Source organism: Acromyrmex echinatior, chromosome 5 (assembly GCF_024713525.1).
Source record: "Acromyrmex echinatior isolate Ae372 chromosome 5, ASM2471352v2, whole genome shotgun sequence".
Taxonomy (NCBI): Eukaryota; Metazoa; Arthropoda; class Insecta; order Hymenoptera; family Formicidae; genus Acromyrmex; species Acromyrmex echinatior.
In genome coordinates, this window is record NC_141856.1 from 12,440,954 (window position 1) to 12,895,054 (window position 454,101).

The 454,101-nt window shown below is 34.2% G+C and overlaps 8 protein-coding genes and 2 long non-coding RNA genes across 36 annotated transcripts; 5 read left to right on the forward strand and 5 right to left on the reverse strand.

Annotated features, from left to right (window-relative positions):
• Positions 1-2,203: 2,203 nt before the first annotated feature.
• Positions 2,204-20,057, forward strand: NKCC (sodium potassium chloride cotransporter). Of its 3 annotated transcripts, none has more exons than XM_011068602.2 (20): positions 2,205-2,509; positions 7,472-7,612; positions 8,155-8,215; positions 11,071-11,335; positions 11,942-12,195; positions 12,338-12,452; positions 12,839-13,164; positions 13,613-13,844; positions 13,937-14,058; positions 14,444-14,643; positions 15,049-15,196; positions 15,286-15,527; positions 15,636-15,853; positions 16,250-16,361; positions 16,726-16,832; positions 16,967-17,081; positions 17,210-17,361; positions 17,445-17,556; positions 18,431-18,594; positions 18,817-20,057. In XM_011068602.2, exons 2-19 carry the CDS (start codon positions 7,482-7,484, stop codon positions 18,564-18,566), a joined length of 3,048 nt encoding a protein of 1,015 aa, XP_011066904.2. In that variant the 5' UTR covers positions 2,205-2,509; positions 7,472-7,481; the 3' UTR covers positions 18,567-18,594; positions 18,817-20,057. The 3 variants fall into 3 exon arrangements, with proteins under 3 accessions (XP_087262560.1, XP_011066904.2, XP_087262559.1); XM_087406433.1 differs by lacking the exon at positions 2,205-2,509 and adding an exon at positions 3,226-3,362; XM_087406434.1 differs by lacking the exons at positions 17,210-17,361; positions 17,445-17,556; positions 18,431-18,594; positions 18,817-20,057 and having other exon boundaries at positions 2,204-2,509; positions 16,950-17,079.
• Positions 20,058-42,306: 22,249 nt separating this feature from the next.
• LOC105151274 (COMM domain-containing protein 7) lies at positions 42,307-43,085 on the forward strand. Its single transcript, XM_011064889.2, has 2 exons — positions 42,307-42,482; positions 42,887-43,085. The coding sequence occupies exons 1-2, from the start codon at positions 42,434-42,436 to the stop codon at positions 43,057-43,059; spliced, it is 222 nt and encodes a 73-aa protein (XP_011063191.1). The 5' UTR covers positions 42,307-42,433; the 3' UTR covers positions 43,060-43,085.
• Positions 43,086-44,228: 1,143 nt separating this feature from the next.
• Positions 44,229-51,223, reverse strand: Ripk5 (receptor interacting protein kinase 5). 6 transcript variants are annotated; one of them, XM_011064895.2, is made up of 5 exons: positions 49,079-49,581; positions 48,484-48,657; positions 45,898-48,333; positions 45,473-45,616; positions 44,229-44,464 (listed from the first exon to the last, which is right to left on the reverse strand). In XM_011064895.2, exons 2-5 carry the CDS (start codon positions 48,605-48,607, stop codon positions 44,433-44,435), a joined length of 2,736 nt encoding a protein of 911 aa, XP_011063197.1. In that variant the 5' UTR covers positions 48,608-48,657; positions 49,079-49,581; the 3' UTR covers positions 44,229-44,432. The 6 variants fall into 6 exon arrangements, with proteins under 6 accessions (XP_011063197.1, XP_011063194.1, XP_087262522.1 ...); XM_011064892.2 differs by lacking the exons at positions 44,229-44,464; positions 49,079-49,581 and adding an exon at positions 50,877-51,223 and having other exon boundaries at positions 44,619-45,616; XM_087406396.1 differs by lacking the exon at positions 44,229-44,464 and having other exon boundaries at positions 44,619-45,616; positions 49,193-49,601.
• A 1,171-nt stretch (positions 51,224-52,394) lies between these two features.
• Bin1 (histone deacetylase complex subunit SAP18) lies at positions 52,395-53,646 on the forward strand. Its single transcript, XM_011064897.2, has 4 exons — positions 52,395-52,624; positions 52,732-52,838; positions 53,199-53,393; positions 53,479-53,646. The coding sequence occupies exons 1-4, from the start codon at positions 52,553-52,555 to the stop codon at positions 53,570-53,572; spliced, it is 468 nt and encodes a 155-aa protein (XP_011063199.1). The 5' UTR covers positions 52,395-52,552; the 3' UTR covers positions 53,573-53,646.
• A 58,058-nt stretch (positions 53,647-111,704) lies between these two features.
• On the forward strand, positions 111,705-419,921 carry FoxP (forkhead box transcription factor P). 19 transcript variants are annotated; one of them, XM_087406508.1, is made up of 19 exons: positions 111,705-112,646; positions 215,541-215,594; positions 267,761-267,868; positions 309,908-310,042; positions 389,683-390,270; positions 390,497-390,559; positions 393,234-393,483; positions 395,190-395,297; positions 395,420-395,594; positions 397,025-397,211; positions 399,042-399,339; positions 400,121-400,189; positions 400,916-400,960; positions 402,320-402,396; positions 402,900-403,001; positions 408,699-408,874; positions 412,578-412,653; positions 413,034-413,140; positions 413,688-419,921. In XM_087406508.1, the coding sequence occupies exons 4-19, from the start codon at positions 309,920-309,922 to the stop codon at positions 413,935-413,937; spliced, it is 2,694 nt and encodes an 897-aa protein (XP_087262634.1). In that variant the 5' UTR covers positions 111,705-112,646; positions 215,541-215,594; positions 267,761-267,868; positions 309,908-309,919; the 3' UTR covers positions 413,938-419,921. The 19 variants fall into 19 exon arrangements, with proteins under 19 accessions (XP_087262634.1, XP_087262621.1, XP_087262623.1 ...); XM_087406493.1 differs by lacking the exons at positions 111,705-112,646; positions 215,541-215,594 and adding exons at positions 149,598-153,354; positions 153,486-158,677; XM_087406507.1 differs by lacking the exon at positions 111,705-112,646 and adding an exon at positions 149,604-158,677.
• Positions 201,240-208,972, reverse strand: LOC147909811 (uncharacterized). The gene is made up of 2 exons (XR_015545124.1): positions 201,924-208,972; positions 201,240-201,814 (listed from the first exon to the last, which is right to left on the reverse strand). It is a non-coding gene; the product is annotated as an uncharacterized LOC147909811 (long non-coding RNA).
• On the reverse strand, positions 219,123-236,514 carry LOC147909812 (uncharacterized). Its single transcript, XR_015545186.1, has 2 exons — positions 234,857-236,514; positions 219,123-219,626 (listed from the first exon to the last, which is right to left on the reverse strand). It is a non-coding gene; the product is annotated as an uncharacterized LOC147909812 (long non-coding RNA).
• Positions 419,922-422,373: 2,452 nt separating the features above from the next.
• Positions 422,374-435,880, reverse strand: LOC105151278 (uncharacterized). Of its 2 annotated transcripts, none has more exons than XM_011064900.2 (10): positions 435,790-435,880; positions 431,331-431,549; positions 430,397-430,593; positions 429,605-429,727; positions 426,022-426,311; positions 425,311-425,515; positions 424,862-424,984; positions 424,525-424,745; positions 423,494-423,827; positions 422,374-423,061 (listed from the first exon to the last, which is right to left on the reverse strand). In XM_011064900.2, exons 2-10 carry the CDS (start codon positions 431,546-431,548, stop codon positions 422,880-422,882), a joined length of 1,893 nt encoding a protein of 630 aa, XP_011063202.1. In that variant the 5' UTR covers position 431,549; positions 435,790-435,880; the 3' UTR covers positions 422,374-422,879. The 2 variants fall into 2 exon arrangements, with proteins under 2 accessions (XP_011063202.1, XP_011063201.1); XM_011064899.2 differs by lacking the exon at positions 435,790-435,880 and adding an exon at positions 431,891-432,102.
• Positions 435,881-435,959: 79 nt separating this feature from the next.
• Positions 435,960-439,110, forward strand: Scamp (secretory carrier membrane protein). Its single transcript, XM_087406378.1, has 8 exons — positions 435,960-436,101; positions 436,723-436,983; positions 437,203-437,266; positions 437,374-437,502; positions 437,668-437,824; positions 437,903-438,004; positions 438,082-438,208; positions 438,289-439,110. The coding sequence occupies exons 1-8, from the start codon at positions 436,045-436,047 to the stop codon at positions 438,448-438,450; spliced, it is 1,059 nt and encodes a 352-aa protein (XP_087262504.1). The 5' UTR covers positions 435,960-436,044; the 3' UTR covers positions 438,451-439,110.
• Positions 438,897-442,735, reverse strand: LOC105151279 (DNA helicase MCM9). Its single transcript, XM_011064901.2, has 11 exons — positions 442,466-442,735; positions 442,197-442,344; positions 441,902-442,063; positions 441,667-441,792; positions 441,490-441,596; positions 441,134-441,350; positions 440,790-441,023; positions 440,299-440,669; positions 440,020-440,229; positions 439,741-439,895; positions 438,897-439,653 (listed from the first exon to the last, which is right to left on the reverse strand). Exons 1-11 carry the CDS (start codon positions 442,558-442,560, stop codon positions 439,601-439,603), a joined length of 1,878 nt encoding a protein of 625 aa, XP_011063203.1. The 5' UTR covers positions 442,561-442,735; the 3' UTR covers positions 438,897-439,600.
• Between the last annotated feature and the right edge of the window lie 11,366 nt (positions 442,736-454,101).

Here is a 454,101-nt window from a genome sequence, read left to right on the forward strand (position 1 = left end):
TTATTTGTTAAAAGCTGGTGGCTTGTTAAATTAACAAAATCTTTTCTTTCAGTGCACAAATACGACAAAAGACAATGTAATAAAAGACAATACATAAAAGGCAAATTAGATAATAATTAAAATTAATTATTTTCAAATAATGTATAGTTTTAGATCTCATAAATAATTTCATTATTAATAATTTTATAGGTAAAAAATATAAAAGCTTCTTTAATTGTGTAAATTGCTTTTTTATGATGTTAAAGTTATCGAACAATAACGCGCGGTTTACGTAAAAACTCATATCGACATGTTGGCCAGTTTGTCTTTTGTGTCGTATCGCCTCTTAAGAAAATCAGCACATTCATAGCAACTCGTTAAAAAGATGTTAAAAAAAAAACGCATCTACCGCTTATATCATTTCAACGTTGCGCAGCAGTGAATTTAATAATTAGTACACACCTAGTAGTAAACTATCGTTAGTGTAATACAATGCCACTAATAATAATAATACGACTTTTGTAATCTTAAGTACTTTATATTTTAAAGTCATTGCTATAGAAACACATGGCACATAATGAATATATTTACTTGTAAAAACGTCTTCAATATTTTGAGTCTACGTAATTGCGCATATTACTATTGAAATTAAGCATCTGCTAAATTAAAAAACAAAGATTTTTACTAAGAATGTAAAATGTTTTGTATAGGGCAAAGTACAAATTTTTTTAAATAGTTTGATAGAAATAGTTTGATGTTTAACTGAAATTTTGTATCTACTTACTATTTAATAAGAATAGAAACTTGTTAACTTTCGATTTATTTCAAATAACAATAGAATTGACACATATCCGGCGTATTCAATCTGTTTTTTTTTATTTTTTAACTATACGTTTTCATATTTTTTGTTTTTAAAATAAATACACTTGCACTTTAGAAAAGGAAAGGCGATAAATATACTAGAGTTCAGAAAAACAAGCAATCTATTGTCCGGCATTCGATATGGTATATTTTGTTCAATGTACATGCAAATTCATAAGACATTGCTTCCTTGATGATAGATTTAGTAGACGAAGCGGAAAACCGCGCTGTAACAAAGTGTTTGCGATATCATCTGCGAACAAAAAGATAATTATTGATTTAACTACTTATCAATAATTATTTATTGATTAACTACTTGTAGAACAGAAAAATTAATATTAATCATAGATAAAAAAATATCGACGTGATATTTGTAATAAATTCCATTTTTTATTAAACGATATAGCACGTTATTACAATATTTGCAATTCAAAAGCAATACGACTGCTTTTAAAATTTTTATGTGAAGAAAATTTAAAGAAGTCTTTTTCCAAATTCAAACAAATATATATTAAAAACATAAATTTAAATATTAAAAAACTTATATGTATTATATATGTATTGCAATTCAAATGTACACACGTCATATATAATATTACAATATATATATATATATATATTGTATATATATATTTTATAAAATATAATTTTAATCAAAATTAAATCTAATAATAATATAGTATTGTACATTGAATTTTTATCTTCATATTTTTTATTAACTTAATAATAATCAGATTATATTTCACACATTCTGTACTATAATATCTATTATTAAAACTGTATTTATTATTAAAAAAATTTTAGATAGAAAAGAGTTACAGCATATATTGAAAATACGAGCAAAGATAAATATTTATGTTGCCGTTAGAAATAATAAGAATAACATGAATAATAAATGTTATCTCAATAAGAAATATTATTATTACAATGCTTGAATTGAAGTTGTCTTTTTGAAACATTATATTATAGATATTTTTTACTTCTGCTTATATATTTCATTTTCAGAAATTTGAAAACGTGATTTAGTGATTTGGTTCATGCTTCAGCAGTAATAAAACATGACAGTAAAATGTGACTGTAAAATGCATTTCAAAGACCGCGTAAAGGATTTCAATGCGGAAAGACCAGCATTGCATCACCTGCCAGCACTGCTTATTAGTAACAATAGCAAACAATAACTCGGGAGAAGAGCAGATAATCTATTCGCTGATCAGTACTTCCTTTTAGTAATATATAATATATAAGTTTTGGAGTAACAGATGTATCAATAATGTATCTTCAACAGTGCCAGTATAGACATATATCTTAACCCGTCAACGTAAATATTAAGTCAACATCATCGGCCGCATTGACAGTTCCTCGCCGTCTATATAAATGTCGGAACCACTGAAAAAGATAGTAGTCGCTTGCGGAATTCGATCGCACGGCCATCCTTCGGCGATTCGCGCGATAGTAATGAGAACTAAACTGTCTCGTTGCAATTTCTCGTTCCGTGAACAATATTTTTGTAAAGTAAAAATTTGTCACTTACATACGTTTCACGAATGTAGACAAAGGTCAACGTATTTCTGAAGTGGGAATTTGGCTAATTGCAGCACTGTTATCACCGAAGCTTTTTTTTAGAGTGACTGTCAAATAATTTTTAAATATAGTGGAAAAAAATAGTAAGGTGAGCTGGATCACTTTTTAACATACAGTTATACATTATTTTTGTGAATGGCTTTTTTTATTACGCGTATTACTTTCTTTTCGAGACCCGTTTTATAACACAATTTCTTTCTAAATCTCATTGTTCGTAACATAAATTTACTCCATATACTTTTCACACATACACACGCGCACAAAGCTTGTTTCTTTTCGCGCCACTGCTGCATTAAGAGGCGTCAAAGGATTTCGAAATGCGAGTGAACCATCACGGCGACCTTCACGCCTTCTCATCTCACGTCGTGGACGCTCTGCATTTCTTGCCCGTGGCATTTCTACGAAGCGCGATGAAAATTCGCGCTCGTTTCTCTTGAAAACGCATTTCTTTTGTCCTCTTTTCTTTCTCCTCTCTTTTCCCTCGTTTCCTACGCAAGCACGTCGAGGTTTACGAAACGCGCACGCATTCGCCCACGCAAACTCAAAAAATCGATGCGCGCATGTTCTCGCGTGCCTCGCGGGACACGCATGCCGGCACCATAGCTCTGTTAAATCCTTCCTTCGGAGGAATCTTCGCGTTAATTGGAACAATTTTAGACGGCCGTCCGTATATTGGCAATTTGTTTAAAATGTTACGCCGCGCGTAGCCTTGCATTCGGAACTGCGCGTGTGTATTACGCGTAAGCGGCCGTGGAAAGGGAAGTTTCGACGCATGCCTCTTTCCCTAATGTTACTCCAGGGGATTTTGATCCACGAGGGGTTCAAGTTTTCTCGACGCTCAGTACCTCGTGTCAGTTTCTCGCGGATCGTTTCAGCAATACTGTGAATTGCAAGTCGTGGGTGATTGTTAAGTTTTCATCCTTTCACTCGGATCTCGCGTCGTGAGTATCGGAAATTTTATTCTGTGATTAGAAACAATTTTAGTCGACTTTTATCTTATCTCACAGTCAGATATCTATAATTATTTTATAATTACTCGATTGTAAAATGTAATAACCAACGAGTAGATTAAATTTAGATATTGTACCGCTCGCTAAAATATATTTTTTTTTTATATTTGTGTCAATTTTAATTTCTTCTCTCATAACTGATACAGCGTTATTAATTGAAATATTGTTTGAATAGTGTAAAATGTAAATTATACTTGTTAAATACATTTTGTAGTTATAAAAGGAACATTGGATTAGATATATTATATCTATTATTTTTTTAATTTTATAAAATTTTATATAATAATTAGTTACAACGTTTTTTAAGATTAAATCTTTTCTTGTTTGATAGTAAATAAATCTTTTATTGTAATTTACATTATTATTTTGGTGTGAATATATAATTATTATTACTTTTTAAAATTAAAATATGTTTCGGACTTAATTGCTTCAGATCTTACCTTTTATTTGATACAAAATGTAAATTGAAATGTTCTTAATTAAGTCATTTTATAATTTCTTCAGCTAATTAGATTTTATTTATATCTATGTTTTACTATGTTTTATAAAATATATAAATGGAGCTGAAAATATAATTAACATAAATGATTAACAGAATATCCGATTTCCTTATTATATAAAGAAATTGAATGATTTTTGACGCATTTGAATTTATAACGCATAATATAATACAATTATACGACCTAAATTTGCAGATACAAATTGGAGCCAACAATTTTAATTTAATATAAATATAATCTTTTTTTACGTATATTTTAATCTGCACTATTCTTTATTGTGATATTAAATATTATTTTATTAATTTTCGAACTAGGTAATTAATTTGATTTTAATAAGAAAAGAGTAAATAAAAGATAATTTTTGAAATGAATAAAAGAAATTTGTTCAAGAAAGGAAGTATAAATTTCTTGCATTTTAAAAACAATTATATTGGAAAATATTTATTAATAATAAGTATGTCACAAATGACATGCGTCATAAACAACTCGTTGTTGAAAACGTGTCGTTAGAAAGCTATTATCTTTTAAATAGATTGATTTAATTATCGACAGAAAGAATTCAAAATACATATTGACGTATTATTTTGATCGATTATCTGTTTGCGATTTACCTGTCGCAAGCGTGATAAATTGAAGTCTCTAAGTCAAGTTGATAAGGGGAGCGACCGTCAATGAGAGGCACGTTCAAGGATATCATGAATATCTCATCATTGTCAAAACAGATCGCGAACGAAAGCCGCGTATATGAGAAAGTAAAACCGTTGTGTAGATTTATTTGTTTTGACATCATGGGGTGCATTTGCATGAGGAAAGTGATGCTAAATCCACGCAAATGAATTATGCCGCGCCGCAGGCGCTTGTCATCGATTTCGAGTTACTGACTGTGCTTTCCATTTCGTTGACCTGTAATTATACACCGGTGTATCGAATTATAAGAAGAGTTCGCACAAGATAAAAATTATACGAGATCTTTATTAGAAAAGTTACATTTTTTTTTATGCTGTTATAAATTCCTGTTTGTCTGCTCTAATAATTTTTCTATGGATTTTTAATTATAATTTTCTTTTGATTTTAACAAGACATAGTTTGTCAAATAATGTGCAAAATTATAAATCAAAGATTTTTTTTCTTCGAATGTTACAAATTTAAATAAAAGTGAAATGTCAAAACATTTATAATTATGATTAAGAATAAAAGTTAGAGTTATATATAATTTTAAATACAAAAAAATAAGAAAAAATTTAGCTTTTTTAATCCTGAAATAGTTATTTGAGATGTTTTTATGAAAAAATTTAAATTGTCAAATATAGCTTCATAAGGATATTATTTAACATTTTTCCTTTAATTTTTAATAATTATTCTGTACAAATTTATAAATATGTAATTCCATTAAAAACTTGCAATAAAAAAACATTATATTAATTAAATTTTTTTATTTTTTAAATTACTGTCATAATAAGTTATTTAACGTACTTAATATTTTTTTTGTTTCTACTTTTTTTCAGAAAATTGTGATCAAATTTATATCTATAATATTCTATAATAAAATATTAATAAATTGGTAAAACAATTAATATACAATATGTTGTTAATAATAATAATTTTAATTGGGATATAAAAATACTCTAGATAATAGTTTAAGTAAAAGAAGAACAGATGATTATGTCTAATTTAAATTGAATTAAATTAAATTTAATATTAGACAAAGAAATTTAACTTTTTATTTAATTATTTAAATATTTAATGTTGAAATTTATAGAACATTATTATAAAAAGCTGTCTTTGTTATTATAACATTGATTTCAATTTTATCAAAATTAGTGAAAGAATAATTGGTTTTATGAAATAATATATAAAATTATTATATCTATTGAAAAAAATTGTCAAAACTATTAAATTTATCAATTCGAATTTTGTGATATCGATTTTCGACAAACTCAAATATGGAGAATTCTATTTCAAATTATGAACCAAAATTACAAAATTAGATTAAATATTCTGAAACAATCTTATAGTGAACTTAAACATTTCTTAAAATATTTCTTTTTCTGAATGAGCAATTTTCTTTATATTATTCTTTTATATTATTTCACATTATCACATAGGGACGTTCGAGACGTGTGTCTCTGACATCAGCAAACATACAATACGTCTTCGATAGATTTTCTCTCCACTTATTAAATTACTCGGTCCTTGGACCTTATAAAGAATATCGATCAAGTTGCATCAAGAACCTGCCAAAGGCGTAATTCATTTTCGTATTTCATAATTATTGTAAAAAACTTTATATTGAAATTAAATGATAGCGCAAAAAGTTCGCTCTTTATAAAAAGCGAGAACTTCTAAAAAGATAGAGACAGAAAGAAAATAAAGATAAAAATACTTTTTTCGAGAACGCATCACTTACATAATCGCGTTATTTTTTCGTTTTCATATTTCGAACAGATAAACTTATTTGTGAAAATTACTTCCTGTTCCAATTTAAGTGATACAAAAATTGGCATTTTGCAACAACTTATTATACATCGTTATTACTTTCTTAGATAATTACCACGAAAGAAACATTGCTTATAAATTTCTTAACTGCCTCGCTAATAAATCTTCAAATTTGCAAGACATTGAACCGCACGATTGAATTTTGGGAATGTGGCCAAATAATTACTCGAAAATTTGCATACCGCGAAACGCAGTCATATTACTATTTATAAATCTGTAGGGAGAAGAGAGTGAATGAAGAGTAAGACTGATAATATTCTTTGCACATTTGATGTATACACATACTCGTTCACAAACGTGATACTATTTTTAAACATAGATTTGTCCGACAGTATTTTATCTTATTTCTGAGGTTATCGGATAGTTCTGACATGGAAGATAAATGATTTGAGGATGATCGGTCCCTAGTATAGTATCATTAATTAAAGAGTATAAAAGCCCTACATACATAAGACATTTAATCCACCTTTGACTCATTGCTTACAAATGTAGTATTTTCTGTGAAGTACTCCTCTGCGTAGCCTTAATTGCTCTTAGTTCTCGTTATCACTCTATGAGACTTTCTAATCAATACTGAATCATATACATATGTTACTTTCCAAAAATTGTAACGTACGCAATATTAAAGAAAATGTATTGCTACGTGTTATGTTAAATTTATGTAATTACGCTGAAAAAGAAATTTATTAAATTTTAATAAATATTTGTTTAAACAGTATTAACATTTACTAATAGTAAATAAACATTTTCAATAAAAAAATAATACTTAAATTAATTAATGGTTCTTGTACCAAATAAATACATGTTTACACTCAGTGAATTAGTAAATATTTTTTAATATATACAATATACACAGAAGGTACACGTGTATACATTAGGAAATACATGTTATTTTATATTAATTGTTGTTTTTCTTTTACAACTATTATCGTTTTAGTCATTTAATCACTTTATTACTTAACTATTCATGCGAAAGAATAATGATCTCCGTAATATAAAAGAACAGCAGGAAAATGAAAAAACGTTGCTTGCAAAATTTTTCAGATTAGACAAGATGGAGAATCGTTTTCAGAGCAAAACACAAGAAGATGATGTAATTGGACAATTACCGAATAATAAGAGGCCCTCTATGTCTTTAAGTATGGGCGGACTATGGGACGTAGTTCCACGACTGGATCATTACAGGTATATTTTTATAAGTTAATTGATTAAGTATCTCGACTTCAAAGGTTAATTAAAGTATATCATACACATATTAAATGAATTTTATATATATATACACATATAATTCATTTATATATATATATATATGTATATACGTACACACAACACACACACACACACACACGCACGCACACTGTTTTTAATCGTGTTGTAAAATTAATTTTATACAATGAAACATATATTATATAACATATAATATACGTTACGTTGTATAAAATTAAAAAAAAAATCTCTTAGAGTTGTTTTAAAATTTATTATAAAACTTATCCTATTTCGATCTATCTTTCCTTTCAATACGTTAACTTAACGACTTCTTTATGTTTCGTTAGGCAATATTGGAAAATCATTAATCTTTTTTCGCATACACGTCCTTGACATAAAAAAATGATAATGTTTTTCGTACATTTTTTTAATCCGGAAAGAATTTATTTAATTTGACGAATCCGGCCGACCGGAAAAATAATAGTTTTGTAGTTACAATATCATCAGTTTCTTTTCTATAGATTAAGCCGTCGCGCGAAAAGACCATCTCTGAGCACTCTACATGAAGGAAATCTCATAAAGGTAAGGAAACTTATATATATTTATACTTTGTCGCAGAGATATATGAAGTTTGATACGATAAAAAAACTTCAGATATTAATTCAAACTTTAGATATTAATTAAAAATCCGAGAAGATATTAATAAAATATAACATATTCGAATACAAAATATAGATAGAGTTAATTAGACATTACATGAAATTGAAACTGAATAATAGAAAGTAAAATTAGAAAACTTTTTAATATGCCTGTATATTATCTGTTGTTCAATTAATTTAAAATCGACTTTAATTTTATGAAAAATTTAATTTAATTTTTTATCCATACATACATACGTGCATATGTAAACAGATATTTAGTGATTGTAAATTATATGTAAAAATATATAAAGATTATCTAAAATGCTTATCACATTTGATATGTTTTTTATAAACTCTGATATATAAACTGTTAGGAATCTATTTTTCTCATATATCCTGTTTGATATAGTTACTATTATTTTATATTGAATTCTTATCGATAATATTGAATTTCTGTGATATGTGTGTCAATGTCCTATTACGCTGTATCTATTCTATTACGTGTCTCTCATTTTTTGCAATATTTATTTGAAATGTTATATCTATATCTATAATGCAAAATATATATTTTTTATATAAATAATAATGTTTTTGATTCAGTAAGTATAATTAATTATTAAAAATATGTTAATTTTGATAATAAAATGTGTACGTGTGTTTGTGTGTAATATATTTAAATCTTTGACAATAAACTATATTAGATTTTTTCGGCGATAAAATTGCTACTGCAAAGCAGTAGCAACTGACACAAAGCAAAGTTATTAGATAAATCTAGTTATGACTAGATACATATCGATATACATATCGATAAATACTCGAAGACTTCATAAATTGTTATCATGGCAATGTTTATTAAAGAACGTAGGTATCTCAACTTTTATAAACTTATTATTGCTCAGTTAAATATAATTTATCAGTCGAAGGAACTTAAATAATTATTGATTTTTTTTTATTTAAAGAACGTGTTCAGAATTTTACAACACTTTTAAAACATCCGTTTTTAATAATTATTAAATAAGCATTATACATATAAATAATATGTATTGTCTTTTAAAAAATACATAAAATTTATTTTACTCAGTTATCTATACTATACAATCAGATTATTTAACAAAATCATATAAATGTTTCAATAATTAATAATTACTTCAAATTTTTATTCGAAATAATACAAAGTATTAAAATACAATGTTTTAGTCAACATTAAATAAGATTATTTATAAAATGATGATTTCTAAAAAAATATATATTACGTAAAAAAATATCTATACTAGAATATACCGCAAATATTTGATATTTTCGTGACTGACAAAAGTATCGCCTCACATTGTGATTCCTCTTCCCTATTTCAAAGACGATTGAAGTCGTGAAGGTAACAAAACTAGGCAAGGGGAAACTAGTTTATTAAGTTTACACAGCAGTAAAACATCCGTTCATCAAGATTGGAAGAAGTACTATGTGGCTGTAGAATTCTTATACGTATTCAAGAATTTGATTGCAGTACAATACGTAATAATTATTCAATGAATTAAGATGGTTTACTAGAAAAAGAATATATTGCATATATTTTATAATTTATTATTATTATTTATATTTTATAATTACTTCATATATATAATGTTTGATATATATATATATATACATACATATATACATAAAGATATATAATACCTAAACAATAATACAATAACACAACAATAAATTAATTATTATTTATTTATAAATTTCTTTGTATTATTATTTATAAATTGATGTTAATAGATTTATTAATTAAACGAAAATATAATTGCTTTATCCTGTTACGAGATTACAAATTGTAGCATTTATGTTTTTAAACATGAAAAAGATAAAAAAATGTATAGATAAAATTTAAATTCGACAATGTAATTATCGCATATAAATAAAAAGCAGCGATTAAATAAATAATTTTATTTAAAATGTGAAATAAAATAAAATATGAAACTAATATAAGAGGATTTAAATTAAAAAATATTTATGAATTTATGTAATATATAGTTAATATATATATATATATATATATATATATATATATATATATATTGAAATTAAACGAAATATATTAACTTTTAACATGTTGGCATTGCGCATTGACACTCGGTATATAGCCAATTGTAGCGTTATCTAAAGAACAAATGAGTTAGTGAAAATTTGCAATGGTCGGTTTTTATCATTTTTCAGTTATCGCTCAATACGTCCTTGTACATTCTTGAATATATTATAGCGTAAATATTAATGAGAAAGTTTTTACATTGTTTTCAGACATACATCCACATTCACTCAGTTTAATAATTATCAAAATATATTACTTTTATTTACTTAAATGTTATGGATAAACATACCTTAAGCTTAATCAATTTATTTAGAATTTGACATTGATTCTTTTAAAAATAAGATAAAAAATTTAAACTTTGCATTTGTTGATAACGCATAATTATACTATCAATAATATTTTATTCAGTTCACTCAGTTTTATCGCAAGCATCGTTAAAAGTGAACAATGTAGCACGTGTCGTATTTCTAAAAGTTAAGTAATCTTCAAAATGTTTAAATATTTTGCAATCAGTGGAGTTTCTGGAGCTTTTAATTATCAAATATTTTGTAGACTAAAAATACTAAATAAACTTAATGAAATACTATAATTTATGTAACGTGATTTAGTATGAGAATTAACTATTGGAATAACGTAATTATGTAATTTGTGATAATGCATGGTATCGCAATCAAAATGTAATATAGGCAGTATGGAATTGAATCTTTAAATAAACTCTGTTTTAGGACGCCAATTCCGTCGAGACCGGGCAAGTTGGAAACGTTATCGGTCAGCAGGGTCATGTCGGAATAAAATTAGGATGGATCCAAGGCGTTCTTATACCATGCCTGCTGAACATATGGGGCGTCATGCTGTTTCTGCGACTTTCGTGGATAGTCGCGCAGGCTGGCATTCTGCAGACCATCGTCATTATCGGAATATCGGCAGTCGTCTGCGTCATTACGACGCTTAGCCTCAGCGCAATTAGCACTAATGGGGAAGTAAAGGGAGGTGTGTTACGGTAACGCATTCTGTAATTCTTTTTTTCCGAAGGAGTGGCGTCGTGCACACCATCGCACTCTATATACGATTGTGTCGTTAGACGCTCGGGGTTTTTCCCTGAGCTAGAAGATTCTCATCAGAATTATTTATCCAATTTAGCCGGGGCAATTTGTCTTGATACAAGAAAACATGATTATTATTCTTCTAAATTTTACCGTATTTCTTGTCTATTAAAGGGATTACGATTCATATGACAGAATAATAATGAATATGTCAGAGATGAAATTATTAATTTAAAAATAAAGATTACTTCAAAGTCATTAAAAAAATTGGATGTAAAGACATGGAAAGCTTAATCTCTTTCATCATTATATAAATTGAATAGATTTAATAAATTATCTTTTAGTGTAAATGTGCTGGAAAATCCTGTTTTTAACTAATTTTAAATTTAAATTTAGAGTCTGCTTTATTCAAAGCTTGACAATATTCTGACAAATTTTTGATATCACAAAATCAATTTCAAATAATTTAAACAATTATCAAACATTCTATATTCTTTATTTATTAAGAATATTATTGATAATTAGAGATAGAATAAAATGAATTGATCTACAGGTGGGATATATTTCATCATATCTCGTTCTCTTGGACCCGAGTTTGGCGCATCAGTTGGCATTGTATTTGCATTTGCAAACGCTGTAGCAGCTTCTATGAATACTATCGGTTTCTGTGATTCCCTTAACGACTTGTTAAAGACGAACAATTTGAAGATCATAGATAATAGCGTAAATGATGTTAGAATCGTTGGTATAATAGCGCTCATCGTTATGATTCTTATCTGTGCAATCGGCATGGAATGGGAATCAAAGGTATTGGATCTGCTAAAATTATTTTATTTATATACATACCGAATTTTTTTAAATTTGTTATAAAAATGATAAATTGTCACAAAAATGACAATTTGATATTTATTTTGATTTGTTATTAATATCCTTTGCGCTCTTTCATTAGGCACAAAATTTCCTTATAGCCATCATCGTGAGTGCGATCTTTGATTTTTTAATTGGTACTATCATGGGACCACAAAATGAGGAACAGAAAGCGAAAGGTTTTATAGGATTTTCCGGTTAGTATAAAACTATTAAATAGAATTTTGTTTATCTATGTTGTGTTTATACAAGTTTATGGTTAGTTTCAAATATACGAACTCATAGCTGATCTTTTATGGTCCGAACTACAACGCTGTAGTTCGGATAACAGAAGCTGAACGTGCTCGACTTCAGTTTTCTGAATGTTAGTTCCCATTATCGTGACTAATAAGGACTGGCAGAGTTAGTGAACTTCTATTATCTGAATTCTGTTATTGGAACTGTCTTGTGCCCCAATATCTTTAGATAAACGAAGTTCTACTATATATTATATAATGAAACAATAATAGCAATATGATGTCAAATCAAATGAAATGAATTTATCGAAAAGATTGTTTTAATAAAAATATATAATTATTTCTAGCGGAAGTATTTATGGCTAATCTCGAATCAAATTATCGATACTCTGAGAAAAACAATCAAACTTTCTTCTCGGTGTTTTCTATCTTTTTCCCATCTGTCACCGGGATTCAAGCGGGCGCTAACATATCTGGTGATTTGAAGGATGCAGCAAGCAGTATACCTATCGGAACTCTTCTCGCTCTGTTAATATCCATGTTTAGTTATGCAACTTTTGTCTTTTTTGCCGGCGCCGCGGCTGCTAGAGATGCTGGTGGTTTTGTAAACAGTACTGTTGTGGATTGTATTCCTGAGTTTAACTGCACGTACGGATTACACAACAGTTATTCAGTATGTTAATATTTAAAATATTATAATGCAGCAAAATTATCACATTTTTATTATTTAATTTTAAACAATAGTCTTAGAGCTGAAATGCATTATTTTTTGCAGTGAAAGTATTAAATTAAGAATTGATCTAAATTTATTTGCAAATTAATTTCAAAGACCATAAATAAATAATAAAATTTACAAAATGTTGAATTCTTCAACTAATATACTTTACAAAAATATGCAATATAAGATAAAACTATTAAAGAAACTATCTCATTTTGTAAATAAGATAGATTTAATATTTATATATTTAATAGTAATTATAAATTGTTTACTTAAAAGAAATTACTTTCAAGTTTGAAAAAAATTGTAAAAAAGTAGCAATTGTTAAATATTTTTATTTAATAAGTCAAATTATTAATTAAAATATTAACTATACAATTTAAAAAAAATTTATTTTTCTCAGGTCATGCAGTTAATGTCATTATGGGGTCCTCTAATTTATGCAGGCTGCTTCGCAGCTACTTTGTCAACAGCGTTGACCAATTTATTATCAGTGCCAAGACTCATTCAGGCTCTGGGTCAAGATCGAATTTACCCCGGGTTGATTTACTTCAGCAAGAGCTATGGAAAGTCTGGGGAACCCTATAGAGGATATGTTCTTACGTTTGTTGTTGCGGCACTCTTTCTCTTAATCGGTAAAGTATTTGTTACGAATTCATTGACAGATATCGAATTTCTATTATCGTTAATTTTCTTTCCTAGAAACTCTTAATCGTTTCCCTTTCAGCTGATCTCAACGCAGTCGCACCGCTCATCTCGAACTTCTATTTAGCGTCGTATGCTTTAATCAACTTCTGCACTTTTCACGCAGCGTTAATTCGACCTCTCGGATGGCGGCCTAGTTTTAAAGTAAATTAGAAATTTATTTAATTAAATAATACAAAAATTATAAGAAAACGATGCTTTCTAAAGAAACTTAATCTTCAATACTATTTAATATTTTTGAATCTCTTCGCGTGTATACATTACATGTTTGAAAAAAAATTATTATAATTAAAAAAGGGGAATGAAAGATTTGTAATTATATTACTTTTTATTTGTTTTACCACATACTTCATTCCTTATATTTTAAAATTATATAATTACTCTTCATTTATTTAAAAAAACTGATGGCGTATATATGTACATACCTATTAAAAATTAAAGAATTTCAAAAAGAAAAGATTAGGTCTTTTAAGCATCTTTTCAATGGAGTTAAAAAAATATGCACGCAATTCATTTCTTCTTTTTATAGTACTACAATACTTGGCTGTCTTTGATGGGTTTTATTCTTTGCGTGTCAATTATGTTCCTTATCGATTGGGTGACTTCACTCGTTACTTTCGTCATTATCTTCGCGCTATATCTAATAGTAGTTTACCGTAAACCAGACGTTAATTGGGGCAGTAGTACGCAGGCGCAAACTTTTAAGACTGCAATTTCCATCGTCTACAGGTATTATTTAAAAATATAATTTCTTCTGTGTGTGTGTGTGTGTTTACATTTCTGGTTATATTCCTATTAGGACGACTACAGACGACATGGTCAACTTTACGCACAATCGTTAAATACTGACCTACATTCATATAGATAATTCATCATGTATGTGTAATATTTGCTATTATTGGAGTACATTGACCATTTCTGTCTGGAGTAGACTTAATTGGATTTCATGCTTAGGATTACAGAAATGCCTAAATTAATATCTGTCTTTGTATCGTAATCTAATATAAATAAAATGCCTACTTGGCATTTTTATCTAATTTTTATTCTTGAAAGCACTAATGTTATTTTATTTATTTCAATTTATACTTTAATTCAAAGTGAAGCTTTCAATCTAAAATTTATGAAAACTTCTAGGTTAAACTCCACTGACGAACACGTGAAGAATTACGCTCCCAAAATTTTAGCACTTACTGGCCCGCCTGCTGCAAGACCAGCATTAATACACTTAGCCAATCTCATCACAAAGAATAATTCGTTGCTAATTGCCGGCGAAGTTTTTCCAGTATTATATCAATTTAGCAATATAACTTTACGTTTATTTATAATAGTTTACATTATAAAATTGTGACGTTAAATTTTCAATAATTTCAGACACGACTATCGTATCGACTACGCTCCGTACGCCTAAATAATGGTTCCTTCTGGCTGCAACAACAACGTATAAAATCATTTTACCACTTAGTGGATGACTTAAGTCTGGAACGAGGTGCTGCTGCATTGATGCAGGCTACCGGAATCGGTAAATTGGCGCCCAATGTAGTCCTCATGGGTTATAAAACCCACTGGTCGATGTGCAATCATAAAGATTTGCAAGAATATTTCAATATTCTTCAGTAAGTTAATTAATTACTTGTTTCAGAATTACTTCAAAATGGAAAATTAATGATGAGATAAATATTGAAATACACATTTCAAGAATTTAACATTCGTTTTCTTTTTAGCAATGCTTTCGATAATAAGTTGGCTGTAGCAATTTTGAGGATTGCCGAAGGTTTGGATTGCTCCGGCATTATAAATGGAGAAGACACAAACGGAGAGGATGATCACGGAGGTCTCGTACAGAGTAGTTATAATTTAGCGGGTAATACTCTGATGCACGCTGACAGCAATCTCTCCATGAGTACGCAGATTCCCAGAGTACAAAGCGTGCCAACAATAGGTAAAAATCGATATCATATTAAAATAGAAAAAGATTTCAAACAAACACAAAGTGACATATAACGTGCCTATTAGTCATAATTTCTCACTCAACAATATAAAACTGTTACATATAACTTCTGTTTGCTGGGTTATATATCATTCCAATATTTATATTGGATTCATGAGTAATATTTACGATTGATCATTATTTATGCAAAAAAATTGTATTCAAGCGAATTATATTAAAATGAATAGTTATTTCATTCCATTGAATATCTATAAACAAAAAGAATATATCATATAAATGGAAATTAGTTCTATCATAAATAAATTATAGAAATGTAATTTAAAAAATGCAATCAATTTTTCAGTATACTTGTTTCTTGCATTTCAATCATTTAATATCATTTTATAGGTACTTCATTTGTTACACCTGACACGACACCTGTGATTGGATATTCAACGATAAATTGGAAAGCTCACGATAATATGAAACAAAAGAGAAAACATGCTGTTGATAAATTGTTGTAAGTAAAACAAAATAGTTCTAATAATATCGAATATTTTCTTCATTAAATTTAGAATTAATCTTGTTTTACAAAAATTTAATCACACATTTTTTTAATTGCTTGTTTCCAATTTAATATTACATATTTTATTAACTAAAGCTTAAATAAAGTTTTTGTTAAAGTGACTTAAGATTAACTAAGAAATTTAAAAAATTATGCTATCTGATTTATTTATATTGTTTGATTTATGCTATTAAATCTTATGTTCACCAACAAAAGATTTATTTTACAATTTTATAAAATAAAGTTTTTTTCTAATAAAATTAAAAAATTCAGCAAAATTATGTTTCGTTTATTATTAATAATTGATATTCAATTTTAGCGAAAGACGAAACGGTGGAATGGCTTCTATACCCGAAAATGTAACAATTTTCCAACAGAAGTACAAGAAAGGAACGATTGATGTATGGTGGCTATATGATGATGGAGGTAACTTACAAAAATAAGCGGATGATTGGGGTATGTCGATTGATTTGATATAGACATACCTCAATCATCCGTATAAATTAAATTTTCTGGAATTTCCGGCTCATTTGTAAGTGGCAGAAGTTATTATTTGACAGGTTTGACGGTTCTCCTACCGTATATAATCAGCACGCGCTCAAATTGGAAGCATTGCAAAATGAGAATATTTGCTCTGACTAACCATAAGCACGATATTAGCGCACAAGAAAAAGAGTAAGTAAATAATAAAAATATTAAGTGCTTCGAACAATTTATCAATAAAATTATATGAGCAAATCATTTTATTAAAATGTAAATTAAGTATTTTGATATAAGATATTATATCATTAATTATCTTACAGAATGATTGAGATAATGAATAAAGCACGAATTAACTATAGCAGCTTGAAGATAGTAGATGACATTGGCGTCGAATTAAAAGAAGAGACACGGATTTTCTTTGACAAATTAATATCCGATTTTCGAATAAACGATTCTTCTTCCGTAAATGGTGGTAAGTTATTGCCATAATTTTCGTTTTAGCGACATCATCAAATGTACATTTAAATATTCAACATAAATAATTATTATTTTTAGAATGCTATATTACTGAGAACGAGCTTCAGACTCTACGAGAGAAAACTCATCGCCAATTGCGATTGCGAGAATTATTGTTGGAAAATTCGAGTAAATCTACTTTAGTAGTTATGTATGTATAATAGTTTATATTAAGTAATTTTAGTAATCCTTATTACAGAGCATAAATATATATTGATGTATGTGTCTATTTATAATAATTCTTTATTTTTAATTACATTTTTTTAATATAAAAAAAATAGTATTTAATATTAGGTGTTGGAATTAATTCGTAGCGTTTTTTAATGAAAGAATGTTATTTATTTCACATGAGCATTAAAAAATACATTAATGAAAGTACTTCCCATCACTTGTAAAACGCTACGAATTAATTCCAACACCTAATACATAACTGAAAAAATATCTATATATATATATATATATTTAAATATTTTTGAAGATGTCTATAAAAACATATTTTTATAATATTCAAACAGATTTGTACATATACATTAGTATCATATATATCATTCATAAATTCAGGAACGCTTGCGATTTTTTTGGGTTTTTTATCAAAACTTAAATGTTTTTTTTTTCGATAAAAAAAAGTTTTAGAGAAGTTTTTGAAAATGCAATTTGAAGAGGAAAAATGAAGTTTTTTTTTTAAACACTGACATTTAAATTTTGTCTCTACAATATTTTGTATCTAAATTATATAAAAATATTGTAAGAATAATAATCAAACGCCAATATAAATCTATTGTTCTTTTTTAAAATGCGTTTTCCAAAATTTCTATACAATTTTTTTCACCGAAATACTTAAGTTTTATAAATTGCGAAAAAATCGCAAGTGTTCCCAAATTTATTATACGGTATTGTATATCAATTATTTATATGAATACGTTACTCATATATTTTTCACGTTACTTCCTTCATTACAATTTACAAATTTCATCCTTGCTACACTATCATTAATAATTTCTTAAGCATATTTTTTAAATTTAAAGGTCTTTACCAATGCCAAGAAAGGGTGCAGTATCGGCACCATTATATATGGCCTGGTTGGAGACGCTTACGAAGGATATGCCACCCACGATTTTAGTCCGCGGAAATCATACATCTGTATTAACATTCTATTCGTAGTCCACCGAGCATGGTCTAATTATATATGGTACGTCTCAATAATAATAATAAAGTAAGTTTTAATTCAAAAATTCCTTATTTTTATTTTTTAATATTGATATTTCTTAATATTATTCAAATTGCATCTTTTTGATAGAGATATAAAGATAATTGTAAAACTTTTGCAAATAGTCTTTCTTCGAAATGATTAAGATCTCCTCAGCAATAAATGTGTCATATGTTATATTAAAACGCTTTGTACTCGTTTTAGATATTTGTTGCCTGTTCCCACCAGGAAAGGGGACTTGCATCGTCCATGCCGAAATGAAGAAATGGATGAAACAGCTTCTATCAGCTGAGAGATAAAATTGTTGTACTCGAAGATTGTAATGATAAGCACAATGAAGGATGAAGAACTTTACTGGAGTTCGAGTAGTATGACGTTCTTTTAGTATGACACAACAAGATTCTCGTGTGGAAATTGAATGACGAATATGACTTGAATGTCGTATATAGAGAGTATGCTAAAGATTATTAGCAATGAGAAGTTATGTCACAGAAGAGTCTCTTAGTAGAATGAGCGAATATTTTATCTTTACGTCGAATGATGAATAGAATCGAAGACATTTTCCAACCTAAAAAAGTCTCAGTTTGTTAAAGAAGTAGGTAGTGTAAAAGATGCCATCAAACGAATTTTGGCAGAAAAATTAAAATAATAAAAGTAGAAGCGATGAGAAAGACATAATAGTGAAATAGTGAATATTAGAAAATGGGAAGAAGAATAAATGGGATGAAGAAATCAGAAATAATATTTTATGGAAAGGTTCTATTGTATTCGAAAGAACTTGGATTAGAAATATGTAGATATATGTATTATTGTAAATAACTTGTCTATTTTTTATTAAGTTTAAAAATGTAATAAAGTTTCTCTAAAACAATGTACAACGTAACTATTTAAAATTTTAGACATTATTAAAATCATTTGAAAAAAATTCTTGTAAGTTCTTGACTTAGTGTAAAGACACGTGGTATGATTTCCTAGCTGAAAGAAATATCTTTCATATTTTAGATTTTATAAAAATTTCGATATTAATCAATATTAAATCTTAAAACTTTAAAATTTAATAAAAACTTGAGAATTTATTATAAAAATTTGCAATTTTTTTATGATATAATCAATACTCAATCATAAAACTCTAAGCTAGTCTCTATAGCTATATAATAGTCTCAGTGCCAGGCTAGCACAACACAATCTTCAAAGGTCTCGGCATAACGATATTAAAAGCACTTTACTTCTGAGCGCGATCCTTTGCGCTCGACTTTTCTGTGTTAAAATAATTAATCGGATTTGTGGTGCTTCAATGCGAATAATACTTATATCTGAGTTATGCTAAGCTAGCATAACATAATACAACTCGTAGAATTCGATTATATATCTGTCGATGTTTGCTTACACGAGTTTGGAATTGTTTCTTTTTATCTAACTTTATAAATTTTTTTATCGAAATGGAATGAGATATTGGAATTTTTTCGACCACACAACACGACACAAATGTAACACAATACCATCACAATTTCGAAAATTACAAAATTTGAAAGTGCGGAATCAGCAAAAATTTGATTTTCTAAATTTTCTTCAAGAACTTTTCATAACTTTTAATAGCTGCGACCTTTAATAGTTTGCAACACAATTAAAAAAAATACAAAATTCCAAAAGTACGGGGCAAACTTTATACATGTCAGATAGCTATGATTTTGTAATCAAAATCTTATTAAATTTGCTGCCAATTTGCTAGCATTTTATTTAGAATGTACAAACTCGATAATTATATATACAAATATCAAAGAAATTTAAAAAAGCATATGAAAATTAATCATAAAAAAAAGAACAAAGATTAATATGTTGCAAATGTTTTGCGACTTATGGAAGATCTGATTCAATGAATAAATACTTAAGAAAAGACTTGCAAACATAGTGATAAGAGAGAGAGAGAGAGAGAGAGAGAGAGAGAGAGAAGGGAAAAATAAAAAAACAAAAGATATTAAAAATAAAAGAAATAAAATAAAGTAAAATTATTTTCTTAAATAACAGCCGCGTTTAGCAGAAAAAGTAGCTTTGCAACTATTATAAAATTCTTTCATATGAATAGTTTATACATTTAGATCCAATAAGGACAAAATCACTAAGGGCAAGACCAATCATATTAAAAAACTTTACAATAGAAGTTACTTTTTCTCTGAACGCAGCCGATGGACATGTTCAAGCCATAAAAAGCTGCTAACCTGCTCGTCAATTGATGAATGTGATTGGGATCTATAAGTATAATAATTGATCATATCCATTTGCTCGGCGACACTGGGTGAGCAGGCTAACTGCTAATCGCTTTGTCGAATATGAACGCGTTCATTATCTCGTCAGTATACCCAGCAAACGAGAATGAATTAAATTGGATTGAAATTTTTTTCTATCGAATGCGTATTTCAAAAAGCGAATACTTTTTTGGATTTAAATGGATTCAATTGGATTCAATTAGATCCAATTGGATGCAACTGGATGCAATTAGATTAAAAAACTGCATTTCCTATTTAAAATTTTGAATTGAACAGTATTCACAATATGAGTGTTGTGCACAGAAAAAGCTAATATGATTTTTAGATTGAAAGGCATAGATGTATGCTCCATGCAATTCCTATAAATAAATAAAACTGCATTCAGGATTGAAAAGTATTCATATTAACATTCGTGAATCAATATTTCTGAAAATCTGAATCCATTTCAATTAATTTCAATCCAGTCTTGTTTGTTGGGTAACAAGCATATTACCAGAGACAGTTTCTCTCTAATATTATCCATTGAAAATATTCGTAAAAATGGCTATACAGTTCAAGATACATTTATGTACATAGAGGCGCCATTGGACGGATTCCTTTAAAGTTACTAGATTTATGAAATACTGTAACCGTCCACCATGTTAAGTTCAATATAGCGGCAATTTCAAACTGATGTATTGGGATGAGTTTATGTAAATGACAGAAGATATTGAAGTATTAATCAATTGTATTTATAAGCAATGTTTATTGTTATAAATAAATACAACTGATTAACACTTCAATGTCTTCTGCCATTCACACAATAAATTTATCCCAATACATCAGTTTGAAATTGCCGCTATAATGAACTCAGCAGATGGTTGACTCTGATTGTAGTCTCTCTACCTCAACCGTGACACTATATGAGTATCACTTGTGATTGGTCCGTCATGTTTTAGCCATTCCCTCCAGTTTTTTAAACGTATTATTTTTTAAATTTTGAATTCAAAAATTGTGACAAATTAAAAAATGATAATAAATAAATATTATATATAAAATAATAAAACTTTTACATATATTATTTATTATAAAATTTCATTTATTTTGTACTATTGCAATATTGTATATTTTATAATATTGCAATTACTTTATACAAAACATTGTTTATTGCACATTATTTGCGCGATTAAATGCGCTAGTTTATTATTCATTCTCTGTTCCTACATTTTAGGAGCAAAATGCATCTATAATAATGTAAAAGAAATCAAAAATTCAGAAAAATATTATATATGTATATATCATTTCATAAAATATTATATATTAAATATCGTAATTATCATATTATTTGATTTAGACTCACAATGCAATGATATATAATTGAAAAGATTACGACAAAAAGAGAAAGAATTAAATTCGTAACCAATGTGATGACTATACATATACTTAGTGCCAAGACACTATCGTGTCTTCAGATATTATAATTAATCTGTGTATATTTTATATAACATTATTATTTTAATATTTTAAATACATTATTTATAAAGAATAAATTACTTTACCTCACATACAGATGAATTTTTTGACGGTCATCAATTTTTATATTTGCCATTTATACTCTTTAACCAATTTATTCGGCGTTCTGTGTCTTTCGGAATTATTTTCATAACATATCCTTTTTTTAATGAATTGTTACAAAACGGTATTGTATCCAACCATATTTCTAAAATAATTTTATTTTTATCAATGTACCTTTATGTATCTACGTCGTTCAATGCTGTAGCACCTAACTCTAAAACTGTCAGTCTGTTGGGTAGAGACTTATATGTCTTTCTCTCTCGCAGGATTTCGCTAAAATATGATATCATCTCTCGTATGGCGTCACTCTGATTAATAGGCTCTCTAATATATATATATATTAGGTGTTGGAATTAATTCGTAGCGTTTTACAAGTGATGGGAAGTACTTTCATTAATGTATTTTTTAATGCTCATGTGAAATAAATAACATTCTTTCATTAAAAACGCTACGAATTAATTCCAACACCTAATATATATATATACATATATATATATATATATATATGTATGTGTGTGTGTGTTACGTGAATATAATACGTTAATGGCTATGTTCAGCAGAGAAAGCAGCTTTGCAAATATTGTACAATTCTTCAACACGATTGGTTCTCGCTTTAGGTTTTTTATGAATTTTAATGAACTAATGATATTAAATCAAATTTTACAATAATTACAAAACTGCTTTCTTTGCTGAATGCAACAGCTAATGCCTAACCATGTCCTATCGTGTACTGATAAATTCAGAGAGATTACCTAATTGCGATCGAATTATTAAATAAATGAGCAATAAATGATAATAATTAAAATAGACTTTTAATTTTTAAAATATAAAAAATTAATAAATAACAAAGCTAATGAGAGCCATTGCGGATAATGAAGTGCAACTAGAATTTGTAGATTAAAAAACCTACAAAACTTGCGCTTCATTATCTGCACTAGCTCTCATTAGCCCTGTTATTTATTAGTTATTGTATTTTAAATCAACAATATAAGAACTCGCAATTTGCGAGTAAGTTGCCCTCCCGAATATTCAGAATTTATCTTTATATATATCTTCCAAAAAATTAGATTGGTGTTACACACCAACACCCACTTCATTCAGATCCTCGTCTTTTTTCTGGCCAATATTCTGGCTTAATATGCCAGAGATCAGAGACAGCAAGGAGAAATATTCCTTTTTGCTGCCGACTAAAAGCGTAAAATTTTACGCCTTTGTATGATGCGCGAAACACGAACGCGTCGCGAAGGGGCCACCATATTAATCAAATTGATTAAATATTAATTATCAATAATAATAATTTTATTAATACATATGTGTGTGAATAAATTTATTCTTTATTCGTGTCTATTCGAAACTAAAAATATAAGTATTTGACTAAAAATAAATCTAAATTTAAAAAAATCTCTATGAGGGATATTTTCAATTTTGAGTGATTGATGAGGGATATTTTTGATTTTATAAATCTCAAATATTGTGAAATTAGATCAAATTTCTTAATATAAATTTTACACAATATAAACAACAAAACTTCAAATTAAATATAAACCGGAAATTACTAAATCAATTACTATCCCATAAAATTTAAGGCTCATGTATGTATTCTTAACGATTCGAACGATTCGTTGCTGAATCTCATCTCAAAACATGCAGAGAGATAAGAAATTCAGATAAATGATGTAAGATCCAAAAGGGAGATAATTTTCCCTTACATTAATAAATATCGTATATCGTTTATGTTTTAAATTATTACAATCATTTTCTATATAATTTATTATTTCAAAATTAAGTATTTTAAAAGATGCAAAATTCTGAACGCGATTTTTTAAAATAATTCAAGATAAAATTCTTTTATTTCTTGACACAATAAACCTATATTGGATCTTGTTGTCATCGTCCACATCATGTTGTCATACTATTTTGACTGGTATAAAATCCAATTACTACATATGGATAAGTTATAAAAGTTTAGGCTAAAGTAGGTGCATTTAGTGCAATTTAGGGAAATTATAGTAACAATTAATAATCATAAAATATTTTTTATAAAAAAGCGAGATTAATAAATTATACGACAAATGCGCTACATTAAAATATCTGTTATTCCATTAGTAACAAATAATGTACAATATATACAAATAATAAGTGTGAAGCAATACAAAGAATATCTTTGAAAAGTATGCACTATATATACATATATGTGTATGTATATCGATTTTCTCTGCACCAACTTAAATAAAATTTAATCCTGAATGAATATTTGAAAATAGGTAGAAAAAATAATAAAACAATACTTATTGTACTGTAACAAACACTGTTCTATATTGTAATATCTATAGACAAAAAAACAATTTCATTTCATTCCAATTACATTTTATATATATATGTTCTTTATATTTTTTACTGTATTTTATTTATTTAAAAAATACGAATACTTTATTATTAGGTGTTGGAATTAATTCGTAGCGTTTTACAAGTGATGGGAAGTACTTTCATTAATGTATTTTTTAATGCTCATGTGAAATAAATAACATTCTTTCATTAAAAAACGCTACGAATTAATTCCAACACCTAATAATTCTTGTTTTTACTTCCAAGTGCGTTAAGACGTACTATACATACAAGGTGTTTGATAATTCTGTTGACGCTCGTAGGTACAGCGGACTAAATTGAGTCGAAAAGTCTTGTATCATTTTGCAATTTTTGCAATAATTAACAAAATATTAATAATCGTTCAATATTGGTTTTCAATAAATTTTTACTCAAATACCATTAACTTTACAGAAAAACAACAAGAAACAAAAATTGTTAATTTTCTCCTTATAAAGTTCTAAAATTTTTTTCAGAATTTTTTAATATCGTATTTTCTCACATGTTGGTAAAAATACTTGCCAATGAAAAAATGCAATATTAAAAAGTTGATAAAGAATTCTGAAAAAAATCTTAGAGCTCTATGAGAAGAAAACAAACAATTTTTGCTGTTTTTCTTTGTAAAATCGATAGTACGATCAATAGATCATCGCAATAGTAATAAGATATTAATTATTAAATATAGTGCCGAAATTGAAAATCAATATTCGCCATATTTAAATCTAAGATTTTTTTAAGAATTTTTTATCAACTTTTTAGTATTGCATTTTTTCATTGGCAAGTATTTTTACCAACATGTGAGGAAATACGATATTGAAAAATTCTGAAAAAAATTTTAGAACTTTATAAGGAAAAAATTAACAATTTTTGCCGAAATTGAATATTAATATTCGCCACTATTTAATAATTAATATCTTGTTACTATTGCGAAAATTGCAAAATGGTAGAGGACTTTTCGACTCAGTTTAGTCCGTTCTACTTACCCACGAGCGTTATCAGTACAATTATCAAACATCCTGTATATATTTTAATGTAAAACATATTTAAAAAACCAATTAAATAAAATCAACATATTTATTAGATTTTTAAAATTGAATTATTTAGTATCAATCAAATTGAATTACATACAACTGAGATTAAATTACTTAATATATATATATGTATATTTTTGTGTGTGTGTGTGTGTGTGTGTGTATACATAAAAAATATATAAAATATATTCGTGTTAACATATGAATTTAGAAACATTTGAGCCTTTAACATTGTAGTTTTCTTGAATGAAATAGTTCTACTTTATTGTTTGTCAGTTGAATTAATGAGAGATTGGATAAGAGCAATGGCGACTTTTACGAAAGATTAAAAATAACTTGAACTAAATGTTGATATGATATTATAAATTTTACAATGCATGTACAATAAAATAAGAAGAAGCATCTAGGATTAAATTTATCCTAATCTGTTCTAACTTATCCACTTTAAAATAATGGATGCATCGAATGCTACATATACATTTATGAAAAAAATATACAGGTATATTTTTATTAAATTGATGCATATATGCATCTGTAGATATATTAATAAAATCACTACGCATCCGTTACCTCAACAAAAACATCAATTCATCACTCACCAATTTGATGCGCAACAGCGGAGTTTCATCTGCATCGTCGCTACGATGATTCTGTAACAAAAGGAATATAAAATCTAAATTAAAACAAAGCAAAAAAATCAATTAATATTTAAAAAAATATTTAATAAACGTAATTCTCTTGAAAATAATCACATAATTTTCAAAATATTTTTACAAACATCGAATTTTTTAATTTACCATTCACTTACATATTTATAAAAATAATTATATACTCGAAAAAATGTTATATAATGGACATTACATATATAATTATATATAAACATTTTTTATATATAAAACATTTTTTCCCGGGTATTATCTAAAAAAAATCTAAAAAATACATAGATATTTAGAAAATTTCAAAATAATTTTAAGATAATTCTTTTTTTTCTAATTATTACTTTTAAATCATTGTAAAATAAAGCGAATAAATAGAAAAAAGATATTGATTTTACAATAGCAAAAAAGATATTTACCGCAAGGTTGCTCCGCCGGTGCCCGATGCCTCTCCCAGACCTCCTCTTCCTCTCAGAGTTGGGGTTGACATCCTCTCGCACTGGACACTCGTGAAAAACACTCGCGAATAATGGATTATAATCGCGCGCGGACTATAACTTGTCCGATACTTGAACGGCACTCCCGAACAAACGCGCGACGCGACGAACCGGCTGCGGTTCGTTCATTTTCAAATAAATCGGCGACGAGGGTACGTTAGCTTCCCCGTTGGATTTTTACACGAAGAGAATGATTTTCCTCAATATCTAAAAATTTATCTAGATATATCATTCAGATCCGAAAGTTTTTAGATTTTGATGATTGAGAAAAATCGTTCTTTTCGTATAAATATTCTCTGGGTACTGAGCCCTCCCATCACGTCAAGGTGTACCCGTGAGAGAGAAGATAATCTGAAAAATGTAATAGCTATTATCTATATTACTATGCAATCGATTAACTTTTACAAACGAATATCATACACACGTTTGCAATTCGTTATCATTGCGAAATAAATTTAGAGCAGCTAAAAGGATTGAATCTTTTATTTATAGATGATGTCTATAAGATATGATTAAAGTCAATGAAATGGGCTATTTAATAAAAAAGAGAAATGTTTCTTTTATTATATCGATAATAATAGTTTCAAAGAATTACATTTAATTTTTAAACGGATCGTATAACGGAAGGTGCACAAAAACAAAAAAATAATGAAATTATTAAACTATATTAATTCTGAAAGCAGGAATTGCATTATTTGCATGAGAGTATTATTCATATTAACGTTTTATGATTCGTATGATACCGTTCGTACAGACAAATGCGACCGTGTCGCTCTTCTTCACATTTCTTTTTGAATATAATAATCGCAAAAAATGCTAGATGTATAATAAGAAATATTTTATAAATATTCACATAATTCGATTACTAGAATGATTAATTATTCATAAAGTACAACGTTTCGTATTATATTTAGCATTCTTCGCGATAAGATTTTAAAAAGTAATGTAAAAGAACCGCAACACGCGACACGACTACCTATTTCTAAGAATCTGAGGGACCGCGCAGTAACTACGCGTAAACGTAAACATGACGCGCCGCTCCGTGCCACCCCGTACCATCCTCAACACAAGGTCGCGCCGACCATCTAACTGCCGAAATAAAACGAATATTACGAATATTACGAATAAGTAAAATAATATATTCTTCCCATTTTTAATGATTTTCGATTAATAAAACGATTATTTCTAATTTTAACGGCGCGAGTCGTTTAATGCGATATCGTAATTATATTGCGATATACCGACGAACATATTTGACGTTTATTTTATAATTTTAAGTATCAATTTTTCGAATCAATTACAATGTAATGCTGACAAAAGGCAAGAAGTAAAAAGAGATTCTTATTAGCGTGGTCTTCCTTACATAATTGCTCACGTGAAATAATTTTAACATCCCAATATTATATCTCAATTTTAGAATAATAGCATGCATCTAACAATAAGAATCTCATTTTTATTGTTAGTATCGTACATCCGCGAACGCACGAAATATTTAAAATATTCATGAACTGCGTATGTGAGTAATAAATTTTAGAAATAAAGGGAAAAAGTGCATACAACCTATATTTCCTTTTCAATCCTTAATATACTCCTTAGGCAACCTTATGTAATTCGCGTTCGTAGATATCTAATTGCTATTAATGCGACACGCGGAGCGACTTGAAAACACGTACGTCTCCCACCGAGATCGCCTAGCGAATGCCAAAGTGACGATCGACCACCGCACCGCGCCCCCCTACGCCTTCGCCTCGCGACCCACCGCTTTTCGTCGCGCGCGACCCTTCCCCCGCCCACCCGCTTTCGCTCGCGACCAACCGCTTTTCGTCGCGCGCGACCCCCTTCCCCCCGAGTTTTTCGCCAGATGTTTTTAGATTTCATCCAACTATCGCGTATGAAAAATATTCAACGATTTATTCAATTATATTTTTCATATTTTACATGATTTTGACAAACGGATATCGCCGTACATTTCGCGTTTTGCTTTGTGGCATCTCGGGCACAATCCTACATTATCTGCATGGTTCTTTTAAACGTAATTAGTTTATTATTCGCGTGAGGGTATTCCAACATTATGTCTGAATTTTCATTGTTCTTTTTAATAATTCATTCTTAAATAAAAATTGATAATCTATTCTATATACACATGTTCTTTATATATAAAGATAAACGCAAAAAATCTTAATAGCGTGAAACAATTTGTGCTAAATACAATTTGGTTAAAAGTACTAAATATCTTGTTAATCGTTATTTAATTTTTCAGTTAATAAATTAATTTAAGACACTACTTTTACTGCAAATTATTCTGTGTTTCAGAAATTCTTTAAACGTGCGTATAATAAAATATAAAATAGGTTCCGGAAACTTATTTAAAATATTAAATAAAAAATAAGTCAGAAATGTAGTTATTTAAAATAATAAATACTAAATTTCTCTTTTAAGTTTTTAATTTAAAATATATACTTTAATTTTCATCGCTTTTACAAGTATGTAAAAATTATTAAACGATTTTTACATACGATATTTTGGCAACTTTAAAAAGAATTTGTAAAGTTATATGTATTTACAACAAATACTTTTACATTGTTCTAACTAAATGTAGTTAACAAAATGAGAAAAATGTACTTTTTCAAAAATGTATAACTCTGAAACATAAATATTTAAACGAAAAATTTAAACGTTAATGCATTTAAAATTATCTAAATTAAAAGTTATTAACTTTTTAACTTTCTTTTAACTTTTAACGTTTTAACTAATTACTACCTGACAATCCTGAACATATTTTTCGTTTAAATATTAATTTGATTAATTTTAAATGCATTAATTTTTAACTTCATTTAAGTTACTTTTAAACTTTAATTTATTAACTTTTTTTAAATTAAAAATTTATAAGTCATTGACTCTAACTTAATTTAGTTTAAAAAAAACATTAACGTTTAAATTTTTCGTTTAAATATTTATGTTTCAGAGTTATACATTTTTGAAAAAGTACATTTTTCTCATTTTGTTAACTACATTTAGTTAGAACAATGTAAAAGTATTTGTTGTAAATACATATAACTTTACAAATTCTTTTTAAAGTTGCCAAAATATCGTATGTAAAAATCGTTTAATAATTTTTACATACTTGTAAAAGCGATGAAAATTAAAGTATATATTTTAAATTAAAAACTTAAAAGAGAAATTTAGTATTTATTATTTTAAATAACTACATTTCTGACTTATTTTTTATTTAATATTTTAAATAAGTTTCCGGAACCTATTTTATATTTTATTATACGCACGTTTAAAGAATTTCTGAAACACAGAATAATTTGCAGTAAAAGTAGTGTCTTAAATTAATTTATTAACTGAAAAATTAAATAACGATTAACAAGATATTTAGTACTTTTAACCAAATTGTATTTAGCACAAATTGTTTCACGCTATTAAGATTTTTTGCGTTTATCTTTATATATAAAGAACATGTGTATATAGAATAGATTATCAATTTTTATTTAAGAATGAATTATTAAAAAGAACAATGAAAATTCAGACATAATGTTGGAATACCCTCACGCGAATAATAAACTAATTACGTTTAAAAGAACCATGCAGATAATGTAGGATTGTGCCCGAGATGCCACAAAGCAAAACGCGAAATGTACGGCGATATCCGTTTGTCAAAATCATGTAAAATATGAAAAATATAATTGAATAAATCGTTGAATATTTTTCATACGCGATAGTTGGATGAAATCTAAAAACATCTGGCGAAAAACTCGGGGGGAAGGGGGTCGCGCGCGACGAAAAGCGGTTGGTCGCGAGCGAAAGCGGGTGGGCGGGGGAAGGGTCGCGCGCGACGAAAAGCGGTGGGTCGCGAGGCGAAGGCGTAGGGGGGCGCGGTGCGGTGGTCGATCGTCACTTTGGCATTCGCTAGGCGATCTCGGTGGGAGACGTACGTGTTTTCAAGTCGCTCCGCGTGTCGCATTAATAGCAATTAGATATCTACGAACGCGAATTACATAAGGTTGCCTAAGGAGTATATTAAGGATTGAAAAGGAAATATAGGTTGTATGCACTTTTTCCCTTTATTTCTAAAATTTATTACTCACATACGCAGTTCATGAATATTTTAAATATTTCGTGCGTTCGCGGATGTACGATACTAACAATAAAAATGAGATTCTTATTGTTAGATGCATGCTATTATTCTAAAATTGAGATATAATATTGGGATGTTAAAATTATTTCACGTGAGCAATTATGTAAGGAAGACCACGCTAATAAGAATCTCTTTTTACTTCTTGCCTTTTGTCAGCATTACATTGTAATTGATTCGAAAAATTGATACTTAAAATTATAAAATAAACGTCAAATATGTTCGTCGGTATATCGCAATATAATTACGATATCGCATTAAACGACTCGCGCCGTTAAAATTAGAAATAATCGTTTTATTAATCGAAAATCATTAAAAATGGGAAGAATATATTATTTTACTTATTCGTAATATTCGTAATATTCGTTTTATTTCGGCAGTTAGATGGTCGGCGCGACCTTGTGTTGAGGATGGTACGGGGTGGCACGGAGCGGCGCGTCATGTTTACGTTTACGCGTAGTTACTGCGCGGTCCCTCAGATTCTTAGAAATAGGTAGTCGTGTCGCGTGTTGCGGTTCTTTTACATTACTTTTTAAAATCTTATCGCGAAGAATGCTAAATATAATACGAAACGTTGTACTTTATGAATAATTAATCATTCTAGTAATCGAATTATGTGAATATTTATAAAATATTTCTTATTATACATCTAGCATTTTTTGCGATTATTATATTCAAAAAGAAATGTGAAGAAGAGCGACACGGTCGCATTTGTCTGTACGAACGGTATCATACGAATCATAAAACGTTAATATGAATAATACTCTCATGCAAATAATGCAATTCCTGCTTTCAGAATTAATATAGTTTAATAATTTCATTATTTTTTTGTTTTTGTGCACCTTCCGTTATACGATCCGTTTAAAAATTAAATGTAATTCTTTGAAACTATTATTATCGATATAATAAAAGAAACATTTCTCTTTTTTATTAAATAGCCCATTTCATTGACTTTAATCATATCTTATAGACATCATCTATAAATAAAAGATTCAATCCTTTTAGCTGCTCTAAATTTATTTCGCAATGATAACGAATTGCAAACGTGTGTATGATATTCGTTTGTAAAAGTTAATCGATTGCATAGTAATATAGATAATAGCTATTACATTTTTCAGATTATCTTCTCTCTCACGGGTACACCTTGACGTGATGGGAGGGCTCAGTACCCAGAGAATATTTATACGAAAAGAACGATTTTTCTCAATCATCAAAATCTAAAAACTTTCGGATCTGAATGATATATCTAGATAAATTTTTAGATATTGAGGAAAATCATTCTCTTCGTGTAAAAATCCAACGGGGAAGCTAACGTACCCTCGTCGCCGATTTATTTGAAAATGAACGAACCGCAGCCGGTTCGTCGCGTCGAGCGTTTGTTCGGGAGTGCCGTTCAAGTAATCGGACAAGTTATAGTCCGCGCGCGATTATAGTCCATTATTCGCGAGTGTTTTTCGCGAGTGTCCAGTGCGAGAGGATGTCAACCCCAACTCTGAGAGGAAGAGAAGGTCTGGGAGAGGCATCGGGCACCGGCGGAGCAACCTTGCGGTAAATATCTTTTTTGCTATTGTAAAATCAATATCTTTTTTCTATTTATTCGCTTTATTTTACAATGATTTAAAAGTAATAATTAGAAAAAAAAGAATTATCTTAAAATTATTTTGAAATTTTATAAATATCTATGTATTTTTTTTAGATTTTTTTTAGATAATACCCGGGAAAAAATGTTTTATATATAAAAAATGTTTATATATAATTATATATGTAATGTCCATTATATAACATTTTTTCGAGTATATAATTATTTTTATAAATATGTAAGTGAATGGTAAATTAAAAAATTCGATGTTTGTAAAAATATTTTGAAAATTATGTGATTATTTTCAAGAGAATTACGTTTATTAAATATTTTTTTAAATATTAATTGATTTTTTTGCTTTGTTTTAATTTAGATTTTATATTCCTTTTGTTACAGAATCATCGTAGCGACGATGCAGATGAAACTCCGCTGTTGCGCATCAAATTGGTGAGTGATGAATTGATGTTTTTGTTGAGGTAACGGATGCGTAGTGATTTTATTAATATATCTACAGATGCATATATGCATCAATTTAATAAAAATATACCTGTATATTTTTTTCATAAATGTATATGTAGTGTATGAATATGTATTCGATGCATCCATTATCTTAAAGTGGATAAGTTAGAACAGATTAGGATAAATTTAATCCTAGATGCTTCTTCTTATTTTATTGTACATGCACTGTAAAATTTATAATATCATATTAACATTTAGTTCAAGTTATTTTTAATCTTTCGTAAAAGTCGCCATTGCTCTTATCCAATCTCTCATTAATTCAACTGAAACAATAAAGTAGAACTATTTCATTCAAGAAAACTACAATGTTAAAGGCTCAAATGTTGTTTCTAAATTCATATGTTAACACGAATATATTTTATATATTTTTTATGTGTACACACACACACACACACACACACAAAAATATACATATATATATATTAAGTAATTTGTATGTAATTCAATTTGATTGATACCAAATAATTCAATTTTAAAAATCTAATAAATATGTTGATTCTATGTAATTGGTTTTTTAAATATGTTTTACATTAAAATATATACAGGATGTTTGATAATTGTACTGATAACGCTCGTGGGTAAGTAGAACGGACTAAACTGAGTCGAAAAGTCCTCTACCATTTTGCAATTTTCGCAATAGTAACAAGATATTAATTATTAAATAGTGGCGAATATTAATATTCAATTTCGGCAAAAATTGTTAATTTTTTCCTTATAAAGTTCTAAAATTTTTTTCAGAATTTTTCAATATCGTATTTCCTCACATGTTGGTAAAAATACTTGCCAATGAAAAAATGCAATACTAAAAAGTTGATAAAAAATTCTTAAAAAAATCTTAGATTTAAATATGGCGAATATTGATTTTCAATTTCGGCACTATTTAATAATTAATATCTTGTTACTATTGCGATGATCTATTGATCGTACTATCGATTTTACAAAGAAAAACAGCAAAAATTGTTTGTTTTCTTCTCATAGAGCTCTAAGATTTTTTTCAGAATTCTTTATCAACTTTTTAATATTGCATTTTTTCATTGGCAAGTATTTTTACCAACATGTGAGAAAATACGATATTAAAAAATTCTGAAAAAAATTTTAGAACTTTATAAGGAGAAAATTAACAATTTTTGTTTCTTGTTGTTTTTCTGTAAAGTTAATGGTATTTGAGTAAAAATTTATTGAAAATCAATATTGAACGATTATTAATATCTTGTTAATTATTGCAAAAATTGCAAAATGATACAAGACTTTTCGACTCAGTTTAGTCCGCTGTACCTACGAGCGTCAACAGAATTATCAAACACCTTGTACGTTACGTCTTAACGCACTTGGAAGTAAAAACAAGAATTATTAGGTGTTGGAATTAATTCGTAGCGTTTTTTAATGAAAGAATGTTATTTATTTCACATGAGCATTAAAAAATACATTAATGAAAGTACTTCCCATCACTTGTAAAACGCTACGAATTAATTCCAACACCTAATAATAAAGTATTCGTATTTTTTAAATAAATAAAATACAGTAAATTAAAAAATATAAAGAACATATATATATATAAAATGTAATTGGAATGAAATGAAATTGTTTTTTTGTCTATAGATATTATAATATAGAACAGTGTTTGTTACAGTACAATAAGTATTATTTTATTATTTTTTCTACCTATTTTCAAATATTCATTCAGGATTAAATTTTATTTAAGTTGGTGCAGAGAAAATCGATATACATACACATATATGTATATATAGTGCATACTTTTCAAAGATATTCTTTGTATTGCTTCACACTTATTATTTGTATATATTGTACATTATTTGTTACTAATGGAATAACAGATATTTTAATGTAGCGCATTTGTCGTATAATTTATTAATCTCGCTTTTTTATAAAAAATATTTTATGATTATTAATTGTTACTATAATTTCCCTAAATTGCACTAAACGCACCTACTTTAGCCTAAACTTTTATAACTTATCCATATGTAGTAATTGGATTTTATACCAGTCAAAATAGTGTGACAACATGATGTAAGATCCAATATAGGTTTATTGTGTCAAGAAATAAAAGAATTTTATCTTGAATTATTTTAAAAAATCGCGTTCAGAATTTTGCATCTTTTAAAATACTTAATTTTGAAATAATAAATTATACAGAAAATGATTGTAATAATTTAAAACATAAACGATATACGATATTTATTAATGTAAGGGAAAATTATCTCCCTTTTGGATCTTACATCATTTATCTGAATTTCTTATCTCTCTGCATGTTTTGAGATGAGATTCAGCAACGAATCGTTCGAATCGTTAAGAATACATACATGGGCCTTAAATTTTATGGGATAGTAATCGATTTAGTAATTTCTGGTTTATATTTAATTTGAAGTTTTGTTGTTTATATTGAGTAAAATTTATATTAAGAAATTTGATCTAATTTCACAATATTTGAGATTTATAAAATCAAAAATATCCCTCATCAATCACTCAAAATTGAAAATATCCCTCATAGAGATTTTTTTAAATTTAGATTTATTTTTAGTCAAATACTTATATTTTTAGTTTCGAATAGACACGAATAAAGAATAAATTTATTCACACACATATGTATTAATAAAATTATTATTATTGATAATTAATATTTAATCAATTTGATTAATATGGTGGCCCCTTCGCGACGCGTTCGTGTTTCGCGCATCATACAAAGGCGTAAAATTTTACGCTTTTAGTCGGCAGCAAAAAGGAATATTTCTCCTTGCTGTCTCTGATCTCTGGCATATTAAGCCAGAATATTGGCCAGAAAAAAGACGAGGATCTGAATGAAGTGGGTGTTGGTGTGTAACACCAATCTAATTTTTTGGAAGATATATATAAAGATAAATTCTGAATATTCGGGAGGGCAACTTACTCGCAAATTGCGAGTTCTTATATTGTTGATTTAAAATACAATAACTAATAAATAACAGGGCTAATGAGAGCTAGTGCAGATAATGAAGCGCAAGTTTTGTAGGTTTTTTAATCTACAAATTCTAGTTGCACTTCATTATCCGCAATGGCTCTCATTAGCTTTGTTATTTATTAATTTTTTATATTTTAAAAATTAAAAGTCTATTTTAATTATTATCATTTATTGCTCATTTATTTAATAATTCGATCGCAATTAGGTAATCTCTCTGAATTTATCAGTACACGATAGGACATGGTTAGGCATTAGCTGTTGCATTCAGCAAAGAAAGCAGTTTTGTAATTATTGTAAAATTTGATTTAATATCATTAGTTCATTAAAATTCATAAAAAACCTAAAGCGAGAACCAATCGTGTTGAAGAATTGTACAATATTTGCAAAGCTGCTTTCTCTGCTGAACATAGCCATTAACGTATTATATTCACGTAACACACACACACATACATATATATATATATATATATATATGTATATATATATTAGGTGTTGGAATTAATTCGTAGCGTTTTTAATGAAAGAATGTTATTTATTTCACATGAGCATTAAAAAATACATTAATGAAAGTACTTCCCATCACTTGTAAAACGCTACGAATTAATTCCAACACCTAATATATATATATATATTAGAGAGCCTATTAATCAGAGTGACGCCATACGAGAGATGATATCATATTTTAGCGAAATCCTGCGAGAGAGAAAGACATATAAGTCTCTACCCAACAGACTGACAGTTTTAGAGTTAGGTGCTACAGCATTGAACGACGTAGATACATAAAGGTACATTGATAAAAATAAAATTATTTTAGAAATATGGTTGGATACAATACCGTTTTGTAACAATTCATTAAAAAAAGGATATGTTATGAAAATAATTCCGAAAGACACAGAACGCCGAATAAATTGGTTAAAGAGTATAAATGGCAAATATAAAAATTGATGACCGTCAAAAAATTCATCTGTATGTGAGGTAAAGTAATTTATTCTTTATAAATAATGTATTTAAAATATTAAAATAATAATGTTATATAAAATATACACAGATTAATTATAATATCTGAAGACACGATAGTGTCTTGGCACTAAGTATATGTATAGTCATCACATTGGTTACGAATTTAATTCTTTCTCTTTTTGTCGTAATCTTTTCAATTATATATCATTGCATTGTGAGTCTAAATCAAATAATATGATAATTACGATATTTAATATATAATATTTTATGAAATGATATATACATATATAATATTTTTCTGAATTTTTGATTTCTTTTACATTATTATAGATGCATTTTGCTCCTAAAATGTAGGAACAGAGAATGAATAATAAACTAGCGCATTTAATCGCGCAAATAATGTGCAATAAACAATGTTTTGTATAAAGTAATTGCAATATTATAAAATATACAATATTGCAATAGTACAAAATAAATGAAATTTTATAATAAATAATATATGTAAAAGTTTTATTATTTTATATATAATATTTATTTATTATCATTTTTTAATTTGTCACAATTTTTGAATTCAAAATTTAAAAAATAATACGTTTAAAAAACTGGAGGGAATGGCTAAAACATGACGGACCAATCACAAGTGATACTCATATAGTGTCACGGTTGAGGTAGAGAGACTACAATCAGAGTCAACCATCTGCTGAGTTCATTATAGCGGCAATTTCAAACTGATGTATTGGGATAAATTTATTGTGTGAATGGCAGAAGACATTGAAGTGTTAATCAAAATTAAATTCTTATAAATAAAATGACACTTAAATAGATTTCGCGATCGGGTAATTAAATTTTGTTTTAAAAAATAAATATAATTATACTAAAAAAATATTATAAATCTAACTAATAAATTATATAATATGTAGATAAGGATACATAGACATCATGTGTACGTATTTAATAATTGCAAAGAAAAGATTAAAAATTAAATAAAATTTTTAATTAATCTTAAATTTTATTTAATTGTCAACAACCCTATTGTCAAATATGATTATATATTATATATAATTTTAAATGTCATTGAATTTTCAGCTCCCCTAAAATTAAACTTAATATCTTATAAAATTCTATACTTATACAAAGTATGTATACGCATTAATATTGTAATTAATTTTATCATTATATTGTAAATATAAATAAATGTATATATAATAATATTACATACGTAATATAAAATTTATGTGAACTATGTCCAGGTAAATGTTTATTTTTGTAATTTCCGCAATAATTACTAATTTAAATTATACATTTATTGGAATGTTTATATATTCATTTAAATATATCTATTTCATTCAGATAGCATTTATCTTGTCGTAGTAAATCAAATTTATTGTTGCTTTATTGTAAATTACACGAACCATATGATAACAAAAATTGTTTATTAATTTAACGAATTTGATAGATGTTTAATTAAAATAATTTTTTTTAATTTGGATTTTATTGTAAATATAAAAAATTCATTAATAATTTTAAGTGCCTTTTAATTAAAATTTTGATTTAAAATAATCGTCAATTTTTCGTCTATTTATTAAATAAGTCAGTAAAGATTCGAGCTTTGACTGAGGTAATATAGGTTAAATATTAACTTCTTGTTTGTTTTTTACATTTATATTTTTAACATTAAAAAATTACAAATATTAATGATTAATTTATTATGTACGAAAGCCTCATCGCTGTCCCTCGCGTCAAGTGGGTGCTATGCTGATGCAGTGAATGCAGTGATTTGTACCGATAGAAAATCGAAATTATTTTTACAATATCATATGAAGACTTATTCCTCGTCGCTTTCTGTAAAGTCCATTCGCAAAGTCTAGTTTGGTATCTTGTTAGAAATTCTTGTACAGGATCGGAATTAATCTCGAGTTTTCTCGTGTTGCACTGAAAGTAATAATTTTGTCAATAAGTCAGACAATTATATGCTATATATTTTAAAATCAAGTTACGAAATTAATTTAGTAGTATACTTTAACATACAATTTTCGTCGCTTTTTTTGTTTTATTAAATGTTCTCCCACTAGTAATAATAATGTTAATAATAGTACTATATCTTAATAACAATACGAATTTAATATTATATAATTAATGTATGGATATACATATAATGATTATTTTTTTAAATCCAAATTGTTAAGTAAATAAATTTAAGCTTTATGCAAATAATTTGTTTATTTTTCGATGATTGCTCTAACAAAAAAATATGATTACGAATGTATATATTTAATTTTTTAACTGTTATTTTAAAATCATTTTTAGGTATTGGAGACATCCCGCCATTCCAGAATATTGTTAATTATTAATTTATATGTATATTATATACTTTTCTATGATAAAATACATGCAGATATATTACGAGATTATATTTAACAAATTTTGATTTTTGTCGATTTAGATAATTTTTTTATCAAAATACCTTATGTTCTTTTATCAATGATATCGTGATTACATGAATTTAATTAAAAATGTGTGGATACAAAAAATTCGAGATAAATCGAATGGATACCTTTATATTAGCGAGGTATTAATAATTAAAATTTTGGGAAAATGTAGAAAAAAAAGATTAAAGATTGTTAAATTCTATATATAATAACAAATTTTTCAGAAAGCATACTTAGTTCTTTAAAATCTCGTTATTATCAAGTTCGATTTATCTCGAACAGTTGGTACCCGAGATATTTTTGTATTCATACATATAAAAAATTACAATAATGCATGTATTTTATTACTATTAAATATATTCCTTCGTAATCACCATTCCATAAGGAAATCATTTTATCTTTTTATTTTTAATAAGAGATGATTTGTAGTAATGTGTGGCAGAACATATAATTTCCTCGCAAATTTTGATATTATATTAAAAATGCAATCAAAATGTAATTAAGATGCTACCAAGATTATTTCTATCATAAGTGGTCTGAAAGATTTGGAATTCACATCCTTCTGTAATAAGACCGCTGGTGTTTGACGGATTGCTTAACTTTTTTTTGCGAATGGATCTTATGAATTTGACGTGGAATCAGAATACATTAAGTTCGCTTTTCTATGAAGATTTTTTTTCTTCTTTGTATCGGATACTAACCTTATCACAACGAGGGACCTTGATCAAATTATCGGGATAATTATCTTAAATCTTATGCGATGAGTCTTGTCGTAAATGTATTAATGACTTTTTGTCACGATATTAATAAGTTTTATAATATAATCGCAAGTTAATAATTAATAGTAAGTATGACCTAATTGTTCTTAGTATTTTCATTCCACATTTATCAATATTTCATTAAACATTGGTTTAGAAAATTTGTGTTATCATGTGTATTTTCGAATAATACATTTTCGTATAATATCTCATTATTAAATTTTGTTAATTGTGCTCCTATAATATAAATATATTCTTATTATATATATTTCGAACATTTTTTATTATACATTGTATTGTAAATAATTATTGTATTATTAAAGGATTACAATAAAAGATAATATTAAAAAGCTATGCAATGTAATTGTTAATTATTTTATTGTATTTCGCTAATCATAATGCAATATGATTTTAGCGAAATATAATAAAATAATTAAAGAAAAAAAGAGAAATATAAAATTAAAAAATAAATTTAAAACATACTTACCTGCAAAAACCGACTAAATTTATTAGTAACTCGTTTTTTTACGGGGGAATATACTTACAAAGAAAAGAGGATCGCTATTAAAAATTGGTGGGAGTAGTGGAAGGCTCCAAGATTGATTCATTTTTATTCATATAAATTTTCTTCACAATTTTAAAATAAATGTAGTTTGCTTATATAATTAGAAGAATTCTAACTTTATTCAAATTGCAAATTGTAAATATAATTATAAGAATAAGAATGGAGTAGAGAGCCTACAATCAGAGTGACGCCATACGGGTATCACTTGTGATTGGTTTGCCATGTTTTAGCCATTCCTTCTAGTTTTTTAAACGCATTAGTTTCTAAATTTTGAATTCATGCTAAAAAATGCTCAAAAATTGTGACAAATTAAAAAATGATAATAAATAAATATTGTATATAAAATAATAAAACTTTTACATATATTATTTATTATAAAATTTCATTTATTTTGTACTATTGTAATATTGTACATTTTGTAATATTGCACATTACTTTATACAAAACGTTATTTATTGCACTATTATTTGCGCTATTAAATGCGCTAATTTATTATCCATTCTCTGTTCCTACATTTTAGGAGCAAAATGCATCTGTAATAATATAAAAGAAATCAAAAATTCAGAAAAATATTATATATGCCATTTCATAAAATATTATATTGGGTCATCTAAAAAGTATCCGCGGTTTTTGTCACTAGATGGTGTTGATGGTCAACCCATCTAGTGACAAAAAATCGCGGATACTTTTTAGATGACCCAATATATTAAATATCGTAATTATTCATATTATTTGATTTAGACTCACAATGCAATGATATATAATTGAAAAGATTATGACAAAAAGAGAAAGAATTAAATTCGTAACCAATGTGATGACTATACATATACTTAGTGCCAAGACACTACCGTGTCTTCAGATTATCCATGTATTATAATTAATCTGTGTATATTTTATGTTACATTTTTGTTTTAATATTTTAAATACATTATTTATAAAGAATAAATTACTTTATCTCACATACAGATGAATTTTTTTGACGGTCCAATTTTTATGTTTGCCATTTATACTCTTTAACCAATTCATTCGGTGTTCTATGTTTTTTCATAACTATTTTTGGAACTATTTTCATAACATATCCTTTTTTTAATGAATTGTTACAAAACGGTATTGTACATCCAACCATATTTCTAAAATAATTTCGATAATTTTATTTTTATCAATGTACGTTTTTTTATGTATCTATGTCGTTCAATGCTGTTGCATCTAACCCTAAAATTGACAGTCTGTTGGATAGACTGAGACCGTATATCTCTTTCTCTCTCGCAGAATTTCACTAAAATACAATATAATGTCATCTCTCGTGTGGCGCCACTCTGATTATAAGCTCTCTAGGTTGAGGTACTTCATAAATCTAGAGACTTTAGATTCCTTGATCCTTCCATAGTTCACCACTGGCACTGCCACTTCTAGACTTCCATTAACTTCCCACCTAAAACGTGGGTGAGTTTGTGGTCTACTCAGTCTGTTGTCAGATTTCGTTCTTTCTCTTATTGCTTATAATTACTTAATGATCCATGAATTGTAACGATAACACATGAAGTTCTGAAGATGGACAGAGGTATTAGTAAAATACTTGATATATCGTGGAGATTTGGAGGTGAGACAATAGCTGGAATATAAACTGAAACTATTATCGCTTGTCACATTATATTCTTAAGTTATTCATGTCACATTAAACTCTGAACGAATAGTATGTTATAAATACAAATACCTGAATTGTATTAATTTTTTATTAGACCTGTTAAGTAAAAAATAAAAATGTTCTATTTTTTAACTGTTATACGTTGATAATATAAAAATTATATGTATTTCCATTTTAAATCTTACATTCGATTAACTTCAGTAGTAAACAATTAATAAACAAAATAATATGATATAATTTGATATAAATTATACAAATGTTATTTCCAAAATTGTAATCTTATAATAGATTATATATTCTCACAATGTGATGTCAATTTCATTAATGAATAATTATGCTGTACTTTTCAATTCTTTTAGTGACTACAGCAAGTGATTGCGACAATGTTGCAAAGTCATTTCTACAACTTAAGTTATGTCTTGAGAATGATGGTATAGTCAAGAATGTGTTTACTGAAATGACAATAGGACAATTTTACAAATTTCTACATGATTTGGAAAAGGCAAAATGTAATCTTGATTTATTGCTGTAAACAAATATATGCAGATTAAGATATTATATGTAGAGATATAACCTATATTATGATGTACATTTAAAAGCAATTGTTTTTGAAAAAATTTTTTTATATTTTCTTATTATTTTTGTTATTTAAAACAAAAATATTTACTATCTTAAAAATTTTAAAAATATTATAAATCTTAAAAATATTACTATCTTATTAGAAATAAATTAAATTTAAAAATTTAATTTATTTCTAATAAGATAGTAATATTTTGATTAATATTCTTTAAATATCATTCGCCAAGATCCTAATATTATTCGTTTCAATAATTAAAACTTACAATATATCCCAAATAATAAACTGACATTATTTGTTATCATTTTAACATTAAAAGGACATTTAAGATGTCATTTTGATATTAAAACAATAAATAACGATTGCTATGTTTTAGTTTATAATCGCTAGGAAATTATAGTAAACATTAAGTTACATAGGAAATATTACAAATATTATTTGAATTTTTACTTATAAATTTTAATTTATATAAGATGTTGTATGTTTAAGTGCTGAACTCAATTGGAGCTTGAAGAATAAAAATTTTTCTTTATAAAGCAAAATTAAATAATTTACAATTTTTAATTTTAAATAATTTAATTTTTAATTTTAAATAATTTTCTATATTCTAACATTAGAATTATGAATTGTATTTGTAAAGTGCAATCCAATTTTATTCCTTATATTTTTTTTTAATTTTCATCTATCATAGCTGCAGTTTAGTAAAATTTTTATATGTTGTATTTCAAGTTTATAAATTTTTGACAAGTAATTAAATAAATATAATAAATAATTAAATAAGTAAAAGAATTTCAAAAATGTTTATAAAAAGGTTGGTAAATGTAACTTCGTTACATTTATACTAGTTTTTATTATTATTGTTCCAATATCGAGTTTTGCAAAATCTCTTTTTTAAACCGGTATAGAAATGAAGTTAATATATGTGTTATGGCCATATTACAAATGTTAATATATATATATAATAAATATATATGTATATAATAAATAATGGTCAGCTAAATATCTAATTCATAACTTTTTTAAAACATAGACAAATATATTCACCGTTTACGTATCATTATGACTAGGTTATAAATATTTTGTTAAAACTTAATCGAAAAATCGGAATTGAAAAGTTAAATAACTCGTACCTTAAGAGATTATTATTCCTCCTTTCTTTAGAAAAATATATACAGACTTCATACATTTATAGCGCTTTTTAATTAATAAATCGTTCTGCACATCATCTTCACATCTTCACATCTGCTTACCCAGTAATAAAAGAAATATATACAATTCATTGTTACAATCTCTTGAAACAATTATATTATCAATATCCGCCCAAATTTTCATGCAGGCTTGGTTGTGAAGACTGTATAATCTGAAAGCAATATATACAAATAAATTTCTCTAATCAAATATGAAAATCTTTCTATTCGTGAAATAATGAATGCACGTATTATCCATAAATACGTATACATTTATAGATGCGATAGGTTTTATAAGTAACAAAATGAATATGTGTCAACAGCAAATACAAAAGTGAGAAACTTTATTTATTCTTCAACAATATACATTTATGGTTAACCATTCCGGCTTTATTTCCCTTAACAAAATCATGTAGTCACAATTAGGAATATTAAGAAGTAATTTAACAATCAAAATACTTTATAGCAATAAATATGTTTTCATATAAAAAAGAAAAAAAAGATTTAACATATTTATGTTTTGTTAACTAATAATAAAAAGTTTGTATTATCAAATGCTTATATACATTATTCATTATAAAATTTGAACATTTCCATACAAGACTATAAAATATTTAAAATATAATCTGTTGAATATTTATTGATGATATACTATTTGGAATGACTTCGGCCCAAATTACTTTATTATTCAATTTTGCTACACATACGTTATATGTATTCTCTATGTGATTTTATAAAAGATAAAAAAATGTGATATATTTAAAAAATTAACTTGGACATAAAGTTCGTCACTTTAATACTGTGTTATAAAATATTACTAAGGATATCATCGAATCAATGAAAATGAGAATGATGAGCCGTATATCAAGAGCATTCCAAGCAATAAATATATCAATAAGCTATCTATAACAGAATAATAACATGACATTTTCAATCTCCTAGCATTTAAAATTCTCGCATTTGAACGAATATGTTAGAGCAGATACCCGTTTGGAAAAATTTGGTCTTGTGAAAAGGTCTTGCAACAGGATTGACAGCTCTAATAATCTTGCATCTAGGAGGAAGCGGACTGAATACAGCACCTCTTTGATTATTAGGCTCTGCTAATGCTAATGCAGGATTTGTTTGTTTGGATAATGAATTTTCTTGTAGTTTCTGTGCTCCTAGTTGCAAGGACTTGCCTCTTTCTGCTTTTTCCTGAATAGATTCTAACACAGGTTGAATAGCACCGAGCAATGGTCGCTTGAATGGTTCTGCAGACCAACATTGTTCCATTAACGTCCAGCATTCCTCGTCAAAATGTGACAATCTTTCAGGCCTAAGTCCTAATGTAAATATATTCGCTTAATACTTCATATAATGTGAATATGTAATAATAAGAAAGACTGAGACAAATAGGAACTTAAATCAGTAAATACTATCATCAGCAAGAATAATGACATACATTCTTTGCTGAATTAAATTAAAAAAGAGAGATTTGCATTATAAATATTAACATGATTTTTGTAAAATATAATACGAAATTGATTTTTTCTTTTCTTCAAAATAAATATATGTTTATAATATTTTGGTTCAATCTTTTCCTCTATATGTAATAAAGTATTACCTTTCCGTACGCTTGTCCATAATTGCTCCTTATTATGAAATTGTTCAAATGCGTATGGTAATCGAACCTTCCCAGCACATATGTACCAAAACAAGATGCCAAAGGCATAGACATCGACACTACTATCGTAATGACCAGACAGGAGTTCTGGTGCCATGTGGATCGGCGTTCCTACGATACTGCCCGACATCATAGCTTCGGTAATACAAAATCCGAGATCAGTTAATTTAGCTCTGTTTTCAATGTCAAGTAAGACATTCTTTAGTTTGATATCACGATGAACCAGACCTTGCGAGTGAAGGTAGCGTATTCCTTCCAACACATCTATTGCTATTTGTATACGTTCAAACCATGAAAGACCAGTATGTATACCACAGTATAAATCACGACTTAATCGATCAGTGATTAAGAGAACTGCAGTGCCCAATCCGAATCCTCCGCCGTACGATTGATCTACAACAGATCCGCGAAGTTTCACTATCCTTTTATGATCTGGTATCGACCTGGTATAATAAACTTCCATTGCGAGATCGTTCCAATGTCTCTCGTCCGGTGGAATAACGGATTTTACTGCGCATGGACCTGGTGCTCCACCCCAACCATCGCAAGCAAATACTACACCATACTGTCCTCTGCCAATCTCTTTGCCATAATGAGGAATGCCAAAGCGAATCGCATCCATCATCGATGTGGACTCCAATGCGAGTTTAGCTAATTTAGGTGCGTGGTACTTTCGTATAGCTATTCTCTGCTCCTCGGTTCTCTCTAGTTTCCCCGAATAATAATTCTCTAGAGATTTCAAGGCAGTCTGGAAAGCATCGTGCGATGATTTTAATTTGTCTCTGAATTGCGTGGAAATTGTCTTTGCCAATCTTGCTGCCGATAAAGAATTCAAGATATCGACAGTAACTTGTCTCCTCCAAGTCGCGTTCAAAGTCGGAGTGGGGGTCCATGGCAGCGGTAAAGATTTGAAGAGCTGTCTCAATCTTTCCAGGAATGAATGCACTAAAGATGGTGACGAATTATGCAATTCCACGTTGTATGCCGCGGAGAGTATTTGCTTTAAGGCATCGCTAGCTAGCAGGCTGCTATCGTGTTCGTAAGTCTTTTCGAGACTTATTAAACAACGTTGAAGAGTCCCAATAAAAGTTTCCCGAAGACAATTGACCGAATTTACGAGCTCCTTTGCGACTTTCTCGCCCAAACGACCTAACACGAATCGTTGAACTTCCGATGTCGCGACGCGAACAGTAACCGTCCACTCTGCTCGTTCACTATTGAATGGAACAGTCTGATATTGGAAAATATCATCGGTAGATTCTAATATATCGTCTTTCATCTCCTGAATAATACATTGTATTAATTCAGTCAATTCCATTTGCTGCTCATTAACAAGCTTCATTAGACTATCATAAAGTTCGTTTTCTTTTTGCTGGGCGTATTGTATCCTTCTAGGAGTGATCTGTATTTTTCGTGCCATGTCAAACGCACTTAAAATAAATTTACGTAGACTGATCGTGTGTATTTCATTCAAATAAGTACTTGCATTAATCAAATAGCTTTGCAAGCAGGCACGCGTAAAATGCAAAACACGGTCCGTTTTTTTGCATGAATCCACTAGATCGCTTGAATTATTATTAACGTACTGCTCGCCGACAAGCCATGTTAATTGATGAACTTCCACAGACTCTTCCATTCCTAGAAATCCTAAACTGCTTAACTGATCCAGCCACGTTAGACCGAGTGAATTCATTTTGTCAATATTAATACTATCATCACTTTTTGACTCTTTAGACACGCTCGACACTTCTATCCGACTTTGCAGGCTATGCTGCTCAGATTCAGTCAATTCTGCATCTGTGCCATCCAGCAAAACGTTAGCTAATGACGATATGAATAAAATTGGATTGTAGGGATAAGTCTCTTTTAAATCTCTCAATTCTTCCAAATTTTCCTCAGTCAACGGTTGTTCTCCAAGAGCATAAAGAAAGATGGGTAAAATTTTCAATAGACCTTTAGCAAGAATTGTTATTACACCATTGTTGGGGACAACAAATATTTGAACACCTTCTTTCAGTACTGCTTGATCCAACTTCACTTCGAGAACTGTAGGACAATTGATATCTTCGTTCATTGACTTTTCTAGGTCTTCGAGAGGAAGTGTGCTCCATGACTTTTCGTTTGCCTTTAACGTTTCGACTACCTCATACTCTAAACCTAATGTGAGACTAACATGATTTGTATGACCATAAGTAATCTTGATCCATCTCCATGAATCGTTAGACAGTGGTAAAATATCAGCAGAAAGCAAATTGTTGACCAGCGAAGCTTTGGCTTTATTGTCTTGTCCAAAAATAATTATTGCAGGAGAATTATTAAGAATGTGTGTCACTCTGTCCAAGGTCAAAGGTGGCAGCAATTCCTCGATAATATTCTCTACAAAAAATGTCATATAAATATCATATATCTAAGATTCATTAGCAGTATAAATATCATATAATTAGCATATATCTAAGGTTCATTAGCAACATAATTTATAGGATCTTATTTATCAATTTAAAAAAAGTATCAAATATAGATAATTACCTCCAGGAAAAAAGTTTTCAAGTTTTATTACTTCTAATGTACGCTGCGTTTCCTCAAGTATATGTCGTAGCTGATTCCTGTTCCTCTGATATCTCTTAAATTCTTGTGGTAAATTGCTTACCATTTTTTCCACGTTATTTTAGTCATGTATACATTCCAGAAAATGATCATACCCTATCAACATTATTATACAGTTAATTAAATCACAGAAATTATGTCCATCAATACATATTTATATAGAATCAGACTCAAAAATATAAGCACTATGACAATGTGTTAAACATTAGGTACATGTATCAGTATATATTCCTCAAATTATGAATGAAACGTAATAGGTTATAACGCATGCATGCAAATTTATCACTTCGTCAGCGGCAGTACATATATCTATGCTACGGTCAGACGCAGATGTAAATAATGTTCTGAATCACGTCCGAGAATAATACTCGCGTTCACAAGACCGTCGAAAAATTCCAGCGATAATCAGATGAGGATTGAGGATACGATTCCTCCCGGCAGCGACCTAAACGACTTGTCATCGTTTCGGTCGAGACGAGCATGTTTTCCGCATGATCGAGACTGATGCTTAGCTCACCAGTGTATGATCTCTCGCGGTTATAGTCGCGCGAGAAGAGGATCGCCTGGTCTGTCAGGTCATCTGAGCACAGACAATCCAAACGATAGTCGCTCACACGAGATCGCCGCTTACCGCATATCGAGACCAAAACATACGTCGTCGACGCATGCTGTCGACTGAAGACACTGAAGCGCGGACGCTTCCAGACGCTTTGAGATTACGAGCGGACGAACATGCCGTCAACGTGACGCGCTGTGCGCCCTCAGCTCCCTGTGCTCTTGGCCATTCTTCAGCAAAGAAAGCGCGAGGAGCTGCGCGATAAAGATGCATGTCCACTTTAATTAATTAAACTATTTTTACGCATCCATGCGATTTTATTTTTATCCACATTTTTATCCGCACCGTATCTATGGGACTCGCGCTTTAATAGGAGCCGTTTATCAAAAGAATAAATATCTGTTGCAAAAGAGGGAAAAGCCTACACGTGTCACCGTTAGTTGTTAAATTAGCTGGAATTCCATGGCGAAAATATCAAAAAAAATCGGAAAAAAATTAGAGTGTATAAATAGAATGCTTCTATCAAATTTACTTTAATAATCTTGGTTTAATTTAGTGTTTATATCTTTTCCTAATCCTAAGAATTTGATAAAAATAAGGAATGAATTGAACCGCGATTAAAATTATCTTGCTAATGCCCGTTTCTACCAATATAGTTTAACTTTAATTTCGGTTCAACTAACTCTTCACTTTTTTCTAGTTTTAAGAATAAGAAAAAGATAAAGAATCAGTTGAACCGAGATTAAGATAATCTACATTAAAAACGGGCCTAATTGATGAAACCGCTGTAAGTTGAACATAAAGAAACAGTAACAAAAGTGTAAGTAAAACTTATTATTCTAGGAGGCAAAAATTGAAAACACGAAATATAAAAAAAAGGAGCGTAAAAGCCTCTTTTATATTTCGTTGTCTCTCAATTTTATCTGTTAAAAACTTCATTTTCTTCTTGTACACTGAGAGAAAAGTATTTTTGATTATAATTGCATGATAAAATAATGGAGTTTGAGACTCCATTTTTATATTTTTTATGTTATTGCTGCTATAACATATTAGTATAATACAATAATAATCATATATGTATAATTCTCTCAAACATGAACAAATTTTATTATTTAAAATAATTTCAAAAATATTAATATAATAAAATATCTTAAGATACAAGTGATAATAAGTAAAATAATCATTTATTATAGTAAAATCGTAATTGTAATAAATTCGACTATTCTCTTAAATATATTTATTATTTATATACTAATAATAACAGCTAAAAAAAATATGAAAAATCTAAAGATTTTAAAGCAGTGCATATTATGTGATTATTATTAAGTACAATTAATTATATTTGCGTAATTAAAATAATTATATGCAGTTGTCCTCTAAAAATAACTACAAATTATAGATTATGATAATTGCAACTATTTCTTTTCTCGTAATGCATTCGATTTACACTCCAATTTTTATTTTCGCCAGGAAATTTTGAATCAATGTTTCGTGACTTCAATTGAAAAAATATCTCTCGATAAATACTTATCAGTAAAAACCGATTTTAGAAGGATTATCCCGAACGTTCTATTATTCGATCTGATTAATTATAACTTTATAATTATACAAAGTATTCTTGGTCTCGCTCTCTCGACTTTCTATGCTCCAAATATTTCAGCGATTATTAATGATTTAGATATATATTTATTAAAATTTATAGCCTTACAGATATAAACACAAATATCATGTATATATAAATGTATAATCGATGACTTACGAGAGCTATTATCTTTTCAATGACTGCTCTTGGCGCGACTCCTCGGTCGCGATGTTGAAACTTTATTAAGACACAAACTATTCTCTCCTTCTTCATCGTCCGATTGACTGAATATTTCTATCCGATTAGGTTTACCACCATCGTCACTGCTTAAATATTCATTTAGAAATACTTTCATGTATTACTAAATGCGAACGTATCAATATAAACCTTCATTTCAGTTGGACTGGTGGGACAATGTACCGTTCCGTTAATTATGTATGCGTTAGCGTCACTCGTCGCGATTAGGGATAAGTACAACCAAGAAAGGAGAACGTAAACAAGACTCCCTCATTCGTACAGATAATGCTACGAAGCGGCGATATACTCTTTGCGTTCTCTTTAAAAAGAAATTGAGCCTTCTGTATAGACTTCTATGCTAATCTTCCTGCTCTATTGAATTCCTTTTTGTTTTTCCAAATCAATTCATAAGCGAAATCTGCAAATAAAAGATAAAAAAAGAAATGTTTTTAAAGAAAAGTTGCGAATCTGCTCGGATAGATACAGAAGCGCTGTTGCAAAAAATCGTTCTCTTTGGATGACTTCAACCGAAGTTTGAGTAATTTAATCGGTGATTAATTAATAATTGGCATGCGAAATTTCTAACTACATCTCTAACGAAAATAAAAATCGAAGAGTAAGTCGAATGTGAAGAGAAAGTAAAAATGTAATAAAATTTCTTGCCTCTTAAAAGCTTCGTTTATGCTTTTATTCTGTTATACATTTGATTTACACTCCGATTTTTTTTTTCAGGAATAATACAAAATTCGTTGTCGTTAATTTTTTTATGTATCAAATTACAAAAAAATGACTATAGAAACCGATCAAAATCTGCCGTAACATTAATCAGATAAATATAATATATATTTTTTTTGTTACAAAACGATAGATTCTGCTCGATTTCTGCTGGCTATCTGCTATAAAATTATACAATCTGACTATAAATATTTCTTGACAAATGAATCTTCAATCAAGTTAATGGAAATTTTGATATATCGACGTCAATTCCGCATGAAATATTTAATTTACACAAACGTCGTTAGTCCATTTTTTATTTTGTTCTAGTCAGCAATTTATATAAAATTTCATTTTTTATTTTTGTATAATAAAAATGTATGTAAAATGTATTCTCAAATTTATTTCTTAAGAACATTTGTTTCTCAAGAACATGTGCATTTCACATAAAGTAATCGAGCTTCGCAAATACGCAAATAAAGCAACATATATACACAGACATAAAAAATAAAGTGAAAAATATCGTGAACCGCAGACGTAATCGTGAATCATCCACGCTTCATTTCGCCCGAGAGATTCCAGTAAAATCTGCTCGATAAAATTATTTTGTTCTCATTACGTCCTACATGTATATACATCTGTTGATCTGACGAATAATCGCCCCGACGATTTCGTGGAAATCTCCATTATGCTATCAATCATTTCGAATACTCGCGCGGTGTCGATAAGATCTCATGGAAACGGCCTTTCACCCTTTTAAAACATAACCAAACATAACCTCTGAAATTGCGTGAACCCGCCATATTTTTCCTAAACAGACAATCACACGATTTTGACATTTCTTATCGTTTCTCATTAAAGTAGAGCGATTCTTTTATCAGTCTTATTTCTGATTAACTGAAATGGCATCGGCTTTGGAATCTATGGTAGTTGATGAGAAACAGCTCCCTGAGAAGCCGGTAGACAGAGAAAAGGTAAAGCGGCGAGACGATAACAAGTGTTTTCCAGAAATGTTTTTCTCGTGGATTTGAGTGCTTTTTTTTTTAATCGTAAATGCGATAATATTACACTCGCATTTCAGACATGTCCGCTTCTACTGCGAGTATTCTGCAACACTGGACGTCATCATAACATAATGGAGTATAGTAGAGGAAATGTGCCTTCAAATGAGTTACAGATATATACATGGTATTATCATTATTTATAACTAGAGAAGAGATTACAAGATTCTATCTTATTAAGATTCTTGATAATTTGATCAACTCTAAGATTAATCGTCAATGTGCTCATTGCTTCCTTTTTCTTGCTTTTTATCACTTTTTATTTTGTCTTTTTTCCTCTTATTCCATTTCTTTCTATCATCTGTGATAAAAGTTGACGAAATTCGAAAAAGTTAAGCAATACGTAACAAAAAACATGATTAACGATAAAATAAAGTAAAGATTGGAAAGAGCAAGAGATAAAGAGAAATAGAAAACAAAGAACATATTATAAATTAGCCTTTATATGAGAAGTCATTTCTAATTTTAATTATTTCTCTGTATGAAGGATGGATGCAACTTTGCGAGAAATTACAGGCTTGGTTAAGGAAGTAAACCCAGACGCTCGTAGTAAGGGAACATACTTTGATTTTTCATTAGTGACTCCTGAGTTACGTAATTCTGGTTATCGCATGCGTGAGATTGGTGTTACATGTTCTGGACAGAAAGGTGCAGACGATAACAAAACTCTAGCTCAGGCAAGGTAATACAAATTTCAATTAAAAAATTGATTCTTTTTTTTATAATCATTTACATATTATCGTGTATATGTTTTTGTACAATTACAGATTCACAATAGGAGATTATCTTGATATATCAATAACACCGCCGAATAGAATGATGCAACCAACAGTTAGACGTGGTGGTTTACGTCAATATTAATTTAATAACTTTAATGTTTAAGTTTCAATAAGAACATTTCTTTTATAAGTAAAATAAAATATATTCTTACTGAAGATTTTCCAAACTTTTGTATTTATAAATCGAAGCTGTCCAGATTAGGTACTTTTGGTTTGAAATTGAAGTATGTAGATTCATATCTAATACTGTTTCTATTTCTCACTTTATTGTTTTGTCATAGCATGTGACACTCGGTCTCAGAGACATTAGTCTTGAGAAATCGTTAACAGTTTTTTACTTGTATCATTCATTATGTTTAAAAATATTCTGTTACTAATATTATAGTATACCATACTATCATTTATAATATATTCAACTACAAAAATACATGAATTTTATATACAAGATATATGTACAAAAATCTCAGACTTCTTAATTATCTTGAAAAATAAGTATTTCTCAAAAAAACGTTTCATACAAAAGTTATAAAATTTAAAATAATCTATTTACTAATCTTATCATTTTGATCTTATCAGTTTTTTTTTATGGTGTCACCGAGGTCAAATTGATTTTTTTTTTATAAAACGCATTTTTTATTTCGGTGTCGAGAGCTTTTCAAAACTATAATAAAGTCTCTTTTTCAATTGGTATTTTTCGAATTATATGAGACTTGATAGTTATTTAAGATAGTCTTAAATATAAGATTTCTGAGGCTGATATTCATAGTCGATTCTTATACTTAAGACTCTTAAATATTGTTTTAAGATGTCACGAACCAATCAGAAGTCAGTATTCGTAGGACGGTATTCATAATTTATTCTTATTTTAAGACCGTTTTAAGTAATGTCTTAAGATGCTAATACGGCTGTCTAATTAGTTAATAAAAATGTATTTTTAAAATGTATTTAAAACGATCTTAAAATTAGCACGGACTATGAATACCACCCTAAAATTGATTTAACTGTAATAATCGATTATGAATATCAACCTAATTTTTGACTTTCAACTACCTTCAGTTCAAACGACTCAATGCGTCGCGCCGCGCGTGGCGCGCTTGTCCGATCGCCATGACAGTTTCGAGCGCGTCGGTTCCAAACGCGGATGGAGCACGAATTCTCCGCAATAAATAGCGAATTTTACTCATTAAAAGTGCGTTGATGTGTCGGAATTTACTGCTAAAGGAAATCCGTCTGCAATATCATGGCCTTAGATGCTCGTCTATTGACTTAATGACAAATCTGCCATAGTGCGTACATGATAAAACGGACGAGTGCAGTTTATATATCCGTCGTGTAACAAAGTGAATTCTACCTCGTATTTTCGCGTATCGTGGACAATAATTGCGGAGTAGAGTCGTGATTTTTGTGTTCGAAAATAAATCATGCGATCTCATCAACTTTCGAAGTTTGTTCAATAGTGATTAAATACTGATCGTACTTCCTCGGATCATTTCTTCGATGAAGCTACTGATTGTATAGCGTTCCCAACAAAAGTGAAGTTTGCGATGAGTTAACGGAGCAAATTGCAAATCCTGCATCGCTCTTTGCTGGTGAGTGAAATTGAATTGATTGGTAAAAATGAAGATGAGGAGAGCAATAACCTCTCCCAATAACCTTGACGTATATTATTAGAAAGCTGTGACCCTGAGTTACATTTAATCGGTCGTTTCTTATTAAAAAGTTATTAACAAAATAAGTTACTAAGAAATATAAATAAGGTAAACGCTATTTCAAAAGGATTATTACACATTTTATCCTTTACTTTAAAACAAGTATATATAAAAACTTAAGAAAACGTAAGATCAAAAATAGATTTAGAAAAAGTAGATATAAATTAATTAAAGCAGAAAATATATAAGTATAAATTTTAGGTCACGAAATATTCTCTGTTAAATTATGATTTTAATGGATTCCATGTATCCATTAAAAAGTTAATTAAAATTATTTGTGTACAAATTGATTACATTTTATTTTTTCTAATATTATTAATTTCACTGAATTTAATACATTCTTCAAAACGTATTTTGTTAATAACTTTTTGATTAAAAAACAACCGTTGGTTAAAAATTCCTCAAGGATTCATAATTGCAACTATTTATTATATTTGAAAAATACTTTTCATGGATTTCGTGAAAAAATTTATATCATCAAATATTATTAAAATATTCAATTATAAGCAATAAATTAATCGAAATTTAAAGATTAATGGTAATTAATTAAGGTATGTTAAATGATAATTTAAATGTTCAAATTTTGTTAACGTCGATAGTATATTTTTCGATTTACACGATAGTTGGTAAAAGAGATTTCTATTGCGTAGATTTACGCAAAAGTTTTTTATTCCATCAGTAAATAAAATGGAAATAAAGTTTTTGAATTAATTGTAGGTAATTATACAAATTTTGATATGAAAATTCTTCTGAATTTCTTCTGAAAATTATTAAGATTAAATTGATAAATTTAATGTAAACAGGAACAAGACAGACAAATATCTTTGATAAATTAAAATATATATATTTTTTAAATTATCATTTAAGATTATTTGAATGCATTATATGAAGTTTAAATCTGTCATACAAAAGCTCTTGAAGATTAAACATATTATAATCCTACCATTAGATTACTACTATTGAATAGCTATCATTTATTTTAATTTACTATATTAAAAACGAAACATTTTGTTGCGGAAATATAATATTTTTAAATAATTATATTTAGTATTTTATTTCAAGAACTTTTTTTTAGAAATATTTTATATAATTCAAAATATTTATTTTGCTTTGTTTATTAAAAAGTATATGTTACAGTCATTACAATGTCATTGTTAATCAGAAAATCAAATTCACAAATATATATATATTTCCTTTATCTTTTGTAAATAAAATATTAAATATATTTTACAAATTAAAAAGTATTTCGGAAGATATATATGAGATACGATGTTGTCATTAAATATTTCTTTATCTGATCGAAGTTAATTAAATCTCCTGACAAGATTATCAAAAATATCATATTATGTAGCATTCTGATATTGACCATTTTCACTGGCATGTTGAACGAATGAATAAAAGGAACACAAAAAGTGATGACCGTATATTTAAATCTTGTTTGTAGACGTTGCGTACCAACAAAAAATCAGAAAAAGCAGTAGGAGTGTAGGGGTTGATATGTCAGATTAAGCATCTGTAACTGACAAGCATACGCTCCTCTCAAGAGATTTCGTTTGCGTAATATTACAATGATACTGATAATATTATATATTATATGGCCAGAAAATAACATAATTTAAAATATGATATTAAAATAAAATTTAGAAATTGAATATTAATTTATTAATATCTTTTATTAATAAATTTTTAAACTATATTTTATGTAAAGTTATTGTCTGATGTAAATGAATATCTTCATAGTTTATAAGTTCTAACAATTTTAGGCCCGGTTGCACCAACTTTAATTTTAAGCGAGACTTAAAACTCTCTTTTCCTGTTTCTTTTCGATTTTAAAACGAGATAGAGAGAGTTTTAAGTTTCGCTTAAATCAAAGCGATTGGTGCAACCGGGCCTAAAACTGTTAGAACGTTTCAAAGAATAATTAATAAACTGATAAAATTAATGGAATTAATTTGTTAATATGCTGTATGCGTTGTTGAAAGAAAAGTTACTGGCATATATTATTAGGTGTTGGAATTAATTCGTAGCGTTTTACAAGTGATGGGAAGTACTTTCATTAATGTATTTTTTAATGCTCATGTGAAATAAATAACATTCTTTCATTAAAAAACGCTACGAATTAATTCCAACACCTAATATAAAATGTTATAAATCCTAAAAATATTTTCTTTCTCATGTGTAGTTATATAGTGCAGTACAAGAATGTAAACTAAATTTCTTACTATATATTTTTATTATGAAAACCTAACCTTTTTGCGTATAAAAAAGTATGAAGATTAAAAAATAGATGCATTTAAGGTTTAAATATAGATCCGGCGTTTACGTTTTGAAAAGATTATTTTATTCTACTTAAAATGATCAAATTGTATTTTGGTTAATAACAATGTTTAATAATTTTTTGTTTAGTAACAATCATGAATTGTCGGGAGTTTAAATTTATTCAATTCAACCTGATTCTTCATTATGTATTCGTAAGGAAAGATATATTTTGTACACATTAGGCAATTTCTACATCGGTTATTGTTGGCGCTTGTAAAGTGGGAGAAGCGCAAAACGGCGGAAAGATTGTGGGGTGGCTTCTTACCGCAATCACCTGCGGCTATTTTAAAGACACTTCCACTTTAATTATACCAAACCGCTCTTGCGATATTACGATATTATGATATTACGAAGCATAAGCCGGGTCCCGGAGATTTAGGGTCGCGGAAAGTTTAAACTGTGCACACCCCAAAAACCCATCCCAGTTCTACGTTACGATTTCTCCTCGACCGTTATCTAACTTCGACGATAGCGTTACTACCGCTTTCGTTTTCCAGTATTGCCGGAAAATACCTAACCTACCTCTCCCCTGAGTAAATATATAAGCTAAAACATAAGACGTTACTGCTGGGACGATAACCCGAAATATCTAATGTAGCTGTGCAATATTCTTCTACAATAATATTATGTATAGCTGTGCTAGATATAAAACATATAAAAATTTGATTCATTAATTGTAATATATTAAAATTATATCATACAGTTCAAATTAAATCCCAATTTATTTCAAATTAAAGATATTTTATCAGATTTGCTATAATTGCGAAAAAACGTCGCAACAAATATACAATAAATTATATTATATTACAAATAAATTATTATTTTATTATCCAATAATATTATCACATATCAAGAAGAGAGTCTAACATAATATTCATAATATCTTTATATCACAAAGCTTAATATTCTTTTTCGACGGATGTACTAATAATAGCATATTATCACATCAGACTTGCTACCGTAAAATACGCGCTATGTCGTACAAAAAAATTTTAATGAGAAAGTAAAGTTTAAAGCACTGGGGAGATCTATAGAGACGGTAGAGTGGATTTGGCGTGCATTAAGGGCCGCACCTTCTCTCGAAAATTCGCGGGTGTAATCAGTAATCAAATTTATTAGTTTCTATTGTCTTGGGGGGCGAAATTCTTTTCCGATTTTATGGCGTGGAAAGACGATATAATAAGGAGAGAGCCGCCTCGAGCGAAGCTGCGAGTAACGAGGGAATAAGAATGGCTAGGCGGGGGTGGCTTCGGGGGTGGCTCGGTTCCTCGGCAGGAGGAGGGCAAGATTTACTGGACTCGCTAGTGGCCGCCAAGTTCGTAAGGGATGTCTTCTCGAAAATATTAAAGCGATATAATGTGAGCACGCGAGAACTTAAACGAGCGTTTTAGAGAATGATAAAATTACTTATTGAATTGTTATTTAAACATAGAAACTTATTCAGAATGACATGATTTCAGAATTACATAGTTTCAGAATTACTTACTAGTTTCTATTGTTTACTTTTAATTATTCTAAGTAAATTAGAAAAATATCTACTTTATCTCTTTTATCTACTTTACTTTATAAAACTGTTATATGGCTTTTTAATAATTTTTCGATTTTTTTAAATTTACAATATTTCATTAATACTTTCAAATATATAAATAAAATTATTTTTTTTACGCATCTTTTTTTATATTGCTATTGATAAAATTTATTTTTTGTGACAAAACTTCGGACACCGTGTGTTTATTTTTGTATTTTTATTTTTATCACTTTTTTAATTATTTATGATAAAAATGGTTATATAATTATTTATACGTATTGCGAGATATTATTAATAAGTATTTTATCAAATTTAAAAGTACATGAGCTCTGAAGCAAATGTTGAATTCGTTTTATCCATAAAGTTCGTAAGAATATATATTACGGAAATCGCGAGATCAGAGAAGAAAGAAAGGCAATAACTCAAATTTTCCAGATTTATTAATTTCCGAAAGAGCGTCGGAGCCGCGAACGCGTCAGAATCGATTCGCACCGATGCGGTGACAAGAAATCTGTTGACTCAGGAGCGCGAGAGGTGGCCGTAATAAAAATAAATATTCCCAATGTATGCGAACCGAGCGGGACGAGCGGGAACAATAAAGTACGGGGGTTGCGAGGGGCAAAAAGGTGGTGGCGGGCACGACGTCGTTTCCCGCTTGTATGCTCCATAACGATATATAAAGCCGACATATTTCCGAATAAATCGTTTTTTTCAAATCTCTTGCATAGAACGACCGATAAACTCGACGTGGATAGCTCATGCCAAGGGGGTCGTACCGATACTCTCTCCGAAGCCGAAGCCGTTTTCTGCTGTGCTGTTGTACGGATTTTTATTCGGCCATCGGTATATTTATGGATGATCGTGTGCGTACGGCGTTGTACAGATTTGTGAAATGATTTACGTCCGTTTTTCGATTACGCCACCTCTCTGCAGATCCATAATCGGAGATATATGTAATCCACATTTGTCCACAATGGAATTTCATTATTTCGAATTTATGGACAGCGAAATATCTGTTGTCACCTTTGTCATTCTTAATATCAAGAAATAAATTCATAGAAACAAATGATTTTCTGTCCACAACAGTTTTCTAAAATATGTTAGAGAAAGAGTTATATCAATTTTATAATTACATGTATAACAGGTAATTGATCTTTGTTAAACAATTGCAAAGATACTAATGAAATATTTTTCATTGATTGGGTATAATAGCTCTAACAATTTAAGACAGAAAATTATTAATTTGTAATGTCTTAATTTCAAATATTATCTATGCATAAACATAGAAGTTTGAATTTCATTGTTAATGTAGTCTTTAGGGGATTATAATTTCATATACAACACCGTTGGAGCTGGAGTTAAAGCGCGATATAAAAGCAGAAACACAAATCTCGGTTGGTTTCGGGCGGTTGCTTTCCAAGATCTCGGTAATGGACCCCGGATATACTCCTGAAGTGGATGTTTCCTGAGTCCGAATCAGCTTTCTAATACCAGCTGCTCACGATATAGACGCATTCGTTATTTCGCATTAGTATTTGCAATGTAAAACGATATTAAAGCATAGTGTTGCTACGATGAGAATATTAAGTATATAAATACACTGTTTATAATATTAATGTTATTGAATTTTCACGATGTTATTTTTCTCGATTATTTACAATTGAACTAATTTTTATATTATTATAAAAAATATAATATATAATTTTATAACATATGAATTATCTCTTGATCTCTTTCTCTTTCAATATCTGAATGACATTTCAAAAGCATATAAAAATGTATTTTTGTTTTTGAAAAGATTTGTATTCTATCGAGCTGTATTGTTTGATATTCCAGCAGTGTCGATGATGTTTTACCGATAAGTCGTATATGGTTGTGCTTCTTTTTTCCGAACCCAGCAGGCTGTAATGGACCGCAACATCTTGCGAAGCAGTTCACACACCCGTCTAGCTTTTTTTTCATCCCTTTGTCATTTTGTCTCAACCTCGCAGCCAACAAGAGAGTAAAAAACTCGTATCATGTGGCCGACAATCTTTATGCGAGTTCCTTCTACTAAGATTTCTTTTCTCGTGAATTTATTTCATTCTATAAATTGTTAGTCATATTTTTCAAAACTATTATCCTTCGATGAAAGTTTTTATTATGAAATTTCTAATAAGACCCGAATATAATTTTACCTTGATAATTGAAATTATTATTAAGTTTTACATTAAAATAAACTATAATTGTTTGTCAAAATATTGTTTGTCAATAAATGTACGAAAAAGAGCGAGAATACTAAAGCATTATTTTAAAATCAGTAAGTCGCGTTTCCCCTTCTCATAAGCCTTCCCTCATCTCCCTCTTGATGAAAGGCATTAACACCGCGTTGTTTATGAGGCACCGTAAGAAACCAACGACGACGACAAGAGATTTAGGGGTGAATCGAGAAACGAGACGTTGCGGGAAAACAAATGGCGCCGGGGATTCTCCGCGATAAAAAATTGCACATCTGTTTACATTAATACCCAGTCATTAGCAAGTCTTAGTGTCAAAATTCCAAGTCGCTGTCTTCGAGATCGCACGGAAGGTCTCAACAGACAAATGCGATGGATCGCGTGCGGATCGTCGAAATACAGAAGTGAATCTTTTGATTAATTATACATTGGTGAAAATAATTTTAACTACGAATAGTCTCTTACACATATTTTACAAAGTCTTTGATCTCATTTGTTTAGTTCTTTTCAGCAATACAAAAAACATTTGCATATATAAAATATGTTATGCTATTGATATACACATACATGTATATATATATATATTGCTGATGAATTTTTAAATGTATTTTATAAATTATTATTTAATGCTTTTTTTTATTTAAAGAATATTATCATATCAAATTCACTAATTAAAGTGCTTAAATATTACATATAAAATCGACAATACCTTTATTAATATTGCTTTCAAGTTTTCATTTTCTCCATCCTATATGACAGTTTAATAGTAAAAATAGATATCTCATAGTTAAGCGATAGAATATGAAAATTTGAAAGTCGTATAAATGAAGGAGATATTAATTTAACCAATATTAAGAACGTTGTACATTTGAAATAAGTGTTATATAATATATGTTCTTTCACCTATGATTAAATTAATAAAAACTGCAAATATATTCTGACTTCTGACAACTGTTTAGTTCTCAAAAGAACATGTAAATCAAAATAAGTATCTATAATATTAATAAAAATCCACAAATCTAAATCTCATAAATTACTTAGAGCACAGCATCTTGCAGTTCCTCTTGTCGCTTGCGCTATAAAGTTGAAGAAAATAAACAGCTTGTCCAATAAATTCATCTTTACAGAACAAACAATTGTTTTCCCAATGAGTCCAGAATAAGGACACGAACGGAAATGAGGAAAGGGGTGCGAGAGAAAGGGTGGGAAAAGAGGAAGAGAAGGAGGGAGCGAATCCGTCGCGGGCTCGAAGAATGAGAGAATAGCGAAAGGAAGAAAGGTGGAGGAAGAGATGGAAGAGGGAGATGGGAGACATCGAAGGACGACCCGGGCGTTCATCGGACATTTATCCAATTAACCGATTCGAGTCGAGTAACCGGGGGTCAGGAGATCGTTCTGATACCTATACATACGCCTACACATACACGCCTTTCCGCGTTCCTCCGCGGGGTCGTCCGTACGGATACCAGAGAAAGCTCCATTACGTATATATACCTAATGCCGAATGTTGATCTGTTATGTTTAATTACAGGGGCTGATATTGACGGGTCGGTATGTGCCTCGAAGAGGAGAAACGCGGCGCCGCAGGGAGGGGCGGAGAAGGGGAGGGGGTGGGATTGGTTCCGGTTGCTTGTTCGCAAAGTCACCCCTTTCTCCGTACGGATCCGGGCGGAGGAGAAGCGACGGAGGCGCTCGGGCACTGTCGAACGAAATGGCCAGCAATATTGTCGTCGTGGTCCGGGGGATTTGCGTGGGGCGGATCGGAAGGGGTTGGCAGGGGCCGCCCGAGTGACACGGGAAATTAATTATACGCTCCTGGAAGTCCTGACCTCCGATAGAACACCCGAAGCAGACTGCGCCGTTCGCGATCCCCCGCGTCTCTTTCCGCCGCGTCGCGCCGCGACCGTTCTCTTATTTTCCGATGATGAGAATCGGCTTCGTTTCTTTTCCCGTGAGCGTTCCAACGCGCCGGTGGCATCGATATGTCGGAGACATCCTTTGAGATGTCTACCTTTGTTTGAAACTATATAATGTCTTGAAATCAAAGGGTCACGAGATTCAATTTAGATTAAATTCTGACGACAAATAACTATGAGAGAACTGATAATCACTTGAGTAATAACGTATATTGGGTCTGTTTTTCTGGTTGAACGAATGTACATTTTTGGGACTTATACATAGATGTTTGATATTTGATGAAAGAAAGCGAGAAAGAAAGCTCTATATTATAGTGTGTAGTATAGGAATAAAAAACAGAACTATTATATGTGTAAAGATTTACTCTAATATAAATTCGTTTCATATGTTGAACTTAAAATTTTGATCAGCGAAGTATCCTTAAATATCTTCCAATGAATGCACCGTAAGTGTAATATCGGTTATAAGTTAACTTCCATGCTGTAATTGCGACTACGCGATATTACACACAGCGCGGTATTACATAGTGACAAAGTTATTGAATCGTCGAAGGAACCGCAACGATGTACATCTATTTATTTTGCGTGTCCCACGGTGACGGGGTTTGCAGGAGAATATTGCATTTCCAGTCTCCGCAAGCCATCTCTCTTCATTTGTCTCCTTCCGACGTCGACTTCACCCCCGGATTCTATAATCCGCTTACGGCATGGACTCATTACACTGCTCACATTATTAATACCGCGTATAACGTATTCTTATTAGTTATTCTCGGAAGTATAAAGTCAGCTCTCCTTATCCGCATAGCTGACACTGTCTGCTTGCTCTGTGAAACTCCGTTAGAATTTGTTACCGTTTCTCCATTACATTCTCTGTGGTTGATACTCTCGCGTCCTTTCTATCATTTAATATCACGACATTGCTGTTAATAAATATATCTATATTATTAAAATCGAATAAGATTTTATGCATATCATGGATTTTTTTAAAGAAATGCTTCTATAGATGAATATTTCAACAAAAATTCTATGATTTCCATATACTACTCATTTTAGATTTCACAATTTGCATTTAAGGATAATCACGTTCTGGACAATCGATCGAAAAATAATCCGTCACATATAAAATTTCGGTAAATAACACCCATAATTGCTCGTTTGTGCTTTATTGTTGATACAAGGATAACGCATAAATGCGCTGCATGTCATCTGGCGTTAGAATTCAGGATTGGGGTCTCAGGCATAGATTAGGATGCGTCGTGTTCACATGCCGGCGCGCTTCTTAGACATGGCGATGGCAAATAAGGCAGTCGGATTCTAATTGCCAGTCATAAATCAGGGACAACACCTGCACGATTCCGAAATGTTTATGGAGGCGGTGCCGTTACATCCTTCATTAGAAGGACGAACGGATGAAATGACGAGAAACTGATTCAAGTTTAACCGACGCGCCGTGACATTAGTATTACTAATTACGTTCGGCAATCAGTGGCACGTGTTATCCCTGATTTTTCACGACTGTTGTATCTGAGAGTCTCTCATTTTATTATTATATTATTTCACTAGTCTTTGTGATACATGAAGAAAATAGAAAAGTGTCAAAATATTTTGCCTTTTTTGAAGATGAAAAACATTATTTATATATACTCAACGAAATAGATGAAAATAAATTTCTAAATCTCGTCTAGTAATTTTACGGGAATAGATACATGCAAAAATTCTTATTAACACAAAAACCAGAAAAGAGGTATTAGTTAATAAAGGAGAATCTGAATTTCTTTGTTTATTATTCGTCTCAAAGCAAAAGAATAAGGCGAATGTTGTGTTATAACGTAACTCACGTGATGAACAAGGAGGGATTCGAATAATCTCTTTGCCGGCATTTTCCTGCCGAGCGCCGAATTAGTGTGGAATTAGCCGGAGACACGATGAGAGGCAGAGATTAGCGGATATGTAAATTAGGCATCTTCTTCGCTGCGCTATTTGTCATTTTTGCTGAGCGGTTTAGTCAAAAGGCCAGCTATTTTACAATGTGAATGAGAAGATGAAGTTGAGTGTTTTAATTGTGTAAAATTAATATCTATATTATTGTTTGCAAGTATAATAATATTCGCGAAATTTATTAAAGACAAATGCATCGATGTATCTATATATGCAATGTATGATTTCTTATTCTTGCTATTACACGTAAATGTAAATATATTTAATAAAAGTATATTTTATAAAAGTAAACATATTTAACATAAATATATCTACTTTTATAAAATTTTAGATAAATCGTAATTTTGTATTTGTATAAGCTATCGCAATTTTATTTTTATGCTAAATCTTTAAAAAGAGAGATATTATATTAAATTTAAAAACATTTTAAATTATCACGAAAGATGTAAAAATCTGAAGTTTTTTGTTATTTATTTATTATTTTTAGTTTCAATTTGTTTACATTTAATTTGTTTTTCTTTCACTTCTCTGGCAGAAATGAATTATCGCGCGATTTGACTAAAAGTAAGTTGACTTTAAATCAGTAGATTAGTAGTGAGTTTTTTTTCTCTTGGATAGCTGTACCGACTTTCGTCGAGTGCGGGATTGTATTAAGTGCGTTTCGCGATGCACAAAGCTGCGGCCTCTAGGGAGTGGCAATCGACTCTCTTTGAGAAGTACCAAAAAAGTAAAGGGGGACAGGAGCGAGTCCGACAAAAATAAGAATAGTAAATAATATATTCGAGTAATAGGGGCGGCCGTACCGCGCTTTGCATGCACAACTCACCCTATAGAACGGTGCGCGTCTTACAGGGATGAAGAGGGAGGCGCGAGAATGAACGTAATGAAAAACTGGGGCTGCTTAAATAAAATAAAGCTTGTCGGCATATTATTGGTGAGAGGGCCCTACTTTATCTTCCACCCTGTTTCACCACCACCTCACCATTTTTCCGTTTACTTTTCGCGAAGCCGGCGTCGACACTCATTCTACTGATCTTAGGTATGTGACACATAACAAAGAAAGATGTGTTTTAAAGACTACTATTATTAATGATACTGTTATTAAAAATACTACATTGTAATTTGAATTATTGCTCCAATTATAACTTTTATTAAATTAAAATATTATTTATATAATCTAAAGATATAATTAAAAGTTTGATATGTACTTTATATATTTTATGGTCGATATATTTCTGATTTATAATTATTAATAACAGAAATCTGTAATTTTTAATATACAAAAAGAAAACAGAAAGAAAGAGAGAGAGAGAGAGAGAGAGAGAGAGAGAACAAAGGAAATTAATTTAATAATAATATTATCTGTTAAAAATAAAAGATAAAAGACTTAAAAATATTTTGATTTTATATATAATTTCTTTTTATATAATTTTCTATTTATCATCTATAATATTTTTACAATAGGCATGATAAGTTCTTATATCTTGTAACGGAAAAATACTGCAATTTTTCTTACAACAATTTGTTGGAACCGATATTTTCGGACAAAAGTAATCATGAAAATAACTGATAATGCCGCTACTTCGCTAGCGAGGATAGTTAAAAACAATTATAGATGGCAAACATCCATAATTTTCACCCTATTATTGATGTTTGCAGGATATCGTACATTACGTAGCGATCCCATGTACAGGTGTACAGGTTTGACTTATCGGTTTTCCTTCGTACATAAATCTCATTCGACTCCACCGTGTTGCATAGCTCGTTTCCATGTCGCAAACTACGACTGCTATCGCGCGAGGATCAGAAGGGTGAGCCTAAGCGTTCCACCCCGAAGGTTTCGCCGATCGATTGCGATTCCCAAGGTCATCCGAGTTTTCCGGCCATGGACATTGCGCCGAATGACCCGTTTTGATAGGCTACAGGGATTCGGAAGGAAATCCCTACCAGCCGAAGCGAAACTTTTTTCACCAGTAATCTTGCATCTCCCACGACTTTTTTATCCTTTTCCGTTCCCTCCGTCTCTTTCTCTTTGCATCGTATCCTGAAAACAGCACCGTTCATCACGATGAAATGAGGCGTACTTAAGACGCTTTCACACGCAGCTTCTTTTTTACACTTGCAGCTTCCATCAAATTTGTGTCTTTCTTTTCTCTTACGATAACATATTGTTATACTTGAAAGAAAATAGAAATTATAAATTAAGCGTTATAGAAGAAAATCTTTTAATGATGATAACTCGATGATCGAGGAAGAAAGAAAAAGATTTAGGAAATTCAAGGTTATGTATTCCCTTAAGAGTTGAGTAGTCTGTGAAGAGGATGAGAAAGACCGAAATGGCAACGAGCAGTGGGGACCAAAAGTGGGAGTCGCTCGGTGGCAAGATTACGGCGAAGTTGCGCTCATTTAAATAATGCGCACAATAAAGTATGCAATGGCGAGGGCGGAGGTTGGGCTGGGTTTCGTTAGTTCTCAGTGTAAAGCGAAGGGGATGGCGCTCCCGGGTGCAGTCACGTACCTTGAAGAAGAGGCGAAACAGCTAAACGTACGCACACGCATGAGCGCATCTTTAAGCGCAAAGATAATCTGTAAGCTACAATTTTAGAAATATAATGGTTTAGTATCTTTCCATTGATATTTTTCTTATTCATTTAATTATATTAGTTTCTTTTACTTTTTAAGAGATGGAGATATCTATTTGTAATATTTTTATTAAAATTTATTATAATTAATTATTTTATTGTATTTCTCTCTTTCTCTCTCTCTCTCTCTTACTTCAAAGTGTAGCACTATTTCACCATTATAATGGCTTTCTCGTCTTGTAAAAATTAAATAATTAATACATATTTAATATAGCAAACGGAAGTACTACAATGTTTCGAGAGATTAAGTAGTCTTGTCATTTTTGCGTAGAGCTTTAGTCGTGATAAACATTTTAAAGCTCTTTCTAATACCGGAAGCTACAAATTCGGGCGTCCCTTAACGCATGGCATTGTCCAGTACGGAAAGAAGCAGTCAAACGGCGAAGAAGCAGTCGAAGGATACGCGAGGGTTTGGTGGAGCTTTTCTCCCTAAGGGTCGCAAGCTTCGAGGGGTAGAGAAGAGGCTGGTGAACCGTGTTTTTGCGAGCTGTTTCTGCTGACCAGTGCGGCTTTTCCTGTGTGGTCATCTCTCGTCGCCTCCCAAAGCTTGTAGAGTCGCTTATTGCCTCGAAGCTCCTGTTAACCGCCCTCTTTAACTTCCTGTCCTGTCAGACCTCCGTATCCTGCCTCCTTCGCTTCTTACGCGTCAATCCGTGGGACAGATTATAGCCGGATTTTGGACGACCCTTTACTAATTTGTATCGAACATGCTTGCTTAATGTTGCTGATGTCATTGCGTAACCGTTTTAGACTAAGTAGACCATAGAAATTTTGATTTTTATACAAATTTTTTTTAACTTTTTCTTTTTAAAATCTATAAGCTATGAAAATATTTGATTTCATATTTTATTTCACTATCTCATGTAGAAGCATCTGTATATGGTTCTATAATTTTAGCTGGTATTTTATTCAAATTAGGAAGGTATGGATTAATTCATTTTATGGAATTGTTTTTAAAAAATAAAATTAAATTCTAAAATACTAAAAATATGAAATATAGATATTTAATTTTTATAATCAGAATTGTGCTTATAGTAATTATAGTATGTCTTGTTTAACAAATGGAATATAAAAGGATTAGTAACTTATTCTTCATGATGTACAGTACAATTCAGCAGCGGATTTATTTTGTGACATATATTAATCGCTTATACATATTAAGCGCTCTTTTATATCTTCTTGTATATCTATATCTTTTTAAATATTTTTTGTATTAAGTATTTCTTCAAATTTATCAACTGGCACATTAATAAGTAATTAGTACACTAGAAAAAGATTACATTAATTTGATCTGATTACATTAATTGGAATTTTGGGATTGAAAATAAAGAAATTCGAATTTTTCAGTTGAATTTATCGTAATTCTATTTAAGGTAACCAGAATTCTGATCAGTTGATCGTTCGTTCATTTTCAACCGGAAATTTTTCTCAGTGTACATTTGTATTGTCTTCTCTCCCAATTCTCTTCATCGTACCGAGCATTAATGAGCAATAAATGGGGATTTATAAATGAAGCCGCGTCGTGTATTATTTCCGATAAACAGCGAACGTTGGCGTTTATTTCCATTTGGCTGGCGGTAGTCCGTTTGGCGGAGCGTTACTTTAACATTTTACATGGCCGAGCTTGCTTTGATACGAGCGGAGAGAAACAAGTAAATTGCGCAAGTGAAAATTCCAGCTCTGCGAGAACGTAATCAGTACGGCACACTTCGCGCGCGCGCTTGTTCCAGGTGGAGGGAATACAATGTCCTGGGGCGATCACTTTGTGAAGATTCGAGGCAGCGTAGATCTCTCTCTCCTTTATCACCCCCGCGATACCCCGTCACCGCACCCTCAGCGGACTTTCCTCTGTTCGGCCGGTTGATTTTAACACGTAATAAGATTCGCGGACGGTAATGTTACATGTTTGTACTTTGCTTGTTATCGCAATGTAAAATTACACAACACCGCTGCCGCTGTGCCGCCGCCTCCTCCATTAAAGGGCGCAAAACATTTATAAGTATCTAGCATTGCCGCGGGCTACGCGAAGCGAAATAAAGTCTGCTCTTCTCTGAAACAAAGCGGTTTTTATGAGGCGCGAGACACCGCGAGTTGCGGTTCAAGGTATAAATATAACGGGGTAGCAATTGATGTTTAACCTCTTGCTTTGGAATTTAATCGACGCACTCGCATATTTAATTTGCCATTTTAAATATGCAACCTGGTCGCGAAAGATAATATTCATTATAAATCGTCTTCTATCAGATTGATACATATATCGTAAATTTTTTATGATCGTGCAACTTACAATTTAATTTATATAAAATTGAGGTATTACTATTTCTTTGTTTTATATCTCAAAGTTTTTATATAAGTTTTCACTTCTAGCAAATAATGAACTCTGGAAATTCTCTACAGTAAATTCTCAAACAAAAAAAACAGTAAATTCTCTAACAGTATTTCTTTTTTATTTATATCTTATTAAATAAGAAATTTGCGAATCAAATTGATTATAGATATCACATATATATAAAGAAATTTGTGGAAATTCCTTTTAAGATCATATTTTGATCGGCGTAATCGCTCGGCAGCTGTAAGAGATAACGATTTAAAGTTTTAACAAAGTTAACGGAACTAACATAGCGTTTACTTTAGACTGGTATTTCTGAATATGCAACCTTGAGCATGCGCACAATATGTAAAGTTATGTCACGTAATTGAAATAGTCGGTACTGTGTAGACTAGTAAGGGTATTTTCGGGATAAACGCCGAGAGAACGGCACAACTGTCGCATAGTTTTGCATCCCTCCGGTCGGACAATTAAGCGAATTACATGTAACAGCTGAACATTAACTCGTAATGTGACCCTTCATTTACTCGACCGTTAGCCACACCTACTACCCCTCAAGGGTGAGTACTTATCATCCCTCCGTCCCTTCGATCTCTCATACTAATCGAGGTACGGATTTAGTTTGAGAAATAGCTACCTGGACTACGCAATCATCCGTTGGCGTAACTTAAGTATAAATACTTGATTATTTATCGTTTACATTTTGATAAAAACTTAAATCAAACTGACTCTCGAATAAATCGACTTTACAGAACTTATAGTTGTGATTCTTTTATTTTCATCAAGATATTTTTTTTTTATTTTTTTTCTTCGATGATATGGAATTATGTATTTATTTTATTTCTATTGTTTCTGAATTTTTCACTATTAGAAATTTCTCGTACATAAATATCGCAAAGGACATAAACAGTATTAACACCCAATGAATACACTGTAGGGTCATGTTATCGGCTATTCTCTCCAAGTTCAAATTACTGCCGGCATTTGCCTTATCTTCGTCCCAAGTAAGCCGACAAAGAATAACTACCGAAGATATCGGCTCTGCATATGTATCAGTTCGACTGAAAGTAGATAAAGAAGTAAAACAGAACTGTGAAAATGCTAAACTTTATACACTGTTATCATTTAAAAAATATTCTTCTCATTTATACTGCATATTTAATTATTTTCAAGTTATTTAGCATTATACACAATAATAAATTGAGATATAAATAAAAATGGATACATATTATTAAAGAATTTTACAAATGATGATGTTTATGACGGTCATAGAACATATTCTGTTAGATCAAGGAAATCTGCTATATATAGGGTGCAAAATAATTCTGTATAACATATAATTGCGATGGGGGGATGCACAAAGATATTTTTCTCGATTCTCCACTTAAAGAGCATCTCCCCACAAGTGTATGAAACAGATAGGGTAACTCTGGCAAATACGCCGCGCTGGGATTTACGTCGCAGAAGTCAGAAAAAATAGAAGGAGTGGAGGGTAATTTTCCCATAACTACTACTCTGTTACGTGCCTTTATGTTATATTAGTATTGTTATGATTTCAGTTTCTTATTGTTAATATTAATGAAATTATTATGAATTGAATCGATTTGTCATTGTGTTAAGTAGTGTCATAAATTATAATCTACATAAAATGATTACTGTAGGATGTGCAAAAGATGATTATTTCGTGATACATGAGTGTAAAGAAATAGTAAAGCATGTTGTATAACAAAATACAAGTACTTTGCTCTTGTATTCTTTGTTTAGTTTGTTGTCTTGTATATCCTACCTATTTGGGATATATGGACATTTTTAACAGGCGGGATTTATGCCCAAAGCATACAAAATGCGCAGATTAAATTCAGTGCACTAAATGTAAACGCATTACATGAAATATGTACCTCATGTTATAACAGTTGTAATATATTTGGGAAGATTGTAATTATTATTTATTACTTCATATACACATATTTAACATCCTTATTCTTTAATAAAACTTTATAAGTTATTGTGTCATTTTACGTCTTATTTATATGCATTATTTGTAAATTTTTTATGAGCCATACATACTCTCCCCCTCTCCCTCTATGAGTAGCCATATATCTTATGGAATATACAAAAATGCAAGAGTTTAAAAAAATTCATTTTTTAATACGCGAAATATAAATATTTCGGATTTCTAATATTTTTTTCATAATAGTAGACAGTACAAAATTTTAACTGATATAGTTCGTTTACTTTAAACATAGCAAATAATACTTAATAAATTAAGTTTTTTTTTTTGATGCGGCGTATATACCGGAGTTACCCTATAAGTTGCACGGAGCGAATAAAAAGTCAGATCGTAATTTTTTATTCGGCAGGCAAAGATGGTTTTCTGTCGAATTTCCGGGGTGGTGCGTTCTCGGTGATGCGAGAATCTGGATGGTAGCATCACGTTTTCGAATATATCGCGAGAAAAGAAGGAAGCTAGGAAATCGGCTGTCAGCTGGCACTCGAGAGAGTGTCGAGAGTGTGCTGCCGCGCGAATGGGAAGTTTTTAGTTGCGAAATATTTGTAAATATTCCTCTTTGTAGAGTCTGGGGGACTGGGAAGGAGTTGGAGAGGCTTCTCCACACAGCGCGGAACGAGTCAAGGGTGGAAAGAATAAAAGCTTTCTACCTTGTACGTTTGACGGTCAAACGGATTCTGTATTTGGCAAGAGTCTGTGCCGGTCCAACCGCCCTTCAAAGAAATGCCACGTATTTCGCGTGGTGCGTTTCCTATGATTAATGCTGGCATGTAATGGGTTGTTTGCCTTCAAAATATACTATCCTTTGACGATCTCCTGGATAGAACTGGTGATGATGTTTACGACGCTCATAGGATATATTCTACTAGATCAACGAAACTATATATATTACACGTGTATAGACTTATCTCTGACGAATTTTATCTCTTTTGTTAAACTTTTATTTTGATGGTAAAAATCGGAATGTTTATTTATGGTATAGTTATCTAAATAGTTATTCTAATTTGAATTTATTTTAAATAATAGATGATTTAAATTATAAATATTTCATTTTAACTACTATAACAATTAATTTTAAAAATTAATAAGTTATGAAAAAATATTAATCAAATAATAATCAAATAATTGTAAAATAATGTAAAATATAACATAAAATAATGTAAAATATAACATTATATTTGTTTTAAGCAACTTGGTCAACTTTATATGGCTTTCTAATGAAATCGTGTTAATATTTTGCACTTGATTTTTTTCAGTTTTATTATCTTTAATTATAATGTTACCATTTACGATGAAGCTAGTATTAAACATATTCCTCGCGGTAAGTTGGGAAAAAGCTTACCACGGAAACACGCGGTAAGCAAACGCGTAAGTAATTAAGTGGATCCAGGTGTTTCCGCGGAAAGGACGTAAAATTAATGGAAGTCGGTAACGATAGATATTCTCCAGGGCAGATCTCTTGGCCCACCACACGTTGGATCGTCGAATCACGCGAGAGGCATCCACGATTGGTAAACAAGCGAGGGTAGTTAGAGCAACGGTTAAACTGATGACTGTAGGCCTGTGGGGATGTTTAGGAGGGTTGTTTACGGCTACTTTCTTTCTACGGTCAATAAGGTCCAATCACCCCAGGAGACCAGACGATGTCTTTCCGTTCAGTTTTTTTTTATCCGCTGACGATGCGACCATTGACCATTGCTATCGTATTTGTCAAAGATAAAAATATATCTTTAACCCCCTCTTATGACGATACATTCACCAGACGTTTTTCCAATATATCGATCGGAATAAATTTCATATTATGCAAAATACTTGGACAAATCGGCGAAAAGCTTCAACTTTGTTTTATATTGATATATTCTTGTAATTTTTTTTCTTCCCCTAAAGAAGCATATTATGAAACATACTTCTTTATAATTACATTTAAATATGAATACGTAGATATAATTGCTAAATTTATTAAATTATTAATTGCGAAGCTTAGTATAACTTTATACAATAGCTTTGCAATTATATTCTTTCTACGTAGACTTTGCGGTAAGAGTAAAATAAATATGACTCGCGCGATAATACTGCTGCAGATACGTCTCCTGTAAAAAAAACAAAGGGGGTGAATAGAGGGAGATGGTAGACAGACTCGAGGGTGACGCAAAGATAGAGCATTTGCATGTGCCGATTGGCCACGTGGAAACTCTGCTCGCTCCATTGCGCTTTCCTTTTAGCTAGATCTCACGTGATTTTTTTCAGCACACATACACACACACAATTATTCTCTTTATATATAAAATTCCACACGTATCTTTCTTTTAATATTACATTGATTCTTTCGACTTTTAATAAATATTATTTATTATTTAATAAATATTCATAATATTTTTAAACACTAAGTGATATAATCCGATTATAATTTTTGATAAGAGATTCTGTCTCGTTTATTACCAACGCGAATAATAATAAATCAACACAAGCATTAGGGCGGCTTAACAAATATAGATTAAAAGTTGTTCGGACAGCTCCAAGGTGTTGTTACGAAGGTAGAGAAGAGAGACGGAGGGAACAACGAAGGATGAGGGGGAGATACGTCGAACTTGGCGTGGAAACGGGTTGGTTTTCGAGATTGGCGGCTGCAGAGCGGCGCCCTATACACGTACCGATGGAATTGTGTTTGTATTTTAATGAGGGGGCTATGCTAATCCCTCTCGCGGCATGCAGTCGTTTCAGCCCTCCTCGCCGGCGCGGGCGACGAAGGAGAGCCCGTTTTTCCATTTCGCGGCTGCCGCAAACGGCTCACGGCGCTGAATCGAAACTGAACCAGGGCTTCTCTACGCGATTCGAGACTGACGAATAAATTCGCACTTCACTTGTGTATTTGCAAATTTTAAAGGGGACCGGCGGGCCTTACAACGCCCGATTGTTTTAATATCATTTCGTGCATAGGGGAGGGTTGCGTGAAAGAATTAGAGAGGATAAACGACAGGCAAGATATTCGTTGATACTATAATAGTCGCATCCTTAAAATATAATACGTAAAAATTGGCTGCTTTATGAATTTAATTAACCGACAATAAGTGACTTGCAAATAAGAATGTATACTATTAAATTTAATAATTAATGCGGTTAATCTAATAAACAGTTATTAAAATTTAAGAAAAAGATTTAATTAGTTTTTGATGAATATTATTTTGAAGTTACGCGTTTGCTTTCTTAAATTATAATGATTAAAAGTTATTAGGTTGATACTATTCATACCTTCGTCGAAGCTTCTGTTACATCCATTTTAACACCCTTTTCTGACCTACTGCCATAATTTCAGTAATCGATAGAGTCCATACGCGCGCCTATGTATGTACGTTCGTTTTCACCCCTGGACAGTCGGTTCCCCTTGTTAGAGGGTCGTTAGTCTTTAAAGAGGACTTATCGGGCTTAAGTTCAAATAGCATTTGCATTTCTTTTTATTTTACGAATTACATTAATATTTCTAATATTTTTTAAATATGTATTTAAAAAAATATGGAAAATATACAAAAGAATTAAATATAGATAAATATTTGTGTTAAAAAATAATATTTTAGAAATAGAAAAGAAAATCATTTCATTGAAATACAATTATAAATATGATTCCCCTCCAGAAATATATTTGCATACTTTAGAAATAAATCAAATTATGTTTATTGAAGAAACTTTCAAAATTTTGCATTTTGCAGTATGAACATAATTAACATTAATATATCAAATAATTCACTTACATAACTGTCCAAAACTTGATTAAGGAATTACATGAAATTGTTTTTGTTACTTGCTAGCATGCGTAAGTTTTTATTTTCATTTATGTTTGGACATGGCTTTGCTTGGATGTGAAGCGGAAGACAACAAAACGTAGAAGTAAAATCCATCGCAGACTATAGAGGAGTAGCTATTACACGAGAACCGAAAGCTTTTTTCCGAGGGAGTAAGCTTGGGAAAGTACAAAACTTCCCGGTACACATGAAGTTAGACCAATAGGGGTCAATCTAATTCAGTGGATGTACTTACAGATCACTAGCTGGCCAATGGGAAGTTATTCCCTCATATCGAATTCAAATTGCTTCATCGATCTTCAGCAATATTAGTCCCAGAATAAGTGTTCTATCTGGTCTTATATATAATTTCGTAATTTTTTCAACAATCGTAGAAGTATCGCGTACTTTCTTTCGACTATTGCAATGAAATTGAAATAAATTACTTTTACTAGAACTCTAGAATTAATTTTCTTCTAGTAGAAGAAAGTTAAACTTTTTCTAGTATTTCTTCTACTATTTATTGAAAAATTGTATTCTTCAGAATTTCAATCAGTTTTATTTATGGCGAATAAAAATTTGATTTTTCTGGCCGGATTTGAATCTCTAAGTTTTTGGCATAAAAAGCAGACGCACAACTTTTTACGCCACAAAACTAATTAAAATTCTAAAGAATACAAATTAGATATAGTGATGAAACACTATTAAATAAAATCAAGATCATCGAAAGAAAAATGCAACAGAAATGTTCACATGACCATGTATGTGATATTTACAATTCCAATCAGTAATGCATTTTTTATCATATTATTGCCCCTGTTTCCGAGTTGTTAATATTTACTTGTTAAAAACAACAAAATCGATTTTATGCGCGTTTCTCGATAACTATGAAAAAATGCATAAACATTAATATACATATATGCATACACGCGTACAATACAATTATAAATATATTAAAGTATCTTTTAAAATCGGAATGTGAATACACAACAACTATAGGAAATGAAAGCTTGAAACCGCCAAGGTGGATCTTTATTGCTTAAATAATTCGCGCGGTGTGAATTTATATACATATCCTGCAAACTGCGCGTCGAATCTAATTTTTAGTCTTTAAGTATAATCCTGACAAAACTAGAGTAGTGATATCACAAATTAAATTAATGTTCGCACGGAATACAGAAGATCCGAGTTCAAATCCTGGCTGAGATTATATTTTTCGTAATGAAATTATTTACAGATTTTAAGATGTTTATTATCAGATTATGAATATCTTTCTAAAATGCCTATAAGTATTAATGTTACTATAAATTGCTTGCCAATTTAATTTGATATATTATTACTTTAGTTAACTCTGTCAGGATTGCGTTTTAAGACTGAAAGTTAAATTCGGCGTGCAATTTGTAGGATCGTACATAAATTTATACTGAATTATTTAAGCATTAAAGATTTATAACTTGAACGTTTCGTTTCTTAGCAGTTAATTATATCATATTTCGAATAGTAACATCAAGTTTTGCATAAAATATTTTCTTATTAAGATAATACCATTTATTTTATGTTATTATTAATGTTTTTCGATTAAGTTGTTTGCTTTATTGGGAAACATCTTCAACAATTTCAAGAATTTTTTATAGAAATATATCCTCAATTATATAGAAATGTATATCAAAAATTCCAAATTCGAAGAGCTGAACTATGAATTCTCAGATTTATAACAGAAAGAAATAGATTCGAATCAAACACAAGCTATATTCGATATGGAACTACAATATTCTCTCACGTATGAGTATTCTCGACATAGAGATGTTGCCAACAGCAGGCGAAGCAAAAATGGCGAAGCCGCTAATCTTTCTCGCGACCGTAGGGGCAACATTTAATCGGCACCTGGTTGACATAGCGCGGGTCGTTTCGTCCCAGTCTTCCGCAAATATCGCGTTTCCGTCGGTACGGTGTGTACGAGAGAGTGTAGGCCTGCTTGAAATTTTCCACGTTCTCCTCCCAGCGGCCTTCCTCTCCGATCATCCCTATTCGCAGTCGACGTTCCACGTTGGAATCGAAAACGGGCCAGGCGGCACCCGGTAGCGGCAGACGGTTTAAACAATCGTCGAAGGGAAAACGAGCTAGAAGGAAAAAAAGCGACCACTGCACGGGGGTGGTCCCGCCTCTCGACCGCTTCGCTCCGTGAGTCCGTGATACATCGAGATATCGCCGAGTCGTTGTTGACCGAAGTTTCGATGATCCCGGCAGGAGAAAGATTCAACTCGTGCCCGGACGATTATGTGAGGGGGTGGACGGCGCCGACCCGAGCAGACACGAGGGTGAATCGTGAACTGGCCTGGCTATCGATGTATTTTCAATACCGAGACAAAGCGATATAATCCGCGTTTAATTGGAAAACTTCACCTCGACCAGCCTCCCCCGCCGATACAAATCGCGGGAGTGAGATATCGCGGCTACCCCTTTTCTCCCCCGCCGCCAAGGCCGTGCCGCGCCACGAATTTGTTTTCGTTGGCAACGCTTGGTGATTCGAGCGGTTGTGCATGTTTACGTACTGAATAATGAAAACCATTGATCGCTATTATTTTGTTTACCCCGATAAATGATATACTGAATAAAACATTGTCATATCGTGAGTACGTTTGACCAACATAAATTGAAGATTAACGCCATTATAGTCACGCGTTCATAATTCTGTGGTGCTATTTATGGTGGATCGCGTTTCACGTGGAAAATCGAACATCCTTGGATGCGACCATCCCCATGTGAAGCGAGATCCACCTTATCTCTTCCCCTGCCTAAGTTTTCCCTATATCTTTATATCTTTTATAAGTAGGGAGTGGGGGGGGGGAAGGGGGGAGGGGAGATAGGATGGACCTCGCTTCGCGTGGAAAATCCAACATCTTTTGATAAAGGGAATATATAGTTCTTAATATTGTATATAGCAGAAATAAGATATGTTATTTCTTAAACTTCTTTTGTTAATAACGTTTTAACAGATAATGAGAGACGGCTAAAATTTTTTGAAGATCACTCAGAGACATGACAACATGTGTTTTATTATATCTGTTATCTGTTTTTTGAAAAGTTTTATTCATATAATTCTTTACTGAATAAACTAAACTGAATAAACTAAATCCCTCTAAATTTATTTGTTACAGATTAGCTAGGCCTTTTCCATCTTGAGTAGCAGGTCGTGCACGCGGTAAGTTATTATTTTAAGTTGTTAAAACTTGTTGCTTATCTTTAAATGGAAACGTAAAAAATACAAGATTAAATGCATCAAAAAAATCGGCGCCACTCAAACGAGTGGCTGAAGTTAGTTATCTCGAGGGATACTTTACGAGACTCTTCGCCATACTCGCTACCTTGTGTATACTACATCAGTATTTTTCTTTTTTTTTACCACGATGTCTGAAGAGCCTCGCCTAGGATGGGGTTAAATTTGAAAAGTTTTTAAACGTGCCTTGTCTCTTGCTTCATCGCCCCTGAGGAAACTTACGAAACGAGCGAATTCCTGTTTGCCCGTCAGTCATGTCGTTTCCATAACTTTCGGGAGATGATTAACCTGATATGACGTTGGAAAATAACATTGGGGACATCTTGTTCGCGACATAGAGAATGATACTCTACGAAACACTGTTCTTAATTTCGTGTAACTTTGTTTTCGACGTATTAACTCTTTGCATAATATATGTCTCGCTATTTCAAACTTTTATATTTATTTATTACTAAATATTTTGAATATAACTTCAAAACTTATATATTTTTATAGAAAGTGTATTAATTAGTTTTTGTCACATTTTTTATTTATCATTTTCGATATTGCAAGAATTGATTTAAATACCTTTATATAATATTTACTTGAATTATTCTATTATATATGTATTTCTATATTTTTATAAAGAAATGTCAAATTCATCTAATTTAAATAATAATGTTACGCGCACGTAGTTTTAGGATCAAATTATTTTGCATGCTTCACAAGTAAAACTTATTTAACTTGTAACTCCTTTATTGGCTCATAAAGTTTTGGTGACTCTTCTATATCACAAAATACATTTTATTAAAAGAAAGCTTAATGTGTCTTGCAAAGAAAACTTTAGAGTAAAGTATGAAAATAACGTTAATAAAGCTGCCGCGATAAGAACTCATTGTTGCTTAATTACAATTAAATATTCCTTAAACGAGAAAGAGAGAGAGAGAGAGAGAGAGAGAGAGAGAGAGAGAGAGAGAGAGAGAGTGTGTGTGTGTGTGTGTGTGTGTGTGTGTGTGTGTGTGTGTGTGTGTGTGTGTGTGTGTGTGCAAACGGTTTCTTGAAATTGTAACATTTTCTTTGTTACTTTAAGCAAACATTAAATTTTGAAACGAATTTAATACAAATAATTGATTATTCGATAACACTTATAAAAAAAATTATTTTAAAAAGATCTGTAATTGAAGGAAAGTGCATAGATAGATAAAAACGATTCTGCGCGGTTCTGTACAATTCAGTGCGATCATAACTCAGGTACGTAATTGAATAAGAAAAGTCACCTACGAGACTGTAAAATCAATTTAATTACCTCATTTCCTGGATACGATAAAGATACTGATAAGCTGCCGATGGAACATTAAGAACTTAAACGAGCTCTAGGCGCATTCTCTCAACCGATAGAAATGCCATTAGTTTGGTTTCGTTTTTTTTTCCACTCCCGCCGTTGTTCCGTGTATTTCGGGACACGAGAATACCTAATTCCTCGGGAATCGTCCGTTATATATGTACGGGGGTATTGACGGCGATTGGAACGACGGGCGCGCGATGGATTCAGTCCGCGGATTTTTTTATCTCTGCCTGATAATCGCAATTGGTTCGAGCGGCCGCAAGGCCGGAAAACATTCTCGATATTTGCAGATTGCAATGAGACATGCGAGGGCCAGCGCTTTTTTGCCCTCTTTCGCGCCTGGTTTAGACGAGATACACCCTCGCCCGGTAATGGCCCACCCCTCATCGGTCGTTTCTTTTACTCCCTTCCGCGAGGCTACCTTATACTCGTACCGAAACCCTTCAAAGATTCCCCATACCCATCGCAAAGCACATCGGCCGCTCAATTTACTTTGCTTCTTTTCTTTTTCCCCTCTCTATTCTTTCCTTCATCTATTTCATCCCTTCGTGTTCAGAACACAGGTGTCAATTTAATTCTATGCATCTGAAAAATCTTGAAGATGATTTTTAATTTATATCAGATATGAGCACAATGAGAAATAGGTTTATAATCAATAGATTATTTTACATTATTTTTATATTATTAATTATTTAAAGTATGTTTCAAATTTTATTGCTTTATATTGTATTATAAATATATCAATATTATTCTCCTTATTTTTACATATTATAAATAATTGTTGTTTGAGTAATAAATATATATTTATCTTTCTTTTTGACCATTAATTATGTAAAAAATATATATATGTATATTTATACACACATATATACTACGAATAAATTATTTATTGGGACAATAAGTATTGTATACAATATATATAATTAATCTAGTTTAAAGTATCATGTTTGTTCTCAGAAGAAAACTATTTCAACAGTCAACAACAAATGTGCTTAATAAATAAAAGATTGAATATAATCCACGCGCGTTATAAAATTCTTGCTTCAATCAAGCAGTAGAATTTAAAAGTGTCTGAAAATCATCTTAGGAGCGCGATATCTTTAAAGTAGCGACAATTTACCATCGCGAAAACAAATTTCTCATTGCCGACTTTTTCTCTGATAAACGACGCTACAACGAGCCAGCAATTAAGAACGTAAGAAGAGGACCATCGTAAACCAAACGACGGAAACGCGTAATGGAACAAAAGTCGCTCCGAGTTCCTCTCGCCGCACCCTCGGCGAATCCACCATCGTCATTACGGTATCGTTCGTGTCCGCCGCTAAAGAAGAACAATTAAAATATGACAATCGTTAGATTTAATTATCGGGACAAAAGGGCAGCGCGGACGAATCCCGGCCCGATAAGAATGCTGCGCGCAGCTGAAAACTTGAAAGACATTTAAAAGCGCGGATAAAAGGGGTGGGCCATCTCACGCTTGATTTCTCTGCCATCCGACAGAGTCCCGTCCGACAAGTTATTATTAAGTACAGGACATAACAATCAAAGGAGAAATCTTCCGAATCATTTATAACAGGCGTTATGGCAATAACAATTATCTCAGGGATCTGATCTTTTATTCAGAGGACGGATATTTTTTGAAATGCCGATTCATTTTAATTACACAACCGCAACAATACAAGAAACATTTAATCTTTATAAATACATTGTGTATTATATATATTCATTTGTTCATTTGTTCAAATAGTTTTGTAATATCTATAAATATTTACTTATAACATGTAATTTAATATAAACCTGAAAATTATTAATGCTAATTTACAGAATATAAACAATTGATTAAATGAATTTATATGATATATAATTTTGTGTGTGTGTGTGTGTGTGTGTGTGTGTGTGTGTGTGTATTAAATATGAATACATTTTGTTCGTGTAGCAAGAAATTAATAATATTTTATTATAGAGTGAAAGAGAAAAATATAGGTTTTTATAGACTGCAGGCAATGTATCTAATATTTGCTTTGTTTGAGCTGAATATTCACTTTGATGTATATTTAATTAGTACTAAACATAAAAAATGACTTGTAAGTTGTAATAACAAACCAGTTGTGATAATACTGCGGAAAGCTATAACATTTTTAATTATTGCGTATCTAGTGGAGTCGAACAGTGATGATAGTGGCCGAAACCTATTTCCGTATGCATAAAGGGCTTGAGTCGCCAAAGGTTTTGCCGACCGTGCATGCGACAACTACCCGCAATTGCCTGGTCAACCCTATCTTTTATCTTCCCCCATTGTCTGAGGAGTTTCTTCGATCGCTTTTTACGCGGGCGATAATTGCAGTTCAACGTTTGTACAAATGGTACGCTGAGGCTAGCCAACCCTTGCCAATTTATATCACTTTAATATGACATAAACATTGCTTATTTTGATCCAGATATTACTTATATGACAAAACTATACTTGCTTCTTAATTACTTTATGTTATACAAGATTTAGAAATAACTATTTCATTATTTTGTTTATAATACTTCTTGTATAAGATAATTTATCAGCAAGTTTAATCAGATGAATTTAAATATATATAATTTAGTATCTACTTTTATTTTTGCATAAATAATATAAGCAGAGCAATTCCATTAAAATTTTGCAGCTATAATGTGCTTTGTTATTATTGGAAAATATTAGAATACCGAAATTTTAAAAATATTAAAATATAAAGTTTATATAATTTAATTAGCAAGATGAAGAGTCACGAAATACAATTTCATTTTTATAACGCAGAGTATTTCTTAACACGTAGTAAAAATTAAAGAGTTTTATCTTTGACATATATTAAACTGGGGGTTACTTGTTTAAAGAGTTAAGTCTACGTGAAAGTCAAGAAACATTACTTTCCACGAGAGATTTTCACGATCTCGATTATATCCCGCGGTAGAAGTATAATTAACTGCCACGGGTAGAGGTGGCGACCCACCGTTGTCTAAATAATTTACGCTGTGTCCTGACTTCCAGTTTTGCGTATCTCGTATAATATGATACTATCATAATCTATAATTTCTCATTCTCTCCATTCGTAAAATAATCAACTCACTATTCTTTCCGCAGTTATCGTTTTTGATCATCTATATAATTTTCGTAACGATTATCAAACCCCACATTAAATAACTTTAATTTTATGTACGTGTGAAAACAGACAATAAATTTAATGAGCTTATTTATGGTAAAGTAAAAGAATTTAAAGGTTGCTCATTTTGTATTTATTTTTACATTTTTATGCGGATTTTATTGAACAGACAGCGAGATGAAAGAAATTTCGCTCATACTTATTAGCATGAATTTAATTAGCGCGACTTGGATGTCTGCACCGGCGTGCGCCGACACATTGTATAAATACTATTATTGTTCATAAATATTCATCCACATTTAATATCGGTGGCATTGTGGCGCATAAGTTTCGCGAAGAGACTGCCGTTAGAGTTTCAGTTAAAGTTTTATGAAAATCTTTCTGCTGTCTTCCGCTTATTTCAACGTAATAATCTATACTTGTTTATATAAAATATCAAATATATTATTATACAATAATTACATCAACAAAAAATAAAACTGTGATTCTCAATTATTAATATTATTGGACTAAAAAAATTTCCACTTTTTAATATATAATAATAATAATAATAATAAAGGAAAGGATAATATAAAATTATTACTCTATTAACATTTTAATTTTTTAATTACTGTTTCTAACTTTAAGTTTTCCGAAGTTACTTAAAATATGTGTTTAACAGCGTCTTTTGTTACATGTGCGAACTTTTGATTCACTTCCGTGCATCTAACTGCTGATGAAATTCATAAAAATCGTGCACACATTCGTTCTCTCCGAATTACCGGATGAGAACTCCTTCAAACAAAGAAAGTAGGGCTTTCTTCCGTTTTTTCCCCCGCTCCGTCACGCCGTTCTGCAGTCCAGGCAGTTGAAATATTTGCTCGAGGTTTCTCCCAATTATAATTAACCTTAATAATATTCATTTCGCACACACCGAAACGAAGTTGTTCGTCTGCTAAGAGAAGCCCAAGCTGAGGGATTATATTAATTAATCTATTAAGATGTACATTTTTAGCGGGGCAGCCACCGTCCTGCCACTGTACCTTTCTTACGCTTCTTTAATTCTGTTGTTGAGAAACTCTTTGCTACTTTATCAAGAGTTATGAAAACTGACAGCTGACGCTCTGTATCTTGTATTCAACCCGCCGATAAACTTTAAATACCATTTCGAAATTAATTGTCGGTTTATTAGAGATCACTATCATTGTGCGATTCAACTAAATAGTTTTTTTAAATAACGTATAAAAATGTATATTACGCTAAATACGTTTGAAATGGATTACATATCCAATGATTTTATTAAATAACTTAAATTAATAATATCCAAATAATCTCTTGATCAGTAATTAATTAAAAAAAAAATGAAATATTTGTACAAGTATTTATATAATCGCTTATTTATCAAAGCAATCAGTTGCATCTATTGCATCGAAAATTCTCGCGTCTAACTCATGTATTGACTTAGCATATATAATTAATAATCTTCTTTAGAGATGTCGCGTTCCATTACTAAAATGGTAAGGGTGGGTATATAAAAATGCCATCGTGGACAGGGAGCCGTTTTCTATGGAGATGTTTCGCACAGCGACAGCGGACAGACGCGCGCAAAATATTTAATTAAAGTAAAAACCAAAAATCCGCGGCTACTACCTCGGCCGCACATTGTCGAACGTCGGATGGTCGCGGTGGCCTTCTACCTCTTCGTGGTACGTGTCACATGCCCACTTTTATTGGTAAACTCTCGTCAGTTATTTAATTAACACGTCTGATCGATAGGCGTCCAGTAAAATCATATACAGCGAATGCCGAACGGTAATATGTGGCTTTCAACGAGTCAAATTTTTTCTCTCGTTTTTTCGTGACACGCAGAACGCAGTTGCGATTAAACATGTTCTCTGCATACTGTAATATACTTACACAGTTTTATAACAAATTCTTGATTGGTATAAAATAATGCGAAATATTCAGAATTAAAAATTAATTTACGTAAGTACAAGATTATTGTATTAAAATCGAAAATGCAGATGAAAAGATGAAAATGGACATGGAGCAGGAAACTGACAATTAAATATTAATTACTGATACACTTCTTAATCAGATGCTATAATCGTCTTCGGAATATGATGTCATACAATAATTCGCACTTTCCTAATAATCGATAAATCTATTTTGTATAATTAACTTTCTATAAACGTGTATGAATATAAAATGAATATTTAAATACGATGACGATATTTTGATAAATTATATTATTGTTTTATATTATTTTTGTAAATTGCATTAATGTTCCAATTCTGATCGGTAATCAATATACATGTATATATAAGTCCAAAATTAAGTAAAAAATTATGAAGAATATCATTTAGAAAACTTTTGTGCGAGTATAAATGTTTATCAGAATCTAGAATATTTGTAGAAAGAATGATATGTGTTACGTTCTGAATATGATGAAGCATGGAAAGCGAAGTTTACAAGACTGTCGATAAGCATGCATTAGCAATGTCGTTTTTATGTTTCGTCGCAAAATATACGTCGTCAAAATAAACCGATAAATGCCAGATTCGCGGAAAACGGATGACGAATCCAAGCGTGTAAGCGTTCGAGCGAAATGCAAATTCACCACCGTCTCCGCACTTTTATTTCGCCGTTATAAAAGTTGAAGCGAAGTCTCGTTTTCTTCTTTTTTTTTACGGGCAGCCGCAATATTTCCGAGGACTTTAGCGTACTCGATTGCAAAGTGCCGAAGCGAGGGTCGAGCGTTGTAAAGCGATTTACGGTGAAAACAGCCAATAAACGACCACGATCGTAATGAAATACCACGAATAATTGATCGATTACATTGTCGTACAAAATTAAGCATCTATTCAGCCAGTCGATGAGAACGCTTCATTTTGTTTTCTGCAATTGTATTTGTTACAGCTCCACTAGTATGTTTATTTTGCAAAATAAATGCCCTTTTCTCATTTACTAAAATAAATATAGGTTAAATTTCTTGTATTTACTAGACATAAGTTGTGTATATAATCTCCTTGGTCACATTATACAAGAATATCATAATTATGTGCTGCAAAAAAAACACATTTGTTATATTCTGAATAAGCATTTGATATCAAATATAGTCACGTTAATACGATGGAATGTACTCATATGAGAAAACTCGCATAAAGCCACAGTTTCCGACCTTTGTAATTTTCGCCAATTAGCTTGATAAATTGAGAATACACACGCGATCTGAAAAGTTAAACCTAATTAGTTGAAACGTACGCGAGCGAACGTATATTTGAGACAAAGAATACTTTTTCCGACGGACAAGCGGACGCTGCATCGGTACAAAGCGTTTATTTATTTGAGTGCGGCTAGTCTATTACGTGCATTGTTCGTACTTGTAAATTTACAATATCATTTTTATCAAACGATTTTAAAATCATTTCTAGTCATCTTTCTCTCTCTCTCTCTCTCTCTCTCTCTCTCTCTCTCTCTCTCTCTCTCTCTCTCTTTTTCTCTGTTCTCAAGAATACACGAGCATTTGTTGCGAAAAACAACGTAGCGTCCACGACGATGTCAGTTAAAAGCGACCTAAATACACTAGAATATGTTTAAGAGAAGCGTACGTCGGAGTCGTATTCTTCCATTAACACAGAGGGGTGGAAAAGCCGGGGGTAGTAGAGCTTTTGTGCGGGATACGGAGGAGGGAGAGGGAGAGAGAGAGAAAGAGAGAAGGACAGAGTGGCTTGTTTACGTAACGCTTTATCGTTAGAGGGTCCGTCGGATTTTCTTGTTGATCCTCCACGGTCTCTCTAATAGCGATTTTGGTTTATTTTGGTTAACAAATTTGGTTAACAAAGTGCGCCTTGCCGCGCGTCCGTTCGTTCGTTATCGCCCGTTTTTGTTTCGACTTTTTCCTCGCTGTGAACATATTTGAAAAATTTACGTACGAGGCGACCGTGGATGCTAAGTGCTATGTATGCATCACTAGTATAAATAAATGACTTTAACATGATGTTATTTAATCATTAATATTGACAATTTTATATATATTTTTTTATTTGGCTTAATTTGTATATTATGTATCGATTTCTATTATAAAATATTTGTATTATATAAATTTTTATTATATAAATCTATTTTACTTTATAATATTATAAAATATTATAAGATGCCTGCATGGAATTTGGGAAATCTAGGTTGAATCCTAGCTGAGGTGATATTTTTTGCAATGTATTGTTTATAAAATCTTAAAGATTATTAGCATCAATAATATTAAATTGCTTGTTAATTTAATTTATAATTATTATATATTACATACTCCAGCTTCAGTCTATGTTTAAAGACAAATAATAATTGGCACGTAGTTTGTTCGAACTGGAAAGAATAAACATTTACATAATATATTATTAGGCATCACGTAAGACTCATTTTGATCGAATATGGCTCTCTTTGCTTATTCGTGTTTCAACATTTTTCGATCCATTTTTTCTTTCATACAATATTATACAATATTATACTATAATCACAAATTTATTTTATTTAGATCAATATACAAATATAATTAAAGATAATGGAAAAAATATTTATTTCTTCTAAACATTGACGCTAACAACATATGTGCACATTATGAATTATGTGAATCTCCGTTGACTTTATACACTTTTCATACAATTCTAGAGGGAACACAGAATACATGAGTTGGTAATATCGCGTCTAGATGCTTTATTTATAATACTTGTCTCGTCGACGAGGAATGAATTGTTTACGAGTATTCTGTTTAATAAACGGCAGCTTGTATTTGCCCAAGGTTGCGGTATACCTTAGTCGAAACTTATTATTCAATACGGTTTAGTACGGTGTAAAATGTAGAAGATACAACTCTCGGCTTCGCGTGTCTCTTGCGTCCTGGAAATGGAATCGCGTCTGTTTGTCTGTTTGTAGTAGCAATTAGCACCAGCTCCCCATAGATTGGATCATTCCCGCCGTCGTTCATCTTGACATCAGGTTCTACCGTCGTCGACGCTGCCGCAAGATAGCGAATTACAATTACCTAAAATACACAAGCAGCGAGCACCAGACGAGAACGATAACGACAAAAGTTACCAGTAACAGTAACGCTCAAGGTGTCGATGATTGATCACAAGAGGTGTCATTTTGATCTCGTTTGTTAACCTTCGGTTCTCTCCGGAAAAGATATTCGCCTTGTCCCGAGGACGGTGCATGCGATAAGAGATGTTATCTATCAATTTTAAGCAGCTCTGTAGCTGAAACCGGTCGAGTGGTTGAGGGACGTTACCAATAAATTGATGAGACAGTCTCGTAATAAGATGACTACGTTATAACGATCGGGCACTCACCACGTTATTAATTGGCTCTTCACCAGGACCCTCTGTTGGGCTGCTTCGATATATATTCCGCGATATCAAGCGGTCTCGATAAGTGGTCGATTGATCGACCCTACTTTTGGAATCTACATAATCTCCACTCTCACCGCTGCGCATTGCATATTTTGGCTCTATATGACTGAAACAAATTCTTTAACCCTCGTACAACGAACGTAAGGTCACTTTAACTCGAGAACGATAAGACAGTTCGGAATGCGGTAGCAGTTAATGAAAAACGGTCATGATATTATATTTGCACTGATATATGATATACGATAATGATACGAAATACAAAATGTCAAAATAAATTTATTTGTAAAAATCATAAAATAATTAATTTTATTTATTTATTTTATGTATCAAATATACAGAACTTAAAAAAAAAAAAGATAAAGTATATGTTGTTCAATGGGTCAAAATGACTCTGCGTTCGTTTCCCTCGTTCACCTTCCGAGGTTTAAGAACAATCTTCATATTGCAGAAGATGATAATATTCATAACAGAATACTCTTATTAATACTTATAGAGACATATATTAAAGAAATTGCAGGATTATATCATAAAAATATTTCTATTAAATTAACTAAAGATGATATTTTGTTGGTATAAGAAGCACAGAATATATTTTTTTCTATAAAATAATATAGCTTAATCTGAATAAATCAATAGAATAAATAAATAGAAGGGTTACGAGCCTATTTTTTCTCTATTAAAAAATAAAATTAATTTTATTAACAATTATACAATTATATTAACTTGGGAATAATCACTTGGGATGTTTCTGTATTTCAATGACGAAAAAATCTAAATCGTTGTAAAAAATGGATATTATTTTCATTTTGGACATATTTTTTTCTTTTTAATAATTATTTTTTGCAAACCTTTAAATGCTATCAAAAACCTAGAATAAAAGTTGGTTACATAAATTAAAATCTTAATTTTTTTAGAAATATTATCATAATATACTATTTAACGTGCTTATTTAGTTCATTTATTTAATTTCTACTTACTTTTTAAGAAAAAAATGTAAGTAATTCATATCCATAATGTTCTTAAATGCTAATAAATCGGAAAACACAATAAATTATGTATAATATTGTTAATGATCATTTTAATTGAGATGTAAAAATGTCCCAGGTGATTGTTCATGTAAAAAAAGTGAAGTGTCTGCTCCGGGATTAAAAATAATGCGTATCAATTATGATCCAAAACGGGAAATTAAATGAATGCAAAATCCGTAATTACATGTCTGTATCTCAGAATATGAAACTTTATTCTAAGTATCTCACCACTTTTTGGTACGCAAAATTCATGCAACGACTATATATACCGGCCAAGATCGATCACGAGAAAAGGCAATAAGTCTCGGGAACTTAGACTAAAGAATTTTTTTCCCGCCGATGGAACTGCAAAGACTGGGTAACGAGTCGAGTTTTTCATCGTTATTCTCCGACGAAAAAAAGCTCTGGGTGGGAAATAAATACAAATTGCGGGATTACCGGGACTTTTCACGCTGATATGGGGCCCCATGCTCTTCACGCGACAACGTTCTCTATTTTCCGGATACTTCGTATAAGTTACGATGGACCGCTTCATGAAACCAAATGTACCGTGAAATTTTCCACCGTCGCGAAACAACCGCGGCAATGCTGGATGACGTTACCGTGTATTTCTCGAGATGCCTTATTTATGTAGGAGAACCGTGAATGAATTTAAGAATTGTGTAATTTATACAGATAGTGACACGCGCTATATAACGTGCAAAAAGATATGCTGAAACATAAAATACGGAAGATATAAAAGAATCGTACAGAAACAATAATGAAATATTTCATAAAAAATTTTGTCAAAATGATAATATTCGTTTTAATATAATAATCTTTTAACATATTTTGTTTCTTGATGATATTTAACTTTAGTTTTGTTGAATAAATAGTTAAATTCTCATATTATCTTTTGATACAAACTTTTGATACAACTTTAAATTTACTTTGTTTTTATAACAATAAGATATTTCAAGTTCTTTACGTAAATATGTAAAACTAATTAAAGAACAAGCTAAGTAATAAGTTACTTGTTTTCTGTATTGTTTGGGGAAAAAGATAATCTAATAACTTGAGATCTGTTGGGAATGAAGCCATTAATTTATTATTATCTATTATTTAAGTTCTCAGTTCGATATTTATTTCAATTTTATATAATTAAACAAAACAATTAACGAAGATATAATTTTTCAAAGTATATATAAGTATTGTGTGTGTGTATTGAAGTTTGAAACATAATTAAAATAAAAAATATTAATATATATACTCTCTCTTGTATATACGTATATCTCTATTAAAAACGGTTATTGATTTTCTGTAAAAATTGTCCGGAGATTTTAGCAATAATCTCGGTAATCTCCACGCAGATGAAAACCGTGAGAATGTTTTCGAGATAAGCAAGCGGTGCGAGAGGGTAGTTCGAGTCGCACGAATTTGAACGAAGAAAGGGTGTGTCGGACGGCCGTGTCCTGTCATGTTCGATAGCGATATACCTTGGGCTTTGGCTCCCTTAGAATTTCGTAGTACCCACTCTCTAATTGCATAATAGAATGCCCGCATGTAGGGGAAAGGTGGATGGATAGTATAGACGTTCTTGGACCGAGCATGGGGGTAGCAATCGAAATAGATATCCGTTCTCACATACGCTTATATTACATTCTAGGTTGAATTTTTTGCAGCATTTCTACTTTTGCTTTTTATCTTACACTTTGTATATTAAAAGTTACATCTGCCACGCATATAAATATGATTATATGGTTACACTAGTTTATGAATTTATACTTTTGGATTATTGTTTGAAAGAACTTTATCATTTCACGTAATTTTTTAAGTGCTAATCACGAATCCATTTTCTAAATTTACGTCACAAATTTAAGAAAAATTGTTTTATTCAAAAAGCAAGAAATGACAATTTTGGAATTTAATTCACGACGTTGTAACATCGATAGGAAATTTTTTCTAAATTTTGTTAACGTAAAAGTATCACTTTTAGCTTTAAAATACATTTTTTTGGCATATATTATTCTTATATCATTTCTCTCAAAATTGTGACGTGATAGTCAAATTTGAAAAACGAATTAATGTTCAAAAAGCAAAAATACACTAAAAATAGCTAACATTGTTAAAATTATTTTTTCACAGATTAATGTTTTTAGCCAAACAGAAGACATTTCCTAAAAATATTTCCAGTAATGATATCGATAGATTAAAAACAAATTTGAGTGAAAAAGTTGAAATGATTTTTGTATTTCTGCTTACTCCTCCCCCCCCTTCTCCCTCATCTTGTTCATGGATTTTTTATCTTTGGATAATTTGAGAATATTCTGTCTAATGCAGTAAAAATTCGAAAGTAGGTCGACTCCCATTTCACTTCACACTGCCATACACGTACATGATTCAGTCTGAATAATGAATTAGCCTCCTACTTAAGTCAATTACTGAGATTTTATAGCTTCGATGAAGCTGTTCATGACGATTATTAGCTGGCATATGCAGCGATGTGTCTGTGTTTGTGTGGCATGAGATGAGATGATTGCCAGAGATCACGGGAACGTATCGAATATTTAATACGCACATTGGAATTTTATAAATCTCGAGATAGATGTATCTTCCGAGTATGCTATGAACATGCATTTTTCAAGATAGAATTAATTGTATTATGTCCTATATTATTTCCATCTCATTATTTCAATGACTATATCGATTAATGACCAAATTATTCAGAAATGAACGGTTTGAAGAAACGGCGCGTATAATTCAATTATATTTGCAATTTAATTATTTTATTCTTATACTGATATTTTAAACAAATGTCATAAGACTGCAATGTACAAGAGTACACAGTAAGTAACGAAAAGGTTTTATCAATCTGGGCTAGATCTTAATGCTTAAATAATATTTTGGTGTTAATTTACAAACATACATATACATATGTATATATCCAGTTCTACAATTGCACGTCAAATTATTTTTTAGTTTTTAAACGCAATCTTAAACCGAATTTGAGTAGTATTATAATATTATAAATTAAATTGTTAAGTAATTTAATAATATTAAGCATTCTAAAAAGTTATTAATTTATTAACAACTAATAAGTAATCTTTAAAAGCTAATAATTTATAGTGGAAAATATCACCTCTTCTGGGATTCGAGCATGGAATATGCTCCTAATAGATACTTTAATATGATAATACTATCGATATTTTAAGTAATATGTGCACAATATATAACGTAAAAAAATTAGATCAATTAAAGAAATATTTGAAATATTTGAATTATTTTTTAATCCTATAAAAATGTTTTTAATTCTTCAAAAATTAACTATATACTTTTACAAAATTGTTTTATTTAGCAGTATCAGTATTATTGGTGTTTTTAATAAATCGAGAGAAAGAGAAGTAATATTTTTAAAATAAAAATATTAAAACGTATTAGTTTTGAACAACTAAAACTTTTCTATAAATATATATTTTTATACATATTCGAGTTATTTTATAAATTATTTTGTTTAGCTTATGTTAGAGAATTGAAATCAATTCTGCACTTTTGATAGTAGCGCTTCATGGCACATGTATGATTTAATAAATAAGAGTTATTATTAATATTAAAATTTCAATAAACCAAGGGCAATTTCTCTGCACTAATCTGACGATATTAGCATAGATTCCTGGACGGTAGATAATTCCGAGTCTTGAGGGGTCGAAGGCAGAGACGTCTGATAACCGCCCCTTGTAAGTTAGCGTATCTACTGGCGAAGAAGGGTAAGGAAAGGGATGGTTTCGGGGCAGCACGCGTCCCTTCTATTAAATTAACGTAAGGCAAAGGGATGGAAACTACCCCCGCTCCAAACACTAGGTCAACCGGTTCAACCTTGCAGAATCCTGACTATTCATATGTTGGGCAACCCTCGGTGCACTGATTTTCTTAATTACAGATTAAAGCTGTAATAAATATCAATTATTTTTTATTAAAGACCACCAGATCTACCACCAGAAGAAATACCAATAGAAAACTTTCAGAAATTAATTTGGTGGATATTATTGTGTTCAATAAACTTACCGTACCGTGTATATGTATTAACAAATATTACGAGCGCACAAGCTTCTCAGAAGCGACCCGCACATACGATGTCACAATCGTAGAAACTGATTAAACAAGATTCACAAACCGCCCTCATAGAGGACGAATATCCTTCGAAATCTCAAATGACATTCGGGCCAAGCATGAAGTTGTCACTTCAAAGATGCTACAGAGAAGTAGGAATTATTAAACTGGACATTAATTAAAAGATTAATAAACAGATATATTGATAATATTAAAAGAAATATTTTAACCTTTTATGCAGCTATTATAAACTTATTGTGATAACGAGAAATTTCTTACTGGAACGGAGATTATATTGGATCATCAGATTAAAAGAATGGAAAGTGAGTACAACTGCTCGTTGACCATTGCCAAGATGTTTCCGCATTGTCCGCAAAAGGATCCGCGAAGGGAAGTAAGGACAGCAGTAAATGTAATTTGAATTTCATGGTTTAACGATCTTAATTAGAAAGCCCTTGCTCATCCTAGCTCGAGACTGTCCAGACCTGGAACCCCGAATCTCGAACCTACCTCTCGACTTAACCGGGCTTACTCAAGGAGAGACGCGTTAAGCCAGGAGGGATCTTAGCTCGCTGTTTATTCTCGTATTAACACCGTGCCTAAACTATCCGAAGACAAATCGTGTACACTACGCGCGAAGAAGGCACTCAACTGAGCTTGACCCTCAGGATAAGCACCAAAGGATTCAAGCTGATTGATTTATCGTGTTAACGTGAATCAAACAATTGGTACATCATGATTGTTATTTTACGAGCCTTGTCATACGTCTCTTGTCATGATTATAAATTTTATTATAAATATATGAATATACTAGATGTGTGTATATGTCTATATAAAAGAAAATATCGTTGCGAAAACGTTCAAGCGCGATTTTCTGTCTCTCAAGTTTAATCGATCAAAATATTTCACGCCTTCGCATACGAGATTCTCAGGAATTTCGGGAAGAAAAGTTTAAGCGTTTATGCAGAAAATAACTTTGGGCTCTATACATTATGACAAGAATTCGTCCAATCATCCCGGTATATTTCTAAAAATCAAAGTAACAAAAAATGAGTGACAATGTAAATTCACAATTTTTCAGCGTTACGATGTTATTAATGGCGATTGATTACGATTTAATCCGTATTGTATATAATTACATTTTATCAAATATTTTTGTTATTGTATATTTTAATATATACATACATGTACACATATATTTAATGTACATGTATATGTTTTGTTAATTAATTTTTCACAGATAAAATATGCGCTGTACATTAGAGAAATTCAGAGAAATAAAGTATAATGGAAAAAGAATTTTAGACATGTAATTAGCTAACGCAGCGAAGAAGTCCGATGTTAAAATCAGGCATAGAGCGAAAAACATTTTAATAATATTTATTAGCAACTCAGTGTGTTGTGCGTGTAATACGCTATTTAATAGCCAACGCGGCCACGCATCCATTGCGGTACGGCATTGCCGAAATATATCGTTTTAATATAGCAGCGTGTTTGCATCACGAGCAAATCCTTCGTAATATCCACTGGCCGGCCAGTGTAGAAAAGAGGGGGTGAATTTTGCGCGAGGTACTTTCAGGATGGCTGCTGGCCAAGCCAAGGCGGACGTGGGGTGACCGCTGCTGAGGGTGGCCCCTAAAAGAAACATAAATAAGACAAATAGGGGCGATCGACAATAGAAAATATCGAATGTACAGAATGCTCCATAAATCGGAGGGGGCGAGGTTGAGCGAGGGTGGCACAGTAGCGCGACGGGCGCAGGGGTGGTCACCGTTTGCTGTAAGGCGGCCGATCTTTTTATGTTCCAACGCGCTCCCTTTCGCTCCCTCAGAAATATATCTATGGCCAATATCCGCAACCATTTCCCGTGCACGTTTCCACTGCGGATTCGATATACTCGCTGCGTCGAGTATTAGTCGCTAGGTGTACACGAGATCACGCGTATGTGTTTGTGCCCTTGCGTGAACGCGTGAGGAAAAACTTGTGTGGGAAGGCACGAAAAGGGATCGAGGCATCGCTTAACTATATTAATTGCGCGATTGTAATATTCTAAGTGGTCGATATCTGTGTGCATGTTTTATGATGTTTTTTTTTCAATGGAAATAAAAATATTCTGTCAGCACATCCTAGTGTAAATATATGGAAATCCGAACTCTGCATCGCAAATTCACAAATAAGTTTATTCCAGTTAGTAGAGATGAAACAAGAAAACAGTAAATATATATATTTTTATATTTTTCATCTTTCTTTTTTTTCTTTTCTTTCTTTTCTCTCATTTTTCAGCGCTTGAGAGAATAATTATCTTATAAAGCGCTCAGTAAATAATGATTTCTCTCTCTCTCTCTCTCTCTCTCTCTCTCTTCTTATTTTTACTAGTTTCTTATTAAACATGCAAAAGGTCTAAACGATCTAAAATTTACCACGTCTCATTGATTTACATTCAAACATCGAAAAGGACAAGAGAGTGTAGCTCGGTTTTATTTCGTGGTCGTTACTTCACGAGAGTAGTTGTAAGACACAAGACTGGTACATATACTCGAAATGAGAGAGGGGAGGAGGGGAACAAAATGCGTGGTATGAACAATGAGAGAGTTTGCAAACATAATCCAACATTTGCGCAGCAGCGTCGCCACTGAGAAAGGGGTTCGTATGGGAGAGAGGACAAGGAGTGCGCATACGACGTAGGGGAGGTTAGTCTTGAATTCCCAGGTTTACGTTTACAACCTTAACTACAAATTCGACAGAGTTACCGAGGCATAAGAGGGCGGATTGAGTCTCGCAAGGGTGGTTAGAACTGCGTGTAAGAGTCACCCAGCCCGTCTCTCACTCTTCCCCGCTATTCTCTTTCAGTTGTTAAGAAGTCCCTCTGGGTTAATTTGGCCTCCGCGTCTCTCTCACGCTTTATCGTTCTGCTTCTTCATGTCTCGTTTCGATCGCCTCAACCACCTACGAACGTTCCGCGTCATCTAAGTTCACGGTTGCGTCAAATTGGGATTGTTTCATCAGAAGACAAGATTCACGCTTTCTCATATTAAAATTATTATTCGTATTCTTTGAGAGTAAGAGGAAAATTATAGCTATGTTATAATTTTTTTAAATATTTATTTATAATATATAATATATTTATAAAAATAGAATAAGAACTACTATATTTTCAGAAGAAATGAGTACAAAATAAATATAAAAAGATAAAATACAAATTTACAAATAGTATTAACAAAATGTTATATGTACTTATATAATTAAATTAAAGGTTTCACAATTAATATCCGGTTGTTTTGAGATGTTTTTGACGACTTGTATTTATTTCATGTGTATAAAAAAATAATTATTTCTAAATGATTTTCTATGTTTTATTCTAAAACACATATTAACACAAAAGATAAGTCTTCAGCGCGTTTTGCAAATAAAACGGTCAATACACAAATTACTCAACCCTTCCCAGCCAAAGCACCCTTTTTCTATAACCGGATAAAGAAACGAACGAGCAGATCCTCGTGAGCGGATCTTCCGCCGCGCCGTTGAAATTCGTTCCGCCGCGGCCAAGCTACCCTCTTGACGTATCAGATGAAAAAAAGACGCAGACGAGCGCGAATTCTCCCTAATCCGACACAATACGAAGAGGTATCAAAATTATTTATAACAGCCGTTCATTAGCGAGGAACACTCTAAAAATGGTGAACACGCTGGTGAATGAAACTTCGATGAGTCATTTAATTAAGATTCCGACACGTTGTATGTATGATTGAATTGATATCAAGAATAGCGACAAATTACTATGTAGAAAGATTGGAAAGATAAATGTCATAAAATAAAATTTCTTCGCACATTAAAATTTTATATAATTTGATCCGTCCACAAATATTCTTGTGTATATAAAGAAGTTTGATTAAAGATCTGAAAATAAGAAATGAAATATACTCGTTTTCAATTATTATTTAAATGTTTCAAATTATAACTTTTTTCTGTTCCATTCAGTTTTTATTTACATATCTATTTAATAAAATATATTGCACATTACGATTTAAAGCAATAAAATATTTTATTGATGTTGAGATTTTTTAAATCAAAATTTATACCCTTAAAGCGCATATGATATAATTTCATACAATTCAGTGACACACAATCATAAAGTCAATTTTTTCATCATGCATTGGATTTGATAGTTATACCGAAACTGAACTCTCAATGAATAGCGGTGAACTCGTCAATCGTGTCGCGTCGATTCTCTCTTAGCGGTAGCTCTTATCAACGGCAATTGCATTGCTGTACTTGCCGATGCATTGACGCTTCGTACGGATTCCACTATCCCCCGCGGTACGGGAATAATATTGCCAGTTCCGTTATTTATAAGCTGGCTATTTACCGCCGGCAGCTGCCAGAAGAGCACAATAAAACGAAACTCGCGGGAGTGCAGCTATGTAAATCCTGTTGGTTATCGCGCGCCTGTAAATGCATTTATGATCTTCCGCTCTTGTATAGCTACTAGGGAATGTTTACTAGGAAATATGCTTGGTACTGGTTTATATTTTCGCTTGTCATTTGATTTATTTTAAATAACAAGCGCTTCCTTTCAATGATTGTTTATGTTCTTTTCTATTAAAACCGTAGCCCCAAAACTTTTCTCTTACTTTATTTTTCCTTAATATTATTTTGGTTTTATTAGAATATTCTATGGAATTTAAAATATTAGTTATTTTATATCTGATATTTCTTATATTAGAATCTATTATGATTAATAAGTTCTACAAGATTTTCATAATTAATCTAATCTTAGTTAATTTAATTTTATTAAATTATTATAGATTACATATAATATATTTTCATATTAAATATAGAATCTGCTCACAAAAAAGCATATCTCAGTTTCGATATCATTTCGTGCTACAGGAGTGGAAAACAGGGTAGTTGTTAGTGAACAATCGAGGATAACACGAAAGATGGAGAGAGAAAGAATTGGAGGGAGAGGAAACTCCGGTGAAAAAAAGGGTGGAAGGGCGGAAACCACGGCTAAGAGAGTAGGTACTTGCAAAAAACGCCATGGAAGCTATTAAGCATTTTTTCGCACAAGAGGAAAAAAAACGAGTGCTTCCTTTTCTTTTATGCGAAACCAACGTAGAGAGGCGGAAGAGAGAATAGAACTAGGGAGGGATGGTATTTATTACATAAGCGACAAAAAATTTTATCAGCATTATTTTAAGCTTGTCGGAATTCCGATATTTTTATTAAGAAAAAAAAAATCGGTTTTAAATTTAATAAAAAATTTGATATTAATTGTAAGATCGTGTGTGTTGTAGAGTACATACGCACAGCATCAGACTAAAGCTTTAATAAACTAAGACTTTAAATTTGGTTCTTATTACGCATACCGACGTACTGTCTCACGTATATATTTTAGCCTTGTTTCGAGCTTGAAACAGACAGTGTTTCTTGAGAGTACAAGCATGGGGAAGTAAACCCTGTCTTGTTATACATTCATATTTAATCTATATTTAAGCAATTGCCTATATCCAAGACACCGAGTTATTAGTACGGCGCCTAGCGAGCGATATCTCCCTCTAACTTCGCTAAGAAACTCGCGGCTGCGTTTAGGGGCAGAGACAAGGGTGGTTTAAGGAACGCGACGCTACATTACAAGACATTCGTCCGCTCAGCACTAATGATAATTAGAACGTTAAAGCGGCAAACGGCTAGAGACCAAGACGAAGAAAATGAAGATAGCTATTAATTTAAGTACGATAGTATATGGATAATACAAACTATTTTTTAAATTACGCACATTGAATGATCAAATTACTATATATAGACGTGAAAAAATAATGGAACGTCATTTATATAAACTGCATACATAAAAATGGATAAAATTTTGTTTAAAATTTCGGTAATGTTAAATAGTGTCAAATTTTGTCAAATGATAATTATGTTAACAATATATTAATAATATACAAATGCATATATGCAGATAAATTTTTAAAACGTTTTACATTATATTTCCGCAGTAGAAGATTATAATTTTGATTTTCTAACTTAATCATAATTAAAAAGATTAATTTTTTAAATAAAAAATAGAACTTTCAAATTCTCTTGAGAATAGTATTCAAAACTGTTTATTTTTGAGAAATACTACCGAAACTGGGAAGGAGGGTTGAAAGCAAAAGCGACTTGTTTGGCCGTGAGGACATTGCAGAGGGTTCAAGCCGCGAGAGTTGGGGGTCTCTAAGTAGATTTCAAGTGGAAGATTTATATAAAGGAACGATACAGCTTCCAGCGTGCCGTCACGTAAATCGGGAGTATATCTAATCCGCCGGCGTAAATGCCTTGAGACGTTTGTTTCCACGTCGTTTTAAATCTGTGGCTGGAAATTATAGGGTAAAAGAGAGAGAATATATACTTTATTTTCGTATCTTCTGATTTCGCTAATAAAAAGTATTCAACTGTCGTTGAAAAAGTATATCTATAACATTATATATATATATATATATATATATATAAATTATTTTTATATTTAATTAAAGAATTAATTTACACACACACACACACACACAGAGGGTATACGATGTCATGCATTACGGACACTACTATAGAATGTGAGTCGATTTAGAGAAATTATAAGTTGGCGAGTCACGCGTGGAGACGCGTCGTCGGCGCCAAGGGAACAAGAGAAATATTAAACAGACTTGTTTTCTCGTAAATCAGTTAGAAATTCCCCTCGAATAAGGGGACCGTTCGCGGGAGGGCTTGGGACTTTGAGAGGTGGCTGGCAACCCCGTCGGATCTCTAATAACACCCCCTCCGGTCTCTTCGTAGCCGCAATTCATACTCGAACTGGCATTACGCGGCATCCTTGACTTCTTGATATCTACCTACGCAAAGTTTCTATTCTATATAAAATTGCTACGTAAAACATAAATTCTAAAAATGTCTGTGTGACGTATTGTCCTTCAGCCGAGATCCTCAATCAAAGTCTGTACAGTATAATCAACTCCGCTAGATCAATAAAATCGTTAATAATCCATGTGATATAAGCAGTGTTATAACGTTGGTTCCCAAGTACGACAACTTATTAGAAAATTGTTAGAATAATGATCTCCAAATCTTTTTAGTTGTGTAATTTTTTTATATAAAGTAATTTTATAATAGAGAGAGATAGAAAAAAGAAAATTTAAGAGCTATTAACCCGTTAAGGCTTTGCTTACATTGTAATGAATATCAAATAGAGCGTTAACCGTTAAAATTATTTAATTCTATTAACGTCATTTGAGATCTGATGTACATAATATTGTATATATTGGAAAAAAATAGTCAAAATTTTGAAAAAATTAATTGTTTAGTAGGAATTACTTATTAAAGTGCGCATGACTTAAATTTTAATAAAATTTTTAACGTAGTTCCACACATAATAAAATTAGGTTTGAAGGGATTAAAGAATGCAATCGACGTATCGATTGCATTCTTTACACTTAATTTTGATTGAATCTATAATGATTTTAAATTAAATGTAAGTTTTATGGATATTTTTATTCAAATATAATAATATTATATGTATTTATGATTGCAATATTCATTCTAGAATTTTGAGGAAGGTAGTTTATAAACGGCTGTTTTTTAGGCGCATTGTCTTTCCAATAGAGAAAAAATGTGGAATTATATTTTGATTATGTAATTGATAATTCGATAGTTGCAGTGGATCTTTGCAGTAACAGAAAGCGGGACTCTTTTTTTTTGCGACGTAACTCGATTTGATCGCGATGGCGATCAATCTCTTTTAACGGTCTCGTCGAAGTTTTGCTGAGGATTAGGTTTAGAGGGAGTGGATCCATGTGATCGCAAAGGATTTTGGTGGCAACGCGCAAGAAAACCACGACTCGTTAATTTGTCATTCTGAAGTAGCGCTTTTGCGAAGCAATTCGCTTCGTGAGAATTCGTCGACGGTGCCTCTGTTTTCTTTGCAATGTTAGAGAAAGACAAACTTTCTCGGATTTATAGGGATTAGATCTCTCGCGCCCGATCGATATAGAACATTGCGAACAATAGATTTTTAGAATGAGATTCATAAAAGTTTTCTATAGTTTCCACAATATTTGCAATTCTTTAAATAATATTAAATATTGTTTGATATTTTAAAGATGGGGAATGTTATATTCCAAATCTTTGTGTAAATTGATTACCTGTAGGATTAGGTCTGGACAAGTATATATTTATTTTCAATATATATTAATAGACTATAATATAAGATGGTTTCATAGTCATCCTCAAGATGTTGACTAATTGCATACTTAATATTGCATTATATTGACAAGATGGATTTGGAAATTGGAAATTGAAGGTCATGAAGAGATATTTATTTTAACGTGCATCTTGCTCCTCAGTAATTAACAATTTCGTAAAGAAAAGTTCTTATCAATTGTATGAATAATTTATATTCACTGAATCTTCACATTTTACTGAAGAAGATCACATTAAAGATTGAAACGTTTGAATTCATTTTATTTATATGACAAAATTTATTGTATCGCGAATGACAATTAGCGGAGCTCGAATAGCTCATGTACTTCAATTTTTGGGAAATTTAAAATTTGTAATTCTTTTTTATAATATATTTTTAATAGAAGGATCACTTTCAACAAAATTTGCTTATAATTTTTTTTTACAATATGTGATATAAATATTCATATACTGATTATATTCAAAATTATTGATATTTATATTTTTACATAATTTTTCTGTATATTGCAATAAACTTAATATTTAATAATAACAATAAATAATTAATATCTTATAAAATTCATGTTACAAGAAAATTAAAAAAAGAAGAATAAGAAATCCGAAATTATTTTTACAAATCTCTTCATATAAATGTCTTAATTTATTACCGCATAAAGAACAAATTATTGTATAAAAGGAACAAGAGTTTACGTTTTACCGTAAAGAATTTCTTTAGGAATTCTAATTATTGAATTCCATTCTGAATCTGTTGTCCAATTACCAAAGTCCAGCCTATTGTGTACCGACGACTGGGTACTAAGAGAAATAAAGGATTGTGGGCATAAAATATCCACAGGAAAAGGGGCAGGCCTGTGAGAGGACGTGGATTTCTCTCGACGCTCGCCGACGAACTCGCGGAGACAGAACTGACATCCGGTTGATGGCCGGAAGAACAGCGTCGAAGAGTCAGGCTGCGGGTGCGGCCCCGGTCGGACAGATGTGCGTATCATTTATCCGTACGTGTACGCGCTCGCACGATGTCAGCGCTCGCAGCTCCCATTGTTTCAAGATTTTTATAATTGGGAAGAGGCGGTCAGTCGCATTAATGCGCCCACGGAAGGCCGCATTGGCCAACTTTTCAATGGCATCGTAATTACACGTTTGCCAGGCAGAGGCATTACCTTGTGCTCTCTCGCTTATTCCCTTTCTCCCTCATCCGCGCATTTCCCATTTTTGTCATCTACCTCTCCTCTACTACCCCCCGTTCTTCGCATTTTCTGCTTTCTGTCTCGTTGGTCTCTTCTCGCCTGTCGGTCGTCGCGTTGTGTTCTCGTTTTCTCGTTTCTTTCATCGTTCCGGTTACGTTATTCTGCTTTTCATTCCTATTTAGCTGCTCTGTTATAGTCTGTCAGTTTTTTGTCATTGTCGTCTTTCAATACTCTTATATTGCATTAAGCTTTCATGCTGTGCAAATAAATACAAAAACATTTCCATTATATATCATAATATAGCATGTATAATACGAATAAAAAGATATTCATGTATAGTGGACAGGAAACTTAAATAAAAATATATACATTTACTGATATTTAATATTTTTAAAAATATTTCTATATATATTACTATGGAATATAACTTGAATAAATTTTATGATAAATAAGTAAACAATAATTGAAAATTTATCAAAGATGTAATCGCATTAGCACCGCGAACGAATTAATCACCGATCTGAGCGACGATTTCATATTAGAAACCTGTGAGGAAATATATTTCCTTCGCCGGTGGTCGGGCAACATTAACGGAAACAAACCGTTATGAAAATGTTCCGTAAATAGAAGCATGACCAAACGCGATGTGGTTTTGCGGTCTCCACCTTTTGCCGTACCTGGTTTCGACTTTCAAGAGGGTGGCAGCCGGACCGGGAGGGATTATAGAGCTTTGCCAGGATATCAATTATAACCAGAAACAGTTATTCTGTGCACCCGAAACCCTTTCTGCCCCTACCTACTTCCCCCTGCCATCCGTTGCACCGTCCCGACCATTCCTAATCCTCTGTAAATTATATTATTTTCACTGTTTGTTTACCAGCCTCCCTATTCTGTACCCGTCCGCGCAGGATTTGCGGCGACTTTCCGGCTTTTGCCGTGTCTCACCCTTTCTCAGCCGGCACCGTATTAAAATCATTTCCCGGAACACCATTTCCTCCGAAAATTTCACTTTCCGCCTTATATCGATTCAAAGTTACTTCGTGACGCGATCTACATTTTCTAACATATACTATACAACATTTTCTAATATATACTAAAAATATACTATCTTTTATTATAATATAAATATTTGTTTTTATTACAGATTTTGAAAAGAAAAATTAAATGTTTACTTTTATTTGTCATGCGGAAATTAAACTTAAATTTATATTTAAAAGTTTCTGTTCATAAAAACAAGAATGGAATATTGTTACTCATGTAATTTATTTTGAAATTTTGATGTATTGTAAATTTTATAAGGAATAAAAAACATTTTACTGATTATATTGCATTAAAAATGTGAAAATGTAAAACTATTTCCTCAGAGATTTTATTATCTTATTTAGAGCTTTACCAGGTGTATTATATAATAACATACACAATATACATACATACAGGGATTATTATTTTTATGAATTCATTAAAAATAGCGTTAGGCGAAATGTGCGAATTATTTTATAGACCGCATATCAATTTTTTTATGTTTAATTACCTTTCTGACAAAATGGTTACGTACATATGCATACTATAAATATATTTTTCAAGTATATATTTTTAAACATATAAAAACGTGTATGTGTATGTATCGCCAGGTATTACAATGCCGATCTTTTATATTCCGATTTTAATTAAAATAAATATAGACGTATAAAAATACTTGTATAATTCAAATATTTTTTTCTAGTAAAGAAAATTATGTTGTATGAAATGTATATATTAGAAATTATAATGTTCATACAAATAAGACGATAGTTTATAGATATCTTATATTATCACATGTCATGTTGAAATATCTATTTTGTGTGACTATTAAGATCTCCAGATTTGCACATAATTTTTTAATGATTATATACAGCATTACCGATGTAACGAGAGATGGATACTACCAGCGAATCTCGTATTCTCCGAAAGAATCTCACGACACGTACGATTTTTTCCACGCTATGCTTTTAACGCCCTTATTTCCCCGACGTCGTGTTCCCGGACACGAGCTGCCCTATTATGCAAATGTACTCAGTGAAACGGCTTGGACTTGGCTATGATCGCTCGGAGACATTTCCTGTGCTCCTATGGGGGTAGTTTGCACCCTGCATAAGGCGGTGGCCGTGGAGGAAATGGGCTGCGTGCGATACACGCGTGCTCGTAGGTGTTTGCAGATGCTTGTATTTACCGATTTTATGAGATCTCCATGTTAAGCTAATGATCGCTTATAATTACTAATTATTTACATGATATTGCTCTCGATTATATGGATATTCTTGTCCAAATTTGAATAATTTTACATGTTGTGTTTTACTTTGCCTGCTCTCGTGTATATGTAATTGTATCTAAAAGGAAACTCAAATAAGAATTATTTATCGATTGTTTAAATTTATACGGTCACGATTTCTTACATTCATAAACTGAATAGGATACACCTAAATGTGATACACGACGTTAGATATTATTATTATTTAAGATGAGTTATTTTAGTTTGATCTGATTTGTAAAATTATGACTGTCAACAAAAACTATAACTATAATAAGTTTCGTGACTAGAGTTAATTTCGCTAACTGAAGTATTTTCGTCATTTTAACCTGTGCATCTTGATGTCTTGGGGTTAAGAAAATGCCCCACTCGTGGCAAAAATCCACGTGCGAGGCACGTCGACGATGTGCGTCACAACGGTACGCTTATAGACGTTCGTAGGTGTAATGACGTCGGTGAATGTCCATGCACTACGGCAGCGGTCAGATACGGCAGAAAGAGGGTCTCTAGGAACGGATAAGAGAGACACAGAAGCGAGGGGGAAGGGAGGACGAGGAGGAGAGAGGACGAGTGAGAATTCACCGGTAGATGCTTGACGGAGGAGCGGCGGGAGTGTTGTTGGGGTGATAGCGACCAGGGGGTGGGTGTTTACTTTTGGTGTTGGGCAAGTAGCGCCCGGCATGCATGGTTCCCTCTGATAGCAAACACTGAGTATCGATCAGTATGACTCTGGTAAACAACTATTGTAGAGTAGTATAGTATAGAATAGGCTGCGACCCTCGTCCCACCGCCGACTGTCCCACAACGGTGTCCCAACCCCCCGCAAAATTCTGGTCTCTTGGTCTCTCTCTCTCTCTCTCTCTCTCTCTCCTCCCCTTCTCCCTCCCTGCCTCTTCTTCCTCCCCGCTTCTCGGCGTCGCATAACCCCTTCGTTCTGTATGCCAACCCTACGTCCACCCGCTCCTATCCGCAACAACGCCGGCATGTATTCGCGATATGCCTGCTTACGTGTCGAGCAGGGCCGACCCTTGTCGGCAAATTGCTCGGAAAAATACGATTGCATCCTTCAAGAGAATTTTAAACCGCAGAGGATCTTTCCCGGCTAGTTGCGCCACAGATTATGGAATTTTATATTGTGAACATTACAAACGAAAAAGTTACCTATAGAGAGAGTCATATATATAGAGTTCTTCATTATTTACAATAAATTAAAAAATAAGTAATGACTCGTCAATAGGATCTTAAATTGTCTTTGACAAATTGAGTGTTTGATGATAGAATATGAGATATTTATAAAAGAGATATTTATAAAAGACTTACATAAAATATATTACGTCTTTAAATTGTTGATTTTATACAAAGTTCTCTCTGTGTATAATTACAAAGAAACTATTCTATGTAATTGGATTCTGTATATAATTAAATTTTATTGTATGAATTTACTTTGATTTACAGAAATGATTTTATAACAATCTTCAACTGTTATACAATTGAAGCTTTTAAAATCAATTAATGTGAAAGTAGAAAGTAATTCATGAACTTTAATATTATATAATATTTAGAAGAATTGTCTTACTTCTAATCTTCTATTTTATGTAGTTTTAAAGTAATTCCTTTAATGACGCAAAGTTATTTTTATATGGATGATGTAATCCCGTCATATGTCATAAATTACAGTTATTAACTTTTATTTTTTTTTTACATTGATTTTATTATTAATGTAATCTTGATTCTTTTAAAGATTTTGTAATTGCATAAGGCTATTAATTATACCGAGGACATTATTAATTCAAAATTATGACAGAGAAGAGGAGAGCGCGATGCACGTATAAATTTAGGCGCAAGTAGTTTCAGACACGTGTAGTCAGACGTAGGTTATTGACTTCGATATTGAACGCGGATATGCTATGTTTATAAGCAGTTACTTACGTCGCTGGCCAAAGCTATCTACAGTGTAAACTCCTAGAAAATCATATTATACAATATGATAAATGCATCAAAATAATTTTATTTAAATTAAATAACAGATTTTCCAGTCACATACTTTAAACGAATGTCACGAGATTTATGCCACAGTAATAGATCTTTATCGTTATACTTGTTTGTCGTATTTTCTATCATTATGTCGATTGATGGATTTCAACGCGATGTTTAAAAACATTTTACAACAGGATGAATCCGTCCCTGACGTGGATGCTAATCATCTTGGCGAAGGGTGTCTGAAATTGTCGCCCCATGGCGTAACTCCCGAGCTCAGCAACCCCTACGATTCACCCTAACGGCTCGCTTAACCAAACAACCTTGATAAATTATGCAAAAATCAACAACACTAGGAAATGCATCTCCCATGCTGCGGCTGGGACGACACGAGTCTCACGTTAAGGAATTCCAAACCTTTCCGTTTTTGATTTTGAGTCGAACAGAATGTGAGGATAATTTCATATTCACAGATATATTCGAATTAATGAGCTATATAAATACGTTATATTGCAATAAAAAATAATAAAAATTATTAATAAACTATTGTGAATAATGTGTGTATATATATAGTATAATTCATTTTAGTTAATTAGGAATAGAAAGGAGTTAGGTAATAGATTTTCAGAATAATAATTATGTAATATAAGCAATCAGTTAAAAGTTAAAAGCGTATTATAAATAATAATTCCGCAACTCTCTGTGATTACATTTTTTCATCGATAAACTCGTCTAAAATTCGATGTTCATCGAATAAAATTATCCGTTCGTGGGGAAAGCCATGAACGCGCTCGTACTTGCGCACAGAAAAGCGAGAATACACGTAAAATTAGTTTACAACCCTTTACAGAATAGCCGCTACATTTCGCGTATTTTATTAAAAAATTCTGTCGAAATATGATTTTATTACGGTACACACGGCAGCTGTGTTTCGCGTTAAAGGCTTTCGTGTCATTCGTGTATCGACGCGCTGTAACGCAACGCAACGCGTCGCAACGCGACGCGACGCGACCCGTCAAATCCGCGAACCAATAAATGAATATAACCCACGCGTGAGAATAAAATCCGTCGCTAAACTGCGCAACAGGTGTTAGAGGTTATTGACAATCTTTTCATCAGGGGATGACGGTGTTTGTGTGATATCTCGTCGAATATCGGCGCCGACAATTTCCCAGCGCACAAAGTCCGGCCCGGTTCGCTGTTTATTAAACCAGATGTCATTTTTTTCATATTCAATTCTCTCTCTGCACTCTGCCGGCTCTGCCGGATTCCGCCTGGGCACGAGTGCAAAATTAGAACAGTTCATCGTATGTCGACAAGTACGTTAATAATTTTAATTTTTGTTGATGCGCGTATTGTCGAGATTATTGGACAGTGTAGCAATCAATCTTAATTTATCATCCAAAAGGAAAAACAAAGTTATACAGAATACAGATTTATATCTAAATATACTATAAAATTGTTTTACAACACGTGTAAAACATTCTTTTGATTATTGACAGAATAAAAATATTAAAATGTTTTTTTTTTCCAGGAAGATGCTTTGCAACTCTTTAATATGGGTCAGCCAGCAAAAAGGTAACAATCATTTTCTCACAATAATCGTTAATGAATTTAGCGAGATGCACTACAAAGCATGGATACGTGTATTGATGCCGCGCAATGTAGAAACCGTCGCACTGTTTCCAATACGATCCTCTAAGTGCAAGTTGTTCGTGGCGAAAATGGGGTAGTATGTATGTATCTTCAATCACGGGTATTCCCGGCATCTCTCCCTCTCTCCATCGGAGAGGGTCTGTTATCAATACCAGCGTCACGCTCTCGGCATTGTGCCGTGGTTCGGTGCCGCCGCGAGAAACAACGCGAACAACAACAACAAACAACAACAAACTAGACCACTATGAAGTCTGTCGCGTTCTGTCCGTACCTACCTACCTACCTACCCGCGACCTGCTTTTCCGACATTGTCACTAGACCATCTTTAGTTATCGCGCCGATTTATAGCCCTGACAGTTTCTATCTTACTCGCTGTACGTTCTCTCGATGAAACTTTCCTACCATTTTATGTAATCTTGCAAAGATGGGACATTTGAAAAACAACTATAGATCAGAAAAGATATACAACAAAATGCTGTGATTAAATATAAACTTTAAGTTAGCTGTCAGTAGATTATACACACTGGAATACTCATTGTCAGATAATCGAACATATATAATACAATCGCGATGTAATACCTATACAATAATTACATATAGATTTAGATTTTTAAAAATACAATAGCAATAAGTTCATTGAAATATGTAATTGATATCTAAATTACGATTTTAGATATTATTTTCGTAATTAATCGTGCATTCTCTCTCTCCATAAATAATATAATGACATAATGGTTAGATTCCATGACAAATAAGATAAATAATTTGTATATTGCAAAATCATGTCAAGCGAATTGCAATAGCTTTAATATTTTGTCAATAGCAAATCTTAGATGGAAAGAACTAAACGGTATTAGGATGTCGGTTAATATTTGGTTACATTGCGAATAAGAAGCGGACGCGTCGAAGCTATTCGAGGGCATCTCAAGCAGGAGAATAGGAAATTATGCTGAGCATGATGAATACATCAGAACAGGTCGGCTTTAGTCTGGTCTTAGGAGTAGGTCGAATCGATAACAATAACTACATGGACATCTATACTACTACCATATGTGATGTTGGAGATCCGTTCATGATGACGGGACTTTGTCAATCATCTAGATGCAGCATGTTTTAATATGTAATGCGTGTTAAAGATGTGCCAAATGATAGTTTATTGAACTTAAATTCTTTGTAGATATTGTATTTATTATTGAAATTTTATAACAAGTCTTTTCTTAAATAAAAAAATAATTGCCGTAACATAATGTTTCAAGGCATCGTAATTTTTTATTAGCTAGATAGTGCATTTATACATGTTTATTGTACTATTTACATATGTTCGTCACGCTATGTATATTTGATTATTTCGGCAATGAAATAATTAAAGTATAAAACCTATTTAAAAATTAAGGTCGAGATTAATATGTTAGTAATATAAGTAATTATTATAGGTTATAATGTTAAAAATATAATATAGTATTAAAAAATAACAACATTAAAAATTGAAATTAAATTTTTTAATATAAAATTTAAAAAAATCTTACACGGAAAGAAAAATGATTTTGCTATGAATACTAATCCTATGCCATAATGGCAAATTCTATTTGCAAATGTAGGAATTGTAAATTATTTGCAAGTGTAACAAATATTTATTTTTTTTTGTACTCGCTATTAAAAATTACTTGCAACAAATGCAAAATATTTGTCAAATATGCAAATTTACTTGCTATAAACAGCAAACAAATTCGACAATTAAATTTTGCAATCCTGCGTTCATGTAGCAAAATCATTTTTCTCCGAGCATGAGGTAAATAAACATTTAATAAATAATTTAATTTTTTAAATATTTTGTTTATAATTGTTTGAAAGGGGTGAGAAATTCTAGAAATAGCTATTCTATTATTGATAATTATCACCGTGGAATTCCTCGTTATCGAAAATAAAAAAATAGGAAGGGCCCAGAGGAAGGTTACCGAATATCGAGAATTAAATCAAGTGCGATGTAAATTGGAAAACACAACGTGGGTCAGCACGGCAGGCGACGATCGCCGAAGTGCGTCGCGGCGCAACCGACGGGACTGCCTCTCTCCGGAGAGCCGAGAAACACCCACGCTCTATCGGAGCAAAGGAGAGAGAGAATCGTCCGGAAAAAGATGGAAGATCACCCCGCGAGAGTGCCACGATAACGCGTGCGACGAGGACGTTCGGTGATGGAGCGACGAAGAGGAGGTGGCCGTCAAACGGAGGGAGACACCGCCACGGCCGCTGCGCGACGTCGACGGGAGCGAGACACCACGATGGTCCTCGCAATGCGCCGACTCAGTAGCCGCGTGCTCGCCACGGCCGGAGGGTTTCGCGGCTAAGCGGTGCCGAGCGTCGCACAGTCGCGACGGCAGCCACCGGCGCGCGGTTATACCCCCTTTTCTTCAAACCTGTACACGCAACCCCGCACCGCTACGTTCGGCGCACGTTTTGCCTGTCTCCACGACGGCGAGGGAACGTTGCCCCAGGTTGCGAGAGAGAGGGCGTCCTCCGCGGCCTCCCGCCGCCACCCCCCTCCGGCATTCATCCCCGGAGAGAGAGAGAGAGAGAGAGACAAGGAGGAAAAGAGAGAAAGAGAAAGAGGGAGGGAGGGAAAGAGAGAGAGAGAGAGAGAGAGAGAGAGGGAGAAAGAGAGCGGCGTCGCCGTCGGCGTCTTCGGGAATCGGTTGCCTCCTTTCATCGGGGCAACGGCGACGTCCGATCCGGCATCGTTCTTTTAACGTCGCGGCGGTACACGTGGCGCGCGCGGCACGCGGTGCTTCGAGAGAAAGACAGATAGATAGGTAGACAGTTAGGTGAATAGATAATAAGCGCGTGCTCTAAAAAATATCGAAAAACGCGAGAGGAAGACAAAGAGGGGTGAAAGAAAGCAAAAGAAGGAAAGAGAGAGAGAAATATACAGAGTGGTTACAGAGGGAGAAGAAAGGCGGAAAAGGGGTAGAGGTGACAGAGATCGAAAGGGGGCGGGCGGGAGGAAAGAGGGTAGAGGCGATAAGAAACGGAGAATACGAAGAGCCTGCGTCCCGACGGATAGAGGAAATCACCAAAGGAAGCCAGAAGGAGCCTCGTATCTTCCGTTTTTTTTTTCTATCAATCCTATCACGTAAAGAAGGACGGAGGATCCGACGACCACGAGTGACTCGACGAGGAGGAAGCGGGACATGCTGGAACCACGCTGGAGACCCGTCCAGGTAGCCTTATTCACCCCTGCAACACTTCTCCGGTGCACTGCCTATGTCATCCGATGTCTGATTGAACTGCCTGCCTGCGCGAACGTTTGTTCATATAATGCACCTACGTCACATAAATATCCTCTGCTGTTTTCACCTCTCTCTCCCTCTTTCTCTCTCTCTCTCTCTCTCTCTCTTTCGTGTTTTATCTACTTTGCTTTTTCTCTCTTTTATACTCAATCGTTTGCTTGCTTTGCTAGTTGTGTCATTTTTTTTGTCACCAACTTCGTACGTTTCTGACGCTCTTTGCATCGCGCTGCAGACACTGGTGACAGCCACGTGCCACCGGCGCTCCCTTTCTCGCATGCCGCTACTGGAATTTGGAATACTCCTTTTAAACACTTCGTCCGTTTAACGCACGTTTTCGCGGTACAACTATTCACTCTTTGCCGCTATCTTTAAAGTTTTGATCGCGTGATTTATTTACTTTTCCGTCATGATATAATTCATTAATTTATCCGGGAAATAGATTAATTAATCAAGATGGAAATTATATTTTTGTTAGATACCTTTTTGTTTTGAATGTACCTCCAAATTTGCGTAGCTTTTTGTCATTCCTTTTTATCATCGATTGAAAATCGTGACATTTCTTCGTATATAATTTATTAATGCACACATATTATATAATATAAATGTACATTTGACGTTTGAATTTTTCTCGCTTTTCACTTTTTCTCTCTTTTTATCTCTCCTGCTTTATACAATTCTATTGTTGACGCAGATCACGATTTTTTGTCGTAATAATATTAATTTGGTTAATTTGTTTAGAACTGTTATCGCTATTTAATAGAGCTATATTTTTATTCTTTCGTACGTTTTAGGATTTACGTTATCGCTGTGTATTTTGAAGTTCGAAATTGTCGCTAAGCTTAGAACATCCAACGCGTGGTACGATTTTGTCACTATTAATCTCATAAATTATGTTATAAATATAGATATCGGGATTAAATAGAAACATAAGAGTGCGGACGGTGCGCAAGATCGACGAATATTTCGCGCGATTTACTTTAATCGAATTTAGGTCGTGGCAAAAATAGAAAGGACGTAAATGGAGATTATGGTACGGTACAAATTTTGAACTGATCGATCACTATCAAGAAACGCGCGTTCAACGGTACCTGCCGTTTCTTATTTAATCACTGTCATCCGACGGTTTAGAAATTGCATATAAATATTATTTACCGATGGTTCCTTTAGTTCTTTCGTAATTAATGAGGGTAAGCAATATGCTGTTGCCAAAATTGCGGAAATAGAAACGTTATCGCGTTATCGCCAGTAAGTTGCCAAGACGAAATGATTTAGATTTTAGCGCGCCTCTCGTAATGTTAAACAAATTAAATACGACGTTCCCGTTAATACAGACAAATGTTTCTTTACCCCGAGATTTCCTGATTGATCCTGCACTCTACCGGCTAGGGTGATATTCGTGGAAATGACACTTTAACGATCTTGACAAGACAAATAGGTGTGCCGGACAACCAGAATGGTTGGTCAAATAAATCTCACTATACTGGCCTAAGATTAACTACGTTCGAGTTACTAAATACGTACCTGCCGCGAAGTACAGAAATCTTTGCGGTGTAAAGCACATTTTTCCGAAAATAATCTTGGCAGAGGTGCGCCCCCTTTGAAGCTGCCTGGAGTCTCAGAGTAATCTAATATCGTATGAATCATCGTGCCATTGGCTGAGGAAGTCCAACGACTTGTTTCGAAACACTTCTAACAATCTGACAAAAATTCTTATTTTGCGTTTCATCGTCTGTCACGCAACGCCTGCATAATGTTCACCGTAGCTTTTGCTACCACACGAGTAACTTCAAACAAAACGATCAAATGGAGAAATCAATGATCATTATTCACGTTTGTGAATTTTGCTCGAGCTGCTTTGTAATGTTGACTACACCGAAGTATAACAATCGCCCTTTATAATCTCCGTTGTAAATCCGTTTATAAGTTAGCAGCAAATTTATTAATATCACGAAATTTATTAATAATACATTAATTTATTAATATTATAAAATTAGCAACAAAACATCCATCTAAACAACACACGCATTAAAATCTACACCTGAGAATTATGTGTATAAATCGTGTTGAACTTGTGATATTTTCAGCAAGGAAGATACGTTGCTTTGATTTTTTAAATATTATGCCAGAAATTAACAACTTTAAACTTGACTTTAAAAATTATTTCTAAAAATATAAATATAAAGTTTTGAGATTAATAATCTGCATACAATTTTAAAACATGGAAAACGATATTATATATTTCCATTATATCACTTTTTAGATACAGGTTTCTAAAGTACAGTACATTGAAGCAGTTTAAAAAAAAAGATATTATTCTCCTTTGACAGAAAGTCTTACGTATAAATAATTCTCTTACTTTAATATGCTTTTTATCGGTACAATTGTGATACTAACGTCGACGCAGCTTTTGTGAAAAAACGTGAAACATTTGCAAAATGAACTTGAATTTACAATGACAATGGTCCTTTGAATTTAACAGTGGAATCCTTTCACCCCTACGGACGAAACATCAGAGATGGCATCGTCGCGCAATCGAAAGGGTGAGATGGAGGGTGACGGCAGTTACGCTTCAATCGGAGAACGCTCCGTGTTACCTGGGAATAGGGATGATTTTTTTAGAAGTGTATAGCCGATAGAGATAGTCGGGTGCTCCCAGTCGCGGCTTTGTGTGGGTGGCTCGTCTACGAGACTGTAGAAGTCCCGGGTGGTGTAGTAGGTGGAACACCAGAGACGGAGGCGGTCCTACTCTGCTTGGGGGCGTTAAAGAAGTAGGTGGGGTTGGCCACCCCCGCGCGTCAACCCTTACACCCCGCGTCTCCGAAAGCTCGGTATGCCCCCCCGGATCTCTTCGATCCCACATTCGCCAATCAGCCGAACCATCCCGTTCTTTGTCACCCTCTACCAACTCGAAGGGTTGCTCGGCGCGGCCATCTGGTTGTCTGGCTTTCCTTCGGGTGACCGTCGATTTCTTGAAAATTCAAAGATCAGCCTGGCGAGCGCAGGAGACAGACGGAGTGGAGACGGAGAGAGAAGCGGCAGTTCGGTCGCCGAGACGAGGCGAGCGTCCGACGGACGAACTGCGATCAAGATCGCTGCGTGTTCTCCGTTCTGCGTTTGTACGCAGCCGGTTGATCGATTCTGTGTCGTAGTGTTTTGTGTGCGCGATATTGGCATCTTGGAGAATCGAGAGCGTGGCTCTTCCCGGCTGATGACACCCGGCCTGGGGTGTCACGCCTTCTTCATGGTCGCGTCGGGACGATCAGGCCGACCACCGCGGGGAAGAGAGTGGTGTGCGCGTCAATCGTGATATATATTTCGCATCATCCCCGCCACCTTGGCTTCGCCCATTTTCTCACCTCCTCCGCCGGCAGTTCAGACGTACGTGCCGAGTACGCGCGCGGTTGCACACATCCACGATGCATATCACACGGATACGGAGTGCAACGAGAGCCAGCACAGCTGCGGCGGCATAGCCCCCCCGTTTTCGCGCTTGCTTGGCACGGCACAGCATCCCTCTTCGGCCACTTCCGGCCAGGCCAGGCTCCGCCCACTTTTATATTAATCACGTCTTGGTTCGCTCCTGGCTTCTGTTCTCCATCTTTCTTCCCCAGTGAGCGATTTCCTACCGCGGACGCCTGGGAACCACACCTTTACCCGTTGGCTTATTCATGTCCCGGGCCTTGCGACGCGGGCCTCGACGTCTCTCTTTCCCTCTATTTCTCCGGCCCCCTTCGTCTCTCGTACTCTCGTATTCTCGTACTCTCGTACTCTCGTACTCTCGTACTCTCGTCGTCGATCTCGCGGAAATACGACGACGATGCGCTTTAGACGTGACGGTGCAAGCCTGATGGAGATATTCATGTAGTTGTTCGCAGACAACCTTGCGTTAGCTTCTCCGACGCATCACAAAGACGTATAGTTCAATTAATTTATATACTTATACGGCGAACGGTGGTAACAATGTTTTGCAGAAAATTATGGTGAACGAATTAATTTTCCACTTAGAATTCACACAATTTCATGCACTTTTTAAATTCACTCTGATATTTATTTTCACATTTAATAATATAGATATTATAGCCATTACGTGATACATTCAACTATGTTATATTATCATTCTTTCAATACTTTTACGTATTAATTGCAAGTAGCTCGTTGATAACTTTCTAAAAAAAATATTTGCATTTTAACGCGCTTCGTTGAAGATTATTACACACACACACGCACACACACCCACGCACACTCCGTGTGTGGTGAGTCTCGGCGAAAAATGAATCGCGGCGAGGCGCAGGTGAACGCAACGTTCGTGTGTTCGGTGCCGGAGTAATGAATAATAACCTGTTATTATTACCAGGTCGAGCAATAAACACGCAGCTCGCAAACGTGCGTCCCTCTCACGCCGCAATATAAGGCTCGTCACGCATAGACACGACATTTGTTTCCCGCGCGTGGAGTGTGTGCAGGCTATTACGAATGCCGCCTTCCTACCAACAGATATTGGTTCCATTGTTGTACGTTGTGTATCGTGACTGCTTCTCCGCCGCTTCCGCCAGTCGCGACCACTTCGGCCCCGTTGATATTCCACCTCGTGTCCCTTCGCTTTTAATTTCTCTTTTGACAGAAAAGCATCCCCCCCGCATCCTTCTCTGCCAAGCAATGAAGCTGATAACGGCGTATTGTATTGTCGAGATAGTTCACGACGATTCCATACATTCGAATACTCAAATTCGTTTCCTGCTTTATCTTCGGTATTCCCTTTTCATATAGTTGTTGCATGATACCTCCTTGTGTGTTATTTTATTCGACGAAAATTATTTGCGTGCATCGGAATCGATTTGGAGAGACTAATGTTTTCTATAGAATAGAGAATGATTTTATATCTTAACTCTTAACTGAAAAAAAAACAAAAGAAAAAAGAGATCCATACCTGTTAGAAGGTACAATGTTAGCATGAGATATCCATCGTTACACATTCTATGTCGTGACCACTGTTTCCCGACCTACCACACTTTACTGCTCCCTTTTTAACGCCGCGCAGCAGGTCCGTTGTTTTCACCCCGAAGATCTTAATCATAGCGTGCTACCCCGACTATAATACATATTACTGGTAAGCCAGACCGAAGAATCATTCTAAAGACAAAATTGCAATGTTCATGAAGGTTTATCGTGTTTATCCCTCTCCATTATTCTGCAATTTTACTTTGTTAGAGCTTCTGACGGAGATTGAGTGAAATATTACCGAACAAAATCGTTGTAACGTAATGTTACACAATCACAGAAACGTCATTTTTTCATTACTCACTTCCTTGACGAGGAAATATATAAAAAGTATCCGACAGAGCTCCTTTGATGTTCCATTTGTTTTTTGACTTTAATATTCGAAACAGTGGATCGATAATGATTTTTATATTTAAAATTACAGTGATATAATGAAGGGGTAGTGTGCATCAGGCGAAAATATGTTGTGGCTGTCGCGAAATTATCATTGTCGATGCGAATCGGTCGAATTCCTATAACCCGGTTCATTTTGTCGCGATAATATGCATTCCATGTCATTCCGGCGTCGCGTGTACGGCAATGCATCATCGCCCCTGCGACGGGTATTTGTCAATAGAAACAGACATCGACGCCGCAACCGCGGCAAGTATACGTCAATATACATAACGGCCGGCTGTTGACTTGTTACGTTGTCGCGTACCGCCGATGATTCGATGATTTGCCGATCCGTGACTGTCCCGTGTCAAATATACCCCCGCGGCCGTTCTCGCAGGCGCGTTAACACGGAAAACGCCGGGCCGTTCATTTGCGATTGGCGCACTAACGCGCGTCGTTACATTAGATTATCAATCCGCCGCGATTGTGATGCGCCGCCGGTTTGTACTTCGACTCGTCATGCCATGATAATGGCCCCCCCCTCTCTCTCTCTCTCTCTCTCTCTCTCTTTCGCTCTCTCTTCGTCGCAACGACAATTTCGCGAATGTCCGCCCCTACCCAGCGCGGACACGTTCTCGCGAGTGACCGAATTTTAGCAACGCGTTATGTTATGAATCAGGTCGTTCTATGAATCCTGCTTGAATATCGACACATTTGATTAGATTAATTTAAATCATCGCGGTATTTTGGGGTATCACGGTATCAATATTGGCAACTAACGATTGAGCGTAACCAATAACTGTTTATAATTTGAAGAAAATATGTCGTGCGATATATATGTACATATATATATATATATATATATATATATATATACACAAGAAAAGCGAATATATGTATATACTATCGTATAATTATACATATATTCGTTATAATATGCACTATGTACAAAATTGTTTTATGATATGTAAATTGTACTACAAATAGCTATCATAGTGACGCAGTATTCAGCGCACTTATTTCACCGTATTATCCTATCATCAACAAGTTTGCGTCGTGTGCAAACCGTTGCCGAGGTAGTTTCGGCTCATTCGAAATATCGCGTCTAATGCAGCGTTAAAAACATAATAACAATGAAATGGCGGGCCGTTATGTTGTCAGGCATCGGCGATGATTCGTCGATCCATGACGGAGCCGTGTCAAATGTGCCCTCTAGCTGTTCCCGTGTGCGCGCTCAACACGGCCGGCTCATTTGCGATCGGGCGCACTAACTCGCGTCGTTACATTAAATTATCATCCCGTGATTCTGATGCACCAGCAGTTTGTACGGCGACTCGTTATAACACGATAATGGTTCTGCGCTCGTCTCTTCGCCGCGATTAGCGTTAAACAGACACCCGTCCACGCAAACCCGTGCACTGCTACGCGTTTGACGATGGTGACGTCAATAACTGATGTATATGCCGTTGGTGAATCTTCATTGTGACAGGTTACAGACTGTTATGGCCGCTCGACAACGACACTAATAGCCGAATCGAGATTGCGCTTCGATTTCAGCAGGATGATATTCCCTGGATGATATGTCTTGGGATTATTAATCTCGTGATATTTGTCTTATTATTGTCTAAGATAATACACTTTCGTGTGAAGGTATCTCAAGCAAAATAAAAAGTCATCAAAGAAAGTATCAAAATGATTCCGAAAGGATTAAAAGTTACCTTTCGATTTTAGTCATGATTTATTTTTAACATTATTTTTATTATTTTATCATGAGCTGTTATTCTGCTTGGGATTTATCAATTAAAGGATTTCTTGGAAAGTTGCAACTATTATTTTTATGAAAAGCGATATTTTAATAGAAAAATGTTGCTTATGTATTGACTACATGTTCTTTTATTTTTCTGTAAAATTTACAAAATGTTAGAGGCCACGTTCTTCCAGGAAGCTATTTCAGTTATTTGAAATACATTTTTATTTTTTCAATTACACATTTTTTAATGCATCATTTCGTTCGCAATTTAATATTCTTTCATAAAATTGTATCAATTTTTGAGATGATTGATCGATAGGAGAAACAGTCGTGTCAGTTTGGACACAGTTCATTTAAAACAAAAGATGTGGAATATCGCTGGTAGTTTATATTTCGTTTATATTTCGGGCATCGCCTGTTCTCTCTTTGTGTACAAACTACGTAATAATTGATATACGATGGGACGTGGACACACATGGGAGATTTTAATATGCCACCCCCTTCCAATGTTCATCGGGATCTCTATTATGGCACGGGCGCATTGCAAACGAGATGCATCAGGAAGCGCGACCAATGCAAAACCGAGTGGATACTGATCGGCTTTTTTTTTAAGTCCAACCCCGACTGCTACCCGCTCGGATCGCCTCACCGACAAAGTCGGCAACCCTTTTCCCGGCGTCCCGCAGGGAACGTGAAACGCGCTTTGTACGTCGCGATTTCGCGTTTTCGTTCGTCCGAGCACAATGACGAGAGGGCGGTCGTCCTTTTCTACTGAAAGGAAACCCGTAATCTCGTGTAACGGTATACTATCGGAAGACGCGGCCGAACGCATTCGCCAGGAGCGCTATTAAATGACTTGCGAGCGATTTTTTGCGCGCCGCATCGTCGACGACAAAAATACGGAACGCTGGTTGACTCTTTGCTAAGCGAAAAGAGAATCGGACACCGAAAGACGCTTCTCTCTATTCCATTTCGGATTGAAAATACAGGGAAACTTCATTAGCAACGTTTCAACGTTACTAACTTTTTACGTTAACTCGGCGTATTTAATGCTGAAAGAATAATATCGTATTTATACAATATTAATCTATAATAATGGTAGATGCAACTAAAATTCTATTAATTTCATTAATAATGCCAAAATTCCAATGGCCAATTTATCTTTAATATAATTTTGCATTATAATTATTAAGCGGATTGGCATTTATATATCGTAAGTTATGCATGTACATGTCTAATGTTAGTAAATTAAAATTAACGACACGATACTATTTCAATATTTATGAATAATCACCGATAATCGTATTACGAATAAACTAACTTTACGGATAGAAAAAAAATGTTACATTGCGTGTAAAAAGAAAGAGTAGTTTTAAAATGCTGTTGTTTCTAAGAATCGAATATAAAAAGAAAGAAGGTCGAGGACGAGAATTTTGACCCGTATGTAAATGGCCTGTATCTGAAATCACTGCCCCGTTGTGTACCAATTATTACGGAGATACGTATGTAAAGGGGATGGTCGATGTGCCAGCGAAACATAAACTGCGATAACCGTTCGTATCTCCTGCCTTATGGTCGGATTGGTCTGACGTGAGTAGGTCAGTTTTCATTGCCGAATACCAACTGCAATCGGGTTATATCGCTCTAAGTGCTCATAAACGGGTCTTGTGAAGTATTCAGTTTCTAGCCAAGATAGCAATCTCAAGCCTATTTTGCAGGAGTTATTCGTCGTAATAAATAATAAACCAACATTCTTAAAAATGTGAAGTAGTTATAATAAAAATTATTATAATACAATGAAGAAAACGATGAAAGATATTATCTTATGAAATATGTTTAACATATTTTGGTTTAAGAAATAATAAGAATTCCATATAATGTTACCAATGATATTTTCTTGGATAAGAATAATTGAAGAGTTCATCGTATAATTTATTTCTCTTATTCACTTTTTTAATAATACGGACGATTGATATGATGTAATTTTTTACACTTTTCAAAGTTAATAAATTATATTTAAATATCAATAAAAATACAATTTATAGTATACGAAACGTTATACATTTCACATCATTGTCTTAATTTTTAATGCTATCACCGTTGTATGATTAGCTACGTCTATCATAAAAATGCAAAGTCTTTTTATGAAATGAAGAGAAAGAAATGAGAGCTTCATCTTATTCAATAAGAATATCTAAATTATAGACAAATAATGAATATCAGTATCACACATTTTATCTCTCTCTCTCTCTCTTTTTTATAATATAGATTTATTTATAAAAATGTCTGTGTCGACCTTTCGAAATTGCGATATCATTGATACCTGCATTATTATGACAATGATGAGTGCGCACAGAGAGATGTTACAGCATCGCTCGCCGCTCCACCGCGTGCTTTTCTCAGGCTCCATTGGAATAGGAAAATCGGTCGTGTTGATATCGCTATTGAAACAGCCGATCATTACGCACTCGTTCCGCATTGGTCGCGCTTCCCGATGCACCTCGTTGCAACGTCACCGGCATAATGGAGAGACGCTGCAGGCCGCCGCGTGCCCTGGTACCGACGGCATATCAAAATGCAGCTCGGCCGTGTTTGAATTCGCGGTTCCATCATGAATCAATTACCGCGCGGATTCGTACACAACGGCGAAAGCTCACACGTGAAGGATGAGGAAAGGGAGGGAACATAAAGGGTGGCATTCGCATGCGTGGAGGTGAAGGGAAAGAGCTGCGTATGTACTACGTGCGCCGGTGCACGTGTGTCGCTGTTGCACACGCGAGATCGCCTCGTCTTCCTCTCCCCGCATCTCTCTTCGTGCCCTGTTTCATCGTTTCTGCACGAATGCACCGCTATCGTCGTACACCGATCGTTTCTCTTTTTTTTTTCCCCGCCCTCCTTTCGCGCTCTCCTGCCTTTCCCTACGCGTGCTTTCTTCCTTTTCCTTCTTCTTTTTTTTTTTATTTTCCTACGATAATCATCCTATCCAACTTTGCCCATTCGAAACGATGGCGCAAGTTCGTCGAAGTCACGCCTAGAGAAATGCGGAGGATTCCGAATAAAGCTGGGCTCTTTATTTGCTACGAAGTAAAACGCTCCTCGTATTGTATAAACGCTATCGTGGCAGTTTTGAAACTGTATTCGTTTGTTAATCGATGCATGAGTAGTTGCATAATTATATTGAACGGAGCGGCAAGTTTTATCATTATTATTTAGTGCGTTTCTTGTGGAACGACTATAAGTACATCAATTATAAGATTATTCTATTTGAAAAAAAATGTTTCTCACAGATAAAAATATTCTGTTTCAAATGTGCCATCTAACTCGAAGCTTTTACACTAGAATATATTGATTAACTGGTCTTATTACTTGTTGTAAGAATTGTGTATGGACAATACTATGTTATTTTCTAAAAATTATTATACGTTTGAATCATAAAAACATAGTACTTATACGACTGTCAGAACTGACTGAAAATCAGTGGCCCATATATGAAAAATAATTGATATAGTACAATGTGATTAATATGTCATATGTTGCTGAGCGAAAGCAATATCGTACCCTATTTGTGTTGTACTTTAACCTAAGCCACATACATGACATTAACATATTGAACGTGGTATTATTAAACGAGATGTTACTAAAATGTAGAATACACGCTATCATTACTGTTATGTCATAAAACGCTGAACAACATAAGATGCACGTAGATGTGTTTTTTCATTCTGTGTTAACAATAGAATTTATTATCGTAATGAATATAGCATTATTGATTACTAAAGCAGAAATAAGTAACACATAAAGTAGAAAACATGTGGATTTAATAATATATCATTTCTCAGAATTCTTTTCTCTCTCTCTCTCTCTCTCTCTCTCTCTCTCTCTCTCTTTCTCTCCTTCTCTCAAATCTCTTCTCTCTAAATATAAAAAAATTGAAAAACTTAAATCTTTCAAGTTAGTTTTTCAAGAAAGATATTTTTTTAAATACGTATATAATATTCAGAGTATTTCATTTTAAAAATTAAACAAAAAAAAATTGTTTAAATATAGAACTTATGATATACAGATTATCTAGTTTCAACACAATCGTTAATCTGCTGCTTTATATACAATCCGTCATTTATTGCTTATTTATAAAGATTGTTTGTGTCTTCACGTCATTCACTCGTCTTTTAGCAGCGAATTCTTGGAAGGAAAAATTCTATTCTTATCTTCGTTCTTTTTTCGAATACATAGATACATAGACATTGTCATGAGTACCTGGTTATGCAACACGCTAGTCATCGTAGCCTAAATTTAATTTAAACGAGTTGAGAAGCTAACGAAGAGTTGTTTTCGCGCAGAAGTGTATTTATAACGATAGACTCGGTTCTAAAACAACCATTTAATTTTCGAGCGATATACTTTTTGAAATTTGAATTTATACGATATATGAATACTTTTGGAATTTATGCAATCTTTTCATATTAGATGAGAAATCAGTCATTATATTATATATAACTAAATCTTAATTTTGACTCTATACAGAAATCTTAAAATTTTATCAACATTACATCAAGTCTGATTTTATCAATGTTCATTAGATATACGTTACATTTCAATCAAACTCAAAAAATTATTTTTGATATTTAATGATAGAGAGAGGCAGAGAGAGAGAGAGAGAAAGAGAGAGAGAGAGAGAGAGCTTTTTTGTAATGCATATTTTTAATACATACCATGCATTCTTCTTGTTGTTTTATTATTTTTTTACATCTTTTGATATTAATACTTTATATCTCATTTTAAATCTTTTAATATTTTATATACTATTTATGCATTTTTAACTTTTAAATCTCTTTTTTAATTCTTCATACACACACACACACACATCTAATTTGTGCTGATATAAAGTCTAACATAATAAAGAATAATATTATCAAAGTACACATTTTTATGAGGATTTATGAGTCTAGAATAAAATCTAGTTCGCGTATAAAATAAAAATTTGTAGCCTATAAATTTATTGCGCGACATGATTATTGTATGTTATTTTTCATTGGTAAATAAAAAAAGAAAGCGTGTTTATACTAAAAGAATTTAATCATGCCAATCAAAATAAATGACAATATCAACTTGATGTAGTTTGATATACGGCGATAAGGGAATATTCAATAACAAGTAATTAAATGACAAAGTTAAAAAATATTTTTACTATTTAGCATTCTTATCTGTTCCCAGTTACTTTCGCAAAAAAAATGCGTATGAAACTGTATTCTTGTTTTTATGCTATATTAATTGTATTACTATATTAATTTATCTTATCATAGTTTCAAGATCATAAAAATAACCATTTTTGCATTTTAATCGTAGTAGATATTAATCATTGGTCTATGGACTTAAGATAACTCGTCACTTATCGGAAATTACTTATCGAAGAGAGATGTTTACTGATGTATTTAAAATTTAAATCTAAGTACCTCACTTGGCATTAGATTGTATCTACTATAAATATTATGCAGATATCATTTCTATTAATATTATACAAGTATTATACACAATGTAGTATTTTTGGTAATAGTAGGCTTCAATTAGAATACTTTTTTAATTGCCACATTGTATATCACATTTTTCAAATAATTTAAGAGAACTAACTTCTTTTTTAAGGAAACTGTGTATAAATGTAAAGTAGAAACGTTTCTATCGTATTGTGCCGCGATTATTCCAATCGTCAAAACTTTACGTCAGAGGCAAATAGACGGCTACGAGTATCGAGTATACTTATTCATGTGAATACTACGAACATCAATATAAAACCGTTGCACGCGGAATAGAAACCTATTCGCAATACCCACGCGGCTCACTTTAAATTCCTTGAGACTCGAGCGGTCTTATCAGTTTGTCGACACCGTCTACCAGTCGCGATAGAAAGAGATCTCAGAAGTCTGGAGAGTGTTTGTGATACATGTTTGAGTCTGCTTTGTTCCCATGTCAAGTTTCTCTCCGATGAACTAAATTACGTGTAAATTTCTCGACGGTCTTCTGGAAAGTGCATCTCATTTGCATCTCACAGTTGCATCAGACGTGCATCGTTTATTTTATGTCGTGATACATTACCGTCGACGACATAATCGTTGTCTCAGACACATTTTAACCTTAATGAAATACGCATTAGGAAATACTGTTTACGGTTTCGTGAAGATAATAACGATAACTCTGAATTGATATTTCCGGACATTTTCGCCGATATTCTGTTGGAGTAAAATTTGCTTTACGTTAATTTTAATATAAACGCAAAAAATTTCGCTAAAAGTGAGCAAAAAATGTGCCAACGACGTTTCATGGATCGTCAATGTTTTATATCCTTGTGCGTATATTTGTAATCAATCAATGTTCAAAAATGTGTTTCTTCATTGGCTGGCGCGAAGGCGGCATAAAAATTCCTAATTTATGAAGTGAAAAGTCTATTAAGGTTTGTTTATTGAGCATAAACTTACAAAACGTACAAAATTTCCATTTTACTTCAATAAAAATTTTATTACATTTGTGTACATTGGATTATATTCAGATTTCAAACACACACACACACACACACACACACACACACAACATATAAAAAGTATTTAAATTGTTATCACATTTCTTGATGACAGATTTTCCATCATTTTCAACTATTTGCTGCGTCTCGATATTATCTACAGCAAACACAAGATGCTATTCACATATTTATTTAGAGACATTTAAATGACATCCAAGGAAATGATAAATATATCCTTGATTAAAAAATTGTTTATAAAACAACATTATTATTAAAATTTTTTTTTATAGTTTATTATTTATACTGATTTGATAATCTGATAATAAATCTGTTACATATAACGAAATTTTCATCGAATAAAAGATTTACATAATAAATTTTTTTTAATGTCGGAATGTATTTAAAATTTACAAACAATCGATACTAAATTGTGATATAATGATTATCATTTTGCAATGTAATGAAATAAAAGTAGCACTCGATGAAAAATAATTCATCGCTTGTAGACTCGCAAAAAAAGAAGTCATCATTTATATTACACTCTTATCTGCGCTCGTTATTGTTTGCGCAATATTGTTTTGTCCAAGATAAGTATTCCATATACCTATTGTGCTGCCGAGCATATATTTGCTTGACTCATTTGGTTCATTAATTCTAAGGTTATCAGTGATATCAATTTACTTCCAGTTAAAATATTTCATATTTGACGAATATAAAAAAAAACATTCTGATTTGTATTTAAGATATTATTTAAGACTCAATCTTATCTACATTTTCTAAATTGCCAATTCCTTAGTCGGTGTAACGTTAGAAAAATTGTATGAAGGTTAACGTACTGTTTGCTTCTTCTTGAAAAAATGTACAAGTGTACCCGGAAATGTCACTCCGGCCGCTGAAGAAGGAGGGAAGAACGAGCGAGATCTGATCGCGCGCTTCGCTCCGTGGAAATGAGGCGAACGTATCGTGGAGAAGTGCATAGCGGTCGCGGGGGAGCGAGAGGGAGGGGAAAGATGACATAATCCCACTCTCGCAATTTGCGAAACAGATTTACGCGTGGGACGGGCCCGGCGCGGGCATTTATGATAATGTGTAGCGCGGTTTACTGGACTCGATGCTCTCCATGCGTGCGAGTGCGTACAGCGTCGTTCAGAATCAGCCGTCGCCGATTCCCTGCGTTGATGCCAGACGTAAAATAAGATGTGCTTAACTTGGTGTTAATCGTGTTCAGAGTATTCTGTCAATTTATCGATTATGATTTCCTTTTAGAAATTTTTAGAAATATTTAGAGATGAACTACAAATGAATTGAAGAGTTTGCTGCAACAGTAAATTAACCTACATTTTGTAAAAACGGAGTAAACGAACTTTAACATTAAAGGAAAGATACTAATATATTTCAATCAATCATCTTGTAATATGTGATATTGATATTTTCCCCTTCACTTTATCTTTAGAATTTATTTATTAGAAGTTTTTTTATAAAATGTGGATTAGCTCACTATGGCACCAAGTCCTTCAATTCTTTTGCACTTGCAAAAGTCTGTATATGTATAAAAAAATAGATTAAAAAATTAAGATAAAACTTGATATTTTCCATCACTTGATTTGATCAAAAAAATGTTCCAAGTAGAAACCGTGTCAAACTTTATTATTCCTGCATTTAAATGATAGAGATGACTTTTTTAAATAAATAAACCTTAAATTTCTAAAAAAATACGATAATCACATTAATTATATAAAATAATTTTCGACATAAAATTGTATAAATTTAATTTATCCGCATTTATATGCTTATTACATTACAACGACTATCAATCGGTCATCGATCAATAATGGGCTATCATGATCATGGCGATCAAGACGGTTTCTACCGAATTAATCTAGCCATCTCCTCCGATCACGTCTGATCTGTCCGATTCCTGGACAATGCTATATAACACGTGCACAGATAAATCCGCGAATACACACGCGGGAAACACATATAAGCATGATGTAGTTGCTTCGATGGTGAATCCTACTTAACGCCGTCCCTGATGCCTGAGCTGACGCACACGTACGATACATGTACGACACGCGGGGCAGGGGCACCGGGATAATCGCACAAGACGATTGGTAGCTTCCTGTCGGTCACGTGACCGGCCTGCATCGCGGAACGACGGCGAGCGCATGGGGCTGCGGAGGATGACATTCGTTGCACTCACCCGGTGTCATTAACTATGTCCGTGTGACACACGATGGATTAACGTATGCAAGCGCGCACTTACTAATTACAATCGATCAGGGGATCTATCGGGAACGTTTAAGCTTAACTTTGTGACATCCTGATAATCGTCGTCGCTAATTATCGGGACACTTCGCGTCAATAATTTGACGCTAAAACCGGCTGGCTTGGCGGTATTCCGAGACTGTTAAAAGCACCCCCGTCAGCCTGAAAAAGTCTCCTATTCTCGCCAACGAACCGCGAGAGAATTCTCCGATGCGGAAAATGTAGCTTTGGCAGCCCAATCGAAAACACACGTTAAACCGTCGTCTGGGCGAAATGTTTCTCATGATACCTTTAAATTTTGAGTCGAAGAGAAATATGAGCAGAATAGAAACACTGTTGTAACTAGGTGAGCATGCACTCGGAACACTCAGCACGTAAGAGCACTCCCTCCTCTTTTTCTCTTGCCTTTCCTCTCATGCCTTTCCACCCATCCCTCTTCACATACATGCACTCTTCATTTCGCACACGTGACACTTTTCCAAGTACAAATGGAGTTTATTATTACTAAAAAAATAATTTTATGAAATTAAGAGATGTTATGTATGTATAATTGGTGTCATTACAGCGAGATTCTTCATCTTGAATTCAGCTCTTTCTCATCTGTCTTTTCTGACTCTCGTATTATGCCAAGTGAATAATATATTTATCTTATTTATAGTTCATCACTGTGACGATACAAAGTTGATATTAACATATTTTTGATTTTATATTTTTTTTTTATTAAATTCTTATAAAATATTTTACTACCCAAAGCTGTAATGAGTTAATTGTATATACTTTTCTCATGTAATATATACGTAATAAATTATACGTGATATACGAATTTCTTTCTTATTATCGAGCACTAACCAATTAGTCAAAACATGATTGATAAAAACATTATTATGTATAATATCTAAATCAATTGGAGAAACAATTTTTTGTACAATAAGTCGCCATGTTACGCGTCAGTTCGCGGACGTTTTGCTTCAAATTGAAGTCCAAGGCATTTCTAAATTCAAATTCTTCTCGTCATCTTATCGTCATGCTTTGATCCACTGCCGATAACATCCGATGATTTATCTACAATTGTTTCGCAAACACAATTTGCGTCGCGAAAATAATCCATAGTCGACAAATTGATCGCGTGAGACCTTACGGAGAGCTAATAAAGTATATTTATATGAAAGAAAAAATAGATCTCTATCAAATTACGATTTCAATGGATCACGTTGATAAGTAAATTAATCACATTGACATTGACTTGTTCGACTTCAATTCGAATCGCATGTCTATTCGTTTGTTAATTATGGCTGTTACACAAGTGCTCGACAGAGAATCTTTCGTGTATCACAAAAAAATATTAATGAATGCAGAGAAAATAAAAAGTTATTTTTGTGAAAAGTTTAACAATATTGTATAATCTATTTGCAATATTAAGAAAATCCTAATGCAAAAATGACGATTAAAAGACTATTATAATAGTGTACATGCTTGGTGCACATGACTTCGAAATATGTTTTTTATTAAATCGTTTCTGTAATAATTTGTAAAAATCTCTTAATAGTTCCTTTTGGATCATCTCTTTATTTCATGCACAAAAAATTATTTTATATGTATATATATGTAAAATATAACAAAAAAATATATTTTAACAAAGATTTATTAAAATTATGTTAAGAGATATAAAGATTTAATAATAGTTGTACAAATTCTAAACAAAGGCGAATAACAAATATCTAAGACTTGTAAGAAATAATGCTATCAGGTGCTAGAAATTCATTATCTGCCTTTATTTAAAACTTGTAAAACTGTTGAACTTTATTAAGTCTTTATATCAGATGATATAATGTTAAGAAATTTTTGTTGAAATACAATTTTTTGTTGTATTGTATATATGAATAATTATATTTTATTAATAAAAACAATTATTTCTATATTACTTTCAAAAATTGTAAATAATAAATTTATAACGTAGGAGTCATAAAAAGTGACATTACATTACGAAGAGTTGAAATAAATCAAACGATCAGAAGGAACTGCGATTATAACCGTTCTTTCATTTCGCGTTTCTTCCTTACGTCGGATCGTTTTCGCGAGTCGCGGAGCTCATTCGCGCGGTTACGCTACCTTCCGGTGGAAAAAACGGAGATTAGCCGCGCGACGACGTTGCCTCGCAATATCGTGCCATCTATTTTGTAATAGAAACAACGGAAGAGCCTAATTCCGCGAGGCTGCCTCGCTCTCGTCCTCCTCGCCATTAGACGTGCAGATACATGCTCGGCGCGCATATATATGTATATACATATGATGCCATTCCTATCTATCTACCTATACTTACCCCAGCTACCTACCTACCTACCTAATTATACCGAGTGGTCCACTAGGAGCGATAAGCGATTTACATACCGAACGGCGCGATGGATTTACCGCTTGGCTGTGTACGACATCGATATACTCGAGTCCCGGCCGAGCCGAGCCGAGCCGAGCTGAGTCGCGCCATGTCGACTTTGCTCCATTTTGCTCCTATTTCAGGAAGTCGGAGGAACGGCTCGCAAATAGTGGGCATTGCAGAACTCGTCGCGTTTTCTCTTCCTCTTACTCGCGCTCCTTGCTCCGTATCTCGCGTTCACGGGAATAGTTGCTCTTTGCACTCCGCGCGGAACGCGCGCGAAACGAAAGCGTACTGTCGCCATGTCCGCTCCGCTCCTTCGTTGCGTTCTTCCATTTTTCGGCGATCTTGTCTTACCACGACTGGAGTTAATCCAGGATGATCAAGACGTCTCAGGAAAGAACTATGCGTACATTTATGGATATAAATCGTTTCACGATGATCGTAAAATGCATCGATTTTATTTTTATTTTATTTCACCCCTTGATAATCTACACATTGAAAGGAGTGTTCTCAGTTTTGCAAAATAATAATGGAACTCGCAAAATATAGAATTCCCTTATAATGCAAATTCTAATTGAAATATCGAATAACGTCTATCTGTGTTCCAAAAAAAATTTTATAAAGTTTTTTTCTGGATAAACATTAGCGTTGCTTTTTTTCTCCTCTTATTTATCATATCTTGCTCTGCATAATATTAGCGAGTAAAATGACATTCAAAATAAGAAGATGGATTAAATTTACACTGATTAAAGCATATTCAAATGTAATTTTCTTTATATTTGCAAATTACAGACTAAGCTATAAATATGTTATTGTGTTATTGTGTTAATTATCATTATTAGCTTTTGCCAAGAATTTAATCTTTATTACCGAACATTTTGCAAAATCATTGTAAGTTGTTGATACATTTATTATTGTATTTAGATTGATAATAATTTAGCTTTTCGCGAAAACATTGCGGAAAATAGATCTGTTTACATATTTATATGTCTGACATTAGCAAATATACTAAATAAAACATGAAGAAAGATGTGTTTGTATCATTCGTATCATGTGTGCTTTCGGTATCAATTCGATGTTACGTTATAGAGATATTAATATGTAACGTATATTGTAACTGAACCGCAAGAAGGTACGACGGTCATTCGTGGATATAAATCTTACTGTGTCGCATAGAACTCGCGCTCAATAATCGATAAATAAAGCATTCATTCGAGAAGATAGGCATAAACGTGCCAAACGATGATTCAGATTTACTGTACGTTCCCTCCTCATTCTTAGTGACATTAGTATATTTTGCTTCGCGGTAACTTCCGTAACTGTGAGGTTACTAAGAACTGGTACGTAGTGATTTCTCGTCGGAAACATTTATTTTCGCGCCACTTAATTCGCATCAATCTATATATACCTGTATGTAGACTAAAGCATTTTTTATTTAAACATTTTTTTTTTATTTTCTCTTTTTCATAGACAATAAAACTCGTTATCGTGCTAAAGTTATACAAAGTTAAATTAGTTTGCATGCACAATACATAGTGAAGATAACACATATTTGGAAATATTGTAAAATGAAAATTCGAGTTTTTTATAAAGTATATATTTTTAGTAAGTAAATATTTTATGTGGGCTAAAAATTAAGAAGTACGTTTATATACATTAAACGAGATTATTTCACAAAAACGTTAAATTACATACGTGCGTATTATTAATGCGTATTATTTTTGAATATTTAAATATACTTGACGCGATTGCGTGGGTTTGTCTCATTTGAAACTTGAAGAAATGAAACGTAGCAGCTCTCATAAAATTTGAATCATATCTGAAAGTTTTTCAAAGAATACTTTGACATTAACATTCTTTATTGCAATATTAGATAAACACGTTTCACATTAAATTAGCACCGAAAGTTAATAATATAAAGAAGTGATGCAAATAACTTTCTCTCGATATAATTTGTAGCCTTTCGTCGTGCAACTCAATTTGATTCGAATCTGATTACTGGCGCGAAATATATCGAGCACAGCAATGACAACAGGACTCTATTTTCAACGACAGTTATTCTTAGAATGGCGTAAATTTAATTGCGACAGGCGTAGCGACGCACAGCGACAAACATGTATCGCGCTTGAAATATGGCTTGGAAATGTAGTGCAACGGCGATTATTTAATTTAGTTAATTATTCCCCATTGGACGAGAAGCTTTCAAAGAATTGTCACTGAATTTTAACGTACGTACGTACATGGGTTTAATCATCAAAAGAGAAAATATCCACTGATAGCTTTATTGAAAAAAAAGAGGTTGTTTATCGCAATGATCGTCATGTCAGATATATAGTTTTACAACTCATTATATATTATATACCGTTATATAGCATGTCCTTGGCATGATATTTTAGAAATACATAGATGTTTTCTTTAGTTTAAAATCGAATTTTCTTTAACAAGAATGATGACGTTTCTTTTCAGCTTTAAAAGTACAAAATAAGATGTAATCTAATAAGGTTATGTAAAACTAAGACAAATTTTTAAATGAATCGTTTAAAACAGATGCAATGTTTGAAATTGCTTTAGGAATTTTGATGATGTATTGATTGTTTGGAAGCATTTTGAGAATATATTTGTCGGAATTGGACGAAAACATATGTTATATTGGCAAAGATAATACAATTTCGAAATCTAGGTGACGTGAAAAATTTATTACGTTGCAACTATTAAAGGATAAAGAGATGGATTCTGTCAATTGCAAAATTACGGATGTGTTTAAGTCCATGAATTTATTATTTATTATAAATACTTATATCATAAGCTATTTGCGAACGCGTATAATAAATACACATTTTATCTAATAGAAACCAAAATACAAAATACAAAAAAAAAACGTGGATTCTGTATACACGCGAATATTTTTATCATACCTTCGCATAGGTTTGTCTTTCTCCCAGAAAATGGTAGACTTAGCGAAGTTAATATTTTTGAAGGAATAATGAATTCGGACTGCCTGGGTCGCACGTTCTGACTCTAAATCTTTTTCGTAAATAGATTATGGCGCGAGATAATGAAAAATTTGCTAGGGCGTAAGTTATTACGTTCTTCTCTTGAAACTTTCTTCTTTCATCACAATCATCCTTGATGCTGTTTATAATTTGTGTATGGTATTTAAAAAATGTAATCCGTCGCGTTATGTCCTGCTTTTGAAATTAGTTATTTACGCAGTATTGTATTCTCCGCACGTGTCAAACGTATAATCCTAATATTTGTGGCGGATAAATCTTACGTAAGTGATCGATATTGCCCGAAAAAATTGAAAATAAAAAATGCTTTCCTCGCTTATAAGAAATCACGCAATGTACATTCAGCAATGCTATTATCACGAAAGGTATGTGCATTGAGATAAGATAATTTATACGGAGCATCACGTGATTAGAATAATCGCAGACTTGTCTGCTATCAGGAACTGACGGCAAGAAAATTGAAATATGAATCATCTAATACACAACGCGTGCTCCAAATACCGTCTTACTGTCTCATACAATCGCAAAAGATACACTTACGTTCTTTTATGACTTCGCGTAATGCCACGTTTTAATCCCTGCGAGATTTTGACACGTCAGTAGTACTTCTATAAGTCGAACTTCTATAAGTGTACGGCGTGTTTCTAAAATTTTATTTGAAATTTGAATTAAAAACCATGAGGTGAAATATTACGATTGAATGTAGACAGATTAAATGAAAACAATTAATCGCAGTTCAGGAATGAACAATGTGTCTAGTCATTTACGCGAAAAATTAACTACCTTCGAAATTCGATAGATGGATTCCGGAAATTTGCGCTCGTCTACGTTTAGCTGCAATGGCTAATTTATATCGGGGAATTTTTCCAGGGTAGTTGTGGTACCGTGAGTATGTCGCGAACGGCACGCTGAACTCGACACGACAACTACGAGCGGCAGTCGGCGCGGTGGCTCATTCCCGTTGATAAATTCGCGTTTGCGTGTGTCTGAATGCACCATTGATGAGAGGTAGAAGTGGTCAACGTCGGCCAAGAACCTGGTTCTATACTGCGGACAGCACTCGCGCGCGCTGACATTAGTATTAATAGTTATGAATCTAGAATAGAACGTGCCACAGGCTGTATGTTATGTAGATATGCGGGGTACATCCGTGCGTTTTACAGCCAAGGAGATATGAATGCAAATACGAAGGTACGATATTAGAAAATCGGAAAGAGTTCTCGTCTCGGTCTCGAGGGTCTCGATCGGTAGAATCGTGCGTTGGTGCGACTCGCACGAGAAAGGAAGGTCACGACGCGCACCACGCCGATAAACTCGATGAAAAAGAGCTTCCCGGAAAATCGCGCGTCCCAAAGTCTCTACGCAACCCGCTGAGAATGTCATTAGGGTTAACGATCTCGGCGTGTCGGCGTGAAACGGGATGGAGCGTGTGAAAGCGCAAAACAGAGAGACGCGATAACGACCGAGCGAATTTGCGCGAGCGTGTTTTTCGCATTCGCAACCAGATAAACGCTTCTTACTGTGCGAATAATCGACCTTTTCAGACGGCCGCTCGCCGGACGTGAGATTAACAGTGATTTTATATACTCTGTATTTTATTCTTTTTACTCTTACTGACGTTACGAATTATTATCTTAGATTTATTTCGCGTATTTATTTGAAATTTATGTCATATTCGCAGTTTTTTTTTATGTAACAGAGAGATTATGATGTTACAATTAAGTTGAGGCTAAAAACGTTGTATTACAGACAGTGAAAAATGCTGATAATTTTGAATTGATTATAACGTTTAAACGTTTTTGGCGTTATTTCTGAAATGTAAAAAAGTGATATCTATTTCTCTCTTTACATTATTATTATTATTATTAAACGTTTCTCTCTATTACATTTCTATTTATTTCTCTCAAAATGTCTTTAAATACATTTCACTTATTTATTTACTACATTATTGAGATAAGTTCTTTCATATTTCTGTGAAAATATTGTTACATTTTCAAATTGAGGCAAATATATCTTAATGCGAGAAGAAGACTTAGTTCTCTGAAATGATCTATGTAAGGTATAGATAATTTTGTTAATGTCAAGTATATCTTAATTTTGGGCCTCACGCCTATTAAGAAGAATTTATGTGTGGTTAATTTTAAGTATGATCTATGATATGAGTCCTATAAATCGCGAGAATTAACCTACTTAAGAGTAAATGTTGTAAATTTCTCCCTCCTCTCCTTTACAAATTAATTATATACAGTCTTAATATAATATCTAAAAAATTTTGTTGCCTATTTTAGAGCAATCGCAGCGTATTTTGGTTTAAAATGTGAGGGATTCTTTAGCTGATCATTCGAATGTTCGTCTTTTGGTGTCAGGTGCCCTGTCTGCTTTTAGGTGTATTTATAGTATAGTCTTCTTAGAGCGTATGCTTGAGAGTTAGAGGAAACTAAATAGGCTTCTCTTCCACCGACTAGCTTAAATCTCGTTTTCATTCTCCAAACTTCTTCTTTCTTCTCCTCTATCACTGAAGTGCATGTGCGTGGCTGTAATAAAAGGAATGTATTCTGCAATCCATAATATATTTACATCTGAAAAATAATTTGGGATAAAAGAGACATTTTGCTAAAAGATATAATTTCGATGCTTACATGCTTGCACAATAAAACTCTAGATAAATATCGGTATGAAAACAATAAAAAAATTGTCTACAAATAGAAAGCTTTATATTTTAAACATTTTGCATGTCAATCTTGATATACGTTTGTTCCAATATCGCACTCCCGCAGGGAAAGTGAAGTGACACAAGTCAAATTTTTGAAATTCGTATTATCTAAATAACCGGAATGTGTTTTAAATATATCGATCAGGGAAAGTGATACAAGTTAAATTTACAGAAATTTATTTAGAAAATAGAAAAGGAAAAACGGGAAAAGTGATTTAAATCAAAACAAGAATAATTTTTAGGAATTTAACAAAACCATAACACAAAATTAATATCTATATATTACTTTTATAAACTTGAAAAAAACAATTTGTGATTAATTCTAATTAAACTTATGTTTAATATAGCCATGCTCTCTCTAAATTTCTTGGAGTGAAATCTCATTCCAAAAGAGTTAAAATATCGCCACTGTTGAATAAGAGTGGCAGATTTTCACTCTTTTTTGAAGTGAAATTTCACTTCAAAAAATTTAGAGAGTAAGCAATTAATTTCAAAATATACAATTTTTCTTTTTTTGAACAATTTTATATTTTTGACTTGTGTCATCTTTCTTTGCATGGAGGTGAAATATGTTTCGAGCATCTCGTATTCATGGAGCATATACATATACGCAAATACGCAACGACGAATACATGCCGTCGTTAACGTTGTTGTCTTTGACGACACATCGTTACGTGAAAGTAATAATAAAGAGCGCCAAATAATGACGGCTGGGATTTTGTACAGGATCGGCGAACCGCAAACACGTGAAGTGGTGTCGCGAGATGAGCTGAATGTATATGCGATGGATCGGTGGATGATCGGAGAACGACGCGGCCAATTGTAATTATTTTTCCCCAATGACTGACGTCGATCTCCTTGTGATTGAGCCGCGGATGAATCAATGTTGAGTGTCGTTCCCTCATCAGTCTAGCTTCGCGTAAAACAACGAGACAAAGTCGAATCTTATCGGACCGTATTAGAACGAGAGATCCTTTAGCACGAATTCAATATTGGATTTACAGTCGGAAGTCATCATGCGAAACAGACTATTGTTTTGTATTGTCAAAGAATGTCGCTTAACAAGATATTTGTGAGAAAAATAAAAATATTTCCTTGATATTAAATGTAATAAATTTAGGAACATTTATTAATATATTTAGTTATTATCTAAATTATTGTAAAAAGAAAGTATTTTAATATAAATACCTTTAGCAAAAAATGAAGATTATTATAATAATTGTAACATATAAATTCGTGTCTAAATAATTATGTTTTAAAATTAATTCAAAATAATTTTGTTTTTAAATTAGCATTTCTAAGAAAATATCAATGGTATTTTATTATCGGCGCAATGAATACGAATGCAACGCTTCCAAATAGTTCGCTAATTTTATATTACGCATAATTATGAAATATTTCCACCGCGATTCTCCTTATTTTGATAATTCGATTATCAATTATTCTCCGATGCGATAGGCAGCATTTCGCTCTCCAAATTGCTGTAAATTCCGCACGGTGTTAATTGTTTTCGCGATTGCCGTGTTTTCTCATAAAATGGCATGAAAGAATGCGTTATGCAAATGATTGAAAACGCGTGCAATAAAATTGAACAAACGTTCGATGAGTTTTGCCACGTGTAAGAATGCTGTAAAAAATAATGAATAAAAATTAATGTTTATTTATATAGTTATTTAAATATTATATATTAAATATATATATATTTTATTTATATATCTAGAAAAACTTAATGAGTCATAAATACTGAGAATATATGACAGCGTTCGTCACTCTACTAAATAGCAGAGTGAAATGCTTTAAAAGAAAAGCTTGTTGTTCAGTTATTCACATGTCATATTACGCACGACAACAACGCATCATTTTAAGATCGCAAAACTCGTTCATATCATCTCGTTCGCTTATCTCGGAATAATTATGTACGGAATAATTAAAACGGCGGCACAGAGGTTCTCCGTTCAAGCTTTATCGTTATAACCATCCAATGAATAATTAAGACCAGTGCAAGCGCGGCGCTGCAATTTATGTATATTCTCAACTATTCGCATACTGCGTCCGATAATATCAATGTTTCACGGCGGCAAACGTTATACGCAATTGCGACGAGTGAATGCGCGTTTTATTGTTTTCTAGAGCGAGTGAGTTACGATGACGCCGGCAACAGGGTGTCAGACATTGTAAGGAGCTATCCAATTCGAATTTATCACCGATTGCTTCGCTACTCAGCGGATTATCTCGCAACAGGACGTAAACCTGTGAGAAATCGATTGACCAAATTTATTGGGCGTTCGTGCGTGGGACTGTAGAAAACAGTAACGAGATATATCGAACTGCCGCATTTGCGAAAGAGAGAATAATGGAAATTATTCCCAAGCTTCCTTACCTGCTATTCCTCGTTGGAACAAGCCGAGAAGACGAGTCGGCGGGCGCCACGAACAGGCGAACAGATACAGTAAAGAGTTCCTCGACCTTACGGTTCGATCCTAGAGAAGTTGCTCTTCCTGCTTTCATATTATGGAGTTAGGAGATTTCAGTTCTGAGAGAAAACGAATATATTTCGCGGAATATAGAAATATGTATGAAAGATTTTTACATATTACATTTTTTTCTGTTTCTAGGCTAAAAAATAATTTTTTAAATTTCCTTCTTAATTTTTCAAAAATAATTAGAACAAAACACTAAGCACTAAGGATATTGCTATATTAAGTTATTGCTAATAAAACAAAAAGACACGATGTATATGTTATAATAATGTTAAATCTTTATCGTTTATTTGAGAAACAATTTATTATAACGTATACATCGTGTCTTTTGTTTTTTCTAATATTGTAATGAAAGTGAGATAATTAATTCAACATAAAAAATTGCTCGGTAGAACAAAATAGTTATTTGAAATCAAAATAGTTATTTGAATTGTAAAATATTGATGACCGCGACAAATGAAGATTTAAGATGCACTCAACTTAATATAATCCTTCAAAGAAAAATTATCTACTATCGTTTGCGATTGCTGTAAATCTTGATAACCAAGAGCAGAACTCTCTTTAAACTCATATATAAAAAATAAATATGAAAGAATATGAATATATGCGAAACTGTGCCTTCTAAAAATGGATTAATCGTTTTTTTCTCTTACTCAGAGAAATGTAATCATTAAATAATTGAAACTTGTCCAAATAACGTAATTACTTCATAAGGGCATTATTATATAATCATCGCCGTCTGTGATTGTCTATGTGTAAGCATCTGCGAACCACTGACTACCACGACTAACCGTCACAGGTGTTAAATATTAAACTCAGTCACCGGGGGGGTAGACGCGCTTTAGAAATCTCGCCAGACATTGTCGCGCTCTCATTTGGGATATGATATTTAACGAAGCTGTGTCAGAATATGCGACGGCGTGTTACGGAAATATTACATGTAATATTTGATCACTCATTACTGTCTCTACGAATCAGATATTTTTATTACTCGGAATAATCTGATATGGTTTGATACTTCCGGACGTGAAATATTGAGAGGCTACATCGCATTCTCATCGACTGCAAGAGACATTTTAATAAACACGCAACGTTATATGCGTCTCGCAGTTTTATTTTGTACGTTGTATGAAACCAGTCTTTCACGAATAAATGCATAAATTTATCCCTCTATGCTTATCTACTTTTAAGATTATTCTTTAACACAGTTCTAATATATTTTTAAAATAAAACCTTTTAAAGTAAAACCTACATTTCTACCGTAAATGTAAAAGTATTCGTAGAGATATCTTTTAAATAAATCTTATTTTTATAAAATAAACATTAATAAGCAATTTATTAAGAATAAAACAGATTACATATTTCTTAAAATTCTTTTACCTAAAAATATGCGTAGTACTTAATATTATCTTAATAATAAGAAAAGTGAACACACAAAAACGTATTCATTGATTAATAATAATGTTCATATTTACAAATATGATTTTTTTATATAAAAGTCTCCCTTGTATGAATATTTTTTGCATTTACTATATGTATATATAATGTAAAAAAGATTACTTAGATATTATTTTATACTTTTAAATTTATATTAAAATTTTTAACACATTTTAATCAACATTTGTATTGCATAACGTGCTGCATTATTTGGAAAATGAGAATAGTAGCACCTTTAACAAAGCCATTTTACAAATGAAGACAGTTGACAAGTGTTGGACGAAATATGATTAGTATATCGTTATAGAGGCATCATCTCAGATCCTTAAATTAAGTTTATTGAGCAATTTTCACGGTATGTTACGTACTGTCGCCGCGACCCTCATAAAAAGTGAGGGTGGCCGGTTATGTTGAGTGCGGACTTCTTCGTAGTACATCGCTACGTAAAAATTTCGGAGTTAATTAAAAAAAAGCACTTCGACGACATTTAGGACGTTGTAGGCGAACGTAATGCAAAACGTAATAAAACGCTCAGCGCGGAGAACGCGGTAAACAAAGGAAATAAGTGGCTTGTGCTCTCGTGCTCGTTTTCCAGACTTTTACGAGTTTAAAACTTCTTTCTTTTCTTCCATACCGATATTTCGTAAACAATTAGGCCGACGAACTCAATTTCCCAATGCGATGGAGGAAATTATGGAAAATGAAATATCAATTAAATGCAAGTTAATTGCGTAAGTGTTTGTAATAGTAGAAGATATCTATTCTCTTTGAATTATTTCATTGTTTATTCAAAATTTTAATTTGTTATTTTAATTTACTGTATAATTCTAAATTTTTCGTTTTGTTAATATTTTGTTTGAACAATCATTTATATTTAAGTATAATATCGATGAAATATATAATATATACAGTTGTTGTTTCTTTTCTCTCTCTCTTTCTCTCTCTTTTGTTTGGAATGCAACAGATCCAGAAATTATGAGCAAAATATTTCTTTTTCTATTGAATGGGACGAAGACGAAGTGGTTCTCAGCGATCATTTCCGGCGGGTGATCGCGCTTTCGTAATTAGCCGCCCGAGAAGTAAGCGTCGCTCTCTTAATTCCGCATCGATTGGCAGAGTTTACCCTCCTCTCAGCCCCGAAACCGGCCGTTGGCCTTCCATCGAAGGAAATTTTTTCAGCGAGCTGTTCAGAAATGCGGAAAATCGTGAAAAATGCTTTAAATTCGAGGCGATTTGATTGATCGTGTTAATAAGAAAGTTTCCTTCCTTTCTTCGTCATCCTGCTCTTATCTCGGCGCTCGTGGAAAAGTGCGGGGTACTTTAATCGATCGGTTACCATTGATTACGCATGATTAATGAACCTCTTGAAATATGGAAAATATAAACCCCCCGATACTAACAAAACTCCCGTGCTTTACGGCATGATACACGGAGAAAGTAATTAATAGCGTGGAAGCTGTTTTTACCGAGGCGACCATTGTTCGCGGTTTTTTGCTATCTTCATGTACTGAAAATATGAGTATTTCTTATTTTCTGGGATGTTTGGCTAAACGAAGTATACCTTTTCTGTTTGTTTCAGGTAAGAGCAACTGTTACTCGATGTTACCATCCACGTTGCGATAAACATTCGTCCTTCGCGATCCGACTCCAGGTACAATACCTTATTATTGAAACGATATTTCAGTTTTCATTACAAACATTTATTTGCCATACTTACTCGTATATGCTTACGTATTGGGGCGCGTCTTATGCTCGCATTTAGAATTGCATTTCTACTAAAGAACTGAAATCAGAATTGAGAGACACTCGATATGGTTTAACAAATACATCATGAGACCTTTAATAGATGGATCTTAAGACTCAAATAGATATCCGTTACGTCATATTTACAATATATCACACACAATTCAATTGAAATATTGAGATAAAATTTCTGTGTCTTGAGACACAGCTTGAATTTCGTTCTTTATGATTTGTGTAGTTTCTGAAAAAAAAGAAACTGATATATACGTGTGCTAATTTTGAAATTTTGTAACATTTTTTCTTGTGTAGAAAATAATTACTTATATAAAAGTCTAATAAATTTCAAGACAGTATAAATTTATTTTGTTATATACGCGAAGAAAAATTTTATTTTTTAAATGATAATTTTAACAATTTTAAAATTGAATATTTTTAGAAAATAAAGTAATTAATTATCTATCCATTCAAATTGTGATTAAAGAAAGAAATAATTTGCAAGTAATGATTAAATAATATACATTTATTTTTATTAATATACTTACATTAATATATATATATATATATATATATATATCAATCAAATTTATTTAAATTCAAATAAGTATTTTCATTTCCGTAAATGTTTGTTGAAATTAGTCGTAATCTTAAACGACGTTAATCATTTCACAAAATAACATATGAAATAAAATACAAAATGTGCTCATTTCGAAACGCAAAAGATGGAATATATTCAATGCAAATTTTATTTTATAACGTATTCAGAAACACTTAAGATCCTAACTATCTATTAGTGTATGGCCTTGATATTTAGGTGATACACAAGGTCGCCGCGTGCCGTGTTGTCATTCACGTGGTGAAATTCAAGCGAGCTGGCACACAATACTCCTCGAAACGTAGTCGCGACAAGTATCATGAGATACAAAATGCGATTATGTTCTACAAGCATTTAGCGTGCGCGATTAATTAATTCCCACGATTAATGACTATAAACATATTGTCTATTTATCGGAACAAGTACTTTGCATAATTTATCCAGTATTGAATAGAAAGATGAGAATTATAATACATACATGCAGATATTTATATGTAGACAATATAATTTTTTTTTAACATCCAGTATTTTGTATCACGTTCTTTTTCGTTAATCTAATTTGCTCGTCATTTTTGGATTGAGCAAACGATATACAGATTTACAAATTCAAATAATGGAAAATGATACATCGAGCATTTATATTTTATTGAATTTACATGTTTAAGGTATATTTGCTTACTTTACTTATTGCATTATATTAGAATAGTAATGTCATTTTCGAAATTTTAGGTCATGTACTAACAAAAGCGTCTGGTAAAAATAAATAAATAAATAAATAAATAAAAACTTAGTTTCAAAATGTTAAGTGAAATCATTTCAATCCAATGTTTGATTAAAAATTTAATTTGTTAATATAACAAAAAATACTTTTACTTCTAAATATTTAATAATTATTATTACTTAAAATAATAAGCTAACTTTGATGATAATAGCTAAATATTTAGAGAAGTAAAATTATGTTTAGTTATATTAATCAAACATTTAATTAAAATTAGTTTTACTGAACATTTGGTAACTATTATTAGACTCCTTTTTTCAGTGTAAATAAAAGTATGCGAAACGGATTGATTTTGAATTGCGTAAAAAGTCAATGCATTTAATTAATAATTAATAGTAATAGTTGGAATTATATATCATTAAATTTTGATGTTTATCAACTGTGTAATTGAATTTAATATTTATTATTCGTGATTTAAATTTTCTGTTGTTCGAGATTTGTTATGTTAATTTACGAAATTTGATCGTATCGTGCGAATTACATACAGAGCTTTATATTTTTCCACGTTATTTCGCGTTTCGATATATATGCAATGTATAATAGCAAAATCCTCGTCGCGTTCGTTTTAACGTTGAGAGTATAGTGCAAAGTACTATGCAATTATCTTATTCTCGTGATTAGTACGCACGATTGTAATTAACCGTGTTTTCGCGAGTGCAAATGCAATGAACGGATCTGAAAGAGGATGTCTGGAAAACATCAGGCGATGGCGAAACACCTATGCAGTGAGCGAATTATAGTACTTTTTATTTCATTTGCCGAAATAATTATTTGTAATTGTTTTATACGCGAACAATATTTATTTTTTTAAATATTAATTATTCGTTATAATAATTTTTAAACACATTTTTGTTTTATTATTAGGTGTTGGAATTAATTCGTAGCGTTTTACAAGTGATGGGAAGTACTTTCATTAATGTATTTTTTAATGCTCATGTGAAATAAATAACATTCTTTCATTAAAAAACGCTACGAATTAATTCCAACACCTAATATATATATTATAATTTTATTATTATATATATATTTTTTATACATATTTATTTAACGTAGTTTTCATTTAATTACTTCATCATTGTATATTAGAATTTTTTTTTTATTAAAGTGATAAATCTGTAGAAAAGTTATAGTCATATAATATACGTATAATATACTAATATATTAAAAATGTAAGAATATTGATAAATAATGAAGTAAAGTCATATTGTCATTATTGATAATACATTATAGATAAGACTTTACTTGAAGTAAAAATATTTAATATCATGAGTTTAAATAAGTAGTATCTCGTTTGTATAATATTACGAAGTTTTGCAATATTTAAACTATATTTTAACGATAATGTGAGATTTCACATTGGAGATTAATTGTTCTGCTTTTCAATTATCCAATCGAGTACACTCGGTTGATCTTTAATCAAAATGTGGCTATTAAACCGTCTGTGACTCAAGATATAAAACTTTATTCTGGGTATCTCGCCCGATTAGCTTTTTAATACGAGATTTATACTGTATAACGACTATAAATACGAATCTTAGTCTTCCCTTTTAAATATAAATTCGAACATATATTTCTGATTGATTTCAATTAATGGCACACATTTCTTTTATCAATTTAGAACTGAGCGATTTCTCGTTTTATTCGATATCAAATTTCCTATATTTACGCCGATATGGAAAATCTTGGTCTTAAGAAATCAGGTCCGGCAAGTGGCGGGGATTGTCGATTAATAATCCATTAAATCAGCAATTTGTGTTTGTGCTAAGTAAAAGAAGTTTCGAAAGTTTGGTCTCGCGCATTAATTATTGCCGTGATAAGTTGCCAATTCTGTTCTCCCGTCGTTATTTTGCCTTCAACGTTGCCAGATAGATAAGGATTGAGAATAAATTAAAAATTCATCACGAATTTACAATCTTCTATCGTCATCTTTATTCATGGACACGTCATATATTTGTATTTGAATTTATTCGTTAAATTAATTATGCACGATGCCAGAGATAAACTAGCAATAAATTAGAAATTACTAAACACATAAATGTTTAGTCGGATGAATTAATTATTATATGAAAGTTTGTATAATGTGTTATTATATTTCATGTATAATTATTTTATAACATATTGTTATTATATTACAACAATGTGAATATTTTGGATAAGGATCATAGTATATCGTTGCGAGTTTACTTCGAATTTATTCGAGAAAGCCAACAAGAATATAACGATTATTCGTTCTTGTGGAACGAATAATTCAGAACCAATAAGTCTGATCGCCTTATAAAACGCTGGTTCTTCATGTACGAGCGTCTATATAATAGTTGTTCGTAATTGGCAACACAGATCTGCCCCGCTAAATTACAGACAATGCATACCTTATAATGTTGTGCGGTACCATTATACCCTGCAGTTTCCTTCCCGCGCGCGCTATTTTGCTGCCCGTTTTCCGTTACCCGTAACAAGTCCACCAGCCTACGTAACGTCGGCATTGTCCAGAAATTTATCTCGGAGCGATCTGAGTTTGAAGGTTTTTCTTTATTCTTTGTTATATTGTTTCGTTACCTTCAGCGATATCGTTCGTTAGACCATTGATCCTCGAGAGTTCGTTTCTATAATTTTTTTCCTTGGTTTTATTCTCGAATGTCTTACATAGCTTTTTTATGAGTAAAAAGTATTTCGTAAATATTGTAATGAAAACAAGCCCATTAATATCAGACATCAGAGTTGTTGTTAGATATTAGCATTTCGTGAGAGTGTCCATCGCAGCATAACGACATTGGATTAGATTCACGATATGATGATTAGCGGTGATTCATAATTCGAGTAAGGTATCTTCTGTAAAAATTTATTTAAAGACGTATTGAATTTCTATACTTAAAAAAGTCTCTTTATTTTTTAAAAGTATTTGAGATTGTAATAATATCACCGTCAATGAGGTACCTCATATATTATCACATAAAAATGAACCAATTGCGAATCTACAGAAGCTAGAAGTTTATAGCATTGATATCATAAAGAAAGCAACAAATGAGTCATTCCGCAGCAAATACGGGTCCCTTGAATTGCATCAATTCCCAATCGTACCTTCAGAACACACTCTCGGCCGCCTTCAACTGAAGTCGATCTAAAATTTAGGTTCACGCCGCGCGCGGACGTTGGGGGTGGGGTTCGTTGAGGGTGGACCCTTTTACCGGGGGCAAACACAAAATGCATTATTTATTGCCCGTAGCGGCTGGCAATTCATCGAATTCCCGCTAAAAGCAAAAGAGTTGAGGTCGAGGGTTGGCACTCGTGCAACGCGAGGTGCGTTTATCGGAAACGGCCGCGAGGGTGGGGCTAAGTGGCACCTTTTTTCTTTTCCACCCCTTTGCACATACTCACGCGTGTGCACGCATTCTCTCACGCGACGCAAAACTTTCCATCTCTTCTTGTATCGATACCTTCGTGCGCGCATATATGCTTTTTTTCCGCCCTCTGTATCTTGTACCTCTAGAAAATTATTCATTCGCAATATGCAATATGTATTATTTTTTCGCGGAAAGTTTTTAAAAAACAATCAAGTATAGATGAGCTTATAAAAGAAAAATAGAAAAACGAGAGAATTTTTCAATTCTCTTCAAGAATAGTTAAATCTTTCTGATAAACTGATATTTTCACATTGTTTCTATATTGTTGTTCGTATTACAATTTGTATATATCTTCTTCTGTGTTCAAATTTAATTTTGTTTTTTTTTTTTTGAAAAATGATAAAATTGTTTCTCTTTTGTAGGTCTCTAAAAAAAAAATATTTAAGTCAATCGCATTTTATTAATTATTTTTTTGTGATATCGGTTGTCTATACTATTAATAATTTATAACAGAGTGCATGTATTAAAAATATATAATGATTTCTTTTAAATTTTGTAAAATTGTGTATGCTATATACTAAGAATAAATATAATGCATATAGAGCGCGCATTTAGTGTTCTAAAATTAAGTTACGAAAAAGCTTTCTATTCTTCTATCTTCAATGAGGTCAATACTCATGTGGGTACAATCCCACGCTTTCGCGTCCTGCTTTCTTTTCCGGAAAACGAATCACCCGTAAGTTTTCGCGGCACTAATTGCCAAGGCAACGAACGAAATTCATCGGTACCGTTAAGGGTGCCGCGAGGGGATGCACAAAGTGAATCGAATAAACGCCCCGATCCGGATTGCCGGTCCTTCTCTTTTCTCTTTCTGTCTCATTTCTCCTTCCACCTTCTCTCGCTCCTTCGTCTCGTGATTTATGTTAATGTTTTTGTCTCGGAGGCGATATACACCAAAAGGCGATTCGATTCGCACGGGCGCGGCACCTCCGCCTCTCCCTGTAGTTCTCGCTATGGCGCGGATTAACTTAACTGCTTTAAGACGGCAATAAAGGTCGTCGACGCGATTTAACCGGTTCCCTTTTACTGCGGCACCGATGCCCTGGCGCTCGGAACATTAAACCAATGTCTAGGCTGCATATTGACGGTAATGGGAAAAGTTCGGGCTTTCGGTATCTGACTTTGCGCGGGGGTGCGTCGATCAATCAATCGGACTCCGCAGATCCCGCTGAACCTCCCGCATAATAACCCTTTCTTTCTTGTTCTGACTTTTTCCTTCCGTTCGTCCAACGATTTCTCATCGATGTTTTAAAGTTTTTCATTACACAATTGCGGCAGAACTGTGTAAAGATGATTTGAGTATCTCGATAGTGTGAGGATAGCTTAATCAAAATGCTTGTATGCAACATGATAAAATGTAATGATTTTTTTATTAATATAGTTTTGTTTGTTGCATAATTTTATTGAAATAAATGCGCAATTAATTTTATGCGTTAATAAGTACAAAAATGAAAATGTAACTTAGTTTTTTTAATTATATTATTACAGAAATAGTACAAAAATTAATGTAAAAATTATTAGAGAATATGGTTTAAATTTTCATTTGATAAATTCTTTAAATTAGCGGATGACGTTACAAAACGTATGAAAAATGTTAATGTTCGTCAAGAAAAATGTTAACCTTGTTGCGCTATGTTTCCTCTACTATGAGAGGTTTAACCAGTCGGAAGTCTTTCGACCGGCAGGTATGCGGGGGTGTTTTCGGAGTCTCGGCGAGTTTTCGAGGATTACCTTATCTACGGAGTCTCACTCGCTCGCGCCAATTCCGAAACGAAATCCATGGCGATCCATATACCGAGGCGTTTACGCGGCGATTTAGCTCGGAGAGGACGATCCTTTCGCGGGCCACGGCTAAGTCCGAAGGGTAGTTATTATGCGATATACGGACTATCAGGGTGCGCATCCACCACCCTCCTTCACGCTTTCTGTGAGAGTGATTCGATGGTTGCTATATCGACCTGTCACGCATTGTAATTCGCGGCGTTTCACAGGAGAATCACAAGTTGTCAACTGTTGTCGATAGTACAAAAGATCTCTTCTAAAAGGCTTTTAAATAGAGTAGATTAATTTTATCTTTTTTAGCAAAAATCGTAGAGAATCTATCACTTATTGAATAGATTTTATCGTATATGTCGAATATATTTAATTGCATTTATTTAGTATACTAACTTTATATGACTATATTTGTAAATTAAGATTATTATGTGAGTCGTAAGCTCACTTATTGTTAGATTAAAGAGAACAAATGAAAGACGATCGATAGTTTGTTTTTTATTTCGCGAATCAGAATTTTGAAATCGAAAATCCGAAGTTATTTTAAATTTACAAGCTCTTAGCCAAGTATATAGGACATTAAATTATTAGGTGTTGGAATTAATTCGTAGCGTTTTTTAATGAAAGAATGTTATTTATTTCACATGAGCATTAAAAAATACATTAATGAAAGTACTTCCCATCACTTGTAAAACGCTACGAATTAATTCCAACACCTAATATTTTTCGTATTTTGTTATATTATCTTTTTTAATATCTTTATTTTTAGAATATTTACAATAACTCATTTACTAATTATATATATATTACTATGTTTTCCTTAATTCTTTAATAATTAAATCTTTATAATATAAATCTACATTACATAAACTGCTAAAAAGAATATTTAAAATATAGCTCTTTTATATTAAAAAGAAATATTTTTTTTGAAATTTGATTTTGACATCCGTTTATATCTTATTTTTGTAATTAATCGTAGTTACGGATTTCGTTAATAATAACTAAACTATTTATACGATACTAAAAAATTTAGAGCAACATACGATATCAATAATTCTTCCTTTATTAGATAATTATTTAAATAGGTGTTCCTATAGTATTTCAAAGAAAAGAAATGCGAAAGACACGAATAATCCAATCGTATCTTTTGCATTTTTATTAAGAATAATTATACTGTACATTGATTTATTTACATTGATGATACACATTGTCATTCCTATTCTGCGCATTTTTTTTCTTTGAAATATTAGAAACACTTTGTTATAAAAGGTCTTTTTTCTTTTTTTAAATACATAACTTTATAAACACTTTCCAAAGATGTTAAAATATATGTATGTAAAAATCATTTAATAATTTTTCTATGCTTTGTAAAAATAACAAAAATTAAACTGGGATGTGAATGATCCATCTTATGTAGTAAAAGACCGGAAAATTATCTCGTATCTTAAGGATTAATCGTACAAGGCTGTAGAACGCATTATTAAACAAATTGAATAATAAGAGCATGACAAGAACAAAACGTAATAATATCATAAGATATACTTTTTCAAAGAAATCGCGATTATTGCGACTCTTGGCAAGTGTTACGATACGTAATATATTACAACGGTGGTTTAGAAACGAAATTAGCACGTGGTGAGCGACAGTGAGTTCCCACGTGTATCATCACGTAATTCTTTTCCAAGGATAACGACCCGTACTTTCCTTGGCGGCGAGCGAGAAGTGACGGAAAAGGGGATTCCCCTGTACCTGATGCAATTAACTCGCTATTAACGGAGCAGACGTTGAGCAGGAGGCCCGCCGTTACGAAAGTATAGCCCGCTGTACGTGATTAAAGCGGGAATTCGTTAGGGGCACATCGGCATGGCCGCGTCGATAAGATTAATTGATAAATGGCTGAATCGATCGGCGCGGTTGTAGTTTCGTTACGGCGACTCGGCGGCGGTGCCGATCGGCTAGCAAGATAAATATCTCGTCACGATGCGGTAACTATGTAATCGGGTTAATTTGGGTACATACATAACTTCGCGTAGCGTGAGATATGTGAAATTACCATTATTGCGTATATATTGGTCCATTAACATTTTGTCTTCTATGATAAGTCTTTGTAAAAGACTATGCCGAAAAGGTCAAAGGAGAATAATCTCCTCTTTTTTTATTCTTCTTTTATGATCCTTTTCTTCTCTCTCATTTTTAATCTCTTGCGATTTTTTAAAATCTTTTTTTGTTGATATAAAAGTGTCGAGGTGATTGTTATGTAATCATTAATGAGTTTTTTAAATAAACAACTTTAATTTATTATATTATTTTTTATTTACATTTAATTAACGTTTATGTACACTTATCAAAACTTTTATCGTTTTATAATGGATAAGAGTTGCCAAGCAAGCTAAGATTAAGGTCACATTTTGAATTATTTAAACTCTACCACAGTTTAGACATTAACAGCTTGACATTAATTAACTTTGTGCTTTCATAATTTCGCTTCCATCTTATTCTTATACTTCCAGTAACGATATTTTACTTTTAATCAATATCAGCTACTGCGATATAACTATGAGATATATTCATCTACATAACGTTGATTACAAGTAAGTACTTTTTTCATTTGCTTTAAATATTAAATAATTACATCGTACGTATTTGCGTAACGGATACATAGTTCGTACATAGTTAAACAATTTGTGTTAAATTTAACGTGTTTTAAACGACTTAAATTTTTGTATTAATGTAATACAAGAATTTGAATAGAAGATGAATATATTAGAAAATAACTAAATAATTAATATTACGTAAAAAATTAACGTAAAAAGTACATAAAAGATATATTTTATTTTTTTATCTAAGAATTTATGTTTTAAAACATTTTATTTTTACGTTACTTATTTACTTACTCATAAATTTTTTTATTTTGACATTAAGAAATGTTGAATATCAATTCACGGAATATTTAAATAACGTAATTACATTATATTAAATCGACACTCGAATACGTTAAAAATTTAATATAAAATTTTAATAAGATGAAGACAGGAGAGGAGCGAAAGGAGGAGAGGAGAGGAATACAAAATATATACAAAAGTTTCTAATACAAAATATATACAAAATGGCATTATTACGCATATGTTACTATCGCGATAATATGTATGTTCGTATAAAGTACAAAATTTTGATAACAAGATTTCTCACGTATTTCACAGCATGCGATGAACTCATACGCTGATAAAAGACTTGTGCGCTTTTCTGGAAAAAAATCCGAGCAAACGTTTTTTACGGACGATGCATTTTTATACAGATTGTCATTAATTCGTGAGGAAGCGTTGCGACATTTCCGCGAAACATCAAGGAAAACGTGCGTTAACATGAGATCAAGTAAATAAACCATGTAGACAGAAGCATCAAACGACTTCTCGCCGCTATGGATGAGACATCCCGCCGATGGTGGGGCAAAAAGTGACGACGAGGGCAAGGCAAATGTGTACAGTCTGTGTGCGTAGGTTCATCACGATTCATATGTTCGAACAGCCATGCTATTCCGATGACGCTGCCGTTTGGTGAACGAGATGAAGAATTATAAGATGATATTCAGGTTGATCCCGCGCGAGGAGAGAATTATCATTTCGGAATTATAACAGTATAGTGACAGGTTGGTACCACACCCGGATGATGCAATTTGTCCGATTACTACTTCTTGCGTTCAAGTAAAAGGAATGTTAGAAAGTATCTATATAGTGTATATATTCAGCTGTATAAAACATATACGATAATGTTGTGTGTAGTTTGCATTCATTCGTCTAGATTTGTGTTTAGCAATTAGTTGCTTTGACAACTAATTAACATTTATCATAAATGTATAAAAGATATCTATATATAAAACGGTCGAGGATATTGGGTTCTTAGTTTAACTTTTTTAACATTGGATCGTTATTGAGTTGATAATACAATTTATCGTATTGCAAAAGTCACTTGGAGAAGCACCTTGTCGTATGATCACGTCAGTTTCGATTAAAGATTGTGTCGCAGTCCATTGGATGAATCATAATAATTACGACAGATCAATCCGCACTCTCTGAGTATTGTTTGAAGAATTGCGAGAGCTGAAGACGCTGAAGAGGCGTCATCCGCGCGAGTCTATCACTGCCAAGCAGACAGTAAGAAGTTGCGGCGCGAGGTGTAAAGAGGGAAGGCAGGGCATTCATACGGCACTGTCACACTCGGCGAACGCAGAAAACGTGAGTGAGTGAGACCGACGAAGGCAGCGGACCATGGCGATTCGTGGGAGGAGGTTAAAGTCCGCTTTACAGCGAATTCTGCGCCTCATCAGCATCGTCGATCGACCGTTTTCCGTTCGCAATCAAACAAACGGCTGGAAGTTAAATGAGAACGTTGTACGCAATTGCGATCGCTGCGTGCAAATTTTAATCATTGTTAGCAACAAGTTAGTCTAAATCTCAGTTTTTATGAATGTAATATTCATAATATATTAGAAATTGAGATTATATAATATATTAGATATTTATATAAAAATATCGGAAGAATGCCATGCCTGACACTTAATTTTTTTTTTAGGATTGTCGCACAAAGTTAATATTGATTAATTTGACATTAAATCATTTTAATGTGTTAAATATTACATATACCATATTAATTCATTTCTAGATGATATGTGACACTAATAAACGGTGAATATTACGGGAGATAAAATATGCAAAATAATATTCTTATAATAATGTTCTTATAATAATGTTCTATTCTGTACAAAATGATGCGGAAATGATTAACAAAATGTAAAAATAAATAATATATTATATTTGTGAGATAAAAATAATAATTATAATTAAAAAAAAATTAATATTGTCGAACTAAACAGAGCGCGAATCGTAAAAATTAAAATAATTGTTTGAAACAGAAAAGTTACGCTCCACTTAATGACGATCATTTTAACGATCTTGGGACGTTGGATAATTAATTTTATTAGACCGTTTCATATTATATCGCTCATTTTGCTTCGATAATAAATGATAGATCGTCTTACATATTTCTAATTACAATCACTGTCCATGAAGATCTCAACCGGTCAATTATTGTTTTACGATTTTTACTTTTCCGAATACGACTTTAAAAAGAAACTTTATTTATTGATATAAAAAGATTTTCTGATTGTCTTGTCTTACTTTCCTTGACCGAAAACACCGAGATATATTTCGCTGATATCAAGGACTTATCTGCACACACAACAACGATCCCGAATCTTATCGCATCAATAGAAATCACGCAAACGTATTACATAAACAGTATAGCCGTAAACAATTAGAATATTGGCAATTTGCGTATGTTAAACGACTCTTTCGTCATGCGCTGCTTTAATGAATACTCGCATAATTTCTACCGCTGTTGCAATCTCAATAAATGCCGGCGAGCGCGATGGACGCCTCTCTTATACCGATGATGATCTATTAATATCATTGATAACTCTCACATTAGGCTCATAGATGTAAACAACATGTTTCATATGTTGTCAACTTGATAATAATATAAGCGCACGCATCGGCACGCGCCGCGTCGCTTCAAGTGACTTCAGCCTTCAAGCCATGAGCACTCAATGAGTTTGAAGGAAATTATTTTCATCACGCAAACTTAACCATCGCTAGTCGAACGTGAGAAGCATTTTCTAAGACTAAAATGCATATTTTATTGGTTAGACAGGGTAGATCAACTTAGATAACAAATATTTTAGATAATTCAGATCAATTATTGAATCGTGTTATATTTTGTATTGATTATTGAGTTATTATTATTTTACCGATTCACTTATATTACACAGAAAAATATAATAATCGGATATTAAATCGGATAATTGAGCAAGATTGTATTACGTAAATTAGTATTGCTTGAAACATGTACTAAATTTAAGCACAATTTTTTATTTTTAAATTAAGTATGTAAAAGTAAACAAACAAAAAATACGTATAATTTATGTATATGTTAAACATGTTATTTAGTAATCATATGTGCATGTTTAATTGGTAACAAACAAGCTTATAATTCAAACCTAAGTTTAAGATTAGAATAACAAATGTATTTTATAATTTGAAAATAGATATTTTTCTCATATATTTTTATTAAATGATCAGATGATATTTTATTTATTTCCAGTTTTAATTTTTATTAATTATATTGCAATAATTGTTACATTAAACAATTCAATGCTTTCTACTTTGTAGTGAGCATGAAAATGAACGCTAGCAAAATCTTCAATTTCTCAAACTCAATACTCTACTCTTAAAATTAAATTTTTTTTATTTTGTGTAAAATTAAGGAATAAATTCTGTTTGTATGAGCAATAATGCATAGAAAGAACGACTCTGTTAAAGTATCTAAGAATTCAGCTAAACAAAGATTTAAAAATAATTTTGTTCAGGATCAAAATAATTACGTGAAAATCTCAAGCATAACGAAAAAGTTTTTAACGTAAAAATTTTTGACCATCTTGCGATCAATTTGTACGTCCTACATATTTTGATAATTTAACAAAATTATTTTTAGATCTGTATCTAGCTAAATTTTTAGATACTTCAGCAAAACCGTTCTTTCCATATGTATTTATTTGCTTTGTTGTGCGTATGAAAGTCTGTCAAAAAGAAGTCGCACGATAGAAGTTGTCTCGCGTAGTCTGTAACCACTGCGAGGTCGACGTACGTAACTACTTGTTAATTGCCATAACTATTGTAAAGGACTGCACTGTGACTTTATCTACTTGTCGTCCAGTAATTATAAACTTTGCAATAACGCATCTTGACATCGTTTGCGCTCGTGACATACACACATCGTATATATATTTCAATTGGGACGTTGCTTCATTAATACTATTTCATTTGTATTACGATATCACTTGATTAAAAACACGCATGAAATGAATATTTCAATTGCAAAAACTTAAAATTGATATACAAACCTAAGTGAATATTCGAGAAAGCATTCGACTTGGCTTCTTAAACAGATAACTTTTAATGAATCAGCTTTCTGGATAAAAATCGTTAATAAAACAAGCAACATGTATTGTTCGTAATTACTTTTATGTTTCACGGTTCTTTATTATTATATTTAAGTGTTTTGCAAATCACCGTTACATTTTCGTAGATACAGTAGTAAGTATACAAAGTAATGTATAATTCATGTACACAGTATCCATAGAAATGTAAACGGCGAACATACTAAATATCTAAATAACATAAAAAGTTGTGAAACGTAGAAATAATTACGGACATTCGCTCAATTTCATTATATGTATTATTAATGAATAATTAATGAGTAAAGTACATAGCAAAGAAAATTATTCTTAGAGAGATAGAATAACAACTAATAAGTTTGGCATAAAAAAATTAACGAATGCAGTTGTTTTATTTGCGAAGTTAACTACGTCTAACCTTGCCTATGTAGGTCATATCTATTGGCTGACATTCTGTATATATTCCGATATATTCCGCGAAATAAACAACAAATGCTGAACGGTCGGAATTGATAAATCAGTTTTTATATTATATTATCATCACTTGGAAGTTTCAAGAATAAAACTTATATCATGTTATATTTTCAGTAGACAGATTAAAATACTCCTTGCAACTTTGTGCGTCACAAGATAGAAAAATGATGACTACTTTAGAATCTGACATAGAATTATAGATAATGCCGCTCTTCAACAGTAAAGAATCTATAGTGGAAGACAGAATATAAATTTCATTAGTCACTTCTTTTCAATCGGTCTGAAATCAAATATTATCGTCGGATGGAATTTAAGCCTCAACACATTGCGATAAAAGGTTCTAGACATCATGTCATTATTGTACGGTCCTAGAACTTTGTCTCTGAAGACACGTACCTCAGAAGATTATCTAATTAATGATTCAAACGGAGATCGCGTGCAACTTCTCATTAAGTTACACTCATTTTTCGATATACCGATAATTTTATCAGCACAGCAGTGTAGAACGGGCTTTATTGGGCGTCGCGAGTACTCGCGTCGCGACAGAAAAGGAGAGAGTGAGAGAGAGAGAGAGAGAGAGAGGAGCAAGACCGTCAATGACACTGACGAAGAAGGAGAATGATAGGATGAGGAGAGGGAACTGTGCGGTGCCAGGCCGCAAGAGGGAAGGGAGCCGCGGACCAGCGCGGCTCGGGAGGGGGCGGAAAACGCGTAAACAGAGAGTCAACATGTAAACAGGCCACTCGCGAGACAAACAACGTGGGGGCCGCGGGCTGTTCGCCGCCGAACGAGGCAGGCAGGCAGGCAGGCAGGAGGCAGGAGTCAGGCAGCCAGGCAGACAGGCAAGCAGGCTCGTGTACGTTCGCTTCGTCGCTGCGCGCTCCGTTTTCCGTGCGCGTCCGCTTCGACGCGACCAGTCGGAGTATAAACGCATCGCGTCTCTCCGCGTGTTCGACTTATCAAATCGCGCGCGCCGCGCTCCGCGAGCGGGGAGCCGCCGGACGATACGATTGTACCTGCGCCGGGTTCTTCGTAGCGGTCCTTCGTACGGCTGCGGCCTCTGCCTCTGTCTCTGCCTCTGCCTCTGCCTCTGCGCCGGCGGTGGCGGCGGCGGCGGCGGCGGTATACGAAAACCCGCCGAAATTCGGAAGCGAGAGATAGAGAGAGAGAGAGAGAGAGAGAGAGAGAGAGAGATAGAGAGACCGGATCGGAGCCGTTCGGCGCGACACGGCGCGACGGATTCGCTTCGGCCGGTTTCGTTAGTGTCGTGAAAAAGAAAGGAAAAATGAGAGGGGGAAGAGGAAGAATGAGAAAGAAAGAAGAACGGTGCTCTTGTTGATAAAATATTGTTATAACGCCATACACACATGTGAATTTTTGGTGCCGTGATGAAAACATCAACATGCGCCACAGACGTGTCGAAACAGTTAATTCGTTGTATTGTTAATTAGATCATGTGCATGAATTAATGACTCGTTTGCTTAATTAATCATTCTGTGAAGATAATGGCATGAGTGTCAGTGCGGTAACAACTTTGTGACAACAGTGTAATCCAAGCAAGGTTATAAAAAAAAAAACATATGCAATTGGATATCGTCGAAAAGTGAGATATTTCAACCAATTTGTTCCAGTCAAAAGTAAACCGTGATGACTCGTTTACATCAGAATGTACGCGCAATAATGAGTAATCGTAGGCCAGTTTAAAGCAGACGTCTTTAGTGATTTAAAGAGTATTTCTTCTCGATATACGTTTAGTTCCTGTTAACTAGCATTTTGCTCGTTTATATAATACGCACTTATACCTGATGCAATCTTTTTACGCCAATAGTTATTTTAACTGATTTTAAATAATAAGAAAAATGATTCTAATGTCAAATCATTAGTCATTGAAACAAATTTTAAACTAATAAGTTGTAAAAAATTTGTAATCATCATCTTACAGCTTTTCAATCTATGAGAAATCATTGAATTACTGGACATAATTTTTGATACGAGCGGATATTAATCTTTAGGCTGTAATATTGTTGTAACACAAAATTGTTGAATAACGAAAATCGCAACATGTTAACGAAGTGCGTAATAACGTGAAGAGGGAAGGATTCGCTAACGAGCAATAGATAAATTTACAATTATTTAGTCAGTGCGTCAGTAACGCGTTGTTGCGTTACTCGTCGTTTGTGTGCGGGAAGAGTGATTGCATAGTGACGAGGAATACATTTCCACAAGAGTTCTCTGAGAGATGCAGACTTTCCGGCGGAAATACGTTTCAGTTAAATCGGTAAGTGTATTTTATACAAATCATCATTTCGATGATTCGGCTAGTTACAATTCATTATTCGAAAAATCTAGTAGACGTCAGTATATAGGGTGCGTCACCAAAATCCGAACAAATCGAACAATTTCTTTAAACAAAATGTTTTTAATGAAAAATTAAAAATTACAAAAAATCCTTTTACATTCGGGGGATCCCTGTAGAGGGATCATTCGACAATTATTCGATACATCCCCCATTAGCTTGAATGAGCCTCTAGTCTCGATCTGAAGCGTTCGCATGCTGTAATGTAGCGCTGTCCATGCCGATGAATGCTGCCTCAATAGCGATCCTTAATGACGTCACATTGGGATGCTGAGATTTGTTTGTGATCCTTTCAACTACGCTCCATACGTAGTAGTCCAAGGAGATTTAAATCTGGACTGTTGGGAGACTAGAATGGGAGCCGAAGTAAATAACTCTTTGCCTGGCAGCCTCAAAGAGCATCTTTCATATCTTTATGTGTACGAAAGTATCGAAAGTCCTTCTCGACAATTCGACGCATTTTTGGTTCGCTTACACCAACAATCGATGCTAATTTTCGCAACGATTGCTCTGGGTCATCCGAAATCAGCGTTTGAACTTTTTCAACGACTGCGGGGATCTTCGCGATGCGTTCTTTCAAGTGATTCTTCCTCGCTGGCATACTGGAATCTTCATTAGATTGTTCTAAAGTCGTATATTTTGTCATAAACGGTTGATCTCGGGTATCGAAAGAACCGAATTATTTCCGTTGCTGAGCACCCAGCGCGAAGACCTTCGATAATCACGGCTCTTCGATTATACTCCGCACTTGGTTTCAACATCGCGGCCATTTTGAGAATATATTTACTAGAAGCATCAGGCTTTCTCGGACTCCAACAACAACCTCTGGCGGAGGTACAATATAGGTGGAAAATTTAAATTGAGATTTGTCCAGATTTTGGTGACGCACCCTGTATATGTGTATACATATATTAACTCTGATAATTACTATTAATTACACGCTCTTGTAGATCTCGCTTAGAACGTTAATATTAACGCTGACGTTTTGAATTGAGAAATTCAGTGCTGACTGACCGAATATTAACTATTGTTGATGCTAAAGGTAATTTCTCTTGTTACGTACACACATGTTGCCGAATAGCCTGCTAATGGTAGTTAATGCCAAAAGGTTATGATCAGCTTACATGTTTTGATCGATCGATTTTGTTGACGAATGTTGCCACAGCATGAAATTTTGCGCGTGATACATTTTGCCAAAAAATTTTACGAATCGTTTCATTTTAAATCGTGATTATTACTGGGCAAATATATTAAAAATAGCGTATTGTAAATTTTTTAATAAAGTTTTTGGTTAATTACATTTAGAAAAAAAAATTGAAATATTATTTATCACGCTATGACTTTTGTTTATGATAATCAGTGCTGTGATATTCTTCTTATATACTGAAAATGCTACAATGTAATTTAATATCTCCTTACGGGCCAAGATAATTGATAAGTTATCTAAAGCGGTTCACAGTGTAACCGCTACAAGCAGAAAAACGTAGTATTTGCTTCCGGTTTAAATGTCAATAAAACATATAAAGGCCATGATTTCACGAACCTTGCTCTTTTACGTCAAGTACTTTATAGTTGAATGTAATCGTTCCGAAATTTACGATACGTATCGAACGCACATTGTGTAGTGTGTGGCATCCGTAATTTTGTTATCGACAATTATTATGGCACGAGGAAATCAGAAACGACAGTTTCTGGGAACGTCCCGGGATTGTTCCGGCGACGACAAAATGTCGAGAAAATGGAAATCGCTGTTAACGTGACGAAGTAACCTAACGGAGGAATTATTCGCGCATATTGGCGGCCACTTGCATGAATCATTATCTTCTTGCAGCAAGTCGTGTGAGTGAACAATCGTTACCCGCGGCTTTTATTAAGATTTATGAGACGCTATATACGCACACGTTCTCTAATTGCTCGCTCGCGCGAGCGCCTTTTAAGAAAACTGCTCGGCACGTCCATTACCCACTCATTATCATGACTACGTTGCGCTCATAAATCGTCGATCCTGCAAACACCTTTCCGGGTATTCCAAATTTAAGAGCGGCCAATTAATTATCTGCCCAGAGGCAGTCTTTGACCATCGCCTATTCGTCTGCCAATTCGAACCGTCCGATTCGTGCGAACCTCCGGTATCGTGTCACGTTGCACCGTCTAAACTAGAGCACGGGAAGAAAGTGTCGAATGGAACAGAAATATTATTCTCAGATAAGAACTGAGAATCTGACTAATGCAACTCAGCTATTTGTTTCTTAGGAGCAATCGCAAAAGCGATAGAGGTCGATAATATGATAGCTCGCTCTTTTTTTTATAACTCAAGCAAATTAATATAAACTTAATTCTTTGAATTTTTTTATATAATCTCGTGAAACATGTCAGATTGCATTGCGCTGAATCTTGTAATTATTTATTTATTTGCTAAAGAAGTTAAAATTGAAAATTTTGTTTCGAGGTTTCTTAAATTCATTGCTCCTAAAATTCTGATATTTAAAGTTGCGATTCGCGTATTTATTCATGCATTATTGTATTATTAATACGATCATGGTAAGATTTGACGAAAAGTTCTTCTGAGTTAACAAATAATCATTATTATTATTTCTAAACTAATAATTGTGTTAATTAAAATATTACGTCACAATCTTAGAAGAGTCATTTACTATGATTATACTTTTAGCGGTACTAGAATAGACGTATTCCGTGTTCTCGCGCCGTGTATGGAAACTAGAATGCAGCAACACGTGGAACATGTGCGTACGCACGTGCACAATGTATGACAGTTTAATCAATTGAAGTTCGATGGACGTTGTCGACAATTTCATTCGAGAGTAGAAGAAACGTTTAATTGGTTGGTTCGGAAAGAACCTCCTTTAAAAGTCTTCAATCATTATTTCCTTGTCTCTTCTATAAGAAAATATACGTTTAAGTTAACACATGAGTCAAAGGTTGAACGCGATTGTGAAATCTTTGCATTGAGCGAAGAATTTTTTGCATAGAAATTATTGCGTAAGTTAAATTAAGCCTAATGTTAGTTGTGACAGTGAAAATCGATTATATAATTGGATAATGTATAGCAATTATAGTTTTACGTAGTCAAGAGCAGTTAATTTGAAGTAGAACAAAGTGATTGCAAACAAGTACTTTACAATAAATGAATTGTTTTTCTCCTCGAGCATTTTCTTTAGACTAAAATAATTGACCGTAACAACTCTGTAGACTTCATCAATATTAGTAGAATGAGTAATAAAATCGGTGTAAATAAATTATAATAGTTCCGACTACGTTTTTAATTCGAGCACGTCGAGTAAGAAAAAATAACGAGTAAGGAAAAAAATATTTAATACGAGGAAACAAAGGAAAAATTGAAAGAATTGGAATACCACGTAGACAAGCGTCATTATACAATAGATTTATACAGCGGACGGTATATAAGCTACGCTTATTGTGGCATTAAAAGATTCGAAAACTCGCGCACACCTGCCCTTCTTCACGTTATATTGATGTTTAATAAACTATTGCGGGGCTGTTTAATAACGTTTTAACTATCGATCTCGCCGCGTCAGCCGGATCGATCTCCGGCAAGAATTCGATTCAAGCGCAATAGGAGAAAACGTTTAATTGGATCGGTCGTCGATTTGATCTCGTTGATCGAATCTGAACAGTTTAACGATTCGTGCCAGACGATTAATCGGTGAAATTCGTGCCTGCAGTTTTGTCTGGAAACGCGGAGCCCGCAAATTGTTCGTAATTATTTATTGTACCAACGTCCATACACAGGGTCAAACATTCAAACGTCAAATTAAAACTGTTACTTTTCAATCGTGATCAATCTTTGTGAAAGACAGTTATTGTTCGTTGGGAATGATTCAAACGGATTAACACATTAGCGCTAAATAATAAATATTAGGGAAGGAAAAGCAAAGTATCCATCTTCGCGAATTATATTGTCACGCTTATGATTAATTGCATAATTATCTCTAATGAATATACGGATTTTTTGTTCTGCTGTTGTTTCAATTACTGAAAATCGATGTAAAATAAACACTTTACTGCTCCTATAGTAATTTATCTAACAAGACAAGTTTGCTTATATTTAAATTATATATAATTATATAATAAAATTATATAATAAAATAATATATATAATATTAAAATAAATATTGAGAATAAATTATATTTCAAGTAAAATTAAAAAAAAAACAATTTTTTAGTTGATTTATTATTACAGATTATTAAAATTTCATATTAAATTGTCGTTAACTATGTAGAAAACTTATTGCGTCTCGTAATGACGCGCGTAAAGTCAGAATTGCCATAAAGATACTTTAGACGATAAGTATTAAAACGACAGCGCCGATAATAATTTTCAAATAAACAAACGCAGGTAAAGTGTTCAAACGTATGATTCCCCGGTGTTAACAGAAGACTAAGATTATTTAAAGTGGGTTTCCATTAGTTACTCCAACGTTACGATCGTTTTATAGCTGAAGATAAGAAGTTAATCTTATTTTGTTTATAGCCACGCGTCATGTAATTTTTTACGGCGGAGTTCGTATTGCCTTAGGATAATATCATGTCTTGGAATAATAACGTGGAATTTTCTGTACTATGAAAATTAAATTAAATATAATAAATTGTGCCTGTTGTGTAACAAATAAAAGTATACTAAACTTTTTCTATTAATTTTCGAGTAATAACTTCGAATAATGCACAGAAATAATATTTTCAATGAACTTCTGATACTTGAATGAACTAGAGCGGGTTTTCCCCGCTTTTTCAACCTTGCATTGTCATGCTACCTCATACATACGTTGCTCAGTCTGTACTTTTAAACCTTCGCGGGGAGTAGGATGCATTAAAAAGTGTTTGCGAGTAGCAGCGAGTAAACAGATGGTTATTTATAACCAAGCTGTGCGTCAACTATAAGTAAGGTGAAGCGAATAACGGGGAAAACCGCGAGACTGCGCCGTGCATTCAAAACTCTGTCACGGAGTTGAGGAATTGCCGTCGTTTCTCGCAATTATTTCTTGAATTAGCTGGATTGCGGAATGATTGGGCCCATTCGCATGCAAAATAAAATTGCTTCCATCATACATACGGAGCGTTTCGTACGCGTTCATCTTGCTGGTTCCCGTTAAACTTCATTACTTTCTTACCTCGATAAGTATCAAGCATTAGCTCACAATACATGAAATGTAGGAATTTGTTTCCTGTTGAAATTATGTTGCACCGTTCACTGAAGAAGATCTGTGTCTTGCTCTTCGCGTATTTTATAATCGATGCATCAAAGCACATTATTTTACCGTAACATTAGATTCGTAACCTTGTTGGAATTCTAAAAATCGTATGTGCAATCTGTGGAATTAAAGATTGTTTTTGAATTCTTTAACTTATATAATAATTTTTTAGCTACTCTCTTAACTAATTAAATTTTCATTTTTTTTCTACTATAAATTCTTTAATTTACTTGAAGAAATTAAGTTGTATAATATTGTATATCTTAAATAAATAAGTAAAATTACCTTTTAATATTTCGTCACTCACTGATATAGCTCGTTAATGAACATTGTAAATATTGTACTCGCAAAGCTTGAATTTTTTTAATTATTTCCTTTTTATGAGATCAACTTATATAATTATTGACATAAAAAATTCTGATAGAATATTTTGAACCAACTGTTGCGAATGTAACAGAAAAAAAAATTTTATCATTCAATGTGATATCTAAGAAAATAGTTATGGAATTTTGTTAGACTATTGAAATAATTATAGGATACTCAAGCTAGTTGCCCGAATTAGAATATCAAAACTTTTTACAGAATTATTCATCATTGTTCAAATTTAATTATTTTGATGGGGGGGAGGGGAGGCAGTCAACAAAGTTATTTTAGCTGTATTTATCTAAATTTATCGATATCTCAAAACCATTCTTTCCATGTAATGAAACAATTATCATCTTTGGTCAATATCGAATGTATGTCAAGAAATATATTGTAAAATTATACGTAATAATGTACATCACAATAATGGCTTTAAGCAAAAGTACTATAAACGGAAAATAGCTGTATGCAATGCCAAGATTGCAAGAAGGTAATAAAGTTATAAGGATAAATTTAAACGCGCGAATAGGAATGAAAGATGACATGAAGATATTCGAGTAAGCCATTGACGCACACAAGACATTATAATCGTTGAACGACCGCAAAAACTTTCTTCAATGCCGCAATTGCTGCAACATGTCGGCATTTTGCATCTTTCTGCAATACTGCGTCAGCTGCAAGTGCATTTACCAGTGTAACAAATTTGCTAAATTACCATCTTGAATTGTTTGCTGAGAACGGAGGTATACGTTGCTGTTAGTTGCCATATAACGTTCTACGTTGTTACTAATGACAGTAATAAAATTTAAAAACGTCGACGACACATCAGACTTACGCTTTCATGTCTATCTTACTTTGTATTCCTGCGTGTATTATTACGCGTTGTAGGTGGACGTAACAAATTAAAAGATCGAATCTTTTATTTGTTAAAAGAAATGTTAATATCTTACCCTTCCTTCGGAAGTGTCACAACTCACAAAATGTGATTTTCGAATTATTATCGTGAATATGTAAAGATTAAGTAAAGATTATTTTATCAATTATTAAAAGTAAATTAATTTGACTTGTGTTTGTTCGGTAAATAGCACATGTGTCGTTCTTAAGGTTTTCAAAGAGATCATAATATTTTCTACAAGAATGACACATTTTAAATCGTTTTTGTAAATAAAAAAAGAGAGAAAACAGTTTAGAGTTGAAACAGTTTAGATGATCGAAGTTTGAAGAAGAAATTGTTTTATTTCGAATTTAATCATTTTAGCTGATCACAAAATAAATATAAAGTGTTGATGAATTATTCCGAATTTCTTATAATATAACTTTATAGAATATTAATTAAAACCGTCACAACTTAAAAAGAATTAAAGGGAGTTTGTGAAGATTATGCAACGAAAGTGACAAATGTGACGTTTGATTATATATTTAAGAATATATTCTTTTCACGGATATGATTTGATTAGTCAATAATTTTCTGTCAAGTTGAGAAATAGTTTTCTGAAAATTGCAATTTTTCAAATTGTGTCACTTCTGAATTAAGAGAACTGTATGTAATTACTTGTAAGAATAATGTATATGTTATTAACTATTAGCGATAATGCGCAAGAAGTTACGAGACATTAAATATAATGGATGTCTGCGTCTTCAAGCTTGATTCATTATCTTGCACCTTATCTGACGCAAATTAATTTTATTAAACACTTTACGTATATTGCTACATAATCTTACTCTTCAATAAATATAATCTCCATTGAAAAGCTCGCGGTAAAACGTAGAGGAAGGTTAATACTGCATGAAACCTCAATATGTCCTGTTTAACGGCAACTTCCATGTCGCACGTCAAGAGACACGTTTATGCAAATTCGACGGGAGGTATTGTCGCTCAGTAAAGAGTAAAAAAAAAAAATGCACGCATCAGCCAGACAAAAGCCGTTGCAACGACAACGGCGCAAACAGCATCGGGCAAACAACTGATACAGGCGGAATAAAGAGAGACGGTCGTTTAAAGATTTCATTGAACTGCCACGATAATGGACGGCGCATACACACAGGCCCGGCGGCGGCGGCAGCGGCGGCGCGCCACGCCATGCCATGCGGTTCGTATTATCAAAAGAAACTATTGTCGGGCTGTTGTTAACAATGCGTTGTTATTAAAGCGTGTCCCTGCGACAGCGCGCGGATATACTTCGCGCCGCGTCGATTCTGCCGGGAAATCGCGCGCCCGGGATTCAGACGCGTGTTCTCTCTTTCGCGCCACGGTTCGTTTTCCACGGTTGACCTTGACTTGACCTTGCTCTCAGCTGGCGGTTCGGCCGCGCGCGGGAATCAGCTGTGCGAAACTCACGAATGGCACCTGCGGCTAGCCGCGATCTCTCGTCCCCGCGAAGGCCGCGAAAAATCGTATTTTGGCGCGTTCGATCGTAACGGCGTGATACGCGATGTTTCGCGATCGTGGGATTAGCGCAGCTGTCGGCGCTTCGTCATGCGGCAAGGCTATTTTTGTGCTAACTAGTTTGGATTAGAAATTTGACGTTTGATAGCCGGAGTACAGATAGTTACCGAATTTTCCAAGGACTATTTTCGGAGACTGATTGACACTGAATGGAATTACGTAAAATGCTATTTGTAAAGGTTCGTAGGTCTACAATTATTTTAATATTAATTAGCGAATTAACCTTTAGAAAACAGTAGTCTATTTTTAAAATTTTACAACTCTTCTTCGAGTGTGATTTGTTACATTTCATTGTGTTTCTTGCTTGAAAATATATCACTGTTTCAACGTCACGATAGTGGCTTTCCCTTTTCTGAAAAAAAGTTAATGTTACTTGTTATTATTTAATTAATACTATTAGTTATTATAGATTAGTTAATTCATTTCTCTTGGATTATCATAATGAAGAAAGCTTTGCTGATTCTTATCTTCTACATCTTCTTCATATTTCATGAAATGCACTTGATATTAAATCAAAATATTCTAGATTTTCTCTTTCATATCTTTATTTGATACATTATATATTTTATTAAAAAATATATTTTACATTCAAAATTAGCAAAATTTATAATCCATTTTTCTCTGTCGTTTTAAATTAGAATATCTCTTTATTGCTTACGCATTTTTCAATTTGCTATTTTGAATTTATTTTAAATCTATCTCTCTCGACTGTTTTATCTTTTAAATGTGTCTTTACCGTGATGCACTTCCATTCAATTAATTTAACTTTTATCCTTATTTTTGCTTTTGTAATGATAAAGCGTGAATACCCGTGATTGTTTCATTTATTGCTTGCAGGAGATGCATTTCTTAAGCATAAACATTTGATATATGATATTTCTTGTTCAACTCACTTAAAAGATTATATATTTCTAAAAATGTAAATACACAATTTCTGTCCTACATTTTACGTCTTGTCTTTTAATAGTTCGTAAATTTAAAATATGTTAAGCTATTAAATGTACCTCGAGAAATTCACAGTTATAATTAACTGTTCAAGTTTTATATCTTGAAAAAAGCATCACGCAAATATTTATGGTATGCGAGTAATTAAACGGTCGCTGCTTTCATCGTAGTATCAAAATTATTTATTGGCAACACTATCTATTACGTATATCAACGAATCATGCCACGTTGCGCGTGCCTCACATCCTCCGTAGTCGTCATTATTATCGCTTTTCTATAAATAAAATCACGCTCTCTGATAAAATCCGCGCCCAGCCATTTGAAGCGCGAGATTTACAGAGTCGCGTCGTATAAATAGCCGGCAATCGCGCCTCGGTGATGTCGGGCCTCGTGCAATTCGCACGCATTTGAACGCTTCCTTTCTCTTTTGTTTTCAATGGAGATTAATCGTTTGTTCCTGCATCGTTTCGACTCACAAACAAAGCAGGCATGCTATTCAAACTTCGAGTGGAACGACTTTCGATTTGTGTCGTCCGTTCACGCTCCCAATGCCGCTCGGCGCTCATTAATTCGTATTGCATTGCAGTAGCATTTTTTTTCACGGTATTTAGAGAGCAAGAAGTTACAGATAAATCCCACGGTGCGGTTTCTTGGCGCGAATGACGTGCATATAGTAGTGCACGGCGAGACGTTTTATGCATCTTACAAAGCGACTGTTTAGAAATCAGCTAAGTTTGCAATTTATCTCTTCGCGTGTAAATCGAAATGTGTGGTTACTGACCTTATTGCTTTCTGGACGATTACCAAAAAGAAAATTTATATGTACATTTGAAATATTCTTTTCGTTTCGAAATTATTTATATATCATAGATTAAAACAAGATAATTATTTCATTTACAAAACATTATAGCCTTGTACATTAATATATTTGTGTATTCAATGTAATGAAAAAAGCAAATGAAAATTTTTTGTACACTACATTTTTTTCTATTACTTAAATTTAATTTTACAACTATTTTTTATGTTACTGTCTTTATTTAAAAATTATTTTGAAATTAATATAAGCTTAATTGAAAATTGCACAAGTTGTCAAATAAAAAAGGCATGTAGTAAAATGCAAAAATAAATTATATGTACTTACATGTAATTATTAGATATACGTAATTCATGATAGTTGTAAATAATTATATATTGTCGCGGCAAAATTTCTATCAACCATACTTCAAAAATATCTATACTAGGTATATATGTTTCTTTTGAGTCCCGAAGACTAATATTACAATTTTTTTCACGGCAAACAATATGTTACAAAAAATCGGATTTCCTATATATAACAAGGAATATAAATGATCTAATTTTCAAAGTATCCCCAGGGCTTCAGAAACTTTTTATTTTACATTTGCCACATTCTCATCATAGAAACTAATCTGGAGAGATGTAATAGATCAATGTTCGATATTCAAAGTTCGATGACCTGAGTATTGGTATTGGTATTACCCTTGGGAATACCAACCCAATCAATAAGCTGAAAATAAAGTCATGGCGGCACAGAACTGCTTTCAAAGCTGCCATATTTTAAAAAGTTTACGAAAAAAACCTTGTGTCTCCTAATTAATATCTATTTTCTTTTTTATTTGATTATTTTATTACATTCAACTTTTTAATATGATTTTAAAGCTAGTTTAAGAGATATATTAATTTTCTTTATAACTTATACTTGAGTTTTTTTTTGCAAAATCAAAGAACATTTTTATTAAAAATTACTTTGATAGAATTAAATTGAGGATTAATATCTTAAAGTAAATAAAAAAGTTAATTGCTCTAAATTTTAAGTTAAGAAGAAGATTTATAACGGTAAAAAAATATATACATACATACATACATCAACAGTTAATATTACATATATTTTATGATTAATATTATCATTTTTTACAATAAGATTCTAATTTGCGATAATAAATTATAAATTATAAATATATTTTGTTTTATATAATAATAAATTGTATTGCGTTTTGATTATATTATATAGCGACAAAATAATCAGCTTTGCTTATTTAATTCTTATCTCGATGTTTATGAGAAGGGAGTTATCACGTAACGTTAATTGTTTACTGTCACGCATAATTTGATATTTCTATTTTTATACTTTACGATATTTATGGAATTTTATTTCATATACGTTCTTTTTCAAAATTTTTGATAACAATATCATAAGGAAAGTATTTTTTTCCCCTCTTCGGGGAACTCTTTAACAATAGTTCCCGCAACATAAACCCACGAAGTAGCAGCTCGTGCGTGTCGCAGTCGATTTTCCGGGCTTACCACGTGTCACCGACCGCCGCATTTTTCCCCAAGCTTTAAGGTAAACTCATTGTTTGCGCATACGTTCGCGCGCGCGCGTATACACATACGACATTATAAATGCGCGTGTAAGGCTATCCCGGTGTCTCTATTCAAGAAGGTATTATGAAACTCCCTCGGAAAACGTACTCCGCTTTGTTTCACCTTTTATTTTGTTCTGCTTTAACCGGATGGGAGGAACGAAACCCGGGCACACGCATAAGTACGCACACACACCATGTTGTGCCACGCACACACACACACACACACACACACACACACACACACACACACACACACACACACACAATCGACGACAAAAATGTCGAATCGTCGTCTCGCGTCACTTTCGCTTTCTTTTTGTCGCACGCGGAGAGTTCGATGAGAGGCACTTTATGTTGGACAAAATTCCAGCTCCGGAGTAATTCTAGTGCACGTTATAAACACGGCTTTTCAATGTTACAGCATCGATCTCGAGCCTTAATCGTGTAGTACAAACGTCCATCCTCTTAAACGATCCTTGAAACCTTAAACTCTTTAATACGTTATTACAAAGCGTCGGAAAAAGTATCACGTGTGAGTCTAAGAATCTCTTACGGAATAAATAAATCCCATTTATACGTACATACACATACAACGTTTCTTTGACATAAATGTATCTTGAAGCCATTAATTATGAGAGATAAAAGATAGCAATTATGACTTGTCGTATATACTTAAATATTTCTTTTTATAAGCGATAAAGTTTTGTCGCATAATAATATGCCTTTTTAAAACTTCAAATGTGACTTGTGATACGCGATTTTGCCTGATTGATAAGAATCTTTTTAATTATCAAGTTTCAATGTTGCGATATGATCAAATACATAAACTTTATTGCATCAGCTTGTTGTATATATGAATTTATCTTATATTAATCCGCACTGTATTATATTTTGAGTAGGCTTTTATAATTTTTTTTCATTACATGAGTCAGCGTGATGTCCGTAATATCGCATGTCTACCATTCCAGGTGTAATCTATTTGTCATAATGACGTGCACTTAATTCAACTACAAGAATTTACCGTTGTGCAACATCTCCGTTGCATTTCCAAACAAGTTTAGGCCGAGATACCTTTCATTAAAAGATACAAACTTGGTTGGGGCAAATTGGGGCAAACGACCTCTGAATCAACATTTGTATCTTTCGTACTTCTTCCGCTATTCATTTTCTCTCAGGAGCATAAGTAAGATTAATTTGCTTGTGTATATGTTTGTACAGCGTGAAATTACCTTGTCGCAGCTTCAAACGGGAAAGAACACTAAGCATTTGTTAGTGCATCAGATACTGCATTAAATCTTCCTTGAAACATGATGAATGTTGTATTAAAGAAATGAGAATATATTTTATTGTAAATATTTATAAGCCGAATATATCTTAATGTTATAATTACAATTCATTCTTAAGCAGACACAATGCGAGAGAATAGCGATAGCGATGGAAATTACACGATTTCAACCTATCATCAGAAACTGTATAATCCGTGAACGATTTCTGATAGGTTGAAATCGTGTTACTTCTATCGCTATCATCGCCATTCCTTCGCAGTGTGTCTGCTTTATCGTCTGCTTGTCTTCCACTCATCTGCTTTTACATGCGTAAGATCGAGTTTACTTTGACGCCGAGGTGATGCTGGTGCAACTACGTTTCGGAACAAATGCAGAATTAATTCGATTTTCTTGATCTCTCGGAACCGGCTCAACGTGTTTCCTTCTGGGGATTTGGAACGCTCTGCACCATCCTCGGTGACGCGTACCCACGCGCACGCATTATTTTCGAGCTCGTTGAATTGCACGTCCGACTAGCGACCGGCAATTTCAAACGAATAACTGCGTCCTGACGTGCTTCAGGTCGAGTATGCTTAACGTGCGCGCGGTGCGACTGCGTGAAAATATCGTAAACTACACGCGCCGGAATACTGGTTCGGAAATTACGTGTGTGTTCGCACGCACGCACGCACGCACGCACGCACATCGTTTCTGCTGGATAAGCGTGTATGTTCTTGCTACGTCATCTCACATGCGCGCCGATATGTTCACTCACACGCGTGTACAAAAAACAAACGTGCGTACGTATGCGTTCACTACGCGCGCAATTTCTCTTAGGATCTTTTTGTTCCGGTACACTTTCGACTCGCCTGCGAATTCATGTGTACAGCATACGTATACTTTACACAGAAGAAGATTTATGCTCGTGAAATAACACGCGCGAATTTATACATGCAAATTATGCGGACGCATAAATCCGCATTTATCGCCGCTGATCGGAAAGGTTTAATAAGCGTATTATTTGAAGGTGTCAGATCCATATGTGTACACCGCTGTTTTATATTTATATAGAGGCTTGTTAGACGTTTTAATAGCTTGTTACATAGATGAAGAGCTTTGTAAGAATTATGAGTAAAGATTTTTTTTTGTTAATATACATAATTATTCTATCTATGATGAGAGATAATTGATATTTTTTTTCTTTTATAAAAACTGGTTTTTATTTGGTAGAAACAGAATAAGAGAGTAATACTGCTATTTGTGTTAATTATGTTTTTCAAGATAATTTATGATAAATTGCAACGAATCGTCCACGATACATAATATCTAGGTCATCTCTGTAATAGATTAATTGAACAAGCTTTGGTCGTTTGTAGATTTAACTTAGTCACGCAATTATCTGAGAGGAGGATTTCCTGTTTAGGCCATGAGATTAAGTGGGTGTTCGTAGATACGCTCTATTCTCGCTAGCATTGTGTTGAATTACGCATACTCCGCCTAATACGCAGATTTAACAATTTCGTCAACTCGAGACGTGCTACACGTTCTCTTAAACACAAGATTATTTTATCACGTGGCATATCATATTATAGCGATGAGAGAGGATAAACGTGATCGACAGCATACGTTCTAATGGAGTATCGCTGAGCGAAAAAGCTGATCTTCTGTCGTAAATAACTTGCATATATACATTTTTACACACGTGCAAAAAAAAATTTATGCTGACGTCAATGATGGCTGCGCTGGACTATAAACTAATATTGTTAGTGAGAGGAATTTAATAAGATTTTTCAATGTTTGATGTTTACATAAATACACGTCGCTTAAATTTACATGCGGTGTATCAGGATATGTATGAACAAATGATTTAACATCTAAGCTCTCTCTTTCTAATGACTTACAACACGATTATGTTTTATGCAAAAACGTTTAAATCACCAGTTTTTAATGGAGATGACGCATAAGAATATTGTATTAGAATAGAGTTTTGTACAGTATAATATAAAGTAGAGAAACTGTTTTTAAAATGTTTTCATTGCAACAAGATTTTTTTATACAAGACAAATAAATTTTTTATTTATTTGCCAATCTTTGTCAAATATTGGAATAGAATCTTGAAGTTAGTTTTCAAAAATAAGATAGCAATATTTTTTCAAAAACAAGAATATTTATAAAATAACTGACATGAATTAACTTTTACGACAAGTTTTACATTTAGAATAAATTATTTGTATTTTCTATTATCACAAACTTACACAACGTCGCTTAGTTTTATTTTAAACTTTTTTAATATTGCCTAAGAATTATATTGGCAATCGTAACTAATTCTTTGAGAGGAACTAATACTTGTCCACAACCTTGCTTTAAAATACTATAAGTCGTAAGCTATAAGAAATTGACCAATCACAGTCGTTTTTTTTTTTTTCATATTCATCTGTGATTAGTCAATTTCTTAAGGCTTTACGGCTTATGGCCTCTTAAAGTAAGGTATAAATTATCGAACGTGAATTATATTTAAATAACCTTTAAATATTTTTACATATATCTATTACGAAATATATTATTTGGCAATATCGAAAAGCTAATACAATCACAAGACGTTAAGGCGATGGATTAAGGCGAGAAATCGTGTAAAATATATTCGGTGGCCGGTGTAACCCGGCACGCCGTGTTGTAAGATTACGTAAATCACGTTAAGGAGCACCTTGCCTGGAAGGAAATCCATATATTATCCTGGCCCTAATATGCCCGTACGTGCGTGCATCCCTGATGGTACCTGGCTCCTTAAGATGACGCGATATCAACCCTTCCATTCGTCCTTTGTCTTGAACGCTTTATTTCCGGCTTACGTCCATCATGTACAACTCTGTCATAGTATAAATATATAATATTGCTGACGTCGTCAGTTATTGCGATATATAACGTGAGAATTTATTCACGTGCATTAACATATCTGTAAGTGTTTTAACACCTGTTTAAGTAATATTATTCAACTTGTTTGGGTAATATTATTCTCATAAAGTAATATTATTTTAAGGAATATATTTGCTTCTTTGTCTAACTTATTTTGACTCATCGTGAACGATCATAAACGATACTTTTGATATTTATTTATATTTTACATAAATTGCATATATATATATGCATTTTTTATAAATGATGCATAATAACGGATTATGTATGTAATTATTTATGTAAAGTTGCATTTTTTCCTGACGTAAATACGATGCTTTTTATGGAGGAAACTGATTAGGAGAGTTATCGAGAGATGTTGAGAACCTCTGTTCCGTTTTGCGCGACGAGAACCTGCGGCAAAGGGTTAAAGGAAGGGAGTGTAACTCTCCGTTATCTCGGCGTGCTTCCGTCGAGCGGCGGACCCGGGGGTGGGGACGGTTTCTCGAAGGGTAGTAGAGGTACCAGGGGCTAGTTCTCCGGAGTCAAAAGAGGTCCGCAACGTTTTCATGATTTTCCCAGGCTAATTGTTATGCATGGCGCGCATCCCGGCCATTTAGCCTTTAAACTCCTCGACCGCCTCTCTCTTTCTCCATGTTTCTCGCCGTCTCTTTTGTCCGTTCCCTCTCTCCCATTCTCCCTTTTGCACATACATTTGAATGTACATGCGCGTACACACGCAGGCCTCTCCGACACGCATCTTTCCCTCTTTCCTCTCTGTTTGCCTCACGGAATATCGTCGCCTCCCGCTCGGCACAATTTTCCCGACCGTGCCGACTGAAATCTCACGTTTCTCTATGTGATACGCCGCATCTCCTTATTTTTTTCCACTCGGTAACACCGTGATAAGAACGCGCACGTGCTTCCGTATCCTTCCGAGAGCGCCATCTTTGGCGAGAGGATGACGAGTGACTTGCTCGCGGCTAAATATCTTCGAGAATAACTGAGATTCTCCAAATACTATTTACTTCTTACATTTGACGACCGCGTATTTAAATGTCTGTAATCCTTGCATGATGTTGCACGAGTATTCCCTCTTCGGTCCGTATAAAATGAGAATAATGATTTTGTGCGAGATGGGTAAATAAAAATAAAGAAATATCTTTTATATATCGCGCGCGCGAACGTGCGGTATTGTGAAATGAAGTTATATCTTTCATTCTCTTTTTCTGCGAAAGCAAATGGAGTATTACATTTCTCGATATAAAATTAAATATGAAATATTTATATTTGTAGTCTAATTTATATGAAATGTGTTTTGTACAAATTATATAACGTATCTATAAATTGTTGCTTATACATCTTTGAATGAAACGCTTGTCTTAAAGTTCATTTGGTCGTTGTAATATTAATTATTATACTGAAGTACAGTCAGTTTGCTAGATAATTGGTAGATATTTGCACTTCACGAGAACTATTTATTATCTCGGTTATTACGTTGAAATATAAATTGCAGATACCATAAAATATAAAACGTTCGTAAAAGAGCACGCTTATTTCGCAGTTAATGGATGCGGCGCGGCGAGGCGCGCGTAGTTTGGCCATCGTGATTTTACAGAGCGACGCGCACACATACAATACAATCGCGGTAATACAATCGCGCTTGTTCTTCGTTTCGCGCAAGGCCGCGGCAACTCCGCGAGCATTGTATGTATCTTTTATCTGACGATGCAAAACATCGTTATTCTTTAAATCACGTCTCCAGGAATTATTTTACGTTACACAAACGTACCGTTGAATTATTACGACACGGAGGCGCGCTTCGTGTAGATCGGTCATCGCGGTTTTCCTCGTGAAACTCACGCAGACGTCGGTTGCGTGAGCAATGCAGTATTACTGTAAACTCTCGTGCGTTTCTCGGTTTGTCCCGCACGGAGTGTGCACGGTATAATCAGCGTCGCGTGACGTCTCGCGTTCTCAGTCAATATACCTCGAGGTGAGTGAAGACATTAAATAACAAATACGCGTATCGGTACGCGTTGACGTAAAGTCCGATTCTCAAGCGCGACAACAACGTTCAACACTGGCAAAATGTCCCCTTTTCTCTTTTTCCGTCTATCGCACTAAGACATGACTATTTCCGGGAGGCGAAGAATAATTTGCGGTCTCGTAACTAGAGATATAAACAACGGAAAAATACTAGAATTTTAGGGTAAAAGACTCGGAAATTAATGGTTTTTTTTTTATTTCGACAGTTTTTTACTCGGATATTTTTTTTAGATTATTTAGATCTATTCGCATCGCTTGAAATCCTCCAAAATTTTTACACTTTAAGTGATATTATAAGAAAAATAGATTCGTTGAAATTAGAGAAGGCACAGATGCTGAATGCAAAGAATGCAAGCAACGTAAACAGACCTATTAACCTATTATCATCTCATCAAGAAATGCAACAGCCAATAATACATATTTCCGCTTCGATATAAAATTATAAAGTCAAAAGTAAAAAGTGTATCGAAATAACAAGAAAAATGAATTTTATTTCTTCTTCTACATATTTAACATGAATTCTAACATTTTTCATGAATTTTATATAATTTTAAAAATACGATTTTTTGCATCTCTACTCGTAACCAACAAAGTTTTTTTTTTAAATTATTTATATTATTATTTACATTTAAATGCTTTCCTTTAGACTTTGAATATAAAGAGGTATACATAGAAAAAATAATTTTATTAATTATTTAGCTAGATACAGATTTGAAAATAATTTTATTATTTTGGAATATCAATAATATGTAGGACGCTTAAGCATTGATGACTGTACTGTAAAAAGTTTTAACAACTAGTTTGAGCGTCCTACATAATTATTTTGATTCGAACAAAATTATTTTCAGATCTCTACCTAATTATATTTTTAGGTATTTGAGCACAACTGTTTCCATGTAAGAGACATACGCCAAAATAAAAGTTAACTTTATCGATGCTTCTACTACAGTCGATTGAAAGATGACCGAAGAGAGCGATGTACTGAGAGGATTAAAATCTGAAATGAGGTAGAGAGATAGGTAAGGGATTAAACAGATTTAATTTCATCTACCTGTACCGCGCGTATCAAGGGCGTGTATTTACGCGTATATTTGGTCGGCGGGCGCCGTAATTCGAGGCATAATTCCTCGTTTGACCGTGCGATTTATCGTCGTTGCCAATGCATACGTCAACGCGATAGTTTCCCCGGCAGCGTACGAGGTATAAAGCGAGGCCCGTCATTTCCTTTGTAGAGACGCGTTGTGCCCGATGCTAAGTTTAGCGTATCACGGCTAGGCTGCCTTCAATAGTAAATGACACTCGGATGCGGTAGTTTGCTGTGTTGTAACGATGACGATTTGCGACGCGACGCGTTGACGTGATGCTTAAGGGAACAATGAGGCGCGATGCGTTATCTTTACGTGAACGGGATGCGTTACGACGTCACTGATCTGCATTAATGTAGCAACATAGCGATCGCCGATCAGACACATTTCTGAGCTGTTGAGGATGAGTAAATAATTTTTGCGCTACAGTTTACCTCTATACGCTATTTTAATTTATTTATCGTGGAATTATTCATGATGCCAAGCGTTGTCAACAGGAAATTCACTGAAGTTTTGAATTTTGATGTGTCATAATTACGCCATTCGAATCAGATTAAAAGAGCTAAATATAGAAACATTCATAGTGATAATACATAAAGTACATTTATTTTCATTTAATATTAAATTAAAAAGAAATTTTTTATAATCATATATAAAAATCCATATAAACGTAACATCGTGCGTATTATTTTCGAGATCGAAATATTTTAAAATCGTCGTGTTTTATACGCAGAATTCTCTCGGTCAAATTTTGGTAATTTAATACACCGTTAATGCACCATTAAAAATCTGCGATACAAATAAATTACAGGAACATAATCCAATGGGGAGGCTTACGAACGTGTGGCTTGGCAGCGCTCGGTATAAAATCGCTTTCGTTTCGTTCCATTTTTGATACTCGACTCCCTCGGTCCCGACACTGCGTAATTACGACATCTAAACGATTTACGACGGAGGTGTGACGGCAAGGGAGGAGTCCTCCGGCGTCGCGACGCCACTGCCGGCGCGTACAAACCGCATCACCGCGACGCGGTCCTCTTGGAAGGGTTGAGCGTGTCCGGTCGGGAAATAACTTTCTTACCTACTTACGCCTTCATCTCCTGGCGCCGACTAACTATGAAACGCCTCGAAACCCCATGCTTCCTATTGCATTGTCACGCGGAGAAAGACGTTGTCTCTTGCCGGTTGAACTCTTGTTTCGCGTTCGACAGACCGCGACCTCCATAAAGTTTCGGCGGTTAAGACACGTCCGAAGTTTCGCTGATCGTTACGAGATTAGGAAGTGACATTCTCGGCGGATGTGAGATTTACGTATCTTTGCCTCGACTTGCTTTCAATCGTAATGAGCATTCGATCGTTAACGAGAATGTCGGCAATATCATCATTAATTGAGGACGGCAATAATCTCGGCGATAAATCGGCCTGCAATCGTGGCTGCATTGTGATTTAATTAAATGTTTATAGGTATTAATTTCAGTTCGCAGTTATATATAATTAAAATTAAATAAATATATCAGTTACGCGGTTGTATTGTTGAACATATTGTCACTTCGTTTTCTATATAATTCTTTTGTCGATCTCATCATAAATATATTGAAATTTATGGCCTTATACAAATTATTTTATCGTTTTTTTTTATTGCTAATCGAGTCGATATTTAAATAATTAGTAAAAATGAACCTAATTGAGAGAAAATCCTATATTTTGTCGAAGCGGATCTTAGGGCTTAAATACATATTTCTTGTGAAGTCTCTCTTTGAATTAATATACATACACATCTGATTCTATATACTGCGCATTGAAATCTTTTTCTTTAAAGTCTTAAAACGGAAAGTTAGGAGTTTTGAACCCTGTCCGAGATATTATTTTTCGTAATAAATTATTTGCAGTTTATAGATTTTGATTAACATATGTAACGATTAATATGTAAAACATGCTTATTAGTATCAAAAATTATTAAATTGCTTGTACAATTTAATAAGTGATATTCTGGTTCTGTTTATGATTTGTTTTAAGATCGAAAAATTTTGGCGCGTGGTATGCACAATCAGATATGTATATAAATTCACACAAGAAGTATGTATTTAAGCATTAAGATCCGTTTCGACTGAATGTAGGATTTCTCTCATTTAATTAGAATTATTCTCATCAAAAAATTTAAAAAGTAAATTCGTATCATATTAAACCTAATATAAAAGCTCCATGTAATTGAAACTTATTTTTTAATACTAAAAGTAGGTGTCATTATCGCATATGAATATATAATTAAGTAGGTAACGAGAAAGTCTTATCGTTCTAAACTGGATCTGAGTACTTGAATAATATTTCAAATTAATATCCAGTTTCACCTATTTTTAAAAATATTCTTTAATTAATTTAGATTAAAGTAATAAAGCTATTCAGTAATAAAGGAAGAAATAAGAAATATCATATAAAATTGTATTTTTCTTAATGAACTTGAATTGTGTCTTCATATAATCCGTGAGCCAATTGCAAGTATTGCATGCATAATGCGACACCCATTTATTGTGATCGTTGATAAAATAACATAGTTATATCTAAAAGCAACACACTCGATCGGATTTAAAGATTGTTACATTTAAGACGAACGATATGTATCGATGCTTAAATACTGCTATGAAATATAATAAGAAGTGGGTCACGAGTTTATAAATGTATACTCTTAGCTATTAAAATGGGACTATGGATAAACTTGATATATATTGTCGTATATATTGCAAACATATCGATATATTGAAAATATAGAGTGTTATTTTAGTGATATACTCGTGAGAATATTGTTAGACAAAATAGATAAAACAAGCGAACATTGACATTTTGCCTTTAGCATAAAAGTCGATAATTACAGCTTCACTATTTGTTTTATTAAGGGCGAAAAATGCCTTGTTATTTAATTGAAATGAATTTTATTGGAATGTGAAGTTTTGATAAAATATATTTACAAGATTTATTCTCCATCTCAATAAAAAATAACGAAATTTTACGGTTACATTAAGAAATAACTGTGGAAACGTTTTTTTTTTAATAATCATACGTACATTTGTACATATTGTAATATATATTTACAAATATGTTTACACATATTTTTATATATAATCTTTATTACTATAGAAAGTTTTATAACTATATATAAATTATTTTAAATACATTTATCCATTTTATACGGAAGATTAATGACTTCTGCGTTAATCTTTTGCTATCGAAAAAAAAAAAATAAATAAACTCGTAAACTTTGAACAATTTCCACATCTAAAAATGAATAATAATAATTAACTGATGTTTATCAACTAAACGTTATTTTCTTGAACAGATAAAATCACGGTTTACAGTGAAAAATTAATATCGATGTACCTACGTTCAACTTCGATCGAAACAATGCAAAAAAAAAACAAAGAAAAAGTCTCTAAGTAAGAAGCCAGTCGTGCATGGAAATCACCACACTACATGTCATATCGATAATTGTCGGTCTTTCTGCATAAGAGAAGGCAAGGGCTGTCGTGGGGTCGAGCACATGGGACACGCAATCTCCGCTGCTGACCATTGTTTATTATTCGTAGTACATGTGCAACTTGATCGAAACTCGCGTGAATGCCCGTGTAATGAATCGTATTTTTTAACGTAATTTGTGTATTACCGCACAGCGACTGCAGAGCACGCATACGCGTGTCGCAAGTACTTGTATACGAGCATCGAATATCCAATATTGCACTGATAATCGTATTTCCTAAGCTGTGTATCTATTAAGTCTTCTTTGCGTATACATATATGTATATTTTACTTGCCATCCTGTTTTACAAAGGTATTAACTTTTCTTAATGTCAGTTTGATGTGTAAAATTACGATAGGAAACTTTATATTTTATTTTATATATATATATATATATATGCAAATTCACTCCTTAATGTCTAAAGATTTTATGATTTAAAACTTTACTATTTTAAGAGATTTTTTATTTCTAATAATTCTAAACATAATTTATAGTAAAGTATTTGACAAAAAATTTTTTTTTATATCTGTATAAATCAAATCTTAATATCGATTGGAACGAGAGTAAATTTGACTACATTATCTGACGCGCAAAGGAAAAGGACAAAGAGCCTAAAATCCTAAATTTGTTAAGAGTACACACAAGTAAATTCAATGGTTAAGTCATACATTAACGTATCTTCTAATTAAAATAACCGAGAATTGATAAACAACTTATGCAACATCATTGCGACATGATAAACAACTTATGCAACATCGTGAAGAATATTATTTTACTTTGGTTGAAGTTACGTATTTAATTTATTAAATTGTTACATACATGATTTATTTATAGAATGCGTTATTAGATTAGTAATTTGCAGTTTTATATCCTGTTGGCTAGAATATATGCAGATAAAGCGTTTAGTAAAATATTTGATAACATTTACCTGGAATTTCCGTAACTAATTTTTCCGTACTACGACATGCTTCCTCGTATACGTTTCCTTATATTCTTAAATGTAATTTTGCTAGATAGTGCTGTTATTTTTCATTACCTTATCTACTTTGTAAGCAGGCTTCTTAGGATATAGCGTATGCATATAGTCGTTTCAAATTGCCAATAATGTACATATATTAGGAACATTACATACACTAAGGTACATTTGCTTGCTGGATAGCTAATGGAATTAAATACGGAAGATACGAGGTATGTCAGCGGGGAAAACAGTTATGCCCAATGGTACGAACCGATAACGGTATTTAAACTAGGCTTATACCAGCGTTCAACATCTGTTACAAGTTTGTGTATAGATATTTCTCTATTCTGTATCCTTATCGTTACATAGAGATCTATTTCGCGAAAATTGTTACGTCATGCCGATTAGCTTTTTATCGCTGGAGTAATGATTCAGTTTAAAATTTTAATCAATCTGAATACATTAAACGTATACATGAGAAAAGGAATGCATAACTGTCCCTCGTTAAAAATATTTACATGCGGAACGTGTCGCGCATAAGTTATCATAACTGCGTCCATAACGAGAAATTTAATAGCACCTTAAAGAAACAAGAAGGACAGATAAACGGAGGTGGCGCGATAATAAAAAGATTCGCAAAATGTATAATATAGTCAAAGTTATAAAAAAAGGTATTACGCGCGAAAGTTACTAGATTAGTTACTAGAGAGTTAAGATTAGATGCTAGATTAGTTAAGATTATTTATTATTAATTCATAAAAAAAATTTTTCGAAAATGTTTTGTTTTGCAACTTTATCTGAATCCTCGTTCATTCTGAAGAAACACAAATACTCTCAAGTAACCATTCCGTTCATTTAACGCGTTTTCCGCGTCTGTTCCATTTATTACAACATTCTGCAACTATCGTGCGTGTGAAACGGTGTGGTTCTCAAGCACTTCGTACGTTTATATCGTACGGTAGGCGTTAATTTCGCGCAAAAAGTGGCATGCAAATTTCTTGACAGCAAATATTGTGCTTTCAATCCGCAAGAGTCTTCAGGGATCATCGAATACGCAATACAAGGAATTCGCGAAGAGAGTAGAGAAGACGGAAAGGGGGAGATGAGAAAATAGATGAAGTGCGTACACCTTTCCTAAGCGTGCATGTCGACGCACGTTCGCGTATTTTCTCGTAATCCATAGCATTGCGTGCCTCGATAACGCGCCGGCCGGCCGACAGCAGTATTTTATGGTCTCGCACCTCGCCTGTCCCGAGCTCTTCCTTTCAGCACCGATATCTCCACGTTTGCATTTAACGTTAAGATCACCCGCCCACGTGTGAGCCAACGTTACTTCGGCATCGGTGATCAGTGACGCGATACGCCGATTTTACTGTTATTACGTTGCTTCTTAAACAGGATTTAGATTTTAGGTACTGGATAAAATCAGGGTTAACTGATGAAATTAGCAACTCGCTAACGAACGAACGGTTTCGTAAATTTGCGCACGTTACGCAGGGAGTTATTGCAATTTGTGAATGCAAATTGTTTGACTGTAAGCTGCTTCTTTTTAATGTTATTTTTTTGAATCTTGAAACATTCTGTTGTATTCGGTATTTAAACTTTTGAAGATGATGATCTTGGAAGCCACTGAAATATCTGATGATTCTAAAAAAATGTGCACAAATTTTGAAAATATTCGCAATTTTGATCTTGTAAAGATTATAATTCTTGAGGATATTAGAATTAGAATTAGACGACAGAGAGAGCGAGAGAGAGAGAGAGAGAGAGAGAGAGAGAGAGAGAGAGAGAGAGGGAGGGAGAGAGCATGATATAAATGACTTTATAAAAATATCACATTTTTAATGGTGTAATGCGATCGTTTATCGGTAATATTCTACGTAATGTAAATGCATAAAAATATTGTATCAACGAGAGTGCATGCTGGCTTTATTGTAAATCGCAGCTGTATTTAATCCGCAATATCGTATTCTACATACCTATCGTGCCGGTGATGAATTCCTTGCATTACTGGCGTTTTGCCATCAAGTTATGTAACGTGTACGCGTGTGTCTGATGTGTAACATATTAACCGCCAACGATACATTACGATAATGGGGGGCCTTTTAATATTTGGCCAGCCGTCGATAATTTCTCTGTACTGAAAAATTCAAATCGAAACGCGATATGCGACTCGATTACTTTTTTTTTATTTTCAATGAAGTGCAATGTTAATAATGTTACTGTCTTTTCTATGTGACATCAAAAATGATACATTTTTTTCGTAAAACGAAAGAGAGAGAGAGAGAGAGAGACATATTTTAAATTTATAACCTGCTATTGAAGGTTTTTACTTTTTACGAAGTGATCGAATCAATACATTGGAAAAAACAAAATTCATATTAATTAACTGAATTTTCAACACATAATAAAAATAAGTATTTATTTCATGTAAATATTTGAAGAAAATATTTGATTTAATTTAATATATATTGTCTGAAAAGGCAAAATTAAAAATTTTCTCCGATATCTATATCCGTAAAATAAATCGTAAAATTTTTAATTGCAATAACATAGATTGTAAGTGTGTGTGTGTGTGTTCTTGCAATGTTGAAAGAGGCGATCAAAACAAAGGTGACATTAGTTCACGTCCGTCAGTATTTAGTCATGCTCTCTAAACCATTCTGACTCCGATACGATACGACCACTTGTATCGATCATAAACGCAGCATTGCTTGATATCATAAACCTACATCGGTACGTTTGGTTCCTGTATTAGGCATGTTGCTAGTTCCGTTATGTATTCTGACTGATTTCATCAGTCATAGCATTTATACGAGAACATTGATTTCTTGTTGCTGCAACATCACGACATGATTGATAAATACTTCTTTTACTGAAAGATGATAAATATGTACATGTTGAATTTAAATATTATATTAAGCAATTTAAAAGGGACATTTTTTGTATTACATCATTATATTCAAAAATGTGGTTTTAATATATCTAGAGTCCAGTTCAATCCATTATCAAGAGAAAAATATGGCGAATATTTTAACGCACGTGTAATAAACATATTATACACTTATAAGTATATACAAGTAGGAAATAAATGGCCTTAAACGGTCGAGCTGGATGCTTAAATAATTCGATGTAAATTTATATACTACATATGTAATCGTTTAAACTGGTCACCGAATTGATTTTTCAATCTTGAAACGCAAACTTGACTGAACTAATGTTTAAATGACTACATATGTATATTCACACCGAATTATTTAAGCACTTAAGATTCAGGTTGACGTTTAAGGTTTCAGATATTTATTTTCTATTTCTTGTGTATTCACATTAACGGGCCTAATAGAAATTCCTAATATATAAAGTTTTCAACGGAACATGAAAAATCACTTTAGTGGCTCTGAAACATATTTTGAGACAAAAAGTATAATGAAATAGTGAATTATAACAAATCATACTCAAGAAAAAGACGATGAGATTTTAAAAATAGATCCTCGTCCTCCAAAGATTAAACAACGTTTATAAATAGTTGAATGTAATATTTACTTACCGTGCGGAATAATTTAATAAAAATAATGTTAAATTATATTCTCGATTATACAAACAACGATCGCATTTGTTGAGATGAGCTATCTGCGCAACAGAGATAAATAGTTCATCCCGGTAATAACCAAGTCCGCATAGGACGTAAGCGACTATAAATACCGGCTATCTTATGCACGGCGATGCCGATGTTAGTCGATGCGATTGTATCATACTGATTATAGTGTAACGCCATGGCGTGGCCTGCATTTCGCTCTTTCTCTCTCTCTCTCTCTCTCTCTCTCTCTCTCTCTCTCTCTCTCTCTCTCTCTCTCTCTCTCTCTCTCTCTCTCTCTCTCTCTGATTCCGCGGAAGTGATGCGGTAGCGAAATAAAAAAGTGCGGGAGCCTGGCAGCGAAAGTTCCCAGGTGATTGGTCGTGGGAAATATCGCGGTTAGGAAGAGGCTGATAAAGTGGATCGATGAGTCGATATATAACGGACAGAGGAGGGGAAGTATCGCGCGGCTGGTGTGAGAATTTATGTGGATATAAACAGACGAAAGTTTCGCGGGGATGCATGAATGGCGGCGCGGCTCGACGTGGCGCACGACGCGTCGCGACGCGGTGCGGCGCGGCGCGGCGCGGCGCGGCGCGGGCACGCGGGCACGCGTACGGAAAACAGAAAGAACAAACAGGACCGCGCGCGCTGATCGTCGATATCGGAAAAATTAACGGCCAAAGAGCCGGAGTGACGGGCCATTAAATTGAAATCAGCGATCCGATCGAAGTCAGCGGGCGTCACTTCGCGAAAGTGCACCGCTCGTTTTTAATCGAGGGGGCGGTTGTTTCAACGTAGACGGGTATAAGCTACGCCTCGTATGCCTCGCGATTGAAAACTTAGAAAATAGAATATTAACTGTATTCTATAATAGGCTGGTTGGTCATTAAAAAGATATGAAGTACCGACGTTGACGTATCGAGTATATGACGCAGAGTAAGAGAAGGTATCCTATATCTTTTACAAAACTGTTAGAATCTTTTTACATTGCCAGAAAACTTCACTGGACAGAACTAAATTATGAAAAAATGAAAACGGTAATTTTCTTATTGCTTCATTATCTTATATATCAAATTATTTAAAAACATTAAGTGATGTTGCATCATTATCTGATTTGATCGACATTCAGCAAATTAATCAATCGGAAAAAGGAAGTAATTAGATTGCTATTTAATTTGCTTCTAAATTAATTTATCGCACTCTCGTTCTTTCTTTCTTTGTGGCCATACGGAGCAAAACTTAAAATCCATCGATTAATCTAATGAATCCGTATAGCGGAAAATGCAACCTAAATTGCTCCAAGTTTGAACTTTGACACTGAACGATGTAGTCGCTCGATCGAAAGCAGATCGGCACTGAGGAATGAATCCCGTACGAATGCGCGCAAATGCACACCCTTCCAACCCCTAATGCCAATGACCTGCTCGCTTATAGGCGCAAAGTCCTAGCTATATCCGACCGTCTGTATGTTGCCTATTCTTAGCACGAGGAGTTCCATATGCATACTATATATCCCTGTACATACTATATGTCAAGGTGTACACTCTTACGTGCGCAATATGCGAAAATACATCCGCCATGCGGATAATTGATGTGACGCGTATTTTTTAAGACACAACACACAACGTGGCCGATCTCGTGGATCGATCTCGAAAAATGTCCCAATGAGAATTTGACCTTTTCCAATTGTCTGCTTTGCAGAAGTTAATTATGATTATTTAGAGATCTCTGTTTTCCATCTTGAGAATATGAAAAATAAGATTAAAACACGCGTTGAGTTATTAATCACGCGAGTGGTTAATTGTGCACCGTGTAACTCGACTAAAGATTTTTTTAAATGGCAAGTTGTATAAAACATATATCGTTTTGTTGCTCTCTTTCTCTCTCTCTCTCTCTCTCTCTCTCTCCATATAGTTTTTATCTTAAATTTTTAAACTAACAATAAATTATGTAAATATATTAAGTATACGTGTTTAGAAGACTGTAATAATACTCATTACTTAAGGAAACTTAATGAAAAAGGAAATATTCTCTATATGTTTATTTGTATTTCTATCTATTTATAAAAAAAGATATTAAGAAATAAAAGTTATATTACATAATAGAATAGTTTCTTCAAAGTTATAAAATATATTTTATTTTAATCTCTAGTGAAAGCATTTTTATTTTAGTTTTACTTATTGATTTGTATATATGAGAATTGAAAATAATAATAAAAATTTTATATACCAGAGAGCAAGAAATATAGTAGAGAGAAAAGCTGACTTATAGTATGTTTATTTCATCCAAGTTTTGTTTTTATTTTATTATTTTCGAAAATAATCCAGGTATTTATAGTAACAGATATTTCAGAGTACTGAAAATTCAGTTGTTACATTTTAATGCCGCGAAATATATTTAATTGCTTAAATAATTAATAATAAGCATTTTTGTTTAATTTAAGATACTGCGTTATATTTTAACGCAGTATCTTAAATTAACTAAAATGCTCATTATTATCTCTTTACTATTTCGGTATACATTTTAAATGAAGACTATTATTTAAATTATTTTTATAATAATTGCAAAATTTTAGAATTAATAAGAGATATCGGTATACTTGTTCGTTTTTCTTATAAATTAATATAACATAGTGTGTGTCGTAAATATCTCGTTGTAAATATCGGGTTTATGAAGATGCCCAACTAGCGGATGAACTTTAACGTTGCTCATCTTTTCTCGTTTCACGCGAATTGCGAAACATCGCGGAGTGGTCGGATGTTGCCGCGCATTATTACTCGCATTACAATCGCGTTTCGCGGTTCATGAAAGACATGGTCGTAAGTTACACAGGCAGCAGGAAGAGAACCGTCAGGGCCATTTGATAAGCAACCGTGTTCATTATTGCACATTAGCCCAGTTATCGTCACGTCCTCTCTTTACCTCCTACTTCTAGCTCACTACGTCTTTGCCACGTCCAGCGACGCGAATGTGAGTTCTACACTCCGCTTGGTATGCCTTAATTGGCACGTGTATTATAGTTGTAAGATATTATTCTCACCTGATTAATTGCATCTGAAATATATCTCATCTATCTCTATCTTTAGACATTTGCGTACTTGAATAATTTACATAACATAGAAAAGAAGTAAATACCTATTAGATTGATTCATTATACAATAACAAAGTAGAATATTCGCTCGTTTTTACTTTTTATTGTAAATAAAATTGGTTTGAAGGCTACGAAAATTATTTGAATGTAATTATTCAATACAAAGCATTATTTTTCGAAAAAAATTTTCTAATTTTACATTTATTTTGGTTTAATTAAAATTGATCTAAAGTTAGTGAATTTCATAATTTTCACGTAGATTGATTATAATGTAGTTATTTTTTAAATATATATGTATATATACACGCACACATAAAAAGAAAGAAGAATTTTATAATTTTTTAAAAAAATTAGCTATTTTGGAGGAAAAGAGACGAGTTATAGGGAGTATATTGCGTGTAACTATTGTCTATATTTGATTTTTCACGACACTTGTAAGACAGAGGAGTTACGTGCGATAATAGCCTCCCTCGGCGATAAAAAAAAGTCGTTGGCCGTATATCTGCGCTGTGCCGGAAACCGCCCCGAATTAAAAAAGGAGACATAACAAAGAATCCTTTCTTCGTAGGTCGTCTTCCACTTTTCCTTCCAGGATCTTCTACGTGAAAGGTAAAGCGTCGTTAGCGCCGTCCTTTTTCTCATAAATTTATTTTCCGTGTTCACAGTTTACTTTCGCGCAAGATAGATGCGTTACGTAGAGTAATTTAAGAAAATAACAAGGATTAGCGCTCTTTAAGAATGGGTAAGCGTTTTACACGAATATTTTTAGTAAAATGGTGGTATTGTAATTCGTTAGTAATACAAGGCAGTTAAACTTTCTAAATTATAACCTTCTCAGTCCAGTTCCTGTTAGAGCATCTAAATACATAATTACAAGTGAGATATTTACGCGACGCAAGTAGTGAGACCTTAGATTCCAATTAGCATAATCCACGTGCAACCGCTGCATGCTCTTTATCACGCTGTCAAAGCGGTTTCCACGCGTCACACTCGATTAAGTGGCCGTCAACAAGTGCATTGCAACTTCTATAATTTCAGTCACGACACTTACGTAATATGAAATTAATTTAAGAGGATAGCAAGTTAAATACTGTAGAAAATATGTAACAAAGCAATGTAGTATGTACATTCTTAACGCATATATTTATAACGCTGTTCATAAATTCGCTGATATGCACATATTCTCACATTTACGATATGCTTATATAATCACTTCTTACATTTTCTTAAAAAAAGAGTTATACTTCCTACAGAAAAGATAAACAGTTTAACCTAATCACACGATTACACACACATATTGCAATTTAATTTCCATTAAGAATTCGTCAATCGAAACACGATATTCGTAATATTCTCAGCATCGCGCACTTGATTAAATAGTCGACAAGATTCGCGGGATATATTCACACATATGTATGAAAATAATAGTTTTGTTGAAGTATTTCAAAATTTAGCTAAACTCAAAATAATTATGTAGAACGCTATGGTTGTTAAAATATCAACTTTTTGTAAAACCTTTTGCAGCATTGTTCATTATACTTGAGTGTTCTACATATATAATAATTTTATAGTCGAAAATTGTTTTCAAACCTATATTTATATATAGCAGAATTTATAAATACTTCAAAAATACTGCAAAATCATTCTTTCCGTGTGATTCCATGTAGCGCTAAGGTAGAAACATGTTTTAACTCCTGCTCTCTCTCGCTGAGAGTCAATAAGGTACAGGCCAAAAAGGGTTGTCGCAAGGGGTAACGCCGTGTTTAATGAAAACAATCCTAGTTTATAATCCGCAATAAGTCTCGTGGCGCCGCTGCGCGCCGCTCCCGTTATCGCTGAATTCTCTCACCTCGATCCAGGCGGTAGGAGGACCGGGAGGGTCTCTTAGAAGTGAATTGGCGGGTACGTTCTACGAGATGACATGAGCTGAGAGGATGGGTTAACGCGAGTTCTCAGAAGGGTTGAAGAACCCGAGGTATACGTGCGCGAAGAGTGCGGCGCAGCGAAGAAGGATAGCGATGGGGAGAACGACTGTCACGCGAAATGAGGTGCACGGTGGCGAAGAGGCGAGACGTGGGTGGCGGAAGGGTGCGAGCCCCTTTTCGGGGACTATTAGCAGTTTAGCTTCTACAAAAGCCTTCTAATTGTACATGAAATTTGCTCAGAGAGAAAGAGAGAATATACCTTCAAGAATGACAATATACCTTCTCGAGACAATAAGAAGAAAAAGAGCGAGAAAGAGAAAGAATGTGTATGAGAGAGAAAGAGAGAGAGAGAGAGAGAGAGAGAGAGAGAGGAAGGAAGCACGTGTCGGTGTGTACCGGAAGAGGCGGAGAGGAACAGAGTCAGTTTATTCCTTGGGCGTTTGTTAATTTGCCACGCGAACACATTATGGTCGCGCTTGGTCGTCCCAGCAAATAAATGAGAAAAGTCGGGGATGGTTTCGTAGCTTCGTAGTGAATATGGATGTCACCCGGTGTCTTATTGTCAGCGCGATGAAGGGAGAATATGACGGAGTCGATGAACTCCGGATCTTGCAACGGAAGGAAGATTTGAAGTATTGCTTATTAATGTACGAGAAGTCACACTAGCTTTTTTCCCTGGTTTATTAAAATTTTAAACGATTTAGGAAATAAAATCATATAAAATTATTAAATTGATATTAATATTTTTAAAATTATTATATGCAAATGGCATAATATTTTATAAAATTATTTTATTGTATAATAATAAAAATTAATTAGATTTTTATTTAATATCTAATTAGTTTTTATTATTCAATCGAACGCATCTTCGCTTTTAAAAAATTGCTTTAATTTTATTGGTTGTTATAAATTTAATTTATATTAGATATTACACTATAATAAGTCAGAATTTAAAATCTTTTATTAACATAGAAATTGATTCTATTTTGTACCAAAACGAAATTATCCAGAAATAATCATGTCTGTTTAATAATTGCTAAAGACAGTAATAATATAATTTTTTATATTTTATGAATATAAATTTTTATTTCATTATTTTTTATACTTGAAATTTGAATTTTGTTGTTTTAGAAGAGTGACGTATAGGTACATGAATAAGATTTCTGACTTTTTTTTTAATACGATCCAGCTGGTCATTATCATTAAGGGATTCGCTTTTGGATCAGCAAGAATTTGTCGACCGCGATGAGCGAAAGAAAAGGCGCGCTCCGGATTCGGATTTTTCATTAAGGAGACGTCGACTCAGCTATTTGGTTGCCGTCCCCTGCAGGGGGTGCAAAGCAGGAACCAACAAGCGATGGCACCGAAAGGGGGATGGCCCCAGCATTGCCTCGTGGTATAATATGGTGGATTAATACGCGCAAAATCTGCCACCTAAAAGTTATTAATGACTATCGTGGCACTGCTTCGCTTGGCGACGCGTCAAAGATTTTATAAAGGAGGGATTCCAACCCTCTGGACCACCCGACGACGTGCCTCGTCCATTCTCCAAGCCGTCGAGAGAAAGACAGTTGAAAAGTCGATGGGATTGTTAAGAAAGCGATGTTTCGTGTTTTATATTTTTTAATACAATTTATTAATACAAATAAAAACGTAATATATTATAATATAAAGAATACTGAAAAGTATAATAAAATACAATATATATAATATTATCGCAATGAAACTGCAAATGTTATTTCATGCAGAAAATATTTCCATATAAGTTAATCTTAACGTATTAAATTAAATTCTTACGTACAAGACGTTCATTTGTCACATATGTTGAGCGATCGATGAGTTTTAGTCGATTATCAGCAGTTCTTTAATGAATTTCATGATACAGGTAGCTGTCAATAATGACGGCGTCACCGGTGATCCGCATGGTTGTCGAATGAAATCGACCGGGTGGCCGACTGACAGAAATACGCGTTGTTTTCATTTTTAATCTTATCGCCGACATGGAAAGTCTATTAGAGTTGGTATCTGACCACGCGTATTTTTGACCAGTCGAACGACAGCCAGGCGCCAGAATTCAGTCGATTCATATTCAATTGCGTGGCAGCTTTCGGTATCGTATTATTTAATGTGGGGATACAGTCCGCAAATTCCGTAATAAACGGGAAATGTAATTTAACATTGGGTATAGAGGACGTCGAATAAACGTTGATGGAATCCAGGAGGGGCGTTGTAAATTGATATAATTGATATGTCGATTATCGAGACAACTAATGGAAAATACAAGTTTTGATTTCTTTGAGAAATGTGTATTTTCTATTTTTTTTTTAATCTTATATAGAATATTTGTGTTAGGTTTCCAAAATCTTATCCTTTTCAAATCTTCTTTCATTTTTCATAATTTATCCTGTTATTTATTGCAGCTTTATAAAAATAGATAAATGAATATAATTAATCAATAATGTATTATAATGCTTTTAAAATATAATGCGATGCGGTTGAAGCGCAATCGAATAAATGTCATAAAGTAAATATCCGTTATACTGGTACACGTCGTCGTCGTAAGACACATGTTATGAATTCATGAAAATTTAAGAAAAGTACGGTCGTATATGAGTAACGACGTGAATATCTAAATCACCATAATTGCATGGCATTAAATAACAGAAAGATTTAACTGACAATGAAGGAATAAGAAATTAGGGGGAAGAAATGCCATGTGTCACAATGCACGAGCTCAAGGATCAATAATGCAAATTTTAAAAGAAAGTTTGATATATAAAATGTCATATTATATGATGTAGAGTAAATTTATTTACGTCCTAGATAAAATCTGTTTTGTTTTATTAAACAATTTTATTTAAACATTTGTGCACGAGAGGTTGGTATGTTAAATCATTTCTCTTCATTTACGACGTAATCATTTAGATGTACTTATATATGTATGCTGATGTCACACCACCTTATTGTTCCGAATATTTCGTCTGACAGATGCACTCAGTGCCTTAATGAAAAATCTTCGCTCGTAACAAGACGTTAGATTAAAATTCGGGATTACGCCGAAAAAAAAAATGAGCATCCAGCGTGCGAAACAGGGCAAGAGAAGCACCGCTTCGCGATTTCGAGAGCACCCTCAAGTTATCCCCCGACTCATCCTCGACAAGGAGATTGAACGTGAATGCCCGGGACGGAAAAAAGCCGACAGCGTAACAGAAACGATACGGAGTGCCTGACGAGGAGTCACGCTGGCGGCCGGCGCAGGATTTGCAAGGGGTTGCCAAAGGGGTCGAAACAGGGGGTGCAGATTTGAACAAGAGCTCGGTTGCTATGCAAATTGGAAAGATAATAATCGATTGTCGGAGGATGGTTGCGTTGATGGGCTCGCGGATGAGTGCGGCACCACCTCCCCACCTGGAAAACACGCCGATCTCTCCCTCGTCCCCTCCCCCTCTTTCCCCCTCACCCCGTCCCTCTTTTTCGCTGGCCCCTCCGGCCCACCCCCGTATCGTCCATCCCGATCTCCCTCAAGGGAAATTATATAGTCTGCCCTCGACGTACCCCAGGCACCATAGACCGTCAAATACCTTACCTGTCCCGTCTGCATTCATTCCCTTTCGTGTCTCGTCCCTATATCGGTAGTCCGAGAGAGTCGGGATGGACACTGCGAATTTTTTGGATACCTTCGGCTGTGCTCGGATAATCGAGCGTCCGGCGATTGATACGCGCCGTAACATTTTTTTGTCTGATGTTATTACGAATGTCTCCGTGGGGATAATTCAAGTCGTAATGATTAGATAGAATTGCATTCGCTCGCGGAAAAATTTATCGTTACAGTAATAAGTAGAAAAATTGATTCGATAAGTACAAATAAGAGAAAGAATATCTTATATCTGATCGAAGTAAAACTTGACACTTTTGTAAATTTATATGTAAATTTTCAATATATTTTTCAATTCTATAAACTGTATGCCGATTCGGTTTTTTAGACTTCAATCATAAAGCTGAAAATTACATCACAAAAATCACAGTGATTGTCAATCCAATAGTGATGCTAACGTCTTAAAACATTATAAAAAATTATTACAAAAATTATTGCTTGAAACGTAATCGTGATACGAACGATACATACATTCGGACAATTATTTTCGACTTATTAATAAATAATGTTCCATAAATATTTCATCTAAAAGATAAGCGAATCTCTTGATGCATTATTAAATTCATATACGTTGTATATTTGCAAAATAACAAATCGCCATGTTAGTAGCGAAAGAAACGTTGGCGAAGATATTAGATAATTTCTAGTATGACAATGTATTTGTCATCATATTGTTTTAACGATCTTTGATCGGTTCTTTGATCAATTATGCAAGAGCGTGGACGCTTGATTATAGGCTTTCCGCTATGTTGTTACTGATCTGGCGATTGTATAATCACTTCACAAGGGCTTACGTACCGAAAGATTGACAAGGCAAGATTAATCGATCAATCAACTGGCGTAAAGAATTGAGAAAAATAAGCGGCAGCGCGGACATTATGACAAATGGAGTTTGTATCTTTTAAATTCTTTGGAATAAACGGCGCTATAATAAAATCAGTATTGGCTGCGAAGCCGGATGAGTAAGCGTTTACTAATTGAAGAAAGATTGTGCGTATATTAATCTTCTGTTCAGCAGCAGTTTTTCTACGTCTCGTTATTGACCTAATTTTACTACTACTTTAACCGTACACGCAATATTATGAAGTACTTGTAGCGAAGTGAAGTATTATTATGTGAATTTGATCAGAACGATGTTGTTCCATTACGAAAAGAAATATGATCCTGCTTTAATATTTATTTTCTCCGATGTTAAATGAATTTCTCCTCGCACCATGCAATTTATTTAATAACATAATCGGATGAATATAACTTTTGAATCAGGATAAATTAAATAAAAATAGTAAATTGTAAAACGCAGTAAAATTTAATATTCTATGTAAATTTTAATCCTACAATAATGAGTAACATGATACGAAATGCTATTAATTAAAAGAATTAAACAAGTTGAAATTAATAATCATTTTATGAAACGTCTCGAAAAATGATACCTATTACAATTGTAAAAAAAAAAAACAATATTTTAATATAACAATTGTTCTGTATAATGCATTAATTTATCGTTTTCAAGAGAGGATATTTCTTTTTGTAAAACTAATGAACTGATGCATCACTAATTTTTGTTATGCTAAACTTATCTTGTATAAAATAATTAATATGAAAATGTCTATACACAATCGATGTTACTTGATGCCTATAATTCAATGATAATGTTTTGTTGCAAATTCATTGAGTCGTAGTCACGTGTAACCGTTCTGACAATTAGCTCGCTCATAAAAGTTTCGTTAGTGCGACTTCGCTATGTGCTTCTGCCTATTTATATTGGCGTAACTTGTTTGCGTATGTAAATTTGCGAAGTACGTCATCGACAGAAAACGTCGCTTATGTTTAACATTACAGAGTCAATTTTCTTAAACGTCATGAAGTCTTTTGTGCTGCCGTATCGTTGAAAATTATACTATGTGTTCATGTTTAACAAATTAAGGCTGTATTTGCAACTTTTCGTGCAATTCAATGTTGCAAGCATTACGGTAGTTTAACTTTGAAAAACTGTAGATAATAAGTCTATTCTCACGATGAGTCACGCGCCAACAAAAACTACACGTGTAATTCTTCTTTTAAATGTGTACTACGTTTTGTAATTGAAATGTATTATACGATAAATATCGTTTGAAATATATTAAGGAACAACACGTTAAGTTTTATGAAACGCAATAATTTTCAGTATATGTTGAGAATTAATTTTTTTCTAATTTAATATATAATTTTTCTATATGTATTCAGCATCGTAGTCAATTCTTTCAGGATTATGTATATAAATTTTTTTTAAATTAAAAAAAGATACGATAATAATAAGAAAATCTATATAGAAAGAATAGAAATTCCTCGCGTTAAAAAAAGATCTTTGTTTTAATGATGAATTTTTTTTGAACATATATTTGAAATAAAAGAGAGAGGTCAAATTATTTGGGAGAATCAAACTTCATGTAAATATTCGACCATTTTCTCGCGGTGTTCTAAAAACTTTCCGGGCCAAACAATCCTCGGGACGTGTGGCTTGTAAAAGAGAGCGTTTCTCTGAGCGAGAAAATCCTTAACGAAACATTGGCGGAGAATAAATTAAGCAGCAATGCGCAGCAGTGAGCGAGCGAGCTATGGGGATGACGTTCGCAAGGGGAGTGCGACGCGAGGGGATAAGTGGGTGCTTAAAAAAGTAGGTTGCAAATGAGCGACGTGGACGAGCGGCGGGGGCAAACATGCGGCCAAACAAACGAAAGCGAGCGGAAAGAGGAGGACAGTATGGGAGAAAGAGAAAGAGAGAGAGAGAGAGAGAGAAGGAGGAGGCGAGCGCGAGAGGAGGTACGAGAGTTTCGTGTTTGCGCATATTTCTCGTAATATTCTCTGTTTATCTCTATTGCCCCTTGTTTATCCAATGTCCGTCCGTCCTGCACGACCATGTGTGTGTCCGTCCTTCTATTTTCGTTTCTCCTTTTTCCTCCGGCTAGGTCCTTGCGTGCCCCGGCTGTCGCCGTCGTCGTCGTCGTCGTCGTCGTCGTCGTCGTCGTCGTCGTCGTCGTCGTCGTCGTCGTCATCGCTCATCCTTCTCTCCGTGACGAGGTGCACGCATTCGTTCGTACGTGCATCTCCGTCGCTCTTAACACAACCTCCTATATATTTCAAGCGATGTTTACGTTCGAGATAAAGCGAGGAACAAACAGCAGGCGTCGAGCTCTCATGGTCACCGTACAGTCCGTCATAGCAGCGCTTAAATGCGGTTAAGAAATCGAGGAAACGATCGCTCAGTCGGAGCGATTTCTTGCGTTAAAAAAAAAAAAAAAAAAAAAAGAACGGCTTAAATAAGATTTCAAGGTTCTGTGTTACAATACTCTTGGTAGTAAGCGAGAAATTTAAGGCAATAACGGAATAGAGTTATACAAGTTATTTACGGTTTGTACGTACGTTTAGCAGTATCATCTATGATTCAATTGACACAATGGGTTTGCCGTTTCGTTGCCATTGAAAATTATTGCGTTGTCCCAATTGTACGTCGACGTTGATTATATCTCGTTCGACCTTGCTGCTTATCGTTATTTTAAGAGATTTTTCCCCGCAAACAAGTTCATAACGCGATTATCCGCTATCCTGGGAATCTGTATTTCCCAACAATTTCCTTATCGTTTTCGAAAACTCCGCTGTCTGCTTAATAAAGGAATCATTAGTGTGTAATCAACAACGAAGATCCATTATTATCCACGCAAACAATACGAAAGTCTCAATAGGTATGCAAATGTATTTGGCCGGCAAATGCACGCCAAGAACTCGGGATCAGATTTTCCTCCTATCGACGGCGTTACATTTCATCGGAGCTGCCCGTCGCGAAAAAGCGCGCAACTCCGCCCGTATTATCGCCATTACGCGCATTAATTTGCATCTCGAATTAGCCCCTTGCAAACACTCCGTCTCGTGAACGCGACATGTTATTACAGTCAAATGAAAGTTGGCGCGCATATCGCGTACCCGTCCCCGATAAATATCGGCTTGCTCGCTACGCTCGAGCCCGCTCGAGCCCGCTGGGAGACTTACGGCCGGGACGACGAATTACGAAGTATCTGTTTCAAAATTTTCCTCCCGCTGAAACATCCTATATTCCGATTGTCGCGTCGGAAATCAACCGTCGAGGTTACGAAAATCCTCGGAGAACGCTCGCTGGATTCTCAGTCGGTGATCTCCGAGCACGATTTACAGATCGATGTCCTAGTATTCATCTCGCGGATGATCTCCTCCGCGTAAATGGAAAAAAAAAACAGGGAAATGTTCGCGAATCAGTATTACATTATATTGGAACAAATATTTCATACGGGCGTACGATTGCGCCCAGAGACAGAGAGATCGGTGTGTAATTTCGTTGCATCCGCGCCTGTATCGCGTGACCTGCCTTGTTATTCTCTGTTCTACGTCGTCCGCCGTGCAAGTCCATCATCCCGCGAAAGAGGGAGGGATGGGGTTGAAAGGGGGAGGAAGGGTGAGGGTGAAAGGGTGAACGCGAGCGCATGAACGTTGGGCGACGCCGGAGCTGATCGGAGAGAGAGATGGACAGCGGCCGATTCTTCGCATACCGAAAAAGAAAAAAGGAAAATAAAGGAGAGAGAGAGAGAGAGAGAGAGAGAGAGAGAGAGAGAGAGAGAGAGAGAGAGAGAGAGAGAGGTGGAGGAGAGAAAGAGAGAGAAAGAGAGAAAGACAGGAATAAACGCTGAACTGTAGTATAACGCCAATGCGTTACAATGATTGTTTCTCCCTGTCTCGAGAGGCGATACGATAAAATCGATCTCCTAACGATCGGACTATCGATCTCATAAACAACGACGACGGGCGTGCGCCGCGCCGCGCCGCTTCGCATCGTGAAGAAAAGCCGCCAATGAAGCCCCGCAGCGTGTTGTTCCAATGCATTTACAATAACGACGTTGTTTATCTATCGGACGACAAACGACTGGCGGTTCCCGCCCTCGCGCGTCCACCCGCACCACCCTCTCTCGTCCCCGTAACCTTTCTCCTCTCCCTTTCTCGTACGTGTAAGCTTTCCACCTCGCCCCCGTCCTCCTTCGCCGTATTCAACGTCAACCCTCCGCCTCTTTACCCCATTCATCTCCGTCTATATCGCCACTCTCCGTCCATTCTGTGTATATATACAATCGTTATATATTAAACACAGTGTAAGCTCGACAGGCCGGCCGAGTTGCAAACAATCGTGATGCGCTCTCTAGTACGAGTCTGCGTTGGACATAATGTGGTAAACTGTCTGGATGATCATTGGTAGATTTTTTGATGCAGTTCGCTTTGTAAACTATCGTGTTGTGAAAATTCTACATCAAAATTATTGTAAAATTTGAGAAAGAAAGAGAGGGAGAGAGGGAGAGAAGAAGAAGAGAGGATGACATTAATAGTATTTTTCAGAATATTATTGTTTTCTGATCAGATTAAAGTTCGTCGGAGATACATGCATTATGGGAAATATTAATAATGTAAAAGTAATAATAAATCAAGTACTATAAAAAATGTAATATAACTATATACGTATTTTTTTATTTTGAATAATATGTTTTATATTGTGATAAAATAATTTTTAGTGTACTTGCGTTATCTTCATCAAGAATTATCATTACTTATGTTTAACATTGATTATTATGATTATTAAGCCAACAAAACTTTGTTGTCGTAGAACTGTAAAAACTTGAGAAACTTTTTACGTGAGAAAACATATAGAAGGCAAAGTAGAACATTAAGAAAATTCATATTAATTGTATCGTAATTAAATTGTAATACATAAATGTTTTTTAATAATTGTTAACGAAACAATATCATATTATTATATTTTAAAGAATTGATAATATCACATGAGATCACGACAAAAATTATGTCAAGTCACGAAATCACATTTTATTTTTTAAAATTAAATTTTTCTACTGAATGTATTTTATGAATAATAATATCTGGGTTTTTTTTAAATAAAAAAATTGTAAAATTCTTCGCATATTAGTTGAAAATTATATTTCATACTTATTATTTTTATTTATTATTTTAAATTTTTACACTTAAAAGAGGGATAATTAATTATGTCCTTAATTTGGGACGCGTTGTAAAATGGGACAAAGAGTTAAAATTTGAGACTGTCCCTTCTAATTTGGGACGATTGATCACTAAGTATTACATGTAGCATTTCAATCTGCTAGTGAATGAGTATTACGATGTATAATGCAATAATCGCAGAAGAAAAAGAAGATATTAATTGACTGCGGTAGAGGCTCGTGGACGTCATGAAGTTACAGGAGATCATGAGTAAGCAGGAGGATAGCAACAGCCGAAGAGAAACTTGTAACGATCTTTCGCAAAGAGATCCTCGTGTGTGTGCGTGCCTGCCCCGGCGATTAATACGAACTGATGTCCTCTCTTATCCTGCGACTCGAGTATCGTCTGGCTGATATAAAAAACATGGTAGCACGATATGTTGTGTGTTGCTTCCTCTACTGTTTCCACTCTTCTTACTTCCGGATAGAATTGGAACATGGTAGACACGAACTAGAGGGTTGCTTACACTGAGTTAGCATTGTTTTGTGACGGCCACTCAGACTTCTCGTTAAAAAGAACCACTGATGTTGTCGGTGAGCTTCCATTAACGCAAACTTCAATAACGTATGAAGCTAAATTGAAAAATTATCACACCAAAGCAAGCTGACTATCTTTAAAGAGATGATGATTCTAAGCTTGGTTGTATTTCCTTTAAATCTTTGGATCGTCGGCATTCATGCATATTGTTTAGTTCTGCGTGATAGAAATTTTATTGTAATATCTGAATAACGAATTTGTTCTTGTAGAATTTTTGTAAGATAAGTAGAAATTATCTTTGAATTTATTTTGAATAATTAAAGATTAATAAAAGGGATAGATTACAGAATAGAGATTGAAGAAATATATGTATAACATATTTTTGTAATTTTCTATGAATATATATTTTTTGTATATATAATTATATATACAAAATTATTATTGATGGATAAAAAAATAAGAATAATTATGCTTTTAATAAACATAAAAATAGAAAGGACGAGTCGGATAAAATGTCTGAATAAAATTTTGATGAAACGCACGATTTATTTTTGAAGCGTTTTGCACAGGTTTTTTTCACAAGTATTTATTTAATAACTGCACTTTTAATGAGGGAATACATTTTATAAAATCTAGTCAATCCATTCATTTATTTGACTCTGTCCTGTAAATATAACATTCATGAATTTAAGGTTGCGACTATTTTTCGTTGTGTCATATTTTATTTGGAACTCAGTTTTTCCTACTTAATTTGTTTTTTATCCATCACTGTCAAAGATGTTATTTTTATCATTTAACTATATAGATTAATCCCAAAGTTATTTACCTAAACATATAATAAATGAATCTTGCTACCGAAATAAGATAAATCTTATAAGTTAAATTTGTGCAAACCAAAACTTACAAATATAAAATCTTCAACTTCATTAATATATTTATAATCTCCTTCGATATTAAAATAAGAATTAATATAATAATTAATCAACATAATAATTAATAATTTAAGGATTTACGCTTCTTTAAATTGCCACATCTTCTTCGTTGGAGATTCTGATTTGATCGGCGATATTCCGTCAACATCTGTTTGTAGATTCACGGTAGAGGCTCGTATCTGTGCTTATATATGCACTGTACGTCGGTACCGCCTGCAAGGATTGAGCACTGATATAGCTTAGTGCTTACATTATTAATTCCACATGTCGGTGTGTTGAATTGAACCTGCTTGGTAAACCGGTTGTAGCGTAACGATTTTACCTAGTTCTCTCACTGATCTGTGTGTCTCCGGTCTTCGTATGGTATACCATTTAAGAGATTGCCTTTGAAACGGGTCAAGATGTGTACAGACTAGAATTAGAATTTCTTTCCGTGACTCCGAAATTTAACACGCCATCGGCGTTTCAGTTTTTTTTAGCTAAATACTATTAGACCCCTCAGCAAACTTTCAGAACGAATTAAGTCTTTGCTGAGCGTGTAAACATCTATCAAGTTGCGAGCTAAATATAAGACTCCGGAAACAGGTCATTTGCGATTCCAAAATCGTTTATGGAAAAATCGTGTTCGCTACTTTTAACATCCCGCAAACAATCGTGTAATATGACAGAAATGAAATAATAAAGTACTATCGATTCAGTATCCGAATTGGACGAATTAGCGTAGTAAATATTCGTAACTTCGTTATGTTTTATTATTACTTGTTGCTACGTTTTCTTAAAAATATGCAAATATCAAACTTTATTAAAAATACATGACGATCATCTCTATAATAAAAATTATACTTGATCTAATAACAACTGCATGTTGTAACGTTGAATTACTCGTGGTGTTAGGTTAATGGGTTAAAACGTTTCCTCCGGCAAACAATGATAGATGGATAAAGTAGCTGACGACGAAGCGACTTTAATCATTCCGAGAGGCGTACTCGGACGATCGGCAGCCGCTCGCGGCGGTATACAACCAGTATACAACAATCACGCACACAAGTCAGCGCCGCGAATAAATAGCACGTAACGGCTGTAGGAAGGTGCGCGCGATGCGTTGGAGAAAAGCTACTTTACGAGGGTGGCAGGTCTGATCGTCGGCTTGCCCGCTTTCTTGCCGGCGAATAATTAGAGTCGATAAGTCACAGCGCAACACCCTGCCACGTATAGGGATGAGGTGTACCGACGGGGGAGGGCCGGCGGGGCTCGGGGGAAGTCGTGAGCGAAGTTGAAAGTTAGAATCGCGAGGGGTGCAGCGTAGGGGCGCAGAGGGGAAGGTCGGAGAAATCGCGTGCCGATGCCCCATTACACGGACAAACTTAGCTTCACCCGTAGTCGCGGTTCCTACTTTCGAGTTGCCGGCTTGCGAGGGTGGAAGCCACCCCCTGGAGCGCGTCCCCGTTACCTCTCTCTCGTCGTGCCCACCGCCATCGGTGGTGGATACTTTCTGCTCGTCCGATACGCGCCACCAACACTGTTGCTATTTAGGGTAATTTCGACTTTCCGATACCCGTTACGTAAGCGCGATTTCGAGGCCGCTCGCGATCGATCGCGCGCCGCTCAGGAAAGGCTTTCCGATAACAGGCTTCGATTTTGCATGCAACTCGCAACGCTGCAATTATATTTGAAGTCAAATTTTCGCACGGCCTGTGTGCCGCTGCCACATTTCGCTTATACGTTTCGTTCGATCGTTGGGCGTGCAGTAGTCTAATTATTCATCACGTTTATAACCGAAATAAATCACGATATTTCGCGCATATGTTTCGGAGCGATCTATTAAGAAAATAAATGAACAGGTTAATAATAGATAAATGAGTATTTTAAAAGGTGTAATTTTGCGTTGATTAAGTTCAAAATTGAAAAAAAAATTACGTCGCTAATTTATATAAGACACTCGTGCGGATGTAAACGTAGAAATTGGATTCGATTAAACTGTTGCATTCTACTTAACGTAATACACTTAACGTTCATTAATTTGTAATGTCAATCCGTCTTACGACAACATACACATATACAGATGATATTTCCTACTTGATCCACATTAAACATGCGTGTCGGATATAAAGGCATTTACTGAGTACGTTGACTTCTGATATGAGAAATTCTGATATATTAATCGAATTATGTGAATTATTGTATATGAGGATAAATGGGTAATTTTTCGATATTATTCTATGGTCGGTTTTTTTAACGTCTCGACGCACGTAGGTAAGCTTGAACGGTATACTCGCGGCATTACAGCTTTTTTTTTATGCCGGTGCACGGCGACACTGGAATACTGAGCGATTACGAATTTAGAGATGTCTCATTCTAGGTTATTCCGTAATCAATAATTTAGATGCATTGTAATGCGAGTTGTGCATCGTGTGTTGAAAAGTACGACGAAGCCTCGCTAAACGCGTTCTACGTACGCGCGGAAGGACACATTGTAGCAATTTAGCGGAGTTGCTCGAGCACAACTTTAGAAACGTAACTTTGTATATGATGCATCGTAACTACTTTCGGCCTATACACCCTGCATTCGTTAAAGATGTGTATGGTCTTGAGCGTGTATGGTACGATCAATTTTTTAACGTTTCTGCCGAGTATTCCGGGAAATCGAAGAAACTGTTAGTATGCGGCTGTATTTTCAACAGTTTATATATAACATCTTTCTAGGAAAGGTTGCTTGTACAGGCATTCGAAAGTACAATTTAATTTTGTTATACTATTGATTATTTTGGAAAATGAGAGAGATGTAATATTAGATACTTTTATCTAAATTCATATTTAAGGAAGGTAATTTTGCTAGCAACTATTAGCTATATTTTTGGAAATAAATTTATAGGGACAGATTTGATGAAATATATAGCAATATAGATGGAAATATGACAATATCGTTAATATTAAAGATATAACTTTTTATAACTTTTTTTTATCTTATCACTGTATGTGCAATTATTTTTTTAAGTACATACATACATACGTATTTTTAAAAAAGAAAAACTATGTTATTGTTAGTTACAATAATTTACGTTTTTTTGTTCATATTAATTTGTGACACGTAACTGTTCGAAAGTGATATAAAAAAATATGAAACGTTTTCACGCGGAAGTTGAAAATGTCAAAACTCCGCGACAGTCTGATTTCGCGTGCTATCTTTTCGGGACTGAAGATTTTGCCGCGGAGGGTCTATCTCGGCGGTTGGACAATAGACACAGAAAGGAGTTTTTCACGCTGCTATTTTTAATGCCCGGAGCTTTTTGGTGGCGGAAAAACGCGGAGAGGAAAGCCCGACGTGTTTGACCACGTGCCGGACACGGATGAGTTATTTTGATATCGGGACTTCATGCCCCATTAGGTCGGCTTGACGATTATTTCGGAAGCGGAGCAGGACAATACCTTGACAATACTCTGACCAGTGGTTTCGTTCGATCGGCTACTACCACCCTTCATTGTCACTCTCTTTATCCTCTCCCGTTTTCCAAACCCCGCGCTCGCCTGCCGAACATTCAGTGAATGCTTTCAAAGGCTGATTTCTGCTGTTGCTGCTACTCACTTTGATCGAGCATGTTTCAAACGCGCCAATCGTATTAGCTAAATAGATTTGATCTTCTTTATACACTTGAGGTATATATGCAGGTTATTATGTTTTTTATAAATTTTATTAAACGTGTAATTTGTATAGGTGTAATAAAATATTATTTAGGGGAACTTTTTTTTCGGTATATACGCCACACCTGTCAAAAACTTAATTTATTAAGTATTATTTATTATGTTTAAAATAAATAAATTATATCAGTAGAAACTTTGTACTGTCTACTATTATGAAAAAAATATTAGAAATCCGAAATATTTCGCGTATTAAAAAATAAACTTTTTTAAACCCTTGCATTTTTGCCGTGTATTCCATAGGGGTGGGATATATGGCTACTCATAGAAGGAAGGGGGAATATATACGGCTCATGAAAAATTTACAAATAATGCATATAAATAAGAAATATAAAATGACACAATAACTTATAAAATGCATTTATAAAGTTTTATTAATGAATAAGAATGATAAATATGTATATGAAGTAATAAATAATAATTACAATCTTCCCAGATGTATTACAAGTGTTATAACATGAGGTACATATTTCATGTAATGCGTTTATTGCATTTAGTACACTGAATTCATTCTGCGCATTTTGTATGCTTTGGGCATAAATCCCGCCCGCTAAAAATGCCGCATATCCCAAATAGGGATATACAAGACAATAAGCTAAACAAAGAAGACAAGAGGAAAATATTTGTATTTTGTTATACAACATGCTTTACTATTTCTCTACACTCATGTATGACGAAATAATCACTAAGTCTTTTGCATGTCCTACAATAATCATTTTATGTAGATTATAATTTATGATGGCACTACTTAACATAGTGACAGATCGATTCAACTCACAATAATTTTATTAATATTAACAATAAAAAACTGAAATCATAACACAATACTAATATAAAGGTATGTAACAGAGTAGCAAAAAAATTACTTCTTCTATTTTTTCTGACTTCTGCGGCGTAAATCCCATCACGGTGTATTTGCCGGAATTATCCTAAATGGCTATACTAAATAAAAATGTTTTTTTAGAAATTACATTATTGTTGCACGAAATAATGAATGATGTGTGCATACAAGCGCGTGTAATTGACAAGAATATTTATATATTTCTTATAAAATATATTAGGTGTTGGAATTAATTCGTAGCGTTTTACAAGTGATGGGAAGTACTTTCATTAATGTATTTTTTAATGCTCATGTGAAATAAATAACATTCTTTCATTAAAAACGCTACGAATTAATTCCAACACCTAATACATTATATTTCTTGCAAAATATAACAATAAATACAATAATAAAATACGATTCTAAATAAGTAGAATAATCAAATATTTAAATAATTATAGGAAAGCAGATATTAAAACCGTATCTACATATTATATTTATTAAAATTATTTTCATTAATATACGAGATTATGCAACTGTAAACAACATTTGATTTAAGTAAATTTTATAGTAAACGACGTACATTAATAAAAAATTCATGAAAACAAGTACAAGCGTCATTAAATATTTCTTAATAAATCCGAATAAATATCTTTATTTACAGAGGCGAGTTTACGCGAATTCGCTGATGGGGCAATGCTACCCCTACCCTTCGTGTTATGTATGACTGTGTGACATATAAAAGGGAGTTACGCAGAGGTTATATTTTACCGGAAAAATTGGGAAATTTTTCCCTCAATTTTATCGTTACAGAGATTATGCTTTTTTCGGGGCTTATTCCCTGCGCCAATATTTACTCGTTTATAATATACATCGAAGCGAAAATGCTTTGGCTGAATGTGAATCTATTCGAAAATTTAGTCGCAGTAAATAAATATTTGTTTATCCCAACTCAAATATATTTCGAAAAATGAGATACGCAGCAGTAGCGGGCATTTTTTATTTGTCGGAAATATTTATCGCTGAATGAATATGTATATAATTTCTACGATGGTGTTCGATAACCGAAACTAGATTAATCAAAAACTAATTTTTATTTATTATGAGACTAGATCTCTATAATTTGAATAAGTATCGTAATAATCGTAACTTACAACATATAACTATAATAAATAGTAAAGTACTTACAACATGAAGTAATCATAAGAAAAAATCTTTATTATATCTATTCATTTAATACTAGCTCTTATATGTTCAAGAAACATACAATAAAATATTTATTTGTTTCTCTAAGGGAACCTCGCGAAATGTTAAATTTTGATTTAATGAAATTTGTGTAGATACTTATAGCTTATATATATAGAGAGATTAAAAAAATTGCAGTAACAGCATATATATATATATATAAAATATATAAACGGTTTAAGAAATGAATTTATATTCCTATATAAAATTGTTTTCAGCTTTTTTTATTATATTTCATAAAGTATTCGAGATATCAAAAAAATGTCTAATACAAAAGTTTTATAATAAAATTAGTTCTATTTATTTATGTTAATAATTTTGAAAATATAAATTTTGAAAAAAATTATTTTTTAAAAATATTATTAACATATATAAATAGAGTTAATTTTACTATGAAATTTTCATAATTTTCAACTATTTTTTTATATCTTAAATTATTTTTGAAATATAATGGAAAAAGTTAAAAGCTACTTTATACTTTAAACCCTTAAAATTTATTTGCCACCATTACTATTTTCTAAATTCATCTATTTATGTAAGCTATAAACGAGGCTATAAATATACAGAGTTTCATCAAAATCAGGATTGTGATGTTCACACTTTGTGATGTTCTCTAGTGGCTTTACGAAGGAAGTAGCTGGAAAACTTTAACAGGCGCGCGCGGAACGCGGCACCTTCTTCAACGCTCGCGAAACGTTAAACAATAAACTCCATACGTTGTATACACAAAGGTTCAACGATTTAAACGCGAGCTCGCAATAGCCGGAAGCGTTTTGCGCTGTTTTTCGACGGCAGGCATATCGCAATAATCCTCTTTTCCGGAACAACATAATAAGCGGTAACGTAAACGCACAGTTCTCGTCTGCGCGGTCAGGTGGTGGCGCAGCGGAAAGACGGGAGGGTAGTGATGGAAGGGACCGTGGAATTTTTTCGGTGGCGGGAGGAAGAGAGGGACGTTCAGGGCGAATTGAACTAACAAGGTCCCCGAGGGCAGTTTACGCCCGATGTCCCAGTAAACCCCCAAACTGTCGGGGGATGATCGTTTGACAGCTTGCGCTACATAACCAAGTGTCTATAAATCCACTTCCATGCTAAACTCATCGTTTCGCTAGCAACATCACTCCTACTTTATTCGGTATACATAACAAAAGAAAGGAGAGACGCTGGAATAAGTAAAGAAATCTAACAGAATTGCTTGTTAATTTCGATAATGTCGTTTCAAGAGACAATCATGAAAATTAAGAAATCATTGCATAGTCTTATTTGTAATTAAAAATATAACGTTTAATCAGCACGTAATATTATATTCATTTTTAGTTATTATATAGAACATTTGTCGTAAAGATATATGTGAATAAATAAAATCTAAATATAATAATGATTGATTATAAGATCAATAGTGTTTATTTTTTAGTACATAGTATATAATGAACTATGATTTCTGTAACGTTATAGGTATTCATTCAGCTATTCAGAACATCTGTTACAAACATATATATATATATAATGTTTAAATATACTAATCATTTATATTACAAGATCAGTTTATCATTTATTGTATAATATATTAGGTGTTGGAATTAATTCGTAGCGTTTTTTAATGAAAGAATGTTATTTATTTCACATGAGCATTAAAAAATACATTAATGAAAGTACTTCTCATCACTTGTAAAACGCTACGAATTAATTCCAACACCTAATAATATAATATATATACAATGATCTACGATTTCCTCAGGGCGAGGAGGTTCTTCGTTATGTGTCCTTTCTTATGTTTCGCCATAGTATTTTGGTAAGACCCTGGAAACCACGTGACGGTAATCAACCTGCTAGGGAAGTCCTTCTCGGGTGTCTCAACAGTTCTTATGTTCGGTCCGCTTAGGGTATTGCTCCGGCCGCAAATCGCCGGTGAGAAATGGCAGTCATAGATCCTCCGCATCTCAAGTAGGTGCGTTTCGTGGCAACGACCGAATGACCATTTGTTAAATTCCTCCGCTCTGCCGTCATCTGTCCGCCATCGGCTGAGAAAACAGCTTGCTACAGCAGCCCTCGATCGTCCTCACTTTTTGTTGCATCTTGACAGACGTAGAAACTGTCCTTGGGGAAAACTTGTCCTCGCGATGATAGCTGCGTATCTCGTAAAGGTATTTTTAAGATCTGAAATAATGCACCTAGTGTTTTATTTTATAAACTGGCTGTTTATAGATATAACATTAATAAATAAATAAATAAATAAAAATAAACGAATACGTGGATGTGTGAGTGTGTATTATGTTAATACAACTCATTCGTGTAATATTTATCTCATTTTATTTTCCTCTTGTCTTAAATAGGTTTCTTATTTAGCAATAAATCAATCAGTTTGTTTTCAATTTCCTTGCTTTTTTAATTATTAACGTTATGCAACAAATTTGGTAGAGAACGATGTTTCGCGAGCGGGCCTCTTTTTCAGATGGATTTGCACTTTACGTTAAATGAACTACATTACTTACACAAATTTGCAGCGGGCAGCATGCGCATCGCGAATTCCAATTTCAGATCGACCTTCCGTAATTTCCGGAAATTTTCAAAAATCGCCGCGAACTTCAATAAAGCCGTCGTAATTAATTTGTGATTATATCGTGAATTCCTGCAAATTCATGTTACGTTGCATAGCGCGATAGGAATGCAACCGACCTCAACAAGCTCGATACGAAGTGCCCGATTTAGAGAGACGTATAAACGATATTTCGATACTATTTCCCCGCGATACTTTCCAAATCGAATTGAAAGGTGCAAAATTGACAAGCGCGGCGCGGTGCGGCGCGCGCCGCGGGCTGCGATTTTTCCTGGAATCGCCGTATCATTTTTCCTCGATAGTTTCGTTCACGAGAATGCGGAAAAATGTAACGCGCGCTCGCCCTCAGATATGAAATACCGACTCGTGCCGACAATTGACTTATTAATTATCGATCGCTCACGTTGTCCTCGATATCGTAGATGCGCAGAAAACAGATTTTGATCATCCCAGGGGTTTTTAACAGCCCGATGTATAAAATTTATGCGCCGAGCCATATTTATTTCTATGCATATTTATTCGATGAATTTCATAACTAAATTACAAATCTATATGCGACGGTTTGTTAACTTGATAGTACTTGTAACAAAATGTCAAACGCCAAACCTCGTTTTACATATGCATAAAGGAGAAATATTAAAAATTTGCCTAATTATCCATTTCGTGATTAATTCCGATTGGAATATTGACGAAAGCATTTACCACTTAACCGGCTGTAATTAATAGCTTAAATAACGCTTTTAACGTTCCTGCGATATCTTTCGATTGTGAGAGAATTTGACGTGAATCGTTTGTTTAATTAACGAGAGATAACGCCGATGTATGTGTTGTAGCGGTATGCATGCTTGTTCTGGTATATTGATATGCAAGATATATCTTGAGTTTATGGGGTTATTAAGGACTTCATCCGTGTCTCATGGCGGGATTACTACGTTATTATCCTTCGGTAAGTGGCAGGCAGGTTGGTCGGCTGGCTGGTCGGCCCCTTGTAAGGAAGACCAAACATCGTCTCCTCCTTACACGGTCCCTCAAGCTACCAGTGAAACTAGTAAGACATTCGCCCCCTCCAATCCAACCCATGGAACCCAGTTGTGAATTTGACCCTCGTAATTAATTTATGACGTCGTTCTTGTTGCAAAGCCAGTGAGTAAGCAGAGAATAACTGACCTCGCACGTGAAAACGCTCCTTCTCGTACTTTGGCCAATTACACCTTACGAGTCGTTTGATGCGAATAATTTCGAAGACACTACCTGATTTCATTACAATTTATTCACTCATTTATTACTATTTATTGCTTTTAAGTATACACGATGTAGATTGTTTAGAAAGCACATATAACATTTGATTTGCAAAATTGAATGCAAAATTACTTAAAGTGTATTCAATTATAAAACATACGAAAATAATATTGACTATTCTCTAAGAAATATTTATATGTCTTCGATTTTAACGTCATTAACGTAATACGATATTTACTTAAAGAAATACTCGGTATTATTATCAGGCATAGTTTTCCATATGTTATACATATTTTTGATCCAACGTATGGTTAATGTAGGAAAGCCACGGGATGACAAGCGTCACGATCCTGTGGCGTCTTTCATATACCCATACCGATCGCTCCCGCAGGATTCCTCTAATGCCTCCGCTTCCGCCTGGTGCACACGTATCCCGTACTTATTACGAGCCTAATACAAATTCGACATGGAAGCGAGAGTTGTTAGAAGGCGTACGGTGGTGCGCGGCGAGACGCAGGAATCCATAGATCGCGGGGCTAACAATCAGCCGTAAATTATGGTCTCAATATCCATTGTGTACCCTACTTGCTCTTGAGCGGGCCTAACCCCAAAGTCTGAGGCCAAGACTACCCACCCCATCGGCAGCTCAGAGAGACGGTTGGCTCTCTCACGGCCCGGCTGAACCGAGAGATATGTATATTAATGGGGCAATCTTACATAGTTTTGTTTACCTTGCCATTCTCCCAGTACGTATACAATTACTATCCCCCGGTCCCTATGGTGCGCTGGCACGAGAGCCGTCTCCGTTACAACCCCCTCGAACTACGCCGCGCCGCGCCGGCCTCCGACCTAACTAGTTTCCGCCGACGTCACTATCGCGTTTGGCTGCCGCGTCCTGTTCCTTCCTGAAGCAGAGGCGAACTTTATGGAGAATTTCATTGTTATTTGCGAAAGCTTAGACAAGTCAAAAAATTTTAAGCTCTCAAGACTCCGTTTTGAAAATGTTAATATGTGCATTCAATGTTTGTAAGCGCGGTTTTTTTAAAGATGCGGATGATATAATTAATTGTAAAGCTTATATTTTTATATGATTGTAACTTGTTTTTGATACAATGTATCTCAATTAACTTTTCATTAATAGTACGAGTATAAGGCAAAGGATACAAGACGAATAGATAAATTTATTAAGTTTGACATAGTTATAACAGTAAAAATAAATATATAGGTCTCTTTTAAAATTACTTATGCAATTCTTTCTTAGATTTCTAATATGCATTAAAGTATCTCTTTTTAATTAAATATTAAAAATCAAATCTGAATTATGAAATTCTTATTTTCAAATCGTACAATATTTTATATAATTTTAATATAACATTTGAATAAGTGATGTTACATAAATTAATTTTCTAAAAACGATCGATTATACATATTAAATGAGTTAAGAAAAATCTAATTTAATGAGCCGTATTAATAATAGTACATATGTATCAATATTGTTAATCAATAAGAAGTGTGAAGAGAAAGGACGTTTTTTTTTCTCCGAGGACATTTAAAGCCGATGCGATGCCGGATGCGACAGGACGCGTCCGATTCGCCGGAGTATTCCAGTATCGTAGAGATTTAGTGACGCGTGTCAACGCGTCTGCAATATGTTCAAGCCGCTGACGGCGACGATCGAGGTCGAAGGATGCTATTTTTAAAAACTACACCAGTCGTTGCGGCGATATTCCGATGCGAGAGCGCGTATCCGATAAAAACGAATTCCGTTCTTGAAGGGCTCAAACGCCGCGCCAATGAAAATCCATTCTACGGCGCGCCGGCTTTCAGCAAAGAAAATATTGTCCGCGGCGCGGGCGCGGGCACGGACGCGGGGTTCGGGGGAGGATCGCGGTAGAGAGCGGCACTTTTCACCTTCGCTCTTCCACCCCGGTTTTTAATTCCGTGCGTGGCGTGGCGTGGCATGGCACACGGCGCGCGCGGACCGGCTTTGTAGCGGAATGTACATTTCTCCCGCTGAACAACCTCATTTGTGTAATCCCCGAAGCTTCGACAACAAACTGTCTGTGGCATCGGAATGGCGCTGGGGGTGCACGGGGGTGTGAGCACGACATTAACGTACTTTGTAGTTCAGCTCTCTGCGGCAGTCGTCCTTCTCCGCCCCTTCTCTCGTTCCGTTCTCGCGCTCCACCCCGCGTCCCTTTACCACCAAGGTTCCGTCGTCCTGGATGAAATTGCGATTGTAATAGCAATTATCTTATTTCTACTATTGCTTCTTTGTACTTCGATTCGCGACATACGGACTTGGTGCTGATGCAAGCCGGGAGACAGGAAGGGCCGACGGGGTGAGCGGAAGGGCGGGCGGAACGGAGGGTAGTTCGCGAATGGAATTAAATGTTCACGGGATAGCTCGGGAAGGATCGTGACGCAATTTAAGTCGCACAGTATTTGCCGGAACGGAACGATGGCTCTTTCAGAGTCCAACATTACGCGCAATAGTTATAACGCTTTTTTGGTATTGTTGCGCTTTTCGTTTATACTTTTTCATGCGCTCGCGCTTTTAATACGCGTTGTATTTGAAAGGTCACTCGGCACTGTGTGTGGATTCGTAGGGGATTCGCGATTTTTATTGGCCGCTTAAGGGGGTTGCGTGATGGGAGGAAAAATATTGAGAGAGAAAACTAATTATGCCTTTTTAATTATATGAGTTTTTACTACAGTATTTAATTTTATATTGTGACAAGAAGATTTTGTAAATGCCATGCGGCAAAGATATTACAATTTTTTTAAATGTCACGCTATTGTGAAAATTATTACTTCGACATTATGTTTGCGCTGATTATGATGCAAAATTTTTTTAATTTTTTTAAAACAATATACGTATTGTATTAAATAAAAAAAACACATGAAATTCGTTGAGCTTATAGAATTGCATAAAGAATTAATTTAAGAAATCTCTAAAAAAAATTTGATTCTTATTAGGTAAAAATGAACGCTAAAACGCGATGAATAATATAAAAGATATAATATAAAATAATAATTATATTAATAATTCCAATACATTAACTGTAGAAATATTTTAAAATTTGTGCGTAACTCACGAAAATATAGACATTAATTGTATTGTTACTTCTCTTATGAATTTGACTCTCTTTTTAAACTACATACAGTCGACTTTTACGACAAGAAATTGGACATCCTTGAAGATACTTCACAGTTGTTTTAAGATGCAGTGACAAACCGAGATCGAGGGCAAATCGTCGAACGTAAAAGCGAAAAGCTGCATTGCGACGTCGAACGCAGAGGTTTGGGGGGGTGGGGGAGGGGGTGGCAGCGTCGACAACGAGAGATTGACTTGAAGGCTGCGCGCCGCGCGGGGGTGGATCACGTAGGGGTTGTCGGCACGGCGCGGCGTGGCGGTTCGAGTTGGAGAAACGGTCTCAGCTCGCGCCGCTCGGCCTGAAATTCGCCCGAAGTAATCAATATTATAGCTCGCGAAGATATATGCGGGAGGATGTGGGCAAACACAGTGTACACACGTGCATTGTTACATGGCCGGGGGAGGTGGACGGTATAAGGAGGGGTTGCCGGGAGAGATGAAGCTTCGTGGGAGGAGATGATGAAGAAGGGGACTGAAGGGTGCCACGGGGCTCGCAGAGCGAAGCCACGGTTATGCGCGGCTGGCGGGAGGAGGGGTAGGGCCTGAACGGAGGAAGGAAAGGGGTGGACAGCCGGACAAACAAAACCCTTGCTGCTTCATTTCTGCCCGTCTGGCCAGACACCGACCCTTTATACGCGCGCGCTTCCGTCCTACGCTCGCCGCCACCCCTGCCCGATGCGTGATGGACTCGTACCACTCTTTCGTCGACGTTCCGAGACGAACGGGACTTTCTGCGCAGTACTTTTCGAGTTTGTTAATTAACGGAGTCGAAGAATACGTCGTAATGGCTCCGAATGGGATTGATAGTCTCAAACGCAGAGTATTGTTCTTCTCACTGGCGGAATGAATTTCGCCGGCTGGCTTGTCGTTGTGAGAGACATTGAAGAGATTAGGGGCGCGTTGTACTCTTTCAATATTTTATTTATTCAGAGTATATCTATTCAAAATTATAATCTTGAGAAGTGAAAAGGTATATGTGATTCTTTAATTTATATACGGCTTCTGTTCTATAAATTTTTAGTTGCATCTTTGTGTTATTTTAATAAACGTATTTTTGTAAAAAAATCATGTGTAATAAAAATACTTGAAAAAAATAATAAATCGCCCAAGTAGAAATGACACTCAATATATAATGATGAAAAATAATAATTAATTACACGATTAATTTCTATGTACATGTTTAATTTATTAGTTGATGATTACGACGATATAATTTTTGTTTTAGGTCAGTGGTGTATACTTCCCTGGCTTCTGAGACACAGTGACGTGGCTTGTTGATGTGAGTCAGAGTACTTTTCGTAGTTGATGTGCATTTAATACTAAGACCTTTCGCAATTTATGTAGAATGCGTAAAGTTTTATTACTTGCTTTCTTATTAAGCATGTATTTGGAACTTAATGATTTTAGACGAGACATGTATGTCCTTTTAATTACGATAAAAAATTTATAAGACTGCGGATCAACTACATGAAGATTTACATAAAAGTAGATTGCACTAATTCAATTTAAGCATGACGTTAAATAATGTGGGATATACGTAGATAGAACTTCGTGCAAACAGAACTAAAGTTCCATTTTGATACATTTTGAATCATATTAATGGAAATTTTCATTTTATGAAATAATCCTACAGTTTTCGAGATTATAAATCTTGCAAAAAAACCAAGTTTGAGCCGATAGATAGTTAAAACGCATTGATTTGGGTAGCTAAAACAGAATCGAGCTCTATTGTCAGTTTTAGATCGACGTCGCGACTCCTTCTGAATATTTAAACAAATATTAAAACTTTCGTCGCGCGACGCGACGAAACCCAAAGTTCTTCCAGTCTTCGTAAACTCGCGATCAGAGATCACCCTTCATATGCGACGACCCTAAAACGTTATGGGTGTTGACGGCGGGCGTTGTCAAAATTTTGGCGTCGTACAACCTCCCCGTTGCATATAAGGAATCACGATTTGGGCAAGTCGAGGGTAAGAAGGATGCCACCCGAATATTCGGGTGACATAATACTTCTTAAGTCGTAAACCTCCCTTGCTTCTCGGCTGAGCGGTATTCCTGAAGTTTCGTATCGGCAGTCGTACAACAAACACGATTATCGATGTCTCGTTCATTCCCTAAAGCGAAGGGGAGGAAAACGCACCCTCGGATTCCACGTGCTGCTTCTTTCAACCCTCTCTATCCGTGCCGCGTATTTTACGTCGTCGTTTCCCGAAGGATCTTTTTTCCACCGAGACCTTTAGAATTATCGCTTTCGCGTCGAATCAACGGCATTATTTTGCAAACAAAATCATGAAAATTTATTTAAAAATACTTTATACGCATATTCATAAACCAATGTAAATTATAAAAATTATCGGAAGGAAGATGATCTTATTTATAAATAAATTTGTAATTTTAGCTTGTATACAAGCAACAACATTTTATTATTTTCACCAAGGAAATGATTGCATAAAAGTATATGATACTTTTTTTAGTGAAACAATTAAATTTTTTATCTACAACATTTGCTGGAGAGTTAATCACTATGTAATATGTGCATAATTTGCACTTCTTGGAATATGTATTCGAAAGTAAAGACTGCTAATATGAATGACTAAACTGAGAGTTAATTCTTTTCGTCATTTGTTTCAATACACCTATTATGTTACGTATAGGATGCGATGCATGTCAGGACACTACGAGAATACATTTGACTCGTTTCTATATCAACGTGGTATTCGTTGGCTACTTGCTCATGCAGTACATTAGCATTCCAGCTAATTAAAACGTAACTGTAAAATTGTAATTGTCTGGGTTATCGATGGTAATGCGTAAACGGATGGTGCAGCCGGAAGTTAGTCCGTTACGTTGCATACTGCATACTTTTTCTGCTTGGCTCGCAAATAAAGGGGAATGCCTGATTGTATGTTCTAGAAAAGCAGATGTACTGATAGTTTTTCTCCACAAAAGATGTTTCTGCCAATTAATTTCTACCACGCACGAGTCATTCTTATGCTTTCTCTTCTCTTTTCTCTTCTCTTCCTCTACTAATTACCTTGCACATAATTTAAATAAACATTTGGAATTTTCGGGGAAATTCTGTGAAATAAATATGAAAAGAATGTAAATAAAATATAAAAAAATATGCATAACAAATATGTGCCTCATTGTATAAGTCATCGTAGAATATTTTATATATCGTTCTATTTAATTGTTTTTCAATGTGTGCTTGAAAAAAATGACTAAATAATAACGTTGAAAAAATTATTCATACAAGTGAAATTTAATTATTTATGCAAACATACGATACTGTTTGGAACTATATGTTAGAATTTTATACATAAACGTTAACGTAATCGAAGTTTGTTTTTTTGACACAAACGTTAATGTATATAATCGAAGTTCAGTGCAAGTACATATACATAATAATAGCACGTTATTAAAACGTATTCTATATATAAATTTTATTTTTATAAAATTGATTTTTTATATTTTATTCATCTTTTTTATTTATCTTTTCAAGACACTACTTGTTATTATAGGAATGATATAATTTCGCATTTAATTTGTATAATTACAACTAGTTACACTGTAATTCGATATGCGGTCAAATAGTTTCATTTCATTTGCTCTATTTAATCAAGTAGCCAAGTTAGTTGCCAACATTAAACGCATTCCCGATATTACTAAGATACTAATTATTTGCTGTCGGCCGAGTGGGGGCTGCTTTATCCTCTTGTATATGAATGGGTGCAGCGCGTTCCTGCCTGCCTGCGTACTAACCGCATAGAGGGTGGTTTCGGATGAACGCTCGGGATATTGCTTGCGTTATTGAGCGTGTTAATTGATATTTCTTTCGTTCGAATTTATTTTTAAAAGCGTAGAGCGGCTGGGAGCTTTCCCGCCTCCGGGAAATTTGCGTTTTCCTGAAACTGATAATAATATATACCGCCGATATATCATTATACCTTTGTCCTTTGTTCTCGCAGTGACACCAAGTGCTGACGACAATTAACATTTTTACATTATTTATTCACTTTTGTAGCTTGCGCGCGGACGATCACGCGGCTGAAAATAATTCGCGCACTCGTTCTCCTTTGTACTAATTATAAATAAATATTTTACACAACCGTGAAAAAAGCGGTTCGGCCAACAGTATTATATAACAATTCCCCGCCGATCTCGATACCTATAATTGACTTCCTTATTTATATGCATTTGCAATCGTAATATATTTTTTTCATATCTTATTTTAATACATTTTCTCTTTTATTAACAAGAAAATGTGCGTTGCTTGAAACATAGAAAAATATTAGTCATTTATTTCATAATATGCATCGTATAATATATTATATAATAATACGACATAAATCGTTTTATATCATTGATGAAAGATATTATATTAGTTATTTAATATACCTCGATATGTATAATATTGAAGAAGAATTAAAAACGAAAAAGTAGACTATAACAAGAAATGGTTGATTTCGAGAATGGCATAGAATCGTAATACACACACACACACACACACACACACACACACAATATTTATATTAATTTCTAGAACAAAATTATCGATCATTATTTTTATGGACACCACAGGATATAAAAACTCAAAATCAAAATAACTTGTAAAACTTCAAATCGAAATAACTTATATAATTTGTAAAAAAATTTATGCCATACATCATTGTACTCATTAGATTAGAACAGACTCTACAACTTTTATTATGTCGAAAGATTTATTTTATTTCGTAAAAATTATGTATATCTCTTCGTTCTCTAACACAGATAATTTTTTTTAAGTGATTACTGTGCTCACAATAGAGTTTAATTAGAACCGTTTAATTTGATATTATATTTATTAGGTCTATCTCTGTTAGTTTACAAAAGATAAGAATAGGATGGTCATTTATACGGGAACATTTTTATATTATTTTATTTTACATATTGTATCTTTTGATATTACATTTTTTCAAGCTGTTAAATGAGATTTAACATTTTGAATTCTAAATCCATTATGATTGATTACAAATTAGAAGTCGTAATAAAATTGATTCCGTCGGTGATGGATTAATCGATTGCGCGGGAGCATTTCAAACGATCAAGATATAACCTGACTGCCTATGATCAACGTCTGGTTAAACAAAAATGCGAATAGCAGTAATAAATGCTATTATCGGACATTGTGACAATCGTTTGCGAGCACTCCAGTAACGCGAATGTACTGTCCATTTAATTTCTCGGCAAACAATGGGATGATTACGCACCGATTATATTGTGTCAGAGGGCAGAGATGCGCTGGGAATTCCATGGTCAATCGTTCTATTAACTGTAACAAAAGTAACGAACAATCTTAATTGTAAATCAAAGGTAAATTTTGCATCGTTATGCATGTGTGACGTCTGTGTAATGTAAAAGGTAATGTCAGTGTCAAGAAAATTCAAGAAGAATTGATTCATAATTTCAGAACGTCATTTATGCAAATTTACTCATAAGTAAAACATGCAAAGTAAAATGTAAAAGAAATGTGAATATACGCTATTATTAATAATATTTTCGAAATATACGTGTGAAGGATTAAGCTTTTATTTTTTTATTATGATATAGTTAATTAAAAGTCTGTAGGTAATCATGTACTCTCTAATTTATCAAATTTTTAATAATTATTAAATTAGGACATTGAAGGATTTTGCTGAAGTATCTAAGAACTTAACTAGATACAGATTTGAAAATAATTTTATTAGATCATTAATAATTATGTAGGACACTCAAACTGATTATAAAATGTCAAAACTTTTTGTAGCATTGCTTATCATATTTAAGATTTCTATGTATAATCTGATGGTCCAACTTAATAAAATGATTTTTAGATCTGTATCCAACAAAATTTTAAGATATTAGCAAAATTGTTCCTTCTATGTTGATTAAAATAGAATTAGTAAAATCAAAGATTGATATTCATATTTTTTATTCTTCTCGTATAAATAAAATATTAAATTGAAGCAATGCATTTCCGTACAAATACTGTTTGCACATATCAAGAGTTTATTGCGCTCTGAGGAAGCTATGGAGTACGATGGATGTGCGAAATAATGCCATCAATATATAAAAAGACGAACCCCGGCGCGAGCGCGTCGCTGTCCGGTAATAGAAACCGATTTGTCAAGGTGCCTTTACATTTCCACGCAGCGAGTTTCACATCCGATAACCCGTTTTATCCCACGGGAACCCCGTCCGTATCCTCCTACCACCTTACTCATCCCGGTCGACGAGTCAGAGAATCACGAGGGCATCCCCTTTTCAAACCCCGTCGTACGACGTGAGTGCGTGTCCGAGTGCGCCTACGGCCGCCTCCGATTTCATCTTTCTTGCCTAGAAAGTCGAGTAGATAGGGAATCTTGTAAAATGGCCCGATGAAAGACAAATATTACCGGGGATCACCGGACGAAAGGCGCGATTTATTTTGCGGGATTCTGCGTGGCGACAGTCACGAAGAGATTCCGGTGGCTACGAAATATATACACGGATTTAGGATAGGTTACAACTTGGTTGAAGTTGAGGCATTACAGGCGTAACCGCGTCTGATTTTTTCGTGATTAACAGTTTCTGTGAATTTTTATCTGTTTTATTATATATGTGACATTTATCTTCCATCGTGCGATTAGAATATGATATATTTCGATGTGTCCTATATTATTATTACTTTATATTTTTACATATCGTAAGCGAAAAAATTTAATATTAAAGATATTCATACAATCTCATGGACACATCCATGGAGAGGTTTGGAGGGTTCAAATCCTTCCTGAAAATTTTGATTAAAAGTTATGATTGATAAAAATCTAATATTTTTCTTGTTCAAAATCAAGAACAAGAAAGAGACATTCTGAGTTCTAAAATATTCAGAAAAGCAATTCACTAAAGCAAAAAATTAACTTATGTAGTAAGAATTGATAAAAACCTCCCTAAAAAATAATCTTAGATACGCGCCTATGATATCACCACAGCCTTATTAGACTGATATACATTTTTCTGTGTCAAATAACCTCATGAAGTCGAAAAACACTCCCATTACATAGAATAGAGAAAACAAAAAAAAAACATACATTTTTTCGCTAAAGTTAATATTTTGAACAAAATTAAGTGTAGGAATAAAATTTCCAAAATCCGGACGAGAAAGTCATAATACACTCTCATGAGTCTACGGAACACAAAGAACCACCGATTCATTGCAGGAAAATGCGCGCGTATTCAGAAATCGGAGTATATTTCCGTTGCACCCTCAAAAAGAGAACAAAGAATACGAGAGTGAAAATGCGGCGAGAGAAAGAGAAAAGAGGAGAGGGAAAAAAAGAAAACGATCTCCGCATGCATACGTGCGTGTTAACCCTCCGCCTGACAGAAAATTATAATTACGAGCCGGCATAAAAACTTAAAGCAGTGCTGCGCGTCGCGCCATTCGGCGTTTGTTTCGCGGCGGCTTGGCTCGGCTCAGCTCGACTCGGCTTGGCCCAGCTCGGCTCGATTCGGCGCGGCAGGAGCGGCTGTTAATTGAAAACTACCGAAAAGCACAATTGCGCGAGAATTATTTCTATTCATTAGCCGGATGGCGTTGCTCGGTCGGGCCGACCAGCCGCCGAAAAACTTTTCCTCGGCCAGCCGCTTTTTTTTTTCTCTCTCTCCATCTCCCCCGACTCGCGCCCGCCATCGTTCCACGCCGAAGCCAACCACCCTTTCCGCGGTCTCTATCCGACCGGTCGCGCGTGGCGTAATTATGTAACATAAATACAATCCCTGCCGCGACGTAATTTTTGTGGTATAAGCTCAAAAGCTCGCGCCACCCCCGCGCCACCCCACTAACCTGGCGGCACGTACGGCGGCGGCGGTGGCGGTGGCGATGGCGGGCCTGGCTTCTCTCTCCGCGGAGGGCTTTTTCAGGAACGCTTTCGCAAATCAATTTACGGCGTAACGCGGCCGTTCTCATTGTCCGCAGTGGTACCCGACGGCCGCCTCGTGGCTAAACCTTTTGTAACACCGGCGGCCATTGTTGTGACAGAAAATTATATCGTAATGCTTATTTACGATGAACATTCCGGCAGCCCGGGCCCCTTTGTTGGCTCTTGTCAAGTACCAAATGTAAATGCGTTTGTAATGCCCAGCCGCGACCCTCGATTCTCTCCTCGGATTGTAGATTTTGTTTGATAATTATATACGTGGTTGTATTTCGAGAGGGAGTGATCCTCGACGTCGCGTTGATCATTCGCTAGCGCGTCCGAGCGCAATTTTCTGGACGAATTTCCATTGCCACGTGTTATTTTTACGACGCGAGAACGCCTGCGCATTCATCCGCATCTACCACTCGGCAAAAATATTTTCATACTCCAAAGTTAGCGAATCTCAGCGCGGATGATGCCTTCTTTCTTTCAGCAGGTTGGAATTGTTGCCAGAGTGTGAGAGATTTATAATTCGTACCATACAATATCTAATAATTGCCAAGTACAAAGGTTGAAATTTTTATTGAACGAAATAGTGTCGTAGACGCAATTATTTTATCTCAAATGATGTAATAAATTATATTTGATAGTTTTATTCTAAATTGCTCCGATATGTATAACATATAATTGCTGTTAATTATTTCTTAAATACGTTAAATGTTTTAAAAAGTTTTGTATAAAGATTTAGAACAATCTTTTAAAAGTATCCTGCGTTTATGGTTAATACTTTATCGACTAATCGTAAATAATTGTGTCTGTTAGCCATTGGCAAACGTATCTGTAAACATTTCACGAAGGTGAGATCTAATTCTTATTTTTACACGATTTAGGCGTGATCCCGAGTAAGCCTAGCACTGGAATTGCTCGAAAGACGCTTCTGGGAATTCCAAGGGGTATTTTCGCCAGTCAATGAATTTACAGCCCCTCTTTACCGAGTTCACCCCTTAACCGCTTAACGAGAACTGCTTCGCGGCACGTGAGAAAAAAAAGCTAACCTGTTCAGTAGACGGTGGTAGGAGGCGTAAGCGGTCTTGAGGGGTGAATTAGCGCGAAATAAGTGTAGAAGAGAACACTCGGGGCCGCCTTGACGATAGAAACGAACACGTCGTTGTATGGTCTGCACGTACACGCGACGCACAAACGTAATGCGCGCGCGAATGTGTGTGTGTGTGTGTGTGTGTGTGTGTGTGTGTGTGTGTGTGTGTGCGTCGGACGCTGTCGAGCTCCATAAGAACATCGCGAGGGTGAGTCTTTGAGAAAAGATGGTAAGGGTAGGTACGCCACAGTGGGCGGAAGCGAGAGGGCGGAAAACGACGTAACGCGCATAAAGTAAATTGCCGCGAAATCTCGGCGAGCCTCAAGAACGGCGGTGGATAAGCGAAACAAATAAAATAAGAACGAGCCCGAGCCCGCAGGAGATAACACGAGAAGGGGTAAAAAGGGTACGTAGGTAATATGATTTAAGACCATAAGGTACCGCGCATTCAAAACACGAAGCTTGGCGATTTTTTTCCTTTTAGCAGAATTTTTACAAGCATGAAGTGCTCGGATGATTATTATCAAATTGGATTCTAATATTTGATAATAATCGTGTGGATAATAATGTAACTGATACTGCAAACTGTTTTTCAAATGTAATGTTTTGTTGTAATAATTATTTATAATATATGCCATCCGATTGATCGCTGAACTATACGATCACCTTACGATTAGGAGATACATCTAAAGTTAGAATAAGTGGAGACAAGCTTTAAAAATTCTGTTCCGTTATATCAGTTTGAACTTCCTGGCAATCAGTTTTATAATAGAAAGTGAAGTGATTTCAATTTTTAAGCAGTTATTGTATGTTTTATTTATAGTATGAAGAGATATATACACACAATTATAAATTTCTTATCATTTCAAGATTGAATTTGATAGCGTACTTAGTTTTCTTTCCTTTCAAGTCAATAATTCGATTAGCGAAAGCGTAAAATGTAAGAAAAATTTGTGTTACATTAAGAGTATTTTCTTATTTGTAAAATTTATATATTAATAGCAATACTGTATCATTCAATAGCGATAACATTCTAAGATTAATTGAAGTTAACAATTTTATACGAAAAGCTTTATGATTTTGCACGAGCGCTATATGATACTATAATATAAAGAATTTAATCTTGAATGAGACGCACACATATTACTTTATCTAATTAGTCTCTTCTTCACGGTAACCAATTTCTCAACATATCGTCGCGACGCACGTCACAGCACATAATTATAATGTAAGTGTTCCTTTCCATCCTTGAAAATCTCGACAAGAATTTCGCAGAACATGGCACAAGAGGGATAACGTCCCAGCAACAAAGGCGGCCTCGAGGACTTTCCGTCACGTGTCGCGCGCAAAAAACTAAGAGCCCCATCTCGCGTGTGTGGGGGAGGGAAGAGGGGGAACCCTCGAAAGCATCCGAAAAGAGATTTCCGCGGGGCGGGAAAAGGCGCACGGCCAGACAGAGGAGACAAACGCGGAAAGGAAGAACGAAACGGATGTATGGGTGGACGGACAGACGACAGACAGAACAGACAGACATGCGGGAAGGAATGAAAATAATAATACCCGGTGTGTGACCCTTAGGCCATAAGTGTCAAGCAAGGAAGGAAGGCAGGAAGGAGCGCGTTGAATTTGTCATATTTAAGTCTCACCTATCCTCGCTTCATCTCACGCACACGCGTGTTGCCTAATGTATCGTCCGCGAGGATTATTTCGGGAAGGCTTCAGGAAGGCTTCGGGAATCGAGGGATGAGATCCGGATCTTTTGTAACGCGGTTGCACGCTCCTCTCTCTCTCTCTCTGTCCAATTCTCTCTTCTCACGTGATTGTATCGGGCGAGAAAACATCTTCGGGGTATATCGAGATATGCCAACATTGAAAACAAAAATTATGGTTACTTTTCTAAAAATTTCATAAAGTTATTGTAATATTTTTTAAGAGATTTATTATAAAGAAGTTTTCAATTTTGAATTATAACTTTTGTATTAAGAGCGTTGTATAGGTTTTCCTTCTTTAATAGCAAAATCATTTTTGGCCTTTTGATCCTGGCAAAGCCATCACCATCAATCACACTCATATTATTCATCATATCATTACAATTCGTGTAAGCATCGACGGGCATTTGATTTTTCGCAATATCATAGATGCGCACGAACGTACTCTCGTTGATTCAATTGCGGTTTCCCGTAAACAAGTGCATCGTTTTATTATTTATCACCGTTATTCCGGCCACTTAATCAAAAATATATTACGGGCAATACCTCTCAACGTCTGACATTTTCGATGCCCGGCTATACGAGAGCGAATGATTTCATCAGCGTATTATTAAGTGGGCTTTGATTTTCGATCCTCATTTTGCAAACCAAGCTCTTTGTTGCCTACCAAGCCCGTCGTAAACGTCACAGAGAACACATACCTGTCAAATGAAAATATTCTATTTGCCAAACTATTACTCTAATCATAGGTATTGCATATTTGCTAATTATCAGAACCATTGTGCGCTATTAGGTTATATGTTCTACACTTGGTAAATTCAATTCTGTTACGCATAACTCGATCGACTGGTGGAACGTGCGCCGAAATTTGCGCCATCGTTTGCACTTTTCGCGGTGCCAGTCGAAAAAAATTGTCATTTCGGGAAAGAAAACCCTTACTCGTGAATTTGACATACAATTGATAATCCAATAAAGATCTAGTGGCGAAATTTGTGTTATTTGAAAGTAGATATAATTGATCTCTTTTTCTATTTAACAATGTTACATTTTACTTAATTAAAATTGTTACATTTTTTTTGGTTACATTTTCAAATATATATATATATATATATATATATATATATATATATATATAGCGTTAAGATAAAAAGAAGAGTGAGAAAGTAAAAATCGTAGAGAATGGAGTTAGCAACATGAATGCGTACATACACAATCGTATACGGACGCAACGGGGTTGAGCAAATGAAGTAGATTTGACATAATGATTTCGAGTGCGCGGCGCGCGTACGCCGAGAATTGTTGCTAGTCGGTCGGATCCGCGATTCACCTTGTTCGTTGCAATTTTCATTCCTGTCGATGCGGACTATTACAATTTGATTTCGCGGTGAAAACAAACATTACATTTCGCATCGCGGAAACCCGATTAAACGTATTAATGATGATTTAAACTCCGCGATTTACATCGATCGCAATTAAATGTTTTATTCGCTTAAGTGTTTATGAGCCTTTAGGCTCATTATAAAATATTAAAATGTAAGATTAAAGAAAATTGCTATAAGAAGATTTACTTATGTATAATTACTAGGAATTGCTTATATAATTCTGAACTTTAACTTCAAATTAAATTTATTAAACTGATTTTAATGATTATAAAGGCAAACTAAATCAACTAAACCAAAAAATTCTCTTAATTTTTTAACGTTCACGCAGATCTCCCAGACATAAGTTCTCAAATAGGGCGAGCCACTGATACCAAAAAGTATTCTGTACAATAGCATGTTTATAATGTTAAAATTATATTAAAAAATAGTAAACATACCAATAGGTAATATGTCATTTATTTTTATTTATATCGGTATAGAACACATCTTTAAAAATAATATAATATTAATATTATAAATAATTATACAAATTAATATTATTAATAATGTAATTATAATAATAAATCAATTATTATAATCCTTGTAGTATACTCACAATACATGTTATCACATAACATGTAAATAACTTAAATAATTAAATAAATTAATATTATTAGGTGTTGGAATTAATTCGTAGCGTTTTACAAGTGATGGGAAGTACTTTCATTAATGTATTTTTTAATGCTCATGTGAAATAAATAACATTCTTTCATTAAAAAACGCTACGAATTAATTCCAACACCTAATAATTTTTTAAAATTGTGAATCATACTTAACTTTTTAATAATTTAAAATTTAATTATAAAATATTATTTCCAAGAAGAGCAATGAGTTTGTTCTAAATAAAAATAAGTTACTTTTTTAAAAATTTGTATATATTATTTATCTCTTTAAAAAAGCTTATAACTTAAGAATTTAAGCTTATAATTTAAGAATTAAAATTTTCAACAGAATTATTCTGAAAAGATCATTTATGGGTTGAATGACTCTAAGATTAATTAAGGCTAAAAATTATACCATAAAAATACCTATCAAAGTTGCACAATAACTTTTGAGTTATAAGCGATCAAAATTGACTAATAATATCGCGTATAATTCGCGCTCAAATCAGTTTGTAATTGCAATTATATGCATATCGATTTCTCTTATTTATTATTGATTTTCTGATTGTCTGATATTAATTTTTACTGCTCAGCTGATTTTGTCTTGGTTACTTAAACGCGGATATGTATATTGCGCGCAGCAATCAGTTGATGAACTGATAAGTTAATTACTCGTATATTTTAACAGCTGTATACAAGTTCAAGCGAATAAAGTCGAGCTATTAATTAATATAGATATAGAAAATATATGAAAAATTAAAATAAAATTGGCGCATTATAAAAATAAATATAGTAAACAATTATTAACCCGTTATTTGTTGTTAAATAAATTAATTGGTAAGTATACTATACGTATATGGATTGACTGTAAAATATTTTCTATTTTTTTACTTATACTTGTGATGTATACGATATTGAAAAAAAATCTTATATTTTTTGGTGGCACTATATAATATTTAACTTTGAGAAGTAAATGCTAACATAGAGTAATAAATATATTTCATGAAAAGAAGAAAAAGATAATAAAGTAATAATTTTATTAGCTTTATTACTTTATTATAAGAATTATTAATAATTTTTTCCTGTGATTATAAGATACGACGAATACGTCGCATATATCCATATTATGTATATACATATATTTGTCTTTTATTTTATATATATATATATATATATATATATATATATATATATATCTTTCATCAATATTTAGTCAAGGAAAAATACCAATATATTGCAATTAGCAATGTGTACTGAAATTATAATATTGCGAGAATTATCTCTAAAGACTCAAACGACTTAATACGGTATGGCTTCGCGGTAATTGCTACAAAAACATTAGATCTCCCTTGCATGAATCGACCATGAACATAATTATACCCTCTAGATCAATAAGCTCTTATTATGCTTACACATCGGCACAAATGAGGCTATCGCAAACAGATGTACGTTTTGTATGTTTGTTAAGACATTTTCAACAAAAACTACATACTATTTTTACGATTTGAGCGACTTGTTCCTTTTCTAGGCTATTATAATTTAATACTATATTCAATGACTACAATGAAATTGCAATTTGATGATTAATTTGACTACAACCATTTTATAATTTGGAAAGCAAAAATTAAAGGTATCGTATAGATAAGCAACGAATGTGTCCTTTTAGCTTTAAGATATAATATAATGTAGGTTGTCCTTGTTATAAATAATTAATAGACACATTTATTATAAGTACTGTTTACAAAATAAATATTATAGTGAATAACCATACATGCGACAAATATCGTATATTATGAATATCGTTCAAATTGATCTGACAACTGACCAATTATGGTTGGATATTTTGTTCGTCACTGTGATGGTTTTCGCCTATGCGGGTAAACCGATACGTTCGTAGTTTACAAATGTAACAGTGGTGATGGTGGTTTTGCTATGGCACGGTTGTATACGTATTATTGCGGGGTGTGCCTGTTCGTTTCTCCTACCTTCTTCTTGGCATCCCCTCTTGGCACCCTTACAGGGTAAACAACTAACATACCCATCCTATGCAACCAGTGCCACCCGAGGGTTGTGTCTTCCGTCTACGAGGCATTTAGCCTTCGAGAGATGAGCATAAATGTGCTGTTTTATCGATCGCGTGTATCTCTAATGATATTTCAACTCGTTAATAATTTTCATTTATCGCGTGTTTTTTTTTATAAGCACAAGTAATAATTCTTTTATCTCTTATTATCTTTTTATATTTTCTTACTGTACTGTTTTAGAAACTATAAAATTATACATTCAACACAATTATCTTGACATTATGATAACGCATGAAATTATTAATATTATTAATATTATCCTCTTTGCTTGTAATGAAACAATTTTTTTTCCTGAATTAATAATCCAACTATTAAAAAAAAAATACGATTACGTGCAAAACGATTGCTTTGAAGGAAATAATAAATGTTGCTTTTTTTTTAGATTAGTCTATTGTTGTATTATTAATAAAAAAAATATAATTTTGACTCCTGTGGATTTTACAACTTTTTTTATAATGCATGAAGATACTATTGGAAAATTTAAGAGCTCATGTAACATTATATTCAGATACGCTTGCGAATCAGCTTTGACATCGAAACGAGCTTGGTGTTTCGAGCTTCTCTTTTTGATCTCTTGTGCTTCCTGCATTTCACTGTAAACAACAGGCATACCCACCCTGGACAGACATTGCCGACCCCGAGCGAGGCCTCCCACTTGCAAGGCACCACCCCTCATCAGTCGGTCTGTACAAATATACTATTGTATTGATCCTATACCTTTTCCACCCGCTACGTTCCTTTTGTTCCCGGGGATCCTCGTTTTACATTTTAGCCGCTTCCGCGAAACAACTAATGTGCACCGAGTGTGTTGACAGTAACTGTCTCGCTATTGTTGCACCCTCTCGACTCGCGCTGTACACCCTCGCGCCCGTTCGTCCGCGCGGGGGAGGCCGATGGCGGATCGTCGTGCCGTGTGCAGAGCCCGCGGGGCTCTTCCGTTCGATTCTTCCTACATTTTGCGATAAATCGACTCTCCCTCGTCCCCAGTGCACCTGAAACTTTGCGACGCACATACATGTATCGGGAATCGAAATAAAAAGAAACGAGAGTCGAAAAATCGCGATTAATATATCTACTTCGATTGTAGGTATCGTAATTGAGTTGAAAATGATATTTTATTAATATCTTTATTATTATGTATATTTGATGTATAGATTATTATAGAAAATAATTACATAAATTCTCTCTTATTGATTGATGAATTATGAAGATTGGTTTAAATTCGTAAGCGATAACTGCAAATAGTTTTCATTGTGTAAAACATATGCTTACTTGTAATATTTCTGATGTCTTTTCTTTTCTAAAAAGATTATCTCAGAGGAATAAGAATAAGTAAGTGGACATGGAGATCGATTTAAAGCTATTAACAGTTTGAAGCTATTAAATTAATATATGACGGAAAATTCCGCCTTTAAGATGTGAGAAAAGTTAAGTAAAAATAATCTACTAATTATACATATATATAGATCGACTAAAAATTGTGTCTAAAAATCCGTGCTGTTGATTTAATCGCGAAATAGCGATTAAAAGACCGATGTGTTATTTTAGCAGAAGTGGAATATTCTCGCGACTTAATTAAGGCGAGCTGCTAAAAATGTTTACCGGTTGCGCTTCTCCGTTGCATCGCCGAAAAATCGAACGCGGGGAAAAAAATTCCCCTTCGTGTAACTTCTAATTTCAGAAAACCACAACGGTATTTTCGAGGCGTCGGTTGTAACCGTTCCATGAAATTAGTTTCGCGGGGAACTCTATTTCGTTTCCATCGTATCACTCCGTGCCGAACATTCCGGATTTTCGCGCGATCATAAACTCGTGCATACGATGCATACTCAAATTGCCTGTGTGGCTCGATGCACATGGTACAGGGCAGTGCGAGCGAGCACATATTATTCGTTTAATAATCGATAGAATCACGTCATCGCGTGCACACCTCGCTGCATATAAAGCCCCTTTGCAGTCTTACTTCTCGGCTCGCCGGTGTTAATGCACGTTACGTGCTGTTGTTGCGAAACGCCGGTGAAAAGCAATAAACGCATTATGCATCGCGGGCGCTTATTATTGAGGAGAATTGAGGCGAATGCTGATTCTCAGCCGAGCTAGCGATAGCGAAAAACTAGGACGCGAAACATATTTTCGAATAATTACCAACACAGATGATAGTTATTTTCATTGATTACATAGTACTGATAATGATGATTTTTAGAAATAATAAAGGAATAGGGTCTTTTAGAACAATTCTAAAAGACTACGAATTATGTTAATCGCTTGTTGCAATAATTGTTGCCTGCGTGATATACATACAATAACAGAAATATGTTTTTTTACATACTATACGTATGTTATTAGCTTTATTTCTAATGACGAAAAAAACGAAACTAGATAATAAAAGTTTGTTTGAGAGATAGATACTTTTGAGATTTAAATATATAAACTTACCTTTAAAAATTACGCAAATTATAAGTTAACAATAATTTAAATTATGATAGGTATACATTACGAGTATTTATAATACCGCTAATGTATTTTCTATTAAAAGAGGAGCCACATTTTCTAAACTGCTTTCTATTTTTTCTACAATTACAATCTCAATCGATAAATAAATACATGGCTTATTCATCTAAACATTGGAGATTTATAAAGACAATATTTAAATAAACACTCTTAGAGAAGTGATAGAAGTGACCATAAGAATATATGATTTATCTTATTTCTCTTATTATTTATTAATCGTATTTAATGTAACGTACGTATCTTGCGTATTTACTTATCGATCTCGACGTTTTGTAACCACGTAACTTAATCCATTTGAATTCGTTTTCACCCCGCTTGTACGCTAGCAGCTCGTAAGCTTGCAATTTCGCGCGTCGCGACGCGTTCGTGAAAAATAATTCCCACACGGATGACGGAGCGGTGTGTCGCGCCGAAATCTCGACGCGGCCGCGCCGTTCAGCCGGTTCGTCGCTATTCGCGAAGCATTCGCGCGTAATGGACGAGGGCCGCGTATACGTAGGCATACATGCAAACAGGTATCGTAACGATCGTAACGCATCGAGGTCGAAGTAACCGGCAAGGTAACGAGCAAAAAGGATTGCACTAACGAAGTGCCTGACGGTAACTTGCTCCGGGTCCAGGGCAATAATGTCCCCCGCTGGTAAACTCGTGTTTGCACAACTCTTTGTCCCAGAAGTACACGCCGACACACTAGCAGTTCTCACACACACACGCGCACACGCATACACTCTGTGTGAGCAATGCCCGATGCCCGATGCGACGTGCACAAAGAGGCGAAGACACGGACGAACGGCCAACGACTCCTGCCCTCGTGCTCCGACCTAAGTTTTTTTTAGTTGTTGTATGCATAATAGTGTTAGGATTCATTAGCAATCAGAGATGGGTCGGCCGGTCTGGCCGGAGGATTGTTTACCGGTGGTCCAGCCGTTTCACTCACGCCTCTCTTACGCCTCGGCAATCCGCGGCTGCAATCTCCTCCTGCTGTTCCGCAGCGTTGCAGCCGTGAGAATTTATAGCTTAGTAGGTGAAGAAACGGCGATGATGGCCTGAATTCTGCGATCTGTCAAGGAATCGCGTTAATTCTCTTACTTATGATACTTTGAAACTTGAGAGATTTCAGAGAGAAAAGATGAGATTTACGTAAAGTTTGATAATTAGATTGCAATAGTTGCAGGAATTTATAATACAGTGTTATTTCTGAAGTTTTTTTTTTTTTTTCAAAATAGATGTGTAATTCGTCGTTATATCGAATAATATAATACAAATAAATTAATATAAATGAATTTAGGCTCTGCAGTAGAAGTAAATTATAAATTTTAAAAAGTGTCAATAAAATCTGATACTATATGCATAAATGTATTTACATAGATAATATACAAGTATGAACGTTTTTGTTAATACACAGAATCCATTTGATTCGTAGAATCAAAGAAGAATTTGAAGAATAAAATCGATAAGAATAAAAGAAACATTGATTAAACTCTCTTTGTTATAAAACTAATATGACGTTCGAGATTTATTGAAAATATTCAAGTGAAATAAGTACTGTATGATACATTGTATTTCAGCGCTGCATTATAGAAACGTTAGAAATCGATAAATTACTCTAAAATAGGTAGTTATTAGAGATCGGGCATAAATTTATTCGATCGTATGCATTTAATTGGAACGAATTGACAGGCGCGCGCGAAACGAGCGCGATGATGCGTAATTTCCATCGCGCGATCATGTCCGGTGAGCCGCGCATGAAGAGGTGCGACGATAGCGGAAAATCGCTCGGGAGTCTATTTATAATTTCGTCTCATTCATTCGGAAAACAATCAAACGCGCTGCGAGATCGTGCGGAACACGCGTCGCGGACGCGTTACCGATCGCGGACGTAGGATAAAAGCGACAATGAAAATACACTCGCGGCAAAAGCGACAGGCCGCGCGAGATAGCTTATGCTTCCGGGAAAGTGGCGAAGGTTGTCAGTTTAACTCGCGCCATCACTTTAACGTCGCCTCGTGGTCTGTTTAGTTTTGCCGTCCAACTCGCGCGGCGAGTGTCGTGCCCGTCGTGTTCGATGGCGGACACAAACACGAAGCACGAAGTAGTGCGAACCGACGAAATCGACGAGCAAAATACGACGCGATGATAATCGTTCCTTTGACTTGAGTTTATTCGTGCACCATTCCATCGAGATGTTTATTTGACGAGCAAAGTGGATGACGTTATGCGCAACTGCCGGTTTTTTTTTAATTTGCAAAAAAAAAATTGAAGAGCCAGTTATTTCGCAGAATAGTGACGTATTTGTTAGGTAATGCAGTACTTTTAAATGTTGATTAGATGACTCACATTCAATTAGGAATTTTAAATTAATGTTATTCGGAAGATAAACTTTGATGAACACTCTTCTAATGTACAAATACAGAAAGAGAAGAAGATACAAATAAAAAAAAAGAATAAATTTTAAATTTTAAAAGTGCCGAAAAAAAATATTAGGTGTTGGAATTAATTCGTAGCGTTTTACAAGTGATGGGAAGTACTTTCATTAATGTATTTTTTAATGCTCATGTGAAATAAATAACATTCTTTCATTAAAAACGCTACGAATTAATTCCAACACCTAATATTTTTACGTTTTAATTAAATCTTAATTGAGATTAATATAATAAATGTTAATTGAAATTAAATCTTAACAATATACTAATTTATCTATAAATTTCCTCTTTAAACAGAAACTATCTTTCTAAATAATACAATATTAATTTTTTCAAATAATTTTTATTATACCATTCTCATTAAAGATTTATTATTACAGATAATAAAGCAAAAGATAAATTATTAATGTATAATCTGTGCTAAGTAAATCAAATATACGCATTCAAATACGCATTAAAATGTTATTCACCATTGTAACGATATAACAAAATTTCCTTATGGCTACAATCGTGTATGAAATCATCGGAAAAAAACTCGCGAGGGAATATTCGCTTTGACCCACGAACAGCGTCATTTTTTGCGAGGGGTGATATTATACAAAATTACTGCAACAGTGAAGGATAAAATATGCAGTCGAGTTAGTAAATGCCGTCCATTATAAATAGGCGCATGACACGAAGCCAGAATAAATATCGCGATATCCTATTTCCGGCGTGCGATCCCCGGATCGGTGTTTATTTTATTACTTTTTCATGAGATTTCAGTGAAGTGTAAATACCGTGGAAAATGCAGGAATACAAGCGACTAAACATAACGATTATAAGCGCCCGAGGCTTCGATGCATCGTGGCTTGTTTTCAATGCAGTCGCATTGAACTGCAGCCTGCATTCCAGTTCCATGCCTCATCCCCATCGTTGCTGTTCGAGCCGGAACTGCGCACTTTGTGAAATGTCATGACCGATCTGAAATGAGAAAAATGCATCGCGCAACACATTGAATGAACACATCGAGTCATCGCAATTATGGCGCGAGGGAAAATTTTTTGCATCGGTCGTCGAAAAAATTTGCGCGTAATAAATAATATCGTTAGCGTGTGTAAGAGCATATGCGTTGAGTATTTTAAGAATTGAATTAAAACATGGTGCAATTGCATTTGAGTCGAAAACATATACAAACATATTTTTGCCACAATCATTAATTTTACAAAAAATACGATTTTATAATGCCATTCATGCAGCAATATTTTTTTTTAATAATTAAATAATAAAGCAAATTAATTCATTTTCATTTTATCATGATATATTTTAAGTAAAAATGAAGTCTAAATATGTATCAAATTTTTTATACTTTGTAATATAAATATATCATATGTCATAATATAGTGAAAACATTTTACGACAATTTTAGTCTTTCTTTTGATATTTGAATGATTAACCGATATTTTGTATACGCACTATTTTAGTAAAGTGAGAAAATAATGAACCTAGTCAGAAACGCGTGATACTTTTATTACACAAATATTCTCATTCCTTTCTTAATATGACAAATTAAAAGTCTAAATTACCATGAAATTATCTTATGGATTTTTTCTGATACTTATTAAAATATTACGAAATTTATTCATACACACATAAATTTTAGGGAAATTATTGTTTTATTTATGATTAAAGAGCTTTTTTGAAACCGTGCATTATAAAAATCTGTTTGTGACGTATATTATTTATTACTAACAATAAGTATCTATATTTATTTAATGTTATAATATTTAATCTTTTTAATTATAAACCTAAATTAATGTAGATTATAGTTTTTCAGAGAATCAATTTAGTATATTTTCATTTATTGCATATTTAATCATTTTGGTTAAAATAAGATGTAGAAGCATTATCAAGAAGCTATTACTAGAACTTATTTACTTTAAATAATAATCTATTTTATTTAAAAATAACATAAGTCGTTTTATTTGCTCTGTGTTATAAATTCGATAAATACTTTTGCAATCTTTATATTCTGTCTGTAAATAACGCTTATTATTTGGCAGTTACTAATAATCTTTAGACATTTGTTATTCAAGGACGTATTATTATCTCTTTATTATCATTTTAAATTTTGTATTATTCTGCAGATAAAAAATAAAAAAATAAAAAAATTATTTGTTCAAATATTTATAAATCATAAAATAATTTTTAAAAGCGGAAATATAAAGAATTTGCTATAAATGAAGAAATGTAAGAAGAAGGAAATATATATCGCGTGACATATAATATAAGTAGAGAATGTGATAAATAAGCACGCTGTCATTATAAAAGTAGGATAGTAAAAAAGGAACATTTTGGTCAAAAGGTTTAAGGGCACGGAGAGGTGGCGGAGATAATTTTCAAACATTAAAAATGATATTAGAGCAGAAAACGCCGCGGGCATGAAACGGGGATGAAACGGGGATGTAAGCGGCAAGAAGGCTGAGACGGAATAAGTGCGGGTGGAGAAAAGTTGGTGTATAAACAGAAGTTACGTAAGTACATTACAAACTGTAATGGCGAATCGGAGCCGCTCGCTGCTTGGTCTACGCCTGGCGAAAGTGGGCTCTTCAACCGCCCCCGAGAAAGCAACCCTCGGCATTTATTATGCTATATTGTTACAAGGAAATTGCGTTTTTATAAGTGGAGTCGCGGCGAGATCGAACCGCAAAGGGTGTGTCTTTTACCCTGCCTTGCTATAAATTGCAAAGATATAATTGGACCGATTATTTCGAAAAGAGGTGATCAATATATCACTTAATAAGGGAGACAGAATCATTGTAATATGCATATTGAGAGGAAAATACATAAGTCTATATTATTTTAATTCTTTTGTTATATTATTTGCTGGACAATATACATAGGATACTTTTAATTTTCTAATTTATTCAAAAAATACAATTCATACACAAATGATTTTTTGATTATATTTAATCTGCACGAAATATTTATCTTTTTATTAAATCCAATGTAATTAATACAATTTAAATCGCTTTACAGATAAGACAAAATTTATTTTAAATGCTAAATTTAATTTTACAGGGTTTAATATAAATTTTTGTATCTTTGATTTTCCAGATAAACAATTTTATTACTAATAATTATAAGGCGCTTCGCAATTATCGTTTATTATTCAAATGCAGATAGGCGTGGTACATGCATTATTAAAATATCGTGTAAAAATGTCCCATGCAGTCGTAGGACAAAATAATATAAAAATTAATTCGATTTATATTATTGAAAATAATGTATAAAACAATAAAGTATCTCAATTACATAAAATGCATAAATCTGTTTTATTGATAAAAGTTTACATAATTTTCTATGATAAAATTACAAATTTTGAAAGTTTTATTCTTCTGTATATAAGAATAATAATTATTACTTTATTAAATAATGTTTATTCCTTCATTTGAAAATGTCCCAGAAACAATTTCTTAAAATAGGATAGTAAATATAAATATATTGCTTTACTTTTTAATCCACTTCTATTATTATAATTATTATAATATCGAAGCGCACTGCTTTTCATTTTATAACATATTATTTCGTAATATGCGGATAAATATTTAAAATATAACAATTAAATTGACGCGTTATATTTTTTCATGCAATACTTCGATCAATTTTTATTCCTTCAAAATTTCATACTTTACAGAAGATAAAACAGTCACCTGAAAATTGCGTGAATACGATTGTTCGAGATGAGGAAGTGTGAATTTGAGCTTTTGTACATTAATAACGGAAGCGGAGAACGTGGTGCATTTCCTTGCAGACTCCGCATCCCTCTTAGAAGAATAGATAAAAGCGCGGAACGTAGGGATGGCAGAGGGAGAGCGAACTCGGGTCGGCAGCATGTTGCACGATCGTAAACACTTTGCATATTTCCCGTTCCATTCGCGGACCCTCCAACCTACCTACCACCACCTTTCCAACGATCTTCCGTCTCTCTCTTATATACGCGCGTTATATAGCACCGGTTTGCAATTAGCTAAAATCGATCGCGTGAAAGTGCACGATGGTGCCGACCATAGGCCTTCTCTTGTGTATTTCTGGCGACGCACGATACCGACCGCTCTTTTGCACTACACCTTTCGCTCCTTTCATTATAATAACGCGCAATTGCTGGCTGTTCCTAACGTTATTTATGTCGCGTTATATTTTGACTTGCGTTCGCGTTTCATAATTGCAGTGGTTTTAATGATTGCCTACACGAGACATATACAACGATATATAAAATTATGACAAGAAATATTCAAAAATTTATATATATATATATAGAAACTTCCGAGCTTCTAAGAATGAAAAATGAGATTAGAAATTGGTGAATAAATATGAATACATTTTAATATTTCATCATATTCTATATCTACTCCGTTAATCGTAAAAGTTTCATCGTTTGAAAGGGTGTTTATTCACGATTTCGAAATATTTTTCCTTCCCTGCACTCACGATGGCGGAGCGAAACAATATGATAAATAAACGTCAAAAAGTACATGAAAGTATTATTCAGTAACTCCGCTACATTTAATAAAATCCCCGCTATCTCCGAATATCTGTAGCGCGAATATCAGCACTATCTCTAATCCCCTCATACCCCAGTCTTTCCTTCAATCTCGAAGTTCTATCCATCCCTCTCTCTCTCTCTCTTTTTCTCTCTCGCGTCTCTTACCGCGAGACTCTCCCAACCACCACCCGCCCTTCCGCCGTCCCCGCGAGGCAGAAAATCTGAGAGCGAGATAATTACGGTTGGAAGCGCGGATATTATTTAACCAACATTTCGCTGCGCAGACTGAGGGAGTGGATGAGCAAAGGGTAGTCGGGCAGAGGGAAGGTAGATGGGAATCGGAGGAGAGCTCGGGGGTGTTCTTACACGAGCGGCCCAATCAAATATAACAGCGGTCGGTACAACACCGGCTAATATCGCAGTGCGGTGGAAATTCCTTCCGTGTTTTCAAATCTTCTCTCCCCTCCCTTTTTTCCCAAAGAAAAACACCCGATCGCCTGCATTTCTCGCGGCGGCGCGCGCTCAAATATTTTACTTCCGCCGGAAGAAATATAACCGAGACTTAATCCACGCTCCGCCTGTTCCAATGCGCTCCGCAACCGGCAGACGTGAATGTTTTGAAAACTGACTGATTTCATATCAGCAGATTGAGAAAGCCGATATGCAAATTATCCTTTCTCGGTGGAGATCGTCGAGATCCCAGAGAGGATCTAAATGCTTTATTGATTTCGCGATATTTTTGTGTTGTGCTTTCTGCACACTTGCTGATTGCATATATATAAATTATTATTTCATATCAGATATTCCTTCAAGTGTTAGATAATTAATATATGAAATTTACATATTTTTTATTTTTATGAATAAATTGGGCATATTAATCAGATAGCTAAAAATCAGAAACTTTCGTTTGTCTGATTATTATAACTCGAGAAGCTGGACATACGCCAATGTGGGAGTAACGCGGCAGCTATTTTTCCGCGGGATCTTGATATTCATGCTAGTTTTACTACTGACACGAAAGAACCGAGCCAATTTTATGCGGGCATCCCGTCGTTTGCAACATACGAGAAAAAGTCTAACAATAAGTCGAAACACACAGTGAAGAAGCGGCATTCATTTTATGAATAATTCATCGATCGTGGAAGGTATTAACGCGCGGCACGAGCCGAACAGTAACATGTAAATGAAGCGATAAATTTTGCATGGACAGGTTGTGAAGTTCCTCGTAACCCCAATTTGGCATAGTTTCGCTATCTTTCCTTCTTCCTCTCCCCCCTATTTTTTCTTTCTCTCCCCGCAAATCGTTAGTGCTTACGCTCGTAACTTCGAACCACTTAAACGCACGCGTGAGGTAGATTTAAATAGGGAAATTTAAATAAATATAGATTTTCTATATGTCTTGGTACAGCACTTACAATAGAATGCTTATAATGCTGTCGGAATAACAATTACAAGCTTTGTATAATCTTCGTCTTAAGTACGATCCATCGTAAACGACCGAATACCTATGACTCGCAAATTGCGCGTTCGCCACAATAATCACTCTTGCGATCGCGTCGTTTTCTACGGCGTTCCATCCGGATACAGTTTCATCCCACGAGACCATAAGGCTTATCCGCCAAGAAGATCGAGCTACCCGAATCCCATCAAAATCCGACAGAACTGTTTCAACGCCCCTCACGTCGCTGCCAACCCCCTTTCTCCAAGTAGTTGCCGAGTAAAAGAGAATCGGGGGCGGAGGGTAATGGTGGCGCGTTGCGGTTTTCAGCTTTTACGACCGAATTACGACTTTTCAACTATTTTTACGAGAGTTGTTTCAATTATTTCACCAATTTGCAATTAAGAGCGCGGCGCACCACCCCCGCGGGAGTCGATGCCGCCGACGATAGGGGCCGCAAAGGGTTGGCGCCTCTCTCGAGCTTTATGGGGCTGATAATTTCGTGATTAGCCAATTAAAGGAAAAAATTAAATAGTACAGCCGGCAGGGATCAATTGCGAAACAGATTTCAGCTGCTGATAGAAAAGATTTATAAAACGTTATTGTTTTTGTATGATTATTGATTAAGTAATCAAAAAACTTGCGCAAAATTTTGTTATGTCTACTGATTTCGTAGAGACAGTAGTTTTTCAATTTAATTTTTCGGTGTATGAAAAGAAAATCAATTTTTGTTTTAAAAATACTTTATACGTATATTATTATATAATTATATTTTTCTGTAATATATACGATATATTGCAAATTATATTTTTTCCTGTAACAATATATCTTCATTTTATGGCCTTTTCGACTGCAGTGGATTCGAACCGATCTGGTTGAATTAATGACTCTACTATTGGTACAGCATGTAACGTCAACCAATAGTATAGCATATGACGCCATTAATCCAACTCAGATTGGTTCAATCCTACCACAGTCGAAAACGCTATTAATATAATGTTAAATACATTTATATTCAAATAGCTTTAACGTTTATACGTAAAACATACATAAATGCGCTATGAACCAACGATAGCTAGTGTCTGCATTGCATCGAAAAGTGACATTATCTTACAGCCAACTTGTAATTCGACAATCATCTAACTTTAAAGTTGCGCTAGAGCGGGCAATATAAATTCGTTATTAACCCCGTTACGCACGCATCGTCCGCGCGACGAAACCTCTCACGCGATGGGGGGAGGGGGAGGTCTGAAACTTTTCCAAGCTCTGTTACTACAGTCGCGTTGTATTCCTTAATGACAACAAGGGAATAGAAGACAATTTGTAGCTTCCCGTCTTCGCCGGCCCGACGCGTTCGCCGGCGGTAGGACTTTTAAAGCTGGTCCGATGCGGTCGAGCAGGTCAGCATTTGTTCATTGCCGGCACGGCCGATGGGTAGCGGGGTTGTTGGCATCGCGGCCGAGGGTTTCGCCAGGCAGGAGGAGGGGGAGGGGGCGCAGCTCGAAGGAGCTAGCGGCGCGGAATAACGGTAAGTCTAGTGTTTATTTGATGGCCCGTAATCACGCTATTTTGTCATCAACGGTAGGCCTCCTTCCGCGATGTATACCGATGTAGGGGCTGACTCCGCACTTATACTCGCCCTAACTCACCCACTCCCGACCACCCACTCGAGAAGGAGGGACTAATTCGAAGCATCGTTGCCGCAGCACCGGGGCGCATCTTACTTCCGGTATGATTCTAAAACGTAGGGAGGCATAGCACGCGCGGCCCCGACCGGCGCGAACGGGCCATGATGCACGTACGCAAGGTGCAATCTCGCAACAGGAGATACCCTTGATATTCCGGCATTTCCATTGCTCTTCCGACCTGACTGCCGCCCCGCGATACGCATGCACGCACGGCGCGGTCGTACGCTGCAATTAATCCGTGACGGTGCGAAACTGCGAAATATCTTTCCGAGACTTTGGACAGTCTCGAGAATTTGTTGGTCTTTACAATGGTATCATTAATACCTGCACGCGAGATAACCTGTATCGATATAATACGTATGGAAATGATGATATTTACGTTTACGAAGTTTATCCTGCAAACACGATTTGAAAAAAAAAAGACTCGCGTTACGATAAACAAAAAAATATTTTTTTGATAAAAAAACAACAGTACATGACTCCGGTGTGTAAACTTTAAACTTATAATAAAATAGACGGTTACAGGGATTGCCAAATTCTACTATTTTTATGAATACGTTTCAGTTGATTATTACTATATGTATTGATATTACAAGTAGTTATAAAGTAAGGAGCTTTATCTTCTATATTGTCCGTGCAGTGAGAGAAGTGGTTTATATATATATATATATATATATATATATATATTAGGTGTTGGAATTAATTCGTAGCGTTTTACAAGTGATGGGAAGTACTTTCATTAATGTATTTTTTAATGCTCATGTGAAATAAATAACATTCTTTCATTAAAAAACGCTACGAATTAATTCCAACACCTAATATATATATATATATATATTATATATAAAATAATATTTGCAACAAAAGATATCGTTTTAATTGCTACAATGCAATATATAATCTTTGCATATTTCTACAACTCGCAAAAGCCGATACGGTGCTACGCCTCAACGTAATAACGGTGCAATGGTCTGTGAATCATCGGCAAACGGCGCACCCATACTTATATATACTTGCGTTTGCGTGTTTTTGTATGTCTCTTACACTCGCAATACCGGTGGCATAATGTTCATTGCATTTCTGATGCACGTAAGATATTATGATATCGCCTCCGGCTACAAGAGCGAGCGCTTTTAGAATTATGTTGACATGCACGTTGACATACGTGCCTGACATGAGGCCAATTAAAAATTATTCAATAATAGGTTAGAAAATACTCAATAATAGAAAAAAAACAGTAATCGCTTAATCGCCGTAACCATATTAATATTAGTATACGTGATACTTTGTGATACACATCTTTGTCATTTTCGAAGTTTCGCGGCGACTGAATTAATTCAATGATAAAATTTTAAATTTTAATTTAAAAATGTATACACATAACGTATATATATATATATATATATATATATATATTGTAAAAAATGAAATGTAATTTTAACATACAGTGGACTTTTTCAGACAAAGATATTAAAAATAAACATTTTTGTTAATTTTAACATTTTTACATGTCTCAGAAAGTCCACTATAAGTCTTTAAGTTAAAATTAACATTTTATATTTCACAGTGTATATGGCATTGGAATGAGAATTAATATATCGAGGGTATTTTAAATATCAGGTAGTGTTTTCAGTAAATCAATTTGTATGAAATTGATTATCTTTATTGTTTGGTTATAGAGTAGCATTTTTTCTTATCATTAAAAAATATTGGAGACAGATTGCGTTGTATGTAAGGATTATATAAACTACAGGAAGAGTTCTGATCTTTTTAAGTATATATTAATATATTATATTTAAAAAAAATTTTACACGCATATTACCACAAAATACTGGAAGAGACTATATTGAATAGTTATTCTAATATTATTACTCACAGTGACGTTAATGATATTCATTACGAGGCATACAATATTTCGCTTGATTAATTTATCGAGGCGTCACCTGCGTGACTAATACGTTATTTTTTGATAAATGCTTCTAAGCGCTGCGCTGCATTGGGAAAACATGCAAATAAACCTGTTGTGCGTAGGTGTTGCATTGGGATGCGAATTCCAGATCCGACTCGCTTATCGCCCGCGATGTCGTCGACTCGCTAAGCGAATACCTGTATGTAATAATAACAGAGAGGAAAGGAGAAAGAGAAATGGAGATAGAGAGAGAAAAAGAGGAAGAGAGACAGAGGGAGGGGAGAGAGAAAGAGAGAGGTCAGTTTGTCAGGAAGTGCACAACTCTGACGTCATATCGCGAGCGCTTACCCTAATGGAACTCTATGTGTAACAGCTCGTTGAAAGCTTAACACGCATAAGCGAGTAATCCCCATGTCCCGGTTTCTCGATGAAACGCCTCGATTAGCTACCCTTGCCGATTAGGATACCGCAAATCCGTTGATAGCTACTCTATGATCACCACGGTTCATTCCTCGATTGCCCTCGACGCTCGATGCATTCGAGCGCTGATACAAACAATAACAACAACACGTGAGATATGTTTTTTTTCCGCTATTGTACATATTTTGATAGACATGTCAACTTGTAACGATACGATATCGAAAAACATGAAACTGCATTGAAAAACTTGCAATATTCACACACAACTATACATCTATAAATTGAACATATAAATATAATACAATAATTCATAATATTTGAAAGTTATACGAATCAATCATTGCAATTTTGTAACTACATAAACATACGTGTATCAAAAATTATCTTTTTTTTTTTTTATTATTAAAAAGGAAAAATAACAATTTACATTTATACAAATTAATCTGAAGTATTTTAATCAAGGAAAAAAAAAAGAAGCCGATATAAATTTCTTGCTAGTATAGTAACATCGCGGAACTTGGCGTAAAAAGAAACTGCCGACGATTCTTCAACCCCTTCCCAGGAGAGGTCGTCGGCCACGCTAATCGAACTCTTCCTCAAAATAATAGCCGGGCCTCCGCTACCCCTCGCGTATAACGCGAATCTCGCGAGTAGTGCCTAGCCCGGTCCTGACTGCCTCATTACCCGCTTTTAATGAAACTCTTTTCTCCGGGCGGGCCCGGGCTAAGCGCCCGTTGCCAAACCTCGTTTAGGCGATACGGATCAGCGTGCCTGCGAGCTTCTACTCGGCGAAGACTATAAAGCCTCACCGTCCCGACGGCTCCGTTCCATGGACGAGTTCCGGCATCGAAGTTTCGCGCAAGTTTGCCGAGCCGAGGCGAACGTCTCTCCTTCCTCACCGCGTCGAACAAGAAGGCGAGAGGAGGGACTTGGTCAAAGGGAAAGGAAGAAGGTTCAAGGTGGAAAACGTTTAACAGGGGTGGGGTGGAGGGGAGGGTGGCCGGAAGAGGAGTCGAACGCGTCTGACACGATGCTTGAGCGTGCGATTCCTCTCCAACCCCTTCGGACCAATTCCTCAGTCTGTTCCGGCAATTTTCGGTTCTCGCTCACTCGCAACCCTTCACAAAAGAGATATGCTTCGCGCTTTGAACCAAGTTTCGGCAATTATTATGATCCACGCTATGCTCACGATTCGGTAGTCATCGCGATCGCGTATGTATCATAAGATGCATGTTGCGTCATGTGTGAATAAGAGAGAGAGAGAGAGAGAGAGAGAGAGAGAGAGAGAGAGAGAGAACTCGAAGATCTGTGAAAAGCAAACTTGATCGATTTGTCATTTAATTAGATAAACGTGAAATACGTATATTCGTGCTATTCGCGGCATGTATTCTTAGTGCCGAGGCACTACCATGTCTTCTGATATATGACAACAGCATATATATGTATACATATCCTGATTGAATGTTTTATGATAACGTCAATGATACAAGGAAAGTAAGGATATTTAGAGAGTTTCTAAATTGAATTAATAATGTAATTGAATTAAAAATATAAGACAAATTTGTTTAGATTTAAATTATGTTATATAATTCAATTAATGATATAAATTTCTAATAGAAAATTAAACAGATTTGTCTTATGTTATTAATTAATTAATAACATAATTGAATTAAAATAAGATAAATATATAATAATATGTATACACATATATATTATCGATCATATTTAATTATATTTGATACTATTAAGATATCATTGTGTTAAGCATTAAATAAATTTTTTAAAATCTTTATATTATTTTTATATGTCATTTTAGTAATTATATGTCAGATTACTTTTACAAATTTTTTTATTGGTTATATGATTTCTCATTACCATATACTTTTATTGAAAAGTAAATGCAATAATATTTATTTCAAGATAAAAAAAAACATCATTTAGAAAGTGTCTTACAAATCATACGAATAATTCTTTTTACTTTCACTACGTGAAGTATTTGCTTTGTAATTTGCACTATTTACTTCTCCAAGCCAAATATAATTTTCTGTAATATATTTAGGTAGAATATAATATTCTGTAATATATTTAAAATACAATAGAAGCTTTATCTTCTCGAGTCTAAGCAAATAACATTATTACTCATATATTCTTAACGCGGTTGTCTCGTTAAATAAGATTAAGAATAAGAATGAACTTTCTATATTTTATCCATACGATTATTTCGACGGATGTCTAATATTCGTTAAACCGTGTTCATGTGACTGTTTAAACGTATCGGTCTACGACGTCGAGTGAAAGCGTTCTGTGCCATCCCTTTAAGTCTAGCCGGCTCCTTCTTCAATAACTCATTCCACGTCTTGCTTGCCAACCCCGGAAGGTGCGCGGGACGTGTCAGAAGACAACTCCACCCTGCGTTGTCCACTGTCTACAGGGAGTCCCCTTCCTGAGTAACCGAGAAACCGCAGTACAACGAAACTGGCGAGTCGGGCAGGGGTTGAACGGCATCGGCGGAGAAAGGCCGGTGGTGGACCCCACCCCTCCCTCCGTAACCAAAATTTATATACAAAGTATCTTTGCTGACCAGTTGCCGTTGGCGAATAAGTAAAACAGTAAACCGGGCCGCGTGGCGGAGGATGTTGAGGAGGAGATCAGGAGAGCGGGAGGAGAGAGAGAGAGAGGAATGGAGTGGCTGCGGTTTCACCTCGTAAATTTGTCCCTAGGAATGTGTGGCATTTTTCTCGACCCTCCTTACGCACCCCCACGCGGCCATTCTTTTGCCGCCCTCGCGACGTTTCATGTCTCGGCGTGCTATTGGAAGCGATCATCCCTCTTTAAGGATATATTCCGTCGTCTGTGATAAATTCTTTGACGCATTAAATTGCTTGCATGATAAATAGACACCATTGTTGTACACGTTTTATAAATAGACGAATAAAAATAGAATACTTCAATATAACGTAGCTGTTTTAGAATTTCTTCCTCTATGTACATATATTGTATCTTTCAAGTGCATTTTATAAATGCATTAATGCACAGTACAGAACAATTATGCATAAATAACAAGTAGAAAGAATTTAGATAAAACCACTTGTTTTAATGCGATCATTACCGCATAATACGTTGCAGATAATAGATCTAAGCATTAGTTGTTTGTGTTATATTACCTGTGTGGGATACGTAGTCTTTACATTCTCTAACACAGAAATGCAATTAACCGATGCAGTTGACTGGAACGCAATAGCATGGACGCAAAGCAACGCGCATTAGCTGACGCTTTAAAAAGATAAAACATTTCCGATGTAGGAAAAGAAAATGGAATTTGTTGAATTCCTGTTCTAGTCATATCATAAATATTTTATAAGATGATCAATTTTATAACATTATTTTCATATTAAATACAATGCATTCTCAACATTGTGAAATTAAGAAATAAAAACGATGCAAGCAGATACCTATTGAAGATATTGGAATCAAGAAATTAAAATTATTAATCAATTTTTTATCCCCTTTAATACTAACAAATTTATTACTGACAGTAATAGGTATTTGGAATATTTTAAAAGTACCGAATAATAGTGCTTTTAGTACTTAAAGTAAGTAATTAGTCATTGTTTTTCAATATTAAATTAGTCAGTATTAAATTTCTCTGTAAGAGGTATGCTTATAAAAAAAATGTGCAGCCCGAGATATTTTATCAATAATTATATAAAAAATATTTTATCATCCATCTTTCGAATTCTAACAACTGTTTCTGCAGGTAGCTTATAATAATCACATTTCAAATCCCCTATGATCACACATATAAATTCCCATGCAAAGTAACATTGCGTATTACTTTAGACGTTAGTTAATATTAACAAGAAATACCAATGCTTGTACCTGAAAGAATTTCGTGATAACTGTGATAAGGTTGCGGCGATGAGTTTCCTGCTGCGAGTTGATTTCCTCGTTGCGTGTAGCGTAACGCACGACGTCTACCGTTATCCGTTATTTTACTTATCGAATATCGTTTACTTTACGCACGCGGTATACGTGAGATCGAATGATATCGGACGCTCGCGTTCGCGCTTCTTAGCAACGCGCGATTCCATCGTAAGCTATCGACGCGACGTAGGCGCGCGCGATATGGAAATGAGCGTACGCGATACCTCGGCACATCTCGATACGTTCGTCGCGTTCCGGCCGAATTACACGGTAAATTTTACACGCTATCGAATGGCCGCGTTTCATCTTTCAACAGTTACAACGTATATACCGTGAACGCGCGAACGTCGGGGGTGCGGATCGCGGAGTATAAAACATAACGTGGGGGCTGCATCGGGTCAGATTTAATACTAGAAATGGGAGGGTGTGGCGGACGAGCTCGAGGGCTAGAAACGGGCTCAAGCATATCGTGTGCACAGTTATTTCGGTACACTCTTCCTCAAAAATAGCCGCTCGTTAAGACTGACCATTGACGTTCCGCGAATCAAAATATTGTATAATTGTAACGTGACGTGATATAACTATGTAAGTACGTACATTCTTATGTGTGTCTTATACGACAAAGTTGATTCGATGACTCATCGGTGCTGTAATTGGGACAAGGTATAATCCATTCGTGCAAAGAAAAACGCGTAGGTTTAATCTTGCGCAAGTCACAGAATTTATTAGCGAGACATAAATTTGTTTATGCTCGCGACCGTGGATGAGATTCGCGGATAGATTTACAATGGCGGCAATATACGTTTTTGACAACGAATGTACGTGCTTATGTATAACACAGCGGATGTTTCGCCATTATACGTAAGCGTTTGGTATAGCTCGATTGCATGCGGATGACCAATGCCATCTGTTAAATGTAATAAACACGGAATCTTGCAATTCACCGGCTCGACGCTAACACGCCGCGATCTTCCGTGAAGCCGCGGCTGCAGTCGTTTCTGTTACGTATCAAACAAACATTACTCAGTTATAATCGATTAAGCTTACTTCGAAGCCAGACCCGTGACGCGTGCCGTTCCTTTGATTGCCAGGTAATCGCATTTCCAATCTATCGATTTGCAGCGCAGCACAGCGCGCATAACAAATGGTAAATTAAAATCGATAAATAAACCAGCGTGAAGAGAAATTTGTAAATCTGTACGTTGTTTTCTGCACAATAACGTTAATTTTATTTCTCGTTACACATCGACATCAAAGGGACCGTTATGATATTCTCAGAGCGCTGTCAGGTGTCCTTTAATCCTTCGAAAAGAACAATTTTCCTGAAGTATCTAAAAATTTAGCTAAATACAGATAATTTTAAAATCATTTTATTGGATCATTAAAATAATTGTGTAGAGGATGTTCAAACTAGTTGCTAGAATGTTAAAACTTTTTGCAGCATTGTCATCAACGCATGTCAGCGTCATTACTTTTGATATACCCGATTTTTTGTCTCTTTATATACTGTATGTAACATTTTTATTAATTATACAAATACATAAATTTGCTTGTTACCGTAACATTTCTTAATACCTAGAATTTTAATTAAAAGAAAAAATCTGTTACAATCTATTCATTTTTATTCGACATTTTTATAATATTCAATGTGTTGTCCTCGTGACAAAATGGCACGAATTAACAATAAACTAAAGAAGCATATTACACATATTATTTCCAGAATTTAAAAACGCGCGAAACTATGTAAGTGAAAAATAGCAATTCGCAGGTTTGACGTCGCGAAAGAAAGCGTCGACATGTAGTTGATAAAATGTAGTTAATTACGACATAACGAAGCTCAGTAACGAGTAATCAACGGCTCATTGGTGGATGACGACCGGCGGCGTACATTTATTCCGATAATGCTCGCTTCTGGAAGGAAACACATCCACGGCGGTAGCGGCGGTGGATGTGTGTCGTTAGTATTTAGTGTTTAGTTAACATCGGGGATGGAGAAGCCGCCAGTGTTTGTAATTGGTACAGTTTAGGAGCGACGAAAGCGATTGTACACCTCACAGATTTCGCCCCGACCCCGCCGAGAACGCGCGGCGCAGCGTAACTTTTGTCTGACCCGCGACGGCATCGCGGCATCGGTCGCGAGCCAGTTTCAAATCCGTGCCGGGCAAACGGCACGCCAGATGGCACGGGTACGTATCGCGGTCGTTACTACAATTAGATATTCGCTCCGGTCTGATCTCCAAATAATAACGCCGAAGGACCGCGCCGCGCCCAAGGTCTTAGCCGATGGTACTTCCGTCCGCCTTGGCGGACTTGCATTCGCATCTCGAGTCGCTCGGCGACGTTTGCCCGCCCTATGTGAATTTATCTTGTCGATTTTTTTCATACCTCGGACATGACGCGAGACGATTTCTTTTAGCGGGAAACTTATAAGTTTCATCATTGTTGAGAATTTTCGGGGGAATTATTTTAAGGATAAATGCTGTCAAAGATAAAGTGAGCTAAAATCTGAAAAATCGAAAATTTAATCTTTATATTTAAAACTGAATCAAATATGTACTTAAATTCAAATTGAAGCGGCATAATCTATGATTGAAATTTTATTTATAGCAGCCTTAATGAAGCTAATTTTAATCTAGCTATGAAGCTAAGGAGCTATGGAATATTAGAGTCCCAATTTTGTGAGTGTACGAATTATTGAAAGAATGTGATCTTGGAGTTATTTGAATTAATATTTATATGAAAATATCTTTATCACAATATTTTCTGATTCCTGCATCTTTAATTTTACGAATAATAATTTAATTTTACTTAAATTTCCATATCTTAATATGCAGTTAATTCACATTTTACCCGAGTCTGGCTTTTGTCATTAAAGAGAGTTGAAAATACGAGCATTATTAAATCATTATACATAGCTATTGTGAATGATACATAGTATTGGGCTAATGACCCTAGCGATCAATATTGAAAGTCCCAATACGAGTCAATATGCTTTTAAAAGAAGAGTGGAACGCGAATATATCTCCTGTGCATCATTGGCTGAAACTATTCAATTATAATCTAATTTTATAGTTTAAATAAGGCAATGAGAGAAAACATTTGATTCATTCGATTATCTGAGGGCGATGTGCTCGCTCATTATTAACCCGCATGAATGACACGATAGGGTTTTTTTTTATATTCGTGACTTAGTATTCAGGAAGGCGTATACCCACTTATTTGGAGATCAAGAGCTCCCTCGAGCGAGACGACTTTAGACTAGGCACTCTTTCGCCGACAACACCCCGTATATTTCATTTTTAAACAACAAAAAAATGCTAATGCACCGCCGCGCCCGTTATCGGCTCGGCTCTGTATATGAAATAATAAATAATCGGGTAAGCCCCGGCGCCATTATTTTTACGTCGACTTTACTTCGGAGATACACATTTTCCCGGGGTTATACTTTCTGCGTCGCCCGTTTCGTTATATACGTACAGTACGTGACGTTGACTCTAGTGTCGGAATTTTACTGCCGGATAACTCGTCGTAATTCGCAAAACAGCTATTATGTATACGCGAAAATATTTTGGACAAATGTCTAGGGAACTCGCTTGTGTCCGTAAATATTTAATAAAATGTTTATCTCTCATTAAAATATTTAACATTTTGCATTTGAAAATTCTTTACTTATATTAATAGGTAGTTGCATGAGTCTATACAACGATTTTAATAATTCTTAATAAAAATAAGAATGAGATTTTATCTAGCGATATATGCAACAATACAATAGATTTTTGGTGAAAGTAATTTTATTAAATTTATAATAAAAAAAATTATACGAATCTTTTAAACATCAATTTATCTCGATTTGTACTATATAAATAAAAAAATTTATTTAGTGTACATGTATATATTTTACACTATTTATTATATAAAAATTAGGAAAATATTTTATATCTAAAATAGATATTCGTTATATTAAATCTAAATGTATTTTATTATACATATTGAAAGTTTCAAAAAATGTAAAAAAAGATATAAATAAATTTTTTCACGATTAATAAGAATAAATAATGCCTTTCTAAAGCAATTAGTGATATGATAAAAATAAAACTGATACGTATTTTTTTCAACATGTATATATAAAAATACTTAATAAACTCTGATCATTTATATTCAATATTTATATGATATCTATATCTTTTAGCTTGCCAAGACTCGCGGATATTTTCGAGAAAATAATTCATATGCAGATTAGCTTGAATAGATCGTATAAAACACGATGAGCCCGTTTGTGAATTCTGCGGGAATATATGATAAACACACAAGATCTTTGACCGGCAACTGTTTCATGCACTTTTGAAACTTTAGAATAACATCATAACAATACATCATAACAGGAATTGTGCATAATTCTCTATATCATACTTGGTATACTGTCAGTTATTCCAACATGGAATCCTAAGAACGTTGTCAGACCGCAAATAGTAAATAGCTGTCATATTCCTATTATGTTTGGTTGGAAAATTTATAATCTACGCCCTGTTACTAGATATATTATATCAGAATATAATTATATCAAAAGATTTCTCTGTCTTGTATCTAATGACTTCAACTTTTAATCATGCAGTAGTCTATAACGATATACCATTAAACCGCGTCATTTTCTTTCCAGCGCGTTAATTGAATTTATATATATTTAATTAGTAAAAATGATCTTCGAGAAAATATCATAAATATCGAGATAATATAACTTTATCTCTTTCTTTTCTCACTCACTCTCTCTCTCTCTCTCTCTCTCTCTCTCTCTCTCTCTCTGCTTCCTTTAAATTTTTAATTTAAATAAATTAAACATTAAGATGTTTAAAAATCATCAATATAACACATCAATATAACACGCACATGACATTATGCTATACAACAATAAAATGTAACAATATACAATAAAAAATAACACTCTCTGTGTATCTCTCTTTCTCCAATTGATAGAGGTAAATTGTTGAAGTCATGAGACCGAGTTAAGTCCATTAATCGTACATAAATACATGATGCTTAAAAGAAAGCATGCAAAGAAAGATGTCTCAAAAAAATTTGATGCTATGTGAAGAGGCCCAATGGTCAACAATGAATATTGCTCGTGCGGGAAAAGGTCGTGGTCGAATCAGCATCAATCAGAGTTTCGCCTTGACATTCATGTTACTTTAAACCGAATCGAAAATTCAATTGAATGTCGTCGAATTCTTACCGGAATATCAAGTTCACCACAGCTCCATCTATGAAAGAGAGAAAGAGAGAGAAAGAGTGGGAGAAAATGAGAGAAAGAAAGAGATAGAGAGTTGTGACTATAAACTTTTTTATGTCATGCAAATTTAATATCTATCTTTAAACTTTGCTCGTCTTGAATGTTTCGATTTTTTGCGAACATTGATTTGACTTGCTTTTGTTGAAACTTTCGCATTCGTTTACATCAACATTTGCTTCGATGGTAAAGCACATGCATATAAATTAAACAATATTATTTTCGTGCATGAATCATTTCAACATGATTCATTGATGTAACGAGTTATATGCAACGTTTAATAATGCATGTCACACACTATCTTGTGGCTATTGTTTAAATATTACTTCATATACTTAATCATTTTATTTACAAACATGTTTTAATAGGTGGATTAGAAAAATTTATTTATTCGACATATCAATATTAGAATTTGGATATTTGATCAACTAAATTTTTTTATTACATATTTTTCAATCCAGTAAAAATGAAATTTTGTGTGTGCGTATATGAAATGTATGTTTAATTACAAATATTCACAAAGTTAATAATATAACATAATAATAAGGTTGCATTAACTTTTTCTGTCACCGTTACGTAATTCTCAGGAGGAGAAATGATTTGCAATATAGAACGCGGTCCTTCCGGGGGCTTAGGTCGAGATTGAGAAGCGGCCGTGCGAAAGAATCAGGCAAATCACGGGGACCCTTCTCATCGAAGGGATGCTCGATCAAACAGAAATTCCCCTAAATAAAGGAGGTTATCAGAGTATAAACTCGCTGCCATCGATCGATAACTGCGGCGCGCTTATCCTCCGACTTTTATCCCGAAATTTTTATTGTTTAAATAAATCATCGTCCGCCACTGAACGTGGGATTACGCGGAGGTATTAATGGCAGCACGTATGCATTCATATTTATTTACGCAATTATCCGCCGTCCGACGCGCAAAAAAAATATAATTGGTCGTGCTTTATGGCTTAAAATACGAATTGCCCGACGTCAAAACATATTTGTATCACGAAGCGACTTTTCATCAACAATATTCGATAAATTGACGCGTGATTCCGCGCGATTGTCTGAATCTGATTTTTGTCATTTTGTTGTCAGGCACGCAAAAAATATTCCAATATTCCAGTTTTGGGAATATCCGTATATTTTTTGCGTGCCTGACTACAGTTATTTTTTTTATTAGCTTCAGTCGCATTTCTTCGTAAATTTTGCATTTTTATAATTTATGATATTGCGGTAATAAAAGTCGGTAAAAAATATTTGCGATTTGCAATATAAATAAATCCTTCCATGTAACTTCTGGAAAGTTTTAATGAAATTTATATTGTTTTTTTTTTTTCGTTTATCATAACATCATTTTTTAATAAATATTTATATACATTACGTAATAAAAAATCAATTAAACAGAAATTATGCAAAAAATAATATGCAAAATGTTGTGGATATTACTTCTTGCTTTACGCTCTGGGAGAAAGTATTTTGTTAATTTAACAAGTCACCAGTATTTTAATAAATGATTTGTAGACATAAATTATTGTTTTAATTTGTTGTGACTGATGCTAGTCTGCTATTCCAACCAATTATTAGTAATAGAAGCAATTCAAACCTAACTTATTTTAAAACCTAACTTATTTTTTGATAGACTTGTTTGCTATAGCAGTACTAATTATTTTGATGTAAATATATCATATAAATCGTGCGTTATTTATTGCATTACGAATAGAGAAATTATTCGTAATAGTAACTAATCGATCCGTTTTCTTGCCAAACCATCATATTTGTCATCCCTTTTTTTGTTTCTAAACTCATTTCTCTTAGTGCGCTTGAAACATTTAATTTGCATGTTTCAATATTTCAAGTAAAAGTAATAATAAACCGTATAAAGAAGAATCTCATTATATATTCGAAGATAGCGTCAGGTGAAATATCATATTTAATTTTTATTGCATCAGCTATATGCATTGCTTTGCGTCTCCGACAGCAGTTCGGAACCAAAGGGGGTGGTGGAAGCTACTATAGATATACAACGAGAACTGTAACGCGGGGTGTATGTAAATATAGCGTGATACATTGGATACTCGCTTATAAACACCCCATTTTTATTCGGGTAGCGTTTCGCCACCCGGCACCCACCCTTCCCATCCAGCACTGCGCTCCTTAACTACTAGTCCACCAACGCAAAGAGACAACGCTAAACCTATTATTTTTGTGTTTTTATACATCACGTGCAACATTATCTCCCCAATATTGCAACGAATTTTTCGGCAGATGTAAAAATATAAGCTGCCTGAGAAATAAAAAAAATATCTCTGACTGTTTAATTGAATTTTTCAAATTCATTAAATAGAAACATTTTATTTGGAATATACAATTGCTCCATTACATTATTGAAAATTGAAAAATATCAACAAAAGAATATAACGTAACAAATGATAAAAGAAGATATAATAATTCGACACCGTTCGTAAGTAATCTTCTTGGCTCTTTTTTTTTTTGCGGTTCAGCTTTATTGAGTTATTCTTAAGAATCTTGCTCAATAAATTCAAGAATGCTGCGATAGCATTAATCACGTTCTATCTATAAATAACATAACGAAGAAAGAGATTAAGAATATTGTAATTTCGTTTGTGCAGAAGTAAGTAAAATTTTATTTTTACGTCGGTCTACAAGTCTTTTTATTCATTCTTAAATTTATTATAACAAATATCTAAATTTGTATAGAAAATTATTTTAATATTTCACGACATTCCTAGAATATTATAAAACGTGTAATATTACTAAACGTGTTCAATGACATATCATGTTAGTTGTTGGCATATATAAGAGTCAATCATGTACTTGAAAGATATGTTGAAAGATTGTTTTTCAACGCAAATTAACTAGATAATCCGATCGCGCGATAATTGGACCACTGGATCTTTCAGTCGTTCATATCGAATAGCCTTGAAAGATGTTATTGCCCTCACGATCGTCCAGTCAGGTTCAGTTTGTAGTTTCCGAGAATGAGTGTCGAGGAGTCGCGATGCATCTTTTCTCGCACGAACTTTTTTGTCCAAGAGATTTTTTTCATCGAATGTTTCTTATTATAATCCTATAGATTATACTTAACTTTTTGTGGCATTCTCTTATCATTGATTAATTTGTTGCTAATAAAGACTTAACGAAAAAAATTAATCATGAAAAGAAGATATCTAGTTACGTTTTGTAATAAATCATATATATGATTAATACTTTAACAATTTTAATCTTCCTAAATGTGGAAGTTACATAATATTTTGCATGATCATATAAAGAGCAAATGATGGATTTTTTGTAATCTAGTTATGAATATGACTAATCAAATAAACTGTATATCTAACAATAATAAATTTCCTCATAATATAATTTGTAGTAAAACATTTACGAGCATTTTTACATAACTTGCTCTAAATATTTATACATCCATAATAAAGAATTTACTAAAGAAAGAATTGCGACTAAAAATAATATTATTTATAGTAACTATTTACAATTTTCATACTCATATAATTTAGTTTTTTTGCATTAATTGCTAATTAGGTTGGCTTAATTTTTATCACTGCTTGAAATGAAAGGTACAGACGCGCGTAGCGTAATATCGCCCAGCTCGTGCGTATCGATTTGACTTCGGAAATTCGACACTCACGCATAGGGCGCACGTGTTAATGTTATTTACGCCGTGATGTTATTTATGCGCGCCAACTCGTGTTTGAACAAGTGTGCCACGATGACGACAACGCCCGTCGAAATTGGGAAAAAGTGTTTGTCAGCAAACGAACGCGCCAACGATCACAAATAATTTTAAGCCGGCTAATGGTAAGGACGCCAATCAGCAAATTGTACTGCCGCGAACATTCTCTCTGTTCTCTCTCAACAGAGACTCGCGATGGTAATCTAACGCGATTATTAATTCGGTATTTGCGCCTTAAGTGGTGTGCAAATATCGAGAAGAAAGATATCGTTATATTTTATTTGCTTACATTAAAGATTATTTTTGCGTCGTTTTTGCGATTTCACAAAATTATAGGTCGTGATTAGATTTAGAGGGGGGAAACAGAAAAATTATTATTAGTCTCATTATTATATGTCTCATTAATTCAACTGATTTGACACTTGAAATTGATGATCACATTTTAATTATCCGCACGATAAATTGACGGAAATTTATAATTGTATAAATAACCGAGTGGAGAACATAGTTGAGAATCGAAACTTAGTCAAGAATACGCACACATATGTTGATTTTATAATTTACGCTCGATTTGATGTCAACGGACAATCCGCATACCTGTTTCACAAATATAAGCATAAAGCAAACTGAACGATTCTAGTTCGTTACTGTGTGGACTGGTTTATCGCGTCTTAATTTAAATGCTGATTGCTACTATTGAAGTTAAAACATATAGAATGTTGTTTGAATACGCTCGACGGTATGTGAACTCGCCTCGTTTTTCACGTATGCCATATATAATCAGGTGACAATAATGTAGTGGCCGGAGTAACAACGATATTGTGATATGCAAGTTTATTCATGTTTCACAAAAATAATTCTTTCAGATTGAGAAACATGTATTGATTTTTAATTTTTCACGAAATATAGAAAATTAAAAGTAATAAATATAGAAAAAAATGGATTCGTATAACTGTAATCTGTTATAGTTACGTATTGGTTTAATAATCGAGGATAACGTCAGTCATCGTTATTTATAATATCCGAGAAAATTTATGCACACGATTCTTGTAAGTAGCAGTTTATATAAATAAACGTACGTTTGTCATCAACACCAGTATAATTCACTAAAACGATTTTATTAAAGCAGTAACTTTTTGCTTCAGGTCCAATATGTCATATAGAAAAGGATTTCAGTTATATTTGCTACATATTTCGAGCCATGTTAACAACTGTTTTGTTTTTTCACATTACGTTTCTGTGTTATCTCTCGGATCGATAAAATAATTTTTAGTACGACTCGTAAACCAGACTTATCATAATTCAAACTTGACGATGAATTTTTCCATTGTGACATTCATTGATGGTAATGATTTTTTATATACATAATCCTGGAATGTAGAATTTTTATGCTCGAATTTTAAACTCGAAAACTGTTTGGATCTACATAAAAACTGTAATAAGTAAATGATTATTGTTAAGTGTGGGGGAACATTAAATCAACTCTTTCGCTTCCAACAAACTTGATATCATTGTGTAAAGCATCTGCCAAGCTTATCTACTCTCGTGGCGTCGCTTGTATCACCACTCGTTTTATATGCAAAGGAGAAAGCGTAATCCGCGTTAAATGCATTTACATATCGCAAACGTTAAGAGTGAAGGTGCTCGCGTTTCTCTCGAAAGATTTTCTTCCTTTTGTTTCCATTGCGGGGTAAACAAAGAGGAGGAAAACGGGCCGAGCGGCCAGGCAAGAGCGCTCGAGCATTGTCGAGTCTAAAGGGCGCTGTTTATTAAAGGGCATTAATCTGCGAATCTGTACTTCTCGTCCGCTTTAACTCTCGCCACGGCGAAACGATATTACTTAGTGTGTTTCCGTGATGCTCGCTTAAATTGCGTTTTGTAATTAGCCAAGAGGCAACACGTTTCGCCCACGGTTGTGCCCACAGCTTCCTCGGTGGTTTCTTTCCTCTTCTTCCCTTCAACTCTCACGCGCCAGTCGTCGTTCTCGTCGTTCCTTTTCCTCTTTTCTCGTCCTTCCACCGTTGACGCGCTCGTCGAGTCTTGCTCCTCTAGAGTGTCCCGCAAGATTCATAATTGCATTTGTCGGATTTTACGCTATGTACACTGAACACGTAGTTATCCGGGTTGACTTCACGTGAAAGACCACGTAGGTTTTGTGATTACGATGGAAAGTGTTAAATTTGTTCTGTACGTAGATGTCACTGAGATGTGGTTTGTATCTATATTTCGTCAAGGATTAAACATATTATTAATATTATTAATATTATCATTAATTATAAAATTTTTGTTTCGATATAAATAATTACAATTTACAATTCAATGTCGAATCCTAATTCATTGTAAAAATTGATAACGATAATAAGACAATAAGAACGAAGAAAATTTTATGAATTTGTATATTGTTTATTAAAATTAATATTTGGCAGTAACTTTAAATTCCTATGTACATACATCATGTTATTTTAAATTATAATTTTCTTTATATTTTTTTCACAAAATATAAAATATCTATAAATTATTGAAAATATATTTTACTATCGTATTGTCTTCATTTTCATTTATAATATTCATTTTGATCGAAATAGAAAGTTCTATTAATGAATATAAATTTCTCTAAATTATTTATAAAATATTTCGTATACTAGATTCATTAATTTACGTTACCACCAATCGGTTAACATTTGAAAGTTGAGAAAATATAAATCTAAGACGCGATGAAGCAATTCAACAGTTGCTGTTGAAATAATAGCTCGAATATGCCGCGAGCGTTCTATCTTCGGTGCGGATATATTGTACGTTGTTTGCATTATGCACAGCGCCGCTCTAGAAAGTAAACGTGAATGTGGAGAATCCACGCATATCGCAACTTTATGCCTGCGAAGTAGATGCTAAGAATACCTTGCGTGTTGTAGCGCGCACGAATGGCTAAGAAGGCCGTACAATGTTAACTTTGGTTTCCTCGACTGCAAACGGCACAACTATAACGTACGTATCTATCGATGGAAATCGCGTCGCGTGGGAATCGAGTTGTTCTTGTCTTTAAACTTTTCATGTAATTTACGAGTTCGTTTTTGCATTTATTTGAATGCAATATGAGAATTTACAATTGCCTGCGTACACAGCAACTTTTATTTATAGATTCCATCGCAAATAATGCATATGATTTTTATAATTGCAACATAAAATGTTTCTTATTATCTTTCAGTACAATCGTAAAGGAAAAAGATTTATGATAACATTTAGACGAGCTAAATAATACAATGAAATGATTAAATGTTCAATCAATTATCTCTCTGCTGAACTGAGTTATTATTGCCGTCTATATATCTATTGAATACAAATTTGCAATCATGATTTGCAATGATGATGTTATAATATTTCTTATTTTTGACTCGTGAGTCATCCCAATGCAAATTACGAATCGCCTGACGCAATCTGGCTATCACTGCAAGAATCGCGATTACAGCGTCAGCTGTTCGTCGCGTCTTTATGTGGTGTACACGCCACAGTGTCAGCCTCGGTTATTAGTATTAGAATACAGCTGGAGGCTTCTAGCACGCATCACCAGGAGAGGCAAAACAGACCGGAAAAAGCACAGAGGGACTGGGACGCTCAACTACGTCGTGCCTCCTCCCTCGTTCCGTCTTCATACCGCGTGCGTTTCTGTCTTTCGCGTGGAGGCGGCCTCGTTCTCGCGCGGCAAAACTTAACAAAACAATTTGCTCCAAAGCAAACAACGGCATCCGGTTTACTTGTGAATAAACAACATATTTATTTTTAGAGGCACTGCGGTCGTAACTCGTTTGCTCGGACGGCCGCGCTCGTAAGAGCGTCTATTTGTCGGCATTACATGAGTTAACGGATGGATAGATAAAAATTGTTGATTACACGGATGCTATTTCACCGTCCGAGTCGCTTATTAGATTATACAAAGATCTGCAGTAGCAATCACACGTATCATCGATTTAAAAAAAAATTCAAAATTTTATAGATATCATTTTATTATTATTTTGTACGTATGTAGTTTTAAAAGCAGTATTTTTACCTTAAAACCAGAAGTAATGTTTTTGTAATAAAATATCAATAAATTTATATAAAAAAATAATAATAAAATATAGTGAAGGTTAAATATCATTACAAAATAATACAACGACAATAAAAAAATATTTGAAACTAAAACCATTGGAACTAAAATTATTAGGATAAAACTAACAATTTTAAAGATGTATAATCTGCGCAGTCGAAATAAAAAAAAAGTCAAAATGACAAAATTAACGTGCATTTAACGATAATGATATTGATGCAGATTAACATTCAGACGACGTGAGAAACGGTTTCCATTGATGATGTTGGCTAAAGTAATAAATTAGTCCTATTACCTAGATTTGGCATAAATTCACCGCATATTGTTCCCTTGTTATATATTAATTACTAAATTACAACTAAAATATCTCCGTGATCTCATCATTTATGCCAATTTAAGTGTGAATCAATGCACCATCCGTTTGCAGTAAAAATTTACACTCTTACAGTCATCTGATAATATTGTAAATAATTAAATTATAAATTTAAGCAGCATAATTACTCGAAATCGTGTCGATCTCCCCAGGGATGGCCGAGCGGATTGCATATTCATCATTCGCGAGCGCCACCATTTCAGACGAGACACTTCGTTGCTCGGCCAACGATCCTGGAGACGCGCTATACGCGCGAAAAATTAGCATGTAGAAGACAGTAGTAAAAATAATAATTGACGAGATTATTCGACCTCCTCGTGAGACACTCGGAACGAAATGAAACGTTTTATCGCCGTACCGTGTCTGAGGGCAGCAGCACGGGGTTGTTCATTCCTCTCTTTCTCGCGTACAGTATTGGGGGAGAGTGATCGTAATCATATTTTCATGGGGACGGATTTATGCAACGCACCGCGTCGTCTCTCTGTACATAAAACGCATTTAAAATTCTCGAGGCGCGACCGGAAGGTGCCTGTTCCCGTCTCCATCGATAGCGCGAGTCGTGCCTCGCCGAGCCGAGCCGGTGGTAGCGCCATGGGGGTTGTAATTGGCAATATCTATCGAATTTTACAATAAATCTCACCGTGCCCCGAAGGAGGGCGATGGGGGTGGCGCTGCCGCGGCAATAAAACACCGGGTAGTATCGCGAGGGTGCTGCCGCGCCGTGCACTTAACGACTTATCTTATCTGCGAATTAGGTCGCGGTTAGTGCTTCGCTTAATGCGAAGCTACGAATACCAAGAGGCACGTGGCTGCGATCGTAACCACATGATTTATTGTTGAAAATGTTATTAGATTGGTGTGAAAGTCGTAGTCTCCTTGTATTTTGAATAAAATCATTTATTAATAAAATTCAACCGATTATTTTAAATATGTAGACTGAGAGAAAAGTTCTTGGTATTTGTGACTATAGTTAAATAATTTATCCAAGGTTTAAACATTGCGTATTAATTTAAATCTATGTTATTTTCATTTGGCTGATGAAGACTTAGTATAGTCGAAATATTCCATGGTTTTTTATGACATCGAATACTAGAAAATTGTGAGTAAATGTGGGATAATATACTAGCTTAAATTAAAATCTTCCTTTGCTCGTTTTTTTTTACTACTCATTTAATTTTTGTGTTTACAATATCGAGCGGATTACGTTTTTTCTTATTTTATATATATGTATGTTGTTGGCATCGAACATGATTATGAAGTATATATTAGTTATTATTATCATGAATTAATTGCAATTACTGTAATTTAACTATAATTTCTTAATAATCTTCTGTGCTCAATTATTACATATTTGTTAATAGAACCTTTCATATAATCATACGTACATATATTATTACTAATAATTTTTATCAGTAATAACTGCAATTATGTTAACATACAATTATATAGTCATAAATACCAAAAAAACTTTTCTCTCAGTTAGTCGTTACTTTCTGTGTCTATTAGTTTCTTCATCACATTTTTAATGTCTTGTAATGAATTCGATTGGACGCACTGGTGCGCATTACATATTAAAGCTCGTGTACATTTGATCTGTGAAAAAGTAAAATGCAAATATTCGAATGATAAAATATAGACAATACAAAAAGATAAATATAGTAGGTTAATGAAAGTCAGCAACGATAAACGGCGCAATTATTTAGTGAACAATCAATAATCAGACGTTAGATTAATGTCTTCTTTATTTTGAACATTTCGACTCTCTTCGGAGTCCTCTTCAGCAAGAGAATGATGCAAGTATAATTACCTCACATGTCCATAATGTTTAAGTCACTCGCAAATTGACAAAGATGCAGCGTTGTTAATCTGACATTTTTTTTTTAAATCTTATTAGAGTAATATATGTGTAAACGATTTAAATGACTTACCATCACGGAACATGAAGCATTGCACTGAAGCTTTATCGAACATGTTAAAACTTAAAAAGTAGACATGTTAAAATCAAATATAAAGATCACACATTTTTAGAACACACGTCCGTGTACGACGTGTCACTCAGATATGAATTATTCTCGAAGTAAGAAGTTACACAGTAAACAATAAGCCAAATTTGCAATTATGAAGAGCAAAACACATTATTGTATATTGTTATTAAGTCAAATCGATAAGAATCGTAAGACATTATTGTATAATAATTAAAAACTGTTAAAATTATTGGAATTGTAAAATAAAGAATTACTTAATGAAAAGGAAAAAAAAAAGAAAAAATTCAATGTAAAATCATATTTCTTTAAAATTGTTACATTTTCGTCAACTGATAAAACTTTTGTCAAATTAAATTAATAAACTATAAATTTAAACAAGTTACTATATAAGTCAAGAGAAATTTTCAAGCATCGCAGCATAGGTATGATGCAGTCCTTCTATCTGAACGTATAAATTAAGGCCATTCCTTTACGTATGAATGTCATTTCCAAAATCAATCTTTTGTTCCAAAATTTCTTTTTGTCTGAAATTGGGATGTTCTCTCAATCGAAATCATGTGAAAATTCAATATGTTCAGATATTCTGGAAAGTTTCCTGCATGTTTGTCCCACGTAAGATTCATGTTCCGTGATGGTAAGTCATTTAAATTGTTTACGTATATATTATTCTAATAAGATTTGTTTAAAAAAAAAAAATGTCAGATTAACAACATTGCATCTTTGTCAATTTGCGAGTGACTTAAACATTATGGACATGTGAGCTAATTATATTTGTATCATTCTTACTGAAGAGGACTCCAAAGAGAGTCGAAACGTTCATAATCTAACGTTTGATTATTGATTGTTCACTAAATAATTGCGCCGTTTATCGTTGCTGACTCTCATTAACCTATATTTATTTTTTGTATTAAAATTCGAGAATCCTAATATAATTATTGTTATTGATAAAATGTAGATTTTACTTAACAGCACAATAAAATGTATTGAGGTTTAATCCGTTTTTATTATATTTATATTAAACACATCTTTAAGTTAATTTGTATACGACGGCTTTAATATGTACTAGTTCGAAACTGTATATGTTTGAATTAGTTCTTAGAACAACAGGCATTAATATTTATTTTAACTTACGCTTATAAATGATAAGACCAGTCGATGTACTAGAGTAATTATTCCAATTGCGTCGCGATTCCAATTGTGGAATCGAAGATTCACGAAATGATATAAATGTAGCTCTGGATCAGTTTCACACGTACACTTTCTTCTCATGTTGTAATGAATTATAATTTTTAGTTTTCTGATATCTGTTTATGTGAACGTCATCGAGACGGGAGACTCATTTTCTATAATTCTAGTATAAGAAAATGCATTTTAGCGACGCACGCACGCACGTACGCACGCACGCGCGCACGCACGCGTGTGCGTGTATGCGAACGATTGTTCCGCAAAGAAGATGAGTCTGTATTCACTGTATTGGCATCATCCAATTTTACGGTAACGATTATATATAAATATAAAAGGCATAATATAACTGCAACTGATCTCGCCTGGAGACGGTAACAGAGAAGTTAATTAAAATCGCCGTCAATTCTGCCTTGCCGCGCGTCGTCGCTCGCGCACGTGACGCGATTTGACAATGAGCCACGTCGCGTCGAGAGAGGGACGTTGGATCTTCGGGCTCCGTCGCGCGACTGTAAAAGATCCGTTTGTTTATTTCCACGTGGCACAATACTTAACATACAACATTTCTATGATGCCCGCGCGCGGGATGATGACGAGCACGACGACAAGCGGGCGGACGGTGGTGTGCGTCGCGTGTTTTGTTTGCGCGTTTTCTTTTGTCGCGTGTATGTCCAGCTGCGCGCTGAGAACGCGGCCGGCTCATGCAAATGCACGACACACAATGTGCCTCAATAGCCTCCACGTATTTATGCTATATGCTATCCGGTTCAGTATTTTCCACGCGACTGTTTATTTCTGTGCCTCGTACACGGAGAATACGCGAGGCTCTCTTTTTAGAAAAAGGGTGGAAAAAAGGAGGACCGAAGAGGGAGAAAAAAAGAGAGAAAGCCTTGCGCGCGCGCGCGCGCGCGCGTGTGTGTGTGTGTGTGTGTGTGTGTGTGTGCAAGCAGGTTCTCCTTTTTCCTCTTTTTTTCTTTCTAGGCCATACAAGACTCGCATGGGCGAATGAATTTCACAGGGCCTTGAATTTCAGCGGATCTAAGGATCCTATGAGTATCCTCTACAGGGAGAATAGTGGTCTCACTTCTTTCTCACGAAGGAAAAGCAAGTTCCATCGATCGCGACGATCGTTACGTCGTATCACCTCACCATTCTATGCACGTCGCGCATGGAAACAAACGGAGTTACATTTTGTAATTACACCCCTTGGATTGGTACCGACTTCGCATAGTAATCGATCACGCGTTCTTGCGGCTCGTTTCAAAATTTACGACTTTAAAGTCTCCGGGACGTTGCGCATTATTTAACGGCGATTGAAGATTTGTTCCTATTTTCTTCGAGATTTAGTAATTGTTGTCCTCACTTTTTCAGTGAGCTTAATACGAAGATATTATCGTAAATGTCATTTGAAATTTTTCTACAAGCTTAGAAATACAAAGAGACACTATACATGAAATTAAATAAAAAGGACATTATGTTATATAATCTCCCTTTTTTTATTTAATTTTGTCGCCTATGCTTGAATTCACGTAAAATATTGAACGCATTTCTGCGTAACGCACACGAACGAACGGAAATTTGGCTAACTATACCGTGCCAAAATAATTTCGGTCATATTCCACGTTGATTTGTACACATAAATCATTATGGTTATATAATTACGATTTTGGCTAACTTCCGAACTTCAGATATAGTCAATCTTTTTATATAATTCAAATGTGGACTTCTTCATTAGAATAATAATCAAATAGTAGATTTTGCTCTAATAAGATTTTATTGACATACATTTATAATAAACGTTATATTGTTCCGTTAAGAAAAATTGTAGTTACGGCAATATTAAAAATCTGTTCACGCTATCGCTCAAAAAAAGTCGAAAACGACCAAAGCGTGCCGTGTATATATTTTAATAAAGCTGGCAACATGCGATGTCTCGTTTTTTACAGCGAAAAACGCGATTTAAAATAACGGCAATGTAAATAAAACTTTACATCATAAAATACGGAACATAAAATATCACCAGTATCAATAGTATATAAAATACTCCATTATATGACATTTAGTAAAATATCATATTTAAATTATACGCTCGCTCGTGTGTCCTTGCGTTACGGATCTTTGAGGTCTTTTTGAAAAATCGACGAGCGCTCTTTATTCCTCGGACAACGGGCGAAATGCCAGTGTCACCTCACGAGGAAAATGAATATTAATATAAGCACTTGGTGGTCGACCGTGCGATTTTCTCGACGAGGCAACGAATAATATAATAGCTGGTCCGCGGGAGATGCGTCTGCGACCGAGAGGGCGAAGCACCCGAAGACGAAGTGTTCTCATTATACCCGGTGATTTATGTGCGTGCCACCTTGCCGTCGGAAGAGATTCTAGGTTAGAAATAAAGTTAAAAGAAAAATAAGGCTTACGGGGTGCAAAGTCGAGAAAGTGTGGAGGGGGGGAGCCGCGGCTCGCGGAATATATTACAAAAATAAGCTCGCTGGCGAGCGGCGTGCGGAAAAGCGCCGAAAAAACTTTGAAACTCCTTGGAGGAGCCTTGAAAGATCGATGCCCCTCGACCTGCCCTGCCGTGTAACTTTTCTTGTTTATCGAGGCGCGAGAAATAAAAATCCGACGGTCACGATTCGCGCAACCATGCAAATAACTTCGCGTATTTCGTGAAGCTCATTGCTAACAAAATTTTTTTTTTAAGGAAAGAATAGAGAGGGAAACAACTTTGAATTCAGTCGTATCTTGAAGACAGATCGAATGTGACTAATTAATTAGCATTTCTTGCGATGGTAACGTGTCAGATATTTTTTGCTCATTTGCGGTTCTTTCAGAGTTAATATATCAGATTCTTATCAGAGAAAAAGAAATAAAGAGTAAAAAAACGACGAGCGTTTCTAACAGTTTAACAACGCTAATTTTATTCGTTTAAGCTCTTTATTTATGTACTCATATTGCGTGTATCTCTTTGTATTTGTTTCATATAATGTTTTATGTAAAATAAATGGCTGAATACAATATGATTACGTCACGAATGGTATATGTTTATTTGAATTTTTATATCAATCAAATATATACAGAAGTGTATATTCTGTTTTACCGCTTTTTCTCCTGCTGTTGTTCGTTGATGCAACGTACTATTATGTATAATAATTGTAATATCGATTTGTTTTAGGGACACATTGGTGAAAATCCGTTTGATAACGGTTCGTGGGGAAAGGAGCATTTTCAGCCATCGACAGTTCCCTGGCAGCTGAATCCGCGCAGTCACGGTCGTCCTAGTGTGAGTGTCTTTATTCTTTTTTACCTCATCTAACTTATTGCGCCAACAGCATCGATTTCAGACAATATTTTTATATTAAACAGTAAAAATTAATTCGATCTACAATTCCACTGAAACTACTACTGCTGACAAAATACGAATTTTTCGTATAAAATAAAAACTTACCTTAGACTTATTTTTTTTCACTTCAATCGGTCGCATATTTGGCGTAATGCGATTTAGAGATTATCGGCCGTAATTCTCAGCTCGCGAGGGTAGATGCGTCAAATTTATAATACCAGCGGGTAAGAGTACTCGCGTCGAGGATGTGGAAGGAAGGATGGGAACGGGAAAAGAAATCCGGCGGCTCATTGTGTCGGCAGGTAGCAAAAATGCTGGCGGGCTCGCCGCTTTCTCGAGCGTTTTCTCTCAGGAGTCGTCGTCGGCTACTACTATATCGTCATACCCCTCCTCGGGAGCTTCCACCCTTCGGACCGTAGCCGACCACCCTCTTACGCTCGCGCTCACTCTCCCGCACCACTCGTCCTGTCACCCGGTATTTATAATACGCTTTGTTTTCCCTCAGCTATTTGTCTTGGGTTCTCGGCTCCTTCGCTAACATTATTATCCCGCGTTTTATTTTTATTTAATTCCGTCGTGTCGAGTCCCCCCCTCCCTCCCCGATGTCCCCGTTATTTATCCTTCGTAGAGCGACTTAACGAGCGACTTAACGTGTCGTTGAATCAGGACAGTTCTTTACGTTTGATTATTCACCTGGCATTCTAATTCTCTTTGTGCGAGATGCATTGTCCTGTTGTATATAACAAATCTAGGATCGCGTTTAGGGTTAGATTATCATTAGAGATTATATTATAGGTTTTCGTAAGAGTACGTGTCTTATGACGAACATTTCTTGCGTATACGAAGTTTCACGTGTCATTGTGTATGACTCACAAAGCTCGCGGTAATCTTCATTCGAGATCTAAACTGTTTGATGATGTGCCAATATTCGCGTCATAATACGTGCAGGCCGTAGCAATTATTTTAACGTCTGTTAATTTGCTTATTGCCTGTCCTCTATCAATCACGTGCGCGAGCCTTCTTTTTAGAATGTAAATTGCACAAGATTATTTGTTATTCAATACTGATTTTTACATGATCTTTTATACGCTCATTGCTGTTATCATAAATAAAGACTTATATATTTTTGTAGCGTGCACTGAATGAAAAAAATTAATGCGCACATACGTTTGTGCACCGAGTTTGCTTATTAAGCTCACATTTAAAACATTCGAAAAGTATTGCTATTTATTTCAGATGTAGATTTTTTTCAATAAAGTGCGTATGAGAATTAATTTTCTCAACTTATTGTAACATATCTAATATTTTATATGCAAAAGTATTTAGTGCAATGAGAACCCTTAAGAATTTAAAATTTAAAGTCAAATTGATATAAACAGCAAGAGAATAATAAAACACAAAATATAATATAACGAAAAGTATTGCTATTTATTTACTGTAAATTTTCCGAATAATGTGAATATGATAATTGATTTTCTTAATTTACTATAACATTTAATATCTAATATTTTCGCTGCAAAAGTGTTTGGTGCAATAAGTATCCACTTAAAACGCGAAGTATAATAAAATTTATAATATAATATAAAAAACATAAAATATCTGGAAAATATTGTTATTTATTCCAACTGTATAACTGTAATTTCTGAATAACGTGTGTGTAAGAATTGTATTAAAAAATTTATTATAACATAATATTTTGGGCGCAAGTGTTTAAGTACTTTAAGAATGCAAAGTCAAATTTATATAATTGGCAAGAGAATATTACATTAATCTGATATTGTGGACGATATACGTGAAAAAATCCAATAAGCCACGAATATCCGTGATTCCTAGTAATAGTTGTACTTCGACGAATGACACACTTTGTTGTTTACTTAAGGAGAATTAAACGCTCGCGACTGTCACGCGCACGTGTGCAATCGACGCTTGTCTTCCTGATACCATCGTATCGGGCGCGATCGTTTGCAAAGTAACAAAAGCAACCGAAACCACTGACGTCAGCGTTTCCGCGAGCGTATATACGCGAACGATGATCTCATGCGTGCATATACGTACGTATGTGTGCGCTTACCTAACCGCGGCGCAATTCCTTTTACGCCGCTCGCATGTCGTACGCACGAATTGCGCTATCGCGTATATGTCTACGTGACAACGCTACGATGCGGTTACGCTCGCTTGCTGTAACCACATATGCATTTGTCAGCATCTCGAGTAATACGCAGTGATATATGTATCACCTCTACCGGTTCTCTTTCTTTCCTAAGCGCGCGCGGGCTCGCGCGTTTGCCAATCTTATCAGCTTAAAATCAAATCTTGCATGAGACTTTCGCGCTGCGAGGCACGAAGTGTCCCGCTTTTGACTTTAGATTGCACGAAGGAGATTTGCAGGAATTAAAAGAATAGATGTCAAAGAAGGGATACTCAACTACTGTTTTAATATGAATTATCTCCGTTTCACCAGGAATATATTTTTATTCGTTTTTAAATTGTCAACGCTGATCAAGATCAAAGAATTTAGAGAAGATACCATATAGAGAATGGAGTAAATACTACACTTAAATATATATTAGAAATTGTATACGCTAATAAGAACTACGATGTTTTGCTCTCAGTAACATTTTCATATTAATAATTATGTATTTAAAATAATAAAGAGATTTGAAGAAATTTTTAACTTGAATATTAAATTGAATGTTACAGACTGTGTATTTATTTCCTGATTTCGTTATTTGTGCATTAAAAGGAATTAAATTAGCATCTCTCTTCAATTCAATATTTTAGAGAAAGCTACGATTCGAGCTATAAATGACAACTTCATGGGAATGCACCGTCTATTCTTATATTACGTCTATAGATACCATGGAAAGGTAGCGAAATTTATAAATGATACGGTAGAGTAGAGAGAAGAGTAGTGTCTCAAGCAGAATAAACTACGCTATAATACATTTTCTTAATAGTAATAATTTCTTGATAATAATTAAAGTTTTCAGTAATTTTGCGTTATGATATTTTGCCCTTTGCGAATTTGCATAATCGGCCCGCGAAATTTCAAGCTTACAGCGCCGAGCGAGCATTCCGCGCGTCTCAATACAGCCAAAATTTCCGGCGGAAGAACGTTGATTCTCTCACACCATCCCCATAATCTCGGGCCACGCCTGTAGTAATATGAATCGCAGCAAAAATCAGAACGGGGGTGGCTCTTAGAGCGTCCCCGCGGCAGCCCCTGGGTTTTAAGATATGCAGAGCACAACGCACGCTTTCCTAGCGAGACTATTTTAATACGAATGAGGGTGGGAGGATCAGACGAGAAGCGCAATGGTATGGCGGCCGGCTCGGAAGATCTACTTCTTGATTACAGAACTTTTTACCTAATTACATAACATTGTTACCATTTACAAAGTCGCGTCGAGTCTGCGCCGGCTGACTACTAATTAGAATCCTCGATTAGCACCCGCGGCGACATCGTATTCCATTTCGATAAGTCTCGCGACATTTTACCGGTTTTCATAATAAAAGGGTTGCGAGAGACTGCGTGATAGGGTGATTTTTAATGTTGCCGCGCAAATGCTAATAATATATAATTGAATGTGTCTTGTTTAAAGTATATAATGTTCTTCGTAAGACTAGTAAAGATGCAAGATAGTGAACATTATTTCGGATAATGTTAAGTTTGACAGAATTATATCAAGTCGTGTAAAACTTATTTGAAACAGTCTATATTGCAATTATTTAATTTATAATTTACAATCTTTCGCACAATTTTCGATCGAACATTGCGAGATATTCTTGTAACTAATCTTTTCATCTGTATCCTGCCAGTGAGACGTTTATTTTTACAAGAAAGTGGAGTCGCAAACTATGTATATGTGACACATGACTGACGAACTACTTTGGTAGATAAAAATTTGAATCTCATTTTTCAGACGTTCGCAAATAATTAGATATACCGAATCGTACCAGACTAGCGCGTTGGAACTCGCGATATCAAAGGTTCAAAAAGAGTCGAATTTATCCCCGAGACTTAAGGTTCTTATCGGAAAGATGTAAGGGTCGTAGAGATAGTCATGCACGAGGGACGAGCTCCCGACGATGCAGACATTAAGACGTCTGGTCCTCGACCTCCAGCTTTCCGCCCCGCGCCAACCCCTTAGCGAGCGCGACCCCCTTTAGACGATGGGAGGTTTACCCCGTCTTCATTGTCCTCTAATTCTCATCTGATCCTCACATTACGTAATTTTCTCTTTATTATTTTATAATTCCCGGGTCTCGAGCCCCGGGCCCGCGTTCATCCGACTTCAGGTCCGCACGAACTCATCCCCCGCAACGCATACTAATGCACCCTGCATTTATTAATTATTCCGTGCTAGTTACTTCGGCTTCTCGTCTCGCCGTCGCAATGATAGATTAAACCACCTAGATTCGGAAGCTCGCGATGCGAATCCCGCTCGTCACCGTGATGATACGTGCTTGGAAATTTTTTCCTTTCGCGAATCGATACAGTATATACGCTTCTTTTCAGTCATGCGCGACTATTCCTGTTACGTATTACGAATAATAAACGATGTGGATTCTATCGAACATTGTTAATTGTTTTTCTTAAAATTAGAAAATGATACATATATATTATTTACAATTTCGTTATTATGTTTCGAAATTTTCCTAATGTTATTTTAATCGTGAAACTGTGAAGAATATATTTTACTCATTTGCTGTAATAAAACACAACAAAAATTTTTTCACGATACAACAAACGCATTCAAAAAATGGCTATTTTATGGAAAAATAACAAAAGTATAATGAATTTTTTAGAATTTTTAAGTTTTTAAGTTTTTAAGAAGTGTAAAAATTTAAGAAGTGCAAAAAAATTTTTTCAGATTTTTAAACTTTGTTTTTTTTATTTTCCCTAAAGTAGAGAAACTTACTTTTGGACTAACCCTCGTATTTTTTCTTATCGATTCACATCGATTCACATTTTAAATCAAGAGAATTCATTTCTTTAGACTGTCTGAGATACATTGCTTATAACTTGCATCTTAACTTTACTAGAAATTACATCTTAGAATTTACTTTGAAAGAGAACATCTATAAAGGATTCGTTAATCGCTAGATGTTAAAGGCTGAAAATCGTTCACGGCGAATTCACGGTAAAACGTGCCGTTTGAATAGAAATCAAGCAGTGATCGAGCGACTTTTGACGAGCTCCTAAAACCCAGTTCGCCGCCTCGTACGTGATATTTGAAGATACAAGCGACTACCCTACGCGGGGAAAATCCCCCAAGATCTTTAACTCCGCGGTCCTGAAGGGCCTGGCATACCACTTGGTATGCACAGAGAACAGCCATTCATCTCCCGATCTCCAAGCATAGTCTCGACCTCCGGATATAAATTAGCTTTTGTTTAGCATTCAATGCGAGGCGCCTTTTCCAACGCGTCGGACTGATCTACCACCGCACCCCCATGATTAGGCATCCACCCTAGGCATCCACCTGACCAGCAATCCGCTGCAATTAATGTAGCTACCTGCCTCTCGGTTGAGCCAATTAAACGTTTGCGATTACTATGAAAAGAAATTGCTCAGATGTTAAAAGGGAATTTAATTCTCGAGGGAACGATCGGGATCGACGCGAAAAATTTGCTCCAATGTGTTTCGGCAGGATAGATAGGAGGATTAGAGAAACGACCGCGACGCTAAACTAGATTAAATGAGTTTCTATATTTTCAGTTGGAGCACATATATCATTATGTGAAACTTTACGGAGAGAAATGAAGTTTGGAAACTTGAAAAATAAAATCAATAGAAGAAATATTTGTGTTAATATATTGAAATAATATTAATATTCTTAATATTAAAAGAAAAAGAAACAAATATTGTTATAAGTAAAATAGAATTTATTAAGCCCGATTCTATCAATGTAAGATTAATCTCGGTTCAATTTACTTCTTGTATTTTTTTAATTGTAAGCATTAGAAAAAGATAAATAGTAAGTTAAACCGAGATTAAAGTTAATCTTACATTGGTAGAATAGAGCCATATTCTTTCATTAATAAAAATTTGTTATAAAATTCAGAGTATTTCATTTCGAAATGAGAAGTAATATTGATATATTTTAAAATTATTTGTTAAGGAAAAATTAATTTATTTGTTAAGAATATATATATATATATATATATATATATATATATATATGTATGCATACAATTATTGATATGTTATTTATAAAACGACGATGGAATATATACTATTTAATAATTTTTCAATTTAATTTTCATATAACAAAATTAGAACTGATGATACTTCCGAAAACTTTCTTATGCTCCGCTGAGAATATTCCCTTTAGGGTTGCTATCCTTAATATTCTATAGTACACCCCAGCAAAGAACGGCGTTCAATAATCATACATCCCCTTCAAGACTTACTATCTTGCCACCTTTTCATAATGGACATAATTATTAATATTAAAATATCATGATAATTATCTAACTTGTAGAAACTTTATGATGTAATTAAAAATTATTATCGGCTTTTATATTAATATATTTCGTTTTCGGCCGACCATATTAAAATTATCGTGACGTTTGTTACGATTCACAATTATAAAATAGTTTTATTTCAAGAATTCCCATTGAATTCCAAAAAGATCGTGCTATCTCTCAGTGAGTCTATTCCCTGCTATGCCTTCTGTTACGAATTTTGAGAAGGACTATTTTTGCCGTTGGAATATTCCGTCCGAACTTTGCGCTATTTTTAACCTTCAATTACATCAAGAGAGACATTTTCTTCGTGATTTCTCGAAGCTGCTTCTCGGAGAAAGCCTGTTGATTCTGACGCCGGTAAATCCGACGGTTGGAAAACATCGTCTAGCCGGCGTTGAACTTTCTCGATACACAAGGCAACATAGCAACACAACACGGTAAAGCACAACAAGTGGGGGGGATGCTGGGGGTGGAAAGCCCGATAGATATACAGCCACCCGTGGCAGAGAGGCGCGCGTCGCCTGCGCCACGTGCTTTTCACCCCTCCTCGATGTTTCTCCACCTCTCCCCTTTCTCCGTCTGTCTTCCTCTCTTTCGCTCGCTCTAAACAACCCCTCTACCTACTGATCGGCCGACCGTATACACCCCTGTCATTCCCCGCCCGTGGGAAATGCAGCCTCACCCGCGATACACCACGTGGGCTGCTGCAACAGTTTCCACGCGGCACGCGCAATAATGCGGTGTAAGTAAAATTCTGATCAATCAGCTTTTACATATTACTTAATGATTCTTTATTTATTACATAATTTTGTCATTTATAACAAGTTTATAACATTTATAACATTATTTATTATAATTTGCTTAAAATGTAAATGAAAAAAACTGCTTTAAAAAATGTTGACAAATCAACAAGGTACGTATTGACAGTTTTGATAGTTTTGATAACTTACAAATAGATCAAGATTTGAAAAAAAAAAAAATCATACTACGAACATTGCTAAATATTTCAATTTTAAGTTGTTTACATTCTTTGAATAAATTACGATTGCTATATTATGAAATTAATTTAGAAAACATGTATATAATTCAAATATAGGATTATGCCTTTCGAAAATCTTCGTCATTATTTTGTGTCTGTTATTATCGATTCGGGACGGATAAAAACGCGCGCACTGGAGGCTTGAATAATGCGTTCCATAAGAGCTATCAGACGCAGCGAAATGTTATACAGTGCCTGCAGGGTTTGGTTTTGCGGGTGCAAACCCACCCCGGACTAACCCGAGGCAATCGGTAGGCAGGCAGGCAGGCAAGCAGTCGGAGCCAAGTTAGATCTCTAACAACGTAACCGAGACGTGCAACCTTGTAAATAGATGTCTGGAGCGTGCCAGGGAGTTCGCGCGTTACCTACCAGCTCGTTACATACGCGGGCAAGAAGGGTACAACGTCGCGGGGAAGTTCGCGGAGCGAGCTGAGCGAGCCAGCCGAGTCCTGGTCGTTGTTGTACCTCGTCGTATATACTCAGTTTCTTACGTGCACACGCATGCACGCCGGTAATTAGTGTCTTAATGAACCCGCACCGTTGGTAAGGAGTTGCGCAAATAATTGCCAGCGTGCGCGATCTCACCCGGCTGGCTCGAGCACGCTTCCCTCGGGCGTCGCCGCGCCAAGTCTTGGATGCGCTGCGAAGAACGGGATTCTGGAGCCCGGAGCCGGAAGTGGAAATACGGGTTTTTAAGTGTGATTGCGTGCGCGCGGAGAATCGCGGAGAATCGCGGAGCATTAATTTAATGCGGCCCCGCGCTCGCAATCGCGAGAGAATGTGCGAACGCGCCACCGATTCGTCGCGAGTGTCGCCATAGCATTATGACGTTTTAATGCGACGAAATTACACGTTAGGAATTCGTGTTTGCGTGTGCAATAATGTGGCGCATTTACTGTCGATTGCGTGCAAAGTGGATTATATCTCGGATTATGGATGCAATATGTTTACTGTTTCGTAAATAAACGGTGCTACGTGCTCTTATAAATAAAATATTTGTAATTGAAGTATGTTGAGCTATTCATACCATATTTAAAGAAAAAATATGCTTGATTATATTAATGAATTAAATTTTTTTGTTAAGATTAACAATTTTTTTCTATTTCCAATTTGAAGTACTTTTTAACAGAATTTTAAGTATAGCTATTCTAAGATATCTCCTAGAAAAGACAAAAATAAACTATAAGAAAATCTCTGTAAAGAGTTTAATCAAATTTTTCAAAGTCATATGTTTATACAAATTTTAATAATGTGTCAAATTATTTATTACACGATTTTACTATTTTTATTGTTACTTCATCAAGAAGAAAAACAAGAAAGACGAGAGTTTGAGAGACTTTTTTTATGTTTAATATCTCTAAATAATAAATTAAGACAGTTACGGATTGCAGGTTGAAACTTTAATTTGCCAAACGACGAAGATAACTGCAGCAACGATGCTTTCAGATTGTGATTAAGATTGATTCAATTTTAATCGACATCGTAAACGGTGTCTTAATGCCTTTTTCCGTTGTTTGCGATCTCTATTCGACAAGAAGACGCAAAAGTTGATATTTTTTAACGATACTTGGATTCTTTCTGAAGCGGAGAAACACAATGAAGTAGTATTTACTGTTTTTACTGTGCATTAAGTGCAGTCTGACGTAGGTCCGGTCGCTAATGCATCACTCTTATTCGACTTGGAACGACTTTTTACTTTACGACAGACGATTTGAATTTTATATACTGCGATATTTGAATTACGATGCGACATAAAATACGATCGTTTCAGCACGCGTGTGCGTTAGCAAGTGCGTTTTTCTAAGGACATCAATTTAATGGAGCAACATTCGTATATGTTAATTCGGAGACGTTTATTATATCATTACACTCTAAATTTTTTGTAGTGAAATCTCATTCCAAGAGATTGCAACTCTACCCTTGAAAAAGTGTAAATATTTCTCTTCTTAAGAAAGAATAACAATTTTCACTTTTCTTAGAATGAATTTCAAAGGAATGAATCTCACTTTTTTTGGAGTGGGATTTCTTCATTAATTCTAAACAGAGAACATTGTAACTCTTTCTCAAGAAGTGAAGGGTGGTTGTATTTTCATTTTCTTAGAGTGAGATTTCACTGCAAGAAATTTAGAGTGTATACATTAAAATTATACTTATTGGCTTATACTTATTCAGCGGAAGAAGTGATTTTGCAATTGTTGTAAAATTCTTTAATTTTTTTATCTTACTCTTAATTTCTCACTGAATGTAAATACCAATATTTTATATTAAAGAATCTTGCAACAATTGTGCAATACTATTTTTTATACTGACGCAGCCAATGATACAATGTGCAAGCAATGCGATTTATGCTAAGCTACTTTTATATTTGATTTACCTAAAATATGTTAACTTACATGTAGATTTGCAGAAAAATATATGTAATTCAGAAGTACATATAATGTAAAAATATGGAAAATGAACTCATTTGTCTACCTAAGAATCTAAGGAGAGAATATAAGGAGCAGAGAATATAAAAGTTATCGAAACTATAAAAAAATATAAGTACTACGTTGATATCAACGTCACGTATTCGTTTCTTTGCTCCAAATACATGCGCACCGTTAAAAATAAACGGCAGCACGTGACACGTGACGTTCTCGCACATGTACTATTTCATTTTTACGCGGCACATTGCGATTTTTGTTCGCGACAGTCCTCGTTACGGGTGTCAAGTCTCGAGGATAAGGAATGTCGGCGATCTAGCAGAAACGTATATTGATCCTTCCATTTACCGTATATCTTCACTTTATGTTCTCTTGTACTCCATTCGCTCACTACTTTCACGGTTTCAGATTTTTCGTTTTGCTCTCTTCTTTTCCCACCATCTTTGGCTTAGCCTGTGTGGTACAAAAGTCGAGATTGATGGTCTGAGAAAATCTGAATATAGACAAGCCAATCCTGAACCTTTCCTCAGGTGGCTTCATGTTTAGTTCGTTCCTTTCTTTTTCATACTTTATCCTTTACGATGAATATAAGCTTTTATCTCTATTCCTCTTTATTTCGAATTTACTTTCGATCGAATGCAAGATTTTGTTTTAAGAAAAGGATTTATGCATTCTGTGCGACTAACTTTAAAAAAGACAGCCTGAACAATTGTATTAAGCTTCAATTGGATAGAATTGAAGTTTCACTTGAGGATAAGAACCATAAATATTTATTCATCGTACAACTCGTACGCTCATAAAGAATAAATAAAAACGCGAATTAATCCTCAAAATAGCATTTGATTCGTTTATTTTTGTATTCCTTTTAGAAGAGTAAAATTACATGATGCGAAACGTAAGCGACAATCTTCTTTTCTCTCGTTTCTAAATCTCAAGACATTCATGAATTACTGTTTACAGTTTTAATAAAAGTCTTTGAAAATTTGTAAAAATCATAACAAAAATCTTCTATTTTTATATAAAATAAAAATGATTGAAGATTCTTTTTTTTTAAACGCAATAGTATGACTTTATTTAATTGATACTTACTTTTTAAAATGGCGATGTCAAACGAAATTTTCGGTTGCGTGGGAAGTTCCTCGAAAGTCCATTTCACGATGTGTATTAGCACAAGAGCAGTCTAGTGTTTAATCCCGTTTAAGATTTTTATAGACCATTTCTCCCTCGCGTTATCCAAGCTTCTCAATATCGTACATAAAACGAAAGATTATTTGGCCGTCTAATATTCTAATTAATAGAAACGAGCGAATAATGCGCGTTAAACAGCGAACGCATACGAAGAGAGACAGCCGGTTTCTCGTGAAATAATGTCGGCTACTTCCGCAGCCGCGGCGGACTCTGATCAATACCCACGTCTTTCGTCCCTCGGTACGAGACGTGCACGTAGGATAGGAACATCCCGACGGTAGCCTCGCATCGGAAGGAAGTGAAAAAAGAAGAAAGAAGACGCGGGGGAGGTGAGCGAAAGGAGGCGACGCGACGGAGAGGGGAAGAAAAGCCGAAGGATTCTGCGAGTCTGCGGTAATCGCACTTCGCCGAAGACTCTTGCTCCGTCTTTTTCCGCCTTCTTCCCTCCTCCGCGCGTTCTTCCCTTGAAAACCTATGCCCGGCCGAGGAGGGGAGGTCGAGAGGGGAATCACGTGGCCGGGACACCGGCGAATATCGAGTGGGCGGATGGCCAGTGGAGAGAAAGAGAGAGGACTGCGCGCGCACTTTGATGTGTGTGCGCTCTCCCAGCGAAGCTAGACACAGCACCCACGCTCATATTAGACATCGAGCTCGGCGAGCATGCGTGCGATGAGCGCGTATGTGCACCAAGAGCTGCACACATGTGCAACAAGCGAGCGTAACGGTTTAGCCAGGATACACTGGATACAGAGGCCCCAAGAGGAGACAAGAGACGTTGGCGGTAGAGTAGTGTTGATAATGGTTGATAGTGGTGGTAGTGGTAGTATAAGTAGTGATGGTAGTGGTAGCGGTTACTGGTTGTGGCGATGCGTCCTCGTCCTCCCTGCTATGCTGCCAGCGACAGTACGCCGGCGGTGGTGGCTAGGAAGGGTGGGAGGAGGGAAGTAGGGAGAGAGCTGTCGGTGGAGAGAATAGAGATCCTTGATCTCCTCCTAGGCGACGGAGCGGAGGATAGGAGGGGAGGGAGGGAGAGGTAGAGTGAGGAACGCTCGGTTCGGATGAGAAAGTCGGAGGAGCGCATACGGCAATATGCGGAGGAGAAGGAGGAAGTAGAGAGGGACACGAGAGAGCGGACGTGTAGGCGGATCGGAGAGAGGAATTCCACGGAGGCGTGTCTTCCCCGGCGCACCAGGTGCAAAGGTGCGCGAACGCGACGTCGCCACGCCTTTTCCACGGGACCGACGGTATTCCGCGACCGCACGATGTCGACAGCGACGACGACGAAGATGACGATGAGGACGAGGACGAGGACGAGAACGAGGACGAGGATGAGGACGAGGACGAGGACGAGGACGAGGACGACGGCGACGATGTCGGCGTATTATCGTGTCATCCTTGTCCAGCCCGGTACGAAGGCGCCGCATCCGTCCCGCTCGAACGTCTCACTATGCCTGGAACAACTCGCATCTCTTTCCTCCCCTCCCGCGTGGCAGCGGCATCACCACTACGGGATACCATCGTACCGCGGACCTCGCTTCCTCTCCGCTCCTGTCTTACTCCTGTGCCACCCACTACCCTAGCGGGGGTACTACTATGTTAACGGACGGGTCGCGTCCGACCTACCACCGCCATCCCCACGTCCAGAATCCAGCTTCTGGTGTCAACGTCCCAGAGTTTCCACGGGTTTCTCTCCTGAATATGCACCTTCTACGCGCGCCGCGCCGGGTCGCGGGGGACCGGAAACGGGGTGAGAGGAAACGAGAGGATGGGACCGGGTAGGACGGGCGGTGCAACGGGATTCTTTCTATCTTTCCCGATGCTCGCGACTGGAATGCGGGATGACAGTATTCGCCATCACGTAGCACACCCGCCTCGGTGCACGGTAAACAGAAATGAGGGAGGTCGTAGACGTGATCGTGATTTTCTCTTCTGAAAAGTGCAACGGCAGACCCGGGTGGTACCTGTTTGATGGGAGGTAGTCGATAAACTGCTTTTCGAGGAAAGAATTCGGGAGATAGGTGTGTGGAGTCTTTGCGCTTTTATATTGCTTGCCTTGTAATTTCGCCGGCAATGTCTTCCTCGTGGATTTCAAATTTTTATTTTTTTTATCTTTATTTAGAAATTAATAGAAAGTAAACTGGAAAACAAAAATAACAGTCTGGTAGAGTTTTATAATAGTAAAAATATAATATTTATTTTTATAATATAATTTTTATAATATTTAAAAAAGATCTGCGTTTATAGATCTTATAGATCTATAGAGTTTATTTAATTACAAAATTTCTTTGCGGTTTAATTTTGTAATGTAACTAGAAAAAAAATATTTTTATTTAAAAACTGCGATGAATTTTGTTACAATCATTCCAACCTGTGAGACAATTGTAACAGTAAAGGGGGGAAAATTGTATCACATTATTTATAATTAAAATAATAGTTATTCATTAATTTTATTAATAAAACTGTTTATAATCATATGTATTTATTATATGTACTATATGTATTTGATAAAATTAACGATAATAAAATTTATAAACACAAATAATAATTTTACAATTATAAATTAATTGTCGATTTAATAATAGTGCTATCGACTATTTTCAAAATCTGAAAAAAATAAATATATAATTTATTGCGAAAAATATCATTTCAGCTAAGATTTGAACTTGAATATTTTTCATTTTAGACAATCCGATTATGTATAAAACCTACAAAAACCTATAAAAAAAGACAAGAAATATGAAATAGTTCTGTCTTTCTAAAAATGAGTGAAATAAATAATAAATAATAAAATTTAGATAAAAACAATAACACGAAGAAAAATACAAATAAAATGTTATTATACAAAACAATACTATGATACCTTATTCTGTAACTCTTAACGATAGTAACGATATTGTTATACTGTCATTACGCAATTTTTTTTTTATCATGTACAATACTTGTGCAACGACAATATAACGATACCATTACTGTTTCAGAGGCTGAAGATAAAATCAAACAAGTCCGGGAAAAATTAACGCTACAATTGACTCCAGGCATTGATGTTACTATTGTCCCCTCTAATAGTATTTTATGATTTATAATAAATTTTTAAGTAAAAATCTAAATAAAAGTCAATTCAAATATTCAAATCATTAACAAACATAATCATTAAAAATGTATTAAAATATGATATTATTGTTAGCTATAACGAAAAAAGATATTTTAGATTCTATAGCACGCAATAAAATTTAGTTGTATGAAAAGAATGACTTTTGCTCCTGCATACGTTTCGCGAAGATTGACAGATAACGAACCGATATCTATCTGTTTAAAGATTTTGTCTTGCTGCAACATACACATATTTATTATAGTTCCAAAATCAAAAATATTGACAATGTTATTATTGTATCCTGTACTTTTGTTTCCGGTTTATTCTAATAATGAAATGTAAGTTATAGAAATAAGTTACGTTCGCTCAACACGCAAATTTAAATATTCTTATATTTAATTACTTTACAATAGATTTATAACAGAAGATTATAAATCTAAATTTGGTTAAATTTGACGCCTTTATCGTTGATTTCACAATTTGATATGTGCGGGAAATTCATTAATTTTAATTTACTTTGACGATCTAATTGTCATTGCAGAATTTATCGTATGAATTGCTAAAAATGGCGCGTGATAAATATAACAGTAACTAGCTGTGTTATATGGAAAGTTATTTTATGACATGCGCGAAAATAATAAAAAATTTTCTGAAGTCACAAGAGGCACAATTAATGTATTAATCACTATGTATTAATTATAAATTTTTATTCAATTAGTACCTAAATTTTTGACAGGAAAAAATATCGAATTTAATGTGTTATATCTCTTAAAATTTTAAAGAATTCAAACAATAATAAAACTATTGTAAATAAATATTATAACGCTACGCATCCATATGAAATTAATGGGATATTAATTGACTGATCATGATAATAAGTAAAATGAAAATGTAGAATTAAGTATAATTAGATTTTTTAAATATTATATATTTGATTTAAATATATTAGATAAATGTGCTCAGACAGGATATTTCATTAGAGTTTGTATTAATAGGCGATCATGCAAAATGTAACATATAGTTGAAAGCCATATTTGGAACTGCATAAGATTTGAATAACTCTAGCAGATTCCATTTAAGAAAATATTAGAATCACTACTTACAATCTCTGTTTCTACTCTCTATTACATCTACTTACACAAGCAAAAAATCTCTGCATCTCTTTAAAAGTACATTATTTTTTTTGTTCATTTAAAAAATATGTAAAAATTAGAATACTTATTAATTATTCTAATTTTGACAGATTTTTTAAATGGATCATTAGTATGTTCATATTCGATAAAATTCTCAATAGCATATCATTTACATTTCAAAGTACTCAGAATCTCTTATTAAAATTGTATAAAATGTTTCATTTAAAGCATTTATTTTAAATAAAACGCATGACAATTAGCTAAAACTGTTATAAATTATCATGAAGATAAACATATAATTGCCTTGTGCGTCTTGAATTTAAATGATTTTAAAAACTTCAGTTTTATTTTCCTTTTATTAAATAAATTCTGCTTTAAATTCGAATATTATACTATAGTTATTAACTATTATTTATATATTTTAACTTACAAATTTTAAAACTAATATAAAAAAAATTAGACTTGCTTCAAAATATTATATCCATTTAGAAATTTAATTAATTTATTAAGTTGCATAAGATGCTAAACTAGCTTTGCGATGCAAGCCGATTAGAGATACATTCGTCGAAGATGCCTCACGTCCTCTGTAGAGTTTCCAATCGCGCCTGCCGACGGCAAGTTCGATTTCGGCTCCACGATGCATCGCGACATTTCGCATCTTCGTAATCGTTCGTCCTGCCTCCGCAGTTATTGCATTCCTTCGTCGTTTTGCCTAGGATCTTTCAGCATCGGGTTAGCGATTCTTCGACGTTTCTCCTCTCCGTGTTCTCCTCGCTATCGTCTTCAGCGAGAGCCGCTCTCTTCCGCTCACCCTGCTGCCTATCTTCCGCCCATCCCCTTTCTCTCGCGATTCCATTTCTGCGTTGTTGAACTATAACTCTCTCTAGGAAGGCAGTGGCAGCTATTACGCCGGCTCCTAAGCTATTACGGCATCTGGGAGCCTCGTTGGTGCTGCTCCGCAGAAACGACGGCAACCGAAGAGGTGGGCATGAGAGGAGGAAAGCCGGAGAGGTGAAAGAGATGAAGAAGAGAGAGAGAGAGAGAGAGAGAGGGGGGGGAGGGGAGTCGGGTTAGGTGAAGTGATGTATTGAGATCCCATTGTATCCACGGAATCCCCTAAGATTGCCAAACGACGCCCTCTCCTACCACCCCCGTCCTCCAACCACCACACCCCCTCCCGTACTCGCTTGCATAATACGTCACCGTAGAAGGCGAATCTCCGACCTACCTCGACGCCAAGCGGAAGGAGGCGTATATTTCTCCTCTGCATTCTTTTTTTCTTGTCCGCTTTCCTCCCGCCCTTGCCGCCCTTCGTCCATACGAACGCTCTTCTTAGATTTCTTCGCGGATGCATGCAGTATTTATGTGGGGGAAGAGAAGATGGCTGACATGGAGTTAGGAGAACTCCGTCCTACGAGTTCGTTGTTCTTCTTATTTGCATCATGCGCAGGCATCAGATGACAATATTGAAATCGAGATGTTATTTATTGACATTTTGCGAATTAAAAAAGAGAATAATAGATTTTTGTATTCGTCCACTATAGTGCCATTAAAATTACGAAATATATAAAATTTATTTAGATTAGATGATTTCTTCAAATGTTACACTTACAAAAGAAACGTCAGATATAATTTCCTTTTGCGAAAACTTCTATAATCACGTTACTATCAACAAAATGAATGCAATTTTTGTATTTTTCATTTTGTGCCGTGTCGAATTTTTCTTTCCTCCCGTGTCCCTCTTCCCTACGCGATTAGAACTCTGCAGAATATTCATGTAGTAACGGAAGGCGAAAAAACAACGTCGCTACCGTCAAAATCATCGCTCTCTTCGTCGTTCTTGCTGTCTCTTTTCTTTCTCCCTTTCTCGTTACTCCGGCCATTCTATACGATGCCTTTAATAATACGGCGCGACCGCAGCCGCGTGTAGTATTGAGAATGGCATAATATCGGGTCGCCCTCTGATATTGCCAAGGTTCGCGAACGTGGTGGTGGCGAACGATGGAAAGGCAAGGGGGAACGGGGGCGAGACGTGGGGGACGAGACCGAAGAGATGAGACGCAAAGCGCGAGACCGACAGATGCCGAGCGGGAGAAATTCAAATTTTTGCGCGGGTGCCTGACGGTTCAACGGCGGCGCCGTTCAATAACAATCTTTATTATTTTAACGACCTACGTCCGCAGTCTCCGCCACCTTTGTTAGGCGACCTCGTACGTGCGAGGCTGAGGAGAGAGTCACCTTCGGTCGCGCAGGATCGCATGTCTTCCGATCGATGATGACAGTTACGGGTTACCCGCGGGGTGATTACATATCTGTGTTTTCCGATTGAACCTCGAGTGAATTTTTTGAACTGCGAACGGGCTACTGATATCCGGTTATTTTATCGAATGCATAAGATAAAGTTAAGCGCTGGCGGCGAAGTTGATGAAGGACACCATTCTTTTTCCTAGCGAATCCTTCCGATCATATAGTTTGGATCATTTTCAATTCAAAATTTATGAAGATCTGTGCAGAGATCCACTCAGAGAGCCACGAATCAGCATTCTTTCATATTATCGTATAACCTTTTAAGTCCTTTTGTTACGTCAAAGGATTTTTTATATGTATTTATCTTAAAATATACGAGATTAAAGAGATGCACAGATCTGTCTTAAATATGCAAGAATCAGTTATTCAGCTCGTTCAGAAGAAAATTTCATTTTTTAGAAATTTCATCTATTTTTTCATTCATTTTTAGTGTCTTTAAAGACGTATATTTATCGTCGATTCAGTGAAACTATAAGAAACTGAAACATGTTATAGAAGAGTATTTCATAGTGATCATATCAAGTAATAATCAAGTGCACATGGCAAAATCCACGATATTTCCGATGCGCGTAGATCAATAAGACTCGTTTCTCTCTCTCTCTCTCCCCCTCTCTCTGTGTACGAGCGGAGGTAGAAACTAACATTTCCTGACCATATGGTACTACAATTTAGTTAAAAATAAAGCTCTTCTTGTAGCGATTGCCATGTCTTTCAACTCAGTTCTTTTTCTGGAAAACTACAACATTCCTATAATGTCATCATTACTAGTTATATATAACATATTTCCATTATTCCTGTAACAATAGTAATTCGACATTTTTCTGCAGTTCCATTCTGCATAATCGATAATTGAGATACAATATTGACGTACTGCAAATCATCGTGTAATAATTAAATTTGCTATTTTTTAAAATTATTATCACTAAGCGCAAATATTTTTAATTTATTTAAGCGACCGGTTTTCAACCACTAATTATTAATTTAAAAGCGTTGTGATTTTATTATTACGTAGCGTAAATTTCTAAGTACATCTGCAAAAATAACTCTTACAATTGCATATTTGGCTGTCATTATTACATGAGGATTCTTGCATCAAGTGCGCCAGAGTGAACGCAGTTTTTAATTGGCAAACGGCCAGTCTGCTACTCGATGTATATGTACAAACGAATACAAATATCGACGTCGCGGATGACCTGCAAATGCAATTTGTCCATCATTGTGACCACGACATGACACACGGAGGGCGTTCGGGCTTGCTATGAGTGAGATCAATATTTGGTAAATATTTGTGACGAGAGTTGAAACAACGAGCTGGTCGAAAGGCCCGAATGTGGAATATGCGTTACAGACGCAGATTTCATTGGAAACGATCAAAATATCATGTAAAGTCAATTGATCGGCATTGCTAAAAAAGTTTAATTGATTCTGGCATGAATAGTTACATATGACTGTGATATCGGATTCTGGGCAGAAAATCGATAGTAATGTGCATGACTAGAGTACATTACTGCAGCTGAATATTTAATGAATTTGCGTTTATTCCGCTACGAATCTATTAAAAAATGTTTCTATGATTTATATATAGAGAGAGAGAGTTAGAAACGTATTATATTTCTTTACAAATGTTTTTTTTTGCGTCATTCCCTGAAATAGATATTTAATTAAATACGCACAGCAAACTTTACTACTACCGTTGCGGTACAATGGGTGAAAAGTTTCATCGTATTTTCACCAAAACTAGAAACAAAATAAAACTTACGACAAAATTTTCCAACAGGAATTTCTACAGGGACATATTTCAGGACATCGGCGCCGAATGTTCGCTACAGGCGACTTCTGCAGGAAATGGTTAGAAAATAGCTTCAATGTATTTGGGATGTTCCCGTAATATTTTATTATTCTTATGTAACAAGTTTGAATTTTTAAATTGTTATTATATATTCATTTTATCATAGTTGATAATCTAATAATGGAAAAAATTTAAAATTAGTGGAATTTACTCTTTTCTCTGAAATATAATTTACTAACTTAATATATTTTTATGTTAATGTAGCTTAATTTACTTGCTAGTTATAAAATTTTATTAAATAATATTTAAAATGCTAAGATAAAGTTATTCTTCTTTTCATAAAAGTTAATAGATTTTTATAGAAATCAATAAATTATCTATAAAGTGCTCAAACAAGTATCGATAACATAGATACGCGAATTTCGCAAAAAATCGATAAAAATATGCGTGGGTAGATCTCATAAACACGTAAAATATATTGAACGATACTGATTACATTGCTTATCTAACCAATATGCAGCTATAAAAAAATATTGTACGTCATCGATGCTATAGTCGTCCTAGTACAGCCAGATATTTTAGTGACATTCCGTAATTTGCAACATGAATAATTTCGACTGATTTAAAGTAATAGATCAGAAATATTTTATACTTAAAAAAAGTTTATCAAGGTTTTTTTACCATAATTCCAAGAAATATGACATTTAAAAGAATAAGTAACTAGATATGCGTATTAAATTCTATAATGAGAATTCTAGAGAACGGAATTTAAAAGAAAAGTTCCGTTCTTTTTGCTAATATTCTGATGTTATTAACATAGAACTTTGTTGATTTGTAGTACTCGAATAATCGAATACAGTAATTTAGCATACATCGTAAATGGAAGCGACACGTTAAAATAGATATTTTGACAGGGTGGATTAGGGTTCGATGGAAAGATCTTAAGCGTTATGATAGAGTTACTATGTATATAACGATATCCCGCAAAATCGAACAACACGGCCGATAGGAATTCATTTTTCCACTGAATTGTGATACCGGGTTAAGGTTTAGTGAGATACGTGAATAAACAACTCTAACATATGTTCCGTGTTACTTTATGCGATTTCGCCGATAACCAATTGCAAAATTGATGGCTGTACTATCATATTTTTGTATAATCACAATTATTATTCTGTTACTTTTATGTCAGTACTTTATATTTACAAATTTATCATAAAATGTCACAATTTGGAATATTATATTTATGGAATAATATATATTTTTTTAAATCGCTTGCTAGTTAAGCGTACATAAAATATGTATGATCCATGTCAAATTACATTGATTTGAATGTTTTATTTTATGTACGATAAATAAATTCACTCTCGTGCCAGCCGAATAAATGAATAACAATTTCGGATAAAAAAGCACGCAATAATTCTGCCCAAAATAAACTTGATATTTTACTGGACTAAATGTATCTTAACATGCTGTTTGTTTTTGCTGCGAAATGTAGATTCAAGAAAATGATCGTTATAGTATAATAAGCAATCAACAATTTGGAGCACTTTAATTTTTACTAATTTTGTTAGAAGATTGGTAATTGTATGAAATTTTTTTGTTAATACGAAGACTTCGCTTTTTTTGTTTGTCTAAAATTTGTATGCTCTAAAAAATATATCGATGATTTAACACCATAGTGGTGTCTATGTAATTCTCACTATGTTTGTGTTAATACTAATACCAAAATTATGCTTTAACGCTACGGGTTTTAAACCCACACCTATGTTGGTGTTAATATTAATACCAATACGATGAATTATAAAGGTAGATATCGCATGACATGACACACCGATACTTTTTGAAGTGCAATCGCAAACCAAGCTGTATCAATTTCATTGACTACTTCACCGAGGAATATCGCAGATATCAGTAGAGAGACGTCTAGAATCCTTGGGCTGCAGGATATGAAGCTAGGCGGGCGAAAGCGCAACTCCTTGGAAAGTTCGCGCTCACGGAAGCGGCACGATAAAGCCGTCAATTTTCACCCTCAATACCGTTTGTCTCCGGGAAAGAAAGAGGAGTAAGCGCGGCGGGAGGCGGCCAAGAGAGAGAAGAAGCCTGTCGGAAGGCGGGAGACATTTATTACGACTTTAACTGGACTTTGTGTTTATTCAACGACTGTTGCTCTCGCTTACCGTCTCCCGTCGGCCCTTCGAAGTTCCGCAACACCAAGGCGGACTTCGTGTACTCTCCAACAACCTCTTTCCAGCGTGAAATTCCCAGCACGTAGGGCGACCGTCCGACTACGTCGCTTCAACCCCTGTCACGTGAGCCACCCTTCGCGAGAGAATCTTTCACTTTATACGCCGTGGACAGCGATCTCGTTGCTTTCGATCCGTCTCATCCTAGCGTCTCGTGTCCTTCTGAATATCATTTCGTAGCCGTCTACTTCTATCATCCTTTACTCTTGTCAGATACGACCTTTTCCGATGTCTGATCTTTTCTCGTTTCAAGCAGTCATTTTTGATGAAAAACTTATAAAATTTTAATATCATATTGCTTCATATAATTAAAGTATTTTTTAAATTTTCAAAAAAGTATAGAGAAAGGCAAATTGAAATGGGATTGTATGATTCAGGTTTGTGTTTTAATAGTAGATTTTTTTCACAAAATTAATAATATTTTTATAACAAAAATTTAATTATTGTATAATGAATAAGATACATTTTCTTTTCTTTTCTAAATCAAAATTGATCGTTTCTTTCATTTTATCCATTCAAATTTCTATTTTTTCGAATTTTTCAATTTGCTTCGAATGGTTTCCTGGTCTCATCAAGAGAATCGATGGATTCTAAAAGAGCTATCTTTGCATTTATTTATTTTCCTATGTTTAAGCTCTGTTTACAAAACCTTAAGCTCAGGATTTTTTTTCACGTTTCTTTTTCTAATTTAACGCGGTAGAATTTTAGGAACACTCGTTTTCTTATGAAGGAATTTATATTGTCTTCTAATGTGATCTTTTTCAAAATAGAAAGAGATGACTATGTTAATCTCTATAAATATATATGGGAAATATATTTATAAATATGCAAATGTGTCTATAAATATTCAAAAGACGACTAGACTTATGAATTCGTTCTTACCAAAATATCATTTAAATGAACTTAATTTATAATCTTATTGCGTGCGATACACGTTTGAGCTCTTACATTTTGTATCTTTGGATCGTATCCTTCTCGCATCTCAATTATGCTATATTTTTGCAATGTGACATTACAGAATTGAAGACATATTTTAATCTTCCATTCAACAATTCTAAATTTTCGCGTTACACACGCAGGGAAATCGTCACATTCTGTTTTTGCTTCGCGATTCCTTGCCGGCGCGAAGATTCGAATTTTCGCGACGCGTAACACATCGAGCGGAAGAAACGGGCGCAACTTTGAAAACTCAACGTCCCGCGATGTCGGAACGCGCGGGTAGCAAAGTAAAGACAATCGCGTACAATTGGCACATGAAATTTAAAAGAGGGGTGACTCGTCGTACGGGGTATGGAAGGGCCGGTGGCTCACTCAATACACCCGCGGTGTTCGAGCCCTTATTCTTTTCTCGTCCTTCCGCCTCGCTGGAAATTTACATTTCCTCCCTGCTGCTGGAACTGTCTGTTTATCCCGCTTTCTTTTAAAGAGCCGCTGGTGGCTATGCTTCCTCTCCCCTGCTGCCACCCTCGTATTCCTGTAAATCTCCCTTTCACGCCACCGACCCCCTTCGATACCGCCCCTCGAAGAACCCGCAGCACCTCATCTTGCGCTACACAGAGACAATCCTCCATTTACGGCGCAGATTACGCTTCGTTGGCCGATAATCGAAAATATGCCATCGAATAACGCTCCGGAATTATTTGTAGCCTCCTTCGACCGCCCTTTTCACGATGAGAGACAATCGGCCTCGGAAGGGAGAATCGAAAGATCGTGAAGGGTCGAAACTAGTTGACGAAACAAATTTTTTAAATATTTCCAGTCATTACATTCAGTCGTTGTATAGTGGCGATTTAAATGAGAAGAAATTTTTGTTCCGCTGGCTGCAGGATTATTAATCAGCTCCAACGCAAAGTATATACACACTGTTATTTAATTTCAAAATTATTGCAGGAATAAAAATGTTTTGTGCAGCTATATATAAACGAATATTATTAACCTTTGTAATTTAATAAAAATTAAACAGTTATACAGGTAGTTTATTATATATCTATATATATATATATATATATGTATATACTACAAATTTTATATATTAATTCATCAAAAGTAAGAGATGCTCTTCTTATTATTGCAGGAACAAATTGTTAATTGCGTGGATTTTAATTTACTAATAATTTTCAGTATAAAATAACGGTGCCGCCACATAAAGTTACATAAACTCTCTTCACATCACGACGCCATATCGTCACACGAGCGCGGAAGTGGAAATTTATTTAAGCCAAACTTTATATTCTCCTCGCCTCATTGTACACATTATCATTTAATTCTCCTATACGTTGCGTCGCGGCGCACTCGACATCCAAGCGTATATAAAGGGTTAGAATTCATTTAATTCAAACTGCAGGTAATATATTTCCCTTATAAATATTACCGTCCCATTACGAAGAGCCGCCCGCGCGCTCGCACGATGCTTCGTCGCGCCATCCGGTGGTTTATTAAAACATCCAATTTCGTATATTACTCGCTGCCTCTTATCTCTCGCGACGGAAGCGCGTCTCTCGCGCGTGAAAGGCGGCAGATTTCTCTCTCCCGCATCCGCTACCCGTTGCGTCATTTCGGAAACGTCTCTCAATAAAACGGGAGAGGGATCAGCATTCGCGGCGGGACGTAATCCGTGGATCAGATGCCGAAATCAGCGGGTAATTGACGCAATTTCTCCCACTTTCCTCTCCCTCCCCCCCCGATACTCTTCCCATCAACGCGATCAACCCTCGTAAGAATCCCGCGAGCCGTTAGACCAGAAGACCGACGAAGACCCATACCGGCGTGAGATCGCGAAAAACAGAGATAAGAAATATAAGAGAAAGCAGGGGGATGTCGCCGTTAAGAGACCACAATCTCTTTTTCACGAATCGCAGCGTCGGTTCACCGACTTGGGCCCGTAGCTCGTGCGACTCTCAGAAGAAGCGAACCTTTAATAAAGAGCTTAAGCGAGCTAAATAGAAACATTTTTCCGTCGGCTTGGCTCCGCTCGCTTCCCGTCTCTTGGCTCCATTGCAATGAAATGAGTCCGGCTGCTCGTGCATAAGTAATCCGCAGATGAAGGTATCCAAGCCTCCATCTAGCCCCTCCGCTTTCTTCTCGGAAAGTTACTACACCGACGTGTATCGCCCCCGCCGGCTCTTTCAAATCCTCGAGTCAGAGTCCACTCGCGCTATCATGCACTACTGGATTCGGCGACATTGTTTAAAATTCAACATTGTGTGAGAATTTCTTCTTATGATGTGAATTTTATATAATTTCACAATGCGATCACAATGCGACTGGACTACGATTGTAGTGACTTGTTATTGAAAAAGATAGCGTCGTATTCATTTAAAACTTTTGAAAAATAAGTATTTGTGCACACAATCAAATTATATTTTTTTTTAATGTTTTTTAAATATATGAAAAATAAACAGGACCTCAGTTACCATGAAATTTTCAATTAAATATAAGATTATAAACGGAGAATAATTCCTCCGTCAATTGCAATTTCTGGAACAATCTGTCGCAGCACTATGTGGAAATCCCAAACAATCCACGTATCTATTCGAACTCCGTCGCAAAAAAAGGGGTGCGAGGGAGAGGTTCAGGACCGTTAATCACGCCGGCAAATTCTTCGCACCACATTTTTCATTGACGTTCCGCAGAGCGGAGCCCGCGTGTCAGTGGCACGGCGAGCGCGCCAAGGAGGCAAAAGTGGCAACGCCAACCGTTGGTTGGCGCTCGAAACTGCCTGTCGAGGGAAGGATTCAGTAATTATTCGCCGTAGGCTTGAAAAATTGCTGCCTAATCCTGGAATCGATAGTCCTATCGTAGCACGTGAGAGTGTAAAGAATAGTCGCACCCTTCTTCGCTCGCGTTCCCTTTTTTTTTCACGACGAGGGTGGAAGATCGTCTTCTCAGAAGGAGATGTCGCGCGATATCGTATATATACAAGTATAGTACTTTCTTTATTTATTATTGGATAAGCACGTATGGAAGAATTATTGACGTATAAAAAAGCACTAAACATCATTATAATTGCAAATTGATAATCTTATAATCATTTTCACATAAAGAAAAGAATTCTAATTATTTTTTTACAGACATACAATAATATCTGTTTCATTGTCTAAAAAAGAGTTCTTACGAATATATATATGTTGAAAAATATATAAAGGAAGATTTTTTTTATCTATATTAAGATCGCAAGAGGAATTTATTAATAGAAACTCTTAATTCTCTCTTTATGGAAAATATATCTCTTTGGAACGTGAACAACGAAACATCTTGTATTACATAATTACTAGTCCTGACAATCGAGACTTCTACCAACTTTTCGGTATTTAATTCTTTTAAAGAATTCTTTAGTCTCAAATCTTTTTCAAGTAACGATTATTTTATATATACATATATATGCACAGTAGAAGACTTAAAATAAAATTTCTCGAAAATTCAAAATCCTCACAAAGCTTATCTAGCATCGATTTCTCCATCTTTCGTTACGTCCGCAATACATCATTCAAAAACCACCCTTGCGTCGTTTTAAAGATATAGCGCAGACACGTTACAAATAAAAATAAGAGAGATGAAATTTTAGGGCGTCGATGGATATATACGCCTCGACGTATCCAATCATTCCCTTATTACGATATCGATATATTATTTTTATAATACGGCAATGTCGTGGGGTGCTTCTGGCCCTGTACTTTTCTTTCGTCTCTCTGTCGGGTAGAGTGGAGAGAGTTCTTTAGATTTGCGGACGTAGTTATCGATTTTAGGGTAAGCGTCCTTTTTCTCCTTTTTTATTATTTCAATTTTATAATTCTTAATTTCTACCTATAATATATATATATATGTATATTAGTTGCCTATGTATAATTTTATTAGAAATATGAGAAATTTCAAGATTGCTCTAAAATAATTAACGAAATTAGCTATAAATTTATCTAGCACTAGAAGTGGCGAGCACGAGTAGACACTATCGAAATATCTTTCACGTTAAGAACCCATCTATAAACGACCACACCGATCTCGACTACGTATCACACAAACCAACACATTGGTCTACACTTACTTATCTCCCCCGAATTCACATACTACATTTAGTAGCGCCGATAAACGTCCGCGACGTCTGGCAAGTTCCGCATCAGGAATCCCCGTCCGGATGCCTCTACTCTTCCCTGAAATTCTTCCTCGCCGTCACGCGTACACGTATTCGCCCGACCTGTCGCGACCGTACATAGGTATCCCGACGTGCACACATATATACCTCGAGACTGGATTAAATAGAGGACGAAGGATCTACCCTGGTAATCGGCTCGTCTCGCGAGCTTGCAGGCGATGTATAATTTATAAAACGGCATTAAATTGTCTATGTCGCAACGGCGACAGCGGTGGCTTCTAGCTCGCGATGCTCTCTTCTTCGGGGGATATATACGAGTCGTGGTTGGATGGAGGTTGAATTCGGGGGTGGCGTAACGGAGGAGGACATATTAGCTCGACTTAAGGCGTGGCGTAATGATCTCCAGGCGAAATCGTCTTATTTCGAGCTCGCAGCAGGCGCCGAAGGAGGTGGCTTCGAGGGGGTTGCGGGCAGTCAGGCGAAAATAAGTGCGAGCTACCCTCTCCGCGGGCACCCTTGATTGTGGGCCATGACTCCTCTCGCGGGGTCTTGCGTCGTAGTATAAAGTAATGTCCTCACCATTGAGGGAGAGAGAAAGAGAGACGGAGGGTAAGCTTTAAAATCGGCATCAAACGTCACCCTCACCGCAAATTTTTATTCATTGACACTACACGGCTGAGCACCCTCGAAACTCGCGGACTAAAAGGTAGAGGTTAAAGTAGTTCATCCTCATCGCGTCTTCTTCAAGAATGGTGAATTCTTATTCTTACCGAATAGGGATCGCTTCAAAATTGTATGCCATTCCAAACTGATATATTTTGATACATAAATGTTTTATAGTTAATCCAAGTTCGTCGTGAGATTTACATTTTTAATATCCAAAAACAAAGAAATCGCTGACTATCCCATTTCTATCGCTATATTTTAAAGCTACTAATAATTAATTTTATAACGCATAAAATCTTGATAATTAACAATTTAAATACATTTTCAAAGTTTATATTTCTATATATTTCTCTCTTTTTATTGTAAGATGTGAATTATGAATTTTGTATTTACATTTTCATGGCAAATGTGTACGGTAAAAATCACCAGGTCACAGAGAAAATCTATTTACGGGTTAAGAACGATGCTCCCGAAGACGGTGGAGCAGTCCTTATAAATTCAGCGCAAATTTACTGCAGAGCTATGGATCAAGTCTCGAGCATGGGGATATTCGGTTGGATTAGGGACGAAGTTGCAATTCACTTCGATATATTTACTGTGAGAACGGTCAGGCTTCAGGAGTAGCCATCTAGGTATGGATGGACAGAACGGTGGTCGGTTTTTCCCTTTACCTTTTAGAGTAAATAAGGACCTTCTCCCGTACATATATGAACGTGTATATTTTTGCCGGTAACACACGCACGTTCGCACAGTTGCGATCCATACGTGCCAGTTTCCTTTCGGGTTTCCTCTGCCTCCGCAGTGATTTATGGAGTTTTCCTCGACTGGCAGCTTCATCCCTTGCCCTCGATTCTCGGATGTTCAGCAAAATGAGGGTATTTCCGCGATATGCGTATTATCGAACATGTCATGACATTTGTAAGATATTACCTGCTTCTTCATCTTTCGTGCCGATACATACGTATCTCGTATATTTAAAGAGAAACAATATCGATTCAAATTCGTAGATAAAACATAAACTAACAATTTTAAATGACTAATTGAAGAATAATTCTTAAAGATTCTCAATATTTTGAAGAAGGAAATTCAAATAATTTATATTATAATATCGAATATAACTTTTTTAATGATTAGCTCAATATAAATTCTGTCATTTATTACGGAAGAACTTTTATCTATGCATAATTTTTATAAAGCTTTAAGATAGTGATTAAATATTCATGTTGAAATTTTATGAGCACGCGTCGTAGAAATTTTATAATCATTTTTTAGCGTGTTAGCAGATTTTATAAAATTAAATTTTCAAGTTATTCTGATTATATAACTGATATAATTCCGACTTTTCTTGGTAGAAATAATTTTACCTTGAAGAGACAAAGAACGGCAAAAAGTCTTTCGAGCATATTTTCAGGTAAAATCATATGATTAATCCTATTGTATTCAAACAATAATTATTGGTCGTTATGTCTTATCTGATCTTGGAAAAGGAAACAGTCGTAAAGTCTTCGTATGCACGTAAAGCCCAGTAAACCTCTTAAGCTTAACTGTAAAGCGTCCAAAGTTACCTTTTAGTGGGTGATTAGCAAAACCGAGCTCACCTTTTCAGGGGCCAATTACAGGAGATTTCGACATAATCCTATTATCTACATTAGCTCATTATTGCATAACTGTATCTGGTCGTATCAACCGCTTAGTCGTGTATGTCTGTAGGATTCCTGCAAAGGTCGATTTTAAGGGTCATTTCTAGACTCTCTCTGATGCCATTCGTTCTTTTTAAGCTTTTCTCCTGGAAGCGCAAGTCCCGACTATTCACATACAATCTATATGTCATATTATAAATTATTTCATTTATAGTATACATTATAAACTATAATATATGGCTTTATGTTACTCGTAATAAATACAACTGACAGTTTTTACTTTATTTATTTATCATTATCGAATCAAAAGTAATATAATTGAAATTAAACTACATTGATAGAATTCTTGTTGTAGATAATATTTACATTCCTCGTTTTTGCAAATGATCTTATTTGAATCGAAGGTCAACGAATCGCACGAGTATATTATTCAGCATTTCTTTCCAGGCAAACTGGCGGAGGAGGATTTGCTCCTCAGCAAACCTTACTGTTCTTATCTGCGCGAACAGAGATTTTATTTAGATCCAAACGATCCGCCGGCTGGCTATAAATGCGAAACGTTTCGCCCGGCTGGCTGACTGGCCAATCATGCGGAGTAGGCAAGAGTGGGTGTTAAGGGTGTTAGAGCTATCCGGTGTCCACACCTCTGTTGTCAGCTAATGCCCGGCCATTGTGAGGGGTCGCTCGTAAGCGTACCGAATCTCCTCGGAAGGTGTTGCCGGTGCCCTGCGGGAAAAAGAAACTGGCAAAAAGGACAGAAGGCTGGTAAAAAACAGAGAAGATAGAAGAAGTCAACTGCGCGCGAGTATTGGTGCGAGTTTCCACGGATTCCAGGTTTCACCCCCTTGCCAGTTCGCCCTTCGGTGGCTATCGGTTGACGGCAATCCGGCTAAATCTCTTCCACCATAAACGGCTAAACAAAGAGGTCCATTCTTCAGAAGTAGCAACCGCCACGGACCACCCTAGCCTCGTTCCGTTCCGACGGTTGCCCTTATCGGACACTGTCCACCACTTACGATCATCCATCTGGATCTCCTTCTTTTCTAAAGCGGAAAGCCCGAAGCTACGAGATAGCGACGCTAGCTATTGTTCGCTGGATTTTTTCGCGATACAACTGTACCGTTTTGCGTTGATAAATCACCATCAATCCGTAGAGCTGATGACGACATTTAAGGGCTCAAACTAAATAATGTATTACAAGATTTTATTCTTTTCTATAAAATTTAACTATACATTTTTTATCACGATGTTCGATATCTTTAAATTAGACCATTTAAATTAATAAAAAGTTACAGATTTATAAAATATATTATGTATAAATATTCTATCTTCATATCAGCATGAAATTTTAATGCTCCATAAATATAGAATTGATCTTTTGAAAATAGGAAACTACATACTTTCAAAATAAATCTAAATAATTGTTAACAAATCATTTATTTAAGATAGATTTAATATGATTATCAAAATATTTAGTACTAATAAATGTAGAGAGGAAATTACCTAGAAAGTTTTCGTCGAGGAAAAATAGATCACAGATGTTTCAAAGAAATTTGTCATTTGAATTTTATTTGATAGAATATAGATAGAAATTTATCTATAGATAGAACGTGTATGTAGTAATAGAATCTTATGTTTCTAAAAATTAGACACATATATCGAAGCTTTTCCTTCAAGCGAAGGTAATACCCGATAAATTGAGTGGCGAGACGAAATTTTGGGCGGACGCCAGTAAAACGAGATTTTAACGCTGCTGAGATACACTTCATATTTTAAGTTCCAATCGAGGTATTTCGGATCGATGGCAACTATAGATACGAAGATGAGGTTGAACGGCGTCGTAAGGAATTCGTAGCGAACGCGAGAACGGTTGAGACAGAAAAGAAATCTTCGTATTTCGTGTAAGTGGGTATCAACTCACGACGAGAGGACGACACGATCGTCGCAGGCGTAGGGAAGGAGACAGGACCAGGAATGGTTCTCTCGATACCATAATAAAAGAAGGCAGATTAATGCCTTCGGTCTTGAATCCAATCAACATTACTCCGACAATAGTCCGCCAGCCAATACCCATCTTACCCTGCTCGGACTGATATTATCAACAGCCCGCACCATCACCTCCCCTCCGTTTCTCTTTCCGTACGACAGTCATCCCTTAACGTCTTTCTCTACCCTCGTGCGTCGCTTCTTCGTGCCACCGCACCACCCACGGACACCTCGCTCGCTCTCTTAATTCCACGAGCGGATGATAAGTATGCTAACAAGAGAACCACCGGCACGGATATAAGAGGGAATACTGGGGACGCCTTAAAGCCGAATTAACGCCACGCTCACACATAAACGCCCGTCGACTCCCACCTTTCCCGTCAATGTTAATGTCTACCAGGGGCCATTAGCCGATCGAACTCAAGTCGAGAGAGCCGATCGACGTTCATTCGGGCCGAACGCTCGCTTCCAGGCCGTCTCCTTAATCGCCGTCGCGATAAATCAACTTGAAAAAAAAAACGCGATACCAGTGATCTCTATGTTGTGTATACTGATATTTTCAAGTAAGCGTCGTTCTTATTTATCTTATTTAACTAATAAACGAGCTGAATTGTTAAATTCAAATGAAACAGAAAGCAATAATTTTGTTTTAGAAAATGAAACTATCTCTTTTGATTGTGCAATATTTTGATATATTATTGCATATAATAATTTAAAAGTTTATATGTTAGAATGTTTATATGTTGGAATGAAAAGTTTATATGTTGTTGATGTTTGAGCAAGCAAATGATGGATGATATGTGACAAATATATTAGCAATTCTTGACAAGTAAAGTAAAATGTTCACTCAACTCTTTCAGATATATTATAAAAAGATATCATAAAAATTACACATATGTTTTTAGAAATATATTCATTATAAGGAATGAATAAATTTTTATGTAAATGAATCTTTTTTTTCAAGCTGTTTATAAATGTTACGTAATTTCTTTCAAATGGATTGAATAAATATATTTTAAATGTGTAATATATAATACTATTTGTTGATAAAATTTTTAATATTAGGAATTATTTTGACACCATTCTTTTATGTTTTATAACTCTGTTGTATTAAAAGAATGTACAAAATTATCATATAAAGCGTAAGCAATTATATTACATCAGTAATATTAGTAAATATATTAATAATTTTTCAAGACCGAAAAAGATTTCAACGCGCGCTTTGCAGAATTGGATATATACGTATATACACACACACATATATATTTGTTCACTTTGAAATATTTAAGCATTAAGATCCGCGCGCGCTTGAAACCGAAAATAGATTTTTATTTTTCTTAATTGATTTATTCTCGTCGGTCTAATACGATTTATAATTGTTAATACTTTTTCCTTTGTAATTTTATTTTAACTTTGGAATTGAATTACCTCTGTAAAAAATTAAACTCGTAAAAAAGTACCTCAATGGAATAATTGTGACGTTTAAGACGAAGACATAGTATAGTAGTAACGACGTAGTATAGTGGTCAGCCTACTCTTCTTTCTCCTTGTCTTCATGCAAGGGGACATTTCGGCAACCTATAAAGGAATGTTTTACGAGGCCGAGATAATGCGATGAAAGATGCGAGTAGCGAGCAGTCATGCCTAAAGAGTGTGTGTAACCGGACCATCCGCCCTCCTTCTTTCACGGATCCGCCTGACCCTCGCGGTTCCGCGGCGAAAGAAGGGGTGGTAGCGGGTGGAAACGGTCGAGGAAACGGTCCACCGACGGTGGTCCACGACCATAATATATCAATTCCGTATTCTAATGTCCGAGCGGTTAATCCAAAAAGCGTCGACGCTGCGGAAACCTAAGCGGTCGACGCTCCTCTCGCTTCCTGGAGGGTAACTGCCCACCCCTCCGTGTTTCTGCCTCTCGCTTCAGACACCCTCTGTTATTCTCGGATGATCTCCGACTGGCCTCCACCCCATTTCTGTCCATTCGCGTACTGCCTCTTTATTTGCACTTCTTCTTCGTGTTTCTTCTTTACTATCTCATCATTTATTCCCCTTGTTTTTTTATACTTTTTTTTTATAAATATTTCTATCGCTATTCTTCAACTGTCTTTCTCGTTGAAATGTTTCGCTTCATTCTTGCTTATCTATATTTCTTTCTTGATCTTGACTTATTATTCATTGATTTGTTTTTTCCTACTTCTTTTTCTTATTCTCTCAAATCTATTATTTTCTATTTCTATCATTTTTATCCTCTTCATTAAAGGAAATTTCTCTTTCCGTGAGTGCGCGTGTGTATGTGTGTGCCTTATTCCATTCTCTTTCGGTTTTCCTATTCTCGCGATCTGGGAATAAAGTCGACTCTTAACTTCTCACCGTGATCATCACGGATTTGATGTCACGTATGAGGTTGATACACGCGAGATTCAGTGCCGGTAACGACGCTTAACCCCCGTTTGCCACGTCAGACCACGTAGATAATTGGGGAAACGCGTGTTTGCGGTCCCGCTGGGATATTCCAGTTTAAGGGATCATGTACGAGCCGGCTATTCTGATTACGCATGTGAAGGGATGGATATTGAGAGTTGCGCTTTTCGTGACAGAACGCTCTTCTATTGCTGACGATGGTCGTTTTCCTTCTTAGATTCGAGGAAACGTGTTTATCGTGTCGTGCCGATACGAGACAGATGTAAATGTTTGGTTGGCTATCGTTCGTAACGTGGCGTTAAGGTAAACATAAATGTGTATGGCGATGTTTATCGCGCTATAGCATTGCGATAAATATTTCCGCGTGAGCAGACGTGACGACGCATATGTGCTCGCAGGTGTTTCCTATTTATTTATCGGACACTGTGAAGAAACTCTTTCTTGTTTCTGAACTTTGGCAAAGTGAGAAAACTTCGCGAAGAAATTCCTATATGTCTTAAAATTCAACAGAATTTAATGCGAAATACCCCGTGAAATTTGTGATAATAAAAAAATAAAATTCTCATTGTTTAATCTGTAAAGGTGGCTGGCTTGACAAAACCAATTTTACTATTTGTTAGTTAATTCTTTAATTTGAGTATTTAGTTTTGTCTTTCCACTGCCTTTCCAATGCTTTTTCCATTTTTTATAACTTTTTCGTTAATAAAGATACGTATATTTACTTGATACGTTTTACTTGATACTTGTTATGTTCCTAATATCTAGTTTAATTTTAAAAAATTTTTACAATATTTTTATAAAAATTATAAGTAATCAAATTAATTGAATTCCAAGTGTGTTATGTTTCCCTTGTGTGACGTTAAGTTCAAAGAATTCAATTTTTCAAGATTAAGTCTCATGAAGTAGTAACGTAAATAACATCATAAATTCCAATAGTACTAATCTATTGGTCTGAGCTAAGTAATAGAACAAGTAGACAACTATTTTTATTCATGACGTGCGGCATACATATTAATTGCTCCGGGTAGAAAACAAATGATGAAATTTACTTGAGGAAAAACAGGAAATTTTCTTTCTCGGAATTCATTGATAAATGTGCAATTCTTGAATGAAGAAGCGAGCTAAGTACACTATTTTTATCCTCTGAACGAGTGTTACATACGCTTTGTAATATTCATGCATATTCGTGTTATGGGCGTATTACGAACAACAAAAGAGAGAGACCACGACGAGCGCATTACGAGCGCGTAAAACGGTCGTTTCGACGCTGATTGACCCCATGCTCGTGTCTTCATAGACCTACCGCCGTTCTCGAAGTTAAACGATGCTAAAAAAAAAAGCGATGAGTAATCTGTAGTAAAATTCGTTGCTCCGAGTCTTGTGACATAAAGCGCGTGTAAATGCCCGCTTTATAGTCTCGTAATTTTTATCGTAACCGTCATGAACGACGCCTCCTCGTTGTCCTTCCGATATGGGAACGTGGGACAAAGCGGGAAAGACACAGGGCGGAAAGGCCAATACGAGCCTATGTACGCAGGGGTTGGCGATGGTCGGTGACGCGGGACGACGAGGGGGGGAAAAAAGAGCACGACCGATCTTCTCGAGAGTGGCGCGAACTATTAAAAAGCGCGCGTCCGCTCAAATTCTCGCCGGCAGTAAATTACCCGAAAAAAGAAATAAGCGGTAGATTCGAGGCCCTCCTCTCAGCCACCCTCTTCTTCCTACTCGACGACCCCCTTCCGCCCTGTCTCACTCCCGCGCCGGCGGCCAGCGCCATGGATAGATCGTCGCGCGCTTGCTTTTCTAGGGTAAAAACCCTCACCACCGGCGAGCGCGGCCGCGGTTCTGAGATAAAAAATTAGCCGGAGTTGCAAACGTTTCCACCTTAAATCATATATTTATCGCGACATTAATTCAACCCTTTTAGGTACCCTTTTTTCCTGGCCACTCCGCACGGAGACCGAAACGCCTCCGCCGGCCGACCCCTTCTACGTTTCTCTCTTTTTCAACGTCTCCTCTTTCATCAACTCTCCTATTCCATCTCGCTTCGCACCCTCTCGTGCCTCTCTTTCGTGCCACCCACAACACAGGACGACAGCCCGTTACCTCGCTAATTTCTCAGATTCAAGTATTTTTATGTACCGTCGCGCGAACCTGACGGGGGTAAATCCTCTCGTTTATTATTTAGTAGGGGCGAACCGGACCCTCGATGTATATGCGTATGTGTATATATATATATATATATATGCCGAAAAGACTTCAAACGGCCGTAAGCACGTGGGAAGACGTGCGTTTGCCTTGTCGCCCTTTCCGGTTTGATAGGGATATATGAGCTCTCTTTATCTCTTCTCTTGCTTCGACTTTTAATGATTATCCTCTCTACGACTGATGAATCGGTCACCTGCTGCCGTTTGTATATCATCATGCTGCATTATGATACTTAATAACGAATTGCAATATTATTCTCTGTTTAATATCACATTTCATTTTCATTCATCGGATAAAGTACAAATTAACGATATGTGCACTATAAAAAATATTAAATTTTGATAAGTATTTGTTTGAATAGCTCTGAGTAAATAGTTACTAACTGTAAACATACATTGATTTTATACAAAAAAATAAAATTTCATTTAATTATCATTTTTTATTGAATAAATATTTATTTATTGTGAGTAATTGTATTTGTTGAAGTAAAAAGATCAGTCTAATTAATTTTTATTTATTAAAATAATTTTTTTGATAATACTCATATTTATTTTGATATTTATTCTAATATATTTGTATATTTGTATATTTATATATTTACAATTATTATTAATTCTTTTTTCATTAATAAAAGAATTTTTACAGTTTTATGAAATGTTTGACTTGTGATAGAGAAAAAGTCGGAAGTTATTATATCAATACAATAATTTCTATAAGCCTTGTCTTATATAATTATATATAATGTAATATTTCTTTAATGTTTGCTTTCTTTGAGAAATAAAATTAAATGAAATCAGAGTAATTTCTAATCTTAACTTTACAAACTTAGGGCACTTGAAATTTATTTAGATTTATTTATACATGAACTTAACTTTCTAACAAAAACTGTAAAAATACTTGCAGAGAATCCGTGTGATCTCTGAACGCAAACTATTTCATTCGTGTTTCTTATATAACTCTTTCATCGTTTCAGCAAAGTAATTACGTATGTAATTTTTTAGCTCAGGAAGTATTCATTCACGCCTCATTCGTTCGAAATATGATCTATAGCCACGCCTATGAGCAATGGCGCAAGCAAGCCCCCAAAATTCCCGAACACATTGTCCACATTGAAATAGGAAACGAGGCGGGAACCTCACCGTTGTTTACTTAATAAATACATATTTAGTATATATACGACGTATATAAGCTGACTGAGCCGGCTGCGTCTATTTTTGCCTCCAGTTTTGTTGTCATAGGACCAAAGATGGGACATGGTTCCCCTTATGGTGCCGTCATGGGCAACCTAGTTCTTCGACAATAGTTGACTAAAGCCGTGAAATCGCTTCGAATGCTTCTGATAGTTGGGTCGGTATCGGGGGTCTAATAAAGTCGCTCGCAAACTTTCTTCGATGCCGCTGCTCGTGGAAAAAGGCACGATTGTATTAGCATTCTCATTGTTAAATCTTTATACAGTCCGCTTAATAAGAACTTTATGTACCGAGGCGTGTAATACCGGCTATATCCGTTTGCACCGTTAACCATCCATCTAGCATTTTTGCAGAATTTATTTTTATATTACGCGGTCTCTCTCTCTCTAAAACCACGCGCGTAGAATGTGCGAGTCGAAGGCTTGAAGCACCGCTGCGGAAAATGCAGTGAAAATTCCGTGTTACAGCGAACACCGGATTTTCGACGGAAATTTATGCAGGTTAGTCGTCCCGACTTCGACTTTGGCTTTATGTTATTTATTCAAGTGTTCTGTGAAATATAGGTTTCTATTAAATTTTTCAGCAAAATATTGATGAGTTTAATGGAAGGCATCTTAGAATGTTCAATTTAGTTTTTGGAGAATTCGAACGGTTTGCATATTTACGATTCTTAATAAAGTAATATTCATATATATTTTAGTTTTGTATTATTTTACAAGTCATACATTAACGTATTAGTTTCTTGAATTTTCTATCGTCAATAGAAAATTTGCGCTTCAATAATAATTCATAACTTCAGACTCCTATAATTTAGTATATCGTATTCATTACGATGTGAGTAATTTATGACAATTATGTACATATATAATATACATATATTGATAAGATATGAAATTTATAAATCAAATGAGATTCAAATCGATCTAATAAGATTCAAATTGATATTTGTATAATTTGTATAAATTTTATAAATTTCATTTTTATTTTTCTTAATAATTTAAAAACTATTCAGTTGTATTAATTTTTTCAATATGCTAAAATTAAAACTGTTATAAATAAATATTGTTTAATACATTATTAACTGCAAAATAGCATTCGCTATAACTGAAGCTTCATCTCTTGCAGGGTTACTGTGTCACTGTGTATAACAATAAGCTTATATGTACATACAAATACGAAATGAGTGGTATAATTCGAAATTTGAGAGCGTGTGTTTTTGTCTTCGGTATCTTACAGCGGGGAAGTATAGTATCGCTCTATATCGTGCAATTGTTGAGGAGCTGAGGCAACGAGTGAAAGGAATATTTTGAAGACACACGTTCCGAGGAACATTTTGTCCCCCATTTCCGGTTTGCCTGTACAAACTCGAAGCCGGTGGTTCAAGTTGCGTCAGGCAACACGTGTGTACACGCGTATTTATCGCTTATGCGTACCTCTCGCGCGCACACATATATATATATATATATATATATATATATATATATATATATATACATAGCTCACCGAAGAATAGGATTTCCATACCTGCATCGTCCACTTCGTTTCTTTTCACGAAATGCGGAGTGAAGTCGTGACGTGCTTATCGTGGAGTGAGTTAAGAGGGTCAGTCTTCAATGCTGCATATGATGTGTCGTTAATATGTTGAAGAGTGCGTTGTCAAAAGTTACTCACTACGCGCTATCTGTTTATACAGTTTGTAACTCAAGATTATGTCTCGAGAAATAGATAAATATACGATGTAATAAATAGAGAGAGATATCAAAGTATGTTTTTACCCCAAAGCGATATATAATTTCTAAAAGAGAAGTTTCAATATTTACTCGGTAGAAATTTGTTAACAAAAAGCAACTTGATGGCTTGACGCCATTTTGAAATATAAATTATAAATACTCAGCGAAATTCCAGTCGAAAGAATATCTTGTGTGTGTGTGTGTGTGTATGTGTATATGTGTGTGGGCGTATAACAAATGTACATTTTTCTAAAGTTCATGAAATTTTTAGACAGTGTACGAGCAATGAAAATTTCTGTTTAAAATAAATGATATCTTTTCGTATTTTATATATCTTCAGAATCAATCGGAGTAAATTTAATACCCGTTGTATGCACAAATATAACTCGAAACAACTACTTTTGTATTTTTTATTCAATTTTGTAATTTCTTTACAACAAATTCAAAACGATTTTTCTCTAACATTTATAGTAATACCATAAATTACATTATGTCAACTCGTTAAAATGTATAGAGCTTGGAAAAATTTTATATTCCTTCTTCATACAATTACCAATTGATTGATAGTAGAACTTTAGCACGTAAACTAGTCCCGAATAATCATAGCCATTCCCACAACACGCACGTCAGAAATATCCACTTCGAAAGACGCACTTCGACCGCTTCCTTTCTCTGCGATCCATGGAGGCGTCCCACAAAAAAAAAGAAGAGGAACTTCGAAGATCTCTTAGGGCCTCGCTGGCACGTAATCCACCGACTTCGGCGACAGTGTGCGACGAGTCGGCGATGTGTGATGCGCGAGTACAGAAAGAGAAAGAGAAAGAGAGAGAGAGAGAGAGAAAGAGAAAGAGAAAAGGTATAGATAGAGAATGAGAGTGAGAAGGAGAAACGAACATATGGTAAGACGAGTCAGACCACGATGTGCCGTGTATGATGTAGTCTGGTAGCAGTGGGGTCAGGGACGTGGTGAAGGGATGTCTAAGCGGGACGAGGGGAGAAAGTCTTTGGATGTGCCGCGTAGAGGGGACGCGGGAATACGGGGAGGGGTATGGGGACGTGGAGGAGAAGAAGGCAGGGTACACACATTGAGCGGAGGACTGTGGCAGCGGGGGGGATGAGAGGTGGGGGAGCTGAAAGCAGGCCTGTTGGCTGGTTTCAACTATATTTGTTTATATTTACACAATAAGCAACAGCCCCGCCGGTCGAGCTGCTTGGTATGCCTGTGCCGCTTTTAGTGTTTAGTCCTCGTTCTACTCGGATCAGCGCGTTAACGTTGGGCTTTTCGTCTTCTTCGCGAATCCGTCCAATTTTTTACGTCATTTTTATTCCCATTGTTTTTACCGTCGCGCTGTCCGTCGCGTTCGATTTGTCAAGGGTTGCGCTCTCGTCTCATCCCCTCGTTCTCGTCTTCCTTCCCCTACCACCTCGCGAGTGACTGGCGATCGAGTTTCGCGGAGGAGGTTCAAAGTGCCGCTTTCTGGATGCAGTGCAAGGAACGTGTACAATCGGTGTTTTCGTAAGACACAATCCCGCGCGGCGGTGACTTCCACCGCCATCGCGAAGGGAGTTCCGCGTGTGCATACCGGATGTATACAGTGAACGTAGGCGCGGAGTGTTTGCGACCGCGTACGCGCCACGTCGTTGCGCTTTCGGGACCGGAAATGCCACTCGTCGTGTGAATCGTTTCATAGCGGTGTCTTGCCGGCGAAGCCGGAAACAGCGGAACTTTCTTCTCATCGGATAGTGTTAATTCCGTTACTTCCCATGGACTGCAACGCGTCCACCAGTAAACCGAAACAGATGTAAGAAATTTTTATTGAATCTCGACGACGCGTACGTTAATTAAGAATTAATTAAGCGATCGTCTTAGGCTGACTTAAGGCGTGACGTAATATTAATCGCGAATAATCGATAATATGAAGTGAGCATTAATTATACGACGCTTGATTGCAATTTTTTTTTGTTGTACGCGCAAGATCTCTCTGTACGCACCTCTTCTAACCATGGAATTTGAAATAACTGGCTGATGTTTAATTAACGGGTTGCATGTCGCGCGTAATTATTCCTTTCTGGAGAAAATGACGCTTTCTGATTTAGCCGGGCGGTAAGATACATGATCGAGGGATATTGCGAGGGATATTCAAGAAAAACTAATTTTTCTTGAATAATTAATATGTTAATGATTTAATTCGGAAATCCATTTTGCACAGAACGCGAACGTAATGCAACATTTTACGGAACATTTATATCCCATATTTATTTGTTTCTTATGCTTTAACGCATAAATTTCATTTAACTTCGCAATAAATTAGTTATTCATAATACATACGCACCTTATTGTATAATTTTCATTTAACTTTGCAATAAATTAGCTATTCAGAATGCACACATACCTTATTGTTTAATTTTCTACTTTAAATTTTCATCAATATACACACGCTCTGTACACGCTCGCGTATGGTATTACGTCGGAATTTACGAATTATTTATACATGGCTGAAGCGTAGCACGATGCTGCGAAATATTTACGATAACTACATAGGTATTGTGTATTATACACCGCTTATGATAGGAAGCAGAGTCTTGGCGTGAATTTAGCAGAATCTTAGCACGATGTTACGTATTTCCGGGAAAGTATGTATTATTAGCTTCGCAATCGCGAAACATTGTTTCTCTTGCATCGGGTAGGTGGAATCACGTGCGTCAGACTTCGATTTAAAATCATCAGCGCACGCGAGGGCAATGTCGGATAAGATTGCACGTTTCGAGATTTCGTCACGATTACCACGTTCCGGGATCATGACCGAATACTCTTAAAATACTGTATTTAATTATTGCATGTTTATTGTACAGCACTTTGTCTATTTATATTTCTGATATCTTTTTATCTCCTAACCTAATATTTATGTACGACTGAGATTTCATGCTAAATTTGTATTTGTATATTATTCTGCATAGAGAAATATATTTTGTCGTTATTTTTTATAATAACGATTTGCTAATGACGTTGAATAAGTGATTACACGCCAAGGTTGAAAAAGTTATTTTTTTAAAGAGTAACTCATCATCATTACGTGTTGTTTACTGAAAAAAATAACTCATAACAAGTACCGAGTTAAAAGTATACCAGTCGGTGCGTTAATTTCTTATTATATCGATGTTGACATCAATCGATGAGTCATCATCTTTTGATATGATTATTACAGATATTGCTACATTATTATTATAATAAATTAAATTGTGATGATAGAAAAATACAAATACAGCAATGTTCTCCAATAGCGCGCTTTATTTGTAGTTGTAATCGAGTTCGATGCATAAGAATGTATCTACTGACGTAACGATGATCGTGATTTCAGGACGATGGCATAATGGATCATGATACAGACGGAGACGGCGCGATCAACTTGTCAACGTCACAGCGACCCTCCGCCGCCACCACCCCTAATGGTGATACTCCCACTTACGGCCAAGATCAACAAGACAACGATCAGGTAGGAATTAATCCCTGAAGACGATCTCAATTTATTAATATTTATTTTTTATTACTTTTTTTTGCGCTAACACGCCTTGGATTTTACAGAGCCAAAATGGTTGTTTTCCAATTAGGATACCTGACGTTACACTGTTTCCACTGTGTTAGATACTTGTTGAAACGCAGTTTAGTTTCATAGTGTAACACCAGAATGCATTGTAGTCTTCCATTTTTATTCTTATAATTATATTTAGCGTATCAATAATAGATTTACGATTTTTATTTAGATTTAAAGTTATAACTTTTTCAGAATTGGCGATTTTTGGTTTTATTGCAAAATAAGTATGGCTACCAAGTAACTTTTTGAAAAGTGGATAACATTGACAAACTTTACACGCTCGTATTTAGCTTTTTACAGTGTCAAACAGCGTAACACTGTATCATAGTTGGAACATTTTGTGCAAAATACAATGTTACACTGTGTGTGAGACACAGTGTTATACTGTATTACCTGTGTACGTTGTTGGAAAACACACAATGATTGTTCTTCTAATCTAATCATGGAACCGATTATAACTATTAGTTTTATACTGGATTTTATATTTACTATTCTTTGTTTACTGTTCCAAAACTTTTTCTCTCTATCTGTTTTTATCTTTCTCCTTCTTTTTTATATGTACATTATTTTATATAAAATTAAGTATTTATTTAGTAGTTACGATGAATCGATATTAAATATAATCGTGAAGAGTATATATATATATATATATATATATATTTAAATATAAAAAAATTAAACATATGAAATATACTCGCGATAAATTATTCATTTAGATCTAATTCAGCCATTCACACAATATTGTGATATTGACTGAATAGTATATTGAAATGCTCTTTGAGAGAGAGCATTGTATTTGAAACATTTACATGAAAACATAGAGTGACACATATTTACTAGTCACAGAAATATATGAGTAATGGTTGTTTAGAGCCATGACAATAAAACTGAATTTGCTAATTCAAACAATGAAACAGTCGTTTTATCGAATGACGAAATATGATAACATTCATCCATATAATATCACTAAATATAGCTGCAGCTGTTTATATGTGATAAGGTTCAAGACGTTAATCCGCACCACATTGTAACACTCCTTTTGTTAATAACATTTGTTGTCAATGGCACATGACGCGCGTTATCATGAAGAATCCTAAAAGGAATATCTGTTACTGTAGCAAATTTCTACAATCTGATAATGTTTATCCCAGATATTAACGATCCATGCAATGGATCTAATCTTACAAAATTTATTTATTTAACATACATACTACATATCTATATTTCGCAACATTTCGACATATTAATGTCGCGTGTGCAAATTAATATTAACACGAATTATTGCAAACATCGATATAATTATATTGTGAATTGCAATGCGACATCAATGTTACATTAATATAACGTCCGCTTGTCTTACAAATATCATTGTAGAAGAGATCTTCAAAGTGACATTATATCTGTTTTATTTAAATATAATAATAAGATGAAAAAACTGAATATATTTGTATATATTGAAAGAGTGTTTTATATACACTGTTAAAAATATTGTGAAATTTAATGTACTTTTAAGTTATATAAATTAAATTCAATTTTATGACACACAATAAAAAAATTTGTGTATTTGTGTTGGAAATGGTCAACTTACGTTTGTATTAACAGTTCGTGTTGACTTTTTTAACATATTTTTAACATATAGTGTTAATTTAATATAATGTGATTATGTTATTTAAAGATTTTTTGTGAAATTAATATTCAATGTTTTTTAGTGTAAAAATAACACAATTTATGAGTAAGTGAACAAGTAACATAAAAATAATGTGTTTTAAAATGCAAATTCTAAAACAAATGAAAATCCGTGTTAATTTAATATATCATAAATGTTCACAAGTTTGTTTACAACAATATGCTCTTACAAATTTGTTTGTGTTGATTTCTTTTATTATCTTATTTATCTTTCTTTCTTTGTATTTATTCTCTTACATAATATTTGTGTTACCTTTTAACATATTCATCTTGTGTAAAATTAACTAAAAAATTTGGGATATGCGATTTATGTTATTAGGTGTTGGAATTAATTCGTAGCGTTTTTTAATGAAAGAATGTTATTTATTTCACATGAGCATTAAAAAATACATTAATGAAAGTACTTCCCATCACTTGTAAAACGCTACGAATTAATTCCAACACCTAATAAATTCAATACATTTTTTCCAACTGTACACTAAATTAAATTTAATGTATCTGTAACTGAAATGTATATTTGTGTACAGGTACATGAAATTTAATGTAATTTTATGTACCATAGATATGCATGAAATTTAATGTAAGTAAACGTTAAATTTAAGTTACTTATAACTTCATTTTCATTGACACATTAAATATTTTTAATGTATCTGCTTGAAATTTGTTTTCATTACATGTAACGGAAGCAAATTTCTATTTTTTTTTAACAGTATATGTAGAAAAAATGGAATCAATTTTGATTTTATTTTCTTTCAATATGAAATTAATCAAAATACGAATTTAGGGTTTCTATTCACTTATCACTATTATTATATCCCAGATTGTGACATCAAAAGCGAGAAAATATACGATAAAAATTTTTACAGGATATATCACTATGCAAATATGTTTTTCAATAAAACAACACTTATAATTAATAAAACTGATTTGTAAGATATACAATGCTAATTAATAAGTAACTATATATTCGGAAATAGATTATGCTTAACTAGAAAGTGAATTACACTCACAGCTATGACAAACTGTCAAATTAATAATGTATAGAAACAAATATGATTTAATTTCTTCCTGAAACAAGTAGATAATTTTTAATATATTTTATAAGTTTATTTTATCGATTGCAAATGTTTTATTAAAAAAATATTTCTGTTCAAATCATTTGCAAAAATTTTTACTCTGTATTTTCTCACTTCTGACGTCATATTCTCAGATAGTAAATAATATTCTCAGATGGTGAGTGAATATTGAAATAAAAAAATTGCAATAAAAAAATGAATATTGCTAATAATAGGAAGCGAATTTCGGGATCTCGCGGAAAACATCTGCAACAAGTTGGAAGAAGAAAGCTTTGAACTTCTGAGCTATAAGTATGACCCGATCGTTTCGAGTGATCATCAGGGTAGAGTAGAGCCAATAAAACGAAACAGTGTGCCTCTGCGCCCTTTTATGCTCCTCTTCCGTACTTTTTCACGTGAAGTCCAAATCGAAAACGGAATTGAACGGTCTTCTGCATCCTGTATCGCGACCTGTGAAGTAAACCGATAACGCCTTTTCGGAGCTTTCGTCCCGAAATCTCAGAGAGTTTCCGGCGATAAGCCGGGACCAGGCGCGACACTTCGACATTTGACACCCGACTGCCATAAAATCGGAACCCCTGATTTTAAATTCAATTCAAAATCCCGCGCTCGCGCGGACGAATGCAATATACCACCCCGGCAAGCGGTTGACGGTGGAAACAAATGTTTTATGACCTTTAAAGCGGCTTTTTCCACGGTTTCGTTTCCGCAAAGAGTATAATATAACTCGTAACGTATGTATGCCTATATGATATATGTATTTTGCAAATCATCTAGCGAATCAATTCGCAAAAAACTGCTTCTTTGTTCCTCTTTTTTCAGTTTGTAAATAAAATCACAAATTTTTTTTTTAGTAAAAATGTAGTTTAAGTGTGTGTATATATATATATATATATAATTTATTATTTTGAATAATGTCTCAAAAATACTGACACTCGTATTGCTACCCTTGTATTTGAGACATTACGTTTTTTTGTCTCGTTTTAATTGTTCTAATTTTTTTATATTAATCTTCATATACATCTTGAAGAGCAAAAGGCAAATATATGCGTCCGACATTAGCCAAGATAATTAATTATAAATGTGGATAAGCAGGTTTAATACCAAGGGACCCGCGTAACACGAAACCGTTTATCGAGTTTTATTTTCGGTTTCCTATTCCCGATGACCCAAGGAGTAAAATCGTGTTTCCCCATCCGAAGGATCGACTATCGAGCTAATATTAAAATGCATGTACCGTATTAATCCTGCCGAGTTTAGCTGAGATATATCAAAATGAATACAGGTCGCGACATTTTATTACGTCCAGGTCAAACCGAAAGAAGAGTATTATCGTTGTTAAGAGATTGTGAATTTCTAATATTGTATTAAATCAATACAGATTTAATTATTTAATATGATATACATATATAATTTTTTAACAACATTTAAGTATTTTTTTCTATTTTCTGTTACCTCAATTCTAAAATACGAACTCCGATCTCGAAAATAAATGCTAAATAAGCTTAAATACTCTATATTTAATTATATATACCATATTTATAAATAAATGCACACATTAGCATTTATTCTTGAATAATTTATATAAACACACTTATATCTTTCAGTCTCATTGCTTAATGTAAATAAAAAGATATAATTATTTATACATATACGTAAGCTTATCTAAAAGAGCAAAAGTTTAAGTAAAAATTAACAGTATTATATATTATAAGTTGAAAATGGAGAATAGTTATTTCTAATATTATTTGTATCTGTTTATATTTCAACTTGTGATTGTTTGTTTATTTTAGTTAATCCAAGAATGCTCACAAAAAATTTTTTATTATATTAGTTTTAGAAGAAGTTTTGAAATTTTCAGCTAATATTAAAAAATTGCAATACTTGAACTTGGTATAAATATAGATAGTACGATAATTAGCCTACAAAACTGTTAAAAAACAAAACTGTGAAAAGTAAAATTGTGGAACATGTAATTCAAATCATTACTATTTAAAATTAAGAAAAATTAAGAAATTAAAAAATTAAAAACATTTCCCAGGGTCACTCATCATATGAGTTCCAGTTAAAGAATAAATTATTGTTGATCAAAGATTTCAAATTGTTACAATTTTGGAAATTAAAATATCCCCGTTCTTCACAATCACGCAATTTCCTACATACGAGCAATGTTCCAACGAATTGGAGCACGTGAAAGTGTCGCGGCAATTACATTCTCTCGTAACGAAGTCACGAAGATATCAGAGTCTCAATGGCGAGGCACGTAGACACCTCGACACTTCGACTTCGTGCTTCTCTCCGTCTTCTCCTGCCTACCGATCCTTACACCCGGTAACCGCAGTAGAACCATATCGTCCCTCACGACGTTCTTAGACTACCGCGTCACTCTGAACCCTCGCAGCCGACTCTCGACTTTCAAGAACTCCTTAAATTATAAACAGTGTCAGGCCGCAGTACTTCGATCGCGGCCGTGGTTCGAACGCAAACTTGGTTTCCGACTGTTCGTATCGGAACAACTTCGACTCAGTTGTTAGATATTGTGCGGGTACAGGTATTATGCCTGTTCTTGTAATTGAAAATCTATTTTGAAAAACTAGCACATTTGCTCAAACTGCAATGATAACTACGTTATTCGGTTGACTCGACTGAACATGGGATTTTCTATTTACCTTCAATACACTTTTGACTTTATAACTTTTTTTTTTATTTATATCGTTTATTCTCGTGGAAATGTTAAAATATTATCACATAAAATATTGTCAGAACTTTTTGGTTAGATTGAATTGTTCAGATTTATTGATGTAGTTTTTCGATAAATGCGCATATAAAAAATTTCAACTATCAATGCCTTCTGATGAAAATCTAGGTTTTTAATTAATCAATTTTACAGCAATAGATGTGTAAAATTTTATATTTTTTAATGATAAAATTTTATTTTTTAATGATAAAAATATTAATTCTGTATAAAAACGGATCATCAGTTCCTACAGATAAAAATTCTCGTCACATTGACGTAATGTCTCATTTGACATAGCATAGAATCTTAACTTCTGCTTAAACTTTCCGTCCAGTTAATAAGTTAAGTACAGAATCGCCTTGAAGTTCTGCATAGAGATTGCAAATAATTGACTCAACGGGACAATTGTCGACATTAACCTAACCCATTACTTGGAAAGCTAGCGAGATTCTACGGAGTTACTGAGTCTATCAAGATTGCTTCAAGTGACACAATGGAAGTAAGGAAATCGTGGTCGAATCGTAGGACGGTCAGCAAAAGTCAATGGTTACCCAAAACTCGATCCCAAAACGATCAAGCCAACTTCATAAAGTCGTAAGATCTCGAAGTTCGTTGATGTTCGATTCAATCGACACTTCCTTTCTTCACATTTAAAATAAGAGTAAAATGGCTCAAAGAATCGTACAAAGACTTTAATATATCGAAACTTATAACACTCATCCAATATTTATAAGAAATCCAAATAGTTCTCGGGGACTATTATTACGATTAATTATTAATACTACTTTTCCAAGTAGTAAGTATTAAATTATAGATTTTAATCATTGTTTTCGTAATCTGAGTATAGACATTCATATACATATACATATAATATGAGTATACAAGAAGTAATATAGAAGGCTTCCAAAATATCCTGCTACATACGCGCCAGCTTACCGATAAGCGAATCTTTATTTATACAAGCAACGACCGAGCAGATGTACGGTGTCGCATGTGTAACATAAGTTTTGCGTATGTAGCTGCGTATGCGTACACACTAACGTAACGTCTTTTACAATCTACATGCGTGCATATGTGTGCGTTCAGAACTTTCTAGCTCGTTTGTGCATCAGAGAGAACAAATTTGTCATAAACTAAAAGGAATACAAAATTTATAATTATCAAATTTGCTGTTTATAGCAAACAAATTTGCATATTTGATAAATATTTTTATTTGCATTTGTTGCAAATAATTTTTCTAGCACGTACACAAAAGAATAAATATTTGTTACGTCTATAAATAATTTGCAATCTCTATATGTGCAAATAAATTCATCGTCATGGCATAGAATTAGCATTCATTATAGCAAATTTTTTCTTTATGAATGATATCACTTTCTCGCACTGTTTAGATTATTTTTATTAATCTTTATTTTGCCAATTATTGTTATTGCTTATAAGATAACGTTGTTTGTCTCATGATCTCATATTGCGTACAGTGGAGGGATCACGAAGATTGCCGTACAGTTATTTTGAAATAGTTCTTTCGAAACAAATATAGGTATATCGTTTTATCGTTAGAAATAACAAGTTTAAAATTATATATTGTATTCCTCAAATAAGTTAGTGCGACATTTATATCGTCGCTACTTTTCTATTACGAAGCTTCACCTTTCACCTTTTTCGAATAAAAATTCCGAATTATTTCTGATACTAACAAACGAGCGATGCCCATTCGCTCGTGTATTCAATAATTTGCCGTGTCGCGTGGACGGCATTTCAAAATTAAAACAAACTTTTATCGTGAATGACGTTCGATATTTCATTAGATTCCTCACTCCGTTTATCTCCAGTTAATATCCAAACGCTCGGAGAATCCAAAAGATCTCCAGAGCGGGAGTATCCGCGTTCCTTGAAATGCAAAAAGGGGTTGCGAGGGATGAACGGGCGCGAAAGATGAATAAACGAATGGATGGGAAGGGTGAGAATGGGGATTAAAAAAAGAAAGACAGAACAGCGGGAGAGGGAAGAGACGAGCATCGATGAAAGACAACCGAGTTCTCACTTCCCGCTCCAGTTTTACAGATCGCAAATTGCGAATAGGCTGTCCTTCCCAATCAGGCATCTTGGCATTCCCCTTGCCGACCAATTCTTCTTTTCCAGCTTTCCCTCGTGCCATTTCTCTGCCTCCTCCCTTACCCTCGCAGCCTATAAGCGACTCGCATCCTCTCCTCTTCCGGCGAGGCCGTAACTTTTACGTAACACGCTTCGCTATGAATATCGATGCCGGTGGAGTTAAGGAGAGCTCGCTTTTCTGTAATTGAAAGAATTTTTGTCGTGCTGAGCCAGCTGGCCGGGGTATAAAAGGTCTCGGATCGGAGCACTCCGTAGCTCTTGCACGTTGAAGAACTCTGCGGTACGACGTGAGCGACGAGGATTTTAATAAATTACCGAAACGGGTGGATTTGGGTGGCCTTTATTCTCCTCTCGGGACCTTGCATCGTCGGGGATGGAAATTCCTTTCCGAGAGTAGTGATCTGGTTTGCTTCTGGTCTGATTAGGCTCGTTTGCGCCGGGTGCTGCTAGGAACTCTCGAAGTGGGAATTGTTTCGCCCTCCTCGGGTTACTTTGCTAAAGTATGTATGTCGAACGTGAATCAGCTTGACGAAAGCGATTAATAATGTTTTCTCTAAAAAAGTATTAATGGTACTTAATTATTCTTTATATCACAACGTTCTTATTAGAAATAGAATTAAAAAAGTGCCTGTGGTAAATAGTCATATTAAATAAATTTTAAAATTAGATTATTTTAAATTTATTAAACAAATTTAAAATTATGCTTCTGTAATTATAAAAATATATCTATAATACAATTGTTAATAATGTTCTTAAATTATATAAAAGGTAATAATATATTTGTATGACACGTGTTTAAAACAATAGTGAAAGTTATTAGAATTAAGGAATAATGACCTTGTTAGGTTAACTAGATATGTTCATTCTTTCGGTCTCCTACGAAATTCTTATTGCGAAACATCGTGCTGTTTATAGAAGTCATGATTATCTTTATAGCGTTATTTCACAAAGTGGAATGTTACGATAGTAAAAACTGTTGTTGTTTGCCATCGTAATATGTGTATCTAATGAGTATGAGAATATCTAACGATAGTGAGATCGTAATAATAAATTAGTATGACATTTTTGTTTCGTAATGGGAAGATCTTTTCTTTGAACTAGTTTTGGTCGATATATGTACACATGAATGTATTATGGCGTGATAATCATCGAAGTTAGATCAAAAGACAAATTCGAAGAGACAAGTCGAAAGTCAAGGAAACTTGAACTACATGAATAATGAAAAAAACATTCTCATATCAAAGATAGAAAAATATAAATGAACAGGCAAAGCGAAATATAAATATTTTATAAATTAGCTTTTACGAATAAATTACATAACGATAAATATGATGACAAAATTATATTAACATTCATAATTATAGATAATATAATATATCCATTTTTTTCTGCATTAAACAGTAATTGATGTGTTCCAAATTTATAATGATGTACAATGCGAGTGATTGATCGCGATAAATATAGTTAAAATATCATGGAATTTTCGAGTTACTTAGAATTATATTCCAATATAAATTTAATTCCTCTCAATTTGCTGATTTCTCAAAATTTGTAATCAAACCCAAGAAGACTAAGCGCTCGACGCGTGGTAGTGGTGGCGAAGTCGGAATTCGATGGCAAGACAGAAGTCAGAAACTCAATGCCATAGTACAGCGCGACGTCTCGTGTAGTCTTCCAAGTCTTGGTTTTATCTGCATTATTAATCGGTCGAAACCTCACGGCTGTGTACTTAAATCCAATCTAGAAATCTCACCCTTCTAGTCTCCCACTTCTCTAACCTCGAAGAGAAAGCAAAGGTCGACGGAAACTGGCAAGGGCGATTACCCTCCATTATTCACACGCTCAATTCGTATCGCTGAGTGATACCTGAGAGAAACTTGTCGAACATCCTTCTAATGTTCGGTGATACATCGAACTATATTATGTCACCATTCATTCGCTATTGTTTCGTTATTGGCATAATTTATTTGGAAAGATCAATTTCTTACATCTTTATATTTTTGTATTAAGCATTATTTGATATTTTGCTAGCAATTTTAACTGCTTATTTAATTGCATGATTTTTTACTAATTGATATTTCATTTCGTCGTCATTTTTTATGAATTTAATAAAAAAGATAGTCAATAAGTTGAAATTCTTTTTTAATAATCAATTTATTCACAATAGTATAATATTTATAAGTGGAAATTGACTGAATGAATATTATTTACCGAAAGATCACAACTGATTCATATGTTAAGAAATAATTTCTTATTTAAGTATTCCAAATATAGTAAACAAATATTATTATTACGGTCGAGACATCGACGACGTGATTCCCACAGTTTGAACGATCAGCTTAACGTTGATTGACAAAACTAAGATCTCCATGTGCACCTGAAATAACTCTTGACAGCATCGTGACCAAAACATTTCTTGTGACTATATCATCGGAATCACGGCAAATGTCGATGACTCGTTTCTCGTGATGTTTCTCAAGATGTAAAACAATTTATAATATTGCCACGCACATATTTTACACCTGAAATAATCGATTCTTTGTTTCTCGTGATCCATAATAAATTGCCTCGAGATATCAACTTGATAATTTATCAATATACGTACCACATAACTATAAACACTGAGTAAAATATTCGTTGAATCTATAAAACGAGATTGTAAATCTAGATAAGTTGAAGGCATTTTACTGTTTTAAATCAGATATCTAATTATTTTGTTGAATCTAATTATTTAACTGAATTGAAAATATTTTATACCATCGGGAGAATTGTGGTATTATAGAATAAAATGAACTAAGAAGAGAACAATTATTTTTCTACAAAGATAGTAAAAGTTGTAGGCGAGAAAAATATAATTTTATTTATGTATTGATAATAATTTTATAGTGCAAAGATCCTAATTTATTTTCTGTTCTGTTGTCTTTTAAAGTCTTCGTAAAGAGACTGTTATGATTTCTTGTTTAAAACTGTGAGCCAAAGATAAGGCAAGCGTTAAGGAAAAGATATATTGGTTTTGTTGATTATATTAAAGCATCACAAATTTAGTGCGTGAGCAACTGATTATATGAAAAAAATAAAGAAATAAATAGATATTTTAGATTACCTTAGTTCGTGATATCTCCACATCTGTTCATTTTTATCACGGTCACCACATGCGTTCTGTCGCTTTTCCTTATCACGCTTGTCATTGATTACCAGTGGCGTGGGAATCGGAATATCCGATTTCTTTCGAGCTCCATTTTGAAGAATCTACTTCCGACGCTTTCATTCATATGCAATACTGTTCTCCAGATTTGGTTCCTTGACTACTTCTCGAAAGAACGTACGTCCAATTTTAAAATTAAGTTGACGGGTCTATATCCTATTTTATCTGTTCTTTTAAGTAAAATTACGATAATTTGATGATTGTGTTAAATGATAGCTATAAAAAACTGTTTCATTTGGATAGCAAACGAAAATGATAAAAATTTGTTTTCATAAAATTTACAATATATGTATATTACGTTACTTCAAAAATCCTGATTATATTATCAATGATAAATCCATATTGAGCAGAACTAACAATAAGTGACATATTTTAATTAAATCAATATATTTATTAATAAAACACAAGATCGCCTTAAACTCAGTCTACTTTTATCAAAGATAGATTATTCAATATCTTACAAATTATGTATTGAAATCTTTTGGAAATATTACTTTACTATTATTATAATTATCTATTTTTTAAATAAATGATACGTGGAAGAATCGACGATTATTCTTATTTATATATTTAATCTGTTCATAAAAAATGATTATTATAACTTTAACATAATTATTCTTATGGATTTTATAATTATAGATATATATTACGATTTTTTATTATTACTGTTATTATTATTACTGTTTTTTATTAGAACGCTAAATATATTTGAAATCTTTCAAGTTATTCTACATGATAATAAGCAAAAGTAGAAAAGAAATTTGCAGAGGAAAGAAGTATGACTATTTTATATAATTATGTTAAAGTTCTCTTATTGAAAGCTGCACTTCCTATCTTTGCGACATCACTCTTCGCATGTGTGGAAGTATCTCCGTATATCGCGGATAGAAGAAAGGAGTCTCGGACTAAGAGCTTCCCAAGAATACCCAGTTCTCAGACAGTGAAACTTAATTAAAAGCACGCGCGATGATTATTTGCGTAGCTACCGTTCATCGTTTATTTTGGAAATTGCGTCGCTTAGACAACGCTTTCTCACGAACGGGTTTGGAATCCTTTTCGATATAATCGCACGGAATGCTCTCTGAAAAGAGCTCTCTGAGAATTTAGATACGGTATAGATGAGTTCGAGAAGGCAAGTTTTTGTAATACATCAATCAATAACAAACTAAATAAACGGATAATTTAGAAAGAAAAAATAGAAAGTTAAATAAGTCATGCCTTTTGAATTCGAATAATTTTGAATTATTTGAGAAGCTTATATTTCTTCTGTTTTCAAAATAGGTTATAAAATTAACATATAAAGTTATGAAAAAATCATAATCAATCAAAACAGCTAACTTCAGCTAGGTTCAAAATTATAGAGTGTAGTCTGAAAAGATCTTGACGGAATTAATCTACATAATTTCGCGTATAGGATTTAATCAGTTTATCATTTGTGTAGCATCTTTTCTTTAGTACAAGAATTATTTCAATTAAATAATTTTATAATGGTTTTAAGTAAAATTGGCGAAATAATCAAAAGAGAGACCTGTCGATGTACAATTGAAAACTCCGTGGCACTCGTGTTAGACGCTTAAGGGATGAAGGGGTTATCGCTCCCCGCTGGAGGAAGAGAGAGAGGGAAAGAGTGAACGTACCTATACCAGAAGGGTACGTACGCCGACCAGAGGAAGAAATGACGGGGTGAAGGTAAATGAAGAAAAAGGGACAGAGAAAGAGTGTCCGCGAAAGGGTAGGATTCGTACGCGCGCGCGAGAGAGAAAGGGTGCGATGAAGCCGCGATGGGGTACAGTCGAGGGGGGAGGAGGCGAAGCGTCGGCTAGAATAAACACATAGATGTTTTCTTTGTTCCTCTAAACTAAACAACCAACGAGGAATCTAAACAGAGGCCAGAACCCAAATTCAATTTGGTCGCCGCCTCCGTCTCTACCTTCAGCTGTTCTACGGACGAACGAAAGGTATCCCTCCCCCTCTCTCCCCGATCCTGCGCCCTATCTGTCCATTTCACCCTTATACACTTAACGCTGCTGCAGGACGGTACCTAATATTTACCACTCCTCTCTTATACCGGATAACCGACCTCGCACACGCACGCACTTGGCCCTTTTAAACAATACTCGCTAATGCACGCTGCGTATGCGAGCTTCGGACGGACAGACATCATTTGATGTGATTATCCCATGGATCTCTTTCCTCATACCAATAACCATACATTAATTATATATTAAACTATATAATTTTTTGTTGACCTAAAACTATACTTTTGGAACTATATTTTGTATTCTGCTACATGTGTCTTTCTGATTAATATGTGTTAAGACTACGATTCGATCAAAGCCAAAGTCGGGATTGAGATCTTTTTGTCACGAAAATAGATAAATAAATTGAAAAGAGATAGGATGTGCAGAATTTACAAGAAATCCACAAATAATTAAATAAATCAATTTATTGAAGTTTACAACGTTGCATGCAAACTCGTTGTACTGAACAAATAGGTTTCTTTTATCCGATACAAACAATTGTCGAAGAGGCAATTCTGAGCGAAACAGTTTATCAATAATATCACAAGATTATACAAATATTTGCCATCCGCTCTCTTTTATTACTGCGCAACGATATTCATATATATCGCAGAGGCGAGGAGATGGAGGAGCCTCGTTTGCTTGTATCAAGATCGATCGGGAAAAAATCGTTCTCCTTTTTTTCTGTCCTCGCTATCGTGGGCGGACAACTCTTCTGCATGTGCCAGCGGAAATCCATTCATTTCGATATTTAACTGCCGCTGTGCCGTTTATTCCGTAACCTAGCGCGATCACGTATCTGATATCAGTCGGCGCGGCGACGCGGCGATACGTGCGAAAGGTACGTACGTCAATACGTTGGACGGCAAGAAATTATAACAACGGAGCAAAAGTCTATTAGGATTTTCATTTCCTGAATAAATAAAACTCGTCGAATCGTTTAATACGCCGGGGAGGAATTCGCACGTGCATGCGCTAATCCCTGCTTTCCTCGTCGGGGATAGGAAACGTGTATGAGCATACGCTCACGCGAATGTGTACCGGCGGCGATGCCTGTGCGTGTAACTAAAGCTTGATTCACATCGAGGTATAACCTATCTTATCATCTCGCCGATGGACTTCACAATAAAGTTCTAGACGAAAGAAACTTTGCTTCAAAAATACCTTAGTAACTGAATGTGAATTGACAAATTGACGTCAAGTCTACTACTTGGAACAAATGCGAAGATACGTATTTTGCGATTGAATAATCACGATTCAGATGTTGAACATAAATATTTTGGGTAAATAATGCAATTAATCAAAGCATTGTCCGCGGAATCGATCTACTTTTCTTCACGATGATATAATTTTATTTACATAACTTTACATACTTTTGTCTGAATTAAGATATTTCATTGCTGATTATGTATATGAAATTTAGCTGTGTGGTAAAAAGACCGTACAAACTGAATTTAATTTTGGGCACATGATTTGATTATCAGGAGATAGTATGATAAAAGTATAACATTACTTCATTATTTCTTATAAATGGTAATAAAAGAATGTATTTATGCTAAAGTTAGCAAAAAATATTGCTGCTTTCAATGTGCATTTGTAAATGATCACATCAAGGATCCTTAATTCTGGCAATGTAAAATTTTCATCTTTTGTACGCAGCCTGAGTCTTCAGTGCACATTTTACATTATTCTATATTGTATAAAAATCTGAAAAAAATTCTTATATATTTGTGCACGGAAGCTTTAATAAATTTTATTACACAGAATTGTATTTTGGATTGTATTTTTTTTGAAATTAAATTATTTAGCAGAATTTACAATTATAATTCTCGGGAGATCGTAGTATATCTGAGAGATACATACACAATGTGTTTATAAATATCTTTAAGTAGTGATACTATTGATCTATTGAATAAATAATAATTGTTGTACGGATCATTAAGATTTTAACAGCACATTGTATGTGATCGCACAGCCAACTGAGATCATATTACAGTACACATAGAAAAATATAAATTTTGATAAATTGCAATTTCAATAAAGCATAACATTTTCCATGCATTCATATTGTTTTTTTTTTTTGCAAAAGATAATCCTGCAGAACCAATTAAAAATATTTGTGTATCTTTCAGATATACATCGCAACCTTTGGTATTAAATTAAAGACTGCGACTTCCCTAGAGGGAAGTTTTTAAAAAAATCGATTATTTTTTAAGTATAATATTGCAGATAGAGGGTTAAAAATTATACAAGGCAAAGATATGAAAATTCAGAAAAAACAATTATGATTAAATGTTTTGTTCTTGGAAATCTGTAGGCTTTATAATTTTTTTTCATACAACTTTATATTTCCTATGATCTGTGCAAAGGTAATTGGAACAATCGCGTGTAGAGTCTCGTTGAGAGTTTACGGCTGAATGCAGTGTGCCCCGCGGAACTCCGCGAGTCCAGAATCGAGGAAAGATCGAATGCCATACCGTGGCTGCGTGCGGATTGTTGAAGGACAGCCTCGGCGGTAGTAGCAGCGAGTCCGAGAAAAAAAGGGAAGTGAAATTAAAAAGTATCCTTTCACAGAGCGATGCGGCCGTCGTGGAGGCAACGTGCAGGTCCTTCTCATCCCTTGCCCCGAATAAACGCGTACATCCTCTATTCTCCCTTGTAATAATCCCTTCCGGTTAATCTGCTCCAATGTAGCCTGCAGCGAGTATCCGATGAACATCGTATATACCCCCCATCCAGCTGCACGTCGGCAAAAGTACCGGCTTCCTGCGCCGGTACACACTTCACATTGTAGGGTAGAACCACCCTCCCCATCTCCCGTATTTCCCCGTGAAAAACGAGTAAATAAATACAAATGTGCGGAACTCGCACGGTCCACCACTGAAGAAGAGAATGTTACACGTTCTTGCCGAAATCGCCTGAAGCGAAAAGTGTATTTCAAAAGGAAAAGCTTCAGTTTACCTAACAAATTACAATACATAAAGCACACAGTTAGAAAATATATTTGTGTTAAATTGAGCATATTTTACGTCCGAAATTTTTGTGTTAATTTAGCATAAGATGATATGCTAGAAAGTAACACAAATATTATGTAAAAAATAGACCTAAAAAATAACACTGACACAATTTGTGAACAAATTGTGAAAGCATATTTCTTCGGAAACATTTACATGTTAAATTAGCACATTTTCTTTATTTATTAGAATTTCATTTTACGTTTTATTTATTTCTTAGAATTCAGTATTTTGGTGTTAATTGTTCATTTACTCATAATACATAAATGTTAATTTTACTAAAAAAAACATGCATCCACAGTTTACTTATAAATTATGTCGATGTTTTTTTTGTGCTAAATTTTTGTACATAAAATTTGTGTTACTTCCTACATATTTATTTTGTAGGACCCACTAAATTAACATAAAATTTAAGTGCATTATTTGATACACGTTAAATGTTTAATTTAATTAATTTTTCAACTGTGTACAAGCAGCAATTTTTTTAAACTACATAGAAGAATGAGAAAGGGAGAACGCTCGTTTTGTGAAACTTCTATTGAATAGAAAATAAGTGACTCGATTTATTTCACATTTTATTGAATTGTGATGAGAGCACGAAGCGGGAAGTGCTATGAAAGAGAAGAGGTTGAAAGGTGGAGAGCAAATCCGTACAAAAAAGCGCGAGAAGCTGGTAGCTCTTGGTATTTTCCTTGTTCCATGTAAATAATGTACATTGACGAACAAACGGCTGAAATTATAAATGAGAAATGAGAAAGAGACATGGCTCTCATTTTCTACAGTGCGCTCGCGGAACAGAAAGTGTGCTATATCTATAAACAAACATATACTCATATGTATATCATGGTTTAGGAGGAACACGATATTCATTCGCCACTCCTGGGCAAAGAATGTTAAGTAGTCCAGTGCGCTCGTTCCTCTTTTGCACTCCCGTCTCCCTGCTTCTCCCCTGGCCACCTCCTCTGTCGATCCTTCTGATATTTTCATCTATCCGTGTAAATGTACTTAGCCGGCTGCCGAGCCGGCAAGCTTTATTACGTGAATTTGGAAGCGCTGTAAGCGACTGAAGGGGGATGAGCTCTGGAAGGGTGTACAGAGGGAAGATATACGTTTCGCCAGTTTCGCGCGCGGCGGTAGCGCAAATGGGGTGAAGGGGATGGTCGGCGGCGGGTGGTCGCGAGAGGGTGGCGACTGGATAGCCGCTGTACCGTGCCAGCTCTGAGAGACCGGCTCTTCATCCCAGTGGATATGCATTTTCCGTTTCCAACCCTCTCCGCGCCATTCCTCACAAGCCGCTTCTCCGTGCTATCCTCTGTCGGTTCCTCTTATTGCTCCTTCATACTTACTGGATCGTAGATGAGCGGCACGATAGACGGTATGCATGCGTATATGCGCACGGAAGCGTGGGAGTACTGTTAATTCGGTTTACGAGCTCCTATTAGGAATATAAGGGAAACTAACGACCGGTGTGGTGCGCCATTTCGAAGTTGAGACGAGTGCGCTGCGTTGCACGCATACCCTCTCGAAAGAGGGAGAAAGGGAAAAGGATAGATAAGTGAGGCTGTCCTTCAAGTGTTTCCTTTGCGAGTAGCTTCATCGTTTACACATCGGCGGACATCGGTGTTAACAAGAGGGCTGTTGGAGAGAACACCATCGTGCCGTGAGAATTCTAACGATGTACTGATACTGTGACGCAACTTCTAGAGGAGTAGGATAAAACCGCCGCATTTTTAAGGCACATTGTAGCGTGGATTGTTAAATGTAAAGGTGATCTAAGATCTAAAAGATGTAAAGATAATCACTTTAGAGATCTTTATTTCGGCGTTTTTAGAAATATGAGCAATCTGTTTTTTTAAAGATTTTGTTTGCATTCGTAGAAAAACATATCAGATACATTAGATACGTACTAGATACAGTTATAGTAGATATGCAACTGAAAGGCTACCGAAATGCGTAAGTAGCAGAGAATTATATCGCTGAAACAGTATCAGATAGCTTTGCGTGTATCAGATAGCAGAAAAAAATGATAATTCCGTCGAGACGAAACGTAAGCAGTATTATACCGGATGTTCCAGGATTACACCAGAAATTAAAATAACATCGTCTACAGCCAACCGAACTTATTTCTTCATTCTTTTAATTTTCATTATACTATTAGTAAAGTGTATTGTTTTTTTTTTTTTTTTTTTTTAATAGGGGATACAACCAGAAGCGAAACGTTAATTTCACCGTGTAATGTCGACAAGACGGGCATTGTTGTTGTTCATACAACGACGTACGGTGTCGCCGGCGGCGCGCGTTACGAATTGGTTGAAAAAGAAATTGTTCGTGCATGCCGTCGGTGTATACAGGAAGGTAATTGGATATCGTACATCTCGCGGACGCAACATACACAACGAATACCACTGCTGATATGTCGAGACTCTCACGGCAGCGGTTACTACTTGGAATTGTTTTCGCGTTCGAGATTACAGTGCACCGCCACCCGTCTCCTTTTCCTTCTCTCCTTCTCATATATAGGAGGATATAAGCACGCGATAACGATCCGATTCATTAACACAATATTTTACTTGGTAACCGCGAATTATTGAATTAAAGGATTATAGATTTTATATATAATCTTTAATTCCGGAAATATTATTTGTACGACGTAGACGCGTGATCATTAATGATTTAATAATAATTTTAACATTAATTCTTTGAGGATCGAAGCTTTTTAACAAAGAAACTTGAAAAAGATCTGAATTGAATTTAACGAAAACCGAAAACCTTTAGAAAACAGAGGTTTTGGGGGTTGAATTTAATTCTAGCCTCAAAATTCTAAAATTTAAATTTCAAACAAATAATCTGATTATCATGAAACTCAGATTTAGGAGGTCCTTAAAAGATTCTTAGGAAGTATCGCTGAATTTGAACGTAATCTGAAAATGTCAAATTTCAAAAGGGTAGTAGCCTCAAATGAAGGAGAATTTAGTATCACAGTTACGACTCATTATCAAAGTTTGAAAGTCAGTTTGGAAATTAGCTAATTATTTGCGTAGCACTGATAAGCTTCGAATAAAACGATACTGGAAGTTTGATGTTTTCTTTACTTTACAATAAAAATTTCTTTAAAATTGAGTTTTATAATACCAGATTATTTTTTTTAAATTCTGCCCGCCAAATTAGATCAATATCTTGGTTTTTTTCTTTTTGACCCCAGATTTAAGTAAAATACTATCAAATTATTCTATAGATCGAGTTTCATGAAAATCGAGAGAGTATAAGTGCAGACATTTGAAAAATATCTTCCGAAGCGAATAAGAGGATAATTATGAGTTAGTCTCTTAGAGCTTAGTGTATAATCAATTAATCAGAGATCTCTTGTATAAACTACCGAATGAACGTGACGCCGAGTGATAACTGCATGAAGAATGTTTCTAAGATACAAATGAGGGTGAGAGAGAGATAACTGAACTTTTTGTTTACACACTAAGCGCGAGTGTGCGAGTAACAAGCGAAGAAATAAAAGCATAGCCGAGCAACCAACAGCCATGGCTAAACATGCCCATCTTCCTTCGCAAGTTTTTACTTCGATATATACACATGTTATTTATCGTTCGTCACGTATTCTCGAGGCCAGCGTATGCGATGGTATGGTATAGAAGGAGTTGCGAGAAAGAGAGCGAGGGGATGCCGGTTAGTTTGCATTCGCGTTAGTATGTATCGTTGATTCACTGCATGCGTTAATGCACTGCACGAGTATTCGTCGCTGCGATACAGTAAATTGCAACGTTAACGTATCAGTTCGATATGCTTAAATTATTTTCACCGCTTCAATGCCCGATAAAAACCGCCGTCATATCGCGCAACCTCGCGATATCATCTCTGCGATGTTTCGTGTTACGTCTGTAAAATATCATACCTTAAAAATAACTTGAGGCATTGTACAACAATCTTCTGCCTGACGTTTTTCGTAACAATAACTTTTGATTTTTATTTATACGCATTTGGAATTATTTCAAATTTAATTTAAAAATATTAAATTATTACTCGGTATTTTTAAATAACAAATAAATCTTGCTGGAAAATTGCTAGAACATTTAATACCATTTTATGAAAATTTATGAAATAGATGAGAGCTTCATAAAGCACATAATTATCTGCCGTTTCTCCATGATTATTTACGATTTTTCTAACATCCACTGTTTAATATTACAATGAAATTAAAATTATAATAAATTAAAAATGCAGAAAGAGGCGGCAACTAATTAAAGATTGCGTTATTCATTAATATGTAAATTTTGCACTGGTGCCGCGAATTAAAGAAACCTCTCCAAGTGCAAGAGGAAGTCTCTCATCCTCCCGCATCTCTACCCGACCGCAGAACCGTGGGTCTTCGTGGTCGGATCTTAAATTCATTTTATTTCCGGCCGAACGATCCCAGCGAAAAGGTTTAAACGATTTATCATCTGCGAATCGTGCTTTGGTCAGACGCTTCTTTTACAGAATACCGAAACTTTCCCCGCCTCATCTTCCCTTCTTTTTCGTCTCTTTCGTTTCCATCGTGTCTTTATTGCTATAAATACACGCTTTCTCTTTATATAGGGCAAATTTTATTAAGAATGCTGCTTATGCAATTAAAATATTTATTATAGAGCATCATCATGAATCATTAGTATATCTTTTTTACTAATTTTTAAGTAAATACGTATTTCTATTGTATGTGTAGGCTAGAGAGGAGCTTTTTTGTCCATTTTTTTGCGATAGTCTTTATATCTCTGGAATCATATATATTAAACAATTGAAAATCATACTGGTACTTTCAAGAAGCAATCATGATTGTATAAGGTTGTAAGCACGTTACTGCAAGGAGATATTGTTTGCTAAATTTTACTTTAAGGTTGAAACTGAAAGAATAGCCCCATCCTAAAGAGATTATTTAACAAAACATTAATTGCTTAAAGCAAAAAGCACAGTTTATTTATGATTTTATTCAGCAATTTGGCTATTTCAACGTTTATCTTGATGTTAAATTTCGTACGTTATCATTGTTATCAGTAAAATCTTTGCATAAGCCGTGACGAATAGCGTGTCTCTTTTACGCTCATGGGACATTTCATTCAGACACTAAAGGGAAGTCAAATATATTTCTCGATAAATGAACCATGGCGTAGAAGGGAGCCTTTTTGACGGAAGGGTTGAAGCGGAGCGATGTTCTGGGTCGGCCATCAAAATGTAAGAAGGAGAGTTAGGGAGAAGAAATCGCGAAGGAAACGACAGGGCTCCGGACTATCGTTATCAACAATTCAATAGTGTTTAACTTATTTATGTCCCGTTAAATGCCTGGGCTAATTAGATGGCGGCGCAAAAGATCTCTTGTACTCTCGGCGGGACCTTTTCTAAGGCATGGTATCTCTCTCGGGGTGTAATGGGTGGCCGGGGAGTGGGAGATCGGAGGTGGTCTCCCATAACCAGCCGAAGACAGACAATGGCAAAGAATGGGCCAGGAGTCAGTCTGAATAGGCCTCAAGACACTGAACGCTATAATGCGAAAGACTCCATTGTGAGCCGGGCAGTTAAGTGCTTCTGTCTGGTCTCCAAAACGAAGTGGGCTACGCTCGATGTCTTGCGCCCTTTCATCCCGACTGTTCTCTCCATCCCCGCTCATCACCTCGTCACCTCCTCGTCAATTCGAGGAGGGTGGCGGTCGCAGATCATCCGCGGAGTTGCGGAAATTGTGGAACGCGTTCTTTCGGGGATAAAATGCGGAAACAGAGTAATAGTCGCGAGTATTTTGAGCTTAATTAATAATTACAAATATTTAGTCATATTACAACGTAGTTTTCTCTAAAGAAATAGTTTTTTGCAAAAGACTGTAATTTATAAAAATATATTTGTTAATTAATTAATACAATTACGTCAATTAAATACGTTCTCAGTATAAACCAATAGCAAAATATATGTAAAATTTCCAATAAGGATGCCTGATATCAATAGAAATAAATTAATGTTGCTAACATATATATATTGAAAACTATAGTGGCCCCTTCTCCATATATATTTTTTTATTGCAAAAGAATTCTCGAATAACAAGCATGGCGTTTTTAAAATTCAGTACAATAATATCTGAAGTCGAGAATGCTAGTAGGCGAGCCGAAAAGGCGAGACTAGTTTCGAGGTGGCTGGGAACAGATGGCCGATCAGATACCAGGGATTAAGAGAAGAGTAACACAACCCCCCGAGGTACGAGAGAAATGTGTATTAATTTTTCAAGTTTTTTAATTAGCGAATGTCTTCGTTCCGCCTTTCGGCCGGGACATTTATATTAGAACTGCCGTACTGCTCTCCTGCTTTTCTTCTATCTTTCTCTTTTCTCTATGTTGAATCGTTGTTCCTCACCTCCAACAGCCGGTTACTTTCTGAGTTGCTAGTTTCCTCTCTCCTTCTCTTTCTCTTCTTTCATTCGTTCCGCTTTTGCTCATTTTCTCATTTACCTTACCCGAGATTTGAAACGCAATGCCTTCCTCCAAGCGGGACGAGCTAATCTGTTATTCGTAATTACGCATTAAATAATTATTATCCATAGGCCGTTATGTATGTGTGTGAGCTGCGTCGAATCAAGATTTATAATCGGAATGCGCGAATTTATTCGCGTGAAATTTACCAAGGCTTTGAAAGTGAAGGTTTTTTTTCTATTGAAAAAGTATTGAAAATTTAGATCTTTTATTTAATAATTAATTAGTTGTTAATTATATTAATGTATCACTTAAATGATCAAAAAATGAATTGAAAACAATAGATTGGACGGTACAACAAATAAGCTATAGTTTACTGCGAATCAAACATCTATGAAGATTTACTAAGAAAATTTGATGGTTTAACAAATCACTAATATTATTCAGCTGTCAACTTTATTTTAAAAAAGTTGACTGTATATTATGATTGTAGATTTGCTGAATCAATGAAGTTTTTACTTATGCATTTTTATCGTGATTACATAAATTAAATGAACAGATTTAATACACATTCTTCAATTTGATATTATCAGATAATTATTATTGTATATATAGATATGATAAAAATTATTCTAAAATTTATTCTAAAAATTTAATAAAAAATTGTACATGATAGTAAACAATTATTGAGATATTATGTCTTTTTGTTTGATGTTTTTTTTTAATTCATTTCTTTCTCTAGAATAATTGTATCGAACAATTGATTCATTGCATATCGAAGTTCTTGAAACCGATAGTGAATTCCGTCGCGAGAACAAAGTCTCTGGGGTGATCCTGCCGAGCTGCCAAAGGGAGTTTCACATTTAAACCAAATTGAGATTTCGTGGAGTTTTCTGTAACTCCGCGAGGGAGTCGAGGGGTAAAGGAGAGGAACGGATTGACTCGCCTGTATTTATTGCTCCGTACTTCTGATTTTCATTGGACTGATGCTGCCTGCCCTGCTCGCCCCGGTATCCCCGTGCGTTCACCCCGGTATGCGGTATCGCGGAGGCGCACTCCCGCCAAACAATAGCTCCCATATAATTGCTTTTATAGCTCACTGAACGCTAAATATTCCATACTTTTCTTTCTGCTCCACGGTCCCGTCGTTCGTTCCCGATCATCAGCGAACCGATTGGGTAAATAGAGTCGCGAAGAGTCCGCTTGGGGGTGACTTGTTCCAAGACAGATCGAAAGCGTACTTTCGACGGGCGTAAACTCGAATGGTTTAAATTCCACCAAGCGGTTTCTTTAGGTTTTTTTTTCATATGTATCGAAAAACAATTCAATGTTTATGTCATATTATTTTTGATATCAATTTTCTTTACAGATGTCAATATAGAAGTCAATTTATCATAGAACTTCTATTCAATTATTTAAAGATACGTTATGGTATTCAAAGATACGTTAATTAGACGAAGAAAAAAATTTTGGCGAATTCTGTCAATCGCTAAACGAAAACTTTTCAATGAAGTAGGCGGCGCGAGCGATCGCGACTCTACGTCGGCGTATTCGCCCGACCGACGTCAATTACGGATTCCTAACGTCCCGAAAAGCGATGGGCGCACCCCTGTAACGAGGCAGTTTGTCCAGCTGCTCGAAACCGCCCTCGGGAAAGAACTCCGACGTCCACGAAAAAGGAACGATCCGTCCCGGCGCGTTTCCCGCGGAACCTCATTCGCCGAGCTTACCGCCGACGACAAGAGCAATGACCAGGGTGAGAGATCCTCTCTCTCACCCTCGTCGAAGCCATTCGAACCGATCTCAGCATCCCTCTCTTTCACATTCCCTCTCTCTCTCTCTCTCTCTCTCTTTCGGCGTGGCGCGATCCCAAGGTCTTTTTGTCATCCCTGCTCGTAGATCTCACCATCCCCGAGGTTCCTCATCACTTTGGTGACCATTCCGGATCTCTCCTCCGACCAACCTGCTGGAAGCCGGCCCTTCCAGTTGTCGATGCTACCTCCTGTCGATACACGACAGCTAGGCTTAAACGCGACCACTCTGGGAGTTGTAATTTTCGCAACCCTGACGAAATCAGGCGCTGTTTCTTTCGGGCCTGGGAATAGCCCGGGAAATCGAACTTTACTGCTAAATACTATACGATCAGCAAATTCACACCCTCTCTTTAGCCCGCACGGGCTTGTGCCTATGTCATAAGTGGCGACTGTAAGGGAATATATATATATATATATATATATATATATATATATATATATGCACCATCGTATATAGCAGATGACATGTATAGAATTGATCAATTATGACGGAGCTTCTTATTGATTTTTTAATAATCTTATAATCATGTACATATATATTACTACTCTAATTATTTTAAACATAAATATTATAAACCATTTAATTAGGAAATTCTAATTTCAGTTGACATTACATCGCATTTTGTATTTAAAAATATAATTTTTATTTATTTTTTAATATATTAAAATGAAAGAAGCAATTTACACTTTGCAAATTTTTTCTGAAGTATTGTTTGTTGCTGAAGTATTTATTGTAACATGCATTCATTTAAGAACGCATTTTTCAATGAGCCCGCCATTGAAAAGACTGGAATCTTTCAAAAGTACTCACTTTTGAAAGCGTGATTCCGCAATCACGATTTCTGAAACAGAAGGTGTGAGGTAACGGTGTAGTCTCTCTATCGGTATAGCTTGATCCACACGGAACCACATGCCTTCCCTCTCCACTATAAGAGGTTCTACCCTTCCAGACATTCTAGCTCGCGCAGCAAACCAGGGTAATGGTTTCTCGATTAAGCCATGTTCACAATGGGATTAAAAACGACCGGTAGACCGCTGCTGACCATGCCATTCGTAGCTGGAACTATCCCTTCTTTATAAACGTAAGGCATTTGCTCGATCTATTCGTATTTTAACGCACTATACGAATTAGTAAATCTATCTTGTTCGCTAATACATTAAAAAAAATATAATAGTTTTTATTGTTGTTTTATTGTAATGTCATTGGCAAATAGTTGGGTAAATAAATAATTTAATGATTGCAGAATTTTTAAAAGCTTTCAGTTTACATGTGATTTTTATTTTAAAATTCTTAAGAGAAACTTGGTTAACATATAATATTTTGTCCAAATCTGACTTTCCTTAATTAAGGTATTCTGCGTATCCAGGAAAATATTTAATTGTCGACTAAATTAATTTTGCTCGTACTAGTTCGGCACATAATTAAATTCGTCGAATTAAATTCTAAAGTAGAAATGTTCCACATTATAAATTTCGTATGTTTTATCGAATATAAATATCATTCTCTACGTCAGTTATATCATACGTGGATAAAATAAAATCGATCATGCGAGCTAAGAAAACCTCAAACATAGACATGGGTCCTACTGAGGATAGTCATGGATCAGAAATCTCGTCGCGCCTTTCTAATTAACGTCACCTTCGCCCCTAAAGTAAAGAGGGTTTCCGTAAAGGGGTCGACCCTTAGCCTCGACACCAAAGCTTAAGCTCTTCTCGGCCTGGCTATCGCTCACCCCTTTTTTTTAAAACCATTTCTTCGCCACCGGCGTCCCTGTGGCTGCCAGCAGACGGCGTCGGCGGGGGATGAAGATTAATTCGTTCCGTCTTAATCGTATCAAAGTTTGAGAGCCGAGTCAGGCTCGGCAGGCTCTGCTCGACGCGAAACGCTTTCCATCCCCCGCGTCACTCTTTGAAGCTGCACCACTTCATACTCAACGCCGGTCACCTTCCAGAAGTCGCGCACCCCCTTCTGCACTCCTCCTCTTGCAACTCTTTGCAACTTTTTACTTTTAGCCTGACCCTACCGCCCTACCATCGTTTCTTCCCACCTCTGCGGCTTCTTTCTGTTTCTCCTCGGCGTCCTTTCTTCCCCGCCATTTTCGATGCATCTCGCGCAGCCCCTTCCTTTCTCCTCTCCTTGCCTGGATAATCATATTTAATAATGTCTCCGAGTATTTTTGCCCCGCTGTCAAAGTTAAGGCGAGAAAAGTTGGCGCGAAAAATGATGGAGATGGTGCGCGAAGTTTCTGGTGGACTCGGCGTATGCGAGGGATCGGCTCGTGCGGCCGGGAAGTGACAACCCTTTTTATTTAGGGCGCAACTTCCAGTAAGCTTGAATAAATCCAATATAGCAGGATTTCAGGGACGTTCTGAAAATATCCGTTTGGTTCTCCGTTTTTTAGTTTCTCCTATCCTGCGCATCTTATCCTTATAATACATACAAGATAGATAATAAAAGAGGACAGTCTTAACATTTTTTTATTTAAATAAATTGTCTAATAATTGAAATACATATTAAATATTATACGAGAGAATTCATTTATGAAGGAAGAAAATTTTTCCATCGAGATGTATGCACAAATTAAAGACAATGTACATCATTAACAGAAATTAATTTTGATTCGAAAAATGCATGGAAACACTTTACGCAAAAAAAAGGAAAAAAAAGGTAAAATTCGGCCCTGCTTTGAAAAGTGCTATGCTTTCATTATTCGATTATTGCACAATTTTACAATGCCTTAACCTTGCGATTTCGCGAAACATGCGTGGTTATTATTTTTCTCTTATTTCGTTGAATCAACGGGTTACACCGACGCGCATTGCAGCTTGTATATAATGCGCGTTCGTACGGCTACATACAGGATACGGTGTATTTTTTCCGAGCAACCAACGGTGAATGGATATTCTCTGCCAAAAACGAATTAAATTCAACTCTTTGTGCGGCCTTTTTTTTAATACAAAGTTCGCGTGTAAATAATACCGTGCTGCGCGGCACATATTGTATTCAATATTCTGTATAGCGAGTGAAATGCACGTTCACAACACGTACATACATACAAACACACATACACATCGATGCATAAATGCGCTGTGTAGAGGATCCGCATGATGAACTGCATTTTTTACGTTTACATTTATTAGCGTATAAAGAGCATCAAATGGAATGGAATATTATGCGTAATTATATATGTTTCTATATCGAAAACTCTTTCGAACGTTGCGCGAGGCACAGAGATGTAATTAACATAAACCATAAACTAAGCACAATGAAAATAATTACAGTAGACATTTGCATAAGGATGTAAAATAATACAATGATGAAATACATTAAAGATAAAATTTTTTAATGTGTAATATTAATCAAATATGAAAAATATACACCAAATTGATATCTTTAATCGTGCAACATTTATTTATAATAATGAATTTATTAATTTTAAATAGAATTTAACATTCAATAAATTATACAAAAATATAAATATACAATAGATTATACATATTAATATAAAAGTTCTCTGTAACATTAGCAATAAAAATATTATCGTTACTTTTACTTTATTTATAATTATTATTATCATTAAATTTTACGATAAAAGTATGACGTGCATACAATTAATGTTTAATTGTCCCCTAACTAATGTTAAAATATTATAATTGACTTCTCTATTAATATTTATCTTTACATATCCTTTATCGCATAATTTACTGTAACTGTCATGAATTTTAATGCTTACATGATAATTTAATGATTTTAAAACGTGATATATAAATATATTATAATATAAATAAATTTGGCAAATAGCTATCGATATTAGAAGTTGCAAGAATTATTATATATCATGCAAAAAATGATTTTTTGTCTTAAAAATCTATTTGTACAGGTTGTTCTATATAATGTCGTGTTACCCAACACAATATATCTACATAGTTTTTTGACATATTGCTTTCTCATATCTCTGTGCATTCGCTACGTTGATAAGACTACAAGAGTGGAACACATGGCAATGTCTAAGTGGTAAATATTAAGTAGCGTGCAGCACAATGGGGTAGCAACAAAAGGCGCCGGCGCGGTGAAGTTCTGGTAGGGTTGCAGTCACGCGCAATTTTGAGGAGACTGGCGTGTATTTCGTGCTACCGTTTAATTTTTAAGCGTTTCTAATTAAAAGGCTAGTTAAACAAGGCGTGCGCGCGATTGCCCTCGGGGTGCGCGTGTTTTAAGCTCGCGCGCCGCTAGCAAAGACGAAGGAGACGTCATGGATGAGAGTAAGATGAAAAGGAGAAGACGTCGAAAAACGGATTGGCGAAAAGTAGATGAAAGACGAAATGTAGCAAAATGCGACTATGAAGAAACTAGGCAGAAAAACGAATGAAAAAGCAAAAAGGAATGAAGAAATTTGTAAGCAATCTTTTTTGATGAGGCGACAAACTAATATAAAATGTTCGCGAATTAACAAAAATGATTTTATTTAAATAAAATAATAGAGCTAAACATAATATAATTAAGCGAATAACTAAACGTTAATTAAATGAGTAATTAAACTGAGAATATAAGGAAATATAGACAGTAATAGAAATCCCTATTTTGTATTTCTCACAATAAATCAATAATAATAAAAATAACAATGTAATTATTCACTCGCATCGAAAATATCATATTCAAAGCGTGCTCTGGAGAAAATATCACCAAGAGAGACATTTATAAATGGTTGAGAGAAAGCGCACAAACGAACAAGCAAAAGAAGAGATGTTGCGGTTAGGATTGAGCACCATCGCTACCTCCATCCTTCATGCCAGAACAGCCTCGAAAGCCAACGATGGAAACAAACATCGCGGAATTACGAGTATATTCGCGAAAAGCCGACGGATGAAGCATGCTGCACAAGAGGCGGTACGAAGGGGGTGGCGAGAGGGTGGCCGGAAAGGTGGGCATCATCGCTATTACAGCGTGAACGCGAGTGTAAATACGCTCTATGATGTATTCCGTAAGGCGTGGATTTCTCGATGCTTGTTGGTCCTCGTTATATCAGGCACTTGAACATCAGATGCATTAAACGTCATTTTAAGGGAAGAGGCAGAGTTAAAGATAGCAGGAGCAAAAGAGATATCGAGAGAAATAAAACAGCACAGTTGACTTTAACGATGGAGACGTGCTATTGTGATTATGCAGACATAATTCTTATTAATTTATTATATTCTTTTTCTTTATGACAAGATATGATAAAATACAAGAATTTCGTAAATCGCAATATTTATTTTGTGTCTATATATTTCTATTGGAGGGATGCTATGATATTTTGTATTAAATTGATTATAGATCAAAAATTGCTCTAATTTATTTATTATTATTGTTTGAATAAAAGAATATATTTTCAAATTTTTAATCAGTAAAATGAGTAGGTAAAGAATATCTTATATCACTTTAAATCGTTCATATATTTGTTAATAAATTGAATTTTTTTAAAAATGAGAAAGATAGGACTTTTCTACAGAATTCGGCGAGAGATTCGTGGACTCAGGAGTTAGTAAATCTATATCTATAGAGGGATAAGCTTGGAGAAAGTTTCGCAGGATATTACGTTAATAAATAGCTTTGTTTGCCAAGCTACTTTTGCCGTAATAGAAGTTTCGCGGATCGTAGCCGAAAGTCACAAGTTTCCTCTTGAACTGAGCGCAACATTTTTTGCGCGAATGCGATGTGAGTCTTTTCCTATCCTTGCACTCAAATGGTATATTTCGTAACGATTTATCAGGATCACCACGAAGAAAAATATTTCTTAGAAGTTTCTTGGACATTCTCGAATATCTCACTGTTTACGTTATACGATAAAAAAATCTTATTAATTTCCTTTACTTAAAGACTTGCGTTTTAACATATATTTCTAATAAATGATAATGTTATATTTTTCCTGAATTATTCGTACTTGATTTGTAATTTGTGTTTATTTCGAATTAAATTAAAACGCAAAAATGTTGTAAAGATTTGTTTAAAAACAAATATTATGATTATGTGTTTTACAATAAATTATTATATGAATATTATGAATATAAGAAAAATGAATATTAATTAATTTGTAATTTTTAATATTATTAACTTAATATAATTTTATATATTCAATATAATGCTACGATAACATGTCTGAGCTCTTTCTCTGTCTCCTTCTCTTTCTGTCTCCTAGAAAATTAGTATTTCACACAGTGCAGTGCAATTCGAGTCATTCGTACTGACTCGCTTCGAAAATCGCGGTGACGCTCTCAACTTAATTAAATGCGCAGGAAGGGAAGAAGGTGGTATATATACGCCCAAAAGACAATTTCGAGGATCAGTGGGACGGATCGCTATAAGGAGCATCGATGTGGTGAAAGGGACAAGAGAATGACAAGCCTGACTAGCCTAAAGTAGTTAGTTTAGTGATTTTGGCGTTTATTGGCTAGCCGTGACACTCGTGCAAGATTGGTACCGTTTGTCGCGAACCCTTGGGACAGTTTGAAGGTGTTTCGTATCTTCCTAGAGATTTCCTCATGGGTATCTTCAATGCCACTTTCAACCCTTTCGAGAGAAGCGAAACTATAATTCCTTCAAGGCCGTTCTTCTCTCTAAGACTACACGCAATGTAATCGCCATAATGTGTACTCTGACAGCTTGTGTCTGATTACTGCCACATTGAACACTTAAGTTCAATAACGTTGTCATTCGATATTATTTAAAATATTTTATTTAAGATACAAATGAATCGATTAAATGATAATACTCTTAATACATTGGCATCACATGAAAAGGACGTTGAAATATTAAAAAATTTAGCTAGAGACAGAGTCTGAAAATAATTTTGTTGAACCATTAAAATAATTATGTAGGAATCTCAAATTTAATAAACAATACTGCAAGTAGTTTTACATTCTAGTAAGAAGTTTGAGTATCCTACATAATTATTTTTTTATGATCCAAATAAAATTATTTTCAAATATGTATCCAGTTAAATTTTTAGGCACTTCAGCAAAATTCTTCTTTTTATGTAATTATAATATAATAAATTTATCATTTACAAATATCTAATTTATATATTTTTATATAAACTTTGTTTCGTATAGTTAATTTAAAATTAAATTTTAGATTCTGCATTCACAATATCTTCAGTGCGATATTTATGCACATATACGCAACGTTCTGTTGTAAAGTTTATTATACTCTCATAAGCATAAAGAAAGGTTTAAGATTCAGTAAGACGCGACTTCTCGAAAGGATAATCCCTTTCCACGCCGAGAATTTAACCGTCACGACACTGCAGTATGTTACTAAATGATCCAACCCACGGCTATTATCCACCCCCGACCGCCGCGTCTCTCCACACATTCACCTTGTTCCCCAATTTCCTATGTTCTAACGTTAGAATACGCAATTTAATACTCGACCAATTACATATACGAAATCTTGTTAGCACGGGTTATACCGTCGGGGATACCGGATTGAGAATTGACGGGGGATGTGAGGAGCCTGACACCCGAGGCATTCTTCGAGGGTGTCTTAGAGAAGGTGGAAGAGCGCTGAACGGGGAGTCGGTCGTAGAAACAGGCAGGCATACAAACTTGCTCAATTACGATCCTCGATTACAACTATAAAATGCGATATTGTTCCAACCATGCCACCCCCCGCGCCCTCATTCTCTATATCCACTTTCAAACAGCTTTCTTCGGTCTGATGACGCCACGTAAATGTGTGCATTATAATTCAACGGTGTGTTGTCATCGCAATGTGTATTGAAAATTTATTTTACAGAAATATAATTTCGAAATTTTCTAATACATTATATATATTATATATATATATATATATATATATATATATATAGTTACATTTAGATCTAAATTTTTTAAATATGGTATTTATTTGATTGTTTTTATTATTATACATTTATTCTATAAAATTATATATAAAGTACACAAATTTATTACATGATGAGCGAATGAGCTTCGGAAAAAAATAGTCGTGCTTTTTTCTTGAAACAATACACAAACCGGGCGTCGGGAAACAATTTTCGACAGAAGCCCGTGGAAATACAAAATCGCCTATTAACGGACCGAATGTTTCGGGAATCGTGATTGATGACCGTCCAGGGCGTTGATAGTTGTCCATTAATCGCAGCGAAACGAACGTCATGGGGGTAGGAGAGAGCCAGTATGGGAAACGGCGATCAATGGTGAAATCCTTATCAGACTGAATGGATTGATAGAGGCACTTATCGGTACGGTCCGTTTGTACTCTTGACCGCCACGACACAATGGTACCTGCCACGGTTTGATATCCAGGGGAAATAATCCTCCGAACATTTCCTCTGAGCTGTTTATTTCGGTGTTAATATAATTCATACTGCTCACTCGAAATAACACAGATTTAATTGGAAATGCACATTTTATTAAGTACTGAAAAATTAAATATTATTTTTTATTAACGCATAGAATTTACTTTAAGTTATTCTATGTTTCAAAATTTTATAGTAATATAATATTTTTCAAAATTAATCAAAGTTTTCTTTTGTTTCAGGTAACTATCCAGATTGATATCCAGATTGACATCCAAATTTTCCTGCCATTGTAAGTAAATATAACGCGATATAAAAGATAAATATATATCTAAACACATATTAAAGTGCTTATAAATTAAAATGAATTAAAGAAATTAAATTTTAATTTTTAAGACATATATTTGCATTTAAAAAAACAATAGCAACACTTTTTCTCTTATGAAATACTATTTATTGACATTAATACAGAAATTTATTCTAATATGTATTGACATTTTGAATTGAGTAGTTTAATAATTATTTCATGATTTCTCAATTCGTCTTAAAAGTAATTCATTCAAAATTCACTTGTGTGAAACTATATATAACACGTTCGTCTTTTGCTATCGTCAGACTCTTTGAAACGCACATAAACACATGCTGCATGCAACGAACGGTAGTCATTCTGCCGAGTCGAGTATGACGCTAGACGAAAGCCAAGAAATAATTAACGATGTTCTCGAAGGGATAGTGGCGATCGCGTCGCCTTCAACGACTACCCGCGACGACCCTTCGCTTACCCCGAGGGAATACTTCGCGGAATAACGTCAGCTCCCCCAGCGAACTGTTCGCCGGCCATTCAGTTCGCATTTCGCAATACAGAAACATAAACTAGGGTCAGCGACCAACCGGTTAATGGTTGATGACGAACAAGTATCTTCCTTACGTGCGTAGAAATTCCTTTTATTCGCGCACTTGTCTAAAAATGCAAATATTGAAATTAACACACATTAAATATTGTAATTAACGGGTGATAATTTTAAGATGCGTGATATCATGACGATGATATCAAGTTTCAAAAATATAAGAAAATAATTCTCCGAAATATATTGCATGAAAGTATTTTAAAACCGATCTTCAAAATTACTCAAAAGAAAAAGATTGGTTTGAAAATATAGGCAACGTGAAGCTTTGCAGAGCTCGCTTATATATTTAGTCTGATTTAAATGTGAACATGACTATCGTTAACATAATATTCATAAAACTTTAGTTGACTTTGCGAACAAGATAGCAGTTACATTATAAGTTGTCGAACATATTGAGTTACGTCTAATGGTGAAAATTTCACTGAGATTCTGCGAACCAATCGACGCGCGAGCTTCAGATGGATGGATGGGTACGCGGATGAAGGATGTGGACATCGACATCGCGAACGGACAGGCCAGATGGATGGATCCAGCGGGCTTTCTCGTGCAAGGTCAATTCTTCGCGCGAGAAGGTGCAGAAAAGTTTATTCGCCGCCTTTCGCCCGCATATTCTCGCGCGCTCCTATCTCCGTCCGTGCGGCTTTATATACATTACATAATGATGTTTATCCCGTCGTACCGACGGGAACAATCGTCCCGAAAGTAAATATTTAACGTTATTTCGCGCAATGTTTCGAAGAGTGCGGAACGAGAAGCGCGGTGAGTGGGAGGGAGAAGGGAATGATGAAGAGAATTGGATCTGGAGCAGAAACGGGAGCGCATGGAAGAAGCGGAGGGCGGCGGAGGGGGTGGCGCCTTCGGGGGTGAGAAGAAAACGAGCGTTCCCTGCGAGCGTTTGTCTTTGAATTTTATTCGAGACGCTGATAATACGCGCTTCCGCCGGGAATTGCGCGATTCTTGTTTTATACGGGAAGGTAAACGCCGCTGCGCGCCATGCATCGAATTTCAATGCTCCCTCGGAGTCGATGGTTGAAGCGACGGTTCCAGGCGGTTCAACGATTCTGGTGGTTGGAAAATTTGAATTCCCTTTTATAAAGGACCAAGTGTGTCGCGTTGGAAAATAAAAGTCGTTTAGGATACGTGAGAATTTTATTCATCTCTGCGCGTGTTTTTTATCGTACTGCAGCATATTTAAAATATTGTTAAATTAAATAAGCAATTTTAATGCTAACGTGTTTTCTATTGTAATATTTTCATATTCGTATATTTATTAATCTATGCGGTCAACAATATCCAGTTGTATTTGATATTTTTTTCGCTACTGTTTTAAAATGTTTCGATCATATACGAATAAAATATTACGTTATATTACTGAATCCACATTACAGACTCAACGTGAGCGTAAATTGACGTCAGCGGAAATTGTGTTTCATTTCCCCCGTGCTATGTTTTGTGGATCGAGCTCGCGATTTCGAGATCTCGCGCGTATCTAACACATCTTGAGAAAAAAAAAGCTCAAAGTTTCGAGATCCCGTAGCCGTGATATAGGCACGATGATATATGGCCGACGATAAAGCCGAGACACATTGAAAGGCCACGATCGATTTCGCTTGGTTTCTCGGTCTGCCATTCTTCGAAACGCCTTTGCCGCGCGTGCTTTCTCCCATCGTCTTGGAAATGAATCGCGGGATCTATCGATTCGGCCCTAGACGCTGTGGACGTTCGACATCCGCGCGTTTATCGAATTTATAGGATTTATGGGATGGGGGAATGAAGTAAAGAAAAACTGGTATCTCCGATTGGGACTGAAAATGCAATAAAGTGCCTCGTTGCATGCAATTATGCATTCGTGGTGATAAACAGAAAAAAGTTGATAGAAATAGATGATTCAGCAAAAAAAGAAAAACTGACATTGTTTATCGTCGTTTTGACGTCAAATGACATCAAATGACATCTTTAATGTCAAAATGGCGACAAATAACGTAAACTTGTTTACTAGGGAGTTTTCTAAAAATTACAAACCGCCATTTAATCAAGGTCCATGATAAGTTTATAATTTTAATTTGATCACGCCCAATTGCCGGACGATACAAACCTTTTCCAGTAGGCGAAGGAAAGGGCAGAGGGACGGAAGTGAGTCGAGGTTGAGTCTGGCAGGGAAGAAAGGAGAAATAGGCGGAGAACAGGCGGGAGAATCAAGACCGCTGACGTAGCACTGTCCAAGCCAAATGGCCAAAATGGTCAGCCACCGTCGGTAATGGCCCAATAGACGCTCCTTACATTGCCGCAAGATATTGTTTAGGCTCGCCGTTTCCAACCCTCGTCGCCTCGCTCGCGAGCGATTTTCGTTTCGAAGACTATCCTCTGCGAACGCGTGGCTGCTATGCCCCGCCATTTCCACGTTATGTTATCACTCGTAGAGGTATCGTTGGCGCGCGATCGGCAAGTCGATAAAAATTTTCCTTGTAGTAAGCATAGTTTTCTTTTACTGCGGCAGTCGTTTTACTATGCCAATCGCCCGAGGTGTGTGTCTTTTTCGTAGTTGTTCTTTCGAACGAATACTACTTGTACAAATAGCTCGTCGTGTACTCACTTACATTTTATGTATAATGTTTTCTTCTATAACAATTGTTTCATAAAAACAGCTTCTATATGTCGTATAAAGTGACTTATTTTATTGCAAGTTTGTATACTTGGAAATACCTATAGAGATTCGCGCAAATGTGGATATAGAATTAAGGATTCTTTCATTAAGTAAATATTCTAAAATTAAGCAATATGAAGAAAACAAGCAATATGTATTAAAGTCAGAGGATGTGTTAATGCAGTGTTTGCTATTAGTTGTAATATTAGTACAATTATTATTATTATTCAAATTTAGATTTGCCAATTAAACCATTTAAATACGGCCATAATTTTTCGCTTATGTGACTACTGAAAAGTTGAGATGTGATGGATCGGCAGCATTACTTGAAATATCGCTGGAATAAGAAATTTTATTTCGACAGTGATTTGTCCGTCTGACTGAAAGATTCCAGGGCCCTCGAGTACTCCTTGTTGGCCATTATAACTTTCTGGCGTCAGGTAGTAATTAAGTCTGCAATAAGGACGAGTGGCCTGCCACCCATTAAGACAACGATGGATCGACACTTTGTGCGGCGGGCGCGAAAAAAGGTCGTCCCGTCAAATGAACCGAAAGGAGATCCGATGAAAGAAATTGTCAAAGTAAGAGAGGAAGTAGAGAGAGTGGGAGTACGCGATAGATGGTAGAGAGGATTCGATACTTTACGCGATAATTTTGTCGTAATTGCTAGTAGCGATTATGTATTTTTCATATAATGATCGAGCTATCAATTATTTTTTTTTAGTTAGTTATAAAATTATTTTATATTTCATACAAAATAATAAGTATTACTTCGAGAACAATCATAATTAATTCTTCACAATTAAAAAAATTGAATCTTATATTATATATTTTATTTAAATTGATCAATATTTATTACATAAAATTTTGCATTATTGAAATTATCGTTTATTAAAAATGAGCCTGCATTTTATGGATGTGGAGGGAGATTGTAATACATAATATAATATGAGAAAAAATTATTCTCGGGGATATTATCTTATCTAGGACACTCAAGCGTCGCCACGTTCTTTTATTTATAATCTATGGAGGACGAAGTCTTATCTTGCGACTTTTTATTGCCACCGGTGTCACTTCTACGAAAGTTCCAAAAACTGCTACTTTTCTCAAACTTATTCGAAGCAGTCAGCCAGAAATACACAGAAAAGTTTACGGAATTCGTTTTAATTATCTCATCGCGAACGTTGAGTGACATTGCAAAGATGAAGATCCATATTAATGTCACTTTTTAAAATATCTTTTTATGTTGCTTAAAAAGATACGAAGTACTAATTAAACTTATTAAACTCTCCGAAACAATCGGCAATAATACAGATTGCTTCAATATCTCACGTATCCTTTCGTCACATTTTTCAAGGAAAATTTCGAAATCTCTCGAGTACTTTTCTAAATATGCGCTTTGCATAGATCTCGCAAAAACTCCGTCGTTTCTGGCGGTCTCATTGATCACCTCTGAGTCCGACGTGCGGCGGGGGCGGGTAGACAAGGACGCGCCACGTGAGTTACCGCCGAATACGATATGCTCCCGATGCAGATGCAGATACCCAGACGATGTAACGACCGGTAGGGATGAGACTGCAGTTAGGCACGGCCAGTGTCTCCGGGGTACCATGGTATCCAGAATGGTGAAGTTCGCCTGGTAGATTCCCTGTGTGACCCGTCCTCTCCCATCGTCCTTCTCCCTCCGCCGCTTTCGTCCCGCGCCGTCTCTCTCCGTCGCTCTCTTTCGCTACAATACCGCGTTCTCCGGAAATTCCATGGAAGTCGAATCTCGCGCCACCCATCCGCCCACATAATTCCAGCAGGCGAGAGCTGTTCGGTTAATATCTCCCGCTTGCTGACACCGTCAAATAAAACATCCCCGGGTCGTCTTCGGGCTGGCGCGGGGCTGGGCCCGAGGAAGGTGTAACCTACGGTATAGACTCGAGACGCCGAGAGGAAATCTCGGTTCTTTATATACGTACGTATAGATACACCACGCATCATCCGGCTGATGCGGCATTTTTTTGTGCGGCGCTCGGAATAAATGTGAGGAACCTGCAGGCATTTCGTTTTGAGGAATGTCGCGGGGGAAATGGAACAGGGTTGGCGTGGCGATTCGCGCGTCGGAGGATTATGCTCTCTGTCGAGAATGATGCGTATATGTAAAGTGCTCCACGCGAAAATGACGGGATACGAGATGATGCTCTAGATGAATAAATGCGCGATTTTTTGATAGCACTTCAATTTTGATCGAGATCTGTTCTAGAGTCTTCGAAATACAAAATTGATTAATAATAAAAAATTTGCGCAGAAGCTATTATAGTTAACCTTTTATAATTTAATTTATTAATTTATTAATTTATTAATTTTTTATAATTATGAAACCTTTAATGCTCATTAATCAAGTTACAATTTTAATAAAAATGATCTCAACGCACGTACTCGTTGGTCCGTCGAAGAAAGCAGCACATAGCTGAAGGCAGACCATCATTTTGAGCATTTGCGTTAAAAAGAAATAGAGAGTTTCCGCAAAAAGAGAGGGAGAAAGGCGTTCGGAGTAGTACAGAGTGGCAGAGAAATAGGTACTCGGAATGCGCGGAAAGGGGGGGGGGTGGAAGGGCGACAGAAAGCTCCGGGGAAGGGGGTGGGAGATTCGCGCATATCCGATGCCGGGAGGGGGCAAGAGGGTGCGAGGGGGTAGGGAGATAAGGCTAACACAGCGAGAGAATGAGAATGAAGGGAGAGACGTTTCCACTATTGATCATCGAGGCTCAGAGTGTAATGCTAATCATGCCCCCTCGCTCGTACCCGTTCCCCAACGTTCGCAGCCGCACCTACCCCCGGCAACTCTACCTCACCCGCCACCCTCCTCTCTCCCCCGCTGATTCTCTTACCCGTCTCTCACCCTTCCGCCACCAACGTCCCTTCTGTGACACAGAGCCGGCAAGATATCGACTCTGACACCCATGCGACCTATAAGCAAGACCGGGCTCTTCACCCCCGTCATTTCTATCTCGGAGACTCCCACAGATTTAGGAGAACCGGACTTATTTCAGAAGTATGCAATGTGCGAGTTTTGCTAATTGATTAGGTACCATTAATCGGCTGTATTTATTAACTATATTATTGTATTCTCAATTTATCACATGAAAGATACTCGAATTTTTCTCTATCATATTAAAATTTCATATTAAAAATATCCCTGCTAAATGATAAATATAAAGGAAGTGTATTTTTTATATTTGTTATATTTATTTATTTTTATAATATTATAAGAATGTAAATACTGTTGTGTATCTCAAAAAAGATGCATTACTGTTTTTTAAGTAACAAACTTATAAATAAATTTAAGTTAACAAATAGTAGATATATGTTGATTTATTTTTAATTTCTTATTTTATTATGAAAACAAATACTAATATCAGCAGCAGACGGCAGTATATGAAGATATATTAAATTAAATTAAATAAATTGAATTGCGAACGATTTTTAATCGCGTATAGAACGGAAGAGCACTCGCTGAAACAAGAGGGGCGCAGTGCTGATACAATTAATTCTCGAAGCTCTTAAATTCCGCGCCGTTCACCGTAGATGCACGTCGGTGTGCGATCGCAACGTTCGTCGTACCGGTAACGTCAACATTTGCCGCCGGTCGAAGGACCAGCGGCGCGATTAATAATTTCGACCGGGCATCCGCCACCGCGCGCTGTCTCCGACCGCGGCGCAACAATATTTGCCGCTCTTGCAGCAACATTTTTCCGTGTGCCCGCTTTTATTTTCATCGGCAGTCGTCAGATCCTGCCTTCATAATGGAACGAGTCGTAAAGCACATGTCTCTCCGCCCACTCCGTTCAGCCCTTTACTCTTCCTCCCCTCTACGCATTCACGTCCACGCGGGATCAAATTATCCATTTGAATATGTATTGTTTGAACGGAGCATCGAGAAACTATTTTGGTCTGCGTGATTCAGAAATGGAAGACGATGGTTGACACAAACCATTATGAAAACGGTACTGCAGATTATACAGCTACAATTTTTCTTTTTTATGTTTTTCTTTTTAGTCACCGTTAGGCGGTTCTGTATATAAATGGCAGCAGAATATATAGATCGTATAAAGTTGCATATTAAAGAGCGGCGCTCGAGCGTAAATCTATGGTTAGATTATTAAAAATCTACATTAAACAGAGATGAGATAATATATTTATTTTATTCTATTTCGATACCAAGTTGTTAGAAATATCTAATATAAGTACAACACAAAAAACTTGTCTGAGTGCTCGAGCCGGAGGAATCGATCGAGTCTTAACTGATGAATACGCATGACATTAATATTGCAAATAATAAGAAGTCACGTTGGAAGGGAGATTGAAGGCAATATAATAATTACATCAGCATATTGGTAAATAGGAGTCAGCAACCCTCGCCTGTTCGAACTTGGAATCCAGTGGTTCGTAGCTGAACACATAGTAAACTGTTGTAAACATACGATGCAGAATTCTCGACTCAATCACTTCCTTCGGTCTGAAATAGTGATTATAAAAAATAAAAGACAGAACTTGAATCCGTTTTACCGATATAATGGAGTTAAATTAAATTTTAATTTGTAATTTATACGGACATTATATATTACAGATATGAAACGCGAAATCTAATAAGTTTCTATAATTATAAGAATAATTGCTTCTCTTATCAATAGTCATTATCTCCCAAATTTAATATCAGACGACCCACTTGGTTAAATAAAAACAATCGTGTTACGATCACCACTTCGTGGGTGACACGCATGCTGGCTTCACGATATCTCGAGGGGTAACACGATGGAGAGGAGCGTAGTAAAGCCCCTAATTTCTCAGGGTAAAAGTTGCCAGCCGTAAGCATCTCCGCGAGGGGTTGAGTCTGTGCCAGTATCAGGGTGAATGAAGAAAGACGCGGTAGTCAATCGACAGGCGAAGGAAGGGAAGAGGGAGTTTATATTGGGAAAAAAGACTTGGGCAGCAACAGCAGCACCAGCCAGAGAGTGAAACGTTTAAACTTTTTATGAGTTGCTGCGTCGTCGCTCGAGCGAAGAAATTTCAATTTTGCCGCCCGCCCTCGTGCCGCTCCTCGCGCCGCGGAGGAGCAGCCTTTCAACGGATCCCTTTTTCTTTCAACCCCCAGAAGCGATACCGTCACTTGCTGAGAATTTTGGCACATCCGACTGCGATATCCGCGCGGCTAATTTGCCTCGACACCACCTCCTCACTTCGAATCCTGACAATCTCCGGTCCCTCATTGATTCGCGTATTTGTTTAATGAGGTTCCGAGTTCCAATCGGAGCACACAGAACTTTATAAGTTTTTTCGAATAAAAAAAAATAGCCTGTGTATGATTGAGTGAAAACAAAATTGGAAAGAGATAATCTCGAAGCATCTTTTTTACTTTACTCTTTTTTTTCTTATGCTAGAAACGATGTTCTTATATCATTATATTAATTATTTTTTAAATCTTTTTCGAGAAAAAGCTCTTTCATATATATTATAGTGATTTATGCATTCTACATCTTTAGAATCTTTAGAATCGCTTTCCGGGGATTTGTAAGGTTTTAATAGATTACGTCGCGTCAAGCATTAAATATATCAAACAGACATTTTATACTAGTCAGGGTTTGGCTATTCTTACACGCGCATGATTTTACCATACATATTAAATTGCATAAATTATATTCCAGAATGAATATCTGTACCTGAAATTATCGCACGCGATTGACCTTATCGATCTACCTTTAGTGGATGTGTTACAGTCATTTTTAAGATTGCAAAATATAACTCGACGTATCTTATCTTATTAAATATTGCTTGTTATATATTTTATAATTTAATTACATAATTTAATTTCTATCTTCCTTATAACTATACAATATAATTATGTTTTATTAGATTAGCATGGAAATATTCCGTTATATTATTATTATTATACTTTTTCATGTTATACACTGTGTACGAGTTCCGTACACTACGTAGTGAATCGACCGAAGGCAATGCAAGGCAGCCTCGTAGTTCCCGTCATCTCATCCTCTCTACCAGGTCATAAAAGTCTTGATGAAGACGTCAATGAATATTTATCCTTTCGTTCCGTCGAGGCTTCATCTTGCCTCAACCCCGCCGGTGGTCTGGCGATATTCCTTTCTTTTAAGACGAGACATTAAGCGGGGTCGATTGGCAAAGTTTCATCAGTATTTAATCCAACATCCTAATACTGCGTGAGTCCAAGATAATAACGTGTCTTTTTAGAAACAGGAACCGTCATTTGATGTATATTAAAAGTTATTTTAATAATATGTGCGAATTATATATTATTTATACATTATTTTAGCTGCACTTTTGTGCATTATTGAGTTAAATAATTTATAGCAGTAAAAAATTGCGTTGGAATTTTCCAAAAATATTTTAAATCTAGTATGAATAAGATTGGTATACAATACATGTATTTTATTATGTTTTAATCGAATTAATAATTTTAAAAAATATATAATATATTTATTTGCGATTCTTTCCGCTTTCGAGAACAAAAAATGTTAGAGGAAAAAAATATGAATATTAAGCAACATGCGATGTCATTGATAAACCCTAATTAAGCCTTGAGTTTGGCTACACAAATTAGAAACACGATGGTGCAAGAAGAAGAGAGAAAAGTAAAGTGGGTGTTCTTGTGAGGATGACCACCACGAGGTAGGCGATGAAACACTCTACAATGTAGAAGAAGAAAAAGACGGAAGCACCGAAAGGCAGTGGCCCAGACAAACGCGGAAAGGCAATGTCAGCATTGCGCAGATCCTCTCGCCGTCGCCACCGCCTACTGCCTCCCCCCGTTTTAATATGTTGACGCTCCGTTGGATTGCGGGGGAGAAGGAGAAGACGAGGGACAGAATGGTGAAAAAAAGCTAGGAGGAAGAGAAGTGAAAAGGCAAAAAGAAAAATATATCCCACGGACAGGATCGCCGGTAAGGGGCGGTCGCGAGGTGTGTAGAGGCTGCAGTCAGGGGGTGGTGGTGGGCGCCCGCAGGGTTGGGCATCCCGGGGACGGCACAAACAGCAGCACCAGGCGAAAAGAAAGTTTGCCGTGTAACAACAAAAGACGTTTGTTATTGGCGCAGCATTTGAATTGTCTCTGTGTCGGCGGGCCTCCTTATTGGCCGAGCGTCGGCGACGCGACTCCTGCGCTGGTGGGGGGGTTGCAAAGGGTGGTAGCCACCCCCACGGCTTACCACCCACTCCCCACCGGCCCCACTTCTTGCCCCCTCCATCATCGCCCCTACTTTGTCCTCGAGAGAGAGAGAACGGCTATACACGCGGCTAAGTGTACCGGCTATCTGGACTACGAAGCTACCCCCATACCGTTCCTACCCGTCTCGATCGTCCTCCCCGGATAGCGGCTGGGCCCTGGGATGACCCTTTCCGAGTACCTACCTTACGCGGACCAACCTCGTATCTGCTCGTAACGACGGAGGAGAAATGCCTCGCAGAATGCAGGCGTGACTCTTATTTAATTTTGCTGCTTGAGCTACCAGCATCCGGCGAGTAGCGTTTGGAATTATGCTGGGGAATGCAATAACGGTTGGGGAGAAGGCTTTAATATCGCTGATAATTAACGAATGGCTATAGTATAGCTGTGTCCTTCATAAGAATTTTAATTGGTATAATTTAGTTAAAAGTATAAGATTAATTGGATAATGTATAATATATATAATTTTACATAATAGAAAAATGAGAAGATTGAATAAAAGAAAAAGAGAGAGTTGTATATGTATAGCTACTTAATGTTTTCATAAATGATTTTTTTTTTAATACAAATTAAGTTAGAGGATATGGACAATTACGTTTCTATTCGTTTGTCTGGTAAAATTATTATTATTACATTATCAAAGATTCTTAATTTATACATTATTGATTATACATCAAGAAATGTGCAAATAACAAAATATAAAATGTATTCCCGCGTGCTATAGCCTGACAGTACGATGGGAACTCAACAGGGCGCAGACATCCTTCTCGTATCGATTCTTTACTTCTTTCATATCCGACTTCGATCACCATCGTGGCATTATCTAGCTGCGCGATTCATGCGCACAATCTTATCCGACACAGTTTTATATTCGTACCTATCGCGCGCTACGACGTATATCAATGGATCGGTTCCGGAATGTTTTAGTAGATCTGTGCTGATACCTACCTAGATTATTGTTAGCAACATCTGCTCCTAACGATTATTCTTGGAATTATACTGCAAATTTATGACGCAGGTCGAAGCCCCGTTTTACGAGACGCTTTCGTATCGAAAACTTCGATCTCTTGATGTAACTTATGACTCTTTCGGCTTAACTTATGATCGCCCGGCTATAGTTGCTATTAATTAACGTAGCATAACGTTTCACTATGTTCTTCTGTTTTTCAGCTGACCATTTCTTGATACAATCGATTTGATTTGGCTCGTAATATTCATCAGAGTAAGATAATAAAAAATACATGTAATTGGCTATTCAAGTTAAATGAGCGCTGGTTGTCTCTTGCGAATATAATATAATATCAACAATAAAATAAGAATTACAAATTATATTAACTCAAACGTTTCGCCCATTACTCTGGTCATCTTCAGTGGTATCCAAATATAAAAAAATTATATAGGTAATCTGGTATATACATAATGTAATCGATGTATTGTTCATATATGTATTATAATCAGTCATTTAATAGCAGCGATTTAATAATACATTTAGCAACATATCTTATATTATAACAAGGAAAATTAGAAATGAATTTTAATATTGTGTGTAAATATTCAGTTAATTTCAAGTATTTTTTAATTTTTAATGACGCAACACAATATTCAATTAATTCAATATTATACAAATATTAACTAAAAAACAATATTTAAAAAAAAAATTAAGTCTTAATTATTGGCGTTTATTTTATTTGTATACAACGTATTAAATAGTATGTTCATGTTTGATGATTCACCTTTTGAACTCTTGACCGAACGAATGGAATTTGGCTGGATCAAATGGCATAATCTGTTCGTGGTATCTGTATTAAGAGCCAATGAATGACATAAATCAGTATTTGTTGCCTATGGACAATGAGTAATCATTGACAGATAATATCAGACGTGTCCACTTGATATAATCGAATTAAACTCGAATTTGGTTACGTTATCATGGAGCACTACTACTATAATTAATCGGTGAAAATTGTAATTTTAGATACCACATTTGATCTCACCGTTAAGGGTTTATATTCGCTGGTTAGACACGCTGCCATATTAATTATAGCGTCACGCAGGTCGATAGGAGAAATAAATGCCGCGATAAATGCGGGACATTTGATAAAAATTTGCATTAAAGTAAATTACGGTTGATGGATGTAAAAGAAGCAATAAATGTCGTCTCGAATCATTTTTGCCTGGGAGATACATTTTGCAATACGTGGAATACACAAATTGAAAGACAACGTCACGTGTTCACGTTATAAAAAAAATATGAAAATTTGAATGCAATGAATTACATTTAGTATGTTTCCATCATTGTGCACTTTCTCTTTCTTTCAACTGTTTTATGTGTGTATATATGAGTGTGATTCTTTGATCAGTATACTTAATTAAAATTTATGACAAATTTAATGACAAAAGTACGGAGACAATAATAAGTAACCTTAAATAAGAGTAAAGTGAAAAATGAAATCCTTTTTGCGTTAGAAGTGCACAATTTCATTTTTTAATCTAATTCCAAGTTAAATTAAAAGGAACTTTAATATATAGGTTACAGAGAAATATATACATGTATAACTATTGAAAAATGTTTATTAAATATTAACATTTTATTTTTGACAAATATAAAATAATTATTAACATATATTAATAAAAAATGTTTTATTATTTCCTACATGAAAATTAATTTCGAAGAATGTTGAATTAAGTTAAAGTGGGAGGTGCTTGGGAAATGCTGCATATATAAAAATATTAGATGTTATGTAATATTTTCTAGAAAAAATTTCTATCGATTGCTCGATCATTTCGCCTATAATATGATGTTCTTTGCTGATTCTCATGACAATGAAAAAAAAAAAACTTCTATTTCCAATGTCTCAGACTATTTTCGAGAAGTAGGAACTATTTCTGAGAAAATTACCGATAACATAATCTTCTGAAATAGCTGCAATGTTACGCGCAGTTGTTACATGTGCATACAATAGAAAACAAATAATGATAAGCTTGTAACAAGAAGTACATTTTTAGTATTTGTTCTAAGAATAAGAGAAGTGTCATCATACGATGAATCAGAACTGTCTGATTATAAACGCGACGCATATGAACGAAGTTCTTATGTATTTTCGAATGCAAAGTTTAACATAATTCTTCCTCGGATAGTGCCGTCAGTAGGTAGTCGTACGACGGAGTGTACGCGTGCACGAGCGTCCGTTACTCCGTTCCATCCTCTCTGTCGACGCTCGCCCACCTGCATCGCTGGGAGAATGCGTCTAAAGCCACCCCAGGCTGCTGGCCCTTGCATCCCTCTCGAGAGAGGCGTGCGCCGCCTCCGATCCCCACTATCACATCCGCCCCTATATCGTGCCCCTCTCGCGTCCTCTTCCCCCTGTTACTGCCGCCGTCGCATAAAAGCGCTGGATGCGGGGTGAGATGCCCCTAAAAGCTTGCACCACGCGCGAGGTGGCGAGAGAGAAAGACGGATCGGGAAGCGTGGAAAAAGAGAAGGTGTGGGAGAGGAGGGGAGAGAGAGAGAGAGAGAGAGAGAGAGAGAGAGAGAGACGCAGCGACAAAACGATGAGAAAGCAGCACCGAGACAACTAACGGCGCACGAAGCAACCGCGATCGCTGGAGAACGCTGAGGAGAGAGAGAAAGAGAACGAAGAGCTTACAACTTGCCTCTCGGCTGCCTCTGGAGGGGGAAGTCCCCCGCGCGTCCCCTACGGCCGCCCCTACTTTCCTTACCTCCCTACCTTCTCTCGCCCCGACGTCGGCACCCCCTCTCTTGGTTTCTCTCGCTTACGCTCTTTCTCTCGCTCCCCGTATGTATGGTTAAATATTGCATTATTGTTTTAACGGCAGGGAGGAAAACAGCGCAGCCGGTCGTGCCCGCCCGCAGAGTTGCGCGCATCCGTGCCGCGTGTACACTTCTGTCGCGTCCTCGGCCGGCCGCTTGCTTCGTCGTGAGGTATTGCGGCATCGCGTCGCGTGCAAGCGAGTCAGTTATCCTCGTTGTCCTTATCGCCGTTGTCGTTGTACACGCGTCGAAACTTAGTCATTCACCCCGTCTATCCCTTTCGTATTACGTACATCGTACTACGCTACGTCGTCGAGGTATTTCCTCTCGTTCCTCAATACAGTAACGTCCAATGATCTGGTTAGCATTCCGCGACACATTCCGCGTGCCTTTCCCCTCCTCCCTCAGCTTTGCATCCCCGCCACCGCCCGTATCGCGGCGACCACCCCTATACCGCCGAGAATGACTACGGAGCCACGTCGCGACCCAGTTGTGTTTCGCGTGCTTTCGCGCGTCCGCTGTTTAGCGGACGAGCCTCCGCTCGGAACGGGTTGCAGAAGCAGCAGCAGCAGCAGTGGTAGCAGCAGCAGTGGTAGCAGCAGCGGCAGCAGCGGCAGCAGCAGCAGCAGCAGCAGCAGCCACCGCCGTTAGAGATTCGCGCACACCCTCCACCCCCGCAACGTACAAATCCACCCAACCCGCGGCCACAACCACCGCCTTATCCCGCGCTTTCTCCACCAGCCAGCCGACGTAGCTGCGCAAGGCTATTCTCGGGGGTGCCACCCCCCGGCACCTTCCCCTCCCGCTCCCCCACCTCTCTCCTTTTGTACACCAATCCCTTCCCTCTCTCTTTTTCCTGTGTATGCACCCTCTCTCTTTCTCACTCACTCACCTCTCTCTTTCTCTCTCCCTTTTTTCTCTCTCTGTCACCGTATACCCTACGTTTACTACCCCTACCCCCTGTACCCGGCATCTCAACAACAAGTACTCGCTACCCGGTAGCATCCGACACAACACAGCAAGTCGCCCTACCACCGCCTTCGAGGCCACCCTCGAAGGCCTGCCTGGGGTGCCTCGCAGCGTCGTGGCAAACACGGTATCGCCTACTGAGCGTGGATGTCTCGAGACAACCGGCAGATATACCGCGGAACACTACCAGCGCCTTCTGACACCTTTGGGGTATGTTTCTCCCTCTCTTTCTCTCTCTCTCTCTCTCTCTCTCTCTCTCTCTCTCTCTCTCTCTTCCTTCCTTGTGAGCATACACGGACACATCGGGCACACGTGTGTCCGTGTGTTCGGACTGCCTCTCTCTCACTCTCTCTTTCCCTCGCACACTCGCGCTTGCTCTCTCGGTCGCCTCCAGTATGTCCATCTCTTTCCTTCGCTCAAGTTCGTTTTGAGGCGACCTGTCGATCTGCTTCTCTCTGTCTAACGGTTCACCAAGATCGTTCTACGATCGTTTTCCTTGAGCGTGTTACGAACATGCGAGAGAGGGAAAGAGAGATAGAAAATGACAACGCAACGAGCTTTGCACTGACAGTGAATGGAGTGAATTTAAGCGATACTTTTTATGTATCAATGTTGTGCGTGAATCCCAAGTTCCATGGAAATGATACATGGCGAAGTGTAGATATGAGATCCGTGGTTGAACTATTAGCGATTGACAAGTGCGTACGTCCACGGATGTGCGGTTATTCACTTGCCTTGACAGTTTCGTCGCTATTGCAGCAGGATGCAATAATTGTCAAGTTGCAGCACAAGTGTAACAGTGATTTAAAAGTTACTTTTAAAAGATACGAGAAGTGACAGTGTAACGATGTGCATTTATCGAAGGAAACGCATTTTTTCTTTTAAATTATAACGTCAATAATATTATTACACACAATATGCTAATAATAAAAAGAATATTTAACAAAGTATCGTACATAGTCGACACATTGTAAATTAAATTTGATTGCAAAACGATGTAATTGTTTAATGGAAAATTTACAGTTTTGTGTATTATTCGAACTGTTGACGAGTAAAACTAGCATACGGAAATTAATCAATTAATTTTTACATAGAAGTTGAATATAAAATACATATCGTGTTGAAGTGAAATGTTTGTCATCAGTACATTTATTCGCTCGAGATACTTATGTACGAGATTTATGTTTACTGGAGTTACGTGGTATAAATCAAGATAAATATTGCGATTAAAATCGTAATAAATATAACAATATCAGTGAAGGAAAACATTTCGAATGACATCAGGCCAACGTGCAGCCACGTTGACTTAAAGTCGTGAGTGCTATCAGGACGTCGTGTCAATTTGTAGCAACAGCAACCGAGGCAATCAAACAGGTGTGTAAGCGTAAACTCGCCGCGAATGCAGCGATCGATACGATGGCTACTTACAGCTTCGAAATTCTTGACAAGCATTTAAAACAAGCGGCTTAATTTTCACGATGGCGACACGATGTAAAATAAGCAACCGATAATGCATCTCGCGTACTCCGTAACTTTAAACACTACGTGACTTAACGAGCAATATTTATCTGTAATTAATAGTTGTAATCGCGCCCTTTTGCGACACATTACATTGTTTTTTTTTTTTCTATAATGTCTTGGGATGTTACTATTCTTGAACACAGAGATACGGTTGTACACTCCAAGTATAATCGTAAGAACGTTTGTTTGTGTAAATGTTGTATATTTGTTAAAGCGTTGTTTGCGATGAGAAAGTATTTTATTATTTTGTTTCAATATTTCTTTTTTCTTGACTTCAAGAAAATATTTACGATATTTTCATATATTTATTTTTAGAAATTAATTTGTCTTTTATCGTACATAATTACTCTGTAACTACAGTAATTAGGTAGTCACGTTCTTATTCTTATCTGGCGAAGTTAGACAACTAGGCATCATTATTTCCGGCAGTTATCATAAGGTATGGATAACAACCGTTGCAAATTTGGCATTAATATGTCAAATTGCATCTTTGTTCCCTTGTATAAGCCGTGGTTTGTTATTATTTCATAAAAAGCGCCGTCAATTATGTCAGCAACCCGATGCCATTATTTCCAGCGCGGAAAATTAATTTTCTCTAAGTGCATCCATTTAATCGACGAAAGTATTGTTCCGCTTTATCTTGTTTCACGTTCGTGAAGCCGCGTGTACACGTTGACAAAGGGGGAACGCAGTGTTTACGCTTTATCGTCGGCCAAGTTGTTTTCTTTATCGATCGCGATTGTTATCAGGTCATCTTGCAAGCCATCGCTTGCAATTGCATCTACTGAAACGCTGAATGCGCCTGTTCTATAAAAGTTTCCCAAGTCGGTAAGAAACATCGCGCACAAAGAGGTTTTTAAATGACGTTCATTTTCTATGCTTTGAACAATATCGTGAAACGAAGTTAGAAAAAGTTAAAGCAAGTCAAATGTGATATTTTTCACGACTGTATGATTATTTTATTTTTTGTACCGTTTTTAATATTGGTTGTTTCTAATTTTTACAAATAATTGGGAGGATAATATTGGATTCATAAGAATAAAATTTAAATTGAAGTTATCAGGAAGATGAAATAAAATTACGATAAATCAGAAGCATCGATTGAATAATAGCAATATTAGAAAAAAAAAGTATGATAACGCAAAGAGTCGAAAGAATATTCAAATGAAGAATTGCTATTAAATGGAATATCTGAATCATCTAGATTTTTAAAGACGATGATCGAGTAGAGTAAGTAAAACGTAATATCAGCGTCAGAAGCGCGAAAGATCGTCGAATAATAATAAATCAGAGAAGTTATCAACATCTGTCTCTCTTCGTCATCATTCTTCTTTGTAGCAAGTAAGCGTACGATGACTGATATATGTTCCGTTCTCATACAACTTGGCACAAATCTACTAGGTCTAGACCCATGAATAAAAAATGAGAGGTGTGGAGTGAAGAGCGTGCTATTCTCTTTTGACGTGTTGTGAACAGCTGCTGAAATCGTTGGATCAATTTTTGCATTCATACGTCGACGTAGGGACTGCCAGCGGTCGCTATTAACGGCAGTTGCATTTCGTAGAAAATAGCATATTTGAAATTCCATCGAGTAATAAACTGGAATGCGGTATAAAATATCAGTTTAGAATTTTACCTATCTCAATTTATGCCAATCGTGCGCGCGTGTCGTAACTAAAAATGCATTCTATGAGAATGTATTCTGTCACCGTTTCATTTTATTATGATTAGTATTTATTGCTGTTGACTTATCATTGTTATTGTCATTGAAAATGAAACTCTTATTATATCGTAATTATAAATAAAAATATGTCCTTGCGTTCTCATTCTGTCATTTTATTGACTATTTATGACTGCTTACAACAGTAAAAAGCGGTAAAAAAACAAAATTTCTTATCGTTTGCGAATATCTACTGTGTTCATTTTCTTGTCTTTTAATGACTGTTTACGAACTGTATCTTGTCAAACGTTTCACATTTAGTGTCGCAAAAGTTTAAATGAAAACGTTAATGATCGACTTGAATACTTTCAGTTCTTTTCAAGTTAACATGCATATTATATTTTTTAATTTTTAAGTACTCTCTTGAGAGATGAATTATTTCTAAATTCAATTGTTTATATTAAATATATTAATGAGGTATATTAATGAGGTATATAAATGCAATCAATGCAAGTCAGTCACTGAGGGTTGTATTCATAGTCGTGATTCAACTTGAGATCCGATTTGAGCTAAGTTTGAATCAGTCTTTCATTTGAAAAATGTTTCTCAAACCACGATTTAATAAATCTGATTGGTTCAATCTTTAGTTCAAACCTAACTCGCTTGAAATGAGGATCAATCCTCCGTGGATCGATCCTCGACTGTGAATACGGACCTGAATGTGTTAATAAAATCTTAGATTGTGTTCTGAAAATATTGACATTACTCTTCGAACAATCCGCATCCATCAGAAAGATTTACCTTCGTTGCTGATACGAACAACGTGGTAAAATACATGTTGTCGTGTCGGGCGCGTGGCACGCACTGGGATAGTCGCACGCATCGTTGTGTCGGGTACTGTAGTGTATCGTCGGGCGCCGACGCTTCATCCCCTTTCACTCCACCCCACGCTCTCACCCACAGTTCGTCCTATCCCTCCCCGAAACCGCGAAACCTCGAAACTCCACGCTCGAAAAGCTGTAAGCTACTACCTGCTCGACAGTCGCGTGGCTACCGCGCCACCGTGCGCACGAAAGCACCACGAAACATCAGCCGATTGGGGAAAGTGGAAGAGAGAAAGAGAGAGAAAGAGAGAGAATTGCCTTTCTCCACGAAAACGCGGTCCGCGATTAGCACCGTGCAAAACGCATCGCCTTGCGGCCGCGAACCGCAGAATGTCGATCGCATGCGTACCGCATGCCACTGTTTCTTACACACTTCGATTTGCGATTTGCACGAAATGTAATTGATTTTCAATACTCGCAATATCTTTGCAATCTTTTCAGTTATTTTATGTATTTTGTATTAATTGATTAAATATTTTTTGTATCAATTGAAATTTTAGAGTATATGCATGCACAAACTGTTTGTCTTCTGTTAATAAATTCTAAGTTGATTAAAAGATAAAGGGTGTTTTATAAATGTCAAAGGAAATATTGTATATAGAGTAAATGTAAAATAAAAAGAAACTATTAAAACAGAAGAAAAAATAAAAAAGAAAATATTTCGAAATTTGAAAATAAAAAAATTGTTTTTTTTAATATTCAGCTATTTTACTGTTTTTACTGATATATGTTATTTTATGGCTAAATTAATTATTCGCATTTTGCAAGCTTTATAAATATAAAAAATAGTCTACTTGGCACCGTAAAGTTATATGATAAAGTTAGAAAGACATTCTCTTGTAATGAAATGCATGATAAATTTGGTACACACTTCCGCTATCTATTATCTTACGTCTTCTAGCAACGAAAAAGCAAAAAAATCTTCATAAAAATAGAAATGCAAAGAAACAATTCCACCTCAATTTTCATTAGTTACATATTCACTTTGCATATATTATAAAGCATCGTGGACAGCAATCGCACATTTATTCGACATTGATATGACATATGAATATTAAAACATAAAGTATCGCCTCTAAATTTTCATCGACGTGGAAACTGCCGTTTCTGAATAATGTACGGTCCTATTAAAATCTAATTGCATTACAGTTCGCTGTACGGTGCGTCATTTTGGTACAAACCGGGATTATCAAACCGGCTAAAATTCTATATGACACACGTGTCTCAATTACTTCGTTATTAATTTAAGCATTAATGCTTCGATTTTAATTTATATTTAGAGAATGCTACCGCGCCTGCGCGTTTCGAGGAAGACATTCCACGGAAAACTAATATTAGCGGTAGTATTATAGATATAAATTTTTATATTTGCTACTACATGCGGTGTGCACGAACAAGCTCTGCTTTTTTTTTTTTTGAATGACCCCTCCAAGGCTAGGTTGTTCCGCAAATTTTTCTATAAAATTAAAAAGGAAGAAGTACAGGTATAATATAGAAGTATTATAAATCTCATACAAACCGTTATCTTCCGCGGGCAGCGGAAAATATGCGGCCACTCGCGTAAACCGTATCCTTTCGGAATTGTTCGTGAAATATTACTACATCGAGCCGAGCATGTGGAATTTACACAAGCAAATTACACTTTAGGTATATGAAAGCGGTAATTATAAATCGGCCACTGAAAGCAGGAAATTTATGGAAAGGGTTACGACGGCTGAGGGCTGAGAAAACGCCCGAATGGCGAAACGGCGCGATTACAAAGTGGCCAGGAATATCATAATTGTAAATTAACAATTTATACAGCCCACATTAAAAGACATAGCGTGGCGCAATAGGAAAGAACATAATTAAAAATGTGCCGGCTTATATTGTGGGAATACGAAACGAGAGAGGCATCGAAAATTATTATCTTCGCGGTTATCAACGAAAGTTATCAACGACGTAACGTTTTATTGCAGTTCAAGTGGAGAATTTGATCTTCAATGTTGTTTTTATTTTATATGCGTGAATGATTGTATATCATATAAATTTTGCAATATATAATTACACATTTCAACAGTCTTGTGTACGCTTTAACTGTGTCGGATATTACTTTCCGTATTTTCTCGCATTATCCGCAGTATTCACGCTCGTGCGTTGCGAGAGACCGGCGATATTGCAAAAAAAAAAGAAGAAGAAAAAAAAAGGAAATATCGGAGGCGCGATCGATTCTCGAGACCTATATATCGTCGTCTAAATCCACGAAGGATTTCGTCTGACGGCCGGCTGCTACTGTCACTTCTCCCACTCGCGCTGTGCGTCTCTCGCAGGCTATTTGTTTCGGCGCATCGTGTATTGACTCTGCTGAGCAGCGACGGTAGGCGTCGCGGGCGATAATATATCGACAGCCTCGGGTGATATATGCTCCAACAGAGTGAGCGGCTGCTGGGCCGCACAGAAGAAAGACTCGTCTCATAAAGTATAGGGCGATTTGTCACGGCAGTTTGTGATGCGACCGGGAGAGAATAATCCTCTGGATATCATCTAGCGCGCGACTACCCCACCTCGGGGGTAGCCACGCCGATTCTCTCCCCTGTGAGAGAGGGCTTCCTCGTCCCCTCTTTCGTTCTCAGAGCGGATTACGTCCGACCCGCGTTCTTCGTTAGGGGTGCTCGCTTCGCCCACGCTCCCGCATCGCGATTAATCGTACCTGATGCCATTTTCGAAATCGGCACGATGCACTTTGGGAGCGATCCGGTTGATACGAAGGATTCTTTGCGCCTCGGTAAATATTGTTCTAATTATCTTAAGGCTCGTCTCCACTGAAGCTGATCGCGCCGATCGATATACTGCCTTTTTCTTCTTCTTCTTCTTCTTCTTTATGAAAGAAGAAAAAGAAACTAAATCGGTACGATTGACTTCGTGAACTTTAAGAATTTGCAACGTGCGAGTTTTTAAATAGCAGATCTGATGATAGTAATTTGAATTAAATGCAAATTTTAATCAGGAATGTGATGCCATAAGAAGCTTCCAAGAAGAAACTTCGGTAAATTCATTAGTATTCATTAGTAAATATTTTTTGTGACTTGTATGCTTGTAAGAAAATGTATTTGTGTCATTTCGACAACGAACGACTCATTTGTAATTCCTTATTATGAGGAAATATAAATGAAGGCAAATAAAGGATCACAAGAGGATCTTCGTGTATAATGCGTAAAAATTAAATAATCCATGATCTGCATACATAAACGTTCATAGCGAGTACACTCGTTACGTACTAAAAAAAAAAAAAAAACCTATTCCTCCGCGGCTTCTTGCACGAGACGGAGATACGTCTCGAAGTTCGAGTATCGGGTAGCCTCCATTTGAAGGACTTGTGAAATCCTCGACCGGTGATAGCAGCGATGACTCGCTACAATCGCCGCGGGAGCACTCCGAGCATCGCGTGACGTTCTCTTCTCGTTGAAACCACCCGAGTAAGCGTGCACACATGTACATCCGACGTTTGAACATTTCAAGTCCTAACCGCGCTTTTCCCTTTGTCGGATTGCCGTGAGGATGTGTGATGTGTCGGCGCCCAGAGTCGGGGGTACGGGATAGAAGAGCAGCAGGAAAAGTCTTTAAAAGGGCTCTAGGAGCGTAGGACTGACTGAGAGATAGGTGAATGAGTACGTGAGTACATATTTGTTTAGTTAGAAGCACTCGCTCCCTCCACCTCCCTCCGTTGACCTTCTGTCTCTCTCTCTATCTCTCTCTCTCTCTCTCTCTCTCTCTCTCTCTTTCTCTCATTTTCTATCTTTCGTTCATCTTCTGTCGCTCTTTATGTCTCTGTCTTCTCCCAGTTTGCATCTTGCGTATCTATCTTTACTCGCCTCCTTCTTTTTGCCTGTTTCCACTATAGTTTCATGTTTTCTACGATTCTTGTCAGTGAATTGGATGAATTGATAAATGAAGAAGCGACTGGTTGGAAGCAAGAAGGGAATTATTTCTCGCGTGTCTCATTTTCCTTCTTCGTGATGTTCTGTGAATTAGGAAATTTAATTGATCTGTGTCGTGATAATGCATTAAAATGCGAGATTTATATTGAGAACATTACATTAAGACTATTATATTTAATCTATTATAATTGAATTATTATAAAATTATTAACTTTTCGCTTTTATGGCGGAAAGTAATTTGGAAAAGCAAATTCATGGAACATTAAAGAAGAAAAATCGATTGATAGAACTCGAAATTTTATTTATTAAAAAAAATGTTGTGATATTATGTAATTCCAGCTTCAATTCAATTTCAAACTGTGTTTTAAGACTGACGACGCGCAGTTTGTTTGAACTGGAAAATATAAATACTCACAAAAATATTATTAAGTAATATTATTACTAAAACTCACTTTGATTATATATAGTCTTCATTGGTTATTGTATTAAAAAGTCTTATTTAAAAAACATTATTTATGTTAAATATTAAATAGAGTTATTGATATTCATTTATTATAATTATATATAATTATTTTACATATGTAATTATATTTGAGAGATAATTTATATTCCATTATTTTTATATAACTTTTGAATTTCATTACTTACAAAATATATAAGTTTATATATTATATTTTATGTAGAATAAATTATGTATATAATAATTTTATTATGATTAATTATGTTACTATTAAATTAATTATGTTAAAAAAATACGTTTTGTTTATCATACTGAAGAATTTTTGAGGAAAAATAATTATCTTGATGGCAATCTTGATATATAAAACCCAAAGTTAATACTATATATCATAAAAAAGTGAAGAAAGAAACGTATAAAACTAATTTATAAAATGAAATCGACTGACTTTTAATGCGCGAAAAATATTCTCGTCAAAATATGCGCCATTTAGAAATCGTACGGTTTTCTTTCCACGTACACAGTTTTGTATCAACACATTGTGCACACACATATTGGAAACGTCAGAGTACAAGAGAAGTAGCTCACGATATTTTGCGGACTCCTGATGGATTCGAATGACCAGAGAATTTTCAAGCAGAACGTCGCACACGTGTGCGGGCGAGACGAAGCTAGGGGAGAGGGTGGCGTATAAACTACAAACGGAGGCTCACATGGACTCATATGTATGTGCCTTGATCGTAGTAGAGTCGGGGGAGAACAGGACGTAGGAGAGATGTAGGGAGGGTGCGTCGTATATCGATACTCGCACGGTCGAGTGTTTGCAGCGATATTTGGTCCATTTCCATTTGGCGCACGTGGCGCGTTTACGGTTCACACCTCTTACCGTCTCACCCTCGTCGGCCACCCCCAACGTCGGTCCCCGCGCCTCGTCTGTGCCACCCCCGCGTAATGGACACGCAAGGTGTCGGCGACTATGCAAACGAAGCCTCTCGACCTTATGGGTGGAGGTTATGGGTGGGCCGAAGGGAAATGTAATTGTTCAATAAACGTTTTTCTTGTTCAAATTTTCGACTGCGCTTTTGTCGTTAATTCTAATACGATTCTGTTGTGTTTCGTATAAAATATATTTTGAAATTGAAAGAAATTGAAAAAATATTTGGAGATATGTTTTTAAGTAAACAAAAACACTCACAAAATTGGTGGAATTTTCAAAAGTTAAATTTGTAAGGAGAAATTTTGCGTTTTTGACTTAGTAAAATTTTGATAAATAATATTATAATTAAATAACAATCAATTAAATATACATTACTTCAATATTTAAAATTATTTATTCAATTTATTTCAATAAATATGTAGATAATTAATAAATTAGTAAATAAATAACATTTCTTGGGTATTTTGGAATTACTGATAACATTAAATTATTTGAAAATTAATTAGATTTATAAAAATTGCTTTTTTTAAATCTTAATATATCGTTTCTGTATCGTGGAAATGAAAAGTAAGATGAAAATACGAAGATTGGCCGAATATTGTATTGATTCGGTTACGACGTAAACGTAGGTGTGTTGGGTGTCCACTATGAAAAAAATTTAATATATCCAAATATATCACAAGCAGCAGCAGGCGACGATCGGCCATTCAGAACTCCATAATTTGATATGCAGCGAAATCGGGTGAGAAAGCAGCGATGGGGTGGAAATGGTTTTTAGGGTGAGCACCAAGGTGAGGAAGTACAGAAGGAGAGGGTGAAGGGACTGTAGTTACTGATGGGATGTCCCGAACAGATGGGGACATTATTCATTACGACTGACCAACGGGTTTTCTTTATACCTCCTCGTCTTCAAATAAAGGAAGATCTTACTTTTTAAATCCATTCCATCTATCGATACAACACGATATATAGATATCTTTAGTCTATTTTAATACTGGATTATATTATTCTGAAAAGTATGCGATAGTCTTTGCTAAATTTATAAAAAATAAGTTATTAATATAGAGTGTATCTTACATTAAATTGGGTTAAATATATACAATATATATATATATATTTTTTTTATGTTAAGTTATGATTTCTCTCTAAATTATAATTTAACAAATTTAAGATGCAAAATTATTTATATTTTTAACATAGAAAATTTATATGTCTTGTCTTATTGTCAATCCTCCATACACACGCTGATTTCTTTCTTCAATGTCCCTTACTGTCTCGACATAACAACTAAAAGATAGCCTTCGTTGCCTACCCTTTGACTTTACAGCTTAAACAAAACTTTCCTTCACTACGAGTCCGTGAAATATTGAATATGCCGGCAAAAGGGGGTGCTTCTCGAGCATATGAAGGAGGGGATGAAAGGCGACGTGTACGCGGGGATGGCTCTGCATGGTCGACAAACGAGTGAAAGGGCAGTGGGTGTCCAAGGGGGTGGATCCGGTCACTTGCCTGCCATTAAGGGAGCCGCGCACTGCCGCTGGCAAACCCAATTTGTTATCGACTTATTGGTCAAATTACTTACTATTACCGTAGATTTATTTCGCATATTAGTCCCCGGCTACGCCCACTCGTTACGTCTCCATTAATTACTGTCCGCCGGTATGTCCACGCGCATTTTGAATAAGGGAGTATACGGACTAAGCTGTTTGAAAGAGTCCTCACAATTATTTCTCATTATCATACGTCTTCTATAATTCTTTCATGTTATCTAATATTGCCGATATATTAAATGTAAGTACAGTATGAGCATCGGCCATAAGTATAAAGTACTCTCATAATTGACATAAACGTTGTGTATCTAATGAGAAATATAATAAATTAAAAAATAGTATTATTTAACAAAATTATTTTTAAAAATAATTTTAATATTTTATTAGCCTTTTGATTTTTATTACCTTTCGATTTTTATTATTTTTATTATTTTTATTACTCTTGCCTTTTTTTCAAGAAAATGCAATAAATTAAATACTTGTGCTTTATACTTTATGGCCAGGCTATATAATATCAATATCCTTATTATACCCATTGTACTTAATTGTGCTTCATTCTTTTATGCCCTTTATGATCATATTAATCCTGTACTGAATTATATCTCTTTTAATTTTATTAACATATTATATAGCATATTAATTTGATATCCAAACAAATATCCGTAAAATTCATGCTTATTTAATGGCAATGATCTATCTTTTGCGCATTTCTTTACAAAATAAAATCGAAGACTTTGACCCACTCGAGGCTGACGAGATTTCGATTGGCGAGATTTCCGAGACCCTTATGTTTGCAAATTCCTCGATAACTCGCGGAGTCGTTCACAACTGGGATTATGATTCCCACGGAAACTAAAGTACTTTGGAAGGAGCCGATGTAACGTCCTGGAAATTCCACCGAGAGGCGCTCTTTACACACGAGCTCGCCCTCTCACAGGCTGAACATACAATCAACATACGAGTTTACCTTGAGTATTTTTCAAAGGAAGACACCGCCACGTCTCTCGACTCTCTCAATATCGACAAACCGCACCGCCGCTGGCGGGGGAGGCCGAGCGGTTATTCTGTAAACAATACACACGGCGACATTAACGGCCCACCAAACAAACATCCGTCTACGTTTTCTTATCGTTTAAACGCGCGGCGGGCCCATCCGTTTTCTTTAAAACATAATTTGCAGCTTATCCATGTAAAAATTGATAAGAATAGTTGGTTTTCGATATACGATTAGAAATTTTCGTACTTCATATTCGTACAATTAGATAAAATGTATATAATTTGAGAGAGTAAATTAGAATAATGTGAAAATAATTTTTATATGCATTATTATAAAGATTATTTTTATTTATTATAGAAATTATTTTTATATATTATTATTTATAGAGAAAGAGATTATAAATCGCGGTGATTAAAAATTCGAATTGGCAAAACAATAATTGTCATAATTGCAAGACTACTTTTCATAAAAATATAAAATTGTATATATTTCTCGTCTCAATCGATTACAGTTTAAAGTTAATTGAGCGGCTTCTTAGTCCGTTATGGAAAGGGTTGACATAGGGACGAGTCCGTTACGGACGAAGGATATACTCAAGTCGCCAGAAGGACGATAAAATGCGCCACGTGTTACCCGGCACTTGATATTCATGCACGTTCGTCCGTAGCACGTCGAACCTCAACTAACGGGTATCCGGCAATCTAATAAAGATAAAAAATAACATCGACTCCTGCTCGAATCCTCCTTCGAATGCTCTGTCGAACGATTCACGCGGTCCGAACCGCCGGTCCCCCGCGTGTTATATTGAAAAATATATATCTTCAGCCATGCTGACCCCATCCGTAGGCTGCATATAAACTGCCCCCTTATAGAATCTATGACTTAGGAGGAGTGTTAGAACTTCCGTATATTTGCTTTCCTTTCTGTCGCAGTTGAGTCCTTGACTCCTGCAGACGTACTTGATTGAAAAAATGGTGCTTATCGTTTTTTATTGCCCATAATTCTGACATCGTAATCTTATAATTGTATATCTCTTTTTTTAATCAGATATGTATAAAATCATTATCTAATTCTAGAAATACTCAGCAGTTATTATTGATTCGTATCTATTTTTTAGATTAATATTATATTTCTTATGTGTAAAGGATAGAATTCTGAATTTTTTTGATTTTTCAATAATTATGATGTTCTTTATTCTGATGCGATATTTCATTTTTTAAAAATAATTTTCCTTATTTTCATAATAATTTAATTGTTTAAATTTTTTAATCAGTAAGAAAGATTAATACTTCTAGCATTAAGAGAGAAAACTTTTAGCGGGAAAATAATGCAAAATAATTATGAAATAAAAAATAGCTACGCAAGCGTATGATTAATGATGCGCGTTTAATAAAAAAGATTCTTCTAAGTTAAGAATTTATGTACTTCGCAACGTGTGCCGTCCATCGAGACAAAGCTTTGAGACACTCGCTAAGTAGTTTGGGTCACGTGCGGGATCGATTCGATAACGGCCTAAATATTTTTACTTAAGCACCCTGTTGGGACCAACGGTCGTTCGGGTACCTCCATTCATGTCTTCATCATTTTCTGTCCCGTTAGAAACAAAGTCGACTCTAACTCACCTCTGCTTTGATGATAAAGTATCCGGTCGTGGAGTTAAATATCGATTGTAAACGAGTGAGACGTGTATACCTACTTTAAGTAGAACTTCAGAAATTTCAAAAACTTCAGGTACTTCGGAAACTTGTGATTAAAAGCTTTCTCTCGATTTCTCTTGATATTCTTTCTAATATTCGTGCATAACGTATATTGGCGTTTTGAAATAATAAATTAGAATGACAATAACAATGACATTTAAAGTTATAAAGTTATATTTTATATATATATATATATATATATATATATATATATATAATTATAATAAATTAAACATTATGATTATTTTTTAATTTTTAAAACGATTTGACAGATACTTTTTATTGTCATGTAATATTATATAATTATTAGTTACAAGCAAAATTGAATCTTAATTTTGTTATTAACTTTCTTTTTAGAGAAATAGAAATTTATAAATATTATGAAAAATTAAAATAACAAAGTTGAATGTATAAATAACAGTTGCGCTGTTATTTATTTAATATCCCTCTCTTTCTCATTCTTTCTGCATTACATAATTGTTTATCTAGAGAAGATATTACGATAGCGCGTGAATATATAACGCGCCCGGCTTGAATAAATAACTCGAAACACATGGTTGTACTTTTTACGCAATCCACGACAGAGATCTTGCACGAAATTCTGTTTGTTTGAGTTAAGAAATCTTTATTGATTTCTGTAATCACACAAATGCTATTTTTCTGTTGCCAAATGCTATTTTTCGGATGAAACATTTGTTTCTCGCGATAACTTGAGTAATAATTAATATGTCAGTATTATAACTTTACTTCTTCAAAATTTTATTCAATTTCATTAAATTACACGATGATATGAATTTCTTGCTTTTTTTTAATTACGTAGAATTAAATTAGATATTTTTTTTTGACATTGGAAATTAATTTAACGTATAATCAAATACAATTGATATGTAACACGAGTTTTCTTTGTTTCCAGGTGAGCTTATCCTCAAGAATTTTCAAATCATTTCAAAATTTTCTACTTTTTCGGACACGTAGGTAAGCGAACGCAAATGAAAATTTGAAGTATTAATTTCGGTATTTCCATAATTATGATGAAATTTTTCGTTTGAGATAAATATTCCCCTGAAATTTATTGTAATTTTTATTATACTTTTACTGCAATTTTTATTATACTTTTACTGCAATTTCACGCGTAGATACGAAAGTGATGAATACGATGATAAAATATTTCGACGGAAAAATGAAATTCGAGACTGCTAATAAATTACTGAACGATCGAACCTCGTTGATACTGCGATCGTATCCGCACGTTGTTTATCGTACACGCAGGAGTACTCGAAAATCATATTCAAGTTAAAGGGATGATGCCGCTCGAAACATTTCGAGGGTGCTCGAGAAAACAGAATATGAGAGGGTTGGCGGTGAGAGAATCCCGCTACAAGCGGAATAATGTTTATAACGTGCCGTTTCGACGGAATTTGAAATTTGTTTCTTTATCGACCATAATTTTCCGGAATCTACACACGAATAGATTTCGTGGACCGTGCGCGAAGTGGAACAAGGGGGATGCTAGTAGTTTCGTCTCTGCTGTAGTGCTTCCTTTATTTTCATCCGCATGTTTGTATTGAAAAGCGCTACGATTCGACGCGTCATCCCTGCTCTCTTTCTCATCGTGGCTCGGCGACTCTAAAATTTTATCCCTTCCGTTTTCGGGGGTAAAGTATTACTCGAAGTGCCTCGGTAAATGTTCGGAAAATGACTTTGCGATTTCACTTTTTTTTTTCACGTCGCAGAACGGATGTATAATGTATGGAAAAGAGTATTGAAATATTTTTCATAGGGTATGTATTTTAAATTCTAATTTTCCAGAGACATCTTGATCTTTTCTCGGTAAAGCTATTTTTATAATAATTTCCTCTGACGAAAATATTTTGACAATATTAATTCTTAGGCTGTATTTTTGCATTTTTAATGGCTCAATAATGATACGATAATATTTTCGATAATAATGCTTCAGTTTCTTTCTAACTCTCTCTAATATATCTAAAACGTACATTTAATTCTTCGATATTTTTTCATGTATCTTTTACTTCAATATCAACAAACTTCGCGATAAAGGAAAAGTTTGTTTTTATCAAAGTGCTTACATCGAGGTCAACGACGGATTCCGATGTCTTATGTTGCATAAACTTTTCATCGGTGCATCGCAAATAGTGTATAAAGAAACATGGGACGAACAACAGAATGATAAGACGTTAAAATGCATCACGTTCCCCGGCGCTCCTCGCCGCGATAGCGCGCGGCGAGAGGGTGTCACGTGAAATAAGAGACACATACACGCTAGCGCATTATGCGAAAAATATGGTAATAATATTGCTGAGGCCAAGCAAAACAGCCCCCTGCATATGAAATACGCGGGATCCTCCGCTCCTGCACAGCCACCGTCTTCCTCTCCTTCTTATTCATCTCGCCACTCCTCCCGCGACCTCCGGCGCGCGGCCGCGTTTCGCGGCGCGCGTTTACTCCTTTTCTCTTTTTAAAGCACCTCATCTGCCGCGATCTTGAGAGCACACCCTCGATCCGGCCGACGCCATCAACTGAATACAAATGCGGCTTTCGGGAACAGGAACGGCACAACGCAATTCTCGGCGAATTAGCGACGAAAAACAGGAGAGCGCGAAGCGAAGAGGCCACGCCACCTCTTCTTCTTCTTAGAGAAATGTGATTTACGCATGATTTCAAAAATCTCGGGAGCCTTCCTATTTTTCGATAAATAAATTGGATGTTGACTTACTAAGTTTTTGGAATATGCTTATAAGGAAATATACGGCGCTCTACTAATCACTATATGTGCACTGAGAAAAAAGTATTTGATATTTGTGACTATAATTACATGTAAATAATTATGGCTAGAAACTTCATTTTTATGGTTATTACTGCTATAATGTTAGTAGTAATAATTATATATGTAGTTCTTTTAAACATGAAAAAATTATATTATAAATTATGATAATTTCAAGTGTTAATATAGTAAAATTTTAAGTGATAAATAAAATGAACATTTTTTTAAATATATATAATTGCAATTATAGTAAATATAAATAAATTCACTTATTATTTATGTGGTAGTAATAACTAAAAAATATTTTAAGAAAAAATTAAAAATTTTTAAGTAATATGTGTGACTATTAATAACATAATTGATTATATTTGTATGGTTAAATAATTAGAAATTATAAATATATAAGTCTCAAAAAATGACTATAAATTATAGTCAAATTATGGTAATTGCATTTTTCTTCTCTCAATGCAAGATCACTTCTCGATTAGTTAATGAAGACAATGGGATAGCAGAAATTGAAAGAGAATACAAGATCATTAATTATTTATTATTGCATTCAAAGAAATTTTATATGTATTTAACCAACTTAATATAATTATTTTTAATTATATTAAGGATTGCTGTTTGGTTTGCTTATTTGGTCACACGGTTTCAAACTGATAAGAGTATATTCAAGCTAAAATTATTTTCTGAAAATATTCTACCTAATGGTTATATTCTAAAAGGAATGTGTCGTCGATTTAAATTTAATTTTATTTAATCCTTCGCCTCGTGAAAATCAAATAATTTCTGCATCTTGTCGAGTCAAACCAATTAAACAAGGGGAAGATGTAATATAATTTCAAGATATAATAATGTCAACTTATTATTATGTAATAATTTGCAGATTGTGTCTTAATATAAATGAGATGTTAAAGTATTTGTAAAAATATTTTTGTTTATTTTATTCATCTACAACATCTTTCCGCGATCAATTTTTAGAGTTTTCTACATTCTTTACTTTATACTTTACATTAATATTCAAGACACTGAACAAAATGAATATTAAACACGGTAATCGTTTTAGTATTTTATACCTACTGCATTTGCTTTTTCTCTTTTTCTATTCAACTTCTGTTTTATCTAATAGTTATACATAACATTAAAAAAACTATCTCAATTTTCATATTGCTTGCACAACAAATTTGATAAATAAAGAATAAATCTTATTTTATAGGAATATTTTAACTGTAACTCAATTATAACATATTGATTTTGTAGAAATTGGAATACATATATTAGTCAAAACATATTATAATTATTTTGATACTGAATTTATATTCCCCCTTCCCCTTCTTCGTCCTCATTGATCTAATAAAACCAAAATCGATAAGCGAAACCGTTACACAGTAACTAATTTAATATTTCTAAATTAAAAACCCTAGAAGAATTTATTTGAAATAAGCAAATTGAATAACAATCCACACATATATACCTTAAAATAAAATCTATTCTAAAGCGTATGCGTATATATGAACTGCGTAAATCGATAACATTTGTCGGATAACCTTCCAAAGCGCATATATGACCATTCGTATAGTATAAATAGTATACATTGTACATTTTTGTGGCAATATATCCACAATCAAAATAATAAAAGACGCGATATGTACTACATTCAAATGTTTGGAAGCAGTTAAAAGTAAAGAAATACAATAAAAAGATCAATCATAAAGTTTTAATTTATAAGAAAAGCATACTATGAAATTACAATTTACAATTAATTTCAACTCTTAGCTACTAAAATTTATTATTATTGGAATTTTAAGTATAATTTTGACTTATTAAATATATAAAATACTTATAAAATCTCATTATAAATAATTATTAAATCTCATTTTTACTGCCATATAATTTCAAAGCATCCTACTTATTAGTTTTTAATGTCAATTATTATTGAATATTTTTACTCACGCTGTAAAAAATAATTAAAAAATCATAAAATTTCCTTGAAATGCTAGAATATTTGATTGATATATAAGTAACAAATGTGACAGTAACAATTTCACTCAAGCCACGAACCTTATTCTTTCATAATAACAGAATAATGACATAGCATATTAACTTGGTAAAATTTTTTTAATGATATATTTCCTCGGAAATATGATTATAAATAAATAATAGTGTGTTGAATAATTAAAACAAAGAGATCAATTTCTTATATGACGTTTTTCTTTGGAAGTATTGAAACCATTGTTTTGATATTTAAAAAAGTAGTATTTTTAAACTTTTGAACGATAACGTATCTACGGAATTTCATGCGCTATAGACTAAAACGGAATAATTTAGATATATATAGGTGAACAAAAATTTTCAAATTGAGATCACACATAGTATTATAGTAGTGTATTCAATCAAAACATATACAAAATATACGTTATTGGTGCAATAATGTATATTTTGTATGTTTGATTGAATACACTACGCGACTTCAATTTTTTTAAACAATCTATTCAAATTTTATCCTGATTTATTCTAGTTGAAAATTACATTTAAAAACATTGTAACTTTCATGTAAATACTTAAATCATTTTACTGTCTCTATATTGTGATAACAACAAGAAAGGATAATTTTAAGCTAGTTGCAAGCACCTTTATTCTTGTCGAGAAACATCTTAGCAGGTCCACTTTTCATTAGAAAGAAGCTACCCTTTCGTCCTATCTAAAGACACCTTGTACTACTCTTAATATTCTCGCACCCCCTTTCGCTTCTAATTCCTGAGCCCGGAACAACCTGACATTTTTCTCACCCTTTGCTCGTTCCTCGACTGGTGACGTACCCTCGCGCAGCGCGTGAAAAATATTGGATAATTTTCCGAGTCAGAAAATCCGCTGTTGCCCGACTTAATTGTATCATCAAGAACTCCTCGAGTTCGGTGAGACGAGGCTTAAGTAATACTGTACAATTTTTAACCACAATTTCATCCGATATTCCAACCGCGTCGAGCTTGAAATTCAAAACGGTTTGACGCCACTCGAATCCCGCAACCCTTTTTTACTATGTTCTTCTTAATCGCGCTTCCTTTTTACATCACTATCGTTTATTATTGTTTTTTCCAGGAGCTGAAGATGTATTTTACGACAAGTGTGAGAAGAAGTTTATTAATTGAATTTCGCTAACGTGATTACACTTACTGAATTTTTTCACAATCTAACTTAAATTATAAATTTTTGGTTTTATAAAATAATAATTTGAGTCAGTTCTTAAATTGTCTGCCTGGCTCCTCCTCCTCCCCTTACTTAACCAAATCTTAATGAATAAATTATATAATAATGCACTATTTATGCGCTCTCAAAATCTGCAAAAAAATTTTTGCACTCAAAAAAAAATTTTTTTGTGGGGGTGGCTGAGTAGACTGTCAGTCAGCTTCCCCCCCCCCCCTCCACATGTTAATAACAACCGATTTGGAAAATCAAATACACAGGATTTATAGACTATTTATACGCTTTCATATTCATGTAGTTTCAATTTTTGCGCTGCATCTCTTAAATGACTGTCCTTTTAGAGCAAAGAATCATATTCATTCCTAAGTCGTTTAGAATTGTAAAATTACACTATCTAATTATGCAAAATATATCTTCTATTTATGCGCTACCATTTAAAAGCAATTTCGATTTTTGCGCTGCAACTCTTGAAGGACTTCCTTCTTGGAACCAACAGACATATTCATCCTTGAGTCAAACGACTTAGGAATTTCGTTTTTATTAAAAATTGCGTTTCTATTAAAAAATTAGAGATGATAATGTAAAAGGAGTTTGAAGATATTCTATGCTACGGCACATTAAAATTATTGAACATGTTTTTAAAACAATAAATGGAAAAATAAAAAATAAAATGAATCGTATAATTGTTAGATGAAGCCATCTCAAACATTGTTATAAAAGTAAACCCGGAAAGCTCGCGATGCGATTTTACAATAAAGCAATCGTGAAAAAGTACGTCAAGGACATTGGCGGCCAGTTTCCCTTGTGTTTTTTATCCCCGGAATCGAGTGGGCGTAGGAATGCAAAAGCGAAGTACCCGGAAAAGTGGGGCGACCAGGCGACGGCGGTCGGAGGTCCGTCGTCGGCCTGACGGACTCTCTCGTTTGTGCAAACAAACCAAAATGGACTGCGAATAAATATGCGTCTACGAGCAAAAGCGAACGCCCGTATGCTGGGTCATGATCCATCCATGTACGCGGCGAGGTTACGAGAGGGATCGGGGGGTTGCAGGGATGAGTGAATAGCGCAAGGGGGCGGGATACGTCGGGGATTTAGAGACCTTTAATGGAGCTCGTCTGCCCCGCGACTACCAGAAAAGGAATTCGCCACTTTCCATTATTCACTCCGCGCCTTTTTTTTATCGCGTCCACACTGCCTTTTTGGGAAAATCGCATTGGGGCCGCTCTTTCTCGAGAGAGAGAAATTCTGCCTCCGCCTGCCTCCTGTAGCCATATGTCTTTACATCGGAGGTTTTTTGCTTTTCTGACACAGGAACATGTATTCTGTGTTAAATTGTAAATAAAAGTTTATTTTTTTACTGAGTTGCAGAAGGGTATAATTAACTCTTGATTCAGGCGTAACATTCTCTTAATATTTTTATACGTATATATTTTTTTTTATTATATTTATCCTAATGAAAATATAATAAGGTATAAAAAATGTAGTATAATATTAGTGTTATCAACATTTAATTAATTAATACATAATCTAAAATTTTATGAAATTTGTATTAAGTCTTTTGTACTTCTGAATTAACGTTACTTATATATGTTACATAAATTCGATGTCACTTTTTTATGATACATGTAAAAAAATATCTTAATTAATATTTTTGTAATAAAATTGTATTTATTTTTCTTTCTGTCTATCTGTCTATACGTACAATACCTAAAGCTTTTCGTGATTGGATTACGTTTGAAGGAACTGTCCGAATTAAAAGTTGTCAAATTGATTTTCTCGTTTTATTATGCCATTCTGTTTTCGATACTGAATATAACTCGTTCCGTAGCTTCCTCATTGACCTTATTTCAGGATATTTTGCAGCTGGACGATAATGCCGAGCGATAAAACACGAGATATTCTGTTTCCTCCTGACTTTTGCCATTAACGCGTAACCGCCTCTAGCGGCTGGAATAAACTTCTGACTACATTCACCGAAGAAAATGAAATAAAGGATACATCTGTTTGGTGGAGCATAATTTCCCGTTTCTTGGACTTCCCCTGCCTTCAAGCCACGTTGTTGCCAGTCCGCGTTGGCCACAAGTCGTTAATGAAAATCAAACAACGGAAAAATTACATCCACTTGGCGGTAACCATCGTCCCAGTCTTTTCCACCCCTGAGACTTTTCAGGGGCGGTTTTGCCTTCGTCAGCCTTTCCTTTTCTCCACTGCATCAGCGAGGGCTTCCAGCGGCCTCTCTGGTTCACCATGTTCTTTCAGCAGCCTCTTCACTCTCTCTTTCTCTCTCTATGTACCTCTTCCTTCCTCCCTTATTCGTTCTCCACCCTCCGTCCATCCTTCGTTAATCTACTGTATCTTTGCGAAAATGGAATTAATAGAAGTCGTGTTTGCTGCTGCTCGATATTACAATATCGCGTTCAATGTAACGGAGAAGTCTAACGGTGTTTGTATAACTACAACGGGAGTCTGAAAATTGTTGTTCCTTCATGGCAGTGTTTGAGCTGCCTTTTTCAGAAAATAGACATGAAGAGTATTTAAAACATGAGGCGCGTTTTATCAAGGCAGGTTTTACGAATTTCTCTCGACATGCAGTTCAATTTTACTATCGCGTTTATTGTGATATACGTGAAATTTACATAAACTTATTAGATTCGATTTTACGTCCAAGTTGGAAAATCTCCAAGAAAAATAACTGGAAGAGTACCGAAAGTTTGACACTCAAACATTTCGAATAATTACCTCTTAATCAAGTAAAAGCATACGCTTTAGATATGCTGGCGTACTTATTACGGCAATTGACTTAATTTAATCAAAAACGGAGCGGGTGTAATATACCATACGAGATCCGAGCGCAGGTATCCCGTCGACCCTGTATTTTTTGCTTCGTTCCTTTGGCAAGGAAGCCACGAGATCCGCCAGCCGGAAAGTCAGGAGCGAAGAAAGGTCTCTTCATAATTCAAACGGCCACTAATTGATACTGAATTATTAATCGGAATGAAAGTAAAACACAACCTTCTCCAGCGCGAAGAGATTACCTGGCCATTGCCTAAGGATCCATCTAGTTCCTTGTTTCTTCGAAGAGAAACTTTAAACATTGTTTCAATGGAACAACAGATTGTTTCATGTATATATAAACATTTGACTTTACTAAGAGAGGGAAAATTTTCTCTCACTTTCTTATTTTTATCTTCATGGATTATATACTTCCCATTTTCTAATTATTGTTTGACGATATACTCTCTGTTAAACAAATTTATTTATTTCACATTTATGATTATGTAATTATTCATTGTTTCGTGAAATATTTTACATATTTTTTAAATTGCAACCAGTAGTTATATTAAAGTTATGAACAATTGAAAAGGAGTACTTTTTTAAAAGTAAGCAATTGAAGAAGTAATTATAGAAATATTTAACATAGTAAATTACCGATAAATACTCTTTACAATATTTTGCTAAAAAAAAAATCGATAAATCAAGGAAATAAGATATGTGGCTTGTGAAGTATGAAGGATTTTATATACATGTATATGTATACATTTTTTTTTATTCAATTTTTTCTTTATCATTTGTATCGGTGTATCCAACCGGAAACTCGTTCTGTCGAAACGAGAGAAGAAATTGGAGATTGTCTCTGCAGCGACACGTACGACGTTGCACATTTCGCAATGCGTACGCGGAAATCGCTGAACCGATGGATGTAAGCAAACCCGCAGAATGTTGAAATTACTCTCTCCGATGCACCCTCTGTTCCGGTTTCTCTGTTCATCCGTTCTCGTTTCTCACCCTCTGCCAATGTCGGCCCTATGCTCTCGCGGATGGGTTCGCACGCACACTTTCTCGCTCCCTTCGTCTCTTCAGTTCCATCTCTCTGGACAGCCTCGATCTCCTGTATCTCGCCTATCCAGCTGCGACAGTCCCACACCTCTATGCGTTAATTCCTGTACACACAGACAGTGGATACCTACGGGAGAGCATACCATGGGCAACGTTTACCTTGCATAATGCCAGCGATCTTTGTTTCTTCCTTTGCGCCGCGTCCGTCACGTTATTCCGTGAGCGCCGAAAGGCCACTCTTTTTCACACAAGACCTTCCTCATTTATAAAATACGTCAAGAGCAACGTAAACATATTTAATACTCACGTAAATATTTTTCTGCAGATAGCCGACGAGATGATTATTTGCACCATTAATTGTCCAGAAATAGAGAATATGTTGAGATAGAAGACGAAGAAATAACAAACTGTTTCTTTAAACAGAGTCTTTAAATAGAGTTTTTTTTAAATAGCATTATAAACATTACATAAGAAGCAATTAACATTATTGAAATACTATTTTCATTAATTATTGCAAGCCATCTTTGAAGATTCCTTTAACCATATATAGGACGAGAAAACTGTAAATGATGCTGAAGTTATATCATATTTTGAGACAAGGAATACAATGAAACAATGATTATAAATAAATCTTAATTGCTCAAGGAAAGACTAAGATTTGAAAAATAGACCTCCAATCTCTAAAGATTAAGAAATCATTTTTTCCGCTGTTCCGATAATATCCACATGAGATCACAGGGCTGAATAATTGATAACATTTATCGTAATACTACCCAAAATTTGGACGCATGCAATTTGGCGATTGCAAACGATGACGATAATTCAATCAAGAATTTTTGTAACGATCGAGACATCGTCAGACGATGAACAAACTCAGCAAGAGAACGGAATCCTGGCGAACGAAGGTTAGCGAATCGTACTAATTGATATCAATGGAAGGGCGCTTCTACATTGTCAGTCGGGAGAATCAGCTCCGATAGAAGTCCAGGATCGTCATCGTGATCCGTTCGGTCGCGTCGCTGCACTAAAATAAACCTTCGAAACGAGTGGCGACGACCAGGTAACTCCGGAACTCCGGCATTGAGGGCTCGGTGGAGGAGTGAGAGAGAAAGGGCGAGCGAGGAGAGAAGGCGGAGGAGGTCGACGGCGATGAGTTCGAGTTTTTGAGAGGCTGACGAACCAATCACGGGGCCATCTATAATGTACACAGCCCGTTAACGATTGAGACCAGAGACATTCCGTCCGCTTGGTCCTAGCCATTCTCCAAATATCCGCCATGGCTAGTCAATCGTCCCAGGAAACCTGCCCGTACTACCGCCCAGGCAATTCCGCCCCTTTTCTCTTTTCCGCAGCACGTGAAACGTTCGTCGGACCGTCGGACCAAAACGGACGCTCGCGGAATCGTTAATTCCTTTCAATATTGCACGTCCTTTCAGAAGTCACGTCAAGTCACCAGCGGATATCCCTTCGCTCGCCGAAAGGGGTAAGTGACATTTCTAGCTGAACGCGACTCACCTCTCGCGATTATTTTCTCCGAGACGGACATATTTGCAGCCTGAACGGAAAGTGCGAAGTTGTGGACGTTTTGCTGGGGCTGGGGAGTCTCTTTTGTTAGGAGAGCGTTTTCCAATTATATAAGTCGAATTCATTCAACCAACGGTACTATCTCTGTGTACTTTATATTTAAAAAGATAATTAATTATTTATAATATATAATTCTTGAAGATAAGAAATAGAATAAGTACACATTACGTTAAATATCTTTTCAATTGTCTGCATCTCTTACATGTAAGCTAGACATTTCTAGCAAATGTTTTCTGTGATGCCCAGATATTTATTATTCCCAAATTCTCATTCTCTTCGAACTTGGCAATGATAGCGACAGGGGGGGTCGGAATCTGTAGGGTAATTTGTATTCCACATTTCTCACGAAACGATGGGGACGTCGAATACTCGTGTCGCGTCTGCTCATCCTCCCTTCTTCCACTCTCCCTCTCGCGTTCGTAAGACTCTTACACACACTCGGGCCAGTGAGTAACGTCTGATTATGCGAGCGCATGACTGCCCGTAACGCGATTTAATATTAAAATATTATGACAAACGTCAACAGGAGGCGGGTGTAAAGAGACGCGCCTCTGATTGGCCCGCGACCGCGTGAATACGAAACGAGAGATAGGGACACCTCACCAACCCTTGTTTTGCCCTTCGCTACTCTTCCCTTTTTGCTCTTGCGACTGAAACCCAAAAGAGAATTTCGACAGATAAAGCGAATAAGGGGACCAGGTGTTAACTCAGTTGAGAATGCGGTCTTCCGGTTTTTAATTCCATTATTCTTTTGTATCTTGAGAGAACCTGAGAGTATCGCGTACTGTAATATCAAGTAAACCTTTTTAAACTATCTCATACATAATGTATGATAATTTTTATGGTCTCTGTCTTACTTTGTTTCTATCACACGATCTAGAAATATTGTCAATTCATATAATTGTTATACACGCGTCTATAAATTAATTCAATTGAAGAATAGAAAAATTTGCGTTTTATATTTCTTATATGCTACAATACTATATTATAAGAAAATAATTATTTTTTAAACAAAAATTAAATTTATTTTGTCATCCTTCTAATCAATACCTTCACGGAAAGAACGATTTTGTTGGAATATTTAAAAATTTAGTTAGATACAAATCTGAAAATGTATGTAATTTTATTAGACCATCAAAATAATTCTGAAGGAAACTCAAATATGATGAGCAATGCTGCAAAATATTTTAATATTCTAGCAATCAGCTTAAGTGTTTTACATAATTATTTTGATATTTAAACAAAGTTATTTTTAGACTTATATCTAGCTAAATTTTTAGATACTTCGGTAAAACTATCTTTCCATGCTTGTGTACAAATAACCTATTTTTATATGTTTAAAACATCGACCTCCAGATTAAATTTGAAAAATTTATATGTAACAATTGGACGGCTGATAAAGCAGCTACGTACATCAAAACTGTGAAGTAAAATAGGCAGGTGAATGCAAAATACAAATAAAGAATCGACATGGAATGTGATTTGAATTCATCGTGCAAGTAGATCGTCGATGCGGTATCAATTTAAACGTCCAACTCTTTTCGTTGGCTTTTTTCCCATGTAAAAGTATCTGTAACGCGAGCGAGTCTGCACACACGAAGCATCGAACGAGACTCGACGCACGTAGCTTAGTCCGCGCATCGTCGACATGCAGAAAAGCGCGCTGAATAAACACTCCTGACAGCGTGCCTGTAACGAGTTTAAAATCTAACGATATCCCACCGGTTTAAAACACGGCCGATGTTCGACGGCTATCGAACAATCGCCTACACAACAGAAATTTCGATACCCGTTTTGTATTCATTTCCGCCTATCGGCTGATATCGATATTCTCCTTTTTTCCACCTAGTGAGCAATTACAAAACGATTGGCGTTGATTGTTCGTTATTAAATCATTACAATTGCATCATTAGGTGATTGTATTCAATTTTTGTTTCATATAAAATGCTCGATTTCCTAGAGATTCTCGTTAGACCTCAAAACTTCTTTTTGGGTACAAATTATTGAATCGACTACTTCAATTAGAGACTGATAAATAATTCTAAATTAGACACGTATCTTATTATTATTCAAAGAATAATATATAGTACTTGATTTAAATCTTATTATTATGTTTTCAAAGAAAATTTTATTTAATTACATATAGTGTTCGTATATGAAATGTTCTTTTAATTTTACATTTCTCATTTTGATATATTTGCACGGTTGAAAACAAAATGAAATTATATTTTATGAATTTATATATAGAAGTTTACATAGACAGTCGTTTTCAATACATCTACGAAAATTGAGTTGTTAAATATTTAGCCAAAAATAATGATGAGTCAGAGATTTGTCTAAACTCCTGAGCATTGACGGATTTTTGCAAAGGTACCCTTATACCAGCAGATGAAGCGTAGTAGAAAGTTCGGCAACGTGGAGAACCGAAAGTATCACGGCGAGGATGTACATAAGGAACTCATATACAGCCACGGGAGTTTCAGTAAGAGAGGTTGCTGCAGCGGGGGAATAAATCCAAACAGTAAACAGAGCGGAGCTTTTGCGAGGAAACGTTGGTGAAAATTCTAATATATAAAAGATATGAGAGCCCGCGCGAGGGGGTTGAACTCGAAGAAGCCTCCGGGATTCATAAGTGGGGTTACGCGTGGTACCCGTGAGGGAATGAGGGGCTCAAAAGGGGTGGGCGGGGGTCGAAGGAATCTGAACAGCCAACAACAAGCGCACAGCCTCCGACCTTTATTTAACCTTTTCTTAAAAGAGTCTTAGGAGTCCCTCTTATCTGTAGTCGATGGCCCTTCAGCGTCGGCCCTTATACTTTCATTCTTTCGTACTCTTATATCTTTTTCCTTTGCCCCTCTCCCCCTCGTGTACACACGTCGAACTTCATCGTCTTTTCCCTTTGCTCTCCGCCCGCTTCCCCCTGAAAACTCTTACGTTTTCGCGACGAGAATCGTTATCCCTTCCGCGTTGTCGCGGTTTTCGGTTTAAGATTCTTCGTTCCTTCATTAAGAGAGACGCGGGGTTGGAATTAATTAAAGAATTAAAGGTCGACCTCTGCGAAGAACCGCTATGAGCCGAAATGGATTAAACCAATTCTGCTGATCGTCACATTTTATTAATTCTGTGGGCAAACGATGTCGAACCTCACAATCTGAAGGTGCACGTGGTCTTTCACTCCTTAATAATAAGAGCTGCAAGGAATTTATGTAATAGTTGTATATTTCAATAGTTGTATGCTAATCTTCAAAAGTATTTAAATACATGCAAAGAGACTTAGAATATTTATTTGCTTGATACATAATATTATTATTTTCATAATTAGGAAAAGTAACATTGTTATTTTTACAAGTGGTATGACGACAGCATACATATTTATTAATGTAGTTCACAAGTCAATATCAGATAATTTAAATTCTAAGTATTACCACATGCTAACCGTCATGTTTAGTAATGATAATTAGACGAATAAGCGAGTAACTATTGTACGAATAGCACACAGAGCTGTTCGATTGCGTAAAATGAAAATGTTAACTGCAGGGGTTCGTAGCGGATGGTAATGGAAAGAACAAAATTCGGAAGTGCTGCAGTCCCAAATGCATACGCGCGAAATTCTGTGAGTGCCTTTACGTCTGTTTTCCTTCGCCGCCTCCGACTCTGTCGTTTTCTATTCCCTTTCCTTTCTTTCCTCTACCTCACAGACTTTGGCCTGAAATGCCACGCGCTGGCGCTCCTGACTAAACACTGATAACGCGCGCCGCGGAATTTCTTTGCATGTTATAAACATACGTAATCGTACACAAATAAGATTAGCATAGGACTCGGCATGCTGGATTTGCAAGAGACACACGGCCTTCCGCCCGAGAGACAATCGTTTCGTAGCTCCGTGTGTAAAGGCAAACGTATTTTAAATTTATCTTCCAACGTCTTTGGTGTCCGATAGGATGTTTGATTCGAGAAGACCAAGCTTTGGTCGGGTATGGATTGCATAAGCCCTGTCAATCATTAGTAATAGAATAACGCAAATTGATCTCACATGAGAATGATTTTATGTTGTGCTTGTATATAACCTGCTAGAAAAGCAACAATCTTACGTAAATTATTTTTTATGGATTAACTAGTTTTTACGTCGCTTTTTTACACCCATCATTTATGATTGCAACTGCATTTTAACACGGAATTTTTATGACAATACAGTTATAAACAACATTGCATTATAAACACATTTATGCCACGCATGTTGTGATTGCACTATTATTTTTGTCGAGTAGAACACAATTGACGAAGACTCAGCAATTTTGCATCATTTGATATTTCAATGATAGTAGCTCGACAAAAGTTTTGTCATGTAAAGATGCAAAAAAAGAAGAAAGAATATATTCGCGGAATAAACACATCGCGGAAAACGCATACGAACGTCTTCGACAAGCTGTTTTGCTGTCCAATGGATCCTTGTGATGATAAATATTTGCACAAGCGATGCGTCTCCGAGACACGTGTGTTTGTAGTAATTACTTTGTTGCGTGATGATTGTTTGTTATGCAATTCGGTCCCGACGAAGGCACGAAGTGCAAGGCCATCGAACACTCGAATTGGAAATATTTTTAGCTGAACGTGTCTTGTACATTTTTTTTGCTTGTTGTTGTACGTGATGTAATATATATTTAAGATAGTTGTTTACAAGAATAAATAGAGCGATATATAGGATGTTCTATAAAGATCGTAACAATGTTTAAAAGTAGATTCCTGAAATCATTGAAGATAAAAATTCTAGTACTAAAATGTCGAGCATGGAAAAAAATTTGTCCTGTCATAGCTAATTTTGATTTGTTAAAATAGATTTACTGCCGTAAATAACTATTTTATAAACTATGGCAAAATAGTTTGCTATAATATAAGTATCATAGCTAAGACATAGCTACATTAACTACGATTCTTATATTTCGTATATCTTAACTGTGTCCATTGACACCTACCATTTAATTACCACACGCAGTTTTTAATTATGACAGCTACTTGCTTTTTTTTCTGTGAGACTAGTTTTTAAATTATAAGCAAAATATATATATTAAACGTTCGTGAATTAGTCGTACCGTTTAAAATTTGCGCGTTCAGGTGTGATATAACATAAAGTGCTAAACGCGGAAGCTAATTGTGTCGCCTCTTTTAATAACAATATAACGATTTGCATGCGAAGATTATTATTTCGAAGATTATAATTATTAATATATATTATATTGAAAAATTATAATTACCTCAATATTAGGATTTTTTCTCAAAATGCTCTTAAGTATCTCTCCTTCAGCAATTACAGTTTTTACGAAACATCCTATATAAGACAAGTGGCTTACTCATTCGTTTCATTGTAATTCACGATTGCTGATACTATTTCACATTTACTGCAGTAAAGTATTTATATTGATTAAAATTATTGATACATAGCATCTTATTTGACATACCGTCAAAATAACATAATATAACGTGAAAAATAATTTAAATTACTCAATAATATAAATTACGTGCATATGCATAACAGTAAATGAAATCTAATCTTGGAAATTTACTTGTGTTATAATAATTCTTTTATAATATAATAATATTTTACAATAAATATTCTTATTGTGCAATAAAATTTAAATTATTTAAAGTTTCATCAGAAAATAATACGATTCGCCAAAGTATATTAAATTCTTATATTATTTTGATGATATTTTGTGTCTGGTGTATGTTTAAATTATTTAATAATCACTTAAAAGTTATGTTTAAATTATATTATGTTTTGTATGTTTATGAAAAATATTAAATTAAAAAAACGACATTTTTTAAGAACTGTTATCTTTATATTAAAAAAATTTATTGATTATTATCGCTAAACTTCTAGAAGTGCAAAGGCTAGTTATTATTTCTACGACGAAACACATCTTATGGTAATAAAGGGTAATAAATTTCTCAGATAACATTGTCTAAAAGTGCCCCATTATATCATACAATAACACAATAATAATAATGAACTTATCGAGACATCTGGAACGCGCTCGAAAGTTTCGACCCTCATGAGAAGCGAGCAGAAGAGAAGCTCGATTCCGCCTTTACACTCGACAATCTGCTTGATGATGGAACTTAATAAAACAAATCCCGCTGTGTAAACAGCCGAGGAGACTCTAACCGACGTCATTCAGACAACAGCGAGTTTTCCTTCGAGCCAGCCAATGATGACGGAGCAGTCGAGGCTGGCCCGCGCACTCCCGAATACTATTAGATAAGATCAATATTGTTCAAAATACGGTAGAAGTTTAACGCATGTACATTATGGCATTTATATCATGAATATTCCGCTCGGAGCTGCTCTTTTGCTCTCTCATGGTCCCGCGTCTCTCGCGCTATCTTTCTCATTTAATTCTCGTCTCTTATCTCGAAATTTACGCTGCGTAAATACCGGTCGATTTTGATTTAAATGTTTATACGTAGTATATAATTAAGATTTTTGGTTTTTCACGACACGGAGTTACTATGATTTCTCCACAAGGCAGCTCGCAACAGCCTTTGATCGAGCTCTCGATCTCCATTTTCATATTGCAGGCTACTTCGCTGTTTGCAGCCCTGAAGCAGCAGCAACAGCAAACGCGTGACAGCGTCTTCTCGTCGCGGGACCGCGAGTGCCGCGACAGGGATCGCCTATCTACGATCCGCAATCGCGACTCCGGCAGAAGTAATATAGCGGAGACCGGCGGCGGCAGCGGTGTTGCTGATCAACAGCAGCAACAGCAGCAGCAGGATCTCACTATCGAGTACCAAAGCAATGGGAAGCTCAGTCCCGCCGGACACGTAGTGACACCAGCACCCATGACCCAGCAAAAGCAGCCAATCATCACGCAGCAGTCGCAACAGCCCAGCTCAGGGGCACCAGGGCCCCAACCTAGCCCGCATCAAAGCCCGCAAGCCCCACAGAGGGGTTCACCACCGAATCCTTCCCAGGGTCCGCCACCCGGTGGCCCGCCAGGGGCTCCGCCGTCGCAGACCCCCTCGCAGATGATGCTCAGCTCGGCGAGTGGTCTTCATCAGATGCAACAACTGCTGCAGCAACACATACTCAGCCCCACGCAACTGCAATCCTTTATGCAGCAGCATACGTTGTACATGCAGCAACAGCAACAGCAACACCATCAGGTAAATTCCATCCTTCAATGTAGGTATTTAATTAATGTACTTAAAATTTTAAGACATGATTAATCAATCGATGATTAATTAATTTTCAATCAAGTTTTAACATTATATCCATTTTTGTTTTTACGTGTATTATTTTGCAATATAAAATTTTTACCTTGATTTTCATGCACTTTTGCATTTTTTATTTTTTCAATTGCTTTAGTCACAACATCGCATTAAATTGCAGGATTCATCTTCCGATCATGCATCCAATCAGGAGCGGTTTGGTTATTTCTCTTCTTTAAAGAACGTAAGTAAAGAAATATTCTTTAACAATAATAAGTTCATCTAGATTATTATATGAATAATTTAAATAATTAAGAAAGAAGCCCATAAACAATCGCGATTAGATCTTAGGTCTCTTTAATAACATTTCTATCCACATTTTATGTATATCTTTTTAATTCTTTAAATTGCGCGCCCAACTGTCTGTCGAATTTACAATGCAATCACATTGAAATAATAATTAAATTAATAGTTTCAAATTAAATGAATCGTCAGTTTTTATCATAATTTTAATAGCAACTAATTTTAATACCTTAACTTATTGCGACAAATATTCCTGAGATATTCCTAATTGTTTTATTTTACGTTATATAAAAATATTGGGTAAAAAGGAAAAAGGGTTTCATATTGCAATAAGAGAAACAATTTAGTCGTCAAAGCAATCAGTAATATGATATAAATTAGGTATAGCTAAAACGTTTTTCCAATTTTATCCCTTCCATCGATTTATTCATTATGTATGGCGTCACTAATGTACAATTTCACTAATAACGTCTAACAACGTTCAATCAATTAAGAAATTGGCCAAGTCACGAATTAAAGACTCTTGTGCAAAAAAGTTATTCTACTTTCGACAAAAATAACTATTTCACAGTTATTTACTTGATGGATAAATTTGTCGGTTGAAATCTTTCATAACTTTTATACGAATAGTATATTTTCATTTCGTGTAAAACTCGATCAAAATACGCCCTGTGATGCAAATATAACATTGTAATTTAATGACATAGTATCTTAAATTTAACTCTTAATTGAACAAACGAAACGGAAACGTAAGACACTTTCGTGAGGAAGCTAATCTTAAAAGAGGTTTTGAATTTCGGTATACGCGCAATTCGCGGCGGACGGGACTGCCGGGAAGTTCGATGCTATAGCGAGAGGGTTGATACTCGGTCTGTGTAAACAGGTAGTCCCTTCTATATCGTTACGATAACAATACATGTCGCGCGAACCACTTTTGCTATCCAGCCACAGTGTTATCCTGGCGCCTACGATCCAATAAGCACTCTGATATTCCTTTTCAAAAATACCAACGTAAGCGACAACAAATATTTTTCATGGCACCGTGTCATTTATTGTAGCAGAAACTATTCTCTGAAGAGAAAGAAATGTGCCGAACCTCAAATTAGAGAACGTTTTTTTTTTGTTCAATCATTTTCTCAGAAATCATTGATCACGTAACGATAACTTTTAATGCTCACATAAAATTGGATTAGTAAAAACGAATAAATGTTAGGTACAGGGAAAGAATGGTTTTGCTGAAATATCTAAAAATTTAGATACAGATATGAAAATAATTTTTGGATCATCAAAATGATTATGTAGGACGCTTAAATTGGTTACTAGAATGTTAACTTAATTTTGACAGTATTATTATCAATCTTTAGATGTTCTATATAATTATTCTGAAGATCCGATAAAATTATTTTCAGATCTGTATCTAGCTAAATTTTTAGATACACAAAACCGTTCTTTCCATGTGTGAAGTTTAATTGCAGATCAAATTAAAGGCCAGCCCTGTTATAAATATGTGTTGCTTGAAAATTTCTTGAACGTTGTCAAGATCTATTATGGGGAAAAATATATGAAGTGTACAATAAATGCAAAATATAAAGAAATCGTATGCTTAACATGAACATGGAAAATGCTTATTAGCGAGACCGTGTTTGCGCCCATTAATCGTGCAGAGTGTTCGTTTATAGTAATATGATAAAGGGTGCGTACCTCGAAGTTTGTTTTAAAATATCCTCGAGGCGCACGAGAGAGACCGAGAAATGAAATAGGCGGAGGGAGTTAGTCTGGAGGGTGAGGTAAGCAATTAAGCATCGCCATCAGCCGTTGTGTCTCGTTGTTTGTCTTCGAGCTACCCATCAACTGCCCTCTATCTTCTTGCCCCCTTGGTGCCGCGAATTATCTGCGCCCGTGATTTATTCATCATTCCAAGACGTAAGTGCCGCCCTTTTTTCCTCTCCTTTTTATTCCGGCCAACTAATTTGGCAAGAGAGCGAAATGTTCACTTTTGTGCCTGACGTTTAATAATAAACTGTCGACGATATCATTTGATTTGTAATTAATTATATCTTTTTTTTTAATTAAAAGACACTCTCTGCAGAAAGATTATAATTAATATAATGTTTATAAAATGAAAATATAATGTGTGGAGTTCTCTTTTTCCTTTTTCCCCTTTCTTTTTTTTTTATAAATTATACATATCAAAAATTAAATAAAGAGATATATCGAACAAATAAGAGTTAAGCGCGGTTAGTAGACCGCAATTTAAATCTATTATCAATTGTGCTCAATTGCAAAGCTTTAAACGTTTCGGTTCACTTTTGAGCGATCAGAAATTTTATATATATATATATATATATATAGGTATATATAAATCAGCAATCATAAATTTTATATATATAGGTATATATAAATTTAATGCCTTACCTTAATGAATCTTTAACTTCGTGAGCTCCCAGTATAATCACATCGAGAATCGCATTGTTCATTGTTTATGTATATCAAATTATTCGCTTAATATAACATCGATTATGTAATACAATATAATTGTCAATACACAACATTAAACTAGCAAAGTGATATAAAATACTTTATACATTTGCATATCGGCTTCTGATTTGTTTTAGCATCAGCATCAACTCGCGGAACTCAACAAGAAACAATTGGAACAGGCAATGCAACAACTGCAGGAACAATTACAGCTGAACTTATTTCAGCAGACACATTTATTGCAAACGGCGGACAAAAAGAAAGCATCGGCGCCTCTTCAACAATTAGCGATTCAACAACAGCAACTGATACAGCAACTACAGATTACACAGAGGCAGTATCTTTTGCAGCAAGGATTAAGTCTTCAAGGCCATAATCCTTCTTCAGGTATTTATTTAAACAAAATTAATGTGCTTGATTAAAGATATTTCGGTATGCTTTAATAATAAAATAATTTTTAAATAGATGTTGATAAAGTGCGAACATAAGATATATTTATAATTCCAATAGAGTGTATTAAAAAAATATTTTTTCAACGAAATATAATACGAAATTAAAATAAACTATAAATTTTATAATTGTGATTATTAATCTTTTACATTTTAATCAATAGTTATGATATATTAAATATTACTTCAGTGAAAAGATTTGAAGCGTTTGAAAAGATTTGAAGACTTAGAACAGGTCAGGTCTATAATTAAGCTACATTTTAAATACGAAATCTCATCTAGATAGAACCTTAGATTTGATTAAGTCTGTTCTTTATATATAAAACGAAGAATTATTCAAAAAGATGATCAAGATTTTTTTTAATTCTTAAAAATAATATTTGTATCTTACGAATGCGTGAACAGCTTTTTCAAAGATTATTGTTAGTCGTTGTTTTAATATCTTGCACGTGTTTTGCATCAGTACGTATCTCTATCATCAAGAAGTCGACGTTTTTATCAACGCATGTTCACGTTCGTGATAAAAGGATTATGCAAACGTATATTTTTAACTCGCGTGTTATTATCACATTCTAACACGATTACATTGCATAAACATAGGAATTCGTTATCAAGACAATCACATGCCGCAACCGAACACATGAGTGTATTTGCTGCGACGCGTGACATACTCGTGTCATAGGAATCACATGTCATCAGTAGCACGTACGCAAAGACAAAGATAAGCTTTGATACTGGAGGCATCCCTTTAGTTTTAAACTAAAACGATTCAGTATTCTCCTACATAATCCTTTCGAACCTCTGTGCACTACGTCTCTTTATTTCTTTATTTTTTTCTTCACTTTAATTTCATTTACTTCTTCTCTTCTTCCATTCTCCCTTGCGTCTCCCTTTCTTGTTTTTTACTCTGAACAAAACTTTTACATAAAAGCGTTTCGATTACAAACCGGTGCTCGCTCCAACGATGTTCTCTTTTCTGATACTTGTACGTGATACATAGGTTCGAAAGGATCATTCGAAATAGCAATCGTGACTCATCGTCAGATGCTTCAAATTCGAGAGTTCATACGTGAAATGAATCTAGCCGTTATTCTCGACCATGCATCTGGCCCTATTCCTACTGCTTGCTATGTCCTCTCTATTTTCTTCATTTCTCAAAAATTTAACTATATTATCTTTTAATTTTATTGTTCTTAGCATTCTCAATTCTTCCTATTCCTCCTTATCGACGCGTTGCTTCGTCTTTCATCAACACATTTGCTTCACGTATGATTGTATCAAGATTGCACTGAATATTATTGCGAATATTGTTTATTATCTCTCAGTTAACAAGCTGACATTATTTATCATGTTTATTTATCATTTTTACGTTAAAATGATTACTAGTAACGACAAATTATTTGGTGAGCTATCCTGTTTAAATATTTATGATAATAAGCTTTTTTTAAATTAAAATTTTTACTGATATGATCATGTGATATGATTATGTGATGCGATATATGTTTCTAAGCAATTACATTTTCTTTTGATTTCCTATCTTAATTACGAAAATTCAACGATATAAATATATTTTTATGGAAATTATGGCGATTATTATCTCTTCGCTTAATCATTTTCAAATGGGTGCTTTTTTTCTAAATTAAGCAGGTTTGCCACCAGGTGATAATCTACCATCATGGAAGTCAGAGCCCTCGGATACACCGGAATCCCACCAGAATTCCAACGTGGCGAAATCGAATTCTGGATTGAACGGTAAAACAACAGTTTCACGCTTCTCTGTTGATCTCGAGCTCGCTCGTTTTTGTATTCTAATTTCTCCATGCTTATGTTTTATTTTTTTGCGAATGCGACGTTCGTTTACCGAACTATCGCAGGCATTCTGAATTCGATAGCTTCGAGCCGACGGTCCGAGGTGAATGGTACAACACCGATGGACGAAAAGCCGCTGGATGCCTCCTGCAACGACAAGGTTCATCCCCTCTATGGCCATGGGGTGTGCAAGTGGCCAGGCTGTGAAGTAATTTGTGAAGACTATCAAGCATTCCTTAAGTGAGTTCTTCGATTTATTTTTTTTTAAATATATTTTTTTAATATATTTTCTTAATTGTATTTTCAACATGTAAGAATCAATCGTTATCCGTCTTCCATTGCAAATTCAGTAAAATTCTCTTCCAGCTATTAAATAATAAATTTTTGTGAATGCAAGTATTTTTTAATATTTAGTATTTTTTACTAATAATAAAGATTCAGATTAATAACGAATCGAAATAAAAATGCGATATATTTTAGAGAGAACTATTTCCAAACAGATAGATAAACGTAAAAAAGGAACTGCGAATATCTTGTGTACGGGAAACTGAAGAAATAGAAGGAATAAAGTCGGTAATTTAATTGGGGAAAATGAGGCAAGGAAAGTGTAGAAAAATCGCTCGTGTCAGCATATCTCATTGACATCAGGCGTTTTCGCTCATCGGCTTCGAGCCGCAACCGCAAGCTCGTCGTAGCTCTATCCCATCCGAAAGATCCTTCGTAATCACGTAGCTCGTCTCAGTGCAAACTCTCCCTCAAACAAGCCGTTACTTAAAAAAAAAGAAAAACGCTAATTACCTTTGTCTCATTAATATTCACGACATTCGACCGCATCGTTATGCCCCTCAGTCTAATCCCTTTCTGTCCCTTTCCCCCGTCAGTTCGTTCGTTCAAACTCCCTCGACCTTCCCGCATCTTCGTTCTTTCAACCGACCGATCCGCTCCTCTCGCCACCCTTTTCCACCCCCGTCGATACAGCCGTCCGTTCCGTCGACGAAGAAGGATTACGGAAATTCTTAAATACGGAATCTTGTTGGCGTTGTTGGCACCCCCATCCTCTACCTACGACGCGGCGAAGCTTAATTTTCTGTCCTGCCGTCTCCTGGGGTTTTCAACTCTTGTAGTCGGAGAATGGAAGCGTTACGTGCTCGGGATTTTTTGTGGCTTTCTGACGCGCAGATTTTTTTGCTACTCTCGCAAGATAATTCTCACGGTTTTTCTCACCTTTCCATATTTTTTATTGATAAACATAGGCTGCAAATTACTTCATTTTTAATCATTTGTTTTAAAGTCAAATTAAAGACTTTTAATTTAATGATATAAATCTTTATTAGACTGCCACGACGTTACGACATTATACTAAAATATTAAATAATTTAAAATGAAATTTTTGTGTATATGAAACATAAATGTAACGATAATAAATTTAATTGAAAGTTTATTTGAATTTTATATATAATTTTACTTATATTCTTTTTTATTATTTAATTTAATTTAACAAAAGGACAATAAATGATTATTATGTTAAAATATTATAAATAATTTAATCTTGTTCATTATTTTCTTAACATCGTAATATTTACATTGAGAGAGAGAGAGAGAGGGGGGGGGGATTGAAACTGCAGCATGTTGAATTAAAATAAACCGTAATTAATCCTGAAATATTGCAGACACTTAAATACAGAGCACACATTGGATGACCGATCGACAGCGCAAGCCAGGGTCCAGATGCAAGTAGTGTCACAGTTAGAAATTCAGTTGCAAAAAGAACGAGACCGACTAGGCGCTATGATGCATCATTTGCACATGGCAAAACAAATGGCTTCCCCGGAACCGCCAAAGTCATCGGAGTCATCGGTAAATTCTCTTTATTATATTTATAATTCTTATTCTTTAGGTTAAGTTTCTTTATTTTATTGAACTTATTTTATTTAATCATTCATTTATTACTAATCCATATTAAAAATAATGAAAACAACACGATGATGACTATAATTTCTCTTTCGTAACAATTTAATTTCTTTATATAAAAATTGTATTCCTTAAGCTGAGTCATAAATAATTTCCGTTTTAGTATATGAATTTTATTTCTCGATAAAAAACAAAAAATTATATCTTAATCTATTATATTATATGTTCGCAATTATTTGCAATGATTTGTTGCCATTCCATTAAGTGTATTTCACTAATAATTTTAAAGCACGATGCATCGAAGTCTATTGAGCGCTCTCGTCTGTGTTCATCTTTTATCAACGTACATATTTTCATAATGAAATTTTGTAAGCCAATTTTGTACTTGCCTGTCAGTTATGCCATAAACAAACTTTTTTTTAGCTACTTCTGTAGCATTTTCTCCTACCATAATATTATATGATGAATATGCATTTTTATTTCCTTCAATTCAGGATTAAGAAATTTATTACTTTATTTCAATGTGTACACTATCATTGTCATTATGAGATTACGAAATTTACTTCAAACATGATCTGATTTGTGTAGTATAATGAGTTATTAACGTAATGATTGGCATAAAATCATTACAATTTATTCTCCGAAATGGAAATTATTTATGATTCAACCTAATAGATATTTAATTTTTTTCAATATTATTATTAGCATAAAATAGATTAGAGTTTGTTGTACCAATTGATTGTATTAACAAAAATATATTAATTTATATTAACAAAAACAATTTGTGTATACTACTGTCGTCTTTTCTTATAGCTTCATAAAAAAAATTAATTATCGTTGAGAATTGTGAGAGTAATTTTATCTATAAATTTGCTGCAAATTAAAATTATTAATTATTACATCACGAAACAAAAGAAAATCTTTATCATAAATTGCAATTATAACACGCTTAAAGATCCGCTATAGAAGGAATACTGAAAACTGAATCTGGAAAAACGGTTCAACCGCGATGCGTAAACTTTCTTCGCTGTGGTATTGCTACGAGATCGTAAAGCCGGATTTTCACGACAGACCAGCTCGTTGGAAGATTTTACGAGCTTCTCGTGGCTCGCTAACAACAACGCGAGTTTCAGTTTTAACGCGCCGCCGAGTCGAGTGCTAATTTATACATAAAGTTTGCATTAATAATTCATCGGAGCTGTGGTAATTTTATATCGCCTTAATTAAAACCCCTAACAAGTTGGGCAGTCAGAGAATACCAATATCGCATTAGCCCTCCGCCGGCGACAACGCTCGACGGTCGACGGCTTAATTATTTTAACGCAGCTGTGTGAGTAATTCTACGAAGATCAGATTGCTCGTATACGCCACTATGATATGTAATAAGATATCCATATGGCAACTGCATTTATTGATATTCATATTTGTATTGCATCAAGTGCTTTAAATATGTACATTACATTTATCATGAAATTTATGGAGCAAAAGTAATGAGATATTTCTTTGTTATTAAATCTAGAAGACAAATCTTGCGTACAATGATTTCAAAAGTTACAACCGTAGAGTTTTTCTGAGTTTATGAAAAATTAGTTAATCAAACTTTGGAAATTGCTCTGCATAAATTACATAAAAACATCTTTTTAACTGTACAACGCTTTCATTGCTTTTATAATTTTAAAATGATCTCTGTTCAGTTTATATTCGATTCGTTTATATCGTTCATCACTGTCCTTTGTCTCGTCTACCATTTTGAATTTTGGGAACTCTCTTTTTCAGACGGGCTCGAATTTACCAAAGTTAAATTTTTCCACTGCGCTAATGAGTCAACCGCCACCTAACTTTGGAGTCTCTCAGGTGTCACCAGTATCCATGTCCGCGCTAGTGTCTGCCGTGAGGTCGCCCGCGAGTGCTCAGCTGCCTCCGTCGGTTGGCAGTGCCCCGATGCCACCACTTCCGACCATACCCAACATGTCCAGTTTACCTCCCATGCCCAACATGCCTGGTAGCATGCCGAGTATGGCTGGTCCAATCAGACGGCGCATCAGCGACAAGTCAGCTCTTTCTTTAGCAGGAGGTAAGGTCGTCTCTTTATTTCATAATCTCTAATTATCTTGCCTGACTGGCAAGGTGAAATTTAGCGTCTTCGAGAATTAATGAGGGTCAGAATCATCATATTGCGTTACCAAGGTCAATTTTATTTTGAAATCAATTTTGCAACAGCTCTTCCGTTTTACCTGTTTCAAGGAAAATGGTTGATTCTGTGTTAATAGATTGTTGGTACGTCTAAATATCAATGCATAATGTATAGTATAGTTCGTTAGTCGCTTATATTAATAATAAAAATTGAAATTAAAAACACATTAAAGGATATTGAATTATTAACAATTCATTTTAATAAAACATAATTTCAGTTATGTACATATATATTTCATTATGTATATATAATATACATATACAAAGAAAGATAAAAGAGACAAATATGTAGGTATATTAAAATTTTCTTGCTAAATGGTATTAACTGCGATTTGCGAAATATACGTACACTATACATCTACATACTATTTATTTATCGAATTTAGTGATATTAATTCATTCCTAATTGAATATATCCCTTTTTTTAGTTCAATTCCTATTGTATAATTTTCATACCTTATGTATTATTATACATACATATAGGAGTATTATTAACTTGTAAATTTAATGTCTTTAATTAAAATATTTTCGATATAACCATTTTCCGAACGTATAGCTTTTATGCTTGAAACGCATACGAGAGCTTGGAACTGGATTAATATCGTCTCAAAGAAAGGCGAAACGAAAGAAATGACAATTCAGAAATTAAATACTATTCGTAGGACTGTATGACGAGGGCACTGTAAGGCGCAGAGTAGCCGTCGATAGATCTGGAATAGATATTAACGAAGGTAACGATAACACAAAATCATATTCGGAGTGACGCGCGAGCTTCGAAATACCATTATGAAAAATTTCTGCACTGCAACTCTTATTAAAGTTTTAATAAGAGAAGCTATCCTTTTCAAATTACATTATACAGACGTGTGTCTAGAAAATAAATAACGATATTATAGCTGTGGTATTATAATGAAAGTTATAAAACATTATTAATTTGAGGGAAATATGATAAATGAAAATTGTCGATGTCGATGTCGACAATATTTCTTCATTTTCTTCGTAAACCGTATAGTTCTATGAGACCATATTTATAATTTTAATCCTGCGTAATAAGATAATTATGTATTTATATTTTTGAAATTATTTTTGGCATTTCGAGGTTCGTCACAAAAATATATTCACTCCGACGAAATAAAAAAAAAACCGATCCTGTAGCAAGTGCTCTTTACGGTCCTCTCTTGGTCTCGTGCCTTTTCCTCTCGTAAATTGTATCACACGCACAGATTACTTATGGTAGCGACTATGTCACGTGAAGCGACAGTGTTCAACACCTTGTTGGCGGTGTAAAACGCATAGGTGTGTAGAGAGGGGATGCAAGGAAATTTATGCGATGAGAAAAGAAATTATATGAGATGAAAAAAAAAAAAATTCTTTCATCCGCCAGCTCGAACCTCTTTCTTATCGATGCTTTTGTTGTTTCCTTATTTCTTGTGCTGCCTGCCCTCCCCACCGTGTAGGGCTGCCCTACATGCTGGAGCGTGCTGGCCTTGACGTCCAACAAGGTACTGTCAACCTATTTTCCACACATTCCCTTTTGTGGCTTACAAATTTTCTTGCGGAAAGATGCACCTTGCATGAACACTCACTTCCTTTTTTCGTCTTCATCTCTACCTCTCCACGTTCACACAACAATGACTTTGCTAAAGTATCTAACAAAATTTAGTTAGATACAGATCTGAAAGTAGTTTCGTTGGACTATCAAAATAATTATGTGAGACACTCAAGCTAGAATGTCAAAAATTTTTTTGCAACATTGCTCATCGTGTTTGAGTTTCCTATGTAATTATTTTGATAGTAAGAAAATTTCTTTTCAGATCTATATTTACTTAAATTTTTAAATATTTCAGCAAAATTATTCTTTTTATGTAGCAACAATTTTTCTAATTTTACTATAATTCTTGAAATAATTAAAATTGCGAGTATTCCAAAACCCCATGCAAACACTTGAGATTGGATAAATCGATTGGCCGTAATTTATTTTTTTATTGCTTTTCTTTTAAGCGCGAAAGAGGTGATCCATGTATTTGGTTTGAATTACTTTTATTTTTGGCAAACAAATACGTGAACTTCAGTTTTAATGTTGTAAATAAATGTAATGTACAATCACCTCTAAAAAGAGTAGATCCGAAAAAATTAAATGTGAAGAATTTCGATGTTTGTATTACCTTGTTCCGATTTTTATGAAATTTTTTTTTTTATAAAAGCATGCGTCTGCATATATTTCTGCAGATATAAAAATTATCATTATTTTAGAAGAATATCCGTTCTTTACTCTTAATATTGATATTTTGCATATGATTTCTTTCTATGAAACCTTATTATTAGATATATATTTTGCATATAGTTTTTAATTTATTTGATCACCAATTGCTATTTTCAAATTTAGAAATCCATTTAAAAGCTAAAAAAGAAAATTTAGAAAAACATAATTTAATAAAAAATGTGAAATATAAAATTGATATGTATCTTATTATGTAATTCAAAATGTATATTTATAACTTTTCAAACTTATTTAATATTTAATACAAATATTTAAATAAAAATCTTATTTAATATTTATTATAATATAGATATTTAAATCGATTAAGTTTTTTTGAAAATACCGTAAAAATACGCATAGCTTATATAATAATTACTCTTAATTTATTCTTCGTCATTTGAGAGCAAAATTTTATCATAATTTTACGTGACTAGCACAATGTTTGCTTGTTTGTGTGATCCCTGTGTTCAGATCTTATTGCGTAAAAAAATAATTAAACATATATAATTACTTGTTATCAGTAATAAAAATATTAGCTTTCGACCTGCTATTACTTTTAATAACGTATAGGATAAATGAAATTTATTGCGTCCGGTTTCAGAAATTCAGCGAAATAGAGAATTCTACAAGAATGCAGACGTCAGACCACCGTTCACGTATGCATCCTTAATTCGGCAGGTGAGTAGATAATATAATTGGCGAAAGATTCTCCGGATATTGCATTTTCTTATCGCGTCGCATTATTCTAACAAATCATTGTGGGGATTTTCTTTAACAACATAAAACAATTTGAATGCTTACATACCTATTATCGTGATTATTTTAATAATTTCGAGAATATACTGAAAATTAATTTTCACTTTATTTATTAAAATTAATATGTTAAATATTATTCGGATTTAATAATGTTTATATTGAAGTGCATTATATCTTAATAATTATTTAGGTGTAATAAAATTTATTTTACTTATTAATTTTATATATTATATTTTATTAAAGAATTTTAACATTTTCAAATCATTATTTAATATTATAATCTAAAAGTACAAATTTTGCACGATATACGAACCGATATTACACGTAAGTCTCTTCGTATGTGGACATTTAAGTACCTTAGCCATGATGTTTTGCCTCTTAGAATAGAGCAAGTTAATATAATTATAATATTGCTCTTTTCATAGTCTATCATCGAATCTCCCGAGAAGCAGCTGACACTCAATGAAATTTACAACTGGTTCCAAAACACATTCTGCTACTTCCGGCGCAACGCAGCAACGTGGAAGGTATATTTTATAATTCCAGTAGTATAATTACCCAATTTCAAAACAAGAAAATTAAACAAGAAACAGATAAAAGCTTTTGACTTTGAGATTCGAAATATCCAAAATGTAGCTTTCTTATCAGAATTTTTTTCTAATTTTTTTATGCTTGCAGCTAGTAATTTTTACAAGGCATAAAATATTCCAAGCTTTTTATATATATATATAGCAATTTTATTTCTCCATAAGAAAACCGGAAGAAGTATATTCCAAATGTAATCTTTAAATAGCGAGAGAGTTACGAGTAAAGTGAGGAAGTGACTCTCTTTTAACTGGATGAAGTTAGCACGAATCTGTTTGTGCAACGGGAGTCAAGGATAAAACAAGGATAAAACAATCACGCAATTTGTATTTATACGAGCGTATTAAGCTGAATGCGCTTAACAAGAAAAGATGACAGCTTATTAAGAATTTCGGATAATTATATGTATTGATTTGGATTAACAGGCTAAGTGACGTGCCGGGCAGAGCAGCTGGTAATGATAGTTGTATTGTGCTTTCTCGAATAAGGGGGGAAAACTGGTAACATGTGAAATATGACATATTACGAGTCATTTATGAGCCATCTGTCATTATATTCTTCCTTGTTTCCCCTCATTTGCAGACCACTCAATAGCATCGCGTGTCAGAATAACAGCAATTCTCTTAAACTAATAATAAACTAATAGGCCAATAACTAAACCAATAGTAAATAGAATTGGAACGTCCTTACAGACGATTATTGCATTATACATTCCTATAAACACATATTACGTCAATTATTTTATCGTTTAAAATGATCGTTGTCAATGTATCTGAATGAGAAATCGCATATTATCTGCAAAAACGTATTATATTAAATAATAGTAGAGATATATAGGTATTTTGTAGAGATCTCATGAATCGCTTTATTCTGACATAATAGACTTTATTCTAAATAATTACGACGGTTTGAATGATTATTTAAATGATTATCATTATATTTATTTAGTCTGGAACGAATCGACCGAATAAAATTACCGATTAAACGCGGAGCAGTAATATAAATTAATACATTCCGCATCTCTCTCAGGTATCCGAAGACAACGAATATAACGTGCCGATGGTTCATGATCGATTTGTAAGCCGACGTGACAAACCGCTTGTTGGCAAGAGTGTTTGCGCGCGTGCGTTTTTGCGTGTGTGCGAGTGTGCGTGGAAGTAATTGACGTTTGCCATGACGCTTCGCCTCGCATGGTTATGTGTATATGAAAACATAAAAAAAAAACGCAAACAGGTTTACAGCAGAGAGCGGAGGGAGAAGGCGTGAACGGAGCAGAGCCAAGGAACCAACACGCCGGTGATAGCGGATGGCGACAAACACGTCATCGTACGGCCGCGTCGCGCGGCCTCGTCGAATTTTATATTCGGCCCTGCGGCATGAATAATTGTTGTCGTTGCCCCTAGATTTAGATGACTAGCTGTGCATTAACGATAAAGGAATGCCACAAACCGTGTCTCTTTCGATTAATCATATTTTGGTTCGTTCCTCATGCGGCCTTCGACGTCGCGATTTCATTGCCGATTTCCTTCTGTGCTAACAGCGATCATCATCACCGACCTCATCGTCATCGATCATCGTCGCCACCGTCATTATTGGTGGATATCGCGTTATTAATTATCGCTGATTATCGGTTGGCTAGACTTTATATTATTATTTGTTTTGTATATGTCACAACGCGATGCCGATTTCTGTTTTTCTTTGTTGGCTGCCACCTGGAAGACTTGCCCGGCTCTTTTTTTAAATAATAAATTCAGTTGTGACTGAGTAATTGCATTTATATAAGTATCTTTTAAAATTCAGTATACTATTGCACTTGCGTAATAATTTGCGCTGCTTTTACTGGATATTTATTATATTTATATTATTTTATTTGTTCGCTTAGCATTTTTGAAACTCTATTTTACGTATGTTCATAAAAGCAGCTTTTTTAAGAACGCTATTAAAAGTATTTATTAATCTGCATAATCTGGGTAATTTAAGTTGTTGAGAAATATGCTCGAATCAAAAAAACATAGAAACGATACAGCAATATTTAAGTTTACGGTGCAAATTTAAGTTTAAGGTGGCAGCTTTGCTTGTATTCTTCAAGAATGCTAGCTATTGCATCCATCTTTGAATGACAACAATAAAACAATTATCAAATTAATTTTTTTATCATAAATGAAATATCCTCGAACAATCTGTACATCATATAACATTAGTGAAAAAGTTTTTTTTTAATGTTAAATATAAGCTGCGGGTATTATATATTTTTTGGGGAATATTTTTGTTTGTTTAATATGTTAAATTTTGTAAATATAATGATAGAAAATATTTTCGTTTATTTATACGACATATTTGATTTTAAATATATCATAAAAATGCAACGTCTCGCATGTCTTCAAAGATGGCTGCCATAGCTCGCAAGAGCAGCGTTGTCGAAACAGATCATCCTAAAATTTATCTAGGTCAAAATTATTATCTATAAAGACTTGAATTGTAATAAAACGAGGAAATATATAAGATCTAGGTTATAGATCGAGGTCATAACTATAAGACTGAAACTGTCATTTTGTGCAAAAGTACGTCAAGTCATAAAATATTCGGGAGCTCGATTGTGTGTACCTTCTCTATAACGTTCAAGTATATTCGTAAAGTGAATGAGCAAACATGCATTATGGAATTAATAACTTTTATTGAAGTTATATTACAACTCTTTAATTATTATTGCTCGTTGTATTTTTGGTAATACAAATGAATAAATGAATTTGAGTATCTCGGTAAAAACATGATAAATACGTTATTTCAGTATTCAGCGGCAGATAAATTATGTTTCATTCTATTCATATATCTTTCTACTATCATCGCGACAAATTATAATCCTATCAGAACCGTTAAACGTAGTTAAAAATATATTGAGAACTTCATATGAAAGAGTTCTAAGAAAACTTGAAATATATAATGCAACATAAATTCGTATAATATTAACTCGAGATATTGATACGTCATTGCGGTAAACATATCAGGAGATATATTTAATCACAAAGTTCTGCACAAAGTGTCTACGTTGTAACATTCAACGAGATCGTTCGCAACGCTGCTCGTTGGCACCTTGGCACCTCGACAAATCATACGGCACACGCACAATATCGCACGTCTCACTTAGCAACCTCGCGCCTCGGTCTCACGATCATCATCCATTCTTGCCTCATCAGCGTGATCGGTCATCATCACCCGATGTCGAGGACTCTCTACCGCCTGCGTAACCATACAGCCGCACGTACACGTACACACACGCGCCACGAATCGCCACGAACGACCGTGATCCTTTCCCCCTTCGCCGACTACCGGGACCGTGATTGAGTTGGCTTCGTTCGTTTTTTGCGTTGCTTATTTAGTCTGTGTATTATTTTGTATAGAACGCAGTGCGACACAACCTGTCTCTCCACAAATGTTTCATGCGAGTCGAAAACGTGAAAGGGGCCGTATGGACGGTGGACGAAGTGGAGTTTTACAAGAGACGCCCACAGCGCGCTTGCAGCACGACCGGGTACGTTGCCCCTCCCCATGCCCCATCGATCAGAAAAAGAAATAATTACAACCGCGCTTTTTACTCTTTATTCTCTCTCTCTCTCTGTCTCTCTCTGTCTCTGTCTCTCTCACTTTCTCTTTCTCTCACACCGATATTTCTTACCGCTCCTTTAGCTTCCCTCCTCTTGGAGCGGAGATCAACGAGACTTGAAGCCCGCATTCTTTCCTTTTCCCCGATGTATCAAGGGGATAGTTTTCTCTGAATCACAAACTTCCCTATGATTTCATCACCGTTTTTCCCCGAATTCCTTCCTTTTATACATACATATATATATATATATATATGTATATATATATATATATTTATACTTCACTTCTCTCTCTTTCTCTGTCTTTTTACATTTTATACTTAATAATCATATTTATATTCACTCTTATTCGCTTTTACTATATTTATAGTCGTATCGCTGACCAACCCCCCCCCTGACCCTTATACTGCCAATTTTCTACAGTTTTTATATCATATTTATATAACTTTTTACATACTTTTTATACATATTTTTATATATCGATATTTATATATATTTATCTACACATATTTATATATATATTAAGAATATTTAATATTCTATCTTATACGTATATATATATAGCTCTTTTTACATATATGTATTTTTAATATATATATCTGTTTTATATATTATATATATATTTTTATATATGCGACTTAAAGGCGAACGCACGTATCAGTGCGTTTGTGGCCTTCGTATGTATGTATACGCACATACACGCACGCTCTCCTGTGCATTTCTCTCTACTTCTCTTATTTTAATCATATATTTGATCGCCTACACAAAATGTCTACGTCGTGTTCCCTGTTTTACATCTCTCTTCATAGTATACTGTACCTGTTTGTACTTGATACGTGCGCATTCATACGTATAGATCTGTGTGTGTATAAACCTCTTTATACACCTAAAACGCCATAACAGTCTTTACTATACGTCGCTTGTGTCGTCTGTCTGTATGTTTGCTGCTAATATACAGTTTCTCGAGGTGCTGTTTATATAATTTCACAAAAAGCATAGTTATTATATTTGCGACGAAATCGAAAGTTTTGAAAATTGAAAGACACGCCTTATTCGAGTCCCTTACTTAGATATTTCAATTGGGAAAACGAAACAACAAATGGAAAGTTTCACATCTTTGCAAATAAATTTATATATAACCGAACAAAATAAGTTTATATTTACGCAGACTGAAATACTCGAGAAACTATCGTCATCACTGTGTTTGAACCCGCGTGTGTGTGAACTTCTTACTTGCCCGTCGTCGTGTGATGGTAGTCGGCAGTCTGGTGGGTGCGTGGATGTTGCGTGAGAGTGCGTCGCCGATGAAAGAGCCACAACAGATGAAAGGAAAAAAAAAACACAGATAGAAAGAGAGTTTAGAGATGCTAATCACGTTCTCGGAGATGGGAATCCGTAGTACGTCATGTATGCTTTCATAACGAGCATGTGAGCTTTGCAGCGACTAACCCGATCGAGAACGGCGGGTCCGAGTATCTTGGCCCAAGTCTAGTCTCGAAAAGCCCGGAAGCCCGGAAGCGGAATTGTCCCCGGAACACAGAGTGAGAACCGCAGTGTTGCACTTTGTCAGGTAGTGAGAGGAAGCCGCCTTACTACATTTTATTACTCTGCGTCTCTGTTTTATTTTTCTTTGATTTGTCCATCCCTTCTTTTTGCGAATCTGTGCTGTTGTTTGCTCTCTCTGAAAAAGTCGACGTTTCCGAGATCGTGCCGAGATCATTCGTGTGTCCCGGCAACACGATAAGAGCGACACGGAGCCGTCGGCGAGAGGACGTGCCAGCGTGCCGCTGGTACGTCTGGGTCCCGTAAAACGCGACGGCAAGCACAAAAACCGGCCCCGCGCAATACGTGAGGCCCTGCATCCCCCGTACGAAGGGTAGCGAGCGGCGAGCGGGCCGAGCGCAAAATTAAGAAAGAAAGAAAGAAAGAAAAGCAAAAAAAAAAAATGCGCAATCAACTACAAAAAAAAAATCAACCAGAAACCTTATCTTTTTTACTCTCTTTTTCTCTATTTCTTGGTGGTCTTGTCTGTGTATACAGAACGCGATCCGCACCAATCTATCATTGCACAAGTGTTTTGTGCGCTATGAGGACGACTTCGGGTCATTCTGGATGGTGGACGACGCCGAGTTCGTAAAGCGGCGGCATCTGTCCCGCGGCCGCCCCAGGAAATATGACCCAACCCCATCACCCACTCCACCCCACCTCTCCGCACAGTAAGCACTACCACTTTTTAGAATTCTGCTGGCTGGCTGGCGCGACGTTCTGACCTTACCGCGGTACTTTTTTATGAACGCGGCGACCGGGACGTTTTCGCTTGGTCGTTGTCTACAAATCGAACCACTAAATGGGCTTTACAACCTGCTGCCTTTGAAAGTTTTTGTGCACACTTGCTCCGCGGATGTGCACGGTTGCAGCTGTTACTGTTATATTGACGTAACGACATGCCCTTTGGAATGAAAAAATTTGCTTCGAAGCAGCGCGAATCTACTTCGTCATTTTTCTATATTAAACTACAAATGTACAAGATAAATGAAAGAAACTTTAATGTGTATAACATGGATTAACGTGAATATAACGAAATATATATATGGAAATAATTATAAATTTTAGAAAATATTTGTTTGATTTATTCAATATTTTAAAAACAAAAATGTTTTATATTTTATGTATATTTTAATTTAATTTTGATTACTTTTACAATGTATTTGTGCAAACAACTTGGATTACAACACGCTCAGTTAAGATATTTTTAGATAAATTTTTCTTCGTAAATTATAAAATTTTTATTAATTAAATATCTTTTTTAATTATTTACGATGCTAACAGCTGCAATTATAGATGCGAGAATCAATTCGGATTAGTTAAATTCTATACTAATCAACCACAAATAAAAATATCTTTGTAGCAAAATTTCTTCCATTTCTAAGCTATATCGCAATACAGTTTAAAGTATCAGTAACAGATTACACCAAGGCAGCAGGAAATAGCTCCATGCAGTTTGTCCAATCCCTCTGGAAATAATTTCCGCATCATGCCTGCCTCGAGTATCTTTAAAGTTCCGATTCCTTTAAAAACTGGACAGTAGTATCATCCCATTATTACCTTGCTCGTGCATTTGTTACAAGTGTGCAATTTATTCCAGGTTTTTAGGACGTATAGTCTAAACCATTTAGGCAATTGCATAAGTATAAAACATGTAAAATTATTATTAAAAAATATGATTTTTATTATTAAATTTATTTATTTGATTATAAACACATGTCGTTGGCAAATATAAATAAAATTAAATATAACATTGAGTTTTGTAAAGAAAAAATTTATTATACGATTTAAATTTTACATAGAATCAATGAAATATATTTTTGAATATACTTTGATCATTTTTAATTTATTTTTTATCAAAACATTGAAACAATTATTTATTTTGAGATAAATATAAATAGATAAAATAAATTTTATTTTTTATGTTTAATGTGTTAAATGTGTATTTGAACAGAGATTTTATTTGTATTTTAATTGTATTTTAATTGCCAAAACAGTTAACGTTTAGAATTTAGAAAAAAAGAAAGTTTTTAGTCTAAATAATAAAACATTCTAACAAATTGGTCAAAGAATATCTATAATTACAAAAGATCGATATTTTTTTTCTTCGAAAATATAGAAAAATATAGAAGCTTATATTTTGAAAGACGTGTAAATTTTGCACACTTTTGCAAATAACGTCCAAGGGTTCATAGGACATCCCCGTATACGTCACTAGTATTGTAACCCGAGGCTCTTGCACTCCGTGATAGCTTGAATCCTGCACGGTCCCGCAACACCCCAACAACAGGACGATTGGCCAAAGTTGCCGGATTTCCAATGTGTTTATTAGTTGCTCGCATGGATTACCATGAATCCCTAATATTCGTTTTCTGATTAAGCCCTCTACTAAACTATCCCACCCACTTTGAAGACACTGCTTATAAACGTATGACGCTTAATGTAATGCTATTTGCGTAGCGTCTCGTGTGAAAGTGGTGTGTTTCTGCGGGCAAGCGTTCTTTTGTGTTCAAGTTTTGCTTCCGTTTCTTCCTTTGTTCTGTTTATTCTTTTGTTCCCTCATAATAGTAGAGAATTACTTTTCTCTTCTTTTGATCGTAGAATTGACGTTAATAGACGTTAATGTTTGTCATATTTTACGTTCGTCATTTTTATTATTTGATTTCTACAGTGACGTAGCAGTATAGCATTCTGGCGAAGTTCTGTTTCATCAGTTTTTATTCAATGCAACTTTCTTTGCAATCTGTTGCGATTTTTAACTATAAGTATGCAAAAATATGCGGATGCAAATCTAAAAATTAATTCTTTAACTTTGCAATTTAACTTGTTACATTCGTTTTATAGAAAATCTTATCTTTTCATTTAATAGTTAGTAATAAAATTGTTTAAAGTAAATGTGAAAGAAAAATTTTTAAACAATTGAAATATCAAAATAGGAAGAAAAATATTTAAAATATTAAATATTAATTTTCAGACAAAACATTTCAGTAAATTATATGACTGATGCTAGAAGAAAACTTGGAAATACTTTCTTACAAATTTAAAAAGTTTTAAGTTGAAATGACGAATGCCATTTCAAGGCAAATAAAGTTAAGAATCGCAAAATGAACTTTAGCATCTTACATCATGCTTTCGCAATGAGCGAATGATTTGAGTGAATATGTACGTCAGGGCTACTCGCGCATGTGTAAATTGTGTATACTATGCGTTACAATTATAACCTCGGGTGGAATTCTTCGATCTCCATCGTTGCGACTCGTCTTGTATCACAGGTACCATGTGGACTCAGTATAAAATTTCAGTAATATTTAATGATAAAATTTTCGGAAATTTTTACTTATTAATCTTTAATACTTTTTAAAATTTTATCTACTTTTACTCAATCTCTCTTTTTAACTCTTCTCTCTCTCTCTCTCTATCTCTCTTTCTCTCTTTCTCTATCTCAACTTTCCACTTTTCTATCTCTATCTTCATCTATCCCTTTTCTATTTTTCTCATTATTCAGCGCTCCTTGTTGCTTGATAAACGGTCTCAGGAAATCTTTTTTCTCATCTTTTTCGCATGCATTTAAATCCCTCGTCAAGTTTTCCGACGATGTACGCTAAGACTAAGTATATTTACCATTATTTGACGGTAATCGCAAGAAATACAACGAAAAGCGTCTCTTCGCAAATCGTCGGGAAGAAAAGGGCGATTGTTGTGCAAACAAGTATTTACTAAATGACTTGCGAAGTAACAAAAGTAAATGGTAAGCTCAGGTAACCTGGTGGCCGTTTATAAGTACGTTTGTTTCGAAACTGACATAATATCACATATTAAAAATGAATGGAGAAAAGGAAAAGAACAAATTGATATTTTATTTATAAAGTTTCGAGACGGGAGCGCTTTTTTTTGAATACTCTCTTTGTAATTTTTATCTAATCTCGCTCAATCACCGATGAGACGAGTGCGGTGGACAAAAACGATATGAGGCACTGTAAGTAGGTAAGAGTATCTCGGATACTTTTTCGCTCTTTTTGAATCTCTTTTTAATATTTATATGTATTTTACATTTTTCATATTTATATAATTCTCTTTGTCTCTTTCTCTCTCTCTCTCTCTTTTCTCTTTCACTTTTACACCTCTTTCTCTCGCTTTCTCTATCTTTCTCCTTTTTGTCTTTAATACGTCTACATATCTACCACTCCAATTCACGTAACATACAAACACATGATCATTATACATTCAACTTTTATATACTCCCCCTTCTCTATCAGATCCGTCCCAACATTGACACGATTAAAGAAAACTCATACACATGATTGGTTTCAGGAAATATATGCTCACAGCCAAATTTCGAATACTATTAACATACTTTTTTCTGTCAATATCTAGGGGTGTACCATCAAAGAGCCCAACACTGACGCATAGTCCTACTATGTACGGTGATGCGCTTAATGCCAACCTGCAGGTAACTATTAATAATTAATTAACTAGAATATGAAAACTCTCATAAACTTTTGCAATTTATTGTCTTAGTCGAATGATACGCTATGCATTAAAATAAATCAATGTTGTAACGAGATGAATAATTCAAAGGTATACATATTAATTAAATGACTGAAAGATTCGCTTAGTTTTCGTTTAGAAAGATTTGCTAGCAGTTTACGAGAATCTATTTATATTCTTTGATAAATTATCACTAGCAAATAGAAGCACAATTACGTTAGCTATATAAACAGGAAGCACAATTATTCTTTCTTAAAGTAACTAATGCGTAGTATAATATTTAAGTGAGATTAGCATTTTGGTACTAAATCAGTAATAACTAACCATCTAATGCAATTTGAGTATTTCCAGGCACTCGGGGAGTCTAACATGGGATTTTTGAATCCGATGTGCACGTCAACAGCGACAAGTCCTGATAAGGAACATGTATTACCTCATAATGACTTGATGTAAGTGACATTCACCATTAAGTATGTCATTCGCTCATTCCTCAAGCAATACGTTTTATCAAATATCGATCAGTGTTATTCGAGTTCTGTTGTAATAACTCTTTTCCGGTACAAATCTGCATTTGTGCCCCTATATTTTCGTGAATGTTGTTTCAGCTTATAATAATATTGCCGAAACACGCGCCTAGAATCTTTTATTTATCCGACATCGCGAAATTTGTTTTATTCACGGACATATTTACGGACGGTTTATATACGATCCATTTCGATCGCGCGCATAAAAGCCGTAAAAATACCCTTATCCGCGCGATTCTTCCGCAAAATACAAACTATTCGTTGCAGCTTGACAAACCGCATGAAACCGCGGCAATGAAACAATACCGGAAAAGCGAAATCGTTATTCTCCCGTTAACCGTGTCGCTAAAAAAAATATACCGCTGCGTCTGTCGCGCTCTATGAAATATATATCCCGACACACACCCGGCTTTCGCAAGTTTTCCACTCATAAGCGTACACAACACGTTCGTGCGTGTCGTCGATTCAACAGGTCGCCGCTGGATGAACCGGCCGTGCACATAAAGCAGGAGAGCCAGAGTCCGGAAGGAGGGAAGCACCCGAGATTAATAAAGCGCGAACTACCGGACGGCCCCATGGAGCAAGAGACGGAGGAGGATCAGACGGACGAAAGAGAATACTCTGAGAGCCACGGCCACGACTCCGGCCAGGACGAGGATATAGCGGAGGACCTGTCGATGGCGCCCGACATAATGATCCCGGAGGATCAGGTCGAGGCGTAGTATCGCCCCGTCATAATGAACCGATAAAAAAACGAGATGTATACAGGAGATGTATCCCGTTTGTTCGGCCACGCGAAGAGAGGAGCCCTTCTACGTTGACCAGGGTAGAGTAGAGAACGAACGTAAAAGAGCGGAAGAGAGAACGGGGTGCGAGTAACAGAAGCAGAGATTCTCAAGAGGACGACGAAGGCCCTCCAGGACCACCCACCTCCTCCACCCTCCTCCTTCGTACGAGTTCCCCTTCAACGTATCATATCTGATGCCGCGACGTTCTAAAAGGCGGCTTTAAAATAACGAAAAAGGAGCCAATCGAATTTGTGAAAAAAGGACACTGTCGGTTAAGCGACAACGGTGGCGAGCGGTACCACCGGTCGACGATGTCAACGTGGACATCTGACGCTGATAGCGTCGTAATCTCGGCGATATTCGGGAGCGATCCTTCGATCCATATCCTTACTCAAGCAATTGCGAACAACGATGTATTTTATTTTTCTTTCGATCTTTTTTCTGTTCCGCGGTTATATCTAATAGACACGTATATATAAATATACATATATCTTTCTCTTTCCTCTTCTTTCCTCCCCTCTCCTCTCTCTCTCTCTCTCTCTCTCTCTCTCTCTCTCTCTCTCTCGTGTACATTGAATTAGAAATTAATATAGCGACGATAGGGCACCGTGCAAAGCGCGCCATGCGGTCGGCGCGCCTTACCGGGCGCCCCGGAAACGCGACAGGAAGTACCCTTCACCGGAGGAACCGATGCAGCTTCGCGATTATGCATTTCGTGCTATAGAAACAAAACATGACAATGGCAACTCTAGCAAATTTTTAAACCTTGCGTTGTATCCAAGTGATAGTAATATAATTTTATTGTAAACGATTAAAAAATATATACTTTATATATAATTACATATAAATTAAAAAAAGGCGCGAAGCTGTTCCTATTTTATACGATGCAATACTTTATATTTTGTGTTTCGAAAAAGTCAAATTGTTTTTGTTTCAATCACGAATGTGATCATCTAATAATTTACGTGACTACGAAAATACAATATACAATGCGAAATAAATAACGTGCCATGTTTATCGATGTATTTAATCTTAAATTCGACTTTTTCAAAAACACAATTCTCAAGAAGCGCGGTTCCGCCGGAGAAGCGAATCGATCGGACAGTCCAACGGGATTGAATCTAGGAAATAAATCGATGAAGCCGTGATGGTGGTGATGGTGGTGGTGGTGGGTACGTACGGGAGCGACTGAGTTTAGTCTTTAAGCATTCGCCCAGCGAACGAAGAGCATTGTGTTATTCGTGATTAAGCGGGTCCTCCTACCTTTTAAAGAGGCCTCAGTATCAGACATACACATTCAAAACACACACATACACACACAACAAACAACAAACATAAATACACCATAAACTAAGAATCGCATCCGTGACGAGACCGGATGCGTCCCGGCGTACCCGTCCGCTACACTTGGTAGCACTCTGTATAGTCTAGCGAAGTTGATCGTAAGTAGTTTCGTATTCATTAAATGGTAATTAACGGTCGAAGAAAAAAAAAAAGAAAACGGTCAGGGGGTAGTCGATGTTTGTAAATGAGCGCTACGGTATGCGACACGCGCGCGTGCAACGATCTTTCAAATTACTTTCCGATCGAGCCGGTCGAGGAATCCGCGATGCAGAACGATATTATAGGTGTACGTAGCTCCGCGACACGATCGATGACACTCGAGCGAACGGGGATAAGTGGGAAGATCGCTAACGCGACGTTTTATATTTAACGTACATGTACACCACACGGCAAAACGAAATTCCAGATTTGACGCTAGCATCTTGACGATTTTTTTTTGTATGATATAAATAAATATATATATTTAACTTGATCGTTTTTAAGGTATAGGATAGACTCAGCACCGTGGCGAGATGGTGCTTTTCAAGTTCAATGCATTGAAAGCTAGTATTTCAATTGTCTTGGACAATTAACATAAAAATTTCGAGTTGTTAGGTATTACGCGTTCAAGAAGATTATATTATAGTTATTAGCACTTCCTTCTGTGATACGTGACGAATATATAGTAAGACCACTATATTTAATTATATATATACATATAATTAAGGGACTTATACATATATATCTATACGTTACAAGTCGTTTTTGGTTGCTAAGTCTATTGTATATCAACGTTTCCAATCAATTACTGGCAGTTAATGTATGTCACGCTATTAAATCGAATGTCGAAAACAAATATTGCATAAAACGATGGCAAGATATCACGTTAATGATCTCCCTACTTCTCTAAGCATGAAGTTTATAAATAAATTAAAAAGGTACTATGCATATACACATATATTAATACGTATACGTATCGAAATTGTAAGGAATTAGATGTCGACAGTCCTCTCCATCAAACTTTCCCCCGTCCCCGTCCAATCCTAGTCCTATTATATGCACACCAATCGAGGCCAGTAGTTTCTTCTCAAGTGCGCGGTCTCCAAATCCCGAAACATACAAGTATAGAAAGCGCGCTCACATCGGTACGGCGAGCACTTTAAATTGTACGGAGTCTACCGACACGAATAATTTGATTTTTTCTTTATCAATATTTTTTGGTCTCCATATATATTTAACGAGAAATATTTGTCGAGCTTAGAAGCTAGTTTAATTGCCACAAGGCGCCCGTGTCATTTCTCTGTGCAGTAATTGAAGACGGAAAGCGTAGTTATACTTTATTTATTAGATCGTAACGATCAGATATGTGCAATTTGGAAAATTATTATTTGCAAGGAATTTTTGATGCAAAGTTTTTTTGTGCCACGAAATATTTTGTTTCGAGTTGAAGAGAGTAACTTCGTAGCGTCTCTTGTCGCAAATCTTATAGGATTTTAAAAAAATTAGTTTGGAAGGATCTTCCTCGTTCGTTTGATATCTATCATAGTTGTCCACTTTTATTTATTACAATTATCTTAGTTTCAGTTATAATTTCAGTTAACAATTCTAATTTTATTGACGTTATTGCATATGGCAATAATTGATGTTTCAGTGCACTTATACTATAAGTAGAATGTGAGAGTTTGTGAAGTTTCAAAATGAACCATTTTATGAATAAACGTTATAACGTTAAAACACAGTTTTAAGAATCGTTTTAACGAAAATTTAACGGGTATTGTTTCTCTATGTCGCCTAGATGATATTTTTTTTATTATTATTATTGTTGCGAAAAAAATAACACATCTCGGATCATAATTTGGATCTTACATTAAAAACTCATAAACTTTCACAGTCTAGTTATAACTGCTATAAGATACAAGCAAAAACAAATGTTAAATTTTATTGATGAATAAATATGTTATATTTCGTCTCTATTCGTCAGTTTAAGCACGTGTCTTTTTCTTATTTCGGGAAATTGAACTATAATAACAGGAAAATGTACGAATTAGAGTATTTCAGTAAAAACAATCAAATAAAGTAAGAAGATATAATATTATTAATATGATACATATATTATAAATTTTATATTTGAATTTGAAACTTTCGACAGTCGAATTGACTAGAAGTGCACATGTAGTGTAGTTTGAGTAAATCTTTTCTGTAAGTTGTCTGCAATTTCTATTATCACAATTTTTTATATATACATTGCATATTTATAATATATATGTATATATATATATGTGTATGTATGTATGTATATATATATATATATATATTAGGTGTTGGAATTAATTCGTAGCGTTTTTTAATGAAAGAATGTTATTTATTTCACATGAGCATTAAAAAATACATTAATGAAAGTACTTCCCATCACTTGTAAAACGCTACGAATTAATTCCAACACCTAATATATATATCCATAACTTTATTCGATTATTGCAAGCATTGTTTTATTATTTTCAAAAAACATTAAAGAAATATTTTTTTATTTTTTGCAATTGTAATTACTATTATTATTTGCCGAATATTGACAAAGTAAAACATTGCAGAATTGCATAGCGTTTCAAGTTATAAGTAATTTCAAATCGACACGGCCAAACTTTAATTAACAAGGACATACATATCTGCGTTGTGAGGCTTGACAGATTTGTCGCTGAATAATTTAAAACACGAAATTGATATTTGCATGTACTTGTCCTGAGTGTAAATCTCTGCAAGATTAAGGAATAATTAAATCACACGCGCATAGAAGGAAAGACAAGTGTAAAGAGCGAGAGAGAATGCGAAGTGTGTATGTTTGTATGTCTGTTATTTTTGTGCGAGCATGCCGTAAACGTTTGGCAATCACCTGGTTCACCGATGAAATTTTACGAGGTTCAGTGCCGTTTGGGCTTGCTTTCGCGTATGGTACTATTAATAATCTAAGTCTATATGTATTATGTATAATGTGAATTAAGAAAACTTGACACACACACACACACGCGCACACACACACACACTCACACACATACACACGCATACACATGTATGACATAAAGACTCTCCTGTAAATAATTAAACTCATCGAGGCATTAGGAATTTGCGCATACGTCATTCGCGGACGGATGATTCTGCCGATATCGCGGCCTGTAAGCGCGTATATATACGTGTGCATGTGTGCGCATGGATGTAATTGTGTATGAGAGTGCACGCGTTAATTACCCGTTAACCCCGTAATCCCGTCTGCATTTAATTTCGACTCTTGAAGTCTCTCTCGATGTTCTCGAGAGGATAATTCGACGGAAGACATTTTCTCGTTTTGCCGGGTGAACGTTCGTCACGTCGCGGGGAGGAGCGGGGCCTGACGACCGGATAATTTATAATTGATAATCGGTTAATTGATCAATCAAGCGCCGCGTCGCGTGACGTTTTGGGCGGGCTCGCGAAACGCGTATCTGCTGCTGAATCTTTTGTATTATGACAATGTTACACGTCCCCTCAGATGCTTTATTTTTAATGTTTTTCCTTTTCTTTTTTGTTATGTTTGTTAATGAGGGCAATTTGGATTTATGTACGCGGGCATTGCGATCGATTAGTGCGCATTCGAGCGAAAGATTATTTCATTACTTTGCTTACACGATGTTGCAGAAATTATAGCTTTTAATCGTATCGTCTAGAACTTTGCAAAACGCTCGAAAAATAATTGTCGATAACGAACTCGATAATCAATCACCGATGCATTACCTAGTATTTTATTGCTTCCCTTTGACGAAAGCAACGACGGTTCTGTGCAATCATATCAGATCGAAGTATCCAACATGAACAGTACCAAATCGATGCTGATGTTTGTTTATTTAATAAAAGAATTAAGATAGTCGGTTAAAAATGTTCGTGTTCTGAAGAAAACTACTGTTAATTAAAAAAAAAAAATTTTGTTACATTCTTCATTTTTCACTACGAAGGTGCTAGAGAAATTCAGTATATCACGTTGATAAAATAAAGTGATAATTCATTATATTTTGTGGAATAAATTATTGTTATACATTGATTAATATACGAATATTGCAATTTCGATATATTGTATATATGTGATCAAGATGGACATGTTCATGACAAATTTCATCGCGTTCCATTCAATATTCTCACGAGTGAACACACATCGTAAAAATTCCCATCAAATAAAATATTCCCTCGCAAGCAAATCAAACGTGTTAGAAGGACGTACAAACAAATATGATTTTTAACGTAAAATAATGTATTTATAATCTCTGGCAAAATTGTAGAAGATAATTATCTATATATTTTTCTTCTTTTATATATATATATAATTAAAAGTAATTTGCAAGGAAAGAAACAAGGAGATTGTTATCGCAATTCGAGCTCACGCAAAGAAGTAAATTCTATGAAGGATGACCGTATAATCGATCGAATAGGATACCGCCGGCATAAATTGAAAATTATTGCATTCTCCTACAATGTTTATTGTCTGGATTACTTTGTTAAGTATTTGTATGATAAGTTGCCTTGTAAAAATGTATCGATTTTACTAAGAAATTAAATGTGTTACTGAAAGAAAACCATGCACGATTTCTCTCCAACTGTTCTTATCAACCTCCGGTCTTTACATCGGGAATGGTAATAGACGGAGCGTAATAATAGCCGATTAAGTAGTATAATTGTAAGTACCGATGAATTTATATAATTTTCACCGTACTTTCTTTGGATAAGACTGACATCGTTTGTATAATGCTTGATAATCCCGTTAGACGTATCGAGATTTATATACGTAAATTAATGTATCTAGGAAAATACATATATGTCTAGATTGCAGAAAGCACTTATATCATACTGTAAATAGTGAATTTACGAAATCGCATTTTCTAGTTCGACATAAGCGTTAGTAATAAGATCCTAGCTGATATAGAATTATCTTGAAAGAATATACTTATATAAATATATATATATATAATAAAAAGTCCAACATATATAAAACACGAGATTCTAAGCTCTTTAAAAATTCTGTTTTCAAATTCCCTGTTAATACATTTAATAATGGGATCCTATAACACTTCGTATGTGTTACTTGTTATCATCTTTTGGTATGATTCTATTTTTTTCAGTCTTTATCATTCTTACATAATTATAATATCTGATATTGATCTGTAATTTTCGTGTAACTATCTTTGACTACATCAAAATATTTTTCCTAAATATACATCATGTTTAATGAGAAGAATAATCTAAATTTTCCACGTTCCATGATTAGTATAGTTAGCCTAATTTTGAATTTCATTTGTGTCACATGTAATCACAGTGATATTTAAACTGAATGGAATATCATTAATTGTATTGAATTGAAACGCTGATAGTTATATGCAGCAGTAACATTAAATGAAGAATATGAATGTCGCACATAATATTTAAACTTATACAATTAATGTAATAATTAGTTTAGTTATAATTAATTCAATGCAGTAAGCGGATGTTGTAAAAAAGCTGTTGTAATATAATCTAATTATCAATTATACAGTTACGTTGAAAAACGAATAATGAAAAATTTGGCAAGAAAAAGATAAATAAAAATTTAATCCACAGTTGAAGTATTTTCATCCATATCTAATAATATATTATTATAATATATTATAATTATAAATTTAAAAAAAAATTTAATTGCAAACAATATATAGCGAGTTTTTCGTAAGACTTAAAAATTTTCGGTTTCATTTCTATTAAAATGTAATAGTGATGTTATGTTTTAATTAGACTAGACAGTATTAATTTTATAATATTAGACAAGGAATTTCTTCAGATCGTAAATGTGATCACACAACAAATATGAAATAAAACCTTTAACGGTCAAGCTGAATCATTTCGGTGCGCAGTTTAAAAGACTACATATGTAGTATATCAAAATTGACGAATAATTTTAACATTTAAAACCAGTTTAACCGTTAAAAGCTTTATTCCATACTTGTTATTAATTTTATAACTTACAATTATTTTAATATTTTGTCATATATATTATACGATTAATAATGTTTCTTCTGTTTCTGTATAATTGTTTTTCAAATTATTTATTTGTTCTTGGATCATTGCTTCCTCTTTTTGGCAAAATTTCGGTAATGATTTGCATAATATTTATTTATTATTGCTAAAATATTCTGTTTTATTTATTAAAATCATTTACATAAATCTAAATTGTTAATATAACGTATTTATTACAAAATACGTTAATATTATATTTACAAATCAAATCAAATGGAATATTTCATAAAAATAATTATAGATTGTAAAAATTATTATATATTTATAATTATAGAATCGTAGTTAACATTAAGAGTTCATCAAAAGCTGAATATATATTGTAATACATAAGTAATTTCCAAGTTTTAAGCAAGCTAAATCCAATTATTGCTGATATTAGAAAAGCCGATTCGTCTAATTTTTGAAAGAATAATAGTGCTTTATCACATACAATATGTCGCAGTAAGCGATTGTCAAACTTTCCACAGGCAGAGCAACAATGATATTATAGCTCCTGTGTGTGTACGTGTATGTTCACTTACCACTATTATCTTAGATTATGACGTTAGAAGCGAAAAAACATACAATAAAAATTTGCAAATTATATTTGAATAAAAATCTTTTTTCAGTGAAACAACATTTACAATTAATATAGAATAGAACTTATAAAATATACCAAAAAATATTATAAAAAAATTTTTGTTTCGGGAAGAAATTAAATTATGTGTATATATATTTCTATATTATACTTCTAATTATACTTCTACTGTATTAAATTAATTTTACAGTGTGTCATAGCTGTGAACATTATTTCTTGTTACATATATATATATATATATATGCATAATTTATTTTTAGATACACAGTTATTTATTAATTAATGAAACGGAAGGAGAGTTTTGATATATATATATATATATATATATATATATATATATATATATATATCAAAAACTCTCCTTCCGTTTCATTAATATATATATATATATATATATATATATATATATATATATATATATATAGGTATTTTCATTGTATATTCTTCTTGCTTTTGACGTCACGATTTGAAACAGTAGTAAACAGGAGTCTCTCAATATAATGTACAATACAAAGATATTCTATTTTATATTATTATATAAAACTCATTTTTTAACTTCTTATGCCCATTTCCACCGATATAGATTAACTTTAATCTCGGTTCAACTTACTCTTCGTCTTTTTCTAATCTTTAGTTGAACCGAGATTAAAGTTAATCTATATTGGTGGAAATGGACATTAGTGAGTTAAATCTTGCTTAGACGATTACCTGCAGTTGCTATTACAGACTAGACATTTTTCAAGAGCTGCTATAGTAAAAAAATCGTTAATATAATTATTAATATTGCGAATGATTCGCATAATTTATAAATTATTTGTTTGTTTCTGGTGAAAAATAAATTATAGAAATTTATCTATATTGTTGGCAAATATAAAAAAATTCGTCGGAATTCTAAACTGTAAATTTATCACAATCATCCATTATTTTTCTGATTATCTATATCTCGCAAGTGATTAGATAATAATTCCCATTTCGACGCCCATGGAGGCTTGTCTAATGCTTGAGTGTTAACTTCTTCTATTAAATTCATCAGACGAATGAAGAATTCATTGAGCTTACCAGCGGTACCGCGTCGCAATTTCTGGAAATGTTTATCTGAAATCCAAGTTTTAACAGTGTCAAAAAGCTATTTATTTCTATATTAATATTAATCTGTTTAATAGAAAGCGACAGAACAACAAAAGTTAGCGTCTATGAGTCTGTGTTCCTTGCAGTGTCGTAAAGATTATCGATATTGAAATATAAATAGGATAAAAGCGGACTATGTTGGACAAATCGATATTTCTGGGGATTGTGATATGACGCAAATAAGGTATAGAACTGATGGATAGGATATAATTACTACGTAATATATTACTACGTAATATATACTACGTGTCTCTAAACATCTTTAAGCAAATATTATTTTTGGGGACTATTTTAAAGATTATTATCCTGATTATATAATTTTGCATAGTGTGACACTTATTGTGTTATATACAATAGTATTATCTAATAAAATAATTGTTAATTAAAAAATTCACATACGTGGAGGATGAAAATAATTTTTGATCCAAATTGTTTGCTGCGTCAGTGCCGCCATTAGCCTTTTGGTAATTAAACTCTGGCTTTCAGCTGTCACAGGTCTTAAGCGAGTAACGAATCGCAAAAGATATTCTAATAAGTATCTTGTACAAACAGATAGCTTTTCAAGGCATCGCTGCGGCTTTGAACTCCACACGACAATGTAACTAAGGCTGTTAACGTCAAGAAGAGGATGCTTCAGATTTTCCAACCATTCGAACAATAATGCTGATAGTAACTCTAAATTAGTTTCCAATTCTAATCGCTGCCAAGCAGTACATCGATGATTTAAGTCACTCTGAAAATATGTTTTTCATTTTCTTACTATTAATTTAAAATTATTGTTTATTGTAACAACGCATAGCGTTATGAACAGATTATTAAATAAAATATCAGGCAAATTACTATATGTTATTATAGTTAATATTTATATAATTTTCTATAATTGAATATTATTATGTTATATTTTTTTAACAATTTAATTGCTTTATGCTATTTTGCAAACTAAGATAAAAACATTTCTATTTTTCTTTTAAAATTTTGGTTATTATTTCTTCAACATATATTCGATTTAGATTGCTATAACTGTAAATGGTACGGTAATGTGTGACTTAAAGACACAAAAATTATGTCTTTAACATAACTAGGATTAATCATAATAATTGCAAGTGATTGCAGTTTGTGACTGCAATTTGATTGCAGTTTTAAAAATAGAGTTATATTACACACACATAATACATTCGCGTTGTACGCCAAATTGATTCATTCTGTCTGTAAGCATATAGCTCACACTTACTATTCATTATTTATGATTCTACAGCCAACTGTAAGCATTGGCATTCAAGCAATTTACATTTGAAGTAACTGAATGAATGATTTGTATGTATATGCAGTATATATATATATATATATATATATATATATATATGCAGTAATTAATGTACATGCTGGAAATAGTTGTGTCTAAATTTTTTTGGTATAGATATAAAATATACCTGATAATTCTGCAAACATTTTTTTATAGAATTTGGAAGTGAAACACTATCTCTGATGAGTGCTTTGATAGCTTCTTCGGCCGTCACTGTTTCATAATCATTACGGGAGACGCTTCTCAAGTCTATGTGTGACTGAATCTCTTTGTAACAATCATTATCAAGCAGATCCTGATCGTGAATGCCATCACCTAAGACATCATCCACGCAACTGTCGTCCAGACCTGTCACAGTATATAAGATCCCATTGTAAGATGTGCACATTACTTTAGCGAGATATCATCGAAATAAATGTCGATGATACCATCGAAAAAGCCACATTAAAATTTGTTAATAGTACCTGGAAATGTGGAGTCACAGGAAGGAGTATCTGGTGACATACAAAATACGTCACTCAATCTTCCTATATCATCACAGGTATCTCGGGACGAACCTTGACTACTATTGCACGCTTTTGTGGAAGCTAAAATATATAATATATAAATATAATATAAACAGTAGCGGTCATAAATATTTTGATACTAATCCTTGCTTTCCAAGATATTAAATAAATCAAGAATAAATAAATTAATCAATAAATAAAGAAATGTTCGAAAAATATCAATTTTACATATTTACTTTATTTTTAGAGAATTTAAACAAAAACTATATTTATAAATATACAGATATTAATCGAAAATAAAACATTCCACAAACAATTCAATTACTTAATTGGATAATCTCAGGAATGGGCGAAGGTTAATTTCATAAATTGTTTAATTATTAAATTGCATGTAATACTTCTCTCACTTGAGTATTCATAGGAGTCCGTAAGGGATTCCGCCCACGAATAGGAGTGTCGCATATTACCCTTGTCACGGAATTTCTCCAAGACGTGACAAATGAACTTTTGAGTAAAAGGCACGTTGGAAATCGTATATGCAATCTCGGAAGCCGAATTATCTTCCTGACAATCGCAGAGCTGTAGTATCCGCTCGCAAATAATAAAAACGATCTAAGAAATACATAGTTAATTAATCAGGAAATTATATTTTGCGTAGATAATCTTAATAATAACAATGGAAAATTAATATGCGCTCGTTTATGTGATAATAATCAATCGAAACTACTAGGTCGAAAGTCGATTACACGTTAGAATATATAAAGATTAAAATAAATTAAAGACATCTCTTATTTACTTTCTACTAATATTTTTAAATATTTTTAATGGTATTATTTCTTCCTAAAAATTGAATTAAAAAAATCTAATTCTAATGTTGAATTTATTAATAATACCAATAAGACTTACAAAAATAGTTGAGAACACTAATTAATTCTATCGATAATTAAATTAAATTAAATTAAATTAAAATTAATTAAGTGTTATTTATTAATATTAATTATAAAGTTAATATTTAATTATAAAATTTTATATAATGTTTTAAAAAAATTACATGAGATTTAATAAAAGAACCCAACAACACATAAGTGAATTGTGAAAAAAAACAGAATGATTCGCACTTTTGGAATATGCTTGAAGGTGCGCTGCTCATATCCATGTAGCATGTTATATTGTTTTTTCAGGTACGATTGAAGGCTATAAGGTTTGTGATTCCCCGTTGTACTGTGCAAAGGGAATACTATCATTTGTGGAAGCACAAAGTGCTCGAATTCCTGAATACAAATTATTTGCCCGCGCGTTTGTATGGCGGAGGGACGTTTCATGCGGACAAATCTAATGGCATCGTTCGCCCTTACACGAAGACTGTAAATAAGATAGCACGCTATCAGAACACCAGTTCTGCCAAGACCTGAAAATAAAATACTTTCGATATTTCTACTACGGCTGGCTTATTATCTGCTTAATTGCAGATTCATTAATCAAATAAAAGCACAAGCAAGCAAATTATTTAAAATAATTTAAGAGCAAAAAAAGATTTAACTTTTAACTATAAGAAAATAGTGATAGACATGTTATGTATAATGTAATTGTGTATAAAAATTATATAAAAAAAGAAGTAACCGTAAAAATGTTTTATCAAAAAAGGGAGAAGAAGCGATCGCAATTTTAGATTGCATGTAAGATTTGAGATATGAAATGGAAGCTTATCATTCCCATCAACTATAAGAAAATATTCTTCGCATTTTAGATTCCAAGAATAGAAAGGATAGGTCACGTTAGGTAACCGTGCTAGCGATAAAGCATTTCATCGATTTAAAAAGTTTTATAGATTAATAAATATTGCAATTCTGGAAATAAAAATGTCAATTGTAGTCGAATTGTATTTTACAACAAGAAGCGAGAACTTGTATGTATACATGGTACGTATACATATATGTATATTTCTTAGATGATATCTGATTGGCATTAACAATGCTAAAATCTTGTACATTTTCATTCTATAATTAAATCACGTAGCATGCATGCAAGACATTTCTACAGTTGCAGCACGCTGATCAATTCAACTGACCGCGATAACTGCGGCGCGGATAAATTCTACAATTTAACTTTCCTAATCACGCTCGTTACGTTATCTTCTAAATTATTATCTTCTGCTACATTTGATCAATTTTAATTTCTAAAAGTGACGATTAGCATCAAATTACGAGAATATTAGAATTAAAATCAGTAACATAATAATCATAATAATCTCTTTGCTTTTTAACAATCAAAAGAATTTGAGAGAACATAATTACGAATAAATAATGTTTTGATAAGAATTATAATTTTGTGTTCTTTGTAGTTTAATTCCGTACGTGATTTTTTTGCGTAAGTCAATACTAACATTTTTTAACGAGAAAGTGATTGTACATTTACAATAGTTTCAAAGCAATCATTACGAAGAAATTGATCAATCGATCAGAATAGACGTCTATCACATATAACGCCACTTTAAATAATAATGGAGTCCTAACATAAATTCACATTTTGATTATATTATTATTGATAAAATTTATATCTTTCATATTTTATGAATTAATTTAATCTTATTAATATTTAAGTAAAAATTTCATTGATATTTAATAGAGAAAAGATACAAAATATATACAATGTTATCTCTAAAAGAAATAATAAGATGAAAATATCTTTAAGATAAATTTTTAAACTTACACTTAGTTATACTGATTATACATCAATTTATATGAAGTTAAATTTATAATTAATTAATATTTTATAACTTAATAACAAAATAACATTGAGTAACAATATTGAAAACAACATTGAACTCACAAATTAAAAGTCATTAATGTATTTAGAACCAGATAATTCCATTTAGATAGCAATCTTCTTTTTGTATACATCATATGACATAAGAAGATTATATATTAATTTGTCATGACTGACCTTAGTGACATCTTTAACTTTCATTATACAGCACTTTGGCAATTAGTACATTTAGACGCAGCCTTCTGCGAACATATATATATCAAAATGAATATTTTTTTTATCGTATACACGTAAACAAACGTGTTTTACGTAAACGTAAACAAACGTGATAGAATACGAGTACAAACATATATTCATATTTTAAATTATTTAATTTCATTAATATTAAATTATTTAATTTCATTAATATTAAAGTAAAATTTTCGAATTAATGTTCTCAATAGAGAAAAGATACAAAATATATATAAATTACTTTTCAAAGAAGTAAAATACAAAATGAAAAACAAAATATTTTTAAAGAAAACTTTTAAATTTAATTATATGCCAATTTATATTCTTAATTTCTTAAAAATATATTACTAAGCTCGATATATCGCTTATCGTTTTATCCGCATTTTATGCTCTAATGGAATGAAACTCCCTTGCGACGCGTCTGTGAAGCTAAATTATATTAAATGGACGTAACAGCCTTAGTTTATTATCTTTATTATCTTTAATAAATTTATCAGTAATTATATGCTTTAACCTAATTAATTATATATGAAATTATTACAACTAGCACTGACTTTTTTCTATATCAAGTTATTTTTAGTCAAATAATTATTATTATTTAAAGAGCATTATGAAAAGAGCACCATATTTGATAAATTAATTTAAATACATTGATTGCTAAGTAGCAAATTATTTATTTATAATAAAAAGATTTAAATTTTTTCAATAATTTAGACATTTATACAATTTTCAAAACAGAAAGTATTTGTTTGTTAAACAAATAATGCAAAACGTAAAACAATTAATATAAAACTATTAATAAAAATCATATCACGTATATTGTTAACTTGTAAATTAAATTTTACCATGTATTATTTAATTAAGATTACTATTTCCTACTTTTAATATTTGATAGAAGCTATTAGCGTGTGCAAAATTCACGATATACATACGTATGCATTCATATTTCGTCGGTCGATTTTATATGCAATACAGAGCAATATAATGTCATACATGATAAATTCTTTTCAAATATTTCTTAAATCGATACATTTAAAATTTACAGATCACTAAAGTAAAAATGCTTATAAGTCATTTAATAAAACTTTTAATCAAATATTAATGTAAAACACTAATAAATAAATAGCAAAATAATAACATCAATGAAATCTAATAAGAGATTTATAAATAAATGAAAAAAAGATAAAAAATTTTACGCAGGATAATTAAAAACTTTATGGAAACTTTATATTATAATTTTGTTTAATATATTGAATACATACTGTATATGTAGTAATATATTTTTTTATTAATTCAATTTTTAGACAAATACTTATAAATAATATTAAATTAAAAAATGAGAGAAATATGCTAACCAGAGATATGAAACATTTAAGTCTTAGAATGTATTCGTTCTTATTTCTGTTCTTATTTCAAGATTGTCTTAAGTAATGACTTAAGTAATATCTTAAGTAATGACTTAAAACGCTAATGTGGCCTTCTGATTGGTTTGTGACACCTCAAAGACAGAACTTAAGATGCTCTTGAATATAAGAACTGACTATGAATACTGACCTTAGACCTTTGATTTAAAAAAAGCAGTGTTAGAGTGAAATTTATGCATCTACATATGCATCGATCTCATACGATCATACATTCAAAAAAGCCATGATAACTGCAGGGAATGCAATTGGGTCAAGTGCACTGCACGAAAAATCGATTTACCGGCATGACAGTGAATGGCCACTCTTCCTTCTTGCACGGCAAAGGCCACAACCTTGACCATGTCCAAAAGTTTCCCCACCGTGGCGCTACCATAATCCTTTAGGGCGAAATTATAATAATAAACTGCAACAGATTTTCACGTGATCGGTAATTGAGAGAGCTTGATGTTAAAACTTTCCTGTGGTAATAGGAAATAAGTGACAGCAAAATTATTTTGGAACATTTTCTTCCTCTCTATAGATATACACTTTTGCTGCATTGCATGTTATATTGTGAAGCTCTTCGATCTAACTGATGGTTGTTAGGATCGAGGGAGAAACGCTTCCACACGATTCTACATGCGTTTCAACACAAGGACAAACTCCCCTTCTATTTTCACTATTATCCTTGCTAATTTAAAAGTAAAACTATCGTTTTGTTTCGCTATTATTATAACTATATTTAGTTTAGATATTATCATGTAAATGCGAAATGCAATAACGTAATATTGATTTAAGTAAATGGCTTTTTATAAACAATGCATTATTTGCAATGTACTGATAATGGGAATGACTTTCATTGAAAGTCACACTAACATTGCTTGGATTTATCCGTCAATAAAAGATATTAAAAACAAATATAATGGTAATTTAAAAATTCAGGAAAATTATTAAGTTATAAATTATCTAGATTTAATTTGTTTTTATTTCAAAAATATATTATAAAAGACAGAATCAACGTTTTTTTATAAATTATTCTCGATGACTAAAAAATAAACATTGCGAACTTTTAGTAAATATTTTTAATACTTACTGTCATTTTTCATAAAAATGTTGGGATCATATGTAAAACCGCTCTCTTCTAGCGGACCACCGCAACTTGCGTGTTCGCCTGGTGTTTGTAGATTTATTATGGTTTTTATATTCCATCCTTGAAATTGGGCAATTATGTCTTTTTTTATTATCTGTGCGGTATTGGGTCGTGCCATCGCAAGGACATCATCAGTTACCCTAAAATATTTAAATGATTAAACTATTTAGATGACAAAAACTGATACAAAAACTGGTAACGATAACAATAACAAGTTTCTGACTATAATGTTAATTATTTATGCCGATGCAACAAAGGGGATATTAATATACCAAATATATGTACATTTGAATAAATCAAATTTAAATAAATATTCAGTGCTGTTGCAGTTGAGCGATACTTTGACAGAATGTCAATAATAAGATGGTTAAAAATACAGTCAAATATACAGCATATCTGTCTTTATGTCAACATAAATTATTGAACGAGTTATAAATATTGCCGAGTAATATTTAGAATAGTTCAAGACTATGTATAGAAGCGAATAAATACATATTTATCAAATAATAACAGTTACTAGATTTACGGTAGTTGATAATTGATATTTTCTAAAAGTCTAAACTTATATATACAAAATATTAATCAGTTATTTTATTAGGTGTTGGAATTAATTCGTAGCGTTTTTTAATGAAAGAATGTTATTTATTTCACATGAGCATTAAAAAATACATTAATGAAAGTACTTCCCATCTCTTGTAAAACGCTACGAATTAATTCCAACACCTAATATTAATAATTTATTAAAAAATGATATTTAGTAAAAAATAGTAGTATTTATTAAAAAATATTGGCAAAACGTTATTTTCGCTCATTATTCAATAATTACTTTTTATTTTCGTTATTCAATTAAACTTTAATGAATAGCTTTAGTGCTCACCAATGCGAAAAGATGTTCTGTATTGCCATGTGGACAGCCGGCCAGGTTTTTGGATTTTCATACTTGCATCTGGATCCGCCGCAAAAAATAGCACACTGTATAGCCTGTGGTGTGAATCTTCGCAAATTTTCCGAAAGTTTATTGTATCCCGCTTGAACCTGGCATGCATCCGTTTGTCCTCCTTGAAGTCCCGCCGGTACCAACGAGCTTACATCCATTCTACAATCGAATAAAAATCTGGATAGAAACGATAGTAATTCTTTATAAAACTTTATAAAAAATTTAGAACAAGTTCCAAAATTATGACAAATTTATAAACTTTAAGAAAAGGAGTTTTTAGAGCCTACAGCATTTTAATTACATATATATTTTGGTATAAGTAACAATTTTGCATCGATATATCATTCTTTCGGATACGTTTCATCTAACATAAAGTTACAACATATTCTCTTGTAAAATTATGTAATTGCAAACACACAAATTTTTATTAACGGTTTTAAGAAAAAAAATTTTTTTAATTAAATATGAGTGTAAGGCAATATTGTATAATATATATATACATTTGCGAAAATATTCACGTCCTTTTCATCCATCTCATAGCCAAGCACGAAAATAACGATTGTTTTTATTAATCACTCTCGTTTATCCAACTATCACGGATTTAAGTACACGCGATGCGAATTTAACGTATTGTCTAATGTAAAAAGAAAAAAAAAGCAGTTAACACGGTAGGATAAGCACATAGCGACTGGCAGTTCCGCTACCATAACATCGCTTTATCTGTTATTGAATCGCAAGAGTTGCGCGTGCGTCAGGCAAGGTAGTAAATCATATTGTCATTCTTATATGTACAGTGTTTGTACGAATATTCGAAGTGCTGTAAGCGTGTAATTTAACACACGATACTAAGGTGCATTGACCTTTCGGTGCATGACATTAAAGTAGAATTAAGATTGCATGTGATACCTTTTTTTTTAATCTCTCAGGTTCATAAATTTTTAGTTAAAATCATTAGAATTATATTTATATTATCAAGAAATTATTATAAAATATACTTAGAAAAACATTTAATGCTCTCTTATTACACACATACACATACATTGTTAATAAATATTTCTATGTCTTTCAGTTTTTTCTGTACACACATCGTGAATGTTGTTCAATTCAAAATTCTGAATAGGAAATACAATTTTTCAATCCAATTTTATCCAAGTGAATCTAATTGTATTCAATTGAATCTAATTGAATTTGGATTAAATCCAATTAAATCTTATTGTAAAAAAGTTTTCACTATTTAAAATATGTTTTCGGATAGATAAAATTTCAATCCATTTTAATCCATTTTCGTTTACTGGAATAATCATTAAGACATTAATTATCAATTCAATAAAGAACAGCCCGGACTAGTACGTCTTATATTGGCACTAATCATTTATTTATTTCATCCGTTATAATTTTCAGATCAATTAAGATAAAAATCAAACATCATATTAATGGATGGGGAACGACGGCTGAATTCCCAATGTTTCGGATATTCCAGTCGAATATTCCAGAAAAATAAAAGAATCATTGTAGAATGTGTCAATGTTGTTAAAAGTTGAAATGTTTAGAATATTGTACGAACATTTCTTGTACAAGTATATCATAAAAATCACGAGCGAGCGAGCAGTATATATATATATATATATATCTTCGCAGAAAGAGAAAAAATAATCGACTATGCTCAGTTAATTTCTTACGATTTACGATTTGCGACTCTATTGTAGAACTGGCTTCATCTGACAATCGCAAGAATTTCAATTGTTCAAATTTCTGTATGCTGGATTCTTGACGAATAAATGCAAGAATTTTCGAATGCCAAAATTTTACTTCTCTAAATTAATTTATATGTGTTATGCACATAATTGTTGCAAATTTTCGCCATTCGATAATGATATCTTAGTAATTCGTGATAACTTTATAATAGTTAAAATTTTAGTTATCACGAATCATCGAGAATTCATTTTTGTAAAATTGTTACGAATCATCACATTATCATTGTCAAACGAATGCATAGTGGGCATTTGTAACAATTATGCATATATAAGTAAATTTTAAGAAGTAAGTCTGTAATATCAAATGTTCATTTTTTTTTTAATACTAAAATGAAATGTTACAGAAGTGCATGCAGCTCAAATTACTGTAACAGAATGTCGGCACAAATATACAGATCTTTAGAAAATTAAGTCTTGAAAGTGCATTACTTATACTTTATTAAATCATTACAACTTGTTCAAAAAATAGTAATGATTAAAAAATCATTTTAGAAAGAAAATATTATTTCTATTTTACAATGCAATTAAAAAAAATTGCAAAAAAAGTTGTTTCTTTTGTTCACATCATCAAAATTGAAATTTATTTTTCTATTCTTCAAGGTTCATTTTAAATTGCCGTTTATAGCAAAATCGTTGCAGAGTCACGAGATTTGAATTAAGTATTTAAAAAATGAGGTTTCACGCTTTAAAACGCTTTTTTAAACACTGTTCTGCGACCATTTTTCACAAAGATAAGCAATTTTCAATTTGCTCTTTTATAACGATAATTTTAAATAATCGCTTAATTTTTTTTAATAATGTACATATGTATATACATATATCAATGACAATGTTAATCAATATTCAGTAAAGGAAAAATTATGTAAACGTAAGTATGTACATAAAATATTATATATGCATATTATCTTGACATTTACAATTTGTGAATGATAGCAGGACTTGTACTACATCAATTTTGAACACACGCGACTTTATCAGCAGTGATAAATAATGTGATACGTAGTTCACATTATTTTATGAAAATGATGTTGGTGCCGCCAGTGTACAAGCGTTTTCGAGCGTTTTCACACGAAAAAGGCCCGGACGGTCGCTCTCAGATTTCTCTTTAGTTCTACTGTAGGCTGTAGGGTCTCTGGTCTCCAGAGTTGGGAACGTATCATACATAGGTATTTAGTATGATACTACTTTCATACATTTATGTATTATATATCATAACCTCACTTTTTAATCCGATGATCTTATTTAGATGTTTTGGACTGACAAAACAAATTTACATTTTACTGCAATATCAACAATTTGAAATACGATATGTAATTATGTAATTATGAAAATTTATTAGAAAATTAATCTGGTATAATCAGATTAGATGCCTAGCAAACGAGAATGGATTGAAATGGATTAAAATGAATTCAGATTTTCAGAAATAAGGATTCATGAATGTTAAAATAAATCTTTTTCATCCTGAATGCATTTTATTCATTTATAGGAATTGCATAAAACAAATAAATCTTTTTCAATCTCGAATGCATTTTTATTTATTTATAGGAATAGAGTATATTTCTATTTTCAATTAAAAAATAATATTATAATATTTTGTGTGGTGTGATGTGCATCGTGAATACTGCTTAATTAAAAATTCTGAATAGGAAATGCAGTTTTTCAATCCAATTGAATCTAAAAATAATTTCTGTATTCGCATTGCGAATATTATTAAATTCAAAATTCTGAATAGGAAATGCAGTTTTTTAATCCAATTGAATAAAAAAAGTTTTTCTTTTAATGGTCCATTTTCTTAAAATGGGCCATGAATATTATTCAAAATTGTGAGTAGAAAATCCATTGTTTCATTTAAAAATATATCATAAATGCTATTTTATTCAGAATTATGAATAAGAAATTTTTCGTTTTAATTCAACTGAGTGAAAAAAAGGTTGTACCGTAAAAATATAAATCATGAATGCTACTTCATTTAATAGTTAAAAGAAACATAAAAAGAACTACGTAAATATTTATACATATAAAAGTTTTAATAAATTGAAGTAGTAATTACATGAAATTCTATTCTATATAGTTATTATTTTAAAACTTTTACAAAAAATATACACTAGCTGTATAATAAATGTTACATATGTAAATTCCTTATTTTTAATAATTTAATAAATTAATCGCTTTTATGTATATTTTATATTAATACGTTTCTTTTATTATACAGCTAGCGTATATTTTTTGTAAGTTTTAAAATAATAATTATATAGAATAGAATTTCATGTAATTACTGCTTTAATTTATTTAAACTTTTATATGTATAAACTTTTATATGTATAAAAATTTTTTATATGAAAGCCAATTTATTTTTATAGGTTTAAAATATGGATTCGGATAAATTGAAAATTTCTAATATATTTTAATCCATTTTCGTTTGCTGGGTGTACTTTCAAATTAAATCTACGCGATAAGAGCAAAAATCTTACATTTTTAATAAAATTGGAAAGTTTTTGAAGTTATTCCCAATCAGCAATATATTTCAAAACTTCAAAAACCTAAAAATATTGTTTTTTAGTCAATAAGATTAGAGATTAGAGTTATATTAAAGGTATCATATAAGTTTGATACGTATGAAACGCATTCATACGTATCATACATACCAAACTTCCAGAATGTGTATCAAACCCAACCTTGTCTGGTCTCTAGTATTGAGTTCGCATGGACTGTGGAACTATAGTGAGGGACGTAGATCGAAATAAATGGCTGCTGCCACGGCGTCACCGTCAGTCACCGTACGTAAAGGCGGAATTATGGCTCGTCAGGTTTAGGCAGATTTAGATAAGATTAATTGAGTATTATCAAAATCGTGCGAGCGTTTCGACCGCGTAACATCGGTGCAAGAACGAGGAGGAGAGATGTCCGGCTTTGACGAGAATCCCTTCGGGGAGCCTACGATTAACGATCCTTTCTCGGTGAGTATAGCGTTTATCTCATGTGTGTGACAGTGATGAAAACGAAACACGCAGAATTGTGCTCCAATATTGCTCGCATATCTGTCAAAATGCTCCGAGGCGTAAATCGGTTTTGAGTATCGTTGATATTTCGCTTTTCCGAAAAGTCAATAAGATTCATCGAACGATTTTGCGCCGTAACTTAAATGCTCCGCTAAAGATTATTGTATGTGTCATCATTCTAATGTCGGCATAATTTACCTGCATAACTTTTCCTTATTCTTATCGAGAACAAGGAGAGAGAGGTCGAATTTATAAAATCTAATTTTGTAAATACATAGGTGTATGTTTTGTTTGTGTACGCTTTATATATTTAATAATATTATATTTTGTACGTAATTTTGTGTCATTGTGTACTATTCTAATATTATTTCTCTTTTGCGTTTAATTATAATTCGAGTTTAAAATCCTGTTTCGAAGTATGATTCAAATAAAGTATATCTTCTTTTGAATAATTTATTCAAATATGTTTCTTTGTACATCCTGTAATATGATACATATAAGAATAAAGAAAGAAGATAAGATAAGAGATTTTATTAAAAGATTGAGAAGATATGTCAATGTATACATTTTAATATATAGGATCCAGCGATACGAAGAGCAGTAACTTCTACGCCCGCTAGTAGAGGCCTTGAAGATTATAATCCTTTTGCCGAACAAGGCACTCAAGGAACTACACAAGTAAGAGGAGCAGTAAATCCACCAATCTATGGAGGAGTCGGTGCAACACAGCAACCTGCTACGCTTCAACCTACTAATCAAGAAGCACCTCCTCCTGCATATGCTCGTACTCCCCAACAAACAGTTAATGCAGCACTTGGAAACATGTCACCTCCATCAGATGTAAATTTATATTAAAATACTTATTTCAATATATTTCATGTACTTGTGAAGTGTACGTATAAAATGCATCTTAAAAACATCTGTTCTTTTCAGCTGATTTTTGCATCGTTCATCTCTTTTTATTTTCATATTTTGATTTTTACTTTCTTCCTTTTTCTTCAACATACAGAGAAAAAGAAGATCAAAGATCAGATAATAGAAATTATTCGAATGTTTTAGCAACGGGCAGAATCGGAATGGAAAGCGAGGGCGGAAGAAGAAATGAGAAATACCCCGTACTATCGTTAGTAGTTATATTACTGTATACATTTAATATTACTGACATAACATTTTATTTTACAATTTTTAATATGTAAAACAGCTTTACGTATTTATTTCTTGATATTTTAGCAAGACGAAATAATTGGCCGCCATTACCAGACAAGTGTTGTTTCCAACCATGCTTCTACCAAGATATTGATGTGGAAATTCATACAGATTTCCAAAAAACAGTGAGGCAATTATATTATCTGTGGATGTGTAAGTTTAATTATATGCGAGATTGAGATCGCGCTATCGCGTCATTTTATCTTTTTACTAAACAATAAAGATAGAATGACACAATAGTCGATAGCGTGCTTCTCGCCATTTTATATTTATTAATATTTATGTATGGATAATATTATTTAATAATATTGTTTGTAGTTCATGGTTTTGTTCTGCTATTGAATGTAATTGGAGGATTTGTCTTGATGCTGTGTGGCCAGGGTTTCTCAGCCTTCGGTTTGGCTATCTTGTATCTCATACTCTTCACCCCATTCTCCTTTATGTGCTGGTTTAGACCAGCATATAGAGCTTTTAAGTAAATTCACTTAATTTGGGATATTAAGAATCTGATGAAATATAGAAATTAGAAATAAATCTTGTTTTAATATTTCAGAAATGACAGCTCTTTCAATTTTATGGTCTTTTTCTTTGTCTTCTTCTTTCAATTAATTGTCACCGGCATCCAAGCTATAGGCATTCCTGGTGCTGGAACATGGTAATATATTTGTATTGTACTTAATTTTATGTAAGCATTTGTACATTGATACAAATATAAATATTTCTATTTTTCAGTGGCATAATTACAGCAATTAGTACTTTTGATGCAACGGCCAAAGGTGTTTTTGTCGGTCTTATTATGCTCTTTGTTGCTATTTGTTTTCTTCTTGCGGCAGGTGGTGATCTCTTACTGCTTACTAAGGTATAGTATATACACATAGATGAAAGAGTGAAGATTAAATGATATTGATCTCAATGAAATAAAAATGAGACTATTTTTAGATCCATCGTATTTATCGTACCTCCGATGCGAGTGTTACGAAGGCACAGCAAGAATTTGCTACAACATTTTTGCGAAACGAGCATGTGCAAAATGCTGCGAGCAATGTTGCGGCGAGTGCAGTTCGCTCGCAAATGGCTAACGCTAGCCAACCACGCTACTAAATAATTCTATCATTTATTTGTCCTACAAAAAACACTATGTTCTGGCTTTCATCATTCAGTAAGTGGATAGATCTCATTAGTTCCACTACTTATGGATTATACAAAACGATCATAAAATATTGCAAATTTTATTCTTACATTGAAATTCTGCAATAGACTTGAATTATACTTCACGATCAAATTTATTCTCTGATGTGTACACTAATTAATATTATTAATACTGCAGTTAATACTGCAAATTATTTCGAAATATTAATGGATATTCTAAAGAAATTTTTCGAAAGCAGTATGTATTTTGTTTCAAAAATATAATATTTTTGTTGAAAGAAAATTATACTATACATACAACATTTTTATATGTAAGTTTGATGTATTAATTTGTATTTCCGTTTATTTATGAGATCTTTAAATTAGGTTATATGATGTGAGTGAGCTCTTGATAATCATATCGATCATATCATCATGATTTAATTATTATATAATTGCTTATATTTACTAGCTTTCATATTTTAGTGGCACAGTCTCATAACATTGTGATCATATTATAAGTTATGAAAATAATTAAATTTATTCAAAATTCAAATAACTACAAGATTTGAAGTGAACATAATTTGATTCATATTTGTTGAATGTTAACATAAACGCTAATTTACTTATAAATATTCAATAATTTTCTTGTAACCTTGTTAAACCCTATACATTCCTGTTTTTATGCAATATGTTAAATCATTTTATTACGACTGTCGTTTCTCAAACAACTATTGTTCTTATTAAAACGAATACATATGTTAACGATAAAAAAGTTTTTACTGAATTGATTTTACTGAAAATTGTATACATTTGTAAAATAATTTTATAATTTTTCCAAAGCGTTAAAAAATGTTATTTGTTGAAACTGAAATATATTATGATTTTTATTTGTATTTCTTCACATATTATAATGATAATAAATATAAATAAATATAACTAAAATTGTTAAAAATAATCTTTACAAAAATAATCACGAATATCAAATATTTTCTATGTGAAATCATCAAATGTGATAAATCTTATAATGATTATTAAGTTTAATAGATATTTATCATGAAAATATTAAATTAAAAATAAATTGATTTTTAATTCTGATTATATAACACACATATTGGCAAGTTTATATGTATGATTCCAGTTCTCGTAAATTAAATTTTTTGAGTAAGTCATTTGCTGTAAGAAAATATTGTGATGTTAGTATCGTATAAAAGAATGCTAAAATATCTTATTCATTTCGTGAACTGTTTAATATAAATATACCTTTTAAACGATATGTTGCTACTGGATCTGTTGGAAATGGACAACCGGCATCAGAACTATTTACTAATGTGGTTCCAACCAATTCTGCTGCAGTCACAGCATCAATGACTTCTACTTTAGTTCGGTACATGAGTTTAGCGTGGCCCTCAGCTAATCTGAAATCAATAAGTCCAATAATGTTATTATCGTAGATTGCGATAATTGAAATTGAATCAAGACAAACAACGTTCGAAAAAGAGATGTCTCATTAGTGATGACTAATTTAAATGATTATTTTACCTGATAAGACTATCTAAGAGTCGCACTGTTGTTCTCTCAGGCCTTCTTTGTGGATCTGATCTATGATGAAGATAAGTTGCACTGAGTATCTTCTGTGCCTCTTCGGTTAGTACTGGTTTTAACGTATGTACATGTGTGAAATATTCGCAGAGAGTCTCTTCTGACCACAAGCTCGTTAAATTTAAAGGACCCATAAATGTTTCAGAATATCTATAATATTTTGTTTTATTAATATGAATGATATTGATTGTGCAAAAAAGCAAATGCGAATATTATTACGAATTATTTTCTTCGTCTTCACAGGCAACTTTCAAAATGTGACTCGACGCCAACTTATCCCATTCGGGATTTCTAGTATCTTTCAAAAGAAGAATCAGATCGAAGCGTGACAAAAGAGGATTTCCTAAGCAGGTCTTCCATTCATCGCCCGTAAAACATCCACCGTCCGGATTAATAGCTGCAATGACGGAACAACGGCTGTTTAATGTGCTCACCATGCCGGCTTTGGCGATGGAGATTGTTTGCTGTTCCATTGCTTCGTGTACAGAGGTTCTATCATGCGAACTCATTGTCGTGAATTCATCCACACAACACACACCTCCATCTGCGAGCACTAAAGCCCCTGCCTCTAAATGCCAACCATCCGAATCCTGTAATGAATCTCTCGCAATAAATTTCTCTTTCTCACTCATTTAAGAAATCATTTAATAAATGATTTCTTAATTAAAAACGGTGAATGAAAACAAAGCATTTAATATGTAGGTACTAACTCTGACAGCAGCTGCTGTAAGTCCAGCAGCAGTACTTCCAACGCCGGTTGTAAAGACAGATCGTGTAGTTAATCGAGAAGCAACACGAAGTAATTGCGATTTGCCGGTGCCAGGATCTCCAACTAGAAGAAGATGAGGCTCACCTCTTATACGTGTTCCCGTTTCATTAGTTTTTGCCACACCACCACACATAACAACAGCTAACGCTAATTTCGCGATATACATCCCATATAACTGTAATATAATTAAAGAAGAAATGTGTTATTTATTAAAATGTTTTTGATGTTGATGTAAAATATTAAATGTATATTATTCTGTATAATGTTTAAGAATATTGAATATACTTGTGGACAAATAGAGGCGAGAATATTGTCTCTGCCAGATAATGCATTATCTCTATAATGTTCCCAATATGCTGTAAATGTATCTTTTATTTCTGTTGTAGAGAATGATGCTTCTGAGATTTTCCTGCGTATAAAAATGCTATTTGCCATCAGAAATGTCGTAGCTTCTGCGCGTTGACCAATCTTTAATTTACCCCATTTTCGTATAACTACTCCACTACAAATATTTTTATATTTGTAATTGAAGTTAATTGCTAAATCAAATTTTATTTTAATAATTATAATATTGGTATTTTTTTTACGTTATAACAATTATAGATATATTAATAAAATATAAAAATACATAATTTATGAACCTGACATCTACATTATCTCCAGGTCTACATTTATCAACAAGATCATCTAATAATACTACTTCCAGACCCACTGAATAGTAATTCCTTGCATCTGTTTTACATTGGTCCTGTTTATATAATATTGTTCAAGTAAAGAATAATACATATTGTAATCAGAAAATTCTTTTATGTTCATACCCGAATCTTCATTTCTTGGTAATCGGAACAATCCTCTTGTTCTAAAGACGTTGAAGCAGTCAAATTTTGAGAACGACATGATTGACATTGTTTGATATTCCTAAACATTTGTTTTTCCCATTCTAACTATAAGAAAAAAAGTTAAAATTAAGATTGTTATATGTATATTAACTTTAAATTATAATTTGCTATTATTTCATATTGTATTTTTTTGCTATACATACAATTTACTTACTTTGACTAGATTAATATGTTTGCATTTTCTACAGATGAAACGTTTTTTCATTTTCATAATTGTGGGCTGAGACATGCGTACTACAATTCCAGATGTCGAAACTAGCTCACCGATTTGACCTACATCCATTTTTATTGGTACTGCAGTAATTCGAATATGAACCTGCATATGAATATTTATATATATATGTCAAAATAAAAATGATTATTTCAATATGCGTAATATATATGTAATATGCGTAATTATAATGCGTAATATACATGTAGTAATTAAATAATAAAATAAAGACTCGTACTCTGGTCTTTACTATTTGTTCATTATCAGGTTTAAATAATTGTTCCTGAGCTTTTACTGCTGCCTCATCACACAGTGGTAAATAATGTCTAGGATTGCGTAAGATTTTCTGTGCATTCTCTGCATCAGCTTCAAATAATGACACAAAACTAAAAAGTTAAAATACAATAAGAATGTTACTATAAAATTATTTATCCTTTGATAAGAAATTACACAACAATAATAAGATATATCTCTGCTAACCTAACAAGTGCTTGTAAAATGACTTACTTCACGTATATTGAATAGAATAAATGGTCCTCTGTAGCATTTAAAATGTCCTCCAAATCTTTCGTATGATGTTTCAAAAGATAGTCTTCAAGCATGTTGACAGTTCACAGTAAAGTATCACTAATATTAATCCGAAGATGTATCTCAAAACACAACACAAGTAGCGCATGTGATCATCTTCCCGCCAAACGATTTCAGGTAAAGTTAGGATCAGCTAGCTACTCTTCTCTCTCTCTCTCTCTCTCTCTCTCTCTCTCTCTCTCTTCCTTTCTATCGAACAGCTGTAATCATCTTCTTTTCTTTGTAACATTTTCTATTGGGAAAACTAGTATAACACTGCAATTCGGAGTGCAAATCGGTTTGCGTATTTTCAATGTTAAATGTTAATATATAATTCAATCCTTTTATAAGGTTATCATAACAATGAAGAATCTATAATTAAAAGAAAAAAATTATTTATTAATACTGACATTATGTTAATTGATTTGCATTCAAATGTACCAGTATTGCATTAATATTCTCAGTGAAAAATAACAGACTCTCCTGAACTGCCCACCACAAATTTTTAGAAAATCTGACCCGTATTTAGAACGCGCTTATAACGATATTAGCGCGCTAATATGTTATAATTTACATTACGCATATTATAGAATGTTGGAGATAAAAGAATACGGGCCTCTATATCTATGAATCTATCTGAAAAAGATATACTAAAGTACATCCTTATATAGAAATTTAATACTAGTATCTATTGGTGAATTAATCACTTATTTTGAGTGTATTAAAAGTAGTAGTTAACTATTAATAATTAAAATAAATGATTAAGTGGCCAATACAGAATATCAAATTTTTAAAAGAGATAACTCTTATAAAAAATACTACTGAACATTATTTTAGTGCGCAATAGTATTTTGAGCCACACTACTGCACTACTGTTGTAGTACAATAGTATAAAATTATTTTTCTTACATTTGATTGTAAATGGTTGATTTCCTATGACTTAAGATAATCTCTCATAATTTATCATTTTGCGTGAAGAAACTATGCAGAAGATTATTGCGTAGGAGTCTGGAGATTCAAACTTCTGCAATAATCTTCTGCGCAGATGTTCGATGCTCGACACTTACATGTAATGATACCTTACATTATATATTAAGCCCTTATATTATATTAATATATTAAACTGGAATCAGACTACGCATTGAAGAATGAGATTGAAGATTGAAAGATTGAAGTTTGACTAATCAGAACAAAAAGAATCAAAACTTCTTTGTCCATTGGTGAAACTTCAATCTTTAATCTTTAATCTCAATCTTCAATGTATAGTCTGATTCCGGCCTTACAGAGTAGAGAGATTGCGTACGAATTGAGGATTAGAACAATTCAGCCAATTAGAATAAAACGGATTAAAATTAAAACTATTTGATTGGTCGAATTCTAATCCTTAATTCGCAATCTTTAATCTTCAATCCGTAATGTAATACAGGCTAATAACTGTTATTTACATGTCTGGCAGAATGTATTATAGGACCTCAGCACAATAATGGTCGTAACCGAGTCGTGAATCGTGAGTCGTAGTCGTATGTCAACGCACAATGTTTTGACGTATCTGTATCGATCACATTACGCGTCAATCTCTTGTGATGGTAACATGTCTACATCAGCGTTCATCTTTGGTAAAATTACAAATCGTTAACGGTAAGTGACAATTATATCATATAACTGTACAAATATTTTAATACTTCAAATATACATATATATATATATATATAAATTGTCAATGCATGTATAACGAAATAATGTGTAACAAATTTCGAAATGATTAAAAAACATAATCTTATATATCAAGTCCTTTGTACATTAATCGAATCAGTATACATACAAAAATTTTTATTCATTTGTAATAATACAGTTATTAACAATTGTAACAATTGTACATTGTATTATTACAACGTTGCAAATGAATAAAAATTTTTGCATATGTATATTACGTACATCGTCAAGGAAGCAGCGTAATTCGCCGCGAGATGGACTCGATTTCCGTAAGCAGAAAATGACGCGGATCCCTATGAAGAGATATATTATATGTAAATGAAATTCGTCACTCACTTTCAAATTTCAGAGGTGCGTTCCAAAATTAAATTTGATCAATCTCGATATGATTATGAGATTGGAGGAAATGTAGATTAAAACTAAAGTAAAGCCGGCAGTATACAATGCTTGTTTTCTTGCTAGTTAAATTAGAATCTTATCACTATGTTGCGATGCTGGCACTGACACAATAAATATATTAATAATATATCATTTATTTTAGGATATGTGAAATATAAAATTATGAGTAAAATTTTATCTTGAATTTGATTGCGAATTATAGATCGTCTAAAGTGGACTTAATAGAGATTGTATTTTTATTAATTAATTAATTATCCAATTATAATCAGTTTAATAATGTATCATGTTTTATTTATTATTAATTTTCCAATTTAGCTAATTCTTTGATAGGCAAGATTTAATTGTATTCCATTTACGTGCGCGCTATACTATTATATCTATTTCGGTAAAAATGTCACGCCCGATACGTGGCAGTGATTGCTAAAACCTAAAACGCCATCAATGCCGCAGATTCGTCAGCTGTCAGTTAAACGCTTGAAATTCCATTTGAGCCGGAAACCGTTCTCGCGCCACGCTTCGAGGGTTTGGTAGCAGTTTCGGTTACTTTTCGCCAAACCGCATCAGCGTCCGGCCTCCATTAATCGATCCCTGTGTGTCTCGACCGTCTATCCGTTTCATAATTCCGCGTCGCGGTTTTGTGCGGGACTTTGGGGTGAAACTTCTTCCGCAACATCGGAAACCTTTTTCTGCTTCTAATTTTCGTTGGCAGTGATGAGAGTGGGACGTACATCCGATAGGTGCATTGGGGAATAAATGTTATCGAATGAACACCCCGGCCGAATAGACATTCTAGGTTCCTGAATATACAATATATTTCAGTTTCGATAAAATCGGATTTTTCGCTCGTTCAAACAGCAACGGAGCAAACTGGAAATCGATGAAAATATATACGGCAGAGATAATGGTATTCGATGGACGAGTTTCCGCTCGATTTTTCTGTAATTTTTTTTACTCCATATGTTACTTTTTTTGTTTTTTGCTTACAAAATAATTATTTCTAAAATAATAAAAATAATTATTTCTAGAGAGATTGATGGTTCTCTAAATAGTGATACGTGTACATTTTTCTTCTTGCCTAACGAAATGCAACGAAAAAAAAAAAAGAAAAATTAATATTTTATGTTAGTGATTATAATATACATATATACATGGAAATAACAGCTTTGCTGAAGTACTTAAAAAAATTTAGCTAGAAACAGATTTGAAAGTAACTTTGTTGGCAAAATAATAGGACGCTTAAGTTGATTGCTAGAATATAAAAACTTTTTGCAGCTTTGCTCATCATGTTTGAGTTTTCTATATAATTATTTAGATGAACTAACAAAATGCTTTTCAGATATCTAGTAAAAATTTTTAAGTATTTCAGCAAAATCGTTCTTTCCATGTATTAAAAGTACTTAACACAGCGCATGAAAGTAAAATATATGTATTTTATATCAACTACAGATATTGAATTTATTTTAGATTCTGATACTTTTAATTACACAAATTTATGTTACTTACGCATTTATTCTCTTAGTGAACAAAATGCTTTATTGAGCGGAAAAGACTACAAAACTGAAGTCGAGCGTCCGGAAACAAAGCGTCCGTTAATCAACGTTTTAACGATATCCGATTTAGAATAACGTAGCGCGGCGTAATTCATCTTTTTATTTGTCGATTCTCATCCGGCACTATTTCTTCCCGGGGTCCGATACCCGGAGGGGTTTGATTCAAATTGGAGCACGGCGACATTTCAAGTGGGGATAATGTATATTAAATATATGACGTCTGTATTGGTTTTACGATGTCATTAGTAACGATTCCCTTTACGACCTGTTTCTGAGTTATAAATTACTGGTCGGATATACGATGGTAGAGAGAAACAGTGTAATTAGCGTTACTGTGCGCGCGTACCGGATATATATGCCGAGGTATAATTGGTCTGCACACGATTGCACACAAAACTTGCCTCATCCATTTTGTACTCTAACGTCGCGAGCATAAGTCTTGCGATCTCGTGGAGATCCTCAAAGCAACCTCGTCTAAATTTAGCCTTTACTGTCCATTTTCGTGCATTGTATAAGTATGCAGGCATTTTAAACAATTATAATATTACGCTATCAGAGAGATGTACGTTGATTTTAATACTATATGATCAGAATATACTATAAAAGGTGCAGTGTTTAAAATGTTTACGTTTAAATTATTTTTGCAAAACAAACGTTTAATAATAAAAGATATTTCAATTTTAAATGTTTTAATGTTTTAAATCCAAACATCGTGTTTTGTTTGTTGAAAAAGTTAATGTTTATTGAAAAACATTTTAATATCTTATATTTTAATTCTTTTAGCCCTTTTCATCTACCTTACTACTTTTAAACATATATTCTAAAACTCGTTTATAAATAATAAATTTAAAAGTGGCCTTATTTAGTGCTGGGCCTTATTCGACTCAAATATCTTAAATTGAATTAATTATGGGCAGTAACAAATTATTATAATAGACATTATACCTTTCAGTTTCGAATAACGATATTTCTTTGCAGAAACGCAGATTGATCGTTCTTTCAGATTTTTCGATGTTAACGATATATCTGATTTACGGAGATATGCTATCTGGATAAAAGTAAACGATGAACTCATAACGAGACGGAAATCGTTCTATTGAAAAATTCTCCAACCTTGTGCCAACAATAATCTTGTCGTTCGATCGACGGATGCCTATTCTCGTACGTGAAATTTCGCTCGAAACGCAAATGTTCGCTTCATTCGATCGAACGGTAGCATGGAAGCTAAATCGCTGGAGTTTAAGTCATATGTATATCGCACATTTCCTGTAAGCACAATTCCATATAAGTTGTCAGCCGCAGGCAGCAGCTCGTAGCTTCCAAGTGAAATTATAGAAAGTTGAATGCCATCGGTATGTTCGAGAATATCACGTTCTTCCTTGAACTATTAATATGTTTATTTGTCCATTGATGCATCCACTGACGTTAGTTGACGCGCCAGTGTGAAATGATAGATTCAAAGAAAAAACTTGAAAATATATTATATACAAAACGTCATCAAAAATGTTCTTGAAAATGTTTAAGTTGAGAATCTCAATTAAAATTTTCGATTTTAAAAACTATATGTATATATATTTTATTTTTCTATTTTTCTTGCAGTTATTTATATAATATAGTTATATATTTTCAACAACTGTTAATTGTGGGAATTCTTGTACATTACACTGCATTCAATACTGGATTAATTCTTTTACTCATTGTTAAATTTTGTTTTTATATCATTTATTGATTCCATGTATAATTATTTGCGAATGATATATGCAGTTTCTTTATTCTCCCCCCCCCCCCTCTTTCTCTCACTCTCTCGTTCCTCATATGCAATTTCAATGTATAATATATTGTTACTTTGAGAAAAATAATATATATGTAGAAAAAATACATAGGGAATATCATATTTTTCCTCAATATATTTTAAAATTTAATCTCTCCTTTTCTTTTAACTAATGATTAATTTATTAACATATTAATTACATGAGGAGCATATGATCATGATGTTAATTTGTCTGGTTTATATATATATAATACTTATTTTTAAATGAAATACGAAATATATCTTTTATTAATAAATTAATGTATCGTACTAATTTAAAACGTGCATCAATTGATTTTGAATACAGAACGGTAATATCTTTCTTTCTTTTAGAAATTAATTTGTGTTCAAAATATGTTAATAATAAATTTAATTTATCAAGCAAACAGCAAATTTTTCAATATAAAATTGATGTATAATAAAATTTCAACAGAATATTAAATTTTATATACGTAATACGTTTATTCTCTGTTTCCTGAAATTATATACTCAGGTATTCTTATTAAAATGCTTTAATAAGAGCTAAATTAAAAATATCCAAAATTTTTATTCCTTTTTCCAACGTTTTTTTATATTTATTCCATAGAATGAGTAAAATTTTAGGCATATAGATAAAATTTTCGGCTAATATCGGATTTAATTATAACATACATATATTATTTAATAATTACTGGTTCAGTTTTATATATTGCAGTATATCTAAATAATGTAATTTAATCTACTGTGCTCGAAATGTTACTAAAAATGTGAAGTATAATTTTATATTAAAAATTCACGTCTTATTTCACGTAATATTATATGTGTATATAATATATAATAATATAGTATTACCAAATAGGTAATTTTTTCTTCTACATTAGCACAATAATCATATTCTTGTAAAAAATATAGACATCTCTCTTCTACAAAAATTGTAGATTTAAAAATCGATTATTGTCGTCGGATATCATACAGTCATGAAAACATACAGTTACCATAAATCACGTCGAAATACAGTCATAAAATATCTTCAGGACGCATAATTTTCAAATGCATTTAGAAAAATTTATCTTAAGACCACTCTTTCATATGATTTACATTCTATTAAAATTGCATAAAAGAATCGTTGGCAATTTAATAATGTACCAATATCAATTTTAATGAAGATATTCAAGACATTTTAATGTAGCCATATATATATATATATATATATATGTATGTATGTTTATATACCTTCAAAGATAATTCAATAACGGGTCTAGATAATTTTTTTTCATTCACTTTCAGCATGCGCAGCAATTTATCATCCACTATTCTATCGAGAGGCAGAAAGCTATGTGATTCGAAAGGAAAGAAATATCTCGAATGAGCATTGGTAGAGGAGTAAGAGCGGGACGTCTTGTCCAACAAGGATTCCACGTTCGATTCTACCGGGTCCTATCCTTTAATAATACATTTCAGAACCGTTAATCACACCGATGAAATATAATTTAATACCTCAACGACCGAAGGACGACCACTAAAAATGACGAACGGCCGGGAAACACGCGGCAAACGTGCCACCTACAAGCGATCTCCGCACGCCACCCCGGACGTGCAATAACGATAAAGGGTTGGGTATTCCTGAACGACCCTTCTGGTATAGGCACTCGTGAAAGGCATGTGTGGGCTGTACATTACATTCGTCCACTCGGCCGCACTCAATAGCCTCCCAATTCGCTGGAATCCTTCGGATATGGAGCGTCCGAGTGGTCCTTTACCTCTACAAATAGTAGTGGCATCAATCCGAGTACTTATGTATAATATTCAATCAATAGAATGTCTATGCGTCATTTTATACGTTTATATCAATGAAAAATGTTTATTACTCGCATGAAGATACGCGACTAGAAAAGAGATTAAAAGGGAATATAAATTTATTTAATTGGCACTTGTTATAAAGCTTAATTCATAATATTTTTTTAGAAATCCATCTTCGTAATATTGTTTTATATACACGAGATTAAAGAGTGTTAATCTTTTTATTATGTATATATATATATATATATATATATATATATATATATATATACTAATAATTTACGACATATATATACATTCCGAAAATTATATTTCGATTTCAAATCATTTTCTTGAATTAGAAATATATCAAGAAATTCTATCAAAAATTAGTAATGTAATTTAATCTCCTTAACATCAGATCATAAAATAATGATAACAAGGAAATACAAATTTCATTTTTTTTTGTCTGACTAAAACAATGTCATTTACTTTTTCTACAATACAGCTTTTGAGCTTCGAGTTTCAAAGATATTTGCTTCATTCTTATAGCAACGGGGACTCTCGGGACTCATGATCACGTAGATATCGATTATATTGATCCGGAGAGGACGATCCAGTTACTCGACGAAGAAGTCTTCGTTATTGCCAGCATTCTTACTGATGAGGTTCGCTCAAGTATATTCTTTCCGACCTTTATGTGACACTCGTGGGAGCGGAAGTTGTTGCAGAGAACCGAATCGAGATGATGTTTATAACAATGACGGCAATTTCGGTGGACAAAGGTATTACCAACGATTTCATTCGTGATTTTGGCAGTGATTCGGGAACTTGCTTTCTAAATCTGCATTATAAACAGGTGACGTGACACTTATTTGCTCTTTTGTTTTCTGTGAAAATACATTAATACTTAATTAACAATAAATATAATTAATGTAATAAAATAAAATACGACGTAAATACTTCACGGTTTATAAATAAAAGCGGTTCATTCTCACGAACGCAAATCTCATTACACTTCTCTCTCTCTCTCTCTCTCTTTCTCTTCCTCTCTTCCCCCTCCCCCTTTTCTTATTTTCTTCTTTCTTTTATTTTTCATATAAATTGTCGAAATATCATACAATCTGTCGAATATGAGTTAAAAAATTACAGAGATTATTAAAATGGAGTTATAAATACATAAGAGTGTTTTTCAAGCCAATGTTGAAGTAAGAAAGTTATTAGTAAGTCATTATTGATATATCCATATCGATTGGGAATATAAGTCGTTGCTCGACTTTGTAGAATTAATTTTATCTAAATTACTGATATTAAAATTATTATTAATAAGACTTGAAATAATTAATTAATTATTAATTTAATAAATATTTCAAAAAGCCGGTTATGTATAAATTGACTGAAAAAAAGAGTTTAAAATTAACCTATACTCTCGTAAAATAATAATTGTGACAAAAATTGGATTATTAAAAAAATTGATCTGTGTGTGTGTGCCCCTTGCAGTCTAACATAACAGATTTACAACCTTTGCTATATATATGTATTCGTGAACATTCCATGGATTGTTCTCTTGGCTTTACTTCAGATAGCTTCCAGAAACTATCTGTAACGATTTTCGAAGAAAGACATTAAGTCAATCCATAAATCATCTTTCAATTTCATAGATTTGAGTGGAACGCGTTAACCCGACTAATTCCTTTCAGTGCACAGACATTCGTTTTCGTTCTTATATCATTTTATCTACACATATGATTGATTTCGCTTGTGAGAATTATTATAAGTTCGTAATAATATTTCTATACGTATTTTCCGTATTGCGTAATATGCCGGAAATTTTTAGTGGATAATATTTTATATTAATTATTTAGAAATATTTGTGCATATTGTTACGAAGATATTATATAATGCGGAATTTAATTAAATTAAATATTTATGTTAAAACATTTTTGTAATTTGTATTAATAAAACTTTCTGCAAAATTGACTTATGCATTATTATTTTATATATGTATAATTTTGTTTTCAATTTAGGTGGAATCATGGACTAAGACTTATTTATCCTTACGTTGTGTCAGCTTGAGAACGTGTGGACATGAATAATAAAGAAGTATTATCTCACGATATGCATCACGCTGTGTTGTACAACGATATTTTAAAGCCACTACTTCTTATGGATGTAACTTCAGAGAAGAGAACTTCATTTTTATCTATCTTTTTTTGCCTTTTTTACGCTGCATTTAGATGCTTTCGAGTTAAAAAAATTGCGGTATGGCTTAAGAATGCAATGCAGATAACACTAAAAATGAATAAGACGGTGATTATGTGAAATAAACAGCTTTGACAATCAAACAATGATATATTTTGTGTCGGTTAAAAAACTATTGCTAGTTTGCAATCGACTGATTGTAATTATTATTTATAAAATTAAATATAATAATTGATAAATAATTGAGATAAATAAAGTAATACATTGATTATTCAGTAACATAATAACAATTGTTAATAAATTATTAGTAAACAGTGAGTATATTTATATATTAAGTAAAAAATAATTTAATTTAAAAAGTAATAATTATAAATTTTATCACTAAAATGCTGTTATATTATTTTGGTTGCTAATATAACTTGCTATCTTTTAGTAACTTCCAAATTTTTTAAATTTTAGCGCAATTTTATACATATTTTCTTACCTTTGTTTAGTAATATTGTATCACCATTTTATGTAGTTTTCACTATCAAACTACAAAAGATATTTAAACCCAAGAATTATGCCTTTATTCGTGGAAGAAATATTCTGATATATATAGTGTTTTATCTACCTCTAGTCTATAGTATACTAAGGAAAATATGGTCGGATATAATAAAAACGCATTGCCTTCGGCTATACTACGTTATATAGTATAACCGTTGTTTTAGAAAGGTTCCTCGGAGATGTGGGAGTGAGAATAAAACGTCATTTTCATAAATCCTCCTTTGTCCCATCCATATTATGTACGCCTGCGTTGTGTTCCGAATGAAGCATTCATACAGTCGAGTCTATATTTACTCGCACGCATTGTAATTGCACGTCGAAAACTGTGTCGTATAACAAACTTAATGAATTTTCACCAAATTTACACAAGAAAAAAAAATAAGTAAGCATTCGTCTTTTTTCTTCTTTTTTCTTTTTTTTTGCGTATATACAAAATGTATCGCTTAAGGAATCAATATATTTTCGTAGTCAGTAACTTTCTCGCGAACGGATCCGATGTAATCTCCCCGATATTACACGTGACCATACGCTCGTTCAAAAATTGAACGGCCAGTTTCGACGGAGGCTGCACCTCATAAATTATCAGCGGGAGTCTAGCGTGAGATCTCCCGTTCGGGTACATGACTTCAGATGACTGGAGTCGTCTAGAATTTTGAATTATGAGAGCGCGGTGACTCCGCAACTCGGTTAGTGATCGACCTCTTGCTGCCTCTAAGCCTTGACGTTTATATTTGATGCCTAAGAAGTCGCTGTGCCTGACTTTGGTATCTTGGAGAATTTAATATTAAAGCATTCGTTATGGAGGAGAAGGGAAATGAAGAGTTACTTCATATTGAATTTATACAAATGGTCAGTGTTTTAATGCCTTGTGTTTTAATTTCGCCATTTCGTTAATTTTTTTTCGGCAGTATCTCGTTCCTGAAACTGATGAAATTACGCCAGGATTTAGGGATAAAATTTAACGCTGTTTTGGTAGAAATTTATGACGTTGGTATGCAATAAATTGATCATACATGCTAGCAGAGTTGATGTTTCATAAGCCTGTTAATTCTAGATAAACTTCGGTGTAAAACAAATAGAGATATGAATCTACATATTTTTAGAATATACAAGTGGTAAAGAAAAGTGTAGGATGTAAAATTAATTATATTAGTAAAAATATAATACATTTTTGCACAGTTTTAGCGTACAGATAAAATATATCTATATATCTATGAAAAATATATATCTATGAAATTGACAAATTCACGTTATCATATACTATATGTTATCAATGTATATATGTTAAAATTTAGATAAATATTCTGAATATAACTAAAAATGTATTTAGTCTGCAGGTATTTCTTTCTCAGAATATCTAGAACAAATGCTGCCATGTCATCGTCATTGATTATTCTTTCAAATCCGATTTGACCGATCAGATCTCACAGTTCTTACTTTTGATTTCAGCCCATCCTAAGATTAATATGTTACATCATATACATATAACATATATATATATATATATATATATATATATCATATTAATAATATGTATTGTATATAAAATATAAATAACATAACATACATATATTATATATATTATTACATGAGTATAA

Bases quoted from the DNA above. Each gene is read 5' to 3' on its own strand.
- NKCC (XM_011068602.2), top strand. From the start codon at position 7,482: ATGGAGAATCGTTTTCAGAGCAAAACACAAGAAGATGATGTAATTGGA. The intron at 12,453-12,838 runs GTTAGTATAAAA...AATTATTTCTAG, and splicing joins AGGTTTTATAGGATTTTCCG to CGGAAGTATTTATGGCTAAT. The intron at 14,059-14,443 runs GTAAATTAGAAA...TTCTTTTTATAG, and splicing joins GATGGCGGCCTAGTTTTAAA to TACTACAATACTTGGCTGTC.
- LOC105151274 (XM_011064889.2), top strand. From the start codon at position 42,434: ATGGACAGAGGTATTAGTAAAATACTTGATATATCGTGGAGATTTGGA. The intron at 42,483-42,886 runs GTGAGACAATAG...CAATTCTTTTAG, and splicing joins TATATCGTGGAGATTTGGAG to TGACTACAGCAAGTGATTGC.
- Ripk5 (XM_011064892.2), bottom strand. From the start codon at position 48,607: ATGGTAAGCAATTTACCACAAGAATTTAAGAGATATCAGAGGAACAGG. The intron at 48,334-48,483 runs GTAATTATCTAT...CATTTTTTGTAG, and splicing joins TGAAAACTTTTTTCCTGGAG to AGAATATTATCGAGGAATTG. The intron at 45,617-45,897 runs GTAATACTTTAT...TATTTACATTAG, and splicing joins ATGGACAAGCGTACGGAAAG to GACTTAGGCCTGAAAGATTG.
- Bin1 (XM_011064897.2), top strand. From the start codon at position 52,553: ATGGCATCGGCTTTGGAATCTATGGTAGTTGATGAGAAACAGCTCCCT. The intron at 52,839-53,198 runs GTATTATCATTA...CTCTGTATGAAG, and splicing joins GAGTTACAGATATATACATG to GATGGATGCAACTTTGCGAG. The intron at 53,394-53,478 runs GTAATACAAATT...GTACAATTACAG, and splicing joins AAAACTCTAGCTCAGGCAAG to ATTCACAATAGGAGATTATC.
- FoxP (XM_087406492.1), top strand. From the start codon at position 158,639: ATGCAGACTTTCCGGCGGAAATACGTTTCAGTTAAATCG. The intron at 267,869-309,907 runs GTGAGTGTCTTT...TCGTGATTTCAG, and splicing joins GCAGTCACGGTCGTCCTAGT to GACGATGGCATAATGGATCA. The intron at 390,271-390,496 runs GTAAATTCCATC...ATTAAATTGCAG, and splicing joins AGCAACAGCAACACCATCAG to GATTCATCTTCCGATCATGC.
- LOC105151278 (XM_011064900.2), bottom strand. From the start codon at position 431,548: ATGGATGTAAGCTCGTTGGTACCGGCGGGACTTCAAGGAGGACAAACG. The intron at 424,985-425,310 runs GTGAGAGAAGTA...TATATATTTTAG, and splicing joins GGACTCCTATGAATACTCAA to CTTCCACAAAAGCGTGCAAT. The intron at 423,828-424,524 runs GTATATTTTATA...ACATATTTTCAG, and splicing joins AATGTTTGCAGAATTATCAG to AGTGACTTAAATCATCGATG.
- Scamp (XM_087406378.1), top strand. From the start codon at position 436,045: ATGTCCGGCTTTGACGAGAATCCCTTCGGGGAGCCTACGATTAACGAT. The intron at 436,984-437,202 runs GTAAATTTATAT...CGAATGTTTTAG, and splicing joins ACATGTCACCTCCATCAGAT to CAACGGGCAGAATCGGAATG. The intron at 438,005-438,081 runs GTAATATATTTG...TCTATTTTTCAG, and splicing joins ATTCCTGGTGCTGGAACATG to TGGCATAATTACAGCAATTA.
- LOC105151279 (XM_011064901.2), bottom strand. From the start codon at position 442,560: ATGCTTGAAGACTATCTTTTGAAACATCATACGAAAGATTTGGAGGAC. The intron at 441,351-441,489 runs GTTCATAAATTA...AAATATTTGTAG, and splicing joins GGAGATAATGTAGATGTCAG to TGGAGTAGTTATACGAAAAT. The intron at 439,896-440,019 runs GTAAAATAATCA...TATTGATTTCAG, and splicing joins CTCTTAGATAGTCTTATCAG to ATTAGCTGAGGGCCACGCTA.